The 468209-nt window shown below is 46.3% G+C and overlaps 2 protein-coding genes and 1 pseudogene across 5 annotated transcripts; 1 reads left to right on the forward strand and 2 right to left on the reverse strand.

The window, feature by feature from the left end:
• Positions 1–79302: 79302 nt before the first annotated feature.
• On the forward strand, positions 79303–321167 carry NAV1 (neuron navigator 1). 4 transcript variants are annotated; one of them, XM_073561054.1, is made up of 30 exons: positions 79307–79617; positions 79925–80449; positions 96801–96903; positions 100486–100830; positions 144319–144457; positions 167947–168223; positions 170402–171056; positions 171148–171507; positions 172541–172582; positions 182118–182260; positions 185055–185222; positions 192326–192378; positions 192559–192582; positions 192716–192793; positions 203471–203554; positions 207280–207391; positions 217464–217585; positions 221198–221376; positions 222202–222364; positions 222462–222600; positions 223640–223734; positions 223904–223999; positions 224091–224256; positions 224348–224583; positions 227711–227865; positions 270471–270542; positions 282373–282569; positions 285865–285983; positions 317735–317932; positions 320077–321167. In XM_073561054.1, exons 2-30 carry the CDS (start codon positions 79939–79941, stop codon positions 320170–320172), a joined length of 5127 nt encoding a protein of 1708 aa, XP_073417155.1. In that variant the 5' UTR covers positions 79307–79617; positions 79925–79938; the 3' UTR covers positions 320173–321167. The 4 variants fall into 4 exon arrangements, with proteins under 4 accessions (XP_073417157.1, XP_073417155.1, XP_073417156.1 ...); XM_073561055.1 differs by lacking the exon at positions 192559–192582; XM_073561056.1 differs by lacking the exons at positions 282373–282569; positions 285865–285983; positions 317735–317932; positions 320077–321167 and adding an exon at positions 278376–278947 and having other exon boundaries at positions 79303–79617.
• Positions 321168–429245: 108078 nt separating this feature from the next.
• On the reverse strand, positions 429246–433894 carry LOC141073683 (uncharacterized). The gene is made up of 2 exons (XM_073561033.1): positions 433544–433894; positions 429246–430819 (listed from the first exon to the last, which is right to left on the reverse strand). The coding sequence occupies exon 2, from the start codon at positions 430800–430802 to the stop codon at positions 429906–429908; it is 897 nt and encodes a 298-aa protein (XP_073417134.1). The 5' UTR covers positions 430803–430819; positions 433544–433894; the 3' UTR covers positions 429246–429905.
• Positions 433895–451500: 17606 nt separating this feature from the next.
• LOC141073687 (large ribosomal subunit protein eL8 pseudogene) lies at positions 451501–452298 on the reverse strand (annotated as a pseudogene).
• Between the last annotated feature and the right edge of the window lie 15911 nt (positions 452299–468209).

The following is a 468209-nucleotide window of genomic DNA, read 5'->3' on the forward strand; positions in this document are numbered from 1 at the left end:
TGGACCTCTCATCCCCATCCTGGAATACATGGCCCCTCTTCCCCATCCTGGTATTTATCGCCCCTCACCCCATCCTGGTATTTATCGCCCCTCATGCCCATCCTGGTATACATGGCCCCTCATTCCAATCCTGGTATACATGGTCCTCTCATCCCCATCCTGGTATACATGGTCCTCTCATCCCCATCCTGGTATACATGGTCCTCTCATCCCCATCCTGGTATTTATCGCCCCTCATTCCCATCCTGGTATGCATGGCCCCTCATCCCCATCCTGGTATACACGGCCCCCTCTTCCCTATCCTGGTATGCATGGCCCCTCATCCCCATCCTGGTATAGATGGTCCTCTCATCCCCATCTTGGTATTTATCGCCCCTCATCCCCATCCTGGTATTCATCGCCCCTCATCTCCGTCCTGGTATTTATCGCCCCTCATCCCCATCCTGGTATACATGGCCCCTCATCCCCATCCTGGAATACATGGTCCTCTCATCCCCATCCTGGTATACATGGGCCCCTCATCCGTATCCTGGTATACATGGCCCTCTCACCCCCATCCTGGTATACATGGTCCTCTCATCCCCATCGTGGTATTTATCGCCCCTCTTCTTTATCCTGGTATACATGGCCCTCTCATCCCCATCCTGGTATACATAGTCCTCTCATCCCCATCCTGGTATACATGGGCCCCTCATCCGTATCCTGGTATACATGGCCCTCTCACCCCCATCCTGGTATACATGGTCCTCTCATCCCCATCGTGGTATTTATCGCCCCTCTTCCCTATCCTGGTATACATGGCCCCCTCATCCCCATCCTGGTATGCATGGCCCTATCATCCCCATCCTTGTATACATGGCCCTCTCATCCCCATCCTGGTATACATGTCCCCTCATCCCCATCCTAGTATACACGGCCCCCTCATCCCCATCCTGGTATGCATGGCCCTCTCATCCCCATCCTGGTATACATGGCCCCTCATCCCCATCCTGGTATTTCTCGCCCCTCATCCTCATCCTGGTATTTATCGCCCCTCATCCTGGTATTTATCGCCCCTCATCCCCATCCTGGTATACATGGCCCCTCATCCCCATCCTGGTATACATGGCCCCTCAACCCCATCCTGGTATACATGGTCCTCTCATGCCCATCCTGGTATGCACGGCCCTCTCATCCCCATCCTGGTATGCATGGCCCCTCATTCCTATCTTGGAATACATGTCCCCTCATCCCCATCCTGGTATACACGGCCCCTCATTCCCATCCTGGTATAGATGGTCCTCTCATCCCCATCCTGGTATACATGGTCCTCTCATCCCCATCCTGGTATACAAGGTCCTCTCATCCCCATCCTGGTATTTATCGCCCCTCATCCCCATCCTGGTATGCATGGCCCCTCATCCCCATCCTAGTATGCATGGCCCCTCATCCCCATCCTGGAATACATGGCCCCTCATCCCCATCCTGGTATTTATAGCTCCTCATCCCCATCCTGGTATTTATCGCCCCTCATCCCCATCCTGGTATACACGGCCCCCTCATCCCCATCCTGGTATACACGGCCCCCTCATCCCTATCCTGGTATGCATGGACCTCTCATCCCCATCCTGGAATACATGGCCCCTCTTCCCCATCCTGGTATTTATCGCCCCTCACCCCATCCTGGTATTTATCGCCCCTCATGCCCATCCTGGTATACATGGCCCCTCATTCCAATCCTGGTATACATGGTCCTCTCATCCCCATCCTGGTATACATGGTCCTCTCATCCCCATCCTGGTATACATGGTCCTCTCATCCCCATCCTGGTATTTATCGCCCCTCATTCCCATCCTGGTATGCATGGCCCCTCATCCCCATCCTGGTATACACGGCCCCCTCTTCCCTATCCTGGTATGCATGGCCCCTCATCCCCATCCTGGTATAGATGGTCCTCTCATCCCCATCTTGGTATTTATCGCCCCTCATCCCCATCCTGGTATTCATCGCCCCTCATCCCCGTCCTGGTATTTATCGCCCCTCATCCCCATCCTGGTATACATGGCCCCTCATCCCCATCCTGGAATACATGGCCCCTCATCCCCATCCTGGTATACACGGCCCCATCCTGTTACACATTGCCCTCTCATCCCCATCCTGGTATACATGGCCCTCTCTTCTCCATCCTGGAATACATGGCCCCTCATCCCCATCCTGGTATTTATCGCCCCTCATGCCCATCCTGGTATTTATCGCCCCTCATCCCCATCCTGGTATACACGGCCCCCTCATCCCCATCCTGGTATACACGGCCCCCTCATCCCCATCCTGGTATACACGGCCCCCTCATCCCCATCCTTGTATACATGGCCCTCTCACCCCATCCTGGTGTACATGGCCCCTCATCCCCATCGTGGTATTTATCGCCCCTCTTCTTTATCCTGGTATACACGGCCCTCTCACCCCCATCCTGGTATACATGGTCCTCTCATCCCCATCGTGGTATTTATCGCCCCTCTTCCCTATCCTGGTAAACATGGCCCCCTCATCCCCATCCTGGTATGCATGGCCCTATCATCCCCATCCTTGTATACATGGCCCTCTCATCCCCATCCTGGTATACATGTCCCCTCATCCCCATCCTGGTATACATGGCCTGTCATCCCCATCCTGGTATTTATCGCCCCTCATCCCCATCCTGGTATACACGGCCCCCTCATCCCCATCCTGGTATGCATGGCCCTCTCATCCCCATCCTGGTATACATGGCCCCTCATCCCCATCCTGGTATTTATCGCCCCTCATCCTCATCCTGGTATTTATCGCCCCTCATCCCCATCCTGGTATTTATCGCCCCTCATTCTGGTATACATGGCCCCTCATCCCCATCCTGGTATACATGGCTCCTCCACCCCATCCTGGTATACATGGTCCTCTCATCCCCATCCTGGTATGCACGGCCCTCTCATCCCCATCCTGGTATGCATGGCCCTCTCATCCCCATCCTGGTATGCATGGCCCCTCATTCCTATCTTGGAATACATGGCCCCTCATCCCCATCCTGGTATACACGGCCCCTCATTCCCATCCTGGTATACATGGTCCTCTCATCCCCATCCTGGTATACATGGTCCTCTCATCCCCATCCTGGTATACAAGGCCCTTTCATCCCCATCCTGGTATTTATCGCCCCTCATCCCCATCCTGGTATACACGGCCCCCTCATCCCTATCCTGGTATGCATGGCCCTCTCGTCCCCATCCTGGTATAGATGGCCCTCTCATTCCCATTCTGGTATTTATCGCCCCTCATCCCCATCCTGGTATTCATCGCCCCTCAAACCCGTCCTGGTATTTATCGCCCCTCATCCCCATCCTGGTATACATGGCCCCCCATCCCCATCCTGGTATACATGGCCCCTCATCCCCATCCTGGTATATATGGTCCTCTCATCCTCATCCTGGTATACATGGTCCTCTCATCCCCATCCTGGTATTTATCGCCCCTCATCCCCATCCTGGTATACATGGCCCCTCATCCCCATCCTGGAATACATGGCCCCTCATCCCCATCCTGGTACACATGGCCTCTCATCCCCATCCTGGTATACATGGCCTCTCATCCCCATCCTGGTATACATGGCCTCTCATCCCCATCCTGGTATGCATGGCCTCTCATCCCCATCCTGGTATGCATGGCCCTCTCATCCCCATCCTGGTATACACGGCCCCTCATTCCCATCCTGGTATACATGGCCCCTCATCCCCATCCTGGTATACATGGCCCCTCATCCCCATCCTGGTATACATGGTCCTCTCATCCCCATTCTGGTATACATGGTCCTCTCCCCATCCTGGTATTTATCGCCCTCTCATCCCCATCCTGGTATACATGGCCCCTCATCCCCATCCTGGAATTTATCGCCCCTCATCCCCATCCTGGTATACACGGCCCCCTCATCCCCATCCTGGTATACACGGCCCCCTCATCCCCATACTTGTATACATGGCCCTCTCATCCACATCCTGGAAAACATGGCCCCTCATCCCCTTCCTGGTATTTATCGCCCCTCATCCCCATCCTGGTATACACGGCCCCCTCATCCCCATCCTGGTATACATGGCCCCCTCATCCCCATCCTGGTATACACGGCCCCCTCATCCCCATCCTTGTATACATGGCCCTCTCATCCCCATCCTGGTATACATGGCCCCTCATCCCCATCGTGGTATTTATCGCCCCTCTTCCCTATCCTGGTATACATGGCCCTCTCATTCCCATCCTGGTATACATGGTCCTCTCATCCCCATCCTGGTATACATGGGCCCCTCATCCGCATCCTGGTATACATGGCCCCTCATCCCCATCATGGTATACATGGCCCCTCTTCCCCATCCTGGTATTTATCGCCCCTCATCCCCATCCTGGTATACACGGCACCCTCATCGCCATCCTGGTAAGCATGGCCCTCTCATCCCCATCCTGGTATACATGGCCCCTCATCCCCATCCTGGTATTTATCGCCCCTCATCCTCATCCTGGTATTTATCGCCCCTCATCCCCATCCTGGTATTTATCGCCCCTCATCCCCATCCTGGTATACATGGCCCCTCATCCCCATCCTGGTATACATGGCCCCTCATCCCCATCCTGTTATACATGGTCCTCTCATCCCCATCCTGGTATACATGGTCCTCTCATCCCCATCCTGGTATGCATGGCCCTCTCATCCCCATCCTGGTGTGCATGGCCCTCTCATCCCCATCCTGGTATGCATGGCCCCTCATTCCCATCTTGGAATACATGGCCCCTTATCCCCATCCTGGTATACACGGCCCCTCATTCCCATCCTGGTATACATGGTCCTCTCATCCCCATCCTGGTATGCATGGTCCTCTCATCCCCATCCTGGTATACATGGTCCTCTCATCCCCATCCTGGTATTTATCGCCCCTCATCCCCATCCAGGTATGCATGGTCCTCTCATCCCCATCCTGGTATACATGGTCCTCTCATCCCCATCCTGGTATTTATCGCCCCTCACCCCATCCTGGTATTTATCGCCCCTCATGCCCATCCTGGTATACATGGCCCCTCATTCCAATCCTGGTATACATGGTCCTCTCATCCCCATCTTGGTATTTATCGCCCCTCATCCCCATCCTGGTATTCATCGCCCCTCATCCCCGTCCTGGTATTTATCGCCCCTCATCCCCATCCTGGTATACATGGCCCCTCATCCCCATCCTGGAATACATGGCCCCTCATCCCCATCCTGGTATACACGGCCCCATCCTGTTACACATTGCCCTCTCATCCCCATCCTGGTATACATGGCCCTCTCTTCTCCATCCTGGAATACATGGCCCCTCATCCCCATCCTGGTATTTATCGCCCCTCATGCCCATCCTGGTATTTATCGCCCCTCATCCCCATCCTGGTATACACGGCCCCCTCATCCCCATCCTGGTATACACGGCCCCCTCATCCCCATCCTGGTATACACGGCCCCCTCATCCCCATCCTTGTATACATGGCCCTCTCACCCCATCCTGGTGTACATGGCCCCTCATCCCCATCGTGGTATTTATCGCCCCTCTTCTTTATCCAGGTATACACGGCCCTCTCACCCCCATCCTGGTATACATGGTCCTCTCATCCCCATCGTGGTATTTATCGCCCCTCTTCCCTATCCTGGTATACATGGCCCCCTCATCCCCATCCTGGTATGCATGGCCCTATCATCCCCATCCTTGTATACATGGCCCTCTCATCCCCATCCTGGTATACATGTCCCCTCATCCCCATCCTGGTATACATGGCCTCTCATCCCCATCCTGGTATTTATCGCCCCTCATCCCCATCCTGGTATACACGGCCCCCTCATCCCCATCCTGGTATGCATGGCCCTCTCATCCCCATCCTGGTATACATGGCCCCTCATCCCCATCCTGGTATTTATCGCCCCTCATCCTCATCCTGGTATTTATCGCCCCTCATCCCCATCCTGGTATTTATCGCCCCTCATTCTGGTATACATGGCCCCTCATCCCCATCCTGGTATACATGGCTCCTCCACCCCATCCTGGTATACATGGTCCTCTCATCCCCATCCTGGTATGCACGGCCCTCTCATCCCCATCCTGGTATGCATGGCCCTCTCATCCCCATCCTGGTATGCATGGCCCCTCATTCCTATCTTGGAATACATGGCCCCTCATCCCCATCCTGGTATACACGGCCCCTCATTCCCATCCTGGTATACATGGTCCTCTCATCCCCATCCTGGTATACATGGTCCTCTCATCCCCATCCTGGTATACAAGGCCCTTTCATCCCCATCCTGGTATTTATCGCCCCTCATCCCCATCCTGGTATACACGGCCCCCTCATCCCTATCCTGGTATGCATGGCCCTCTCGTCCCCATCCTGGTATAGATGGCCCTCTCATTCCCATTCTGGTATTTATCGCCCCTCATCCCCATCCTGGTATTCATCGCCCCTCAAACCCGTCCTGGTATTTATCGCCCCTCATCCCCATCCTGGTATACATGGCCCCCCATCCCCATCCTGGTATACATGGCCCCTCATCCCCATCCTGGTATATATGGTCCTCTCATCCCCATCCTGGTATACATGGTCCTCTCATCCCCATCCTGGTATTTATCGCCCCTCATCCCCATCCTGGTATACATGGCCCCTCATCCCCATCCTGGAATACATGGCCCCTCATCCCCATCCTGGTACACATGGCCTCTCATCCCCATCCTGGTATACATGGCCTCTCATCCCCATCCTGGTATACATGGCCTCTCATCCCCATCCTGGTATGCATGGCCTCTCATCCCCATCCTGGTATGCATGGCCCTCTCATCCCCATCCTGGTATACACGGCCCCTCATTCCCATCCTGGTATACATGGCCCCTCATCCCCATCCTGGTATACATGGCCCCTCATCCCCATCCTGGTATACATGGTCCTCTCATCCCCATTCTGGTATACATGGTCCTCTCCCCATCCTGGTATTTATCGCCCTCTCATCCCCATCCTGGTATACATGGCCCCTCATCCCCATCCTGGAATTTATCGCCCCTCATCCCCATCCTGGTATACACGGCCCCCTCATCCCCATCCTGGTATACACGGCCCCCTCATCCCCATACTTGTATACATGGCCCTCTCATCCACATCCTGGAAAACATGGCCCCTCATCCCCTTCCTGGTATTTATCGCCCCTCATCCCCATCCTGGTATACACGGCCCCCTCATCCCCATCCTGGTATACATGGCCCCCTCATCCCCATCCTGGTATACACGGCCCCCTCATCCCCATCCTTGTATACATGGCCCTCTCATCCCCATCCTGGTATACATGGCCCCTCATCCCCATCGTGGTATTTATCGCCCCTCTTCCCTATCCTGGTATACATGGCCCTCTCATTCCCATCCTGGTATACATGGTCCTCTCATCCCCATCCTGGTATACATGGGCCCCTCATCCGCATCCTGGTATACATGGCCCCTCATCCCCATCATGGTATACATGGCCCCTCTTCCCCATCCTGGTATTTATCGCCCCTCATCCCCATCCTGGTATACACGGCACCCTCATCTCCATCCTGGTAAGCATGGCCCTCTCATCCCCATCCTGGTATACATGGCCCCTCATCCCCATCCTGGTATTTATCGCCCCTCATCCTCATCCTGGTATTTATCGCCCCTCATCCCCATCCTGGTATTTATCGCCCCTCATCCCCATCCTGGTATACATGGCCCCTCATCCCCATCCTGGTATACATGGCCCCTCATCCCCATCCTGTTATACATGGTCCTCTCATCCCCATCCTGGTATACATGGTCCTCTCATCCCCATCCTGGTATGCATGGCCCTCTCATCCCCATCCTGGTGTGCATGGCCCTCTCATCCCCATCCTGGTATGCATGGCCCCTCATTCCCATCTTGGAATACATGGCCCCTTATCCCCATCCTGGTATACACGGCCCCTCATTCCCATCCTGGTATACATGGTCCTCTCATCCCCATCCTGGTATGCATGGTCCTCTCATCCCCATCCTGGTATACATGGTCCTCTCATCCCCATCCTGGTATTTATCGCCCCTCATCCCCATCCAGGTATGCATGGCCCCTCATCCCCATCCTGGTATGCATGGCCCCTCATCCCCATCCTGGTATACACGGCCCCCTCATCCCTATCCTGGTATGCATGGCCCTCTCGTCCCCATCCTGGTATAGATGGTCCTCTGATCCCCATCCTGGTATTTATCGCCCCTCATCCCCATCCTGGTATTCATCGCCCCTCATCCCCATCCTGGTATTTATCGCCCCTCATCCCCATCCTGGTATACATGGCCCCCCATCCCCATCCTGGTATACATGGCCCCTCATCCCCATCCTGGTATACATGGTCCCCTCATCCCCATCCTGGTATACATGGTCCTCTCATCCCCATCCTGGTATTTATCGCCCCTCATCCTCATCCTGGTATACATGGCCCCTCATCCCCATCCTGGTATCCATGGCCTCTCATCCCCATCCTGGTATGCATGGTCCTCTCATCCCCGTCCTGGTATTTATCGCCCCTCATCCCCATCCTGGTATACATGGCCCCTCATCCCCATCCTGGTATACATGGTGCTCTCATCCCCATCCTGGCATTTTTCACTCCTCATCCCCATCCTGGTACACATGGCCCCTCATCCCCATCCTGGTATACATGGCCCCTCATCCCCATCCTGGTATACATGGTCCTCTCATCCCCATCCTGGTATGCATGGTTCTCTCATCCCCATCCTGGTATGCATGGCCCTCTCATCCCCATCCTGGTATGCATGGCCCTCTCATCCCCATCCAGGTATGCATGGCCCCTCATTCCCATCTTGGAATACATGGCCCCTCATCCCCATCCTGGTATACACGGCCCCCTCATCCCTATCCTGGTATGCATGGACCTCTCATCCCCATCCTGGTATACATGGCCCCTCTTCCCCATCCTGGTATTTATCGCCCCTCATCCCCATCCTGATATTTATCGCCCCTCAATCCCATCCTGGTATACATGGTCCTCTCATTCCCATCCTGGTATACACGGTCCTCTCATCCCCATCCTGGTATACATGGTCCTCTCATCCCCATCCTGGTATTTATCGTCCCTCATCCCCATCCTGTTATGCATGGCCCCTCATCCCCATCCTGGTATGCATGGCCCCTCATCTCCATCCTGGTATACACGGCCCCCTCATCCCTATCCTGGTATGCATGGCCCCTCATCCCCATCCTGGTATAGATGGTCCTCTCATCCCCATCTTGGTATTTATCGCCCCTCATCCCCATCCTGGTATTCATCGCCCCTCATTCCCGTCCTGGTATTTATCGCCCCTCATCCCCATCCTGGTATACATGGTCCCTCATCCCCATCCTGGTATACATGGCCCCTCATCCCCATCCTGGTATACATGGTCCTCTCATCCCCATCCTGGTATACATGGTCCTCTCATCCCCATCCTGGTATACATGGCCCCTCATCCCCATCCTGGTATACACGGCCCCATCCTGGTACACATTGCCCTCTCATCCCCATCCTGGTATACATGGCCCCTCATCCCCATCCTGGTATACATGGCCCCTCATCCCCATCCTGGTATACATGGTCCCCTCATCCCCATCCTTGTATACATGGCCCCTCATCCCCATCCTGGTATGCATGGCCCCTCATCCCCATCCTGGTATACATGGCCCCTCATCCCTCTCCTGGTATACACGGCCCCCTCATCCCCATCCTGGTATGCATGGCCCCTCATCCCTATCCTGGTATACATGGTCCTTTCATCCCCCATCGTGATACACATGGCCCTCTCATCCCCATCCTGGTACACATGGCCCTCTCATCCCCATCTTGGTACACATGACCCCCTCATCCCCATCCTGGTATACATGGCCTCTCATCCCTATCCTGGTATTTATCGCCCCTCATTCCCATCCTGGTACACATGGCCCTCTCATCCCCATCTTGGTACACATGGCCCCCTCATCCCCATCCTGGTTTACATGACCCCTCATCCCCATCCTGGTATACATGGCCCCTCATCCCCATCCTGGTACACATGGCCTCTCATCCCCATCCTGGTATGCATGGCCCCTCATCCCTATCCTGGTATGCATGGCCCCTCATCCCTATCCTGGTATTTATCGCCCCTCATCCCCATCCTGGTATATATGGTCCCCTCATCCCCATCCTGGTATATATGGTCCCCTCTTCCCCATCCTGGTATACATGGTCCTCTCACCCCCCATCGTGATACACATGGCCCTCTCATCCCCATCTTGGTACACATGACCCCCTCATCCCCATCCTGGTATACATGGCCTCTCATCCCTATCCTGGTATTTATCGCCCCTCATTCCCATCCTGGTACACATGGCCCTCTCATCCCCATCTTGGTACACATGGCCCCCTCATCCCCATCCTGGTTTACATGACCCCTCATCCCCATCCTGGTATACATGGCCCCTCATCCCCATCCTGGTACACATGGCCTCTCATCCCCATCCTGGTATGCATGGCCCCTCATCCCTATCCTGGTATGCATGGCCCCTCATCCCTATCCTGGTATTTATCGCCCCTCATCCCCATCCTGGTATATATGGTCCCCTCATCCCCATCCTGGTATATATGGTCCCCTCTTCCCCATCCTGGTATACATGGTCCTCTCATCCCCCATCGTGATACACATGGCCCTCTCATCCCCATCTTGGTACTCATGGCCCCCTCATCCACATCCTGGTATACATAGCCTCTCATCCCCATCCTGGTATACATGGCCCCTCATCCCCATCCTGGTATTTATCGCCCCTCATCCTCATCCTGGTATTTATCGCCCCTCATCCCCATCCTGGTATTTATCGCCCCTCATTCTGGTATACATGGCCCCTCATCCCCATCCTGGTATACATGGCCCCTCATCCCCATCCTGGTATACACGGCCCCTCATTCCCATCCTGGTATACATGGTCCTCTCATCCCCATCCTGGTATACATGGTCCTCTCATCCCCATCCTGGTATACAAGGCCCTTTCATCCCCATCCTGGTATTTATCGCCCCTCATCCCCATCCTGGTATACACGGCCCCCTCATCCCTATCCTGGTATGCATGGCCCTCTCGTCCCCATCCTGGTATAGATGGCCCTCTCATTCCCATTCTGGTATTTATCGCCCCTCATCCCCATCCTGGTATTCATCGCCCCTCATCCCCGTCCTGGTATTTATCGCCCCTCATCCCCATCCTGGTATACATGGCCCCCCATCCCCATCCTGGTATACATGGCCCCTCATCCCCATCCTGATATATATGGTCCTCTCATCCCCATCCTGGTATACATGGTCCTCTCATCCCCATCCTGGTATTTATCGCCCCTCATCCCCATCCTGGTATACATGACCCCTCATCCCCATCCTGGAATACATGGCCCCTCATCCCCATCCTGGTACACATGGCCTCTCATCCCCATCCTGGTATACATGGCCTCTCATCCCCATCCTGGTATACATGGCCTCTCATCCCCATCCTGGTATGCATGGCCTCTCATCCCCATCCTGGTATACATGGCCCTTTCATCCCCATCCTGGTATACATGGCCTCTCATCCCCATCCTGGTATATATGGCCCCTCATCCCCATCCTGGTACACATGGCCTCCCATCCCCATCCTGGTATACATGGCCTCTCATCCCCATCCTGGTATGCATGGCCCCTCATCCCCATCCTGGTATACATGGCCCCTCATCCCCATCCTGGTATACACGGCCCCCTCATCCCCATCCTGGTATGCATGGCCCTCTCATCCCCATCCTGGTATGCATGGCCCTCTCATCCCCATCCTGGTATACACGGCCCCTCATTCCCATCCTGGTATACATGGCCCCTCATCCCCATCCTGGTATACATGGCCCCTAATCCCCATCCTGGTATACATGGTCCCCTCATCCCCATTCTGGTATACATGGTCCTCTCATCCCCATCCTGGTATTTATCGCCCTCTCATCCCCATCCTGGTATACATGGCCCCTCATCCCCATCTTGGTATTTATCGCCCCTCATCCCCATCCTGGTATACACGGCCCCCTCATCCCCATCCTGGTATACACGGCCCCCTCATCACCATCCTTGTATACATGGCCCTCTCATCCCCATCCTGGAATACATGGCCCCTCATCCCCATGCTGGTATTTATCGCCCCTCATCCCCATCCTGGTATACACGGCCCCCTCATCCCCATCCTGGTATACACGGCCCCCTCATCCCCATCCTGGTATACACAGCCCCCTCATCCCCATCCTTGTATACATGGCCCTCTCATCCCCATCCTGGTATACATGGCCCCTCATCCCCATCGTGGTATTTATCGACCCTCTTCCCTATCCTGGTATACATGGCCCTCTCATCCCCATCCTGGTATACATGGTCCTCTCATCCCCATCCTGGTATACATGGGCCCCTCATCCGCATCCTGGTATACATGGCCCCTCATCCCCATCCTGGTATACATGGACCCTCATCCCCATCCTGGTATTTATCGCCCCTCATCCTCATCCTGGTATTTATCGCCCCTCATCCCCATCCTGGTATTTATCGCACCTCATCCCCATCCTGGTATACATGGCCCCTCATCCCCATCCTGGTATACATGGCCCCTCATCCCCATCCTGGTATACATGGTCCTCTCATCCCCATCCTGGTATGCATGGCCCTCTCATCCCCATCCTGGTGTGCATGGTCCTCTCATCCCCATCCTGGTATGCATGGCCCCTCATTCCCATCTTGGAATACATGGCCCCTCATCCCCATCCTGGTATACACGGCCCCTGATTCCCATCCTGGTATACATGGTCCTCTCATCCCCATCCTGGTATGCATGGTCCTCTCATCCCCATCCTGGTATACATGGTCCTCTCATCCCCATCCTGGTATTTATCGTCCCTCATCCCCATCCTGGTATGCATGGCCCCTCATCCCCATCCTGGTATGCATGGCCCCTCATCCCCATCCTGGTATACACGGTCCCCTCATCCCTATCCTGGTATGCATGGCCCTCTCGTCCCACATCCTGGTATAGATGGTCCTCTCATCCCCATCCTGGTATTTATCGCCCCTCATCCCCATCCTAGTATTCATCGCCCCTCATCCCCATCCTGGTAGTTATCGCCCCTCATCCCCATCCTGGTATACACGGCCCCCTCATCCCCATCCTGGTATACACGGCCCCCTCATCCCCATCCTGGTATACATGGCCCCCTCATCCCCATCCTTGTATACATGGCCCTCTCATCCCCATCCTGGTGTACATGGCCCCTCATCCCCATCGTGGTATTTATCGCCCCTCTTCTTTATCCTGGTATACATGGCCCTCTCATCCCCATTGTGGTATACATGGTCCTCTCATCCCCATCCTGGTATACATGGGCCCCTCATCCGTATCCTGGTATACATGGCCCTCTCACCCCCATCCTGGTATACATGGTCCTCTCATCCCCATCGTGGTATTTATCGCCCCTCTTCCCTATCCTGGTATACATGGCCCCCTCATCCCCATCCTGGTATGCATGGCCCTCTCATCCCCATCCTGGTATACATGGCCCCTCATCCCCATCCTGGTATTTATCGCCCCTCAACTTCATCCTGGTATTTATCGCCCCCCATCGTGGTATTTATCACCCCTCATCCCCATCCTGGTATACATGGCCCATCATCCCCATCCTGGTATACATGGCCCCTCATTCCTATCTTGGAATACATGGCCCCTCATCCCCATCCTGGTATGCACGGCCCTCTCATCCCCATCCTGGTATGCATGGCCCTCTCATCCCCATCCTGGTATGCATGGCCCCTCTTTCCTATCTTGGAATACATGGCCCCTCATCCCCATCCTGGTATACACGGCCCCTCATTCCCATCCTGGTATAGATGGTCCTCTCATCCCCATCCTGGTATACATGGTCCTCTCATCCCCATCCTGGTATACAAGGTCCTCTCATCCCCATCCTGGTATTTATCGCCCCTCATCCCCATCCTGGTATGCATGGCCCCTCATCCCCATCCTAGTATGCATGGCCCCTCATCCCCATCCTGGTATACACGGCCCCCTCATCCCTATCCTGGTATGCATGGCCCTCTCATTCCCATCCTGGTATTTATCGCCCCTCATCCCCATCCTGGTATTCATCGCCCCTCATCCCCGTCCTGGTATTTATCACCCCTCATCCCCATTCTGGTATACATGGCCCCCCATCCCCATCCTGGTATACTTGGCCCCTCATCCCCATCCTGGTATACATGGCCCCTCATCCCCATCCTGGTATACATGGCCTCTCATCCCAATCCTGGTATACATGGCCTCTCATCCCCATCCTGGTATACATGGCCTCTCATCCCCATCCTGGTATGCATGGCCTCTCATCCCCATCCTGGTATACATGGCCCTTTCATCCCCATCCTGGTATACATGGCCTCTCATCCCCATCCTGGTATATATGGCCCCTCATCCCCATCCGGGTACACATGGCCTCCCATCCCCATCCTGGTATACATGGCCTCTCATCCCCATCCTGGTATGCATGGCCCCTCATCCCCATCCTGGTATACATGGCCCTCATCCCTATCCTGGTATACACGGCCCCCTCATCCCCATCCTGGTATGCATGGCCCTCTCATCCCCATCCTGGTATGCATGGCCCTCTCATCCCCATCATGGTATACACGGCCCCTCATTCCCATCCTGGTATACATGGCCCCTCATCCCCATCCTGGTATACATGGCCCCTCATCCCCATCCTGGTATACATGGTCCTCTCATCCCCATTCTGGTATACATGGTCCTCTCATCCCCATCCTGGTATTTATCGCCCTCTCATCCCCATCCTGGTATACATGGCCCCTCATCCCCATCCTGGTATTTATCGCCCCTCATCCCCATCCTGGTATACACGGCCCCCTCATCCCCATCCTGGTATACACGGCCCCCTCATCCCCATCCTTGTATACATGGCCCTCTCATCCACATCCTGGAAAACATGGCCCCTCATCCCCATCCTGGTATTTATCGCCCCTCATCCCCATCCTGGTATACACGGCCCCCTCATCCCCATCCTGGTATACATGGCCCCCTCATCCCCATCCCCCATCCTGGTATACACAGCCCCCTCATCCCCATCCTTGTATACATGGCCCTGTCATCCCCATCCTGGTATACATGGCCCCTCTTCCCCATCGTGGTATTTATCGCCCCTCTTCCCTATCCTGGTATACATGGCCCTCTCATTCCCATCCTGGTATACATGGTCCTCTCATCCCCATCCTGGTATACATGGGCCCCTCATCCGCATCCTGGTATACATGGCCCCTCATCCCCATCCTGGTATACATGGCCCCTCTTCCCCATCCTGGTATTTATCGCCCCTCATCCCCATCCTGGTATACACGGCACCCTCATCTCCATCCTGGTAAGCATGGCCCTCTCATCCCCATCCTGGTATACATGGCCCCTCATCCCCATCCTGGTAATTATCGCACCTCATCCTCATCCTGGTATTTATCGCCCCTCATCCCCATCCTGGTATTTATCGCCCCTCATCCCCATCCTGGTATACATGGCCCCTCATCCCCAACCTGGTATACATGGCCCCTCATCCCCATCCTGGTATACATGGTCCTCTCATCCCCATCCTGGTATACATGGTCCTCTCATCCCCATCCTGGAATGCATGGCCCTCTCATCCCCATCCTGGTGTGCATGGCCCTCTCATCCCCATCCTGGTATGCATGGCCCCTCATTCCCATCTTGGAAAACATGGCCCCTTATCCCCATCCTGGTATACACGGCCCCTCATTCCCATCCTGGTATACATGGTCCTCTCATCCCCATCCTGGTATGCATGGTCCTCTCATCCCCATCCTGGTATACATGGTCCTCTCATCCCCATCCTGGTATTTATCGCCCCTCATCCCCATCCCGGTATGCATGGCCCCTCATCCCCATCCTGGTATGCATGGTCCCTCATCCCCATCCTGGTATACACGGCCCCCTCATCCCTATCCTGGTATGCATGGCCCTATCGTCCCCATCCTGGTATAGATGGTCCTCTCATCCCCATCCTGGTATTTATCGCCCCTCATCCCCATCCTGGTATTCATCGCCCCTCATCCCCATCCTGGTATTTATCGCCCCTCATCCCCATCCTGGTATACATGGCCCCCCATCCCCATCCTGGTATACATGGCCCCTCATCCCCATCCTGGTATACATGGTCCTCTCATCCCCATCCTGGTATTTATCGCCCCTCATCCTCATCCTGGTATACATGGCCCCTCATCCCCATCCTGGTATCCATGGCCCCTCATCCCCATCCTGGTATGCATGGTCCTCTCATCCCCGTCCTGGTATTTATCGCCCCTCATCCCCATCCTGGTATACATGGCCCCTCATCCCCATCCTGGTATACATGGTCCTCTCATCCCCATCCTGGTATACATGGTGCTCTCATCCCCATCCTGGCATTTTTCACTCCTCATCCCCATCCTGGTACACATGGCCCCTCATCCCCATCCTGGTATACATGGCCCCTCATCCCCATCCTGGTATACATGGTCCTCTCATCCCCATCCTGGTATGCATGGTTCTCTCATCCCCATCCTGGTATGCATGGCCCTCTCATCCCCATCCTGGTATGCATGGCCCTCTCATCCCCATCCTGGTATGCATGGCCCCTCATTCCCATCTTGGAATACATGGCCCCTCATCCCCATCCTGGTATACACGGCCCCCTCATCCCTATCCTGGTATGCATGGACCTCTCATCCCCATCCTGGTATACATGGCCCCTCTTCCCCATCCTGGTATTTATCGCCCCTCATCCCCAACCTGATATTTATCGCCCCTCAATCCCATCCTGGTATACATGGTCCTCTCATTCCCATCCTGGTATACACGGTACTCTCATCCCCATCCTGGAATACATGGTCCTCTCATCCCCATCCTGGTATTTATCGTCCCTTATCCCCATCCTGTTATGCATGGCCCCTCATCCCCATCCTGGTATGCATGGCCCCTCATCTCCATCCTGGTATACACGGCCCCCTCATCAATATCCTGGTATGCATGGCCCCTCATCCCCATCCTGGTATAGATGGTCCTCTCATCCCCATCTTGGTATTTATCGCCCCTCATCCCCATCCTGGTATTCATCGCCCCTCATTCCCGTCCTGGTATTTATCGCCCCTCATCCCCATCCTGGTATACATGGTCCCTCATCCCCATCCTGGTATACATGGCCCCTCATCCCCATCCTGGTATACATGGTCCTCTCATCCCCATCCTGGTATACATGGTCCTCTCATCCCCATCCTGGTATACATGGCCCCTCATCCCCATCCTGGTATACACGGCCCCATCCTGGTACACATTGCCCTCTCATCCCCATCCTGGTATACATGGCATCTCATCCCCATCCTGGTATACATGGCCCCTCATCCCCATCCTGGTATACATGGTCCCCTCATCCCCATCCTTGTATACATGGCCCCTCATCCCCATCCTGGTATGCATGGCCCCTCATCCCCATCCTGGTATGCATGGCCCCTCATCCCTCTCCTGGTATACACGGCCCCCTCATCCCCATCCTGGTATGCATGGCCCCTCATCCCTATCCTGGTATACATGGTCCTCTCATCCCCCATCGTGATACACATGGCCCTCTCATCCCCATCCTGGTACACATGGCCCTCTCATCCCCATCTTGGTACACATGGCGCCCTCATCCCCATCCTGGTATACATGGCCTCTCATCCCTATCCTGGTATTTATCGCCCCTCATTCCCATCCTGGTACACATGGCCCTCTCATCCCCATCTTGGTACACATGGCCCCCTCATCCCCATCCTGGTATACATGGCCCCTCATCCCCATCCTGGTATACATGGCCCCTCATCCCCATTCTGGTACACATGGCCTCTCATCCCCATCCTGGTATGCATGGCCCCTCATCCCTATCCTGGTATGCATGGCCCCTCATCCCTATCCTGGTATTTATCGCCCCTCATCCCCATCCTGGTATATATGGTCCCCTCATCCCCATCCTGGTATATATGGTCCCCTCTTCCCCATCCTGGTATACATGGTCCTCTCATCCCCCATCGTGATACACATGGCCCTCTCATCCCCATCTTGGTACTCATGGCCCCCTCATCCCCATCCTGGTATACATGGCCTCTCATCCCCATCCTGGTATACATGGCCCCCTCATCCCCATCCTGGTATACATGGCCCCTCATCCCCATCCTGGTATACATGGCCCCTCATCCCCATCCTGGTACACATGGCCTCTCATCCCCATCCTGGTATACATGGCCACTCATCCCCATCTTGGTATACATGGCCTCTCATCCCCATCCTGGTATGCATGGCCTCTCATCCCCATCCTGGTATACATGGCCCTTTCATCCCCATCCTGGTATACATGGCCTCTCATTCCCATCCTGGTATACATGGCCCCTCATCCCCATCCTGGTACACATGGCCTCTCATCCCCATCCTGGTATACATTGCCTCTCATCCCCATCCTGGTATACATGGCCTCTCATCCCCATCCTGGTATACATGGCCCCCTCATCCCCATCCTGGTAAGCATGGCTTACTCAATCCCATCCTGGTATACATGGCCCTCTCATCCCCCATCGTGATACACATGGCCCCTCATCCCCATCCTGGTATATATGGCCCTCTCATCCCCATCCTGGTATACACGGCCTCTCATCCCCATCCTGGTATACATGGCCTCTCATCCCCATCCTGGTATACATGGCCCTTTCATCCGCATCCTGGTATACATGGTCTCTCATCCCCATCCTGGTATACATGGTCCTCTCATCCCCATCCTGGTATTTATCGCCCCTCATCCCCATCCTGGTATGCATGGCCTCTCATCCCCATCCTGGTATGCATGGCCCCTCATCCCCATCCTGGTATACACGGCCCCCTCATCCCTATCCTGGTATGCATGGCCCCTCATCCCCATCCTGGTATAGATGGTCCTCTCATCCCCATCTTGGTATTTATCGCCCCTCATCCCCATCCTGGTATTCATCGCCCCTCATCCCCGTCCTGGTATTTATCTCCCCTCATCCCCATCCTGGTATACATGGCCCCTCATCCCCATCCTGGTATACATGGCCCCTCATCCCCATCCTGGTATACATGGTCCTCTCATCCCCATCCTGGTATACATGGTCCTCTCATCCCCATCCTGGTATACATGGCCCCTCATCCCCATCCTGGTATACATGGCCCCTCATCCCCATCCTGGTATACACGGCCCCCTCATCCCTATCCAAGTATACATGGCCCCTCATCCTGGTATAGATGGTCCTCTCATCCCCATCTTGGTATTTATCGCCCCTCATCCCCATCCTGGAATTCATCGCCCCTCATCCCCGTCCTGGTATTTATCGCCCCTCATCCCCATCCTGGTATACATGGCCCCTCATCCCCATCCTGGTATACATGGCCCCTCATCCCCATCCTGGTATACATGGTCCTCTCATCCCCATCCTGGTATACATGGTCCTCTCATCCCCATACTGGTATACATGGCCCCTCATCCCCATCCTGGTATACATGGCCCCTCATCCCCATCCTGGTATACATGGTCCCCTCATCCCCATCCTTGTATACATGGCCCCTCATCCCCATCCTGGTACGCATGGCCCCTCATCCCCATCCTGGTATGCATGGCCCCTCATCCCTCTCCTGGTATACACGGCCCCCTCATCCCCATCCTGGTATGCATGGCCCCTCATCCCTATTCTGGTATGCATGGCCCCTCATCCCTATCCTGGTATTTATCGCCCGTCATCCCCATCCTGGTATACATGGCCTCTCATCCCCATCCTGGTACACATGGCCTCTCATCCCCATCCTGGTATACATGGCCTCTCATCCCCATCCTGGTATGCATGGCCTCTCATCCCCATCCTGGTATACATGGCCCTTTCGTCACCATCCTGGTATACATGGCCTCTCATCCCCATCCTGGTACACATGGCCTCTCATCCCCATCCTGGTATATATGGCCTCTCATCCCCATCCTGGTATGCATGGCCTCTCATCCCCATCCTGGTAAACATGGCCCCTCATCCCCATCCTGGTATACATGGCCCCCTCATCCCCATCCTGGTAAGCATGGCTTACTCAATCCCATCCTGGTATACATGGCCCTCTCATCCCCCATCGTGATACACATGGCCCCTCATCCCCATCCTGGTATACATGGCCCTCTCATTCCCATCCTGGTATACATGGCCTCTCATCCCTATCCTGGTATACATGGCCCCTCATCCCCATCCTGGTATACATGGCCCCTCATCCCCATCCTGGTACACATGGCCCTCTCATTCCCATCCTGGTATACATGGCCCTTTCATCCGCATCCTGGTATTTATCGCCCCTCATCCCCATCCTGGTATACATGGCCCCTCATCCCCATCCAGGTATACATGGCACCCTCATCCCCATCCTGGTATACATGGCCTCTCATCCCCATCCTGGTATACATGGCCTCTCATCCCCATCCTGGTATACATGGCCCTTTCATCCGCATCCTGGTATACATGGCCTCTCATCCCCATCCTGGTATACATGGTCCTCTCATCCCCATCCTGGTATTTATCGCCCCTCATCCCCATCCTGGTATGCATGGCCCCTCATCCCCATCCTGGTATGCATGGCCCCTCATCCCCATCCTGGTATACACGGCCCCCTCATCCCTATCCTGGTATGCATGGCCCCTCATCCCCATCCTGGTATAGATGGTCCTCTCATCCCCATCTTGGTATTTATCGCCCCTCATCCCCATCCTGGTATTCATCGCCCCTCATCCCCGTCCTGGTATTTATCGCCCCTCATCCCCATCCTGGTATACATGGCCCCTCATCCCCATCCTGGTATACATGGCCCCTCATACCCATCCTGCTATACATGGTCCTCTCATCCCCATCCTGGTATACATGGCCCCTCATCCCCATCCTGGTATACATGGCCCCTCATCCCCATCCTGGTACACATGGCCCTCTCATCCCCATCCTCGTATACATGGCCCTTTCATCCGCATCCTGGTATTTATCGCCCCTCATCCCCATCCTGGAATACATTGCCCCTCATCCCCATCCTGGTATACATGGCAACCCTCATCCCCATCCTGGTATACATTGCCTCTCATCCCCATCCTGGTATACATGGCCTCTCATCCCCATCCTGGTATACATTGCCCTTTCATCCGCATCCTGGTATACATGGCCTCTCATCCCCATCCTGCTATACATGGTCCTCTCATCCCCATCCTGGTATTTATCGCCCCTCATCCCCATCCTGGTATGCATGGCCCCTCATCCCCATCCTGGTATGCATGGCCCCTCATCCCCATCCTGGTATACACGGTCCCCTCATCCCTATCCTGGTATGCATGGCCCCTCATCCCCATCCTGGTATAGATGGTCCTCTCATCCCCATCTTGGTATTTATCGCCCCTCATCCCCATCCTGGTATTCATCGCCCCTCATCCCCATCCTGGTATTTATCGCCCCTAATCCCCATCCTGGTATACATGGCCCCTCATCCCCATCCTGGTATACATGGCCCCTCATCCCCATCCTGGTATACATGGTCCTCTCATCCCCATCCTGGTATACATGGTCCTCTCATCCCCATCCTGGTATACATGGCCCCTCATCCCCATCCTGGTATACATGGCCCCTCATCCCCATCCTGGTATACACGGCCCCCTCATCCCTATCCTGGTATGCATGGCCCCTCATCCCCATCCTGGTATAGATGGTCCTCTCATCCCCATCTTGGTATTTATCGCCCCTCATCCCCATCCTGGTATTCATCGCCCCTCATCCCTATCCTGGTATTTATCGCCCCACATCCCCATCCTGGTATACATGGCCCCTCATCCCCATCCTGGTATACATGGCCCCTCATCCCCATCCTGGTATACATGGTCCTCTCATCCCCATCCTGGTATACATGGTTCTCTCATCCCCATCCTGGTATACATGGCCCCTCATCCCCATCCTGGTATACATGGCCCCTCATCCCCATCCTGGTATACACGGCCCCATCCTGGTACACATTGCCCTCTCATCCCCATCCTGGTATATATGGCCCCTCATCCCCATCCTGGTATACATGGTCCCCTCATCCCCATCCTTGTATACATGGCCCCTCATCCCCATCCTGGTATGCATGGCCCCTCATCCCCATCCTGGTATGCATGGCCCCTCATCCTTCTCCTGGTATACACGGCCCCCTCATCCCCATCCTGGTATGAATGGCCCCTCATCCCTATCCTGGTATGCATGGCCCCTCATCCCTATCCTGGTATTTATCGCCCGTCATCCCCATCCTGGTATACATGGCCTCTCATCCCCATCCTGGTATACATGGCCTCTCATCCCCATCCTGGTACACATGGTCTCTCATCCCCATCCTGGTATGCATGGCCTCTCATCCCCATCCTGGTATACATGGCTCTTTCATTCCCATCCTGGTATACATGGCCTCTCATCCCCATCCTGGTACACATGGCCTCTCATCCCCATCCTGGTATACATGGCCTGTCATCCCCATCCTGGTATACATGGCCTCTCATCCCCATCCTGGTATGCATGGCCTCTCATCCCCATCCTGGTATACATGGCCTCTCATCCCCATCCTGGTATACATGGCCCCCTCTTCCCCATCCTGGTAAGCATGGCTTACTCAATCCCATCCTGGTATACATGGCCCTCTCATCCCCCATCGTGATACACATGGCCCCTCATCCCCATCCTGGTATACATGGCCCTCTCATTCCCATCCTGGTATACATGGCCTCTCATCCCCATCCTGGTATACATGGCCCCTCATCCCCATCCTGGTATACATGGCCCCTCATCCCCATCCTGGTACACATGGCCCTCTCATCCCCATCCTGGTATACATGGCCCTTTCATCCGCATCCTGGTTGTTATCGCCCCTCATCCCCATCCTGGTATACATGGCCCCTCATCCCCATCCTGGTATACATTGCACCCTCATCCCCATCCTGGTATACATGGCCTCTCATCCCCATCCTGGTATACATGGCCTCTCATCCCCATCCTTGTATACATGGCCCTTTCATCCGCATCCTGGTATACATGGCCTCTCATCCCCATCCTGGTATACATGGTCCTCTCATCCCCATCCTGGTATTTATCGCCCCTCATCCCCTTCCTGGTATGCATGGCCCCTCATCCCCATCCTGGTATGCATGGCCCCTCATCCCCATCCTGGTATACACGGCCCCCTCATCCCTATCCTGGTATGCATGGCCCCTCATCCCCATCCTGGTATAGATGGTCCTCTCATCCCCATCTTGGTATTTATCGCCCCTCATCCCCATCCTGGTATTCATCGCCCCTCATCCCCGTCCTGGTATTTATCGCCCCTCATCCCCATCCTGGTATACATGGCCCCTCATCCCCATCCTGGTATACATGGCCCCTCATCCCCATCCTGGTATACATGGTACTCTCATCCCCATCCTGGTATACATGGTCCTCTCATCCCCATCCTGGTATACATGGCCCCTCATCCCCATCCTGGTATACATGGCCCCTCATCCCCATCCTGGTATACACGGCCCCATCCTGGTACAAATTGCCCTCTCATCCCCATCCTGGTATACATGGTCCCTCATCCCCATCCTGGTGTACATGGTCCCCTCATCCCCATCCTGGTATGCATGGCCCCTCATCCCCATCCTGGTATGCATGGCCCCTCATCCCTCTCCTGGTATACACGGCCCCCTCATCCCCATCCTGGTATGCATGGCCCCTCATCCCTATCCTGGTATGCATGACCCCTCATCCCTATCCTGGTATTTATCGCCCGTCATCCCCATCCTGGTATACATGGCCTCTCATCCCCATCCTGGTATACATGGCCTCACATCCCCATCCTGGTATACATGGCCCTTTCATCCCCATCCTGGTACACATGGCCTCTCATCCCCATCCTGGTATACATGGCCCCTCATCCACATCCTGGTACACATGGCCTCTCATCCCCATCCTGGTATACATGGCCTCTCATCCCCATCCTGGTATACATGGCCTCTCATCCCCATCCTGGTATGCATGGCCTCTCATCCCCATCCTGGTATACATGGCCTCTCTTCCCCATCCTGGTATACATGGCCCCCTCATCCCCATCCTGGTAAGCATGGCTTACTCAATCCCATCCTGGTATACATGGCCCTCTCATCCCCCATCGTGATACACATGGCCCCTCATCCCCATCCTGGTATACATGGCCCTCTAATCCCCATCCTGGTATACATGGCCTCTCATCCCCATCCTGGTATACATGGCCTCTCATCCCCATCCTGGTATACATGTCCCTTTCATCCGCATACTGGTATACATGGCCTCTCATCCCCATCCTGGTATACATGGTCCTCTCATCCCCATCCTGGTATTTATCGCCCCTCATCCCCATCCTGGTATGCATGGCCCCTCATCCCCATCCTGGTATGCATGGCCCCTCATCCCCATCCTGGTATACACGGCCCCCTCATCCCTATCCTGGTATGCATGACCCCTCATCCCCATCCTGGTATAGATGGTCCTCTCATCCCATCTTGGTATTTATCGTCCCTCATCCCTATCCTGGTATACATGGCCCCTCATCCCCATCCTGGTATACATAGTCCTCTCATCCCCATCCTGGTATGCATGGCCTCTCATCCCCATCCTGGTATACATGGCCTCTCATCCCCATCCTGGTATACATGGCCCCCTCATCCCCATCCTGGTAAGCATGGCTTACTCAATCCCATCCTGGTATACATGGCCCTCTCATCCCCCATCGTGATACACATGGCCCCTCATCCCCATCCTGGTATACATGGCCCTCTCATTCCCATCCTGGTATACATGGCCTCTCATCCCCATCCTGGTATACATGGCCCCTCATCCCCATCCTGGTATACATGGCCCCTCATCCCCATCCTGGTACACATGGCCCTCTCATCCCCATCCTGGTATACATGGCCCTTTCATCCGCATCCTGGTTGTTATCGCCCCTCATCCCCATCCTGGTATACATGGCCCCTCATCTCCATCCTGGTATACATTGCACCCTCATCCCCATCCTGGTATACATGGCCTCTCATCCCCATCCTGGTATACATGGCCTCTCATCCCCATCCTGGTATACATGGCCCTTTCATCCGCATCCTGGTATACATGGCCTCTCATCCCCATCCTGGTATACATGGTCCTCTCATCCCCATCCTGGTATTTATCGCCCCTCATCCCCTTCCTGGTATACATGGCCCCTCATCCCCATCCTGGTATGCATGGCCCCTCATCCCCATCCTGGTATACACGGCCCCCTCATCCCTATCCTGGTATGCATGGCCCCTCATCCCCATCCTGGTATAGATGGTCCTCTCATCCCCATCTTGGTATTTATCGCCCCTCATCCCCATCCTGGTATTCATCGCCCCTCATCCCCGTCCTGGTATTTATCGCCCCTCATCCCCATCCTGGTATACATGGCCCCTCATCCCCATCCTGGTATACATGGCCCCTCATCCCCATGCTGGTATACATGGTACTCTCATCCCCATCCTGGTATACATGGTCCTCTCATCCCCATCCTGGTATACATGGCCCCTCATCCCCATCCTGGTATACATGGCCCCTCATCCCCATCCTGGTATACACGGCCCCATCCTGGTACACATTGCCCTCTCATCCCCATCCTGGTATACATGGTCCCTCATCCCCATCCTGGTGTACATGGTCCCCTCATCCCCATCCTGGTATGCATGGCCCCTCATCCCCATCCTGGTATGCATGGCCCCTCATCCCTCTCCTGGTATACACGGCCCCCTCATCCCCATCCTGGTATGCATGGCCCCTCATCCCTATCCTGGTATGCATGGCCCCTCATCCCTATCCTGGTATTTATCGCCCGTCATCCCCATCCTGGTATACATGGCCTCTCATCCCCATCCTGGTATACATGGCCTCTCATCCCCATCCTGGTATACATGGCCCTTTCATCCCCATCCTGGTACACATGGCCTCTCATCCCCAACCTGGTATACATGGCCCCTCATCCCCATCCTGGTACACATGGCCTCTCTTCCCCATCCTGGTATACATGGCCCCCTCATCCCCATCCTGGTAAGCATGGCTTACTCAATCCCATCCTGGTATACATGGCCCTCTCATCCCCCATCGTGATACACATGGCCCCTCATCCCCATCCTGGTATACATGGCCCTCTCATCCCCATCCTGGTATACATGGCCTCTCATCCCCATCCTGGTATACATGGTCTCTCATCCCCATCCTGGTATACATGTCCCTTTCATCCGCATACTGGTATACATGGCCTCTCATCCCCATCCTGGTATACATGGTCCTCTCATCCCCATCCTGGTATTTATCGCCCCTCATCCCCATCCTGGTATGCATGGCCCCTAATCCCCATCCTGGTATGCATGGCCCCTCATCCCCATCCTGGTATACACGGCTCCCTCATCCCTATCCTGGTATGCATGACCCCTCATCCCCATCCTGGTATAGATGGTCCTCTCATCCCATCTTGGTATTTATTGTCCCTCATCCCCATCCTGGTATACATGGCCCCTCATCCCCATCCTGTTATACATAGTCCTCTCATCCCCATCCTGGTATACATGGTCCTCTCATCCCCATCCTGGTATACATGGCCCCTCATCCCCATCCTGGTATACACGGCCCCATCCTGGTACACATTGCCCTCTCATCCCCATCCTGGTATGCATGGCCCTCTCATCCCCATCCTGGTATGCATGGCCCCTCATTTCTATCTTGGAATACATGGCCCCTCATCCCCATCCTGGTATACACGGCCCCTCATTCCCATCCTGGTATACATGGTTCTCTCATCCCCATCCTGGTATACATGGTCCTCTCATCCCCATCCTGGCATACAAGGTCCTCTCATCCCCATCCTGGTTTTTATCGCCCCTCATCCCCATCCTGGTATGCATGGCCCCTCATCCCCATCCTGGTATGCATGGCCCCTCATCCCCATCCTATTATACACGGCCCCCTCATCCCTATCCTGGTATGCATGGCCCTCTCGTCCCCATCCTGGTGAAGATGGTCCTCTCATTCCCATCCTGGTATTTATCGCCCCTCATCCCCATCCTGGTATTCATCGCCCCTCATCCCCGTCCTGGTATTTATCGCCCCTCATCCCCATCCTGGTATACATGGCCCCCCATCCCCATCCTGGTATACATGGCCCCTCATCCCCATCCTGGTATACATGGTCCTCTCATCCCCATCCTGGTATACATGGTCCTCTCATCCCCATCCTGGTATTTATCGCCCCTCATCCCCATCCTGGTATACATGGCCCCTCATCCCCATCCTGGTATACATGGCCCCTCATCCCCATCCTGGTACACATGGCCTCTCATCCCCATCCTGGTATACATGGCCTCTCATCCCCATCCTGGTATACATGGCCTCTCATCCCCATCCTGGTATGCATGGCCTCTCATCCCCATCCTGGTATACATGGCCCTTTCATCCCCATCCTGGTATACATGGCCTCTCATCCCCATCCTGGTATATATGGCCCCTCATCCCCATCCTGGTACACATGGCCTCCCATCCCCATCCTGGTATACATGGCCTCTCATCCCCATCCTGGTATGCATGGCCCCTCATCCCCATCCTGGTATACACGGGCCCCTCATCCCTATCCTGGTATACAAGGCCCCCTCATCCCCATCCAGGTATGCATGGCCCTCTCATCCCCATCCTGGTATGCATGGCCCTCTCATCCCCATCCTGGTATACACGGCCCCTCATTCCCATCCTGGTATATATGGCTCCTCATCCCCATCCTGGTATACATGGCCCCTCATCCCCATCCTGGTATACATGGTCCTCTCATCCCCATTCTGGTATACATGGTCCTCTCATCCCCATCCTGGTATTTATCGCCCTCTCATCCCCATCCTGGTATACATGGCCCCTCATCCCCATCCTGGTATTTATCGCCCCTCATCCCCATCCTGGTATACACGGCCCCCTCATCCTTATCCTGGTATACACGGCCCCCTCATCCCCATCCTTGTATACATGGCCCTCTCATCCCCATCCTGGAATACATGGCCCCTCATCCCCATCCTGGTATTTATCGCCCCTCATCCCCATCCTGGTATTTATCGCCCCTCATCCCCATTCTGGTATACACGGCCCCCTCATCCCCATCCTGGTATACATGGCCCTTTCATCCCCATCCTGGTATACATGGCCTATCATCCCCATCCTGGTATATATGGCCCCTCATCCCCATCCTGGTACACATGGCCTCCCATCCCCATCCTGGTATACATGGCCTCTCATCCCCATCCTGGAATGCATGGCCCCTCATCCCCATCCTGGTATACATGGCCCCTCATCCCTATCCTGGTATACACGGCCCCCTCATCCCCATCCTGGTATGCATGGCCCTCTCATCCCCATCCTGGTATGCATGGCCCTCTCATCCCCATCCTGGTATACACGGCCCCTCATTCCCATCCTGGTATATATGGCTCCTCATCCCCATCCTGGTATTTATCGCCCCTCATCCCCATCCTGGTATACATTGCCCCTCATCCCCAACCTGGTATACATGGCACCCTCATCCCCATCCTGGTATACATGGCCTCTCATCCCCATCCTGGTATACATGGCCTCTCATCCCCATCCTGGTATACATTGCCCTTTCATCCGCATCCTGGTATACATGGCCTCTCATCCCCATCCTGCTATACATGGTCCTCTCATCCCCATCCTGGTATTTATCGCCCCTCATCCCCATCCTGGTATGCATGGCCCCTCATCCCCATCCTGGTATGCATGGCCCCTCATCCCCATCCTGGTATACACGGTCCCCTTATCCCTATCCTGGTATGCATGGCCCCTCATCCCCATCCTGGTATAGATGGTCCTCTCATCCCCATCTTGGTATTTATCGCCCCTCATCCCCATCCTGGTATTCATCGCCCCTCATCCCCGTCCTGGTATTTATCGCCCCTAATCCCCATCCTGGTATACATGGCCCCTCATCCCCATCCTGGTATACATGGCCCCTCATCCCCATCCTGGTATACATGGTCCTCTCATCCCCATCCTGGTATACATGGTCCTCTCATCCCCATCCTGGTATACATGGCCCCTCATCCCCATCCTGGTATACATGGCCCCTCATCCCCATCCTGGTATACACGGCCCCCTCATCCCTATCCTGGTATGCATGGCCCCTCATCCCCATCCTGGTATAGATGGTCCTCTCATCCCCATCTTGGTATTTATCGCCCCTCATCCCCATCCTGGTATTCATCGCCCCTCATCCCCGTCCTGGTATTTATCCCCCCACATCCCCATCCTGGTATACATGGCCCCTCATCCCCATCCTGGTATACATGGCCCCTCATCCCCATCCTGGTATACATGGTCCTCTCATCCCCATCCTGGTATACATGGTTCTCTCATCCCCATCCTGGTATACATGGCCCCTCATCCCCATCCTGGTATACATGGCCCCTCATCCCCATCCTGGTATACACGGCCCCATCCTGGTACACATTGCCCTCTCATCCCCATCCTGGTATACATGGCCCCTCATCCCCATCCTGGTATACATGGTCCCCTCATCCCCATCCTTGTATACATGGTCCCTCATCCCCATCCTGGTATGCATGGCCCCTCATCCCCATCCTGGTATGCATGGCCCCTCATCCTTCTCCTGGTATACACGGCCCTCTCATCCCCATCCTGGTATGCATGGCCCCTCATCCCTATCCTGGTATGCATGGCCCCTCATCCCTATCCTGGAATTTATCGCCCGTCATCCCCATCCTGGTATACATGGCCTCTCATCCCCATCCTGGTATACATGGCCTCTCATCCCCATCCTGGTATACATGGCCTCTCATCCCCATCCTGGTATGCATGGCCTCTCATCCCCATCCTGGTATACATGGCTCTTTCATCCCCATCCTGGTATACATGGCCTCTCATCCACATCCTGGTACACATGGCCTCTCATCCCCATCCTGGTATACATGGCCTGTCATCCCCATCCTGGTATACATGGCCTCTCATCCCCATCCTGGTATGCATGGCCTCTCATCCCCATCCTGGTATACATGGCCTCTCATCCCCATCCTGGTATACATGGCCCCCTCATCCCCATCCTGGTAAGCATGGCTTACTCAATCCCATCCTGGTATACATGGCCCTCTCATCCCCCATCGTGATACACATGGCCCCTCATCCCCATCCTGGTATACATGGCCCTCTCATTCCCATCCTGGTATACATGGCCTCTCATCCCCATCCTGGTATACATGGCCCCTCATCCCCATCCTGGTATACATGGCCCCTCATCCCCATCCTGGTACACATGGCCCTCTCATCCCCATCCTGGTATACATGGCCCTTTCATCCGCATCCTGGTTGTTATCGCCTTTCATCCCCATCCTGGTATACATGGCCCCTCATCCCCATCCTGGTATACATTGCACCCTCATCCCCATCCTGGTATACATGGCCTCTCATCCCCATCCTGGTATACATGGCCTCTCATCCCCATCCTGGTATACTTGGCCCTTTCATCCGCATCCTGGTATATATGGCCTCTCATCCCCATCCTGGTATACATGGTCCTCTCATCACCATCCTGGTATTTATCGCCCCTCATCCCCTTCCTGGTATGCATGGCCCCTCATCCCCTTCCTGGTATGCATGGCCCCTCATCCCCATCCTGGTATACACGGCCCCCTCATCCCTATCCTGGTATGCATGGCCCCTCATCCCCATCCTGGTATAGATGGTCCTCTCATCCCCATCTTGGTATTTATCGCCCCTCATCCCCATCCTGGTATTCATCGCCCCTCATCCCCGTCCTGGTATTTATCGCCCCTCATCCCCATCCTGGTATACATGGCCCCTCATCCCCATCCTGGCATACATGGCCCCTCATCCCCATCCTGGTATACATGGTACTCTCATCCCCATCCTGATATACATGGTCCTCTCATCCCCATCCTGGTATACATGGCCCCTCATCCCCAACCTGGTATACATGGCCCCACATCCCCATCCTGGTATACACAGCCCCATCCTGGTACACATTGCCCTCTCATCCCCATCCTGGTATACATGGTCCCTCATCCCCATCCTGGTGTACATGGTCCCCTCATCCCCATCCTGGTATGCATGGCCCCTCATCCCCATCCTGGTATGCATGGCCCCTCATCCCTCTCCTGGTATACACGGCCCCCTCATCCCCATCCTGGTATGCATGGCCCCTCATCCCTATCCTGGTATGCATGGCCCCTCATCCCTATCCTGGTATTTATCGCCCGTCATCCCCATCCTGGTATACATGGCCTCTCATCCCCATCCTGGTATACATGGCCTTTCATCCCCATCCTGGTATACATGGCCCTTTCATCCCCATCCTGGTACACATGGCCTCTCATCCCCATCCTGGTATACATGGCCCCTCATCCCCATCCTGGTACACATGGCCTCTCATCCCCATCCTGGTATACATGGCCTCTCATCCCCATCCTGGTATACATGGCCTCTCATCCCCATCCTGGTATGCATGGCCTCTCATCCCCATCCTGGTATACATGGCCTCTCTTACCCATCCTGGTATACATGGCCCCCTCATCCCCATCCTGGTAAGCATGGCTTACTCAATCCCATCCTGGTATACATGGCCCTCTCATCCCCCATCGTGATACACATGGCCCCTCATCCCCATCCTGGTATACATGGCCCTCTCATCCCCAACCTGGTATACATGGCCTCTCATCCCCATCCTGGTATACATGGCCTCTCATCCCCATCCTGGTATACATGTCCCTTTCATCCGCATCCTGGTATACATGGCCTCTCATCCCCATCCTGGTATACATGGTCCTCTCATCCCCATCCTAGTATTTATCGCCCCTCATCCCCATCCTGGTATGCTTGGCCCCTCATCCCCATCCTGGTATGCATGGCCCCTCATCCCCATCCTGGTATACACGGCCCCCTCATCCCTATCCTGGTATGCATGACCCCTCATCCCCATCCTGGTATAGATGGTCCTCTCACCCCATCTTGGTATTTATCGTCCCTCATCCCCATCCTGGTATTCATCGCCACTCATCCCCGTCCTGGTATTTATCGCCCCTCATCCCCATCCTGGTATACATGGCCCCTCATCCCCATCATGGTATACATGGCCCCTCATCCCCATCCTGGTATACATAGTTTTCTCATCCCCATCCTGGTATACATGGTCCTCTCATCCCCATCCTGGTATACATGGCCCCTCATCCCCATCCTGGTATACATGGTCCCTCATCCCCATCCTGGTATACACGGCCCCATCCTGGTACACATTGCCCTCTCATCCCCATCCTGGTATGCATGGCCATCTCATCCCCATCCTGGTATGCATGGCCCCTCATTCCTATCTTGGAATACATGGCCCCTCATCCCCATCCTGGTATACACGGCCCCTCATTCCCATCCTGGTATACATGGTCCTCTCATCCCCATCCTGGTATACATGGTCCTCTCATCCCCATCCTGGCATACAAGGTCCTCTCATCCCCATCCTGGTATTTATCGCCCCTCATCCCCATCCTGGTATGCATGGCCCCTCATCCCCATCCTAGTATGCATGGCCCCTCATCCCCATCCTGGTATACACGGCCCCCTCATCCCTATCCTGGTATGCATGGCCCTCTCGTCCCCATCCTGGTATAGATGGTCCTCTCATTCCCATCCTGGTATTTATCGCCCCTCATCCCCATCCTGGTATTCATCGCCCCTCATCCCCGTCCTGGTATTTATCGCCCCTCATCCCCATCCTGGTATACATGCCCCCCATCCCCATCCTGGTATACATGGCCCCTCATCCCCATCCTGGTATACATGGTCCTCTCATCCCCATCCTGGTATACATGGTCCTCTCATCCCCATCCTGGTATTTATCGCCCCTCATCCCCATCCTGGTATACATGGCCCCTCATCCCCATCCTGGTATACATGGCCCCTCATCCCCATCCTGGTACACATGGCCTCTCATCCCCATCCTGGTATACATGGCCTCTCATCCCCATCCTGGTATACATGGCCTCTCATCCCCATCCTGGTATGCATGGCCTCTCATCCCCATCCTGGTATACATGGCCCTTTCATCCCCATCCTGGTATACATGGCCTCTCATCCCCATCCTGGTATATATGGCCCCTCATCCCCATCCTGGTACACATGGCCTCCCATCCCCATCCTGGTATACATGGCCTCTCATCCCCCTCCTGGTATGCATGGCCCCTCATCCCCATCCTGGTGTACATGGCCCCTCATCCCTATCCTGGTATACACGGCCCCCTTAATCCCCATCCTGGTATGCATGGCCCTCTCATCCCCATCCTGGTATGCATGGCCCTCTCATCCCCATCCTGGTATACACGGCCCCTCATTCCCATCCTGGTATATATGGCTCCTCATCCCCATCCTGGTATACATGGCCCCTCATCCCCATCCTGTTATACATGGTCCTCTCATCCCCATTCTGGTATACATGGTCCTCTCATCCCCATCCTGGTATTTATCGCCCTCTCATCCCCATCCTGGTATACATGGCCCCTCATCCCCATCCTGGTATTTATCGCCCCTCATCCCCATCCTGTTATACACGGCCCCCTCATCCTCATCCTGGTATACACGGCCCCCTCATCCCCATCCTTGTATACATGGCCCTCTCATCCCCATCCTGGAATACATGGCCCCTCATCCCCATCCTGGTATTTATCGCCCCTCATCCCCATCCTGGTATACACGGCCCCCTCATCCCCATCCTGGTATACATGGCCTCTCATCCCCATCCTGGTATATATGGCCCCTCATCCCCATCCTGGTACACATGGCCTCCCATCCCCATCCTGGTATACATGGCCTCTCATCCCCATAATGGTATGCATGGCCCCTCATCCCCATCCTGGTATACATGGCCCCTCATCCCTATCCTGGTATACACGGCCCCCTCATCCCCAACCTGGTATGCATGGCCCTCTCATCCCCATCCTGGTATGCATGGCCCTCTCATCCCCATCCTGGTATACACGGCCCCTCATTCCCATCCTGAAATATATATGGCTCCTCATCCCCATCCTGGTATACATGGCCCCTCATCCCCATCCTGTAATACATGGTCCTCTCATCCCCATTCTGGTATACATGGTCCTCTCATCCCCATCCTGGTATTTATCGCCCCTCATCCCCATCCTGTTATACACGGCCCCCTCATCCTCATCCTGGTATACACGGCCCCCTCATCCCCATCCTTGTATACATGGCCCTCTCATCCCCATCCTGGAATACATGGCCCCTCATCCCCATCCTGGTATTTATCGCCCCTCATCCCCATCCTGGTATACACGGCCCCCTCATCCCCATCCTGGTATACACGGCCCCCTCATCCCCATCCTGGTATACATGGCCCTTTCATCCCCATCCTGGTATACATGGCCTCTCATCCCCATCCTGGTATATATGGCCCCTCATCCCCATCCTGGTACACATGGCCTACCATCCCCAACCTGGTACACATGGCCTACCATCCCCATCCTGGTATACATGGCCTCTCATCCCCATCCTGGTATGCATGGCCCCTCATCCCCATCCTGGTATACATGGCCCCTCATCCCTATCCTGGTATGCACGGCCCCCTCATCCCCATCCTGGTATGCATGGCTCTCTCATCCCCATCCTGGTATGCATGGCCCTCTCATCCCCATCCTGGTATACACGGCCCCTCATTCCCATCCTGGTATATATGGCTCCTCATCCCCATCCTGGTATACATGGCCCCTCATCCCCATCCTGGAATACATGGTCCTCTCATCCCCATTCTGGTATACATGGTCCTCTCATCCCCATCCTGGTATTTATCGCCCTCTTATCCCCATCCTAGTATACATGGCCCCTCATCCCCATCCTGGTATTTATTGCCCCTCATCCCCATCCTGGTATACACGGCCCCCTCATCCCCATCCTGGTATACACGGCCCCCTCATCCCCATCCTTGTATACATGGCCCTCTCATCCCCATCCTGAAATACATGGCCTCTCATCCCCATCCTGGTATTTATCGCCCCTCATCCCCATCCTGGTATACACGGCCCCCTCATCCCCATCCTGGTATACACGGCCCCCTCATCCCCATCCTGGTATACACGGCACCCTCATCCCCATCCTTGTATACATGGCCCTCTCATCCCCATCCTGGTATACATGGCCCCTCATCCCCATCGTGGTATTTATCGCCCCTCTTCCCTATCCTGGTATACATGGCCCTCTCATCCCCATCCTGGTATACATGGTCCTCTCATCCCCATCCTGGTATACATGGGCCCCTCATCCGCATCCTGGTATACATGGCCCCTCATCCTCATCCTGGTATACATGGCCCCTCATCCCCATCCTGGTATTTATCGCCCCTCATCCTGGTATACACGGCACCCTCATCTCCATCCTGGTATGCATGGCCCTCTCATCCCCATCCTGGTATACATGGCCCCTCATGCCCATCCTGGTATTTATCGCCCCTCATCCTGGTATTTATCGCCCCTCATCCCCATCCTGGTATTTATCGCCCTCTCATCCCCGTCCTGGTATACATGGCTCCTCATCCCCATCCTGGTATTTATCGCCCCTCATCCCCATCCTGGTATACATGGCCCCCTCATCCCCATCCTGGTATACACGGCCCCCTCATCCCCATCCTTGTATACATGGCCCTCTCATCCCCATCCTGGAATACATGGCCCCTCATCCCCATCCTGGTATTTATCGCCCCTCATCCCCATCCTGGTATACACGGCCCCCTCATCCCCATCCTGGTATACACGGCCCCCTCATCCCCATTCTGGTATACACGGCCCCCTCATCCCCATCCTTGTATAAATGGCCCTCTCATCCCCATCCTGGTATACATGGCCCCTCATCCCCATCGTGGTATTTATTGCCCCTCTTCCCTATCCTGTTATACATGGCCCTCTCATCCCCATCCTGGTATACATGGTCCTCTCATCCCAATCCTGGTATACATGGGCCCCTCATCCGCATCCTGGTATACATGGCCCCTCATCCCCATCCTGGTATACATGGCCCCTCATCCCCATCCTGGTATTTATCGCCCCTCATCCCCATCCTGGTATACACGGCACCCTCATCTCCATCCTGGTAAGCATGGCCCTCTCATCCCCATCCTGGTATACATGGCCCCTCATCCCCATCCTGGTATTTATCGCCCCTCATCCTCATCCTGGTATTTATCGCCCCTCATCCCCATCCTGGTATACATGGCCCCTCATCCCCATCCTGGTATACATGGCACCCTCATCCCCATCCTGGTATACATGGCCTCTCGTCCCCATCCTGGTATACATGGCCTCTCATCCCCATCCTGGTATACATGGTCCTCTCATCCCCATCCTGGTATACATGGCACCCTCATCCCCATCCTGGTATACATGGCCTCTCATCCCCATCCTGGTATACATGGCCTCTCATCCCCATCCTGGTTTACATGGTTCTCTCATCCCTATCCTGGTATACATGGCACCCTCATTCCCATCCTGGTATACATGGCCTCTCATCCCCATCCTGGTATACATGGTCCTCTCATCCCTATCCTGGTATGCATGGTCCTCTCATCCCCATCCTGGTATACATGGTCCTCTCATCCCCATCCTGGTATACATGGCCCCTCATCCCCATCCTGGTATACATGGCCCCTCATCCCCATCCTGGTATACACGGCCCCATCCTGGTACACATTGCCCTCTCATCCCCATCCTGGTATACATGGCCCCTCATCCACATCCTGGTATACATGGCCCCTCATCCCCATCCTGGTATACATGGTCCCCTCATCCCCATCCTTGTATACATGGCCCCTCATCCCCATCCTGGTATGCATGGCCCCTCATCCCCATCCTGGTATGCATGGCCCCTCATCCCTCTCCTGGTATACACGGCCCCCTCATCCCCATCCTGGTATGCATGGCCCCTCATCCCTATCCTGGTATACATGGTCCTCTCATCCCCCATCGTGATACACATGGCCCTCTCATCACCATCCTGGTACACATGGCCCTCTCATCCCCATCTTGGTACACATGTCCCCCTCATCCCCATCCTGGTATACATGGCCTCTCATCCCCATCCTGGTATTTATCGCCCCTCATTCCCATCCTGTTACACATGGCCCTCTCATCCCCATCTTGGTACACATGGCCCCCTCATCCCCATCCTGGTATACATGGCCCCTCATCCCCATCCTGGTGTACATGGCCCCTCATCCCCATCCTGGTACACATGGCCTCTCATCCCCATCCTGGTATGCATGGCTCCTCATCCCTATCCTGGTATGCATGGCCCCTCATCCCTATCCTGGTATTTATCGCCCCTCATCCCCATCCTGGTATATATGGTCCCCTCATCCCCATCCTGGTATATATGGTCCCCTCTTCCCCATCCTGGTATACATGGTCCTCTCATCCCCCATCGTGATACACATGGCCCTCTCATCCCCATCTTGGTACACATGGCCCCCTCATCCCCATCCTGGTATACATGGCCAATCATCCCCATCCTGGTATACATGGCCCCCTCATCCCCATCCTGGTATACATGGCCCCTCATCCCCATCCTGGTATACATGGCCCCTCATCCCCATCCTGGTACACATGGCCTCTCATCCCCATCCTGGTATACATGGCCTCTCATCCCCATCCTGGTATACATGGCCTCTCATCCCCATCCTGGTATGCATGGCCTCTCATCCCCATCCTGGTATACATGGCCCTTTCATCCCCATCCTGGTATACATGGCCTCTCATCCCCATCCTAGTATACATGGCCCCTCATCCCCATCCTGGTACACATGGCCTCTCATCCCCATCCTGGTATACATGGCCCCTCATCCCCATCCCGGTATTTATCGCCCCTCATCCCCATCCTGGTATACACGGCCCCCTCATCCCCATCCTGGTATACACGGCCCCCTCATCCTCATCCTTGTATACATGGCCCTCTTATCCCCATCCTGGAATACATGGCCCCTCATCCCCATCCTGGTATTTATCGCCCCTCATCCCCATCCTGGTATTTATCGCCCCTCATCCCCATCCTGGTATACACGGCCCCCTCATCCCCATCCTGGTATACATGGCCCTTTCATCCCCATCCTGGTATACATGGCCTCTCATCCCCATCCTGGTATATATGGCCCCTCATCCCCATCCTGGTACACATGGCCTCCCATCCCCATCCTGGTATACATAGCCTCTCATCCCCTTCCTGGTATGCATGGCCCCTCATCCCCATCCTGGTATGCATGGCCCCTCATCCCCATCCTGGTATACATGGCCCCTCATCCCTATCCTGGTATACACAGCCCCCTCATCCCAATCCTGGTATGCATGGCCCTCTCATCCCCATCCTGGTATGCATGGCCCTGACATCCCCATCCTGGTATACACGGCCCCTCATTCCCATCCTGGTATATATGGCTCCTCATCCCCATCCTGGTATACATGGCCCCTCATCCCCATCCTGGTATACATGGTCCTCTCATCCCCATTCTGGTATACATGGTCCTCTCATCCCCATCCTGGTATTTATCGCCCTCTCATCCCCATCCTGGTATACATGGCCCCTCATCCCCATCCTGGTATTTATCGCCCCTCATCCCCATCCTGGTATACACGGCCCCCTCATCCCCATCCTGGTATACACGGCCCCCTCATCCCCATCCTTGTATACATGGCCCTCTCATCCCCATCCTGGAATACATGGCCCCTCATGCCCATCCTGGTATTTATCGCCCCTCATCCCCATCCTGGTATACACGGCCCCCTCATCCCCATCCTGGTATACACGGCCCCCTCATCCCCATCCTGGTATACACGGCACCCTCATCCCCATCCTGGTATACATGGCCCCTCATCCCCATCGTGGTATTTATCGCCCCTCTTCCCTATCCTGGTATACATGGCCCTCTCATCCCCATCCTGGTATACATGGTCCTCTCATCCCCATCCTGGTATACATGGGCCTCTCATCCGCATCCTGGTATACATGGCCCCTCATTCCCATCCTGGTATACATGGCCCCTCATCCCCATCCTGGTATTTATCGCCCCTCATCCCCAACCTGGTATACACGGCACCCTCATCTCCATCCTGGTATGCATGGCCCTCTCATACCCATCCTGGAATACATGGCCCCTCATCCCCATCCTGTTATACATGGCCCCTCATCCCCATCCTGGTATACACGGCCCCATCCTGGTACACAATGCCCTCTCATCCCCATCCTGGTATACATGGCCCCTCATCCCCATCCTGGTGTACATGGTCCCCTCATCCCCATCCTTGTATACATGGCCCCTCATCCCCATCCTGGTATGCATGGCCCCTCATCCCCATCCTGGTATGCATGGCCCCTCATCCCTCTCCTGGTATACACGGCCCCCTCATCCCCATCCTGGTATGCATGGCCCCTCATCCCTATCCTGGTATGCATGGCCCCTCATCCCTATCCTTGTATTTATCGCCCGTCATCCCCATCCTGGTATACATGGCCTCTCATCCCCATCCTGGTATACATGGCCTCTCATCCCAATCCTGGTATACATGGCCTCTCATCCCCATCCTGGAATGCATGGCCTCTCATCCCCATCCTGGTATACATGGCCCTTTCATCCCCATCCTGGTATACATGGCCTCTCATCCCCATCCTGGTACACATGGCTTCTCATCCCCATCCTGGTATACATGGCCTCTCATCCCCATCCTGGTATACATGGCCACTCATCCCCATCCTGGTATACATGGCCCCTCATCCCCATCCTGGTACACATGGCCTCTCATCCCCATCCTGGTATACATGGCCTCTCATCCCCATACTGGTATGCATGGCCTCTCATCCCCATCCTGGTATACATGGCCCTTTCATCCCCATCCTGGTATACATGGCCTCTCATCCCCATCCTGGTATACATGGCCCCTCATCCCCATTCTGGTACACATGGCCTTTCATCCCCATCCTGGTATACATGGCCTCTCATCCCCATCCTGGTATATATGGCCTCTCATCCCCATCCTTTTATGCATGGCCTGTCATCCCCATCCTGGTATACATGGCCTCTCATCCCCATCCTGGTATACATGGCCCCCTCATGCCCATCCTGGTAAGCATGGCTTACTCAATCCCATCCTGGTATACATGGCCCTCTCATCCCCCATCGTGATACTCATGGCCCCTCATCCCCATCCTGGTATACATGGCCCTCTCATCCCCATCCTGGTATACATGGTTCTCTCATCCCCATGCTGGTATACATGGCCCCTCATCCCCATCCTGGTGTACATGGTCCCCTCATCCCCATCCTTGTATACATGGCCCCTCATCCCCATCCTGGTATGCATGGCCCCTCATCCCCATCCTGGTATGCATGGCCCCTCATCCCTCTCCTGGTATACACGGCCCCCTCATCCCCATCCTGGTATGCATGGCCCCTCATCCCTATCCTGGTATGCATGGCCCCTCATCCCTATCCTTGTATTTATCGCCCGTCATCCCCATCCTGGTATACATGGCCTCTCATCCCCATCCTGGTATACATGGCCTCTCATCCCAATCCTGGTATACATGGCCTCTCATCCCCATCCTGGAATGCATGGCCTCTCATCCCCATCCTGGTATACATGGCCCTTTCATCCCCATCCTGGTATACATGGCCTCTCATCCCCATCCTGGTACACATGGCTTCTCATCCCCATCCTGGTATACATGGCCTCTCATCCCCATCCTGGTATACATGGCCACTCATCCCCATCCTGGTATACATGGCCCCTCATCCCCATCCTGGTACACATGGCCTCTCATCCCCATCCTGGTATACATGGCCTCTCATCCCCATACTGGTATGCATGGCCTCTCATCCCCATCCTGGTATACATGGCCCTTTCATCCCCATCCTGGTATACATGGCCTCTCATCCCCATCCTGGTATACATGGCCCCTCATCCCCATTCTGGTACACATGGCCTTTCATCCCCATCCTGGTATACATGGCCTCTCATCCCCATCCTGGTATATATGGCCTCTCTTCCCCATCCTGGTATGCATGGCCTGTCATCCCCATCCTGGTATACATGGCCTCTCATTCCCATCCTGGTATACATGGCCCCCTCATGCCCATCCTGGTAAGCATGGCTTACTCAATCCCATCCTGGTATACATGGCCCTCTCATCCCCCATCGTGATACTCATGGCCCCTCATCCCCATCCTGGTATACATGGCCCTCTCATCCCCATCCTGGTATACATGGTTCTCTCATCCCCATGCTGGTATACATGGCCCCTCATCCCCATCCTGGTATACATGGCCCCTCATCCCCATCCTGGTATACACGGCCCCATCCTGGTACACATTGCCCTCTCATCCCCATCCTGGTATACATGGCCCCTCATCCCCATCCTGGTATACATGGCCCCTCATCCCCCATCGTGATACACATGGCCCCTCATCCCCATCCTTGTATACATGGCCCCTCATCCCCATCCTGGTATGCATGGCCCCTCATCCCCATCCTGGTATGCATGGCCCCTCATCCCTCTCCTGGTATACACGGCCCCCTCATCCCCATCCTGGTATGCATGGTCCCTCATCCCTATCCTGGTATGCATGGCCCCTCATCCCTATCCTGGTATTTATCGCCCGTCATCCCCATCCTGGTATACATGGCCTCTCATCCCCATCCTGGTATACATGGCCACTCATCCCCATCCTGGTATACATGGCCTCTCATCCCCATCCTGGCATGCATGGCCTCTCATCCCCATCCTGGTATACATGGCCCTTTCATCCCCATCCTGGTATACATGGCCTCTCATCCCCATCCTGGTACACATGGCCTCTCATCCCCATCCTGGTATACATGGCCTCTCATCCCCATCCTGGTATGCAAGGCCTATCATCCCCATCCTGGTATACATGGCCTCTCATCCCCATCCTGGTATACATGGCCCCCTCATCCCCATCCTGGTAAGCATGGCTTACTCAATCCCCTCCTGGTATACATGGCCCTCTCATCCCCCATCGTGATACACATGGCCCCTCTTCCCCATCCTGGTATACATGGCCCTCTCATTCCCATCCTGGTATACATGGCCTCTCATCCCCATCCTGGTATACATGGCCTCTCATCCCCATCCTGGTATGCATGGCCTCTCATCCCCATCCTGGTATACATGGCCCTTTCATCCCCATCCTGGTATACATGGCCTCTCATCCCCATCCTGGTACACATGGCCTCTCATCCCCATCCTGGTATACATGGCCTCTCATCCCCATCCTGGTATACATGGCCTCTCATCCCCATCCTGGTATGCATGGCTTATCATCCCCATCCTGGTATACATGGCCTCTCATCCCCATCCTGGTATACATGGCCCCCTCATCCCCATCCTGGTAAGCATATCTTACTCAATCCCATCCTGGTATACATGGCCCTCTCATCCCCCATCGTGATACACATGGCCCCTCATCCCCATCCTGGTATACATGGCCCTCTCATTCCCATCCTGGTATACATGGCCTCTCATCCCCATCCTGGTATACATGGCCCCTCATCCCCATCCTGGTATACATGGCCCCTCATCCCCATCCTGGTACACATGGCCCTCTCATCCCCATCCTGGTATACATGGCCCTTTCATCCGCATCCTGGTATTTATCGCCCCTCATCCCCATCCTGGTATACATGGCCCCTCATCCCCATCCTGGTATGCATGGCACCCTCATCCCCATCCTGGTTTACATGGCCTCTCATCCCCATCCTGGTATACATGGCCTCTCATCCCCATCCTGGTATACATGGTCCTCTCATCCCCATCCTGGTATACATGGCACCCTGATCCCCATCCTGGTATACATGGCCTCTCATCCCCATCCTGGTATACATGGCCTCTCATCCCCATCCTGGTATACATGGTCCTCTCATCCCCATCCTGGTATACATGGCACCCTCATCCCCATCCTGGTATACATGGCCTCTCATCCCCATTCTGGTATACATGGTCCTATCATCCCTATCCTGGTATGCATGGTCCTCTCATCCCCATCCTGGTATGCATGGTCCTCTCATCCCCATCCTGGTATACATGGTCCTCTCATCCCCATCCTGGTATACATGGCCCCTCATCCCCATCCTGGTATACATGGCCCCTCATCCCCATCCTGGTATACATGGCCCCTCATCCCCATCCTGGTATACATGGTCCTCTCATCCCCATCCTGGTATAAATGGCCCCTCATCCCCATCCTGGTAAGCATGGCTTACTCAATCCCATCCTGGTATACATGGCCCTCTCATTCCCATCCTGGTATACATGGCCCCTCATCCACATCCTGGTATACATGGTCCTCTCATCCCCATCCTTGTATAAATGGCCCCTCATCCCCATCCTGGTAAGCATGGCTTGCTCAATCCCATCCTGGTATACATGGCCCTCTCATTCCCATCCTGGTATACATGGCCCCTCATCCCCATCCTGGTATACATGGCCCTCTCACCCCCATCCTAGTATACATGGTCCTCTCATCCCCATCGTGGTATTTATCGCCCCTCTTCCCTATCCTGGTATACACGGCCCCCTCATCCCCATCTTGGTATACATGGTCCTCTCATCCCCATCCTGGTATACACAGCCTCTCATCCCCATCCTGGTATACAAGGCCCCCTCATCCCCATCTTGGTATACATGGCCCTCTCATCCCCATCCTGGTATACATGGCCCCCTCATCCCCATCCTGGTATACATGGTCCTCTCATCCCCATCCTGGTATACATGGCCCTCTCATCCCCATCTTGGTATACATGGTCCTCTCATCCCCATCCTGGTATACATGGCCCTCTCATCCCCATCCTGGTATACATGGCCCCTCATCCCCATCCTGGTACATATGGCCCTCTCATCCCTATCCTGGTACACATGGCCCTCTCATCCCCATCCTGGTATACATGGTCCTCTCATCCCCATCCTGGTATACATGGCCCCCTCATCCCCATCCTGGTATACATGGTCCTCTCATCCCCATCCTGGTATACATGGCCCCCTCATCCCCATCTTGGCATACATGGCCCTCTCATCCCCATCCTGGTATACATGGCCCCCTCATCCCCATCTTGGTATACATGGCCCTCTCATCCCCATCCTGGTATACATGGCCCCCTCATCCCCATCTTGGTATACATGGCCCTCTCATCCCCATCCTGATATACATGGCCCCCTCATCCCCATCTTGGTATACATGGTCCTCTCATCCCCATCCTGGTATACATGGCCCTCTCATCCCCATCCTGGTATGCATGGCCTCTCATCCCCATCCTGGTATACATGGCCCTTTCATCCCCATCCTGGTATACATGGCCTCTCATCCCCATCCTGGTACACATGGCTTCTCATCCCCATCCTGGTATACATGGCCTCTCATCCCCATCCTGGTATACATGGCCCCTCATCCCCATCCTGGTATACATGGCCCCTCATCCCCATCCTGGTACACATGGCCTCTCATCCCCATCCTGGTATACATGGCCTCTCATCCCCATACTGGTATGCATGGCCTCTCATCCCCATCCTGGTATACATGGCCCTTTCATCCCCATCCTGGTATACATGGCCTTTCATCCCCATCCTGGTACACATGGCCTCTCATCCCCATCCTGGTATACATGGCCTCTCATCCCCATCCTGGTATGCATGGCCTCTCATCCCCATCCTGGTATGCATGGCCTCTCATCCTCATCCTGGTATGCATGGCCTATCATCCCCATCCTGGTATACATGGCCTCTCATCCCCATCCAGGTATACATGGCCCCCTCATCCCCATCCTGGTAAGCATGGCTTACTCAATCCCCTCCTGGTATACATGGCCCTCTCATCCCCCATCGTGATACACATGGCCCCTCATCCCCATCCTGGTATACATAGCCCTCTCATTCCCATCCTGGTATACAAGGCCTCTCATCCCCATCCTGGTATACATGGCCTCTCATCCCCATCCTGGTATGCATGGCCTCTCATCCCCATCCTGGTATACATGGCCCTTTCATCCCCATCCTGGTATACATGGCCTCTCATCCCCATCCTGGTACACATGGCCTCTCATCCCCATCCTGGTATACATGGCCTCTCATCCCCATCCTGGTATACATGGCCTCTCATTCCCATCCTGGTATGCATGGCTTATCATCCCCATCCTGGTATACATGGCCTCTCATCCCCATCCTGGTATACATGGCCCCCTCATCCCCATCCTGGAAAGCATGGCTTACTCAATCCCATCCTGGTATACATGGCCCTCTCATCCCCCATCGTGATACACATGGCCCCTCATCCCCATCCTGGTATACATGGCCCTCTCATTCCCATCCTGGTATACATGGCCTCTCATCCCCATCCTGGTATACATGGCCCCTCATCCCCATCCTGGTATACATGGCCCCTCATCCCCATCCTGGTACACATGGCCCTCTCATCCCCATCCTGGTATACATGGCCCTTTCATCCGCATCCTGGTATTTATCGCCCCTCATCCCCATCCTGGTATACATGGCCCCTCATCCCCATCCTGGTATACATGGCACCCTCATCCCCATCCTGGTATACATGGCCTCTCATCCCCATCCTGGTATACATGGCCTCTCATCCCCATCCTGGTATACATGGTCCTCTCATCCCCATCCTGGTATACATGGCACCCTCATACCCATCCTGGTATACATGGCCTCTCATACCCATCCTGGTATACATGGCCTCTCATCCCCATCCTGGTATACATGGTCCTCTCATCCCCATCCTGGTATACATGGCACCCTCATCCCCATCCTGGTATACATGGCCTCTCATCCCCATCCTGGTATACATGGTCCTCTCATCCCTATCCTGGTATGCATGGTCCTCTCATCCCCATCCTGGTATACATGGTCCTCTCATCCCCATCCTGGTATACATGGCCCCTCATCCCCATCCTGGTATACATGGCCCCTCATCCCCATCCTGGTATACATGGCCCCTCATCCCCATCCTGGTATACATGGTCCTCTCATCCCCATCCTGGTATAAATGGCCCCTCATCCCCATCCTGGTAAGCATGGCTTACTCAATCCCATCCTGGTATACATGGCCCTCTCATTTCCATCCTGGTATACATGGCCCCTCATCCCCATCCTGGCATACATGGTCCTCTCATCCCCATCCTGGTATAAATGGCCCCTCATCCCCATCCTGGTAAGCATGGCTTGCTCAATCCCATCCTGGTATACATGGCCCTCTCATTCCCATCCTGGTATACATGGCCCCTCATCCCCATCCTGGTATACATGGCCCTCTCACCCCCATCCTGGTATACATGGTCCTCTCATCCCCATCGTGGTATTTATCGCCCCTCTTCCCTATCCTGGTATACACGGCCCCCTCATCCCCATCTTGGTATACATGGTCCTCTCATCCCCATCCTGGTATACACAGCCTCTCATCCCCATCCTGGTATACACGGCCCCCTCATCCCCATCTTGGTATACATGGCCCTCTCATCCCCATCCTGGTATACATGGCCCCCTCATCCCCATCCTGGTATACATGGTCCTCTCATCCCCATCCTGGTATACATGGCCCTCTCATCCCCATCTTGGTATACATGGTCCTCTCATCCCCATCCTGGTATACATGGCCCTCTCATCCCCATCCTGGTATACATGGCCCCTCATCCCCATCCTGGTACATATGGCCCTCTCATCCCTATCCTGGTACACATGGCCCTCTCATCCCCATCCTGGTATACATGGTCCTCTCATCCCCATCCTGGTATACATGGCCCCCTCATCCCCATCCTGGTATACATGGTCCTCTCATCCCCATCCTGGTATACATGGCCCCCTCATCCCCATCTTGGTATACATGGCCCTCTCATCCCCATCCTGGTATACATGGCCCCTGTGACGGGAGTATTCTCCAGAGCAAGGAGGGACAACAGGCCTGGGAATAATCCAACAGATTTATTGACCAAAAAACAGGAACAACACGAAGGTAATTTGCAGAGTCCCAAAATAAGTCCACAGGAAACTGATTCGGGGGCACCTCCCGACAATCCTTGTGCCAGATCACAAAACCATAGTCCTTTAAGAGTCCCAGAAATCCACCACGATCACACAGAGGCCGAAGCTTCCTCAGACAGCCTCGCCCTTCTCTTTTAGCATCCCACTCACATCTGATCTTAAAGCAAGAATGTATTGTCAGGGCTCCTGGGATCAGTCCATCTGAAGGGGGGTAGGGGTCACACCTACTATTCAATGGTTTGGTCCATCAGAAGATTCTAGAAATGTAAGGGCTCCACTTAGTCTACAGGATGTGTATTGTAGGTTATCTTCTGCTTAGGAAAACAATAGCCAAAGTTCCACTAGCTGTTGACACAAGCCTAAATTAGATTATGGTCCCGGTACATCACAAGACATTGCAAAGTATTGGGGGAAGGAGACATGGTTAATTTACAGCAAATGAATCAGAGGAAAGTTAAATGACCTATTATACAAAATACAGGACAGGGCAAGACTACAAATCATGACAATCCCTTCCCCTCCTAATTTGTGTACGTACTAGGGACCTCTACAGGTCACTGGTTAAGTACACACAGGCATGGCGTAACTTACATGTGGCTTCATGCAGCCACGAATTGGCATCGTAGCTTTCCCACATCATTGCCCAGGAGAACAGCTGCAGGCAGACCACCCATCACCCCAACCAAACATCGCCTGACCCCAAAACCAAAGTTCAGATCCACAGTGGCTGTGGGAATAGTCCTCCATTGTCCACCAGCCAGTTCAATGACAATTCCAGGTCCTCTATGGATTGCCTCAGGCCGAACCACTCGGGGATCAGCCAGCGTGAGGAAAGCCCCTGAGTCACAAAATCCAACAAGTCTTTGTCCATCCAGCACGACCTCCTGCAAGTGCTTACCTCGATGAGCTGAAGTCGTCATAGCTGCGGGTCGCACACCATAAACTCCTCGTGGTGCAACATGGGTGGGTGAGGCACTAGGCCAGTCCTCACTTAGTGGTGACACGTCTTCCTCCATGGCACTTGGCTGTACATAATTAATAATATGATTGGGTACAGGATCAATCCTCATTTGAACAGCTGGGCAGGAGGCTTGCAGATGCCCAGGCTGCCCACATCGATAGCATCTGTGCTGTGTCTCACTCCATCCAATGCGTCCTCTTGGGCGAGGAGTAAGGGAACCTGCCGGTCGGCTCCCACCTGAAGGTGCTGTAGGGGTTTGAGGACGATTCCTCCATGAGCTGGCTGGACATGAGGCCTGCAGATGCCCCGGATGCCCACAACCATAACACCTGCGCTCTGCTACTTCCTCTCCTCGTCGTATTCCAGAAAACGCAGTGGAAGCAACAGGAGGCACATTAACACAGGTATCAACACGAGGTGGTGGCTCAGAGGAACGGGGAACAATGGGGACAGAAGAACTGGGGGCCACCGGTGTTGTGGAGCTGGTAGGCCTCTCTCCATCCTCCAACAGAACTCTCCACCGAGGCTTGATGGTGAGAGCCTCATCAGCGAGAGATGCAGCTTCTTCCACTGTAGCAGGTTTCCTCTCACGCACCCATTCCCTGATCTCAGCAGGGCACTGGGCAAAAAATTGTTCTTTTAGGATAACCTGGAGACAGGTGTTCCAGGTTAAGGCCTCCTCTGCCTCCAGCCAGCGATTACATATTTGTTTGAGTCTGTGGGCATACATCTTGAAAGACACTTCCTCATTACAGGCTAAAGTACGAAACTGGGTCCTGTAAGTGTCTGGGGTCACAGCATAATGTTCTAGAACAGTCCGTTTAATCTCTGCATACTCACAGTTCCACCGAGGGTCCATAGCTCTATAGGCTGCGGCAGCTCCACCCTCTAAGAGCCCCACAAGATGTCGGACGCGCTCCCTTTCCGGGACTTCCATTAATCGACACTGATGCTCAAAGTCCAGGAAGAAGCCCTCAATGTCACCGGAAGCCTCATTAAACGGCTTGAAGTCTTTGCGGGACACTCTGGGGAGTTCCCTCATGGGGGATGCTGTGGGTACAGTCTGTCTGGAGCTTCTCGCTGCCTCCAAAGTGATCTCCCTCTCCAGCATTGCCCTCTCCTCCATCCTGCGCTGCCTCTCCTTGGCTGTGCGCATGACCTCCCTCTTATCTTCTATGGTAGCCTCTTCTCCCAGCAAGGCCATCTCCTCCTCGTACCACACAACCCACTGACTTTTTTGGGTATTTACCTCCGACTGCCGCCTTTCCTCTCTTTGCTGTGAGGATTCTTCCTCAGCATCATCTTGCAGGTGAACTGCTTCCAAAGCCTCAATCAGCTGCTCCTTGGAGAGTCCCTTGTAGCTGACTCCCAGTTCACGGGCCTTTGTTTGTAGGTTCACCGCAGTCCAGTTCTGGTACTCTGCGGTGCTGGTTCCAGATGTTGATGGGCCGTTGTCCTCCATTCCTTCTGCTCTGATCCCACCGCTGCCACCAGTTTGTGACGGGAGTATTCTCCAGAGCAAGGAGGGACAACAGGCCTGGGAATAATCCAACAGATTTATTGACCAAAAAACAGGAACAACACGAAGGTAATTTGCAGAGTCCCAAAATAAGTCCACAGGAAACTGATTCGGGGGCACCTCCCGACAATCCTTGTGCCAGATCACAAAACCATAGTCCTTTAAGAGTCCCAGAAATCCACCACGATCACACAGAGGCCGAAGCTTCCTCAGACAGCCTCGCCCTTCTCTTTTAGCATCCCACTCACATCTGATCTTAAAGCAAGAATGTATTGTCAGGGCTCCTGGGATCAGTCCATCTGAAGGGGGGTAGGGGTCACACCTACTATTCAATGGTTTGGTCCATCAGAAGATTCTAGAAATGTAAGGGCTCCACTTAGTCTACAGGATGTGTATTGTAGGTTATCTTCTGCTTAGGAAAACAATAGCCAAAGTTCCACTAGCTGTTGACACAAGCCTAAATTAGATTATGGTCCCGGTACATCACAAGACATTGCAAAGTATTGGGGGAAGGAGACATGGTTAATTTACAGCAAATGAATCAGAGGAAAGTTAAATGACCTATTATACAAAATACAGGACAGGGCAAGACTACAAATCATGACAGCCCCCTCATCCCCATCTTGGTATACATGGCCCTCTCATCCCCATCCTGGTATACATGGCCCCCTCATCCCCATCTTGGTATACATGGCCCTCTCATCCCCATCCTGATATACATGGCCCCCTCATCCCCATCTTGGTATACATGGTCCTCTCATCCCCATCCTGGTATACATGGCCCTCTCATCCGCATCCTGGTATACATGGCCCCTCATCCCCATCCTGGTACACATGGCCCCTCATCCCCATCCTGGTATACATGGCCCCTCATCCCCATCCTGGTACACATGGCCCCTCATCCCCATCCTGGTATACATGGCCCCTCATCCCCATCCTGGTACACATAGCCCCTCATCCCCATCCTGGTATACATGGCCTTCTCATCCCCATCCTGGTATACATGACCCTTTCATCCGCATCCTGGTATACATGGCCCTCTCATCCCCATCCTGGTATACATGGCCCTCTCATCCCCATCCTGGTACACATGGCCCCTCATCCCCATCCTGGTATACATGGCCTCTCATCCCCATCCTGGTATACATGGCCCCTCATCCCCATCCTGGTATACATCGCCCTCTCATCCCCATCCTGGTATACATGGCCCTCTCCTCCCCATCCTGGTATACATGGCCCTCTCCTCCCCATCCTGGTATACATGGCCCTCTCATCCCCATCCTGGTGTACATGGTCCCCTCATCCCCATCCTGGTATACATGGCCCTCTCCTCCCCATCCTGGTATACATGGTCCTCTCATCCCCATCCTGGTATACATGGCCCCTCATACCCATCCTGGTATACATGGCCCTCTCATCCCCATCCTGGTGTACATCGCCCTCTCATCCCCATCCTGGTATACATGGCCCTCTCCTCCCCATCCTGGTATACATGGCCCTCTCATCCCCATCCTGGTATACATGGCCCCTCATCCCCATCCTGGTATACATCGCCCTCTCATCCCCATCCTGGTATACATGGCCCTCTCCTCCCCATCCTGGTATACATGGCCCCTCATCCCCATCCTGGTATACATGGCCCCTCATCCCCATCCTGGTATACATGGCCCTCTCATCCCCATCCTGGTATACATGGCCCTTTCATCCGCATCCTGGTATACATGGCCCTCTCATCCCCATCCTGGTATACATGGCCCCTCATCACCATCCTGGTATTCATGGCCCTCTCATCCCCATCCTGGTATACATGGCCCTTTCATCCGCATCCTGGTATACATGACCCTCTCATCCCCATCCTGGTATACATGGCCCCTCATCCCCATCCTGGTATACATGGGCCCCTCATCCCCATCCTGGTACACATGGCCTCTCATCCCCATCCTGGTATACATGGCCCTCTCCTCCCCATCCCGGTATACATGGTCCTCTCATCCCCATCTTGGTATACATGGCCCCTCATCCCCATCCTGGTATACATGGCCCTCTCATCCCCATCCTGGTATACATGGCCCTCTCATCCCTATCCTGGTATACATGGCCCCTCATCCCCATCCTGGTATACATGGGCCCCTCATCCCCATCCTGGTACACATGGCTCCTCTCATCCCCATCCTGGTATACATGGCCCTCTCATCCCCATCCTGGTATACATGTCCCTCTCATCCCTATCCTGGTATACATGGCCCCTCATCCCCATCCTGGTATACATGGGCCCCTCATCCCCATCCTGGTACACATGGCCCTCTCATCCCCATCCTGGTATACATGGCCCCTCATCCCCATCCTGGTATACATGGCCCTCTCATTCCCATCCTGGTATACATGGCCTCTCATCCCCATCCTGGTATACATGGCCTCTCATCCCCATCTTGGTATGCATGGCCTCTCATCCCCATCCTGGTATACATGGCCCTTTCATCCCCATCCTGGTATACATGGCCTCTCATCCCCATCCTGGTACACATGGCCTCTCATCCCCATCCTGGTATACATGGCCTCTCATCCCCATCCTGGTATACATGGCCTCTCATCCCCATCCTGGTATGCATGGCTTATCATCCCCATCCTGGTATACATGGCCTCTCATCCCCATCCTGGTATACATGGCCCCCTCATCCCCATCCTGGTAAGCATGGCTTACTCAATCCCATCCTGGTATACATGGCCCTCTCATCCCCCATCGTGATACACATGGCCCCTCATCCCCATCCTGGTATACATGGCCCTCTCATTCCCATCCTGGTATACATGGCCTCTCATCCCCATCCTGGTATACATGGCCCCTCATCCCCATCCTGGTATACATGGCCCCTCATCCCTATCCTGGTACACATGGCCCTCTCATCCCCATCCTGGTATACATGGCCCTTTCATCCGCATCCTGGTATTTATCGCCCCTCATCCCCATCCTGGTATACATGGCCCCTCATCCCCATTCTGGTATACATGGCACCCTCATCCCCATCCTGGTATACATGGCCTCTCATCCCCATCCTGGTATACATGGCCTCTCATCCCCATCCTGGTATACATGGTCCTCTCATCCCCATCCTGGTATACATGGCACCCTGATCCCCATCCTGGTATACATGGCCTCTCATCCCCATCCTGGTATACATGGCCTCTCATCCCCATCCTGGTACACATGGTCCTCTCATCCCCATCCTGGTATACATGGCACCCTCATCCCCATCCTGGTATACATGGCCTCTCATCCCCATTCTGGTATACATGGTCCTCTCATCCCTATCCTGGTATGCATGGTCCTCTCATCCCCATCCTGGTATGCATGGTCCTCTCATCCCCATCCTGGTATGCATGGTCCTCTCATCCCCATCCTGGTATACATGGTCCTCTCATCTCCATCCTGGTATACATGGCCCCTCATCCCCATCCTGGTATACATGGCCCCTCATCCCCATCCTGGTATACATGGCCCCTCATCCCCATCCTGGTATACATGGTCCTCTCATCCCCATCCTGGTATAAATGGCACCTCATCCCCATCCTGGTAAGCATGGCTTACTCAATCCCATCCTGGTATACATGGCCCTCTCATTCCCATCCTGGTATACATGGCCCCTCATCCCCATCCTGGTATACATGGTCCTCTCATCCCCATCCTGGTATAAATGGCCCCTCATCCCCATCCTGGTAAGCATGGCTTGCTCAATCCCATCCTGGTATACATGGCCCTCTCATTCCCATCCTGGTATACATGGCCCCTCATCCCCATCCTGGTATACATGGCCCTCTCACCCCCATCCTGGTATTCATGGTCCTCTCATCCCCATCGTGGTATTTATCGCCCCTCTTCCCTATCCTGGTATACACGGCCCCCTCATCCCCATCTTGGTATACATGGTCCTCTCATCCCCATCCTGGTATACACAGCCTCTCATCCCCATCCTGGTATACACGGCCCCCTCATCCCCATCTTGGTATACATGGCCCTCTCATCCCCATCCTGGTATACATGGCCCCCTCATCCCCATCCTGGTATACATGGTCCTCTCATCCCCATCCTGGTATACATGGCCCTCTCATCCCCATCTTGGTATACATGGTCCTCTCATCCCCATCCTGGTATACATGGCCCTCTCATCCCCATCCTGGTATACATGGCCCCTCATCCCCATCCTGGTACATATGGCCCTCTCATCCCTATCCTGGTACACATGGCCCTCTCCTCCCCATCCTGGTATACATGGTCCTCTCATCCCCATCCTGGTATACATGGCCCCCTCATCCCCATCCTGGTATACATGGTCCTCTCATCCCCATCCTGGTATACATGGCCCCCTCATCCCCATCTTGGCATACATGGCCCTCTCATCCCCATCCTGGTATACATGGCCCCCTCATCCCCATCTTGGTATACATGGCCCTCTCATCCCCATCCTGGTATACATGGCCCCCTCATCCCCATCTTGGTATACATGGCCCTCTCATCCCCATCCTGATATACATGGCCCCCTCATCCCCATCTTGGTATACATGGTCCTCTCATCCCCATCCTGGTATACATGGCCCTCTCATCCCCATCCTGGTATGCATGGCCTCTCATCCCCATCCTGGTATACATGGCCCTTTCATCCCCATCCTGGTATACATGGCCTCTCATCCCCATCCTGGTACACATGGCTTCTCATCCCCATCCTGGTATACATGGCCTCTCATCCCCATCCTGGTATACATGGCCCCTCATCCCCATCCTGGTATACATGGCCCCTCATCCCCATCCTGGTACACATGGCCTCTCATCCCCATCCTGGTATACATGGCCTCTCATCCCCATACTGGTATGCATGGCCTCTCATCCCCATCCTGGTATACATGGCCCTTTCATCCCCATCCTGGTATACATGGCCTCTCATCCCCATTCTGGTATACATGGCCCCTCATCCCCATTCTGGTACACATGGCCTTTCATCCCCATCCTGGTATAAATGGCCCCTCATCCCCATCCTGGTATATATGGCCTCTCATCCCCATCCTGGTATGCATGGCCTGTCATCCCCATCCTGGTATACATGGCCTCTCATCCCCATCCTGGTATACATGGCCCCCTCATGCCCATCCTGGTAAGCATGGCTTACTCAATCCCATCCTGGTATACATGGCCCTCTCATCCCCCATCGTGATACTCATGGCCCCTCATCCCCATCCTGGTATACATGGCCCTCTCATCCCCATCCTGGTATACATGGTCCTCTCATCCCCATCCTGGTATACATGGCCCCTCATCCCCATCCTGGTATACATGGCCCCTCATCCCCATCCTGGTATACACGGCCCCATCCTGGTACATATTGCCCTCTCATCCCCATCCTGGTATACATGGCCCCTCATCCCCATCCTGGTATACATGGCCCCTCATCCCCCATCGTGATACACATGGCCCCTCATCCCCATCCTTGTATACATGGCCCCTCATCCCCATCCTGGTATGCATGGCCCCTCATCCCCATCCTGGTATGCATGGCCCCTCATCCCTCTCCTGGTATACACGGCCCTCTCATCCCCATCCTGGTATGCATGGCCTTCTCATCCCCATCCTGGTATACATGACCCTTTCATCCGCATCCTGGTATACATGGCCCTCTCATCCCCATCCTGGTATACATGGCCCTCTCATCCCCATCCTGGTACACATGGCCCCTCATCCCCATCCTGGTATACATGGCCTCTCATCCCCATCCTGGTATACATGGCCCCTCATCCCCATCCTGGTATACATCGCCCTCTCATCCCCATCCTGGTATACATGGCCCTCTCCTCCCCATCCTGGTATACATGGCCCTCTCCTCCCCATCCTGGTATACATGGCCCTCTCATCCCCATCCTGGTGTACATGGTCCCCTCATCCCCATCCTGGTATACATGGCCCTCTCCTCCCCATCCTGGTATACATGGTCCTCTCATCCCCATCCTGGTATACATGGCCCCTCATACCCATCCTGGTATACATGGCCCTCTCATCCCCATCCTGGTGTACATCGCCCTCTCATCCCCATCCTGGTATACATGGCCCTCTCCTCCCCATCCTGGTATACATGGCCCTCTCATCCCCATCCTGGTATACATGGCCCCTCATCCCCATCCTGGTAAACATCGCCCTCTCATCCCCATCCTGGTATACATGGCCCTCTCCTCCCCATCCTGGTATACATGGCCCCTCATCCCCATCCTGGTATACATGGCCCCTCATCCCCATCCTGGTATACATGGCCCTCTCATCCCCATCCTGGTATACATGGCCCTTTCATCCGCATCCTGGTATACATGGCCCTCTCATCCCCATCCTGGTATACATGGCCCCTCATCCCCATCCTGGTATTCATGGCCCTCTCATCCCCATCCTGGTATACATGGCCCTTTCATCCGCATCCTGGTATACATGACCCTCTCATCCCCATCCTGGTATACATGGCCCCTCATCCCCATCCTGGTATACATGGGCCCCTCATCCCCATCCTGGTACACATGGCCTCTCATCCCCATCCTGGTATACATGGCCCTCTCCTCCCCATCCTGGTATACATGGTCCTCTCATCCCCATCTTGGTATACATGGCCCCTCATCCCCATCCTGGTATACATGGCCCTCTCATCCCCATCCTGGTATACATGGCCCTCTCATCCCTATCCTGGTATACATGGCCCCTCATCCCCATCCTGGTATACATGGGCCCCTCATCCCCATCCTGGTACACATGGCTCCTCTCATCCCCATCCTGGTATACATGGCCCTCTCATCCCCATCCTGGTATACATGTCCCTCTCATCCCTATCCTGGTATACATGGCCCCTCATCCCCATCCTGGTATACATGGGCCCCTCATCCCCATCCTGGTACACATGGCCCTCTCATCCCCATCCTGGTATACATGGCCCCTCATCCCCATCCTGGTATACATGGCCCTCTCATTCCCATCCTGGTATACATGGCCTCTCATCCCCATCCTGGTATACATGGCCTCTCATCCCCATCTTGGTATGCATGGTCTCTCATCCCCATCCTGGTATACATGGCCCTTTCATCCCCATCCTGGTATACATGGCCTCTCATCCCCATCCTGGTACACATGGCCTCTCATCCCCATCCTGGTATACATGGCCTCTCATCCCCATCCTGGTATACATGGCCTCTCATCCCCATCCTGGTATGCATGACTTATCATCCCCATCCTGGTATACATGGCCTCTCATCCCCATCCTGGTATACATGGCCCCCTCATCCCCATCCTGGTAAGCATGGCTTACTCAATCCCATCCTGGTATACATGGCCCTCTCATCCCCCATCGTGATACACATGGCCCCTCATCCCCATCCTGGTATACATGGCCCTCTCATTCCCATCCTGGTATACATGGCCTCTCATCCCCATCCTGGTATACATGGCCCCTCATCCCCATCCTGGTATACATGGCCCCTCATCCCTATCCTGGTACACATGGCCCTCTCATCCCCATCCTGGTATACATGGCCCTTTCATCCGCATCCTGGTATTTATCGCCCCTCATCCCCATCCTGGTATACATGGCCCCTCATCCCCATTCTGGTATACATGGCACCCTCATCCCCATCCTGGTACACATGGCCTCTCATCCCCATCCTGGTATACATGGCCTCTCATCCCCATCCTGGTATACATGGTCCTCTCATCCCCATCCTGGTATACATGGCACCCTGATCCCCATCCTGGTATACATGGCCTCTCATCCCCATCCTGGTATACATGGCCTCTCATCCCCATCCTGGTACACATGGTCCTCTCATCCCCATCCTGGTATACATGGCACCCTCATCCCCATCCTGGTATACATAGCCTCTCATCCCCATTCTGGTATACATGGTCCTCTCATCCCTATCCTGGTATGCATGGTCCTCTCATCCCCATCCTGGTATGCATGGTCCTCTCATCCCCATCCTGGTATACATGGTCCTCTCATCCCCATCCTGGTATACATGGCCCCTCATCCCCATCCTGGTATACATGGCCCCTCATCCCCATCCTGGTATACATGGCCCCTCATCCCCATCCTGGTATACATGGTCCTCTCATCCCCATCCTGGTATAAATGGCCCCTCATCCCCATCCTGGTAAGCATGGCTTACTCAATCCCATCCTGGTATACATGGCCCTCTCATTCCCATCCTGGTATACATGGCCCCTCATCCCCATCCTGGTATACATGGTCCTCTCATCCCCATCCTGGTATAAATGGCCCCTCATCCCCATCCTGGTAAGCATGGCTTGCTCAATCCCATCCTGGTATACATGGCCCTCTCATTCCCATCCTGGTATACATGGCCCCTCATCCCCATCCTGGTATACATGGCCCTCTCACCCCCATCCTGGTATTCATGGTCCTCTCATCCCCATCGTGGTATTTATCGCCCCTCTTCCCTATCCTGGTATACACGGCCCCCTCATCCCCATCTTGGTATACATGGTCCTCTCATCCCCATCCTGGTATACACAGCCTCTCATCCCCATCCTGGTATACACGGCCCCCTCATCCCCATCTTGGTATACATGGCCCTCTCATCCCCATCCTGGTATACATGGCCCCCTCATCCCCATCCTGGTATACATGGTCCTCTCATCCCCATCCTGGTATACATGGCCCTCTCATCCCCATCTTGGTATACATGGTCCTCTCATCCCCATCCTGGTATACATGGCCCTCTCATCCCCATCCTGGTATACATGGCCCCTCATCCCCATCCTGGTACATATGGCCCTCTCATCCCTATCCTGGTACACATGGCCCTCTCCTCCCCATCCTGGTATACATGGTCCTCTCATCCCCATCCTGGTATACATGGCCCCCTCATCCCCATCCTGGTATACATGGTCCTCTCATCCCCATCCTGGTATACATGGCCCCCTCATCCCCATCTTGGCATACATGGCCCTCTCATCCCCATCCTGGTATACATGGCCCCCTCATCCCCATCTTGGTATACATGGCCCTCTCATCCCCATCCTGGTATACATGGCCCCCTCATCCCCATCTTGGTATACATGGCCCTCTCATCCCCATCCTGATATACATGGCCCCCTCATCCCCATCTTGGTATACATGGTCCTCTCATCCCCATCCTGGTATACATGGCCCTCTCATCCCCATCCTGGTATGCATGGCCTCTCATCCCCATCCTGGTATACATGGCCCTTTCATCCCCATCCTGGTATACATGGCCTCTCATCCCCATCCTGGTACACATGGCTTCTCATCCCCATCCTGGTATACATGGCCTCTCATCCCCATCCTGGTATACATGGCCCCTCATCCCCATCCTGGTATACATGGCCCCTCATCCCCATCCTGGTACACATGGCCTCTCATCCCCATCCTGGTATACATGGCCTCTCATCCCCATACTGGTATGCATGGCCTCTCATCCCCATCCTGGTATACATGGCCCTTTCATCCCCATCCTGGTATACATGGCCTCTCATCCCCATTCTGGTATACATGGCCCCTCATCCCCATTCTGGTACACATGGCCTTTCATCCCCATCCTGGTATACATGGCCCCTCATCCCCATCCTGGTATATATGGCCTCTCATCCCCATCCTGGTATGCATGGCCTGTCATCCCCATCCTGGTATACATGGCCTCTCATCCCCATCCTGGTATACATGGCCCCCTCATGCCCATCCTGGTAAGCATGGCTTACTCAATCCCATCCTGGTATACATGGCCCTCTCATCCCCCATCGTGATACTCATGGCCCCTCATCCCCATCCTGGTATACATGGCCCTCTCATCCCCATCCTGGTATACATGGTCCTCTCATCCCCATCCTGGTATACATGGCCCCTCATCCCCATCCTGGTATACATGGCCCCTCATCCTCATCCTGGTATACACGGCCCCATCCTGGTACATATTGCCCTCTCATCCCCATCCTGGTATACATGGCCCCTCATCCCCATCCTGGTATACATGGCCCCTCATCCCCCATCGTGATACACATGGCCCCTCATCCCCATCCTTGTATACATGGCCCCTCATCCCCATCCTGGTATGCATGGCCCCTCATCCCCATCCTGGTATGCATGGCCCCTCATCCCTCTCCTGGTATACACGGCCCTCTCATCCCCATCCTGGTATGCATGGTCCCTCATCCCTATCCTGGTATGCATGGCCCCTCATCCCTATCCTGGTATTTATCGCCCGTCATCCCCATCCTGGTATACATGGCCTCTCATCCCCATCCTGGTATACATGGCCTCTCATCCCCATCCTGGTATACATGGCCTCTCATCCCCATCCTGGTATGCATGGCCTCTCATCCCCATCCTGGTATACATGGCCCTTTCATCCCCATCCTGGTATACATGGCCTTTCATCCCCATCCTGGTACACATGGCCTCTCATCCCCATCCTGGTATACATGGCCTCTCATCCCCATCCTGGTATACATGGCCTCTCATCCCCATCCTGGTATGCATGGCCTCTCATCCCCATCCTGGTGTTCATGGCCTATCATCCCCATCCTGGTATACATGGCCTCTCATCCCCATCCAGGTATACATGGCCCCCTCATCCCCATCCTGGTAAGCATGGCTTACTCAATCCCCTCCTGGTATACATGGCCCTCTCATCCCCCATCGTGATACACATGGCCCCTCATCCCCATCCTGGTATACATGGCCCTCTCATTCCCATCCTGGTATACATGGCCTCTCATCCCCATCCTGGTATACATGGCCTCTCATCCCCATCCTGGTATGCATTGCCTCTCATCCCCATCCTGGTATACATGGCCCTTTCATCCCCATCCTGGCATACATGGCCTCTCATCCCCATCCTGGTACACATGGCCTCTCATCCCCATCCTGGTATACATGGCCTCTCATCCCCATCCTGGTATACATGGCCTCTGATTCCCATCCTGGTATGCATGGCTTATCATCCCCATCCTGGTATACATGGCCTCTCATCCCCATCCTGGTATACATGGCCCCCTCATCCCCATCCTGGTAAGCATGGCTTACTCAATCCCATCCTGGTATACATGGCCCTCTCATCCCCCATCGTGATACACATGGCCCCTCATCCCCATCCTGGTATACATGGCCCTCTCATTCCCATCCTGGTATACATGGCCTCTCATCCCCATCCTGGTATACATGGCCCCTCATCCCCATCCTGGTATACATGGCCCCTCATCCCCATCCTGGTACACATGGCCCTCTCATCCCCATCCTGGTATACATGGCCCTTTCATCCGCATCCTGGTATTTATCGCCCCTCATCCCCATCCTGGTATACATGGCCCCTCATCCCCATCCTGGTATACATGGCACCCTCATCCCCATCCTGGTATACATGGCCTCTCATCCCCATCCTGGTATACATGGCCTCTCATCCCCACCCTGGTATACATGGTCCTCTCATCCCCATCCTGGTATACATGGCACCCTCATCCCCATCCTGGTATACATGGCCTCTCATCCCCATCCTGGTATACATGGCCTCTCATCCCCATCCTGGTATACATGGTCCTCTCATCCCCATCCTGGTATACATGGCACCCTCATCCCCATCCTGGTATACATGGCCTCTCATCCCCATCCTGGTATACATGGTCCTCTCATCCCTATCCTGGTATGCATGGTCCTCTCATCCCCATCCTGGTATACATGGTCCTCTCATCCCCATCCTGGTATACATGGCCCCTCATCCCCATCCTGGTATACATGGCCCCTCATCCCCATCCTGGTATACATGGCCCCTCATCCCCATCCTGGTATACATGGTCCTCTCATCCCCATCCTGGTATAAATGGCCCCACATCCCCATCCTGGTAAGCATGGCTTACTCAATCCCATCCTGGTATACATGGCCCTCTCATTCCCATCCTGGTATACATGGCCCCTCATCCCCATCCTGGTATACATGGTCCTCTCATCCCCATCCTGGTATAAATGGCCCCTCATCCCCATCCTGGTAAGCATGGCTTGCTCAATCCCATCCTGGTATACATGGCCCTCTCATTCCCATCCTGGTATACATGGCCCCTCATCCCCATCCTGGTATACATGGCCCTCTCACCCCCATCCTGGTATACATGGACCTCTCATCCCCATCGTGGTATTTATCGCCCCTCTTCCCTATCCTGGTATACACGGCCCCCTCATCCCCATCTTGGTATACATGGTCCTCTCATCCCCATCCTGGTATACACAGCCTCTCATCCCCATCCTGGTATACACGGCCCCCTCATCCCCATCTTGGTATACATGGCCCTCTCATCCCCATCCTGGTATACATGGCCCCCTCATCCCCATCCTGGTATACATGGTCCTCTCATCCCCATCCTGGTATACATGGCCCTCTCATCCCCATCTTGGTATACATGGTCCTCTCATCCCCATCCTGGTATACATGGCCCTCTCATCCCCATCCTGGTATACATGGCCCCTCATCCCCATCTTGGTACATATGGCCCTCTCATCCCTATCCTGGTACACATGGCCCTCTCATCCCCATCCTGGTATACATGGTCCTCTCATCCCCATCCTGGTATACATGGCCCCCTCATCCCCATCCTGGTATACATGGTCCTCTCATCCCCATCCTGGTATACATGGCCCCCTCGTCCCCATCTTGGTATACATGGCCCTCTCATCCCCATCCTGGTATACATGGCCCCCTCATCCCCATCTTGGTATACATGGCCCTCTCATCCCCATCCTGGTATACATGGCCCCCTCATCCCCATCTTGGTATACATAGCCCTCTCATCCCCATCCTGATATACATGGCCCCCTCATCCCCATCTTGGTATACATGGTCCTCTCATCCCCATCCTGGTATACATGGCCCTCTCATCCGCATCCTGGTATACATGGCCCCTCATCCCCATCCTGGTACACATGGCCCCTCATCCCCATCCTGGTATACATGGCCCCTCATCCACATCCTGGTACACATGGCCCCTCATCCCCATCCTGGTATACATGGCCCCTCATCCCCATCCTGGTACACATGGCCCCTCATCCCCATCCTGGTATACATGGCCTTCTCATCCCCATCCTGGTATACAAGACCCTTTCATCCGCATCCTGGTATACATGGCCCTCTCATCCCCATCCTGGTACACATGGCCCCTCATCCCCATCCTGGTACACATGGCCCCTCATCCCCATTCTGGTACACATGGCCCTCTCATCCCCATCCTGGTACACATGGCCCCTCATCCCCATCCTGGTATACATGGCCTCTCATCCCCATCCTGGTATACATGGCCCCTCATCCCCATCCTGGTATACATCGCCCTCTCATCCCCATCCTGGTATACATGGCCCTCTCCTCCCCATCCTGGTATACATGGCCCTCTCCTCCCCATCCTGGTATACATGGCCCTCTCATCCCCATCCTGGTGTACATGGTCCCCTCATCCCCATCCTGGTATACATGGCCCTCTCCTCCCCATCCTGGTATACATGGTCCTCTCATCCCCATCCTGGTATACATGGCCCCTCATACCCATCCTGGTATACATGGCCCTCTCATCCCCATCCTGGTGTACATCGCCCTCTCATCCCCATCCTGGTATACATGGCCCTCTCCTCCCCATCCTGGTATACATGGCCCTCTCATCCCCATCCTGGTATACATGGACCCTCATCCCCATCCTGGTATTCATCGCCCTCTCATCCCCATCCTGGTATACATGGCCCTCTCCTCCCCATCCTGGTATACATGGCCCCTCATCCCCATCCTGGTATACATGGCCCCTCATCCCCATCCTGGTATACATGGCCCTCTCATCCTTATCCTGGTATACATGGCCCTTTCATCCGCATCCTGGTATACATGGCCCTCTCATCCCCATCCTGGTATACATGGCCCCTCATCCCCATCCTGGTATTCATGGCCCTCTCATCCCCATCCTGGTATACATGGCCCTTTCATCCACATCCTGGTACACATGACCCTCTCATCCCCATCCTGGTATACATGGCCCCTCATCCCCATCCTGGTATACATGGGCCCCTCATCCCCATCCTGGTACACATGGCCTCTCATCCCCATCCTGGTATACATGGCCCTCTCCTCCCCATCCTGGTATACATGGTCCTCTCATCCCCATCTTGGTATACATGGCCCCTCATCCCCATCCTGGTATACATGGCCCTCTCATCCCCATCCTGGTATACATGGCCCTCTCATCCCTATCCTGGTATACATGGCCCCTCATCCCCATCCTGGTATACATGGGCCCCTCATCCCCATCCTGGTACACATGGCCCTCTCATCCCCATCCTGGTATACATGGCCCTCTCATCCCCATCCTGGTATACATGTCCCTCTCATCCCTATCCTGGTATACATGGCCCCTCATCCCCATCCTGGTATACATGGGCCCCTCATCCCCATCCTGGTACACATGGCCCTCTCATCCCCATCCTGGTATACATGGCCCCTCATCCCCATCCTGCTATACATGGCCCTCTCATCCCCATCCTGGTATACATGGCCCTCTCATCCGCATCCTGGTATACATGGCCCTCTCATCCCCATCCTGGTATACATGGCCCCTCATCCCCATCCTGGTATACATGGCCCTCTCATCCCCATCCTGGTATACATGGCCCTTTCATCCGCATCCTGGTATACATGGCCCTCTCATCCCCATCCTGGTATACATGGCCCTCTCATCCCCATCCTGGTATACATGGGCCCCTCATCCCCATCCTGGTACACATGGCCTCTCATCCCCATCCTGGTATACATGGCCCTCTCCTCCCCATCCTGGTATACATGGCCCCTCATCCCCATCCTGGTATACATGGCCCCTCATCCCCATCCTGGTATACATGGCCCTCTCATCCCCATCCTGGTATACATGGCCCTCTCATCCCTATCCTGGTATACATGGCCCCTCATCCCCATCCTGGTATACATGGGCCCCTCATCCCCATCCTGGTACACATGGCCCTCTCATCCCCATCCTGGTATACATGGCCCTCTCCTCCCCATCCTGGTATACATGGTCCTCTCATCCCCATCCTGGTATACATGGCCCCTCATCCCCATCCTGGTATACATGGCCCTCTCATCCCCATCCTGGTATACATGGCCCTCTCATCCCCATCCTGGTATACATGGCCCTCTCATCCCCATCCTGGTATACATGGCCCTCTCATCCCCATCCTGGTATACATGGCCCCTCATCCCCATCCTGGTGTACATGGTCCCCTCATCCCCATCCTGGTGTACATGGCCCTCTCCTCCCCATCCTGGTATACATGGTCCTCTCATCCCCATCCTGGTATACATGGCCCCTCATCCCCATCCTGGTATACATGGTCCTCTCATCCCCATCCTGGTATACATGGCCCTCTCATCCCCATCCTGGTATACATCCACCCTCATCCCCATCCTGGTACACATGGCCCTCTCCTCCCCATCCTGGTATACATGGGCCCCTCTTCCCCATCCTGGTACACATGGCCCTCTCATCCCCATCCTGGTACACATGGCCCTCTCATCCCCATCCTGGTATACATCGCCCCTCATCCCCATCCTGGTATACATGGCCCTCTCATCCCCATCCTGGTATACATGGCCCCTCATCCCCATCCTGGTACACATGGCCGTCTCATCCCCATCCTGGTACACATGGCCCTCTCATCCCCATCCTGGTATACATGGCCCCTCATCCCCATCCTGGTATACATGGCCCTCTCCTCCCCATCCTGGTATACATGGCCCTCTCATCCCCATCCTGGTATACATGGCCTCTCATCCCCATCCTGGTATACATCGCCCCTCATCCCCATCCTGGTATACATGGCCCCTCATCCCCATCCTGGTATACATGGCCCTCTCATCCCCATCCTGGTATACATGGCCTCTCCTCCCCATCCTGGTATACATCGCCCCTCATCCCCATCCTGGTATACATGGTCATCTCATCCCCATCCTGGTATACATAGCCTCTCATCCCCATCCTGGTATACATCGCCCCTCATCCCCATCCTGGTATACATGGCCCCTCATCCCCATCCTGGTATACATGGCCGTCTCATCCCCATCCTGGTATACATGGCCCTCTCATCCCCATCCTGGTATACATGGTCCTCTCATCCCCATCCTGGTACACATGGCCCTCTCATCCCCATCCTGGTATACATCGCCCCTCATCCCCATCCTGGTATACATGGCCCTCTCATCCCCATCCTGGTATACATGGCCCCTCATCCCCATCCTGGTATACATGGCCGTCTCATCCCCATCCTGGTACACATGGCCCTCTCATCCCCATCCTGGTATACATGACCCCTCATCCCCATCCTGGTATACATGGCCCTCTCATCCCCATCCTGGTATACATGGCCCTCTCATCCCCATCCTGGTATACATGGCCCCTCATCCCCATCCTGGTATACATGGCCCTCTCCTCCCCATCCTGGTATACATGGCCCTCTCATCCCCATCCTGGTATACATGGCCTCTCATCCCCATCCTGGTATACATCGCCCCTCATCCCCATCCTGGTATACATGGCCCTCTCATCCCCATCCTGGTATACATGGCCTCTCCTCCCCATCCTGGTATATATCGCCCCTCATCCCCATCCTGGTATACATGGTCATCTCATCCCCATCCTGGTATACATGGCCTCTCATCCCCATCCTGGTATACATCGCCCCTCATCCCCATCCTGGTATACATGGCCCCTCATCCCCATCCTGGTATACATGGCCGTCTCATCCCCATCCTGGTATACATGGCCTCTCATCCCCATCCTAGTATACATGGCCCTCTCATCCCCATTCTGGTATGCATGGCCCTCTCATCCCCATCCTGGTACACATGGCCCTCTCATCCCCATCCTGGTACACATGGCCCCTCATCCCCATCCTGGTATACATCGCCCCTCATCCCCATCCTGGTATACATGGCCCCTCATCCCCATCCTAGTATACATGGCCCTCTCATCCCCATCCTGGTATACATGGCCTCTCATCCCCATCCTGGTATACATGGCCCCTCATCCCCATCCTGGTATACATGGCCCCTCATCCCCATCCTGGTACATATGGCCCTCTCATCCCCATCCTGGTATACATGGCCCTTTCATCCGCATCCTGGTATTTATCTCCCCTCATCCCCATCCTGGTATACATGGCCCCTCATCCCCATCCTGGTATACATGGCACCCTCATCCCCATCCTGGTATACATGGCCTCTCATCCCCATCCTGGTATACATGGCCTCTCATCCCCATCCTGGTATACATGGTCCTCTCATCCCCATCCTGGTATACATGGCACCCTCATCCCCATCCTGGTATACATGGCCTCTCATCCCCATCATGGTATACATGGCCTCTCATCCCCATCCTGGTATACATGGTCCTCTCATCCCCATCCTGGTATACATGGCACCCTCATCCCCATCCTGGTATATATGGCCTCTCATCCCCATCCTGGTATACATGGTCCTCTCATCCCTATCCTGGTATGCATGGTCCTCTCATCCCCATCCTGGTATACATGGTCCTCTCATCCCCATCCTGGTATACATGGCCCCTCATCCCCATCCTGGTATACATGGCCCCTCATCCCCATCCTGGTATACATGGCCCCTCATCCCCATCCTGGTATACATGGTCCTCTCATCCCCATCCTGGTATAAATGGCCCCTCATCCCCATCCTGGTAAGCATGGCTTACTCAATCCCATCCTGGTATACATGGCCCTCTCATTCCCATCCTGGTATACATGGCCCCTCATCCCCATCCTGGTATACATGGTCCTCTCATCCCCATCCTGGTATAAATGGCCCCTCATCCCCATCCTGGTAAGCATGGCTTGCTCAATCCCATCCTGGTATACATGGCCCTCTCATTCCCATCCTGGTGTACATGGCCCCTCATCCCCATCCTGGTATACATGTCCCTCTCACCCCCATCCTGGTATACATGGTCCTCTCATCCCCATCGTGGTATTTATCGCCCCTCTTCCCTATCCTGGTATACACGCCCCCCTCATCCCCATCTTGGTATACATGGTCCTCTCATCCCCATCCTGGTATACACAGCGTCTCATCCCCATCCTGGTATACACGGCCCCCTCATCCCCATCTTGGTATACATGGCCCTCTCATCCCCATCCTGGTATACATGGCCCCCTCATCCCCATCCTGGTATACATGGTCCTCTCATCCCCATCCTGGTATACATGGCCCTCTCATCCCCATCTTGGTATACATGGTCCTCTCATCCCCATCCTGGTATACATGGCCCTCTCATCCCCATCCTGGTATACATGGCCCCTCATCCCCATCCTGGTACATATGGCCCTCTCATCCCTATCCTGGTACACATGGCCCTCTCATCCCCATCCTGGTATACATGGTCCTCTCATCCCCATCCTGGTATACATGGCCCCCTCATCCCCATCCTGGTATACATGGTCCTCTCATCCCCATCCTGGTATACATGGCCCCCTCATCCCCATCTTGGTATACATGGCCCTCTCATCCCCATCCTGGTATACATGGCCCCCTCATCCCCATCTTGGTATACATGGCCCTCTCATCCCCATTCTGGTATACATGGCCCCCTCATCCCCATCTTGGTATACATGGCCCTCTCATCCCCATCCTGATATACATGGCCCCCTCATCCCCATCTTGGTATACATGGTCCTCTCATCCCCATCCTGGTATACATGGCCCTCTCATCCCCATCCTGGTATACATGGCCCCTCATCCCCATCCTGGTACAAATGGCCCCTCATCCCCATCCTGGTATACATGGCCCCTCATCCCCATCCTGGTACACATGGCCCCTCATCCCCATCCTGGTATACATGGCCCCTCATCCCCATTCTGGTACACATGGCCCCTCATCCCCATCCTGGTATACATGGCCTTCTCATCCCCATCCTGGTATACATGACCCTTTCATCCGCATCCTGGTATACATGGCCCTCTCATCCCCATCCTGGTACACATGGCCCCTCATCCCCATCCTGGTACACATGGCCCCTCATCCCCATCCTGGTATACATGGCCCTCTCATCCCCATCCTGGTACACATGGCCCCTCATCCCCATCCTGGTATACATGGCCTCTCATCCCCATCCTGGTATACATGGCCCCTCATCCCCATCCTGGTATACATCGCCCTCTCATCCCCATCCTGGTATACATGGCCCTCTCCTCCCCATCCTGGTATACATGGCCCTCTCCTCCCCATCCTGGTATACATGGCCCTCTCATCCCCATCCTGGTGTACATGGTCCCCTCATCCCCATCCTGGTATATATGGCCCTCTCCTCCCCATCCTGGTATACATGGTCCTCTCATCCCCATCCTGGTATACATGGCCCCTCATCCCCATCCTGGTATACATGGCCCTCTCATCCCCATCCTGGTGTACATCGCCCTCTCATCCCCATCCTGGTATACATGGCCCTCTCCTCCCCATCCTGGTATACATGGCCCTCTCATCCCCATCCTGGTATACATGGCCCCTCATCCCCATCCTGGTATACATCGCCCTCTCATCCCCTTCCTGGTATACATGGCCCTCTCCTCCCCATCCTGGTATACATGGCCCCTCATCCCCATCCTGGTATACATGGCCCCTCATCCCCATCCTGGTATACATGGCCCTCTCATCCCCATCCTGGTATACATGGCCCTTTCATCCGCATCCTGGTATACATGGCCCTCTCATCCCCATCCTGGTATACATGGCCCCTCATCCCCATCCTGGTATTCATGGCCCTCTCATCCCCATCCTGGTATACATGGCCCTTTCATCCGCATCCTGGTATACATGACCCTCTCATCCCCATCCTGGTATACATGGCCCCTCATCCCCATCCTGGTACACATGGGCCCCTCATCCCCATCCTGGTACACATGGCCTCTCATCCCCATCCTGGTATACATGGCCCTCTCCTCCCCATCCTGGTATACATGGTCCTCTCATCCCCATCTTGGTATACATGGCCCCTCATCCCCATCCTGGTATACATGGCCCTCTCATCCCCATCCTGGTATACATGGCCCTCTCATCCCTATCCTGGTATACATGGCCCCTCATCCCCATCCTGGTATACATGGGCCCCTCATCCCCATCCTGGTACACATGGCCCTCTCATCCCCATCCTGGTATACATGGCCCTCTCATCCCCATCCTGGTATACATGTCCCTCTCATCCCTATCCTGGTATACATGGCCCCTCATCCCCATCCTGGTATACATGGGCTCCTCATCCCCATCCTGGTACACATGGCCCTCTCATCCCCATCCTGGTATACATGGCCCCTCATCCCCATCCTGGTATACATGGCCCTCTCATCCCCATCCTGGTATACATGGCCCTCTCATCCGCATCCTGGTACACATGGCCCTCTCATCCCCATCCTGGTACACATGGCCCCTCATCCCCATCCTGGTATACATGGCCCTCTCATCCCCATCCTGGTATACATGGCCCTTTCATCCGCATCCTGGTATACATGGCCCTCTCATCCCCATCCTGGTATACATGGCCCTCTCATCCCCATCCTGGTATACATGGGCCCCTCATCCCCATCCTGGTACACATGGCCTCTCATCCCCATCCTGGTATACATGGCCCTCTCCTCCCCATCCTGGTATACATGGCCCCTCATCCCCATCCTGGTATACATGGCCCCTCATCCCCATCCTGGTATACATGGCCCTCTCATCCCCATCCTGGTATACATGGCCCTCTCATCCCTATCCTGGTATACATGGCCCCTCATCCCCATCTTGGTATACATGGGCCCCTCATCCCCATCCTGGTACACATGGCCCTCTCATCCCCATCCTGGTATACATGGCCCTCTCCTCCCCATCCTGGTATACATGGTCCTCTCATCCCCATCCTGGTATACATGGCCCCTCATCCCCATCCTGGTATACATGGCCCTCTCATCCCCATCCTGGTATACATGGCCCTCTCATCCCCATCCTGGTATACATGGCCCTCTCATCCCCATCCTGGTATACATGGCCCCTCATCCCCATCCTGGTGTACATGGTCCCCTCATCCCCATCCTGGTGTACATGGCCCTCTCCTCCCCATCCTGGTATACATGGTCCTCTCATCCCCATCCTGGTATACATGGCCCCTCATCCCCATCCTGGTATACATGGTCCTCTCATCCCCATCCTGGTATACATGGCCCTCTCATTCCCATCCTGGTATACATCGCCCCTCATCCCCATCCTGGTATACATGGCCCTCTCCTCCCCATCCTGGTATACATGGGCCCCTTATCCCCATCCTGGTACACATGGCCCTCTCATCCCCATCCTGGTACACATGGCCCTCTCATCCCCATCCTGGTATACATCGCCCCTCATCCCCATCCTGGTATACATGGCCCTCTCATCCCCATCCTGGTATACATGGCCCCTCATCCCCATCCTGGTACACATGGCCGTCTCATCCCCATCCTGGTACACATGGCCCTCTCATCCCCATCCTGGTATACATGGCCCCTCATCCCCATCCTGGTATACATGGCCCTCTCCTCCCCATCCTGGTATACATGGCCCTCTCATCCCCATCCTGGTATACATGGCCTCTCATCCCCATCCTGGTATACATCGCCCCTCATCCCCATCCTGGTATACATGGCCCCTCATCCCCATCCTGGTATACATGGCCCTCTCATCCCCATCCTGGTATACATGGCCTCTCCTCCCCATCCTGTAATACATCGCCCCTCATCCCCATCCTGGTATACATGGTCATCTCATCCCCATCCTGGTATACATGGCCTCTCATCCCCATCCTGGTATACATCGCCCCTCATCCCCATCCTGGTATACATGGCCCTCTCATCTCCATCCTGGTATACATGGCCTCTCCTCCCCATCCTGGTATACATCGCCCCTCATCCCCATCCTGGTATACATGGTCATCTCATCCCCATCCTGGTATACATGGCCTCTCATCCCCATCCTGGTATACATCGCCCCTCATCCCCATCCTGGTATACATGGCCTCTCATCCCCATCCTGGTATACATGGCCGTCTCATCCCCATCCTGGTATACATGGCCTCTCATCCCCATCCTGGTATACATGGCCCTCTCATCCCCATCCTGGTATACATCGCCCCTCATCCCCATCCTGGTATACATGGCCCTCTCCTCCCCATCCTGGTATACATGGGCCCCTCATCCCCATCCTGGTACACATGGCCCTCTCATCCCCATCCTGGTACACATGGCCCTCTCATCCCCATCCTGGTATACATCGCCCCTCATCCCCATCCTGGTATACATGGCCCTCTCATCCCCATCCTGGTACACATGGCCCCTCATCCCCATCCTGGTACACATGGCCGTCTCATCCCCATCCTGGTACACATGGCCCTCTCATCCCCATCCTGGTATACATGGCCCCTCATCCCCATCCTGGTATACATGGCCCTCTCCTCCCCATCCTGGTATACATGGCCCTCTCATCCCCATCCTGGTATACATGGCCCCTCATCCCCATCCTGGTATACATCGCCCCTCATCCCCATCCTGGTATACATGGCCCCTCATCCCCATCCTGGTATACATGGCCCTCTCATCCCCATCCTGGTATACATGGCCTCTCCTCCCCATCCTGGAATACATCGCCCCTCATCCCCATCCTGGTATACATGGTCATCTCATCCCCATCCTGGTATACATGGCCTCTCATCCCCATCCTGGTATACATCGCCCCTCATCCCCATCCTGGTATACATGGCCCCTCATCCCCATCCTGGTATACATGGCCGTCTCATCCCCATCCTGGCATACATGGCCCCTCATCCCCATCCTGGTATACATGGCCCTCTCATCCCCATCCTGGTATACATGGCCTCTCCTCCCCATCCTGGTATACATCGCCCCTCATCCCCATCCTGGTATACATGGTCATCTCATCCCCATCCTGGTATACATGGCCTCTCATCCCCATCCTGGTATACATCGCCCCTCATCCCCATCCTGGTATACATGGCCCCTCATCCCCATCCTGGTATACATGGCCGTCTCATCCCCATCCTGGTATACATGGCCTCTCATCCCCATCCTGGTATACATGGCCCTCTCATCCCCATCCTGGTATGCATGGCCCTCTCATCCCCATCGTGGTACGCATGGCCCTCTCATCCCCATCCTGGTACACATGGCCCCTCATCCCCATCCTGGTATACATCGCCCCTCATCCCCATCCTGGTATACATGGCCCCTCATCCCCATCCTGGTATACATGGCCCTCTCATCCCCATCCTGGTATACATGGCCTCTCATCCCCATCCTGGTATACATGGCCCCTCATCCCCATCCTGGTATACATGGCCTCTCATCCCTATCCTGGTATACATGGCCTCTCATCCCCATCCTGGTACACATGGCCCTCTCATCCCCATCCTGGTATACATGGCCCCTCATCCCCATCCTGGTATACATGGCCCTCTCCTCCCCATCCTGGTATACATGGCCCTCTCATCCCCATCCTGGTATACATGGCCTCTCATCCCCATCCTGGTATACATCGCCCCTCATCCCCATCCTGGTATGCATGGCCCCTCATCCCCATCCTGGTATACATGGCCCTCTCATCCCTATCCTGGTATACATGGCCCTCTCATCCCTATCCTGGTATACATGGCCCCTCATCCCCATCCTGGTATACATGGCCCTCTCATCCCCATCCTGGTATACATGGCCCTCTCATCCCCATCCTGGTATACATGGGCCCCTCATCCCCATCCTGGTATACATGGCCCTCTCATCCCCATCCTGGTATACATGGCCCCTCATCCCCATCCTGGTATACATGGCCCTCTCATCCCTATCCTGGTATACATGGGCCCCTCATCCCCATCCTGGTATACATGGGCCCCTCATCCCGATCCTGGTATACATGGCCCTCTCATCCCCATCCTGGTATACATGGCCCTCTCATCCCTATCCTGGTATACATGGGCCCCTCATCCCCATCCTGGTATACATGGCCCTCTCATCCCCATCCTGGTATACATGGCCCTCTCATCCCCATCCTGGTATACATGGCCCTCTCATCCCCATCCTGGTACACATGGCCCTCTCATCCCCATCCTGGTATACATGGCCCTCTCATCCCCATCCTGGTATACATGGCCCTCTCATCCCCATTCTGGTATACATGGCCCTCTCATCCCCATCCTGGTATACATGGCCCTCTCATCCCCATCCTGGTATACATGGCCCTCTCATCGCCATCCTGGTATTTATCGCCCCTCATCCCCATCCTGGTATACATGGCCCTCTCATCCCCATCCTGGTATACATGGCCCTCTCATCCCCATCCTGGTATACATGGCCCTCTCATCCCCATCCTGGTATACATGGCCCTCTCATCCCCATCCTGGTATACATGGCCCTCTCATCCCCATCCTGGTATACATGGCCCTCTCATCCCCATCCTGGTATACATGGCCCTCTCATCCCCATCCTGGTACACATGGCCCCTCATCCCTATCCTGGCATGCATGGTCCTCTCATCCCCATCCTGGTATGCATGGTCCTCTCATCCCCATCCTGGTATACATGGCCCCTCATCCCCATCCTGGTATACATGGCCCCTCATCCCCATCCTGGTATACATGGCCCCTCATCCCCATCCTGGTATACATGGTCCTCTCATCCCCATCCTGGTATAAATGGCCCCTCATCCCCATCCTGGTAAGCATGGCTTACTCAATCCCATCCTGGTATACATGGCCCTCTCATTCCCATCCTGGTATACATGGCCCCTCATCCCCATCCTGGTATACATGGTCCTCTCATCCCCATCCTGGTATAAATGGCCCCTCATCTCCATCCTGGTAAGCATGGCTTGCTCAATCCCATCCTGGTATACATGGCCCTCTCATTCCCATCCTGGTATACATGGCCCCTCATCCCCATCCTGGTATACATGGCCCTCTCACCCCCATCCTGGTATACATGGTCCTCTCATCCCCATCGTGGTATTTATCGCCCCTCTTCCCTATCCTGGTATACACGGCCCCCTCATCCCCATCTTGGTATACATGGTCCTCTCATCCCCATCCTGGTATACACAGCCTCTCATCCCCATCCTGGTATACACGGCCCCCTCATCCCCATCTTGGTATACATGGCCCTCTCATCCCCATCCTGGTATACATGGCCCCCTCATCCCCATCCTGGTATACATGGTCCTCTCATCCCCATCCTGGTATACATGGCCCTCTCATCCCCATCTTGGTATACATGGTCCTCTCATCCCCATCCTGGTATACATGGCCCTCTCATCCCCATCCTGGTATACATGGCCCCTCATCCCCATCCTGGTACATATGGCCCTCTCATCCCTATCCTGGTACACATGGCCCTCTCATCCCCATCCTGGTATACATGGTCCTCTCATCCCCATCCTGGTATACATGGCCCCCTCATCCCCATCCTGGTATACATGGTCCTCTCATCCCCATCCTGGTATACATGGCCCCCTCATCCCTATCTTGGTATACATGGCCCTCTCATCCCCATCCTGGTATACATGGCCCCCTCATCCCCATCTTGGTATACATGGCCCTCTCATCCCCATCCTGGTATACATGGCCCCCTCATCCCCATCTTGGTATACATGGCCCTCTCATCCCCATCCTGATATACATGGCCCCCTCATCCCCATCTTGGTATACATGGTCCTCTCATCCCCATCCTGGTATACATGGCCCTCTCATCCCCATCCTGGTATACATGGCCCCTCATCCCCATCCTGGTACACATGGCCCCTCATACCCATCCTGGTATACATGGCCCCTCATCCCCATCCTGGTACACATGGCCCCTCATCCCCATCCTGGTACACATGGCCCCTCATCCCCATCCTGGTATACATCGCCCCTCATCCCCATCCTGGTATACATGGCCCCTCATCCCCATCCTGGTATACATGGCCGTCTCATCCCCATCCTGGTATACATGGCCTCTCATCCCCATCCTGGTATACATGGCCCTCTCATCCCTATCCTGGTATACATGGCCCTCTCATCCCTATCCTGGTATACATGGCCCCTCATCCCCATCCTGGTATACATGGCCCTCTCATCCCCATCCTGGTATACATGGCCCTCTCCTCCCCATCCTGGTATACATGGGCCCCTCATCCCCATCCTGGTATACATGGCCCTTTCATCCCCATCCTGGTATACATGGCCCCTCATCCCCATCCTGGTATACATGGCCCTCTCATCCCTATCCTGGTATACATGGGCCCCTCATCCCCATCCTGGTATACATGGCCCTCTCATCCCCATCCTGGTATACATGGCCCTCTCATCCCTATCCTGGTATACATGGGCCCCTCATCCCCATCCTGGTATACATGGCCCTCTCATCCCCATCCTGGTATACATGGCCCTCTCATCCCCATCCTGGTATACATGGCCCTCTCATCCCCATCCTGGTACACATGGCCCTCTCATCCCCATCCTGGTACACATGGCCCTCTCATCCCCATCCTGGTACACATGGCCCTCTCATCCCCATCCTGGTATACATGGCCCTCTCATCCCCATCCTGGTATACATGGCCCCTCATCCCCATCCTGGTATACATGGGCCCCTCATCCCCATCCTGGTATACATGGCCCTCTCATCCCCATCCTGGTATACATGGCCCTCTCATCCCTATCCTGGTATACATGGGCCCCTCATCCCCATCCTGGTATACATGGCCCTCTCATCCCCATCCTGGTATACATGGCCCCTCATCCCCATCCTGGTATACATGGGCCCCTCATCCCCATCCTGGTATACATGGCCCTCTCATCCCCATCCTGGTATACATGGCCCTCTCATCCCCATCCTGGTATACATGGCCCTCTCATCCCCATCCTGGTATACATGGGCCCCTCATCCCCATCCTGGTATACATGGGCCCCTCATCCCCATCCTGGTATACATGGGCCCCTCATCCCCATCCTGGTATACATGGCCCTCTCATCCCCATCCTGGTATACATGGCCCTCTCATCCCCATCCTGGTATACATGGGCCCCTCATCCCCATCCTGGTATACATGGGCCCCTCATCCCCATCCTGGTATACATGGCCCTCTCATCCCCATCCTGGTATACATGGCCCCTCATCCCCATCCTGGTATACATGGGCCCCTCATCCCCATCCTGGTATACATGGGCCCCTCATCCCCATCCTGGTATACATGGCCCCTCATCCCCATCCTGGTATGCATGGCCCCCTCATCCCCATCCTGGTATACATGGCCTCTCATCCCCATCCTGGTACACATGGCCCTCTCATCCCCATCCTGGTACACATGGCCCTCTCATCCCCATCCTGGTATACATGGCCCTCTCATCCCTATCCTGGTATACATGGCCCTCTCATCCCTATCCTGGTATACATGGCCCCTCATCCCCATCCTGGTATACATGGCCCTCTCATCCCCATCCTGGTATACATGGCCCTCTCCTCCCCATCCTGGTATACATGGGCCCCTCATCCCCATCCTGGTATACATGGCCCTTTCATCCCCATCCTGGTATACATGGCCCCTCATCCCCATCCTGGTATACATGGCCCTCTCATCCCTATCCTGGTATACATGGGCCCCTCATCCCCATCCTGGTATACATGGCCCTCTCATCCCCATCCTGGTATACATGGCCCTCTCATCCCTATCCTGGTATACATGGGCCCCTCATCCCCATCCTGGTATACATGGCCCTCTCATCCCCATCCTGGTATACATGGCCCTCTCATCCCCATCCTGGTATACATGGCCCTCTCATCCCCATCCTGGTACACATGGCCCTCTCATCCCCATCCTGGTACACATGGCCCTCTCATCCCCATCCTGGTACACATGGCCCTCTCATCCCCATCCTGGTATACATGGCCCTCTCATCCCCATCCTGGTATACATGGCCCCTCATCCCCATCCTGGTATACATGGGCCCCTCATCCCCATCCTGGTATACATGGCCCTCTCATCCCCATCCTGGTATACATGGCCCTCTCATCCCTATCCTGGTATACATGGGCCCCTCATCCCCATCCTGGTATACATGGCCCTCTCATCCCCATCCTGGTATACATGGCCCCTCATCCCCATCCTGGTATACATGGGCCCCTCATCCCCATCCTGGTATACATGGCCCTCTCATCCCCATCCTGGTATACATGGCCCTCTCATCCCCATCCTGGTATACATGGCCCTCTCATCCCCATCCTGGTATACATGGCCCCTCATCCCCATCCTGGTATACATGGGTCCCTCATCCCCATCCTGGTATACATGGCCCTCTCATCCCCATCCTGGTATACATGGCCCTCTCATCCCTATCCTGGTATACATGGGCCCCTCATCCCCATCCTGGTATACATGGCCCTCTCATCCCCATCCTGGTATACATGGCCCCTCATCCCCATCCTGGTATACATGGGCCCCTCATCCCCATCCTGGTATACATGGCCCTCTCATCCCCATCCTGGTATACATGGCCCTCTCATCCCCATCCTGGTATACATGGCCCTCTCATCCCCATCCTGGTATACATGGGCCCCTCATCCCCATCCTGGTATACATGGGCCCCTCATCCCCATCCTGGTATACATGGCCCTCTCATCCCCATCCTGGTATACATGGCCCTCTCATCCCCATCCTGGTATACATGGGCCCCTCATCCCCATCCTGGTATACATGGGCCCCTCATCCCCATCCTGGTATACATGGCCCTCTCATCCCCATCCTGGTATACATGGCCCTCTCATCCCCATCCTGGTATACATGGCCCCTCATCCCCATCCTGGTATACATGGGCCCCTCATCCCCATCCTGGTATACATGGGCCCCTCATCCCCATCCTGGTATACATGGCCCCTCATCCCCATCCTGGTATGCATGGCCCCCTCATCCCCATCCTGGTATACATGGCCTCTCATCCCCATCCTGGTACACATGGCCCTCTCATCCCCATCCTGGTACACATGGCCCTCTCATCCCCATCCTGGTATACATGGCCCTCTCATCCCCATCCTGGTACACATGGCCCCTCATCCCCATCCTGTTATACATGGCCCTCTCATCCCTATCCTGGTACACATGGCCCCTGATCCCCATCTCGGTCTGAATAGGCCATGCCCCTGAGTGCAGACTGTTCCGCCCTCTCCATCATTCCCTGGGGTCAGCCTGAGCCTGCAGATGTTGTGGCCACACGTCGGAAATACGTAAAACTGCAGCCCACCCTCCCTGCGCGAGAATTTGGGCAGGACTGCAGTACCGGCTGCGGCCGCCGGGTGGCCACGTCCGATCAGTGCAAACAATAAGGTGCGGAAGGCTCCACGAGCTGTGAGTTCGGGCTCTGCCCACTGTCAGCGCTCCACTGTAGCTGGCATAGAGGACGGAATGCGCGGAGTGGGCACCAGCTGACAAGCTGCAGAATGCCCAGCTGCTGCTCGGGTAGCTCCTCCCGCGTGTAGCCCTTCCGTCCAGCTGCACGGTGTGCGCTGCTCTTGCCTCTCCGTTGCAGTCCCTCCTCCGCCTCCTCTTTCTTCTGTCTCTTCCTCCCTCCTCCTTCCTCTCGCTTCCTCTCTCCCCCTTTCCTTCCCTCCTCCTTTATCTCAGCATCCTCGGGGACGTAGAGCGGCGGAGGGAGTGCCGTTAGGACCGACACCAGGGCATTGCGGTGGGTAGTGCCAGCATGGATGCCCTCCGTCCCGGCCATCACCAGTGTGCCTCCTCCAGCCCTACATTTGCTTGCCATCTCTTTGCCCTTCCTTTGCATCCTTCTCCACCATTTTCTTCCCTTGCATCATCCCTCCTTTTTTCACACCTTCTTTCTCCATTTTGCCTGTGCCCTCTCCCCCCATGCTGGGCAGCTTGTTTTCTGCTTTAGGCCACTGCTGTGCCAGCCTGCCCCTCGCCCCCGTCTTTCAGTGTTTCCCCCCTCCGCCAGATTTGCCTCCTTTGCAATATCTCTCCTCTTTTTCCAGGACGGGGAGGTGGAATGATGCAGCGGAAGGTGAAGCCACCCTCAGGGGTGGGTCCAGGCCGTTCTGCGGAGCTGCGTGTTTTCCGTGGCCCCTCAAGTACTGCCCACGAATCCCGCTTGCCTGGAGCACCCCTTAGACGCCAGCGCTCCCTCACCAATCTTTCCGTGCTGACTGATGCTGAGAAGAAACTACGTCTATGTGGCCCTGACTGGTGTGATGACCTGTCCACCATAACGCCACCACGCAACCATGCTGCCAGTCCAGCTTCGCCTGCCATGTCCAGGGCACTGTCTCGCTCAGAACACTCCCTTCTACAGCCCAGGACGCCTAGCCGTATTCCTCGCGGTCCATATGCGGAGGTGAAGCCGCTCAGTAAGACATCAGACGCGAGCACCGGTGGCCCTGCAGCCGAGGAGTCCACCAATGACCCCTCTGATGACAAGAAGACGTTCCTCAAGGTGGACCCTGAACTAGTGGTGACTGTTCTTGGCGATCTGGAGCAGCTGCTCTTCAGTCAGATGTTAGGTAAGAAAGTAGCACTTTGTGCAATGTTTGTGCAACACGTAGGTGGCAACAAAGGTGTTACAAAGTTTGCCACTTTCATGGCATCGCCAATGGGCAGAGCTCAGCGTTAGGGGACGAGGCCTCACAAACCTCAGATGTCCTATCATTTATGTCACACGTACTCGGGCAGCAGAAAGATGCACCAAAGGTACTAATAGGAGCAGATATGTTAAGGGGTCGTCCGCTTTCAGTTAATATCCGTCCCTGGGGACAGTTTAGTATACAAGAAATAAACTGCTAAAATTGACCCTCCCCACCGGCGCTGCTCTCAATCACTGACTGCGATCAGTGGCTGTAAGTGGGGCTGAGCTCACTAATTCCCTGGCACGCTATCATCATGGACGCCGCAGCCAGTGTCAGACATCGGGAACGAGGGGGGTCACACTAGTAGACTTGGAGATGGCGATGACAGCGTGGTTTGATTTTACTGTTCCCACAGACAAACATTAATTGAAAGAGGACAACCCCTTTAATTAATTTTTTACACTTTCTTCCAACCACCTTGGACCAAGACCGACGTACTAAGGCTGTATTCACATGTCTATGTGTTCCGGTCCGTGAGTCACCAGGGCTGTAAAATTCAGGTCAGGATACCGTGGCCAGTCTTGAGATCCGCAGCCTGTACTCCAATGGGTGTGTGACTTTGGCTTAAACATTTTTCTTGATGAATGTTCCCCCCCCCAATGAGCAGTTTGTGAATATTCTGTGATCCGAGTTCTAGTTACAGCCGCCATATAGGTTCAGGAACATCTTCACATTTTTATTACTCATCCATAAAAGAAGGCACCAGATTTCTCATGGAGGTTTCCAGGCCTTGAAGATCTATTGCACTTCCGGTATGTGGTGGCTGACATGGCGGTTACTTGGATAGCTATGGTCTGAGTGGATTCCCAGACGCCGTGACCCTGGGTGGTGAGAGTGAGTGTTCTGCGTGTGCTCACTGTCCTGTGTGAGGTGAGTCAGTGGATGAGGCCCAGAGTCAGACATTAGTCAGATACTGGGCTGTTAAGGGAATGGAGTGGGACGATGACTGACTTGTAGGGTTTGGGTTGTAGGACAATAGTTTCCCTTCTGTATTCTGGCTCACAGGCTTGCTGTTGGTTTGTATATGTTCTCCTATTTTGTCCCGTTTATGTATGGTAGATTGCTGGACTTTTTGGGAGACTGACACTGGCGTTGGGGATCAGGGCAGATTCTGTAAAGAAATTCCAGACAATGGCTGCTCAGTCCAGTAGAATGGCATGTGGGTAGTGTTGGTGCCCACCATGTGCGGATTCAGCACTTCTGTTATTTCCACTTCCTATAATGAAGTAGAACAATAGAGATAAAGCAGAATCTTATTTCTGGAGGTCTTACACAAGGAGTTCCCTTTTTTGTGGCTTTTTGGAATAACCGGATTTATCAGCTACAGATTTGCCTGCTGGGTTTGCAGCACACTGGGGAAGTCCGCAGCATAATCTGACTTCTCCAGCGTGTGTCATGGTGCACTGCAATGATCTGGCCTGTCACTGTTTAGTGCTGCCCATGGTTAGGGCAGCGTGACACTGCTGAAAGGTTGGCGTGGTGCATAAACCAGCAATCTGACTCCAGATTCATTGCGGCTGCTTTCCTGGCTGTGTCAGCAAAATGCACTTGCTGCTTGCATGTGGTTACTCAGGTCCATTTAAAAATAGATGTGCATCTTATCTTGTAGTGTTGAGCCAGTGTAAAGCAAAACTAGCCAATTGTGATAATAATATGAGCACAATTTCCCCAAGGGCCCATCAAAATCACAGTTTACCACTTTGTGAGACTGTATAATATCACTTAATGAACACAGCTTCATTTTAAAGATGACATGTCACTAGATTAAAAGGGGCTAGGCTTTGCTCTTATTTTATTCCCGCTGATCCACTGATTATTCTGTTTTTTTTTTTCTTTTTTAAAATCCACCCTACAGGTAGGGAAATATGGGCCATTTTAGTTGGTGCAAATGTTCATAACCTGTACCGAGGGGGCGTGGCTTACAGGGCAATTATGCAGATCAACCTAAAGACACGCCCCCGAGGAACCTTCACATACACGCCTCCTTTCTGCAGATCATAAAAATTAGCGCTAAGTTAAAAGGCCCAGATATCTGACACCATAAAAAATGTGATAATCCCAGGAATAAATTAAGAGCAACAACTGGACAATTTTGAGTTGCCACAAGTTCTTTTTAATCAATCGTAACTTAATAAAAAATGTGTAGTTAAAAATACAGTTAGGTTTGCAATCTATTAGTATATCAATGTGGTATTATATTCATGTATATGAGACTCAGCGTCTCCATTTCCAGCCGTCTGTAATACAGCCGCAAGTCTCCTAACTGCACCAAATGATGTCGGCGGTGGGAGACTTCAATCTCTTTTTAGGCAGTTACAATTAATTAATGTGACATTTTATTTATATAGTGATGTGGCGCAATAATTCTAATAATTTCCTATAGTGTGCTAAGCTGTTTTTATTTGCTCTTTGGAAAACTGTGTTCCTAATTTAAGCAAAAAACCAGTAACCACCCACAAGGATCGTAATTTCAAGATTAAATATGACAATAAGCATATATCCCCGTATCAGGATGGCTTGTGATAATATGTCTCTGCCTTCTCGATCGCTGTATACACAGTGCTAAATAAGTGCTGTGGATACAAAGTTAGGAAGTGTTAATGGCGCTTCATCCGCTTGACCAAGTGAGCATGTCATCGCTTGGTGTAAGGAGGGAGCAGGAGACCCAGTCAGCTCTGATGTGCACCAGCATTTACCCTGTAACCGGGGCTAATATACCAGGCCCAGTTACAGGGGAAATCAGATTAAAAAAAAAAAAGTATTAAAATGTTGAACTGCCCCATAAAGGTCTTTTATGATATCGGCAGAAATGTAAAAAAAGAGAGTATGAAAATAACATGAAAATTAAGCCCAACTTTTGACGAAAAAGATGCAAAAATTGTTTGAATATCTGAATGAGAACACTCTTTTATAGCTCTTTAAACCACATGCCTGAAAAAAACATTTAAACGGAAAAGTCGAGTTTCATCCAGAAAGCTTGGATGATGTTCAGCTATATTGTCACCCGTGTGTCCATTTATTATGTCCGTGTGACATCAGTGGGCATATGATCAGATACAGCTTCCTAGATTAATAATGGCAATGTATTTGGACAAATCAGATGCTACACGGCTAATCCGTAAGGATCAGCGCACTTCGAGACTTGTGTCGGAGATTCTCATCTACGACACTGAAGGAATGGTGAGTGCCGCGATCTGTCATCTGATCAGCCCTATTTCATTGCATCGGGCAGTGTGATGTCTGATACTTACGCAGCGCTCCTCCATAAATCACGCTCGTCTGAATCAGCCCTTAAACTTGCAGTCAAATATTGAACTGTCTTGTGACTTCTTGACTTGTATCCTTTGGATCTAACTTTTTTAGATGTGTAAATATCAAGGCCTGGAACGAAATGTTCTTATGAGGGTGGAGAACATGAAGGCAGTCGAAAATAGAACACCGCTGACTAAAGATGCTGTTATGACCTTGTCATATGATGTGGTCACTTGATTTCGGTTAGGCGTCTTCTAATTGATTATCTCCGCGCTGTCTGTACTTCTTCCTGGTCTTGTGCAGTTCAAGATTTTCACACAGTTTTAGGTTAAAACATCCCTAAAAATACCTACTAGATGATATGTGGATGACGGTGCGGGCGCAGAGAGGTCTTCTTTGTTAGTGTGTTAGGGATCTCTCCTGGACGCATAAAAATCTGATTACACTGACGGTGATTCTTCTGTCCCGAGAGCGGATTCCTCAGCCTCCTGCACAGTTCTCTCCCTTCATCTACAGTACATGTGGAACAGAAGCGTGCTTGTGTTTTTGGGCATTAATTGGTTATTTTATGACTGTACCGAGCACAGTATGGGAGTGCTAATTGTATAATGGCGGTATTTCATCTTTGCATGGTGGTCATGGCCACATTGTAGCGAGGTGCGGTGTCAGAGGGGGCAATGTGATTGACATTGCGGTCGGAGATCGGACCAAGTTGCAGATATCTGACTGAGCCCCTATACTTAAACTTTGCCCACCAACCTATTTATCATTCTGTCCAGCTTCTGCAATTCTTGACATTGGAAACTGCATTTGATCGTGCACATTGTATACAAAAAAGCGACACATGGATGCCAATACTCATGAAAGTCGCCTGATCATTTGTCATGTTCTCATCTGAACGGGTTCAGCCAAGGGCACGCATACAGTCATCCGAATGGCATCTGCTTCTTACATGAACAATTTAAGAAATAATTAAGGTCATACGTTATTTCCTATTTTAGTAATTGTAGTGGATCTGTGACAAACAGGTGACATACGGATGGTAAACCCTATGGGATCCGTTTATTGTTCACCCACTGACTTATAATGGGCGAGTCTGAAAATAGAGCATCCTGCGATGGTCCATGTGTACAAACGGTAAGGTAACACTGACTTGTATTGATGCTGTTCTCATGCTACCTGTTTTTCATAAGGACACCACATGGACCGAATATATGCTCGTCTGAACAAGCCCTAATGAGAAAACATCATATATTCATTCCTCTCATTATATAATAATGACTGAATGTCTCTCTGCCTGGTTTGCTGATTGCTTCCTGTGCATCAAATTAGATTTGGTAATTGCCTTAGTCAAACCATTAAGGGGTTTTCTCATAAAGACAACCCTTGTCCTTATGTAATGTTAAGGCACACAGATACCATAGAGAGGAAACCCCTGCTTAGAGCTCCCCGCAAGGGAAATGGCTAGCTAGCTGTGTCTTCTGACCAAATCAGCTTTCTAGTTATACAACCCTTTAAAAGGATTTTTAGGATTTTAACCTCTTCATGACCTATGACGTATAGGTACATCATAGGCCATGTCCCGACATTTGGTGCAGGCTTTGGCACTGAGCCCACATCTTTTCCAGCACATGACAGCTGATTTGACAGCCTCGGGTAGAATCGCTATCCGCCCGTAATGGTCAACATGTTAAATGCTGCGGTTTATCTCTGACAGCAGCATTTCACTCCTGCTTACTTGAAGCGCGTCAAAAACCCCACCCATCGGTGCCCCTGTCATATGATTGCAGGACGCCGATGGGTTGGCATGATAGCCGACATCATATGTGTAGCACAAGGAGACTATTGAAGCAAGTAACAAGTAGAAAAAAAGGTTTTTGAAAAATATAAAAAAAATTATAAAAGTTCAGATCACTTCCCATTCAAAATAAAACGATAATACAAAAAATACACATATTTGGTATCTCTGCATTCATAAACTGCCAATCTATCAAGCTATAAACTAAATTAATCCAATCGGTAAACGGCGCAACGAGAAAAAGAATCAAAACGCCAGAATTACTTTTTTTGGCAGTTTTAGCATTCAGTGAACAAAAAAAAAAAACAATTATGAAATTGCTTTTTTTGCAATTTCATCACACTTGGAATTTTTTTCACGTTTTGCCGTCCACTGTATGGTAAAATCCATGGTGTAGTTCAAAAATTAAACTCGTTCCATAAAAAATAAGGCCTAAAACCGCTATATTGATAGAAAAAAAAAGTTATGGTCATGGGAAGAAGGGAAGCAAAAAATGGAAAATCCAAAGGTTGTGAAGGGGTTAATATTTATATCCTAGCCTCATGTCTGCCTCCAACCTTTTATGTTTTTCTGACTTGAATGCTTACCTTACTAATTGCCATAAGGAAATATTTCTAGAACGTTGCTTATGTAGTGCTCACATATTCTGCAGCACTGTACACAGATCGTCATCCTTTCCATATTTTACTCTGGGGCTCGCAATCTGCTTTATTACATTGGGCATAGAAATATTCAGTCCCGTTAATCTCTCTATATATTTTGGGGAGTATTGACAAATCTACCACTATTCAAATTCAAATGATTCTCTTAATGCGTTTGATGCAAACCAAATGAGCCATTAAAAAAGCCATTTTATTTATTTTCCGACCCTCAAAACATATGAAATGTTCTTAGTTTTTGCTTCTATGCATATAGTATTTCCCAAGTTCTAGTAAAGAATAGTTTTGGGGAATTTGATTTCTCCGGCGGCCATTATATTGCCGGATATATACAGGCCAGGAAAGGAAAGGAAATTCATATGGGTCAGGGAGAAGTTCAAAAAGCAGCTTCCTGCTGGTCCTCACTGGCTCCCTAAGGAACCATTGGTGGTCTCCTCTTCACTCTTTGCTGTGACCACATGTTGTCACTTTATGACGTCAGAACAGAGAAGAGGGGAATGGTGCTGGAACGGAGTGGGACCATAACGAGCCAGTGGAGGAGTGGCGGGAAACTGTGGTGACAGGGACAAATGAGGGGTGAGGTATCATGTTTTAGATTTTTCTAACCCCTTTCTGGCCCATATGACATACCCTTCTTAGCCCAAATAAATCCAGCAAAATGGCAGCTAGTTGGGCATCATTTTGCAGGATTCACGCGAATCGAATTCCCAACAATTCTGCTTTGCTAGAATCTGTGGATTTGGAATATTCTAAAGACATAGAAATCACAAATTATTTTGATTCCGGGGAGATTTAAAACAATACACGCACTAGAGAGCCAAGTGGTCCCTCGGCGTTTCACTGCCCTGCCTCTTTCAGCTGTGCAAACCAGTTACATCTTCATGCAAACCTAAAATGTAATTGTTTACAGGCCACCATTGCCTCCTAGCCATTAGTTCCCATCTGGGACCTGTAATTAGACACATTCCATTCAGTCCTTATTTACATGCCATTATTTTGGACAGTATTTGTAAGTCAGTTAGCCATTAAAAGGTATCAACTACTGAGGACTCTCAATCCTGAATATTTTTTTAAGTCAAAACCAGAAGAGTTGTGAACTTTTCCCAGGAACAGCACATGGTGAAGGCAAGAGTAGGCAAAGTAGGTGTGAAGGGATGCAATAAAAAATATCACTGGAAAAATGTCATCCACATGCTGTGCGATCAGTTCTTATTGTACATGTGAGTCGTGCCCAACATTCCCAGTTCCCAAGAGGGCAATGCTCATCAAAGAACAGAGCCCATCATGCCCTCTAACCTGTGACAGGCATCTGCTTTACCCGATCATGTGATTTCCCTTGGTTGACGAGGAGGTGCCCATCATACTGCTAGGGAGCACATCATTGAGCAGAATGCAGCACAGCTATCACTGCTGCCTGATTACTACTACTCAACTACCACTACACAGAGAACAATAGTACCTCCACCAAACCGTGCACCACCATTTGTTAGGGCAGGTGGGAAACCACTGAGAAATAAAAGCAGCAGCTTCACAATACAACAATACACTGGATGCCATAAAACAAAGCAGTGAGTCGTAGGCTGTACAAGAAAGTACAAATAAAGCATCTTAAAAAGCGAGTTGGTGAGCTTGTGAGTATTGTGTTCAAAAGGCTATGTTCACACTGATTTTCTGCAGTGCATTTGGGGGTTCACCCTCAGGCTGTATGCCCACGTTGCGTTTTTTAAGCGTTTCCGCAGTGCTTTTAGACAAGCGTTTCTGCTGCGGAAACGCTTAAGAAAAGCATCCAATGTAATATAATGGAAAACGCACATGTTGTGCTGTGGAAACGCTAAGCGGAAAAAAACGCAGCATGTTCCTTAATTTTGCGGAAACGTGTGCAATTGTATTGCAAAAACGCATAGGAAAATGTATGCAAAAATGCTTAACAAAAGCGTCAAAAACGCTTACAAAAGTGCTTCATAAAACGCATGCAAAAATGCTTAACAAAAGCGCTTCATAAAACGCATGCAAAAATGCTTAACAAAAGCGTCAAAAACGCTTACAAAAGTGCTTCATAAAATGCATGCGTTTTCCTGGGAAGAGGGTGTGCGTTTCCACTCAGGAATATTCTGCATCAAAAACGTGGGCACATAGTCTGAATCCCATTTTTCAGGGTGATTGAGGCTATCACTTAAAGAGTAGATAGACTGCAGTGTAGCAACCTGACTGCAGATTTTTGTGTTTCTTTATTTTTCTGAAAGTGTCCATCTGTTCAGACAGGCACAAAAATGGCGCACTCCAAATATTTATACGTTTCTGTATGATGGACACTTTCAGAGAAAAAAAAATATTGCCCTGACGCAGGTTTGTGATTCAGGTGGAACAGCTGAGCGCAGAAACCTAGTGTGAACAGGCCCTAAGTGTCTTTTGTGTTAAAGTACGAGAACCACTCCAGCATTTTATTTTTCATCACTGGAGTGGTGCTTCTAATCTAAGATCCCTGGTCACAGGCTCTTAATCTAAGTCTTTGAGAGCAGAACGAGGCCAGAACAAGGATCTCATAGACTTGCATTGAAAAGTGACCTTGGCTCGCTCAAACAGACACTGAAGTGATCCGGCAGGTCATAGATTGCTGGAGACCGACCGGGTAAGTATAAAGCCCCCATCTCACGTAGCAAGATCGCTAGCAAGATTGCTGTTGCGTCACAGATTTTGTGACGCAACACCGATCTCGCCTACGATCTTCCTACGTGTGACACATAGCGGCGATCGGGCCCCTGCTGCAATGTCGCTGATCGTGCTCGAATGTCCTGGGCCATTTTTTCATTGCTGGTGTCCTGCTGGACAACATGCATCACTGTGTTTGACAGGGACAACGACTAACAACCTCAATACTACAGGTCTGAGAGACAGGGTCCCAACGACCATCGTATCGTTCCGTATGGTTGCTGCGTCGCTGTTGAGATGACTGTTTGACATCTCACCAGCGACCTCGTAGCGACACACCAGCGATCCCTACCAGGTCGCATCGTTGTCGGGATCGCTGTTGCGTCGCCAAGTGTGACGGTACCCTTAGTCTAGATGCAGGGACCTCACATTAGAAGCACCACTCCAGCTCTACAATTAAAAAAAAATCTAGAGTGTTTTTTTATGTGTGTGACATGTGATCTAGTGACTTTGGATGGAATTAGTTTAGATGGGTGTAATTTGTACTAATTCAGTGTACAGTCACTTGTTTATATGCTGTATTGTGTAATCCCCCTTAGTAACGTGCTCCATTATTGACAATGCCATCCATTGTGCACCTAGTTACATGTAAGCAATCCTTGACCGGTCATTTGAGGATGGATACTGCTGTGCTAGATTGGTGCACGTTATACATTTAGAAGCCCAAATATTGGATATGAATGTGCAGCTGGCAACACCGAAATCCATAGACAAGATGGACAGGAGTTTGCTGCTCACTGAGTAGGCGCTCCCTGGGGTACATGTGGGGAAGGATGGAGTACGGAGCTTCAGGGCAGTGAGGCAGCTAGCTGGGTGATAGCAGGCAGGGTAGAGGGAAGATGGTCTGAACAAGATAACTAGGTTGGCAGGTGATGGGATGTGGTCCAGGGGTAGTATTAGGCTATGTGCACACACTGCGGATTCACCTGCGGGTTTTTCCGTGCGGAACCGCAGGTAAAACCGCATGTAAAATGACCTGCGGTTTGGCCTGTAGTTTTCCCCTGCGGTTTCACACCTCTACTATGTTAAAGGTGTGAAACCGCAGCGGAATCCGCAGAAACAATTGACATGCTGCGGTTTATAAACCGCAGCAAAACCGCAGCGTGAGCACAGCGGTTTTTAAAATCCATAGGGTAACATGGTACTGTAGCATGTCTGCGGAACTGCTGCAGTTCCGCAGGGCCAAAAACGCTGCGGAACCGCAGCAGAATCCGCAGCGTGTGCACATAGCCTTAGTGCAGCCATAGCCGGGGATTCTCTGCTCTAGTGAGGTGGAGAATAGGAGCGTAGACATTATTAGAGGAACAGACAGGGCAATCGGTCAAAAAACCCAGGGTCGAATGTTGAGTTGTCTCCCAGGTGCTCAAGTTTGAAAACTTGTGGATTACTGGGAGAGGACCTATCAGTCATGGTGCATAGTGGCACTGATGACAAACTAAAAGCTAGCTGAAAGGTTCTTGGATTTTGGCTGTAAGTAGTGATAAGCGAACATTCTCGTGTTATCCAAGCACGCTCAGGTGCTAACCGAATGTTTTCGGCGTTCTTCAAAACTATGTTTTAGACAGCCGCAACACAAGGCGGGATTGCCTGTTTGTTAGAAAATCCCTGCATGTGTTGCAGCTGTCGCCACGAGACGTACATCCGCCGTGACTAGAACATATTATTCGAGCACGCTGAAGCCACTCGGTTAGCACCCGAGCGTGCTTGTATAACACCTTATCCGAGCACATTCACACATCACTAGCTGTAAGCTCAAAGCGTCAAAAAATGTCATTTTCATTTTTATTTCAGAAATCTATAGTACACATGAAAATAATCAACTTTGTGATATCTCTTATCAGAGAAATCTGCTTCTTTCTCTGCCAGAATTGATCAGTCATTATCAAAAGTCTCAATTCTGAGGTAAAATCTGTATTCAGTGAAGGCAGGCTTTCCCATTACTGAGATAGGAGATGGCAGTTGCTATGGTTACAAGCCTATGTGGATAGAAGGGAGGAGCTCTGCCTCTAGCTCCTCCCTCCTGCCGACTACTTTTACCTCAGAATTGAGAAGTTTGATAATAACTGATGAATTTCGGCACCATTTTTCAAATGTCCTTTTATTTTGTTAGGATGTTAGAAGGGTTCAAATGTAGCAGGAATTTTGCATTTTGAGTAAGTTTACAAATCACTTTTTTACCTGTTCAAATTTAAAGTGACTTTGAGGGGCCTATATATTGGAAATTCCCTAAAAGTGATACCATTAAAAAATGTACCCCTCAAATTATTGTAAACTGCTGTTAGGAAATGTGTTACCCCTTCAGGTGCTACTCAGGAATTAAGGCAAAGTCAAACAAAAAATTACTTTTTTTTTCTACTAAAAGACTTAGTTTTTCATTTACTCATGGGGTCATAAGAAAAAATTAACCCAACATTTTATTACTCAATTTCTCCTGAACGTGGCAGTGTCCCATAGGTGGAGAACCTGCTGTTTGGGCTCATTCCATTTCCAAAAGTGAAGAAGCGCTATACGGTTTTAAGAGTGAAAATTTGGCTGGATTAGATTGTGGGCGCCATGTTGCATTCACAAAGTCCCTGAAGTACCATCCGAAACCCCACAAGTGAACCCACAAGGGGTAACAGGACCTCAACATTTGTAAAACAATTTTACCCCAAATCTGGTCAAAAATGGCTGTTTGGGCACCCAGTAAATTGTCTCCTGACATCACGTTGCATTTACAGCAGCCAGAAACCCCTCCATTTTGGAAACTAGACCACTCGTGGAATTAGTATAGGGGTGTGTTGACCATTCTGCACTCATAGGTACTTCACTGAATTTTGAAACATTTGGTTATGAAAGCGAAAAATTACTTTTTTTACAAGTGAAATCTTAGAGCTCTGAATTCGTAATTTTCACCGGGTGTAACAGAAGAAAATGGATGTCTTAATTTGTTACGCTGTTCTTCCCGAATGCAGTACCCCATATGTGTCCAACTTCTAGGCACACAACCGGGCTCTAATAGGAAAGAGCACTATTTAGTTTTGAGAGCTCACATTTGGACCTCCTGTTGCATTTGCAGAGCCCCTGAGGTGTACAAAAAAGCAGAAACACCCACAAGTGACACCAAAATGGGAAATGAAACCTCTCCAGGAATTAATTTTATTAAATATCTAAAAGTTTTATAAAAAATGCTTGCTGGCATCTCCATATCAAACATTGACCAATGACTGTACAAAAGTAATTAAATATTATCCTAGAGTGTCGGTAAGGGAGGAAGAGAAGGACTAAGGTAATGATCAGAGTAGCTAGAAAATACACCACGAAAAAACGACTTCCCAAATAGATAGGAACCATCCCAAATCCCGAAAGCTGACATATTAATCATTCAGACAGATTAATAAGTGAAGTATGCTTTTTAATGGGTTGTTGAGGGGCGTATGCATGTTGGCGACTTATGGTATTTAAAAACGGTAATTTTTCGGCGAGGTCAACCCTTTTAGCCAGGCCAAGTCTCAAGGGGACCCAAGTATTGATAGGTTTAGACCACATCTATAATGAACAGTTCTGAATATCTCTGTGGTTTCTAGTCTTTTCCCGGTTGAGCAGTTTTTCGTTCTTTTCCTTCTGTCACCGTCCCAGTCTGTTAGTTATTTCCATTTGTCCGTCTCATTTTCCCCTCCTTCCTATGGGTTGGTTTTTTTTACATGTTTATTGTATGGAGTGCTATTCTGTGCATCCTGCTTTCTTCCTTCTCTGTGATTTTTTTATTAGTATCTATTAGTTAGTATTATTTCTCGTAGTCTTATGTTCTCCCCATTTTACATTGGGTAATTTGTCTGTGTTGCTGCAGTTATTGTGGTACAGTCGTGACCAAACATTTTGAGACTGACACAAATGTTACTTTCCACAAAGTATGCTCCTTCATTCCTTGTAGGTATTATTCACATGTCCGACATCCTTGTTAAAACATGTACATGACAAAATGGTACTGGTGGCGTCAGTGTTTTGGATCAATGTGTGGCCGTGTGTTTTTCACAGATGGATAAATAAATAAATGACAAAGCTTGTCCACATCCTGAGGGATGACCCATTCTTGCCTAATCAGGAAGTGGAGTTTATAACACTTTCTGTGTTTTGTTTGTCCACCTGCTTTTCAGAATTGACCACAGGTTGTCAATGGGATTGAGAACTGGGGAGTTTAGGGCCATGGACAGAACATTTCAATGTCTTACTCACTGAGCCTCTTAGGTATTATTTTGCCTTGTGGCATGGTGCTCCATCATGATGAAAAATCATTGTTCATTACCAAATTGCTTCTGGATTGTCGGGAGAAGTTGCTCTTGGAGGATGTTTAAATTCCATTCTTTATTCATGGCATTGTTCTTAGGTAAAATTGTGAGTGAGCCCACTGTTTTGTATGAAAGCAGCCCCTCATATGAGTGGTCTGAGGATGCCTTACTGTTGGTGTGACCCATCACTTATTGTTGTGCTCTCCTTTTATGGCTATCCCAAATAGTCTGGAGGGGGCTTCTACGGAGAAAATAACTTTGCAGGAAGTACAGGGCTTGTACTGCAGGGATCTGGGTTAAAAGTATCTAGTGATCCCCCAATAGGGACTTTAGAACCCCAAAAATGGGACTCTGCAGTTTTATAGATAAATACCATACTGATGCAATATCCTCACCAAGTTACTAACATGTGAGTAATGCCCTAGCTTTTTGTTCCAGTTGTGATTTATAGCGCATTGTAAGTAAAAGACCAGAAAATATCTAGTTTAGAAGGTGGTGGCATATTATGGTGCTGCTCCTTTCTTATTCAAGACCAATAAAAAAGCTGTAGTAGGACCTGAAAATTATATACCATGATCTCCAAAGGGATTAGACTTCTAAGATTCACACTAGGTGCAATTTTTCAGCCAGAGCCTTTACAATGTTTTGCCACAATCTCTGTTAGACCAGGGTCGCACTTGCGATAAACTCGCACGAGTCTCGCATCTCAATACCCGGCACTGCCGCCGGCACTCGGGACCGGGAGTGTGCGGCTGCATGTATTTCTATGCAGCTGAGCGCTCCGGTCCGATTGCCGGTGGCAGTGCCAGGTATTGAGACCCGTGTGAGTTTCTCGCAATTGTGACCCCGGCCTTAGAGACTTTCTGGTCCTGGGACTAGAACTCATAATCCAGTTGAGCGCTGGGGAATTACCTTGGTTTGAACCGCAAGTCCAAGCTCATATTTTGGTGAATGTATGATTCCATTTGAACCCGAGGTAAATCCATGCCTGCTCGTAGCTGGCACGTCTTACACATGTTCTGCAGGTGTGTTAACCAAAATAGGAGCGAGCAATCTGCCCTGATTAATTATTGCATCTTTCTGTGATGTATTGATGCATTTTAGCCATTTTTTATGCTTTTTTGGGCAGATTTTCCACATCCCTTTTTCATTTTTTTTAGTGCAGAAATGCTGTTATTCTGCACTTAAGAAAGCAAGAGTCTCTTTTCCTCGCATTTTTTTAGCCTCATCATACAATGTGCAGAAGCCTTTAGTGAAACGTTGCACCAAAACCATTCCCAAAAAATGTAACAGTGTAACAGCGTACTCAATCACAAACTGGGCATGAGTTTTATGAAATCAAATCCACTTTGCGTGAACTTTTAAACTCAGCATTTGGGATCATGGCCTAAGGCCTCGTTTAGATGTCTGTTTTTTATAGATAGAACATGTACCCATTGTAGCCTATGGAGCTCTTCAAATGACGGTGTTTCACAAAAACATCATGGGGACATGTCTAATTTGGATCCAAATGAATATGACCCATACAAGTTTATGGATCTGTCAAAATCATAAACAGCACATGGATGACGTCCATTTCTAACTTTGGATTGGGCAGGACAAGCTTTGTAATTTGTTTTATATGCAAGAAAATCACTTATTATTGTGCTCCCTTATCAGTTAGAGAACACTTTACAAGATTCATCATCACTGTCCCCATTGGGCCTTACAAGCTCATTTATTTTGGAAGGTGGGAGGAAACCCACACAAACTGATTGCAGCCTTTGGTGGGATTTGAACGCAAGACTCCAGTGGTGCAAAGCAGCAGAGCTAGCCACTGTGTTGCCCACTGATAAACCACAGAGTCATTCCATGGTAACTTATGATACATTCACAAGCCAAAAACTGAGTTAATAATGGCTACAGACTGTTCTTTGAAGACAGGCACAAAAATGAGTGAATGTATATTGTAAATTACACTATTCTCTATAGATTTTAACACAGTTTGTTTTTTTAAGAATACAAATGAAATACAAAATACATTTTTATTACTTGGTAACTTGCGTTACAACACAATGTAGTAACTTACGTTACAAAGCTGATGGTAGCTTACGTTACAATAACATTACTTCCTATGAGAAGTAAACTTATTGTAACGTAAGTTACTAACTGTGTTGTAACGTAAGTTACCATGGAATGACCCCACTGACCAAATATTGATGTATTCAGGTCCAAAACACTGATAAAAATCGGACTGTTTTTTGCATTCGGAAAAACAAAATCTCTGACGTCTGAATGGGGCCTAATACCTTTACTGATGGCACTGGTGAATTGGCTACTGGTGTGGCAATATCTCAGTTCTAATGGCCAAGAAACACTCAAGTTCTCCTAGTGATCTGGCATTGTGTTCTGTCTGTTATGTTATTGAGTTTTGTGATTTACTAGGAATCTAATGAAAAACAGAAATACCTAATACAGTTGGGTGACTTTTATGAATGCTGTATTGTTGAGATTGAGAGAGGCTCCATATTGCCGGGTGCATGAGCACTAACATGAGCATTTGGCAATTTACTGTGGCAATATCTAGTGCTTTCTGCTCCTTATCTCCATAGTAACCTCATTAAATCCCACACTCCAAAGCCTGTGGATAATTGTACTAATTGTAGAATTCCTTTTCAAAAAATGACTGCGCTTATTCCCTACCTTTGAATTAGGATGTGTGTGATTGACTATGGCATGGTGTGAATTTTTTCCAGCCCGATCGTGATCCGATCCGAGCTGGAAAAAACAAAACGCAGATGAAGACACAATGATAATTAACATTGGTACGAATTCAATCCGATTTTTTTATCAGATGGAATGCGTCCAATTTAATCGCAAGTGGGCATGAGCCCTAACACAGATCGGCTCTATAATTGATTATTATGGGGTTCATCTGGATTCTGTTATGTATCAGTTTTTAGAAGATAGGAAAAAAAACAGCTCACTGTCATCTATGTCCCATGGAAAAAACATCTTTGCCTGGTTGCAGTAGACACAGCATAAAGAAGAATCCAGCTCCACAGAGCAAAATCTACTTTTAATAGTGAATGTATTTCAGTTTGGTAGTGAAATTAAAAGCATGTCCTAAGTAAGACATATGCACAGGCCTGCTCATCTCACAGATGATTGACAGGACTGAGATCTAGGCAATTTCGAGGTTGTTCTCTACCATCCTGTTCCAGAAACCGTTACTGAACTATGTGGTGCTGACAAAGGCAAGCGCCATTAGGGAAATGCTTTGTATAAAGAGGTATAACTGTGTATAATCAAAGGAACCTGAATGGCAGGAGAACATTAGTTGTCCTTCTCAATATGCTAGGGGACTGGGAGCTTGGCTTATCCAGAGCTAGTTTACTCCACAGAGTTGATGAATGACTTACAGAAAACATGATGGCATCAACTCTCCTAATGGGGACAGTGATTAATATGGTGGAGCTATGTAAGTGAGTAAAATGAATGATTTTGAAGGGGAACTTTCCAAATCCAATCTCATATTCTGATTTTAATGTCATCTATTTCAGATCCTGAGACTCAAAGAAAAAGAACTGTTCAAAATGTTCTGGATCTGAGACAAAACTTGGAGGACACCATGTCCAGCCTTCGTGGCTCTCAGGTAACACACAGGTAGGTAGCAGCTGTTTGAATTATATCCAGATCTCTTCAAATATAGAATGTTTTAGTGGGGTTTTCCAGCCTGCTCAAGACAGAAGCCCAAATATCACTTTACATATGTTTTGTGAAAAAGATTATTACCCTGATTTATCAAGACCGGCGTTTTTCATGCTGGTCTTGATAAGGGGGCATTCTGGAGTCAGATGCTGCTGGTTCATTAAAAGCCTGTTAATAAATTCAATGTGTCTGAAAAGTTGCATGTGTCTTGCCACAAATCTTACCACAGTCCGGGACTGGAGTAAGATTTGTGATATACAAAATGTATGAATTGAGGAGCAGGGAATGCCACACCGTCCCCCCCCCCCCAGTTTCACCCACCTTGTTGGAGTTAGGCGAAAAAAAGTTGTGAGACCGTAAAAAGTCTCTACATTTTAGTGCAACCTGACATTGCTCAAAAGTTTTGCAACGTTTCAAAACTTTTTATTGCAGAATTCTGGCATAAAAGCATTGATGCAGGTGGTAGTTTATCATATTTATCCAGGGCACATTAGAACTGAATGGTACCTGAAAAATGGGACTTAATACTTTTCTTGAGAACTTGCTTCTAAAATATGTAAACCTCCTCATCTGCCTAAAAAATAAGTTATAAAAATACTGAATGTTTAGAAAAAATGATGACAATAGAATTTGGACATGGTAAATGTTTTTATGAACTATATTGCTACCTAAAACTATATATTTTAAGGGCAGAGAAATTTAGGACATTTTTGTTAATAAGGGTTATTTAATAAAATCACCTGTCTATAGCTGCCCACTGTTTTCTTAAATAAGAATGCAACCACAGACAGGTGAAAGGGCAACCACAGACAGGTGAAGAGGCAACCACAGACAAGTGAAAAGGCAACCACAGACAGGTGAAAAGGCCAACCACAGACAGGTGAAAAGGCCAACCACAGACAGGTGAAAGGCCAACCACAGACAGGTGAAAGGCCAACCACAGACAGGTGAAAGGGCAACCACAGACAGGTGAAAGGGCAACCACAGACAGGTGAAAGAGCAACCACAGACAGATGAAAAGGCAACCACAGACAGATGAAAAGGCAACCACAGACAAGTGAAAGGACAACCAAAGACAGGTGAAATGGAAACCACAGACAGGTGAAAGGGCAACCACAGACAGGTGAAAAGGCAACCACAGACAGGTGAAAGGGCAACCGCAGACAGGTGAAAGGACAACCGCAGACAGGTGAAAGGGCAACCACAGACAGATGAAAGGGCAACCACAGACAGGTGAAAGGGCAACCACAGACAGGTGAAAGGGCAACCACAGACAGGTGAATGGGCAACCACAGACAGGTGAAAGGGAAACCACAGACAAGTGAAAAGGCAACCACAGACAGGTGAAAAGGCAACCACAGGCAGGTGAAAGAGCAACCACAGACAGGTGAAAGGGCAACCACCACAGACAGGTGAAAGGGCAACCACCACAGACAGGTGAAAGGGAAACCACAGACAAGTGAAAAGGCAACCACAGACATATGAAAAGGCAACCACAGACAGGTGAAAGGACAACCAAAGACAGGTGAAATGGAAACCACAGACAGACGAAAGGGTAACCACAGACAGGTGAAAGGGTAACCACAGACAGGTGAAAGGGCAACCACAGACAGGTGACAGGGCAACCACAGACAGGTGAAAGGGCAACCACAGACAGCTGAAAAGGCAACCACAGACAGACGAAAGAGCAACCACAGACAGGTGAAAGGGCAACCACAGATAGGTGAAAGGGCAACCACAGACAGCTGAAAAGGCAATCACAGACAGACGAAAGAGCAACCACAGACAGGTGAAAGGGCACAGACAGGTGAAAGGGCAACCACAGACAGGTGAAAGGGAAAGCAAAGGTAGGTGAAAGGGCAACCACAGACAGGTGAAAAGGCAACCACAGACAGGTGAAAGGGCAACCACAGACAGATGAAAAGGCAACCACAGACAGACAGAAAGGCAATCACAGACAGACGAAAGAGCAACCACAGACAGGTGAAAGGGCAACCACAGACAGGTGAAAGTGCTACGACAGACAGGTGAAAGGGCAACCACAGACAGGTGAAAGGGCAACCACAGACAGAAGAAAAGGCAACCACAGACAGGTGAAAGGGCAACCACAGACAGAAGAAAAGGCAACCACAGACAGGTGAAAGGGCAACCACAGACAGAAGAAAAGGCAACCACAGACAGACGAAAAGGCAATCACAGACAGACGAAAGAGCAACCGCAGACAGGTGAAAGGGCAACTACAGACAGTTGAAAGGGCAACCACAGACAGGTGAAAGGGCAACCACAGACAGCTGAAAAGGCAATCACAGACAGACGAAAGAGCAACCACAGACAGGTGAAAGGGCACAGACAGGTGAAAGGGCAACCACAGACAGGTGAAAGGGAAAGCAAAGGTAGGTGAAAGGGCAACCAGAGACAGGTGAAAAGGCAACCACAGACAGGTGAAAGGGCAACCACAGACAGATGAAAAGGCAATCACAGACAGACGAAAGAGCAACCACAGACAGGTGAAAGGGCAACCACAGACAGGTGAAAGTGCTACGACAGACAGGTGAAAGTGCTACGACAGACAGGTGAAAGGGCAACCACAGACAGGTGAAAGGGCAACCACACACAGACGAAAAGGCAACCACAGACAGACGAAAAGGCAATCACAGACAGACGAAAGAGCAACCACAGACAGGTGAAAGTGCTACCACAGACAGGTGTTTGCACTTCAGAAGTGCACCATTGTTATGATTCCCGGCTTCTTGCTAGCCATGGCGCATTGTGCTCCTGAAGACTGACAGTTCAAGCAAGCTCATAGTTGAGCCTCTAGCCCAATTCTGGCTGGCTGAGGAAGATTTTCTTCTATGACATGAAAGAAGTGATCTGGCCAGTGTATAGCAAACAACTTGCAAGTGTACGATCTTTGCCTGGAAACCCGACCACTGCAGACTGAAAGGAAAAATATTTTTCTCCGATAAACTCATGGAAGAGAAGTATATTGTAAACGTCCCTGTAATGTATATTTTGTTCTGACTACTGGAATGTGTTCATTGAGGAACATATCCCAGTAGTGTGATGGGTGCTGTGTACTGGATTAAAAATAAAACAAAGTTCCAGAACTCGTCTTCTGACTGAAAACCGTACTTTACTACATTCTTTTAAAATCCAGTGAGATACAAAAACTTCAAACATTACAATTTAAAAAAAAAATCCAGCATTTATTCCTAGAGCGTTTCAAATCCATAATAATGAGGGTTCTAAATCAGCGCAGGAACTTTATTTTGTTTTGTTGTAGATCCAGAGATGGCTGGTAGGCCACTAGTATAACATGATGAATCCCTCCGTTTCTGAGAATGGAGAGTATTTTTCACAAGAAGTAAATTGCAAAGTTGCTTGTTTTTATAAACAGTTAAATGTAATCACTTCCAAACATGAGACAACCCCTTTAAATTAATTGTAATCATTTCCAAACATGAGACAAACTTTTTAAATGAACTATTTTTGGACAACAGCTTGGAGATGTAAATTTACGTTTTCTTTTTTTTTTAGCTCCTTAGATATGACATGTTATGACAGTGATGATGCCAATCCTCGCAGTATTTCCAGTCTATCCAACCGTTCCTCACCGGTGTCCTGGCGTTATGGACAGGCAAGTCCACGACTGCAAGCTGGGGAGGCTCCCTCACTTGGTGGTTGTCGTTCTGAGCACGGTGGAGGAGGCTGGCAGTTCTCTCACACAATGCCCCTCCGCGGTGGATCGCGAATCTGCAGCATTACCCAACGTTTAGAACTTCTAGAATCTGGCAGCCAGGAATTGAAATCAGGTTATGGAAGTGACTCTGACTGTAAATTGACAAAAGAAGTAACACATGAGGATGATGATATCATTACTAGGTAAGCACTACCAGCATTACTATTTCATCTCAGCTGTGTAATCCTCAGTGGAGTTAGTTTCTAAGGCCGGGGTCACACTAACCGACGCAAAATACGGTCCGTAGTTTACAGGCGTAATACGGATGAATGACCCCTAAATAGTGCTCCGTATGTCATCCGTAAGCAAGGTGTGGTCGCGTATTTTGCGCATGTAAGCATCCGTATGCCATCCGTATGCTGAGATTTTCTCGCCGGCTTGCAAAATGGACATATAATGGAGCCCTATGACAGGTTTTATAACACAAAAGAAAGAATAGATATAGACACATAGAATACATACATATATATATATATATATATATATATATATATATATATATATACACATGTCATTGAGACACACATATATATATATATTTATATTTCACTGAGTTCTTCATAGCAGAATAGCCGCTAATTCAATTGCCGGCTTTTGTCAAATCATTCCCCAACCCGACATGAAATGACACATGGTTACATACAGTAAACCATTTCATTTCATGTTTTCTTTTGTATATCTTTCATTAGTAATTAGATGAGGGTTGATGTGTAAAATTTGTGAGGTGTAGGTGTTAATTTAAGGGGTTAATTCGTTGTAAAAAAATGTGTGGGCTCCCGCGGTAATTTGTCAATGCGGGAGCCCACACATTTTTTTACAATGAATTAACCCCTTAAATTAACACCTACACCTCACAAATTTTACACATCAACCCTCATCTAATTAGTAATGAAAGACATACAAAACAAAACATGAAATGAAATGGTTTACTGTATGTAAACCATGTGTCATTTCATGTCGGGTTGGGGAATGATTTGACAAAAGCTGTCAATTAAATTAGCGGCTATTCTGCCATGAAGAACTCTGTGAAATATATATATATATATATATATATATATATATATATATATATATATATATATATATGTGTCTCAATGACATGTGTGTGTGTATATATATATATATATATGTGTATATGTATATATATATATATATATATATATATATATATATGTATTCTATGTGTCTATATCTATTCTTTCGTTTGTGTTATAAAACCTGTCAGTGTGAGTTTACTGTATCGCGCACTGAATTGCCGGCTTTTCTAAAGGACACTGGGTGCGTATTTCTCGCAAGTCACACATCTGGTCCGTGTGTAATGCGTATTTTTAGCGCACCCATAGACTTGCATTGGCGTACTACGGGCGTAGTACGCTGACAATCGCAGCATGCTGCGATTGGCACGGACTGTAGAATACAGACGAGAAATATACGGCTGATGGGAGCTACCCCATAGAGAATCCTTTGTCCGTGTGTAATGCGTGCTTTTAACGCCTCTCACTCGTCCGTATTCCTCTCTAGTGTGACCCCGGCCATATACAGAAATGCTATTGTACACAGTGCTATATAACATAATAATTGCAATATATTAAGAGGATGAAAACGTTGATGGGAGGAGTGCTTCTTAAAGCCTAATAGAGCTGTTGTACTTAATTACTTCAGATCCAAATTTTTTTTATTTTTACAAGGGTAACAGGAAAAAATGGACCCCAAAATTTGTGGTGTAATTTCTCCTGGGCACGCCGATAGCCCATATGAGGGAGAAAAACACTCGGAAGGGAAGAGCGCCATTTCATTTTTTGAATGCAAAATGTCCTGGAACATTGAAAATCCCCCATATGTGACACCATTTTGGAAACTATACCCCTCAGGGAACTGATCTAGATGCGTGGTGAGCACCTTGAACCCCCAGGTGCTTCACAGAAGTTTATAATGTGGGGCTGTGAAAATAAAAAAAATCACATTTTTCCCACAAAAATGTTATTTCGTCCCCAAATTTTTCATTTTCATAGGGGTAACAGGAGAAATTGCACAATACAATTTATTGTGCATTTTCTCCTGAGTACAGTGATACCCAATATAAGGGAGAAAACTACTTTTTGAGCGCACGTCAGGGCTTGGAAGGGAAGGAGCATCATTTGACGTTTGAATGTAGAATTTCCTGGAATTATTAGCGGACATCATTTCCAATTTGGAGAGCCCTTGATGTGCCTAAACAATGGAAACCCCCCACAAGTAACCTCATTTTGGAAGCTAGACCACTCAAGGAATGTATTTAGATGCGTGGTGAGCACCTTGAACCCCCAGGTGCTTCACAGGAGTTTATAACGTGGGGCTGTGAAAAAAAAAAATCACATTTTCTCCACAAAAAATGTTATTTTGGACCCAAATTTTGCATTTTCATAAGGGTAACAGGAGATATTGCACCATACAATTTGTTGTGCAATTTCTCCTGAGTATGGTTGCCATGTCACATTGTCAGAGCCCATGGGGTGACAGAACAGAAGCCTCCTATATGTGAACTCCTTTTACAAACTACACTCCCCAGTAAATTCACCTAGGGGTTCAGTGATCCTATCGACTTCACATGTGCCTCACAGAATTTTTTACCATTGAGTGGTGAATAAAGAATAAATTACATTTTTACCACTAAAATGTTGTTTTAGCCCCAAGTTTTTAATTTTCTAAGGACTAATAGGAAATTTTTTTTTACTACAAACTGAGGTCCATTTTTTCCTGAGGACGCCAATACCCTACATGTAATAGGGAAGTATTTTTCAAGCACAGTGCAAAGCTCAGAAGGGAAGGAGCGCCAGATTTTACTGCTATGGTTTGCAGGTGCCATGACCCACTGGAAGAGCCCATGAGGTGCCAGTACTGCAGAACTCCCCATAAGTGACCCCATATTGCAAACTACATCTCTCGATGAATTCATGTAGGGGTGCCGTGATCATATTGACACCACGGGTGTGTCACAGAATTTTATACCATTGGGCAGTAAAGAAAAAATAACTATATTTTTACCAACAAAATTTAGTTTTAGCCCCAGATTTTACATTTTTACACAATAAGTGAGTAAAAATGGCATCAAAATTTGTCCCACAATTTCTACTGAATGTGGCAATACCCCATATGTGGCTGTATAGTGCTACTTAGCCATACGGAGAGACTTGGGAGGAACAGAGCGGTATTTGCCTCCTGGATCACAGATGTTCTTAGAACAGTTTCCGGACTCATATACAAAGCCCCTGATTGCTAGAAAAGCAGAATACAAGTGACCCCATTTTGGAAACTATACCCCCTGGGGAATTTATGTACATATGTAGTGACAATTTTGACTCTATGGGTATTTTCCAGAAACAAGCAGCAATGAATATTGCCAAGTGAAAATTGCAAACTGCCGTTGTAGTGACCAGAATGCAATAGTGACCAGTACGCTGTAGTCACCAGTATGTTATGCCCAGCCCATGCTTCTGGACGCATGCACCCACCCGTAAGTTAGGTGGGGTCTCAACGCTTTTGAAATGCCAAACGTGTATTCAATATGAGGTTTAGGTATACTGTGGGGCTCAAAAGCGAGGAGAGGGGCATTTGGATTTGGGAGTGGAGAATTTGCTGTATTTCTTTTGGAGGGTGAGGAGCCATATCACTTTTCCAGTGCCTTTGTGTTACCAGTAACGTGGAAGCCCAGTTGACGTTTTTATTGGGAACATTTTACATAACGTTTGGATTCACATTTATCTGGCGCTTTACGCCCAGCATTTACTTTTGGGGTTTCCATCTTAATCTCTGAGTGGCGTGATTCAGTTGAAACCCCCGAGGGGTCAATTCACTATAATGAGGCAGCAGAGTTACTCTGGACTCCGTCTGGCCTCTATTCAGCGGTGTCCTTCTTTTCAGAAGTGCACAAAACTATGGCCGACGGCACTTTTATGCAATCCTAAAAAGACAGACACCATCAGATCACAGGTCAGACAGCATCCACAGTGCCTCATTATAGAGACTCTTCCGCCGGGGGTTCCATCTGAATCACATATTTTAGATATTTACATGGAAACGCCGGTGCAAGCGTTCAGCGCAGAGCACAGGATAAATGTGCGCCAAGCCTTACTGCGATCTTTGGAACACAGAATGAAAAAATCAACAGCAGGCGAAGAATTGGTTTTATTTATTTTTTGCATTGTTTCTTGTGCGGTGTAAATGATAAGACGACTTTATTCTTCGGATCGGTGCGATTACAGCGATACCAGGTTTATGTTGAGTTTTTGTGTTTCATCAGTATTAGGAATAAATTCTTGGACTTTTGTGCGCTGCCAGATGAATTCACCAATCCAATATTTAGGAAAAAAGATTAATTCATTTATTTCCCAACGCGTTTCGAAATGTATACCATTTCTTCATCAGGGGATGACAATATACACACTAAAAGACGCTTTTTATTGCAAAAAATAGTTTTTGCATCACCACATTTTGAAACATATAATTTTTCCATATTTTGGCCCACAGATTCATGTGAGGGCTTGTTTATGCGGGACGAGTTGACATTTTCAGCAGTACCATTTTCATTTACTGTATGTCCGTCTGTTTGATTACACTTTATTCCACTTTTTGTTTGGCGGTATAATGATAAAGCAGTGTTTTTTTGCCTTGTTTTTTTATATTTTTTATGGTGTTCACTAAAGCGGTTAACTAGTGGGACAGTTTTATAGGTTGGGTTGTTGTGGATGGGGTGATACCAAGTATGTGTACTTTCATTGTTTATATATTTTTTTATTGAAATATTTATTTATAGATACGGTATTTTTTTATATTATTTTAGATTTTTTAAAAAAAATATTTTTACAATTATTTTAAAAAAAATTTTTTTTTTTTACATTTTTACTTTGTCCCACAATGGGACTATCATTTTTTGCAGGCTAATCGTTTCTACAGCATGGGGATGCAGCAGCATCCCCATGCAAACTGTCAGCTCTGCTCTGACAGGGAAAGTTGCGGATTATGCACTGTGCATGATCAGCAAGATTCCTAGCTCTGGTGGCCCGGATGTCGTCATGACGACATCGGGTCACCATGGCAACGATCCAAAGGCAGAGGGGCCGTTCATCCCTTTGCCGGCTCCCGGAATGCTGCAATCTCATTCGATTGCAGCATTTCGAGGGTTAAAGTGCCGGGAGTGGTGTGTGGGTGATCAAAATGACGTAATAATCCGTCCCTGGTCAAATTGGCCCAGGGCACATGGATGGATTATTAAGTCTGATGTCAGAAAAGGGTTAAAGGGAATTTGTCAGCAGGTTTTTGCTATTTAATCTAAGAGTAGCATAATACAGGGCACAAGACCTGAACACTGGCAATGTGTCATTTATTAGGCTGTGTATTGTAGTTTCAATGCTATCAGCATTTTATCAGCGGGTGATTAACACTGTGAGGACTACAGCTCATGGGCAGAAGTGTCAGGCTAATCTGTGTAACGCAGCCCCCACCACAGATTAGCAGTTTAAGCAATGCACAGTGTACACAGGAAGCTGCCAGTCAGGGGTGTGGAGGGGGGGTAATGCGCAACTTAACTGTTACCTCTGCTAAAACTCCATTAGACAAAGCAGGTATTCTATGAAAACTACACCAAGCATCACAGTAAAGGATACAACCCTGGAATCAGGCTTTCTTGCGCTATGTTGTACTGTTATTAGATTATATAGGAGAAACCTGCTGGTAGATTCCCTTTAAATATCGGCACCATTTAAGCCATCCTAAAATCCTGTGGCACTGACCCTGTTACAAGAGAGTCTAAATTGGGCGGTCTGTCAGATACTGAGCTCAACTCCCTCAATATCCATGGATGAATGCCATCTGGATGAATGGCTCAGGGGCTTTGTCAGTATTTAATTTGCTCAGACGCAGCTGTACTTCTAATTGTGAAAATAAACGCATGATTTTTCATCTGAATTGTGGTCTGTTTGGCATCTGTATGTCTGTTTTATAAATCAGCAGTTATTAAAGTTTATAAGATAAAATGCAGTTTATGTTAAAGAATTACAATGTATCCATAAAATTCAGATGCGATACAGTTTATCCATATGGGATCTGATGTTTTTTTGTGCATCCATAGTTTTACATAGGCGAGTCTCATCTAAAATACAGAAGACATTAATGCATGGTGTCATTTTTTTCACCCAAACATTCAGCCCCTGTTAAAAAAAAATGGTCGTCCGAACATCCATATTGTTTTACATTGGTCTGAGTGCTGTCAGGGGTTTTTGGTCCTAAAATACAGTTGTGTGAACAAAGCTATAGGGTGTGTACAGACAGTAATTTTTAGATGTTCAAAAATGTCAAATTTTCTAGTGGAAACCTCTTCAGGAAAGGCTCCCTTATTACTTCTTTGAGGAGTTTCTTGAGGAGTCTTCTGATTCCTGAAGCAGTTTTGAAGAGTTTTTCATGTGTTTTACGCCTAGTTTGGAACGTTATCCATCAGGAAATACTTCTGAAAAATGACAAGCACTTTCTTTTCACCAACTAGGCGTTTTTCAATTGCTCAAAAGACTGAACATATGAACAGCAAATTGGTTTTAGAATCTAAATGAACAGGAGGTATTTTTTTAGCTATTTTCAGTCATCTTTTGGAGCAGACCTGTAAACTTTTCATATTTGTTTTTAAAGGGAATCTGTCAGTATGATGAACTCCCCTTTCTAATATTGACATGCAGGTTTTTAAAAGCCAAATCCAACGACACCTTTAACTGAACGATTACCCAAGTATTGATAATATTTTATTTTCAACTCATTCAAGAGCCTTTTGATGAGCAACATTTTTGGTTTTTCCTTTCGGTGCAAAGATGAACAGATTTTTGGCAGTTCCAACTCTTGAACTCCTATCCTGTGTGATACAGTCTGCTGAACCGTGTATCTAATCCTATCCTGTGTGATACTGTCTGCTGAACCGTGTATCTAATCCTATCCTGTGTGATACTGTCTGCTGAACCGTGTATCTAATCCTATCCTGTGTGATACGGTCTGCTGAGCTGTGTAGCTAACCCTATCCTGTGTGATACTGTCTCCTGAGTTGTGTACCTAATCCTATCCTGTGTGATACAGTCTGCTGAGCCATGTATCTAATCCTATCCTGTGTGATACTGTCTGCTGAGCTGTGTATCTAATCCTGTGTGATACTATCTGCTGAGCCGTGTATCTAATCCGTTCCTGTGTGATAGTCTGCTGAGCCGTGTATCTAACCCTATCCCGTGTGATACTGTCTGCTGAGCCTTGTATCTAATCCTATCCTGTGTGATACAGTCTGCTGAGCTGTGCAGCTAACCCTATCCTGTGTGATACTGTCTCCTGAGTTGTGTACCTAATCCTATCCTGTGTGATACTGTCTGCTGAGCTGTGTATCTAATCTTATCCTGTGTGATACTGTCTGCTGAGCTGTGTATCTAGTCCTATTCTAAGTGATACTGTCTGCTGAACCGTGTATCTAATCCTATCCTGTGTGATACTGTCTGCTGAGCCGTGTATCTAATCCTATCCTGTGTTACTGACTGCTGAGCCGTGTATCTAATCCTATCCTGTGTGATACAGTCTGCTGAGCCGTGTATCTAATCCTATCTTGTGTGATACTGTCTTCTGAGCTGTGTATCTAACCCTATCCTGATTGATACTGTCTGCTGAGCCTTGCATCTAATCCTATCCTGTGTGATACTGTCTGCTGAGCAGTGTATCTAATCTTATCCTGTGTGATACTGTCTGCTGAGCCTTGTATCTAATCCTATCCTGTGTGATACAGTCTGCTGAGCCGTGTATCTAATCCTATCCTGTGTGATACTGACTGCTGAGCCGTGTATCTAATCCTATCCTGTGTGATACTGGGCTCCCCCTGCAGTCTGTGTCAGAGGGTGGTCTGTGTTGGCACGGTAATAAATTGTGTTATTTTCAGCTTTACAGAAGGATGATAACACCATAGAAATAATAAGAATAATAGGCCTCAGTTACTACAACTGTCTACAAGGAAAACTGTTGCTCATAGCAACCAATCACAGCTCAAATTTCATCTTTTAAACAGCTCTGGTGAAATGAAAGATGCTTAGTGATTGGTTGCTATTTGGAGAGGGCGTGGCTGATACACACACATACACTCAGTTTTATATATATAGATTCCGTTGATTTTATAAATACTTTCAGTAGATTTCACCAAACCTAGCTAGGTCTTTCCACGGATCTGCTGCTAATTACCCATGTTTTTGATCAGTTAAAGGGTATATGTACATCTTTTTCAGGTGGATTTTCTGAAGTGGTTCATGGTTTAGAGAGTTTAGGGTAAAAGTGACCGTCAGCAAGAACGGTGCAAACCGCTTCAGGAAAACGACCTCTGGCGCTGGAGGTTTTCTGAGATAAAACATTTGGACAACTTCTGAAAATGATGTAAATAATCCCCCTTATCATACTCACCTGTTTTGTTCACTCTGCTCCAACGTTTACTTACTTGGCTACAGCTGTACCGCTGCAGACAATCCCTGCTCTCGGCAGTCACATGTGGACATGTAGACAGGACATCATCTCTGGGCTGTGGGTAGTTGGTGTGCATTGGCTGAGAACATCACTGATGAGTAGGCAGTACAGCTTCTTTACATTAGACACATTATTGTCAGAGTTATCGGTTAGGTGAAGGCAGCGATCCCTCAGCCGCGTGTGTCGCTGCTCATCAGTGTGATGCACTTATAGTAGCAGAGTGACATTAGATTGCGGTGCAGGGGAAGTGTCCGGCAGTGAATGTGTTAATATGCGAGGAGGAGCGCCTCAGCCTTGTGTTGGTGTGAAAAGGGTTAGTAATCTCTTGGCTCTCTTCCTGGCTGACAGCTGGAAATACAGAGCATTTCACATCTGTGTTCACTGCCCTGAGCAGGGACCCCTCAGGACTGACCAAAATTTGTCACAGAGCGACTCATGGAAAGGTATTGTATAGCACGGCACATATGTGAGCTGGGCGCCGAGTGTGGTATGCATGCCTGTGTGCTAGGAATCGGCATTATTCTGCCATCTTGTTATAAATGTATATCTGCATTAATGTTGTCAGAGTCAGTGACTGCGCCTGAGTCACATTGTGTCTGTGAGGAAGTGTTGCTTTGTGTCTGGCTGAATCTGTGGTCAGAGCAATGCTCTGCATTTCTATATTGGGGCGTGGGGGCTGCAGGAAGGAGATATGGGATGCTAACATTTGGTGCCTACATAGACACATGGCAATATGTCGCTGAAACCATTGCTTGCCAACAGCTAGACCACATTGCTTTATCATAGTGAGGAGCTTCTGCATGTACTTTGTCCCAAAGAGACTGTTCTGCATGAGCTGAGATCACAATCAAAACCCATGAATATGTATTAACTCATCAAGGACCAAATTTGTGACTTAGATGCTAAAAGGGTGATTCAAGAAAGTGCATGTATCACCAAACCATCGGTATACTTAGCTTTGTCCATCAGCCCCTTAGTCTTTAAATGAAATGACAGCTCACATGCTTTATCGCTATTCTATCCAAACTGTAACTCTGCTGTCAGGAGATGTGGAGAAATGCGCGACTCTGTTCCCCTGTTCTAGTGATCAGTACATTTACAGTTGGGTGAAAAAATGTTAGTGGCCTTCCTGATTTCCTATTCTTTTGCATGTTTTTCACACTTAAATGTTTCAGATCAAACAAATATTAATAAAAACAATGTTTCAGATCAAACAAATATAAATATTAGATAAAGATAACACAAGTAATCACAGAATGCAGTTTTTAAATGCAGGTCTTAATTATTAAGGGAAAAAGAAAGACAAACCTACAGGGCCCTGTGTGAAAAACGATTGCTCCCTAAACCTTGCACAGTATTCTTGAAAAGCAATACTGCTTGATTTGTCTGTGCAGGCGCGAGATATCTTACAGTGATGAGGATGATGGAGGCATCATCCACGTCAAGGACAACAAGCAGCAGGCGGGGGGAGGGGTGGAGAGGACCAAAGCCACACCCATCGGACAGGACATACCCGATTAGCATACAGTGCCGGAGAAATAAAAGTTTTTTGAGGCTATACAGGGAATTATATAAGGATTTAGGGAATGCAGTGCAGACACTGAGTAAGATGACATTTTTAGCTGTGACAAAACTGGTGACAGGTTTCCTTTAACTGAGGCAAGTGAGGCCTGCAGGATTTTGGATGTTGTTGTGGGATCTTTTGTGACCTCTTGGATAAGTTGTCACTATTGCCCTCTTGGGGTAATTTTGGTTGGCCGGCCACTCCTGGGAAGATTCACTACTGTTCCATGTTTTCGCCATTTGTGGATAATGGCTCTCACTGTGGCTCTGTACAAGCCCTCCCCACTAGTGAATGGCAGCTTTCTGCCTATGCACTGCATAAACAGAGCTGCCAGTCAGTGGTGTGGGCAGGGTTATACAGAGGTCAGCATTCAGAAAACTGGTAGATCTGCAGCAGATAAAACAGTGATTTTATCAAAATGGCAGCAAGCAGCACAGTAAGAGACACATTGCTGAAATCAAAGTCTTCTCTTACATCATGTTACTCAAATGGGGTAGCAAAAACCTGGTGACAGATTATCTTTAAAAAAAAATTGCCTTTCTGACCCCACATAATCTGTTGGAAAAACTGTTAAAATTTTTTTATATACTATTAGTCCGATGATCCCTTAAAAACGATTTTATATTTCTGTTACTAACGTGTTTCTCTGAAAGATGGGTTAAGGCTTATTTTTAGGGAATGTCTTATGTTTTTTCCATGAATAATAATCAACGTTTATTCTTCAACAAGAAAAAGTCAACATGTATTGAAATATAATCGTGTCATCAGACACTAACACTGTACATCTATAATAATAAATGCCCTAAGCAGCTTCCGGTTGTAACAACTTCCGTCCAGTTGTAACCGGTGACGTCACCGCACACCTCTTTCCATGTTAACCCTCAACACACACTCCTCTCACCTTTCACCATCTCCCCTCACGTCCACTCACTCTTTCACTCCACATACGACCCCTTCTCTCACTCCGTCTCTCATACTCACGCCGTCATCGCCGCTGATCCACGATCCCCGACATCTTCTTCCGCCGGCGCCATCCTGGATCCAGACGTCCTCCACGCCGGCGACATGTTCTAGCAGCGACGCCATCTTGAGTATCGTGAAACTCAAGATGGCGTCGCCGCAAGAGCATGTCGCCAGTGTGGATGCCGTCGGGATCCAAAATGGCGTCGGCGAAATCTCGCGAGATTTCGCCAACGCCATTTTGGATCCCGACGGCATCCACGCCGGCAACATGTTCTTGCGGCGACACCATTTTGGATCGGTGAAATCCCGTGATACTCAAGATGGCGTCGCCGCAAGAACATGTCGCCGGTGAGGACGGCGTCGGGATCCAAAATGGCGTCGGCGAAAACTCACGAGATTTCGCCGACGCCATTTTGGATCCCGACGTCGTCCACGCCGGCGACATGTTCTTGCGGCGACGCCATCTTGAGTATCGCGGGATTTCACGATACTCAAGATGGCGTCGCCGCAAGAACATGTGGAAGGACATCTGGATCCAGGATGGCGCCGGCGGAAGAAGATGTCGGGGATCGTGGAGCAGCGGCGATGACGGCGTGAGTATGAGAGACGGAGTGAGAGAAGGGGTCGTATGTGGAGTGAAGGAGTGAGTGGAGATGGTGAAAGGTGAGAGGAGTGTGTGTTGAGAAGTGTGTGTGTTGAGGGTTAACATGCGATAGCATCGGGCCATAATCTAGTACATATATATTATATATATATATATATATATATATATATATATATACACACACACACACACACTGCACATTCACATGTACACACACTACACATATATATATACACACTGCACATACACATGTACACACACACTGCACATACACATATACACACAATGCATAACATACACATGTATACACACTGCACATACACATGTATACACACACTGCACATACAGTACAGACCAAAAGTTTGGACACACCTTCTCATTCAAAGAGTTTCCATTATTTTCATGACTATGAAAATTGTAGATTCACTCTGAAGGCATCAAAACTATGAATTAACACATGTGGAATTATATAATTAACAAAAAAGTGTGAAACAACTGAAAATATGTCTTATATTCTAGGTTCTTCAAAGTAGTCACCTTTTGCTTTGATTACTGCTTTGCACACTCTTGGCATTCTCTTGATGAGCTTCAATAGTAAAGGCCGCGTCACAAATAGAGATCTCGCTAGCGAGATCGCTGCTGAGTCACAAGTTTTGTGACACAACAGCGATCTCACCAGTGAGATCGCTGTGTGTAACAGCGATCAGCGACCGACCCCCCTGCCGGTATCGCTGAACGCTCTTGGAAACCTCTGGTCATTTTTTCCATCGCTGGTCTCCCGCTGGCCAGCACGCATCGCTGCGTATGACAGGCGGGAGACCAGCAATCAGCTGGTAACTAAAGTACACATTGGGTATCCAAGGGACGTGCGTTAGTTACCAGCTCCCTGCATCAGCGCGCTGGTAACTAACGTACACAGTGACGCCGCACGCTCGGCGTCGCTGTGCTGATCGCTGGTGAAGCTGTCTGTTTGACAGCTCACCAGCGATCATGTAGCGACTCAACAACGATCCTGACACGTTGATATCGTTGTCGGGATCGCTGGTGAGTCGCTATGTGTGACTCCAGCTTTAGTCACTGGAAATGGTCTTTCAGCAGTCTTGAAGGAGTTCCCAGAGATGCTTAGCACTTGTTGGCCCTTTTGCCTTCACTCTGCGGACCAGCTCTCCCCAAACCATCTCGATTGGGTTCAGGTCTGGTGACTGTGGAGGCCAGGTCATCTGGCGTAGCACCCCATCATTCAAATAGCCCTTACACAGCCTGGAGGTGTGTTTGGGGTAATTGTCCTGTTGAAAAATAAATTATGGTCCAACTAAACGCAAACAGGATGGAATAGCATGCCACTGCAAGATGCTGTGGTAGCCATGCTGGTTCAGTATGCCTTCAGTTTTGAATAAATCCCCAACAGTGTCACCAGCAAAGCACCCCCACACCATCACACCTCCTCCTCCATGCTTCTCGGTGGGAACCAGGCATGTAGAGTCCATCCGTTCACCTTTTCTGCATCGTCCAAAGACATGGTGGTTGGAACCAAAGATCTCAAATTTGGACTCATCAGACCAAAGCACAGATTTCCACTGGTCTAATGTCCATTCCTTGTGCTCTTTAGCCCAAACAAGTCTCTTCTGCTTGTTGCCTGTCCTTAGCAGTGGTTTCCTAGCAGCTGTTTTACCATGAAGGCCTGCTGCACAACGTCTCCTCTTAACATCTGTTGTAGAGATGTGTCTGCTGCTAGAACTCTGTGTGGCATTGACCTGGTTTCTTATCTGACCTGCTGTTAACCTGCGATTTCTGAGGCTGGTGACTCGGATGAACTTATCCTCCGCAGCAGAGGTGACTCTTGGTTTTCCTTTCCTGGGGCGGTCCTCATGTGAGCTAGTTTCTTTGTAGTGCTTGATGGTTTTTGCCACTGAACTTGGGGACACTTTCAAAGTTTTCCCAATTTTTCGGACTGACTGACCTTCATTTCTTAAAGTAATGATGGCCACTCGTTTTTCTTTACTTAGCTGCTTTTTTCTTGCCATAATACAAATTCTAACAGTCCATTCAGTAGGACTATCAGCTGTGTATCCACCAGACTTCTGCACAACACAACTGATGGTCCCAACCCCATTTATAAGGCAAGAAATCCCACTTATTAAACCTGACAGGGCACACCTGTGAAGTGAAAACCATTTCCGGTGACTACCTCTTGAAGCTCATCAAGAGAATGCCAAGAGTGTGCAAAGCAGTAATCAAAGCAAAAGGTGGCTACTTTGAAGAACCTAGAATATAAGACATACAGTATTTTCAGTTGTTTCACACTTTTTTGTTATTTATCTAATTCCACATGTGTTAATTCATAGTTTTGATGCCTTCAGACTGAATCTACAATTTTGATAGTCATGAAAATAAAGAAAACTCTTTGAATGAGATGGTGTGTCCAAACTTTTGGTCTGTACTGTACACATGTAAATATGCACATACACATGTAAATATACACACACTGCACATATGGTACATACCAGCCTGTCTCTCTTAGTTACTCAAGACTCCTGCAGTTAAATAACCTTTGGTGATATCATGGTCACAAGACTGTGCTGTCTCTAAAGGTCCTTAACCCTTTCGCCTTTGAGCCTGTTTTCAACCTCATGACCACTGTCACTTTCTGAGGTTATAAGTCTGAGACACTTCAACGGATCCTGGTGATTTTTAGATTGTTTTTTTGTGACACATTGTACTTCATGATAGTGGTAAAAATTTCTTTGATATGACTTGCGTTTATTTGTGGAAAAAATCCAAAATTTGGCAAAAATTTTGTCAGTTAGTAATGTCACACAAAAGACAAGCGATTTCTCATTTTTACATCAAATTCATTTTTTTTAGGGACCACATGACATTTGATGTGACTTTGAGGGGTCTATATGACAGAAAATACCCAAAAGTGACACGAATCTAAAAACTGCACCCCTCAAGGTGCTCAAAACCACAGTCAAGAAGTTTATTAACCTTTGAGGCGCTACACAGGAAGTGAAGCAATATGGAAGGAGAAAAGGAACATTTGACTTTTTTTCACAAAAATTTAACTTTAGAGCCAACTTTTTATTTTTATTTTCTATTTTCATAAGGATAACAGGAGAAAATGGACCATCGTTTTTTGTTGAATTACTCCTGAGTACGCCAATACCCCATATGAGGGAGAAAACCTCTGTTTGGGTGCACGGCAGGGTCGGAAGGGAAGGAGCGCCATTTGACTTTTTGAATGCAAAATTTGATGGAATAATTAGTGGACGCCATGTCGCGTTTGGAGAGCCCCTGATGTGCCTAAACAGTGGAAAACCCCCACAAGTGTCCCCATTTCGGAAACCAGACCTCTCACGGAACTTAACGAGATGTGTGGTGAGCACTTTGAAACCTCAAGTGCTTTACAGAAGTTTATAACTTTGAGCCGTGAAAATAAAAAATCACATTTTTTCCACAAAAATGATCTGTCCCAATAAACTTTGTTGTTCAATATTCTCCTGAGTACTCCGATATCCCATCGACAGCCCTGCATATCAGCCTATCTCCTCTTTAGTGCCTTTAGACTCCTGCAGTTAAAATACTTTTGGTGACATCATGGTCACATGAACGTGATGTCACCAAAGGTCCTTAAGCAGTTTTAACCTCGGAATATAAATGCTGGAGGCCCCTAAGGCTACTTTCACATGTCCGTCGGTGGCATTCCGGCGCCGTGCGGCAAAAAGATGGAGTGCCGGATCCAGCCGTGAGCGGAGGGACTGGAAGTATATGCGGCGCATCTTACGGCTCCTGACATGGCTATGTTGCAAAGGAGTCGCCGGGGAAGAAAAGGATCCACGAGCCGGTGATCGGGGTATGAAAAAGAGAGCGAGAACAGGCTATGAAAAAGAGAGAGAGAGACCGGGGTATGAAAGAGAGAGAGAGAGACCGGGGTATGAAAGAGAGAGAGAGAGACCGGGGTATGAAAGAGAGAGAGAGATATCCGGGCATGCGCACAGGGTAAAACCGTGCATGCGGTGGCCGGATCAGGTAGAAGCCTGATCCGGCGGCCGGAATGTGCCATTGAGAAACATTGTTCCGCAGAGCCGGAAGGGCTGCATACGTCCATGTCCGGCTTTTTTCGCCGGACAAAAAAACGCTGCAGTACCCGTCCTGTCCAGCCGCCGGACAGAGGAATTCAGCCGGATCCGGTAAAAACCGGAACAAACTGAAGCACATGCGGCGCGATCCGGCGCATGTGCTTCTCAATGACAAATGCGGCGGTAAAAAAAAAACGCATCCTTTTTTTTACACACATGCCGGATTGTGCCTGACGGCACAAACCGGATGTGTGAAAGAGGCCTAAGAGAGTGGGGTCCTGGGCAATTGACCCATGTACCTCCTCCAAACACTGTTTGACTATAGCTAGAGCTTATTTTTGAGGTAAGGCTTATATTTCAAGTCCAGAACCTCTGACCCAGCCAAATCAGTTCTCATACTTTGCACTGACGAGGGCCAATAGCTCTAAACACCGTGTCTGCAAATTGAGATTCTGATTTGGCTTTTATCCTAAGTCATATTACAAGACTCGTTAAAGGGTTGATTGGGACTTGTAGTATCGCTATTACCAACAGGTGGCGCTATAGAGTTCAAGTCTTCTTTTTCTCTGAAGAGGCAATTTGCATATTATTTTCCTAGAGGAGCATTGCACGGCGAATAAGCCTCCTTACCTTGACAAGCCAGAGCTGGCATGTCACTCGCCACAAGGAGATACCTTACCCCTTAGACCTCAAGCATATTCTAAGAATCCTGTAAAATAACGGTAGGGCTTATTTTCAGAGTAGGTCTGTTTGGTATGTTTTCAATTGAGCATTGTAATGTTTGACTATGCTGCTGGAGTGTAAAAAGAAATGATACGGCCTCAGCAAAGTTTCGTGCAGAAATTATTTAGTTTAATGTCTGTTATATTTAATTTTGATCCCATTGACATAGTAACATATTAACATAGTTAGTAATGCCGAAAAAAGACATTAGTCCATCCAGTTGAGCCTATAAAATTCTGTTAGAATAAATCCCCAGATCTACGTCCTTCGAATCTAAAGAACCTAACAATAACTGTAAGATACAATATTGTTACGCTCCAGGAAGACATCCAGGCCTCTCTTGAACCCTTCGACTGAGTTCGCCATCACCACCTCTTCAGACAGGGAATTCCTGATTCTCACTGCCCTAACTGTAAAGAATCCTCTTCTATGTTGGTGGAAAAACCTTTTCTCCTCCAGACGCAGAGAATGCCCCCTTGTGACCGTCACCTTCCTTGGTATAAACAGATCCTCGGAGAGATATTTGTATTGTCCCCTTATATACTGTAACATCAGCGGCCGTGCCCTGGGCCGCGTCTTCTGCAGCGGCACCCGCCGCTGCCTCTCCTTACCGGCTTCTCCGTCGCAGCACGCACTCCCGTCCTGCCTCCAGCGCTGCGGCGTCCCTGCGCCCCTTCCTTAGGCCGCGGGCGCGCGCCAGCGCTTCCTCTTCTGCTGGCGGTGGGCGGCATTGAGGGCGGCGCGTGTTCTCCTCCCGGTCCCTAAGGTATTTCAGGCGTCCTCTCTGTTGAGAGGACGCCTGAGGATTTTTGTGCTAAACCCACGTCTTTCCTGGCCGTCCATGCCTCTATAGTTACTCCTGTTATTCCTCCTGCTTCCTCCTGTCAGCTCCCTTGTTGTCCTGCCTTCCTCCCTCGCTCTCCTGCTCCCGTGGCTATTCCTGCTCTCCCTACTAGCATCCGCCGCCTGAGTGTTCCCCGTTTCCTATAACCCTGCACGGGCACTCCTGTCTCTGTCCTGTGACCTAGCCGCCTTCTGGTTCCTTGTCCTTGAGCCGTCCCTCCTGGTACCGGCTGTCGCGGTTCTGTCCTCACCTGTCATCACCTGGCGCGCTCGACCCAGGGGCTCCAGACCCGCGACCCAGAGGGTCCACTCTCGGACGTAGTCCATCCCCTGAACGTTACAGTATCCTCAGGCCATGGACCCCGCCGCGGCCGCCACGCAGAAGGAACTACTGTTCCTGCGTGAAAATCAGACCCGGTTAATGTCCTTCATGAAGTCCATGGACACCCGGTTATCCGCGCTGCAGACCTCCGACCCAGGGCACGCTCCCCTCCTAGTTAGTCTTCAGCAGGAGCTCGCGCAGCAGCGCGATGCCCAGTCTCACATTTTGGGTTACATGGCGTCCGTTGACGATCGACTGCTTGCCTTGCAGTCTGCTGCGGCCGCCCCTACCCCACCCCGGGATGCAGTCTCGTCTCCGCCACCCCGCCTGGGAAAGCCTCCCCGGTTTGGCGGAGATCCTAAGCTATGCCGGGGTTTCCTAAACCAGTGCAGACTGCACTTTGAGCTTTTGCCCCAACAATATCCCACAGATCGCACCAAAGTGGCGTTCATTGTATCCCATCTTGAGGGAGACGCTCTGGCCTGGGTGAATCCTTTATGGGAAAGGGATCTTTCTGGAGACGTTCCGTAGAGTGTTTGATGAACCCGGACGCTTAGCGTCTACTACAGAGGCCCTCTTTAACCTCCGCCAGGGTTCCCTTACTGTGGGACAGTACGCCATCCGCTTTCGGACATTGTCGTCGGAACTTGGATGGAATAATGAGGCACTTGTAGGGGCCTTCTGGAGAGGCCTCTCGGGTAAAATTAAGGACGAGCTTGCCGGACGAGATACCCCGACCATTCTGGAGGATCTCATATCCCTGGCCACTCGCATAGACTTGCGGTTTTTGGAGCGCGCTCGGGAGTCGATTAGGGAGCGCAGACCCTTCAGGCTGTATCAAGCGCCCATTCCGCGCTCCTCGGCTTCCGCTACTAGCGTCGCTCCTGAGCCCATGCAGGTAGATCGGATCAGGTTGACCGAGCAGCGACGCAGGGAAAGGATGACGAACGGGCTCTGCCTGTACTGCGGGGGAGCCAATCACTTTGTGCGCACCTGTCCTGAGAGCCCGGGAAACGCCTCCACCTAGGTCAGGTAAGAGAGTCCTCCCTAGGTGATCATGATTCCTCTCGGCCCCTTACCCTGTCAGCTTTAATTATTGCAGGTCGGGAGCGCAGATCTGTGGAGGCGTATGTGGACTCGGGTGCGGCTGGGAATTTCATCCGGCAAGAAGAGGTGGATAAACTCCAGATTCCGGTGGTCATCTTAAAATACCCGCGTGCTATCGCCTCCGTTGATGGAAAGCCTCTTCCTGAGCTCGTCACCATGGTTACGGCCGAAGTCGACCTACAAATTGGAGCGCTTCATCATGAAAAAATAGCCTTCTACGTCCTGCCTAAATTGTCCCACGCTGTCCTCCTAGGATTACCCTGGCTTAGGCTGCACGAGCCAGTTGTCGACTGGCGCTCGGGGGAGATTCTACGCTGGGGCCATTCCTGCCACGCACGTTGCCTGCAGTCCGTCCTCCATCCTCGTTCCCTGCCTATGCCGGCCGATCTTCCGGGCTTTCCCGCACCGCACTACGCGTACCCAGACGTCTTTAGCAAGAAAGAAGCGGATTCTCTGCCTCCACATCGTGCCTACGACTGTCCTGTCGACTTAATTCCCAGAGCCACCCCTCCCAGAGGGAGAACATACCCTTTGTCCCCAGCAGAGACCACGGCTATGACTGAATACATACTGGAGAACTTGGCCAAGGGGTTCATTCGGAAATCCTCGTCCCCTGCTGGCGCAGGCTTTTTGTTCGTTCGGAAGAAAGACGGATCCCTTCGACCATGTATCGACTACCGGGGCCTGAACAATATCACGGTTAAGAATCGATACCCGCTTCCGCTTATTCCGGAACTCTTCGATCGGCTGAGAGGGGCTCGGATCTTCACGAAGCTGGACCTACGGGGAGCCTACAATTTGATCCGGATCCGCGCAGGGGACGAGTGGAAGATGGCCTTCAATACCCGTGACGGTCATTATGAGTATTTAGTCATGCCGTTTGGTCTCTGCAATGCTCCGGCTGTATTCCAGGAATTTGTGAACGAGGTGTTTAGGGACCTTCTGTACTCATGCGTAGTAGTGTACTTAGATGATATTGTCATCTTTTCGCCAGACCTATCCTCTAATCGGAGAAGCGTACGCATGGTCCTTCATCGCCTTCGGGAGAATCACCTCTATGCCAAGATTGAGAAGTGTCTTTTTGAGCAGAGCTCGCTACCCTTCTTGGGTTATATAATCACAGATTCCGGTCTGAAGATGGATCCCGAGAAACTCTCTGCGGTACTCAAGTGGCCCCGTCCCGTCCTGGCCACTGACAGTTTGTTCCGCATTTTTCCACGGTGACCAAGCCCACCGCGGCCCTGACCCGTAAAGGAACTAAGCCTAACAGCTGGCCCTCCGAGGCTGAAAACGCCTTTTTGGCGCTGAAACGCGCCTTTGCTTCTGCACCGGTCCTACATCGGCCGGTTGGCAGTAGGCCTTTTGTTCTAGAAGTGGACGCCTCTTGCACCGGAGCTGGGGCAGTCCTTTCCCAGCAGGCTCCCTCGGGACGACTGGTCCCCTGCAGGTTCTTTTCCAAGTCCTTTTCGCCTGCAGAGTGCAATTATTCCATCGGAGACCGGGAGTTGCTGGCCATCAAGATGGCTCTAGAGGAATGGCGGTACTTGCTCGAAGGGGCTGTGCATCCCTTTACTATCTTCACGGATCACAAAAATCTGGCCTATCTGCAGTCCGCTCAGAGACTCAACTCCAGACAGGCCAGGTGGGCCTTGTATTTTTCTCGGTTTGATTTCAAGCTTCACTTCCGGCCCGGTGATAGAAACATCAAAGCGGACGCGCTCTCCCGGTCTTTACAGTCGCCTGAGGAGAACGAGGGTCCATCATATATTATCGAGCCCACCAAGGTGATCCCCGTGGCTCCTGTAAACTTTTCTGCTCCCCCACCAGGCAAGACCTTCGTTCCTCTAGACAAACGTCCAGAGGTGTTGCGCTGGGGGCACTCCTCCAAGGTTGCTGGGCACGTGGGGACCAAGAAGACTCTCTCGCTTCTCTCCCGTTATTACTGGTGGGCCACCCTTCACCAAGACGTGGTGGATTTCGTCGCTTCTTGCACAACCTGTGCTCAAAACAAAGTCCCAAGGACCCTGCCCTCTGGCCTTCTCCATCCGTTACCTGTTCCGGAGGCTCCGTGGCAGCACATTGCAATGGATTTCGTAACAGATTTGCCCTGCTCAGCTGGTTGCACCACCATCCTAGTCGTAGCGGATCGCTTCTCTAAGATGGCTCATTTTATCCCCTTGCCTGGACTGCCGTCAGCCCTTGAAGTTGGCCGAGATCTTCATTCACCAGATCTTCAGGATACATGGTCTCCCGCTGCGTATTGTGTCTGATTGTGGGGTCCAATTTACTTCTCGCTTTTGGAGGGCCCTCTGCCGGCTTATGGGTACATCTCTCGACTTCTCCTCCGCGTATCATCCACAGACCAATGGACAAGTGGAGCGGATTAATCAGGGCCTGACGACCTACCTACGTCACTTTTCCAACGCCCATCAGGATAATTGGGTCTCACTTCTACCGTGGGCAGAGTTCGCTCATAATAACCATCCCAACGAATCAACCACCTACTCGCCATTCTTTGTGGTCTTTGGTCAGAATCCTGGTGTTCCGCTGCCCATTACTGCATCATCAGGAGTTCCCGCAGCAGATGCTCTCGCCGTAGAATTTTCGGAGATTTGGAAGGAGACCAGACAGGCGCTCGAGAAGGCCAGTGCCCGAGTCAAGAAGCATGCGGACAAGAGACGGAGGGATCTTCCTCCAAATCATCCCGGCGACAAGGTCTGGCTCTCGACCAAACACATCCGCTTGAAAGTTCCATCCTATAAGTTGAGTCCTCGTTTCATCGGTCCCTTCGAACTACTGAGACTCATCAACGAGGTGGCTTATAAACTGAGCTTGCCGGCTTCACTTCAGGTCCCTAACGCCTTCCATGTATCGCTTCTGAAACCTGTAGTTCTGAATCGGTTCCAACCTGTCTCCGCGGTCCCTCCTTTACCTATTGGGTCGGGTGACATCTTTGAAATAAAAGATATTTTGGCCATGAAAAGAGTCAGGGGGAGGACTCTCTTTCTTATTGATTGGAAGGGATTTGGTCCTGAAGAGAGGTCCTGGGAGCCTCGAGAGAATGTTAACGCCCCCCTAATTTTGAAAAGATTTCTGGCCAAACTCAGAAAGGGGGGATGTAAGGAGGGGGATACTGTAACATCAGCGGCCGTGCCCTGGGCCGCGTCTTCTGCAGCGGCACCTGCCGCTGCCTCCCCTTACCGGCTCCTCCGTCGCAGCACGCTCTCCCATCCTGCCTCCAGCGCTGCGGCGTCCCTGCGCCCCTTCCTTAGGCCGCGGGAGCGCGCCAGCGCTTCCTCTTCTGCTGGCGGTGGGCGGCATTGAGGGCGGCGCGTGTTCTCCTCCTTCCGGTCCCTAAGGTATTTCAGGCGTCCTCTCTGTTGAGAGGACGCCTGAGGATTTTTGTGCTAAACCCACGTCTTTCCTGGCCGCCCTTGCCTCTATAGTTACTCCTGTTATTCCTCCTGCTTCCTCCTGTCAGCTCCCTTGTCCTGCCTTCCTCCCTCGCTCTCCTGCTCCTGTGGCTATTCCTGCTCTCCCTACTAGCATCCGCCGCCTGGGTGTTCCCCGTTTCCTATAACCCTGCTCGGGCACTCCTGTCTCTGTCCTGTGACCTAGCCGCCTTCTGGTTCCTTGTTCTTGAGCCGTCCCTCCTGGTACCGGCTGTCGCGGTTCTGTCCTCTGCGGTTTTGCCCCTAACGATCCCTGTATAGGAGTCGGTCATCACCTGGCGCGCTCGACCCAGGGGCTCCAGACCCGCGACCCAGAGGGTCCACTCTCGGACGTAGTCCATCCCCTGAACGATACATATACTTATACATGGTTATTAGATCGCCCCTCAGTCGTCTTTTTTTCTAGACTAAATAATCCTAATTTTGCTAATCTCTCAGGGTATTGTAGTTCCCGCATCCCCTTTATTAATTTTGTTGCCCTACTTTGTACCCGCTCTAGTTCCATTATATCCTTCCTTAGTACCGGTGCCCTAAACTGTACACAGTACTCCATGTGCGGTCTAACCAGAGATTTGTACACAGGCAGTATAATGCTCTCATCATGTGTATCCAGACCTCTTTTAATGCACCCCATGATCCCGTTTGCCTTGCCAGCCGCTGCCTGGCACTGGCTGCTCCAGGTAAGTTTATCATTAGCTAGGATCCCCAAGTCCTTCTCCATGTCGGATTTACCCAGTGGTTTACCGTTCAGTGTGTAAAGGTGATATTGATTCCTTCTTCCCATGCGTATAACCTTACATTTTTCATTGTTAAACTGCATCTGCCACCTTTCGACCCAAGTTCCCAACTTATCCTGATCCATCTGTAGCAGAACACTATCTTCTATACATAGCAGGATAATATATAATCTAACATTTTGTGGTGCTTGCATCGGTGAAAAAGATACTCTCAGTACAAGTGCTCATTCTCAACCTACTCTCCATTCATTGAAATGGGACTGCCAGAGAAAGCTGAGTGCTGTGCTTGGCTATTTCCAGCAGTCCCATTAACAATGACATGAGCAGAGGTCAAGCATGCACACTTCCGTTTTACTGCAAGGGGCTGAGGAGTCCTGAGCCTGTGATCCCTGATCTAGGGGATAGGGAATAGCTTACTTTTTTGTGACTAACCCTTTAAATAAAACAAATATGAATAATCTAAATTAATTTGTTTGGAAGATCCATATATTGTCCAAATAAAGAGGAAAAATTAGGCGGGCACTCACCAGTTAAAAAATCCAGTGTTTATTTCCACAAGTTAAAACATTTTTAATGGGAGTGGGAGTCCGAATGGAGACGACGGCCGTTTCGCGCTGCTGCTCTTCTACGGGTCCATAGATTGCCAAGCAGTATCTATCGGTCCTGGATCTATAGAAATCAGAGGATCAATAAACATGTAAATTATACATTAGTGGTGAAAAATGGAAGCAACTTTTTCAAAGCATTTCGACTTATTCATTATAGAGAATGAACACCATGCGCATAAATACGGACCCTTACACATCTTGGCATTCTAACAGTAAAGTAATTAATGGTTGTCTTAGCAATATTCTGCCACCCTGAATGTATTCAACATAAGAAGTTGTGTGGCCTAAATGTGCTACCATGGCCTTTAGTGTCTCCTTACTTGTCTTCCATTGAGCACATTTGGGATGTCACTGGTTGGCAATTGCATAGAGTATCTGCTGGCAGTGGATCTTGATGATTTGTGTGCCCAACTGCATTCAGTGGACCCAAATGTTTGAACACGTAGGTGGGCTGAGCTATAGGAGTAGATCAATCATCAGAAGTGATGATGAGAATATATAGATTTTTTCACAACAAGTTTCAATGCCGTACCGGCATCTTTATCAAGTGAAAAAAACAAATCTGCAAAACATGATAACTTGGGTTTTTAAACACCCAAAATGGATGCCAATTAAAAAGAGAACACCAAGAGAAACACTTAAACCAATAGGGAAAGCGTAGCATCTCCTTTTTTCTGTGCAGCAGAATTTCTGTCTGGAAAATCCTAACTGCATTACAGTACAATTATTATGAATTAAGTTTTCATTGCTCCTGAGAGAATTAGCAGCAGAAATTGACAAACACTGCATATTTGTCATTACCGACTGGTAAGAGGCCACACTCGCTCTCCCATCCAGCGGCCACACACCACTGTCATGGCTGGTGGATTGCGACTTGCGAATCAAATCGCGACAACTCTAGACAGCAAGTCAGCATTTGTTTTATAACTTTTGTTACTACAATTGTATTCCCTTTTTTTACGTGATTATACTTATTTTAGCATACTGAACTGACTGTGACTGTGCTGTTGGAGGAGTATTTCAGAATAGGAGGCTCCATTATGCATTTCTCCCAAGGCCAGCATTTGTATAAAATTGGCAGTCGTTACGAGTAGGTAGAGCCTTACACACTCACACTCCTCAACATTGAAATTGCAACACCTAAAAGGAAAAGTTGTGAAATTACAGAAATCACAAGATAGAGATGTAAATGATATGTAAATGATGAAAAACTGAAAAAAAAAATTCAAAACACCTCACTTTATTCAGTATTGAGTATGAGCGCCATGTGCAGAAATACATGCACTTACACACCTTGGCACACTGTCAGTGAGGCTATTAAGTGTTGGTTAATGTTCTGCCACACTAAATGCATGCTTTTTTGCTAAATGTAACCCCTTTCCGACGTCAGTCATAATAGTACGCCGACTTCGAACTCCCTCCCTTTGATGTGGGCTCCGGTGGTGAGCCCACGTCTTTCCTGGGACATGTCAGCCGTTTTGAACTATTAAACCATTAAATGCCTCCGTCAAACGCTGACAGCGGCATTTAACTTGTGCTTCCAGCTATCAGGCCGGAAATCGGTTCGCAGGCATGACAACCAGATGTCTCCCGATTGGGTTGTTCAGATAGTAGTATGACGGTCAAAAGGGAGCGCCAGCCGTGTGTAGTTAGGGGAACAATGCAGCTCCAGCCAGGTGCCTCTAGAGGGGAGGGTAATGGCAATTCTGGATAATTACCTGGTCAAAAGGAGCGCAGAGCTGGGAGATGGTGGATTTAAAATCTTCTTTTTAGTAATGCATAGTCCACAATGCGTTTCAACAGAGTCATCTGTCTTCCTCTGGTGGCAGTACTGATTTTTTTTTTTTTCACCACTTACCGTATTATAAGACGCTCCGGATTATGAGACACCCCAAATTTTGAGGAGAAAAGTAGGGAAAAAACTTTTTTTTAATAAGATAATCCATGCGTCTTATGGCTTACCAGGGGTGGTGGCTGCAGTGAACCAGGGTCGCTGGAGGAGGCAAGAGTGGAGAATTGTTGCAGATCGCAGGCTAGGATGAGGGGGTGTTCGGATGTGCGGCGCACTGCTGCAGGTGTCCGGTGCTGCGGGTGTCCAGGGCTGTGTGTGTCCGGTACTGTGGGGGCTCTGCCGACATTTTGTGAAAGGCCAGAGCCCCCACAGTTACATGGTTTCCTATGCGGTGGACTATGGGAAAATGGCTGCTGGGGGGGTGCATGCGCAGATGGAGATCTCTGCACGGTAAGGTATATCTGAAAAAAACAAGCCCTTACATTCCCATATTGACAGAAAAATAAAAAGTTATGGCTCTGGGAAGAAGGAGAGCAAAAAAAATCGAAAACGCATAACTGAAATACCTCTGGTCGTTAAGGGGTCAATCCCTTAGGTACCACAGCCTCCAAAGAAGGTTATCAGCGTAAAACGAGTTGCATTGGCAGTTAGGGGCCTAATAAAGTTCTGGTCTCTGCTTTTTGTCTGTTAGACCATGCCTACGAAATATCCTAATGGGTTAACATATTGGGCACGAATAAATAATAATGACATAAACTGTATTAGAATGAAAAGTTAAAAAACAACTTCACCCATAATTTGTATTGCCACATTTGTGACAACATGTGTACCAAAGTTAAGATTTGTTCATCCCCCTCTATAAACTTGCCAATGAATTTCTGTAAAAAAAATGGGTCATACAGCTCTGGTGACAACATAAGAATGTTATGACTTTGTTTCTGGACCAATAGTCCACAAAAAAGATGTGAAAAAGAGTCATAGAAAAAAAAAGTGAATGAGGCCTTATAGTTACCGCAGAACAGAAGAAATTTGCCAATGTATTATAATACTTATGCAGGCTTATATTAGCCCACAATATTCTGCCGTGCTTTATAGTCATTGGGAAATCAGGTTGCCAGGTCAATTTTATTGAACTGTGAAAACTGTAAAAAGAAAAAAAAATAGTGGAATTTTGCAGTTTTTTTTTCACTGTTTCACTTTTCTAGAATTTTTTTCCCATTTTCCAGTAAATTATATGGTAAAGTGAGTTTTGCCATTGAAAAATACAACTTGTCCTGCAAAAAAAAAGACTATGTTGACGGGAGAATAAAAAATGTAAGGCTTTGGAGAATAAAAAATGTAAGGCTTTAGGAAGACAATAAATAATAGCTCTATAATGACTGTTCCATGACTGACATCCTGCTGTTTGTGTGTTCAGAGCAAAATGACTGATTACAGTGCGGTCAATGTGTAGCCAGCTGGCTTGGCACTGGACGAATGGAAGCGAGCAGCTGCAGGGAGAATAAAATGCCATTTTCTCCCTGCAGCTGCACTTTCAATTAGACTATAGAATGTTTCAAATGATATTTATCTGCATGTTACCACTACACCTGCAGGTAAATACTGTTTTCTTCCCACATTAAATACAGTATGAGCAATGTGGTACACTTTTCTGAAAAGAGTTTGACTGAAACGCTAGTATTGTAATATCCTGTTGTGTTTAGTAAGCTATTTTTGAGGAAATCCCTATTTTTGCACATAGCCTGTGTCCTGTGTTCAAGTAAATTGCAATGAGCTGCAGTACCTGACACAGCCCTTAGATGTACAGTGGGGAAAAAGGTATTTCATCAGCCACCTATTGTGCAAGTTCTCCCACTTAAAAAGATGAGAGAGGCTTGTAATTGACATCGTAGGTAGAACACAACTATGAGAGTCAAAATGAGAAAACAAATCCAGAAAATCAACTTCTGATTTGGCAAGATTTATTTTTAAAATTATGGTGGAAAATAAGTATTTGGTCACCAAAAAATATGCAAGATTTCTGGCTCTCACAGACCTGTAACTTCTTCTTTAAGAGGCTCCTCTGTCCTCCACTCATTACCTGTAGTAATGGCACCTATTTGAACTTGTTATCAGTATACAAGACACCTGTCCGCAACCTCAGTCACACTCCAAACTCCGCTGTGGTGAAGGCCAGAAGGCCAAAGAGCTGTCGAAGGACACCAGAAACAAAATTGTAGCCCTGCGCCAGGCTGGGAAGACTGAATCTGCAGCTTGGTGTGATGAAATCAACTGTGGGAGCAATAATAAGAAAATGGAAGTCATACAAGACCACTGATAATCTCCCTCAATCTGAGGCTCCACGCAAGATCTCACCCTGTGGGGTCAAAATGATCACAAGAATGGTGAGCAAAAATCCCAGAACCACACTGGGGAACCTAGTGAATGATCTGCATAGAGCTGGGACCACCGTAACAAAGGCTACCATCAGTAACACACTACGCCGCCAGGGACTCCTGCAGTGCCAACGTGTTCCACTGCTTAAGCCAGTACATGTCCAGGCCCGTCTGAAGTTTGCTAGAGAGCATTTTTTATTATCCAGAAGAGTATTGGGAGAATGCATATGGTCTGATGAAACCAAATTAGAACTGTTTGGTAGAAACAAAACTAGTCGTGTTTGGAGGAGACAGAATGCTGAGTTGCATCCAAAGAACACCATACCTATTGTGAAGCATGGGGGTGGCAACATCATGCTTTGGGGCTGTTTCTCTGCAAAGGGTCCAGGATGACTGATCCGTGTACATGAAAGAATGAATGTGGCCATGTATCGTGAGATTTTGAGTGCAACCCTCCTTCCATCAGCAAGGGCATTGAAGATGAAACGTGGATGGGTCTTTCAGCATGATAATGATCCCAAGCACACCGCCAGGGCAACAAAGGATTGGCTTTGTAAGAAGCATATGAAGGTCCTGTAGCGTCTTGACACCGTCCTGGTTGTAAATTCTATATACCCCAGATATGGATTACGGTGTGGGACACACCGACGGACAGGTATGGTATATTGTTGGTTTGTTATTTATTTTTTTTTTACTCTTCATTACTAAGCCGTGGGCTTGATGTCACTTTACAATACAAAGGTGACTTCAACCCCACAACTATTACCCCACTTGCCACCGCTACAGGGGAAAGTGGGAAGAGAAAGGATAAGTGCCGGAATTGGTGCATTTTAGAGATGTGCCATTTCTGGGGTGGCGGGGGGCAGATGTTTTTAGCCGGGGGGGGGGCAATAACCATGGTCCCTTCCTAGCTTACTAATATCTGCCCCCAATCGCTTGTTTTCCCTTTTCCGGTTTTAAAATTTGGGCATGAGCCTACACCATTTTTCCCCAAAAAGAATCTTTTATTAATTACATACATGTCCCCTAATTTGCACACACACACTATTGTATTGGTCACTGACATCTATATATCTGACTATTCTGCATCTATTTAGTGTATAATCCATGTTTTCTATCCTGTCGGCTCCTGCATTGATTTTACAGAAGCATGCCCGTGGAGTGATCTCCCATTGGGGATCGAAGGTCACGTGCTCAGGTCCTGCTCCTGTTCGGATTGGTCCATCCGAGAAGCCAGGAAGGTCCCGGACGCTCGCGGCTATAAAAGGTTCGCATGGCCGCTCGGCCATGCGCTAGGATAAGACTGTATTTACAGACTATGTGGAATGAGTGATGTATGCATGCTTGAATGTCTCTGGTGAATGACTCATTAAGAAACCCCTACCCTTGGTACGCATGTGTTGTGCAGTCTAGCCTGCTAGCGCCCAGGCTTAGGCGTAGGTAGGACAGAGGTTGAGTCAGGCATCAGTCCTTACCAGGGACTCGGCACGCCTCCGTGCACGTGCTCCATAGCCAGCGTCTATAGCGGCGTTCGCGGCAGCGACGCCGCGCCTTCAGTGGGCCTAGAAGGACTCTAACCCCGTGTCCTTGGGGTAGAGTTCTGTGGCCGTACACTGTGCGCTCTTTTGGCCGGGCTCTGTGAGCTTAACAGGCATCGGCATTTATGTTCAGCGGTTGTGCGGCTCTGTGCATTAACAGAGTTCGCCCCTGTTCACATTGGGTGACGTAACCCACGTGTGACTGGTTTCACACCGCTTAATTCTTCCGCCATTACTTAGCAGCAGTGTACCACCTTTGCACGGTGGACCCCGGGCTGCTAACGCACCTACTATTATTTTATAATTTGGTGCGTTCCGTCAGCCCTAACAGCCGGAGTCACTTTGCGTTATGGCAGTCAGTTAGACGGACGCTGCAGACCGCGTCCGAGGGTCCGTCACAGAATGACGGCACATCGCTAGCGCTTGTGCTCGTCTATTGCAGTCTATGGGTGCGTTGACGCATCCGTTACATAGCGTTAATGCCGCTATGTAACGGATGCGTTAAACGCAGCCCACAAACGCAATATGAACACAGCCTTCCCAAGTTAAAACATTAGTATTGTTTATAAATGATTATGAACATGTTTTCTTAGCATTATTTGAGGTCTGCAAGCTGCATTTTTTTGTCATTTTCACATTTTGACTATTTCTCTTTTTCTGAAGATAAATACAAAATTTAGTGCTTGGAAATTCGAAGACATGTTGTCAGTAGTTTATACAATAAAAGAGCAATTTACATTTTACTCAAAAATATACCTATAAAGAGAAATCAGACAAACTGAAAATTTTGCAGTGGTATATATATGTCATATACAGTAAGATATGTATATATTCTATGTTTATATATCTATTCTATCTATTCTATTCTGACCTGTGACTACACTGTACACGACAGATCATGTGCCATCTTTCAATATCAATATATGTCTGTCTAATATATATACTGTGTATATATATATATATATATATATATATATATATACACACACACACACACACTGTATATACTCGAATATAAACCGACCCGAGTATAAGCCGAGGCCCCTAATTTTGCCACGGAAAACTGGGTAAGCTTATTGACTCAAGTATAAGCTGGGTGTGCATTGTCTTCTCATCCCTGTCCTGCTCTGTGTGGCTCTCCCCCCTCCCAGTATGCATGGCTCGGCTCCCCCGTCCCATCCTTCTATGTATGGCTCAGCTCCCTGTCTTCCCCCGTCCTCCTCCATGCTCCTCAGTGCACCCCCGTCCTCCTCCGTGCTCCCCGTCTGCCTCCTTGCTCCTCCGTGCTTCCCCCGTAGCCCTCTGTGCTCCTCAGTGCTCCCCCATCCTCTGTGCTCCCCCATCCTGCTCCGTGCTTCCCCCGTCCTCCTCCGTGCTTCCCCGTCCTCCTCCGTGCGCCCCCCAATCCATACTCACCCTGCTGTGCCATCGCTGAATGTCCCTGCATCCTTCGTTGTCCTGGTGCGGCAGCTTCTTCCTGTGTTGAGCGGTCACGTGTTACCGCTCATTAAGGTCATGAATATGGACGCAACTCCACTCCCATAGGCGTGGAAGTGGAGTTGCGTCCATATTCATGATCTTAATGAGCGGTACCATGTGACCACTCAATGCAGGAAGAAGCTGCCAGCCCTAGGACAACAGAGGATGCAGGGGATGTTCAGCGGTGGCACAGGAGGGTGAGTATGATGTCTCAGCCTTCGACTCCTGCCGCTGCTCCCCCTCCCCCGCTGGTTTCTGCACAATGACTCGTGTATAAGCCGACGGGGCCTTTTCAGCACAAAATAATGTGCTGAAAATCTCGGCTTATACACGAGTGTATACGGTATATGTGTGTGTTTTGAAGAATATTTTGTTTGAAAACGATGTGTAAATGACAGAATTGCTGTATATAAAAGCTCATATTAAAATCGCATTGCAATCAGATAGCAATCGCACTGCATTCTGATGTAAATCGGATACTAGGTGTGAAAAATCGGATTGTACTCGCATAAAAACGTATGACACTAACATGAAACTTGCATTACACTCGTCCGACTATCGCATCAAAATCGGACCGATTTTTAAATCGCTAGTGTATCTCCAGCCTTAGAGCTTTCAGCCGAATGTCTGTCTGCCCCTAGCTCCTATCTCTCACCACTCCATAGAATTTTAAAAACACCAACTGTCATCGCTTAGCTCAGTAATGGTGTAATCTGTCTTCACTGAAAACAAATTTTACAGATGAATTGAGAATGACAGAACAGTGCAGGAGGAAAAATAAGCAGATTTCTCTGAAAAGATACAGCTCTGGCAAAAATTAAGAGACCACCACATCAAAACCCTGTCATGGGCAGCCCATTCTCGAGACCTAAATCCCATTGAAAATCTCTGGAATGTAGTCAATAGGATGATAAGTAGTCACAAGTCATCAAACAAAGAACTGCTTAAATTTTTGCGCCAGAAGCAGTGTGAAAGACTGGTGGCAAGTATGCCAAGACGCATGAAAGCTGTGGTTTAAAAATCATGGTTATTCCACAAAATATTGATTTCTGAACTCTTTCTGAGTTAAAACATTAGTATTCTTTCTAAATGATTATGAACTTGTTTGTTTTTTTTTCATTATTTGAGGTCTGAAAGCACTGTTTTGTTTTTGTTTTTTTTTAATTTTGACCATTTCTCCTTTTCAGAAAAAAACCCCAAAATTTATTGCTTGGAAATTCGAAGACATGTTGTCAGAAGTTTATAGACTAAAAGAACAATTTACATTTTACTCAAAAATATACCTACACTACCGGTCCAAAGTTTTGGGCCACTTAGAAATTTCCTTATTTTGGAAAGAAAAGCACAGTTTTTCCAATGAAGCTAACATTAAATGATTCGGAAATACACTATACATTGTTAATGTGACTATTCTAGCTGCAAACATCTGGTTTGTAATGCAATGTCTTCATAGGTGTATAGAGGCCCATTTCCAACAACCATCACTCCAGTGTTCTTATGGTACTTTGTGTTTGCTAACTGTGTAAGAAGGCTAATGGATGGTTAGAATACCCTTGAAAACCCTTGTGCAAGTATGTTAGCACAGCTGAAAACAGTTTGGCTGATTAGAGAAGCTATAAACCTTACCTTCCTTTGAGCTAGTTGAGAATCTGGAGCATTACATTTGTTGGTTCCATTAAACTCTCAAAATGGCCAGAAAAAAAACTTTTCATGCTTTCATGTGAAACAGTCTATTCTTGTCCTAAGAAATGAAGGCTATTCCATGTGAGAAATTGCCAAGAAACTGAAGATTTCCTACAACGGTGTGTATTACTCCCTTCAGAGGAGAGCACAAACAGGCTCTAACCAGAGTAGAAAGAGAAGTGGGAGGCCCCGCTGCACAACCGAGCAACAAGACAAGTACATTAGAGTCTGTAGTTTGAGAAATCGATGCCTCACAGGTCCTCACTTGGCAGCTTCATTAAATAGTACACACAAAACGCCAGTGTCAACGTCTAAAGTGAATAGGCGACTCCGGGATGTGGCCTTCAGGGCAGAGTGGCAAAGAAAAAGCCATATCTGAGACTGGCTAATAAAAGGAAAAGATTAATATGGGCAAAAGAACATAGACATTGGACAGAGGAAGATTGGTAAAAAGTGTTATGGAAAACCTCAAAAGAAATGACTAAGGGGTTCCAACATCAAGTATTAGACCAGAAAGCACAAAAAGGAAAAACCCCTAAAATATAACTTTTAATTAAATAACTAAAAAGGAATACACACATGTGAAATCACAAAAATACCAGGGGGTCAGAAGAAATATATATATTCTAGATGTAATGTAAATATATATCACAAAAGGGGCAAAAGCTATAGTGTCCTAGAAAACCCTAATAAGGCCTTTCCTAACTGCGGAGGTTGGCACCCTAGTTGTTGACGACATGGCGCCCCCGCTCAGCGTCGGCGTCCCTAGTAACGCCCTAGACCACCCTACGTATACAAAAAGGGACACAAAAAAACAAAAAAAAACACACACCCAAATACCGAAAAAAGCTAATATAAAGTGCTATAGCGCTGTAAACTTATCTCATAGTCAAAAAATTCACGTCTTATCTCGGAGTAATACCAAAATTTTTTTTTTTAAAAAAGCAGCTTATTTACAGTTCTAGTTATAGTTTTTTCGGTATTTGGGTGTTTTGTTTTTTTGTGTCCCTTTTTGTATACGTAGGGTGGTCTAGGGCGTTACTAGGGACGCCGACGTTGAGCGGGGGCGCCATATCGTCAACAACTAGGGTGCCAACCTCCGCAGTTAAGAAGGGCCTTATTAGGGTTTTCTAGGGCACTATAGTTTTTTGCCCCTTTTGTGATATATATTTACATTACATCTAGAATATATAAATATATTTCTTCTGACCCCCTGGTATTTTTGTGATTTCACATGTGTGTTCCTTTTTAATTATTTAATTAAAAGTTATATTTTAGGGGTTATTCCTTTTTGTGCTTTCTGGTCTAATAAAAAGTGTTATGGACAGATGAATCCAAGTTTGAGGTGTTTGGATCACACAGAAGAACAGTTGTGAGATGCAGAACAACTGAAAAGATGCTGGAAGAGTGCCTGACGCCATCTGTCAAGCATGGTGGAGGTAATGTGATGGTCTGTGGTTGCTTTGGTGCTGGTAAAGTGGGAGATTTGTACAAGGTAAAAGGGATTTTGAATAAGGAAGGCTATCACTCCATTTTGCAATGCCATGCCATACCCTGTGGACAGCGCTTGATTGGAGCCAATTTCATCCTACAACAGGACAATGACCCAAAGCACACCTCCAAATTATGCAAGAACTATTTAGGGAAGAAGGCAGCTGGTATTCTGTCTGTAATAGAGTGGCCAGCGCAGTCACCAGATCTCAACCCCATTGAGCTGTTGTGGGAGCAGCTTGACCGTATGGTACGCAAAAAGTGCCCATCAAGCCAAACCAACTTGTGGGAGGGGCTTCTGGAAGCATGGGGTGAAATTTCTCCAGATCACCTCAGCAAATTAACTGCTAGAATGCCAAACGTCTGCAATGCTGTAATTGCTGCAAAGGGAGCATTCTTTGACGAAAGCAAAGTTTGAAGGAGAAAATTATTATTTCAAATAAAAATCTTTTTTTCGAACCTTGTCAATGTCTGGACTAGATTTTAAATTCATTTGGCAACTCATTTGTTAAACAAAAGTATGAGTTTTCATGGAAAAGACAAAATTGTCTGGGTGACCCCAAACTTTTCAACGGTAGTGTATAAAGAGAAAAATTTGACAAACTGAACATTTGGAAGTGGTCTCTTAATTTTTGCCAGAGCTGTATATTACAAAGTTTCTTATTTTCATGTGTACTAATGATTTATGAAGTAAAAATGAAAACTGCCGTTATGCTTGAAGTCTAACCACAGCAGGATGACATCACAATCATCAGCACAATATAGAAATAAGAGAAACTGAAATACAGAGATTATTCATCTGACTAAGGTAATGTTCACACGTTCAGTATTTGGTCAGTATTTTACATTAGCGTCTGTAAGCCAAAACCAGGAGTGGCTGATAAATACAGACGTGGTGACATGTTTCTATTATAATTTTCCTCTGATTGTTCCTCTCCTGATTTTTTGCTTACAAATACTGATGTAAAAAACTTACCAAATACTGAATGTGTGAACGTGGGAATCTGTCACCAGATTTTTGATACATCATCTGCGAGCAATATAATGTAGAAAAAGACACCTTGATTCTATTGATGTATTACTTAGTTTACTGGGTGCAGCAGTTGTGACACAGAGTCTCTAGATGTAGCATTCAGCAGAGCTAAGAATGTTAACTCCGCCCACACCACAGCTTTCTATGTACATTGTGTATTGACAGTAAGCTGCTAATCAGTGGTGGGGCAGAGTTGGACCAGGATGCAGGTGGGAACTGTTTGGAAGTGATAATCATCTTCTGATAAAACACAGATTGTATTGAATGAACAACACATAGCCTAATGAGTGACACATCACTGAAATCAGTGACTCAGCCTTACCTCATCTTTCCCCCAGATTACATAGCAAAAACTGACAGATTCCCTGTAATAGGCGATCTACCAAACAGCTTATACAAGAGGTTTCATTAATAATGCAGAAAAATAAGCAAATTTATACTTGAGTCCAGCATTCTTCCTCATCAGCCTTTCAGCTAAATGTCCCCTTGTAGTTCCCGCTGGTCTGCAGCGTCTAGAAAGCAAAGTGGGAAATTGTGCTAGACTATACAATGACTATAATAAATGATTAATCTCATGCTCTCAGTCTAATCCCTTTGGAACCATCATTTGTAACATGTGGATCCAAAATGCTTCTCTGCGAAGTAATAGAAAACTTTTTGTCTAAAACCTTCCAATCTTGGGGTGTGCACCTGCTCAATTATTTGGTATTTCAGCTGAGAGATGGACAGATTCTAATTCTTAGGGCTTGTTCACACGAGTTTCATCAGGAAAATTGGGATGATTTTTTTTTCTCACTTGTCATCTGTGTGCTGTCCGTGTGCAGTCTGTTTTTTTTCAGCAGCTATCAATCATTTACAGCAGTGGTCCCCAACCTTTTTTGCACCAGGGACCGGTTTCAAGCAAGCCCATTCTTCCATGTCCCGGCAGGGCGGGGATGGAGGTGTGGCAGGGGCGGGGCTTTGGGCATAAGGGGGCGGGGCTGTGGACGCGGTTGTAGTGTAGCAGTGCATACGTATAATTAAATAACATTTATAATGTGACTCAACTCACCATAGGTTTTGAATGAGTGCTCCATCACCCCATCACTCCCTTCTCCCCATCACTGCCATCTCTCCATCATTGCCTTCACCCCATCACTCCCTTCTCCTCATCATTGCCTTCACCCCATCACTCCCTTCTCCCCATCACTCCCTTCTCCCCATCATTGCCTTCACCCCATCACTGACGTCTCTCCATCACCCCCATCATGGCCTTCTCCCATTACCCCCTCATGGCCTTCTCCCATTACCCCCCTCATGGCCTTCTCCCATCACCCCAGGCATCATGGCCTTCTCCCATTACCCCTTCATGGCCTTCTCTCCCCATCATGGTCTCCTCCAGGGCCAGGCTCCACCTACACAAACACAGACAAACACACACACACACATACATGTACACACACAGACAGACATACATATACACACACACACACACACACACACACACACATTATTTATACACACACACACAGACATACATACACACACACATTATATATACACACACCACCTCTCACCTGTCCGCAGCATCGCCCGCGCTTCCTCGCTCTGACACAGCAGCGGCCGCGCTCTCCTCTCTGTGTCAGTCAGAGACAGGAAGCGCGGGCGGCGGGCAGGAAGCTGGACGGGTCCTTGCAGCTCCGCTCCTGCTATTCCCTCTTGCATGCAGCGGTAGCTGCTTGGATCGCTCCCTGGCCGCCGCTACACATGAGGGCAGTCTAAGAATTGCTGCGCGCCGCCCCAGCCCCCGCTACGCCACTGACCGCCCCTGGCTCCCCTTGTGCCCGCGGACCGGCAAGGGCACTGCAGCGGCCCGGTGCTGGGCCGCGGACCGGCGGTTGGGGACCCCTGATTTACAGGACCATTTACAGTTTCCTATGTTATGAATTGCAGTGTATCTGTAAGGGTATGTGCACACGCTGCGGATTCTGCTGCGGATCCGCAGCGGATTTGGCGCTGCGGTGTACAGTACCTTTATTTTCAATGGAAAACAAAAACCGCAGTGCACACGGTGCAGAATTTTCCGCACGGATTTGCTGCGGTTTCAAAATCGCAGCATGTCACTTCTTTGTGCGGAATCCGCAGCGGTTTGACACCTGCTCCATTGTAGAGGTGTCAAACCTCATGGGCTAATTCGCAGATAAACCTCAGGTCTTTTGACCTACGGATTTACCTGCAGGTTTTGCAAAATCCGCGCGGAAAATTCCGCAGCAGAATCCGCAGCGTGTGCACACACCCTAAAAGTCAGATAGTGAACCTTCAGTATTATTCATTATCAACAAGTCCAAACAGCTCACTCTGATCATACTTAATAGTGAATCTACGTTCTTGCCATATCAAATTCCTACTACACCAATATTCTCAATCCTAGATAGTCAAGCTAAAAAAGCAAATCCAAAATCAACAGTTAAGGCTTTTTATATAAAACTAAAAGCTTCTTTATTATAATAGACTAGATGGTGGCCCGATTCTAACGCATCGGGTATTCTAGAATATGTATGTAGTATATTTATGAAGATTTAATAATAATGCACCCCCCAATCCTGATATGCATGGTCTTCTCACCCCCCCTATCCTGATATTCATGGTACCCCTCACCCCCCAATCCTGATATGCATGGTACCCCTCACCCTCCAATCCTGGTATGCATGGTCCCCTCACTTACCTATCCTGGCATGCATGGTCCCCCTCACCCTCCAATCCTGGAATGCATGATCTTCTCAGCCCCCAGTCCTGGTATGCATGGTCCTCTCACCCCTCTTTCCTGGTAAGCATGGTCCCCTCTCCCCCCCTTTCCTGGCATGCATGGTCCCCCTCACCCCCTTTCCTGGTATGCATGGTCCCGTCACCCCCTTTCCTGGTATGCATGGTCCCGTCACCCCCCTTTGCTGGTATGTCTGGTCATCCTCACCTCCCTTTCCTGGTATGCATGGTCACCCTCACCCCCCTTTCCTGGTATGAATGGTCCCCCTCGCCCCCCCCTTTGACGGGTATGTATGGTCACCCTCACCCCCCTTTCCTGATATGCATGGTCCCCTCACCCCCCTATCCTGGTATGCATGGTCCCCTCGCCCCCTTTCTTGGTATGCATGGTCTCCTCACCCCCTATCCTGGTATGCATGGTCCCCCTCACCCCCCCTATCCCGGTATGCATGGTCCCCTCACCCCCCTTTCCTGGTATGCATGGTCCCGTCACCCCCTTTCCTGGTATGCATGGTCCCGTCACCCCCCTTTGCTGGTATGTCTGATCACCCTCACCTCCCTTTCCTGGTATGCATGGTCACCCTCACCCCCCTTTCCTGGTATGAATGGTCCCCCTCGCCCCCCCTTTGACGGGTATGTATGGTCACCCTCACCCCCCTTTCCTGGTATGCATGGTCCCCTCTCCCCCTGTCCTGGTATGCATGGTCCCCTCGCCCCCTTTCTTGGTATGCATGGTCCCCCTCACCCCCCCTATCCCGGTATGCATGGTCCCCTCGCCCCCTTTACTGGTATGCATGGTCCCCTCACCCCCCTTTCCTGATATGCATGGTTAACCTCACCCCCCTTTCCTGTTATGCATGGTCCCCCTCACCCCCTTTCCTGGTATGCTTGGTCCCGTTACCCCCCTTTGCTGGTATGCATGGTCCCCTCACCCCCCTTTCCTGGTATGCATGGTCCCGTCACCCCCCTTTCCCGGTATGCATGGTCCCCTCACCCCCCTTTCCTGGTATGCATGGTCCCCCTCACCCCCCTTTCCTGTTATGCATGGTCCCCCTCACCCCCCTTTCCTGGTATGCATGGTCCCCTCACCCCCCTATCCTGGTATGCATGGTCCCCTCGCCCCCTTTCCTGGTATGCATGGTCCCCTCACCCCCCTTTCCTGGTATGCATGGTCCCCTCACCCCCCTATCCTGGTATGCATGGTCCCATCGCCCCCTTTCCTGGTATGCATGGTCCCCTCACCCCCCTTTCCTGGTATGCATGGTCCCGTCACCCCCTTTCCTGGTATGCATGGTCCCGTCACCCCCCTTTGCTGGTATGTCTGATCACCCTCACCTCCCTTTCCTGGTATGCATGGTCACCTTCACCCCCCTTTCCTGGTATGAATGGTCCCCCTCGCCCCCCCTTTGACGTGTATGTATGGTCACCCTCACCCCCCTTTCCTGGTATGCATGGTCCCCCTCACCCCTCTTTCCTGGTATGCATGGTCCCCTCACCCCCTGTCCTGGTATGCATGGTCCCCTCGCCCCCTTTCCTGGTATGCATGGTCTCCTCACCCCCTATCCTGGTATGCATGGTCCCCCTCACCCCCCCCTATCCCGGTATGCATGGTCCCCTCGCCCCCTTTACTGGTATGCATGGTCCCCTCACCCCCTTTCCTGATATGCATGGTTACCCTCACCCCCCTTTCCTGTTATGCATGGTCCCCCTCACCCCCTTTCCTGGTATGCATGGTCCCGTTACCCCCCTTTCCTGGTATGCATGGTCCCCTCACCCCCCTTTCCTGTTATGCATGGTCCCCCTCACCCCCCTTTGACGGGTATGTATGGTCACCCTCACCCCCCTTTCCTGGTATGCATGGTCCCATCACCCCCCTTTCCTGGTATGCATGGTCCCCTCACCCCCCTTTCCTGGTATGCATGGTCCCCTCACCCCCCTTTCCTGTTATGCATGGTCCCCCTCACCCCCCTTTCCTGGTATGTATGGTCCCCTGACCCCTCTTTCCTGGTATGCGTGGTCCCCCTCACCCCTAGGAAACTGCACACATGCAAAAAATAAACCCCATTTATACTCACCCATCTTTCCTGTGGTCCAGCGCTGTCGCTTTCTGCCGGAGGCTGGGGGAGGAGTGTGGCACTGGCACCGGAGTACATGCATCTTCCGGTCCCAGTAAGGCTTAGCGCGAAGGACTGAAGATGACGTCACTCTCGCGAGAGCGCGACGTCATCAACGGTCTTTGGCGCAAAGCCTTACTGGGACCTGAAGATGGCGGGCGCGTGGTGAGAGGATGGAAATAGTCCGGGGGCCGTCGGAAGGTGAGTATATCACTATTTTTAATTTTAATTCTATTTTTTACAGATTTATGGTACCCAGGGTTCGGAGGAGTCTCCTCTCCTCCGGACCCTGGCTACCATCCTCACATTAGCGACGCGGGATTTCCGTGACAGACAGACAGAATTAGACGATTATATATATATAGATTCAAAAAATTTGACAAAAAACTTTTAAATATGGAAAAACAACCGGGCAATACCAATACTAGAAAAAAGGGGTGGGTATGCTTGGGTAAAGTCTTGTGCAATATATTGCTGGGTCTATCTGAAGTCTGTTAGATATTATATTATGTATAGAAATTCATATCATATGATAAAGACATAGTGTGAATATAATGGTCATTTACTATACACAAAAAAGGATTATACACACAATAGATCAATATGAAAAGGTAATTTTACCAGCGGTATAGGACACCAGGAACCCAACACACCTGACGCGCGTTTCACAATGAAACACTTCTTCCAGGGGTGACTACTTAGTGTCATTATAATATTGCGTACAATATAATGTACTATCATGTTCGTGTGTGCTATATTTTAATTAACCATCACTTATATGGATGTAAGATGTAATTGTAAAAATTTATACTGATCCCAGGCTCTCTTAAAAAAGGGATCCCCGGTATGGAAGTTAGGGCAAATCCACTCAGCGCTCTGGTTCTGACCCAAGTCCCCTCTTAAAGGGATCCTCGGTACGGTAGTGAGGGAAAATCCACTCTGCGCTTTGGTACTAACCCCATGCCTCTTTTAAAGGGATCTCCGGTATGGAAGTTAGGGTAAATCCCTCAGCGCTCTGATTCTCACCCCAGGCTTCTATTAAAGGGATCATTGGTATGGAAGTCAGGGCAAATCCACTCAGCACTCTGGTTCTGATGCCAGGCCTCTCTTAAAGGGATCCCCAGTATGGAAGTTAGGACCGTTCCACTCAGTGCTCTGGTTCTGACTCCAGGCTGACGGGATGATGTGGGATATTAGTGGTAGTAGTCCGGTGGTTCTGGCTGATGGGACGATGTGGGATATTATGGGTAGTAGTCCGGTAGCTCTGGCTGGCGCGATGATGTGGGATATTAGTGGTAGTTGTCCGGTGGCCCTGGCTGATGGGATGATGTGGGATATTATGGGTAGTAGTCCGGTAGCTCTGGCTGACGGGATGATGTGGGATATTAGGGGTAGTAGTCCGGTAGCTCTGACTGACGGGATGATGTGGGATATTAGGGGTAGTAGTCTGGTGGCTCTGGCTGACGGGACGATGTGGGATATTAGCAGTAGTAGTCCCATGGCTCTGGCTGATGGGACGATGTGGGATATTAGGGGTTGTTGTCCGGTAGCTCTGGCTGACGGGATGTTGTGGGATATTATAGTGAATGTGGCTATGCGGAGTGGGCGGGGCTCTTCACACATCTTTATATACTGTATATATAGATATATATAATCATTATAATTTGTTATAACTAACCGTAGTTAGTTACTATGCCCGGGCAGCGCTGGGCTCTTCAGCTAGTATAATATAATGTCTAACAGACTTCAAATAGATCTAGCAGTTTATTACACTAGACTTTACCCAGGTATACCCAACACTTTTTTCTTGTATTTGTATTGCCCGGTTGTTTCTACATATTTATATGATTTTTGTCATATTTTTTAATGTACTATAATAAGGATTTTTTTAGCCTTCTATAAAAAGCCTCATATCTTTGGTATTGCATATCAAATTCTTGCAAGAGTAAAGCCCCACCATCCACAATAGATGGCGGTTAGCCGATCAATAGTTCCGCTGATGGTGCGGCCTCCTACTAGCTCTTCCATCCTCCATGCACAGGAGCGCCCAGCTTGGTGAGTGATATAGCTGGGGGGACAACTTTTCTGCTGAGTTCTCATTGATGTCCTGTTAGTGGGATTTTAGATTCATATATTGTGTACTTGTGATATGCAATTAAAATGTAGTGTGCTGAAATCTATGTGTATTAAGGATAGCATGTATCTGACCTTAAAAATAATCAAATTTTCATTTAGTTTTGGCAAAAACGAAAAATTTTGTTTATACCCAAAGTTATGGGTTTGATATCCTGAAAATTTCACTTAGATCTGGTTGGTCTCATTACAAATACCTCTTGCTTCTCCGACACACCACTCTGAAGTTTGCATAGAAAGAAAGTACTCTTTTTGCCTATTACTACACTTATAGTAACTTCTATACTTAGATTAAAGAACCGCTTCATTACAGCACTAGAGTAGTGTTATTAAACTATGTTCCCTGCCCCTAGTCTTATACTTACCAGCCGCCATCTTCAGCTCTTCCCTGCGCCACTCATGTTGGTCGCCATCAGTTTGTAACTTGTCGGATCGCTCCAGTGTTTGCTGGGCCAGTGACAACTCAGTGTAAGTCTATGAGAGCTAGAACGAGGCTACCATAGACTTACACTGAGAACTTTTGATCATTACTTCTGACTTTTTGGGCAATCAAAAGTCATGGTCGCAAGGGAGCGGAAAGGTACCGGGAAGAGTTGAAGACAGCCGCTGGTAAGTATAATACTAGGGTCAGTGAACTTAGATTAGTAGCACCACTTCAGCACTGAAATAAAAAAAAATGCTGGACAGGTGCTGTGATGTAATATACTAGTGATGATCACATTGTCATGGCCAGTACAGGCTTCGTCAGCATCAGGACAGTTCCCACAATGAGCTTTTGGTGAGTTTTTGATGTGGATTTTCTGTACCATTTCTGCACCCATTAAAGGGAATCTGTCACCCCATTTTCAGCCTATAAGCTGCGGCAACCGTCATCAGGGGCTTATCTACATCATTCTGTAATGGTGTAGATAAGCCCCCAATGTAACCTGAAAGAGAAGAAAAATGAGTTAGATTATACTCATCTGGGGGTCCGGTCCGATGGGTGTCGTGGTCCGGTCCGGCGCCTCCCATCCTCTAGAGATGACCTCCTCCTTCTTACTTCTGCCGCGGCTCCTGCGCAGGTGTACTTTATCTGCCCTGTGCCCTGTTGAGGGCAGAGTGACGTACTGCAGTGCGCAGGCGCTGGACGTCTCTGACCTTTCTCAGCGCTTGCGCACTGCAGTACTTTGCCCTCAACAGGGCAGAGCAGTGCGCCTGCACAGGAGATGCGGCAGAAGTAAGAAGGAGGACGCCATCACTAGAAGATGGGAGGCGTCGGACCGCGACACCCGTCGGACCCTGCCCCCGGTGAGTATAATCTAACTTGTTTTTCTTCTCTTTCAGGTTACATCGGGGGATTATCTACAGCATTACAGAATGCTGTAGACAAGCCCCTGATGGCGGTGGCCGCAGCTTATAGGCCAAAAATGGGGTGACAGATTCACTTAAGTAAAATAAGTTACTTGCATTTTTTCGAAAATATGCAGCATGAAAAACTCACCAAAACTTATAGTGAGAACGTAGACTAAGAAATTTCTGTAACTTTGCCATTTAGTGAAATTTTGGGGGAAGCCATAAGTCCATAACCCTGGCAATATTTACTGTATACTTTTTATAGCATATCATGTATAAGAGCGCCTGTACAATAGTATTTTTAATTCAAATTTTCCATATTTAAATAAATTGTTTAGAAGAATTTGTTTCAATTATATTTTAAAGTAAAAGCCATTGTGAGGAATCACTAACTATAGAACTTCTGTTTTTACAGTTGGGATGAGAGCAGCTCCATAAGCAGTGGCCTGAGTGATGCCTCGGGAAATCTCAGCTCCGAGGAATGCAACGTCAGTTCTTCTCTTACCTCTTTACCATCCACACCTACTGCATCACGACGAAGCTCAACAATTGCTGTAAGAATGAAAATATGACTTTTCTGTCTTTCTTTATAGCAGTTCATATTCAAGACGCGTAAATATATTGCACTTGTGAATAATAATAATAATCTTTATTTTTATATAGCGCTAAAAAATTCCACAGCGCTTTATAGTTTGCACACATTATCATCGCTGTCCCCAATGAGGCTCACAATCTAAATTCCCTATCAGTATGTCTTTGGAATGTGGGAGGAAACCCACGCAAACACGGGGAGAACATACAAACTCCTTGCAGATGTTGTCTTTGGTCGGATTTGAACCCAGGACCCCAGCGCTGCAAGGCTGCAGTGCTAACCACTGAGCCACCATGTATACAAACTGGATACAAGCATATATACACACATACATATAGAAACTCCACACAACCATGTTCACACACATGTATACAGACACTCTACACAAGCATCTATACACACATGCATATTTACACACATGCATACAGACACAGCATACATTCATGCTTACACACATGCATACATACACTGCACATATGTATTTAAATACATATATTTATATATATTGTGAGACAGTGACCGGCGTTGTTGTGAATGGCCGGTATGTGTCGCAAAGGAGGAGGTCCTCTGCGCTGTAAGCCTGAAATGTTGCTCTGGGACCTGTAGTTCCACAAGCCTTGTTTAGCTTATAAGGGGCTGGGCTTACAGGGTTAGCCGGAGAGCTGGGCGGGACGGGCTAACCATACACCTCCCATCAAGGGGTGTGTCTCCTGCAATATAATGAGAATGTGGTGTGGTCACATGGTCTGTGTTGGAAGGTCCTGCAAGAGGACAGACTTCCTGAATAGCACATGATGAGACCATGTACCTGCAGAGCCTGTGACGGCTAACGTGTTGGGGAAGCAACCGACCTTCTAAGTGTCTGGAACTTTCAGGTGGGACGTTGCTGAGCAAGTCATCATACGGGACAGTGATCCTAGTAATGCAGCTTCCCTGGAACCTCAGACAAGGGGGTTATAAGAAAGATAGGTTTATTTGCTACATGAACAGACTGGTGGTCATGATATGCTTGTGGATCTAATGAAATGGACTTTAGGTTATGTAGTTTATGCTGAGTAAATAAACCAAACAAACTGTTTAAGTGAGAAACCGTTCCTGAGTGCCTTAAAGGGAATCTGTCACCCCTTTTTTGAGATATCATATAATGATATCATACAATTGTGTGTCACATAAGGATTCTCTTAGTACTTTTGCTTCCCCCTGACGCATTTCTTCTTGTGTAGAGCAAGACAGGGAGGGGGGAGCAGTTGAATAAGCCCCGCCCATTGGACCGGACCGTGGCAGTTTACACACATCTGAACCGATATAAAAAAGGTATTTATGCATGTAAGGTGTTGGGTCAGGGGGAAGCAAAAGTACTAAGAGAACCCTTATGTGACACACAATTGAATGATATCTCAAAAAAGGGTTGACAGATTCCCTTTAATCGCGTTGCCAAGCGAGTGTCCCCCGACACACTCAAGGAGCGCTATCTCACTATATATATATATATATATATATATATATATATATATATATATATATATCTGTGTATATATATATATATATATATTGTGAGGTGCCAAGGGGAGAGGTACTAGAAAACAGGTATATTTCTCCCCGTTTCATTTCATATGTCTCCCTGTACTGATGATGAAGCCAGTTTATTTCACTGTAATCCAGTCCTGGTTTCCTTAGTGATCAGCATGGAAAGGACTGGTTGTTCCCCCTCCACTTATTCAATCCAGGTTTTGGTTTCCTGACTTGTCCAGCTGATATAATCAGGAGGAGCTGGGATCTCTGTCTATCTCGTCTGCTGAGCTGGGAGCTGACACAGTAAGATTACATGGACTTGTTTGCTGTTATATAGGTTTATTTTGTAGTTAGCCTGCTATTGTTAGTTAGTGGCCAGACGGCCTTAGATGTTTTATTTCATGTTTGGCATGTGTAACATTGAATAACAAGTGTGCACAATAAATATGCCGTGTCCATATTCATGTGGAACTTGCTAGTCTGCTGAAGTGACTTCATAGCCACACGCTTGTGCCAAAGCAAAGATCCCCAGCTGAGCTATCTATTCCCCACAAATGGTGTTTCGAATGCGGGCAACTGTGGCTGCTGGACTGTGACGGCAGAGAAAACGCTGTGTATGTCCTGGCTGAAAGCTTCTGCGCTTTTGAAGAGCCAAGAGTCCAGTAATATGGAGGAACTAGTGAAGCAGTTATTGCAAGCAAATGTGCAACAACAGCAGACTAATACTTGCTTCCAGAAGGCTCTGGAGCAGCAACACCAGATGCAGCAAGAGCAGTTGGAGGCAATAAAACAGGCCTTGGTTCGGCAACCCCGAGATGAGGGAGACTGTTATGATTGAGTCACCGTAGGAGGCAAAAATAGAAATGCTAGCTAAGTCCAGAAAACCAGAGAAGTTGGCAGCTATCGGATTGCAGACCCCTGAACCTATCAACACAACTAGCAGTAGCCGTGGGGGGCTCCTACGATGCCCTAGGCCCCTCGATCACAGCCGGAGGACTACATAGCCTAAAGACAGAAAGGGAAATCTAAACTGCCCCAGAGCAGACCCCAAAGCAAAAGGCAGCCCCCCACATATAATGACGGTGAAGCAAGAAGAAAGAACAAAACACAGACAGAAAGATAGACTGAGCAAAGATGGGGCCCAAGCTAGCTTAGATAGGAAAGGACAGGAAGGCTGCTGTCTGCAATCCGTGAAAAACCCTATGAAAATAAGAGCCAACAAACTGACAATAAAAAGGCCCTGAAGATGCTAGGCTTCAAAAAAGGCTATGTCAGAACTCAGGAATATTCTGAAGACAGAGCAACAGGCAAAAGGAGATTCAGCTCACCCCAGCAGGGAATGGCAGAATCCAGAAAAGCAAGGAAAACAAAACACTAATGCAAAAAGGCAAAGCAGAAATCTTAGCTTTAGATGAGCAGGAATCAGACTGGTTTCCTAGAAGTCCACAGAGAAATCACCCGCAGGCCAGAAGGGCGTCGGCAGCCTTATATCCAGTCATTAACTCCACTCAGCCAGTCATCATCATCAGCCCCAGGTGTTTGACAATCAGGTTCACTACCTTTCTTCACCAGAAGAGGGAGTTCCTCGGGCCTCAGTAGTGAAGGGGAAAATGAACTCACAACAGTACCTCCCCCTTGAGGAGGGGTCACCGAACCCTCAACCACGCCACCAGGGCGATCAGGGTGAGCCCGATGAAAGGCACGCACCAATCTTTTGGCATGAATATCAGAGGCAGAGACCCAGGAATTATCCTCTTGACCATAACCCTTCCACTTAACCAAATACTGGAGTCTCCGTCTAGCCAGATGGGAATCCAGTACTTTCTCTACCTCATATTCCATGTTACCTTCAACCAATACAGGGTCTGGAGGTGCAACCCCCGGAACAACAGGTTCAACAAACCTCTTCAACAAAGATTTATGGAACACATTATGGATTTTAAATGTGACAGGAAGAGCCAAACGAAAAGAGACCGGATTAATAATCTCCAAAATCTTGTAAGGTCCAATAAATCTAGGCTTAAACTTAGGAGAAGCCACCTTCATAGCAATATTTTTTGATGATAACCACACCATATCACCAACCTTAAACTGGGGACCAATGGTCCTATGTCGGTTGGAAAACCGCTGGGCCTTTTCCTGGGAGAGAGATAACTTATCCACCACTTGGTCCCAGATCTGGTGCATTCTCTCCACCACAGTGTCAACACCTGGGCAGGCAGAGGGCTCCACCTGCCCTGAAGAAAATCGAGGATGAAACCCAAAGTTACAAAAAAAAGGTGACATCAAAGTGGCAGAACTAGCTCTATTATTTAAAGCAAATTCGGCCAAGGGCAAAAATGAAACCCAATCATCCTGATCAGCAGAAATAAAACATCTCAAATATGACTCCAAGGTCTGGTTTGTTCTCTCTGTCTGCCCATTGGTCTGAGGGTGAAAAGCAGAGGAGAAGGACAACTGAATTCCCAGCTTGGAACAGAAAGTTCTCCAAAATCTAGACACAAACTGGAATCCTCTGTCAGATACAATGTTCTCAGGAATCCCGTGCAAGCGAACCACCTGTTGTAAAAACAAGGGCACCAATTCAGAGGAAGACGGCAACTTAGGGAGTGGTACAAGATGAACCATCTTAGAGAACCTATCACAAATCACCCAAATAACAGTCATCCTTTGAGAGACAGGCATATCAGAGATGAAATCCATTGAAATATGGGTCCATGGCCTCTTGGGGACAGGCAAAGGCATCAACAACCCACTAGAGCGAGAACACGATTTAGACTGGGAGCACGTCCCACAGGACTGCACAAAATTCCTGACATCACGAGACAAGGAGGGCCACCAAAAAGACCGACTCACCAGATCTCTAGTACCAAAAATACCTGGATGACCAGCCAAAGCAGAGCAATGAACTTCAGACATCACTCTCTTCTTCCACTGGTCAGGAACATACAACTTTCCACTGGGACAACGCTCAGGTTTGTCCTCCTGGAACTCTTCCAGAGCACGTCTCAAATCGGGCGAGATGGCAGAAAGAACTACCCCTTCGCCTAAGATGGTAGCAGGCTTGGTCACCACAGGAGAATCAGCAAAGAAGCTCCTAGAGAGGGCGTCAGCCTTGACATTCTTAGTTCCAGGAAGAAAAGAAACCACAAAATCAAAACGTGTAAAAAACAAGGCCCACCTAGCCTGTCTAGGGTTCAAGCGCTTAGCCGACTCTAGGTAAATCAAATTCTTGTGGTCAGTGAGGACCACGACTTGATGCTTAGCTCCCTCCAACCAATGTCTCCACTCCTCAAATGCCCATTTCATGGCTAACAGTTCCCGATTCCCCACATCATAGTTACGTTCAGATGGAGAGAACTTTCGGGAAAAGAAAGCACAGGGATTCATTTTAGATGTTACAGGATCCTTTTGGGACAAAACAGCTCCTGCACCAATCTCAGAAGCATCCACCTCTACCTGGAACGGAAGTGAGACATCAGGTTGCCGCAAAACCGGGGCGGATGTGAATCTTCGCTTCAGCTCCTGAAAGGAAGAAACAGCCTCCGGAGACCAATTTAACACATCAGCACCCTTCTTAGTCAAATCAGTCAATGGCTTAGCAATACTAGAAAATTTTGCTATAAATTTCCGATAAAAATTAGCAAAACCCAAAAACTTCTGGAGGGCCTTCAAAGAAGTGGGCTGAACCCAATCGTAAATGGCCTGTACCTTGGCCGGGTCCATTTCAATAGTTGACGGGGACAAAATAAATCCCAAAAAAGAAATCCTCTGTACTCCAAAAAGGCATTTAGATCCTTTGACATACAGGGAATTCTCCCTCAAGATCTGGAACACAGTCCGAATATGTTCCACATGAGAATCCCAATCCTTGGAGAAGATCAAAATATCATCCAGATAGATAATCAAAAATTTATCGACAAAATCTCGGAAAATAGAAAGTATTGTTCATGAAGCACTGGAAGACAGAAGGGGCATTAGTGAGCCCAAAAGGCATCACCAGGTACTCAAAATGTCCCTCCGGAGTATTAAACGCCGTCTTCCATTCATCCCCATGCTTAATGCGAATAAGATTATACGCCCCCCTGAGGTCAAGCTTGGTAAACCAGCAAGCACCTTTAACTCTGGAGAATAGATCAGAAATCAGGAGTAACGGATACTGATATTTAACAGTAATTTTGTTGAGAGCAAGATAATCAATACAAGGTCTTAATGATCCATCCTTTTTGGCTACAAAAAAAAACCCGGCACCTAAGGGTGACGAGGATGGTCTAATATGACCCTTCTCCAACGCCTCCTTAATATAGGATCGCATAGCCTCGTGCTCGGGTACAGATAAATTGAAGAGCCGACCCTTGGGAAATTTACACCCCGGGCTCAGTTCAATTGCACAGTCATAACTCCTATGAGGAGGCAGAGACGCAGACTCATTCTCACTAAATACATCATAAAAGTCCGCCAAATAATCAGGAACATCATGCGACTGAGGAGAGGTGGAAAACACCGGAGCCTCACTAAAGGCACACCGACAACCCCAACTCACCACAGACACAGATTTCCAATCCAAAACTGGATTATGAATTTGTAACCAGGGAAACCCCAGAACAATAGTATCATGCAGATTATGTAACACCAAAAACCTGCAATTTTCTTGATGGTCTGGGGCGACCCGCATTACCACCTGGGTCCAAAACTGAGGTTTATTTTTAGCCAAAGGAGTAGCATCAATCCCCCTCAAAGGGATAGGCGTCTGCAGAGGTGTCATCGAAAATCCACAACGTTTAGCAAAATCCAAGTCCATTAGGTTCAGAGCTGCTCCCGAATCCACAAAAGCCTTGGCGGAAAATGTGGACAGGGAGCAGATCATAGTAATAGCCAGAAGAAACTTAGGTTGAACACCACCAACAGAAAACGTGTGAGCAAGGCGTTTCTCGCGTTTAGGACAGACAGAAATAATATGCGAGGCATCTCCACAGAAAAAACACAACTTATTACGCCTTCTGAACTCCTGACGCTGCTCTCTGGAAAAAACTATCACATTGCATAGGTTCAGACATCTGTTCAACAGGTGGCAACACCTCTCGTGCAGCTCTGCGTTCGCGCAAACGCCGATCAACCTGAATGGCTAAAGACATAGAATCGTCAAGACCAGAGGGAACAGGTAATCCCACCATAGTATCTTTTACGGCTTCTGACAACCCCTTCTGAAAGAGAGCAACCAAGGCATTATCATTCCAGGTAGTAAGTACTGCCCACTTTCGGAATTTTTGACAGTACAATTCTGCAGAATTACGGCCCTGGTTCAATGCCAGCAGGGTCTTTTCAGCCTGATCAATGGCATTAGGTTCGTCATACAACAACCCCAAGGCCTGAAAAAATGCGTTTACATTAGTCAGAATAGGATCATCTGGTTTCAAAGAAAACGCCCAATCCTGGGGATCGCCACGCAGCAAAGAGATGACAATTTTAACCTGCTGCGCGGAGCTCCCTGACGAGTTAGGCTTCAAGGCAAAAAATAATTTACAATTATTTTTGAAATTCAAAAATTTAGACCGATCCACAAAAAATACATCAGGTGTAGGAATCTTTGGTTCAGCAGCATGTGAATGAGCAAGGTAGGCGGAAATTCCCCGCACTTCCGCAGCGAGCTGCTCCACACGATCAGACAATTGCTTTATCTCCATTGAGAGAAAAAAAAAATTCCCCCTACGGCCTCAGAGATATAGAGGAAAAAATGTACACACTTTTTTTTTTTTTTTTTTTTTTTTTTTTTATACAATTCTTTCCTGCAATTGAGTACCCTAGGATCTGCGGTATGGCGGGTGATTCTGTTATGATTGAGTCACCGTAGGAGGCAAAAATAGAAATGCTAGCTAAGTCCAGAAAACCAGAGAAGTTGGCAGCTATCGGATTGCAGACCCCTGAACCTATCAACACAACTAGCAGTAGCCGTGGGGGGCTCCTACGATGCCCTAGGCCCCTCGATCACAGCCAGAGGACTACATAGCCTAAAGACAGAAAGGGAAATCTAAACTGCCCCAGAGCAGACCCCAAAGCAAAAGGCAGCCCCCCACATATAATGACGGTGAAGCAAGAAGAAAGAACAAAACACAGACAGAAAGATAGACTGAGCAAAGATGGGGCCCAAGCTAGCTTAGATAGGAAAGGACAGGAAGGCTGCTGTCTGCAATCCGTGAAAAACCCTATGAAAATAAGAGCCAACAAACTGACAATAAAAAGGCCCTGAAGACGCTAGGCTTCAAAAAAGGCTATGTCAGAACTCAGGAATATTCTGAAGACAGAGCAGCAGGCAAAAGGAGATTCAGCTCACCCCAGCAGGGAATGGCAGAATCCAGAAAAGCAAGGAAAACAAAACACTAATGCAAAAAGGCAAAGCAGAAATCTTAGCTTTAGATGAGCAGGAATCAGACTGGTTTCCTAGAAGTCCACAGAGAAATCACCCGCAGGCCAGAAGGGCGTCGGCAGCCTTATATCCAGTCATTAACTCCACTCAGCCAGTCATCATCATCAGCCCCAGGTGTTTGACAATCAGGTTCACTACCTTTCTTCACCAGAAGAGGGAGTTCCTCGGGCCTCAGTAGTGAAGGGGAAAATGAACTCACAACAGGAGACCGTGCACAAAGCGCTGCTAGTGCGCAGAAAGCCGTACAGAAGACTTTGCTTAACATCACCGCAGACGATGATGTGGAAGCATACCTCACCGTGTTTGAACGTATTGCAGAACGTGAGCACTTACTGCTAGACAGATGGGCTGAGGTAGTTGCTCCGTTTCTGAGCGGAGATCCACAGAAGACATATTACGATCTGAGTGGAGCGGATGCTATGGACTATATCAAACTCAAAGGCGAAATCCTGGCAAGGCTGGGAGTAAACACGTATGTACGTGCACAGAGGGTGCATTTATGGAATTTTGTGGAGCATCAGCCAGCCCGCTCACAAATGCATGATCTCATCCATCTAGTAAAAAAATGGCTGCAACCAGAGGCTTTGACGTTTGCACAGATGGTGGAGCGTGTTGTTCTAGACAAGTACCTGCGGTCCTTACCCGCTAAGATCCAGAGGTGGGTTGGACAGGGTGACCCAACTACCGCTGACCAGTTGGTGAATATGGTCGAACGCTACAATGCTTCTGAAAGCCTACTCCAAGGGACGTTAGCACCCCACTGGCTCCCCAAGAAATCGCTGGAGAGTCCTGCGAAACCTACTTCATCTTCAAAAGAAGAGAACGTCACAATGAAGGGTAGCAGACCTACAAAGGACTATGGAGGTGGTACGGGCTCACATCAAGCCAGCAGACCTCGTCTGGGATCTCCATCGAGGAGACAAGGGCCTATACAATGTTGGCGATGTCGCGGGCTTGGCCATGTAGCAGCTAACTGCCCAATGACTACAGAGCCAATGGACTGTAACGCTATGAGGCTTCTTTCGTTATATGTGCAGTCAGTCTGTGTGGCGGAGACCCTCACGGGAAATGAACAACACGTGTGCCACGTCGAGGTTGACGGTTATAGTGTGAATGCCGTCTTGGATTCCGGCAGTCAAGTAACTTTGGTACATGCCAGTTTGGTGGACTCTAGCGCCCTAACGAACTTAACCGTGGGCATTAGTTGCATCCATGGGGATACTAAGAACTACCCCACTGCCTGGGTTACTCTTTCCACGCCAGTAGGGACCAAAAGACATCAGGCGGCAGTCATAAAGTCTATGGGACACAGTGTAATCCTGGGGAGAGACTTTCCCTTATTTTGGGACTTGTGGAACTGCAAAAGTGGCATGAACCCTCTAGTTGAAGACGGTACTCCAGAGCTAGCCCCTGAACCATTGCAGCAAGACGACGGAGAACCCATCTCAGAGGAAGTACTAGAATCTGCGGACTCTCCTCTGGCTGTGTATGCAGGCGAGGCAGACCAGCTAGAGGATGTTTTAGAAATGCCTGATCTTGAGGTGGCCCGTGGTAAGTTCGGGACCGCTCAGCACCAGGATCCTACTCTAGCAAGGGCGTGGGAAGACATAGAGGTCTCCGAGGGAAGACCATTGTACCCAGGGGCTCAAAACGAGTTCCCACACGTGGCGGTGCAGCAGGATATGTTGTATCACATAGACAAGGTGCAAGGGGTGGTGGTAGAACAACTAGTGGTACCTAAGTCCTTTCGCCAGGTAGTTTTGGAGTTGGCACATAAACATCCCTTGGGAGGACACCTGGCGGTAGAAAAGACAAAACACCGTATTCTGCAACGTTTCTTTTGGCCGGGTCTAGTGGGAGACGTGACCCAGTACTGTCGGTCGTGTCCTACGTGTCAATTGACCGCACCTATGTCACATTTTAGAAGCCCCTTAGTGCCCTTACCAATAATAGAGGTGCCCTTCGAGAGGATAGCAATGGATATAGTCGGTCCATTAGTTAAGTCTGCCAGGGGTCATCAGTACATTTTGGTAGTATTGGATTATGCCACGCGTTATCCCGAAGCAGTGCCCTTGCGGAATGCCAATGAGAAATCAATTTCAAAGGAGCTGGTTAATATGTTTTCCTGCACCGGCATTCCGAAAGAGATACTTACTGATCAAGGGACCCCCTTTATGTCTCGTATACTTAAGGATTTATGTAAACTACTAAAAATCTCCCATTTGCGTACCTCAGTATATCACCCTCAGACTGACGGTTTGGTGGAGCGCTTTAACAAGACCTTAAAGGGAATGTTGAAAAGGGTGGTGGATAAGGACGGGAGAGACTGGGATGCCCTACTACCATACCTCCTGTTCGCTATACGTGAGGTACCCCAATCCTCCACAGGCTTTTCACCTTTTGAGTTGGTTTATGGGCGGTGTCCTAGAGGCCTGTTAGATATTGCCAAGGAGACTTGGGAACAAGAGGTGACTCCTTATCGCAGTGTAATTGAACACATAACACTTATGCAGGACCGAATTGCAGCAGTTATGCCTATACTTAAAGAGTGTTTAGAGCGCGCACAACATGCCCAAAGCACGGTATACAACCGAGCGGCAAAAACACGAGTCTTTCAACCCGGAGACAGGGTGTTGGTATTGGTGCCTACCGTGGAGAATAAATTTCTTGCGAAATGGCAGGGACCATACGAAGTGCTGGAACGAATAGGTGAAGTAAATTATAAGATACACCAACCAGACAAGAGAAAGCCCGAACAAATATACCACATAAACTTGCTTAAGGCCTGGCGGGACAGGGAGAGTCTGGTGGCAGGAGCTGCCCTTGAGGATGGGCCTCGAGGGGCACCACCTTCTGAGGTAAAGGACCCCCAGGTAGATCCGCCAGAAGTGGGTATTGTAGACACGCTATCCGAAAGCCAAAAACGAGAGACCAGGGAGTTCATACAGAGGAACGCAGATATTTTCTCGGAACTTCCTGGCCGGACTCACCTAATTAAGCATGACATTGTTACTGATCCACAGGCGCGGGTACGGCTAAAACCATATAGAATTCCGGAGGCTCGGAGACAAGCCATTGTCCGGGAAGTGAAGAAGATGTTAGAGCTCGGGGTCATTGAGGAGTCCCGGAGTGATTGGGCTAGCCCTATCATACTGGTGCCCAAACCCGATGGGACTATCCGATTTTGTAACGATTTTCGGAAAGTAAATGAAGTATCGAAATTCGATGCCTACCCGATGCCAAGAGTTGATGAACTGATAGAGAGACTGGGTTCGGCCAGGTACATATCCACTATTGACTTAACAAAAGGTTATTGGCAGATTCCCCTCACGGAATCAGCCAAAGAGAAAACTGCCTTTGTTACGCCCCAGGGATTATTCCAGTACCGCGATATGCCATTTGGGTTGCATGGTGCCGCAGCCACCTTCCAACGTCTAATGGATATTGTCCTAAAACCCCATGGCCAGTATGCATCCGCGTACTTGGACGACATCATTATCTTTAGCGATGACTGGGACACGCATTTGTCAAAAGTACAAGCCGTCTTAGACTCCCTAAAAACAGCTGGGTTGACTGCCAATCCCAAGAAATGTACGTTGGGATTGGAAGAGGCTCGCTATCTGGGATATAGCATAGGGAGAGGCGTCGTGAAGCCTCAAGCCAATAAAGTGGACGCTATTCAAAATTGGCCACGACCGGTAACCAAAAAACAGGTTGGAGCTTTTTTAGGGATATTTGGTTATTATAGGCGGTTCATCAAACATTTTGCGACCATCGCAGCTCCTCTCACAGATCTTACTAAGGGGTCGAAATCTGTCACAATAAAGTGGAACGCAGAAGCAGAGGAGGCCTTTCAGCGATTGAAAACAGTCCTCTGTGACCAACCAGCGTTGGTTGCACCAGACTTTAAACGGGAGTTTATTGTCCAAACGGACGCCTCTGGGGTGGGCCTCGGCGCGGTTTTGTCTCAAGAAGTAAATGGCGAGGAACACCCAGTGGCCTATCTAAGCAGAAAGCTTACGAGAGCAGAAAAAAACTACAGTGTAGTTGAGCGGGAAGCCCTGGCTGTGAAATGGGCCCTGTGCACCTTGCGCTATTATTTACTAGGTCGCCAGTTTAGACTAGAGACGGACCATTCGCCCCTAACGTGGATGTCCCGGGCAAAAGAAGGCAATGCGCGGGTGACACACTGGTTCTTAGCATTACAAGGGTTTAAATTTTCCGTTGAGCACAGGGCGGGCACAGCGCACAGAAATGCAGATGCGTTGTCTAGAACGCACTGCTTGGTAACTCGTCGTGTCCGACCCCACGGGCTCGAACAGAGGAGGGGGGTGTGTGAAGTGCCAAGGGGAGAGGTACTAGAAAACAGGTATATTTCTCCCCGTTTCATTTCATATGTCTCCCTGTACTGATGATGAAGCCAGTTTATTTCAGTGTAATCCAGTCCTGGTTTCCTTAGTGATCAGCATGGAAAGGACTGGTAGTTCCCCCTCCACTTATTCAATCCAGGTTTTGGTTTCCTGACTGGTCCAGCTGATATAATCAGGAGGAGCTGGGATCTCTCAGTCTATCTCGTCTGCTGAGCTGGGAGCTGACACAGTAAGATTACATGGACTTGTTTGCTGTTATATAGGTTTATTTTGTAGTTAGCCTGCTATTGTTAGTTAGTGGCCAGACGGCCTTAGATGTTTTATTTCATGTTTGGCATGTGTAACATTGAATAACAAGTGTGCACAATAAATATGCTGTGTCCATATTCATGTGGAACTTGCTAGTCTGCTGAAGTGACTTCATAGCCACACGCTTGTGCCAAAGCAAAGATCCCCAGCTGAGCTATCTATTCCCCACAATATATATATATATATATATATATATATATATATATATAAATTTGCATATATCACTATATATGTATCTATATATATATTATGCATATATCACACACATGTACATACAGACACTGTACACAAGCATATACAGTGGCATGGTCAAAATTCAAACTTACTGTTATTTTGAACAGTTAAACAAGTTGAAGATGAAAAGGGCTAAAGTTAAAGATGACACATTTCCTCTGTATTTTAGGCAAAAAAAAACATGTATATTCTCCTTTTTGCATTTAAAAAATTACAAAAAGGAAATTGTCTCATGCAAAAAGTTTGGGCACCCTGCCTGATTATTACCTAGTAGCACCCCTTTTTGCAAGTAGCCCAGCTTGTAATCGCTTTTTGTAGTCCACCAATAATCTTTCAATTCTTGTTTGATGGATTTTCATCCATTCTTCTTTGGAAAATTCTTCCACTTCTGTGAGATTCCTGGGCCGTCTTACATGCAATGCTATTTTGAGGTTCAGGCACAGATTTTCAATGATGTTCAAATCAGAGAACTGTGAGGGCCATTGTAAAATCTTCAGCTTGCGCCTTTTGAGGTAGTCTATTGTCAATTTTGACTTGGGTTTAGGATCAGTATCCATTTGTAGAGGCAGTCTTCTTTTCATCTTCAGCTTTTTTACAGATAGTGTTATGTTTCCATCAAGAATTTGTTGAAATTTCATTGAATCCATTCACTCTACCAGTGAAATGATTAATCCACCCCCATGTTTATTGGGTGGTGAGATGTTCTTTTCCTGAAATTCTGTGCCCTTTTTGTCCACACATACTTTGATCATTGTGGCCAAAGAGTTCTATTTTAACTCATCGGGCCACAGGACTTGTTTCCAAAATGCATCAGCCTTGTTTAGAATTTTATGGTGAGAACGCAGGAGTGTTTTTTTCTGATGACTCTTTCATGAAGGCCATATTTGTGCAGGTGTCTCTGAATAGTAGAACAATGTACCTAAACTCCAAAGTCTGCTAAATATTTTTGAAGGTTTTTGCAGTCAAGCGGGGGTTCTGATTTGCTTTCTAGCAATCTTATGAGCAGCTCTCACTGAACTTTTACTTGATCTACCAGACCTTATCTTGACCTTCACTGTTCCTGTTAACTACCATTATTTAATTACATTTCACGCTGAGGAAAGGGCAACTTGAAAACTTTAATTTTCAGAGTGCTTGGCAGCTGCTTAGAAGAACTCATGGCTGTTTTTTGGCACAAGGTTAGAGGAGGCTGGGTTTTTATGCTAAATCTATTTTATTGAAAACAATTAGACATAACAACATACAAGACAACAAACAGTGTACACCAAGGCATCTTAGGTTACAATATAATTATTCTCTTATAAGGACGAGATATCTTCTGGTTCTAAGGCTCGTACCTCCTCTGTTGAATGAAATCGGTGTATATTCATTAGTACTGTCAGGTATCAGAGGACAAACGTGTTTCATCCCATGGTTTGATAATCTCAACTGTATATGCATCTGTTATACATTGTTGACTCGTAGTCAGATATCAACCTGAAGAGATGTCACGCCGCCCCGTGTTTCACTAATAAACGAATATAAAGAATAGTAACTACAAACTTGTTTAGCAATGTCTCACATGTAACCAGTATAGGTGTACTTCAAAAAACGTTGAGAGAAAAAACTAAGAAAGGGAAATAAGAACCTCGTGAGAGGTATAGCGGGGAAAGGAAAGAGAGAGGGTGGGAGGGGGGAAGGGGAGAGCGGACCTTGGGCCTCCGAGTCGACCCTTAATTTGCTTCCTGGATCAGGCGGGATAATTCGGAAGTTTCCTTGAATAATATCCAAGGCTGCCACATACGGATTAAACGGGTATTATCTCCCTCCAATTCGGCCATTAATTCCTCCATACGGAAGATGTCAGCAAATTCTGTCACCCATTCTGCCATAGTCGGTGGTGTTGTTGTGCGCCAATGGCGTGGAATTACCATGCGTGCTGCGGTAATGCAAAATCTGAGAAGGTTTTTTTTCTGAGTGGATATGGGACCTGGAAGGATTGATAGGATGGCAATTTGCGGGGAGGGGGGAACATATGGTCCAGAAATCTTTTGATAAGCTCCGAACACCTTTACCCAAAAGGGTTGTATAGCGTGACACTGCCACCAAATATGGAATAGCATGCCTCTTTCGGACTCACAGCGCCAGCAGGTATCGTCAACTGACGGATAAATTGACTTTAGTTTGACAGGGGACAAGTACCACCTGGTCAGTATCTTAAAATTTTTCTCCTGTGCGCCCCCAGCCGGAGACATTTTATGTGTAAAAAGATAAGCTTTGTCAAGGTCTTCAGCTGAAAATTTATGTCCCATCTCCTCCTCCCATGCCTGGACGTAACCCGGAGCCACATCCGAGTCTCCTGAATGAAGTTCCTTATATAAAAGAGAAATCAGATGAGAAGGAGGGTCTTGTTGTGATAGTAAGTTTTCAAACCACGTCGTGGGGGAGTGAGAAGAACGATCGCCCGAGTGTCCCTGGATAAATGATCTCAGCTGATTATATTCCAACCAGGAAAGTGTTCCCCCAAGATGGAGCCCTCCCCTCTATCAACACCTGTCCCAGACGCAAGTCAGAATTTCTATGCCAACCCAGAAATTGGTCTCCGTGACGCCCTGGAGGAAAATCTGGATTACCAAATATTGGTGTCAGCGAATTCAGAGCGCTGATCAATTTCTTTCTGGTTTTAACACGACTCCATAACTGCAAAACTTCTCGAGTCAAGAAGCCTGTATTTCCCTCAGACTCATCTGTGACCAAGTCATGACGTCGGATCCACGGGAGGTGGCGCAACGGAACATTAAAAGATGTCTGCACCAGCTGGACCCACTGTTTGGAGTGGTGACCGAATTGCCAATCAAACGTGCCAGTATGGACGCTCTATGGTATAACTCAAGGTCAGGGAGGCCTGCGCCACCCCTGGACTTTGGGGCAGTCAAGATAGAATACTTTAGACGGGGTTTAAAGGTCTGCCAGATAAACCGGATCAGTGCCGATCTAATGGTCTGGAAGAATGTTTTCGGCAGTACAATCGGGATTGCCTGAAACAAGTATAAAAATCTGGGTAGAATATCCATCTTAAGTGAGTTCATCCTTCCAAACCATGAGATATTCTTTCGTCCGTACTCTCTCTCAAGCGTTTCAAGGTCGACTCTAAGAGGGGCAGGTAATTTAATTTGTACAGGTCAGTCATGTCGGAGGGAATTTGAACGCCTAGGTATTGAATAACCCCGACTCTCCATCGAAAGGGGAAGTTTCCCATGGTTCTTGCAAGCTCTGTCTGTCCCAAAGATATATTAAGGGCTTCGGTTTTCTGAAAATTAATCTTAAAGTTGCTTACTGCTCCATATTTGTGAAGCTCTTCCAACAATGATGGAAGGGTAATGTGAGGCTGGGATATATACAGAAGGAGGTCATCCGCATAAAGAGAGACCTTATAATGAACATGGTCTACCCATAAACCATTTACAATGGGGTTCTTCCTGATCGCCACCGCAAGATGTTCCATAACTATCGCATATAGCAGAGGTGACAAGGGGATCCCTGTCGGGTTCCATTCCCGATGGCCATAGAGTCCGACATTGCCCCGTTGACTTTAACCCTCGCCGAAGGGCCGGAGTAAAGAGCCGCGATCCTATGTAGGAAGCGACTCCCCAATCCTATTTGTCGTAAGGCCGAAAACATGAAGCCCCAGTGTACACGGTCAAAGGCCTTCTCTGCATCAATCGACAGCAAAGCCAATGGTTTAAGTTTTGATTTAGCATGTGCAGTCAGGATAAGGGTTTTACCTATACCATCTCTCGCCTCTCTTCCCCGTACAAACCCCACCTGGTCCGAGTGTACCACTGAAGGAAAAAGAGGGGCCAATCGATTTGCTAAGATTTTTGCGTATAGTTTTACGTCGACGTTAATGAGAGATATTGGACGGTAATTGGTTACCACTTTAGGATCTTTCCCCGTTTCGGTATCACCGTAATAAAGGCTTCTAAAGATTGCGGGACAAATGGGGAGTCGATCGCGATGGAATTAAACACTAGCGTCATAATGGGATTAAGTTGTTCACGAAACATCCTCTGTCGTAAAATCAGTATCTAATGGTGTCGTCAAGTCTGTGGCCAATGTCGGAAGGGTTGTTCTATGTGTGGTTGGGGGTCTAGAAACGGATGAGGGGGCGATCCCCATCAATATTGTACAGTGTGTTAATAACGCCGCATTATGTCTAAAATTTCCGTTGGGTTTGACGTTGTCTGGCCACGATGTCGCTGGAGAGATGGAATATATGAGGTCTGGTTACGGGGGTGTAGAAATCTAGCTAACAAGCGTCCAAATTTATTTGCCTGCCCGTATAATATGCTCTTAAAGCGATTTCTTTGATGTCGGGACTTCTCATTTAGCAAGGACTTCAGATCGTCTCTGCATTTGATCAGTTCAGTCAGCCTCTCCATCTCCTTATCTTTCTTGTGTTTCGTCTCTAATGTTAATATCCTCTCCGTGAGGTCCGAAATTTCCCTACTTTTCATTTGTTTCAAGCGAGAACCATGTTTAATTAGAACCCCTCTAAGGACGCATTTGAGAGTCTCCCACTTGATAGGCATGGCAGTGGTGTCATGTGTGTGATCTTGTATGAATTCTGCTATGGTAGTCTTAACGTCGGCCACACAGGTAGGGTCCTTTAAAAGGTTCATTCAGTCTCCATGTCCACTGTCGTGTCACTGAATCAGGAGGACTAATATCCAGGAATATTGGAGCATGGTCCGACCACAGGAAACTTCTAATAGATGGCCTCGGATCCCACGCTAATGCACAATGACTAAGGAGGAAAAAAATCTATTCTGCCATATGAGTTATGTGGTGTGGAGAAGAACGTATAATCTTTCCCGTTGGGGTTAAAAAGTCTCCAGACATCCGTAAGACGCAAGTCATGAAGGTCTCTTTTCAAAGAGGACAGCTGACGATGAGATAGGTAAGATTTTGCTGCAGAGGAGTCTAATGTCGGGTTAAGAGTCAGGTTAAAGTCCCCCCCCAATATGACAACCCCCTCAGCGAAATCAGCCATTGTCTTTAAGAAGGATCTAGTGGCTCGGATTTGGTCCCGGCTGGGGGCGTACCATCCTGCTATAGTATAAGTTGTCGAGAAAATCTGAATTTTCAAGATCACATACCTGCCCTCCGTATCGACCAATGTGTCCAGCATTGTATGCTGTAAAGACCTGTGGAGCGCTATAGACACCCCTCGGGATCGTGAGTCCGGGTTGGCACTATGGAACCAGGTTTTATAATGGCGATCATGTATATTAGGGATATGTCCACTCTTAAAGTGTGTCTCCTGCAGATTCAGCACGTTTACTCTTTTCTTGTGCATACCATATTTAATTTGTGACTGCTTCTGCGGGATGTTAAAACCCCTAGTGTTCAAAGAGCCCAATATAATCTTTTGCATGGCCTTCTTACCCGGCATTGTGTTTGTAGTCCGTTGTCAAGAACACAGACTTCACCGAGAAGGGTGGGTCAGCCTCGGAGTCCGGTGCCCGCTATGAGGAGGGGAGGAGGGAACTAATAGAGGGAAGTAGGTACAATCAGAGAAAATAGGTAGGAGTTAGAGAAACAATAGTACAAGAAGATTATAACAATACGAGTGTGGATAGACACACTCTAAAAAACAATGTAGAACCAAGTGGAGGTTATTGTTAATTGCTGCGTGCCTCAATGGCCAAGCAGCCCTCTGGGGGGTAAGTGTACGACAGAAGAAGAGTCGGAGACGCCGTCTCCTCCGGTTTCCAACCCCATTATGATGTATCAGTTGCAACCTCTAAAACAGTGAGTCTGATGGGTACCAGCCATATACAACCCAGTCTAACTGTGGACCCATGAGTCGTGACCCATCCCATTTTGTAATTACTTTCAGTATCATCAAAAAATAGAACCCAACTAAGTCCGCCATTGTTTAAAGGCACCCCCATCTATAATCCTGAAACAGCATAACATTTAGACAGCAAGTCTATCCTTTAGACTAGGGTGCCCCATCTTAAACCACTGATAAAGGCTTGTGGGAGTAGTTATTTTGAAGGATTAACTGCCTAAGGGTGTGAGTGGGCATCAGATAGTGTAAGTGTATTTACATTTTAGTTCTGTATTACTCGTAGTAAAGATCCCCGAGTCCCACCCCCGTCCGAAAGTATGTAGACCTATGTCAAATCGAATAGAAAAAATTGAATTGTACAATACTGGATAATCAGTCAGCTTCTTCCTCTCTTAAATATGCACGCCCACGTCCATTGGGCCGTCTTCCACGTCTACACTGACGTTGAGGATCTGGGCCTCCGTGAGGGTCTTCCATTCTATAAAACGATGGTAGGGTTGGCCACTCAGGAATATCCACCTCAGGTATATCCAGGGCGGCCGAAAAGGCTGGAATGCCGCCAGGGTGGCTCAGTCGGTGTACTCTGCCTCTCTTCTGAACCCGAAGACAAAACGGAGATCCCCACGTGTAGGAAAGTTCACGTTGCCGCAACTCCTCTAGAAGGGGACGGAGAGCTCTGCGTCTTTGTAAGGTCCATCTGGACAAATCTGGTAAAAGCTGTATGCGGGTGTCCAGGTGGTTTATGGACTTTGCCCTCCTGGCTGCCCCCATGACCACATCTTTAAGTTGGTATTTATGTACCCGGCAGATCACATCTCTCGGTGGGTCCTGCTCGCTAGGGCGCTGGCCCAGAGCTCTATGGGCATGATCCAATTCCAATGGGGTGTCTTGGGACCTATCTAATATCGAGTTGAAGATGCCTCTCAGAGTGGAGTTTAACTCCTGGGGAGGTATAGATTCGGGTAGTCCCCGTATTCTTATGTTGTTCCTACGTCCCCTGTTCTCCGAATCATCCAGCATTTCTGCTAGGGTCTGTATCTGTCTGGCTTGAGCTGCTGTGATATTCTCCTGAGCTTCCATTCTTTCATATAGGGAGGCCAGAAGCTGGTCATGAGATTCAACTTTCTCCCCACGTTGTTGGATATCATCTTTAAGTATGGAAAGTTCAGCTTTATAGGAAGATTCCAAGCGGACAATATACTGTTCCATATCTTGTTTCGTCGGGATGTCTTCTATTTTGCTATATAGTATGTTAAAATCGACTCCCATGGGTGTCGTGGATTGCCCCACGAACAGAGGGGCCGATGTCCCGTATTGTGGTGGTAAGGATGTGTCCATTTGGCAGACAGAAAGTGAAGCTGCGTTAGATGGCAGTCCAACCTGATGGGTAGGTAACATAGCGTGATCTGCTTGCCTTCTTATCATGGGCTCCGCTTCCCTTTGTACTGATGGAGTACTGGAGGCGTTAATGAAGGCAGTAGTATTGTTATCTGGGGGGTTAATAATGTCTCCCTGTAGGCATAGCGTGGGGAGTTCTGCAGAGGTCTCCCCAGGCTTCTCGCCTGTCTCACTGACACATGGCTGTGTCGGTATGTCCGCGGGGTCTCCCTGTGGGAGACGGATCCCCAGGGGCTCAGCAATCGTATCCCGGGGAGAGCGCACCGGCATCTGCGAGGCCTCCGCGGTCGCACCGCTAGATCCCCGAGGGGTTCCCCCGTGTACCTTCTTCTCTCCTGTCTCCTGTGTCTTGCCTCCCTTCACCGGCTGGGGCGGCTGCGCTCCATGCGCCGCGTCCATCATGGCGCCTGCTACTTTCCTTCTCCCCGCTCCCGAGAAGTAGCGGGAGATGCTCTGGGGAGCCTTGTCGGGCGCTGTGGTACCGGTGGACACACTCCCCTTGCCTTTCCTGGTAAGCATCGGGGTAGAGGGCATTTGTAACGGTCTCTTTTCTGATTAGTTACCGGTATAGGAGCGGGAGCCTCTCCAAAGCACGTCCTCACTGCTCGCCTGCCATGCCACGCCCCAAGGCTGGGTTTTTATAAAGCTGGGAAATTTGCATCACCTGGCCTTGCCTAAAAATGATAAAGAACAAGCCATAATCCTAACAGGCTAATTTCTTTCCTCTAGAATTACAGGATGACCCCTTAACACCGTTGCATGTCTAGGTGTAAAAAGATTAATAGAAATACAGGCCATATATTGAACAGTGTGGTATCTCCGTCTGACTTCTCATCTATCTGTGGGTTACAAATTGTGGCATTTGAGACCTCCATTCAACTGTTTTGGCTGTCTGCTACCCTAGTTCTTGAAACTATTTTGCAGTAAAAACAAAAATACAGGCCATATAGTGAACAGTGTGGTATCTCCGTAAGACGCCTCCTCTATCTGTCACACCAAAATGTGTGACAACACGACTAACATTCTGGAAACAGGGAAACAACATATCTGAGAGAAGTATGAATTCTTCTCCCTGAGTATGGAGAGAAAAGCTGAAGATTAGCCATATTGAATGACTAAGCAGCAGCTAATCCTCAGGCAGATCTTCTGGCATTTATACACATCTGCACCAGAATTACAAGTGTCATCCTCGGAGATCTGCCATTGATCCTCTTGTAAACAGAAATCAAATTTGCCAAAAAATGGTGAACACACCCTTTTACTCATACAGAGCCGATAGGAGCTGTGGCTAGAAAGCAAATATCTATAACTTTATCTTTTGTATCATTGGTTAAAGCTGTAGCCCTTAAATGTAAGAATTTATAGTTTAGTGCTTAAAATGCAAGAGTTTACAAGGCAACCTTCCCCCACAGGGAGCCAAAAACCAGATCCCTGCCAGCCATTTATGTCATTATTTCTGACAAATCATAATGAAATCCAGGCAGATACTCAATCACTGACTGTTTTCAGCAGTTCTGGTATTCTTTTACTGATTCTGATTATTAACTGTAATTATTTAGTTTAGGCCTGACTCCGTGACCACTCTTTTGGAGATTTTTTTTTTTTAACAACCTACATTAAATATGTCAATCATTATGTTACATCAGGCAGAATCTGGTCACGATTTATGTGCAGATTTTCACGGAAAAGCTTCAGTAAATACACTGAGAATATCTGAATTATGGTAGGCTTATGTAGTATTATCTTAGGTAGAATGAGAATAACAGTATGTAATGTACATATTATTATAGTAGGATTCTTAAAAGAATTTGTATATTGTATTAATTAACTATGTCATTAATTTAGATAATTAGAATAACTAATATTAAAATTGATTAAACGGATAAAATGCGTAAAATAGGTTTATTGGTATCCTACTTTTACTGGATTAAATACCAGTGCATGCTATGCTATCCTAAAGATAAATAACAAATGCAAATGTGTCTGAAGCCTCAATAATAGGATTTCATTTTTAGATTTTTCAGCACCGCACAGTCCAGCTCTTTTTTCCCCATTAGTGCAGTGTAGGTTTATAGTAAAGAATAATGTGGAGGCTTGTGTATACCTTGTGTATACCTGTTTTATTTGATTTATAAACTCTGGGTTATCTGCCATCTTGATTCCTTTATCCTCTCTTATGTGGTTTCCCTAAAGCAAACTACATTTCAAATGATGCTAGAGTCTCATAATGATATTGCTTCTACGCAGTTCTTGTACAGCAGAGTCTCAGTGTCTCCTATGTGATGTATATAGCAGAGTCTCAGTGTCTTCTATGCGATGTATACAGCAGAGTCTCAGTGTATCCTATATGATGTTTACAGCAGTCTGTCTCCTATGTAATGTATACAGCAGAGTCTCAGTGTCTCCTATGTGATGTATCTTCAACCTGTCTCATCTTCTATATCACTTGTATATACAGCAGAAATAATAGGTCACATTCATAAAATTCTCTAACATAAAAAGCATCCAATCACAGCACAGCTTTCACTTTACCACAGCAGTTTGCAAAATGAAAGATACTTTATGGTCGTCTTTGCTGCCCATAGCCAACAATCACATTGCAGCTTTGACTGTCCAAAAGCAAAATAGAAAATGAAAGCTGCTTTGTGATTGGCCGTTATGGGCATGAAAAGCAGTTTTTCATTTAGCCAGATACATAAGGCTTCACCAATTCTTTTTTTAGCTACATGGGAGAAGCTGAGTGGGAAGGGAAGGAGCCAGAGTGCTGCAAAAGGGAATTTGATGTCATTCTGTAGGTAGGGTGAAATAAATTACACAGCTGGAAAATTGATAGTGAGTAAGCATTATATTTGCAAAAAAGCTGGAGTGCTGCTTTAATTATGATTAAACAGTAAAGGGATATTGTCATCCCAAATTGACAGTTTTATCAAACTTTATAGCCTTGTAGGGGATATAGACATTCTAAAAATCACACCTATAGGGCACTTATTGCTGAAGTTTAATCTAATGTAATGATCAGCTTGCCCAGTGCACCGAAGAGTGCACTGGCTTTACTGTACATGCCCAGCCTTCCTCACTTGTGGCTTTGCTGAGCTTATTTTGAGACAATGCACACTCCAGGCAAGCCAGTGCTGTCAATCACTAGTGAGAGAGCGGGAACATCAGCCTCCTGGTCCTTAACGGGTTAATGTCAGTTTCTGCAGAATTGTGGCAGTGATTACAACACTAAAGAGATATTTCCAGGGGCTTTACGCCCTCCAATACTTTGTGCTTAGTTTATACTGACCGTTTTGGCTGACAGACTCCCTGTAACATAACACATTGAATATCCATTCTTATATATGTGTATGTGTTCATTTGCTCCACAGCTACGCACTGATTCTGAAAAACGCTCACTGGTTGAGAGTGGATTAAGCTGGCACAGTGAATCTGAAGAACGAGGCCCACGCAGGATGGAGTATGACAGTGGAAGCCTAAAGTCAGAGCATGGCTCATCCCGCTGGCGCAGAGATAAGAATGATGATACTCCAAAATCTGATGTTAAAAAACCTGTCAGTCTAGGACAACCATTGCGGAAAGGAAAAAACCCTCCAGTTGGTGTTACATCTCCCATTACCCAAACAGGACAAACAGTTTCTAAAGGAGGTACTAAATGCTCGTTTTATAGATCTGCTTAGGATACGTGCACATGTTGAGTATTCGGATGCAGACATTTCTGCGCCATTTCTGCATTTCTCGGAAGGAAGAATGCAGTGGACAATATGTGTTTTTTGATGCATTTTTAATTTGTGTTTTTTACCTGCATTTTTCTTCAGCAAGGATTGCTAGTTGTAGCTTATAAAGCTAGTTGAAAAAAAGCTTATATAAATAGAAGATAGATGGATGGATGTCCGGCAGAAATATAATTACATGACCCCACAACGCATTTTCTTGTCTTGTCACAGTGTCTTGCGTGTGGAGCTTATTGTACATCTATTTACCTAATAAACAAATAAAAAAAAAGCAACTTTTTTTAACCAGCAAAGGTAAAGCAGACAGCTGTGTGCTGATATCAGGCTGGGAAGGTATCTGGTTATTGGGCCCATCCCAGCCTAAAAATAACAGCCACAGGTGCCCCAGACCTGGCGCATCACATGAGATGCGCCAATTCTGACGTTTTTACCAGCTCTTCCTGATTGACCTGGTGCAGTGGCATTCGGGGTAATGGTAGCTGGGGTTGATGTCAGCTGTGAATTGTCTAAAAACACATCTGCATTCAGGCCCAGGGGTTAATAATAGAGAGGTGTCCCTCAGACACCCCCATTACCAACCCAGTAATAAAAAAACACACATAAAAAAATACTTTAATGTAATAAACACTGCCCACACGTTCTCATTTTCAGACTGTTTTTATAGCATCTTTGACTGCATTGAAGTCAGTTGGTAAAAAAATGCTGAAAGAATTGACATGCAGCAGAATTAAATCTGTACCAAATCTGCAAGTCACAAATAAGTAACGTGTGACACTTCAGGGTTCTCATTCACTCTGCTGGCATCAGGAAATCTTCAGATTTTGTGATAAATCCGCAAGGCAAGAACACTGCAAAATCGCAACGTGTGCACACAGCCAACGTTAGCAATTTAAATATTAAATACAGTGGGGAGTTTTTGTAAATATTCCTGTCCTATTACTAACCTTTTAGGACATATTTGACTTTCTTAAATTGACATAATATATTTATATTTATATGGGTTCCCCAGATTAAAAGTGCCCAAACCACGGGCAGCATGAATCAGCCTGACAATGAGATTGCTGCCGGGTGAGTTTTACGTTGAAATGCTGCTGCATTTCAGAGAAAACATAGTTTGAGGAGTCAGCTGATGACGTCCCTGGCTGGCGCTTCCATGCTTTGCTCCGGTTGATTGATAGGTCTCTCCCTATGTACACACAAAGAGGAGACCTGTCAATCAACTAAAGTGGGGCAGGGAGAAGCTGCCGGGGATTTCTTTGGACTAGTACGGTCTCTACCTATGAGTGAATGTAATCAGATAAGGTGTTATCTGAGCATGCTCGGCGTGCTCAAAAAATGTTCCAGCTCCCGTGGCTACATGTCTCGTGGCTGTTCGACAGCAGCAACACATGCAGGGTTTACCTGTTTGTTAGATAATCTCTGCATGTGCTGTGGCTGTCCCAGCCGCAAGACATACAAGGGCGGGAACTCGAACATATTATTCAAACACACCGAAGTCACTCAGTTAGCATCAGAGTATGCACAGATAACACCTTATCCGAGGACGTTCGCTCATCACTAGTCAGCATTCATTTACTCAGATGTTCTCTTTAAATTAAAAGTTGCCTACTGGCAGCAATGCAGCTAAAATAAGTAAATGCGATGCGCTCACCCTTTATACTTCATTCCTTCTGAAAGCCATATCCCAGATCCTCCCTTTTTACATAGGCTGCAGCCGCCACATCCCATGTGCCTGACATAACCACTGCTGGGATAGGTGGAGCAGTTAGTTCCTAATTGCTGGCAGCTGTAGTCCCATTGTCCTTCCAGACATATTAGCATTAAAAAACACACGGTTCAGTCCAGCAGTGAGATGATGCTGCTATATCGAACTGCCAGTTAAGTAGGAACGACCCCCACCCGGCCCCCCAGCAACCACTCAGGAACTATGGAGCTGTACACTTTGAAAGTATGATGATGGGACCAACTCTAAATCTGTAATGCATGTTAAGAATGATAACTAGTTAATTTGAGTTTAATTTCTTGTTATACAACATATTTGATCCTTTTGATCCTTATTTGATCTTATTTGACTTGTGTTATTTTTCAACAGCTAAGCCTGAACAGAAAGCAACTGATAAGTGTAAGCTGACCATAAAAACTGCTGGGCTGCAGAGGTCATCTTCTGATGCAGGACGAGATCCACGCTCACCTGATGCCAAGAAACCACCCTCAGGTATTGCTCGTCCAGGGTCAACTTTTGGCTACAAGAAACCCATTGCACCTTCTTCTCCACTCACTGGTAATTCAGCAACATTAGGAAAAACTCCAAAATCTTCAGGGATTCCTGTGAAACCTTCTTCAGGGTCTGTAAGTGGAAACCGGAAGACTAGCTTAGATGTTTCAGGGGGACCAGAGCCTGGATTCCTTTCTCCATCTGCCCGCACAAATATACAGTACCGTAGCCTTCCGCGGCCTGCCAAATCTAGCTCTATTAGTGTTACTGGAGGTAGAAATGCCAGCCGGCCACTGAGCAGCAGTGTGGATGCAAGTCTTGTGCCAGTGCAAGGAAAGCATGTGGGGACACCATCTTCCCGTCTTAAAGAGCCATCAAAAGTTGGTGGAGGGCGACTGGGGGTGAACCAAACTGATCGTGAAAAAGAGAAGGCTAAAGCAAAGGCTGTAGCTCAAGACACAGAGTGCCGAACAAACACAAAAAATGAAGTAGAAGTAAATGTGAAGGAAGCTGCATCAACTACCCCTCAGAGGTGGGCCTGGCTTACTGAAAATGTCTTCATATTTTATCTATATGTAAACCTTTTTTCCTTGATTATGCTCATTTTTAATCTTTTATCCTAGGGCAATCACAAAACCTTTCATGAAGACACCAACCTTATCAAATCTAGATAAAGTCAACTCAAACAGCCTAGATTTTACTCCTTCTGTTCCAGAATTGCCAAATAAACAGCTAGAATTCCCTACAAGTGTTGCTTGTCTGACGCCAAGCCCCGCTCCTATATTAAACATCAATTCAGCCAGCTTTTCCCAGGGACTGAGTAACCTTAGAATGTATCCAAAATTATCAGGGTTACACCGTAGTATGGAGTCACTCCCACTCACTATCAGTGTCCCTCCTGCCCAGTATGCTGGAGATGGAAATGATCAAACACCAGATACTGGATGGAATGATGGCAATCTCAAGTCTCCTGCACCAGAGAGGTAATCTTATTTTTTTTATTCCTAAAATTAGTTACATTAACATTTAATTGATTCATTTATATGAAGATATATGTGCAAGAAAAAAGTATCTTTGCATAGTATAAGTTGCTGTAGTATTTAGAGTTCCACAATTGGATGTGTTAAAAAAATGTTCCTGTGCTGAGATAATTTTATAAATGTGCCCCTGCTGTGTACTGTGTAATGGCAGTTTCTGAGCACACATGGTCTGATCATACCACAGCTCCTGTACAGTGGGGGGAAGCAAGAGAGAGGATACAGACAGGACAGCATGGGGTTGCAGTTGCTGGTTTCTGGAAGGAAAAACAATTCCCTGGCTGTTTAAAAGCATGTTATACCTCACAGAAAGTTGGGCAGGCAGCAGCTTTCATTTTTTATTTTATGTTTGTCCTTTTATTTAGTTATTCCACATATTTTGCAGAGAGTATTTAGGCATGGTATTAAGATATTTTAATGATACACAGATGGTCTATAACTACTTGTTTCTGAAGGTGTTAGGCCATATTTTTCACCACTGTCTAATTTTCAGAGAGCGCATGCGTAGACTCCAACGGTCTTACACAACCCATTATTTAGCTTTCTTTGTGCCTGTAATTTGAGCCAAAACTGTGACACATTTGTTTGGCGTGTTGTGTTGTGTTGTGCTATGCCATGCCCCTGTGCCAGAAAGCCACCCTCTTTTTCCTGGCCCCAGGCCCCAAGGTGCCAGAAGTGTTTACGACACAAAATATGGCGGAAATCTTTTTTTTTGCTCAGAAATTTACACACTCAACTTAATAATTATGCCTTATTTATAATAAACAGTCCAGGCTGCCAATAATGTTTACCATGACTTTATACAGGTATCGGGTATACCTTATTTTGATAATGTATCTTACTACTATAGTCAAGCTTTTTTATTTATTACTTTAGATGCCCACCTATGGACCATATTGAGCTTGAGTATGCACACCTGTACTCAAAACCGCACACCATATTGTTTCCTGTGTGTAACTGTTCAACTTTACTTCCACAGTGCTATCCAAGACCGAAACACATTGCCAAAAAAAGGATTAAGGTATGTTTTTATCTCTATTACAGTACTGGGGTTCTACTGCTACCACAACCTTTAGGTATTTTCAATAATGGACATACTTCTACATCCAGTTTTTGGTTGCCATCTTTGATGCAGGCTCTGGAGCTGAGCCTGCAAAATTACCAGCAGATGATGGCTGGACTGAGTCTGCATAATTCCTGGCAGATGATGGCTGACTTTGCCTACCTCTGAACTCCACCCTCTGCTGTTAACACATTAAATGCTGCTGTCAATCTCTGTCATCCGTATTTACAGTGCATAAATTGGAGGGAGAAGCGCGCCACTACAAGTGCCGAACGCTCCCTGTGACGTGATCACTGAGTGCTGATGGGCTTCCATGGTAGTACTCCAGTAAGGATTAGCCTGTCGCTGGCATTCATAGGAGACCGTTATTTTTACTATATACTGACATACTGTAGTACTGCTGTATATAGTGTAACTGATCAGATCATCACAGGTTCAAGTACCCTACAGGGACTAAAAAATAAAGTAAAAAATATTGAAAGAAATATAAAAATTTAAATTATCCTCTTTTCCCCATTAGAGATAAATAAAAAACATACTATATGTGGCATTGTTTCATCTGTAATAGTCTGATCTATGAAAATCCAAAATTATCCTTATTGGCAAAGCCCATAAAGAAAAAACAAAATACCAGTATTATAATTTTTCTTGTCACGGCAAGACCACGAAAAATGCAATTGAAAGCAAATGTATCTTAAAATGGTATTAATAAAAATGTCAGCTTGCCATACGAAATTACATTGCTAATTGAAGGTATTTACTATTATTATTATTACACATACTATACATATATTTCAGTATATATAACTATAGATGTACCATGATCAATAGCTCATACAATACAATATGATGCCCCCACAGCTCCTCCACATACAATATGATGCCCCCAGCCATCCCTCCATAGTATAATGCCTTCACAGCTTCTACACATAAAATATGATGTCCTCAGCAACCCCTCAATAGTACAATGCCCCCACAGCTCCTCCACATACAATATAATGCCCCCAGCCACCCCTCCATAGTATAATGCCCATATACATTTCCCCTGGATAAAGCAACACATGAAACTCGTGTTGGGGTACCACCACCACTTAAGGTAATGTGCATATATGTCCCCTTTGTGCCCTTTTCAAACTTGGTATCACCGACTTCCATACAGTTGACACATTGGCACCCTTAGCATCCAACTCTTTTACTTTCTATGTCAGTGTTACTCCTCTGCCAGTATACTAGAGCATATTTAGGGTTAATATCATCATGCATACTTTCTGAAAGGACTATATAAACTTGATTCCTTACTTGAATTCATTATATTTTTATGCTATACTCAATTTTGGGTCGACTATATATATTATTTGGAGGTTTTTCTGTAACCCCTTATATATATTTATTTCTTTTTTCAGGCCTTTTTATTGAGTCAGATACTTTCATCTTTTTTACTGTTTGCACATTACCATAACTGAGTGGCTTTATTTGCATATTTTGTCCCTACAGCATTATCTTTTAATTGTTTTAATATTTTGATTGAATAAAAATTTTGTATTTTAATGGCATATAGCTCCCACTGTTCTTTTTGATTTATATTTGGTTCTTTTGGGAGTCGCCATTTATCTAGGCAGTACTATTTAGATGTGTTCTCCACATACGATATGATGTCCTCAGCCATCCTTCAATAGTACGATGCCCCCACAGCTCCTCCACATACAGTGTGATCCCCCCAGCCACCCCTCCATAGTATAATGGCCCCACAGCTCCTCCACATACAATATGATGCCCCCATTCACCCTTCCATAGTATGATTCCCCCACAGCTCCTCCACATAAAATATGCCCCCAGCTACCCCTCCATAGCATAACGCCCTCACAGCTCCTCCACATACAATATGATGCCCCCAGCTACCCCTCCATAGCATAATGCCTTCACAGCTCCTCTACATGCAGTATGATGCCCCAGCCATCCCTCCATTGTATAATGCCCACACAGCTCCTTCTTACACAATATAATTCCCCCAACTACCCCTCCATAGTATGATGTCTCCACAGCTTCTCCACATACAATATGATGCCGCCAGCTACCCCTCCATAGCATAACGCCCTCACAGCTCCTCCACATACAATATGATGCCCCCAGCTACCCCTCCATAGCATAATGCCTTCACAGCTCCTCTACATGCAGTATGATGCCCCAGCCATCCCTCCATTGTATAATGCCCACACAGCTCCTTCTTACACAATATAATTCCCCCAACTACCCCTCCATAGTATGATGTCTCCACAGCTTCTCCACATACAATATGATGCCCCCATCCACCCTTACCTAGTATGATTCCCCACAGCTCCTCCACATACAATATGATGCCCCCAGAATTTTTATTGAAAAATTTCTGCTACTGCAAATTCAAATTCTTGCTTTTTTTTGTTTACTAGGAAAGCGAAGTGACAAGCTATTTTTATAGTTCTGGTCGTTGAAAATGCAGCAATGCCAAATATATGTTTTTTCAGTGATAAAGGACTAAAAAGTAAAAAAAAAAATGGAAATATACTTCATTTACCGGTACCTGTTTTTATTTTTTTCCTTTTTCTGCTAAACATTTTTTTAATTTTTCATGTGTAATACCTAAAACCTGGCCTCACACAGGAGCAGGAGGAGGGACTGTTTGTTCCCCTGCAGCACCCACCATCGTCCCCTTCTTAACACTGGCTGAAATGGGTGGGGGTGGGGTAATCTTTAAAGGGAACCTGTCACCACTTTTTTGGCCTACCAGCCAAAAATATCATTTAATTGAGTGTCAGCTATGCTTTCCACAACTAGTTGTGAAACCTCCTGATCCTCCATGTATTACCCATAAAAATCTTTTTTATTGCTCCTGCGCTGTATGGTAATCTGTCCGGTCCGATGGGCGTTGACTCTGTTTCGTCACTCATCCCTCCACGGCTTTCTGTACACATTCTTCGCTGTGAAGCTCGCAGATTGCGTACAGATATTACCCGTGCGCATTGAAATGTGACCTCACTCGTGCGCAGTATGCTTTGCCCAACTGAGGGTAAAGCCGAAAATTAGTAGTGTGCATGGCTGCAAAATACTTCCGGAACATAAGAAACAACTGCGTATGCCGGCGCATGCGCACTACTGATTTTTGGCTTTTCCCTCAGTTGGGCAAAGCATACTGCGCACGGACGAGGTCACATTTCTATGCGCAAATGCGAAATCTGTACACCATCTGCGAGCTTCACAGCGAAGGATGCGTGAAGCAAGCTGAGGAAGGATGGAGTGAAGGAACAGAGGCAACGCCCATCGGACTGGACCGAACAGATTAACATACAGCGCGGGACAAATAAAAAAGGTTTTTATGGTTGATTCATGGGGAATCAGGTGGTTTCAGAACTACCTGTGGAATGCATACCTGACACTAAATTAAATGATATTTTTAGCTAGTAGAACAAAAAAGTGGAGACAGGTTCCCTTTAACAGACTGTATCTCAGCCTGGATTTCAGCTACAGCAGCTGATATTCCCAACTTTACAATGAGAGCAGGATCACTGCTGTAGTCGCATCCCAGCTACAATTTCAACTCTCATGGGAATGCCAGAGCCGCCTCACACCTGCAGTTCTCATTGTTAGGGTGTATACTCACTTGCGAGAGACTCTCACGATTCTCGTTCGAGTCTCTCGCATGAAAACCCGGCACTGCCACCGGCACTCAGAACCGGAGCGTGCGACTGCATAGAAATACTTGTCTTTGGCTACTGAGTTGCCATCCTGAAAGGACGCATAAGATACATTCTTGGCAGGGAAAGGGTAAAATCCTCCACTATTTGTTACCCTCAGATCAGGCACAAAGGAGAATTACAACATTCCCTACCAGTCCTAAGGGAATGTTTGGTTTCTCCCTTGGGATGAGTCTGGTGAAGAGTCTGCACCAGCTTGGTGTAAAAACATTCTTAATCACGCATTATTATTTTGTATCCTATGTCTGCAATTCTCCTAGCTAAGGCTACTTTCACACATCAGGTTTTCGGCGTCAGGCGCGATCCGGCGTCGTGCCGGATCCGGCAAATGTTTCGTAAAACCGGATGTGACGGATCCGGTTTTCTGCCGGATCCGTCTTTTTCTTGACAGACAAAACCGGATCCGTCTCATCCGGTTCATCCGTTTTTCTATCCGTTTTTCGACGGGTTACGCCGGATCCGGTTTTTAAAATTGACCCTTGTGGCCTTCCGAACGGGATTGGCTACTGGAAAACTATATATAGCATGTTCCTACAGCCCTTCTTTGACAGGTTGTAGAGGAGAAAGTGCAGGTTGGAGAGAAGAGCAAGTTACTGGCGAAGATGGATGTTGTCATTGGAAATATTTTGAAGAATTTGGCGGATTTTACAGCGGAGGCGAATCGTTTGTGGGTGATTGTTCTGGAGAAGGAGAGAGCGAGACAGCAGCGCATCAGGCATCGTAGACGACGTTTGTGGATCCACCCCATCACAGCCAAGAGAATGACGCGTGGGGTCTATTCTACACTATGCATGGACCTTCGACGAAACCCGGATACATTTTTTGGATATGTTAGGATGAAAATGGAGAATTTTGATTACTTGGTGGAGCGCATTGCACACCTCATAAGAAAAGCGGACACCTATTGCCGCTTCTCTGTTTCACCCGCAGAGCGTCTGATGGTAACTTTAAGGTAAGCCACATTTATTGGATATGCTCGCATCAGAGCACACTTTCACTGCAATCTTGTTGGTGGTAGTTTGCATCTCCAAGTGTTATAGGTCAGTTTTGGTATGTAATGCTGTGATTTAAAACTAATTTATTGTTTTTTAATTCCCCACAGATTTCTTGCAACTGGAGAATCCCTTTCGTCACTGCATTTCCAGTACAGACTCGGGATTTCCACCATATCTGGAATTGTGAAGTACACATGCCGTGCACTGTGGGACTCCTTAGCTGAAGAGTTTTTACCAGAGCCCACAACAGAGAGGTGGATTGAAATTGCTGACAAGTTTCAACAGATATGTCAGTTTCCAAACTGCTTGGGCGCTGTGGACGGGAAACATATCCGCATTGTAAAGCCAGCTGGATCGGGATCGGAATATTTCAATTACAAGAAATATTTTTCAATTGTCCTCATGGCCATCGCTGACGCGGAATACAAATTTATTTCGGTTGATATTGGGGCCTATGGCCGCTCCAATGACTCTCAAGTTTTCAAACTGTCTGCCATGGGGCGTAAACTGTATGGAAACACCTTCCAGTTCCCACCACCTAGACCGCTGCCGCAAACATCTGGTCCACCTATGCCATTTGTCTGTGTAGGGGATGAAGCCTTCCAGCTGTCAGAACACCTTTTGAAACCGTACTCTAGCAGAGGATTGACAAGACCAAAACGCATTTTTAATTACCGCCTCACAAGAGCAAGAAGAATGGTTGAATGTACCTTTGGTATTCTGACAGCCAAATGGCGGGTCCTATTGACTGCGATCAACCTCAAGACAGAAACTGTGGACGAGGTGATCAAAGCGTGCGTGGTACTCCACAATTTTGTTATCTGCAAGGAACCCATTTCCATTGAGGACACCTCTGAAGAAACCACCTTGCAAGATTACCATGACATTACCACTAGAAGTTCTGTGACGGTTTCAGTAATGAGGGACAATTTTGCACTATACTTTATGTCACCTCAAGGCAGAGTACACTGGCAGGATGACAGAGTGTGAAAGATTTGTGCCCAACCAAACTTGTGTACCTTCTGTACCAACAGTATATACCTTTGCCAACCAAAGTTGGCTATCTTGTCATGGTCTCTATTTTTAGCTTTAGGCCACAGGTGTGTACCAGGTTGTGTTTTATGCAAAGTATTTCACCTTTTAACAAAAGTTGTGTACATTGTTAGGAAATCACCAACAATAAACACAACTTTTTCGGTGAAATACTTTGCTTCAAACACAACCAGGAACACAACTGTGGCAAAAAGCTAAAATTTACCCACAGTTATATACCTAGTTTTGAATACCATTTCACCTTTTAAATACCCTGTATTTAACCTTTTTCGCCGCAGAAAGAAATGACAGACAACCAGTGTAAAATAATTTAACTTTTATTGAAAAATGTTTTTTTTAGTAAACTTTTTTAAAATTTTAATAAACTTGTTTAATAAAACTTTGAAACTATAAAACTGAAACCATAAAACTGGTCATTTTTATTTAAATACACACGTTATAAATCTGTGTAGTGTGTGGTGGAAATACTGCTGTAGGGGCTGCGGGACACTTCGACACTGGGAGTGTGGAGAGAGGACTGGGATCGTGGTGGGGAAGGAACAGTTAGAGGTGAAGGTGTGGAAAAAACTACAGAATGGGTGGACATGTGGGAAGCAGAAGAGGTGGTGGAGTGGAGGGTTGGGCAGGGACTGTAGGAGCAGATGATGTTGATGGCAAGTTGTATGGGGAAGGAGTTTGGTACGGGGCAGGTTGCTGGAAGTGGGGAGATGTCTGGTACGGGGCAGGTTGCTGGAAGTGGGGAGATGTCTGGTACGGGGCAGGTTGCTGGAAGTGGGGAGATGTCTGGTACGGGGCAGGTTGCTGGAAGTGGGGAGATGTCTGGTACTGGTGAGGTTGCTGGTACTGGGGAGTTTGCAGGTACTGGGGAGGTTGCTGGTACTGGGGAGGTTGCTGGTACTGGGGAGGTTGCTGGTGCTGGGGAGGTTGCTGGTGCTGGGGAGGTTGCTGGTGCTGGGGAGGTTGCTGGTGCTGGGGAGGTGGATGGTGCTGGGGAGGTGGATGGTGCTGGGGAGGTGGATGGTGCTGGGGAGGTGGATGGTATGTAATAGGAGGGGGAGGATGGAAAGTGGCTGGAGGGGGTGTAGATGTAATAGGAGGGGGAGGATGGAAAGTGGCTGGAGGGGGTGCAGGTGGAGGAACTACTGTGGTGGGAGGAGGAGGTTGGGAGGTAACTTGCTGGAGAGCAGCGTGGCATGAATGCATTACATGCATCTGCTGGGCAGGAGAGAGCGTTTCCATGCGCTCCACAACAGACCTGAAAAAGGTGTGGTTTGGCGAAGTTCTTGCTTCTGAATGCATGGTTTGCAGAAGTGTCTTCACCTCCAGAATGCTGGAGTTGATCTGCTGATAGCCTGCGGAGATTTGCTCTGACAAGACTTTTAGACAGTTCTGGAAAGATGCATTCAGATGCAAGAACTCTGGCGCATAAGTCTTTTCCTGACCCCTCTGCCGCTGCCGCCCAGTACCCGCAGGTGTACTAGAGGTGGCAGGGGCAGAAGGGTGGGGTAAAGGGAAAGCGATCTCCTCACCAGCAGCTTCATGTAATGTAGGCGGCCACGATGCTCCTGTGCTGGTGGATGGGACAGATGGGTCGAATGTGTGGTAAGGCTGGGAAGGTGCAGATGTACCGGGGCGGTCGAAGTGTCCCTCGGTGCCGGTCTCCTCATGGATCGCCTCAGAAGAGTCCAGTCGTGCAGGCTCCCGAGTGCTGCTCACCGTGCTGTGGAATAAAGAGAAAAAAAAACAATTAAAATACTGACATGGTATGGCCCTGGCTGAAAAAAAAATTTACATCTAACATTTTTTTTCACATGTGGTGTGTAATATTTACCTTCTGGTGACCATTGTTTCCCGGAGGAACGACAGGGCTTCTGCGTACTTGTACTTGCTCCTGCGTCCTCCAGATCCACTCGGGGCCCGCATCTCTTTATTGAACTCCTTCTTGAAACGATCCCTCACAGACCGCCACCGATTCACAATTCTGTTCCCTGAAACGAGAAAGGAGTGGTTAGTATACAACATCAGTGTTTCCCAAACTCCAGTCCTCATGGTCCCCAGGGGTCATGTTTTCAGGATTTCCATAGTAAATAGAAATCCTGAACACATGATCCGTGGGGACCACGAGGACTGGAGTTCGGGAAACACTGGTTTACATCAAGCAACCGGTACTGTATATACTTACGCTCTGTAATCTGGGCCCGAACATCGAGGTCCTCCCAGCGGCCCACAAGGAGCGAACAGATTTCCTCCCAGAGTCGTCGGGTAACGATAAGGTCAGCGTGGCGGCGGTCAGCCATATTCCAGAGCAGCTCCCTTTCTCGGACGAGATCGATGAGGTGGTCCACATCGAGTCCTCCATCCTCACCGTCAGAGTCGGGAGCACGCTGTGAAGGCTGTTAAAGAAAAAGACAAAAATAACATAATTAGCCTCCACATAAGAAATGAAATAAAAAGTGCAAAAAAACAAAGCAAAAATATTTATACTTACACGCTGGTGACCGCCGCGTTGCTGTCGCCGACGACCCTGGGAGGCACTGCGAGGACCTCTTGGCCGAGCACCAGATTGGGAAGACTAGAGAAGAAAACAAAAAATGTTATGTCTTTGGATGTAGGCATTTGTTTGCTGTGTGTGGTCTGCAGAACATTGTTTTCTATGTGTTGTGTGTAGTGTGATGTTGTGTTTCTGCGTTTGATGCAAAAAACTTACCAATTGTGAGCCCACTCCAGGTGTCTGTCCACCCCTTCCTTCTTCTTCTGGGAGCTCCTCTTCATCTTGTGAATCCTGTTTTGAAATAAAAGGCAATGAATAGACATATATTACAGAGAAGATGGATTTTGGAAATAAAAACTTACCGTCAAACGCTGACGATGCGAGGGAGGGCTCCCAGACGATGATGTGCTGTCTTCCTGGTGGCCAGACTCCATGCCTGTGGGTGGTGTTCCAGCTGCTGCCATTGCTGCTGCTGCTGCATCTATTGGGCGGCTGTTGAATAAAGAGAAACAAAGGGCCAATGAATATCTTGATATTCAATAGCCCTAGTTTGGAGGAATGGGGGATTTGATAATTACCGTCTCTCATCTGCTGCTGGCCTCCCCTCCTCAGCATGTTCCATTTGCTGCTCCATTTGGGGTGGTGGTGGTGCTGATGGTGCTGCAGTGGTCTCCTGCCTTCTCCTACTTCGCTTGGTTGCTTTCTTGGGTGGCATGTTGGGTGTGGCTGTGGGTCCCACTGTCTTGCTTTTATATATGTCTTGTGGGCAGAGCTACTGAGCATGCTCAGACCAAAAAACCGGATCCGGCCGCCGGATCCGGCGCATTGCGGCGCTCATAGGCTTTCATTGTGTGAAAAAGCCGGACGCACCGGATCCGGTGTGTCCGGCTTTTTCGCCGGAGACAAAAAACGTTACAGTAGCCGTTTTTTCCAGACGCCGGATCGCGACACATTGCCGGATCCGGCGAAAACCGGATGAAACGCATGGCCATCCGGCGCGATCCGGCGCAAATGCAAGTCAATGGGGGGGGAAACCGGATCCGGCATTGCATTTCGCCGGATCCGGTTTCTGTCAAAAGCGCCGGATCGCGCCTGACGGCGAAAACCTGATGTGTGAAAGAGGCCTAAATTCTGTCCTCTGGCACTACTGTACTAAGGAATTATTGTTTAAGAAACTACTTTACACTCTGAGCTTACATTATTTTATTGTGATTTTAACTTATCAGGTACCAATCACATTCTCAGGATGAACCCAAGGAGAGGCGTCATTCACACACCATCGGGGGCATTCAAGATAATGATGACTTATCTCCTCTACCTCCACCTTTACCGCTTACTAATGTAGGGAAACCTCCTTTAGCATGTTTGGGTGAGTTTGTAACATTAAAGTAAACCTAGATATGATCATTTTCCACTTTTGCAATGTTGACATTTCCCATAGTAGTCATTTTGGGCAAAGGACCGCTGTAGCCATTGATTAACCTAACCTAAGCCAGCGTTCTGGCCCCCATGTAGTATTAGAAGAGAAGCTGCAGGAGATTGGAAGATGCTTATGATTTTCATGTTTTGCTTTGTTACAGGGTTGAAAATCCACTTTAATTTACTATCATATATTTGGAAAAATTTAAAAAAAATAATATATTTGATGCAGAACATGTGCTTTTTCTTTCCACAAATTTGGAAAGAAATTTGGGGTTGTCCAGCTAGAAAAACACATGTTCAAAATTAAAATAATAGTCTAGCTACTAATATACTTTAATTATGTAAGAGCCAGTGATTATACCACTGTCAACACCAGTTTTGGGACTTATATACTGTATGAAGAACATGGCACTCAAGTATATTGCAAAGAAGTAATTTTAATTGCCTTCTGCAGTGCAATATGTGACATTTCGGTCTATTATAGACCTTCTTCAGACAAACAGATTGCCCATAGAGTACAGCACTTGCAAAAGTATTCATCCCTTGCCATTTTTTATTTTTTTTTATCTCACAACCTGGAATTTCACTTTTTTAAGGGTTTGCATTAGTTCATGTAAATAACTTTCCTACAACTGTGAACATTTGGTTTTCTTTTTATTGTGAACCAAACAACAAATAGGACAAAATAACTGTATTTCAAACCATCCATCTTTCCCTCAACTCAGTCCATTTTCCCTGTCCCTTCTGGCGAAAACATCCCCACAGCATGATACTGCCACCACCATGTTTCACTGTGGGGATGGTGTTCTTGTGGCGATGATGACAGATATTCCAGTCTCTGCTTGGGAACTCTGAAGCTCATTCAGGGTTACCTTTGTTCTCTGTGCTGCCTCTCTGATTAACACCCTCCTTGCCTGAGCTGAGAGTTTTGCAGGGCCGCCCTCTCTTGGTAGGTTTGTTGTGGTACCATGTTTTTCCATTTGATGATAATGGATTTTATGGTGGTCAGGTGGATCATCAGAGATTGGGATTTTTTTATAACCCAACCCTGGCTCGTACTTGTTTTTCTCGTACAACTCCCTACCTTGTTGGAGATCTTCTTGGTCTTCTTGGTGTTGCTTGGTTAGTGACACCTCTTGCTTAATAGCGCTGCAGCCTCTGTGGCCTTCAGAAGAGGTGTGTATATACTGAAAGAACCTGTGACACTTAGGTTGCACACAGGCGGACTTCCTTTTACTAAGCATGTGACTTATGAAGGTAATTGCTTGCACCAGAATTTTTTAGGGGCTTCATTGTAAAATGGGTGACTACATATGCACATACCAATTTTTAGTTATCTGATCTCATAAATTTAATTTATGCCTATATTTTTCTCACTTCACCAACTTAGACTATTTAGTGCTGATGCATCACACACAAATTACATATTTTTGCAAGCCATTGTAGGTGACACAAAAAAATGCCGAGAACTTGTATGAAGTTCAGTACGAAATGATAGTGTATTCCCACTGTAGGTATGGTGACTGTGAAAGTCCCTTCTGGGTCTTGACCACTCCATTGGGTTTGACACAGCAGAGAAGAACTTCAAAGGAATTATCCAGAACTGAACTGTTGATGTCCTATTTGTAGAATAAGTCTTTAAATATGAGATTGGTTTGGTTCTCACATTCGGAACCCCCAATGATCGGCTGAAAACTGCTTTGGCAGCAGCTGGAGGGTCGGGACACAGCAGTCCCATTATATTAGTAGTTGCTGCCGAGTACTGCGCATTATCTCCCATTCACTGATAAGTACTCAATCACAAGTTCTCAATCACTTGATGTAATGATGTTGTGTGATGCCGAGTATTGCACTTTATCCACCATTCACTTGATCTTGTGAGAATGGAAATGAAATGTGGTACTTGGTAGTGGCCATTAAGCTATGTGCGGGGCTGCTGTGTTCTGCCACCCCGTACATTGCTGATTGGTGGAGATACCAGGTGGTGATCACTCACAACACTTATATTGCCCCATGCTAACAGTTAAGTCCTGGACAATCCATTACATTTAATGGCTAAACTGTCCACCATATCTTTTCTTGCATGAGCCATCATAGAGGAAGTGTGGCTTAGCTCTTGCAATGAGCCAAAAGGAAACTGTTTGCTGGGTCAACCCCGACGAAGAAGTGGAGCTGCTTAACCCGGAACTGGCGCTCACAATGGGACATCGGTGAACCTTGACAGTACATATAGTAGTAGTAGTTGTCAGTCATATCAAGCATCTGTAAAGATCATGTCATCTAGCTAAATGATGACTCCATGACAGCTTTGCTCGAACTTAAATTCCTAGTTAGGCTCTGGTCACATTGGCTTTTGTCTTTTTTCTCAGATGCCTGATAGATATAATGAATTATTTGGATGAATCCCTTATGAATATTTGAGATGTTTTTTTTTTTACATCAGTGGTTTTTAATAATCTGTCATATTTCTATCAGACATGTATTATTTTAGACTAGTTGGTTGACAGGATGCCAAGCTATTTAGGTCAGCATGTAATGAATGACTGCATGCAAGTGTGAACAGAGGCTTTAAAAGTAACCGTCGTTAATGCATCTGTCCCTTTGTTTCTGTGATCAATAGGTGTCTCATCAGTCTGAACCTCTCACTTGTCAATATGACATGTCAGATGTTATTGCAGTGATAGGCCCAGTTTGGGCCCTGCAGGCAGAATACGTATAATTTTCATTTCCTTACCCAACAGTGAGTCCCTCTTCTGCTCCTCGTATTGCTCGGTCAAGCAGTATTCCAGCTCAAGACTCTTCTTTTGAACTTTTCAGTTCTTCAAATTTAGGGAGTTCACTATCTCTTGCTGATCGACCTAAAGGGACAATGACTAGATCTGGCTCATTTAGAGACCCCGCTGATGATGGTAAGTGTGGTAAGGTTTATTTATTAGAATTTTGCTTATTGGGGCAAGTTTGCATTATTATCACTTTGGGTAATTTGGTATGGTCGTCATTTAGGGAATAAAAATATCTGTCAGATTTCCTTTAAGCTACATGCAGAAAAATGATTCACTGTATCTGGAAACCCTTAGTTCTTGGAGGGTTTGGGTATACCAAGAAGCTATCTGTGAATACAAATTTGCTGTATGAGGTAGTGATAAAGCTGGAATTAGGCCAATTTTCCCAGTGAGTTTACTATGTACACCAGACACTTACATCCAACTTTTCTGGCATCTGCCAGAATCCACCATTCGGCAGCAAATGGCAACCACTATTATTTATGTATATTTTTTTTTTATCATAGGTACCCATTAAATCTTATGTTTTTAACTTTTTCCATTATTAAAACACTAAATCCATCCAATTCCTTGTTAAAAATAATATATTTCCCTTGTTTACAGGGAACCTGTCACCAGGTTTGGCCGATATGAATTGCGGCCACCGCCTTTCAGGGCTTATCTACAGCATTCTGTAATGCTGTGTATAAGTCCCCGATCCGACCTGCAAGAGAAGTAAAATAATTTTTATTGTACTCACCTGCTGGGCAATCCGGTCCGGTGGGTGTCGCAGGTCCGGGTCTGGCGCCTCCCATCTTCTTGCGATGCCTCCCTGCTGTTGCTTCATCACTTTCCGGCATCGCGCTCCTGCGCAGGCGTACTTATCTGCCCTGTTGAGGGCAGAGCAAATTCCTGCAGTGTGCAGGCGCTGGGCTTCTCTGAACTTTCCCGGCACCTGCGCACTGCAGTACTTTGCTCTGTCCTCAACAGGGCAGATAAGTACGCCTGCGCAGGAGCGCAATGCTGGGAAGCCTATGAAGTAAGCAGGAGGGTGGCATTGCAAGAAGATGGGAGGCGTTGGAGAAAGACCTGCGACACCCATCGGACTGGACCGCTCAGCAGGAGAGTATAATAAAAGTTATTTTTCTTCTCTTGCAGGTTGAATCGGGGGATTATATACAGCGTTATAGAATGCTGTAGATAAGCCCTGAAAGGCAGTGGCCGTAACTCATATCGGCCAAGCCGGGTGACAGGTTCCCTTTAAGAAATGACCAAATCATGCAAATCCAGATTGCATGTACAAACACATGGGCATATTGTTTGGTTTTTTTTTACCTTTTAAATGCAAAAATGAACTTGTTTGTATTTTGTTCTGCTCCTATATCATTTTAATTTTCCTTTTAATAATATAGCAGAATATAAGAATATTTGGTTTCTTGAGGTTCACAACATTAGTATATAGGTGTCAAAAAAATTCTAGTTTTAATATTTTAGTTACGTACGAAGATACCAGATAGGTTAACCAAAACAGATATGTTGGCCAAATCCTAGTTAAAAGCACTTGGTTAGCATAGAGAGTAGCTAAAAAGAGTATAATGTCTTCCATTTTACAGCTAACCTATTGATTTGAACGGGCATCCCACGGATTAGTTGATTGCTAAGAGACCCATCAGTAGAACACTTTCCCGACTTTTTTAACAAGTTAGGTTTGTCCAAAGAGAACCTTTTTATCCCCCTAAGGATCTTTTTGGTTTTATAGAAGACTCATTGATTACTTAAAAAATTTAATTAAATGCATTCTACAAATCCCCAAACTCCGATGATTCTGCTGCTCTTTCCTGTTTTGCGCTACTTCACTTCATTGCAGAGATATTCACATTTGTTGCTTTTGGAGTGGTGTATGTGAAATTTATCCATGCTCACCAGGTTGGGGTTTCTTTAGTGTTCTCTGGGGGGAGGGGATGCTTTTACCCTCCCTCTCAGATTTTGCCAATCACAACTCGGCAGCGTTTGAGGTTGCCAGACTGTTAGATGTTAGATTACTTTCCGAGCTATGATTGACAGAGTTTTTGAAGCAGGAGTAATAGTTCATGTTCCCAGGGAATAAACTCCCAGCTGGACTGGAAGCAGAGATTTCACATACTGTGTTACATGAGCAACAAATGTGATTATCTCTCACGATGTGACTGGCCCTGCATGACCCGACCCGACGATCGGTCGGTCACAAAACCAACAAAGACAAACAAGGGGACACTGGGGAAACAATTACAGCGGTGGGCCCTGCAATAGGGAACGGGGAAATGGACACCTCCTGCACTCTCCTAAGGAAGTGCCCTGAACTCTGCTGACGCTCCCTATACAGGTTCTTTCAACCTGTCGCCGAACAGGATACCTGGGTCCCTCACTTGCCCTGCACCTATCCATTATTAGGGAACTGGCAAGTGCAGACACTGGTCCCACCGCTGTACTAAAAAAAACACCAAGGAGAATAACAGACAGGTAAAAACAAACAACACTTAGCCTGCTCTGCTGTAATGCACCAGACCGCAGAGTAAGGCACCCGAACACAGCTTCCAGCAAAATAACCACTGCTCCAGATAAGCTGCAAACACCACTGCTCAAGATAGCTCCTGTCTTCACAATGGTTGGTATCCAAAAGGAAGTGTATCACCAACAGTGAGCTGCAGCACCTGGTGACCTTTTAAAGGCAGGTTGGAGTGGTCAACCACCTGTTAACTAACTAAACATGTAGTAACACCAGCAGCCACGGGGGGAAAACCCACCAGCAGACTAACTAAACTTGTAGTAACACCAGCGGCCACCGGGGGAAAAACCCACCAGCAGACTAACTAAAGTTGTAGTAACACCAGCGACCACCGGGGGGAAAAACTGACATTAACCCCCGATGGCCAGAAAGGAAAAAAGTTTAAATGTGAGCAACCCAAACTGACACAGATCCAAAAATGGATTGTGACAGAATCTCTGCAATGGAGTGAAGCATTGCCAAATAGAAAAGTCTGGCTGAATCAAGAAAGCTCTGCGATTTTTAAAAGGTACATTCAAATGCTTTATATTCAGATTTTTTTGGGAGCAAAAACTGAAATTCTGCCATCATTTTTGATTGATTTATTTTTTATAGCATTCGTGATGTGGGTTAAATAATGTAAAAGTGTAATAATAATCTTTTATAATAATCTTTATTTTTTATATAGCGCTAACATATTCCGCAGCGCTTTACAGTTTTGCACACACATTATCATCACTGTCCCCAATGGGGCTCACAATCTAAATTCCCTATTAGTATGTCTTTAGAATGTGGGAGGAAACCGGAGTACCCGGAGGAAACCCACGCAAACACATACATAGAACATACAAACTCCTTGCAGATGTTGTCCTTGGTGGGATTCGAACCCAGGACCCCAGCGCTGCAAGGCTGCAGTGCTAACCACTGAGCCACCGTGCCGCCCTGGTATGCATGGCCTACTCATTCCCATCCTGGTATGCATGGCCCCTCATCCCCATCCAGGTATACATGCAGCGCTAACCACTGAGCCACCGTGCCGCCCATAGTTTTGGATGTTAAAGGCATGCTGATTTTACTTATTTTTAAGTCCCACTTAGAGGACTAGAACTTCCATAAGTCTGTGTTCAGTGTACTATGCCTGTCAGCTTGGCACTGACTGGCATCCTATCAGATTACCATATGTGTTTGCCATACATTGTGTTACTGTGATCGCAAGTGTGCAGGAGCTGCGTAAGCTGGGATCGAAGATAAGTTTGATCCCAGGCTTTTAACCTCTTGATATCAGCGGTTAATAGTAACTGCAGCTTCTATGGGTTTGAATGACGGGTCAAAGTAATTTGTGATCCCTAGAGGCTAACTGATACCTACTGAAATGTAGTCATTTATGGAAGCACTGCTTTTTATTGGTAAAAACATCACAAGAAAATGACAATGCATATTGCGTGAACTAGATTCCTGCAGTCACTCGATGTGACTGCAGTTTGGTGCATCTTGCGTAAAGCACCTTGGTTTCCAGGCATCAGCTACATTTCTGCAGTCACATTGGGACAGTGTGTATTGCATTTGCCAGATCCAGCGGGTGCTGTCTAGAGTCACATCCGCTTCTCGCATTCTTGCATCTTGCTTCCATTGAGAGAATCTAGTCAGTACGTGACTGCCAGGCTACTTTCAGCTAAGTGCATAAAGGCAATGAGCACTTAGGTTAAGTGGAGTAATAGGACCCACGAAATTGACAGGGAAACTCAGCCTTATGGGGATAAGAGATCAGTCTAAGATGTGACACATTTATCATACATTATAAATGAATGAATATTTGTAAGGCTAGTTTCACATTTGCGTGTCAGGGCGCGGCGCCTGCGTCCTTTTGACGGTGCGCCGAGCTCAACCAAATTGCAACAGGTTGCGTTTGGCGCTGGTCGGCGCACCGTGGCCCCATCATATTGCTGCTGCTGCCGATGCCTCCGTTACAAAAAAAAAACTGTATACTCGCCTTCGTCGTTGCCCCCTGCTCACGTGGTACCGCTCATTAAATATGCGCATATTTGATGAGCGGGTACCATTCAACAGCTGAAGCAGGAAGAGAGCAGCGCTGACAACATGGAACAAGCAGGGGAGCTCCAGAGAATGGTGAGTATGATCTGACACCCCCGCTCCCCCTCCCCCGCCGATCCCCCCCAGTATATGACTCGTGTATTAGCCAAGGGGGGGGGGACTGTCCAAAAAAATGGGCTGAAAATCTCGGCTTATACACGCGTATATACTGGTAGCTTCCCCTGTCATATACTTTAGCATTACGGTAGGACCCCATTTTCCAGATGAAGGGCAAGAATGAGCTCTTTTGGCCTCCATCTGGCGGGTTTTCGTCAGCATAGCACTCACTACCCTCGGCCTACAAATATTTAAAGCTGCTTTTAGTGTACATATTATACTACCATGCCCAGGCACCGTACCAATTCTCATGCTTGGTAACTTACCATTCACATTTTTGAGCATGCTGTTCTTCACAATCATTGCTTCTGCCATTGCCCAATGTCTCCCTAGCCTCTAAGTGAATGCAGTATCCCTGAATGCTGTATAGCTGTAGAACAGCAACAAAGAGACAAAGTTTTGCCCCATTTTCTGTGACCCGTCTTCTAGAGACGGTTTTCTGTTGATAACAGGCAGTGAACAGTAAGTTAGATAGAATGGAGGCACCTGGTGAGACTCTTCTTTCTGGGTTTGGATGCTTGTATTTCATGGTCCTTGTATGGACTGAAATTCTCGGATTGACTACAGTTGTACTGACCCAAAACTTACAGCCTCATAGAAATAAAGAGAGGCTGTTAGTTTGGGTTGAGAGACCTGCGGCCCGCAGGGCATTTCGGTCCATATAAGACCCGTGAAATCTAATATATAAAGCTCAATGTGGATGTGTGTGTATGTATGTGTGTGTGTGTGTCTGTGTGTGTGTGTGTGTCCGGGATTGGCATCCGCAGCGTCATAGCTACAGCCACAAAATTTGGCACAGTCACACGTCTGGACCCAGAGCGCGTCATAGGCTATGTTGTGAGGTGAAATTTTAACCCCGCGCTTTCCAATTCACCAAACAATTCTACCCCTATCTACATAATGGGGAAAAAGTGTATGTATTGGCATCTGCACCGTCGCAGCTACAGCCACAAAATTTGGCACAGTCACACGTCTGCACTCCGAGAGAGTCATAGGCTATGTTGTGAGGTGAAATTTTAACCCCGCGCTTTCCAATTCACAAAACAATTTTGCCCCTATCTACATAATGGGGAAAAAGTGAAAGGAAAAGTGTTGGAGGCAAATTGACAGCTGCCAGATGTGAACAAGGGGGACTTAAAGAATGAGAGCGATGGCGCCAAAGAGTATATACCGTACAGTTGCTAAGGTGGGGCCCTGACATGGGATACTCACCACACACGGGGATATGAACACACAAAGTGCGCCACACACTACCACGTGCTCCAACACATATACCACCCTCAGCACACATGTCACCACACATACACCAACCTCGCCACATAAAAGTCAAAACACAAAGTCGCCACTCAAAACTCGCCACGCTGTCCCAGAGCTGTTTAAAAGATGAAAAATGAGCTGTGATTGGTTGCCATCAGCAACAGTTTTCTTTGTAGACAGTTGTGGTAACTGAGGCCTATTATTCTTATCATTTCTATGGTGTTATCGTCTATTAGATACACGGCTCAGCAGACAGTATCACACAGGATAGGATTAGATACACGGCTCAGCAGTCAGTATCACACAGGATAGGGTTAGATACACGGCTCAGCAGACGGTATCACACAGGATAGGATTAGATACACGGATCAGCAGTCAGTATCACACAGGAGAGGATTAGATACACGGCTGAGCAGTCAGTAACACACAGGAGAGGATTAGATACACAGCTCAGCAGTCAGTATCACACAGGATAGGGTTAGATACACGGCTCAGCAGACGGTATCACACAGGATAGGATTAGATACACTGCTCAACTGCTCAGCAGTCAGTATCACACAGGATAGGATTAGATACACGGCTCAGCAGACGGTATCACACAGGATAGGATTAGATACACTGCTCAACTGCTCAGCAGTCAGTATCACACAGGATAGGATTAGATACACGGCTCAGCAGGTGGTATCACACAGGATAGGATTAGATACACGGCTCAGCAGTCAGTAACACACGATAGGATTAGATACACAGCTCAGCAGAAAGTATCACACAGGAGAGTATACTTCGGTACTCGTTTAGTTAATTTGGGTTGCAAATCTGTAGTGTTGAATATATGATGTGAAATGTTTTTATGTGCAATATAACAATTATAATTTGTTATAACTAACCACAGTTGGTTACTATGCCGGGGTCTTCAACTAGTGTTCTTCTATAAACCCAACCTTCATGTGACAGACAACATATTATTTAGCACGTTGTCTGATAGCACAATGATCATCGAAAAGTCAGTGACAACCATTAAAAGTTACCATAAGGGCCATATCAGATAGATAATAATTGTACACAATATTTGTCTTGCAATGTTAACATTGTTTGAATTTATAATTAAGGCAAAAGCTGCTTTTTAACAAACATTGTGTCATTTATTAAAAACACAATACAACTGTGACTCATTGTATCTCTCTCTGAAGCTGGAACTGTTTTATTCTTTGGTTTGTAGATATGTCTTCTATACTAACATATTCACCTATTTATTTTTCAGTTCACGGCTCTGTTCTGTCTCTGGCATCAAGTGCGTCTTCAACATATTCCTCTGTAAGAACTGACTTGTGATGGTTTGGTTGAATACTCAGTTGCCCACTGTAGAAAATGTTACATAAATTACCAGTGCATGAAAGAGTCTCTGCTTGTGCTTAATGCAAACAAGGGCATAGATCTGCTAATACTGTAACCTCCTCTCTGTTTTTTCCTTGGCATGCCACACTTTTCTATCAGGCTGAGGAAAGGATGCAGTCAGAGGTACTTAATTCTTATCTGTCATGCATTTTCTTTCTTTGCCCATGCCAGCTTTCTGCAATGAATGACATATACAGTATTTAACAGCTTAACTTATTTTTATTTTTTTTCATTTTTATTTTTTTGTGGAATGAAGCAAATTCGGAAACTACGAAGAGAACTAGAATCCTCACAAGAAAAAGTGGCAGTATTGACCACTCAGCTATCTGCCAACGTAAGTGCCATAAGTCATAACAGGATTTCAATTATGATATACTCTATTATTATAAGTAAGACACACACACAGCAATAAACCACGCACCATTATAGTAATTCAATAATCAATGTATAATGATAACACATATTGGTGCAAAAAATAGGACTATATATATATGGAGCTATTCGTATACAAAACTGACACATAGAGAAGAAACTACTATCAAAAAAGCCCACTTTTTTATATAAAAGTCAAAAATGTATTATTATTTCATCAAAAAAGAACACAAACATGGGAGAGACATAAAGTGCAAATGTGCATAGACAAACAAAATACCAAAAGGGTACAGATTTATACAGGGCATCAAAGAATACTAAACACATCAAATTCCATATAGATAGTAAGCATCCATTAAATATATATATCACCATATAGACTGAGCTTATGCCATGCGCTGGCCCATATAAAAATAAATGTGTATATATAATAATCATTGGACCGCCACAGCACAGCTGATCTGACCTATATAATAATAATGGTGATGCCCTGAGACCTGCACCCACTCCAACGCGCGTTTCGGCTTAGCCTTTGTCAGGGGACGTGAACAAGTGGAGAAAGACAAGGTTTTTAAACGAACAGGCAACCAATGAACGCGCTGAACCATATCGCTAATATAATTCCAGAAGTGACGCACCACCTACATAGTAAAAGCCAAGGCGCATAGACGGTGAGACCGGAAACAAACGTCATACAGGGCGAATGTACACAAAGAACGCCCACATCGCTGCACATAGGTATAAGCATATAGACGCCGAAACCGGAAGTGACATCAACCCGGGCCATATGCATATGCGTGTCTCTTTCTGGGGCTGTGGGAGAGGGACCTCCTCCTGTCAGATCGGGGGATGTCGATGGACCGTGTCCCCCTTTGGACGCGGTACATCGACAATATTCTCCTTATCTGGCAGGGTTCTATTGAGTCACTTCACTTATTTATGATGGCCTTGAATAACAATGATCGTAATATACATGTCACCTATCATTTTGATAATTCAAAAATTTAATTTTTGGACGTCCTGATCAGCCGGGGGGAGGGCGGTGCATTGCAGACGGATATTTACAGAAAACCTACATCTACCAATACATTGCTGCATGCCTCGTCTGCACACCCTAGGCATATGATTCAGTCGGTACCTACTGGGCAGTTTCTACGCTTGCGTAGGATCTGCTCCACTAGGGAGATTTTTGATCGTAGTTTCTTCTCTATGTGTCTGTATTATTATAAGATAGTGGAGTTCTTCAAATCGCAAAAATCCAAATTTACCCTTAAAGAAGCACTCCTCCCATCAAAATTTTTATCATCTTAATATATTGTAGTCATCACATAGTGTACTTACAATTGCTCATCTTGTCTTTCTACCCAGCTACTTCTTTTTCATTAGTTCTATGACATAATGTGATCAAAAACTGACTCACTGGGTCCTTCTAAGCTCTCTGTAAAAACAGGAAGTCAATATTCCCTGTATGTGTCATCCCCTTCCTGACCCAGCTGCTCTGCTCTTCCCATCTGCCAGGGACTTTGCACTGACATAGAATTAGGCTATGTGCACACGTATGCAGAAAACTTCTGCATAAAAACAGGACTCCTTCCCAGAAAACGCGCGTGTTTTTCCGCGCGTTTTTGCCACATTTTTTCCACGCGTCCCCAGACACAGAACATAGCCAGAAATGCGGAATTTTCAGCCAAATTAATGAGCATGCTGCATTTTTTACCGCAAAGTGTTTAGCGGAAAAAAGCGCATCAATACACACAAAAAGTGCAAAATGCATTAAAATGAATGGGAAGCTTCTTTTAAGCGTTTTTTTAAGCAGATTTTTTGGTAAATTCACATAAAACCGCTCTATGTGAACACAGCCTTATTGTTCTAATGATGACTAGTACAAGGAAGAGCGACTTCCTGTTTCTACATAGTTCTTAGATAGACCCTGCTTGAGTTATGAATCATGTGCTTTGAGAAAATGGAAAACGGTCTTAGGAGACTCAGACAAGAGATGGGTTTAAACCACAACACGTTTTGCCGGAGGACCCGTCTTCATCAGGTGGAAGCAACCCCCCTGGGTTGCTTCCTAAGCGCTCCTTTATGACCGCTTATCACTGACTCTCATATTAATCATGTGCTGTCATAGACCTAATGGAAAAGAGAAGAATTAAGTGGGTAGGAGGGCTATATGAGCAATTGTAAGTACACAGTGCTATATAATATGATGACTAAATATATTAAGAGAAATGCAATTTTGATGGAAGGAGTGCTTCTTTAAGGAAAAAAAAAGCCCTAGGCTTCAAGTTTAATTGCATGACCAATAGGGCTTTTTTCCATCAGTGGAATGCTCATTTGATCACATTCCATTATATATATATTCTTTCTTTTTTACATTAGGTTGGTGTCTGTTATGTAGCAGTTTGAGGATAGATAGCTATATATATATATATATATATATATATATATACCGTATATGCTCGAGTATAAGCTGAGGCCCCTAATTTTGCCACAAAAAAATGGGAAAACTTATTGACTCGAGTATAAGCCTAGGGTGGGAAATGCAGCAGCTACTGGTGAATTTCAATTAAAAAATAAAAATAGATAACAATAAAAGTAAAATTAATTGAGACATCAGTAGCTTAAATGTTTTTGAATATCCATATTGAATCAGGAGCCCCATATAATGCTCCATACAGTTCATGATGGCCCCATAAGATGCTCCATATAAAATATGCCACAAATAATGCTCCATAAGGTTCATGATGGGCCCCATAAGATACTCAATACAAAATACACCCCATATAATGCTGCACAAAGGTTAATAGCCCAATAAGATGCTCCATAGAATAATATGCCCCATATGCTGCTTCATAAAGGTTGATGGCCCCATAAGATGCCCCTTATAATGCATAAAGGTTATGGCTCCATAAGATGCTCCATAGAATATGCCCCATAAGCTGCTTCATATATATTGATGGCCCCTTAAGATGCTCCATAGAATATGCCCCATATGCTGCTCCATAAAGGTTATGGCCCCATTAGATGCTCCATAGAATAATATGCCCCATTTGCCGCTGCTGCTATGTAGAAATTCGAAGTGCACCTGAAGAAACAGAGGAATGGAAACATGTGACCCAGAGAAGCAGGAGGATCAGGAGGCAGTCAACACCCATACTTCTCAGGAACCAGTACCAGGCTCTCATGCAGAAAAACGATGAAGAAATACATCAGGATAAGACTTTGCCCGCAAACAGCAACCTTGTACGCCTTCAGAGTCCTCCTGGATGGAGAAAGAAAAATGTTGTGAAGAAGAAACGTAGAGTGGTGGTCATGGGGGATTCCCTGTTGAGAGGAACAGAGGCTGCTATCTGCAGACCGGATATAACTTCAAGAGAAATGTGCTGTTTTCCAGGTGCAAAAATTATAGATGTGTCTGACAGGATATCAGGACTCTTCAGACCTACAGATGACTACCCATTCCTGCTACTACATGGGGGGACAAATGACACCGCAAGAAACGACCTGGAAACCATCTGCAGTGACTTTGAAAACTTAGGCAAGAAAGTGAAAGAACTGGGAGCGCAGGTGGTCTTCTCTTCCATCCTCCCAGTGGATGGCCATGGAACAAGGAGGTGGAATAAGATTCTGCAGGTGAACAACTGGCCACGTCGATGGTGCTGTCAGCAAGGATTTGGATTTCTGGATCACAGAGTGAATTACCAATACGATGGACTACTTGCTAGAGATGGAGTGCACCTTACGAAGACTGGAAAACATGTATTTGGAAGTCGCCTTGCTACACTCATCAGGAGAGCTTTAAACTAGAACAATGTGGGAAGGGAAGCAAAAGGCCAGAAAAAGCTTTACACCTGGCAAATACTATTGAGAACTCTGCTATTAGAAGTGGAAAGGAAGAACAAAGACAAAAGAATCTAAATAATAAAAATATTGGGGAAAGAGAAACCAATCACAAACTAAAATGTTTCTATACTAATGCACAAAGCATGGGCAACAAACAAGGAGAACTGGAACTACTAACACAGGAAAAGAAATATGATGTCATTGGAATCACTGAAACTTGGTGGGACGATACACATGATTGGAATACAAGGCTAGAAGGATACAACTTATTTACAAGAAACAGACTTGATAAACGAGGAGGAGGTGTCACATTGTATGTTAGAAACGCATATATCTGCACAGAGATTGAAGCTTCAGAGACTGGGAGTTCTGTGGAAACTGTTTGGGTAAGAATACAAGGACAGAACAATGGAAAGGACACCATTGTAGGCATTTACTACAGGCCGCCTGTGCAAGCTGCAGATATGGATGAACTCTTTATGCATCAAATGGCCAAGTTCTCCAAAAAATATGACATAGTTGTCATGGGAGATTTCAACTATCCAGACATTTGTTGGGAATCTCTCTCAGGCAAAACTAACAGGTCAAGGAAATTCTTATCCTCTCTTACTGACTTTATCTTCCAAAAGGTAGGGGAGAAAACAAGGGGATCTTCTACCATGGACCTAATCCTTATAAACAGGGAGGAAATGGTTGAGGAGGTAAAAGTGGCTGGGACCCTAGGAGGTAGCGACTATGCTATTTTAGAATTTTGGATAACTAGAGGAGGACGACCTGTGAAGACTCAAACGTCAAGGTTAGATTTCAGAAAGGCAGATTTTAAGGGATTCAGAAAGAGAATTGGAGGGATCCAATGGCTGAATATCCTTAAAGACAAAAATGTCCAGGAAGGATGGGAAATCTTGAAAAATGAAATTCTCAAAGCACAATTGTTAACAATTCCGAAAAGAGGGAAGAATAGGAAGCATTTAAGGAAACCAGCATGGATGAACACAGAACTTAAGCACATGCTAAAAAGGAAGAAAGAAATGTTTATAAAATGGAAAGTGGGAGGCATATCTAAAGAAGAATATAATGCTGTTTGCAGAATCTGCAGGACACAAATCAGATTATCTAAAGCTGACAATGAATTGAGGCTTGCAAGAGACGTCAAACACAATAATAAAGGATTTTGGGGATATGTCAAAAGTAAAAGAAAAGTCAAAGATGCTATAGGATTTTTACAGGATGAAAATGAAATGGTAAGACAGGATGTTGAGAAGGCCGAACTTTTAAATTCCTATTTTGCATCTGTTTTCTCTCAGAAAGGAAATGTAACATCAACTGTTCTTCACTGTCCTATTAAGGGAATAGAAGACTCCAGGATATCTATAAATAGAAAGATAGTGCGGAAACACTTAGCTAACCTAAATGAATTCAAGTCTCCATGTCCAATTGAATTACACCCCAGAGTACTGAAGGAGATAGCAGAAGAAATTTTTGAACCCCTCTCCATAATCTTTGAAAATTCTTGGAGAACAGGAGAAGTCCCCGAAGACTGGAGAAGAGCAAATGTTGTTCCTATCTTCATAAAGGGGAAGAAGGTGGACCCAGGCAACTATAAGTCGGTGAGTGACTTCTATACCAGGAAAGATCTTTGAACAAATTATTAAACAACATGTATGTAAGTACCTGAATAAGAATGAAGTGATTAAACAGAGTCAGCATGGGTTTGTAACTAATAAGTCATGTCAGACTAACTTAATTTCCTTCTATGACGGAATCACTGATTGAGTGGATCAAGGAAATGCTGTAGATATAATATATCTTGACTTCAGCAATGCATTTGACAAAGTATCTCACACAATCCTTATTGAAAAAATGACTAGGTATGGAATGGACAAGGCAACTGTTAGGTGGATTCATAACTGGCTTAGTGATCGGACCCAAAGAGTGGTCGTAAATGGCTGCACATCCAGTTTTAAGAATGTCTCAAGTGGGGTACCACAGGGCTCTGTCCTGGGCCCTGTATTGTTCAACATTTTTATCAACGATTTAGATGAAGGAATTGAGGGTAAACTGATTAAATTTGCTGATGACACAAAGCTAGGAGGGATAGCTAATACTAGAGAAGAGAGAGGATTCAAAAAGATATATAAGTAAATTGGAGCAGTGGACAGCAACTAACAGAATGGTTTTTAACAGGGAAAAATGCAAAGTACTACATCTGGGCATTAAAAATGAAAAAAGCATATACAGAATGGGAGGAATAGGGCTAAGCAACAGCACATGTGAAAAAGACTTGGGTATACTAATAGATCACAGACTCAATATGAGTCAACAGTGTGATGCAGCAGCAAAAAAGGCAAATGCAATTCTAGGATGTATTAACAGAAGCATACAGTCTAGATCATGTGACCTCATCTGGAATACTGTGTCCAGTTTTGGGCACCACATTTTAAAAAAGACATCAACAAACTGGAGCAAGTTCAGAAAAGAGCGACCAGAATGGTGACCGGTCTGCAAACCCTGTCTTATGAGGAAAGTTTGCAGAATTTGGCAATGTTTAGTTTGCAAAAGAGAAGACTGAGAGGAGACTTAATAACTGTCTACAAATATCTAAAGGGCTGTCACATTGTAGAAGGATCATCTTTTTTCTCATTTGCACAAGGAAAGACTAGAAGCAATGGGATGAAACTGAATGGGAGGAGACACAGATTAGATATTAGAAAAACTTTTTGACAGTTAGAGTGATCAATGAGTGGAACAGGCTGCCACGAGAAGTGGTGAGTTCTCCTTCAATGGAAGTCTTCAAACAGAGGCTGGACAGACATCTGACTGGGATGATTTAGCGAATCCTGCTTTGAGCAGGGGGTTGGACCAGATGGCCCAGGAGGTCCCTTCCAACTCTACGATTCTATGATTCTATAAATAAAAAAAAAAATGACATACTCACCTCTTGTCACCGCTCGATCAGGACCCTGGCACCTGTGATATTCACCTGTCCCCATTCCACCGCCGCGTGCCGCTCTGTCTTTCGGGTCTCTGCAGTGACTGTTCAGGCAGAGGGCGTTCACTAACCATGTCATTGCGCCCTCTGACCTGACCGTCACTGCCAGAGGACGCGGAGGACAGAGCGGCGCACGGCGGTGGAACGGGGACAGGTGAATATCGCTTATGCTCCCCTCCGTCCTCCCCATCATACTCACCACCTCCTGGCCCGTCTCTGCAGTCCCTGCTTGTCCGATGGTCTCCGGCAGCTCCTTCCAGTGTTCAGCAGTCACGTGGTACTACTCATTAAAGTAATGAATATGCGCATATTCATTACTTTAATGAGCGGTACCACGTGACCGCCCAACACAGGAAGAGCTGCAGCGACGGAGACCATCTGAGAAGCAGAGGCTGCAGAGACCGCACCACGAGGGGGTGAGCATGACCTGGCAGCCGCGCTCCCCCCTCCCCCGCCATCCCCCTAGACCATGACTCGAGTATAAGCCAAGAGAGGCACTTTCAGCCTTAAAAAATGGGCTGAAAATCTCGGCTTATACTCGTGTATATATGGTATGTATACAGTGCCTTGCAAAAGTATTCTTCCCCCTGGAAATTTTCAACTTTTTCCCACATATCATGCTTCAAACAGATACCAAATGTAAATTTTTAGTGAAGAATCAACAACAAGTGGGACACAATTGTGAAGTTGAACGAAATTTATTGGTTATTTTAAATTTTTGAGGAAAATAAAAAACTGAAAAGTGTGGCGTGCAATATTATTCGGCCCCTTTAACTTAGTACTTTGTTGCGCCACCTTTTGCTGCGATTACAGCTGCAAGTGGCTTGTGGTATGTCTCTATCAGTTTTGTACATCGAGAGACTGAAATTCTTGCCGATTCTTCCTTGGCAAACAGCTCGAGCTCAGTAAGGTTTGATAGAGATCGTTTGTGAACAGCAGTTTTCAGCTCTTTCCACAGATTCTCGATTGGATTCAGGTCTGGACTTTGACTTGGCCATTCTAACACCTGGATACGTTTATTTGTGAACCATTCCATTGTAGATTTTACTTTATGTTTGGGATCATTGTCTTGTTGGAAGACAAATCTCCGTCCCAGTCTCAGGTCTTTTGCAGATTCCAACAGGTTTTCTTCAAGAATAGTCCTGTATTTGGCTCCATCCATCTTCCCATCAATTTTAACCATCTTCCCTGTCCCTGCTGAAGAAAAGCAGACCCAAACCATGATGCTGCCACCACCATGTTTGACAGTGGGGATGGTGTCTTCAGGGTGATGAGCTGCGTTGCCTTTACGCCAAACATATCGTTTGGTATTGTTGCCAAAAAGTTCGATTTTGGTTTCATCTGACCAGAGCACCTTCTTCCACATGTTTGGTGTGTCTCCCAGGTGGCTTGTTGCAAACTTTAAGTGACACTTTTTATAGATATCTTTGAGAAATGGCTTTCTTCTTACCACTCTTCCATAAAGGCCAGATTTGTGCAGTGTATGACTGATTGTTGTCCTATGGACAGACTGTCCCACCTCAGCTGTAGATCTCTGCAGTTCATCCAGAGTGATCATGGGCCTCTTGGCTGCATCTCTGATCAGTCTTCTCCTTGTTTGAGATGAAGGTTTAGAGGGACGGCTGGGTCTTGGTAGATTTGCAGTGGTATGATATTCCTTCCATTTCAGTGTGATCACTTGCACAGTGCTCCTTGGGATGTTTACAGTCTTGGAAATCATTTTGTATCCAAATCCGGCTTTAAACTTCTCCACAACAGTATCACGGACCTGCCTGTTGTGTTCCTTGGTCTTCATGATGCTCTCTGTGCTTCAAACAGAACCCTGAGACTATCCCAGAGCAGGTGCATTTATACAGAGACTTGATTACACACAGGTGGATTATATTTATCATCATTAGTCATTTAGGACAACATTGGATCATTCAAAGATCCATAATGAACTTCTGGAGTGAGTTTGCTGCACTGAAAATAAAGGGGCCGAATAATATTGCACGCTCCACTTTTCAGTTTTTTAATTCCCACAAAAATTTAAAATAACCAATAAATTTTGTTCAGCTTCACAATTGTGTTCCACTTGTTGTAGATTCTTCACCAAAAATTTACATGTGGTATCTTTATGTTTGAAGCATGATATGTGGGAAAAGGTTGAAAAGTTCCAGGGGGCCGAATACTTTCGCAAAGGCATTGTATATAACAAGAGAAAATATATATATATATTTATATTTTTCTCTTGATATATATATCTCAAGAGAAAAAATAAAAGATATATATATTTACACACTGTATATATATTCGCACGTGTGTGTACATGTACTGTATGTACAAATTTACAATATATACAGTTGCCTCTCACAAAATTAGAATATCATCAAATCAAAAAGTTCAGTTCTTCAATACAAAAAGTGAACCGCATATATTATATAGAGTCATTACAATTATTCTAATTTACTGAGATAATGACTTTAGGGTTGTCATTGGCTGTAAGCCATAATCATCAACATTAACAGAAATAAACACGTGTAATAGATCTCTCTGTCTGTAATGACTATATAATATAGGAGTTTCACTATTTGTATTGAAGAACTAAAATAAATTAACTTTTTGATGATATTCTAATTTTGTGAGAAGCAACTGTACATATTCACACATCAGTTTTGCTTACGTCTTCCTCAAAAATTGCCCACTTTTTCCCATGTGGCTTGTGTTTTGCTACTTTTTTCCCATATGTTTTTAAAAACCGAAGTTGGTAAATAAACTCTGAACTTTTTTCATTTCTCTTAGCAATTGATCAGTTAAATTGGAGAGAAATTGGATGTCTTCCGTTTCTCATCCTTTATAAAGTACCACTATTTATATTGCAGTGTAGGAGTGCTGCTGGTACCGCTGATTTAAGGACGTCTTCTGCTGTTATGGGTGCTGCTCCGATTGGTCTCCAGCACTTTGTGACCTGCCAGATCGCGCTCCAGTGTGTGCTGGAGCCAGCCAAAGTCACTTTACAATGCAAGTCTATGAGAGCCTCTTCTGGCTCTCATGGACTTACGTTGAGATCTTGAGTTGCGGTCATAAGATGGCAGCACGATACTGGAAGAGCTGAAGACGGCGGATTGTGATATGATATTAGATTCAGAGATCTAACGGTAGTAGCATCACTCCAGTGCTGAAATAAAAAACAAAAAACCTATAGTGGTGCTTTAATGGGTCGTCTTGGATATAAATAGACTATTCTAATCCGTAAAAACAGATGAGGATTGTGGACATGCTCTGAGTTTAATGAGGAATTATAATAACAAAACGTAAAATGTGATAGTACATCAAATTACTAGACTTTTCTCAAAGTATGTCATAAACAAATCAAATAATTTACATACACTGCGGGAGGAATATAAAAAGTATTTATTGATCAAAGGTGGGGAGTCAAGGGGTATGAAAAGTACTGGTATAATGCATAGTTGACACTGAATCCAATCATATTTGTAATTGATATGTGAAAAAAGTGGTGACAGATACCCTTTAAGTCCCTAAAAATAAATACAAAACGTATGGAGAATCAGTACTCACACCCTGATGCTCTTCCCATCATTCAATGTCTATGAAACCTAAGGTAATCTGATGGCTTCAGCATGATCAAAATTGGTGGTACCCCTCATTTAATGGCAGAAAACCCTACAATAGTGACAGAAATAACTTGAATCTGACAAAAGTAATAACAAATCAAAAATCTATGAAAAATGAACAAATAAAAGTCAGACATTGCTTTTCAACCATGCTTCCACAAAATTAAAAAAAAATTCTACTTTTTTCCAGGCCAATTTAGTGGCAGCGTTTGAACAATCTTTAGTCAACATGACTTCAAGACTGCGTAATCTGGCGGATACTGCACAAGAGAAGGTAACGACTTGAACGCAATCACGAAAATGATCACAAATACAAGTGAATGCAGTCTCGTTGCGACCCCTACGACTGCGAAAAGCAAGTTGCAAGAAGGCCAACTGTTTTTGCGTCTTCCTTTTTGCAATTGCAGTACCCTCAGGGTAGCAAAGTGACTACATTCACTTGTATTGCGCTGTGATATAGCCCAAGTAGCTGTGTAGCCCCAGCCTTCAGGCAGCCGAGAGAATCGGACCAATTATGCTAACCACACTCTGATCAGATGGAAAAAATAATGTCTCCATCTTCTGCATTCTGTCAGTCTGTGACGGACCCATTGACTAGCATGGGCGAGTGCAATACAGTGTACCGATGCAGATAGTGCATGCTGTGATTTTTTTACGCACAAGAAATACGGCCATCTGTCTGCGCCCTATGAGTGCTGTTGTAACCATCGTATTGATCTGAGTACCGTTCTGCACCTGTACTTTCCCTGGTTACAAGTGCAGCAAGCACACATGTAGCAGGATCGTAAGGCTAGTGATGACCTACAGCCATTATGATGTCTTTTTTGCCCGTGCAGTAAGAAAAAAAAAATGCATCAGCAGCTGCATTCTCTTATACACCTATTTGCTGCAATTTTTTTTATCATGTGCTTTTTACGCAAAACTTATTTTTTACATGTTTCACTTACAATGCATCACAAAAACCAGGCAAATTGTGGTGAAACCTTGTGGGCAAAACTGACTCATATGAATGTACTTATAGTGTAATTCTAGAGTAATAAGAAACTTTAAATAGTATCTGTCACCATGTTTTTGTTATGTGATCAGAGAGAAGCATGGCGTAGGGGCAGAGACCCTGATACCAGTGATGTATCACTTACTGGGCTGCTTGCTAAAGTTTTTATAAAATTAGAGTTTTATTTGTGGCTGATCTAACAGTCCTCTGAATGCTTTCTATAACTGTATCCATACCAAATTGGCAGCTTTCTATGTACACTGTGCCTAGGCAGAAAGTTGCCAACCAGTGTAGGGGCAGGGTTATACGGAGCTCATGAATATGGATGACTTCATGGCAGCAGATCTACTAGTCCTCTAGGGATAATCTCCTTCTGAGACAACTGATTTTCTCGAACCACAGCAAGCAGCCCAGTAAGTGACACATTGCAGAAATCAGGATTTTTGCCCCTATACCATGTTGCTCTCAGATTACGTGGAAAAACTGGATTATCTTTAACCTGCTTTTTCTAGTGATTTAATTTTCCTCCCACTTTTTAAAATCTTTCAACATCATTAGCATGTAGCATTTACAGACCAACACTAACAAACTGATTGCAGAGATTTTGAACAGCTTTTCAAGGTACGCTATGCAATTTTACAGCCACCTATTTTTTTTTTGCATTCAAGGGTAAAGCATCTAGGTATAGTCCTAGAAGCAGAACGTAAGGCACATTGACATTCAGGAGCACTCAGGTGTGTGTCTATTCATGTTTGGAAGAAAACATATAAGCTCAACAGTCTGGAAGGGTTGTAAGGCCATCTCAACACAATCTGAAATTCATTGTATGGTGTGAAGGATTATTTACAGAGTCTTCAAGCAATTGCCCATCCTTACTGGGTTTTACATCCCGACAAATTTATTTCAGTGCTCAGCAAGATAAAAAAAAAAAATCACATGACCTACAGGCCTCTGTGAGCAAACTAAAGAGTTTCCAAAAAGTGGCTTGGAAAAAAACCCTTTTCTTTAAAAGAAGTACAGCTGCATAACTTAGGTTTGCAAATGCTCCTAAACAAACCACTTAGGTTCTGGGATAATATCCTCTCGAACAATGAGACCAAAGATAATGTGGGTTTGTGCATGACACCGATGACAAGCTTTCACCACAAACATTTCATAAGAACAGAATGGTGAAGTGACGATGGCGATTTGGGCTTATTTTATAGCCAAGGAACCCGGAGACTTGCAGTCAATAAGATAATGCCACTTTATTCCAGAATTTTATTGAGCCAAATGTAAGTCCACTTGTCTAGCAGCTTAAAGGCGTTTTTCCAAGATTGTAAGCTTCAAGGGATCACCTAGTGAGGTGGATTCACTAAGCCACGTAGTCTGAAGGCGATGGTACGGCAGGCAGGACTTACCATGATGCATGCATCAGTGAGGGCCAAGACAATGAGGTCTGCTGGGCGTTAGGCAGACAAGTGAAGCAGGACACACCAGAAGACACGAAGTATGCAGTGAAGACAAACACAGGAAATTAAGATTTAGGGGGAATCCCAGAATTACTACAGCGTTTGTAATATGAACAAGTCCAAAAGGGAGTTTTTTATGCTTGCAGCAGATGGAGGGTTAACCAGCAGATCTGAGCTAAGCAGAAGATGCAGATAGTAGAAGTGATAGGAGTTTGCTGTTAAAAACTTAGGGTGAGTGCACACAGTGAGGATTTTTCCGCGCGGATTTGCAGGTAAATCCGCAGGTAAAGTGACCTGCGGTTTATCTGCGGTTTTGCCTGCGGTTTTCCCTTGCGTTTTGACACCTGGACAATGGAACAGGTGTCAAACCGCAGCAGAATCCGCAGAAAGAATTGACATGCTGCAGATTTAAAACCACATCAAATCCATGTGGAAAAATCCGCAGCATGTGCACTGTGGTTTTTAAAAGCCATTGGATAACATTGTATTGTACTCTGCTTGCGGATCTGCAGCGGATTCGTAGAGGCAAGTCCGCACCGTGTGCACACACCCTTAAGATGGGAGAACTAATGAGGCAACCTCTGAAGTGCACCGCACATGAATACTAGCACGGGGGGGGGGCACGGCTGTGTATATTGTGCCGCACTTCTTTACAGGTATGTGACTCTACCACCTATGTTTGGGCAATATTTTCATTTTTGTATGGCTAGCCAGGGATTTTTCCCTTTACTTTTGATGGCCTCTTACATATTATCCTTGCCTTTTCATTTTTGGTGCTTATAATATATATGTATTGCTGTACCTATATACATACCATCTATACATTTGTGGCCCACTATACATTGCCATTTTTTGTGTCACTTTTTAGCTGTATTGTGCCTCATCTGTTGACAATAAAGATTGTGATTTTTATGTTTATATTGGACTTGTTACACTGTTTTTTTCGGTGTTGGTATGAATACTAGCTCACACAGTGCCCAGGCACACGAGTGTCATAGTCGGCCCGTTTTATGGGCCGGAACACAAAGCTTTTGAAATTGTCCTAACCTATAGTATTATCTATTTATTGTAGCATTTCTCCCTGTTGGCTTCTTTACTTTGAGTTATGTTGAACAACTTTATGACTCTGCCTTTTTTTTTTTACATAAACTGGGCATGACTTGGATTACTCTCTTGTCCATTGTAGTTGTTGAAACTTGATTTTAATTAATTTTAATCAGTTTGTGTTACTTCCTGTGATTGTTTTGGGGGGAATAATAAACAGCCTTTTTTATGATAGCTCAGTTGGGCTTTCATATATTTTTAGCTTTGTTTTTTTCTTTTTCTATTTTATTTCTGCTGCTCTCATTTTTTTATTTTTTTTTCAATTTCTGCCATATGGTTACAGATATATGGGGCTTTTTAATTGCAAATTTTTATGATCTTTACCAAGAAGGTATGGCTCCCAAGATAATAATGCAGATCAGGGTAACATAGTCCAACTAGATTCACTTAATTCACAACAAATATATTTGACCATTTTTTGTGTTGCTGATAATTATTTTTTAATACCAGGACTCTGAACTTTTGGAACTGCGAGAAACTATTGATTTACTTAAATCAAAGAACTCGGAAGCACAAGCCGTTATTCAGGGTGCTCTCAATCCCCATGATCCTGCACCGAGGGGTAAGACAACTTTTCATTTAGATTTTGCAAATATCTTTGAAGATTTTAATAAGGTTTTGGAAAACTTTATTTAAAATGTTCCAGAAAATAAGGATAATGATGGTGAGATATGTCACATCCATATTTTTTGACATTTCTACGTTGTGTCATATGTAATAATCACAAGTGAGTGCTGTACCGATGGCTACAAAGTCCCTGATAGAGTTGAGCGACTTTGGTCGGATCGGGTTTCGTGAAACCCGAATGAAACAAAATAAGTTTCAGATGAAACTCGTCCGACTAGAGCAAAAAAAGTCGGAGTTTCGTCCGACTTTTATTTCCCATTGACTTGCATTGGGGTCGGGTTTCGGACGAAACTCCGACTTTGTTTTGCTCTAGTCGGACGAGTTTCATCTGAAACTTATTTTGTTTCATTCGGGTTTCACGAAACCCGATCCGACCAAAGTCGCTCAACTCTAGTCCCTGATAAATAATCATATCTCCATGTGTGAATACATGTGTAAGTAATCGCATTGTATGTGTTTCCAAGGTTAGGGGTACACAGCCATTTTCTCTCCGATTATTCTTACTAGACTCTGATAAGTCTGAACAGCGTGGCATTAGTGCAGGGAAAAAGACAGGAAAAAAAGGTTTTCCATTTTGTCAGTCCGTGAAAAGTGCGATCTGATGTTCTGATGATCATGGACCCATAGACGTCTGGATTAAAATACTCTGAATGTGAATGAGCCTGAAGAGTGCATCTTTGTGCATGTGTTCGTGTGTATGAGTGTAATCAGAAGTCTATATGTGTGTAACAAAACATATTTGGGTGCTTGGAGTCTTAGTACATATGTACCGTATTTTTCGGACTATAAGACACACTTTTTTCCTCCAACAATGTGGAGGAAAATGGGGGGTGCCTCTTATAGCCCGAATGTACCTCCTCTGGCTGTGGTGGGGAGGTTGTGGAGCGGCAGTGGCGGAGCAGCGCGTCACAGGATGCAGGAGCCGGCGGTTGTAGCTGTAACTGTGCCCGCTACTGAAGAGAAATGAATATTCTCTGCATTCCACTCCCATGGGATAAGAGAGCCATGCATACCAGGATGGGAATGAGTAGGCCATGCATACCAGGATGGGGATGAGGGGTCATGCATACCAGGATGGGGATCAGAGGACCATGTATACCAGGATGGGGATGAGGGTCCATGTGTACCAGGATGGGGATGAGAGGGCCATGTATACCAGGATGGAGATGAGGGGCCATGCATACCAGGATGGGGATGAGAGGACCATGTATACCAGGATGGGGATGAGGGGCCATGCATACCAGGATGAGGGGCCATGCATACCAGGATGGGGATGAGAGGAGCAAGTATACCAGGATGGGGATGAGGGGCCATGCGTACCAGGATGGGGATGAGAGGACCATGTATACGAGGATGGGGATGAGAGGGCCATGCGTACCAGGATGGGGATGAGAGGGCCATTTATACTAGGATGGGGATGAAAGGGCCATGTATACCAGGATGGGGATGAGAGGGCCATGCATACCAGGATGGGGATAAGAGGGCCATGTATACCAAGATGGGAATGAGTAAGCCATGCATACCAGGATGGGGATGAGGGGCCCATGTATACCAGGATGGGGATGAGGGGCCCATGTATACCAGGATGGGGATGAGAGGGCCATGTATACCAGGATGGGGATGAGAGGGCCATGTATACCAGGATAGGGATAAGGGGCCATGTATACCAAGATGGGATTGAGTAAGCCATGCATACCAGGATGGGGATGAGGGGTCATGCCTACCAGGATGGGAATGAGTAGGCCATGCATACCAGGATGGGGATGAGGGGCCATGCATACCAGGATGCGGATGAAAGGACCATGTATACCAGGATGGAGATGAGTGGCCATGCGTACCAGGATGGGGATGAGAGGGCCATGTATACCAGGATGGGGATGAGAGGGCCATGTATACCAGGATGGGGATGAGAGGGCCATGTATACCAGGATGGGGATGAGAGGGCCATGTATACCAGGATGGGGATGAGAGGGCCATGTTTACCAGAATGGGGATGAGAGGGCCATGTATACCAGGATGGGGATGAGAGGGCCATGTATACCAAGATGGGAATGAGTAAGCCATGCATACCAGGATGGAGATGAGGGGACCATGTATACCAGGATGGGGATGAGGGGCCCATGTATACCAGGATGGGGATGAGAGGGCCATGTATACTAGGATGGGGATGAAAGGGCCATGTATACCAGGATGGGGATGAGAGGGCCATGCATACCAGGATGGGGATAAGAGGGCCATGTATACCACCAAGATGGGAATGAGTAAGCCATGCATACCAGGATTGGGATGAGAAGACCATGTATACCAGGATGGGGATGAGGGGCCCATGTATACCAGGATGGGGATGAGAGGGCCATGTATACCAAGATGGGGATGAAAGGGCCATTTATACCAGGATGGGGATGAAAGGGCCATGTATACCAGGATGGGGATGAGAGGGCCATGTATACCAGGATGGGGATGAGAGGGCCATGTATACCAGGATGGGGATGAGAGGGCCATGTATACCAGGATTTGGATGAGAGGGCCATGTATACCAAGATGGGGATGAGAGGGCCATGTATACCAGGATGGGGATGAGAGGGCCATGTATACCAAGATGGGAATGAGTAAGCCATGCATACCAGGATGGGGATGATAGGACCGTGTATACCAGGATGGGAATGAGGGGCCCATGTATACCAGGATGGGGATGAGGGGGCCATGTATACCAGGATGGGGATGAGAGGGCCATGTATACCAGGATAGGGATGAGGGGCCATGTTTACCAAGATGGGATTGAGTAAGCCATGCATACCAGGATGGGGATGAGGGGCCATGCATACCAGGATGGGGATGAGAGGGCCATGTATACCAGGATGGGGATGAAAGGGCCATTTATACCAGGATGGGGATGAAAGGGCCATGTATACCAGGATGGGGATGAGAGGGCCATGTATACCAGGATGGGGATGAGAGGGCCATGTATACCAGGATGGGGATGAGAGGGCCATGTATACCAGGATGGGGATGAGAGGGCCATGTATACCAAGATGGGGATGAGAGGGCCATGTATACCAGGATGGGGATGAGAGGGCCATGTATACCAAGATGGGAATGAGTAAGCCATGCATACCAGGATGGGGATGATAGGACCGTGTATACCAGGATGGGAATGAGGGGCCCATGTATACCAGGATGGGGATGAGGGGGCCATGTATACCAGGATGGGGATGAGAGGGCCATGTATACCAGGATAGGGATGAGGGGCCATGTATACCAAGATGGGATTGAGTAAGCCATGCATACCAGGATGGGGATGAGGGGCCATGCATACCAGGATGGGGATGAAAGGTCCATTTATACCAGGATGGGGATGAAAGGGCCATGTATACCAGGATGGGGATGAGGGGCCATGCATACCAGGATGGGGATGAGGGGCCATGCATACCAGGATGAGGATGAGGGGCCATGCATACCAGGATGAGGATGAGGGGCCATGCATACCAGGATGTGGATGAGAGGAGCAAGTATACCAGGATGGGGATGAGGGGCCATGCGTACCAGGATGGGGATGAGAGGACCATGTTTACCAGGATGGGGATGAGAGGGCCATGCGTACCAGGATGGGGATGAGAGGGCCATTTATACTAGGATGGGGATGAAAGGGCCATGTATACCAGGATGGGGATGAGTAAGCCATGCATACCAGGATGGGGATGAGGGGCCCATGTATACCAGGATGGGGATGAGGGGCCCATGTATACCAGGATGGGGATGAGAGGGCCATGTATACCAGGATGGGGATGAGAGGGCCATGTATACCAGGATGGGGATGAGAGGGCCATGTATACCAGGATGGGGATGAGAGGGCCATGTATACCAGGATGGGGATGAGAGGGCCATGTATACCAAGATGGGAATGAGTAAGCCATGCATACCAGAATGGGGATGATAGGACCGTGTATACCAGGATGGGAATGAGGGGCCCATGTATACCAGGATGGGGATGAGGGGGCCATGTATACCAGGATGGGGATGAGAGGGCCATGTATACCAGGATAGGGATGAGGGGCCATGTATACCAAGATGGGATTGAGTAAGCCATGCATACCAGGATGGGGATGAAAGGGCCATTTATACCAGGATGGGGATGAAAGGGCCATGTATACCAGGATGGGGATGAGGGGCCATGTATACCAGGATGGGGATGAGGGGCCATGCATACCAGGATGGGGATGAGGGGCCATGCATACCAGGATGGGGATGAGGGGCCCATGTATACCAGGATGGGGATGAGGGGCCCATGTATACCAGGATGGGGATGAGGGGCCCATGTATACCAGGATGGGGATGAGGGGCCCATGTATACCAGGATGGGGATGAGAGGGCCATGTATACCAGGATAGGGATGAGGGGCCATGTATACCAAGATGGGATTGAGTAAGCCATGCATACCAGGATGGGGATGAGGGGTCATGCCTATCAGGATGGGAATGAGTAGGCCATGCATACCAGGATGGGGATGAAAGGGCCATTTATACTAGGATGGGGATGAAAGGGCCATGCATACCAGGATGGGGATGAGAGGGCCATGCATACCAGGATGGGGATAAGAGGGCCATGTATACCAAGATGGGAATGAGTAAGCCATGCATACCAGGATGGGGATGAGAAGACCATGTATACCAGGATGGGGATGAGGGGCCCATGTATACCAGGATGGGGATGAGAGGGCCATGTATACCAGGATATGGATGAGGGGCCATGTATACCAAGATGGGATTGAGTAAGCCATGCATACAAGGATGGGGATGAGGGGCCATGTATACCAGGATGGGGATGAGAGGGCCATGTATACCAGGATGGGGATGAAAGGGCCATTTATACCAGAATGGGGATGAAAGGGCCATGTATACCAGGATGGAGATGACGGGCCATGTGTACCAGGATGGGGATGAGAGGGCCATGTATTCCAGGATGGGGATGAGAGGGCCATGTATACCAGGATGGGGATGAGAGGGCCATGTATACCAGGATGGGGATGAGAGGGCCATGTATACCAGGATGGGAATGAGAGGGCCATGTATTCCAGGATGGGGATGAGAGGGCCATGTATACCAGGATGGGGATGAGAGGGCCATGTATACCAGGATAGGGATGAGGGGCCATGTATACAAAGATGGGATTGAGTAAGCCATGCATACCAGGATGGGGATGAGGGGCCATGCATACCAGGATGGGGATGAAAGGGCCATTTATACCAGGATGGGGATGAAAGGGCCATGTATACCAGGATGGGGATGAGAGGGCCCTGCATACCAGGATGGGATGAGGGGTCATGTATACCAGGATGGGGATGAGGAGGCCATATGCACCAGGATGGGGGATATTAAATACAGATTTGACCACATTTTTAGCTTCAATTTTTTTTCCTAATTTCCTCCTCTAAAACCTAGGTGCGTCTCATGGTCCGGTGCATCTTAAAGTCTGAAAAATACAGTAATTCCAATTGTCTTTTTTTGTGTTAATAAAAGACTACTGGAAATAATGTGCAAAACTGATTAGCTGTATAACAGAAACAAATGGAAACAGCGGCGCCCCACTGATTTTTATAGGTTCCAGTATGTGTCTGTTTTTTTAAATGGACAAAAAGTTTTGCTTGCTGGACTCTTCTTTTTTTCTCCGTTTTAAAAACTTACATAACCCAAATACATCCCATAATAATCAGCAGAGCCCTTCTCTTTCCATTTGTTTCTGATATGCAGCAGATCCATTTTAGACAGTAGGGCAATTTGTCTGGGCAGAAAATATTGTTGCCCTATTGTGAGCTAGGTCATCAATATGAGATTGGCTGGGGTACAACAACAAACCACATCCACCGATCAGCTGAAAACACATTCAATGGGCCTCATTTATGAAAACTGGTAAAAGAAGAACAGTGTTTGTTGACTTGCAACCAAATCAAGGCTCTGTTTACATGTCAAAACTGCTTTGGCAAAATGATAGCTTTCTTGTGATTGGTTACTTTAGGCAACAAAGACAGTTTCTGTTTTAGCCAGATTTGATAAATTAGGCCCAGTGAGCGGAGAGGCTAAGTGCAGCTCCTTTCAATGTGTAGCTGCTGCTGCTGAGTGCTGCAGATCACCTTCTACCCTTTTGAGCAGGATCTGTGCTGCACTACCTTGCAGAGGCCGCTACATACTGGATGTGTTCTCAGCAGGTCTGTTCAGTCTGTTTACACCTCTCACATCACCCCATGCTAAATATAATAATGCGGATGGCGTCCTAACAAGATTTTCCTAAGTGACCCCAGACCCCATTTTAATTTGAGACACCTGGTCTATAATCTAAAGCTCAATGCCATACGTTTTACAGATTCCTTGGTTTTAAACATGCAAAGTTCAAAGAAAGTAAAGGCTGAATGATAAGATCAAGTATGTTAAATACAAACCAGCCTTATATTTTCATAGTGGTCCACCTCCCCAATTTATTGCAAATAAAAAGACCTTGTTAAAAAGTGCAATAAACTTCAAGCAGATGTTGCCCTGGTTGGATTTTAACACAGGTCTCTGGTGCTTCAATGGTGCTAATACTTATGACACTATGCTGCCCTATATACTGTATATATAATAGACACACTATTAACTTTCAAGGTCTTTGCGACTGCGTTCGCAGCCACTTTATTTCTTTGTTGTCCATAGAAACCAATCAAAGCTCGGCTTACATTTCATAAACTACTCTGGCACGATAGAAGCTGAGCTGTGATTGGTTGCGATTGGTGATAAATGAGGCCCCTTGAACTCAAGTCTGTGTAAGGAACACTTGAGTTTGGTTGAGGTCCTGCATGTCCAATTATGAGGTTATCAGTAACATCATGGCGCGGTTTGTTGGGTCTCCGCTGATTGAAAATGTTCCCAATTATTGAGATTGCTCCAATATCACCATATATTTCATCACATCTGCGGTACACCAGTACAGTTGTGGCCAAAAGTATTGACACCCCTGCAATTCTGTCAGATAATATTCAGTTTCTTCCTGAAAATGATAGCAAGCACAAATTCTTTGGTATGATTATCTTCATTTAATTTGTCTTAAATGAAAAAACACAAAAGAGAATGAAGCAAAAAGCAAAACATTGATCATTTCACACAAAACTCCAAAAATGTGCCAGACAAAAGTATTGGCATCCTCAGCCTAATACTTGGATGCACAATCTTTAGCCAAAATAACTGCGACCAACCGCTTCCGGTAACCATCAATGAGTTTCTTACAGTGCTGTGCTGGAATTTTAGACCATTCTTCTTTGGCAAACTGCTCCAGGTCCCTGATATTTGAAGGGTGCCTTCTCCAAACTGCCATTTTTAGATCTCTCCACAGGTGTTCTATGGGATTCAGGTCTGGACTCATTGCTGGCCACCTTAGAAGTCTCCAGTGCTTTCTCTCAAACCATTTTCTAGTGCTTTTTGAAGTGTGTTTTGGGTCATTGTCCTGCTGGAAGACCCATGACCTCTGAGGGAGACCCAGCTTTCTCACACTGGGCCCTACATTATGCTGCAAAATTTATTGGTAGTCTTCTGATTTCATAATGCCATGCACACGGTCAAGCAGTCCAGTGCCAGAGGCAGCAAACCAACCCCAAAACATCAGGGAACCTCCGCCATATTTGACTGTAGGGACCGTGTTCTTTTCTTTGAATGCTTCTTTATTTCTCCTGTAAACTCTATGTTGATGCCTTTGCCCAAAACGCTCTACTTTTGTCTCATCTGACTAGAGAACATTCTTCCAAAATGTTTTAGGCTTTTTCAGGTAAGTTTTGGCAAAATCCAGCCTGGCTTTTTTATGTCTCGGGGTAAGAAGTGGGGTCTTCCTGGGTCTCCTACCATACAATCACTTTTCATTCAGACGCTGGCGGATAGTACGGGTTGACACTGTTGTACCCTCGGACTGCAGGGCAGCTTGAACTTGTTTGGATGTTAGTCGAGGTTCTTTATCCAACATCCGCACAATCTTGCGTTGAAATCTCTTGTCAATTTTTTTTTCCGTCCACATCTAGGGAGGTTAGCCACAGTGCCATGGGCTTTAAACTTCTTGATGACACTTCGCACGGTAGACACAGGAACATTCAGGTCTTTGGAGATGGACTTGTAGCCTTAAGATTGCTCATGCTTCCTCACAATTTGGTTTCTCAAGTCCTCAGACAGTTCTTTGGTCTTCTTTCTTTTCTCTGTGCTCAATGTGGTACACACAAGGACACAGGACAGAGGTTGAGTCAACTTTAATCCATGTCAACTGGCTGCGTGATTTAGTTATTGCCAACACCTGTTAGGTGCCACAGGTAAGCTGCAGGTGCTGTTAATTACACAAATTAGAGAAGCATCACATGATTTTTCGAACAGTGCCAATACTTTTGTCCACCCTCTTTTTTATGTTTGGTGTGGAATTATATCCAATTTGGCTTTAGGACAATTCTTTTTGTGTTTTTTCATTTAAGAGAAATTAAATGAAGATAATAATGCCAAAGAATTTGTGATTGCAATCATTTTCAGGAAGAAACTGAGTATTATCTGACAGAATTGCAGGGGTGTCAATACTTTTGGCCACAACTGTATACTGTTTATGCGTTTCTGTTGTCAATCATTATTGTTTTCTCTGCTGGCTTTTGTTAATGAAACAAATTAGAAAATGAATAACTTATTATTAACTTTTTACTATGATGGTGTAAGTAGTGTATGTGTTTATGGATAGGTCTTCAATAACAGATCCGGAGGGTCCAATACCTAGCACCCCCCAGTCAACTGTTTGTTCTGACTACTGAGTATTTCGGCAGTTCCTGCCAGCGTCTGCTACACACTTAATGGAGACATTATTTGCAGCGCCGGTCAAAGTGCTTACACCTGGTGGCGGCCAGAGCAAATACCAGCTGATCGGTGGAGATCTGAATGGTCAGATATTGATGACCTTTCTTTTGGACTGGACACCCTCGTATCTATACTAAGTATTGTCCACAAGTGACGTACAGGGTAGGCCATTTATATGGATACACCTAAATAAAATCAGCGTGCTGAATTTGCAGAATGGGCAAAAGAAAAATTGGAACAGGACCCTCAGTTTACACAGAACATTATGTTCAGTGATGAGGCAAACTTTTTTGGGTGGGCCATTTATATGGATACACCAAAATAAAATGGGAATGGTGACAGTTTTCTTGCGTAGGGTGTCTTGTATTGAAATCTGCTGCAATGACCCAGGTACTGCGTTCACCAGACATCAACACAATTTCTATCCGCTCCTCACGTGTTAATCTCTGCGACATATCAATGGCTGTAAACAAACAGAAACTTGTAAATAACTCATGAAAGAATAAAGTTACGTTAAAACCAAGCACACCATTGTTTTTCTAGTGAAATTCTCAAGAAGTTTGATGTGTCACATGACCCTCTTCCCTTTGGAAAAAATAAAAATGGATCCAAAATGGCCAACTTCAAAATGGCCGCCATGGTCACCACCCATCTTGAAAAGTTTTCCCCCTCCCATATACTAATGTGCCACACACAGGAAGTTGATATCACCAACCATTCCCATTTTGTTTAGGGGTATCCATATAAATGGCCCACCCTGTATTATGAACATGATATAGATGCTGTCTCCTAAGAACCACATCCCCTTAATAGAAGTGTAGTGTACACGACTGTGGATAAATGAAAGAAAGCTTTCATAGACCCAAGAGTCACCTAGCCGCCAGGTTAGACGCTCCTTTGTGCGCACTCGTATTTGCTGTGGCATATCTCCATTTACTCCGATAGCTTATACAATGAAGAAAGCCACATAGTCTGTGATGGAAGCAGACTAAGTGGAAATGGAAGATTTTCTCCAGCTGCCCAGCTTTCATCATTTCCGTTGCACAATTTTTTTTATGTTATATTACTAATACATTTTTCTCAGTTGCACTGTAACCTTCAAAAGGTAAAAAATCCAAGCAGCTTGTTATTAACAACATTTCTTTTATTTTCGTTGTGTTATTCTAGAGTTGCGAATTAGGCGACAGAATTCATCGGATAGCATTTCCAGCTTAAATAGCATTTCAAGTCACTGTAGTGCAGGGAGTGTCAAGGATAGTGACAGCAAAAAGAAGAAGAAAAAGAGCTGGGTAAGATATACATTATCTTGTATTTGTACATGAAAATTCCGGCAAAGGAAAAAACATAACAAGGTATAGCTGACATGGAAGGGTGCAGGCTTCCAAAGGGTTAACGCAAGCACCCAAAACGAACCATAAAAGTGAAAGGCAGACCCCGAGTCCTATGCCAATAATCCATCTTTCTCACTGATTTTTTGGATTTATGCTTTTATTTTCACCTTGCTCAAGTTTTCCCTAAAAGGCGAAATATTGAGACCATCCCTGCAGTTCGTGCCTCCCAAGTTGGCATGTGACACAACGGGAATAGAAGGAGGGAACTTCCCTTTGATGGTTTACAATGCACATGGGATTGCAGAAATGTATTTAGGAAGTCTAATTAGAGTGTGTTTTGTTTGGAACACTTCAGATTGTAGTAAATCCGTTTATATATCATGTTTCATCATTGTGTTGGCGTACTGCGCTTGCAGTGTGAGGTCACTGCAGCAACAAAGGAAGGCAGTAGTGAAGGCAGGAACGTCCTTAGGTCTTCCAAAATTGTGTGACTACTTGACTATAGAGGGTATATGGTTGGTTATGTTTTCTCATAGTAACATACAGGATATTTTAACATTATGTGCTAGGAAAAAAATGAATATAGTATACAACATTATTAGTATGTAATAAATATTACTTTAAGACAGTCTATCAGCAGATTTTTGCTATGTAATCTGACAGCAGCATGAGGTAGGGGCAGAGATCCTGATTCCAGTGATGTATCACTTAGTTTACTGGGTAAAGCAGTTATGATAGAGTCAGAGTTTTCTCTGCAGAGCTCAGTCATTGATCTATGTACAGTGGGGAAAAAAAGTATTTAGTCAGTCAGCAATAGTGCAAGTTCCACCACTTAAAAAGATTAGAGGCGTCTGTAATTTACATCATAGGTAAACCTCAACTATGGGAGACAAACTGAGAAAAAAAAATCCAGAAAATCACATTGTCTGTTTTTTTTTCATTTTATTTGCATATTATGGTGGAAAATAAGTATTTGGTCAGAAACAAAATTTCATCTCAATACTTTGTGATATATCCTTTGTTGGCAATGACAGAGGTCAAACGTTTTCTGTAAGTCTTCACAAGGTTGCCACACACTGTTGTTGGTATGTTGGCCCATTCCTCCATGCAGATCTCCTCTAGAGCAGTGATGTTTTTGGCTTTTCGCTTGGCAACACGGACTTTCAACTCCCTCCAAAGGTTTTCTATAGGGTTGAGATCTGGAGACTGGCTAGGCCACTCCAGGACCTTGAAATGCTTCTTACGAAGCCACTCCTTCGTTGCCCTGGCGGTGTGCTTTGGATCATTGTCATGTTGAAAGACCCAGCCACGTTTCATCTTCAATGCCCTTGCTGATGGAAGGAGGTTTGCACTCAAAATCTCACAATACATGGCCCCATTCATTCTTTCATGTACCCGGATCAGTCGTCCTGGCCCCTTTGCAGAGAAACAGCCCCAAAGCATGATGTTTACACCACCATGCTTTACAGTAGGTATGGTGTTTGATGGATGCAACTCAGTATTCTTTTTCCTCCAAACACGACAAGTTGTGTTTCTACCAAACAGTTCCAGTTTGGTTTCATCAGACCATAGGACATTCTCCCAAAACTCCTCTGGATCATCCAAATGCTCTCTAGCAAACTTCAGACGGGCCCGGACATGTACAGGCTTAAGCAGTGGGACACGTCTGGCACTGCAGGATCTGAGTCCATGGTGGCGTAGTGTGTTACTTATGGTAGGCCTTGTTACATTGGTCCCAGCTCTCTGCAGTTCATTCACTAGGTCCCCCCGCGTGGTTCTGGGATTTTTGCTCACCGTTCTTGTGATCATTCTGACCCCACGGAGTGGGATTTTGCATGGAGCACCAGATCGAGGGAGATTATCAGTGGTCTTGTATGTCTTCCATTTTCTAATTATTGCTCCCACAGTTGATTTCTTCACTCCAAGCTGGTTGGCTATTGCAGATTCAGTCTTCCCAGCCTGGTGCAGGGCTACAATTTTGTTTCTGGTGTCCTTTGACAGCTCTTTGGTCTTCACCATAGTGGAGTTTGGAGTCAGACTGTTTGAGGGTGTGCACAGGTGTCTTTTTATACTGATAACAAGTTTAAACAGGTGCCATTACTACAGGTAATGAGTGGAGGAAAGAGGAGACTCTTAAAGTAGAAGTTACAGGTCTGTGAGAGCCAGAAATCTTGATTGCTTGTTTCTGACCAAATACTTATTTTCCACCATAATATGCAAATAAAATGAAAAAAAAACAGACAATGTGATTTTCTGGATTTTTTTTTGTCAGTTTGTCTCCCATAGTTGAGGTCTACCTATGATGTAACTTACAGACGCCTCTCATCTTTTTAAGTGGTGGAACTTGCACTATTGCTGACTGACTAAATGCTTTTTTTCCCCACTGTATAAACCTGTTCACACCACAGCTTTCTGTATACAGTGACAGATAGATGCCAATCAGTGCTTAGGGCCTGGTTGGACTAGGATATAGGAGGGCCAGTTGTCCTGCAGTGATATTCTCTTGCTGATAAAACACTGATTGTATTGAAACAGCAAAACACAGAATAGTGAGTGACACATTGCTGGAATCAGGGTCTCTGCTTTCACATTGTGGTGTTCACAGATCACATAGCAAAAATCTGCTGACTAGATTCCTTTTAATAAAAAAATGGACGCAATATTTTTGTTTCGTAAAATATGTGTGCTTTTTTAAAATAACTGGCATATTTACAATATGGGCTTGATTCATTATTGCATTTGTTTTGCACAAAATTTATCATTCTATTTGCGCCTTTTTTTGAAGTCTTATTCTATGTGCTCACCTGTTTTGTATTGTTGTGGGTTTTTTAGCTCTTCACTGCTTGCGTGATTTTGGGTTTCCAAATGTTTTTGCCTCAGTTATCATTTGTGACGTTTTTAAAAGTCCCAAGAATGGTTAAAGACAGGAAAACAGATCCTTTTTGACAAAATTCAGTGCTCCATTTTGATGGATTTTTCACTATAAACGTCAGAATATCACAAAATAAAAAAGAAAATGGAGTTTAACACGCCCCCCCATGATGAATTGGGCCAAATTTGTTTGCATTAAAGGGGATGTCCATAGGATAGGTCACTCAACATGAGATTTCGAGAGGGTCATGCACTCGGCACCCCCACCGATCAATAGCTATTTGCTTTGGCATTGTTTGGATGTAAGCAATATATAGAACTGAAGTCAGCAGCTTCATACCTTGCTTAGTGGCTGCTGCCGAGAACAGACTTCCTATTCACTTGAACGTTTAATAACGTGGTCAATAGTTTGTGTACTGTTTGATCCAAATATCTACTACTATCTTTTGCAGTATTTCAATATAGTTTCCATGTTTTTCATGTATAAACCTTGAGTGACGTTACCCTGACCATTGTTGTTTAGCTGTTGGTTAATGTTTTATACTCTTACTAATCAATTTAACTTAATCTGATTTTAGTTGCAAAAATATAATAAAACTTTTTCTGTTTTTATTTTTTCCTGCATAATAAAATGTGGAAATATGCTTAACTTTTCTCTAAGTTTAGGTTATAAGGATATAATCTTATGGTTTTTTATAGTTGCGCAGTTCATTTAATAAAGCATTTAGTATGAAAAAAGGACCCAAGTCGGCCAACTCCTACTCTGATATTGAAGAGATGGCCACCCCCGACTCATCTGCACCAACTTCGCCTAAACAGCACCATGGACCACCAGGTCCAGAGTCACCGTCTTTGCATTCCTCACCATCATCCTCTGCGTATGTATCGCGTCTTATATTTGGTTTTATTTGTTGAGTTTCTTATGCAGTTATTGCAATATGAGCCGAAAACATGCCTTTCTAGTAGACAATTCACCAGTCACCAGTTAAAGAGGACCTGACATGTTCCAAAAAATGTCTAAACAAAACCTTCATACTCTCCTGAATCTGCTGCTGTTTTTGTTTTTTTTTCATTGTGTCCTACTGTGGAGATATGCCTTTTAATCTTTTGCCGCCCAGTATGCTAATTTCTGGGTGTGGTCCAAGCGGGCGTGTCAGAAGCGTTAACCCTAGGGGCGTGTAGTCCTCCCCTTCTTTGACGGTCCAATTACCGCTCGGCAGCATATGAAACCTGTAGAAAGGCGTGATCGTGTGCGATCTCCCTGATTTTGCACGACCACGCTGGTAGATGACTTTCCTGCACGCTGTTCAACCAGTTGCTGCCTAGCGGTGATTGGACAGTGTCGTGGGCAGAAGGACTACATGCCTCAGACCAGAAAAAACTCTTCTGACATGCCTTCTTGGACCACAAGCCAGAAAGCAGCGTACTTGGTACCAAAAGAAAGTGCTTATCTACGCAACAGAGGGTCCGAATGAAAAGCGAAACAGTGGCAGATTCAGTGAATCATGGGGGTAAGCTACTTTTATGGGGACATATGACAGGTCCTCTTGAATGTTTGTTGATTTTTATTCAGAGTGCTTTATAACCTTTTTAAATTAAAATAATAAGTAAGAAAAACCTTAGTTTTTATTCGGTTGCACCAACATACATCTCTTTACAATGCAGAGGGTTCATGCATAATGCATTGTTTCATAATTATTTAGTATATTTGAAGCTCAAGAAGGGGAAGAACCAGAAAAGAAAGAGGTGTCAGAGTTGCGTTCAGAATTGTGGGAGAAAGAGATGAAGCTAACTGACATTCGCCTGGAAGCACTTAATTCTGCCCACCAACTGGAACAGCTCAGAGAGACCATGCATAATATGCAGGTAAGCTGACAGACACAATACTTCAGTAATTAGCTTAGTGTACGGTAGCTGCATTCCCTTTCTGGCTTACTTTTCTTGTTCTGCCATTTCTCATCAGCTGGAAGTTGACTTGCTGAAGGCAGAAAATGACCGTTTGAAGGTGGTCCCTCTTTCAGTGCACCCTTCTTCTTCTCCACGACGTTCCTTGGCATTGACCCTAACACAATCCTTAGGAGTCTCTGCATCATCAGATACAGGTAGTGTGACACAAATGTTGTTGTGTGATCCACATTTATATCTCTAGTAATGGTTGTTGCCACTTAATACGCCACCAAATCCTTCATCAGTAATGTTGATAACCTTCCTGATAATATCCTCATTGTCCCTGAACAGTATTTTTTATTCCCTGAGTTATTTGCCACTGGAACAAACAGACATTCCTATTCCCAAAATGTTAAAGTATATTAATTCTTTACATTTGCAAAAAAATAGATGTATTTGAATTATTATCTTTATACCTGTCAATATGAGGCACAGAAATTGTTCCTGGGACCTTAATGATCCGGAAGGAAGATTCTTTAAAGGAGTTTTCTGAGTAGTGGACAACTTCTCAATCCCTAAGTATCCTCAGTAAAATAAGACCATTTATACTCCCCTCCTGTGCCGTTCCAGCGTTGTCATCCATGACTCTTTCAAGGCTCGCTTGACATTATGTCACTCAATCCCTGTGGCCAATCAGAGCTGCTCCTGACAAGCCCCTTTGAACTCCTTATGTTGTCTCCTAAAATACGTCTGATTTTAAATAAATCCAAAGTATCGTGTATTCTTAGTATTATTTAGTAAATGCTGTAGGTTGGACACTGTGTACTTTTGCAGCATCTAGCCCACAGAGGCCAGATGTTACAGCATAGTGGATGGGATTTCAAGACATCCCATGCCCACTATGTGTCCACAGACGCCTGCGGATCACCCGCAAAGATGGCAGCATGTCTATTTCTCTTGCGGAGATGTGAGTCTCCGCAAGAGAAATTTCACCCATAGAATGTATTGGTTACCCATACAATGTATTGGACGCGGTGCATCCGCACGGTTCGGTGAACATACTGTATGCAGATTCACCTGCGTTCAGTAGCCGGAAGCGGACATGCGCTGCATCCAAAGCGCTTGTCCATTCCTGATTTTTCGCACTTACCCTTATAGACTTTTGTTGTATATTTTACTGATGTGAATTATATGATATATCTGGTTTTCTAACATTTGTCAAATCTAGACTTATTCATTGTGAGTCTCTTACAGATCTTTCACCAATGGATGGTATAAATGGTTCTCTTCAACGAGAAGTTTCACTGCGAACAGTTGTGCGAGTGCCCCCGCAGCACATTATTAAAGGTGTAAGTCATCTCATATTAACCTACACATTACATTCAATTTGTGTAAATGAGAATGATAAGATGTTGCTTCAAAACTCAACTACTATTATTTACTACATTTAGGAGAACAAATCATATTTTGGATATATTAATAAAATAATAATTAATTTGTTGTCTTCGTGTATTTTAGGATCTGAAGCAGCAGGAGTTCTTTTTGGGCCATGTAAAAATTAGTAACAAAGCTGACTGGAAAAGCCTTGACGATGCTGTTTGTCAAATTTTCCAGGTAACTCTATTTTTACAGCGCTGTAGTGCAATCCAGTGCTAAGAATAAGTCCCTTCATTATACGCCCTTAATATTGTGTCTTTTCTTGTAGGATTACGTTAATCAGGTCGATCCAGGAGCTACGTTAGGTCTGGGGAGAGATTCTGTGAGTGGATACAACCTTGGGCACGTGAGGAGGGATCTAGATACTCAGGCTCCTGATCCTCTTCCCTCCAGGAACCTGCGCAACACTGCAAATATTATAGTACACCTAAAAGGTTGGACGGGGATGCTTGGTATAATTGGTGGTCTCTATTCATCAAACTCTAAACTGATGCTTGGTCTTTTTTCTGTAATGTCTGAATTCAGGTCTGAAGGAAAGATGCGTCGACCTCCTTGTGTTTGAGTCACTAATCCCTAAACCCATGCTTCAGCACTATGTTAGCTTGCTACTAAAGCATCGACGACTGCTCTTGTCTGGTCCGAGTGGGACAGGGAAAAGTTTCCTAGCACATAGGCTGGCTGAGTATTTGGTGGAAAGATCGGGACGAGAGGTGACTGAAGGCATTGTTACTGCCTACAACATGCATCAGCAGTCCTGCAAGGTTAGTCAATTTATTTCCTAGCCATTGTTTTTTCTTTGCTTAGGCATTTTGTCATATTATATGTTTTCTTTGCAGAAATAGTTTCAAAGGGACATTATGTTTTCATACTTCCCTTATCCCCAGAAGCAGTTTATTTGTTAAACCAAACTGTGCTTTACTAACCATCCCTAAGTCCAGAGCTGAGTCTGCACCCGGTGTCTGGTGTTTACTGCAATGCTGATGTCATTTCAAAGGCGCTGCAGCCAATCATTGAGCTCAGTGGCCCTTTCAGTGTAGATGACACAAGGCGCTGAGCTCAGTCATTGGCTGCCGCACTTTCGACTTGACTTTAGCGTTGCAAACAATAAAAGACTCAGTGCTGAATCGGGAACGGGGTGAGTAAAGCGCAGTTTGTCTTTCCTTAAAACAAACTGCACCTGGGGACAGGGGTTTTCTGAAACCTAAAAAATGCTTTAAATGGAATCTGTCAGCAGGTTTTGCTATGTAATCTGATAGCAGCATGATATAGGGGCTGAGAACCTGATTTCAGGGATGTGTCACTTATTAGGCTCTGTGCTGTAGTTTCAATACAATCGGTGTCACGTGCAGCCCAGAGCACCCAACATTGTAACCCTGCCCCACCACTGACTGGCTGACAATGCACAGTGTGCACATGGCGCTGCCAGTCAGGGGTTATACACAGCCCAGAAGTCTTAGCTCTGCTACATCTACAACAGATAAATCAGGGATTCTATCAAAACTACAACAAGCAGGCTAGGAAGTGCTACATCGCTGGGGAATTTACAATTGAAAGGTTGAACTTGATGTTCTTAGGTCTTTTTTCAACAATAAATCGGGCTCTCTGTCTACATTATTCTGCTATCAGATTCCACAGCAAAAACCTTCTGACAGATTCCCTTTGACACTAAGTTTTATTTCACAAGTTTATTTTCTCTATGCGGCCAGTGGAAAAAAAGATAATTAGGATGCAAAATTTAAAGAGCAACTGTCACTTGGGGTAGCCTCGCCAAGAGAAAACAGCCGCACTCAGAATTTTTTTTGCTATAATTGCAGATAGAAAACACTAGAGTTTATTTGTGTACAATATAATTTGACCAAAGGAAAATTATCGAGGTAGCAAGGGAAACAAGGTAACGTTTCGACCCAGTTCCGGGTCTTTATCAAACCTCACTTAAGAAGTAGGGAAAGTCACCAATAACTTGTACTAGACTAATAGAAAACAGAAGTCCCAGCTGGGGCTTGGTACTGTGTGGGGTCTGGCGTCATCTGTGGTGGTGTACCCACCACGACATCTTGGCACTCACTTAAAACACCCAAACAGTTCAGTTGATTGAGAAATGTAAAACATGGCTTTTAGAAAATGGTGACACAAAAGCCATTTTATTTTCAATCTTTGTAGTTATTGTACAAAAGTCATAAAACACATTAAAATACCTAAATTTGGTATTGCAATAATAGTACTGACCCATAGAATTAAGTTAACACTGCAGCATGTGAATAATGTAAAACTTAAAACATCAAAAAACAACAGCAAAACTGCTGTTTTTTTCTATTGCTCCCTATAAAGTGTTAATAAAAGTTTGGTAATAAGTTATATAATGAGTTAAAATTGTGTTATGAGCTTATTGCTGTGTTGGGTCTTAATGGAGTCTAAAGCTGTCTCTGATTTTAACCCTTAAATTCTCTTGTCTAGTCCATTTTACTTGAAGTCTGTCCTTTGTGATCATAACACATATGTTGGCCACCTTTCTGTTTCCACTTGCTGACTTATCAATAAAACTTAAAGAGAAGCTACAAACAGAAAATGAGCTATTGTTTAAATCAAGATTTTGGGTTACCTGTATTTTTTTAAAAAGTTGGCAATTATTTTTTTCATTTTGCAACAAAAACAATATTATTGCAATCTTTACTTTGGCCACGAGATTTTTTAGACTTCTACTTTTTGTGTTTTTGGGAAGACTTTGCAGCAGGCACCATATTATTAGTACAATGACAGGTAACACGTGTGCACACAGTTCATAATAAGGATCCGCCAATCAAAATAGGAGATTTCACACCTGACTTTTCTACACCCCTCTTCACAAAGACCTTTGCACAGGCTTATTAGAGACTTCAATGGAAAAGATTTGGTAGGGATCCAACTATTGTGGCTATGTACATGTGATTTTTACTGAAACCGTATGAAGATAGGACCAGATTCATCAAGATGGTGGTGTCCCTGTCAATGGTGCTTTTGGATACATTTTTATCACTTTATACTGTCACTTTATATGCCTCCCTTGTTTAATCCCTTTGAGAGGCATTACGGAATAGGCCTGTACCCAGGGGTCTGATTAAAATGATTAATAACACCTCTTTGCATATAAGAAATCCCTTTTCAGCACATGTCCCTTCCTGCAGACCACATCCAGTTACACACACATCCCTCATTCATAAAAATAAACGTAATCGTAACCAAAATTTAATGCACATTTTACTGAATATACTGAAGAATATTGAGATTCACCACCTATCAGATGAGAGGCCACTTGTCCGATGTTCCTGATTCATGAAGAGACCTACAACCATCCTGACATGGTTCCCTTAAAAATGAAAGTGTCATTATTGTACCACCTAAATAAAAATATTCACCCATGTTGGGACCCTCAAACAAACAGTTGTTCCTCATTGTGTTTCCTGTACAAAATCTTGCACCCACACTGTTTCTCTAAGGGTATGTGCACACGGTGCGGATTCTGCTGCGGATCCGCAGCGTTTCAGGCTCTGCGGGTCCGCAGCAGTTTTAGGTGCGTGGTACAGTACCATTGTTTTCAATGGTAAACTGGAAAACGCTGGGCACATGCTGCGGATTTTTCCGTGTGGTTTTGCTGCGGTTTACAATCCGCAGCATGTCAATTCTTTTGTGCAGAAACGCTGCGGTTTCACACCTCATCCATTATGAGGTGTGAAACCGCAGGCAAATCCGCAGATAAATCAAAGGACTTTAGTCCTGCAGATTTATCTGCGGATTTTACTACAAAATCTGCACCACCAAAAAACTCCATGTGCACATACCCTTAAGATACATTGCTTCCAAATTGTCCTTTCCTATAAAATAATCCTTCCACACTGTACCTTACTTTTATAGGATCTGCAGCTATACTTGTCCAACTTGGCAAACCAGATTGACAGAGAGACAGGACCATGTGATGTCCCTTTAGTCATTTTACTGGATGATGTTACTGAAGGTGGAGCCATTAGTGAATTGGTGAATGGGGCCTTGACCTGCAAATATCACAAGTGGTAAGTGGCAACCGAAAGACTGTTATACTGTATTTTGTGTTTGTTTTCTCATGCTCTATAAATGCAATTTGGCATTTCTACGATTTAAAGTGTGGCCTCTGCCTATTATTTTTATATGATTTACCATGAAAGTGAGTTTCTTCATAAAGTGTCAAAGTGGCCCCACGCATTAACAGCAAAGACACCCAGGTACTCTGAATACCAGTAGTACACCAGAGTGGGTACACCTATGTGAATGCTTGAAAAACGTTCTATATATTTCTTTTGTAAAGCAACGTTGCTGTTTGTATGTTCAGTTTTTTCGTTTTTCACATTCCAGGAGCCATAGTATTTTTATTTTTTCGTCGCTATAACTGCATGAGGGCTTATGTTAGTCAAGATGAGTTGTATTTGTCAGTCGCAGCATTTTGGGGTACATATAACTTAATAGCAAACTTTTATTAAAAGGTTGTTCGCTACTCAGACATCCCTCTCCCAGTCAAGTAAAATAATAACAGCTATACTCGCCTCTCGTGCCGGTGCTGTTCTAGCGGTGACGGCACTAGCTCCCTGGGGATTGCATGACATTGTTGTGTCATGTGAGCTCCGCAGCCAAACAGCAGTGGCTTCACTGTCCCCCTCTTCAAACAAATGTGAAATCCAGACAAAGTCAGAAGACAGCAGTTCTGAACTTGCTATGGGTGTCAGATTTGTTCTAAGAAGGGGGGAGTGAAACAGCCACCGATTAGCTGCAGGGCTCATATTACATAACAAAGTCACGCGAGCCCCAGAGAGCTAGTGCCGACACCTCTGGAACAAAACCGGAGGTAAGTACAGGTTGTCATTATTTTACTTGGGGGAACATAGTGGTGTTAAAGGGGTTGTCTGAGTCAACAAATGACCATTGGATATCAGACAAAAAAAAGGAGTTAGTGGACAAATTCTACGATACCGACAGAATTGAGACGTATATCCCAGTATAGTACAGTAAGATGATAAGGCAGCTTTAATCTAAAAAAAATAATTATTTTTGCATCGCTTTATTCTGAGAGCTATAGACTTTTTATTTCTCTGCAGATGGAGCTATATGGGGGGCTTGTTTTTTTCCAGAACACGTTGACTTTTTCAGCTATACAGCTTTTGTTTACAATCGACTTTTTGTTTGCGTTTTATTTAACTTTTTATCAGTACAATGAAAAAACTGTTTTTTTTGCCACATATTTAATTTATAAAACTGTCACACTATTTAACCCCTTCAGTGAACAATGTAAAAAAAAATAAATAGATCGAGTGTTAGGTTTCGGGATTCTCCCACTGGGTAGATCCCAAACCTTGTCTGCCTCTGAGGTCTCCCGTTCTGCTCCGGCCGCAATGGGGGCTGCTCAGCAAAGATGTCGGTCTCGGTGTCTTGCTCAGACTTGTGCTGTTTGCTTGGTTGCTGCTGGCCTTCCAGCTAGTTCTTTGGTAACCAGCGATAGGCAGCGGCAAACAGATGCCCTGGAGGCTATAAGTCCAGAAATCACGCTATTGAGCATGCTCGTGATGTGGCGATGTCTCATTGGTGGTCGGTCGCCAGCTGATCTGGTGATGTGGCAGCTCCGGATTGGTCCACAAGCAAGGTCCTGTCCGACTGGACAAGACCCGAACCTATAAAGGGTCCTCCGAGGCGCCCGCTGGCACGCTAATGTCATCAGCGGTTAACTGAGCTTGGTACCCATATTTTTGCGCCACTCGGTGGACAGCTGTATTAGTTAGTTTTATGTGCTTTGCCACTCAGTGGTTAGCTGAGTTGGTATTCGTCAGCCAGTGTATACCTCTGAGACGTTATCAGTTTGGTATTTTGCGTTCAGTTCACACTTGTGTTAAGTTGGCACAGCGTGCTTCTTAGTGAACGCTCGCTGCACGGCTCCGCCATTGTTTACTAGCAGCAGGATAACATCTCTGCACGGTGGACCCCGGGTTGCGATTGCACTAAATAAAATAACTAATAAAGTGCGATCCACCAACCCTAACACTACATTAGCGCCAGGCTAGTAATGGCAGACAAGCAGCAGCTCCCATGGAATATCCAGCAACTTCAGCTGTGGAACTATCCACAGTAGCGGCACAGGCAGCCAGTGAAGCTGCTACTAGGATTTCAGCTGCGGCTCGTGCTCTATTTTTTCCACACTTCCCTCTCTCCAATAAGTTTTCTGGGAATAGTAAGGTTTGCAGGGGATTCATGAACCAGTGCTCGATCCAGCTGGAGCTACTGCATTCATGGTTCTCGTCTGAACAAGCCAAAGTGGGATTTGTGATGTCCCTTTTGACGGACAGGGCTTTGGAGTGGGCTACGCTGTTATGGCAATGTAAGGACCTGGTGGTCCGGAGTGCCTCTCGTTTTTTGGGCACCCTGAAACAGGTCTTTCTTGGATCCCAGGTTACCCATGACGCCACACTCCAACTGCTGGTGTTGACTCAGGGCTCATTTCCGACCAGTCAGTTTGCTATCCGGTTCCAGACGTTGACGTTAGCTTCCAAGCTGGAATAACCAGATAAGGACTTGGTCCCGGTGTTCTGGAGGGGCCTTGCAGACCATAATGCAACATGCTGCGTTCGGCGCGCACGGGCGCACCTTCAAAAGTGTGCAGCGCACGCCAAAATCCTACTAGCGCACGGCCAGCGCACGATCTGCGCACCCTATGCTATAGATGGGGTGCGCAGATCGCAAGCGTCCATGTGCGATAGTAGGCGGCGATGACCGGATGGGGCAGGCAGGGAGCCGGCAGGGGGCGGGGCTTAGCGGCGCCGTGCGCTGCGTCGAATAAACGCTAGTGTGAAACTAGCCTTAAAGGGGTTGTCCGGGCTTTTCACATAATCTCAGTACATATCTGGGCTGCAGAATCATGACAATAAGTAATCTACTTTCTGTCACTAGTTTGCACGGTTTTCTAGATATTCCGAACAGAACGTCCAAGGGGGGGGGGTGTTATGGCATTGAAATGAGAACTAGTCGTAACCTCCTACTCTACTCCAAACATGCCCTCTATAGCAACAACCCCACCCTCCATAGCTACAGGCCCTCATCACACAGTAAGGAATTCTTCCCCTCCAGCAGCCTTAGTGCAGAGAGCTGCTCCTCCCCCAGACACACTCTGAACAGTTATCTATGGAAAGTGAAACCAAGTGAGGAGGGAAAATCGTCCTGTATTCTGGGCCACTCCATGATTACAATACATAACTCATTATCAGTAATTCTTTCCCTCATTGTCCCAGGCTGCTGGCAGCAGTGAGAACAGACTGTGTGATGGCCAGTGATGGGGGTCTGCAGCTTCTAATCTGCACAGGGGATGGCAGTCACTGATGTAATCTGTTGTGTGACAAAGCCTCTGCTGTGTGAATGAGACAGCTCTGTGTCACTGATGTCTTCACACAGTATGTGTGAGCACTGTGTCTCTAATGACACAAATACTGATGGGAGCAGCCTGTCCCAGAATACAGGACGATTTTCCTTCCTCACTGGTTTCACTTTCCTTAGATCACTGTTCAGCGTGTGTCTGGGGGAGGAGCAGCTGCTCTCTGCACTGAGACTGCTAGAGGGTAAGGATTTGTTTCTGTGTGATGAGGGCTTCTTCATGTGGACGGGGAGGGCTATAGAAGGCATGTTTGGAGTAGAGTAGGAGGTTACGACTAGTTCTCATTTCAATTCCATAACACCCCCCCCCCCCCCCTTGGACGTTCTGTTCAGAATATCTAGAAAACCGTGCAAACTAGTGACAGAAAGTAAATTACTTATTGTCATAGTTCTGCAGCCCAGATATGTACTGAGATTATGTGAAGAGCCCGGACAACCCCTTTAAGGATGCTTTGGTCACTAGGGAGGTCTGCACTACACTGGGGGATTTAATATCTATATCCACTCGTATCGATCTTCGGTATGCTGAACAAAGATTGGAGCGAGCCCAGTGTAGACACAGGATTCAGTTAGCACCAAATTTTACCAATCCTTTGGGGTCTCTGACTCGGACGAGCAAATTGGTGGAGCCCAAGGTGGTTTCTCAGGTGGAGGCTAAATTCCGTTCTGTATATTTTGTCTGTAGGCAGGCTGGTCATTACCCCAATAGATATCCCAGGCACCAATAGATATCCCAGGCGTCAGGGAGATCTTTCGCCTCAGGTGGCTATTGGAGGAGGCTCTCTAGATTCGCCAGATGTGTCCTCAAAATTAACCTTTAAGGTGACACTGTCCTACGAGTCGACCTCTCACACTACAGAGGTTTGCGTGGATTCCAGGGTTGAAGGTAATTTCATGTCCTCCGCCTTCGCTTAACGGCACGCAATACCTCTAGTGATACTCTCTAAGGCCGGGGTCACATTGGCGTTTGAGTCCGCAACGTGGTGCTGTGGACTTCTTTCCTTAAGCTCCGCCTACTTCCGCATGCGTCCTGCGTACCGATCTTTAACATTGTGTACGCAGGGACATGCATTGTATGCAGATGCGTCCGCGTGCTTCGTTTTGATGTGTCCGCCAAACGTAACATGTTGCATATTCTTGCGTCCGGCGGGCATGTCAAAACGACGCATCCGCATACAACGCATGTCCCTGCGTACACAATGTTAAAGATAGGTACGCAGGATGCATGCAGAAGTAGACTAGATGGAGCTTAAGGGAAAAAGTCCTCACCACCACGCTGCTGACTCAAACGCTAATGTGAACTTAGCCTAAGCCAATCACCATCCAGGTGGTAAATGAGTCCGTGCTACCCTCTCAGATCACACATCAGACCATTCCTCTTTCTCTTGTTATTTCTCACTCATCACCCCTATGACTGTCCTATAGACCTCATTCCGGGTTCACAGCCTCCCCGTGGGCGAGTCTACCCTCTGTCTCTCCCGGAGACTGAGGCTGTGTCCCAATATATCAAGGAGAAATTGACTAGAGAGTTTATTAGGAAGTCAGTGTCTCCTGCCGGGGCTGGGTTGTTCTTTGTTGAGATGAACGGGGGACTTCATCCATGCATTGACTACAGGGGATTAAATGCCATCACCATCAAAAATATAAACCCTTTGTCACTCATCTCGGAGCTCTTCGACAGACTGCGAGGGGCTAGGGTATTTTCCAAGTTAGGTCTGCGTGGTGCTTATAATTTAATACGTATCCGAGAAGGGGATGAATGGAAGACTGCGTTTAACACTCAGGACGGTCATTATGAGTATCTGGTAATGCCATTCGGTCTCTGTAATGCTCCCACCGTCTTCCAAGACTTTGTTAATGACATCTTTCGGGAGTTATTATCCACCTCGGTAGTAGTGTATCTGGATGATATATTTATTTACTCCCCAGATATTGAGACTCACCGAAAAAATGTCTGTAAAGTATTCAAATTTTTACGCGCCAATTCCCTTTTCGTTACACTAGAAAAGAGTGAGCAGGAATCTTTTCCTTACCTTGGGTACATTATTTCAGCCAAGGGGTTGGCAATGGATCCTGCCAAACTGGAGTCTGTGATGAACTGGCAGGAGCCGCATTCCCTTAAAAGCGGTGCAGCGCTTTATGGGACTTATCAACTACTATACTCTAGTAGCTCCTCTGATAGCCCTCACCAAGAAGGGAGCTAACCCCAAGCAGTGGTCAGAGGAGGTCTCCAAGTCTTTTACTTCTGTGAAGTCCCACTTCGCTAGGGCTCCTGTGCTACATCGGCCCGATGTGGATAAACCCTTCATCCTGGAGGTGGATACCGCTTCCGTCGGTGCGGGAGCAGTCTTATATCAGAAGAATGCTCATGGTCGGAAACACCCATGTTTCTTCTTCTCTAAGACCTTCACACTGGCGGAGAGGAACTATTCCATCAGGGACAAGGTGTTACTGGCCATGAAGTTAGCCTTCTCTGAGTGGTGACACCTCCTAGAGGGAGCTCGGTATCCCTTTCAAGTATTTACTGTTTTGTTTTCAATGTTTTATTTATTGAAACAATATTGGTAACTTGACAGCAACACAACAGATACAACAATGCAGTTATGTTACATCACAAATAATACAATACAGTGTTCAAAGGACTCTTTCTATCTCAAGAACGGTAATGAGTACTAGAGGATGTCCATTCTATAGGGATGAAAACACCCACATCTTTGTCGAAATATTGTTACCTTGAAAAAAAAGACGATTAAGTCTTACTTGTTATCAACAAATTAGACATACATTTGGGACAGGACCTGGGCCCAATGTTGAATAACAAACCTTCACGTGAAAAAATTAGCTTAGTAGGAACCCAGTCTGGGTCCAAGAAAATGGAGAGAGTAAACCATAGGGTTCTATCAATAAACCGGGTGGGGGAGAAGAAGGGGGGGCAGAGGTCTGCAAACATGATGCTCAAGTCCAGAGTTTAAGATGTAGGGTTAGGTGTATACAGTTGTGGCCACAAGTATTGACACCCTTGCAATTCTGTCAGATAATACTCAGTTTCTTCCTGAAAATGATTGCAAACACAAATTCTTTGGTAATATTATCTTCATTTAATTTGTCATAAATGAAAAAACACAAAAAGAATTGCCCTAAAGCCAAATTGGATATAATTCCACACCAAACATAAAAAAGAGGGTGGACAAAAGTATTGGCACTGTTCGAAAAATCATGTGATGCTTCTCTAATTTGTGTAATTAACAGCACCTGTAACTTACCTGTGGCACCTAACAGGTGTTGGCAATAACTAAATCACACTTGCAGCCAGTTGACATGGATTAAAGTTGCCTCAACCTCTGTCCTGTGTCCTTGTGTGTACCACATTGAGCATGGAGAAAAGAAAGAAGACCAAAGAACTGTCTGAGGACTTGAGAAACCAAATTGTGAGGAAACATGAGCAATCTCAAGGCTACAAGTCCACCTCCAAAGACCTGAATGTTCCTGTGTCTACCGTGCGCAGTATCATCAAGAAGTTTAAAGCCCATGGCACTGTGACTAACCTCCCTAGATGTGGATGGAAAAGAAAAATTGACAAGAGATTTCAATGCAAGATTGTGCGGATGTTGGATAAAGAACCTCGACTAACATCCAAACAAGTTCAAGCTGCCCTGCAGTCCGAGGGTACAACAGTGTCAACCCGTACTATCTGTCGGCGTCTGAATGAAAAGGGACTGTATGGTAGGAGACCCAGGAAGACCCCACTTCTTACCCCGAGACATAAAAAAGCCAGGCTGGAGTTTGCCAAAACTTACCTGAAAAAGCCTAAAACGTTTTGGAAGAATGTTCTCTGGTCAGATGAGACAAAAGTAGAGCTTTTTGGGCAAAGGCATCAACATAGAGTTTACAGGAGAAAAAAAGAGGCATTCAAAGAAAAAAACACGGTCCCTACAGTCAAACATGGCGGAGGTTCCCTGATGTTTTGGGGTTGCTTTGCTGCCTCTGGCACTGGACTGCTAGACCGTGTGCATGGCATTATGAAGTCTGAAGACTACCAACAAATTTTGCAGCATAATGTAGGTCCCAGTATGAGAAAGCTGGGTCTCCCTCAGAGGTCATGGGTCTTCCAGCAGGACAATGACCCAAAACACACTTCAAATAGCACTAGAAAATGGTTTGAGAGAAAGCACTGGAGACTTCTAAGGTGGCCAGCAGTGAGTCCAGACCTGAATGCCATAGAACACCTGTGGAGAGATCTAAAAATGGAAGCTTGGAGAAGGCACCCTTCAAATATCAGGGACCTGGAGCAGTTTGCCAAAGAAGAATGGTCTAAAATTCCAGCAGGGCATTGTAAGAAACTCATTGATGGTTACCGGAAGCGGTTGGTTGCAGTTATTTTGGCTAACGGTTGTGCAACCAAGTATTAGGCTGAGGTTGCAAATACTTTTGTCTGGACCATTTTTGGAGTTTTGTGTGAAATGATCAATGTTTTGCTTTTTGCTTCATTCTCTTTTTGTGTTTTTTCATTTAAGACAAATTAAATGAAGATAATAATACCAAAGAATTTGTGTTTGCAATCATTTTCAGGAAGAAACTGAGTATTATCTGACAGAATTGCAGGGGTGTCAATACTTTTGGCCACAACTGTACATAGAAATGAATTTTTCTGATTTCCTGTACAATACCCAAAGACTGCAGACATGCAAGAAAGCGGAAGCGCTATGTGTAGAAAGTGCTACCAATTCTTCAGCATGGTATAACTGGTCAATTTTAGTTAATAACTGGCTCCTGTTTGGGATGTTGGACGTAAGCCAATATGAAGGCAGAAGGAGCTTGCCGGCTGTCAGGATGAAGGACGCCAGTTTCAATATGGCTTTGTTATTTGGGATACTTGGAAGATTGAGGAAAACATGTTCCGGTGTGAACTTTATGTGGGTACGTGCTACTTCATTTAAAACTTGGGATACTATGTTCCAAAATTTTTGTATGACGAGACAGGCCCACCAAATATGAAGATATGACCCTCTGTCCATCTCACATCTCCAACACAAGTCCGACAAAGTGAGGAACCATTTATGAAACATAAGTGGCGTCGTATACCAATGAGTTAGTATTTTATAGCTATTTTCTTGGGCTCTCACACAGTGTGAGGGTCCATATGAAGACATATATTAAATTTAATTTGGAAGTCAGAAAAGTAGTGGCCCAGCTCTCTCTCCCATCTCCGCACAAAGGCTCTTTTTTGAGAAACTTGCTGTATAAGCAGCATACTATAGAGGGCGGAGAGCACTTTTTTCGGAGTTTTTGTTTGGGAGCATAGTGTTTCAAACGTGGTGTAAGGTCGCCTTTGATCATGACTTGGCGCAGCGACTTCCTTAGGGATTCATAGTGTAGGAAGGTGCAATTAGACATTGTAGGTAGTTTTTTCATATCTTGAAAGGATATAAAGAACCCCTCTTTATATAACTGATCTAATAGAGGTGATTTGTCAGGTGATTCATCAATTCCGAAGCCATAGTATCCGAGACCTTAGCTAGCGGTGAGGGGGTTGGCGCTAAGTAAATTGCCACTGATTTCCAGCATTTAATCGCCGCCCGAGTAAGGAGGTTCGGATAGGTAATTTTAGGTGTCGTTATAGGGGAGAGGATAACAGAACGTAATTGAATCGGAGCCATCTGTTATTCAATAATGAGCCAGGGTTTCTCTCCTGTCCTCCTGACCCAATCAACAGTCCTTGACAGGACAGCAGCCAAATAGTAAGTGTGAATGTTGGGGGCTCCCATGCCACCTTTCCCTCTAGGCAATGAAACTGTATGGGAGTTAAGTCTCGGCCTGTGTTTATTCCATATGTACCTAAAGATAGAACTATTGATCTGGGCAAATCTATAGGCAGCATCTGAAACAAATAGATTAATTTAGGTAAAAGGATGCTCTTAACCAGATTTTTTCTGCCTATCCAAGAAAGGTATGGGGCCCTCCATTTTTCAGTGTGGTCTGTAACCAAGTTAAGCATTGGCTTATAATTCAAGTTGAATAAATCTTTAAAGGACAAACTAATTTTTATACCCAGATACTTTATATAATTGCCCGGCCAATGGAAGGGGAAATGAGATTTGAAATCATCTATAGTGCTAGCAGGTATATTTATGCCCAGTGCTTCGGACTTAGATGGGTTAATTTTGAAATTGGACAAAGAGCCATATCTCTCTAGGATCCGCATGAGGGCTGGTATACCTCTGAGGGCAAGTCATGGTGACTAATAAGACGTCAGCGAAGGCCATAGTTTTATGCGAAGTACCCTGATTGTTCACTCCCTCTATATCTTGACACATTTGCATAGCTTTGAGGGGTTCCATCACTGCTATGAATAGTAATGGTGAGAGAGGGAACCCCTGTCTTGTTCCGTTATGAATCTCAAAGGAATTGGTAAGGGAGTTGTTAAGTTTAATTCTGGCTGAAGGGTGTGAATACATTTTCAATATGGCCTCTACCAACAGAGGAGGAAAATTGAAGTTAAGGAGGGTTTCCTGCAAAAAGATCCAATCCACTCTGTCGAAAGCTTTTTCTGCGTCTGTGCCTAATAGCACCAAGGGTATCTTATGTAAGCTAGAATATTGCATCAAATGTAGAACTCTCCATGCATTTTCTTTGCATTCTCTACCTCTAATGAAGCCGGTCTGATCAGGGGAGATCAGTTTGGGTAAATACTCCGCAATGCGCCTCACAAGCATACTGGCATAGATTTTCAGATCCAGGTTCAGTAATGATATGGATCTGTAATTGCTGCAAAGCTCTGGGTCTTTGCCCTCCTTATGGATTAGAGAGATATGAGCTTCCAAGGATTGGGGAGGGAAGGGTTTGCCTCAAAGTATTTCATTACTGAGAATAAGAAAATAGGGTTCTAGGATCTCCGAAAAGGTTTTATAATATATAACAGGAAGACCGTCGGGACCAGGAGCTTTCCCAGAGGGGCTATTTGACAGAGTGGATCGGACCTCCCCCCTGCGTGAAGGGCCTAGTCAGAGATTTTTGTTCTGATGTGAGTTTGGGGAGATTGAGGTCAGCTAAAAAGGACTGGACTTCTGTTTGTTTTGCGTAACCTGTCGGCGTCAGATTGACCAGGTTTCAGATTATAAAGGCTTGAATAATATTTTAAAAATTCCTGAGAAATCTGGTCAATGTCAGAAGTTTTACTGCCATTAGAAGTTTTCAGGGAGTGAACATAGGTCTTAGCTTGACTAACTTTGATTAATGATATACCGTATTTTTCGCTTTATAAGACGCTCCGGATTATAAGACGCACCACAAATTTTGAGGAGAAAAATAGGAAAAAAACATTTTTTTAATAAAATGGTGGTGCCTCTTATAATCCAGGTGTCTTATTGCTTACCGAGGGTGGTGGCTGCGGTGAAATGGAGTCCCAGGGTCGCTGCTGGAGGAGGCAGGAGTGGGGTGATACTGCAGGCCGCAGGAAGGGATGAGAGGGTGCTCCGATGTGCAGTGTGTTGCCAGGGGGGGTCTGTGCTGCTGCCAGGGGGGGCTCATGCTGCTACAAGGGGGGCTCATGCTGCTACAGGGGGGCTGTACTGCTGCCAGGGGGGCTCGTGCTGCTACCGGGGGGGGCTCATGATGCTACCAGGGGGGACTTGCGCTGCTGCCAGGGGGGCTGTACTGCTGCCAGGGGGGCTTGTGCTGCTACCAGGGGGGCTCAGACTGCTACCGGGGGGGCTTGCGCTGCTGCCAGGGGGGCTGTACTGCTGCCAGGGGGGCTCATGCTGCTACTAGGCGGGGCTTGCGCTGCTGCCAGGGGGGTCTGTGCAGCAGCCCGGGGCTCTGCCCACATTTACCGGGTGTCCGTCGGCGCTGTGGATGTCTCCGGGTGCCCAGCCGTGTCTCCACGTGCCCAGCGGTGTCTCCGGTTCCAATCCCGGGGCTCTGGCGACATTTTGCGACAGGCCAGAGCCCCGGGGCTCCCTCTCGGTTCCCTCTGTTTGGCTCCGGCAATATGGCAGCCGCCGCCGGGGGTGGCGCATGCGCTGATGGTGACCTCGGGACTGAGATCTCGAGAGATGAGATTTCAGCTCTGAGATCTCATCTCTCGAGATCTGTCCCGAAATCACCATCAGTGCATGCGCCGCCCCCGGTGGCGGCCGCCATATTGCCGGAGCCAAAACAGAGGGAACCGAGAGGGAGCCCCGGGGCTGTGGCCTTTCGCAAAATGTCTCCCGAGCCCCGGGATTGGAACCAGAGACACCGCTTGGCACGTGGAGACACGGCTGGGCACCCAGAGACACCCACAGCGCCGACGGACAGCCGGACACCCCTTCGGCCTACACCCGGTAATGTATATCCTCTTTGTAAGACGCACCCCCATTTTCCCCCCAAGCTTGGGGGAAAAAAGTGCGTCTTACAAAGCGGAAAATACGGTAAGTCTGGAGGCCTTATCGCCATGCACAAACATACGATTTCTCCAACTAATATACTGCTTTGCAGACTGCTTATTCAGTACATCTTTTAGTTGTAAGCGCTTGGCTGTAAGTGCCTCCAGATTCCGACGTAGTAAGGTTCTTTTGTGTTGCTTTTCTAAATTAACTATCTCTTCATATTGATCTTGTATCATCTTTTGCGCTGTTTATTGAGGTGTGAAGCTATAGATATTAGTTCACCTCTGACCACTGCTTTTTGGGCCTCCCATATTGTTGGAAAACTCACCTCTGGGGAGACATTTTTCTTGAAATAGTCTATTAAAGCATTCCTGATTCGTTGTTTATTAGTGTCTGAGATTAGAATTGAGCCGTTTAGTCTCCATGAGCGATACCCGTACTGGGGTTTTGAAGTTGAAAAACGCACTGCGACTATCGAGTGGTCTGAGTGTACTGAGGGGAGAATTTCTGCTTTAAAAAGATTTGGTAACAAAGATCTTGGTAGGAAGACATAATCAATTCTGTGGTAGGAATTATGGGTATGAGATTAAAAAGTGTAATCAAGATCATTAGGGTGCATGTGCCGCCATCCATCGATTAATGAAAGACTATGTAGGGATTTTTTTATCCTAATAATATTTTGATATGATATCTGACATTTTTTCGTGGACGAATCCAAGATTGGGTCTAGAGGAATATTCAGGTCCCCTTCAATAAGCGGTACACCTTCTAAGAAGGAGCGGAATTGGTTTAGCTTGGATGTAATCCATTTAATTTGCTTCTTGTTGGGGGCGTATAGGTTGCCAATAGTGACCAAGGTTCCTCCCAGTAGGCCTTTTATAAAAATATATCTCCCCTCTGTGTCAATCAACGAATCAGATAGTAAAAAAGAAGTATTCTTATCAAATTCAATTGACACCCTCTAGAACTCTTCTGGGGAGAAGTGGCATGGTACCACTAGTTGTAATATGAATTCTTAAAACAGGGTAGTTTCTCAATTTGAAAATGTGTTTCTTGCAAAAGAAGAATATTAAAATTTTCCTTTTTCAACCAATTTAGTGTCTGTGTTCTTGGTATGGGTGAATTTAGGCCGTGCGTGTTAAAACTTGCTAATTTTAGTGTACCTTGTTTAGCTTCCATACGAGTTGGAGTGGCTGGGTAGGCCATTATTCTGAAGTGCGACCTCGCAGGACCAACCAGGGAAGGACAGGGATAAGAACAAGGGGTAATTAGTGTATAAAGGTGATAAGATGTGCAGTCCTACAAAAAGACGTTTCGGCCTACACTTGGCCTTCGTCAGTCCGACTGCTGTCTATATAGTATGAACAAATGTATGTCCACGAGCAAAATAATTTTTTTATAAGTTCCTGCTTCCAAATATGGTGTAGGTATATAGCAGGCTTCCAGCTACCCTTAAGGTGTGCTGTGCTGGTAATTCAATTAGATGCAATATATTCCATAAGGAAATGAGGAGAGGTTCCCGCTGGATTGCTGAAGCAATTTGCCTGTGGAAGATGTCTGTACTGAGACCGGTGTAAAAATTTACCTGTAGAAAATGTCTGTACTGAGACCGGTAGCAAAAGGCCCGTATGGGGTATATAATAGCCCCAAACGGCGGTGGATACCGCGTTCAGCCCTGCACACTTGCAACTTCTATAAGCCCCATATTAGCCTAAAGGCCCCGTCACACTAAGCGATCTCGGTAGCGAGTTCGCTGCTGAGTCACAACTTTTGTGACGTAACAGCGATCTCACCAGCGAGATCGCTGTGTGTGACAGCGATCAGCGAGCAGCCCCCCTGCCGGTATCGCTGATCGCTGGAAGAAACCTCTGGACATTTCTTTGGTCGCTGGTCTCCCGCTGGCCAGCACGCATCGCTGTGTGTGACAGCGGGAGACCAGCGATCAGGTGTAAAAAAATAATAAAAAAAATATAGTTATTCTCACCTTCCGATGTCCCGTTCAGCCATCCTGCCTCTCTCCACGCTCCGGTCCCAGTGATCCTTTGCGAGAATGACCGCGAGACTTTGTTATCCCTCGAGACCGTGACATCTCGCGGTCATTCATGCAAAGGATCACTGGGACCGGAGCGTGGAGAGAGGCAGGATGGCTGAATGGGACGTCGGAAGGTGAGAATAACTATATTTTTTATTTTGATTATATATTCTACAGCGATAGCCAGCGATGCCGGGCGCTCGGCATCGCTGTGCTGATCGCTGGTGAAGCTGTCAGTGTGACAGCTCACCAGCGATCACATAGCGATTTACTAGCGATCCTGACACCTTGATATCGGTGTCGGGATCGCTGGTAAGTCGCTTAGTGTGACGGGGCCTTTAGGCTGCTGGTCACACCTGCAAGCTACTATTATATGCCCCATACGGGCCTTTTGCTACCGGTCTCAGTACAGACATTTTCTACAGGTAAATTTTTACACCGGTCTCAGTACAGACATCTTCCACAGGCAAATTGCTTCAGCAATCCAGCGGGAACCTCTCCTCATTTCCTTATGGAATATATTGCATCTAATTGAATTACCAGCACAGCACAACTTAAGGGTAGCTGGAAGCCTGCTATATGCCTACACCATATTTGGAAGCAGGAACTTACAAAAAATTATTTTGCTCGTGGACATACATTTGTTCATACTATATAGACAGCAGTCTGACTGACGAAGGCCAAGTGTAGGCCGAAACGTCTTTTTGTAGGACTGCACATAAATAAAAACTTCACTTAAAAAGGACAATTCAGTTGAGTGCCAAGTTACTTTATTATTATTCACTTGGGTCTGGGTAACCTACTTGTGCACCTTGTGGTAGTGCCACGCTATACTTGACACAGTGCTAAAAACAGTAACACAAACCATATTATCTTGAAACAATTAACATTTCAAAAGAGGGGAGTGAGTAGGATGGCGCCAATGTCACGAGCATCATGAATAAACAACTCTTTCCCATCTCCTGAGACAATGCCCGCCCCCCCCACCTGCAGACAGTATACATTGAAAGTGGAGCGAGCAGGCCCCCCGAGAGAGAAAACAGCAATACATTGTTCCGAGTAGTATTCTGCTCACACATGGAGTCCATGGCATCTGCCATACATAAACGATTGATGCCGCAGCTCGATCTTTCTTCCTGAAACCAAAAATTAAAACACACAAAAGAACACAGGTATACATTAAAGTCAAACTAAGCGGCCTCTAGATGGCTCTATCATTAGTGATCGGCCATGACTGACAAGCAGTCTCTATCTCATGGACAAGTCTTTGTCCTGGGCTGCCAGTTCTTCAGTTATCTTCATTTGGATGGTTAGAATTTAGCTTTGCTGCTTTACGTCGATTTCGAGTGGATTTTGTAGACTGGGCCATACTCCAAGGCTCGGGCCGGGCGAGAGGGTACAGTGAAGGGACTGAATGGTATACCTCTATATCTGGATACTTTTCCAAGGTGATCCCCAGCTCCTTGCACGCTTCTTGAATTTCCACCGAGGTCCTGGCCTGAATGCGATTGTCCTTGGAGGATATTGCAATGCCAAATGGGTATAACCAGAGGTATTGGTTCTGTCGTAAAGCCTCAGTAAAGGGTTTCAGAAGACGTCTCTTATCTAATGTCGATGTTGCTAGGTCTTGAAAGATCAAGATTGGGGAATCCTCAAATGTAATAACTTCTGCTTCTCTTGACCGTCTTACTATTAAGTCCTTAGTACGATAATCCAAAAAATGGCAAATGACGTCCCGGGGAGGGTCTCCCATTTTGGGTCGTGGCTTTAGCGACCTATGGGCCCTAACCATTTCAATTTGCGAGGGGTTGTCTTGAGACAGCAGTTTAGAAAATATTTCAATCAAGGTTGCGATCAATGCTTCAGCAGCTACTGATTTAAGGATACCCTTTATTCACAGATTATTCCCTCTTTCTCTATTCTCATGGTCCTCAAGGATAGAATATATTTGGTTGATATGTACCCCTTGGCTCTGGGAGCAAGTTATGACCTCATTGGTTTGCTGAATTATGGTGGCATTGGAGGCCTCGAGCGTATCCACCCTATGGCCTATTTGAGATATTTCTTGCTTAATGTCAGATAAGTCTTTTACCACCGGTTCAAGAGATTTAGTAAGAATCCTCTTTATGAAGGATCTAGAGACAGGCTTGTCCCCCATAGTACTATCATCATCCATGTCGCTCATATCAGAATCAAGGTCACCCTGCGAGTGTTGATCCATATGTACAGGGGTTTTTGATTTAGTTGCGGTGGCTTTAATTTGTTTTTTTTTTTTTGTAAATTCTTTATTTTCGAATTTTAAACATCACCATTAAACACAACACCAGTTCTCAGATGCATTTGGCGAAATATTACATAAGGGTTGGTTTAGGGCGAAGAGGAAGGAAAAAATAAGGGAAAAGTAGGTAGGGGGAAAAGGGAAAAAGAAAGGGAAGGGGAAAAAGGGTACATAATCATAAACAGTATCAACAACATTAACATTAACATAATGTGGTTGACGGCATGAGTACAAACGTTGAATGGGTGCACTTCAGAAAATAACATAGCACATTACATTAGGGCTATCCAATTGTAGCAGTGAGGCTAGGAACCCCCGTGCAGAAGCCGTCAGATCCAGGTAAACTTATGAGACTCTAGGATGCCCTTAAGGAGGATTGTCTTCTAAATACCTATTCCACGGGGCCCAAGTCAACACATAAGATCTATGATTATAAATTTCCCAGCTAGACAGCTCCTCTAAGCGAGAGATCTGATTTATTTTAGCATACCATTCTCCCAACGTGGGAGGAGTTACATCTTTCCAATGGGCAACTATTAACTGTCTCGCCGCACTCAACATCAGTGGGAGAAGACCATGTTTTTTTGGTAAAAAGTCCTTCGACGGACATGAAAGAAGAGCCTCCGTGGCTCTAAGATTAACCTTTATTAGTCTTAATTTTTTGAGAACTAGTTCAACTCCATCCCAAAAAACCCTCAGTCTAGGGCAGTCCCAGAATATATGTGAATGGTGTCCTCTAGAATTGAGGCATCGCCAACAATCGTCATTATCCGTGAGGCCCAACTGGAATAATTTAGCTGGAGTTAAATGCCATCTAGTTAATATTTTATAAGAATTCTCTTGCAGGAGTACACATCTGGAAAAACCCCGAGCATTTGACAGCATTTTAGATATTTGGTCCTCTGTAAACGTGGTATTGAGTTCCATTTCCCAAGAGTATATAAACGAGGGTTTAAAATGTATATTCGGAGAGATGAGATGTGCATAAATGCGGGATAAAATTTTTAGCCGTGGGGGTGGAAGTTTAATCATAATATCTAACCAGGACCAATTAGTTTTAGACGGGAATATCCGTCCAAACTGTAAAAGTGTACGTCTAATGTGTTGTTTTTGGAGAAAATTTGTTGGTTGAGTCAACGCACCCGGTGGCCAAAACCCCTCCCTCAAGATTCTATTACCATAAAAACCATTCAACGTTTCTCTAGGGAGGTTGGACCATAAATTGTATGGGTCTTGAAAGTCTAATTCCAGCAGATAGGGTATTGAACCGATCGGTGTCAATGTCGAGGGGAAGGTGTCTTCTGGGAGCTCTCCCATCACCAATCTTTTAATACGCAATGTAGTTGTAGTTACTTCATCCAACCTAAGAGAGGCTGGCGGTTTAGCTTTAGTCCAAAGATACGGTAAGCCCCTCAGGCCCAATAGAGCCCAGTCAACACTATCCCCCTCCTCACTCCCAACACAGGACACCACCTTTAACCATCTGCTGAGATGAATAGCCTTATAGTATAAAAGAAGGTCCGGGACCCCCAATCCTCCAGAAGAAATAGGGCGAGAAAGAAACTTATATGGCAACCTGGCCCTTTTTGATTTCCAAATAAATTTTCCAATAAGGGACTTTAACTTTCCAAAGAAGGTCAGGGGAATCCGAATCGGAACCATGTTCATGGTGTACATTATAATAGGCATTATATATGCCTTAAACACATTAATACGACCCATCCAGGATAAAGTGGGTAGGCTATATTTTTGCATCAGGCTCTTGACCTTTTGAACCAAAGGAGTGTAATTATTTTGAAATAGGTTGGCGGGATCTCTAGTTATCGTTATTCCCAAATATCTAATAGAATTAGTAGCCCAGGAGAATGGAATCTGCGTGCGGATAGTGGAGATCTGAGAGTGGGGAAGAACAACGCTTAACACTTCAGATTTTGTTAAATTAATTTTAAAATTAGAAAGGAGACCAAATTGATGGAAGGCCTGAAGGATAATTGGGAATGCTTGGGATGGGTTGGAGATAAGAAAAAGCAGATCATCTGCGAAAGCTAGAGTTTTAAATGACCTCTGACCCACCGACAACCCCTCTATGCGTTGGTCTTGTCTGATGCTTTGTATCAAAGTTTCTATAACTAAAATGAACAAAGATGGCGACAAGGGACAACCTTGTCTAGTCCCGTTATTAATCCCAAAACTATTTGACAGGGTACCATTGATTCTGACCCTAGCCGTCGGTTGAGAATAAAGCGAGAGGACTGCTGTTATATATTGAGGGGGAAAGCCAAACCTGATCATTACTTGTTCCATGAACCTCCAGCTCACTCTGTCGAAAGCCTTCTCGGCATCCGTCGACAAAAGCATCAAGGGAACATCCCGAGTCCTAGCAAACATTATAGACTGAATGACTTTAGTAGAGTTATCCTTCCCCTCTCTGCCTCTCACAAAGCCTGCTTGATCCGCATGAATTAGTTTAGGTAAGAAATTGCTTAATCTGCCCGCTAATATCTTAGCCCACATTTTAATGTCTTCATTAAGCAGTGATATTGGTCTATAACTAGCGCACAAATTGGGTTCCTTACCCTCCTTCGGGAGAACTGTGATGTATGCCTCTAATGATTGTCTAGGGGGGAGCTGGCCTTCTAAATAGGAATTAAACAAAGACACTAAGTGAGGTAACAATGGTTTTATAAACTTTTTATAATAGATAATGGGGAGACCATCTGGACCCGGTGCCTTTCCGTTCGGAATAGTAGAAAGAGTGTCTAAAATTTCTTTGGGGGTAACTGGGGCAGTCAGCAAGGACTGGCCCTCAAGAGTTATTTTAGGGAGATTTAGTGTGGTCAGGAATTCTGTTATTTTTTCTAAGGCTGTGGCTGGCTCCTGCATGCTATCCGGTATATTTAAGTTATATAAATTTTCATAAAAGATTCTAAACTCCCTGGCAATATCTGCAGTCTCGAAAATTGAAGAGCCATCTAAAGCTCTAAGTTGTCTAATAAACGTCTTTTCTTTTTGTTTCTTAAGTAGGGATGTCATGAGCTTACTACTTTTATTGCCATGAAGATAGAACTTCTGTTTACTTCTCATGTAGATTTTCGCTGATTGAATGTTTAAAAGGTTTTTTAGTGAAGTTCTCAAATCTGTAAGTTCAGATAATATTTTATTTACTTGAGATCTCTTATGTAGTCTTTCGAAGGAACTAATTTGATGTAAAATAGACACAACCTTTTTTGTTCTTTCTTTTTTCAAATAGGAGCCTAGGGCTATAAATTCCCCTCTCATTACTGCTTTATGTGACTCCCATACCATAGGCAAGGGCGGGCCTGAGTGTAAATTAGTTTGAAAAAAGAAGTCAAGAGTGTTTGTTAGTTTTGCAATGTGGGAAGCAGAGTCCAGCAATGTCTCATTCAGTGACCATGACCCAGCCGGCCCGTGGTAGAGTTTTTATCTCTATGTCAAGAAAAATGGGAGCGTGGTCTGAGAGAGAGATGATGTCTATATTTGCCTTTTTAACTAATAGGAGATTAGCTGTTTGTATCAATAGGTAATCAATTCTGTGATAGCTATTATTCGGATGGGAATAAAAAGTATAATCTCTGCCCGAAGGAAAAAATGTTCTCCAAGGGTCTATCAGATGCAATTTTTGTAATGATAGGTGTAACTTTCTCAGTGCCCTTTGAGAAAGAGCCGACCTGCCCGACGAAGTATCTAAGGCTGGGTTCAAAGATACATTAAAATCCCCTCCCACCAGCAACAGACCCTCAGTAAAAAGTTCTAGAATGTTCAATGTTTTGCACAGCCAACCTATCTGATTCCTATTTGGGGCATATAAATTACACAGGGTAATCTTAGTGTTGGCCAAAAAACCCTTAATTATAATGTACCTGCCTTCTGAATCTGATAAACAATCACTCAAAATAAAGGGAACATTTTTTTTTATAGCAATGCTCACTCCACTGGACGCCGAACCGCCCACACTGTGATACCAGGTCGGGTAGCGAGATCTAGACATATCTGGAACTCTCCCTTTTTTAAAATGTGTCTCCTGCAGAAAAACTATACTAGACTTCTTTGAATGCAAAAGATTCATTAATTGGCTTCTCTTATTTGGGGAACGTAAGCCCTTTACATTATACGAGGCCACTGTCATAGTGGCGAAGTCCACCTTATCACCCATAGCTTGGTAAGGGAAGTAAAAATAAAGATTCCTCTGTCATCAAACCACCGAAATTAAAAAAATACAAAGAAATGAAAAAAAGAACAAAAAACCTAAAAATTACTAATATAAAACAAGAGAAATAGAACAAGATCCAACTACCTGTCTGTAGCAGAGGTAGGGGGTCAAACATACCTCCCATAACAGAGCAGGAAATAACATTTCCGACACACGAGTGGCACATGTTAACTTATACGGCAATTGAATGATATCAACAACACATAAGCAAGCGTCAAACTTGGCAAGCTAAAGTGAGTTAGAACATGTCCGAGTGGACCGCGGGGTCCGGCTCCAGTAGTGGTAAAATGCAACCAAAAGGAACACAAGAAAGCTCAGGGGGGTATCTCCTCCATTCCAGATTTTCCTCTTTTAGGAGTCGAGCGTTTCCTTCCTGAGACCCAGTCACCCTGCCCTCCAGCATAAGCATGGACAGGGGGAGGCGTGCGATGATCCATGTCCAGAGGTAGCCAGGAAGGAATATCTATAGGGGCAATGTCAAAAGTGTCCCATATTTTGGCTAAATCTTCAGGGGTCCGAACCATTATTTGCTTGCCGTCTCCATGTATAGATATACCAAACGGAAACAGCCATTTATATAAAATTTTTCGTGAGCGTAACACCTCCAGGAGGGGCCTTAGGACTCTTCTTTTTGCAAGGGTCGACGGCGCAACGTCCTGATAAAGCTGAATAGCAGATCCCTCATAAGAAAGATTCTTAATGTCTCTTGAGGCAGACAAAATAGCATTAGTATCCAAATAGCTCAATAAGCCGCAAATCACATCCCTCGGGGGTTCCGTTGGCTTCGGCTTTGGTCTAAGTGATCTATGCACCCTTTCTATTACAATTCGATCACATTTTTCTTGTGGGATTAAAAGGGCGAAGATCTCCTTCGTAGATTTTTCTAATATTTCTGTGGAAACACTTTCAGGCAAGCCTTTTATCCGTATATTCTTCCTGCGGCTCCGATTTTCCTGGTCCTCCAGGGCCAGAAAAGAGTTGTTAAGCTGTGCTCTGTGGTAGTCCAGATGTTCTCTCATGGCATTGGAGTGGCTAATGATAGAGGACTGGGATGACTCCAAGGACTCCACTCTATTACCAATATGTAGCAAATCCGCTCTCATACCAGATATCTCATTAACTAATGGTTTTATAGCTTGTGCTAATAATTTTTTAAAAACCGATCTAGAAAGTTTCCCAGAGTCCGATTGAGTAACATCGCTGCCTGAAGCATCATCACTGGAGTCTGAGTCCTCGACATGCTCCTCTTCCACAACCTCTGTAGGGAGCCTTTTAGCATTAGGCCTAGTCGATGCAGATTTATTTTTCAAAAATTTATCCATTTCACCCTGTTTGCTTCGATACGCCTCTGCAGCCAACGTTTTTGCACGCTCTTTGTTAGTTTTGACCATTTTGCTTAATTGAAGCCTGCCCTTAATTCACCACTCGTGCGCCAAGAAAAGTCTAGTAGTGCATTTTTCTATATGTAAATAACCCCATGCAGCTTGGAGGGTGAGGGGCTAATATATGGAAACATCCGTGGAGATCTGCTGGAGCCGGTAGGGGTAGGGACAAGGCAACGCCAACTCCCCCCCGCGGCGCTTCAGAAATGACACAATGTCCTCCTCACCGGTGGCTCATAGAACTGCAGACAGCAGCACTCCCATGAGGGGAGAGCGATATCCCCCGGTCCAAGAGCGACCCAGTCCCAGGTAAACGTTTCAGCGAGACAGGGGGCCGTCAACAACCCGGCCCCTCGGACACAGAGCCAACGCTCCCCTCCACCGCCAGTAGCAGTCCCCACAAACAGTTCACCGGGGGCTCCCCGCGCCACGGCCGCCTCTCACCGCCTTTTACTTTTTGCTCCAACGGGCGAGACCGCTCCTTATTTCGCGGTCTCACGCCTCTGTAGAGAGCCTCCTGTGGTCCGGTTTCCAGGCCTTATCCGCAGGGGGATGTAAAGATGGCGCCCGTCTCTCCGGCGCCGCAGCACTCCCCACGAGGCCGCTCTGCGCTCCGGTGTCCCGGTGGAGAGCAGCAGCCCCTCTCTTCTCTCCACCGCCCCTCACCTTCTTCTCCAAGCCCGGGACGCTCTAAGATTGATTTTGCCTCTTTCTTCCGGGTTAAAATAGGCTAACCTTGTGGCTGGAAGCGGGAGCCGCTGTACAGCACGTCCTCCCTGTGTGAGATCCAAGCCACGCCCCGGCTTTAATTTGTTTTTTTATTAAGGAAGTTATTCACGTCTACTTGAGTTAGAGAAGCCTTATGTCCTGAAGAAACTGAAGTGGATCTACCAATCTTGACCATCATTAGATGTTGAAATTCAGCGTTGTCTGGCAGCTATTTTAACGCCATTCACACACACCCCCCCCCCATATACATTTTCATGAGGAAAAATTAAATTTTCAATGGATGTGCAGAAGGATTGGCTCGTCTCTCATTTTGAGACAATTGGGTGCTGATTTTAAAATGGCCACTAGGTGTCGCTTTTAACCCAGCAGTGAGTCAGATTCCAAAGAGAGTGTCCTGGATCTTTATTTCTGGTGTTTATAAGATCCCAAGTCTAAATAAGAGGAGAAAAAAAAAAAAAAAAAAACACAGGTGGGACAAGAAGCCCCTCAAAGAAGGCGGGGAGGTCAGGTCAGCGAGGGTTAACACTCCAGACTGTATTGTCCCCTTCTCTCCTTAGTCTCCTGCATCTTTTATGGCAGCGGATTTTTAGTCTTATTTTTTGTATTCTCTCTGTCATGGTCCAGTCCGGAGTTTATCTTCTGCTGTCTTCACTCCGGACTAGTCATGCAGGGGTTAATCTCCTCAGCCTCGTTCTGGAGCTAGCTGGGCTATTTAAGGCTGTGTGCACACGATGCAGATATGCAGCGTTTCCGCAGCGGATTTTACCGCGCAGAAACGTTGCATATCCGCATTGTGATGTACAGTACCTTTAAAATGAATGGAAAAAAAAAAACGCTGTGCAGACGCTGCGGATTTTTCCGCGCGGTTTTCCTGCGGTACAAAATCCGCAGCATGTTACTTCTTTTGTGCGGTTTTCTATCTCCCCTGTCTCCAAATCCGCAGGGGGAAAACCGCAATGGAAAACCGCACAAAAACCGCATGAAAACCGCGTGAAAAATGGAAGAAATCCGCAGGAAAAATGCAGGTCATTTGACCTGCGGTTTTCTTCCATTCTGCACGGAAAAATCCGCAGGGCTCAAAACTCCGTCTGCACTCAGCCTTAATCCCTCACAGCCTGCTGACCAGTGTTAGTGATAGCTCAAGCTTGCAGTTTAGAGCCGCTGACCCTTGTACCCTGGTGATCCTCCTCCCTCTGACTGATATTCACGTGTATGACCCGGACTGATTTCTGACCCCGTCTCTTGGTATTCGTGTATGCTGTTACGTTCCCTCTCTGGCATCTGACTCCCTGGCTTGTACCCCGACCACGTATTTCGTCTCACGTTTTGGACCCCGTGCTCATGTTCTGGCTTTCTGACTCTCGGCTTTGGTATTTTGACTACGTGTATTGCTGCTCCTTCTGGTACGTCTGCTCCTGTTAGTTTCTGACTCGGTTCGTCTGACTATTCTCTCTCGTTACCTGTGGCACCTGTGCTGTTGCTCAGGGTTGCTGCTCTTAGTGTATAACCTCTCTTCCCTCACCAGCTCCCCCTGGTGGAGGTTTCACTACATTATCACTTAACCACACATTTAAACGGGATTTTGCTTTTTTTTTTTCTTTGGCCATGGATCTGCTGCATAACTTGGCAGATCAAGTGTCCAGTTTGACGCAGATGGCGCAGGACTTTTCTGTGAATCATCAGTTCCTTGTCCTGTCTCAGACCCTCTTACAGAAAGAACTGACTGAGACTATTAAGACCATGCAGGGAAACACCTCTCATATTGTTTGTCCACCAGGTGACTCTGTAGATGTTATTTTGCACTCTCCTGAACCCTCAGTTAAACTTCCTGACACATTTTCTGGCGAAAAAGATAAATTTTATATATTCAAGGAGAGTTGTAAATTATGGTTTTCTCTTAGACCCCGATCGTCTGGGGATGAGACTCAGCGGGTGGGGATTGTTATCTCCTTACTTAGGGAGGGTCCCCAATCCTGGGCTTTTTCGTTGCCCCCTACTGCCCCTGAACGGATGTCGGTAGATAGGTTCTTTGAGGCCCTAGGACTTATCTATGACGAACCGGACCGTGTTAGGGTTTCCCTGGTTGCAACGGCATAACCCAGTTATTGACTGGGGGTCCCGGGATATGGTTAAATGGGGACCTGTGTGTTCTGAAAATTGTCTTGCTACTGTGTCTATGTCATCCGTCAACCTGGAGGGTATTCCGGAGTACCTAAAGGGTTTTAAGGATGTGTTCTCCGAAAAGGAGGCTGAGGTTCTACCACCACACCGCCCATTCGATTGTGCCGTGGATCTTGTTCCCGGTGCCAAATTGCCCAAAGCCCGGCTGTACAATGTCTCCGGCCCTGAGCGGGCTGCTATGAAGGAGTATATCTCTGAAAGCCTCCGTAAAGGGCATATACGGCCATCTGTCTCTCCCGTGGCAGCGGGGTTCTTTTTTGTAAAAAAGAAGGATGGTGGTTTACCCCCATGCCTCGATTTTCGAGAACTGAATAAAATAACCATTAGAAACGCCTACCCTCTCCCACTGATGCCTGATTTGTACAATCAATTGTCGGGGGCCAGGTGGTTCTCTAAGTTGGACCTCAGGGGAGCATACAATCTCATCCGTATGCGGGAGGGGGATGAATGGAAAACTGCGTTTCTCACCTCTGAGGGTCTGTTTGAAAATTTGGTTATGCCCTTCGGTTTGACTACCGCACCAGCGGTATTCCAGAATTTCATTAACCATGTTTTTTATGATTTTATTGGACGTTTTGTAGTTGTTTATCTTGACGATATACTTATATATTCTTCTGATAGACAAAGTCATATGGGTCATCTTCATGCGGTTCTCCAGAGGCTCAGGGAGAACTCGCTCTTTGCCAAATTGGAGAAGTGTTCATTTTTTACTCAAGAAGTGTCCTTTCTAGGGGTCATCCTGTCCGCTGAAGGGTTTCGTATGGACCCTAGGAAGGTACAGGCCATTGTGGATTGGGTGCAACCCAGAGATCTCAAGGGTCTTCAGCGATTTCTGGGTTTCGCCAATTATTATAGAAAATTCATCAAGGGGTTCTCTCAAGTGGTCAAACCCCTCACTGATCTCACCCAAAAGGGAGCGGATCTTAAAAACTGGTCAGCTCCAGCTGTGGCGGCGTTTTCTTTGTTAAAAGAACGTTTCATGACTGCCCTGGTACTGGTGCAACCTGACTTGTCTAAACCATTCATCGTAGAAGTGGATGCCTCTGAGGTGGGAGTGGGGGCTGTGTTGTCCCAGGGGCCCACCACATTAACTAACTTAAGACCCTGTGCCTTCTTTTCTAAAAAATTTTCCTCTGCTGAAAGGAATTATGATGTGGGTAACCGAGAGTTGTTGGCCATTAAATTGGCTTTTGAAGAATGGAGGCATTTTTTGGAGGGGGCTGTCCATCGTATCACTGTCATTACAGATCACAAGAATCTCTCTTACATCGAATCTGCCAAACGTCTGACTCCGAGACAGGCAAGGTGGTCACTTTTTTTTTCCCCGATTTCAGTTTTCCATCACTTTCAGACCAGGTTCCAAGAATGTGAAGGCGGATGCCTTGTCTCGCAGCCTAGATCCGGTATCGCCTCCGGAGCCTCCTTCCTCCATTCTTCAGCGCGGGGTGGTGGTGGCTTTGGTGTCCTAGAGATTGGAGCAGGAGATTCGTGAGGCCCAATCTCTTGCTCCCCCGTCCATACCTGAAAATAAGCTCTTTGTGCCTGTCCAGTATCGGTTAAGAGTGCTTCGGGAGTTCCACGACTCAGCTCTGAGTGGGCATCCAGGAATCTCGGCCACTCGTAAAGCCATCACTAGGCTGTTCTGGTGGCCCTCGTTGACTTCTGACGTCACTGGTTTTGTGTCCTCCTGTGAAACTTGTGCCCGCGCTAAAGCCTCCCACAACCTGCCGGCCGGGGAATTGGTGCCACTGCCAATTCCGGATAGACCGTGGACTCACCTGTCCATGGATTTTATCACCGATCTCCCACCCTCTAATGGCAAAACCGTGATCTGGGTAGTTGTGGATAGGTTCAGCAAACAAGCACATTTTGTACCCTTAACGGGCCTTCCTAATGCTGAGACTCTATCTGGGCTGTTCATTGAGCATGTGATTCGGTTGCATGGTGTGCCTGTCAGTGTGGTGTCTGATAGAGGGGTGCAATTCGTGTCAAAATTCTGGAGAGCTTTTTGTAAAAGGCTGGGCATCAGTCTGACCTTTTCATCGGCCTACCATCCCGAGACCAATGGTCAGACTGAAAGGACCAATCAGTCTTTAGAGCAGATCCTGCGGTGTCTTGTCACATCCAGACAGGATGATTGGTGCTCTATGATACCTATGGCGGAATTCGCCTTCAATAATCGTGTCAATCAGTCTACTGGTACTTCTCCTTTCTTCTGCAACTACGGGTTTCACCCTCATTTTGGTGAATTCTCCAGACTAGATTCGGAGTGTCCATGGGCTGATTCAGCCTTTTTGCGGTTGGAGTAGGTTTGGAGGGAAGTTCAGAGAAACATTGGGGAGGCTCAGGGCAAATATAAGTTTTTTTGCAGATAAACGACGCTCGGTGGGGCCGGCTTATCAGGTGGGGGATAAGGTATGGTTATCCACCAAAAACATAAGGCTGAGAATTCCCTCTGCTAAGTTGGGTCCCAAGTTTATTGGTCCGTATGAGATTTTAGAGGTGATTAATCCTGTGGTCTTTCGCTTGCGGTTGCCTCCGTCATTACGGATTCCTAATGTGTTCCACAAAGCGCTTCTGAAGCCCTCGGTGCCTTCCTCTGACGAGTCTCCCTCGCACCCGCCGCCTGTTATGGTAGATGGGCAGACCGAGTACGAGGTGGAACAGGTGGTGGATTCTCGTATGCTCCGTCGTTCACTTTAGTACTTGGTCCATTGGAAAGGATACGATCCTGAGGATCGGTCATGGGTGCCGGCGCGTTCGGTCCATGCGGATCGGTTGGTTGGGAAGCCTGGGGGTCCAGTGGCCCCCCATTGAGAGGGGGGTACTGTCATGGTCCAGTCCGGAGTTTATCTTCTGCTGTCTTCACTCCGGACTGGTCATGCGGGGGTTAATCTCCTCAGCCTCGTTCTGGAGCTAGCTGGGCTATTTAAATCCCTCACAGCCTGCTGACCAGTGTTAGTGATAGCTCAAGCTTGCAGTTTAGAGCCGCTGACCCTTGTACCCCGGTGATCCTCCTGCCTCTGACTGATATTCACGTGTATGACCCGGACTGATTTCTGACCCCGTCTCTTGGTATTCGTCTCTGCTGTTACGTTCCCTCTCTGGCATCTGACTCCCTGGCTTGTACCCCGACCACGTATTTCGTCTCACGTTTTGGACCCCGTGCTCATGTTCTGGCTTTCTGACTCTCGGCTTTGGTATTTTGACTACGTGTATTGCTGCTCCTTCTGGTACGTCTGCTCCTGTTAGTTTCTGACTCGGTTCGTCTGACTATTCTCTCTTGTTACCTGTGCTGTTGCTCAGGGTTGCTGCTCTTAGTGTATAACCTCTCTTCCCTCACCAGCTCCCCCTGGTGGAGGTTTCACTACACTCTCCTTCCCCTCCTCTCCTGACACCTCCCCCCCTCAGTCACAGCTCTTGGTGCAGTTTTATCTTATAAGGCCTGTCAGTGCTGTACTCTCGGCCCCGGACCCCGGCGCCGCCACCCTCTGCAATATCGCACCGGCCACAGGCGGGAAAAGTGTCTAGGACGCCACCGATCCTCCAGTCCCTGCTCAGGTATATCTCAGAAGTGGTCGAGCCGCCTAGAAAGTCAGGAGCACAGGAGGGATTCACCACACTCCCCAGCGGAGGTGTATAGTGAGCGCCGTCGGTCGGCTGTAAACAGCACCTGTGAGGAGGCAGGCAGGTGGCGCGAGATGAAAGTGTCTGGCTGCAGAAGCTCCCCCTCCCCGCTCTGGTGCTCGGTTCTCTCAGATAGCTAGCGGGGGAGGGAAATGTGACCGCTTTGCAGGGGTGCGGAGGAGAGAGGAAGCGCTAAACAGTCTCTAGACGTGGTACCTCTGTGGCGCTGGGTGTCCTTCCTCCACAGCCGCACACTCTATGAAGATGGCGTCTGTTCTCTTCACTGCAGCGCCTGAGGCCAGGCCAGTTCTCAAACCCGGGCAGTTGCTGTTCTCTCTAGTAGCCAAATTCCCTCTCCCAAGAGAGCAGGGTGAGCTCCGGACTCCTCTGGTGCACGATTTTTAGCCAAGGGGTCCCTTAATCTTTATAATCTTTTAGTTTCAGTATGAGCTCTTGCTAGACGTGTCTTGTCTCCAGCTCAGCTAGGCCACGCCCCCTACTGTGTTTTTCCTTTCAAGTATTTACTGATCACAAAAATCTGCTTTATTTGCAGATGGCCCAGCGGCTGAATTCTCGCCAGGCCAGGTGGTCCTTATTCTTCTCCCGGTTTAACCTTCCATTTTCTCGCCGGGGAGAAGAATTTACAGGCCGATGCCCTATCTCATTCCGTGGTCTCATTCGAGGACGGAGACTAGCTTATTATCCCATCGGAGAGTCTTCGAACGGTGGCTTCGGTGGCTCTGGAGCAGGTGCCTCCGAGCAAATCCTATGTTCACCTAACCTACGCCCGTAGGTCCTTTCTTGGGCTCACTCCTCCAATGTAGGAGGGCATTTCGGCATCAAAAGGACTACTGAGCTGTTAGCGAGAACTTATTGGTGGCCTTGAATGGCACAGGACGTAAGGGTTTACCGGATACCGTCGGCACATGCCTTAGCAGTGCTTTTTGTGAAGCATATTTTCTGTCTCTATGGGATGCCGGACAAGATTGTCAGCGATCGGGGCCCCAATTCGCGTCTCTGTTGTGGAGGGAGCTCTGTCGACTGCTTAGCATTGAGCTCAAGATCTCTTTGGCGTACCATTCCGAGACGAATGGACTGGTGGAGAGGGCCAATCAGACTCTCATCATGTACCTACGGGATTTTGTTTCTGCTAGGCATGATGACTGGGCATCCTTGCTGCCCTGGGCGGGTGGAGTTGGCTTTAAATAAATCCGTCTATGATTCTACTGGGCAGACGCAGTTTCTCCTTAATTACGGTCATAATCCGCGGGTACCTGTGCCCATGCCCATCTCGTACTCCGATCCTAGGGTGGTGGATTGGACAGTGGAGGCGCGTGACATCTGGGATCAGAAGCAGGATGCTATTTAGGCTTCTAAGGAGAGAATGAGGGTCTCCACCGACGTGCATCGCCGTCTTGCTCCGGTTTTTGCCCCTGGCGATTTAGCATGGCTCTCTGCTCGTAACATCAGGCTGCGTGTAGAGTCCACTAAATATGCTTCCCGCTATCTAGGTCCTTTCAAGGGTCTGAAACAGGTGAATCCTGTGGTATATTGCCTCAGCCTTCCACCACGCCTGAACATCACCGACATCTTCCATGACTCTCTCTTGAAACCCGTATATATGATTCATTCGTCTGGAACTCCTGCTGGGAGTTCGGATACCTCCTTGGACTATTTCGAGGTCAATGACATTTTTGGGTCCAAGGTGGTACATAGCAAAAAAATTTTTTGGGTGCACTGGAAGGGTCATGGGCCTGAGGATCAACAATGCAGAACAGCTGCACTAAAAATAGGCTGAACTAGATGGACATAAGGTCCTTCAGTCTTCAAAACTATGTTACTAGGATAGGACCTGGGAGTTGATTTATCACATTCGTGCCCCCCAGATTATTGCGGCTTTTGAGCGTGACGAACGTCGCAGGGGAGAAATGTTAGGCGCAAGGATTTCCCCGCTGCACAGGGTAGATCCCAAGCTTTGTCTGCCTCTGCGGTCTCCCATTGTGCTGCGGCCGCAGTGGAGGCTGCTCAGCAAAGACGTCTGTCTCGGCGTTTTGATCAGACTCGTGCTGTTGGCTGGAAGGCCAGCAGCAACCAAGTGAAGTCTATGGTAACCAGCAATAGGCAGCGGCAAACAGATGCAGGCGAAGTCCAGAAATCACCCTATTGAGCATGCTCATGTGGCAACCTCTCATTGATGGTCGGTCGTCAGCTGCTCTGGTGATGCGGCAGCTCCGGATTGGTCCACAAGCAAGGTCCTGTCCGACTGGACATGACCTGAACCTATAAAAGGTCCTCCTAGGTGCCCGCCGGCGTGCTAATATAATTTGTGGTTGTGTGGGTGGAGACTTTGCTGCTCCGTCAGCAAGTGCGAGTGCCTAGCTTTCCTTAGAGAGGCAGGTTTTTCTTTTGGCTTAGCCTAGCACCTGTCTCGGCCATGTGTGCGGTTAGCACGGGTCAGTTATGGGGCACAGTCTAACCCATGTGCTTAAACCCTTTTGGTTCCAACTGGTTATTGCACACACCTCATTTAGTACTGCTCGGCGATTAGCTGAGCTAGATACTCATATATTTTTGTGCCACTCGGTGGACAACTGTATTAGTTAGTTTTATGTGCTTTGCCACTTGGCGGTTAGCTGAGTTGGTATTCCTCGGCCAGTGCATACCTCTCTGAGACGTTATCAGTTTGGTATCTTGCGTTCAGTTCACACTGTGTTGAGTTGACACAGCTTGCTTCCTAGTGAACCCTCGCTGCACGGCGCCGCCATTGTTTTCTAGCAGCCAGGATAACATCTTTGCACAGTGGACCCTGGGTTGCGATCGCACTAAATAAAATAACTAATAAAGTGCGATCCGCCAACCCTAGCATCAGATTAATCCAGATGCGGCCAAATTTGTGTACTTTGTTTTGGATAAATATACCTATTTATTGGTATTTTTTTTTCTTTTTTTGTTCTTTATTTTGTGATTTAAAAAAAACAACAACAATTTTTAACATTATTGCACTGATTAAAGTGATACCTGGGATGAAGAATTCCATCTTGTAGTTCTTGTGTAATTAGTGTTAGAAGTTTTCAGTTAATGATTTGCTCGTGGTCTGGGGCAGGACTGTAGGCAGAGTCTTATCTTCCTGGGAAACCAAGGAGAGACCTGCCCACAGGCCGCCCCGAAGCACAAACACTCTGTCTCTCTCTCTTTGATGAAGAATATGTTTGTGCTTTGGGACTGCCTGTGGGCAGGTCTTTTCTTGGTTTCTCTGGCTTACAGCAGCAAGATAGTATCGTGCCTACAATCCTGCCTCGGAGCACAAGCATATCATTAATGGAAAGCTACTAACACCGATTACACATGAACCACAAGACGGATTTCTTCACCCCAGGTTTCATTTTAATCTGTGGAATAACGGCAACATGACAATGCCTGTAGTTTACTTAGCAAAATCCTTCTGACAGGTTCACTTTAAGCCTGCTAGCATGTGAAGTAAGTGTCCCTCTGAGGACATTTATCCATAGAACCTACAGTACCTATCTCAGTAGTGAAAAATTCTGCATTCACTGAAGACAGATTTTACACATGAGTTGATACAGGAAAGATGTATATCTTTGTACCGTGTTAGCCAGTAGATAGAAAAATATTCAGAATTGAGAGTTCTCAGTGGTTGATACCTTTTAATGGCTAACTGAAAAGATGGTAACACATTGCAAGCTTTCGAGACTACTCAGGTCTCTTCATCAGGCATAGACTATTTGTATTGTAAGGGTTCCAATGGATTGTGATGAATAAGAAAATGCTCACACAAGAATTGAATTTACTAAATTGATTTACTTAATAAGTGATAAGATCAAATAATAAACAGTATAAAACTATAAATACATATGCATTAATCAGAAACAGGCACTATTCATACATTACATTATTCAGATAGTCTCATCTCAGTCCTCTCTGGTCTGTCACATCTCTTTCTCTGTGTCTCTCTCTGTTAATCAGTACCCTCCTTTTATCCCCCCAAAAGCATCCAAATGTGTCTTAGTTAAAGAGCTGTGATCTATCCCTGAATGCTAATGAGAAAGTCTCCTGAAACCAAGTAGATGAGAATTCACCAGATAACATCCATGGGGAAAGTTAACACACCCAATCTAATGATGGCAATGAAGGTCCTTTGTTGGTAGATAAGTGTAAGCCAGTTATTTGCTGTGCTTGGACAATTTGACTATCTGGTTGAAACAAGTTTCAGTGACCTTCTAGGAAGGTTCAAAGAGCTGAATATATAGTATAACTGATTGAAACTATATCAATAGTTGGTATTAATTAATTGGGAGTGTTGAAACCATTAAAAATAAATCATAGTATACACTCCACCCCTTGGTTTCAATCACTTTAATTAATTAACCTGCCACTAAACTATACCATTTATCATTATTTGCATTGCTTATATATATATATGTATATATATATTTATTTATTTGCTACCAATAGAAAACCGCTTGGTAAAAAATAACATCCTGGGCTTAAAACGGAACAAAAACAACATTGCACCAACAGTACTGAAATAAAAAATGTCTGTAGAAATCTTCTTTCTTCGGATCTTCTTGACCGCAATTTTTAAATGGGTCTCTGTTGCAGGGAAGCACGGGGATTATTATGCCCTCATCACTTTGGGGTGACTTCACTACTTCCCCTGGTTAGCAAAAGAACAGACTCTAAAGAGCAATCTGTCCCTGCCCTTCATGACATTAACCCCTCGGTGCAGGTATCCAATGACTGAGCATAAGAGTCCTTTCATCTTCTATTGCTGCAGCTGTTCAGGGCCTCACTTTATATGCCATTTGCATCAGCTGGCAGTCATGAGGATTCACCCTGGTTGACGGTTCAGCATCATCTGGGCTCAGTCTCAGCGCTCAATTGGACATCTTCAGTCTACACACAAGACACAGCCTGCACTGAGGGAAAGTGAAGTTCACAATCATACTTGAAAGTTCCAAAGTCTTGGCAGAGCTAACTCAGTCCAAAGCAACAGTCCAAAATAACTCAGTCCATGATATATTCACAGTCTAAGATAGAATAACTTGTTCAATATAACTCAGTCCTGGTGGCTTGTTTTCCACCCCTTGATCAAATGAATCAAACAAAATTACTGTAAGTTTGTTGGTCCAAATTGTGCCCAGAATGACCTTTGAAATTTTCTACTGTAGCAAATATTTTTACTCTAGATAATAATACTACATAAAATATATATCATATTTGTATGAACTTATACACTGATCAAACACATCAAATTCATGTCAATCACATTTGCATAATAACGATGATCATAATTACCAGTACAATCATGTTCATGGAGATCACAAAATAATGTTACTACTAATCAGAATCAGTACAATTACATGTTAAGGAAAACCGAACCCAAACCAATTTGCTATTAACCCAATTCTAGCAAATTATTATTTTTTCATAACATACACATTACATCAACACACACTCTGGCTAAACTTATTGCACTCATTCAGTAAGCAGGAGAGATTCTCATTATATATATATATATATATATATATATATATATATATATATATATATATATATATATATATAGACAAACACACACTTTGGGTGCCCACACATTTGCATTGCATGACTCAGGTGTAGGTGAACAAAGCTATATCAAGACATTAACAAACTAGCATTTATTGAAATCATTTAACATATATATTCTTCAAAACCCAATTTGCACAGGAGCTCCCAAAGAATTAAAAATGTTAAAACTCAAAAATAAGTCATAAAACATAATCTTATATTAGGTAGATGGACTCCTTTTTCACTACTGCAGGAATGAACAATTTACTGTGCACTGTATTTACATGTTAATTAAATGGCCAAGGTTTCTTCTTTCACTCCTGCAAACAAACAAAAGGTTAATTACACACTCCACCCCCCAATCCAACATGTAGTGGACTGAAAAGAGAAAAAACAATTCCTTTAAAAACCAAGAATGCTAAACACAGTACAATTAAAATTCAGAAAATGAGCTCATAAAAAATAAAAATATACCAAACAAAAAAGTAAAAATAAAAATACCACATGGATTTTTTCTTTGGCTGTGAACCAATTTTAATCAAGGGATATCCATGACAAATACACAAAGCACATACAGTGACAAAGACAAACATTTAGTACAAGTAAGTCATCTATTTATCTTGTCAACCCCCCAGTATATTATCAGTCATCAAACTTTAGGTCAGTCTTAAATTCATTGTCTGTACTGTCACTCCCTCTTTGCCTTGTATGTTTCTCTCACAATGGCTCCCACATACAGAATCATCTTATATCTGCTGTGGTCTTTTGCCTTTTAAAACATCAAGGTGTATTACAAACCCTCAGGTGAGGAATGCACATTTATGCATCACCAAGACCAAACCCAATTCATCATATATCAGCCAGCGCATACTTCATAGTATGCTCACAGGAGTATTTCTCTAAGAAACTCTAGAATGAAAACTAACATCATTAGACATCAAAAAATGGCAAAACTGTTCAAACAACAATTTTCAGGGATATTCAAGAACTTTTATAATTAGTCCATGAGGGAATCTTGGCAGGGGGTGTAGTATGCCATGGTATTGGAAGAGTGCAAGGGGTGGTTACAGTGGGGGCTTTGCATGCCTCCATCAGGTGTCCCACCTCTATCTTTCCAACCCCCTATCTCATTTGTCGCCACCCTCTTGCGTCTGGCGAGTTGCAATTTACCTTTCCTCCTCAGATCTTGCCATCTCCTCAACAGGTCACTTGTAGAGATCCCATCTATCTCCTGGAAAGGAACTCCACTAGCTATCAGGTCACAAAACAACTCTGTCCTGCTCTTTCTAATTTGAGTATCATCCTCTTTTCTCCTTTCTTGATCTACTCTCTTTACTGTACTATTTTTTGATACTTTTGCTCTCTCTAGAGCAGATAGCTGGAAGATTAGATTGCATGCTGTGTAGACAGTAGTGGAATTTCCCATAAGTGCACTGAACATAGTGAACCATTAATGGGGCTTTGTAAGCAGCTGGGGCACCTTCTATGAACTTATTCTTCATCAATACTGTCAATATTGCAGCATCTGGTCCCTTCCAATCCTCTACAACAGCAAAATGATCATTCAGATCAGGCAAAGGATTGCGAGTTATGCCACCTATACCTGCGATTTCTCTCAATCTCTGAACTCCATCTGCAAGAGTCTCCCATCGTGTCTGTGGTATTAATTCCATGGGAGAGTCATACACTTGTGCCACAGAATCCCTCACCAAATGCAGCAAAGAGAAAGTCTCTGTAGTGTCCCTTGCACGTCTCATTTTTAGACGCACCATAGGATCAATACAAATACTACAAAGTCCTACTGCCTCAAGACGGTTCAAGATTATAGTATCGGCTCCCTGATCCCATAATCTGAGAATCCATGCTAACAAAGGTTCTCCTGCTTGCTGCCTGTACCTGGTAGCTAATTCTGTTATTTCTCCGGCTGTGTAATTCCTAGTTTCTTCGGTCATTGAAGCTTCTGCTCCTGTAGCTGCGTTTCCTGCATCCATCCTATCTCCACTACACTGTGTGACTTCTCTTCTAGTTTTAGTAGTCACAATCGGTCTGGCTTGCTTTTCTTCCTCATCTGTCTCACAGCCATCCCATTCTAGCAAATCTGACCATTTCTCACGTGCAGTCATGGTTCTAATCAGTGCAGTACAAATATCTGACACTGGCCGCTGTCTCCTCCTGCACCTATTCTTATTCACATTTTTCATTACATAAGCTTCAAAATTCCTTTGCATATTGTCATGCTGTTTCATTTGGTCTCTCAAGGCTGATTGCAAGCTAATCCTTTGCTCTATAGCTGTATTCAGCTCTAAACGCAAATTGTCTATCTCCTCCTGTAATCTTTGGGACACTTGCACACAGATCCATCCAACGGCTGCTGCAGCTTTCTGCTCTTTTGCATCATACCTTGAGAGATCAAATTTGCCAGTCACATCCTGAGGATTTGATAAGCGCTGTCCCTCCATATATTTGTTACATTCCTGTGCCATTGGGTTCCACTTTCCTGGTAACACCCATTCTGGCAAAGATCTGACAGTACTCTCAACTGCTTTCCTACTCTTAACAAACTTATTCAATTTTGCAAACATTTTTATTCAAAACAATCCCACTGCTGCCACCAATTTGTATTGTGAGAGTTCCAATGGATTGTGATGAATAAGAAAATGCTCACACAAGAATTGAATTTACTAAATTGATTTACTTAATAAGTGATAAGATCAAATAATAAACAGTATAAAACTATAAATACATATGCATTAATCAGAAACAGGCATTATTCATACATTACATTATTCAGATAGTCTCATCTCAGTCCTCTCTGGTCTGTCACATCTCTTTCTCTGTGTCTCTCTCTGTTAATCAGTACCCTCCTTTTATTCCCCCAAAAGCATCCCTGAATGCTAATGAGAAAGTCTCCTGAAACCAAATAGATGAGAATTCACCAGATAACATCCATGGGGAAAGTTAACACACCCAATCTAATGATGGCAATGAAGGTCCTTTGTTGGTAGATAAGTGTAAGCCAGTTATTTGCTCTGCTTGGACAATTTGACCATCTGGTTGAAACAAGTTTCAATGACCTTCTAGGAAGGTTCAAAGAACTGAATATATAGTATAAATGATTGAAACTATATCAATAGTTGGTATTAATTGGGAGTGTTGAAACCATTAAAAATAAATCATAGTATACACTAATACAAAATCTGAAGAGTCACATATTTATGCACAATACAGCATAGAAAAAATGCAATAGATAAGACAAGTGACCTGAAGCAGAATTGTCATTATGGGAGAGGGAGAAACATAAATATTGCTCCAGTTCATAGATAAGGAGTCCGGATGTTTTATTGTCCTCTGATTGGGGTCTCCTAATGTGTTGTGGTGCCCCCACATGGTCTTAGGAGCAAATTCCTTAATTGATGTAAAAAGACATAAATCCATGCGACACATTCATTCCAGCATTGAGAGTGTCAAGGGTCGTCATAAATTTATACTCACAGACTCTTCTCTCTCTCTGAGATGTGAAGTTACCTTTCAATATCAGTAATTTCATATCCATGCTGCTGTGATCGGGCGTACAAAAATGTTTTGCCACAGGTAGATCCATTCTTTTTTCTCTTATTGTGTGACGATGAGCATTCATCCTTGTTCTAAGCTTTTGCCCTGTCTCCCCCACATACAGACCCCCTGTTGGAGATTTAGTACAAATAATTAAGTACACCACATTAGATGTAATGCAGCTGAAAGTACCTGGGATCTTGTAGTCCTGATGTGAATTGGGGATCTTTATCTTGTCCGTGGTCATTATAGATGGACAGGTTTTACATTTTTTCTGGTTGCAAGGAAAGGTTCCTGCAGCTGTTGGAGAGGACAGGGAGCTTCTGACAATGATGCTTCTTAGATTTGGGGGTTGCCTAAAGCACAGTAGTGGGGGGTCTGGAAAAATGGATTGTAATCGGGCATCTTTTTGTAGTAAAGGTTGTAATTTCCGTGCAGCTCCCCTTAGCACTTCCAGATTTGGGTTGTAGGTGACTACTAGAGGCACCCGGTTATTTTCTTCTTTAGCTTTGTAATGTAGCAAGTGATTCCTTGACATTCTGGTGGCTCTTGTAATTTGGTTTTCAATTGTTCTTGGATGGTAGCCCTGATTCAAAAGGTCTTTTTGAGGCGACCAAGGTGTTAGTCTCTATCAATGGGGTTGGAACATACAGTGGGGAAAAAAAGTATTTAGTCAGTCAGCAATAGTGCAAGTTCCACCACTTAAAAAGATGAGAGGCGTCTGTAATTTACATCATAGGTAGACCTCAACTATGGGAGACAAACTGAGAAAAAAAAATCCAGAAAATCACATTGTCTGTTTTTTTTTTCATTTTATTTGCATATTATGGTGGAAAATAAGTATTTGGTCAGAAACAAAATTTCATCTCAATACTTTGTGATATATCCTTTGTTGGCAATGACAGAGGTCAAACGTTTTCTGTAAGTCTTCACAAGGTTGCCACACACTGTTGTTGGTATGTTGGCCCATTCCTCCATGCAGATCTCCTCTCGAGCAGTGATGTTTTTGGCTTTTCGCTTGGCAACACGGACTTTCAACTCCCTCCAAAGGTTTTCTATAGGGTTGAGATCTGGAGACTGGCCAGGCCACTCCAGGACCTTGAAATGCTTCTTACGAAGCCACTCCTTCGTTGCCCTGGCGGTGTGCTTTGGATCATTGTCATGTTGAAAGACCCAGCCACGTTTCATCTTCAATGCCCTTGCTGATGGAAGGAGGTTTGCACTCAAAATCTCACGATACATGGCCCCATTCATTCTTTCATGTACCCGGATCAGTCGTCCTGGCCCCTTTGCAGAGAACAGCCCCAAAGCATGATGTTTCCACCACCATGCTTTACAGTAGGTATGGTGTTTGATGGATGCAACTCAGTATTCTTTTTCCTCCAAACACGACAAGTTGTGTTTCTACCAAACAGTTCCAGTTTGGTTTCATCAGACCATAGGACATTCTCCCAAAACTCCTCTGGATCATCCAAATGCTCTCTAGCAAACTTCAGACGGGCCCGGACATGTACAGGCTTAAGCAGTGGGACACGTCTGGCACTGCAGGATCTGAGTCCATGGTGGCGTAGTGTGTTACTTATGGTAGGCCTTGTTACATTGGTCCCAGCTCTCTGCAGTTCATTCACTAGGTCCCCCCGCGTGGTTCTGGGATTTTTGCTCAGCGTTCTTGTGATCATTCTGACCCCACGGGGTGGGATTTTGCGTGGAACACCAGATCGAGGGAGATTATCAGTGGTCTTGTATGTCTTCCATTTTCTAATTATTGCTCCCACAGTTGATTTCTTCACTCCAAGCTGGTTGGCTATTGCAGATTCAGTCTTCCCAGCCTGGTGCAGGGCTACAATTTTGTTTCTGGTGTCCTTTGACAGCTCTTTGGTCTTCACCATAGTGGAGTTTGGAGGCAGACTGTTTGAGGGTGTGCACAGGTGTCTTTTTATACTGATAACAAGTTTAAACAGGCGCCATTACTACAGGTAATGAGTGGAGGAAAGAGGAGACTCTTAAAGAAGAAGTTACAGGTCTGTGAGAGCCAGAAATCTTGATTGCTTGTTTCTGACCAAATACTTATTTTCCACCATAATATGCAAATAAAATGAAAAAAAAAACAGACAATGTGATTTTCTGGATTTTTTTTTCTCAGTTTGTCTCCCATAGTTGAGGTCTACCTATGATGTAAATTACAGACGCCTCTCATCTTTTTAAGTGGTTGAACTTGCACTATGGCTGACTGACTAAATACTTTTTTTCCCCACTGTATACGATTGTATCTGATGGCTTGGCTATAGATAATAGAGTTCTTTATGTGTTTTGGATGGAAACTGTCCCATTTAAGGTATGTTGGACGGTCGATTGGTTTCTGATACAGGGATGTCTCTATTTCATTGTTTTTTAGCTTATGGATGGTGTCCAAAAAGTTAATCTCAGTGCTGGAGTAGTTGAGTGTTAAATTGATGGTGGGATGAAATTGATTAAACTGTTCGTAGAACGTCTTTAGCTGTTGCTCATACTCCGTCCAGATGATTAAAATATCATCAATGAAGCGGTAGTGGGCCAGGGGCCTGATGGGGCATGAGGACAAAAAGTCGCTTTTAAGCTTGGCCATGAAAAGATTTGCATACTGTGTAGCCATTTTACTTCCCATAGCTGTGCCAGTCTCCTGTAGATAGATTTTGTTGTCAAATTCAAAGTAATTGTGGGTGAGGATGAATTTTATAAGTTTCACCACAGCATCAGTTCCTGTGTTTTCCACGAAGAATTTGCAGGCATTTAATCCATCTTGGTGTGGGATATTAGAGTACAAAGATTCCACATCCATGGTGGCCAGGATGGTTCCTTCTGGTAGAGGACCTATTGCTGCTAGTTTATTCAATAGGTCAGTTGTGTCCTGAATGTAGCTAGGTGTATCCTTCACCAGTGGTTTAAGAATACCCTCTACCCATCCAGATACCTGCTCAGTGAGGGTGCCCACACATGAAATAATTGGTCTTCCTGGATTTCCAGATTTGTGGATTTTGTGAAGCATGTAGAATGTCCCTATTCTTGGACTCTCTGGTATCAGGTCATCACCGGCTCTTATGGACTGGTCAGGCAGACAAGATACCAACTTGTTTAGTTCCTTGTAATAGTAGGATCCGACTCCAATTTTCTATAGTAGCGTGTGTCCATAAGTTGCCTGTTTGCTTCCTTCATGCAGTCTGACGTATTCATCATGACTATTGCACCTCCCTTGTCAGCAGGTTTAATAATGATTTCTTTGTTGGTTTTTAAAGACCGTATGGCCTTTCTCTCCTGGGCACTGATGTTGGATGCTTGTCTCCTGTTAGTGTCTATGATTTTGGATTTTATCAAATGTCTGAAGGATTCTATATATTTATCCAAATGAGGGTTGCATCCAGGTGGAGGTGTCCAGTCTGACCTTTTCCTAGTTGTTAGGATCCCTTTTCCTTCGGTCTGAGTGTTTTCTGAAGCTAAAGAAGAAAATAACCGGGTGCCTCTAGTAGTCACCTACAACCCAAATCTGGAAGTGCTAAGGGGAGCTGCACGGAAATTACAACCTTTACTACAAAAAGATGCCCGATTTACAATCAATTTTCCAGACCCCCACTACTGTGCTTTAGGCAGCCCCCAAATCTAAGAAGCATCATTGTCAGAAGCTCCCTGTCCTCTCCAACAGCTGCAGGAACCTTTCCTTGCAACCAGAAAAAATGTAAAACCTGTCCATCTATAATGACCACGGACAAGATAAAGATCCCAAATTCACATCAGGACTACAAGATCCCAGGTACTTTCAGCTGCATTACATCTAATGTGGTGTACTTAATTATTTGTACTAAATGTCCAACAGGGGGTCTGTATGTGGGGGAGACAGGTCAAAAGCTTAGAACAAGGATGAATGCTCATCGTCACACAATAAGAGAAAAAAGAATGGATCTACCTGTGGCAAAACATTTTTGTACGCCCGATCACAGCAGCATGGATATGAAATTACTGGTAGTGAAAGGTAACTTCACATCTCAGAGAGAGAGAAGAGTCTGTGAGTATAAATTTATGACGACCTTTGACACTTTCAATGCTGGAATGAATGTGTCGCATGGATTTATGTCTTTTTTTCATCAATTAAGGAATTTGCGCCTAAGACCGTGTGGGGGCATCACAGCACATTAGGAGACCCCAATCAGAGGACAATAAAACATCCGGACTCCTTATCTATGAACTGGAGCAATATTTATGTTTCTCCCTCTCCCATAATGACAATTCTGCTTCAGGTCACTTGTCTTATCTATTGCATTTTTTCTATGCTGTATTGTGCATAAATATGTGACTCTTCAGATTTTGTATTAGTCTATGCCTGATGAAGAGACCTGAGTAGTCTCGAAAGCTTGCAATGTGTTGCCATCTTTTCAGTTAGCCATTAAAAGGTTTCAACCACTGAGGACTCTCAATTCTGAATATTTTTCCACACCAGTTGAGAATTTTGAAAATGGAAGATCAGTCCGGGAGAAGAAGGTAGTGTATTTACCTGATTAGATTTCATTTTAAAGTTTCGTATTATCACTTGTACTATTGACTTATGATAAAAAAATAAAAGGAAGGTCACCCTTTAACTAATGTCTCTGAGTCTCGATTTGTCAATCGTTTCTCCTTATAACATCTTAGTAATGTACATAAAAAAATGTATGTACAGTCATATGTTAAAGTTTGGGCACCCCTATTAATGTTAACCTTTTTTCTTTATAACAATTTTGGTTTTTGGAACAGCTATTTAATAGCTACAGGAAGCGACTAGAGGCTGTTATTTTTGCAAAAGGAGTATCTAAGAAATATTAATGTCACTTTTATGTTGAGGTGCCCATACTTTTGCACCGGTCAAATTTTGTTTAAATGCAGATTGCACATTTTCTGTTAGTACAATAAACCTCATTTGAATCCAGAAATATAACTGAGTCCATCAGTTATTAGATATATGAAACTGAAATAGCTGTTGCAAAAAACAAAATTGTTATAAAGAAAAAAGGTTAACATTAATAGGGGTGCCCAAACTTTGACGTATGACTGTATGTAAAGCTGATGATTATAACAGCATGATTTTTGGAAGTTCCAAAAACTTCTGTGTGATGTTGTCTGAAATCTTGCTTTTCTATTTTCACAGGCTTTCTAGCTTCTAAGAACTCTAGCACATTATAAGAGAATTTCAAATGAATAAAAATAGAATACTAGAGTAAAATGTTTATATTTTTGTTTCATTTGCATTTAGTAATCTTGTTCTTTATTGTTCACTTATAGCCCTTACATTATTGGAACTACCAATCAGCCGGTGAAAATGAGCCCAAACCATGGACTTCACATAAGTTTCAGGTAAATATTACACATGCATGATTGCCTTTGCGCCTATTTTTTGTATAGTTTTGTGTGTTTTACAGTTTTTTTTAGTTTGACAAGGAATAAAATCCAGCATCAAGATCTAATAAAATAACTTTATTTTAAAAGATAAAAAAGTCACATTCCATAGTCGATTGTTTTTGTTTGCACCCAATTAATTATTCTATTCAGTCTTTTTTTAAGTCATTTTATTTGTGCTCTGTTTTTGTTCTGCTTTCTGAGAAGGTAAATGTAGCAAAAAAGGGAATTTAAAGCATAACATTTATTATAAAATTTAAAATAGACACGACAAACATGAAAATAGGAACCCTCTGAGCAGAGTCTGAGGCTATGTGCACACGATGCAGATTTCCTGTGGATCCGCAGCGGACTTTTCTGTGCAGAAACGCTGCAGATCCGCACTGTGATGTACAGTACAATGTAAATCAATGAAAAAAAACCCGCTGTGCACACGCTGCGTTTTTTTCCGCGCGGTTTTTTTGTGCGGTCCAAAAAAAGCAGCATGTCACTTCTTTTGTGCGGTTTTCCCCCTGCTCCATTCTCCAAGTCCACAGGGGGAAAACCGCACAAAAACCGTTGGAAAATCGCAATAAAAAAGGAAGAAATCCGCAGGAAAAATGCAGGTCATTTGACCTGCGGATTTCTTAAAATCTGCGCGGAAAAATCCACAGGACGAAAATCTATGTGTGCACATAGCCTGACAATTCCCGATGGGTGAGGCCTCTTTCACACATTCAGTATTTGGTCAGTATTTTACCTCAGTATTTGTAAGCACAAACCAGGAGTGGGTGATAAATACAGAAGTGGTGACTGGTTTCTCATTTACCTTTCCTCTAAGGCTGTGTGCCCACGTTGCGTTTTTTAAGCGTTTCCGCAGAGCTTTTTGACAAGCGTTTCTGCTGCGGAAACACTTAAGAAAAGCATCCAATGTAATAGAATGGAAAACGTTCCTGTTGTGCTAATGGTGCGTTTTTTTCCGCTGCGGAAACGCTTAGCAGAAAAAAACGCAGCATGTTCATTAATTGTGCAGAGTCACATGCGATTCCGCATACATACACTGTAATTGCAAAAACGTACAGGAAAACGCATGTCAAAACACTTGACAATCGCGTCAAAAACGCTTGTCAAAAAGCGCATGCATTTTCCCTGGCAAGGGCATGCGTTTCTGCTCAGGAAAAAAACGCTTGAAAAATGCTACGTGGGCACATAGCCTAATTGTTCCACTCCTGATTTTGTTTCATAAATACTAAGGCTATGTGCACACGCTGCGGATTCTGCTGCGTTTCCGCAGCGTTTTTGGCCCTGCGGAAACGCAGCAGTTCCGCAGACATGCTACAGTACCATGTTAGTCTATGGCAATTCCAATTTGCTGTGCTCACGCTGCGTTTTTTTCCGCACGGTTTTTCTGCGATTTACAAACCGCAGCATGTCAATTGTTTGTGCGGATTCCGCAGCGGTTTCACACCTTTAACATAGTAGAGGTGTGAAACCGCAGGGGAAAACCGCAGGCTAAACCGCAAGAAAACCGCAGGTCACTTGCGGATCCGTGAGGAAAAACCCGCAGGTGAATCCGCAGCGTGTGCACATAGCCTTAGGCTGGGATCACACACAGCGAGATACGGCCGAGTCTCGCAGGTTAAAACCAAGCTCTGGCGTCGGCACTCCAGAGCGGAGCGTGCAGCCGCACAGCAATACATGGAGCTGCACGCTCCGTTCCGGTGTGCCGGTGCCAGAGCTTGGTTTTAACCTGCGAGACTCGGCCGTATCTCGCTGTAGTGTATTTCCGGCCTTAGGCTGATTCATAAATCTGCAACTTCACTACAGTAGAACCCTGATATATTTTGAGCGATTTTTTTTCTTTTTTGTGTGACTATTGGTGCCAACATACTTCTTTTGATTCAGATTCATGTAAAACTCATTTGTCTAAATGGAGCCCAAGATTAATCCATGTGGTTATACTTTTGTTGTATATTAGAAGAATAGCGAAATGTGTAATTTGTCAACAAAACAGTGATCTTTCCTGAGTATACACTATAGATACAAATACATTTGTTTTCTTTTATTGTTGTTTTATAGGCATTGTGTGTATATATTTGTCAGAGGGGCAGTGTGTGTGTATATATTTGTCAGAGGGGCAGTGTGTGTATATATTTGTCAGATGGGCAGTGTGTGTGTATATATTTGTCAGAGGGGCAGTGTGTGTATATATATTTGTCAGTGGGCTGTGTGTGTGTATTTTGCAGAGGGGCAGTGTGTGTGTATATATTTGTCAGAGGGGCAGTGTGTGTATATATATTTGTCAGAGGGGCAGTGTGTGTGTATATATATTTGTCAGAGGAGCAGTGTGTGTATATATTTGTCAGAGGGGCAGTGTGTGTATATATATTTGTCAGAGGGGCAGTGTGTGTGTATATTTTTCAGAGGAATATAGAAAAATAGCGTGCACTCAAGTCTTAGTAATGAGGTGCAGGTGTAATGGACCAATAGGTCCTATTACCAATAATAATATAAATTCACCGCACACTCAGAGAAATATAATGCCAACAAGTGTTCATTTTATTATATACAAACATGTGGGAGCCAAAAAAGAATATAGAGCACTAGATGGAAGCGATATACATATAACGACGTTTCGGCTCAGCCCGAGCCTTTATCAGTTTATCGCTTGATCCGGTTTCAGATCTTTGAATGAATAGGAAGAGAACTCCCAAGAAAATAGCCCAAGAAAAACGGCTGTAGCTGTAGTGCTGTAAAGCGGCGCTCCCGCGCCATTGCAGCCAGGCGCGGGAGCGCCGCTTTACAGCACTACAGCTACAGCCGTTTTTCTTGGGCTATTTTCTTGGGAGTTCTCTTCCTATTCATTCAAAGATCTGAAACCGGATCAAGCGATAAACTGATAAAGGCTCGGGCTGAGCCGAAACGGCATTATATGTATATCGCTTCCATCTAGTGCTCTATATTCTTTTTTGGCTCCCACATGTTTTGTATATAATAAAATGAACACTTGTTGGCATTATATTCCTCTGAGTGTGCGGTGAATTTATATTATTATATTTTTCAGAGGGGCAGTGTGTGTGTATATATTTTTCAGAGGGGCAGTGTGTGTATATATATATTTGTCAGAGGGGCAGTGTGTGTGTGTAGCTATTTGACCCTATGCCTCCTGTAATGAGCACACCAGCCCCAAGTTAAATTACTGTGAGTTTTGTTAAATCAGTGAGTTTTGGGTTTCCTTTTGGGCAGTCTGTTTCCAAAGGTTCGCCATCACTTTTCTATAGGATAAACTGTAGAATAAGCTCTCCCTCTCACAATTTGTACCTCCCAGAGAAGAGCACCTCACTATATTTTGAGTGTACCATAACAAAGTGAAATTAAAACCGACATTGCGCAATAGTTGTATGTGGTACTTTTACTGAAGAAGCAAATGGTTCCAGCTGCGTGTAAAAATCTTTCTTCTTTATTCAACAAAACGTGTTAAAATACACATGTGTACTCTCCAAAAAAGCAATACAGTAGTGAAACAAAGAAGGGCACCACCAAATGAAATGTTGGGATCCTCCTGCAGTCAGCAAAAGACAGATACTATATAGAAGTAGAAAAGCTACTGACCAAAAACAAGCAGGGATCACCAAAACAGTATAGTAAATTTTATTAGACATTAGGTTTTTTGTTTTACAAGCTATTCTACGCTCATTTGATATTTTATCATTATAGGCGTTGTTCACACTGTCTGACCTTTTGTTGATTTATTTTTTTGGGAGACTATATTCTCACTACTGTGCACACCACCGCGTCATTATATCCTGTGTGCGTTTGACTGTGTGGAGTGTCGGCGTGTGCGTTTGTTGTTACATTTTATCGCATCTTAGTAACGGGGATTTGTTTCAATTCTCATGATTAAATGACCCAGTATGCCTATCTACTACTATGACCAGTGTCTTTCCTGATCATCATGACGATTAAGTCTCTCTTGCCGTAAGCGCAGCATGGTCTGTTTATGATGGGCACTTGTAATGACCACAGGTGCATTTACCCGGAAATAACCATGCCTGGTTGTTCATATATCTGATCCTATTGCAAGGGTGCGCTATTTAGCCTTCATTTTCTAAAATTTGATCAGGTTCTAGGACCACTGTGGCAATTACCTTCTCCACATTTGCACAATGTTTAGTGGTAACACATGTTTATTGTTTCATTATATTTGACCATCGCTAAACACCAGCGTCCTCTGGTTACTATGACCACCATGTTCTCAGCACATGCGCAACATGAGTCACTTTGTCTCTCCTGCTTCCACCTGGAAGGAGTGGGGAGTCGCGGGTCATGCATCCGGCCCCTGTCTGATGATGCGTCCTCGTGCCTCCTTACAATGCGTCTGATTAGGTAAAGCCTCTCAGCTGCTATTTATTAAGTCTATTCGGATATGTGTATATATAAGACTTCCAGTGCATACACCCTTCAGCCCCTGACGAAGCCACCTTGCGGTGGCGACACGCGTCGGGCAGGGCACTCCACAAGCTCCCCCATATGTAAGAATGTTATCAGGACATTGCGGGCAGTATTTTTTATTTATCTCTTGCAGAGCATTTTGTGCCTCTATCGTTAGATGATGTAATACATGAGTCTTATTTACCTTGGCTTTATTTCAGCTTGTCCTCTTATCTTCATTAGTGGTATTTATATTACATTGAATTGTGATTGTTTTGTACTACTGTCATAATTGTTAGTGATAGGGGATGTTGACATTGTTGTTTTTTTGACTCAATTACTACAATTTTTACATCAAATTACACACTGCTCTCTTAGGTTATTTGTACCACTTTCATATTACATTTAACTGCCTAGCCATTTTCTTAGGTATATGGGGGATGTCTTTTTGGCTTTATTAGGAGCCTAGTGTACAATTTGTCATGTGTTATGACTTTTAATTGTTTTTATGTTGGTGTTGTTTATGGTTGTCTAATAAAATTTACTATACTGTTTTGGTGATCCCTGCTTGTTTTTGGTCAGTAGCTTTTCTACTTCTATATACTCTCCAAAAAAGTGCTTGGCTAAAGACCGATCTAGGTCGAAACGCGTAGCCTCTGTCTGTATTAGCACTTTTTTGGAGAGTACACATGTGTATTTTAACACGTTTTGTTGAATAAAGAAGAAAGATTTTTACACGCAGCTGGAACCATTTGCTTCTTCAGTATCGTTCTTCACATTTGTCCATACGGGGTTCCGAGGATCTGCGCAGTTGGCTGGTGAGCTGGCTTACTTTCACTTTTTTTTTTGTTATGTGGTACTTTTAACTTAAATTTTAATCTAGATTAGATAAAACCATATGAAGTGAATGGACACATATTGCACTAAAAAGCTCAATGTCATGTAAAAGGAGTGGGCATGTGTGTCTTTTTGACATATTTTTATACCTGTGACAGAGTGTTTTGTTAGAGGTGTCTTTATATTTGCCAGGGAACACATACCCCGTAGACCCATTTAGGAAAGGCATTAAACACCCTTAAACGGCATCACACTTGTATCATGTTTTTTGCACTGTCTTTGCACTTTAGGACCTTATTTCATGTTTGTCTTCTTTTTTTTCTCTTCATATGGTTTTATTTAATGTACATTTAAAGTTAAGTTCTAGGTACCACATACTGCTATTGCACATCTAGACTTGAGGTCTGTTCTCTACACTGCTTGCTATTAAAACCTACATTGCTGTAATACTGAGAGAAATCAACTGATGCAGTGCTCAGCATAAAGGAATACACCATGAAGATACCTGCAACCAGGATGTCACTGCTATCTGATGCCATTTATCTACTGACACTGAACATTTGCTTCCTGTTGAGCTTACATGATGGAGGGGAAACATGTTGAGGCACTTTCTTCTTTCAATCCCAAGTAACCATTTATTATTACATGGTGTGACATTGGGCATAATTTCAATAGGTGCTTTTTCTTTGGAGAACTCCCTTAAGGGAAGCAATATCTAAAGGTCTCATCAAGACTTTTTGTCTTTTATAATCTGAATGACTTTACTTGTGACAAGTATAAATACTGTGGCTAGTATGCATTTTTTGACTGTGTCAGGCATGTCAATATTGTACTGAGTATTAAAAGGTAACCGCTCTTGACTTCCCTTTCTATCTTCATTTGTGGGGAAGAGACTCTCAGTTCATAAATGACACTAAAGTACCTTACAGGACACTGTTTTACCCTTATACAAGTTTTTAGAATTTGTGTATGTGGACGTGACTTTCTATACGGCTCCTTTGACCTAAAACTTAAACGCTCTCTCCCTTCCCCCTCCCACTATCCTCACCCCTTATTATTATTATTATTATTATTATTATTATTATTATTGTAATAGAGCGTTTGTAGGGTGATCTGACATTGAGCAAAGGCGCCATATTGCGCATATGTTTACGGTGCCATCCTCCGCGGCTAGGTAGGGACAAATGACCAGGATCATCGGAGGGCGAGTTATGTGTTTACAAGCCCTGTTGTCATACCACTTTATTCATTTGAGATATTTTTTGGCTTTTTCTGGGTTTCTATTGATCATATAGAAAATGTATATTCCGTTTATTAAACGGTATTGAGTGTACAGGTTCCCAAGGTTTCATGTTGCATAGGTAATCCCATATGATGAAACCCTCCTTCGGTTCCTTGTCTTGTCTTTACTACCCACACCCTTCCTTTCCTCTTTCCTGACACCGCAGATTTAAGTTGAGCATTGGTTGCTATTGCAGGAACTGTTAACTCTCCTAAGTTAATGGTAACGGGTTGTTAACCAGGGTCTTTTAGGGAAGATTTAGGGCGAGTCGACGGTGAGCGGGGGCGCCACTTTGCGGCTAAGTTAGGGTGCCGAGCTCCACAGCAAGAAAGGGATCCATTAGGATACATTAAGGACACTTAGGATAGTCTTGTTAATCTCCATTATTTTCCTCTTTGTATGACAACCTTGCTGGTTGTAGGTGAAAAATATTTACATGTTTGCTGTGTTGGTTTTAAAGAATTGAAATAAAGAACATTTTTAGGTATTAGATTTACACCGGCTTTGAAAAGTAAGATTTTAATCTCACTGAACATATTAAGAATTTCCAATGATTTGAAAAGATTGAGTTTCATAGCATAACATGAAAGTAAGATTAATGCTATAATTTTCATTACAAAATCTTTAGTTTTTCTCAATTTTTAATGCAAAACTGAATACACCCCACATCAAAACTACTACATCCATACATCCTGTATTTTGCATGACCTCCTATAATTTTTAAGAACAGCACCAAGTCTTCTAGGCATGGAATGAACAAGTTGGCGACATATGGTAAATATCTACATTGAAAGAAATAATTGAAGCTCCGAGTTGCCAAGCGACAGCCTCAAAACCATAATCCTTTAAAGATGATCTGCAAAGAGGAGTGGACCAAAATTCCTCCTGAAATGGGCGCAAACCTCATCATCAACTACAAAAAACGTCTGACTGCTGTGCTTGACAGCAAGAGTATTAAGTCTTGCTTGCCAGAGGGATCAAATACTTATTTCTCACTGCAAAATGCAAATAAATTTATACAATTTATAAATTGTGATTTTCTGGATTTTATTTTTGATATTCCATTTCTCAATGTTAAAATTAACCGACCCTTAAAATTATAGACTGTTCAATGTCTTTGTCCTTGGGCAAACTTACAAAATCAGCAAGGGATCAAATACTTATTTCCTTCACTGTATGTTTTTGCATTCTTCAAGAAAGATCATATTTTTGAGCCTGGATACTGGATGTACAATAGATTGATGCTCAGTTTGTCTCTTCAGATTTCCCCATAGGTGTTCGATTGGTTCAGATCAGGAAATATGGTCACCGAGTCTCTTTAACCCTGTTCTTCAGAAATGCAACAGATGTGTGTTTTAGATCATGTGGACATTTTGGAAATGTACACATCTACCAATGTTACAGAGGGATGGTAACGTCTTCTCTTTCAATAGAGAGCAGTACATGTGAATTCATGATACCATCAGTGAAACCTAGCTCCCCAACATCAGCAGCACTCATGCAGCCCCTCTTGTGGACACAGCCGTCACCATGTTTCACTGTAGGCACCATGCATTTTGCTAAAGTCATTTTTCTAAATGCATGTTGCCTACAATGAAACATGCTTGTGGCAGTGTCCTTATGTGGGGCTGCATATTTTATATACACTTTCTGCTTTGACACCTCCATTTTTTATTCCTGGAGATTTATATTTTATTTGTGATATGGCATGGGTATCCCTTTTCTCAGTTGCTTTGGATAAGGGCATGTGGTAATACACACTGTTTTATGTTCTAATTTTTTAGTATTTCTATGTTTAGTATGATTTTGCACTAAATAAAGTATCTTTGCTATATTTGGAAGTGAAGTGCAGTCTCTACTCACATGCATGTATCTCTTTCTTTACTATCACATAATTGCTTTCATACATGCTTAGAAAGCAATCCGTTTGCTTATAGAGGTGATGCCCATCTAGTTCAGTAGTTTTCTTCACTTACACTACCGTTCAAAAGTTTGGGGTCACCCAGACAATTTTGTGTTTTCCATGAAAACTCATACTTTTATTAATCAAATAAGTTGTCAAATGAATTTAAAATCTAATCCAGACATTGACAAGGTTCTAAAAAAAGATTTTTATTTGAAATAATAATTTCAAATAAATTGCCGACCTTTGGCATTCTAGCAGTTAATTTGCTGAGGTAATCTGGAGAAATTTCACCCCATGCTTCCAGAAGCCCCTCCCACAAGTTGGTTTGGCTTGATGGGCACTTTTTGCGTACCATACGGTCAAGCTGCGCCCACAACAGCTCAATGGGGTTGAGATCTGGTGACTGCACTGGCCACTCCATTACAGATAGAATACCAGCTTCCTGCTTCTTCCCTAAATAGTTCTTGCATAATTTGGAGGTGTGCTTTGGGTCATTGTCCTGTTGTAGGATGAAATTGGCTCCAATCAAGCGCTGTCCACAGGGTATGGCATGGCGTTGTAAAATGGAGTGATAGCCTTCCCTATTCAAAATCTCTATTACATTGTACAAATCTCCCACTTTACCAGCACCAAAACAACCCCAGACCATCACATTACCTCCACCATGCTTGACAGATGGCGTCAGGCACTCTTCCAGCATCTTGTCAAGAACCCCGCACTGCACTTGCTCACTGAGCCAGTGCGTGTGTCCTGAGTACAAACACAGTGCTCAAAGATACTCTGAAGCACGCATCGTCACCGCGGCTGCCCTGCTCCACAGGTATCAGGACCTGAAGCACATGACTACTGGGGGCATGGCCTAAGCTCCACAGAGCTAAGAGCTGCAGAGAAACTCCTAGAAAGGTAACTACAGGACAATGTTACCAAGGGGCATAGACAGAGACAGAAACCAGATGAAGCCAGGGTCAAAGCACAAGATAGCAATACAGTACCAAAGGGTTAGACAGAATGGATAGTCAGGACGTAGCAATAGATCAGAAAACCGGAACGGGCAATAGACGGTACAATAGGGACAAACTGTAACGGAGTAACGATAGCCAAGCCAGGAGGTCAGAACCAGAAAAGACAATAGTACCAAAACGAGAGACGGAGTACAGAGTGAGGGAACAGACCGGATCATACACGGGAAGCAAACAAGCAACGCAGAATACACGCACACCAGGGGTCAGACACACCAGAACAACAGTATAGCTGACAGAGAACCCTGGTAAAGAGTGAGTATAAATACCCCTCCCAGATCCAGAAAGAGGCCACGAACACTTAACCCTGTGAGTGCAGGGCAAGAACCCTGTTCAAACCATGACACATCTTTTCAGTTGTTCTGTGTCTCACAAATGTTCTGTGTGATCCAAACACCTCAAACTTGGATTCATCTGTCCATAACACTTTTTTCCAATCCTCCTCTGTCCAATGTCTCTGTTCTTTTGCCCATATTAATCTTTTCCTTTTATTAGCCAGTCTCAGATATGGCTTTTCTTTGCCACTCTGTCCTGAAGGCCAGCAACCTGGAGTCGCCTCTTCACTGTCGACGTTGACACTGGCGTTTTGCGTGTACTTTTTAATGAAGCTGCCACTTGAGGACCTGTGAGGCGTCGATTTCTCAAACTACAGACTCTAATGTACTTGTCTTGTTGCTTAGTTGTGCAGCGGGGCCTCCCACTTCTCTTTCTACTCTGGTTAGATTCTGTTTGTGCTCTCCTTTGAAGGGAGTAGTACACACCGTTGTAGGAAATCTTCAGTTTCTTGGCAATTTCTCGCGTGGAATAGTAGCCTTCATTTCTAAGAACAAGAATAGACTGTCGAGTTTCACATGAAAGTTCTTTTTTTCTGGCCATTTTGAGAGTTTAATGGAACTAACAAATATAATGCTCAATATTCTCAACTAGCTCAATGGAAGGTCAGGTTTATAGCTTCATTAAACAGCCAAACTGTTTTCAGCTGTGATAACATACTTGAACAAGGGTATTCTAATCATCCTTTAGCCTTCTTACACAGTTCGCAAACACAAAGTACCATAAGAACACTGGAGTGCTGGTTGTTGGAAATGGGCCTCTATACACCTGTGATGATATTGCATTTCATACCAGACGTTTGCAGATAGAATAGTCATTTACCACATTAACAATGTATAGAGTGTATTTCTGAATCATTTAATGTTAGCTTCATTGGAAAAAACTGTCCTTTTCTTTCAAAAATAATGAAATTTCTAAGGGACCCTAAACTTTTGAACGGTAGTGTATATTCCTTAGGGAAGAGTTCATGAGCTCCAGATGGTGCCCCTTTTTGGGTCTGACTGACCTGTGGGACATCAGGGGTGGACATATCATTGGTTCGACCTGTGCAGCTTCACAAGGGCTCAAGAGGTAAGGGGGGCCCATTTTCCACCTCAAAAACAGGTGGAGTAGGTCATTATGATGAACTATTGGAAAAACGCCCAATAGTTCGCCCAATACTGCTTTTACTAAGTGGCCGTCTTCTGTCTGTGTTCGTCAGTGGGTGACATACTACCCTTTCTATTTACTTATGTAAGTTGGATTGGTGTCTCATCCTGAGGTAAGGTTTTGGAGGATGTATCATTCCTGCTGGTGATCATTAGTGGTATCCTGCAGCTCAAAAGTCCTTTAAGGTACTGTCACACTTAGCGATCCACCAGCGATCCCGACCAGCGATATGACGCGGTCAGGATCGCTGGTGCATCGCTATGTGGTCACTAGTGAGCTGCCACACAGGCAGATCTCAACAGCGACATAGCACAGGTCGGGGGTCGTTACCTCTGAGACAAGGCGATCCTGACATCCTACCACCTGCGTCCAAGCGTCGCTCGTCGGAGCCACAGGAAGCCCAGCAGGAAGCTGACGACGAGAAACGGTCCAGGACGTTCTCGCGCAATCAGCGATAATCAGCGGGGGAGCCGGTCGGAGGTAAGTATCAGACATAGCGATATCGCTAGCAATATCGCCGCTACGTCACCAAAACCAGTTAAGCTCATCATTTTCAATTTTTTCACGTCATAAAATTTGTAACAAAATATCTGGTGTAGATAAAATTAATCTACAGGTGGTCTGGAATACATTTGCACAAATTAGTTTTTCCCGAAAAGAAAGTTGCATATCCTGTGAATTTTTTAAAAATAATTTTCGCTGTGTTGTTTTTTAATGACATGTACTGTAATTTATTTTTATATATTGTATATATGAAAATCAATTCATTTCAGAGTGCAATTTGGATATTATGGATACTAATTACTGCCGCTCACTGATAGAATCCAATGGAAATTATTTTGTCTTTCACAGGATGCTAACTTTCTCTAACAACGTGGAACCAGCAAATGGGTTCTTAGGTCGATATTTACGTCGAAAGCTACTAGAGTCTGAAGGAGGGATTGGGACTGGACATGAGGAGCTACTCAAGATTCTTGACTGGGTTCCCCGACTGTGGTACCATTTGCACACTTTCCTGGAGAAGCACAGTACTTCAGACTTCCTCATAGGTATACAAAAACAGAACAAAATAGCCTTACATTATGTTCTACCAATATTTGCTGAACTTTTGTTAATTTTTTATTATAATATCTTCTTGGACATACAATAAATTCATACATGCCTCTCAACAATGTCAACTACTAGAATAAAAATTCACCGCACACTACAGTGGAATATCTTTCAGCAAACTTGAAATTTATTTGTGAACATGTCAACAAGGGAGCATAAATTTAAGTACACTCGCAGAAGGCGACTACAAAAAATTTTTGACGTTTCGATCCCGCCAGGGTCTTAATCATATGTCGCTTAATCCAGGTGTAGTTAGTGAGAAGGACAGGCACCGCTGCAGCACAAGGTCTCCAGCCATACCGGGTTTCTCATATATACCCAGGAAACCGCTACTGCACGAGGTCCCTAGCCACCCTGGGCTCCACATCACACACATGTGTGTGTGTATATATATATATGTATAATATATATATATATATATATATATATATATATATATATATATATATACACAGTTGTGGCCAAAAGTATTGACACCCCTGAAATTCTGTCAGATAATACTAAATTTCTTCCTGAAAATGATTGCAAACACAAATTCTTTGGTATTATTATCTTCATTTGTCTTAAATGAAAAAAACACAAAAGAGAATGAAGCATAAAGCAAAACATTGATCTTTTCACACAAAACTCCAAAAATGGGCCAGACAAAAGTATTGGCATCCTCAGCCTAATACTTGGTTGCACAACCTTTAGCCAAAATAACTGCGACCAACTGCTTCCGGTAAACATCAATGAGTTTCTTACAATTCTCTGCTGGAATTTTAGACCATTCTTCTTTGGCAAACTGCTCCAGGTCCCTGATATTTGAAGGATGCCTTCTCCAAACTGCCATTTTTAGATCTCTCCCCAGGTGTTCTATGGGATTCAGGTCTGGACTCATTGCTGGCCACCTTAGAAGTCTCCAGTGCTTTCTCTCAAACCATTTTCTAGTGCATTTTGAAGTGTGTTTTGGGTCATTGTCCTGCTGGAAGACCCATGACCTCTGAGGGAGGGAGACCCAGCTTTCTCACACTGGGCCCTACATTATGCTGCAAAATTTGTTGGTAGTCTTCAGACTTCATAATGCCATGCACACGGTTAAGCAGTCCAGTGCCAGAGGCAGCAAAGCAACCCCAAAACATCAGGGAACCTCTGCCATATTTGACTGTAGGGACCGTGTTCTTTTCTTTGCCTCTTTTTTTTCTCCTGTAAACTCTTATGTTGATGCCTTTGCCCAAAAAGCTCTGCTTTTGTCTCATCTGACCAGAGAACATTCTTCCAAAACATTTTAGGCTTTTTCAGGTAAATTTTGGCAAACTCCAGCCTGGCTTTTTTATGTCTTGGGGTAAGAAGTGGGGTCTTCCTGGGTCTCCTACCATACAGTCCCTTTTCATTCAGATGCCGACGGATAGTACGGGTTGACACTGTTGTACCCTCGGACTGCAGGGCAGCTTGAACTTGTTTGGATGTTAGTCGAGGTTCTATATCCAACATCCGCACAATCTTGCGTTGAAATCTCTTGTCAATTTTTCTTTTCCGTCCACATCTAGGGAGGTTAGCCACAGTGCCATGGGCTTTAAACTTCTTGATGACACTGCGCACGGTAGACACAGGAACATTCAGGTCTTTAGAGATGGACTTGGAGCCTTGAGATTGCTCATGCTTCCTCACAATTTGGTTTCTCAAGTCCTCAGACAGTTCTTTGGTCTTCTTTCTTTTCTCCATGCTCAATGTGGTACACACAAGGGCACAAGACAGAGGTTGAGTCAACTTTAATCCATGTCAACTTGGCTGCAAGTGTGATTTAGTTATTGCCAGCACCTGTTAGGTGCCACAGGTAAGTTACAGGTGCTGTTAATTACACAAATTAGAGAAGCATCACATGATTTTTCGAACAGTGCCAATACTTTTGTCCACCCTTTTTTTTATGTTTGGTGTGGAATTATATCCAATTTGGCTTTAGGACAATTATTTTTGTGTTTTTTTATTTAACACAAATTAAATGAAGATAATACCAAACAATTTGTGTTTGCAATCATTTTCAGGAAGAAACTGAGTATTATCTGACAGAATTGCAGGGGTGTCAATACTTTTGGCCACAACTGTATATATATATCCAGGGCAGCCCCACGGTACAAGCTTCTGTGTATTCCTCTGGGATCTCTCATTCAATACCTGTGCCCTTTTCACTCACTACACCTGGATTAAGCGACATACAGTATAATTAAGACCTCGGCAGAGTCGAAACGTTAAAAAATTTTTGTAGTCGCCTTCTCCCAGTGTACTTAAATTTCTGCTCCCTTGTTGACATGTTCACAAACAATTTTCAAGTTTGCTGAAAGATATTTCACTTTAGTGTGCGGTGAATTTTGATTCTAGTTGTTGATTGGGCCTATATGGTCCGTTACACCAGCACCTCAAATTTTCTATCAGAGTGCAGGCTAATCTTATATTGAATTCTCAACAATGTCAGACATAGAATATATCAGTTATATAGACTAGTAAATACAGAATTTTACATTTGAGTTTTATTCTCTGGTATTTTTAGTTCTGCACTCACATTTGTAATGTTACCTGTTCTTTTACACTATACTGTACATAATCAGTATCATTGTGCAACCTAACTGAAACCTAAAATTGGTCATTAGTGACACTTGTTGCCTAATAAGTATTTCTTATTAGTGTCGGACTGAGCTACCAAGGGACCACCAGTAACATTGTCTGTGGGGGGCCACTGTTCAGCCCCATGCAAATATTACATTACCCTCATTCACAAATGTATCTATGCATTATTATTATTTATTTATATAGCGCCATTAATTCCATGGTGCTGTACATGAGAAGGGGGTTACATACAAAGTTATAGACATCGTTAACAGTAATCAAATTTACAATGACAGACTGTTACAGAGGGGAGGGGACCCTGTCCTTGCGGACTTACATTCTGCGGGATAATGGGGAAGAGACTGAAGGTCGGGGGATGATAATAAAATGGGCTGCTTGTTGAATGAATTGTGGGATGCTGGCTTGGTTTGTACATGAGGAATCACATGATTTGTGCCAGGTACTGCTCATAAGAAGTCGTGGGAACCCACTCCTGTACAGTGGCCCACCGTTGGGGGTTCACCTGTACCCCTGTGTGCCAGTTCATGCCCTATTAGTTATGGACTTTTTATAGATCTTTTATTTGTAAATGGATTGGATGTCTCTCATACAATAAAAGTCTGATAAATATTATTTTCTTTTGTTTTATAGGTCCCTGCTTTTTCTTATCCTGTCCAATTGGAATTGAGGATTTCCGTGTATGGTTTATAGATCTGTGGAATAACTCTATTATTCCATACCTTTCAGAAGGAGCCAAAGATGGACTTAAGGCAAGTGTGCTACAATATTATGATCTTGATCCAATGTTAACAGGGTATTTCATTATTTGCTTCATGTGGGAAGAGGTCCAAGAAAGAGAAGGAGATCCCTATATTTGTTTAGTCTATTTAATTTGTTAAAGAAATTGAAAATGTTGGGAGTACATATGCATCCGCCCTTGCTTTTTCGCTTGGCTCACCATATCCTTAGATAGGTGGCAGAAAATTGCCAGCTTGAGAAGATAAAATTATGATTTTGTATCCCCTGATTGGAGATGACATGCCAAAATTTGTCTCAACTTATTCACTTTGGTGTGAATTTCAAGCTTTATTTCAAGGTTTTTTCTAGCATGTTGTGATATTGTATTAATCCCTTAACAACCGCCGATACACCTTTTAACAACGGCAGTTAAGGATACTTACTTATTTCTCAGTGCCACTTTTTAACCCCTTCGCACCCGAGCCTGTTTTTGCCTTCGTGACCGGGCCAATTTTTTCAATTCTGACCAGTGTCACTTTATGAGGTCATAACTCTAGAACGCTTCAACGGATCCTACTGATTCTGACATTGTTTTCTCATGACATATTGTACTTCATGATGGTGGTAAAAATTTTTAGATATGATCTGCGCTTATTTGTTAAAAAAATCAAAATTTGGCGAAAATTTAGAAAATTTTGCAATTTTCAAACTTTTAATTTTTATGCCCTTAAATCAGAGAGTGATATCGCACAAAATAGTTAATAAATAACATTTCCCACATGTCTACTTTACATCTGCACAATTTTGGAAACATAATTTTTTTTTTTAGGAAGTTATAAGGGTTAAAAGTTGACCATCGATTTCTCATTTTTACAACAAAATTTGCAACACCATTTTTTTTAGGGACCACCTCACATGTGAAGTGAGTTTGGGGGGTCAATATGACAGAAAATACCCAAAAGTGACACCATTCTAAAAACTGCACCTCTCAATGTACTCAAAACCACATTCAAGAAGTTTATTAACCCTTCAGGTGCTTCACGTGAATGAATGGAATATGGAAGGAAAAAATAAACATTTAACTTTTTTTCACAAACATTTTACTTCAAAACCATTTTTTTTGATTTTCACAAAAGAGAAAATGAACCACAAAATTTTTTGTGCAATTTCTCCCGAATACGCCAATACCCCGTCGCATTTGGAGAGCCCCTGATGTACCTAAACAGTGGAAACCCCCCACAAGTGACCCCATTTTGGAAACTAGACCCCTTAAAGAACTTATCTAGATGTGTCGTGAACACTTTGAACCCCCAAGTGCTTCACAGAAGTTTATAACGTAGAGCCATGAAAATAAAAAATCATTTTTTTTCCATAAAATGATCTTTTAGCCCCCAATTTCTTATTTTCACAAGGGTAACGGGAGAAATTGGACCCCAAAAGTTGTTGTCCAATTTGTTCTGAGTACACTGGTACCCCATATGTGGAAGAAAACTACTGTTTGGGCACACGGTGGGGCTCGGAAGGGAAGTAGTGATGTTCTGGAATGCAGACTTTGATGGAATGGTCTGCGGGTGTCATGTCGCGTTTGCAGAGCCCCTGATGTACATAAACAGTGGAAACCCCCCACAAGTGACCCCATTTTGGAAATTAGACCCCCCCAAGGGACTTATCTAGATGTGTGGTGAGCACTTTGAACCCCCAAGTGTTTCACTAAAGTTTATAATGTAGAGGCGTGAAAATAAAAAAATCATTTTTTTTCCACAAAAATGATCTTTTAGCCCCCAATTTTTATTTTCACAAGGGTAACAGGAGAAATTGGACCCTAAGAGTTGTTGTCCAATTTGTCCTGAGTACGCTGGTACCCTATATGTGGGAGAAAACTACTGTGTGGGCACACGGTGGGGCTCGGAAGGGAAGTAGTGACGTTCTGAAATGCAGACTTTGATGGAATGGTCTGCGGGCGTCATATTGCATTTACAGAGCCCCTAATGTACGTAAACAGTGGAAACCCCCAATTCTAATTCCAACCCTAACCCCAACACACCCCTAACACTAATCTCAGCCCTAACCATAACCCTAACCACAAACCTAACACCAACACACCCATAACCTTAATCCCAGCCCTAACCCTAACCCTAGCCCTAACCTGTGTACCTGCTTTTTTTTCTTTACTTCTTTTTCCTTTTGTGACAAGATCGCTGCCCTGTGATCTGACTCATAGTAACGCCACTTCTCCTCTGATCTCACACTGACAGATGATCAGAGGTGAAGCAGCATTACTATGTGACAAGATCGCTGCCTGGCACATAATAACGCGACTTCTCCTCTGATCTCACAATGACAGATGATCAGAGGTGAAGCAGCGTTACTGTGTGACAAGATCGCTGCATGGCACAGCTGTGCCAGGCAGCGATGAGCTGTGCCAGGCAGCGATCTAGTCAGACAGTAACGCTGCTTCACCTCTGATCATCTGTCAGTGTGAGATCAGAGGAGAAGTCGCGTTACAATGAGTGAGATCGCCGGGAAACAAGCAGCTTTCCCAGCGAGCGCTCTCATTGGCTGCTGTGACGCTGACGTCATCAGGACCTAAACCAATCAGGTCTCGATGACGTCGGGGGTCCCAGCATGCATTGTGCACCGGGATCCCCGCGTTATAAGGTATGTGGGGGTCCCGGGGGGCACAAAACCGCCGACAGTAGATAAACGTCGGCGCTGCACAAAGCCCAGAAAGCGCCAACGTTTATCTACAATGGGCGGTCGGGAAGCGGTTAACGGCGCTGAGAAAGCTATAGCGCACGCCAGCATCGGAAAATCTCCAATTCTGATCGTTTTTTACCGTCCTCAGTGTTGCGATCGTCGTTATTCACGAAATAACGGCGACCGACAAAATAGAAAAAAGGTTTGGTTTCCCATTTATTTCTCTCTCCTCTGATACGATCTAGCACATCAGAGGAGAGAGAAATGGGGTCCCCCAGGCCCACCCAGTACCTCTGATGTCCCCCGGTCCCTCCGATTTTGTCCCCCGGCCCTCGGTGTCTTCTGGGAAGAAAATGGCGTGGCCTTGCACAGTGCGCCCGCCGAGATCTGCCAGCCGGCATTTTTTAACAATAAGAAATTTCTCCTATTGGTTCATTTTGATCACTGTGATAGACCATATCACAGTGATCAAAATAAAAAAAAAATAGTACATCATACCCCCCTTTTCAACCCCTTAGGTAAAAATAATAAAATTAAAAAAGTTTGTTTTTTTCAATTTTTCAGTTAGGGTTAGGGTTGGGGCTCGGGTTAGGGTTTTGATTGGCGTTATGGTTGGGTCTAGTGTTAGAGTTATGGTTGGGGTTATAGCTAGGGTTGGGCTAGGGTTAGAGTTGGGGTTAGGGTTGGGCTGTGGTTAGGGTTGGGGCTAGGGTTAGAGCTAGGGATAGTGTTGGGGTTAGGGTTGTGATGTTGGGGTTAGGGTTATGGTTAGGGGTGTGTTGGTGTTATGGTTGGGGTTAGGGATGTGATAGGGTTGGAGTTGGAATTGTTTCCACTGTTTGGGTACATCAGGGGGTCTCCAAACATGACATTGCGCCCACCATTGATTCCAGCCAATTTTGCATTCAAAAAGTCAAATGGTGCTCCCACCCTTCTGAGCCCTGCCATTCACTCAAACGGTGGCTTTCCCCAACATACAGCATATCGGCGTAGTCAGAAGAAATTGCACAACAAAATTTGTGGTCCATTATCCTTTATCACCCACTTAGTTATTTAAAAATAATAAAATAAAAAATGGATTTATTTCCATTTTTCTGTTAGGGTTAGGGTTGAGGTTAAAGCTAGGGTTAGGGTTAGAGTTAGGGTTGGGGTTAGGGTGGTGTTGGGGATATGGTTGGGATTAAAATTAGGGTTGGGATTAGGGTTAGGGGAGGTGTTAGGGTTATGGTTAAGGTTGGGGTTAGGGTTGGGTTAAGGTTGGAATTAGAATTGGGGAGTTCCATTATTTAGGTACTTCAGGGGGTCTCCAAATGCGGCATGGTGCCCACCATTGATTTCAGCCAATTATGCGTTCAAAAAAGTTACCCAGTGCTCCCTCCCTTCTGAGCCCTGCCATGCATCCAAAAAGTGGCTTTCCCCCACATACAGGGTATTGGCGTACTCAGGAGAAATTGCTCAACAAATTTTGTCATCCATTTTCTCCTGATACCCTTGTGAAAATAAAAAAAGCTTGGTTCCAAGGTAAATTTTTTTTGAAAAAAGTAAAATGTTCATTTTTCCCTTCACCAATGACACCACCACCTGAGAGAGGGATCCGCCCCGCCAGGACAGGAACCTACTGAGACATAAGGGGCGGCACCTCTCCCCCGCTTCAGTTGGGTTCCTGTCCTGGAAGCAATCCCACTGTGGCGGTGCCTGTCATGTGCGAAGAAAAAGATAAAAGACCCAGGCCCGTCCCGGCGCGGGAAGAACAGGTAGCTTACCTGTAGCGCCAGCCGTCGGGTCCTGGAAGCGCAGTCCCTGGGGCTCCGGGTTCGTGCGGGCGTGGATGGGATCCCGGTGGCTCCGGGAAGCCCCCACCGCGCCGCCCTCCCCTCGCGCACGCCGCATCTCGATCCCCGTGGTAGGGGAGAGACGCTGGCGTCTTCCGGCCGCTGACGTCAGCGGCGCTTGGAATGCTGGGTACGCCGGCTGACGTCAGCAGAAGGCGACGGTGTAATGGCGCCGGGTGCGACGCCGGCCGGCTTCTGAAGCGCTGAGCCGGCGGTCGCAGGGGAGAGGGGAGGAAGACGCTCACCAGGCGGAGGCATGCAATTTAAAAGGAGGAAGACAGCTGTAGATCGGCGGTGCAAAATGGAGTCCGAGCAGGAACGTTCAGCGTCCCTGCCTCCCTCACAGCCCTCTGGCAGGAAGCATGGAAGCCATTCAAGCAGCAGCCGCCCCAGCCGCAGGTCGGGGCACTCCTCAAGGTCCAAAGAGCGCGGGTCAGGTGCTCCGATGCAGCCTCCAAATCCGGTACCCTTGATTACGGGTGGTGAGTGATCTTCGTGAATGTTAACAGTATATTAATAGGGGTTTTCTATTGTATGCTTCACCCTGTAGGAAAGGCCCAGAAAAGCGGGAAGCAAGAAGAATAATAGGGGTTGTGCTATATGTAAATCTCCCCTAGCAAGAGACTGGCAAAAAGATCTCTGTGCTTCGTGCATTCAGCGGACTATGGCGGAGGAAGCGCCTAGTTTCGCAGCCAATCTAATATCTGCCCTCAGGTCAGAAATGGAAGGCTCAATTAAGTCCTTATTGAAAAAAGGGAAAAAAAGCAGGAAGGATTTCCCTAGTTCCCCCTCAGATTCCGCGTCAGTATCATCTCAGGCGGAAAAATCATCCTCCTCAGACTCCTCAGATAGTGACACAGGGGGTAAGCCATGTTTCCCTGTAGAAGATACAGATGCCCTCCTAAAGGCCATTAGAACCACAATGGGCCTACAGGAAGAAAGGGCGGCTAAAACCCTAGAGGACGTCATGTTTGGGGGGCTTCAGGAGAGGAAAAAACGAACCTTTCCAGTAAACGCGAAAATCCAGGCGCTTATTGTGAAGGAGTGGAAAAAGCCTGAAAAATCGGGGGTCCTTCCATCCGCCTCTAAGAGACGATACCCCTTTGAATACAAGGATACGGAGGTATGGGACAAAGTCCCAAAAATAGATGCAGCGGTGTCCAGATCTTCCAAAAGGTCGGCCCTGCCCTTGGAAGATGCAGGGGTTCTTAGAGACCCGCTGGACAAAAAAGCGGACTCATATTTGAGGCACGCATGGGAAGCGACAGCAGGAGGTCTAAAGCCGGCGATAGTGGGCACCTGCACGGCACGCTCCCTCATGATCTGGCTGCAGCAGTTAGAAGAGAAGCTGGCGTCAAGGGTCCCAAGAGAGAAGATCTTATCAGACATGTATCTCTTCCACGGGGCAGCGGCTTTTTTGGCAGATACCTCGGCGGACTCTATGCGATTGACAGCCAGAGCAGCGTCACTATCAAATGCTGCTAGACGCGCGTTATGGCTTAAGGGCTGTCCGGGTGACCTTCAGTCCAAGGCCAAATTGTGCTCTCTGCCCTGCGATGGTCGATTCCTGTTCGGCAAGAACTTGGACGATATTCTGGAGAAAGCAGGCGATAAGAAAAAAGGCTTCCCCAGATTCCCTATGGATCAGAGGAGACAGCCCTTTCGGAGGGGGAGATTCAATAGAGGGCGTCCTCCCGCTGACAGGAGAAGATGGGAGGATAAAAGAAAGAAAGAATCAGGGTTTATGTTTGGTGGAGGCACCTCCACCTCAAAAAAGTCACCACAATGACGCCGGTATTCCAGTAGGAGGGAGATTGGCACTCTTTTTCCAGGCCTGGGAAAAGATCTCCTCCAATACCTGGATTCTGAGCATCCTAAAAGAAGGCCTGAAAATCCCCTTTATTCGTCAGCGAAAACCCGTGGTCGTCATCACACCTATCAGGAAGATGACCGAAGAACAACTGGCCTTAGAAACAGAAATCCTGAGCCTGATAGACAAGCGGGTACTGTCCGAGGTGCCACGCTTACAGGAAGGAAAGGGGTTTTATTCACCCCTTTTTCTAATAAAAAAACCGGATCAGTCGTTCAGGACAATCATAAATCTCAGACGCCTCAATCTTTGGATAAGGAACCCGACCTTCAAGATGGAATCAGTGACTACGGCAGTGAAGCTGCTACATCAAGATTGCTTCATGGCCGTAGTCGATTTAAAGGATGCGTATTATCACATCCCTATCCATCCAGATTACCAGAAATACCTGAGGGTAGCGCTTTATATTCAGGGCACACTAAGGCACTTTCAGTTCAGGGCTCTTCCGTTTGGCATATCCATAGCCCCGAGGGTCTTCACCAAGGTCATAGCGGAAGTGACAGCCTTTCTCCGGATTCACGATACGGTCATAATACCATACCTGGACGATTTTCTTATAGTGGGCAGTTCAGAGGACCACTGTACAGCACAGTTGACTCAGGTGATCAACACCTTGCAAGAGTTAGGGTGGATAGTCAATTTCAAAAAATCAAAATTACAACCCCTAAAGAAACAGACCTTCCTAGGATTTATACTGGACTCAGAAAGGCAAGAGTGTCTGCTCCCAGAGTCCAAGATAGAGAAGGTACAAAATCTGGCCTTGGCGGGCCGAAACCAACCATGTATGACATTAAGAAAAGCAATGTCCCTACTAGGTACCCTAACATCCTGTATTCCGGCGGTCAGGTGGGCTCAGTTTCACACACGGCAACTCCAGGGGGAGATACTAAGAGCACAAAGATCGCTAAGAGGGCGTTTGGAAGGGAAGCTGGAGCTTTCCTCAAAAACCAGAGACTCTCTCAACTGGTGGTTGAACGGGACAAATCTGACCTTAGGAATACCATGGGACAGACAGGCGACAGATATAATTTTAACAGATGCAAGCTCCTCGGGGTGGGGGGCACACCAAAGGGGCCTCATAGGTCAGGGTTCCTGGACACCTCAAGAAAGGAAGGCATCCTCCAACCTGAGAGAACTGTGGGCAGTGTGCAAGGCCCTAAGCCACTTCATTCCGCTACTCCAGGGTTGAGACGTACGCATCATGTCAGACAACAAGGTAGCAGTGGCATACATCAACCACCAAGGTGGGACAAAATCACACTCCTTAATGGAAGCAGCAACAGACATTCTGAGCAGTGCAGAGGAACACCTACACTCCGTGACAGCCCTACACATAAAAGGGGCAGAAAACATAGAGGCAGATTTCCTGAGTCGCAATACCCTGAGGCAAGGAGAATGGGCGCTAAACCGGTCCATTTTTCAAAAGATAATTCAGCTTTGGGGGGAACCGGTGATAGACCTCTTTGCAAACAAGCACAACAGGCAAACAGAAAGGTTCTGCTCTCTAAACCCGAGGGAAAATCCATGGGCAGTGGACTCGTTGCACATCCAGTGGAACTTCAGACTGGCTTACGCGTTCCCCCCAGTAGCTCTGATCCCAACTGTGGTAAGAAAAATCAGAAACGATCAAGCCAGGGTGATTCTAATAGCTCCATTCTGGCCAAAAAGGCCCTGGTTCGCTCTGCTACGGAAGATGTCCCTCTCCGATCCATGGGTTCTGCCAGAAATCCCGGACCTACTAGCTCAGGGTCCAATATTGCACGCTCAGGTCAAAGGATTCCATCTGATGGCGTGGAATTTGAAAGGTCGCTTTTAATGGATAGGGGGTTCTCCCCTGGGCTGGTGGCCACTCTGCTAAAAAGCAGGAAACCGGTGACTACTAACATCTACGGCAGAACATGGGATAAGTTCCTACAGTTCTTGGGTAAGCCGTTAGGAAAAGAACCCCCGATTAGGGCCATCTTAGAGTTCTTACAATCTGGGTTGCAGATGGGGTTAGCAGTAAACACACTTAAGGTTCAGGTGTCGGCACTAGGGGCGCTCTACAATTGCAAACTGGCATCAGATAGGTGGATAGCCAGATTTATTAAATCCTGCCATAGAGCTAAGCCTATTCCAATACCCAGAATAGCCCCCTGGGATTTAAACCTGGTGTTAGAAGCCCTTACGAAAGATCCGTATGAGCCATTACATCAGCTACCCCTAAAGTTCTTGACCCTAAAAACAATCCTGTTAGTAGCCCTCACATCAGCCCGCAGGATAAGCGACTTACAGGCTCTCTCAGTAAATCCTCCTTATACGCAAGTCTTTCAGGATAGGGTAGTATTAAGAACAGACCCCAGTTATCTGCCCAAGGTAGTATCAGATTTCCATCGGGGTCAGGAAATTGTCCTTCCATCCTTTTGCGAAAATCCAAAAAATCTGGAGGAGGAAAAATTCCATAGTCTGGATGTTAAAAGGGCTCTCGTAGAATATATATCTGCCACTAGCCAGTGGAGGAGGTCACAGTCCCTATTCGTAGCTTTTCAGGGTGCCAGGAAAGGCTATGGGGTTTCAAAAGGGACTATTGCTAGATGGATTAGGGAAGCCATTAGTGTAGCCTATTCAGCTAGTGGTATCCCGATTCCTGACGGCATCAAGGCTCATTCCACCAGAGCCGTGGCGACTTCCTGGGCTGAAAAGGCAGAGGTATCAATCGAACACATTTGTAAGGCCGCTACCTGGGCCTCACCTTCAACCTTCTTTAAGCACTATAGATTAAATCTATCCTCCTCTGCTGACTTAACCTTTGGTAGAAGGGTGCTGCAAGCGGTGGTCCCTCCCTAAGGTGTTTCGAAGTCTCCAAAAATCTCTCAGGTGGTGCTGTCATGGGTGAAGGGAAAACCACCATGGTTACTTACCGGTAGTCGGTTTTTCCGGAACCCATGACAGCACCCGTACATTCCCCCCCTTTTTCACTGTATGGGTGTGTACAATTAGTAGGGTGTTTTGAGTGTTGTGGTGTTGGATTAAACATGTAACTAACCGGGAAGTCCTCTCAATGCTCTGTAACCCAACTGAAGCGGGGGAGAGGTGCCGCCCCTTATGTCTCAGTAGGTTCCTGTCCTGGCGGGGCGGATCCCTCTCTCAGGTGGTGCTGTCATGGGTTCCGGAAAAACCGGCTACCGGTAAGTAACCATGGTGGTTTTTCCTTCCACGTTGCTTTAGTTCTCGTGAAGCACCTGAAGGGTTAATAAATTTCTTGAATGTGGTTTTTCGCACCTTGAGGGGTGCAGCTTTTAGAACGGTGTCACTTTTAGGTATTTTCTGTAATATTCACCCCCCAAACTCACTTCAGATTTGATGTGGTCCCTAAAAATTGGTTTTGTAAATTTTGTTGGAAAAATGAGAAGTCCCTGGTTAACTTTTAACGTCCTAGCAAAAACAAAATATGTTTCCAAAATTGTGCTGATGTAAAGTTGACATGTGTGAATTGTTATTTATTAGCTATTTTGTGTGACACCATTCTCTTATTTAAGGGTACAAAAATTTAAAGTTTGAAAATTGCAAATTTTTCAAAATTTTTGCAAAATTTCCATTTTTTTCATAAATAAACGCAAGCTATATGGAAGAAATTTTACCACGAACATGAAATACAATATGTCACGATAAAGCAGTCTCAGAATCAGTGGGATACGTTGAAGCGTTCCAGAGCTATATATATTTACAATTACAATATATATATACTGTATATAAATGAGTGTATGTATGTGTATCAAGCCACGCCCACTACATAGCCATACTCACTCCACACACAAATATAGTATAATAAATATCTAATATACATATATAATAAATATATATATATATATATATATATATATATATATATATATATATATATACTGTGTGTATGTGTGTATATATATATTAGCTGAAGAGCTCAGCGTTGCCTGGGCATAGTAACCAACTGTGTTAGTTAGTTAGTTAGTTATACAAATTATAATGATTATATTGCACATAAAAACCCGTGCATCTAATCCTCTCCTGTGTGATACTGACTGCTGAGCCGTGTATCTAATCCTATTCTGTGTGATACTGTCTGCTGACCCGTGTATCTAGTACTATTCTGTGTGATACTGTGTGCTGAGCCATGTGTCTAATCCTCTCCTGTGTGATACTGACTGCTGAGCTGTGTATCTAATCCTATCCTGTGCGATACTGACTGCTGAGCCGTGTATCTAATCCTATACTATGTGATACTGGGCTTCCCCTGCAGTCTGTGTCAGAGGGTGGTCTGTGTTGGCACGGTAATAAATTGTGTTATTTCCTGCTTTACAGAAGGACGATAACACCATAGAAAGGATAAGAATAATAGTCCTCAGTTACCACAACTGTCTACAAAGAAAACTGTTGCTGATAGCAACCAATCACAGCTCATTTTTCATCTTTTAAACAGCTCTGGGACAGCGTGGCGAGTTTTGAGTGGCGACTTGTGTTTCGACTTTTATGTGGCCAGGTTGGTGTATGTGTGGTGAAATGTGTGCTGAGGGTGGTATATGTGTTGAAGCACGTGTGTGGTGAGTATCCCATGTCAGGGCCCCACCTTAGCAACTGTACTGTATATACTCTTTGACGCCATCGCTCTCATTCTTTAGGTCCCCCTTGTTCACATCTGGCAGCTGTCAATTTGCCTCCAACACTTTTCTTTTCACTTTTTCTCCATTATGTAGATAGGGGCAAAATTGTTTGGTGAATTGGAATGCGCGGGGTTAAAATTTTGCCTCACAACATAGCCTATGATGCTCTCGGGGTCCAGACTTGTAACTGTGCAAAATTTTGTGGCTGTAGCTACGACGGTGCAGATGCGAATACATACACTTTTTCCCCATTATGTAGATACGGGCAAAATTGTTTGGTGAATTAGAACGTGCGGGGTTAAAATTTTGCCTCACAACATAGTCTATGATGGTCTCGGGGTCCAGACGTGTGACTGTGCAAAATTTTGTGGCTGTAGCTACAACGGTGCAGATGCCAATACATACACTTTTTCACATTATGTAGATAGGGGCAAAATTGTTTGGTGAATTGGAACACGCAGGGTTAAAATTTTGCCTCACAACATAGCCTATGACATACATACATACACACCCACATTGAGCTTTATATATATATATATATAAATATATATATATATATATATATATATATATATATATATATATATATAAAATATGTAATATATTTATTTCATAGGCATATCTTCTTGACCGCAACAGGTTACACTGCCTTTGTTGCCTATAGCAACCAATCACTGAGCATCTTTCATTTCACCAGAGCTGATTAAAAGATGAAAGCTGAGCTATGATTGGTTGCTATGAGCAACAGTTTTCCTTGTAGACAGTTGTGGTAACTGAGGCCTATTATTCTTATCATTTCTATGGTGTTATCGTCCTGTTGTAAAGCTGGAGATAACATAATTTATTACCGTACCAGCACAGACCACCCCCTGACGCATACTGCAGAGGGAGCCCAGAATCAGAAACTTCTTTGTCTGGCATGAAACATCCTCATTAACTTAAAAATTCAAACACAGATTAAGGGTATGTTCACACTGGGCGATTTTGCTGCGTTTTTTAATGCTAATTTTCAGCTGCTTTTTACAGTACCAGCAAAGCCTATGAGATTTCAGAAATCTCATGCACACACATTGGTATTTTGTGTCATCAGGATTTCGTGCTTTGCTGTTTTTTTAGACATAGAGCATGTCACTTCTTTCAGCGGTTTTTACCCATTGGCTTGAATGGGTGTAGAAAAAACGCAGCAAAACCGCAGGTATCATTATTTGCAGCGTTTTTTCTGCAGAAAAGTCATGGACATTAGCATGGACAAAGAGACACAACAAACGCACCAAAAACAGCACGCCTAAACCTGCGTTTTTGCCACAGCTTCTTTCCTGCCAAGAAACCAGGTTTTGCTGCAGAAAAAAAGCTGCAAAAACATCCAGTGTGAACTTACCCTAAAAAATGATACAGAAGACTGATTTCTCCAACCCAGGTATCATTTTAATCGGTATAACCGCGCCAACCTGACAATGTTGGCCCTGACGGGATGATGTGAGATATTAGGGGTAGTACTCCGGTGGCTCTGACGGGATGATGTGGGATATTAGGGGTAGTCGGTGGCTCTGACGGGATGATGAGGGATTTTAGTAGTAGTAGTCCAGTGGCTCTGGCTGACGGGGTGATGTGGGATATTAGGGGTAGTAGTCCGGTGGCTCTGACGGGATCATGTGGGATATTAGGGGTAGTAGTCCGGTGGCTCTGACGGGATCATGTGGGATATTAGGGTTAGTAGTCCGGTGGCTCTGGCTGTTGGCACGATGTGGGATATTAGTGGTAGTAGTCTGGTGGCTCTGGCTGATGGGATGATGTGGGATATTAGTGTTAGTAGTTCGGTGACTCTGACGGGAAGATCTGGGATATTAGTAATAGTAGTCCGGTGGCTCTGACGAGATGATGTGGGATATTAGTGGTAGTAGTCCGGTGGCTCTGGTTGATGGGATGATGTGGGATATTAGAGTGAGTGTGGCTATGCGTAGTGGGCGGGGCTGTACACTTAGCTTTATATATATATATATATATATATATATATATATATATAATATATATATATACAGTGGGGAAAAAAAGTATTTAGTCAGTCAGCAATAGTGCAAGTTCCACCACTTAAAAAGATGAGAGGCGTCTGTAATTTACATCATAGGTAGACCTCAACTATGGGAGACAAACTGAGAAAAAAAAATCCAGAAAGTCACATTGTTTTTTTTTTTCATTTTATTTGCATATTATGGTGGAAAATAAGTATTTGGTCAGAAACAAAATTTCATCTCAATACTTTGTGATATATCCTTTGTTGGCAATGACAGAGGTCAAACGTTTTCTGTAAGTCTTCACAAGGTTGCCACACACTTTTGTTGGTATGTTGGCCCATTCCTCCATGCAGATCTCCTCTAGAGCAGTGATGTTTTTGGCTTTTCGCTTGGCAACACGGACTTTCAACTCCCTCCAAAGGTTTTCTATAGGGTTGAGATCTGGAGACTGGCTAGGCCACTCCAGGACCTTGAAATGCTTCTTACGAAGCCACTCCTTCGTTGCCCTGGCGGTGTGCTTTGGATCATTGTCATGTTGAAAGACCCAGCCACGTTTCATCTTCAATGCCCTTGCTGATGGAAGGAGGTTTGCACTCAAAATCTCACGATACATGGCCCCATTCATTCTTTCATGTACCCGGATCAGTCGTCCTGGCCCCTTTGCAGAGAAACAGCCCCAAAGCATGATGTTTCCACCACCATGCTTTACAGTAGGTATGGTGTTTGATGGATGCAACTCAGTATTCTTTTTCCTCCAAACACGACAAGTTGTGTTTCTACCAAACAGTTCCAGTTTGGTTTCATCAGACCATAGGACATTCTCCCAAAACTCCTCTGGATCATCCAAATGCTCTCTAGCAAACTTCAGACGGGCCCGGACATGTACAGGCTTAAGCAGTGGGACACGTCTGGCACTGCAGGATCTGAGTCCATGGTGGCGTTGTGTGTTACTTATGGTAGGCCTTGTTACATTGGTCCCAGCTCTCTGCAGTTCATTCACTAGGTCCCCCCACGTGGTTCTGGGATTTTTGCTCACCGTTCTTGTGATCATTCTGACCCCACTGGGGGGGATTTTGCGTGGAGCACCAGATCGAGGGAGATTATCAGTGGTCTTGTATGTCTTCCATTTTCTAATTATTGCTCCCACAGTTGATTTCTTCACTCCAAGCTGGTTGGCTATTGCAGATTCAGTCTTCCCAGCCTGGTGCAGGGCTACAATTTTGTTTCTGGTGTCCTTTGACAGCTCTTTGGTCTTCACCATAGTGGAGTTTGGAGTCAGACTGTTTGAGGGTGTGCACAGGTGTCTTTTTATACTGATAACAAGTTTAAACAGGTGCCATTACTACAGGTAATGAGTGGAGGAAAGAGGAGACTCTTAAAGTAGAAGTTACAGGTCTGTGAGAGCCAGAAATCTTGATTGCTTGTTTCTGACCAAATACTTATTTTCCACCATAATATGCAAATAAAATGAAAAAAAAACAGACAATGTGATTTTCTGGATTTTTTTTTCTCAGTTTGTCTCCCATAGTTGAGGTCTACCTATGATGTAAATTACAGACGCCTCTCATCTTTTTAAGTGGTGGAACTTGCACTATTGCTGACTGACTAAATACTTTTTTTCCCCACTGTGTGTATATATATATATATATATATATATATAGATATAATCATTATAATGTGTTATAACTAACCACAGTTAGTTACTGTGCCCAGGCAACTCTGGGCTCTTCAGCTAGTAACCTCATAAAGTGACACTGGTCAGAATTTGAAAAATTGGTTTGGTCATTAAGTGCCAAATTGGCTCTGTCAGTAAGGGGTTAAAAAAAATTGTGAGCCCTTAACCAAGCTCAAGAATTCTGGGATTATTGCCTTTCATGTAAAATTATTTGTGACAAATCAGTTAGGCCAAGCGTATATACGGTGGCAATAAGGAAATATGTAATCAGAAATTCTGATTAAAATGTCACCTGGATCTCAAATAAATGGTTTCACGTCTCCCTGCTGCTAGGATTCGGTATATGATGATCTGTGATATAGAGTATTTGTTGGGACCAGCATTGACCCAACTGTCTTAGTCCATATTAGCCTTTTAATAATCTGTATATTGATATTAGAATTAATCATAAAGTTAGTTGCAGGTGGATAATCTTAAAACATCATTTTAAAAAGTTAGGTGAAAATTTTTAAAAAGTTATACACCAGTAGTGTTCTACAGAATACCTTGTGTCTTATGGTCACATGCAGGGCAAAGGGAGTTTAGGGAGTTTACTAAGAAGCTGAAGTTTCGGCAGAGGAAGAGAGTTGTGGGTTGATAGAGAACTGGGCTGACTTTGAACTACAATTTTTATGTTACTGACATCTAAAAAGAATCATTTTTTTATGTTCCATCAACAGTTATATTCAATGGTCTGTCTGTCTAAAGCCAGTATTTAGATATCATTTTTCTGGATTTTTGCTAAATGAGCGATTCTTAGCTAATTTTATGCTGAAATTCACATCAAGACGACGCCAAAATCACTACAGTATTTGTTACCCACTCAATGATAAAATTGGTTTAAAATGGGAGTTTGGAGTGGGAGCTGCACCTTGTCTGCAGCTCTCACTTTAACTCGTGATATCAAAGTGCTAGGTGGCATATACAGCTGTGATTTTGATGCCGAGAAGCTTTAAATGAGCCCAAAATTACTTCCAAGATGATACATTGTGTCTACAAATACCTATATATCTCATACAGGTCTTCTTTTTTATAGGGTTATCTTCAAGTTGTGTCTTGAGCATCAACAGCTCTCCAGATACTTTCACTTTCTTGTTGCTGGGGGTCAGGTAGTCCTCCTTTAGTGACAGTTCTTTGACAGTTAAGACATTAATGGTCTGTCATTCTTGTTTTGAAGTCTATACACTGCTATCAATATATTTGCATGCAGAGATAATAGTGCCTTTGAACAAGCCAGAAGTGGTTAGGAGAGCTTCTCTGGGGTCTCTTGAATTTCAGGACTGATGACAGCAGGTCAGTCAGCATCTGAAAGGGAGAGAGAATTGAGTAGTTCACTAATGTATAGAAATCATTGGGCTGGAGAGAGCAGACTGGTGTCTCAGGAGTTAACTCTTTAGCCTGGAATGTAGATACATAATGTTAGTTGTAGCTACTGACTGGTAGTTTGTGGAAGAGTTTGCCAACAGTCTGTACACTATGTATGCTAAAAGCTCTCATAGCAGGAGAACAACAGCAGATAGAAAGAGGCAATTGTAAACTTGTTTAATTTCATGCTGACTATCCCAATTTTATAACATTAGAATACTCCTTCAATAGTTCTGTGCAACTATACAGTGGTATGTAAAAATTTTGGCACCCCTGGTCAAAATTACTGTAACAGTTAAGCAAGGTGAAGATGAAATGATCTCTAAAAGGCCTAAAGTTAAAGATGACATTTTTCCTTTGAATTTTAGGCAAAATAAATAAATATATATATATATATATATATATATATATATAATGACCACTGTGTCCGCTAGGGGGCGCTGTGTGGATGTCCCAAGAGAGAGGATGAGTGGCAGAATATGGAAGGACCGTTATGTATCTCAAGATGGGTGGCCTTGAGATGGAGACTGATGCGTGTGTTGAGCAGCAGTGATACCGCTGAGGTGCTGTGTCAATGTATCAGGGAGAAGTCTCCAGGTAACTAGGGAGATGGGCGGTCCTAGTTACCTACAAACCCACCCAGGGGGTGTGTTTAGAACACTATGGTAGAGTGTGTATGAGAGTGTGAAGGACCTGTGATGAGGTCATAGCCATGTGATCCGGTAGGTGTTGCTGCGGACCACATATGGTGGCCAGGGTAGGTCAGGGTAGAGCACCCGCTGAGCCCCTGGATCTGGTGAGGCCGGTGTGTTGGGAAACCCTGGGAGGAGGGTCGGCTCCCTGAATAGCACCCAGTGCGCCCTGTGTGTTGGACGGTCTCAGGTGGAGACAGGAGCGTCCTGAATAGCACACAGGACACGTGAGTTTGTGTGGTGTTTTTTTTTTTTAAACTCAGCCTGCGGTGGCTCAGTGGGAGTCAAGAAGGTGACAAGCGGCTTGCTGTAACTCGGCGGGGTTACGAAGGGGACAAGCGGCTTCCGGTAACTCGGCGGGGTTACGAAGGGGACAAGCAGCTTCCTGTAACTCGGCTGGGTTACGAAGAGGACACAAGCAGCTGTGTGTGAACAGCAGCTGGTGGTGTCGGTGATCGGTGACAGCAGGAGCTGTGGTGGTGCCAGCAAGGACTTGTGTGGTATTGTAAGAGACACAAACTGTGGTTTGAACTGTGGTCTGAGAAGACCGGTATAACGGACAAGGGGAGATCCCGAAGGGGGGTGGAGTCCCAGAAGGGGGCGGTGACCCAAATCGGGGTGGTAGCCCAAAAGGGGGTGGAGTCCCAAATTGGGGTGGTAACCAAAAAAGAGGTGGAGTCCCAGAGGGGGCGGTGACCCAAATTGGGGTGGTAACCCAAAAAGGGGTGGAATCCCAGGAGGGGGCGGCGACCCAAAGTGGTGTGTGGTCCAGAAAGGGGCCGAGTTTGAAGAAATGACAGCACTGGTTGGCTCAGTGGGTATGTCTGGGGAACCGCAGTGTGTGTGTATGACTTGGTCAGAATGTGGGATATCCTTTCCGGATAGTAACGATGGGCCACAGGTGTGTACTGTGATGTTGCGCCGGAAAAGAGTCTCTGGTCGGCTGGACTCAGACAGGAACTTCGCTCACTTTCTGGCTGACCGAGAAAATGGTCCAGGTTCGCTGTAAACATGGGGTCATGGTGAACTGTGCAGTAGACAGAGTAATGTTTGACCCGTCCCATAGCGTTGAGTGCCAAGGGGGCGGGATACCACAGGACTTTGTTTTGTTTGATGACGTAGGGTCGGACGATGGAGATGTTTCGACTGTGGGGCCAGCAGACACTGAGACGGTGACGCCTCTTAAAGTGGACAGGTCAGAGGTAGAAGTGACCGGAAGAAGGGGTACATCTGCCCAACTGACGAACCTGACGTGTCATGACATGACTGATGGTGACTTGATTGATAAGACAGCTGAAGTGTTAACAAGGTTAGACGATAATGGGAGGGTTCACTCGGCTGACGGGACTGACCCAGTGGTACCCTTTGACAATATAATTAAAGAGGTAGTGGTGCAACACGTGCTGGCCAAAAGAGAACAAGATCATGAGATACAGTTAATAAAAGAGACAGTGGAAGAACATGTCAAACGAGAAAGAATCTTGAGACAACTGGCCGAGCACAAGGTGGAGGGGCTCGAGAAAGAAGTCTTGGAGCTCAGAGGTCACCTGTCCACCTGGCAAAGTGTGAACAATGGTCTTAAAGAAGAGATGGAAGAACTTAGAGGAGTAGTAAAAGGTCTTCTGCGGGAGAAGAAGTTGGACGAGGACTCACCGTGGGTGAGCGCGAGTGATAAGACGGAACTGCCAGTATCCATTGTGGCCAAGGGTCATAAAGAGATCAAATCGTGTGAAGTTTGTGAGTTAAGAACTAAAGAAGACAGTCACCCGATCGGGTCAACTGTACTGAGGAAAGTGTCCGTGGTAAAGCCAGAGTCTTCTGTCCAGGAAAAGAGCAAGACCACGACCTTCAAATCTGTGATCGAGGTACCCGAAGACATGCAAGAAGCCTGTGCGGAGGAAGGTGTACATGAGGCTTTCAAAGAGGCGGTCAAAGCGTGTAAGGTGCACTGGGCACCTGAGACTCGGCAGTTGGTGATTATATAAGCCAGGGAAGATACAGCAAACCGGGTAGCTGTCCTGAAAGAAATGCATTTACAATGTCTCCACGCCAAACAGCTGGTCAGGCGGAGTAATATGAAGGCTGCTCGACGCCTAGAGTTAGCGAAGGAGGCTATGGATCGACTAGGTTTGCGGAAAGATGTGGTTCCGGTACCCAAAGCTCTGATTAGGAGAATCCTTGGAAGATCCGGGAAGGTAATGCAAGACCTTGTCAATATCTCCGGTGTAGTGAGGGTGAGGATCCCTCCTGATGATGTAGACCAGGAGAGGGTAGGATTCCCGTCTTGGTGGTTGGCTCCGTGGAAAGCCTGAGAAACTTTCGGATGCTCTTGGAGTATCGAGTGGGATACCTGCAAGAGATTGAGCAGTTGAGGCTGGACTGTCGGCGATCAATAAAGAAGTATGGAATACCAGGTGGCGGCCGCCTTCAACCCAAGATGTAAGGACCCGAAGGGTTCCACCAAGTAGTGACATGGCAGGTGGCCGAAGAATGTCAGCAAGTGGCAGTTCGACGGGCCGTACGAGGCTTAGAGACCTTAGTTCCTGTGAGACGCTGAATGGGTCAGACTCAGGCCAGACAATAGGCTCGATTTAAGACTTATGACCGCACCAACCGTGAGAGCCGGTCAGTGAGAGAAAGGAGTGTGGTGACTAAATAGTGTTTGATGACGCAGACAGATTGTGACTGGAGGGTCAAAGATTAGGGCCGAAATTCTGACCGCTGGGGCGGGGGAGGCCTAACGCAGAGATGAGGCCGTATGACAGATGGAGATGATTCTCTCGACCTGGGGGGCAAGGTGTAGTGAGTGCCCAGTCTCGAGACCTTGGGGTGATGCTGCGTGTTCAACCCCACAGGTTTGAAGGAAGGGGGGAGGTATGTGGTGTAATGACCACTGTGTCCGCTAGGGGGCGCTGTGTGGATGTCCCAAGAGAGAGGATGAGTGGCAGAATATGGAAGGACCGTTATGTATCTCAAGGTGGGTGGCCTTGAGATGGAGACTGATGCCTGTGTTGAGCAGCAGTGATACTGCTGAGGTGCTGTGTCAATGTGTCAGGGAGAAGTCTCCAGGTAACTAGGGAGACGGGCGGCTTAGTTATCTACAAACCCACCCAGGGGGTGTGTTTAGAACACTATGGTAGAGTGTATGAGAGTGTGAAGGACCTGTGATGAGGTCATAGCCATGTGATCCGGTGGGCGTGGCTACGGACCATATATGGTGGCCAGGGTAGGTCACATGTGGTGAATGCTGGGACCCGGTTGGTCCAGTGTGGAAGGTCCCGCTGAGATGGGGCTTCCTGGCTAACAGCCTGTGAAGTGGCTGTGAGTAATGGTGACGTATGCCTGTTAGTTCCCTGGAGGGAATGAACGTGGGCAGCATGGTGAAGCAGCATGAGGAAACCCCGACAGGGTGAGATAACTTGGTGGCTGGAAAGCCTGCGCATTGATCAGTGCATAACTTGTATGACTACCAGATAACAGAGCTGAACTCTGTAATGGACGCTATGCTGACTATATGCTGTTTCCTGTTGCTTTAATGGTTTATGATGCTGAATAAACCAAGGGGACTATGATTGTGTTATAAAAAACACCCGTGCCGGACCTGGTATTGTGGCTGCAAGCGATTGATCCCCTATCTGAATGACAGCGCTACCTCACAAAATATATATATATATCAAAAAAAGGGCAGCACTACCAAAATTATACTATTGGTGCAAAACCTATTCAGCAGTGTCCAAACAGCCTAGTTAATAAAAGTAAAAAAATAGGTAGCACTCCAAATTAAATGTGAAAAATACTTTACTGATCCTCAGGTGGCTTGATAAAGACGGGTCACCGTTGAAACGTTGCCACCTGAGGATCAGTAAATTATCCACTTTTTTTCACATTTAATTTGGAGTGCTGCCTATATATATATATCTATCATCTTTTATATCGTAAAGATTATAAAAAGGAAAATGGGTTGATGCAAAAGTTTGCGCACCCTGCAAAGTTTGGGCATCTCATCTTGAAAGATTACCTCTTGAGAAGACCAATTTCAATACAATTTTAAGTGCACATCTAAAAAAAAAAATATATATTTATATATTATAGAGTTGTGCTCAAAAGTTTACATACCTCGGCAGACTTTTTGCTTTCTTGGCCTTTTTTTCATAGATTATAAATGATAATACCAAACCTTTTTCTCCACTCATGGTTAGTGGTTGGGTGAAGCCATTTATTGTTAAACTACTGTGTTTTCTCTTTTTAAATCCTAATGACAACGCAAACCGTCCAAATGACCCTGATCAAAAGTTTACATACCCTGGTGATTTTGACCTGATAACATGCACAGAAGTTGACACAAATGGGTTTGAATGGCTGCTAAAGGTAACATCCTCACCTGTGACCTGTTAACTTTTATGCACATACACTGATTATAAGCAGAGTAAGTTTCTGGGATCCAGACAGACTGACGTTTCTGGATGAAAGATGGGGAAAGCAAAAGAATTGTCAACGGATCTGCGGATAAGGTAGTTGAACTGTATAAAACAGGAAAGGGATACAAAAATTGGTAATGCCAGTCAGCAGCGTTAAAACTGTAATTAACTGTTACGGTTGCTGTTACAGGGGGGCAATGTGGGAACAACCCGGAAGTGGACCCTCTGGGTCACGGCTCCAGAGCCCCCAAGGGCAAGCGGACCAGGTGTGGCCACCCCCTATACAGGGAGTGTTAGGGGCAGGCCCACGGAGGGTAGAACCGTGACAGCCGGAACCAAAGGGACGACTGGGGTTAAGCATGGAAAGGACACACAGGGAATCTGAGCTGTTGCAGAGAAGGACCTGGAGACCACGGAGAATGGGCAGCATACTGGGCTCAGAGGGTGGCACAGGCGGGAGGCTGCAATATAGAGAAGACACAGGTAAACACAGAATGGGGAGACAAGGCAGGAGGCAGATGGACTGAGGCAGACACAGGAGACAGGCGGGCAAGGAAAGGCAGAAGGGACAGGACAAGAGCTACCAGAAGTAGTGCAGCTAAAGACGAAGAAATGAGGCAAAGCCTGGACACAGTGAGCGCTGAAGGAGACAGCGTCACCGCAGTCAATAGTCAGGTGACTTACCTGGCCTGACGCTGATCCTAAGTAGTCGGTGGGCGCCGCCATGTTGGGGGCGGCGCCACCGCGTCATCACTCCCAGGGAGCAGAGCGCTAAGACCTTGACAGTGCGCAGGGGCCCGGCGCCGAGGCACACGGAAGCCGGGCGCGGGGATGCGCCGGGCGACAGGAGCGCGCATCAGAACGGGCAGCAGGGACCGTGACAGTACCCCCCTCTTACTCCCCTCCCTCCTATTGTTGGTGAGAAATCGTCTCATAATAAGGGGGGCATTAATATTCTCACGGGGTTCCCATGATCTCTCCTCCGGACCGAAACCCTTCCAATCAACCAAAAACAACGTTCTTCCTCTAACTGTCTTCATAGCTAATATATCACACACCTCGAAAATGTTATCTGAACTACAAGGTTGGGAAGTCTGAGCAGACGCAGAGTGAAAATGATTAAATACTGCAGGTTTGATGAGGGATACATGAAAGGTATTGGGGATTTTTAGTGAGGTGGGCAACCTTAACTTGTAGGCCACATCGTTGATACGACTCAGTATCTCAAAGGGGCCAATGTAACGTGGACCTAACTTATAGGAAGGAATTTTTAACCTGATATACCGTGAGGACAACCAAACCCTATCTCCTGGGTTATACGGGGGAGCGTCTAACCGTTTTTTGTCGGCATACCTCTTCATCCTGAGGCTAGCTTTTTCGAGGGCTTCTTTGGTCTCCCTCCAAATCAGAGGGAAGTCTGTGGACGAGGAGTCCACTGCCGGTACACCCGAGGTAAGGGAAACAGGAAGGGGAATGCTGGGGTGTTGGCCAAAAACCACAAAAAAGGGAGATTTAGAGGACGCCTCGCTTGGATGGTTGTTATAGGCGAATTCTGCCCAAGGAAGAAGAGAGACCCAGTCGTCTTGGTGAGCATTGGTGAAATGCTGAAGGTATGATGTGAGAGCTTGGTTGACTCGCTCTACTTGACCATTAGACTGGGGGTGGTAGGCTGAGGAAAAATCCAACGTTATCTTCAACAATCCGCAGAGAGCTCGCCAAAAACGGGAGGTTAATTGGACTTCTCGATCCGAGACGATATGCTGAGGAAAACCATGAAGGTGGAAGACGTGGAGTAGGAAGATCCTCGCCAACTCGGGAGCAGTAGGCAGGCTAGGCAGTGGATTGAAGTGGGCCATTTTGGAAAATCGATCCACGACCACCAATATCACCGTACATTTAGAAAAAGGAGGCAAATCAGTGATGAAATCCATAGCAACATGGGTCCAAGGATTGGCAGGCACTGGTAGCGGATGTAGGAGTCCCGAAGGAGAATGTCGAGGGACCTTATTTCAGGCGCAAGAAGGACAGGAGGCGATGAAATCCAGGACGTCTTTGTGAAGTGAAGGCCACCAATAATGACGGGAGACGAGAGAGAGAGTGTTTTTAACTCCTGCATGTCCAGAGGACTTTGACGAATGGCTCCAACGGAGGACCTTCAGTCTGTCTTTACTTCGAACAAGGGTTTTACCAGAAGGTGGGGACACCAGGTTCAGTGGGGCCACAGTAAGGATTTTGGCCGGGTTGATGAGATGTGCCGGACCCTCCTCCTTATCCACTGATAAGAATGACCGAGATAGGGCATCAGCCTTGATGTTCTTGTCCCCGTGTCGGAAGTGGAGCTCGAAGTCAAAAAGTTCGAAAAGCAGCGACCATCTGGCCTGCCGTGGGTTAAGTCTTTGAGCGGACTGAAGGTAGGCCAAATTATTGTGATCCGTGAAGATGATGAACGGATGGATGGCTCCCTCGAGAAGATGACGCCATTCCTCGAGAGGCATTTTTATGGCCAACAACTCTCTATCTCCAATGGCATAGTTCCGTTCAGGAGCGAAGAAGGCTTTAGAAAAGAATCTGCAGGTGAGAGAACGGCCGGAAGAGGATTTTTGCATAAGAACAGCTCCAGCTCCCACTTAGGATGCGTCAACTTTGAGAATAAATGGCCTATTGGTATCCGGGCGATGGAGTACAGGAGATTTCGCAAATTCTTGTTTCAAAGCTTCAAAAGCGACTTTCACATCAGGAGGCGAAAGGTTGGGATTGGCTCCTTTGCGGACAAGAGAGGAAATTGGCTTAGTCAAAGACGAGAAGTGGGGGATAAATTGCGTATAATAATTGGCAAAACCCAAAAAATGATGAATTGCCTTTACTCCGAGAGGACGTGGCCAATTGAGAACTGCTGAGACTTTCTCAGGATCCATCTCCAACCCCGAGCTCGAGACAATGTAACCAAGAAAAGGCAATGAAGTCTGCTCAAAGATGCACTTCTCCAACTTGGCAAAGAGGTGGTTCTCCCTGAGACGTAGGAGAACTTGGCGGACATCTCGACGATGTGTGGCTAGATCGGGGGAGTAAACTAAGATGTCGTCCAGGTAGACCACGACACAGGAGTAGAGGAGATCTCGAAAGATGTCGTTTACGAGTTCTTGGAGCACTGCAGGTGCGTTGCAGAGACCGAACGGCATAACCAAATATTCATAGTGCCCGTCTCGCGTGTTGAACACAGTCTTTATAGGCTCGTAGGTCGAGCTTGGTAAATACTCATGCTCCCTTCATGCGATCAAAGAGCTCAGAGATGAGAGGCAGGGGGTATTTGTTCTTTACTGTGATGCGATTCAGGCCACGATAGTCGATGTACGGGCGCAGAGACCCATCCTTCTTGACAAAAAAGAAGCCTGCTCCTGCAGGGGACGAAGACTTCCGAATGAAGCCTCTGGCCGGGTTGTCTTGAATGTATTCAGACATGGCTTGGGTCTCTGCCGAGGAGGGAGGATAAATTCTACCATGAGGAGGGGTGGCACCCGGAACGAGCACGATGGGGCAGTCGTAGGGACGGTGCGGAGGAAGAGTCTCAGCTTCTCTCTTGTTGAAGACATCCGAAAAAACACTGTAAGCCAACGGCAATCCGGAGGGAACAGGAGGACGGGGATACCTACGGGACGCACCAACAGCAGAAACCGAGCCCGACAGGACTCCCCCCAACGCAAGACGTTGCCACTATGCCAATCCAAAGTGGGCTCGTGGAGCCGCAGCCAAGGAAGCCTGAGAAAGATAGGATGGGAGATACCTGCTAAGACATAGAATGTAACTTTCTCCTTGTGCAGGGCCCCTATTTGCAACTCCACCTCTTGGGTGACAATTGTAACTTTCTCTTGCAAGGGTCGACCATCTACAGATGCGAGAACCTGGGGATTTTCCAAGGTCCTCACAGGGACAGAAAGTTTGTTAGCTTCCTCAAGCCTAATAAAATTTCCGGTGGCGCCCGACTCCACATAGGCCACTAGAGAAGCCCTCTTCCCACCTACATGCAAGAGGACAGACAAAGTGAAGGGTTGAGAGGTATCACATACGCCTAGGGAGGCCTCTCTTACCTGGCCTAGGCGGAGAAGTTTTCCGGACGATCAGGACAAGATCGGAGCAAATGGCAATTACTGCCGCAGTAGAAACAAAGGCCCTGGAGACTTCTCTCCCTACGACGCTGGTCAGAGAGCTTAAGGCGGTACACCTGCATAGGTTCTGGCGCAGAAGTAGAAGCGGAGATCCTTGGTCGGGGACTGGGCGGTCTGCGAACCGAAGATAATGGATGGGGAACCCTTCTCTCCCGAGCCCGTTCCTGGAACCGGAGATCAATCAGGGTGGCCAGAGAAATCAGATCTACCAGGGCAGTGGGGGTATCCCGACCAGCAAGCTCATCCTTTATACGGCTCGAGAGACCTCGCCAAAAGGCGCCCACCAACGCCTCGTTGTTCCAGCCTAAATCAGAGGACAAGGTCCTAAACTGTATGGCGTACTGGCCCACGGTTTGAGAACCTTGGCAGAGGTTAAACAGAGCCTCAGTGGTGGAGGCAAGACGACCCGGTTCGTCAAATACCCGAAAAGTGTCCAAAAAAAAACGGATAACTGGGTGACCGCAGGGTCATCACGCTCCCAGAGGGGATTGACCCAAGCCAAAGCATCCCCCTCGAAATGGGAGATGATGAAGGCCACCTTAGCACGGTCTGTAGGATATTGCTGGGGCAGGAGCTCAAAATGAAGGCGGCACTGGTTTAAAAAACCCCGACTCAATTTTGCATCACCGTTATACCGGGGAGGTTTGGCTAACCGCGGAGGAGGGTGAGAAACCGGAGCAGGAGGAGGGGCTGAGGCGGCCGACTGCAAGGAAAGTAAGCGACCGTCCACTGAAGCCATGTAATTGAGGATATGTGTCTGAGTGTCACGCTGCTGAGCCAGCTCTTGTTGTAAGCCCGCCAACTGAGCGGCATTACCAGGGTCAGAGGATTGGAGAGCAGAAAGGCACGAGTCCATGGTTTTCATAAAGGACATAATGCGCGTCTGATTCTCCCGAAGGAAAACTAACTCTTTTACCACAGCCGAGGCTCCGGCGGGATCCATGGCTTGACTATGCTGTTACGTTTGCTGTTACAGGGGGGCAATGTGGGAACAACCCGGAAGTGGACCCTCTGGGTCACGGGTCCAGAGCCCCGAGGGCGAGCGGACCAGGTGTGGCCACCCCCTATACAGGGAGTGTTAGGGGCAGGCCCATGGAGGGTAGAACCGTGACAGCTGGAACCAAAGGGACGACTGGGGTTAAGCCTGGAAAGGACACACAGGGAATCTGAGATGTTGCAGAGAAGGACCTGGAGACCACGGAGAATGGGCAGCGTACTGGGCTCAGAGGGTTGCACAGGCAGGAGTCTGCAATAGAGAGAAGACACAGGTAAACACAGAATAGGAGACAAGGCAGGCGGACTGAGGCAGACACAGGAGACAAAGGCGGGCAAGGAAAGGCAGAAGGGACAGGATGAGAGCTACCAGAAGTAGTGCAGCTAAAGGCGAAGAAATGAGGCAAGGCCTGGACACAGTGAGCGCTAAAGGAGACAGCATCACCGCAGTCGATAGTCAGGCGACTTACCTGGCCTGACGCTGATGCTAAGTAGTCGGTGGGCGCCGCCATGTTGGGGGCGGCGCCACCACGTCATCACTCCCAGGGAGCAGAGCGCCGGGACCTTGACAGTGCGCAGGCGCCCGGCGCCGGGGCACACAGAAGCAGGGCGCGGGGATGCGCCGGGCAACAGGAGCGCTCCGGGAGGTGCGCGCATCAGAACGGGCAGCAGGGACCGTGACATTAACAAATAGAAAATCACAATTGTCCACAACTGCCGGGAAAATTGTTTGGGGTGCAAAGAAAAACCCACAAATAACATCAGCTGAAAAAATACTGGACTCTCTAAAAACTAGTGGTGTGGCTGTTTCAAGATGCCCAATAAGGAGGCACTTGAAGAAAAATGGGCTGCATGGTTGAGTCGCCAGAAGAAAGCCATTACAGCGCAAATGCCACAAAGTATCTCACCTACAACACACAAAACAGCACAGAGACAAGCCTCAAAACTTCTAGAACAAGGTAATTTTGAGTGATGAAACCAAAATTGAACCTTTTGGCCACAACCATAAACGTTACATTTGGAGAGAGGTCAAGAAGGCCTATGATGAAAGGAACACCGTTCCTACTGTAAGGCTGTGTGCCCACATTGCGTTTTTTTAAGCGTTTCCACAGCGTTTGTGCTGGATCAGACGCTGCAGAAACGCTTAAAAGAAGCTTCACATTAAATTGCATACATTTTTGGCTTCTTGTGCCAATGCATGCGTTTTTAAACGCTCAGGAAGCGCTTAGCAGCTAAAAACGCAGCATGCTCATTAATTTCTGCATTGCTGAGCGTTTTTAGCCTTTGCCAACGTTCCCAGAAAACGTGCTGAGAAAAACGCGTCAAAAACGCACTTTTTTTGTGTAAGAAACGGCGGAAATAAAACGCGCATTTTCTGGGAAGGAGCATTTAAAAACGCTGTCGTGGGCACATATCCTTAAGTGCGGAATTGGATCGCTGATGTTTTAGAGATGTGTGAGCTACAAAGGCACAGGAAACTTGGTCAAAGTTGAAGGAAAGATGAAAGCAGCATGTTATCAGCAAATACGGGAGGCAAATTTGCAATCATCAGTCCAGAAGCGGTGCATGGAACGTACTTGTACGTTCTAGCATGACAACAATCCATATTGACCTGTCATTGGCTACAGCAGAACAAATTGAAGGTTCTGGAATGACATCTCTGTTTCCTGACCTCAATATCATTGAGCCACTCTAGGGAGATCTCAAGAGCGCAGTTCATGCTAGACAGCCCAGGAATTTACAGGAACACGAGGTTTTTTGCTTTTTGCCAAGAAGAGTGGGTAGCTTTACCATCTGAGAAAATAAAGAACCTCATCCACAACTATCACAAAAGACTTGAAGCTGATGATAGAGGGGGCAATACACGGTATTAAGAAAGGGGTATGTGATCTTTTGATCAGGGTCATTTGGATGTTTTGGGTTGTCATTACGATTTATATAGATATATATCTGTCCAACTATATTCAACAGAAGGTCTGACCTGTCAACATACCTACATACCTTTCGGTCATTTAAAAACAATTTATATATTTTTCACTACATAACCTTCAGCAACAGTGGACAGCCTCCTAACATTTTTTTTAGTCATTTGTGAGCTATTTGTATGTTTTGGCTGGATGTTTCTTCCACTGCAGATCTCTCAAGCTATAGAATGTCTGAATTTTTTTTTCCTTATAGCAGCTTAGTTTACAACAGTTCATATTTTCCTTCTTAACCATTCTTGTATACTGTTGGATGTGTGATTTGTGTTATTATCTTGCTGATCGATTCAAACCTAGTTTTCTTATATTTGGGAAACATTAGGCTCCAAAATTATTTGATAATCTTCTCATTTCATTGTTCATATAACACATTCAAGGTCTCATGTCCTAGAGGCGATGAAAGTAGGGTGGTATTTTCATTATAGGCATCATTTTGTTGTCAATAAACATGACGCTGGTGCCCACTGCAATAAGCTCTAGTTTAGTTTCTTGTCCATACAACATTTTAGCAGAAGTATTGTGATACAGTTTAGTGACTATTTTTTATGCCTTTCTTCATGTGGGTTCTGGTTGGCCTTCACTATTAAACACCAGTTTTTGTTCTGTGTGCAGCTTTGAAACCATCACCATCAGATGCCTCCAGTTGAGGCTAAAGTGCTTCGAATGTTGTATGTGGTTTCTTTGCACATTTCAAACCAGCTTTAGGTTTCTTTTTACCCTTTTTTCCTCTCTTCATCCAAAATGTTCTCAACTGTTCCTCGACTAGCAAACTTCTTGATAACATTTAAAACCGTTGAAGCCGGGATGCCATGATATTTGGAGATCCTTGTCTTTACGAACAAGAAAGAGGAATAAGGCTATGTGCACACGTATGCAGATAATTTCTGCATAAAAACAGGACTCCTTCCCAGAAAACGCGTGTTTTTTCCTCGCATTTTCTGCACGTTTTTTGTGGGGGGGTTTTCAGCACGTCCCCAAACACATAGAAAATAGCCAGAAATGCGAAATTTACCGCAAAATTAATGAGCATGCTGCATCTTTTATCACGAAGCGTTTTTTTTTCGCGGAAAAAACGCATCAATATGCACAAAAAGTGCAAAATGCATTAAAATGAATGGGATGCTTCTTTTAAGCGTTTTTTGAGCGGATTTTTTGGTAAATCCGCGAAAAAAAGCGCAACGTGTGAACACAGCCTAAAACTGGCATTTTCATACATCCTATGTTGCAGCCCTATGTATGGTACGGCTCTAAAGCTGAGGTAGCACCTTACCTGCCATATGCTGGCTGTGTTACACAGCATCTGTCAGTATATAACGATGAGAGCGTACTACTGTCGATGGAGTTTAACCATTTAGATGCCACTGTAAATCTCTGACAGTGGAATTTAAGTGAGATGCATATTCCATTGCCCTATGTTCTACTGAGTGGAGCCAGGCATCATAGCGCTGTCTTGGCTGAGCTGCCCTGATGGCAGCCCTGTTATTATACTTTGTGTTAGCTAACAGCTTATTTCCAGAAAATATACAATCATTACTACTTGTGCCAGTGACCCTATTCCTTCACATCTCCTCCAGTCCGTTTTCCCAGCTGTCACCACTCAACTAAACCTAAATAAAATATGTAACATTTCTCATTTAGTATCTTTCCCTCCTTTTTCAAATATGCCAGCATACACCCATTACTTAAAAAAACATCCCACAACCATAACTACGCTGCTATTTACAGACCTGTCTCTTATCTCCCCTTCATTTCTAAACTTCTAGAATGTTTGGTCCACTCCTGTCTAATATGCTATATCTTAGCTAATGCTCTTCTTGACCCTTTACAATCTAGGTTTCGCTCCTTACACTCTATTGAAACTGCCCTTACTAAAGTCTCTAAGGATTTAATAACCATTAAATGTCATGGTCACTACTCCCCGTGGATTCTCTTGGATCTCTGTGCAGCATTTGATACTGTGGATCATCAGCTCCTCCTCACTATGCTCCATTCACTTTATCTTTTGCTGGCTCCTTTTCCTCTCCTCTTCCCCTTACTGTCGGGGTTCCTCCTCTTCTTCCAATATACTGCCTCTATTGGACAAACCATCAACAGATTTGTTTTTCAGTACCATCTACCATATTTTTCGAATTATAAAGCGCACTTCTTTTCCCCCAAAATTTTTGGGGAAAATGGGGTTGCGTCTTATAATGCGGATATACCTTACCGGCCATGGTGGAACATGGTCCCGGGGTCACTGCTGGAACAGGAAAGAGTGGAGCGTTGCTGCAGGACGCAGGCTGGGATGAGGGGATGTTCAGATGTACGCCATTGTGGGTGAAAATTGTTGCGGTGCTCTGTGGTGCAGGGGGCTCCTCCGGAATTTTATGAAAGCCTGGAGCCCCCCGCATATCCATTACTGCGATGTGGTGGCCTCTGGGAAAATGGCCACCAGGGACGGCGCATGCTCTGATTAAGATCTCGGCAACAAGCTCTCATCCCGAGATCTCAGCACTCAATCTTAGCATGCAAACTTGGCAACATTTTATTTAGGTGTATCCATATAAATGGCCCACCCTGTACATTTTTTTTATTTTGATCCCTGTGATAGTCTACCACAGTGATCAGAATGAACCAAAAGGAGAAATCTCCTATTGTTACCTGGTGCCGGGCGGCAGATCTTGACAGATACACTGTTTATTCCGTGAACAATGGTGATCGCAACACTGACCCGAATCATGTTCTTTGGGGTCTCAGGTAGCCGAGACCCTGGAGATTTTTCAACGCTTGGGGGCGCTAACTCCTTATTTCTCAGCATCATTAAAAAGCAGCACTAAGGAATAAGTACCCTTAAATGCAGGTGTTAAAAGGTGTATCGGTGGTTGTTAAGGGGTTAATAGCCCTCTATCTGTACTGTAGACATACTGGCTGGTGCCCGGTTCATGCAACTTAATGTGAATACCCCATTTATTTTCATGTTGGCTGGACCATACAGTATAAGTACTTTTTACCATGTTACCATGTCTCCCTTATTTCATCATATATTGTAAGCTCCTCTTGGAATCTGCTGAATTATGTGTTAACTCTGTTATGTCTTTACTGTCTATATAAGTACGCTCTGAAGAGTATTGTGCTGCGGAATATGTTGGCGCTATAGAAATACAATTTATTATCGCTTATAGATGATAGTACATATTCAAATAAAATCTGAAAACCTGACCTGTAAGCATGTGGTGGGCAGCTGCATGTATATACAGATCACTTAGTAAAGATATACTTTAGAATGTCAGGCAAAACAAAATAAATAATTTTATGTGTCTAGTATTAGATTTTACAAGATTAATTCCAGTTCAATTATTTTTTTTTATTGTACTGCCAAAAGCTAAAACTTGCAACTGAGAAAGTAACTCTGTGAATTATTTTATTTTTCTCTCCTCATTACCATAGGTTCATGGTCATAAAGCTGCCTGGGAAGACCCAGTGGAGTGGGTTAGAGACACCCTACCCTGGCCTTTGGCCCAACAGGATCAGTCAAAGTTGTTGCACCTGCCACAACCCAGTATGGGTACCAGTCTCTCAGTATCACCTCCTAGAGAACACCTTGTGAAAGAATCACCTCCATCGTCTTTGGAGACAGACCCACTGGTATACTTTATTAAAAGTCTATAAATTAACACGACTTTGTTCACATTCCGTTACATTCAATGAATGCACAGAGAAAGTATCCCACCATGTGCACAGACTGTAAACTTTCAGTATATGACTGCACTCCATAGAGTTGAATATTTCATCCTTTGGCTCCTATACTAAAGAAAAGTTTAGTATGTTTTTTAGTACAGCAAATAGAAGGAATGGCAAATATAATTTTTGAACATATGCCAAAATAACGCTTTTTTGGCATATGGTGGGTTACTTGGTCTATATGGGGGCACTTGGTATATGCATCAGGAGTAAATATGCATATGACACATATGAAACACACAACAGTATTGAAAAAAGTAATTCATTTCACCAAAGTTTGATATTATGAAAAGGAATTTTTATCATTATTTCTTTTCAGTGTTTGCAAAGTAACAATAATCGGTATATGTACCCACCTTATAAGTCAAAAGAAAACACTAGATATCATATAAGTGCTCTTGTTTTAGAAATTGGCTTCAGCAACTTCTGATCATTTAGGGACAAGTTTGGGCATAGTTACAGCACCCATAAGATTTGGCACTGGGCTTTCTCAAAGCTCCAACCAGCAAATCTCCATATTTTGCAGTAATGCGAGTGTAGGGGCATTATTGCTATAACTATGCATATTTGTCTTATCTTTACATGGAAATGGTGAGTAGTAGCACGGAATATTCAATAGCAACCAGTTAAATACATAAAAATGATGAGCCTCCATAGGAAATTAGGCTGATTCCCCCCCCCCCACCCAAAAAAAATAAACAACTATTTGTTGAGGTAGATGGGGTCAATGCACATAGATACTTCCCAAGTTTTAAAGACGAAGAGGAACATGTATTGCAGCACTTACAAAGAAATAATGCCGTTATTGGAGCCCCTTAATGTTCTTCACTCAGTTTAAAACCACCCAGGAGTATGATGCCCCCTCACAAAATTTTATACTTTACAATAAATTCCCGAACACTATTTACTTCCATAAAACACCTCACACAAAGTATGATACTCCCTCAGTTAATTCCCCCACCCAAATTTCCCCAAAGTACACAGCATACATACAGTATGATGCCCTTACAGTGCTCCAAACACAGTATGATACCGCTGCTACAGTGCTCCCAATACAGTATAATGTCTCCACAGCACCCTCCAACGCAGTATAATGCACCCAAAGCCCCCTAACACCGTAGGATTCCCTACAGTGCTGATCACACTATACTATTCCCACAGTACCTCCCGCAGTCATCCCCAACACAGTTTAATGCCCACACAGTGGCCCCAACACAGTATGGTGCACCCACAGTCTATATCCTAGCTTGCTGCCCACACAGCTCCTCCCACAATATAATATCTAAACTGTTTCCCCCTCACACAGTATGATAACACTCATAGACCCCCCAGACACACAGTACTGATTGCCCCCAAATTGTATGATGGCCTCAGCAACTGCCCACAGAGTATGATGGCCCCCACACCATATGATTCCCCCACAGCTCCTCCACACAGTATGATTCACCTACACATATTATAAAGCACCCAAGGTGATTCCACCCTACAGTATGATGCTCCAGGTGTACTCCCCACCACAGCATGATGTCCTTAGTTTGTCCCCACACATGATGAGAACCCGCAGCTCCCCCACAAGTACTCGCCTAAAAAAAATACTTAGCCCTGTTTCCCAGTAGTGCTAATCCGTACTAAGTGCAGACAGTGGCTCCACACAGATGCCCAGGCTGAATAGTGGAGTAGGGAGCCGAAAGCAGCTTTTTATGTCCTTAGTCCTGAAGATGCAGATACTGTTAAAGTCAAGATGGCAGGAGGGGGCCGCTGGGGACCTCCCAACTCACAGGCCACATAGTGGCTCTGTGGTCTTCTGCTATCAGCAGTATGCCACTAGTAGCAGACATATTGGGTAATTCGAATTTTGTAGCATCTGAAAATTTGGAAGAGGAGTACAGTACATGACTTTATAGTTGCTTATTTTCATTATTTGTTAGAAGCACTTTTTAACTAGAAATTTTAGCAAGGAATTCTTTCATGGGCCTTTGTTATTAAAAAAAGGATTTGACTCCCATGCCAGTTACCAAACTGATCCTTTCTGTGTCTTTGTCTTGCAGATGGCGATGCTTTTAAAACTACAAGAAGCAGCCAATTATATTGAATCACCTGACAGAGAGACAATGTGTGACAGTGATCTATCTTCCACCATCTGAAGATTCTAACATCTTCTGAAAGTTGTCTAAAATCACAATAGGGAAACTTATCCTCTATACAATACTATAGTTGCAAAATGGAGAGGGATTGAATTAGTAGGATTTAGTCTGTGTATTCAACATTTTATACCTTATTTCAACTGTATTGCCTAATAATTATGCTATCCTGTCTCAGAAATCAACTATTGCTACAGATTGAAGCATTTTTTAAATTATTTTTTTTATTATTACTACGGAAAATTAACAAGTCAAGTTTTAGGAGGAAGCTGTGTTTTCTTCTTTTCTTTCTTATATCTTACCCATAATTCCCAAGCCTGACTACTAAGTATTAATTAATAACACCATGGATGGCATCTTCTTTTGCCAAGAACAAAAGAGGTAGTTGTTGTTTTTTTTTATATACTCGAGTAGAAAATAGGAAACCGTTTTGTTCAGTTTCAAGACTGTTATTAGTATAACTGTACTTCCTAGATGAAACTTTGACAGATATTATCGGAATGTATGATCGTCAGCTTTTGGATAAGCAATTCTTCTTTAATAATGTAAGTTGTTATTCATGCAGTCCAGTTTTGATCCAATGTTTGATGTTTTTCATTCCGAAACCAAGAAATGAAGAAAAAATATTAAAAAAAAAGGGCAAAACACATCAAAAGCTGCACCAAACTGTGCCGTGTGGACTGAACATAAATATAATTTCTTCCGTGAAGCATATTCCTCATGCCATTCTTATGTCTTTCTTCTCTTGCTTCCATTTGCAATCCCCCCTCCTCTGCTTTCTCTCAAGAGCAGGCCAGACGTAATGTCTGGGTCATATATACTGCTAGATATCGTTCTACAGGTGAATAGTTCTAATTTTCAGTATGAAATATAGGGGTTCATTGTGGCCCCCTAAATACCAAGAATCACACAGTGAAGAGCCTTGTGGAACAAACTACAGCTTGGCAGGATTCTGTGAAATACTAAACATTACATTAAACAAAGGATATACAACATAACTGTGATTTCAGGGCACTAAATAGGGATATTTAATTACATAAATTTGAATTATTTGTTTATTTCAGTTTTAATATATATTCCATGATTCTTGTATTATGCAAATTTGTTAAATAAGTAAAAAAAAAATATATATATATATACATCCAACCTGGTAGTTACTGAAATCCTGCATGTTTTGCAGAACTCTGCTTGACAAGCCTCACCCAAGTGACTTAAAGCAAGTGATCAATACATTAAATCATTACAGCTTGGAAAAGATGATCTGAATTCAGTATTACAGTCTGCCGTATAACTCGTGCGAGGATCGCAATCCTCGGTGCTGGCTGTCTGCTGTCCTGACCTGAGCGTGACAGCTGCATAGAAACACATCACACTGTCACGCTCAGGTCGGCAGAGGTGCTGGGCCAATCTGTCGACTGCGATGCGATCATCGCACGAGTTATACAGAAGTCTGTTGGTTCCCTTACGGTGGAAAATCAAATGTTCATTGTGACGGACCTTTCATCAACAAGTAGCCACTTTAGTGTCAGTATGGAGTAAAGCCATTGCGATCACACTGAAATGTACCCCACACCCAGTGCCAAGTTGTTTCATTCATGTTTTAGTAATACAGTTGAAAATAGCAATGTGGGATATCTGCTAAATTCTGGACCAACATTGACCCAGTCCTTTACTCACATTATATATGTATCTTACTCAGATCTGCATAGATCGGAAACTATGAAACACTTGCTTTCTCAGTCATTTATCATAAATCTGGATTTTGAACCCATAATCATTGCAGGTAGCAGATCTCATCCTAAACCACGATTGTTTGAGTAGTAGAGATATATGTAAAATTGTGTAACAGCGAGAAGATAAGTCTAAAGGCCCCGTCACACACAGCGAGATCGCTGATTTTGTGACGCCACAGCGATCTCGCTGTGTGTGACACACATCAGCGACCAGCCCCCCTGCTGGGTATCGCTGATCGCGCTTGAACGTCCTGGGCCGTTTTTTGATCGTTGGTCTCCCGCTGGCCAGCATGCATCGCTGCGTGTGGCAGCGAGAGACCAGCGATCAGCGACGCTGGTTTCCAATGTAAACAGCGGGTATCTTAAGAGCCACGCGGCTCTTAGATACCCGCTGTTTACATTGGAAACCAGCGTGCACGCTGGTCCTGATTGCAGGAGGGGCTGTCTATGTGACAGCTCACCAGCAATAAGCAAACTATGTCCCAGCGATCCCATCCACGTCGGATCGTTGGTGGGATCGCTGGGACATTGATGCGTGTAACGGGGCCTTTACAATATGTAGGTGCTTAGAAATAGGATCCCCCTCTCCCTTTCCTCTAATAATGTCACTAAGTAAATAGAACTGAACATTCAAGTTTTAGAACAGTTTTATTCTGGATGAGTTTATTTTCTGTGCCACTGCTGCAGGTGTGAAACTTTTGGCAATCTTAGTTTTAGAGGCATTTTGTGCTGTTTAATTTGATGTATTGTCAGTGCTGATTTTCCATCAGTGACTTAAAATTAATCCAAGTTGCACTGTAATTTCAGTGCCACTTTAATGTTTTCTGTCGTTAAATACAGGCAAGCAGATTTAGGGTTTTAGTGTCTTTACGATCTACAGTAGCTTTGTCAGGTCTCCTATGCTTCCATACCTATGGGTATCATGTGATAAAGGAGGAGATGCCGAGCTTGGAAATATATAGATTTCTATGGCTTGCTTTGGTATTTGGATGTAAAAGGTTAAATTTCCAAGATGAATTTTTGATGCTGCGTATTTTCGCTGTGCAAAAAAAAGCAGCATCTTAGGCTATGTTCACATATGGTGTTTTTGTGGCTGTTTTTCTACCTTTTTCTGCTGAAAAAAAGCTGCGTTTTGCAGTACTAGCCAAAGTTGTGAGATTTCAGCATTTTTGAAAATCGTCAGAATGTCATTTTTTTCAGCATGTTTGCTGTTTTTTGACCCATAGAAAGCAATTCAAAAAGTGCAGCATAACATTTTTGTTTTTTGCAGTGTTTTTGGTGAATAAACCTAATTTTATTAACATATACCATAGATATGTAATCTGCCCCAAAACACAGCTCTTTAAATGCAGCCTTTATGCTGCCAAGAATTAATATTTTGGCCGTAGAAAAAAAAACACTGCAAATCTCATGCCCCCACTGTACTTTTAACTGACCTGTGGTGCGTGTTTGAAATCTGCAGCATAATTTCTCTTGCGAGTACGCTGAGTTTCATGTGCAGATTTTCCACATAGACGTACATTAGATTCAGAAAATCCACAGATAAAAAACTTACTCATATTTTGTGCGAATACGCTGTGTAAATGCACTAAACACACATGTAATATGTACATGACTGTATCAGTAAAGTTTTTCCAAAGTCAAATACCAGAAAGTATCAAGAACGAAGCAAATTTATTTAAAACATGAAATAACAAAAAGAGACAAAAACTGCAACGTCCAAAACATAAAAACGACGCATGTAAAAAACAGTATGATAAAAACCGCTAGTAGTCTAATATACATAATAGGGGCAGAAAATCTTCCATATCAAAAACTCACCAAATACTCATTGTGGGAATTTAGCCTAAGGCCATGATCACACATTCAGTATTTGGTCAGTATTTTACATCAGTATTTGTAAGCAGCAACCAGGAGAGGAAGAATAAGAGAAGTATAAGGCCAGGATCACACACGCGAGGATTACGGCCGAGTCTCGCATGTTAATACCCCGCACTGCCGCCGGCACTCAGGAGAGGAGCGTGCGGCTCCATGTATTGCTATGAGGCCGCACGCTCCGCTTCTGAGTGCCAGCGGCAGTGCGGGGTATTAACATGCGAGACTCGGCCGTATTCCTCGCGTGTGTGATCCCGGCCTAATAGAAACACGTCACCACTTCTGTATTTTTCACCTGGTTTTGACTTACAGATACTGATGTAAAATAGTGAGCAAATGCTGAACGTGTGAACGTGGCCTAAACTGCAAGCAGGACTCATAGAGAAAGCCTGAGGCTGGGGTCACACTAACCGACGCAAAATACGGTCCGTAGTTTACAGGCGTAATACGGATGAATGACCCATAAATAGTGATCCGTATGTCATCATGTGGTTGCGTATTTTGCGCATGTAAGCATCCGTATGTAATCCGTATGCCATCTGTATGCTGAGATTTTCTCGCAGGCTTGCAAAATGGACATATAATGGAGCCCTATGACAGGTTTTATAACACAAACGAAAGAATAGATATAGACACATAGAATATATATATATATATATATATATATATATATATATATACATGTCATTGAGACATATATATATTTATATTTCACAGAGTTCTTCATAGCAGAATAGCCGCTAATTCAATTGCCGGCTTTTGTCAAATCATTCCCCAACCCGACATGAAATGACACATGGTTACATACAGTAAACCATTTCATTTCATGTTTTTTTTTGTATGTCTTTCATTAGCAATTAGATGAGGGTTGATGTTTAAAATTAGGGAGGTGTAGGTGTTAATTTAAGGGGTTAATTCGTTTTTAAAAAATGTGTGGGCTCCCGCGGTAATTTGTCAATGTGGGAGCCCACACATTTTTTTACAACGAATTAACCCCGAAAAATTAACCGACACCTCCCTAATTTTAAACATCAACCCTCATCTAATTACTAATGAAAAACATACAAAAAAAAACATGAAATGAAATGGTTTACTGTATGTAGCCATGTGTCATTTCATGTCGGGTTGGGGAATGATTTGACAAAAGCCGGCAATTGAATTAGCGGCTATTCTGCTATGAAGAACTCTATGAAATATAAATAAATATATATATATATATATATATATATATATATATATATGTCTCAATGACATGTATATACACAGTGGGGCAAAAAAGTATTTAGTCAGTCAGCAATAGTGCAAGTTCCACCACTTAAAAAGATGAGAGGCGTCTGTAATTTACATCATAGGTAGACCTCAACTATGGGACACAAACTGAGAAAAAAAAATCCATAAAATCACATTGTCTGTTTTTTTTTCATTTTATTTGCATATTATGGTGGAAAATAAGTATTTGGTCAGAAACAAGCAATCAAGATTTCTGGCTCTCACAGACCTGTAACTTCTTCTTTAAGAGTCTCCTCTTTCCTCCACTCATTACCTCTAGTAATGGCACCTGTTTAAACTTGTTATCAGTATAAAAAGACACCTGTGCACACCCTCAAACAGTCTGACTCCAAACTCCACTATGGTGAAGACCAAAGAGCTGTCAAAGGACACCAGAAACAAAATTGTAGCCCTGCACCAGGCTGGGAAGACTGAATCTGCAATAGTCAACCAGCTTGGAGTAAAGCAATCAACTGTGGGAGCAATAATTAGAAAATGGAAGACATACAAGACCACTGATAATCTCCCTCGATCTGGTGCTCCATGCAAAATCCCACCCTGTGGGGTCAGAATGATCACAAGAACTGTGAGCAAAAATCCCAGAACCATGCGGGGGGACCTAGAGAATGAACTGCAGAGAGCTGGGACCAATGTAACAAGGCCTACCATAAGTAACACACTACGCCACCATGGACTCAGATCCTGCAGTGCCAGACGTGTCCCACTGCTTAAGCCTGTACATGTCCGGGCCCGTCTGAAGTTTGCTAGAGAGCATTTGGATGATCCAGAGGAGTTTTGGGAGAATGTCCTATGGTCTGATGAAACCAAACTGGAACTGTTTGGTAGAAACACAACTTGTCGTGTTTGGAGGAAAAAGAATACTGAGTTGCATCCATCAAACACCATACCTACTGTAAAGCATGGTGGTGGAAACATCATGCTTTGGGGCTGTTTCTCTGCAAAGGGGCCAGGACGACTGATCCGGGTACATGAAAGAATGAATGGGGCCATGTATCGTGAGATTTTGAGTGCAAACCTCCTTCCATCAGCAAGGGCATTGAAGATGAAACGTGGCTGGGTCTTTCAACATGACAATGATTCAAAGCACACCGCCAGGGCAACGAAGGAGTGGCTTCGTAAGAAGCATTTCAAGGTCCTGGAGTGGCCTAGCCAGTCTCCAGATCTCAACCCTATAGAAAACCTTTGGAGGGAGTTGAAAGTCCGTGTTGCCAAACGAAAAGCCAAAAACATCACTGCTCTAGAGGAGATCTGCATGGAGGAATGGGCCAACATACCAACAACAGTGTGTGGCAACCTTGTGAAGACTTACAGAAAACGTTTGACCTCTGTCATTGCCAACAATATATCACAAAGTATTGAGATGAAATTTTGTTTCTGACCAAATACTTATTTTCCACCATAATATGCAAATAGAATGAAAAAAAACCAGACAATGTGATTTTCTGGATTTTTTTTTCTCAGTTTGTCTCCCATAGTTGAGGTCTACCTATGATGTAAATTACAGACGCCTCTCATCTTTTTAAGTGGTGGAACTTGCACTATTGCTGACTGACTAAATACTTTTTTGCCCCACTGTATATATATGTATTCTATGTGTCTATATCTATTCTTCGTTTGTGTTATAAAACCTGTCAGTGTGATTTTACTGTATCGCGCACTGAATTGCCGGCTTTCGTAAAGGACACTGGGTGCGTATTTCTCGCAAGTCACACATCTGGTCCGTGTGTAATTCGTATTTTTAGCGCACCCATAGACTTGCATTGGCGTACTACGGGCGTAGCATGCTGCGATTGGCACGGACCGTAGAATACGGATGAGAAATATACGGCTGATGGGAGCTTCCCCATAGAGAATCATTTGTCCGTGTGTAATGCGTGCTTTTAGCGCCTCTCACTCGTCCGTATTCCTCTCTAGTGTGACCCCGGCCTGAGAGTCCTGTTTTCCATGCCTGCACGCATGTATGGAGCTCTCCCTCCATACAAATCCATACAAAAATGGCGTCAGTCACTGACATACAAGATGTCCATCTACCTGTACGGAATGAAATCATAGAAAACAACATATTCTCCAAACTCAGTTTCTACCCTCTCTTATTATATACTGTCATCAGAGTATAAAAGCCGACCTGACAGATCCACTCAGAGAACCAGCCATCATTCGCTCTTCCAATCAGTGGGAAAATGATGAATGGTGCCTGCGGCTAGACAAAGCCATATGGAATCGGTGCTAAGAGCCTCTTTGGTGCTTTACAGCCTTATTGTAGTAGGAATATACTACTGGCAAAAAAATCTGTGTCCTTAAAGAACAGGAATCGGTGCCTCCTACCCGCAGTGTGGATATTATTAGGGTGCATCTGAATCTTGGACATACTCTGAATGTTTCTATGATTTTCATACTGAAGTAATATATAAATAATCCAAATTCCTACCAATTACCACTAGAAGGCGAATATGAAACATTCCTTATAATATGCTGTTCGGTACCATATATCTGTTCCTATAAATATCATTTCACATGATAAAGATACAGTATGCTATGAGTATAGAAGCAAGATTCATGGCGGGAAAGGGCAATACGAGAATTGGATACGACGTTTCCAGCTTTCATTTGGCCACTACCAGAAGCTAATGGCGGAAATCTGTGAATCACAATGCATCGATATTGTGCATAAATAAAAAGTAAGAGAAATGGCAGAGTTGGAGTGAAAACAGTGAAATATTCAGCAATATTTATAATGAAGCGGAAATAAAGCAATCAGTTGTGTCATGAGCCTTTGTAAGAACAAAATCACATTAATATTTCCCGGACAAATACTTTTACTTAAATAGATGTTGTCTTGTGCGGAACTAAAATGCAAGTTTTTGTAGCATTCCCATAGGAAAAAAGGTGACTTCTGTTAATATTGTATTTACTGAAAAATCAGTATATAGCCTTTATTAAAAAATCAGAAAGCAGATAAAAACTCGTTATAAGTAAAGGTAAACCCATAAAGAAGCAAGAATAGTTTTTGCAATTTTACTGTTTTCCATCCATTCAGTACCATTGACTTTTATACAGAATCACAGGTGCTAGCAAAGGGATTATTTTACAGTTCCCCTCTCAGAAGGCCTAAAATTTTGCTGCTGTTTTTTTGTTCTGATCAGGCAAGATTTATAATGGTGCTTATAAAACCACAAGGAGTATATTCACACAAGGCAGTTATACAATGCTCAGCATAAATGAGTACACCCCCTTTGATAAGTAATATTTTAATGTCTCACTGAAGAACAATTTCCAAAATTTTGACAAATTAAACACATGACATGAAAGTAAGGTTAGCAATAAAAATTTTATTACATAATCTTCAGTTTTATTCAGATTAGTTGATGCAAAAATGAATACACCCAGCATCAAAAACTGCTATATTCAGTATTTTGTATGACCTCTATGATTCTTAAGGACAGCACCAAGTCTTCTAGGTATGGAGTGATCAAGGTGGTGAAATAATGCAACATTTATTTTTTTTAATTCTTCAAGAATGACCTCATTTAGAGAATGGTGGTCTCTTCAGAATTCCTTGTCCATTTATATACGTATCATGAAAAAATTGTTATTGCAATGGGAACAATCAAATATATGACATAAAAAGCCCCTTTAAATCTTTGCTTAATTGATATGCATTTAAAGCTCTTAAAAAAAACAAAAAACAAATTACCAAAAGTGGAGACGACCCCAAACAAAGATAAAGTGGCACAGTACAAATATCAGACGTGCTCTACTACATATATGAATCAATCACCAGAGGGCTATATGACCCTATTTAATAAACCTTTAATGTATACCTAACTGTGGAAGCTAGCACCCTAAAATAAGTTACCGGGGGGCCTATGCTACTCGACTACTCACCCTAGAATGCCCTATAGATAAATGGGTTAATGTGAATAAGGACTATATAAAACTAGTAGTGTTGGCAGGTAACTAAGGTTAAAGAGAAAAGCAATACTTATCCATATGACGCTATTGTCATTGCCTCAATGCGTTTCCCCATGATCAGGTTCCTCAGAAGGCCAAAACTGATGACATCTTGATAGGATAGCAAACCCAGAATGGTCCTGGCATGCTGCCATTGAATCACTTTCACCCTGTTATTCGTCAGAAATGCATCAGTGGTCTTAGATGCATATTTTGGATCATTGACATTTTGGAAAAGTGTACTTAAGGACACTGCTACCACCATATTTCACTAGGCATCATGCATTTGGAAAAATGAATTTAGAAAAATGCATGGTGCCTACCGTGAAACATAGGGGTAGTCATGTCCTTATGTGGGGCTTCATGAGTGCTGCTGGTGTCGGGGAGCTGTATACATTTCATTGATGGTACCATGAATTCACAGATGTACTGCTCTATATTAAAAGAGAAGACGGTACCATGACTGTGCACCTAGTAGATGTGCATGCATTTTTCTAACATGGCAGTGATTCAAAACACACATTTAAGGCCACTATTGCATTTCGGAAGAATTCAGGGTGAATGTGATTCAATGGCCCAATATATCTCCTGATATGAACCCAATTGAACATCTGTGGAGAATTCTGATGAGAGAAGTTGAGCATCACTCTCCATCCAGCATCCAGGCTTTGAAAGAAGTCATTCTTGAAGAATGGAAAAAGATAGATATGCCACCAACTTGTTGATTCCATACCTAGAAGGTCATACAAAATAAGAGATGTAGTAGTTTTGATCTTGGATGTACTCATTTTTGCATCAACTAATTTGAGTAACACTGAAGATTTTGTAATGAAAGTTACATTATTAAACTTAGTTTCATGCTATGGGTTAAAAAATGTTCCATGAAACTCAGTTTTGTCAAATTTTGGAAATTATTCTTGTATTAAGTGAGATATTGATTAAAATCCTACTTTTCAAAAGGGGTGTACTCATTTAGCCTGAGCACTGTGTATATACAAATGTAATTTTAAAAATTGCATATTAAATGCAAGCATTTTGTTGCCTCAGATTTACCATTTTCTGTTGCAGCATTATTGCCCTGTATAAATATACCCTAAGACATCAGAGGCCTTAATTCAGAGTGGGACCTACAAAACACCCCCCTCTCCATTTGTACACAAGCTCTTTTATTGCCTTTTATTTTAGTTCTTGTCCCAGATGTCTTTATCACAAAATATTTGGGGCAGTATCATTCTGGTAACCTGTAGCATGTTGGTTTTTTCAATGTATTTATAAAGTTGTACCATTGATAAACATATATTCAATAATAATTTTTATTTGTTTTTTTTTTTTTGTGAATGTTCCCAGTTAAAATGTGTCCATCTCAAAGTTAATAATGTATTCTTTGTTATTGTTATAAACTAAACTATAAGTGGATATAATGATACTTAAAAGGGAACAAGAAGTAAAAAATGTGGAAGACAATAAACTAGTTCAAACCACACTATGGCAATGAGGAATTAATTTCACAGAATGAACCGCTTGTGTTGAATGTTCCTGCCCTACAATGCATGCTTGAGCCTTATTTATATTCCTTTTAAACGTGTATTATATATATATATATATATATATATATATAATTTTTTTTTTTTTTTTTTTTTACATATATATGTATTTATACACATATTTAGGGTCTCTTTCATTATGAGACGAATAGTGCAATTCCACCATGCCTTCCTGGGTGCATGATATGATAATGTCGCCTGTGACGAGCTGTTCCTTGCCCAGCCGGTTGTGTATCCCTTTACACATACTGTGCTATGACTCACCAGTTTTAAATATTATGTATCTAGTGTGCATATTCTATGGGTGACTATACAATGAGTAAACGTACTGTATGTGTGCCTGTATGTTTATAAATAGCATGTGCTCCATTGTATCTGGTAAGCGTGTATTTATGCATGTATGAAGAGTGCGTTTACTTGTGTGCATTCATGCATGTAGTGACTGCGAGAGCTGATTAAGATTTAAAACATTTAAGAGCCTGTGCACACGTTGCAGATTTGTCGCAGAATTGTTCCTTTTTTCTGCTGAGACTTGTCACAAAACTTGAAGGGATTCCCAAGGCCAGTAAAGTGAATGAGAACCCTGAAATATCAAACGTTGCTTATTTGTAACTTGCAGATTTAAATCTGCAGGACATCAATTCTTTCAGCGTTTTTGCTGCAGATTTCACTCATACTAATGAGTGGGGGAAAATTTGCACCAAAACTGCAAGTAAAAAAATGCATAAAAGCGCTCATATTATATGCTGTGTTTTTCCTCCCAAGAGATGTGGTATGATCAGACCATGTTCTTGTGCAGTAAGACACAGCCATTACACAGTACACAGCAGGGACATATCTATAAGATTATCTCAGCACAGGAACATTTTATTTAAACACATCCAATTGTGGAAATTATTATTATTCCAATATCTATTGATTTAAAATGAACATTCGTTCGTGGAAAAACCCCTTTAAGCCTCAATTCATCTAGACCGGCATCATTTATACCAGCCTTGGTGACGGGTGCTGGAGTCAAAGGCTCCTGATTGATTAAGAGGCGCACACCTTAATGAATCAGGACCGTCTGACAATTGGCGTGCACATCTGTGTGCATTTCACCACAAATATTACTCCAGTCTGTGTAAGGAACCACCACAACTTGTCACACGAAAGATGTATATCTTTGTACCATTTTAGCCAGTAGAAAGTCCTCAGTGGTTGATACCTTTTTAAAGGCTTACTGAAAAGATGGTAACAAATTGCAACTTTTCAAGACTTCGCAGGTCTCTTCATCAGTCATATAGACTAATACAAACTTTGAAGAATCACATATTTATGCACATCACAGCACAGAAATACAGTAATTCAGTAGATAAGACAAGTGACGTGAAGCAGAACTATCTTTATGGGAGAGTGATAGACCGTTATGGCCATAAATATTGTAACAGTTCATATATAAGGAGTATGAAAGTTTTATAGTCCTCTGGTTTGGTCTGTGTTGTGATGCCCCCAAAAAGGTCTTGGGAGCAAATTCCCTAATTGATGTAAAAAAACATAAATCCATGCGATAAATTCATTCCTGCGCTGAGTGTGTCAAAGGTTGTCATGAGTTTATACTCCCATATCGTTCTGTCTCTCTGAGATTTGAAATTACCTTTCAGTTCAAGTAATTTCATGTCTATGCTGCTGTGATCAGGCATACAAAAGTGTTTTGCCACAGGTAGATCCATATACAGACCCCCTGCCTCCCCCACATACAGACCCCCAGTTGAACATTTAGTCCAAAAAATTAAGTACACCACATTAGATGTGATGCAGCTGAAAGTACCTGGGATCTTGTAGTCCTGATGTGAACTGGGGATCTTTATCTTGTCCATGGTTATAAATGGGAAGGTATTGCATTTTTTTCTGGTTGCAATGAAAGGTTCCTGCAGCTGTTGGAGAGGACAGGGAGATTCTGACAATGATGCTTCTTAGATTTGGGGGATGCCTAAAACACAGTAGTGGGGGTCTGGAAAAATGGATTGTAATCGGGCATCTTTTTGTAGTAAAGGTTGTAATTTTCGTGCAGCTCCCCTTAGCACTTCCAGATTTGGATTGTAGGTGACTACTAAAGTCACCCAATTATTTTCTTCTTTAGCTGTGTAATGTATCAGGTGATTCCTTGACATTCTGGTGGCTCTAGTAATTTGGCTTTGAATTGTTCTTGGATGGTAGCCCTGATTCAAAAAGGTCTTGTTGAGGCAACCAAGGTGTTCATCGCTATCCATGAAGTTGGAACATATACGATTATATCTGATGGCTTGGCTGTAGACAATAAGAGTTTTTTTATGTGTTTTGGGCGGAAACTGTCCCATTTAAGGTATGTTCGACGATCGATTCGCTCCTGATACAGGGATGTCTCTTTCATTGTTCTTCAGCTTAATGATGGTGTCCAAAAAGTTAATTTCAGTGCTGGAGTAGTTGAGTGTTAAGTTGATGGTGGGATGAAATTAATAAGACTGGTCATGGAATGTCTTTAGCTGTGGCTCAGACTCCATCCAGATGATTACAATATCATCAATGTAGCGGTAGTAGGCAAGAGGCCTGATGGGACATGAGGACAAAAAGTCACATTCAAGCTTGGCCATGAAAAGATTTGCATATTGAGGAGCCATTTTACTTCCCATTGCTGTTCCAGTTTCCTGTAGCTATATCTTGTCAAATTCAAAGTAATTTCGTAATAAGACTAGAGTCTAGATTACGATCGGCAGCAAATATTGTTATTGGAGTCATTGGGAGTAGAAATTACTGAATATGTTCGGAATCGGTCATCAAACATAAATTCGGCATGAATAGAGTACCAAATTCTGCACATATTCGATCAACTCTACTCAAGACACACTTAAGTGAGTAGCAATCCCACAATTTGTGTTAGAAGTGCGGGCAGCATTCCCAGGGAACACGTGTGATGGCTACAGAGGTACTGCAAGACATGGAGAACCTGTGAAACACCTGGTGCAAGCCCAGCAGCAGCACCAACAAAAGGAGACGAATAAACTGCTTATTCAACCAATACAGCAGCACCGTCACCAACATCAGCAGTTAGATCTACTCGCAGAGGCAGTTCGTGGCAGCTCTGATTCGATTGATGGTTTTTGATCCGAAAGGCGGTATGAGGAACCCTGCAGAAATTGACTGAGGGTGACGACATAGAGGCCTTTCTGACCATTTATGAAAGAGTAGCTGAGAGGGAGAAACTTCCACCAGAGCAATGGGCAGAAGTGCTGTCGCCATACTTAACGCAGAAGCCCCAGAAGACCTACTATGACTTAGCTTTGAATATACCAAAATTAGTCCATATGACTATACACCCTGGCACTTCACAGCATAAATCAAAAAACAAATTTCAGACTTATATCATACTATAGCCGAAAATGAAGAGACCCAGTAAGACTATATTAAAATATATTTTATTGATATACATTAAAATATTAGTTTAAAAATAACAAAAATGCCCAGTAGGAGTCTATTTTAAACACCATACAAATATAGAGACACCAAAAAGTAAAAATGTCCATACAGTTAGGCTGTGTGCACACACTGTGGAATCCGCTGCGGATTAATCCGCACGGATTTTGCAAAAACCGCAGATAATCCGCAGGTCAATAGACCTGCGGATTATCTGCGGTTTTGCCTGCGGTTTGGTCCTGCGGATTCACTATCTCCACAATGGTGGAGATAGGAACCCGCAGCGGTTTCCGCCGAAAGAATTGACATGCAATTCTTTCTGCGGATTCAAAACCGCAGCAAATCCGCGCGGATTTTTCCGCAGCATCGGCACAGCGGGTTTTTTTTCCCATTCATTTGAATGGTACTGTACACCGCAGCTAAAGCTGCTGCGGGTCCGCAGCGGCCAAAACCGCTGCGGAAACGCAGCGGAATCCGCAGCGTGTGCACGTACCCTTAATTGATCTTGAGTACAAAAGTTTAATCCTTTCTTTAGTAAATTTAAATGATCGTGGTTTAACTGATGTTTGGTTAAATTGATGACCTCTTTTCCGTCTGATTCATGATTTATTGCTGTGTCCACGAAACTTGCTTTCTTTTGGTGCCATTGTCTGCGTTTCTAACACACCCCTCTTCTCCTGGATCGTTTCTTAAAGGGGTACAATTAGTGTTGACTTACTATTGTTAGAGGGCCAGCAGGTGGCCCTCACTATTATTGTTTTGCTGCCTCTGGCCCTCGGCGCCTTGACTTTATGCAAGGCATCATGAAATGTGAACATTCACAAAGGTTTCATTCGGTTGCAATGTACAGCCCGGGGTCTGAAAGCTGGGTTTGCATCCTAGGTCATGGGTCTTCCAGCAGATCAATGACTGAAAACATAATTAAAGAATCCCCTAGAAATAGATGGAAACAAACTACTGCCTCTGTTGCTCACAAAGCCTTGCCAACATACGTAATGTTGAGTTCCAACGTGGGGTGACATCACACACCCATGGATAAGCTGGAAGTTGCAAATGCTGCTGCAGCCCTGCCACAGTGGTGGCAGCTGTAGCTGACTTGCGGAAATGGACACACAGGTGGTGTATTTTCACAAGTAGATCTGGGTAGGTTTTGAGAAATCGCTGAACCACTAAGTTGAGCACATGGGCCAGGCATGGTACGTGTGTAAGGTTGCCAAGCTTCAGAGCTGCCACCAAGTTACGGCCATTGTCACACAGGACCATGCCTGGTTGTAAGTTCAGGGGCAAGAGCCACAGATCAGTCAGGTCTGTTAGACCTTAGTTTCAACAACTCTGCGGTGGTGTGCTGTTTGTCACCTAAGCAGATTAGCGTCAACAGAGCTTGGTGCCGCTTGGCCGAGGCAGTGCTACAGTGCTTCCAGCTTGCAAATTATGTTTATGAGATGAGGAGAAGGAGGAGGTGCAGGAACTGCGGTAGAAGGTGGGGGCAACCCTGACTGAACCGGGGCCTGCAATCCTCAATATTCACTCAGTGTGCCATCAGGGAATTGCAGCGTCCCTGGCCACAAGCACAAATCCAGGTGTCCATGGTTAAGTAGATCTTCCCAGTCACAGCGTTGGTCATGGCATGGCTGATGTTATGGGACACAAGCTTGGATAAGGCGGGGATGGCACACAGAGAGAAATAGTTGTGGTTGGCGACCGAGTACCAAGGGACGGCCGTCGACATGAGGTTGCGGAAAGGTTCCGTCTCCACCAGCCTAAGTGACAAAATTTCCAGGGCAAGCAGTCTGGAAATGTGGCCATTTAGTTTTGAAGCCTATGGATGAGTGACTTCGTATTTACACTTGTGTTCCAAGGATTGGGGTAGGGACAACTGAACACTGCGCTGGGAAAAGGATGTGGTTTCTGACAGTGGTTGCAAGTGTGCAATGACAGGTGCAGGGTTATAGGCATCTTTGCCTATGTCATGGACAGGGGATTGGCGTGCATGTAGAACAGGGGAAGAGGCAGAGGTATCACCCCCAGACACTGTTTCTGAACCCTGGCGTTCGGCTCAAGTAGTCAGGTGCTTTGCTTGCATGTGCCTGAGCATGCTGGTGGTGGTTGGGCAGGTAGTTGTGCTGCTCCTGCTGATGCTGGCCAGCAGTAGTTGCAAATGGCCTTTTTTGGGTTAACTGGATTGTCTTTAAAAAAAGCACCAGACTTGGGAACACCTAAAGTTTGTCATGGCAACTTTATCCTTGTTAGTGCTCTGGGGAACAGTCGCCCACCTTGTGTCTCTGGCCACCCCAATGCCTATTCCTGCCTGTTGTGGTGCTGCAGATTCCTCCCCTATGCACTGCTGTCCTCGCTCTGCATTTCACTTTCCCAGGTTGGGTCAGTGACTTCATCATCTTCTACCTCATCTTCCACTGCCGCACACTGATCCTCCGCCTGACTTGCTGATGTAGCAACACCACTGGCTAGCAAATGTGTCTCATTATCATCCACCTCTTACAACAGTAATTGCTTTTTCCCGCCTTCTTGTCAGCGTGGCTGCTCAAATATTGGGGATCACTAGCTCCACACATACTGCTTGAAATAGGCAGGGTAAGAGGCTAGAATCTATAAATGGAAATGTAAACAGGTCTTCGGATTGTTCAAATGTGGATCACTTGTCTCTGGGCACTCGGCATGGTGGAAGGAAGAAGGATCAGGGTGAGGATTATGTGGTCCAGAATCACGGCTACCGAGACTGGACTGTGTGGTAGACACGGTGGCGTTGGCAAAGTGACTGGAAACATTATCTGCTATCCATCCAGCAACCTTTACACACTGGTCTGGCTTCAAGAGTGGTGTTCTGTGCCCCCCTACAAAGTAGGACAGGAAGCTAGATCGACATGATGTTGTCACGATCCATGCTGGATTGTGACAGATAAAAGCACATGTAACCTTTTGTTTTTCCTTTAAGCTGTTTGCTTAAAGTTAGTTTTGCCCCCCCCGGTGGCCATTAGGGTCATTACACAATGGTGCCTTTAGTTCTAATTTTGCCCCTGGTGGTGGCTAGTATTATTACACGGGAATCACTAGCAGGTGTCATTACTCTGGCTCTTGCCTATAAAGGAGAGTCAGGTGGTCTCACTCACTGTTGGTGATATTAGGCATTTCCAACCATCCTTGGTGGAGGAAGGAGCTAGAGAAGAGTTCCTTGCAGCTCAGTCAGAGTCCTGGTGTGGAAGGAGCAACAGTGAGGAGTTCCTTACAGCTCTGACAAAGCTTTGGTGAAGTAGCAGCTATTCAGGAGGAAAGCTGCACTCAGGTGCTGGACTCTGTTGCTGGGAGCAATAGCATCAGAGCAAAGCTAAGTGGTTTTTCCCTGTTTGTAACTTTCCTTATGTGTGTTTTAGTGCAGTGGTGGGATTAGTTTCTGCACCGTCCAATTCATTAGAAAGGGATAGGTGCAGGGCGAGCTAGGGTTTTTAGGTATCCTGCTCGTCGCCAGGCGCGGAACCTGCCTAAGGACCGTCAGGAGTGTAGAGACACTGACTCAGGGGAGTGCAGGAGGTTTCCACATCACCGTTCCGTATTGCAGGGCCCTCCATTGGTTTCCCTGGTGTTTCCCTTAACTCTGTAAATTCGCCCTGCTGGAGGCGGTGTATCCAGCTGCACGGTACATTGTTTAAATTCGCCCAGCTGGAGGCGGTGTATCCAGGGTCACGGGTGTCATAGAAATTCGCCCTGCTGGAGGCGGTGTATCCAGTCAACCGTGACATCACAATATCACCAACCCTACATTTTTTCTACTGAGTCATGGACCCAATGTAGACCTTTGCCCAAATGCTGCAGATGTTTACTGATGAGATTAGGGGACTGCGCGGTGAGTTGGTGCAGCAACTGCAGTTGTTGGTGGGCTTTGGGGGCTTGGTTCAGGAACAGGCTCAGCCAGAACCCAAGATATTCTTCCCTGACAGGTTTTCTGGAGGGAGAGATCAATTCTTGGTTTTTCAGCAAGCCTGTAAATTATACTTCAGGCTGTGCCCTCGTTCATCAGGGAGTGAAGAGTAACGGGTGGGAATCATTATGTCCCTTCTTAAGGGGGATGCCCAATCCTGGGCCTTCTCCCTGCCGGACGATTCACCATCATTAGAGTCCGTGGACGAGTTTTTTGCGGCTTTGGCGCTAGTGTATTGGGATCCTGATGGCGTTTCCCTGGCGGAATCCCAACTCCGTAGGTGTGAACAGGGAGCCCGGGTTGCTGAGGAGTACTGCTCAGAGTTTAGGAGGTGGGCTGTTATGAATGGGTCACCGAGGAGAAAAAAGCAAAACAAGCTTAGTCACAGAAAACCAGAGAGGTTGGTAACTATGCAGATTGCAGATCCCTGATCCTAACCACACAACTAGCAGCAGCCGTGGAGCGTACCTACGATGTTCCTAGATGCTTCGTCACAGCCGGAGGGCTAAATAAACCTGAAGCATGAAAAGGGGAAAACTGACTCAGAGCAGACCCCAAAGGAAAGACAGCCCCCACACATGTACTGACGGTGAAACAAGATGAAAGCACAAACACAGGCAGGAAAATAGGCTGAGCAAATGATGGGGCCCAAACTAACTAGAAAGGAAAGGAAAGGAAAGACACTGTCTGCAATCTGCAAAAAACCCTACAAAAATAATGTCCAACTCTTCTGATAGCAAAATTAACCCTGAAGTCACTAGACTTCTCCCACTATATCAGCACTCTGAAATATTCTGAGACAGAGCAAAAAGAGGCCAATCTAGCAAGGGACAAAAAGCAAATTGGCAAATACAGATAAATAAGAGTGGAAATTCAGCGCAGCCCCAGCCGGGGCTGGCTGACCACACAAAAAAACTGAATAGACCAACGAAATCAAGTGTGAACATTAGCAGAAAAACTTAGCTGTAGATGACTGGAACAGAGCTGAAAACCAAGACCTGACAAGCCAGAAGGAATCACCAGCACCAGAAAAGGGCGTCTGCTGTCTTAAATCCAGTCTGAGATCCCTGAGGCCCAATCATCATCCTCATTATCAGGGGGCAGATCTCTACTGATTAAATCAGCCTCACTACCTCCTGTTACCACCAGAGGGAGTCTGGAAGGAGAATTCAAAACTGGTGGACCAGAGAATGAACTCACAACAGTGGGCCACTGACACTCAGTGGAATGACCCTGCTTTTAGGAGTCAATTTGTGCAGGGTCTGTCTACAAAGTTGCAGGATACTCTGGTGCAGTACGCCACCCCCAGGTCGCTGGAGGCCGCCATGTCCCTTGCCATCCGGGTAGATAGATGCCTTATGGAGAGACATACACAAAATGTGCCCCCTGTTGTCCTCGCTAGGGAGGAGGAACCCAGGCAGCCCGGTGTTGTTAGTACAAAAAAAGGGTTGTCTGCGGCTCGCCATGGTGCGGGGTATGCTTTTCCTGTGGGAAGCCAGGCCATTTCATGGGAGCCTGCCCAGTGCATGCCAAGTCTCCAGACGAACCCATGAAAGTAGGAGGAGCTAGTTTGTGTACAGGGCTGCCTACGGTTCAGGGAGTGGTATCGGCATGTTTCTACTGCGGGCAGACTGGTCATGTCCTTAAGGCTTTCCCTACACACGCCAAATTATCTATGCCATCTCAGAAGCCGCATTCCCCTTGTCGCTTGGAGGGAGGCAACCAGGGAGTGTATATTTCCTCCATTTTGCCCTCCCAAGGTACTATGTCAGCGGAGGTGTTGGCTGGTGGGGTACCGGAGGTGATACCGGTGCTTGTGGGCAGCGGAGCAGGAGTCAGTCTCGTGGATGCTCACTTTGTCCAGACTTATGGCCTGAGGTGTAGGACGCTAGCTCAACCTATAAGTGTCCAGGCCATTAACTCTGTTCCACTGAGCCAGGGGAGCTTGACTCAAGTCGTAGAGAATATCCATCTGTGGATAGGACATCATGAGGAGTCCTTGGCATGCTACGTCTTGGAGGGAATGCCGGTGCCTATCGTCTTAGGCCTCCATTGGCTGAAAAAACACAACCCGGTAATAGATTGGCGGGCTAGGGAAGTAATCAGCTGGGGGCAGTCGTGGGAGGACTGCTGCCTAGGGGCTACTGTCTCTGCCATCTCTCTGCAATTGACCCCTTCCTCTCCTGTGGGAGCAGCAGAGGTGCTGCAGGAGAGTAGGGGCAAGTCTCAACCCTCGCTATTAGCCAACCCTGGGAGGCGCAGACCTCGTGGTGGAAGGGATTAGAGGGTGGTGAGCCCCTTGGTGAATTGCGGGGGTGTGAGTGTGGTGACACAGGGGGACGCCTCTGTTGTCAGTTCCAGTAAGAGATCACCGTATTGTGACAAACTAATGTGTGGCAATAAACGTTCAGGTCCGAACCTGTGTGTAAACGAGCATGTATGGGTGGCCACCAAAAAACATCCAGTGGAAGTGTGTTGCGGAGTCTTGCTAGCTCGATTTACCCCCAAACATGCACATACACAATCCTTTCCCCAGGTCGGCGCTTTGGAGATGTGTGGTGCCTCCAGAACATGCATTGCCAATACCAGCGGTGCTCGTTTGTCATGAACCTGAAGTTCAGGTAGTGGCTGGGGAGAACTCTGGATCTGGGTGTCCCCTCTGTAGGTGGTTCCTTAATGAGGAGCGGTCTTGAGGGTCCAGAGGCCCCTCATTGAGGGAGGGTACCGTCACGATCCATGCTGGATTGTGACAGATAAAAGCACATGTAACCTTTTTTTTTCCTTTAAGCTGTTGGCTTAAAGTTAGTTTTGCCCCCAGTGGCCATTAGGGTCATTACACAGTGGTGCATTTAGTTCTAGTTTTGCCCCTGGTGGTGGCTAGTATTATTACACGGGAATCACTAGCAGGTGTGATTTACTCTGGCTCTTGCCTATAAAGGAGAGTCAGGTGGTCTCACTCACTGTTGGTGATATTGGGCATTTCCAACCATCCTTGGTGGAGGAAGGAGCTAGAGAAGAGTTCCTTGCAGCTCAGTCAGAGTCCTGGTGTGGAAAGAGCAACAGTGAGGAGTTCCTTGCAGCTCTGACAAAGCTTTGCTGAAGTAGCAGCTATTCAGGAGGAAAACTGCACTCAGGTGCTGGACTCTGTTGCTGGGAGCAATAGCAACAGAGCAAAGCTAAGTGGTTTTTCCCTGTTTGTAACTTTCCTTATGTGTGTTTTAGTGCAGTGGTGGGATTAGTTTCTGCACCGACCAATTCGTTAGAAAGGGATAGGTGCAGGGCGAGCTAGGGTTTTTAGGTATCCTGCTCGTCGTCAGGTGCAGAACCTGTCTAGGGACCATCAGGAGTGTAGAAACACTGACTCAGGGGAGTGCAGAAGGTCTCCACGTCCCCGTTCCCTATTGCAGGGCCCTCCATTGTATCGGTTTCCCTGGTGTTTTCCTTAACTGGTGTTATGAGCTCATTTTCTCCTTCACCTTTGATGTCCAATGAACTCCCTCTGCTGGTGAAAGGAGGTAGTGAAATTGATTTGGATTGGAAAAACCTGTCATCTGAACAGGTGGAGTGTGATTGGACATCCGGAATCTGAGTGGATATAAGGCCGCCGACGCCCTGCTGGGTTGCAGGTTATCCTCTCTGCTCTGAGCTCTGGCCTCCAGTTTAGTCCTGTCTACTAAAGCTGTTTTTGCTCTGCTATTGTTCCAAGAGATTTTGTCTGGTTTACTTAGTGTTTGTGTTCAGCCAGCCCTGGTTGGGACTGGCTGAATTCCATTTTTGTCTCAGATCAGTTGATCTCTTTGCTCTGTTTTCAGAATGTACCTGAGTGCTGATATAGTGATTTTGAAGTCTAGTGACTTCAGGGCCTTTTCTATCAGACGTGTTGGACATTATTTTTGGCAGGGTTTTTGCGTGATTGCAGACAGTTGCTTTTCTTTCCTGTCCTACCTAGTTAGTGAGGGCCCCATCGTTTGCTCAGCCTGTCTGTGTTTGTGTTTTTATCTGTTTTCACCGTCAATACATGTTGGGGGCTGTCTATTGCTTTGGGGTCTGCTCTGGGGCAGTTTAGATTTCCCCTTTCTTTAGGTTTATTTAGTTCTCCGGCTGTGAGCGAGGTGTCTAGGACCACCGTAGGAACACCCCACGGCTACTGTTAGTTGTTGTGAATAGGATCAGGGGTCTGCAATCCGCTAGCTACCAACCTCTCCGGTTTTCTGGACTTAGCTTGTATTTTTGTTATTTTTCCTCCTCCGGTGACTCATTCATAACACACGTGTAATTATTGAAATTCGCCTGCTGGAGGCGGTGTATCTGGCTGCATGTTACATTGTTTAAATTCACCCCGCTGGAGGCGGTGTATCCAGGGTCACGGGTGTCATAGAAATTTGCCCTGCTGGAGGTGGTGTATCCAGTCATCCGTGACATCACAGATGTGTGTGTTTGTTGTGCTTACACTACAGACAGTTTCACCTTGCCCACCACCTCTGCCTCTGTGCTCCCCATTAGCATGAAGTCCACTTCCCCGTCCCTTACCATGTGCCTTGGCGATTTTAAATTATGTATGATATATCCCTGTTGACAAAATGTTGCAGACAGTATAACAATGCCAGCAAAATTTGACTGTAGCATCAAAATATCAATGCTGTTTGTAACCAAAGTTGTTTTTTTGTGTTTTGAGGCTTAACTCTAGCACGATAAATGCTGTATAAAAAGTCACTGCTGAAAAAAATTGCAGTATTACAATGTCAGAAAAATATGCCCACTTCAAATAGACGTATGAGACAGCAGTATCAATATAGCAAGGGTTTTTTTTTTAACAAACAATTTTTCTTTTGAAGAGGGGGGTTTGGAAGCCCAACTCTAGCATGATAGATGCCATATAAAATGACACTGCAGAAAAAAATGAATATATTGCTTATAGTGCATTAAAAAATATGCATAACATCCCGATGCGAATGTTCGACAAGGGAGGTCTTTTTCTAGTAATGGACACTGATTTATACAACTTGCAAATTAATAACATGCTTCTGGATAGTTCAACATATGAAAACATTTCTTATAATCCATTACAATACCTTATGAAAAAACCGCATGATATCATTGCTGAAGTTTTTTTCTGGGAGTGATCACTGAAAAACAGAGAGACTACCTAATTGTGGATTATCCTATGCTTCCTTGTCTATATGGCCTCCCTAAAATGCATAAAGCAACTAACCCTCCTCCCATGAGACCGATAATTTCCAACATCAACTCAGCTGCGGAACATCTAGGGAATTGGTTGGATACATTATTACAACCACTTCTTCAGAGGATTCCTGTTTTTTGATGGACTCACGTGATGTTTTAAAACAACTTTCTGAACTCTCTTGGTCTCCACAATATACGAGACTTGGGTCAGCTGTGATGTTACATCACTGTATACTTACATTCCATTGGACATTGCGCTACAAGAGGTGGAATATCATCTGAATAATCATAGCAATTACATAGTGGACTTATGTAATTATATCATGCTTGTAATTTCATTTCTCATGTCTCACAATTTGTTCATGTATTCTAAGAATTACTATTTACAACGCAAAGGAGTTTCAATGGGTGCAAAATATTCACCATCACTTGCTAATCTCGTTATATCTTTTTGGGAAACAAATTATCTCTATAATGACAACAATCCTTTTTTACAGGACATGTTTTGTATGGCAGATATATTGATGATTTCCTCCTTATTTGGAGGGACGATGTATCTGCCATACCAAACTTTGTCCAATACATGAACAACAATCCATACAACCTTTCTTTTACGTACACATTAAATCGGCACATCATTTTCTTTCTTGATCTAAATTTAGAGGGCATTCTACATTATATCTCCACTTCCACTCATTTCAAGTCCATGTCAGGTAATTCATGCCAGAAGTGGTTATCCGTGACACACAGTGAAGTCAATCTCCAGTGAGAGAATTCACATGTATAAAACGTAATTGCAGTAATGCAAAGGAGTGTAATAGAGAAATTCATGAATATAAAAATAAACTATTAGATGATATCTCACCTGGACCCTACATAGGGTTTCCAGTATCGTGAACAACAAGAACAGAATAGATTTGTTGGGCACAAATAGAAAAGTTCAACCTACACACAATAGTGACCCACCACCCAATCTAGTACTTTCCTTACAATATATCACACAATTCTATGATATCAAAAACATAGCTTTAAAATATTTACCATTATTGCAAGATGATGCTGTTTTGTCCAGAATTCTAGATTCAGGTGTACAAGTAGTGGCTAAAACAGCTAGAACTCTCGGAAACATTCTATCCCCCAGTTTTACCAATACAATAGAGCAACGGCACACATGGTTAAATTGTATGGGCTTTTACAAATGTGGTTTCAACAGGAGCGCTTTATAGTAACAACAAAGAATTTTGCTAATATTGATGAGACCCAAACATTCAATATTAAGCAGTATGTCAATTGTAATAGTGATCAAGTGGCGTACATTATTAAATGCACCACATGCAATAAATTGTATGTAGGTTGCACCACACACAAGTTAAAAAAAATGCATATCAGAACACCTTACAGACATCGACAGCATTTCTAATTCTAATCGCAGTATTTCCCACGCTTCAGGACATTTTATAACATCACACAATAGGAATATCACCTCAATGCTGGTCTTGGAATTGAATGAATAGCCGAAAATCCAAGAGGTGGTGACATAAAAAACGCCTATTGGATATGGAAGCATTTTGGATATTGTGCTTAGACACCTGTCATCCTAATGATCTGCATTTAAATTGAGAATTAATGTTTCATTATTAATGTCAATGTTCTCCTTTGCTCACAGGTATTTTATTTTCTCTCTTGAGAGGAAGTTTGTGTATTGTTTTTATATGTTCATCTTTCATCATAACATCAAATGTTACTTTTATGTAATCATGACATCCTATCATGTGACTTACCATATGTGTTTCAATTGATTTAGTCATTTAAATTACTCTGTGTTTAGCACATGTATAGCTTTGAAAAAGAACGCAATATTGGATGTTTGAAACACATTGCTGGGTCTGTATCCATGATTGAATTTTTTCATCAATAAAAAATTTTTGCCTTGAGAAGCGGGATCATCTTTTCGATTTTTGCCTCACAATTGGTCCCTTGCAGTTCCGTGCTTCCTAAAATGCCTGGCTGGGGTGAGCTAGTTAATTTCCTTTTCAGTTTAATAGAGGTAGATAGTGTTACTTGCCTTGGCACAGTAGGTACTATCACCCCAATCTAACTCAGAAAGAAGACTAGAGGTTGAGCTCACAGGAGGAGTGTCATTGGGTTGGAATCTTGGTTGTGCAAGCAGAAGCTTTGTTAAAAAGACAGAATCTCGATCGAGTGAGCATTAAGGGATGTGAGTTCTTTCTTCCGAATTGAGTACTTCGGGAACAGGTCAGTGACAGAAGGAGATATCTGTGACATACAGTGTGAGACTTGCATCCTAGCAGGAATGCGTATTGTGGATCCTGTTAGGGTCTGAAGCGGTAAGTGCTATCATAAGGTAAAGAGGCCAGGATAAGGCCCCTACTAATTCAGCTCAGAATCTGACAGTTAACTGGTCAGTGTAGCCTTCAAATTATTATTTAATCTATAATACTTTCAAAGTTCTTAGATTGGTTTATGTCTCATATGCCAGATTGTGAATTCTGACAGACAATGGTTATTTGCTTTAGGGAGAGTTAGGGATATACAGTGACTAACATATCAGTGTCAAACTGCTAAGTACGGTAGCGCCAGGTTTATTATTTTATAGGGCAGTGATTAGGGTAACAGGGACAGAGTTAGGGTGTTAGACGGTAGCCACTAGGTCGAGAGAGGCAGCAAGAACTGTGTTGTATTATTTCTATATTATTATTCTATATTATTTATTTTGCACTTTGTCTTGCCAAATTTGTATATAGTTAATAAATAACTTGTTTTACTGATTCAGCGGTCTCCATGTTGTTGCACTCTCCACCTGTTTACGCTACTTTGAGAAAAGTGGCTCTCTTGATTTATGAATGACCCTGAATCCCAAAGGACCTATAACACACTTAATGTCACCTACTCTAGACTATCACTTTCAAAAGATTTACATTTTATATGGCTTAATTTTGCTTATTGAACCCCAAAAGTCAATCTCAAAATCCACAGGGTCACGCAGTAGTTCTCACTCAACCCAAAATTCAGTTCCATAGAGAGCAAAGCTACGCCGTCACTGTCCAAGAGTTGATGAGTATAATTAATTATTCTTTGTATCCGTTGTATTCAACGCATCCACAAGACTTTTTTTCTGATTGCTTGTCTTCATATTCTTCCATCCATGCTTTGTTGCTTTTATAACATTGCTTTTCACATTGATTCTACCAATTATTCCTGCCACAAATTGTGTGCAGGATGTTGTTGCTCATCAGACATGCTTAAATCAGAATCCGTCGACAAATTACCCATGTTCTTTTGTCTCGGAGATATCCTTCGTTTATTATTTTTATTACTCCATCTAAAAATACGACTGCTTTCAAAATTGTGCCTATCATATAAAAATGTATCTTTCATGTGATCTTCTATCTCAGTTTGGATGGTTATAAAGATTTTTTTTTCAATTTCTTAATATACGTTTGCACTTTGTTTTCAGTCAAGAGACTACATAGCTCAGCCTTGGCCTTGCATAGCTTTGCTATTACATCCTCATACTCTTTGTTATTGTGTATGAATAAGATACAGGAAAGCATGGCGAGAAATGACTTATAGACCATCCAAAGGTCAAAACACGACTGAACGGATAGAACCAATCATTCAAGATTTATAAAAGGTTTTGATAGTGTTGTAAATGTGCTTTCTTCCACTCATACAGAAAACTTGTGAAATCATGGCATTAAGAGACATCCTTAAACGTAGTTTAATAATATACACTAAAAATGTCACTAAAATATCTTTATAAATCAGTAAAGCAACCTCTGTGTACAAAATGCATAGTTTTGTCCATAATAATGCATTTGTGGAGACACAGCATTGTATCTTAATTAACCAGATGTCTATTTTTAGCAAGCCAGGAAGAATAGACTGTTATCTATATGTTGACTTTTGAATCTATGCGTTTTTTCTTCAGTTGGTCAAGAGTCTGAAATGGTCACTGAATGATATTTGCTGAAATGATGGAAGAATACAAATCTGCTCCATTGACCATCACTGAACCATGGATATGTTTGTGAAAACCAGGTTGGGACTATCCAGTCACTTGGAACCTATGGATATGTTTGTAGTAACCAAGCTGGGACCATCAGGTGACCTGGAACCAAGGATCCATTTGAAGAAACAAGGTTGGGACCATCTGGTCACCTGGCACCATGGATACATTTAGGGAAACCAGGTTGGGACCATCCGGTCTCCTGGCCATGTACCTCAGTAGACTGCAATCTTCTTAAGCTTGTCATTACCTTCTTCAGGGGTAAGTATACAAAGCCGCACCTAAAAGGAGATAAGGCAGACAAATGAGTAAATGAAAACACCTGTTGCCCTAAAAAGACTGAAATAAACATAGCAGAAACTAAACACCCGAAGAAAAAAGGTGTATCCGCTGTGTCTCTGCAGACAGTGAAGCCGACCACAAAGCTAAGGTTCAAGGATTCGAACCCACACGCATGACACACAGGTAAGTATAATTATTCATTAAACAGGTGTCCAGCAGAAAAACAATTATAAATGGGCATTACTTAACTTTCCCAATTGTTGATGTAAGCAATGGCACCACATGGAAGAGAAATGTCACAGAAATAATTTCATTATACAAGCTAGTTGAAAGCAATAAGAAGATCCGCAAAGCTTTACTTATTAGTAAGAATACTGTAGTCAAAGTGATAAAATAATTTACCAAAGATAGAACTTCAAAACTCTCACAATATGCAGGCCAACCATAGAACATTTCATGACAAATCCATGGCAAATCATGATCCAAAGCACACATCTGTTGCATTTCTCAAGATGAATGGGGTAAAAGTTATTCAGTGTCTCCTTATCTGAATGCAACTGAAACACCTATAAGGAATTCTGAAGAGAAAAGTTTAGCATCACTCTCAATTCTGCGTGTAGGCTCTGAAAGGCTGCCCTTGAACAATGGAAAAAGATAGATGTTGCAATATGTCACCGACAAATTTATTCCATGCCTAGAAGACCTGGTCAGTGTTACTGGTGCTGCATTCATGTGCTGATGGTGTTTTTGGCTCTGCATTCATGTACTAAAGGCAGTTCTTGTGCTGCATTCATGTGCTGACTTTGGATCTGGTGCTGCATTCATATACTGATGGTTAAGTGAACTCAGGTGACCTGTCGGTGGTGGAGTGATACAATGCAAAGGATTATCTCTGTCATTGTATCACTGGAGCCCCTGGAGAGCGGTCGCATCAGCTGATGTGACAGCTCTCCATGGGAGATCGTCATGGGACAATCGTATTAATTGGATTATGTCAGACACAGGGAGTATATTGTTGGTTTATTATTTTAATTTTTTTTCAGGTGACCAAGGGCTTCGGGGATTAGCAGAATATGGTGAGTATGAACTATACCGTATCTGTGTATGTTTTTTTTTAAAATTTTTTTTACATTCAACGCATTAGCCGGATGATGGGACTACTACTGTCCCATCATTGGCTAATGTGTCAATCACTGTCAGTGTAGCAGGCATAGCCCGATGGGACTTGTAGTCCCATCGGATGATGCCTGCCTACACACACACAAACACGCATTTCCCTGCCCCGCACAGACCCCTGCACAGACCCCCGCACAACCCCACAAACCTCCGCACAGACCCTCACAGACCGCCGCACAGCCCCGCAAACCCCCGCACATACCCTCGCACAGCCCCGCATACCTCCGCAAAACCCCCCACAGCTCTGCATACCTTGCACAGCCCCACATACCCCTGCACAGATCCCCGCACAGACCCCCACATACCGCCGTACAGACCCACACAGACCCCCGCACAGACCCCCGCACAGACCCGCATACTCCCGCACAGACCCGCATACCCCCGCACAGACCCCCGCCCCGACGGATGAAAGGTGCGGCGATCCGTCGGAATACGTCGCTAATACAAGTCTATGAGAAAAAAACAGATCCAGTGGCATCAGTCGCTGGATCCGTCTTTTTCATTCGACCGATTGTGACTGATGGCAAAAAACTGATATGTGAAAGGGGCCTAAGATGGTGCATAAATCTCACAGTGCCTGTGATAAAGCCGCTGCAGAAATAAGACATGACACTGGTATCCGATGAAGCCCTGTCACATACCTCCTGCCGCAGCGCCCTGGCACTCCTGAACTCAGCTCTCCTCTCTGGCAGATTGATGCAGACACGCCCACACACACAGCCGGCAGTGTCTGCAATACTGAGAGGGCCGCACCAGCACTTTTACACATCTAAAGTACAGTACAGTGCCGGCAGCTCTCTACTGAGCAGCAGAAAGCCAGGCACCTGGCACTACTCCCCTGACTGCAAGGGCCCCCTTCACCTCCGGGCCCCGATGCATTCACACAGGCTGCACATGCGGTGGGTCCGCTCCTGCCTAAACAAATTGCAGATACGATCGGTATTATTAGAAAACAGAGAATCTATTTAAATTGTCCCTGAAAGGAGTTTTGCTTGTATGTGGCGACACCAAGGATTGTAACGCAATCAACCCTGCCAAAATGTCTCTAATACGCTAATCCTGACTCCTTCAGCTAACCCTAGATGAATTGTAGGTAAGAGCAATATTAATACAGAATAGAATCTATTTGAATTAGCTGTGACGTCAGTCACTTCTCACGGCCAAGCCATGAGTCAGAATGGTCAAGGAGTCCAAGGTCAGAAGCCAGGAGGGTACGTCATAAACAGATGGAAGAGACAAAAGCATGGTCAGGTAATGTTCTGAGGTCAGAATACGAGGAGGATAACGGATCAGAGTAGAAGGGCTTAAACAGTCGGATGGTCATAACAAAGTTCAAGGTCAGGCAGCAACAGAGCAAGCATACAGAACTCAAGGCACAGGAGCACAAACCTCACTTGTTGAATGTACGTCTGGCAGAGGCCTGGGAGAAACATCTCAGTTAAGTAGCATGGCAATCACCTAGAATAATGAACACTTGGAGACAGCAGACGCCTCCCAGTCTCAGATTGGATAGTCGAGCTGTCAATCAACACACTGACAGCTCAGCATACCCCTGTACCAGATAGGATGGTTGAGCTGTCAATCAAAGTACTGACAGCTTCAGCACGCTCATATACCAGATTGGACAGCCACGCTGTTAGTAACTGCATCCCAGACACACTTAGGGGTGGAAACGTGACATTAGCCCTGTAAAGGACTCTTGGTTTAACATAGCAGCTCCAAAGACTTTAATGGAATCAACCCTGCTCTAATTGCCTCTAATACACTATTCCTGCTCCAGCAGTTAATCCTAATTGCAGCTAAGAGCAGTATCATAGAATAGAATCTATTTGTATTAGCCCTAAAAAATGCTGTTGGTTTAAAGGGGTTGTTATTAATCCCTCTAGCACATGCACTCTGCGCTGCGGGGATTCGTCCGTTTCAGAACGGAGGATATGTATGAGTTATAAATACTCCCGGCGAGTAGCCGCGGCCTGGCTCTCCATAAACTTGTGAACTTATGTTCTCCCCGTGTTTCCGTGGGTTTCCCCCAGGTTCTCCAGTTTCCTCCCACATTCCAAAGACATACTGATAGGAAATGTAGATTGTGAGCCCCATTGGGGACAGTGCCAATAATGTATGTAAAGCGCTGTGGAATTAATGACGGTATGTGAGTAAAATAAATAAAATAAATAAAAACTTGTATACACTTGTATATAACTCATGCATACCCTCCGTTCCCCGGTCTGAGACCGTCGAATCCCTGCAGCGCACTGTGCAAGGTGCAAAAGTGTCTCTCTATTCTGACAATCAAGGGTCCACGTGAACTAGTATGCCGTACTGAGAATCCTATTAAAAAGTGACAGACAATAGGTATGGAAGGTAACACATCAGAGGTGCAAATATCTGGATCGATGTGAACAGCAGTGTCCCCAGTATGCACCTAATGTAGTACTTGCAGGTACGCCGGATGTAGTGACGAGACGCAAGGCGGTTTGAACTTTAAAGTGTAACTTTTATATATATATAGATGCCTATAGGGGCTATCTTGAGCAACCAAACAAGCTAACAATAATTGTCCTCGCAGGGATCAACATAAGAATACACTGGTAATGCAAACACGACTAACCCGGCAAAGACCGGTCCCTATAGGGCCGTGGTATGGCTGACTACGGGTCCTTAATTACAACGTGTCACTTATCCTCTCTGACGTCCGGCAGAGTACTGGTCGGCGATGCTTCGGCGTTTCAGCCGCTGTGTCCAGCCGATGAGGATCTGGCGAAGACTTCGGGCGCTCCTAGGCCCAGGCGAGATGGGGGCACAGCAGGCCGCTGGAGAGTTCCGCGGCGCAGCGCCCCCCGGTGGAAGCAGTGCGGTGTTGCCCAGGGGGCTGGAGAATAGAGACCGCAGCCCCAAGATGGGAATGGGTGGAGGCGGCCCCGGGTGGCTGCAGGTAAGCAGCAGTCGCAGCCCAGAGCTGCGTTATGGGGACAGCGGGCGTCAACTTACAGGCCGCAACAGCGGGCTGGAGTGGAGCGGTGGCGGCCGCGGATGGCAGCGGACAGGCCGCAACCGCGGACTGGAGTGGAGCAGTGGCAGCCATTGGGAATGCCGGCGGATGGTCGGTGTTCCTGTCCTGGACGGCTCGGTGCCATCCTCCTGCTGCCCATGGTGGCCGAACCAGCTTCGCCATTTTGGCCTGTGGCTTCAGGACGATGTCTTGGTCTTCTAGGTTGACACAGCGCACCAGGACGGTCCTCTTCTGCACAGTGGTCGGGTGCGGGCCACCAGAACTCCAGGGGGTAGGCGCTCCGAGTAGCACGGCTCCACCTGCATCTCTACTCCCTTCAGGGGCACCGAGGCCCGGACAGGTAAGGCTACCAATGTCTGTCCGGGCGGCAGCATGAGTGGAGGAGCTGCTGGTGCAATTACCTTACCCAGTACCTTGCCCTCCTGACAGTCCTGGAGGACTCGCGCCCCCCCGCACCAACTGCTGGAAGACCCGTCCTTGGAGCGTGCGGGAGCCCCACTGGTTCAGAGTCTCTTGCGTAGAGCTGTTGAGGAGGAGATTGCCGAACTCCCGCAGTATGTTCATACCCAGGGTGACTGGATGTTTGTCTTTTGTGTCTCCCCGGGTTAGGATCACCTCCCAGCGACCGAGGGATTTGCCACATAGTGAAATTTGCATCCAGACTACACTGACGACAGGAACCGGTAGCTGGTTGGCGGCTACCAACTTTATCACGGACACTCACTGGGGCCTCACTTCCTTCGGGAGATGCTGCCAAAAGTAAGTCTCTGGCATGGTCGTTACTTGCGACCCTGTGTCCACTAGGCATCGTACGGCACGACTTTCGACCTCTGCCCATATCACAGGACAATTCGCGATCAGATCTTCGGGACTTCCACCACCCCATCTCGTGGTTTCTGGCTCCGAGCGGTGTCCCCCCAGCTCAGAGGCCTGAAGTTTAGTGGTATTTCCCACGCCGCGGACACTCTTGGGCGAAGTGGCCAGGTTCTCCGCATTCATAGCACCCCCGGTCTCTGGCTTGCAGGCTGCTCACCGGTGGCCTCGGCCTTCCTCTTCACCTCGGCCAACTCGCCTCGGATGCTTTTCAATTCCTGTTTCATTTCTTCCAACCATTGGGGCTCTCCAATGGCATTCACGGAGACCTCAGTGCTCTGGACCTTTCCCACGGGGACCATCAGCCCTTGCTCCTGCTCTCGCACATGCGCCTGACTCCCCACCTCGGAGAAAGCCATACGCGGATTTACCTGGACTTGCGCTCGTAATGCCTGCTTTGTCAGAGGGTCTGGGAGTCCGGTCACTAACAGGTCGTGTAGGGTGATGTCGATGGGTCCTACTCCTACGCCGTCCTTCCGCACGATGGCCGTGTATAGTTCCTGAAGGACCTTCATGTACTGGCTGACTGTCTCCCACTCCCTTGCATACGACTGAACAACCGGGTTCTCAGCTCCCCCACATTTGTCGGATCCCCATGGGTCTCCTCCAAAATCTGTAAGACTCTTACGAATGTGTTGCGATGCCCGGGGGGCCTCAACATTACTGAATCCCGTGCCTCCCCGTCCAACGCCATAAGGGCCACTTCTGCTTCTAAGTTGGGGGTCATCGGATGCATTCGAAAGAGCCCTCGCATCCGCTCCATCCAGCTCCACAGCATGGTGTTGGTGCCGGAGAACCTGGGCAGGTTGCTCAGCATAGCCCCCAAGGATATACTAGACCGGGGACCTTCATTGCCTGTCGAGTCCACGGACCCGCTTTGGTCTGTGGCACCTCCATCCTCGCTCGGAGACTGCATCCTGCCAACTACGCCAAATGTAGTACTCGCAGGTACGCCGGATGCAGTGACGAGACGCGAGGCGGTGCTGTCCTCCTTCTGCCCACAGTGAGCCTCCCTTCCATCTCTTCTGTTGCTGCTCTGCTCTCTTCTCTCTGGCGAAGGTCCTTACTCTGGCTCCCTGGCGCCCTCTAGCTCCTGTGCCTCTTCTCTCCTGCTCCGTCGTCGACTGACTGCTGCTGGCGTCCCCAGCCCCTTTTATATTAGCTCCTCTTCCAACCTTTCTAGAAGTCTCTGCGGTCCGTCTCCTAATTCTGTCCCCCGGAAACAGTCCCCCTAGGAACCTTAGTGATGGCCCCCTTGGTTCCGGCCCGGACACACAGCAGGGATGCCTCCTCCTACACTATCCCAACATGCTTTTCTGAGTAACTTCGTCAGGAGGGTCATGTAAGAAAGGCTGGATTAAATGTGTTACCTCAGCCAATGAAAGCTAACTGTTGTGTAGAGTCTCAGTCAATGAGAGGTGGTTGGGGTGTGGGACAGCACATGCGCACACAGGAGGCCCAGGAAGACCACCGCACCCATGTCATGTCACCTGTGACATCACATTCAGATTACCTTGATGTCCAGACAGCGACAGACACAGGCGACGGAGGCCATCCAGGCGCAGTGCATTCATGTTTACCAACCCAACCGGTCGCATCGAGAGCAACCTCTGCGTGTGACAACAATGTAAAGTGTGCAGAGGGCAGGCATCGGTGTATTCTCGGAATCAACCACAAGATGGCGTGCATTCATCATATATGGAAAAATTATATATAAATCTATAGATCTATAATAGTATAGTCACGGATGCAATTAGTACAGTTATGCATTTTATTAGTGCATAAATACATACTGTACATATATCATAATAACAGACAATTGATACATATATCAAAAATACATAATAAATTATATCAAAACAATACCTAGAAAATACATCTGAATATATATATGAGGAATTCATCAAAATTATTATCTAAATGTGAAAAATAAATAAAAATAAAAATGCTTTTATACAAATTTATGCCCAAGTATATACATGTATAATATTAATATGTTAAGCTAATTATAATTAGGTATACCTGATTATATGTAAAGAATAGCTATACATATACCTATGTACAAAATCATTGTAATATGTAAATTATGTACAAAGATAATATTAAAAAAATACAAAGAAAATGTACATATACATAATTCATCTGTGAATATATTTATTGAATAAAGAAAAAAGAAGAAAAATAAGTTTCAAAATATGCTGCGAAAAATAATACTGAAGTGTGTATAACATATCAGCAAACTTATATGTGAATGAGTAAATTATATAAATGACTTTTAGTCCATGTGATGAATATACTTTAATTGTCCATATGAGAAGTGAAGTATGTTTGAAAATATATATCTAGAACATGCAAAAAATAATTCTTCACTACCACATGGAATAAACATTAGTGAAAAACATTCCTGAGAAATATTCCTGAAGGAATTTTTGTTCAAAGATGGCATAAACTGAGAATGTCATGAATGTGCAACTAATAATAGTGTATTACAAAGATATACAAATTGTGATTTATAATGAAGAATAAAGGAGAAAAGTAACTGTGAAAGGAGTGCAAAAACATGTAGAAAGTGAGCTTGATCAAATTGTGAGAAACATACAGTTGTGGCCAAAAGTATTGACACCCCTGCAATTCTGTCCGATACTCAGTTTCTTCCTGAAAATGATTGCAAACACAAATTCTTTGGTATTATTATCTTCATTTAATTTGTCTTAAATGAAAAAACACAAAAGAGAATGAAGCAAAAAGCAAAACATTGATCATTTCACACAAAACTCCAAAAATGGGCCAGACAAAAGTATTGGCACCCTCAGCCTAATACTTGGTTGCACAACCTTTAGCCAAAATAACTGTGACCAAACGCTTCCGGTAACCATCAATGCGTTTCTTACAATGCTCTGCTGGAATTTTAGACCATTCTTCTTTGCCATACTGCTCCAGGTCCCTGATATTAGAAGGGTGCCTTCTCCAAACTGCCATTTTTAGATCTCTCCACAGGTGTTCTATGGGATTCAGGTCTGGACTCATTGCTGGCACCTTAGAAGTCTCCAGTGCTTTCTCTCAAACCATTTTCTAGTGCTTTTTGAAGTGTGTTTTGGGTCATTGTCCTGCTGGAAGACCCATGACCTCTGAGGGAGATCCAGCTTTCTCACACTGGGCCCTACATTATGCTGCAAAATTTGCTGGTAGTCTTCAGACTTCATAATGCCATGCACACGGTCAAGCAGTTCAGTGCCAGAGGCAGCAAAGCAACCCCAAAACTTCAGGGAACCTCCGCCATGTTTGACTGTAGGGACCGTGTTCTTTTCTTTGAATGACTCTTTTTTTTCTCCTGTAAACTCTATGTTGATGCCTTTGCCCAAAAAGCTCTACTTTTGTCTCATCTGACCAGAGAAAATTCTTCCAAAACGTTTTAGGCTTTTTCAGGTAAGTTTTGGCAAACTCCAGCCTGGCTTTTTTATGTCTCGGGGTAAGAAGTGGGGTCTTCCTGGGTCTCCTACCATACAGTCCCTTTTCATTCAGACGCCGACGGATAGTACGGGTTGACACTGTTGTACCCTCGGACTGCAGGGCAACTTGAACTTGTTTGGATGTTAGTCGAGGTTCTTTATCCAACATCCGCACAATCTTGCGCTGAAATCTCTTGTCAATTTTTCTTTTCCGTCCACATCTAGGGAGGTTAGCCACAGTGCCATGGGCTTTAAACTTCTTGATGTCACTGCACACGGTAGACACAGGAACATTCTGGTCTTTGGAGATGGACTTGTAGCCTTGAGATTGCTCATGCTTCCTCACAATTTGGTTTCTCAAGTCCTCAGACAGTTCTTTGGTCTTCTTTCTTTTCTCCATGCTCAATGTGGTACACACAAGGACACAGGACAGAGGTTGAGTCAACTTTAATCCATGTCAACTGGCTGCAGGTGTGATTTAGTTATTGCCAACACCTGTTATGTGCCACAGGTAAGTTAATTACACAAATTAGAGAAGCATCACATGATTTTTCGAACAGTGCCAATACTTTTGTCCACCCTCTTTTTTATGTTTGGTGTGGAATTATATCCAATTTGGCTTTAGGACAATTCTTTTTGTGTTTTTTAAGTTAAGACAAATTAAATGAAGATAATAATACCAAAGAATTTGTGTTTGCAATCATTTTCAGGAAGAAACTGAGTATTATCTGACAGAATTGCAGGGGTGTCAATAATTTGCCACAACTGTAAAAACTGAAAATAATAATAATTATCTCTAGAGTTGAGCGACTTTTGGTTTTTTAGGGTCGCGTTTCGTTTCGTGAAACCCGACTTTTCCAAAAGTCGGGTTGAGCAAGATTGTCCGATTATAGGGAAAAGTCGGGGTCGTACCGAAACACGAAACCCAATGTAAGTCAATGGGGAATAAAAGTCGGCAGTGAGAGGAGGACAGGAAACACACCAACAGTGCCCATTTGAATGCCAAAAGCATCAATTCTTCTTACTTAAGCTTGTCAACCTTAATTAACTTCATAATACAAGTTACGCACTGAAAAATGGGGGTTATTAGGCTACAGTTGTGGGGGGGGGGAGGGCTGGCTCCAGGTTTTCATGTGCCCTGGGCGAAAGAGCGCCCCTTTAACACATACCACAACTCATCATGCTCCGATACGGCAGAGAAATAGCGGTATAGTACAATGAAAAGTGCTTCACTTTTTACATCTCATGACGAGGCCCATCTATTTCTCCATACAGAATCATTGGTCCCATATAATGTTTGAAACAGTATATGATGAGCTCCACATAATGCTACAGTATATGTTGGTCCCCATGGATGAAGCTCCACTGTCTTATGGGCCCAAATAATGCTCCAAACATAATGGGCCCCATTTCTAATGCTCTAGTGTATAATGGGCCCTGTAAATGCTGCTCCAGTGTCTGATGTCCACCTTTGGAATGTTCCAGTGTATGGTGGGCCCCATCTATCATTCTCCAGAGTATAGTGCTCCCCAAAAATTGCTGTCCCAACATTGAAAACAATCAAATAAGTCTCCTCGCTAGGGAATCCCTGTACTTGTCTGGACTCCTCGTCGCCCCCATCTTCCATCTCACTGCACAGTATTTCAACTTTGCAAGTGCTGTGATCCTGAGCAAGCAGGGGGGCCCACTCGTTGGCGACGGCACTGGCACAGGGCCCCTGATAGTACGGTGGTGTGTCTGAGGGCGGGTGGGCCGAACCTGCACTTTCATCTGCAGCTTCCTCTTTGTCACCGTGTAAGATGGAACTGTATATGGGAAGGGTAACCTGAGTTTCATCAGGGTCAGATTCAGGCCGTGTAGCGTGCGAGGGGAATGTAGTGGTCTGGGTCAATGTACCAGCAGATTCATCGAGCAGTGGCTGGGCATCAGTGCACTTGTGTCGCCCCCAGGAGTACGGTCGCCACAGTGGCATTACCTTCTTCCTAGGGAGTGTGATGTCATGCTTGGGAGCAGCGAACGATCTCTCTAGCAGGTTAACTGATTGGGCGGCGTTATTCCCACGAGTCATGACCCTCCAAACAGCGTTCATGAAGGCAAAGTGTTTGTTTTACGTGGGCAGTATGGTTGCAAAGCTGAACCTTAAAGGAATGTCCAGAAGGGCACCACCAGGAGTGGAGCCTACGGTTAAATTCGACTCCACCTGGGAAACCTCAACCATGTCAGCTACAGAACAGATGCACACATTGCAAGCTTAATTCCGTTAACGAACGAGACTCTGTCATGCCCCGCGGTCCGAGTCCGGCTTACTAGAGGGACACGTGAGGCTCTGGCACATGAGATTGGCCAATAACTGGTGTGTCATGCCCTTACATGTCCGTGGCTGCATGTGCGCTACACTGAAAAGGCCAGCGTTTGTCGCTTACAGGTGCAGATAACCCGCTGAACAACGTTAGTGATGGGGATCACTGATTACAATTATTACCCGCGAACAATGATTTCCCAGTAAGTGCAGGTCAACTGCAGTTCCGGAATTAGGCCTAACCGTCATTCCTGAAAAAATGAAAAACTTACGTATGCAAACCACAGGTGCTGTAGCTTGCTTAACAGCTCGCCAGCCGTTCTCACGCCCAGTATGGATTACACGTGATTGCACAAAGGTGAGAAAGGGTACCGTATCCCCAGATAACATGTATGGATAGCGTACACATTCAAAATATATGTCTATACATCAGGAGGCAGGCTCAGACGGTGTTAGGCCCAGTATGGATTGCACGTGATTGCACAAAGGTTAGAAAGGGTACCGTATCCCTAGATAACATGTATGGATAGCGTACACATTCAAAATATATGTCTATACATCAGGAGGCAGGCTCAGACGGTGTTAGGCCCAGTATGGATTGCACGTGATTGCACAAAGGTTAGAAAGGGTACCGTATCCCCAGATAACATGTATGGATAGCGTACACATTCAAAATATATGTCTATACATCAGGAGGCAGGCTCACACGGTGTTAGGCCCAGTATGGATTGCACGTGATTGCACAAAGGTGAGAAAGGGTACCGTATCCCCAGATAACATGTATGGATAGTGTACACATTCAAAATATATGTCTATACATCAGGAGGCAGGCTCAGACGGTGTTAGGCCCAGTATGGATTGCACGTGATTGCACAAAGGTGAGAAAGGGTACCGTATCCCCAGATAACATGTATGGATAGCGTACACATTCAAAATATATGTCTATACATCAGGAGGCAGGCTCAAACGGTGTCAGGCACAGTATGGATTTGACGGCCCAGACTACACAGCGGAGGAGCAGGGAGAGGTAAAGATTGCAAATGCTGGGGCCCTGCCCAAGCAAGGGGGGCCCACTCGTGGGCGTCGGTACTGGCACTGGGCCCCTCATAGTACGGCGGTGTGTCTGATGGCGGGTGTGCACCACCACCGTCAGAGACACTTGATTGCACTATGAGGGACCCTGTGCCAGTGCCCGCGCCCAAGAGTCGGCCTACCCACCTGTCCAGGGCAACGGCACTCGCACGGTGTCATGCGCTAGGTGGTGACCCCGGCCATGGGGGGGGGAGGCAGCACAGTTAGGGAGTTTTAGAAAGTGGCATATGTTGATGTTGGACATTCAGCTGATGCAAAAGGTGAAATAGGTCAAGTCCCAGGAAGAGGTGGACCAAAGCAAGCCATTTTTCTGTCACCCTATGTGTCATCAGGGGAAGGTGGGACAAAATCCTTGGAAACCCATGCGTGGTTCATTTTAATGAAGGTTAGATCATCCACATTTTGGGTTGACAGACGGGCCCTTTTTTCTGTCAGGATTGATCCAGCTGCACTGAAGACTCTTTCCGATAGCACACTTGCAGCTGGGCAAGCGAGCTCCTGTAAGGCATATTGTGCCAATTCAGGCCAGGAGTCCAGTTTAGCGGCCCAATAGTCAAAGGGGAATGACCTGTGTGGGAGAACATCGATATGGGAGGAAAAGTAGTTTGTAACCATAGTTGACAACTGCTGTCTCCTGTCACTTTCCATCGATGCAGTATTACCAGTTGTGTGAGCGGTACTTGAAAAATCAGTCCACAACATTGTCATGAAACCCCTGTCTCCAACGCCACTTCTGCTGTGTGCACCACGAACACCTCTGCCAAGCTGACCCCAGCCCGTACGGCTCGTGTGAGAACCATCACCGCTGCTGTGTGCTGGGAATGCCTCAAGCAACCGATTTACCAGAGTTGCTTGTTTATTAGCCAATATTAGGTCAAGGTTCTCCTGTGGCATGATGTTTTGTAATTTGCCTTTATAGCGTGGATCCAGGATGCTGGCCAACCAGTAGTCGTCATCGTTCATCATTTTGGCAATGCGGGGGTCCCTTTTTAGGATCTGCAAGGCATAATCTGACATGTGGGCCAATGTTCCCGGTGTCAATGATGCACTGCGAGTGCTGGTTGGAGGAGCACTTTCTGGCAAATCCACATCCCTCCAGTCACGCACAAACCCTGTACCAGACCTTGCCACGCCAACATTTTCACTTGCCCCACGAGATGCATCCTCCTCCCCTAAGTAATCATCCCCATCATCCTCCTCCTCCTCCTCTTCTTTCTCCACCTCGTCCAGGAGAGGTCCCTGAGCAGACAATGGCTGAATGTCATCAAGGATTCCCTCCTCCTCTTCCTCCTCATCAACATTGGCTGCAGAAGCCTGCTCCTTAAGTTGCGTCAAAGTTTGCATGAGCAGACGCATAAGTGGGATGCTCATGCTTAGGATGGCGTCGTCTGTGCTTACCAGCCGTGTGCATTTCTCAAAACACTGAAGGACTTTACAGTGGTCTTTCAGCTTCGACCACTGCACACCTGTCAACTCCATGTCTGCTCTCAAAGTGCCTGGCCGTGTATCCTCCCACAAATGCATTATGGCCTGCCTCTGCTCGCACAGCCGCTCCACCATGTGCAGGCTGGAGTTCCACCTTGTTGCAATGTCGATAATGAGGCGGTGGTTGGGAAGGTGGAGCAATCGCTGCAGCTTCTGCATACGAACGGAGTGTACAGGCGACCGGCGGATGTGCGCGCACAGTCTTCGCACCTTCTGGAGCAGGGCTGTTAACTCCGGATAATTTTTGAGGAAGCACTGCACCACCAGGTTCAAGGTGTGAGCCAAGCAAGGTATGTGGCTGAGTTTTGAAAGGGCTATGGCTGCCACAAAATTACGGCCGTTATCACTAACTACCTTGCCTGCCTCAAGATGTACACTGCCCAGCCATGACTCAGTTTGTCGCTTCAAGTACTCGGCCAGCACCTCGGCGGTGTGTCTGTCGCCCAAACACATCATCTGCAACACAGCCTGCTGACGCTTTCCACTAGCTGCTCGATAGGGGGACACCTCGTGTGCAACAGTGGCAGCTGCAGATGGAGTGCTCGTACGACTGCGCTCTGTGGACGAGCTTTCGCTTCTGGAGGAGGAGGAGGAGGAGGAGGAGGGTCGAACGCCTACAGCCAACTGTTTCCTATACCGTGGGCTAGGCAGCACTGTCCCACCACCGCTGTCCCCTGTGGGCCCTGCATCCACCACATTAACCCAGTGCGCAGTGATGGACACGTAACGGCCCTGGCCATGCCGACTGGACCATGCATCAGTTGTGAGGTGCACCTTTCCGCTCACTGACTGCTTGAGTGCATGGACAATGTGGTCTTTCACATGATGGTGGAGGGCTGGGATGGCTTTGCGAGAGAAGAAGTGGCGACTGGGTAGGTCATAGCGTGGTACTGCATAGGCCATGAGTTCGCGGAAAGCTGCGCTTTCCACCAACCGAAAGGGCATCATCTCAAACGAGATTAGTTTGGCAATGTGGGCGTTCAAACCCAGTGTACGTGGATGAGAGACTGAGTACTTTCTTGACCTACTCATAGTGTCTGGGAGGGTGAGCTGGACTTGAGAGCTGCATATGGTGGAAGTAGCGGTGGACAGGGCGGACTGAGAGAGGGTTGATGATGGTGATGGAGTAGGTGTTCTTTCTGATGGCCTAGAATCAGTCTTTCGTTGATATAACAGTGGGATTCCCTGACTGCTGTGGCCTTGCAACGACACCTCAACATTTGCTGCTGTGCTAACCGGTGGGCTTACAGTGGGGGAAACAATGTAGCGTTGCTGACTACCTTCGTTGTGATCAGTTGCACATGTGGCACTTGAGGTTTGGTGTTGTGTCCACGCTTGCAAGTGCATGGTGTTTAAATGTCTAAGCATGCAACTGGTATTCAAATTTTTCAGATTTTTCCCTCGGCTAAAGGTCTTTGCGCACTTCTTACAGATAACCTTGGCCTGATCATGAGGATTTTGTTCAAAAAAGTGCCACACTGCACTCTTCCTACTTTGGCAGACATTTTGCGGCCTAGCACGCTGTGATCTTTTGACCCTCTGGACAAGCTGTCCAGCAACTCTTTTGATTTTTGGAACCTGTCTTTGGAGTGCTCCGGGCCTGCCAGATAACAGCTGTTGCGATGTCGATGTCTGCTGTGGATGCTCCTCATCTGAGCTATTGGAAGCAGCACCCTCTTCCCCCAATGGATGCCAATCTGGGTCAACAACTGGGTCATCCATCACCTCCTCTTCAATGTCATGTGCACCTTCCTCTGTGTCACCGTGTATGGTGGTATAGTGTGCGGGAAGGGGCACCTGAGTCTCATCAGGGTCAGAATCTGGCTCTGTACACTGCGAGGACAATGTAGTGCTCTGAGTGAATGTACCAGCAGAATCATCCATCAGCGGCTGTGCATCAGTGCACTCCATGTCAGATTCATCTTGGCCTGGGTAATTCACCATTTGACTTGATAATCCAGGCATGGTATGTGAAAACAGCTCCATGGAGTAATCAGTAGTATGGCCTGCGTCATCCTTCAATCTTGGTTGGGGTGAAGGACACAAGGAAAGGTGTGGTTCATGAACATGAGCCTCCAATGACGACTCAGTGCTTTTACTTTTTACAACAGAAGAAGAGGAGGCGATAGAGCTGGAGGCTGAGTCAGCAATGTAAGACAAAAATTTTTCCTGATGCTCTGGCTTTAAAAGCGGTTTGCCAACTCCTAGAAAACTAAGCCTTCGAAGCCTTATGGAGCCAGACGATGACGCAGGCTCAACACCTCCTGCATTCGGTCCTATTTTGCTCTTGCCACTACCATCAGATCCACCACCAACACCATCATTACCAGCTGCCAACCCCCGCCCAATTCCACAGCCTCTTCCACCAGCCTTCCTCATTTTTGGTAGAAATGTAGACAAAATCCAACAAACTATATAGTAATGTAAAACAAGGTACAAGGTGTCTATAGGACAGGGGAGATTTTGAATTTCTGCTCACACTAGTGGACACTGGACACTTTTGGATTGTGTGAGGCCCACTGAATATCTGAGCGCTATGTCACAGGCTCGATGGCACAGCTGTGACCAAAGTGACTAGAGGATAAGTGATATTTTGAATTTCTGCAGACACTTGTGGACACTGGACACTTTTGGATTGTGTGAGGCCCACTGAATATCGGAGCGCTATGTCACAGGCTCGATGGCACAGCTGTGACCAAAGTGACTAGAGGATAAGTGAGATTTTGAATTTCTGCAGACACTTGTGGACACTGGACACTTTTGGATTGTGTGAAGCCCACTGAATATCTGAGCGCTATGTCACAGGCTCGATGGCGCAGCTGTGACCAAAGTGACTAGAGGATAAGTGAGATTTTGAATTTCTGCAGACACTTGTGGACACTGGACACTTTTGGATTGTGTGAGGCCCACTGAATATCTGAGCGCTATGTCACAGGCTCGATGGCACAGCTGTGACCAAAGTGACTAGAGGATAAGTGAGATTTTGAATTTCTGCAGACACTTGTGGACACTGGACACTTTTGGATTGTGTGAGGCCCACTGAATATCTGAGCGCTATGTCACCGGCTCGATGGCACAGCTGTGACCAAAGTGACTAGAGGATAAGTGAGATTTTGAATTTCTGCAGACACTTGTGGACACTGGACACTTTTGGATTGTGTGAGGCCCTCTGAATATCTGAGCGCTATGTCACAGGCTCGATGGCACAGCTGTGACCAAAGTGACTAGAGGATAAGTGAGATTTTGAATTTCTGCAGACACTTGTGGACACTGGACACTTTTGGATTGTGTGAGGCCCACTGAATATCTGAGCGCTATGTCACAGGCTCGATGGCACAGCTGTGACCAAAGTGACTAGAGGATTAGTGAGATTTTGAATTTCTGCAGACACTTGTGGACACTGGACACTTTTGGATTGTGTGAGGCCCACTGAATATCTGAGCGCTATGTCACAGGCTCGATGGCACAGCTGTGACCAAAGTGACTAGAGGATAAGTGAGATTTTGATTTTCTGCAGACACTTGTGGACACTGGACACTTTTGGATTGTGTGAGGCCCACTGAATATCTGAGCGCTATGTCACAGGCTCGATGGCACAGCTGTGACCAAAGTGACTAGAGGATAAGTGAGATTTTGAATTTCTGCAGACACTGGACACTTTTGGATTGTGTGAGGACCACTGAATATCTGAGCGCTATGTCACAGGCTCGATGGCACAGCTGTGACCAAAGTGACTAGAGGATAAGGGAGATTTTGAATTTCTGCAGACACTTGTGGACACTGGACACTTTTGGATTGTGTGAGGCCCACTGAATATCACAGCGCTATGTCACAGGCAGAAATTGGCTAGTGTATCACAAACTACAAGGTGTATGTAGAATTGGGCAGAGTAGGAATCTCCCTAGAGTGCAGGTCTGAAAGAACGGAACATGTCCTCGACTTATTCTCACAGAGTGACACAGATAGCTTCACTGTGGCTGTGATAACAGCCGTTACACGGTACTGTGTGAGGAGCGTACACCGCTGTATGGTGTGAAAAAATGCACGCTCAGTACCTCAGCAGGACAAAAAAAAAAAATTGGGATTGCTTTTAAAAAAGCAGTTTGCAGAGCAGTGGGTAAACAGGAATGCAGCTGTCAGGAAGCCTTAGAAGGCAGCCCAACAACCAACACCACTGATACACCACAATATAGCCTCCCCTTGCACTGCACACACAGTGACTGGTGTGTTGTACAGGCACAATCGCTAGCAGCAGAAGCAGTTTTTTTTTCTTCTTCCCTGCCTAACACTCTCCCTACAGAATCAGCAGCAACCTCTCCCTATGCTAAGATCGGCAGAAGTAAGATGGCGGTCGGCGTGCACGCCCTTTTATACCCCCTGTGACGCCCACCAAAGCAAGCCAATCACTTGCATGCCCTTCTGAAAGATGGTGGTGACCCGTGCCTATGTCATCACGTTGCCCACAGTGTCCGTGGATCCTGATTGGCTGAAAAAGAGAGCAAAACAAACTTTTGAAACGCGACTTTGGCGCGTAAGTCGCCGACCTCGTGGCCGACCTCATCCTAGGGTCGGGTTTCGTTTCATGAAACCCGACTTTGCCAAAAGTCGGCGACTTTTGAAATTTTTCGACCCGTTTGGCTCAACTCTAATTATCTCTATATAGTGCCAACATATTCTGCAGCGCTTTACAGTTCAACAGTTTCAAACACAACAGTCATAAGTAACAACGTTAACAATAATACAATAATTAAAGCAAAATAAAACGACCCTGCTCATGAGAGCTTACAATCTACAATGAGGTGGGGGAGATACAAAGTACAGGTGTGTATTTACAATGATGGTCCAGCTATCTTGAGGGAGTGGGGGATAGATAGTTAGTGAATGGGCTACACACACTTATACATAAAATAACTGATTAGGGAATGTGATAGGCTGCTTTGAACAACTGTGTTTTGAGGGTGCGCCTAAAACTCTGCAGGTTGTGGCTGGTCCTAATTTCTTGGGGTAGAGCAATCCAGAGGACTGGTGAAACACGGGAGAAGTCTTGAAGTCGGGAGTGGGAGGTACTGATTAGTGCAGAGGTTCGTTGAAAGTCTTTGCAGAGCGCAGATATCGGCTAGGCCGATAGACAGAAATGAGAGAGGAGTTGTAAGGGGGTGTCGCACTGTGGAGAGCTTTGTAGGTGAGAACAAGTACTTTGAATTGGATCCTGTTGTGAATGGGCAGCCAGTGTAACGACTGGCGAAGAGCTGACGCGTCTCAGTACCAATTAGCTAGATTGTACGACCCTGGCTGCTGCATTAAGGAAGGACTGGAAAGGGGAGAGTCGAGTGAGGGTGAGGCAAATTAATAAAGCATTACAGTAGTCCAGGCGGGAGTGGATCAGGGCGACAGTGTGGGTTTTTGTTGTCTCCTTGGTGAGAAAATGGCGGATTCTAGAGATGTTCTTTAGGAGTAAGCGGCAAGAGTGAAGTGTCCTTAATGCCTAGCTACTGGAGCCTAGAGACTAGGAGATGGTGGTAAACAGTGTCAAAAGCTGCAGAAAGGTCGAGAAGAATGAGTAGAGAGTGGTTACCATTACATTTTGCTGTCGGAAGGTCATTGGTCACATTGATGAGTGCAGTTTCTGTCGAATGTAGGGGGCAGAAGCCAGACTGTGCAGAGTCTAGGAGGAAGTGAGTGGAGAGGTAACGGGTAAGGCGGGAGTAGACCAGGCGCGCCAAAAGTTTAGAGATGAAGGGGAGATTGGAGACTGGTCTGTAGTTGTTTGTGCAGGATGGGTCGAGAGCAGATTTCTTTAATAATGGAGTAAAGATAGAGTGTTTGAAGAAGGAGAGGAAAATGCCCAAGGAGAGGGAGAGATTAAAGATTGTAGTTAGGTGACTTGTGACGACTGGAGAGAGAGACTGGAGGAGATGTGAATGAATGGGGTCAGTAGTGCATGTAGTCAGACGAGAAGAATAGAGGAGCCTGGAGACTTCTTCTTCTGTGATGTGATCAAATGTGGAGAGTGAGCCAGGGGAAATGCAGGGGTGATGGGAGTCACGGCACCTGGTGGCTGGGAGCAGATTTCCTGATAGATATTATCTATTTTCTCTATAAAGTTGAAGGCCAGGTCATCAGCACAAATGTCTGTGATAGGGGCTTGTACTTTCGGCCTGGGGAGGGAGCGAAAGGTGTCAAAAATTTTTTTGGGGTTGTTGGATAGTGAGAGCAGGGTGGTGAAGTAGGTCTGTTTGGCGAGGTGAAGGGCAGAGTTCTAGGTTCTTAACATAAATTTGAAGTGGATGAAGTCTTCTGGTGTGCAAGTTTTCCTCCATAAGCGTTCAGCACTCCAAGAGCATCGGTAAAGAAATTGAGCTTGCGATGTGAGCCAGGGCTGTTTTACTCTGTGCTTGGAGGTTCTAAGGGTGAGGGGAGCTACTTGGTCAAGGGTGCTTCTAAGAGTTTCGTTGTAGTGATGTACAGCCAGATCAGGACAGGAAAAAAAGGAGATTGGGGACAGTGATGAGTGTAGGGAGTCTGAAAGTGTATGAGGGTTAATGGTTTGCAGATTTCTGAATATATGGTAGGTTGGAGTGTGCTGGGGTAGGCGAGGATTTGTGAGCGTGAAGGAGAGAATGCTGTGGTCAGAGAGGGGATCAGTGAGTTGTCTAGGTAGGAGATTGAACAGAGCAGGACAAAGACCAGGTCAAGGGTGTTACCGTCTTTGTGTGTCTCAGAAATTGAGAGCTGTGAGAGGCCGATAGTGATAGAAGCTGGGATGCAGATGTGGAAGTGGGGCTGTTAATGGGGATGTTGAAGTCTCCCAGGATAAGGGTTGGGAGTTCTGAGGACATGAAATGTGGCAGCCAGGCACAGAAATGGTCAAGGAATTGGGTAGGTGAGCCTGGGGTCCGGTACATGACCACTACTCTGAGGGAGAGGAGACGGAAGAGCCTGAAGGTGTGGACCTCAAATGAAGGGAATGAGAGTGATGGAACTGGGGGGATGACCTGGAAAGTGCATTGTGGGGATAGGAGTTTGCCGACTCCGCCAACAAGTCTGTTTGTGGGTCTCGGGGAATGGGAGAATTGTAAGCCACCATGGGAAATGACAGTGTAAGGGGGTGGGATAGAATTACCTCCTTGCTCCCCTTCCTCTAATTGTTCTAAGTGTGTTGATATTTACATGTGCTAATGTGGGTAATGTCTATGTTAATATTTGTAGTATTGCTACATTTATGCTACTGCCACATTCATACATGTGTTACCATTCTCTGTAGAACTATGTATATTATGTTGTGCTCCTTTAATGAAATATAATAATGTATTGTCGTGTTTTTCACTGTATATAATGTAAAAATATTTACTATGGCTCATGTACAGTTTAGGGAAAGTGAAGTGTACCCTTCAGACATTAGGAGGGCACCTTAGTATTATAGTTCTCATAGATAAGGGTAAGTGTAGTTTCTTTATGGGCCACTAGATGGGGGCATACTAGTGTGCACAGTTAAAATAGGTTATAGTTAGTGTATAGAGGGTTAAGTGTAGGAGGGGCTACCAGGAGTTAATGGAAAGGGAATAAGGGAAGTTAAGTGAGATGGGGCCAGGGTGCCCGAAGTGTCCACCTGGGCTATAGGCCCGGACGGCTCGGCAGCCATGCAATGTTAAATAGCTGCAGCCCACGTTATCCATGGCCACTGGGCATCATTGCAGTGGGCCAGTACAGGAGAAGAAAGATGTAGGGACTCATAGCCTGGGCGGACACCTTTAGGACAGGAGTCGGTTGGAGTGAGGAGTTGAAGGAAGTTGGCGCTTTGACAGGAACGGTACAGATGGACCAGATGCTTTTCCAGAGGCAGCCAAACCGGGTGGCTCATGATTTCGAGTCTGGGGCGAAACAGGCAGAAGGAATTGTCATCATGGCGAGGTTAGGCCAGGAAGGATCTGGGGAGCAGACGGTCCGGTCCGGACATGTGCCGCACAGAAGCATCAGCGATGTAGGGAAAGATGAGGAAACAAGTGAATTCCATGATGTGCCAACTGTGGATGTAACATGTGAAGTATTAAGTAAAGAGAATGTTCAAGTTATCTTGGACTGTGTCTCCGTTACTGGGGGTCGCCTGGAAGAGGGGCCGCCGCCTGGGAAGTGCCTGGGGGGACCTGAAACTGTAGACGCAGGTACGCTGAGAAGTGGAATACAGTTTTCTGTGAGGGAAGGTGGGGACACAGATGCTTCAGTGACTCTGGCCATGACTGCAGTCCTGGCCTCCCCTTACATTTGGCGCAGTCGGCAGGATCCGACTACCTCGCAATGCAGAGAACCCACAAAGAGAAGTATTAATGATGATGCGTGTGAGACTGCTGTGCCCCTGGAAGATGACTGGGAGAAAGAGCAAGTAGTTGCTGTATCTGTAGAAGATTTTGTGGATGAAACACTGGATTTACTGACTACTGATTTTGTGACAACACCGGACTTGATTACTGAGTTGGACTTGGCTTACTGGAAAAGAAAGTCTAACACTACTACTGGGACCAAGATGGCGGCTGTGAGATTGGTGAGAGATGGAGGAGAAGATGCAAACAACAACAAAAACTGCATCCTTCGTGGACGTTGCCGTCATCTCCTGGCGCCTGTCAGGAACACCGCACTGCACTTGCTCACTGAGCCAGTGCTCATGTCCTGAGTAAAACAAACTGTGCCCAAAGATACCTGTGGAGCGGGGCAGCAGCGGTGAAGATGCATGCTATCAGACAAACAGGACCTGAAGCACGTGACTGCTGGGGGCGTGGCCTAAGCTTCTGAGAGTTAGGAGCTGAAGGAAAACTCCTAGGAGGGTAACTACGGGACAAAGAAACCAAGGGACATAGACAGGGACATAAACCAGATCAGGCCGGGGTCAAATCACGAGATAGCACAACAGTACCAAAGGATTAGACAGAATGGATAGTCAGGACGTAGCAAAGGGATTATACACAGAGAGGGCAGCGCAGTACAAGAGAAGCAGGCAGAGGATAGTCAGGACGTAGCCATGGGGTCATACTCAGAGAGGGCAGCACAGTACAAAAGGGGCAGGCAAATCTCGTAACAGGGACATAGCCAAATCAGAACCAGACAGACGTAACGTAGCACAAAGCACTGGCACAGGCACAACAGGGTCAAACACACTCGGCCAGCCAAAGGTCAGAGTATAAGCGACAGGTAATGGCCCCACAGTGAGGCTATAAGAAGCTTCCCAGAATCCCAGAGAGAGGCCATCCAGGTTAACCCTAAAATCACCTAATCCCAGACACTCAGCAGACCATAACAGTGCCAAAACCTGCCTGTCAGTATGCCCTGGTCCGCCCCTGGTGGGTGCGGATGAAGAAGAGAAAACCTTGTCCACTTCCACTGACCAGCAATGGATGGGTGGAGCAGCTGGAGGCGGTCTCACCTAGAAATGGGTGGTACTCGGAAGAAGATCTCAGAAAAAGCTGTGCATCGCCATTTTGTGATCTTGAACCGCCACGATGCAGCTCTCTTGCACCAGTGGAGGTGGCAGCAGGAGAGAGCGGAAGCACAGCCTCATAAGACCAGTGGGGAATCGATGGAGGTCTCCATCTGTCCGTCTGTGGAGTTGCCTTGGCCACGGAGTCTTCAGCTGATGGAGCTATCACCCTTCCAGAAGCGGGGCTCTTCGCGTGCGGAACCAGCGGTGCAGCGTCAAACCCGAAGATCGAGAGAACCGGAGCCTCTACTGTTTGTTCAGTGGGAACCAGAACTGACAACTGCTCGGGAGGAACTGCGGCCGGAAATTGAGTGAACCGGCACTCCATTTGTCTGCCAAGTGTGCAGGCGTCCCCTCGGAGGGAGCCAATGTTCCGGTCGTACGTCGCCTACATCAGCTGGACGTCACTCCACATCAGCTGGAAGCTCTGCAGCACTGCCTCAGTGAAGCAGCAAGCACAGCAATAAGCTGAAGCTAATATGTCTAGGAGACAGACCGCACACCATGGCAGAGTTATTTAAAGGAGTAACATATCAGACAGAAGTGTGGTTTTTGCCGCTGAACCTCCAACCAGGCATGGTTCGTGTGTGATAATGGGTGCAACCTGGTGCCGGCTGTGAAGCTTGGGCAGCTCAGACATGTACCCCTACCCAGATTTGATAGAGATTCTGGTCAAGGTACGCTGCGTCAGCTCCCATTTCTGCAACTTGGCTACTTCGACAGTGCATCCAGGTGCCAGCTCAATGACTGGTGAGCAACATGCCCACACACTGGAACTACACACTGCACATGCTGGCAGGGCTTTGTGAGTAGCAGAGGCCAGTTGTGGTGTACCAGAGGCGTATCTAGGCTTTCTGGCACCCGGGGCAAGAATTTGGTTCGGCGCCCCCCCCCCCCCAAGTACATATGCGACTTGCACAGTTAGTCATGTACCCACGAGCTGCTCTCCCTAATGCTCTCAATGTTCAGTAAAAAACTGAAAGCAGGAAGAGAAGCTCGATGTCACAGGACCATAACTATGAAAATCGCATATGAGTGAAGTGTCCATGTGATGAGTACTGGAACCTGCAGAGCTGAATCCTGACATTGCAGCTTCTGAATTCTCACAACTAATGCACTGCACACATTTAGGATTCTCCCTTGCCGATATACAGTCATGTGAGCACAAGTATGTGATTTATATACTGGCCACATTCCGACTAGACGTGCCCGGCCTTGCTCCGTTCATTTTCACTGAGTGAGGCCACACGTGTCTAGTCAGCATGTGACCGTATGTATGTAAATTACCGGCACGAGAGAATCCTAACAGCGTTCAGTGGGCACTGTGAGAATTCAGAAGTCTGCAGTCACATAGAATGACTGCAGACTCCGTACAAACCTGGAGAACCCCTTTAATGTTCCTAATGAATAAAAACATGAGAATTAGTCAGTATCACAAATAACATTTACATCCAGGTACCTTATAGATGACGTCGTCTCTGGAGTCGTTCTCCTTTTCTTCTTCTTGTCCAGACCCCATGATGAGTTTTCTCATCCACAGCCGTCTCTGTAGACTTCCATCTTCTCCGGTCTTCTGCAGCAAATCCCCACACGATGCCCTTAAAGATAGAAGTGTCATTATAATGCTCCTAAATACAAATATCTGCAATATACTGTCTCCTCACACTATTCCCCTCCTTCCTCATACTGTCTCCTCATATATTTACCCCCTCACTCTCTATACTGTCTGCTCACACATATCCCCGACTCTCCATACTGTGTCCACATGAATTCACCCGTTCGCACCCCTTACTGTCTGCACCCATACCCCATACTGTTTCCTCATACATACTCTTCATTTTGTGTCCTCAAATCTCCTCACATACATTAAATACCATCCCCACTCCAAATCCCCCCATCCCCAATCCCCCACACACATTAAGTACCCCCATCCCCACTCAATAACCCCTCGTCCCTACTCCCAAATCCCCCCACACATTATGTACCCCCACTCCAAATCCCCCCACACATTATGTACCCCCCACTCCAAATCCCCCCATCCCCAATCCCCCACACACATTAAGTACACCCATCCCCACTCAATAACCCCTCGTCCCTACTCCCAAATCCCCCCACACATTAACCCCAATCCCCACTCATTAACCCCTCCACACATTAACCCCCATTTCCACTCATTAATCCCCCATTTCCACTCATTAATCCCCCATCTCCACTCATTAACCCCAATCCCCACATTAATCCCCCACTCATTAACCCCCCACATTAATCCCATCTCCACTCATTAACCCCCATCTCCACTCATTAACCCCCATCTCCACTCATTAACCCCCATCTCCACTCATTAACCCCCCCACTCATTAACCCCCATCCCCACATTAATCCCACCTCCACTCATTAACCCCCACACATTAACCCCCATCTCCACACATTAACCCCCCACTCATTAACCCCCATCTCCACACATTAACCCCCCACTCATTAACCCCCATCTCCACACATTAACCCCCATCTCCACTCATTAACCCCCATCTCCACTCATTAACCCCCCCACTCATTAACCCCCATCCCCACTCATTAACCCCCACACATTAACCCCCATCTCCACTCATTAACCCCCATCTCCACTCATTAACCCCCACACATTAACCCCCATCTCCACTCATTAACCCCCATTCCCACATTAACCCCCATCTCCACTCATTAACCCCCATTCCCACGTTAAGCCCCATCTCCGCTCATTAACCCCCATCTCCACTCATTAACCCCCACTCATTAACCCCCATTCCCACGTTAAGCCCCATCTCCGCTCATTAACCCCCATCTCCACTCATTAACCCCACACATTAACCCCCATTCTCACATTAAGCCCCATCTCCGCTCATTAACCCCCATCCCCACAATAACCCCCATCTCCACTCATGAACACCCCCCCATCTCCCATCTTCGGTGGTTCTTCAGCTCCACAGAGGAGCACACTTACCACCAGCATTCGCTCTGGGCGCCGGGAGTGACGTCAGCAGCGTGATCACATGACCTGATCACGCTGCTGACGTCGCTCTGACCCGGCGGTCAGAGCTGCCTTCAATTGTACTGGCGTCTGTATAGACGCCAAGTACAATTGCTGCCTGGGAGTCGGCGCGGCCTCCCTCTCTGTGTCGGTTGTCAGCTTGACAGCCGACACAGAGAACCGCCGACTCCCAGGACTGGTAGCGGCAGAACGCAGCCGCCGGGGGGAGGGGGAGATACTGGCATACTGCGGACCGCTGCATTAGGCGACCGGGCGGCCTGACTGCGCCCCCCTGCTGCCTGCGCCCGGGGCAACTGCCCCGTTTGCCCCCCCCGGATACGCCACTGTGGTGTACCACCTCCAACACACCCGTCAGTATTCTGGTCAGCTTCCGCAAATAACAACTGAAGAGTGGGCATGGATGTCTGACATTTGTGCAGTTCTCAAAGACTTTGAGTACTCCACAAAGATGGTAAGAGGCGAAGACACCATAATCAACGCAACGATTCCACTTCTGTGCCTACTTAAAAACTCGCTGCTGACAATTAAACATGAAGCTTTGCATGCGGACCAAGTGGAGATGGAGGAAGACATAAGACAGAGAGATTCTACCAAGCCTCATCTCATCTGCTCAGTGCAGATTGGGTAACAATGAGAAGGTGAACGCTCAGGAGGAGAAAGAGGAGGAGCACGAGCTGGTGGCTAGCGCAACAAAGGCTAATTGCCACACAATCTTTGTCCCGTCTCTCCTACAAGAATGGGCTAAGGATGGGAATGAGGAGGAAGAGAGGGAGGAGATGGAGAGTCATTATCATGGTGGAGACAGGCTTACTTTATTTACTACTGCCTTTCCTGAGACCCTCTCGTTACATTCATCTTGGACAAAAGAGTGTACTGCTTGTTCACCCTGCTAGACCCATGCTACAAGGACAACTTTGCATCTATTTTTCATGAGGTGGAAAGGTGTTCTAAAATGGTACCAGAAGACATTGGGGGCGTGGCCTGGGCTCTGAGCATGTAGGAGGCAGGAGCTCTAAGCTCCCACAGTCACACACTAAAGCAACAAAAAAGCATGCAAAGGGTTAACAAAAAAACCCATACTGGACCCTATTCTATTCCTGAAACTCTGGTGCACATTCTGAGCCTAAAACTAGGACCCTGGTCCAAAGGAGACCGAAGATATGAACTTTTAAAAGTTTGGGACAGTAGTGGTGTAGGAGAAACAGAGGGACATCACCCTCCCACCTTTTGCCTTCCTGGAAGTGACTGGAGTGCTACTGTGGGCTGTATATAAGCCAGGACTGATCAGGAGGCTCATCGCCAGTAATAAGGACAATAAGGACTTTATTTGGAATCCTCCCGGTAAGGCACAACTTGATTCTAACTGACTGCAATGTTTTTTGCCTGCGGGGTGTAGAGGATAATGGCACTGCTGCGGCGGAGGGATACGGAACTATGCACAATCTCCCCTCTGGATTTCTGACTGAGTGCCGCCGAAATCAGGAAGTTCCACGGCCATTGTGAGGAGAGCAGGGGCAGAGGAGCTGATCTGGACCCTTTCTGGACTGACACACCAAGGATATAAGCAGAGGACACCGGCGGGGACTACTTTCTTGTCACAGAGCAGAGAGGCGGAGGGATACCACTGGACCCATTGAACAGACATCAGAATGGCTAAGAACAGCGTTCCACAGCCACATAGAGGACCGGACAGGGGGCGACAAGCACAGGGGAGCCTCTGAAGACAGCAGAGGTGAGGCACTTCCGAGTTTGGGCCACTAGATTCGGCTGCTGATTAGTGCTCACAGCCACAATAGACTTCAATGGGAAGTAGATCCGACCGCTCCCAGCTTCCAGCCTGTCAGCACTGAGCAGACCTGACGTCACAGGTAGAGTTGAGCGATACCATCCGATACTTCAAAGTATCGTATCGGATGGTATCGGCCGATCTTTAAAAAAAGTATCGGTATCGCCGATACCGGAAGTCCCATTCAAGTCTATGGGACTTCCGGTATCGGAATAAGAAAAACCCTTTCCTGCCCTTGTACAGCCTCTCTGGGGTCTGTACGGGCCTTTCGGGGGGCTGTGCCGGCCTGCCAGGGGGTCTGTGCAGGCTCCGGTGGTCTGTGCCGGCCTGCCGGTGGTCTGTGCAGGCTCCGGGGGGCTGTGCCGGCCTGCCGGGGGGCTGTGCCGGCCTCCCGGGGGGCTGTGCCGGCCTGCCGGGGGGCTGTGCCGGCCTGCCGGGGGGCTGTGCAGGCTCCGGGGGGCTGTGCCGGCCTGCCGGGGGGCTGTGCAGGCTCCGGGGGTCTGTGCAGGCATCGTCCGGTGGGACTACAAGTCCCATCGGGCGATGCCTGCTACCATGACAGTGATTGACACATTAGCCAATGATGGGACAGTAGTAGTCCCATCATCCGGCTAATGTGTTAAATGTAAAAAAAAAAAAAAAAAAAAAAAAAAAAAATTACATGCTACATACATACTACATACATGCTACATGCTACATACATACTACATACATGCTACATTCATACTACATGCAACATACATACTACATATATACTACATGCATGCTACATACATACTGCATACTACATGCATGCTACATACATACTGCATACTACATGCTACATGCATGCTACATACATACTACATATATACTACATGCATGCTACATACATACTACATGCTACATACATACATACATACTACATACATACCACATACATGCTACATATATACTACATGCTACATATATACTACATACATACTACATATATACTACATGCATGCTACATACATACTACATGCTACATACATACCACATACATGCTACATATATACTACATGCATGCTACATACATACTACATATATACTACATGCATGCTACATACATACTGCATGCTACATGCATGCTACATACATACTACATACATACTACATGCTACATACATACCACATATATACTACATACATACAATACATTCATACAATACATACATAGACATACAGTACATATAACATAGAGTAACATACTTACCAATACTTGTCACATTGTTCCCCGAAGCCATTGTCGTCTACGGAATAAATATTAACATAACAAACCACAAAAATACTCACCCACGATCCGAAGCAGTCCACGAGTGTGTCCCACGACGATCTTGGGTAGAGAACGGCAGCATCAGCTGTTGCTGCCGTTCTCTACGGGCTGCAGGAATACAATGACGGAAGGTAGGTATCCTTCCGCACTGTATTCCTCCGCCACTTAAAAAAAAAAAAAGTCCCTAGTCTCACTTTATGCCATTGCTGTGTGGGAATTTCCCACACAGCAATGGCATAAAGTGAGACTAGGGACTTTTTTTTTTTTAAGTGGCGGAGGAATACAGTGCGGAAGGATACCTACCTTCCGTCATTGGATTCCTGCAGCCCGTAGAGAACGGCAGCAACAGCTGATGCTGCCGTTCTCTACCCAAGATCGTCGTGGGACACACTCGTGGACTGCTTCGGATCGTGGGTGAGTATTTTTGTGGTTTGTTATGTTAATATTTATTCCGGAAAGACAATGGCTTCGGGGAACAATGTGACAAGTATTGGTAAGTATGTTACTCTATGTTATATGTACTGTATGTCTATGTATGTATTGTATGAATGTATTGTATGTATGTAGTATATATGTGGTATGTATGTAGCATGCATGTAGTATATATGTAGCATGTATGTAGTATGTATGTGGTATGTATGTAGCATGTAGTATGTATGTAGCATGCATGTAGTATGTATGTAGTATATATGTGGTATGTATGTAGTATGTATGTAGCATGCATGTAGTATGTATGTAGTATATATGTGGTATGTATGTAGTATGTATGTAGTATATATGTAGTATGTATGTAGTATGTATGTAGTATGTATGTAGTATGTATGTAGCATGTAGTATGTATGTAGTATGTATGTAGTATGTATGTAGCATGCATGTAGTATGTATGTAGCATGCATGTAGTATGTATGTGGTATGTATGTAGCATGTAGTATATATGTAGCATGTAGTATGTATGTAGTATGTATGTAGTATGTATGTAGCATGCAGTATGTATGTAGCATGTATGTAGTATGTATGTAGCATGCATGTAGTATGTATGTAGCATGTATGTAGTATATATGTAGTATGTATGTAGCATGTAGTATGTATGTAGTATTTTTTTTTTTTTTTTTTTTTTTTTTAACATTTAACACATTAGCCGGATGATGGGACTACTACTGTCCCATCATTGGCTAATGTGTCAATCACTGTCATGGTAGCAGGCATCGCCCGATGGGACTTGTAGTCCCATCGGACGATGCTTGCACAGACCCCCGGACATCAGCACAGCCCCCCGGCAGGCCGGCACAGCCCCCCGGCAGGCCGGTACAGACCCCCACAGGGTGCACAGACCACCGGCAGGCCGGCACAGCCCCCCGGCAGGCCGGTACAGACCCCGGGCAGTCCACACAGCCCCCCGGGCAGTCCACACAGCCCCCCGGCAGGCCGGCAGAGACCCCCGGAAGGCCCGAAATGACGGCGCATCATGATGCGCACACACCGCGCATCATGATGACGTCAGGCCGTCAATCAACTGAACTTCCGATTCCGATGCCGAATTCCGATATTGAAAAAATATCGGAAGTCGGTATCGGAATTCCGATACAGCAAGTATCGGCCGATACCCGATACTTGCGGTATCGGAATGCTCAACACTAGTCACAGGCCCTGCAGCGTTCAGTCAGCGGTCTCCCCTGTGACAGGCACAGATACTCCCACGAACTGTACAACACAGCAGAGACTTAACCACAGGGGTACTGGGGAAAGGACACAGGCATCTGGGAGGCACTCTTTATCCCCATATAGCGTCCCAAGGGATTGTTCACTGGCTGCTTTCAGCATATCAGTGGCGCAGGCATACAATATAACAGAGTCTGCAGTTCATGGCTGGTGGTCCTGGTGCCTGATATCCATCTGACCAGTGAATTATAACATAAGATTACCTTTATTTCAACTGAGGATCAGAGATACAGTGGGCTGCTGATATTGATACTGCAGAATTGTGTGACTTTACTCGCTCTCACTGAGGGCCTCTCTGTTAACTCCTTTGGAAAACTTGCTTTTTGACCATTTTTCTTAACTTGTTTGATTGAATAATTTAAAGGGGTCATAGATCTGATGTCTGGGAAGGGTTTATGGCAAACCAAGATGCAGTCAGGTAGGGGCAGAGCTTCCAATAGCCCACACAGGGTCACAAGGCACAATTTTGGGGCACACTCTAAATCATACAACGATATCTCTGATTTGTTAAGCCCAATAAAATCTAGGTCACCCCTGAAAGGAGACGAGCCAAAAACACCTTATCTAAAAAAATCTAAGAACCCTGCATCTGTCAAAGTTGCAAAAGGGGGATCAGGTACTATTAGCTCATTGACCAAAACACTATCTAAAACACAACCTGAAACGCCTCAAAAAAATAAAAATTTAGGGGTTAACATTAAACCCCCCCCCTCCAATTGAGACTCTTACGGAGGAAATGGACACTTCCAAATCAAACAAAAGGAAGGGACCAGGCGATCAGGAAAACACTGGGAGTCTCTCATCTGAGGACTCCGACAGTGTCTCAGCTGACTATACTCCAAACACAAGCCCTGAAAGGCAGAAGCCTAGGAGGGATAATGGAGGTCCATTCCCTTCGTATGAGGTTCCTCCTTCATCCATTAACCTGGGGGAATACAAGGGGTCCAACAAACAAGCCACTGAAGGATTCATGGCGGATCTCTTCCAGTCCTTCAGTGATGCCCTAAAAATAGGGTTTGAGACTCAGGCCAAGGCCCAACAGGAAACTTGCAGAAATCTTAGCCAAAAGGTTGAGAAATATGAGGTAAAGATGGTACAGGCGGAGAAGGATATAGTTTACCTCTCAAAGGAGAATTCACTCCTCAAAAAGGAGGTTATTTCCCTTAAAAACAAATTGACGGATCTGGAAGACCGAAGCAGGAGAAATAACTTAAAGATATGAGGTATCCCTGAGTTGGTCTCCCAGGCAGATCTCTCTGATTACACCAAAAATTTGTTTAAAAAATTATCGCCAAAATTGACAGAATTAGAAGTCAATATCGATCGTATACACCGCCTCCCATGTCCCAAAGGGATCCCACAGGAAAAGCCCAGGGACACTATCCTCAGGGTCCATTTCTTTGAAACCAAGGAGAAGGTTTTAAAATCTTTGCGAGAGAGAGGTTCACCTCCAGAGCCTTATAAAGATCTTAGGATTTTCCAAGATTTTTCCAAAGAGACTATGGACGCAAGAAGCTCCTTCAGAGATCTGACCTCTAAACTTAGGGAACTTAGAGTGTCATATAGATGGGGTTTCCCAACCAAGCTTTTAGTCTGGTATAAAGATAAACACTACCCCATCTATACTCCACACGAGGGTCAGAAGTTTCTTAAATTCCTGATAGATGAGCCATCCTTTAGAGATAGGGATTAGGATTGATCTTTGTCTTATGTTTGAATTTATTTGGGGGTCACTATTATTTCCTTTTCCTGAACATGAATATTAGTACCCGTAATTACAGTTTATCGTTGTCACTGTGGGAATTTGCCACTTAATTTTTTTCTCGTTTTTCCCCCGATCTAAGGTGAGACACCAACCAGTTTGGAGTCCTCCAGGAGAACTCTCAATTTCTTAATTTTTTTTTTTTTCTGTATTTCATTGATCTATTTGTTTCCCTTTCCTGTTTTGATATTGCATTCTAACGATGAAAATGTTATCGTACAATGTTAGGTGGCTCAACAGTCCGAATAAGAGGTATGCGGTATGGAAGGAGATCAACCAAACCCGGGCCGAATTGGTATGCCTTCAGGAGGTTAAACTGGCTTCCGATCGACACCTGGTCTTCCAGCACAAGAACTTCCCACACATGTAGTTTGCAAAAGATTTAGGAATGTTTAGTTTGCAAAAGAGAAGACTGAGAGGAGACTTAATAGCTGTCTACAAATATCTAAAGGGCTGTCACATTGTAGAAGGATCAACTTTATTCTCATTTGCACAAGGAAAGACTAGAAGCAATGGGATGAAACTGAATGGGAGGAGACACAGATTAGATATTAGAAAAAACTTTTTGACAGTTAGAGTGATCAATGAGTGGAACAGGCTGCCACGAGAAGTGGTGAGTTCTCCTTCAATGGAAGTCTTCAAACAGAGGCTGGACAGACATCTGACTGGGATGATTTAGCGAATCCTGCTTTGAGCAGGGGGTTGGACCAGATGGCCCAGGAGGTCCCTTCCAACTCTACGATTCTATAATTCTATAATTCTATAATTCTATGTACAAGTCACTCTCCACAAAGAAAAAGGCTGGGGTCATCACATTGGTAGGTGGCACCGTTCCTTTTCAGCTCATCAAAGAAATTCCAGACTCCTTGGGCAGGTTTCATATACTCATATGCTTACTTCATGAAAGGCCATGCATAATAGTGAATGTATACGCACCCAACAAGGGACACATTCGTTTCTTGAACAAGCTTATCAAAAAAATCGACAAAGTTAAAACAGGCGAACTCATCTTATGGGGCGACTTTAATATTGTCCCAGATAGCAGCATTGATTCATCCTCTTTAAGTCGCCACAAGGTCCCAGCTTTAAAAAACTGGTTAATTCAAAATGAGCTTTATGATGCTTTCCGCTGCTTGAATACATCGTCATGTGAGTATTCCCACTTTTCAGATGTACATAAGACAGCTTCCAGGATAGATCTTCTACTTACTAACATATTCACTCTGTCCAAAATTAAGGACATTCGCTTCATGCAGAAGTCTGTTATGAGTTCATTTTCCCCTTCACCATTGAGGTCTGATGAACTCCCTCTTCTGGTGAAGGAAGGTAGTGAGGCTGATTACCAAGCACCTGAGCTGGGAGAGGATGACTGGGTGACGGGGATCTCTGACTGGATATAAGGCAGCCGACGCCCTTCTGCCTCGCTGGTGATTTCTCTGTGGAATTCTAGGAGACCAGTCTGATTCCTGCTCCTCAAAAGCTAAGTTTTCTGCTTTGCCTTTTTGCATTTGTGTTTTGGTTTTAGTTTGCCTTGCTTTTCTGGATTCTGCCATTCCCTGCTGGAGTGAGCTGAATTCCTTTTTTGTCGGTTTGCTCTGTCTTCAGAAAATACCTGAGTACTGACATAGTCTTTTTGAAGCCTAGTATAAGGACTTGGCCTGCATATCCGTTTCTCTGAAATCCTTGCCTTATGTCTGTCGCTCAGTTTCTGCTTTGCCCTTAGTTTAGTTCATTTTTGCCCTCATCCAAGATGGAGTCACGAGCCTCAACGGGGGCCATCTTATTTCCTGTGTTGATCTCTCTTGTTCCTGTCTGCTCTGTATATAAGGATGCTCTGTATGATTACTTATTGCTTGAGTATACTTGTTCTTGGACTTGTTATCAAGCTGGAAGGACTGCTACCTAGCTCGTCTCTTCGTTACCTTGGGATACCCCGCCTGCCTGTGAATCTTGGTCTCATTGTAAAGACTTGTTTCTTCAGGATCAGCTCTGCACCCACCTCCACTTCAAGGACTGTTTCCTGCTAGCAGGCCTGGCCTGCTCTCCAGGTCTCTGGATCTGGCAACTTGGACTTCATACGTCTCCACGGTCTGTACGTCTGCTCACTGCGTTATTATCTTCATCTGCTTTTACCCTGCTGTGTCTTATCTGTAAACCTGCTTGATTCTGATAAATACTACAGAACTGAAAACCTATGAGCTCAGGCCTCTTTTCTGATCCACGTCACTGACCTCCATTACACAGAGTATATAAAGTTATAACACCTAGCGTCTTCAGGGCCTTTTTCCCTGTCAGTCTGTTGGCTCTTATTTTTATAGGGTTTTTCGCGGATTGCAGACAGCAGCTTTCCTATCCTGTCCTATCTAGTTAGCTTGGGCCCCATCATCTTCTTGCTTCACCGTCATTATATGTTGGGGGCTGCCTATTGCTTTGGGGTCTGCTCTGGGGCAGTTTAGATTTCCCTTTCTGTCTTTAGGCTAGGCAATTCTCCGGCTGTGATCGAGGGGTCTAGGGCATCGTAGGAACCCCCCACGGCTACTGCTAGTTGTTGTTGATAGATTCAGGGGTCTGCAATCCGATAGCTGCCAACTTCTCTGGTTTTCTGGACTTAGCTAGCATTTCTGTTTTTGCCTCCTACGGTGACTCATTCATAACAGAAGTCCATCTCGGATCATACCCCGGTTCTCATTGACTTATTTGTGGGTCCTCCCCCTGACAAACCATTCCGCTGGAAGCTTAACTCAGCTTTGCTATATATACCAGAGTACAAACAAGAGATAGAAAACGCTCTCTTAAACTACTTCAAGGAAAACGTACCTGGTGAAGTAGATCAGTTCACAGTCTGGAACGCCCATAAAGCGGTCCTGAGGGGGTGTCTTATGCAAATTCTTTCTAAACATAAGAAGAGAAATAGGGAAAATATTACAAACCTACAGGCCCAAATTAATGATCTAGAGAAAAAACAAACAAACTTAAAAGTTCCTTCCCAGACCGTCCAGGCTGAGATTTTGAGACTTAGACAGAGTTTGAGATCTGAAATCTACCAGGAATATGATGCAGTCATCAAAGCATCTAGGTACAAATCGTATGCGTCTCTTAACAAGCCTACCAGGTTTATGATGAGGAAATTAAAAAGAGAAAGAATTAAAAGGAGAATAAATAAGATAGTATCTCCCTCGGGTGACCCCAAAACTCACCCTAGGGACATTGTCAACTCGTTTGCAGAATTCTTTAAAAATCTCTATAACCTGAAAGATGACCCCCAAACACCGGTGGTTAACTCGAATTTTGTAGATTCTTTTCTACAGAGTATCGATCTACCAAGAGTCGATGAGCTGGACTTGAGTTATGTCAATAGCCCCTTTACAAAGAGAGAAATTGTTGACGTTATCAAGAAACTGCAGTCCCAAAAATCACCAGGGCCGGATGGCTTCTCTGTAGACTACTATAAATCCTTTTCAAAAGTTCTGGCTCCACAGCTGGCTTCCGTCTTTGATCTGGCATCCTCTCGGGGTTCCTGTTAGAGGCAACAATTATCATGATTCCAAAGGAGGGGGGGACCCCGGGAGGATACAGAGCTATAGGCCAATATCGCTCATAAATAGCGATATTAAAATCTACTCAAAGATCATTGCAAACCGATTAAAAAACATCCTTCCACGTCTGTTGGTGGATGATCAAATAGGCTTTACAGAGGGCCGCCAGGCCTCAGATGGAACTAGAAGGGTGTTGAATCTGATAAATTTAGCGAACAACCTGAGAACCCAAACTGCTTTTCTGGCACTGGAAGCCGAGAAGGCGTTTGATAGGCTAAACTGGCTTTACTTAAAAGCAACTCTCGCTAGATTTGACTTTGACGAAAAGTTTCTATCAACAGTCTTCGCCTTGTACTCGGGTCTTAGTGCCAGGATTTATGCAAACAATTTCCTCTCCGACCCGTTCGACATTACCAATGGCACGAGACAGGGGTGCCCCCTGTCCCCCCTTCTATTTGTGCTTGCCATAGAGCCCCTAGCCGAAAAAATAAGATTAAACAATGATATTAAAGGCTTTGAACTGCCATCATGAAATTTTAAAATTGGATTATTCGCAGATGATCTATTCCTCACGCTACTGGATCCTGCAAACTCCATTAAAGCCCTTTCAGTTGAACTAGAAAAATTCTCTAGAGCATCTTATTTTAAGATACACCCAAACAAATCAAAATTTATAACTCTAAGCATGAAACAATCTGAAATTAACAAAATAAAGGCCCAAACCCAGTTCATTTGGGAGGAGAAAGAGATTGTCTATCTAGGGACTAGAATAGCTGGATCAATCCAAGCCACAGTTAGGGCCAATTTAGACAGCATTATAAAGACTATTACAGGCGATCTATCCTTTTTGGCTCAGCTAGAGACTTCCATCTTTGGCAAGATTCTGTCAGTCAAAACTTTTATCCTTCCCAAAATTTTATACATATTTAGGACTTTACCAGTTAGCTTTCCGCGCCAAACCATTGATAAAGCTCAAGAGCTCAACCGACTATTTATTTGGAAAGGTAAGAAAGCAAGAATATCTGCAACCTTGATGTACAAAAATAAAAAACATGGGGGCGCAGGACTGCCGAACATATACGCTTATTATCAGGCCTCGCTCATTAAACAGAGCTGGCACAGGTTTACTGAAAACATGACACATCCAGCTTGGTATGGCTTGGAGAGAGATGCTAGTGATAGAGGTTCCATTCAAAAACTTTTCTTTCACTTCCTTCTGCAAAACCCCAGTGCGAACTCATCTCATCCTATATTCCGGCCGATAATCTCAGCCTGGAGGGATCTCATTAAGCCGACTAAAAATATCAAAAAAGCAGAGCAAATCTTAAAGTTGTCTCTATCTTCATTGGCACTGATGGATGATTTCCTGATACCGGAGGTTTGGGGGAAATCTGGAATTAAAAGGGTGGGGGATGTTTTTAGTGGAGTGGAGTTCCTGAAATTCGGTGAGATCAGGGTTAAATATAATTTACCGTCATCTGAGCTAGTCTTTTACACCATGTTGAAAGACAGAATTTGGAAATTCATAATAGGGAAGACTTTGAATTATGAAATGCTATCTTCACTATTGTGCAACCTTAAAAATAAAAACCTTTGGAGTCTGCGTAATTTGTATAGATCTGTTGTCAAAGACCTAACGAGCCACAAAAACATATGCATGAAGAGATGGGAGTCCGATTTTGGTGCTGATATCCGTCTCGAGAACTGGAACGATGCCATCAAAAACACTTACAATTCCAACATATCAATGGGTCTTCATAAGAGTTATTTCAAATTGTTAAATAGGTGGTACTATACCCCGACGAGGTTATCGCATTTTAACACAGAGCTATCTTCCTTGTGCTGGAGAGATTGTGGACACCAAGGGAACCTCTACCATATTTTCTGGGGTTGTTCAAAAATCAAAAACCTCTGGCTTCAAGTCACACAGCACATTAACCTCATTACTAAGGACTTCACAATTACAACCGAAAGAGCACTTCTTTCATTAGACATGGAACAATTTGATGATTCGGTAAGACACATTATCATACACATCCTCTTAGTGACCAAGACCATGTTAGCACAATGGTGGAAGAAAGCAGAGGCTCCAAAGTTTTCAGACATACTTGACAAGATAGGCCAACACAGCGATTTAGAATGCAGATTTGCGATTAACAACAATCACATTCACAAATACTCAATAAAATGGAAGACCTGGAACAACAAATTTCATATCAAATAGACTTAACAAGAGGCACTATATTTTGAAGTTTAAACCTGGGCGCTTTAGTACTGGATGCTTTATCTCCTTCCAAGAATGTTACCCCATAATAAGGATTGTCGATTTTTCTTTTATGTTGTTATTCGATATATGTTATTCTATGCCTATTTGTGGGTTCTCTAGTTTTTTAAATTTTTTTCTGTACCTGTACAAGGTTGTTTATTCCCCACTCCCTTCCCTCCCTTCCTACCTTCCTTTCCCTACCCTGTTTATTTCTAAAAAAACAATAAAATTATTTGAAAACTAAAATGGTACCAGAAGGCCATTATCGAAAATATGTTGAAGAGATTCCTGTCAGATAACGCTAGTGGCAGGGCAGCCAGCTTCTTTGCCCAACCAAGAATCAGAGGCAAGGAAGACACACATCAGGTACAGCAGAGGCATGGGTACACTACTAAAGGCCTGGGCCAATTTCCTGACACCTTCCCAGTGTCCATGCCCTTATGACCGGGAATTTTTGATAAGAATGGAAACGTTTTAAATGGAACCTGTCACCTCATTTTCCGAATATAATCTGCGGCCACCGCCATTAGGGGCTTATCTACATCATTCTATAATGCTGTAGATAAGCCCCCAATGTAACCTGAAAGATAAGAAAAACAAGTTAGATTATACTCACCCAGGGGCGGTCCAATGGGTGTCGCAGGTCCGGGTCCGGAGCCTTCCATTTTCATGCAATGACGTCCTCGTCCTCTTCCTTGATTCTGTTGCGGCTCCTGTTAAGGGCAGAGAAAAGTACAGCAGTGCGCAGGCATCGGGAAAGGTCAAAGAGGCCCAGCGCCTGCGCACTGCAGTACTTTAGTCTGCCCTCAACAGGGCAAATCAGTACGCCTGCGCAGGAGCCACACCAGGAAGCAAGGAAGAGGATGTCATCACATGAAGATGGGAGGCGCCGGGCCCGGACCTGTGACACCCATCGGACCAGACCGCCCCCGGGTGAGTATAATCTAACTTGTTTTTCTTATCTTTCAGGTTCCATCGGGGGCTTATCTACAGCATTATAGAATGCTGTACAGTTGTGGCCAAAAGTATTGACACCCCTGCAATTCTGTCAGATAATAATCAGTTTCTTCCTGAAAATGATTGCAAACACAAATGCTTTGGTATTATTATCTTCATTTAATTTGTCTTAAATGAAAAAAACACAAATGAGAATGAAGCAAAAAGCAAAACATTGATTATTTCACACAAAGCTCCAAAAAAGAGCCAGACAAAAGTATTGGCACCCTCAGCCTAATACTTGGTTGCACAACCTTTAGCCAAAATAACTGTGACCAACCGCTTCCTGTAACCATCAATGAGTTTCTTACAATGCTCTGCTGGAATTTTAGACCATTCTTCTTTGCCACACTGCTCCAGGTCCCTGATATTTGAAGGGTGCCTTCTCCAAACTGCCATTTTTAGATCTCTCCACAGGTGTTCCATGGGATTTAGGTCTGGACTCATTGCTGGCCACCTTAGAAGTCTCCAGTGCTTTCTCTCAAACCATTTTCTAGTGCTCTTTGAAGTGTGTTATGGGTCACTGTCCTGCTGGAAGACCCATGACCTCTGAGGGAGACCCAGCTTTCTCACACTGGGCCCTACATTATGCTGCAAAATTTGTTGGTAGTCTTCTGACTTCATATTGCCATGCACACGGTCAAGCAGTCCAGTGCCAGAGGCAGCAAAGCAACCCCAAAACATCAGGGAACCTCCACCATGTTTGACTGTAGGGACCGTGTTTTTTTCTTTGAATGCCTCTTTTTTTCTCCTGTAAACTCTATGTTGATGCCTTTGCCCAAAAAGCTCTACTTTTGTCTCATCTGACCAAAGAACATTCTTCCAAAACGTTTTAGGCTTTTTCAGGTAAGTTTTGGCAAACTCCAGCCTGGCTTTTTTTTTTTTTTAAACTCTTTATTTTCAAGTTTCAATTACACCATAAGACAGATCAACACTTTGCAAATGCATATGGTTAAAGATTGTTTAGACGTCCATCCAAGGTGTAAAAAAAAAATAATAAATGGGGAAAAAGCAAGAGGGGGAGGGGAAAGTGGACGGGAAAAAGGAAAAAGAAGAGGGGAAGGGAAAGGAGGGATATATAATAACAAACAATAACAATAACGTCAAAACAAAGACTTTGAATTATGAAATGCTATCTTCACTATTGTGCAACCTTAAAAATAAAAACCTTTGGAGTCTGCGTAATTTGTATAGATCTGTTGTCAAAGACCTAACGAGCCACAAAAACATATACATGAAGAGATGGGAGTCCGATTTTGGTGCTGATATCCGTCTCGAGAACTGGAACGATGCCATCAAAAACACTTACAATTCCAACATATCAATGGGTCTTCATAAGAGTTATTTCAAATTGTTAAATAGGTGGTACTATACCCCGACGAGGTTATCGCATTTTAACACAGAGCTATCTTCCTTGTGCTGGAGAGATTGTGGACACCAAGGGAACCTCTACCATATTTTCTGGGGTTGTTCAAAAATCAAAAACCTCTGGCTTCAAGTCACACAGCACATTAACCTCATTACTAAGGACTTCACAATTACAACCGAAAGAGCACTTCTTTCATTAGACATGGAACAATTTGATGATTCGGTAAGACACATTATCATACACATCCTCTTAGTGACCAAAACCATGTTAGCACAATGGTGGAAGAAAGCAGAGGCTCCAAAGTTTTCAGACATACTTGACAAGATAGGCCAACACAGCGATTGTTTAGACGTCCATCCAAGGTGTAAAAAAAAAATAATAAATGGGGAAAAAGCAAGAGGGGGAGGGGAAAGTGGACGGGAAAAAGGAAAAAGAAGAGGGGAAGGGAAAGGAGGGATATATAATAACAAACAATAACAATAACGTCAAAACAAAGTAGTCGAAGGCATCGACACTAGCAATAAGTGCATGTAATATAAAATTAGATCAGGTGAACAGTTTTATACGTAACCCTGGAACCAGCCACCCCAAAAATCAAGGCCACCAAATCTAAGCGAGGTTCAAATAGTATCTGAACCCTCTCCTCGAGGGTTGTCACTCAAATATCTAGTCCACGGGGCCCAAGTCAACACATAAGATTTGTGACTAAAGACCTCCCAGCTAGACAGCTCCTCCAGACGAGAAATCTGATTTATTTTGTCACGCCACTCCTCCAATGTGGGGGGAGCGACATCTTTCCAATGAACAGCTATCAGTTGTTTTGCAGCACTTAAGGGGAGTAGGCCATTTTTTTTGGTAAAAAATCCTTTGATGGGCACGAAAGAAGAACCTCCGTCGCCCCGAGACTGGTCTTAATTAGCTGTAAATTCTTGAGAACCAGCTCGACACCGTCCCAAAAATGTCTCAATTTGGGACAATCCCAAAATATGTGTGTATGATGCCCTCCAGGATTAAGGCATCTCCAACAAGCATCATTATCAGCAAGACCCCTCTGAAAGAGCTTCGCGGGAGTCCAATGCCACCTGGTCAAAATTTTATAAGAGTTTTCTTGCAAAAGAACACACCTGGAGAATCCCAGTGCACTAGATAGCATCCTAGATACTTGTTCCCCTGTAAACGCAACATTAAGTTCCATCTCCCAGGAGTAAATAAATGAGGGCTTAAAATGTACCCCTGGAGAGATCAGATGTGAGTAAATACGAGACAAGATTTTTAGCCGTGGAAGCGGGAGTTTAATCATAATATCTAACCAGGACCAGTTCGATTTGATCGGGAATTTCTTCCTAAACTGCATGAGCGTGCGTCGAATATGCTGGCACTGGAGAAAGTTAGTTGGTTGACTCGTTGCATTTGATGGCCAAGATCCTCCCTGTAATATTTTATTACCGTAAAAGCTATTCAATGTATCTCTAGGGAGGGTAAACCACAGATTATAGGGATCCTGAAAATCAGAATCCAATAAAAACGGTATCGAGCTAATCGGCGTAAATGTCGAAGGGAAAGTGCTCTCCGGTAACTCCCCCAACATCAATCTCCTGGTCCGTAATGTAGTAGATGTTATCTCATCCAGTCTAAGGGTAGCCGGTGGTTTAGCCCTAGTCCATAAATAAGGCAAGCCCCTCGGACCCAACAAAGTCAGATCGACACACGCTCCCTCCCCTCCTTCAGAGCAAGACACTACCTTTAACCATCTGCCAAGGTGAATTGCTTTATAATATACCAAGGGGTCTGGAACTCCCAAGCCACCAGAAGAGACTGGGTAAGTAAGAAGCCTATAAGGCAACCTAGCCGGTTTAGATTTCCAGATGAATTTTCCTATCAGTGACTTTAATGACCCAAAAAAGGTCAGGGGTATTTGAATCGGCACCATATTCATGGTATACAAAATGATGGGCATAATATATGCCTTAAATACATTTATGCGACCCAACCAAGATAAAGTAGGTAGGTTATATTTATGCATCAGGTTAGTAACTTTCTTCAATAAGGGAACGAAATTACTTTGAAATAAGTTAGTAGGATCCCTAGTTATAAATATTCCTAAGTATTTGATAGAATCCTTAGCCCAAGAGAAGGGAGTCTGAGTACGAAGAGTGGAAAGTTGGGGATACGGGAGAGTGATATTTAACGCTTCAGATTTAGCTAGATTAATTTTAAAATTGGAGAGGGAGCCAAATTGTTGAAAAATTTGAAGGATGATCGGGAATGCCTGAGGTGGATTGGATATTAGGAAAAGCAAATCATCTGCGAAAGTTAGCGTTTTAAACGTCCCCGCGCCCACCGTCAACCCCTCTATATGTTGTTCTTGTCGGATACGTTGTATCAAAGTTTCTATAACCAAAATGAACAGAGAAGGGGACAAAGGGCATCCCTGCCTAGTCCCGTTGTGAATCTCCAAACTTTTAGATAAGGTGCCGTTTATCCTGACCCTGGCTGTCGGTTGGGAGTAGAGAGAAAGGACTGCTGCTATATACTGAGGAGGAAAGCCAAACTTAATCAACACCTGCTCCATAAATCTCCAGCACACTCTGTCAAAGGCCTTCTCGGCATCAGTTGACAAGAGTACCAAGGGGACCTGTCGGGTTTTAGCAAACATTATGGACTGTATGACCCTGGTGGAGTTATCTTTACCTTCCCTCCCCCTCACAAAGCCCGCCTGATCCGCATGAATTAATTTGGGTAAAAAATTACCTATTCTGCCCGCTAGTATTTTAGCCCACAGTTTTATGTCCGCATTAAGTAATGAAATTGGTCTATAGCTGGCGCACAGGTTTGGGTCCTTACCCTCCTTCGGGAGAACCGTAATATATGCCTCTAATGATTGCTTAGGGGGAAGCTGGCCTTTCAAATAGGAGTTACTGTAAACAAGGTAACCAATTGAGGTAAGAGTGATTTTATAAACTTTTTGTAATATATAATGGGGAGACCATCCGGGCCCGGAGCCTTTCCATTTGGAATGGTGGAAAGAGTATCCAAAATTTCTTTAGGGGTAACTGGAGCGGTCAACAAAGCCTGGCCCTCCGGGGTTATTTTAGGTAAAACTAGTGGAGTCAGGAATTCTCTAATTTTTTCTATAGCTATTATTGGGTCTCGCATGCTATCTGGTACATTTAAATTATATAAGTTATCATAAAAGGATCTAAACTCCTCGGCAATATCAGCAGTCTCGAAAATTGAGGAGCCATCCAGAGACCTGAGTTGTCTAACAAACGTCCTTTCTTGCTGCTTTTTAAGCAATGAAGACATAAGCTTGCTACTTTTATTGCCATGAAGATAGAACCTCTGTTTACATCTCATGTAGGTTTTGGCCGATTGGATATTCAAAAGATTTTTTAGCGAATTTCTTAGGTCCGTTAGTTCAGCTAGTGTCTTAGTTACTTGAGATCTCTTATGTAATCTTTCCAAAGAACTAATTTGATGTAAAATAGACACAACCTGTTTTGTCCTTTCTTTTTTGAGATAGGAACTCAAAGCTATAAACTCTCCTCTCATAACCGCTTTATGTGATTCCCACACCACAGGAGTAGGTGGGCCAGAGTGCAAATTTGTCTGAAAAAAGAAGTCCAGAGTGTCAGTCAGTCTCGTAATATGGGAATCTGAATCTAATAATGTCTCATTAAGCGACCAAGACCCGGCTGGTCGCGGAAGTGTTTTTATGCCCATATCGAGGAAAATAGGAGCATGGTCCGATAGTGTGATGACGTCTATGGTCGCGTTTTTGACTAATGAGAGGTTGGTTGTCTGTGTCAATATATAATCAATTCTATGGTAGCTACCACACGGATGGGAATAAAAAGTGTAGTCTCTGTCCGAAGGAGAGAGTGTCCTCCAGGGGTCTATCAAATGCAACTTCTGGAAAGAAAGGTGTAATTTTCTCAGTGCCTTTTGGGAAAGGGCAGACTTACCCATGGAAGTATCTAAAGATGGATTGAGTGGGACATTAAAGTCTCCCCCCATCAGCAGTAAACCTTCAGTAAATAGTTTTAAAGTATCCATCGTCCTGCACAACCAACCAACCTGACCCTTGTTTGGGGCATAGAGGTTACATAAGGTAACTTTGGTATTAGCAATAAGGCCCTTCAGTATAATATACCTTCCTTCAGAATCTGAAAGGCAGTCATGTAAGACAAAAGGAACACCTTTTTTAATAGCAATACTCACTCCTCTAGATGCCGACCCCCCCTATACTATGATACCAGGTCGGGTAACGAGATCTGGACATGTCTGGTACTCTCCCCGCTTTAAAATGTGTCTCCTGTAGAAAGATCACACTAGCCTTTTTTGTATGCAAAAGGTTCAGTATCTGATTTCTCTTACACGGGGAGCGTAACCCCTTTACATTATACGAAGCCACTATTATAGAGGCAAATTTTTCCGTGTCACCCATAGTAAGTTAGATGTAACAAAAGAAAAAATAAATAATAAAGTGTCACATGCCGACAGACCACAAAAGATACAAAATACAAGGTGAAATAACAATAACCGATAAATAACAATAACCATCTACCTGCCAGTGGCAGGAGCAGGGGGACAACGTACCCCCCATGACAGGTCAGGGAATCACATCCCCAACACACGAGTAGCACACATTAGCTTGTATAGCAATCAAATGAAAGTGTCAACACCTAGGCAGGCGTCAATCAAGGCAAACACAAGTGAACCAAGCCATTGTAAAATGAAACCAAGAAACTACTGAGTCCAAATGTAAGAAAATGCGACTAGACCCAGTTATACAATATTCAGGGGGGCATCTCTCTTCTTGCCTCAGATTTCCCTCGCTTAGGGGGGATGCGTCTCTTCACTGAGGCCCACTCCCCCTGACCTCCTGTATAAGCGTTGATAGGAGGAGGCGTGCGAAGATCCATATCCAAAGGTAACCAAGAGGGGATATCAATAGAAGCAATGCCAAAAGTGTCCCATATTTTGCTTAAGTCGACAGGACTTCTCACTGTTACTTGCTTGCCGTCTCCATTTACCGATATTCCAAACGGAAACAGCCATTTATAGAGAATTTTACGCGAGCGTAGTATTTCCAATAAGGGTCTCAGGATTCTTCTCTTTGCAAGGGTCGACGGCGCAGTGTCCTGGTAGAGTTGTATGGCAGATCCTTCGTAAGCGAGATTTTTAGCATCCCTTGCAGCAGACAGAATAACATTGGTGTCCACATAACTCAACAAGCCGCAGATCACATCCCTCGGGGGTTCAGAGGACTTAGGCCTGGGTCTGAGCGATCTATGGACCCTCTCAATCACAATTTGGTCGCATTTTTCTTGTGGAATTAGAAGGGCAAAGATATCTTTCGTGGATTTTTCCAATATTTCTGCAGAAACACTTTCAGACAATCCCTTAATCCTTATATTTTTTCTGCGGCTTCTATTCTCTTGATCTTCCAAGGCCAGAAGAGAGTTATTAAGCTGTTCTCTGTGGTATTCCAAATGGTCCCTCATGGCATTAGAGTGGCTAATAAGAGAGGACTGAGATGCTTCAAGGGACTCCACTCTGTTACCAATATGTGACAAATCAGCTCTCATACCGGATATCTCTGTAACCAAAGGTTTTAATGCTTGGGTAAGAAGTTTTTTAAATACTGATCTAGAGAACTTCCCAGAGTCTGAGTGGGTAATGTCACTGCCTGAGACATCTTCACTTGAGTCAGAGTCCTCGACCCGTTCCTCTACCTCAGCATTAGTGTGTAGCTTTTTTGGTGTGGGCCTAGCCGACCCCGATTTATTTTTCAAAAATTTCTCCATTTCGCCTTGCCTGCCTCGATGTGCCCCAGTATCCAGCGATTTTGCACGCTCTTTATTAGATTTGACCATAATGTTAAATTGAAGCGTGCATTTAAAGTCACCACTCGTGCATTTAGGGAAAGTCTATTAATACATGTTCATGGATGAAAAAGACCTCATGCTTCTTAAAGGGTGGAGCGCTGGCATCAGTAAATAAGGCCTTGATATGGTGCCCTATATATATTGTTTCTTACTGCTGTAGTGTGGGGTCAGGCAGGTCCCAGCGTCTCCGGAAAGGGGGAGCAGCACCTCCAAATCACCAGTCACTATACACAGCAAGGAGCGCCTGACCCAGCCACCAGGAGCACTCAGCACTGCGGTCACCCTCTGATCACCAGCCAGGCTTCTGTGTCCAGCTCACCTTCCTCTCCTCCGGTAAGCAGACCTTCTCCTTTCTTTCTGTAGTGGTCAGCGGTCTCCCCTCTAACATAGGCTGTGGCCCTCCACCTCCTCCAACGGCTCTCTGCAGTTTTCTGGCCCACGCTGCTCAGGAAGAAGCAGGAAGACGCGGCAAAGATGGCGCCCGTCCACCTCCGGCGCCAGGATCTGTTCCCCGCGGCCGCTCTCCTCCCCGAGAGCCACGGTTTCCTCCACTGAAACCTCCACCGCTCTCTCCCGGTCCAATTCTCTCTGGGGGCACACCAAAGCCCCCGTTAGGGTCAAAATAGGGCTCCCTCCGTGGCTGGCAGCAGGAGCAACAGCGACACACGTCCTCCCCACAAGCGATCCAGGCCACGCCCCCAGCCTGGCTTTTTTATGTCTCATGGTAAGAAGTGGGGTCCTCCTGGCTCTCCTACCATACAGTCCCTTTTCATTCAGACGCCGACAGATAGTACGGGTTGACACTGTTGTACCCTCGGACTGCAGGGCAGCTTGAACTTGTTTGGATATTAGTCGAGGTTCTTTATCCAACATCCGCACAATCTTGCGTTGAAATCTCTTGTCAATTTTTCTTTTCCGTCCACATCTAGGGAGGTTAGCCACAGTGCCATGGGCTTTAAACTTCTTGATGACACTGCGCACGGTAGACACAGGAACATTCAGGTCTTTGGAGATGGACTTGTAGCCTTGAGATTGCTCATGCTTCCTCACAATTTGGTTTCTCAAGTCCTCAGACAGTTCTTTGGTCTTTCTTTTCTCCATTCTCATTGTGGTACACACAAGGACACAGGACATAGGTTGAGTCAACTTTAATCCATGTCAACTGGCTGCAAGTGTGATTTAGTTATTGCCAACACCTGTTAGGTGCCACAGGTAAGTTACAGGTGCTGTTAATTACACAAGTTAGAGAAGCATCACATGATTTTTCGAACAGTGCCAATACTTTTGTCCACCCTCTTTTTTATGTTTGGTGTGGAATTATATCTAATTTGGCTTTAGGACAATTCTTTTTGTGTTTTTTCATTTAAGACAAATTAAATGAAGATAATAATACCAAAGAATTTGTGTTTGCAATCATTTTCAGGAAGAAACTGAGTATTATCTGACAGAATTGCAGGGGTGTCAATACTTTTGGCCATAACTGTAGATAATCCTCTAATGGTGGTAGCTCGGCTTATATGCGAAATATTAGGTGACAGCTTCCCTTTAAAAGATGGTCAAGCAATACCTTGTTGATCAAACCAGCTTACTCCTTAATTCTTCTGTGACCTTCAGCAATTGGGTCTTAAAGCAGAACACCTAGCATTAGCTGCCCCTCTATGCTTTGGAGGTGTTGTACTGCCCTGCCGCTAGCGTCTTGTCTAAGCAGATTTTTTTAGTGCCACAAGGGGGTCATAACAGACAGACGCTTCCGCCTGTAACAGAAAGTACTAACAGACTCACTCTGATACCAATGAAAAAAGTCTGGCTTAGACCTGACTTTTACACACCACCAGATGATAGCAGCACATAAAGTGTTTTTAATGTTCTATATTTGAATGAGGCCCACTATTTCTTTACTTCTAGGGTCTATGGATGACCCTACTGATAATTTTTCCTGGCTTTTCACTTTGTGCTAAGTCTTTATGAGTGTGGGAGTACCACTACTACACTCTGTTCACAATATTTGGAAGAGGCAATACTGTTGGTGCCTTCAAGGGTGTATGGATGACCCTGCTTGAAATTTTTGACAGGATTTGCACTTAGTGCATTGCCGTTATTATTATTATTATTTATTTATTTATATAGCACCATTAATTCCATGGTGCTTTACATTAGACAGGGTTACATCAAAATACAAATATCACTGACAGTAAGCAAAACTATCAATGACAGACTGATACAGAGGGAAGAGGACCCTGACCTTGTGGGCTTACATTCTACAGGATTATGGGGAAGGAGACAGTAGGTTGGGCGTTGCAGTAGCTCCAAAGGTGTTGAGGTGGCCATGCGGTCATTACAGAGTGTAAGCTTTTTTGAAGAGATGGGTTTTCAGGTTCCGTTTGAAGGATCCAAATGTGGTGGATAACCGGACGTGTTGGGGCACAGAATTCCAGATGATGGGGGATATTCGGGAGAAGACTTGGAGGCAATTGGGTAAGGAAGGAGCGAATAAGTGTGGAGAAGAGAAGGAAGTCTTTTGAGGACCGGAGATTATGTGAGCGAAGATATTCAGAGATTAGTTTGTGAATAAACGGAGGAGAAAGGTAATGGATGGCTTTGTAGGTCAGTGTTAATAGTTAAACTGGATACGCTGGGAAATTGGAAGCCAGTGAAGGGATTTGCAAAGAGGAGAAGCAGGAGTGTAGCGAAGAGAGAGATTAATTAGTCGGGCAGCAGAGTTAAGGACGGACTGCAGGGGTGCGAGAGTGTTAGAAGGTAGGCCACAGAGAAGGATGCTGCAGTAGTCGAGTCGGGAGATGATTAGGGCATGCACAAGCATTTTGGTAGAGTGAAGGTTGACTAAAGGATGTATTCTGGAAAATATTTTTGAGCTGGAGGCGACAGGATGTGGCGAGAGCTTGGATGTGTGGTTTGAAGGACAGGGCAAAGTCATGGGTTACTCAGAGGCAGCGGATTACCGGGACAGGGGAAAGTGTGGATTCATTTATTGTGATAGATAGATCAGGTAGGGAAGGTATGCGAGATGGAGGAAATATAATTAGTTCAGATTTGTTAACATTGAGTTTGAGGAAGCGAGAGGAGAAGAAGGAGGATATGGCTGATAGACACTCTGGGATTCTGGAGAGCACAGAGGTGACATCTGGGCCAGAGAAGTAGATCTGAGTGTCATCAGCATATAGATGGTACTGGAAGCCTTAGGACTTTATAAGTTTTCCCAGGCCAAGGGTATAGATTGAGAAGAGTAAGGGTCCTAGGACAGAGCCTTAAGGGACACCAACAGAGAGAGATGAAGAGGTAGTATGGAAGTTGGAAACGCTAACTATGCGGTTGGTAAGGTATGAGGAGATCCAGGATAGGGCAAGGTCTTTGACACTAAATGAAGAGAGGATCTGTAGTATGAGACGTGATCAACTGTTTTGAAGGCAGAGGACAGGTCTAGAAGGAGGAGTATAGAGAATTGTCTGTTAGCTTTGGCTGTAAGTAAGTCATTCGTAATTTTGGTCAGGGCAAAGTCTAGGAGTCTAGGAGTACCAATATGTAAGAGGGGGCCAGGATGGTAGTCATAGCCGAGGACACAGGGGCTCTGGTGTAACAACCTCCTCCCACAGAAAAACCATCAGCGTACCTGTTCGAGATGCTGGTCCACCATCAGGGATTCCACAGCAGTTTTTCACAGCTCCTGCACTCTTAGTTCCAGTGCTCTGGGTTGACATAACAGACACAGATTCCGGTTCTGATGCCAAACCAGCTAGTTTACTTTCTTCTGCAATGGTCCCGGACACATCAGTTACATTACAGTTCATATAGCCTTCCTCCTGCACTTTCCCTTGCTTAGTTTCTACGTCCTCACGCACGGTCCGGGGTAGTACCTCCCTAGGCGGTACCGCAGCATCACTCCAGTGAGACCTCAATACATAGGGGAACCTGTTCATCCGCTTCACCGGCTTCAGCCCTTGTCAGGCGTGCTCGCCCTTCTGAACTATTCCTATAACCTACTCTAACTTAACCCACAGCAGCTCCTCCTACATTTAACCCTTATATGAACTATCTATCAACTGTACCTAACAAGGCCCACTAGCGTACCCCCATCTAGTGGCCCTTTGCAAAACTACACTTACCCAGTCTATGAATACTATATACTACAAGTGTCCTCCTCTAATGTTCCCAAAGGGTGCACTAACTTTCCCTAATCTATACAGAAGTACAGAGGCATAACAAGGCATACAACACAATATGATACATCATGGTAACACATAATGTGGCAGTACCAATGAACAAGAGGTAATACACCATAGTGTAGCAGTACCGAAACATCATAAGAACTGTATATTATTTACATTACACATTACTAATAGAACTTCTTAAAGGGGAGGTAGGATTAAACGGATATTCTACTCAATCCCTTACAAACACATCACGATTTGTGCAGAATGTGTAAGAGGCCCTCCCTCAAGAATACCGACAAGCATGTTGTAGCTGGTATTCAACTATTGCCTCCTGCTGTTCACAAATCCCAGCCAACATATGTAATGTGGATTTCCAGCGTGTGGTCACGTCGGTGAGCTCGTACTTGCAAGCACTGCTGCAGCACTGTCAAACCGGCGGCAGCTGTAGCTGATTTGCGGAAATGTGCACACAAGCGCAATAGAAATAGCTCAGGCAAATCTGGGTAGGTTTTCAGAAACTGCTGAACCACTAAGTTGAGCATGGGAGCCAGGCATGGTCCATTATCACACACAACCATGTCTGGTTGTAGGTTCAGCGGTGAGAGCCACAAACTCTGACTGGTCTGTTATACCTTTCACCAACTCTGTGGTGATGTGCTGTTTGTCAACTAAACAAATTAGTTTCAGTAGATGCTGTTGTCACTTCAACGAGGTATTGCTGCAGCGCTTCCAGCATGCAACTGATATAGATGACAATTCAGAGATGGAGGATGAGGAAGAGGCAGGGGTGCAAGAACTGGTGTAGAAGGTGCAGGAAACCCTGATAGAAATACGGCCAGCAGTCCTCGGCATCGGTAGCAAATGTGCCGTCCCATGGTCCGACCCGATCTCGGCCTCCTCTAGATTCACCCAGTGTGCCATTAGGGATATGTAGCATCCTAGGCCACAATTACTTGTCCACATGTTGTTCATTAAGTGATCCTTCACAGTAACAGCGTGTAAGGTTTCCAGATGGTGCAGGGAAGAAGGCTTCTATGTCATGGTCAGGGGATTAGTAAGCACTTAGCATACAGGAAGATGCAGTGGTGTCCCCCTCAGACACTGAGTGGGGACCCAGGCGTGATTTGATGACATGTGCCTGAGCCTGCTGGTTGTGGTCAAGCTGGTAGTGGTCAGGCCACTGATGATCTTGGTACGGCATAGCTTGCAAATGACTATTCATTTATTGTCCACACTTTAAAAAAGCACCAGACTGGGCAAGACCTAATTCTTGGCCTGGGAACTTGGCAAGTGTGAGTGCTCTGGGGAATAGTTGCTTACCTTCTCTCTCTGGCTACCCCACTGCCTCTTCTTGCCTGTTGTGGTGCTGCGGATACCTCCCCCATTGAGTTGCTGGCATTGATCTACATGGCACCTTCCCAAGTTGGGTCAGTGACTTGGGTGCTTGGGACAGTCTACCACTTCGTCTTCCACTTCCGCACTCTGGTGTTCCTGACTTGTTTACTTAACAATATCACTTGTTGGCATCTGTGTCTCATCATCAACTACCTCTTGAGACACTAATTGATGTTTTCCACCATAGTCTTCTTCTAAACGTGGCTGTCCAAATATTTGGGCATCACTACACCCAAGCTCCTCATATTCTTCTTGAGACATGCAGGGAGAGAGGCCAGAATCAATAAATCATAATGTTAAGAGCAACTCAAAGTGTCCGAGTGTGGGATAACTTTACTCTTAGGACTTGCCATTGTGGCAGAAAGGAGGATCATGGTAAGGATTATGTGGTCCAGACTCTTGGCTAGTGAAACTGTACCGAGTGGAAAACAGGGCGGTACTGACAAACATGCTGGAAGCATTATCTCAGCATTATGTCAAAGAATTAGAACTGGAATTTTCCATGGAAGAATGAATGAAAATCCCTCAAACAAGAATTGAAAGACTCTTGGCTGGCTATAGAAACGATTTACAAGCTGTGATACTTGCAAAAAGTGGTGTTGCTAGGTACTAACCATGCAGGGTGCCAAAAATATGCATCAGCCCATTTTCCTTTTTGCAATTTTTTAAAATGTAAAAAGATGAGAAAATATATATTTTTTGCCTAAAATACAAAGGAAATGTGTCATATTTAACCTTAGGCCTTTTAGAGATCATTTAATCTTCAACCTGCTTAACTGTTCACAATAACAGCAATTTTTGACCAGGGGTGTCCAAATTTTTACATGCCACTTTGTATGCCTACAAGCTTTCCGGTATTAATAAGAAAATAAAAATATTTTGCCCTGACAAGGACTATTTATTTAACTGTGCAGTAACAGTGGTGGTATACAATTACTGCAATTGTAACATTCAACCTAGATGGCTCTAATCCTAAACTTTCCCTCCAATTAATGTAACAGCAGTTTTACTACAGAACAGAAAATATTTATGCCTGAAAAGGACTGTTATTTTAACCCCTTAACAACCGCCAATACACATGAAAATGGCGGTTGTTAAGGGTACTTATTCCCTCATTGCCATTTAAAACGGTGATGGGGAATAAGGGAATAGCGGCGGCGATTCCTGCAGTATTGGCCCTTGCTGGTTTTTTGACCAATCAGGGCCGACTAACCCCTTAACCCCTTACCTACAATTGACGTAATATTCCGTCCATGTGACCCTGGACCTAATTACCATGGATGGAATATTACGTCACCGCGATCAGAGGCGCCCACGTGGTGAGCGCCGCTGATCGCGGCCGAGTGTCAGCTAATTATCATAGCTGACACCCGGCACAATGTGTCAGGGGCGGTCACGGACTGCCCCCGACACATTAACCCCTTGCACACCGCGATCAAACACGATCGCGGTGTACCGGGGGTTAAAGGGAAGCATCGGCAGGGAGGGGGCTCCCTCCGTGCTTCCCTGAGCCCCCCACGGCAGCGCAATGTGCAGCGCTGCTGCGGGGGACTCCTTTCCTGCAGTGATCTGTGATGTGACAGATCAGCGATCTGTCACAGGACAGTTATGTCCCCCCTGGGACATTGTAATAAAGTAAAAAAAAAAAAAAGTGTAAAAATAATTTTAAAAAATCGCTAAATAAATTAAAAAAAAAAAAAAAAAATATTCCCCAATAAATTCATTTTTTGGAAATAAAAAATAAATAAATAAATAAAAGTACACATATTTGGTATCGCCGCGTCCATAACGACCCGCTCTATAAAACTATCCCAATAGTTAATCCCTTAAGCGAACCCCTTAAAAAAATAAAAATAAAAAACGAAGCAAAAAATAATGATTTATTATCATACCGCCGAACAAAAAGTGCAATAACGCGCGATCAAAAAGACGCATATAAATATCCATGGTACCGCTGAAAACGACATCTTGTCCCGCAAAAAACGAGCTGCCGTACAGCATCATCAGCGAAAAAATAAAAAAGTTATAGCTCGCAGAATAAAGTGATGCAAAAATAATTATTTTTTGTATAAAATTGTTTTCATTGCATAAAAGCGCCAAAACATAAAAAAACGACCTAAATGAGGTATCGCTGTAACCGTACTGACCCGAAGAATAAAACCGCCTTATAAATTTTACCGCACCCGGAACGGCGTAAACGCACCACCCAAAAGAAATTCATGAAACGCTGGTTTTTGCAAATTCTGCGTCCCAAAAAACGAAATAAAAAGCGATCAAAAAATGTCACATGCCCAAACATGATACCAATAAAAGCGTCAACTCGTCCCGCAAAAAATAAGACCTCACATGACTCGGTGGGTCAAAATATGGAAAAATTATAGCTCTCAATATGTGGTGATGCAAAAACTATTTTTACAATAAAAAGTGTCCTTTAGCGTGCGACAGCCGCCAAACATAAAAACCGCCATAAATAGTAAATCAAACCCCCCGTTATCACCCCCTTAGTTAGGGAAAAATAATAAAATTTAAAAAATGTATTTATTTCCATTTTCCCATTAGGGTTAGGGCTAAGGTTAGGGTTAGGGCTAGGGTTAGGGTTAGGGTTAGAATTGGGGGTTTCCACTATTTGCGCACATCAGGTGCTCTCCAAACGCAAAATGGCGTCTGATCTCAATTCCAGCCAATTCTGCGTTGAAAAAGTCAAATGGTGCTCCTTTCCTTCCAAGCTCTGCCATGCACCCAAACAGTGTTTTACCCCCTCATGTGAGGTATCAGCCTACTCAGGACAATTTGCAATACAACTTTTGGGGTCCTATTTCTCCTGTTGCCCTTAGGAAAATAAAAATTTGGGGGCAAAAATATCATTTTTGTGGAAAAAAAATATTTTTTTATTTTCACGCCTGGGCGTTATAAACTTCTGTGAAGCACTTGGGGGTTCAAAGTTCTCACCACACATCTAGATAAGTTCCTTAGGGGGTCTAGTTTCCAAAATGGTGTCATTTGTGGGGGGTTTCCACTGTTTTGGTACATCAGGGGTTTTCCAATCGCGACATGATGTCCGATCTCAATTCCAGCCAAAAACGTCAAATGGCGCTGCTTCCCTTCCGAGCTCTGCCATGCGCCCAAATAGTGGTTTACCCCCACATGTGGGGTATCAGCGTACTCAGGACAAATTGCACAATAACTTTTAGGGTCCTGTTATCCTTGGGAAAATAAAAATTGGGGTGAAAAGATCATTTTTGTGGAAAAAATATGATTTTTTAATTGTACCGCTGTAAGTTATAAACTTCTGTAAAGCCCTTGTGGGTTCAAAGTTCTCACCACATATCTAGATAAGTTCCTTGGGGGGTCTAGTTTCCAAAATGGGGTCACTTGTAGGGGGTTTCCCCTGTTTAGGTACATCAGGGACTCTCCAAACGTGACATGGCGTCCGATCTGAATTCCAGCCAATTTTGCTTTGAAAAAGGCGCTCCTTCCATTCTGAGCTCTGCCATGCGCCGAAACAGTCGTTCCCCCCCCACATATCAGGTATCAGCGTACTCAGGATAAATTGCACAATAACTTTTGCAGTCCAATTTCTCCTGTTACCCTTGGTAAAATAAAAAAAATTGAACCTGAAGTATTTTTTTGTGAAAAAAAGTTAGATGTTCATTTTTTTTTAAATATTCAAAAAAATTCCTGTGACACACCTAAAGGGTTAATAAACTTCTTGAATGTGGTTTTGAGCACCTTAAGGGGTGCAGTTTTTAGAATGGTGTCACTTTTGGGTATTTTCTATCATATAGACCCCTCAAAGTGGCTTCAAATGTGATGTGGTCCTAAAAATAAAATGGTGTTGTAAAAATGAGAAATCGCTGGTCAACTTTTAACCTTTATAACTTCCTAACAAAAAAAAATTTTGGTTCCAAAATTGTGCTGATGTAAAGTAAACACGTGGGAAATGTTAGTTATCAAGTTTTTATGTGCTGTATCTCTGTGATTTAAGGGCATAAAAATTCAAAGTTTTAAAATGGCGAAAGTTTCAAAATTTTCGCCAAATTTCCGTTTTTCTCACAAATAAACACAAGTTATTTGAATGAAATTTTACCACTAACATGAAGTACAATATGTCACGAGAAAACAATGTCAGAATCACCGGGATCCATGGAAGCGTTTCAGAGTTATTACCTCATAAAGGGACAGTGGTCAGAATTGTAAAAATTGGCCCGGGAGTTAACGTGCAAACCACCCTTGGTAGTGAAGGGGTTAAATACCACTGTCAATCGCTACAGCAGTATTTAAGTTGTTGCTAAGGGGTCACAAGACCCCCTCAGTAACCATCAAACCCCCGCGATGAGAATCGCAAGTACCCATGGTTACCATGGTTCCCTGAGGTCATGTGATGACCGCAGAGTATGGTGGCCTGTGCTATCCAGCAATAAGCTGAGTCTCACAGGCTGCATTAGTGAGACACTGATAGTCTCCTACACTGCTGTACACGAATACTGCAAGGTATGAGACAAGTGATCACAATAAAAATTATACATGTCCCACAGAGGGATTAAGTATAAAAGTGAAAACAAGTAAAATAAAATAATAAGAAGAACTATTTTTGTGCGGCTGTCTATTTGTTCACTCTTCCTCCCAAAAATTAGAATACAGCTCAGCTTACATTTATCCTGCGCTCTCCACTGAGCGCTTATGTCAGGGTTTCTGTGTAATTTCCCCAAAAATGCGATTCAGACAAAACCCTGACAGAACCACTCCCTTATGAGACAGATGGAATCACTTTAGACTGGTCTCTGATCCTGAGGTATCCTATCATTTTGTTCCTCTTTTTAGCGCACAAATGTGGGAGACTACAGATCTGTGCACACCTAAAAGATGGATACTACCGGAGCAGATGAAAAAATGGAGTATGAAGTGTCTCCATCTGCCTACTGGTGGGTAGTTCCGTTGGGGGTTTCGTCTGAATCGAATTTTTGTGGGATTTACATGGAAACCCCAACATAAGTGCTCAGCGTTGAATACAAGAATGTGATCCAGCCTTATACTGAAAGCAAACGAAAAATGTTATGTTCCCCAAAATGGAACCAATAAAAAGCTAAATTTATCCCGCACAAAAACAGCCCCCACTCAGGGCCGTCATCTGTCACTGAAACTATAGGGGGTTCACACATTACTGGTAGAACAAAGTGTCTGGAAAAGCGACATGGCTACTCACCATCTACATATATAATTGACAGTTGACCGCTGTCACCGAATCCCATAAGGCACCGTGGCAGTGTCACTTGTGCAGGCGCAGTTCGTGGTCGCATGGACATGAACTGCGCCTGTGCAAGTGACATACAGTATATACTTGAATATAAGCCAGCAAGCCAGTGGGGGAGAGGAAGCGACAGGAGAGAGCAGCTGTGACAGCATACTCACCCACTCCTTGCGCGGTGGCTGCAACGTTCCTGCATCTCTCTCTGTTTTCCCGACTTCCAGCAGCACTTCCTGTATTCAGAGGTCATGTGGTACCGCTCATTAAAGTAATGGATATGGACACATCTCCACGCCCATAGGCATGTAACGCATGTTCATTACTTTAATGAGCAGTATCACCTGACCGCTGAATACAGGAAGTGCTGCTGGAAGCCGGGAAAACAGAGAGAGATGCAGGAATGTTGCAGCCACCATGCGAGGAGGACCGGGGAGGATGGAGGAGGACTGGGGAGGACGGAGGAGGACCGGGGAGGACGAGTGAGGACCGAGGGAGCCGAGCCAAGGCAAGCCTTGCATACAGGATGGGACCAGGGAGTCATACATACAGGATGGGACCAGGGAGCCATACATATAGAATGGGACCAGGGAGCCATACATAGAGGATGGGACCAGGGAGCCATGCATACAGGATGGGACCAGTGAGCCATACAGGGGGAGCCACACATAGCAGGACAGGGACCGGGGGAGCCACACATAGCAGGACAGGGACGGGGGGAGCCACAAATAGCAGGACAGGGATAGGGGGAGCCACACATAGCAGGACAGGGACGGGGGGAGCCACACGTAGCATGACAGGGATGGGGGGAGCCACACATAGTAGGACAGGGATGGGGGAGCCACACATACCAGGAGAGGATGGGGGGACAATGCATACCTGGCTTATACTCGAGTCAAAAAGCTTACCCAGTTTTCTGTGGCAAAATTAGGTGTCTCGGCTTATACTCGGGTCGGTTTATACTCAAGTATATACGGTACACATCTCCACTATTCCCACGCAGGTGCAGTAACAGCTGCGTTGTTACTACGCATGCGCAGGAATAGCGATGATGTGTATATTACTTGCGCAGGCGCAGTTCGTGGCCGCAATTCCCGCGCATGTGCATTAACAGCCACAACTGCGTGCTCTACCCGCACTGCTCCTGTCAGCACCACTAAGCATACACAGATGTTAATTTCACCGCACTCCCGATGCGATATCATCAGGCCTATTTCTAGTCTCAAATAAAATCCAATGAATTCTGTGCTCCCATATCCAAACACCCTTCCTCCTGAGCCCCGCTGTGCCTAAATCACAGTAAGTGGCCACATGTTTAGTATTATTTTAATGGAGAGAAGGCACTTAATTTACGGGTGCGTATCGCCAGAAGCACAAGCTGGGCATAATGTATGGGGACACTAGAATATATAGGGGCTCTACTTTGCATGGGTGCACAATGTATGGGCACAAGACTGGCAGATTTGCAATTCTATGGAAAAAAGCATACAGTGGGGAAAAAAAGTATTTAGTCAGCCACCAATTGTGCAAGTTCTCCCACTTAAAAAGATGAGCGAGGCCTGTAATTGACATTATAGGTAGACCACAACTATGAGAGTCAGAATGAGAAAACAAATCCAGAAAATCACCTTGTCTGATTTGGCAATATTTATTTTCCAAATTCTGGTGGAAAATAAGTATTTGGTCACCTAAACACATGCAAGATTTCTGGCTCTTACAGACCTGTAACATCTTCTTTAAGAGGCTCCTCTGTCCTCTACTCATTATCTACAGTAATTGCACCTGTTTGAACTTGTTATCAGTATAAAAGACACCTGTCCACAACCTCAAACAGTCACATTCCAAACTCCACTATGTTTAAGACCAAAGAGCTGTCGAAGGACACCAGAAAGAAAATTGTAGCGCTGCACCAGGCTGGGAAGACTGAATCTGCAAAAGTCAAGCAGCTTGGTGTGATGAAATCAACTGTGGGAGCAATAATAAGAAAATGGAAGACATATAAAACCACTGATCAACTCCCTCGATCTGGGGCTCCACGCAAGATCTCACCCTGTGGGGTCAAAATGATAGCAAGAATGGTGAGCAAAAATCCCAGAACCACACGGGGGACCTAGTGAATGATCTGCATAGAGCTGGGACTACCGTAACAAAGGCTACCATCAATAACATACTACGCCACCAGGGACTCAGATCCTGCAGTGCCAGACGTGTCCCACTGCTTAAGCCAGTACATGTCCAGGCCTGTCTGAAGTTTACGAGAGCATTTGGATAATCCAGAAGAGTATTGGGAGAATGTCATATGGTCTGATGAAATCAAAGTAGAATTGTTTGGTAGAAACAAAACTTGTTGTGTTTGGAGGAGACAGAATGCTGAGTTGCATCCAAAGAGCACCATAACTACTGTGAAGCATGGGGATGGCAACATCATGCTTTGGGGCTGTTTCTCTGCAAAGGGACCAGGACGACTGATCCGTATACATGAAAGAATGAAAGGGGCCATGTGTCATGAGATTTTGAGTGCAAACATCCTTCCATCAGCAAGGGCATTGAAGATGAAACGTGTATTGGTCTTTCAGCATGATAATGATCCCAAGCACCCTGCCAGGACAACAAAGGACTGGGTTCGCAAGAAGAATATGAAGGTCCTGGAGTGGCCTAGCCAGTCTCCAGATCTCAACCCCATAGAAAATCTTTGGAAGGATTTGAAAGTCCATGTTGCCCAGCGACAGACCCAAAACATCACTGCTCTAGAGGAGATCTGCATGGAGGAATGGGCCAACATACCACCAACAGTGGTAACAGAAAACGATTGACCTCTGCTTCTGCCAACAAAGGATATATAACAAAATATTGAGATGAACGTTTGTTAATGACCAAATACTTATTTTCCACCATAATTTGCAAAATAAATCTTGCCAAATCAGACAAGGTGATTTTCTGGATTTATTTTCTCATTTTGACTCTCATAGTTGTGGACTACCTATGATGTCAATTGCAGGCCTCTCTCATTTTTTTTAAGTGGGAGAACTTGCACAATTGGTGGCGGACTAAATATTTTTTTCCCCACTGTAGCTTGGATGTTACAAAATAGTCACAGCAGCTGTAGATGAATTCATTGAGAGGTGCAGTTTCTACAGTGAGGTCACTTTTGTTTTGTTTGTTTTTTTTGCTGTTTTGGCACCTTCAAGGCTACACAAATGTTTCCAGCAAACTATTCTAGCAAAATCTGTGCTTCAAAAGCCAAATAGTGCTCCTTCCTTCTGAGCCCTGACGTGTGGTCTAATAGTAATTTCTGACGGTATATGGGGAAACACCGCGTTCATGAGAAATTGCGCAATAAATTGTGTGGCCTAGTTTCACCTATGTTTCACCTATTAACTCTTATGTACCTGACAAATTTGCAGCAAATACAATTGAATATTTCCACGTCTCAATGTTATATAATTCTGTGAGGCACCTATGGGGTCAAAATGCTCACTATTCCTGTAGATGAGTTCTTTGAAGGGTCTAGTTTCCAAAATGGGGTCACTTGTGGGGGGTTTCTGCTGTTTTCACATGACAGGGGCTCTTCAAATGTGACATGGCATTCACAATCTATCCCTGGCAAATTGTGCTCTTTCCTTTCCTAGCCCAGCCATGTGCCCAAGCAAAAGTTTTTGACCACATATGGGGTATAGTCAAGTTCGTGACAAGTTGTGCAGCAAATTATGAGGTCCGTTTTCTCCTATTATCTGTTGTGAAAATTACAAATTTGGGGCAAAAACAACATTTTCATGAAAAAAATGAAAATTTTCAAAATGACAAACTAATGTTATCAATTATGTGTAGTGCATGTGGGTTCAAAGTGCTCACTCTACCCCTAGATTAAATCTTTAAGGGGTGTTGTTTCCAAACTGGGGTAACTTGTAGGGGGTTTCACTGTTTTGGCATATCAGGAGCTCTCCAAACTTGACATGATGCCCGCAAAACATTCCATCAAAGTCTGAGTTTCAAAACGTTACTCCTTCCATTCCGAGCGCTGCCATGCGCCTAAACAGTTGTTTTTGTCCACATATAGGTATCAGCATACTCAGAAGAAAATTAACAACAAATCTTGGGGTCCATTTTATCCTGTTAATATAGTGAAAATAAAAAATGGGGCTAAAGTACAATTTTGTGTGTTAAATGTGATTTTTTATTTTCACATTTCTGTGTTATAAACTTCTGTGAAGCACCTGGGTTTTCAAGGTGCTCACCACATATCTAGATATATTCCTTGAGGGGTCTGGTTTCCAAAATGGGGTCACTCATGGGAGGTTTCCACTGTTTAGGCACATCAGTGCCTTATATAAATACATTTATATAATTTATACAATGTGATTTTCTGAATTTTATTTTTGATATTCTATCTCTCAGTCTTAAAACTAACATACCCTTAAAATTATAGACTGTTCATGTTTATGTCTTTGTTAGTAGGCAACCTTACAAAATCAGCAAGGGATCAAATAATTATTTACTTCACTGTATATACCCCGGTACAGTCACTGCCAAACTCCACGATAACAAAAGGAACTAGCTGCCATCATTAATATTTTATACAGCATGTGGCTTCAGGGATGCGCTTTATAGAGCAAGAGAAACAAAGATATTACATTTTATACATTTAATCCAAAAAAGTAGGCAGTGTTTATAAAAATATGCAGAGATGTTATAAAATGGATAAATAATACTGTATATACAATTGCATAAAATAACATGGGATAATAAAAGAAAAGTATTAAACCTGTGTCACAGAAATGGCGCAGATTGTAGTGGGGGAAGCACCCCTTTTTTATGGAAACGGAACAGAACCACAGCAATCTGTGTGTTCTAGGAGTAACAATGACAAAAACTTAAAATATGCTTTCATTTAATAAAAACCACACTTCCATACCTTTCTTTGGTGAGCTCATATGGGGATTGATCATGGGATGCGGCTATGGTCTCAAAAATTAAGAGATCCCCAAGTTTAAGGATATCTTCAAGATTCCAGTGAGACCTAATCCTGAAGTGGAAAGAACATCATTTCACCATAAACCGGCCACAACCAGGTGCTCCCTTCAAGATTTCAGACAGAAGAGTATATGAGGATGTATATGCCCCAGGGTCATGTTTCCTGGGATGTAAATTCTTCAGCCTCATGTCTCTTGGTATGTATATGCATGTCTCTTATACATACTACAGCCCCTGTGTCTCCAATGTGATATATACATAGCAGTCTCTGTGTCTCCTGTGTGTTGTATATACACCAGTCTCTGTGTCTCCTATATGTTTTATCTATAGCAGTCTTTGTGTCTCCTCTGTCTAGTTTACACAGCCTTCTTGGTGTCGCCCATGTTATTTATATACTGCAGTCTTGGTGTCTCCTATATAATGTATATACCGCACTCTCGGTGTCTTCTATGTTATGTATATTCAAAACTCTTGGTGTCTCTTTTTTTTAAATTCTTTTTTACATTTTTATATTTTTTTTTTTAGTTTTTACTTTTTGTTCATCAATTGGCCCCATACAGTAACTTTGTCTTACAATTAGCACCATATTGTAATTCTGGCCAATGTCTTGTAACAATATCCCCACGCTGTTCCTCTTGTTGTAGGAATGTCCCCCATACTGGTTCCCATTTTGTAGCAATGTACCCCATCATGGTATCCATCATGAAGCAATAGTCCCATCTTGTAACAATGTCCCCTATCCTAGCCCCCGTCTTGTAGCAATGACCACCATCCTGGTTCCAATTTTTTTATTAGTGTTCTCACTCTGATGCTCATCTTGTAGCAATCTTCCCATTCTGGTATCCTTGTCCCCTTCTTGTAGAAATGTTGTCCTCCATCCCGGTTCCCATCTGGTAGAAATGTTGTATCCCATCGAGTTTCTCATCTTTTATTAATGTCTCCCATCCTGGAGCCTGTGAAGGATGGCACTGGAAAAATCCCTCAGAATCCCACTGCTGACACCACATGTGAAAAACCCGCACCTCACCACCGCGCCTGACATCACTATTATGTCCGAGGGATCACGTGGTGCGCTCTCCACACTTGCACCAACATGATGGTCGGCACCCCATGGGGACACTTAAGGTTAGCTTGGCACAGTTTTACACAGATACCCACCTGTCCACAATGGGCTGAACCCAAATAAACTTTCCCTTGCATCTAGCAGCTAGAAACGCCAAAACCTAAAATCTTAACTCCTTAATGGATGGTCCTAGGCAGTAGAGATGAGCGAACTTTTTCGGAAAACGATCGCCAATCTCAAATTTGGCACGAACGTAGCACATTCGGATTTGTGTTCGGTGTTGATTCCGGCAACCAATCAGGGTGCAGAAACCATCCACAACATCATGACATAAGGTCTTCTGTGATTGGCTGCTGAAGTCACATGTCCGTGGGCATATAAAAAGCAGATATCTTGTTTTGCTGGCGCCATTTTCTCTGTGTCATAGTGCAGAGAAGCCACTTCTGATAGTGCTGCAAGTGAACTTGTCAGTTACTTATCCTATGTAAAATCGAACTTCCAGCATCTAACTAGATTTTGCAAAAACTGTGTGGCAATCTCAGGAGGCCCCATTTGCTAATCCAAATCATTTGTGATAAAAATTTGTGTTTCAGTAAGAAATCAGAAGGCCAGATTTCAACTTAAAAATCGTTAGGCCTAATATTGGGGTGCAGCCAGGAGTCACAATTTGCTACTCCAAATTGTTTGTGATATAACTGTGTTTAGAGACTAATCAGAAGGTCAAATTTCAACTTAAAAATCGCTAGGCTTAATAATGGGGTGCAGCCAGGAGGTCCAATTAGCTAATCTAAACTGTTTGTGATAAAACTGTGTTTCAGAAACAAATCAGAAGGCCAGATTTCCACTTAATAATCGTTAGGCCTAATAATGGGGTACAGCTAATCCAAATTGTTTGTTATAAAACTGTACTTCTGATACAAAGCAGAAGGCCAGATTTCCACTTAAAAATCATTAGGCCTAATATTGGGGTGCAGCCAGGAGGCCCAATTAGCTAATCCAAATAGTTTGTGATAAAACTGCTGGGGCCGAACCTCCTGTTCCTGGGAGGAACGAGATTTCAGCTGGAGAGAGTCAGTAACAAGAGTGAAGGGCGTGGCCAGTCAGTGTGAGGTAAAATGGATTGCGCAGCAACTAAAGAGGTCTTCCCGCCAGAATGCCGATGAAGGGCAGACCACAGCTGCTGTGAGGGAAGCGACAGGCTGCGGCGCGCATAGGAAGGGCTGCATCGTGAGGGACTCACCTACACCGGCGGGTGCACAGGGGAGCGTGCGACCAATGGAGCTTTGCAGCTCAGACGTCCAGGTGTCGGCTGGCATCCAGAGAGGCGCATGCCGGGCAGAGCATTGCAGCACAGCCCTTCAGATATATGGACTAGGGGTTCAGCAGGCAAAACCGGGGACCGCCCGCTGCCACCAGAAGTAGGACCGTGTGTTTGTTGAGGATGCCAGCAGACACCACACCGACTGCCACCAGCATTCTGCTACCCATGGAACCATCATTGAGTGACAGGCTGCAGAGCCACGATAAGTGAAACTGTGAACCAGAGACTGTTTAGTTAAACAACCGCTTATTCAGTTTAATTCTGTACGCTTTTACCCTGCTATATATATATATATATATATATATATATAAATATAGTTAACTCCTGCTCTGCAACATTTTGTGTTACTGCATCCCAGCCACCTGCATATTACACAGTGACAAATCAGAAGGCTAGATTTCCACTTAAAAATCATTAGGCCTAATAATGGGGTGCAGCCTCGAGGACAAATTAGCTAATCCAAATAGTTTGTGATAAAACTGTTTTCCAGTGATAAATCAGAAGGCCAGATTTCCACTTAAAAATCATTAGGTACAACAGTGTGATTCAGGCACACTATCTAAGAAAATAATTAGTAATTGTTCATTTAGTGACAGATAACTGACAGCTGTGAGCCTAAAGGCCCCGTCACACTTAGCGATCTCGGTAGCGAGATTGCTGCTGAGTCACAACTTTTGTGACGTAACAGCGATCTCACCAGCGAGATCGCTGTGTGTGACAGCGATCAGCGACCGGCCCCCCTGCCGGAATCGCTGGAAGAAACCTCTGGACATTTCTTTGGTCGCTGGTCTCCCGCTGGCCAGCACGCATCGCTGTGTGTGACAGGCGGGAGACCAGCGATCAGGTGTAAAAAATAATAAAAAAAATAAAAAATATAGTTATTCTCACCTTCTGACATCCTGTTCAGCCATCCTGCCTCTCTCCACGCTCCGGTCCCAGTGATCCTTTGCACGAATGACCGCGAAACTTTGTTATCCCTCGAGACCGTGACATCTCGCGGTCATTCTCGCAAAGGTTCACTGGGACCGGAGCGTGGAGAGAGGCAGGATGGCTGAACGGGACGTCGGAAGGTGAGAATAACTATATTTTTTATTTTGATTCTATTTTTTACAGGGATGGCCAGTGATGCCGGGCGCTCGGCATCGCTGTGCTGATCGCTGGTGAAGCTGTCTGTGTGACAGCTCACCAGCGATCACATAGCGACTTACTAGCGATCCTGACACCTTGATATCGGTGATGGGATCGCTGGTAAGTCGCTTAGTGTGACGGGGCCTTAAGATTATGAAACATTAGGTTACAAGAGGGGAAGGCTACATATAACATGAGTGGGAAAAGTGAGGTCGTGATGGAAGGGGGAATAAACTTGATGTTCGACGTGTATGTGTATTAGGAGTTAATGTTAATGAAAGCTCAATTGAACAAACACTGTCTCGTCCTATCCAAAGACCACTGACAACTAGAGTTGAGCGACTTTGGTCAGATCGGGTTTCATAAAACAAAATTTGAGTCGGATGAAACTGGTCCGACTAGGGCAAAAAAAGTCGGAGTTTCGTCCGAAACCCGACCCCAATGCAAGTCAATGGGGAATAAAAGTCGGCATTGAGTGGATGAATGTCATCCGCTCAATGCCGACTTTTATTCCCCATTGACTTGCATTGGGGTCGGGTTTCGGACAAAACTCCGACTTTTTTTTGCCCTAGTCGGACCAGTTTCATCCGACTCAAATTTTGTTTCATGAAACCCGATCTGACCAAAGTCGCTCAACTCTACTGACAACATCTGTTACTAGATGGGATACTGGACTCCCTTTCTTTGGCACAGCGGTACACCTTCTAGATAAGGCTCAGAAAGAGCAGTTGCTTCAGAGGTTGGCAAACACTGCATCAAATGGCTTCTCCTCCTCTTCCTCCATCTTAACATCACACACAGTACTATCCTAAGAGGTGGCACTACAATCACCCTTGTTTCCCCCCATGTCACAAATTTCCAAATGCCCAACTGCCTGTCGGGAACCACAGATAGGCCATTCTGCAGAGCTGCTCACACATTCTATTCCGTGGGCATCAGAGGTATGCTCCAAAGAATCACAGAATCCAGAGGAGAAAAACATCTGCACCGATGCCCAAAATTTTTTCATGTTGGATCCCGGGCCGGACGAAGTAAAGTCCTAGCAAAGTCCAGAACCTCATCATCAGACATTAACCACCGGGATGGAGGTGATCCTGAGGAGACTCAGATACCAGAGGCACACACGGACTGTACTGTGGTGTCAGAGGAGGAAGAGGAGGAGGGTGACTCTCACAGTGAGGAGAGTGAGAACAAAGAGGATGACTATAAGGTTGTAGATGCCATGAGCTGTGAACCCAGTTGCACGCAGCTGAGTAGCTCAAAAGTGGAGGTGGATAAGAAGGAAGATGAGGATGTTACGTTGTGGGTTCCCACACAGACACGAAGTGATGCAACCACGACAAGCACTGCTTCCTCAGCCCCTACTCTGGCTGTGGCCAGCATTGGTCATGAGTGTGCAGTTCGCAGGGGCAGCAAGAGTTGCCTAGCCTGGGCCTTTTTTGAGACTGTAGAGGATGACCCAACTCATGTTATCTACCAAATTTGCAAAAATTGCAGTCATTTGACAACTACATGCATGAACCGGCATGCGTGATCAACATGTCTTAGTGTGGGAATCTCACTGCTCTAAAATGTGGACCTCGTCAACCACCGGCCATCCCATCAGCCACATCTGTTCCTACCTCCTCCGTCACTCTGCTAAGTCTTCTCACACAGGTCTCCGGCCTCAGAAACTCCTACAGTCGGGGTGAGTGAGAGTCCATCAGCAATCTGTTGGCCACAGAAATGCTACCTTTCCATCTGGTGGATACATTCAGTTTCAGAACGTTGATGGCCGTCACAGTCCCCCAGTACCAGTTGCCCAGTCGCCATTACTTCTCTAAGAAAGCAGTGCCAGGCCTACAGCAGCATGTTACAGACAACATCACCTGTTCCCTGAAAAATTCTTTGTCTGCCAGGGTGCATTTCACCACTGACAGCTGGATGAGGAAACAATGGCAGGGGCATAACATCTCACAGACTTGGGCACTGGGTTACTCTGGTCGCTGTGTGGGAAGGCAGAAGACAGTCGAGGGGCTACTCCACAAGGCTTTGAATCCCTAAGTCTTGTGGGACAAACCTCGTATCTAACAGTTCCTCCACTGCTTTTGGCTCCTCCACTTCCCCTAGAGCAGTGATGGCGAACCTTTCTGAGACCGAGTACCCAAACTGCAACCTAAAACCCAATTATGTATGACGAAGTGCCAACACATGCCAAATGCCCCATCATGATCCCCTTCTTGTAGTAATATGCCCCATCATTGTCCCCCTCTCGTAGTAATATGCCCCATCATGATCCCCTTCATGTAGTAATATGCCCCATCATGATCCCCTTCATGTATAAATATGCCCCATCATGATCCCCTTCATGTACAAATGCCCCATCATGATCCCCTTCATGCAGAAATATGCCCCATCATGATCCCCTTCATTCAGAAATATGCCCCATAATGAGCCCCTTCATGTATAAATATGATTCATCATGATCCCCTTCATGCAGAAATATGCCCCATCATGATCCCCTTCATGTATAAATATGCCCCATCATGATCCCCTTCATGCAGAAATATGCCCCATCATGATCCCCTTCATGTAGAAATGCCCCATCATGATCCACTTCATGCAGAAATATGCCCCATCGTGATCCCCTTCATGTATAAATATGCCCAATCTGGATCCCCTTCATCTAGAAATGTAGAATTTGCCCATTCCACCACCTCCATCATTGCCCTCTCCCCATTACCGGCCCTTTACCAATCACCACCATAATTGGCCTTCTCCCCATCACTCCCATCATTGGCCCTCTCCCCATCACTCTCGTCATTGTCCTCTCCCCATCACCGCCATCATTGGCCCTCTCCCCATCACTCCCATCATTAGCCCTCTCCCCATCACCGCCATCATTGGCCCTCTCCCCATCACTCCCTTCATTGGCCCTCTCCCCATCATTGACACACACACTCACCATACACACACACACCACACTGGCCACACTCACCACACACACACACACCACAGCGGCCACACTGCCACACTCACCACACACACACACACACCACAGCGGCCAAACTCACCACACACACACACAGCGGCCACACTCACCTCTCCATGCTCCAGCAGCTTCCTTCCTCTCACACATTGAGTGGTGCGGCCGCGGCTGGATGACATCATCATTCAGCTCTGCTCAATGTGTGATAGGCAGGAAGCTACAGTTCCGGAACAGTGAGGCGAGGCAGTGTGCCAGCTGAGAGGGCTCTGCGTGCCCTCTGGCACGCGTGCCATAGGTTCGCCTTCACTGCCCTAGAGCCTCCACCTGTGCCCTCAACCTCTCCCTTAATCAGACACGCAATTCCAGCAGTGCAGATAGAATCCCCCCACCTCCGTACTGCGTAGCCATGGTTCACCGCAGGCAGTGTTCAAGTTAATATGCCTTAGAGATTGCAGTCACACAGCTCAAGAGTTGTAGACAGCTAAACAGGCCAAGTTAGAGCAATGGCTGTCTCCACTGAATCTGGGGCCAGGGAAGGCTGTGTGCAATAATGGTGCAAAACTGGTGGTGGCCCTATGCCAGGGCATCGTTACGCACCTGCCTTGTAGGGCTCATGTCTTCAACCTGGTGGTAAAGCAATTTCTCTGCCACTATCCAGGCCTAGATGTGCTGCTGCAGAAAGCATGGTAGCTGTGTACTCACTTCTGCAGATTGCATCCCACAACTCATCAACTACAGAGGTCTTCCCGGTTAACCATTAGATTTGCAATGTTCCGACATGGTGGAATTCCACTCTGCACATGTTGCAGCAACTGTGGAAGCAGCGATGCGCCCTGGTGCAGTCCTTTTGCATAGGCTGGGCCAATGCAGTACGTCTGTCGAGTGGGCACAGATGAAGGATTTCTACACCCTTCTGTACAGTTTTGAAATGGCTACTAAGATGGTTAGCGCTGACGAAGCTGTCATCTGCATCACTACTCTGGTCATCTAAATGCTGGAGCACACTTTGAATAGTCTGCGTGAGGAAGTGGTGGTCCCAGAGAAAGAGGTGTAAGCAGAAGAGGATGCAGAAGGGATAATAAAATCTCAAATTTCTGGACTGTCGTCACACAGGCAAGTGTCATGGGAAGGTGACTTAGAGTGATCAAGGGTGGCTCATGGTAATAGACAAACTGTTAGTGACAGTACAGAAGCCGAGGAACAAATGGAGGAGGACAAGGTGATGGATGCATAACATTCAGGAGATAAAGAGGATAATGATCCCCTCTCTGTTGTCTGTGGGTGGCGGGAGGGGATGAAGGAAGCAACCTTCAGTGTCACCCTGCCACCAACTCACCATCGACTTGGAACTCATGGAAGCACCCTACACATGAGCGCCTTCTTGCTGCACGATATTCAACATGATGCCCATATTCTTAGGGTTAGAAATAGTGCTGACTACTGAGTTGCCACTCTGTTAGATCCACGGTACAAGAGTAAATTAGCCAGATACTTCACCACCTAGAAAGAGATGTGCACGCACTGGACTACTGAAACACACTTGTAGATAATCTTAAGACAGCATTAAGGCACACAGTGTGCATCCCAGTTCTAGACGTCCAACCCCAGGAAAGTCAAAACATTAGTAGCAACAGCAGGGTAAGTGGCATAAGCAATTGCTGTGAGTCGTTTCACACATTTTTTAGACCAGGCCGTGCACTTCCAGAAGAGAGTACAAGTCTGACATATTGTGAATGACTGGAGAGGATGGTGCAGGAGTATCTGGAGCTCAATATCAATGCCATGAGGGGTGGAGGTTTGGACCCTTGAACATTTTGGTCTTCAAAAATGGAAGAGTGGCCTGAATTTGCCTGTCATGCATTGGAGGTTTTGTCATGCCCTGCAGCCAGTGTTCTCTCAGAATGTGTCTTCAGTGCTGCTTGTAGTTTCCTGATGGATAAGCCCATCCGGCTGTCACCTGAAAGTGAAGACCTCCTAGCTTTCATCAAAATGAACAAGTCGTGTCTCTCCAATGACTTTCGCACCCCAGTCACAGACTGGGCAGACTAGGCAATGTCGTTTTTAGTGTCACGCATTGATCTTGTGTTATTGCTGTCTGCGTCATCTTTGTCATGGCTTCTGTGCCCGCTGTTGCTACTGCTGCTGATGTAACAAATGATTTTTTGAAATGTGAGTGACTCCAAGTTGGCTCTCCATCTGGTAGGTTGCCTGTAGTGGAAGGGGTGTCAGAGGACATTATACTATTTCTACTCTGTGGAAATTGATGCCACTTTAGTGGTGTGTGACAATAATGTTTTGAAATGTGTAGAATGCAAGTTCGGTCTCCATCTGGTGGGTTGCCTGTAGTGGAAGGTGTGCCAGAGGCCTATTATACTGTTTCTACTCTGTGGAAGTTGATGTCACTTTAGTGATGTGTGACAATAATTTTTTGAAATGTGTAGAATGCAAGTTGGGTCTCCTTCATGTGTGTTGCCTGTAGAAGTAGTGCTCCCAGACAGGCAGGCCTGCACTTACTTTCTCTCAACTACCTGTGTTACTATCCTTACATTTTTCAACCATTAGTACTCTATGAAACTTATGTTTGTACCATCTGAGTGTGGCTGGGAAGCAGGGCCGGCGTTAGGGGCAGGCAGATCAGGCAGCCGCCTAGTTCCCTGGTTCCATCAGGGGCCCAAAGCCAGCCACTATGGGGCCCCTGAGGAAGAGGGGCCTGGCGCCGGGCCGCCCCTCCCCAAATTGCGCATTTAACTTATCGGCATCATAAGATGCCGATACAGTTTAAAGCAGTGATGGAGGAGAGAGCGTCATGTGACACTCCCATCACTCCCCCTCTGACTCAGCAGCGTGTGCCAGTAGTGGGGCTGATTAGATGCTCTGCAGAAGCCAGAGCAGCGGGGAGTGAGGAGGAAATGTAAGTAGTGTGTGTGTGAGAGTGTGTGTGTATGCATTATAGTGTGTGTGTCTGCTGCACTATACTGTGTTTGAGCTGCATTAGACTGTGTGTGTGGGGGATGTACTATACTGTGTATGTGGGGGACTGCATTATACTGTGTGTGGGGGCTGCACTATCCTGTGTGTGTGGACTGCACTATACTGTATGCATGTGGGGGCTGCATTATACTATGTGTGGGGAATGCATTGTACTGTGTGTGGGCTGCATTATACTGTGTGTGGGCGGTGCTGCACTATACTGTGCATGTGTTTTTGTGGAGGTGCTGCACTATACTGTGTGTGTGGGGGCTGCATTATACTGTGTGGGGGGCTGCATTAAACTGTGTGGGGGTGCTGCACTATACTGTGTGTGAGGGAGGCTGCATTATACTGTGCGTGGGGAGCTGCATTTTTAAACTCCGGGGGGCTGCATTATACTGTGTGTGTGGGGCTGAATTATACTCAGAGGGCGCTGCATTATACTCTGAGGGTGTTGCATTATACTCTGAGGGTGCTGCATTATACTCTGAGGGTGCAGCATTATACTCTGAGGGTGCAGCATTATGCTATGTGTCTGGGGTGCTATATTATACTGTGTGTGAGGGGGAATCCGATATACTGTGTGTGTGTTTGTTTGTGGGGGGCTGAAGGGCTGAGTTATACTGTGTGGGGGGCTGCATTATACTGTGTGTGGGGCTGGCTTTATACTCTGGGGGCTGCATTATACTACATGTGGGGGGCTGCATTATACTGTGTGTGGGGCTACATTATACTCTGAGGGGGCTGTATTATACTCTGATGGGGCTGCTTTATACTCTGGGGGGTTGCATTAAACTGAGTCTGGGGTGCTGCATCATATTGTGTGTGGGGGCTACATAAAACTCTGAGGGCGCTGCATTATACTCTTAGGGGCTGCATTATACTGTGTGGGGGGCTACATTATACTCTGAGTGTGCTGCATTATACTCTTAGGGAGCTGCATTATACTGTGGGTGGGGGGCTACATTATACTCTAAAGGTGCTGCTTTATACTCTTAGGGGGCTGCATTATGCTGTGTGAGGGAGCTGCACTATACTGTGTTTGTGGGGCAGTTGAATTATACTGTGTGGCAGGCTGCATTATACTGTTTGTGGGGCTGCATTATACTGTGAGTGGGCTGCATTATACTCTGATGGGGTTGTTTTATACTCTGGGGCAGCTGCATTATATTCTGAGGGAGCTGCATTATACTCTGAGAGAGGCTGCATTATGCTCTATGAGGGAACTACATTATACTCTATGAGGGGGTCTGCATTATATTCTTAGAGGAGCTGCATTATGCTGTGAGAGGGGTAGCATCATACTCTATCAAGGACCATGGGGATTGCATTTTACTATATGTACTATATGGGACCTGCATTATACTGTATCGTGGACTACCTGTACCAATCACTCTTCCTCAGCCGGAGTATGGGTAGGTGCACACGGTAAGTAAACGCTGCAGGTGGGACACTGCGTACTGGTGTAGAATCCAGATGTTACAGCATAGTGGATGGGATTTCAAGAAATCCTATGCCCAATACGCGTGCACAGACACCAGCAGCTTACCTGTGGAGACGAACATGCGGCATGTCTCTCAGACCGCATCATGTCTATTTATCTTGCGGAGACGCAAGATAAATTTCACCCATACAATGTATTGGATGCAGTGATTCTGCACGCTTCAATGAACACATGCAGATTCACTGCGTTCAATAGAAGGCAGCGCTTTGAACGCAGAGGACATGTGCTGCGTCCAAAGCGCTACCAATAACTGAACGTGTGCAGCTACCCTAAAGAGGCCAGGAAAAAAGTGTTGAACGACTTCAATGTTTATCATTTTGTTTACTGGCCTGAACTTAGCGCTTGTAAATACAACAGAAATGTTTCTGTGTGATGGTGCAATTTGTGAGACGCGAGTCTCCGCAAGATAAATTTCACCCATGCAATGTATTGGACGTGGTGAATCCGCAAAGTTCAATGAACACATAAGGATTTACCTGCATTCAATAGCTGGCAGCACCAGTAAATGCTTGGCCAGACCCTGATACCTCATGCATGGTCCATGCCTGACTGCTCTTGTGCAATTTTCAAATTTTTACTGTGGGTCAATTGATGCCATTTTTCATGGTGTCTGCCCCTAATTAGCTCTTTGGGAAGCTTTTTGTCACCCTTTAAGGTGTTATGTATACTTTTGGTTTAGCCTCCCATCGAGTTTGGGTACGTTCGTTGAACCATTTGCCGAACGTCTAAACGTTCAGCTATTCGAACCAAGTCGAACCTTGAAAGGTTCGCTCATCTCTACTAGGGAACACGTTGAAACTAAACAGAGCTTTGCTACATGGCTCCTACTAGCCATTCTATGTAGCATTCTACCATGGGGTGCTAGAACGGATCGAGACCCTGGAAGGCATTCGGCTTGGTCCAGAGATCTCAAAAACATAACCACGTGTGGCTAGGACTTATGATAAGAGAAAAGGTCCTCCAATGAAGGTTAAAAAGTTATTTTTTTATTCAAATAAATACATGATAATAAAATGAGAAACGACAAACCATACAGAAAGGGAATAGCAAAAAACGAACAAACACACTGGGTGACACAGTAAATATCAAGTAAAAAAACTACATTAATTATAATACATGAGAAGGCACATGAAAAGAGATTTATATGAAAAAATACATAAAGTACTTGATGCAAAGGCATTATTGAGTAATATGTCTATTATTTCCAAAAATGTTTAAATAAATCCATAATGGTGCATTTTATTTTCATATATTGGTTCATAATACACAAATCATACTCATAGAAAAAGTTGATCATATGCTGGCATTGCTAGTTTTTTTCCCCCATATCTGGTCTCCTCAGGAAGGGAAAAAAAACCCTTAAACCTGTAATACATGATGTGAATACAAAGAGAGGACCAGGTATGAGGAAGTGCACCTCATGGCTGCAAATAATAAAAAACTGATGTATACAAATTATATTTACCAGAGTAAAGTATCACCCAGGGTCCCCCTGACGCACGTTTCGATATTTATCTTCCTCAGAGGGGGTGCTCAAATTCCCGTTTCACAAGGCCACCTTTTTATACCTCGATGTAAAACCACTAAGGCCTCTTTCACACTTCAGTTTTTTGCATCAGTTATAATCCGCCAAAAAGGCGGACAAGCGGATCCGTTGTCAACTGATGTGAACGGATGGCACAGGATCCGTTTTTGAGACGTTTTGAGATGGATCCTGAAAATGACGAGAGAGAGAGAGAGAGAGAGAATTTTTTTTTTTTTGTCCGGCACCCAGAAAGAATTTCGGGTTAAATCAGTGTCTGGAGGATCCGCCGCAGAAAAAAACGTTACAAGCTCCGTTTTGAAATCTTTGAGGATGGTGACGGACAGCAACTTTTGGCGGATCCTCAAAAAAAACGGATGCAACGGACAGCAATCCTTCACAATCCGCCATTAATGCAAGTCAATGGGGAAAAAAACGGATCCTCAAAAAAAATTGAGGATCCGTTTTTTTTCAAAACCTGGCGGATTGTGACTGATTGTAAAAAACGGAAGTGTGAAAGAGGCCTAATCCTCCTTACAATGCGTGTCATCTGGGTGGTGCGCGGCACCTGTCGGCCGCATTACGTCACCCTCAATCCATGTTTCCCGGAAATGTGTCCCCATCAAAAACCGCCATGCTCCACGTGTGAAACACCGCTTTCACCGGTGCACGATACCCGGAAGTGCACCCTTACGGTCGCCTTGGTAACGATTCCCTGCGCACAGATTAAAACCGGAAGTGAAAGCGCCATCTTGAATCCCTCATAACAGGAAGTGTACTCCATTGTCTTGGAGATATCTCCTCACACAGCACGTCAATATCATGGCTTATAAAGCCCACCCACGTTTCCAATGGAGCAAATCTGAGCATAGTTTAAATAGGTGGCTCAACTCCAATATTGGTGAAAAGCGGACAAAGAAGGGTACAAAATCAATTAGACAGAACATATTTGCAAGAACTCTGAGCAATAAAACATTTAACTCCACATAAAACATATACAGTGGGGCAAAAAAGTATTTAGTCAGTCAGCAATAGTGCAAGTTCCACCACTTAAAAAGATGAGAGGTGTCTGTAATTTACATCATAGGTAGTCCTCAACTATGGGAGACAAACTGAGAAAAAAAAATCCAGAAAATCACATTGTCTGTTTTTTTTTCATTTTATTTGCATATTATGGTGGAAAATAAGTATTTGGTCAGAAACAAGCAATCAAGATTTCTGGCTCTCACAGACCTGTAACTTCTTCTTTAAGAGTCTCCTCTTTCCTCCACTCATTACCTGTAGTAATGGCACCTGTTTAAACTTGTTATCAGTATAAAAAGACACCTGTGCACACCCTCAACAGTCTGACTCCAAACTCCACTATGGTGAAGACCAAAGAGCTGTCAAAGGACACCAGAAACAAAATTGTAGCCCTGCACCAGGCTGGGAAGACTGAATCTGCAATAGCCAACCAGCTTGGAGTGAAGAAATCAACTGTGGGAGCAATAATTAGAAAATGGAAGACATACAAGACCACTGATAATCTCCCTCGATCTGGTGCTCCACGCAAAATCCCACCCCGTGGGGTCAGAATGATCACAAGAACGGTGAGCAAAAATCCCAGAACCACGCGGGGGGACCTAGTGAATGAACTGCAGAGAGCTGGGACCAATGTAACAAGGCCTACCATAAGTAACACACTACGCCACCATGGACTCAGATCCTGCAGTGCCAGACGTGTCCCACTGCTTAAGCCTGTACATGTCCGGGCCCGTCTGAAGTTTGCTAGCGAGCATTTGGATGATCCAGAGGAGTTTTGGGAGAATGTCCTATGGTCTGATGAAACCAAACTGGAACTGTTTGGTAGAAACACAACTTGTCGTGTTTGGAGGAAAAAGAATACTGAGTTGCATCCATCAAACACCATACCTACTGTAAAGCATGGTGGTGGAAACATCATGCTTTGGGGCTGTTTCTCTGCAAAGGGGCCAGGACGACTGATCCGGGTACATGAAAGAATGAATGGGGCCATGTATCGTGAGATTTTGAGTGCAAACCTCCTTCCGTCAGCAAGGGCATTGAAGATGAAACGTGGCTGGGTCTTTCAACATGACAATGATCCAAAGCACACTGCCAGGGCAACGAAGGAGTGGCTTCGTAAGAAGCATTTCAAGGTCCTGGAGTGGCCTAGCCAGTCTCCAGATCTCAACCCTATAGAAAACCTTTGGAGGGAGTTGAAAGTCCGTGTTGCCAAGCGAAAAGCCAAAAACATCACTGCTCTAGAGGAGATCTGCATGGAGGAATGGGCCAACATACCAACAACAGTGTGTGGCAACCTTGTGAAGACTTACAGAAAACGTTTGACCTCTGTCATTGCCAACAAAGGATATATCACAAAGTATTGAGATGAAATTTTGTTTCTGACCAAATACTTATTTTCCACCATAATATGCAAATAAAATGAAAAAAAAACAGACAATGTGATTTTCTGGATTTTTTTTTCTCAGTTTGTCTCCCATAGTTGAGGTCTACCTATGATGTAAATTACAGACGCCTCTCATCTTTTTAAGTGGTGGAACTTGCACTATTGCTGACTGACTAAATACTTTTTTGCCCCACTGTATACCAGATAATGGTGTTCCTATTGAAAGTATACTTGCTCAAACAAAAGATTTTTTATATTATGACCAAACGGGTGATGCATGCGGGCCCTCATGCATCCTCCTTGTCATTAAGGATATTTAAATGATATTTTGCATATATACAGTAAACACATAAATACACATATGAAAAAGAATTTAGTAAAGATCTTTTTTTAAAAAAATATATATACAATAAGAAAATATATATATAAAAAATATACAACTTTTTTTTATAAGAAATAAGATGTTAAAAAATAAAAAATAATAAAGAAAAATATAAAGTAATAATGAAACAAAAATAAAAAATAAATAAATAAAATAAAAATATAAATATAAAATAAAAAATATATAAATAAAAGATATAATAAAAAAATATAAAATAAAAAATATAAATAATAATAACAAATAGATAGAAAAAAAGTAGGAAACATAGAGGGTACACCACAATCAAAAATAAATTATTTATTAAAGTGAATATAACACCATACATAAAAGATAAATGTGATAGTGCACAGTGAAATATAAAATAATATGATGCAAAAACACATACAAAATGATCATTACACAATAAATGTGTATGAACAGGGCAAATTATGAGGCACGACCAAAAATGGTTGTCCTGCCAAAAAGTGCATAAGTAAGACAAATCAGTAGAGCACCATGAAACCATGATGTACACAAAAAGTTATGCTAAAGTGATAACGTGCAGATAACAATCACCATATAACAGTATAAATAAAGAATGAGAATTATACAAGAATGGTCCTCAATTAGGCATCATCTGAGCATAATGTGCACAAAATATCGTGCATAAAGTGCTATTAATAATACACAAATATATTGTCCATCCAAGTGATTTTTTATTGAGCAAAAAGGATTCATCTTCAGTTAGGCATCAACTGAGCATAATGTGCACAAAACATCGTGTATAAAGTGAAATGGTGCAAAGATAAAGTGCTATTGATAATAGTGCACAAATAAGGTGTCCATCCAACAGATTTTAGTTGGTTGAGCAAAAAAGAACTCATACTCACCGTAATAAAGATTACAATCTGTGGAAAAGACACAACAAAGCAAACAACAAACAAACATACACATATATATATGTATATATACACACATACACATGTACGCACATACATACACAAACATATATATATATATATATATATATATATATATATATACATGAGAGTACACTCCAGCAACACCAGATAATTACAACACCAGAAAATAAAATATGTATATGGGATTAAATTCAAAAAATTCAAAAGATTATATGCCAGGGGAAGAATGAATATAAATAAGAAAAATATTCCTGATGAAGTCTCATAGTTCCATCTTAACGTGACTTTTGAACTCCCTTCAATGGCTGTATGTAAGGGGCCAGATAGCCAGAAGTCTCATAGTTCCATCTTGACAAAATTTTTGAACTCTATTCAACGGCTGTATGGAGGGAGCCAGATATCCTCGGGCAACAAATAAAGGGGGTGACATGAGAATAACCCTTCAGTAACAGATAAAGGTGATCGAGAACAATCAACACTAAAAAAATACAAAAACAATGATTAAAAACAAAAGTTAAAAAACAAGTGAATCAATTTATTCACAAAAAGGGAGCATAGCTCAGGATTTCATTTAAACCTTTGGGGCGTACCGTCTGCAATCTCCAAATCCATTTAGATTCCAGTTGTGAGAGTACCTTCTTAACATCTCCTCGATTGTCCATCAGTACACAATCAATGCTGATAACTTTTAAAAGTTTGGAATCACAATTGTGTGCAACTTTAAAGTGTTTTGGGATTGGTTTCAATGTTTTCCAATCTACAGTTTTATCAGCACTAATGATGTCTAATACGTGCTCACGGATTCTAACACGTAGTTTCCTTGACGTTAAACCTACATAGATGTATTTGCAGGGAATACCCTGGGGGTTTCAGAGTGTGGTGCACAGTGTCTCCTTCATCCTGGCATGTATGTGATTTAGTCTGTTGGTCTCATGGGCACTTTATAATTTTATTATCCATCTTGATGTTCAGCTTGGGACTTTTCCCTTTACTTTTTACATGCTGGTCATCCATTTACTGTTAGCCCTTGGTGGCTTTTCTCCTGTGACCATATGCCTTTTACATTAACCAGGTTCCCATCATACTTATGATGATACCTTTTTAGGTACCATCATAAGTGCTTTCATGTGTCACTTTTTAGCCTCATTTGCTATTCTTTCTGGAACTTAAATAAAGTCACCATCTTGTAGTAGTGTCCCCATCTTAAACTCTATCTTGAAGCAATGTCCATCATCCTGGTCCTCATCTTGTAGTAATGTCCCCCATCCTGATCCCCATCTTGTAGCAATGTTCCCATCCTGATCCCCATCATATAGCGATGTCATCCCTCCTGTTTCCTACATTGTAGTAATGACCTTCCATCCTGGTCCTCATCTTGTAGCAATGTCCACATCCTAGTCCCCTTGTAATAATGTCTCCATCATTGTTCCCTTCATGTAATAATGTCCCCCCTCCTGGTCCACATCTTGTAGTTATGTCCCCCATTCTGCTGTTATTCACATATACATAAAAAAGTGATTCTTCTCACCTGTCCCCACTCCCTTGGCGAACAGTGTCCTTGTCTCCTGTCAACCTGAGTGACACATAGCAGTGACGTCATATGTTGTCCACACAGAAGTTACCTACTGACATCTGATTGTACAGTGGGTGGTATTGGTATTACAGTGCAGAGAGGCGGTCTCTGTGCTGTGATCCATTTCAATTGAATGTGCACCTAAGAATGCACATTCAATAGAAAGAAAGCACTGGTGTTGGCAGCCGCTTGGACTGGGCCACAATGATCACTGCAGCTCCGGTTGCCTATATGTCGCATGATACAGCCTCAGGGTCTGCATATGGCCTGTGGATCACTTGTTTGAGACCTCTGTACTCAGTGGTGTACATAGAAATCATGGGACCCCAAAGCCGAAGTTCTAATTGGGCCCCCCCAACAAACAAAAAAATGTAATTAATTTCTGATGGCATCACAGAAGAGCATATCTCACAACTTTGCAGCCTTTAGAAAATCATTTTCCTCCTACTGAAGCTATAGATTCTCCTTTCATTGCATCTATAAAGTCTGATGCCAACAAAGGTGCCAATCAAACATAGTATGACACCCCCACAGTGAATTCCTCCAAAGTACCCTTGAAACACACAGCATGGTTACTCTACTGTACCCCACCTCAGCTCTCCCTGCAAAGTATGGTGACCCAAACACGGTATGATACCCCAACTCTGACCCCCACTCAGTCCTCCATGCAGTATAATGCGCCTACATACGGTATAAAGGCCCCGGGAGTTGGAAGTTTCGCCCCCAGCAGTTCGCCCCCAGCATTTCGCCCCCAGCAGTTCGCCCCCAGCAGTTCGCCCCCAGGTACACTTCGCCCCCGAACATTTCGCCCCCAGCATTTCGCCCCCAGGTTGTTTCGCCCCCGCACATTTCGCCCCCGCACATTTCGCCCCCAGCAGTTCGCCCCCGCACATTTCGCCCCCAGCAGTTCGCCCCGGATGTTTCGCCCCCGGATGTTTCGCCCCCGGATGTTTCGCCCCCGGATGTTTCGCCCCCAGCAGTTCGCCCCCGGATGTTTCGCCCACAGCAGTTCGCCCCCGGATGTTTCGCCCCCAGCAGTTCGCCCCCGGATGTTTCGCCCCCGGATGTTTCGCCCCCGGATGTTTCGCCCCCAGCAGTTCGCCCCCGGATGTTTCGCCCCCAGCAGTTCGCCCCCGGATGTTTCGCCCCCAGCAGTTCGCTCCCGGATGTTTCGCCCCCAGCAGTTCGCCCCCGGATGTTTCGCCCCCAGCAGTTCGCCCCCAGCAGTTCACCCCCGGATGTTTCGCCCCCAGCAGTTCGCCCCCGGATGTTTCGCCCCCAGCAGTTCACCTCCAGCAGTTCACCCCCGGATGTTTCGCCCCCAGCAGTTCGCCCCCAGCAGTTCGTACCCGGATGTTTCGCCCCCAGCAGTTCGCCCCCGGATGTTTCGCCCCCAGCAGTTCGCCCCCGGATGTTTCGCTCCCGGATGTTTCGCCCCCAGCAGTTCGCCCCCGGATGTTTCGCCCCCAGCAGTTCGCCTCCAGCAGTTCACCCCCGGATGTTTCGCCCCCAGCAATTCGCCCCCAGCAGTTCGTACCCGGATGTTTTGCCCCAAGCAGTTCGCCCCCGGATGTTTCGCCCCCAGCAGTTCGCCCCCTGTCAGTTCGCCCCCAGCAGTTCATCCCTGAATGTTTTGCCTCTAGCAATTTGCTCCTGGATCTTTCACATCTGGGAAAAACCTGCCTGAACTGAACATTGGCAGGTTTGCTTATCACTAATAATACACCATATGAGTCTAAGATATACAATTCTGATCAAATTAGTTTTTTTATTCTCAAACTTTGTTTTCTAGATGAGTAATTTTACAAATAGACAGGAAAATAGTAGGATTTCATTGGTTACTAAGGAGGTCGTGCCCCCTTGGGAGCAGAATGGTTCCTGGCTCCCTATGATACATTCAGGGCTGCTTGTTCACAGCCCTCTGCAAAGCTCCCCTTCACCCTCCGCTCATGTGCTCTGTCCTGGACAAGAGGAGGGCTCCCCCCTGCCTGTGTAAAGCCGTTACAGGACGGAACACATAGGGGGGGCTTTGCAGAGGGCTGTAAACCAGCAGCCCTTTATACATCATAGGGAATATATTGTTAGCTGCATGCTCCTGTGCAGCCACGCCCTCTAGAATCCATCCACAAGTACTGCTACTAAGGAGAAACAACCTCCTTAGCAACCACTGAAATCCTGCAGCACATGGAGCTTTAACTTGGATGAGACTTTTCACACAGAAGTGAAGCTGCTGGAAGGTCTCCTTTGGAAATGAATATCATGGGCACAGGTACTATAACATAACATGTTTTTTGCAGAGTTATGCTTTAACTGTATATATCAAAACTGTTTTAACAAGAAACATAAAAAGGTATAGAGAGGAAGGATTAGAGAAAAAGAGAAAATACAAATTACAGGTTATAATGCTTGAATTATTTTACAGCTAAAAACACTGCTCTCAAAACATACAATATGTGACCATGAACTAAAAATCAAAGCTGTAGGCAATGCCTCTCAGATAATCCATCAAGCTTCTATTATCGAAATCTTGCACGATACGTTTAACCCTTGCTGAAATTGCAGCATACTTTTTGTTTCTTGCAGCGATGGGATTTCCTGCTATTTTCTGAATAATTTCAAAACTATGGAGCTCTTGCTGATGTTTCAGACAGTTAATGAACCGGTATATATTTTGGAAATGAGTACCACATGTTTCTCGAAAGCTACGGTGCCATCCTTCGACATCATTATTTGTTCGCTGTTGATCATTCAATGTTCGTTCATACACATTCCAGAATTGAACTGGAAACAAAGGTGCTTGACGTCCTCTGCGATTCATTCGACCGATATAGCTGTCTTCAAAATAGCTGGCAATGAGTATTGCTTCTTGTGGAAAGTCAGGATCTTCCACCAATTCTTCAAATGATTGCACAACATTCTGTGGTGGTAGAAAGGCCAGGGCAGGTATCATGCGTATCCAACGGGCAAATTCATGGTCACCTTGGTATTGCATCTTGAGTCCTTCATTTTGAACTTTACGCCAAACCGACTGTGATAGGTGGAAAAAGCAACCAGTCTTCACAAGGTTGGGGAATTCACTTTCAAATGCCTGTATTGCAGCTAGTTCACAATCCAACATCAGGTTGTCTGGCTGCAGTCCAGGCTGCAAGTTCTTCAGCTCTTGCAGCAACCTCTGGTATGTAGAACGGCTCTTGTCTGTCAGCAAGGTGTACACTACAGGAACAACAAGGCCGCTGTGGACTACATGGATTGTGTAAAGTTGCTTAAACAAGGCTGGTGTAGTGAAAAACATGCCATCAGCAAACCACTCTTTACTTTGTGCCAGTAGATGGAGATTGTCTCTTGTTCCAAATATCAACATACGGCTGTGTCCATTTCCTAATTTAAAATGAAAGTATTAGTAGAGGAAATAACAGGAAAAGTGTAACAAGCAGCAGACAGAGTTTTGGGATAAATTCACAAAAAAAATATCCTAATCAGAAGACTCTGTTCATATCTCACATTAAATACTCACATTTTGCTCCAGATTTTCTGATTTCATAATAAAAAAACTGAAGCAAAATCTAGTGTGAAGGGGCCAACCAATAGTTTTTTACAACATATATTGTCCCAGTGGAAAATTATATATTTTTGTTTAAAATTAAAATTACTTCCAAACTTGAAATAGGTCACATTTTTAGGGTACCTTTAGACCCTTCAACTAGACGGCCGTTCAGCACGGCCGATCGCCACTATGCTGAACGGCCGACTAGTTGACAGGCGCATCCAGACGCGGCGTGCGGCTGGACTTCTGAATGAACGACTGGGCGGTCCGCCCGCCTGAATGGGGCGTTCCATTCAGGCGGTTGGGCGCGCTAGTCGTCGGGTGGGCAGCGCGGACGTTCGTGACGTCCACGCTGCCTATGCTGTCTCATTGAGAGGATTGTGCAGGACGCAAAAAACGCCAGTAAAATCACCAGTGTGCTTTTGGCCTAAGGCATAACTGAATGGTCCATTAGGCTGGGGTCATATGCAGCATTAATGTGTAAATCCCATCCACATGCTGATGAAAAAATTTTGTTTACAAAAAAAAAACATGCAGTGCAGCATGTCAATGTATGCTGCCATTATACAAACAAAATTCCAGCCATTCAGACAAGGGGCTGAAATCCTGCACTAAAACCTGCACCTAAATCCATAGAGTTAAGTGAAGATTTTGATACAGAATTAGGGTACCACAATAGTGGCCACAATTGCAGGCACAAATAGATTCCTGTGGGATCTCCAATTGCTACCGCAATTACAGCCGCTGCGGAGATGCCGCTCCACAATCCCCTTCCGTCAGTGGGCACGAGGCCTCAGGCTTTATCCAGACAAGCTGGATTTACAGGCGTATTCCGTGCTGTGTTTCCTGCCTGAAACCCGCCCTTTCATGTCTATGGTGTGGGTTACGGGCGGATTCCGGCCGGGGCCGGAAAACGCCCCATCGGAAAATAGCTTCAAATCTATTTTCCGGCGGATCCCGGAAGGAATGGGAATGGGCAAGAGGGAAACCTCCCGAAAAATGCCTGCAAACCACGCCAAATACGCTCGGTTTAGGCCATAGCAGGGCATGGCCACGCCCATAGCAGAGCTTGGCCACGTCCCCTATTTGCAGAAACGTTTTGCCAAAGTGCTTGCAAAGTGCTTAAAAAGTGCTTGGAAGCAGCAGGCAAAACGCATCTGCAAATCATGGCGTATCTCACCTGAGCTCCGGAGTTCAGCCCGACCTGTCCACGGATCTGCAGGACTGAACTACGAGAGCCGAGGAATCAGCCGGCGATGGCAGTTCAGTCCGTGCATGCCGCAGACAGGCGAGGCTGAACTCCGGGGCAGCATCCAGGACAGGTATGGCCAGTACAATGCTGCATATTTGGAATTAGTGTTGGCCGGTCGATCACTGAAGATCGTAATTTATTACGATTTTCAGGCTGATCGTTATTTTAAATTACGATCCGATTTGTAGCCAGATCATGATGATGATCTGAATTAGAAATCGGAATCCTCCGTAATCTGAAAACACTGTCCGGGCATACACGCCCGAACAGTGTGCGCATATATATATATATATATATATACACACACACACACACACACACTATACAGGTGTACAGCGTGTGTGCATATTTAGCTTTAGTAAATGGCTCCAGGCTGCGCTGTTAAAAAATAAACAAACCCAGTTACTCACCTCTTTCTCCAGTGTCCAGTACTGGCTCCGGCTCCTAGCCCAGCAGTGCAGGGAATCCCGAAATCCAGGCGGCGCATCGCCGCCTCTGTGCCTGCCGTACTATAACTACAGTGGAGAGTGATCCCAGGACCGCTCACTAGACGGTCCTGGGAAAGCACCACATCACGTCACAGAACAGCCCGGCACATGTGCAGAGGTGGTGATGCAAAACCCAGAATGCATAGCATTGGGATTTCGGAATTCCCTGCACCGCCGGAGACAGCGCTGGACACCGGAGAGAGAGTTGAATAACTGGGTTTGTTTATTTTTTAACAGCGCAGCTTGGGGCCATTATATATATGCAAGAAAGCTGGAAGAAGAGTGGCTCAACAGAGATTGTTGCTGAGGACTCAGTGTGCTGCTAGAGCAGGGGTTGGCTTCCGCCCGTACTTAACATGCATCCATGAAGAAAGACCTCCGCGCTCCTGAAGTCCTATACAAATCCTTTATTGCATTTCAAAGTTCCAAAAGTGCCAGACCACCATCACCCACCCACATATATGCATATATATACACACACACACTGTTCGGGCGTACAGTGTGCATATATATATATATATATATATATATATATCTACATCTAGCTCTGGAGATTGGATCTGAATTAATTCCAATCTTTCGGTATGATCAGTCCGATCTGATCCTGTCTTTCCAGTGATCGGCCAACACTAGTTGGAATCAGTAGGCCTCACTACATTATATTACCCTCAAAGTTTCCCTTGAAGGCAAAAATCACATAGTATTTTATATCAGCACCTTATAGTGTAGCATTTTTCACATTTGTGCAAAATAAACTTTGCAATAATTATGCATAATGGAATTGTTTTAATACAATGTTAAATGGTTAAGTAGCTTACCAGAGTCATGCAGAAGGAACTGCTGCTGGACACCATCAATACTGATCTCCTGGAACTCCAGGGGGATAACAAGTTGATCAAGGGTTTGAGGTAACCTTGGGATATTGCCAAGTTGCCTTGCTAATCGTATTGTCCTCTTCAGTGATGCTTTCCTTGGGAGAAGTGCTGCAACATTAGAATGGGCTCCTGAAACGGCGTCTGTGAGAATCTGTTGTGGTGTCTCCTGTGTTGTCCTTGCCCTGGTCACAGCCTCATTAACAAGTCGGATTGCTTCAGGTCTTGCAGCTTGTGCTGCGTGATTGTGAAGATTGACTACTTTCACAACTTCGCCAGATTCTTCATTGGTCCAAACACGTCCCTTGCAAGTCGACCGTTTTTCACATACCCAGATGGAATGAACATCGTCAGCGGTTCGTTTGGAAAATAAGTAAATGTGATTCTCATGGACCAACTTGCTCCTTCCACGTTTGGACAGAACTGAATTCATAGTTGTAGAAAGTGAATTGCTGTGGAAGCTGACTGATTTTTTGTGGCAGTACACTTCTCTCTTTGTGGAGATTTCAGACACTGCTATATTCTGATGTACAGATGGAATAAAAGCTAGTCTAATGTAACTTGCAGGACATGTGACCTGCTACTTGTTACATCTGCAACAAAACTTGCAACAAAGCAGGTCAGTGCTGGGTCAGGTAAAAGTTCAAAATTGTTTAGATTTTAGGCCTCTTGCACACTGTAATTTTAGAGTGGTTTCACACTTGTGTTTGTGGCCGCCAGAGGTCGATCCGCTCTGGATCTGACATCCAGCTGACCCCGGGGCAATGCTGGCTGAATGCTGGCATTCCGCTTGCATTGCCCATAGAAGTGAACGGCTGGGTTCCGCGATCTGCAGACGCCCGTTCGCTTTCGTAATGCCGCATTCCGCTATCAGTGTCAGAACAAAAAGAAGAGCATTTCCTTCTTTTCGTTCTGCTGCAGGTTAGCGGAATGCGGCATTACAGAAGCGAACGGGCGGCCTGTAGTGCATATGTAGCGGAAGTGTGAAAGCACCCTTATGCTGCCACTGTTTTAGAACTCCAAAGCACGTGCTTTACTGGCATTTTTCAGAGCGCTTTTGTGAGCACTCTCGGTAATGACCCATAAGATACAGGCTATTGATGAACGCTAAGTGCTCAAAAATAGCTCCTGTAATAAAATAAAAAGAGCTGGCCGAAACAACACCTCGCTTTTCTAGCCATTGACTTATCTACTATATAATTGTCTAAGGGTCACTTTCGTCTTTCTGTCTGTAACGTTTTATTCGTATATTCATTGGTCGCGGCGTCTGTCTGTCATGTAAATCCAAGTCGCTGATTGGTCGTGGCAAAACGCCCACGACCAATCAGCGACGGTCACAGTCTGCCACAAAAATGGCCGCTGCTTCACTGCCCTGTACTCACCGCTGACCGCTCACACAGGGTTAATGCCAGCGTCAACGGATCGCGGTGTACCGCACTCCGTTAACGCTGCTATTAACCCTGTGTGACCAACTTTTCGCTATTGATGGTGCCTATGCAGCATCAATAGTGAAAAGATGTAATGTTAAAAATAATAATGATAAAAAAAAAAAGTTAATCTCACCCCCTCCAACGTCGCGCTGTCCTCTGCGCCTCTCTCCAATGCACACCGTCCAGGACCTGCAATGATGTCACGGACATGTGACCGCGACATCATCGCAGGTCCTACGCTCAGACCGGAAGCCACCGCCAGCACTGCAGAGAGGCGCGAGGACTTCAGGGCCCGTGGCTGAGGTGAGTATATCTTTATTATTTTTTTTTATACACGAATATAGTGCCCACATTCCTAGACTACGTGGACAGTGCAATATACTACGTGACCAGTGCAATATACTACGTTGGCTGGCCAATATACTATGTGCGCTGTGTAATTTACTATGTGCGCTGTGCAATTTACTACGTGGACTGTGCAATTTACTACGTGCGCTGTCCAAAATACTACGTCGGCTGTCCTATATACTACGTGGCCTGTACAATGTACTACGTTGACTGTCCAATATACTACATAACCTGTGCAACATACTACGTGGCTGTGCCTTCTAGAATACCCGATACATTAGAATCGGGCCACCATGTAGTATATTCAAAATTGGCAATCTTCTTATCGATTTTCCAGTGCTTAGCACTTGGGAAAGTGGCTACTGTGAAAGCGGTCTTAGGGCTAAAACACAAGGCCAAAATTCCCTGCCTAATTTGGGGCCGAAACATCTGGGGGCAAAAAGCAGGGGGCGAAACATCCGGGGACGAACTGCTGTGGGCGAACTGCTGGGGACAAAACATCCGGGGGCGAACTGCTCGGGGCAAAACATCTGGGGGCAAACTGCTGGGGATGAAACATCCGGGGGCGAACTGCTGGGGGCGAAACATCCGGGGGCGAACTGCTGGGGGTGAATCATCCGGGGGCGAAACATCCGGGGGCGAACTGCTGGGGGCGAAACATCCGGGGGCGAACTGCTGGGGGCGAAACATCCGGGTAAGAACTGCTGGGGGCGAACTGCTGGGGGCGAAACATCCGGGGGTGAACTGCTGGAGGCGAACTGCTGGGGGCGAAACATCCGGGGGCGAACTGCTGGGGGCGAAACATCCGGGGGTGAACTGCTGGGGGCGAACTGCTGGGGGCGAAACATCCGGGGGCGAACTGCTGGGGCGAAACATCCGGGGGCAAACTGCTGGGGGCGAAACATCCGGGGGCGAACTGCTGGGGGCGAAACATCCGGGGGCGAAACATCCGGGGGCGAAACATCCGGGGGCGAACTGCTGGGGGCGAAATGTGCGGGGGCGAAATGTGCGGGGGCGAAACAACCTGGGGGCGAAATGCTGGGGGCGAAATATTCGGGGGCCAAGTGTACCTGTGGGCGAACTGCTGGGGGCGAACTGCTGGGGGCAAAATGCTGGGGGCGAACTGCTGGGGGCGAAACTTCCTAAAACCAAAGGCCCCATACCTTACAGTATTGTATAATGGCCTCCCACTAACCCTCTAAACAGTATAATGACCTTGCATACGGTATAATAGTCCCCATATAGCCCCACATAAAGTATAAAGATTCTCATATAGCCTTCTAAATATTTTAATGACCCACACATAGCCCTTCAAATATTATAATGGCCCCCACATAGCTCACCAAATATTGTAATGACCCACATAGCCCTCCAAATATTATAATTGCCCCCACATAGCTCTCAATATGGTATAATTCGCCCCATAGTCCACCATATAGTATACTGTACTCAATAATCCTCCACATAGTATAATGCACTCCCTATAGTCCTCTATATATTGTAATGCACTTCCTATAGTCTTCCATATTGCATAATGCACTCTCCATAGTCATCTATATAGTATAATACACTCCCCATAGCCCTCCATATAGTATAATGCACTCTCCATAGTCATCAATATAGCATAATGCACCCCCATATTCCTCCATATAACATAATGCACTCTCCATAGTCCTCAATTTAGTATAATGCACCCCATTGTCCTCCACATAGTATAATGTACTCTACATAGTCTTCTATGTATTATAATACAAGTTCCCATAGTCCTCCATATCGGATAATGCACCCAATGGTCATCCATACAGTATAATGCACACCCCATAGTCCTCTATATAGTATAATGCACCCAATGGTCATCCATACAGTATAATGCACTCCCCATAGTCCACATCCATCTGAACCAAACCTTGCTCACCCACAGATTTCTTTGGTTAGTTGGAAGTAGGCTGGGTTTCGGCTGCAGGTGGGCAGGGTTTCGCCTGCCATAACTTAATCTTAATTGTGTGTTCACCTATGTTGAACACATCTTTAATAAAGGACCATTAAGGATACAAATGATCAGTCTCATTTTAAGTGAACAGAGCGAAGCGATCCAGATCATCAAAAAGATTAGGACTGCCCATCACTAGTTGCATTATTGCTGCAATACTGCAGAGCTATGAGAGCTGCAGTTGCTAACGTGCTTGCTTAGAGACAAAGTTCAGTTCTCCTGTTCTGTGTTAGTTACATGTCTCACACTGGTAATGTTTCCTTTGATTTAAAATTATCTCTGGAGGCAGATTTTCATGCAGATCAGTGTCCGTGCTATGGAAATTTGGTTAGGATAAATCTATCCCTGTGTGTGCTGCGGCCATTCCCAATTATACTGAGTATTTTGAGTGCTCCAAAAAATGATGACACTGTACACTCATGGTGACAGGATAACATTCCATCAATACTCTGCAAGTTTATTGCACACACATGGTTTTATAATTGCGTATAGAAAGGCATGGTTAGTTAATTACCATATTGTCAAGCTTCAATGTTATTGGCTGTTTGAGTATATGGAATTTATCGTGATCAATGCATGGCAAGAGGCTGATTAAGTAACTAAAGTGTAACTCTTGAAACCAGGACAAAGTTGAGACATTTACTCATCACTTTAGCACATCTGGTGTTCTTCCTCTTTTCTTATCTTTGGGGAAAGCCCCAAAGAGCTGTTTGGTTCATGGCACCAATTTTAAAGCAGTGGATTATAGTGTATATATAAGCTGTGATTATATATGAGTACATATGCAAGTGAGATCTACATGAAATACATATATATTTCCATCACAATCCCCCCTAGATATCACTTGCCCTAATCCTAACCTCCTGTCCCAAAGCCTCCATACAGACTTTCGCAAATGGGTGGTCAGGAGATCTGTGCCTAATGGGGGTTCGTTGCAATCAAAGTCTCTTAGTCAAAAGTCAGTAGTGTGTATTATTCATCAGGTAGGTCATTTATTCAGTCAGGTAGGGCATCCACAGCATCATTCTGGCTTGGGTGTATCTTCTGGTCTTCTGGTATGGGAGCTTTCTTGCAATGCGATGCGTGGATCCAAATGGGTCTTCCCTCTAGTTTCACAAAGGTTGGTGTTGTCAGCAGTAGAGTTGAGCGAAACGGGTCGAAAAATTTCAAAAGTCGCCGACTTTTGGCAAAGTCGGGTTTCATGAAACGAAACCCGACCCTAGGATGAGGTCGGCCACGAGGTCGGCGACTTACGCGCCAAAGTCGCGTTTCAAAAGTTTGTTTTGCGCTCTTTTTCAGCCAATCAGGATCCACGGACACTGTGGGCAACGTGATGACATAGGCACGGGTCACCACCATCTTTCAGAAGGGCATGCAAGTGATTGGCTTGCTTTGGGGGCGTCACAGGGGGTATAAAAGGGCGTGCACGCCGACCGCCATCTTACTTCTGCCGATCTTAGCATAGGGAGAGGTTGCTGCTGATTCTGTAGGGAGAGCGTTAGGCAGGGAAGAAGAAAAAAAAACTGCTTCTGCTGCTAGCGATTGTGCCTGTACAACACACCAGTCACTGTGTGTGCAGTGCAAGGGGAGGCTATATTGTGGTGTATCAGTGGTGTTGGTTGTTGGGCTGCCTTCTAAGGCTTCCTGACAGCTGCATTGCTGTTTACCCACTGCTCTGCAAACTGCTTTTTTAAAAGCAATCCCAATTTTTTTTTTTTGTCCTGCTGAGGTACTGAGCTGCAAACTGCTTTTTTAAAAGCAATCCCAATTTTTTTTTTTTTTCCTGCTGAGGTACTGAGCGTGCATTTTTTCACACCATACAGCGGTGTATGCTCCTCACACAGTACCGTGTAACGGCTGTTATTACAGCCACAGTTAAGCTATCTGTGTCACTCTGTGAGAATAAGTCGAGGACATGTTCCGTTCTTACAGACCTGCACTCTAGGGAGATTCCTACTCTGCCCAATTCTACATACACCTTGTAGTTTGTGATACACTAGCCAATTTCTGCCTGTGACATAGCGCTGTGATATTCAGTGGGCCTCACACAATCCAAAAGTGTCCAGTGTCCACAAGTGTCTGCAGAAATTCAAAATCTCCCTTATCCTCTAGTCACTTTGGTCACAGCTGTGCCATCGAGCCTGTGACATAGCGCTCAGATATTCAGTGGGCCTCACACAATCCAAAAGTGTCCAGTGTCTGCAGAAATTCAAAATCTCACTTATCCTCTAGTCACTCTAGTCACTTTGGTCACAGCTGTGCCATCGAGCCTGTGACATAGCGCTCAGATATTCAGTGGGCCTCACACAATCCAAAAGTGTCCAGTGTCTGCAGAAATTCAAAATCTCACTTATCCTTTAGTCACTTTGGTCACAGCTGTGCCATCGAGCCTGTGACATAGCGCTCAGATATTCAGTGGGCCTCACACAATCCAAAAGTGTCCAGTGTCTGCAGAAATTCAAAATCTCACTTATCCTCTAGTCACTTTGGTCACAGCTGTGCCATCGAGCCTGTGACATAGCGCTCAGATATTCAGTGGGCCTCACACAATCCAAAAGTGTCCAGTGTCCACAAGTGTCTGCAGAAATTCAAAATCTCACTTATCCTCTAGTCACTTTGGTCACAACTGTGCCATCGAGCCTGTGACATAGCGCTCAGATATTCAGTGGGCCTCACACAATCCAAAAGTGTCCAGTGTCTGCAGAAATTCAAAATCTCACTTATCCTCTAGTCACTTTGGTCACAGCTGTGCCATTGAGCCTGTGACATAGCGCTCAGATATTCAGTGGGCCTCACACAATCCAAAAGTGTCCAGTGTCCACAAGTGTCTGCAGAAATTCAAAATCTCACTTATCCTCTAGTCACTTTGGTCACAGCTGTGCCATCGAGCCTGTGACATAGCGCTCAGATATTCAGTGGGCCTCACACAATCCAAAAGTGTCCAGTGTCCACTAGTGTGAGCAGAAATTCAAAATCTCACTTATCCTCTAGTCACTTTGGTCACAGCTGTGCCATCGAGCCTGTGACATAGCCTTCAGATATTCAGTGGGCCTCACACAATCCAAAAGTGTCCAGTGTCCACTAGTGTGAGCAGAAATTCAAAATCTCACTTATCCTCTAGTCACTTTGGTCACAGCTGTGCCATCGAGCCTGTGACATAGCACTCAGATATTCAGTGGGCCTCACACAATCCAAAAGTGTCCAGTGTCCACTAGTGTGAGCAGAAATTCAAAATCTCACTTATCCTCTAGTCACTTTGGTCACAGCTGTGCTATCGAGCCTGTGACATAGCGCTCAGATATTCAGTGGGCCTCACACAATCCAAAAGTGTCCAGTGTCCACTAGTGTGAGCAGAAATTCAAAATCTCACTTATCCACTAGTCACTTTGGTCACAGCTGTGCCATCGAGCCTGTGACATAGCGCTCAGATATTCAGTGGACCTCACACAATCCAAAAGTGTCCAGTGTCCACAAGTGTCTGCAGAAATTCAAAATCTCACTTATCCTCTAGTCACTTTGGTCACAGCTGTGCCATCGAGCCTGTGACATAGCGCTCAGATATTCAGTGGGCCTCACACAATCCAAAAGTGTCCAGTGTCCACTAGTGTGAGCAGAAATTCAAAATCTCCTCTGTCCTATAGACACCTTGTACCTTGTTTTACATTACTATATAGTTTGTTGGATTTTGTCTACATTTCTACCAAAAATGAGGAAGGCTGGTGGAAGAGGCCGTGGAATTGGGCGTGGGTTGGCAGCTGGTAATGATGGTGTTGGTGGTGGATCTGATGGTAGTGGCAAGAGCAAATAGGACTGAATGCAGGAGGTGTTGAGCCTGCATCATCGTCTGGCTCCACAAGGCCTCGAAGGCTTAGTTTTCTAGGAGTTGGCAAACCGATTTTAAAGCCGGAGCTTCAGGAAAAAGTTTTGTCTTACATTGCTGACTCAGCCTCCAGCTCTATCGCCTCCTCTTCTGAAGTTGTAAAAAATAAAAGCACTGAGTCGTCATTGGAGGCTCATGTTCATGAACCACACCTTTCCTTGTGTCCTTCACCCCAACCAAGATTGAAGGATGACTCAGGCCATACTACTGATTACTCCATGGAGCTGTTTTCACATACCATGCCTGGATTATCAAGTGAAATGGTGAATTACCCAGGCCAAGATGAATCTGACATGGAGTGCACTGATGCACAGCAACTGATAGATGATTCTGCTGGTACATTCACTCAGAGCACTACATTGTCCTTGCAGCGTACAGAGCCAGATTCTGACCCTGATGAGACTCAGGTGCCCCTTCCCGCACACTATACCACCATACACGGTGACACAGAGGAAGGTGCACATGACATTGAAGAGGAGGTGATGGATGACCCAGTTGTTGACCCAGATTGGCATCCATTGGGGGAAGAGGGTGCTGCTTCCAATAGCTCAGATGAGGAGCATCCACAGCAGACATCGACATCGCAACAGCTGTGATCTGGCAGGCCCGGAGCACTCCAAAGACAGGTTCCAAAAATCAAAAGAGTTGCTGGACAGCTTGTCCAGAGGGTCAAAACATCACAGCGTGCTAGGCCGCAAAATGTCTGCCAAAGTAGGAAGAGTGCAGTGTGGCACTTTTTTGAACAAAATCCTCATGATCAGGCCAAGGTTATCTGTAAGAAGTGCGCAAAGACCTTTAGCCGAGGGAAAAATCAGAAAAATTTGAATACCAGTTGCATGCTTAGACATTTAACCAGCATGCACTTGCAAGCGTGGACACAACACCAAACCTCAAGTGCCACATGTGCAACTGATCACAACGAAGGTAGTCAGCAACGCTACATTGTTTCCCCCACTGTAAGCCCACCGGTTAGCACAGCAGCAAATGTTGAGGTGTCGTTGCAAGGCCACAGCAGTCAGGGAATCCCACTGTTATATCAACGAAAGACTGATTCTAGGCCATCAGAAAGAACACCAACTCCATCACCATCATCAACCCTCTCTCAGTCCGCCCTGTCCACCGCTATTTCCACCATATGCAGCTCTCAAGTCCAGCTCACCCTCCCAGACACTATGAGTAGGTCAAAAAAGTACTCAGTCTCTCATCCGCGTACACTGGGTTTGAACGCCCACATTGCCAAACTAATCTCGTTTGAGATGATGCCCTTTCGGTTGGTGGAAAGCGCAGCTTTCCGCGAACTCATGGCCTATGCAGTACCACGCAATGACCTGCCCAGTCGCCACTTCTTCTCTCGCAAAGCCATCCCTGCCCTCCACCATCATGTGAAAGACCGCATTGTCCATGCACTCAAGCAGTCAGTGAGCGGAAAGGTGCACCTCACAACTGATGCATGGTCCAGTCGGCATGGCCAGGGCCGTTACGTGTCCATCACTGCGCACTGGGTTAATGTGGTGGATGCAGAGTCCACAGGGGACAGCGGTGGTGGGACAGTGCTGCCTAGCCCACGGTATAGGAAACAGTTGGCTGTAGGCGTTCGACCCTCCTCCTCCTCCTCCTCCTCCTCCAGAAGCGAAAGCTCATCCACAGAGCGCAGTCGTACGAGCACTCCATCTGCAGCTGCCACTGTTGCACACGAGGTGTCCCCCTATCGAGCAGCTATTGGAAAGCGTCAGCAGGCTGTGTTGCAGATGATGTGTTTGGGCGACACACACACCGCCGAGGTGCTGGCCGAGTACTTGAAGCGACAAACTGAGTCATGGCTGGGCAGTGTACATCTTGAGGCAGGCAAGGTAGTTAGTGATAACGGCCGTAATTTTGTGGCAGCCATAGCCCTTTCAAAACTCAGCCACATACCTTGCTTGGCTCACACCTTGAACCTGGTGGTGCAGTGCTTCCTCAAAAATTATCCGGAGTTAACAGCCCTGCTCCAGAAGGTGCGAAGACTGTGCGCGCACATCCGCCGGTAGCCTGTACACTCCGTTCGTATGCAGAAGCTGCAGCGATTGCTCCACCTTCCCAACCACCGCCTCATTATCAACATTGCAACAAGGTGGAACTCCACCCTGCACATGGTGGAGCGGCTGTGCGAGCAGAGGCAGGCCATAATGCATTTGTGGGAGGATACACGGCCAGGCACTTTGAGAGCAGACATGGAGTTGACAGGTGTGCAGTGGTCGAAGCTGAAAGACCTCTGTAAAGTCCTTCAGTGTTTTGAGGAATGCACACGGCTGGTAAGCGCAGACGACGCCATCCTAAGCATGAGCATCCCACTTATGCGTCTGCTCATGCAAACTTTGATGCACCTTAAGGAGCAGGCTTCTGCAGCCAATGTTGACGAGGAGGAAGAGGAGGAGGGAATCCTTGATGACATTCAGCCATTGTCTGCTCAGGGACCTCTCCTGGACGAGGTGGAGGAAGAAGAGGAGGAGGAGGATGATGGGGATGATTACTTAGGGGAGGAGGATCCATCTCGTGGGGCAAGTGAAAATGTTGGCGTGGCAAGGTCTGGTACAGGGTTTGTGCGTGACTGGAGGGATGTGGATTTGCCAGAAAGTGCTCCTCCAACCAGCACTCGCAGTGCATCATTGACACCGGGAACATTGGCCCACATGTCAGATTATGCCTTGCAGATCCTAAAAAGGGACCCCCGCATTGCCAAAATGATGAACGATGACGACTACTGGTTGGCCAGCATCCTGGATCCACGCTATAAAGGCAAATTACAAAACATCATGCCACAGGAGAACCTTGACCTAATATTGGCTAATAAACAAGCAACTCTGGTAAATCGGTTGCTTGAGGCATTCCCAGCACACAGCAGTGGTGATGGTTCTCACACGAGCCGTACGGGCCGGGGTCAGCTTGGCAGAGGTGTTCGTGGTGCACACAGCAGAAGTGGCGTTGGAGACAGGGGTTTCATGACAATGTTGTGGACTGATTTTTCAAGTACCGCTCACACAACTGGTAATACTGCATCGATGGAAAGTGACAGGAGACAGCAGTTGTCAACTATGGTTACAAACTACTTTTCCTCCCATATCGATGTTCTCCCGCACAGGTCATTCCCCTTTGACTATTGGGCCGCTAAACTGGACACCTGGCCTGAATTGGCACAATATGCCTTACAGGAGCTCGCTTGCCCAGCTGCAAGTGTGCTATCGGAAAGAGTCTTCAGTGCAGCTGGATCAATCCTGACAGAAAAAAGGACCCGTCTGTCAACCCAAAATGTGGATGATCTAACCTTCATTAAAATGAACCACTCATGGGTTTCCAAGGATTTTGTCCCACCTTCCCCTGATGACACATAGGGTGACAGAAAAATGGCTTGCTTTGGTCCACCTCTTCCTGGGACTTGACCTATTTCACCTTTTGCATCAGCTGAATGTCCAACATCAACATATGCCACTTTCTAAAACTCCCTAACTGTGCTGCCTCCCCCCCCCATGGCCGGGGTCACCACCTAGCGCACGACACCGTGCGAGTGCCGTTGCCCTGGACATGTGGGTAGGCCGACTCTTGGGCGCGGGCACTGGCACAGGGTCCCTCATAGTGCAATCAAGTGTCTCTGACGGTGGTGGTGCACAACCGCCGTCAGACACACCGCCGTACTATGAGGGGCCCAGTGCCAGTACCGACGCCCACGAGTGGGCCCCCCTTGCTTGGGCAGGGCCCCAGCATTTGCAATCTTTACCTCTCCCTGCTCCTCCGCTGTGTAGTCTGGGCCGTCAAATCCATACTGTGCCTGACACCGTTTGAGCCTGCCTCCTGATGTATAGACATATATTTTGAATGTGTACGCTATCCATACATGTTATCTGGGGATACGGTACCCTTTCTAACCTTTGTGCAATCACGTGCAATCCATACTGGGCCTAACACCGTCTGAGCCTGCCTCCTGATGTATAGACATATATTTTGAATGTGTACGCTATCCATACATGTTATCTGGGGATACGGTACCCTTTCTAACCTTTGTGCAATCACGTGCAATCCATACTGGGCCTAACACCGTCTGAGCCTGCCTCCTGATGTATAGACATATATTTTGAATGTGTACGCTATCCATACATGTTATCTGGGGATACGGTACCCTTTCTCACCTTTGTGCAATCACGTGCAATCCATACTGGGCCTAACACCGTCTGAGCCTGCCTCCTGATGTATAGACATATATTTTGAATGTGTACGCTATCCATACATGTTATCTGGGGATTCGGTACCCTTTCTAACCTTTGTGCAATCACGTGCAATCCATACTGGGCCTAACACCGTCTGAGCCTGCCTCCTGATGTATAGACATATATTTTGAATGTGTACGCTATCTATACATGTTATCCGGGGATACGGTACCCTTTCTAACCTTTGTGCAATCACGTGCAATCCATACTGGGCCTAACACCGTCTGAGCCTGCCTCCTGATGTATAGACATATATTTTGAATGTGTACGCTATCCATACATGTTATCCGGGGATACGGTACCCTTTCTAACCTTTGTGCAATCACGTGCAATCCATACTGGGCCTAACACCGTCTGAGCCTGCCTCCTGATGTATAGACATATATTTTGTATGTGTACGCTATCCATACATGTTATCTGGGGATACGGTACCCTTTCTAACCTTTGTGCAATCACGTGCAATCCATACTGGGCCTAACACGTCTGAGCCTGCCTCCTGATGTATAGACATATATTTTGAATGTGTACGCTATCCATACATGTTATCTGGGAATACGGTACCCTTTCTAACCTTTGTGCAATCACGTGCAATCCATACTGGGCCTAACATCGTCTGAGCCTGCCTCCTGATGTATAGACATATATTTTGAATGTGTACGCTATCCATACATGTTATCCGGTGATACGGTACCCTTTCTAACCTTTGTGCAATCACGTGCAATCCATACTGGGCCTAACACCGTCTGAGCCTGCCTCCTGATGTACAGACATATATTTTGAATGTGTACGCTATCCATACATGTTATCTGGGGATACGGTACCCTTTCTAACCTTTGTGCAATCACGTGCAATCAATACTGGGCCTAACACCATCTGAGCCTGCCTCCTGATGTATAGACATATATTTTGAATGTGTACGCTATCCATACATGTTATCTGGGGATACGGTACCCTTTCTCACCTTTGTGCAATCACGTGTAATCCATACTGGGCGTGAGAACGGCTGGCGAGCTGTTAAGCAAGCTACAGCACCTGTGGTTTGCACACGTAAGTTTTTCATTTTTTCAGGAATGACGGTTAGACCTAATTCCGGAACTGCGGTTGACCTGCACTTACTGGGAAATCATTGTTCGCGGGTAATAATTGTAATCAGTGATCCCCATCACTAACGTTGTTCAGCGGGTTATCTGCACCTGTAAGCGACAAACGCTGGCCTTTTCAGTGTAGCGCACATGCAGCCACGGACATGTAAGGGCATGACACACCAGTTATTGAGCAATCTCATGTGCCAGAGCCTCACGTGTCCCTCTAGTAAGCCGGACTCGGACCGCGGGGCATGACGGAGTCTCGTTCGTTAACGGAATTAAGCTTGCAATGTGTGCATCTGTTCTGTAGCTGGCATGGTTGAGGTTTCCCAGGTGGAGTCGAATTTAACCGTAGGCTCCACTCCTGGTTGTGCCCTTCTGGACATTCCTTTAAGGTTCAGCTTTGCAACCATACTGCCCACGTAAAACAAACTCTTTGCCTTCATGAACGCTGTTTGGAGGGTCATGACTCGTGGGAATAACACCGCCCAATCAGTTAACCTGCTAGAGAGATCGTTCGTTGCTCCCAAGCATGACATCACACTCCCTAGGAAGAAGGTAATGCCACTGTGGCGACCGTACTCCTGGGGGCGACACAAGTGCACTGATGCCCAGCCACTGCTCGATGAATCTGCTGGTACATTGACCCAGACCACTACATTCCCCTCGCACGCTACACGGCCTGAATCTGACCCTGATGAAACTCAGGTTACCCTTCCCATATACAGTTCCATCTTACACGGTGACAAAGAGGAAGCTGCAGATGAAAGTGCAGGTTCGGCCCACCCGCCATCAGACACACCACCGTACTATCAGGGGCCCTGTGCCAGTGCCGTCGCCAATGAGTGGGCCCCCCCTACTTGCTCAGGATCACAGCACTTGCAAAGTTGAAATACTGTGCAGTGAGATGGAAGATGGGGACGACGAGGAGTTCAGACAAGTACAGGGATTCCCTAGCGAGGACTTATTTGATTGTTTTCAATGTTGGGACAGCAATTTTTGGGGAGCACTATACTCTGGAGAATGATAGATGGGGCCCACCATACACTGGAACATTCCAAAGGTGGACATCAGACACTGGAGCAGCATTTACAGGGCCCATTATACACTAGAGCATTAGAAATGGGGCCCATTATGTTTGGAGCATTATTTGGGCCCATAAGACAGTGGAGCTTCATCCATGGGGACCAACATATACTGTAGCATTAAGTGGAGCTCATCATATACTGTTTCAAACATTATATGGGACCAATGATTCTGTATGGAGAAATAGATGGGCCTCGTCATGAGATGTAAAAAGTGAAGTATTTTTCATTGTACTATACCGCTATTTCTCTGCCGTATCGGAGCATGATGAGTTGTGGTATGTGTTAAAGGGGCGCTCTTTCGCCCAGGGCACATGAAAACCTGGAGCCAGCCCTCCCCACCCACAGTCTGTAGCCAAATAACCCCCATTTTTCAGTGCGTAACTTGTATTATGAAGTTAATTAAGGTTGACAAGCTTAAGTAAGAAGAATTGATGCTTTTGGCATTCAAATGGGCACTGTAGGTGTGTTTCCTGTCCTCCTCTCACTGCCGACTTTTATTCCCCATTGACTTACATTGGGTTTCGTGTTTCGGGACGACCCCGACTTTTCCCTATAATCGGACGATCTTGATCGACCCGACTTTTGGAAAAGTCGGGTTTCACGAAACAAAACGCGACCCTAAAAAACCAAAAGTCGCTCAACTCTAGTCAGCAGCTCTTGGAAAGGACCATAAAATCTGGGATAGAGTGTTCTCCTTACAAACTTTTTTCACCAACACCCAGCCTCCTGGCTACAGGGAGTCCGTACCAGGTACCGAATCTCGATCTGGCAATGAAGAAAAAAAAACTTGAGAATGGACATTAGCAAGTTTCTTGGTAGGTTCAATTACATAAGCAGACAAGGTATCATATTACATGGTCAGCTGCTGAGGGAAGAATACCCCTAACCTGGGGCTAGACTCAAACAAAATTTCATATGGTGACAGCTTTTCTGCGTCTCTGGGAGTGAGTGTGTCTTAGGCTACTTTCACACATCAGTTTTTTGCCATCAGGCAGGATCCGGCTATTTTTAGAAAAAACGGATCCGGCATAAATTTTGGAGAACTGTAGAAACGGATCCGTTTTTCTGCCGGATCCGTCTAGCAGGTTATATTTGTTTCCTGGGGGCTGGCCAATTGGATCTGAGCATGCGCAGACTTAAAAAAACGGATCCGGTGGCTGGATCTGTCTTTTTCTGGATCCGGTGCATTCCGGCGCCCATAGACTTTCATTGTGGCAATAAGCCGGAAGCGTCGGATCCGGCTTTTTTGCCGGAGACAAAAAACGTTACAGTAGCCGTTTTTTCCAGATGCCGGAATGAGACAAGTAGCCGGATCCGGCAAAAAACGGATGAAACGCAATGCCATCCGGCGCGATCCGGCACTAATGCAAGTCAATGAGGAAAAACTGGATCCGGCATTGCATTTCGCCGGATCCGGTTTTACAAAAAAAAGCCGGATTGCGCCTGACGGCAAAAAACTGATGTGTGAAAGAGGCCTTACACTAAACAGTGCGATTGGGAGTGTCTCATGGGAATGTCTCATGCCATGGTTTGTTTCTTAGGCAACTTTCAACATCCTGTTCTTAAGTGTTCCATTTAGTCTTTCCATTTTCCCGCTACTTTGGGGATGGTGGGAAGTGTGTAGGCCTAAATCTGACCCTACTGCTGACCAGATCTCTCGTGTCAAGTTTGCTGTGAATGCGGGTCCCTGATCATTCTCTATCACTTCTGGAACCTCGTATTTGCACACTATTTCTGAGAGCAGCTTCTTTGTAGTAGTCTTCGCCGACTGGTTCCTCACTGGGAAAGCTTCTGGCCATCCTGAGAACACATCCACGACCACTAGGGCATACTCAAATCCTCCACTTGGCTGCATCTGGATGTGGTCTATCTGGATTCTCTGGAAGGGGTACAGTGGTCTGGCCAGATGTGGGGGAACTTTTTCCACTTGTCCAGGGTTGCATTTGACGCAGGTTGCTAGTAAATTTGGCTGTTAGGGTGGAAATCCCTGGAGTGAACCAGTAAGCACCAATCAAATCATTCATCTGTGTCTTCGATCTGTGCGTGGGCCCATGTGCCCATTGAACTACCATAGGGTACATGCTTCGAGGTAGACAGGGTTTGGAGTCCATTGCGTATACCCTTCCTCCTTTGTGTGTTGCCCCCTTTCGCATCCAGCTTTCCTTCTCCTCCTTCGGGGCCTGGTCCTGCAATTTCTTGAACAGATTCCAGGACGTCATTTTGTCAGGTTTCTTGTCCTCATTCGTGATGCAGTAGCTGTCCGGCTCTACGACTTCTCCCACCTCTTCATATTGCTTACCTTTGGCTGCGTCTTTGGCTGCCATGTCTGCCATGTTATTGCCCAGTGCCTCTACTGTGTTCAGTTTTCCGTGTGAATTGACTTTTAACACTGCTACCACTTTTGGAAGTTGGAGTGCATCCAGCAGGTCCCTGATGGCTCCATGATGCTTCACGGTTGTCCCGCTTGCTGTGATGAAGTCCCTCGCAGTCCAGATGGGTCCAAAGTCGTGTGCTATGCAATGTGAGTACCTGGAATCGGTATAGATCTTCGCAGTTTTGTCCTTCGCAATCTGGCAGGCCTTCGTCAGCGCTATCAGTTCCGCTTCTTGTGCTGACAAGCTAGGCGACAGACTTCTGGACCATAGGGTTTCTTGATTACTGGTTACTGCACATCCCGTGTGGAATCTTCCTTCATCATCTGCAAATATGGAGCCATCTACGTAGAGAATCTGCTCTGGGTTGGTCAGTGGCTCATCTACCACATTGGGCAATCCTGCTGTTTCCTGTTGCATGATGCTGAAACAATCATGGTTGTCAGTGCGGATTTTGTTCTGAAGAGTCCATATCCATATCCCCCCTTGGTAGTGGGAGTAGAGTGGCTGGATTGAGGACGGTGCATCTGGAAATGGTGACATTGTCAGGCAAAAGCAGAGAGCACTGGAGGCATAGATGCCTGGCGGTGGAGAGATGTTATGGCTGGGTCTGATTGAGAATTGCTGGAATGTCGTGCGGAGCCAGGATCTCCAGTGGATGTCCAAGGATGATGTCAGCAGTCTTGTACAGGAGGGCGTGCAGGAGGGGGCCCCCTTGCAACTGGATCCAGGCAAGCTGAGAAGTAGCCTAGAGGCCTCTGTTTTCCTCTGTGGATCTGTTAGGACACCAGTAGCATGACCTTCTTTTTCCATTAGGTAAAGACGGAATGGCTTCTTGTAGTCAGGGAGGCCTAGTGCTGGCGCTGAGAATATGGAGTCTTTCAATTTCCTGAACGAGATGAAGGCTGCATCCGACAGGAGGAAAAGGGTTGCATTGATGCAATCATACAAAGGCTGCATTAAGACCGAGGCATCAAGGATCCAAGTTCTGCAATACGAATCTAGACCAAGGAAGGCCTGTAGCATCATTGGAGTTGTTGGGGGAGCCATCTTCTCCACAGCGGTCTTCCGGTCATCTGTCAGGTGCTTCGACTGATGGGCAATACAGTATCTCAGGAAGGTAACTCGCTTCTGACACCACTGGACATTGTTTTTTGAGGCCTTGCATTGGTGCTCCACCAGGTAGAGTAGGAGAGACAAGGAATGGGCTGTGCAGGTATCGATGTCAGCTGCACAAAGGAGAAGGTCATCCACGTACTGTAGAAGAGTGACTTCTGCATGTTCTGCAATCAAGTTAACGAGGATTCAGGATATTGCTTTTGTGAACTGTTAAGAGCTGTTCTGGGCCCCCTGGGGCATCACTGTCCATGTGTACTGCACCCCCCTGGTGCGTGAAGGCAAACAGAAACTGGTCGTCCGGGTGAAGGGGAACACTGATTTCAAACACCGTAGCCTCGTTCACGGCCTTCAGGTCATGCACCATTCTGAATTCGGCTGGTTCTCCTTTCACAGTCTTTTTCTTGACCGAGAAAAGCAGGGATTGCATAATGATTCCTGTGGACAAGGCGGCCCAGTCTGGCCTTGCCCTTCACTATGCAGTGGGGGACTCCCATCTTCTGGCAGGAAAACAAGCCGTTTACTGGGATCCACATCATCAGAGATTTCGACCAACTGTGCTTTCTTGTTCACCACCAAGGCGGTCACTGTGTTAACACCTGCTCTGATCACAGGGGGTCTCTTCATTGGGACGTCTCCTTTACCAGCTGCTTTCTGCTCAGCATGGGCCAGCAGCCATTTCTTTTCTTCCAGCTTGGTCTCAGGTCAGCATTTGTGCACCAGTTTGAAGAGCTGAGTGGCTGTCTGCCGGTCCAAGGCCTGGATGAACTGGTTGATTGCAGGGAGCACATTCAGAATCTTGTACAAGATGGTCCTCTGGTGCTGGAGCCGGATATAGCGCGGCCATTTAATGAAGCGAGTAAGGTCCCTTTCGGGTTGAATTTCCTGGCCAATGTCCAAAGTTCTTATGCCGTTTCTCGAACAGCGGCTTCACTGAGACTTTAAGTTGGTCAGAGACACGTTGGGATGGACAGGGGATACTGAGCCTTACGAGGGTATGGGGTTCCAGGCTTGAGTGACACCCGCACTGGCGCTACTTGAAGTCTCACCACATCCTGGGGTCCCGTGGACCATAGACTTTCTGGTACTACGTCCAGCACCTCCTTGGGTAGGCTTGCACTGGTTGTTTGAGGCTCCTGTGGGGCTGCTAGCATGATTGATTCTTCTTGGGTCAGGGGTGGAGAAAGTGTCATGGACCCATCTTCCTGGAACACTAAGGTCACCTTCAGCTTCTGCAGTAGGTCTGCTCCCAGCAGGTCGAGTGGACAGGTCCTTGACACCACAAACTGGGACTGGATGGAGTGTCCTGGCTGTGTCCACATGCTCAGGGGCTTTGAAGGCTGGGAATGTCTGACTTGACCATCAATCCCAATGCAAGACACAAAGGATACTGATAGGCAGGTGGGATCGTAGAGTTCCACAGTGTCTCATCACACTTCTGGCTGCTCCAGTGTCCACGAGAAAAGATCTGACAACACCATCCACTTTCATGGTAATTTGAGGTATTGGGCCCACTGATGGGGTTTCGCATATTAGGAGCATGGTGTCTTGTGGACCTGGCTTGCCCCTGTCCTATGGACGGGGTTCTTCACTGCTTCCTGTGTTTCTTCCTTGGCCTGTTCCTCTGAGCAATAATGTCCTGGGTTGTGGGGGTGTTCTGCGGTGGTTCTGGAAATGGCCAAGTTTGCCACAGTTGTAACACTTGACGTTTCTTCTGTCCTTATACTGTGGTTGTTCATCTGGGTCTGTGGCCACCATCAGGGGGGTTGTCTTCCGCACTCCTGGTTGGGAATCAATCCCTCTGGCTACTGTGAGCAGGGTATCCATAGCTATTGACCTGTACTCAGGCCTGGCTACTATCAGTAGTTTCCTGATTGGTTCTCTTAGTCCATGCACAAAGGCCTGTGCCAACATTTGTCTGTGTATCTGATCATGAATAGTGAAGCCCAAATCGTGGAAAACTTGCATCACTCTGCCATGAAACTTCTCAACAGATTCTGTCTTGTCTTGGCTCATGTCATGTAAACTGAGAGCTTGCCCTGTGAATCTGTCTTTGGCCCACTTTCTGAGCTGCTCAATTAGCATTGGTCCTGACTCACAGGCGTGCACATCTAATTCTGCTGGAAGCTGGAAGTGTTCTTTCTTGATTAGCCAGAATGGATCACCTGCTTTTATTTGCATTACACCCCAGAGATCAATCCAGGTTGCAGCATATGTTTGCTGGTTCTGCTGCATTCTTCAATAAAATGGCATGGGGTGTATCTCTGGGTCTGGCAGATTATTCAGAATACTGGTCACCTGACTTGGGGTGAAGGGCACATAGTGTAAGGATGATGCCTCTACCTGCCCCTGCCTTCTTGATGCCTGTGGGTTTCTTTTCCTAGTACTGGGCAGCACGTATGATGTTCCCTCTTCATCCTCATCAGAGGAGTAGTTGTGATATTTGGACTTAGAGGTTGCCTTTTTGTTTGTCTCCCCTCCCTGAGGCTGCGTTGGATTAGGATTAAAAATCCATGATGTTGTAAATGTTGGCAGCTCTGTCTGGTACTGAGGTTCCTCATTTTCAGCTGCTGCAGCTGCTGCATCCCCCCTTGCACCCCAGGCTGTGCTCGCTGCTGTGCCTGGGGGATACCTGCAGCACTATGTGTAGAGAGATTTTCACCTTCTTTTCCTGATATCACAACTGGCACTGGTTGTACTGTGCTTGGGACAGAGAAGGTGCCTTGTTCCACTGACATTGGATAAAGGGACTTTGTTTGGATTGGGCATTGGCCCAACTGGTATGAAGAAGGAAAAGGAGGAGGAGAAGGGAGGTGTGAAAAAGAATGAGAAGGGAGTGATAGAGGAGGAGGAGAGAGGTGTGAAGAAGGAAGAGAGAGAGGTGTGGCAAAAGGAGGAGAAAGAAGGAGAGGAGAGAGATGTGAAGAAGAAGGAAAAAGGTGTGGCAGACGGAGGAGAAAAGGAGAAAGAAGTGAGGAAGGAGGAGAGAGGTGTGGCAAAAGGAGGAGAAAGAAGGAGAGGAGAGAGATGTGAAGAAGGAGGAGAAAGGTGAAACAACAGAATATAACTCCAAGTAAATCAAACTTCTGTGAAATCAAACTGTCCACTTAGGAAGCAACACTGTTTGACAATCAATTTCACATGCTGTTGTGCAAATGGAATAGACAACAGATGCAAATTATTGGCAATTATCAAGACACACTCAATAAAGGAGTGGTTCTGCAGGTGGGGACCACAGACCACATCTCAGTACCAATGCTTTATGGCTGATGTTTTGGTCACTTTTGAATGTTGGTTGTGCTTTCACACTCATGGTAGCATGAGACGGACTCTACAATCCACACAAGAGGCTCAGGTAGTGCAGTTCATCCAGGATGGCACATCAATGCGAGCTGTGGCAAGATGGTTTGCTGTGTCTGTCAGTGTAGTATCCAGAGGCTGGAGGCGCTACCAGGAAACAGGCCAGTACACCAGGAGATGTGGAGGGGGACGTAGGAGGGCAACAACCCAGCAGCAGGACTTCTACATCAGCCTTTGTGCAAGGAGGAACAGGAGGAGCACTGCCAGAGCCCTGCAAAATGACCTCCAGCAGGCCACAAATGTGCATGTGTCTGCACAAATGGTTAGAAACCGACTCCATGAGGATGGTCTGAGTGCCCGACATCCACAGATGGGGGTTGTTCTTACAGCCCAACACCGTGCAGGATGCTTGGCATTTCCCACAGAACACCAGGAATGACAAATTCGCCACTGGCGCCCTGTGCTCTTCACAGATGAAAGCAGGTTCACACTGAGCACATGTGACAGATGTGACAGAGTCTGGAGACGCCGTAGAGAGCAATCTGCTGCCGGCAACATCCTTCAGAATGACCGGTTTGGCAGTGGGTCAGTAATGTTGTGGAGTGGCATTTTTTTGGAGGGCCGCACGGTGTTGGGCTGTGAGCACATCCCCCATCTGTGGACGTCGGGCCCTCAGACCATCCTCATGGAGTTGGTTTCTAACTGTTTGTGCAGACACAATCACATTTTGCAGGGCTCTGGCAGTGCTCCTCCTGTTCCTCCTTGCACAAAGGCTGAGGTAGCAGTCCTGCTGCTGGGTTGTTGCCCTCCTACAGCCCCCTCCACATCTCCTGGTGTACTGGCCTGCCTCCTGGTAGCGCCTCCAGCCTCTGGATACTACGCTGACAGACACAGCAAACCTTCTTGTCACAGCTTGTATTGCTGTGCCATCCTGGATGTGCTGCACTACCTGAGCCACTTGTGTGGGTTGTAGAGGCCGTCTCATGCTACCACAAGTGTGAAAGCACAACCAACATTCAAAAGTGACCAAAACATCAGGCAGAAAGCATTGGTACTGAGATGTGGTCTGTTGTCCCCACCTGCAGAACCACTAGTTTATTGAGGTGTCTTGATAATTGCCAATAATTTCCATCTGTTGTCTATTCCATTTGCACAACAGCATGTGAAATTGGTTGTCAATCAGTATTGTTTCCTAAGTGGACAGTTTGATTTCACAGAAGTTTGAATTACTTGGAGTTATATTCTGTTGTTTAAGCGTTCCCTTTATTTTTTTGAGCAGTGTATAGACACTGCGCATAGGTGTGGCGCCCCTGAGGCTCAGTCGCCACAGAGGTACTACACCTTCTCCTAAGGTGTGGTGCCCCACCATCCTGGTAAGTTGGGAACTTCTTTCCACACTCCAACACCTGCATCCCACACACAGGATAGTTCAGCAAAGGACCAGATTGCAGCTCCATGCTTAGAGGGTAGCAGAGCACCTTTCGTGGGTCCTTGCTTCGTAACACGAGATGTGCTGGGAGGTGGGTGGAGTTTAGATTCATATAAAAGATTGGGAAGGTTTAGAGTTTCAGTTTCAGTCTGACAGAAGGTCGGCGGAGTAGGAAGCTACTCAGTGAGGAGTGGGGATCCCTGGAAGAATGGATGGAGGAAGGAGTGCTGCAGCTGCCTCAGTGACCTGAGCCAGCTGGCACGGGAAAATAAGAAAGGTGGAGAGACGTAGACCTGTAACCTAAGCATCCATACGAAGGAGAGACAAGTACGGAACGAAGGAGTAGAGAACAGAGAGGAGGAGTGGGTTGTATAGGAACCCTGCCTATAGGTTCTCAGCGCAAGGCCGGGGCCCGGTCCCTGAGGTTGTATGGACACTTATGGTTCTGCAGCAGACACCGGTGGAGTAGTAGGCGGTAAATGCACTACTCCCATCCATGACTTGGGACACAACAGCAACATGGATAGAGAGCTGGGATCCAGGAGCATCCCCGAGCAGGCTACAGCTGTCTGTCATACAAGTAGAGTTCTAGGAACATCTAGAAAGGAGGTATTCCAGGGTAACTAAGTACTGGAGTGCTTCACACCACAAGGCGCATTGGAGGAGTCGTTCAGGAAAGGTACATGTTGGCGGAGTGTTGGAGAGGAGAGCCCTGACTTGCTCGGGAGGTTGATTGAGTCTCTACCCCGGAGGACACGGCACGGAGGCAGGCACCAGTGTGTACCACGAACTGTGAGTAAAGCTTTGAAACTGCAGTTCTGGTGTCCTCCATTGATTTGTGCGCTAACACCTTCAGCACCGCTACATCTGGGTACCAGTATCCACACCATCCTGCACTTCTCCAGACCCATTGCACCTCCACTGCCTTGGGACTACAGCTCCACCTGTGGGGAGCTACACCATCTTGGCTGCATCACACCATCAGTCCCAGTGGATCTGCAAGCAGTGTTGGCTTAACATCTTACTTGCCAAACTCCACGGGTGGCGTCATGAACTACTATTACATTAACCACAAACCACCATTGATTTGGGCGCCCAGGGCCACGGACCGGGTCTCCGCTGCCACGACACATCCCCCTGACACCGGCCCGCTACCGAGTACCCCACAGCCCTGGGAGGGCGACCCATAGGCAGAAAGCTACCAATTAGAGTTGAGCGAAACGGGTCGAAAAATTTCAAAAGTCGCCGACTTTTGGCAAAGTCGGGTTTCATGAAACGAAACCCGACCCTAGGGTGAGGTCGGCCACGAGGTCGGCGACTTAAGTGCCAAAGTCGCGTTTCAAAAGTTTTTTTTGCGCTCTTTTTCAGCCAATCAGGATCCACGGACACTGTGGGCAACGTGATGACATAGGCAGGGGTCACCACCATCTTTCAGAAGGGCATGCAAGTGATTGGCTTGCTTTGGTGGGCGTCACAGGGGGTATAAAAGGGCGTGCACGCCGACCGCCATGTTACTCATGCTGATCTCAGAATAGGGAGCGCTGCTGCTGCTGCTGATTCTCTAGGGAGAGCGTTAGGCAGGGAAGAAGACACCAAAAACTGCTTCTGCTGCTAGCGATTTTGCCTGTACAACACACCAGTCACTGTGTGTGCAGTGCAAGTGGAGGCTATATTTTGCTGGATCAGCGGTGTTGGTTGTTAGGCTGCCTTCTAAGGCTTCCTGACGGCTGCATTGCTGTTTACCCACTGCTCTGCAAACTGCTTTTTTAAAAGCAAACCCATTTTTTTTTTTTGTCCTGGTGAGGTACTGAGCGTGCATTTTTTCACACCATACAGCGGTGCACACTCCTCACACAGTGCCGTGTAACGGCTGTTATCACAGCCACAGTGAAGCTATCTGTGTGTCACTCTGTAAGAATAAGTCGAGGACATGTTCCGTTCTTACAGACCTGCACCTTCTAGTTTTGTCTAGTTTTCAAACAGTTAAATATATTTGCTGCTTGATCACATTCAAAACTATAGAGAGACAGCGTGTGTCAGTCCATATACTTAAAAAACACGGAGCTTGACAATTATACGTACACCGGACAGCCGTGTACGTGCACGCTCCTCTCTCAGTACCGTGTAACGGCTGTTATCACGGCCACAGTGAAGCTATCTGTGTGTCGCTCTGTAAGGATAAGTCGAGGACTTGTTCCGTTCTTACAGACCTACACTCTAGGGAGATTCCTATTCTGCCCAATTCTATATACACCTTGTAGTTTGTCATACACTAGCCAATTTCTGCCTGTGACATAGCGCTGTGATATTCACTGGGACTCACACAATCCAAAAGTGTCCAGTGTCCACAAGTGTGTGCTGAAATTCAAAATCTCCGTTATCCTCTAGTCACATTTTTCACACCTGCGACATCAAGCCTGTGACATAGCGCTGTGATATTCAGTGGGCCTCACACAATTCAAAAGTGTCCAGTGTCCACAAGTGTGTGCAGAAATTCAAAATCTCCGTTATCCTCTAGTGACATTTTTCACACCTGCGACATCGAGCCTGTGACATAGCGCTGTGATATTCAGTGGGCCTCACACAATCCAAAAGTGTCCAGTGTCCACAAGTGTGTGCAGAAATTCAAAATCTCCGTTATCCTCTAGTGACATTTTTCACACCTGCGACATCGAGCCTGTGACATAGCGCTGTGATATTCAGTGGGCCTCACACAATCCAAAAGTGTCCAGTGTCCACAAGTGTGTGCAGAAATTCAAAATCTCTGTTATCCTCTAGTGACATTTTTCACACCTGCGACATCAAGCCTGTGACATAGCGCTGTGATATTCAGTGGGCCTCACACAATCCAAAAGTGTCCAGTGTCCACAAGTGTGTGCAGAAATTCAAAATCTCCGTTATCCTCTAGTGACATTTTTCACACCTGCGACATCGAGCCTGTGACATAGCGCTGTGATATTCAGTGGGCCTCACACAATCCAAAAGTGTCCAGTGTCCACAAGTGTGTGCAGAAATTCAAAATCTCCGTTATCCTCTAGTGACATTTTTCACACCTGCGACATCGAGCCTGTGACATAGCGCTGTGATATTCAGTGGGACTCACACAATCCAAAAGTGTCCAGTGTCCACAAGTGTGTGCAGAAATTCAAAATCTCCGTTATCCTCTAGTGACATTTTTCACACCTGCGACATCGAGCCTGTGACATAGCGCTGTGATATTCAGTGGGACTCACACAATCCAAAAGTGTCCAGTGTCCACAAGTGTGTGCTGAAATTCAAAATCTCCGTTATCCTCTAGTCACATTTTTCACACCTGCGACATCGAGCCTGTGACATAGCGCTGTGATATTCAGTGGGCCTCACACAATCCAAAAGTGTCCAGTGTCCACAAGTGTGTGCAGAAATTCAAAATCTCCGTTATCCTCTAGTGACATTTTTCACACCTGCGACATCGAGCCTGTGACATAGCGCTGTGATATTCAGTGGGCCTCACACAATCCAAAAGTGTCCAGTGTCCACAAGTGTGTGCAGAAATTGAAAATCTCCGTTATCCTCTAGTGACATTTTTCACACCTGCGACATCAAGCCTGTGACATAGCGCTGTGATATTCAGTGGGCCTCACACAATCCAAAAGTGTCCTGTGTCCACAAGTGTGTGCAGAAATTCAAAATCTCTGTTATCCTCTAGTGACATTTTTCACACCTGCGACATCGAGCCTGTGACATAGCGCTGTGATATTCAGTGGGCCTCACACAATCCAAAAGTGTCCAGTGTCCACAAGTGTGTGCAGAAATTCAAAATCTCCACCCTCCTCTAGTGACATTTTTCACACCTGCGACATCCAGCCTGCGACATAGCGCTGTGATATTCAGTGGGCCTCACACAATCCAAAAGTGTCCAGTGTCCACAAGTGTGTGCAGAAATTCAAAATCTCCGTTATCCTCTAGTGACATTTTTCACACCTGCGACATCGAGCCTGTGACATAGCGCTGTGATATTCAGTGGGCCTCACACAATCCAAAAGTGTCCAGTGTCCACAAGTGTGTGCAGAAATTCAAAATCTCCGTTATCCTCTAGTGACATTTTTCACACTTGCGACATCGAGCCTGTGACTTAGCACTGTGATATTCAGTGGGCCTCACACAATCCAAAAGTGTCCAGTGTCCACAAGTGTGTGCAGAAATTCAAAATCTCCGTTATCCTCTAGTGACATTTTTCACACCTGCGACATCGAGCCTGTGACATAGCGCTGTGATATTCAGTGGGCCTCACACAATCCAAAAGTGTCCAGTGTCCACAAGTGTGTGCAGAAATTCAAAATCTCCGTTATCCTCTAGTGACATTTTTCACACTTGCGACATCGAGCCTGTGACATAGCGCTGTGATATTCAGTGGGCCTCACACAATCCAAAAGTGTCCAGTGTCCACAAGTGTGTGCAGAAATTCAAAATCTCCGTTATCCTCTAGTGACATTTTTCACACCTGCGACATCGAGCCTGTGACATAGCGCTGTGATATTCAGTGGGCCTCACACAATCCAAAAGTGTCCAGTGTCCACAAGTGTGTGCAGAAATTGAAAATCTCCGTTATCCTCTAGTGACATTTTTCACACCTGCGACATCGAGCCTGTGACATAGCGCTGTGATATTCAGTGGGCCTCACACAATCCAAAAGTGTCCAGTGTCCACAAGTGTGTGCAGAAATTCAAAATCTCTGTTATCCTCTAGTGACATTTTTCACACCTGCGACATCGAGCCTGTGACATACCGCTGTGATATTCAGTGGGCCTCACACAATCCAAAAGTGTCCAGTGTCCACAAGTGTGTGCAGAAATTCAAAATCTCCACCCTCCTCTAGTGACATTTTTCACACCTGCGACATCCAGCCTGCGACATAGCGCTGTGATATTCAGTGGGCCTCACACAATCCAAAAGTGTCCAGTGTCCACAAGTGTGTGCAGAAATTCAAAATCTCCCCTGTCCTATAGACACCTTGTACCTTGTTTTACATTACTATATAGTTTGTTGGATTTTGTCTACATTTCTACCAAAAATGAGGAAGGCTGGTGGAAGAGGCCGTGGAATTGGGTGGGGGTTGGCAGCTGGTAATGATGGTGTTGGTGGTGGATCTGATGGTAGTGGCAAAAGCAAAATAGGACCGAATGCAGGAGGTGTTGAGCCTGCGTCATCGTCTGGCTCCACAAGGCCTCGAAGGCTTAGTTTTCTAGGAGTTGGCAAACCGATTTTAAAGCCGGAGCTTCAGGAAAAAGTTTTGTCTTACATTGCTGACTCAGCCTCCAGCTCTATCGCCTCCTCTTCTGAAGTTGTAAAAAATAAAAGCACTGAGTCGTCATTGGAGGCTCATGTTCATGAACCACACCTTTCCTTGTGTCCTTCACCCCAACCAAGATTGAAGGATGACGCAGGCCATACTACTGATTACTCCATGGAGCTGTTTTCACATACCATGCCTGGATTATCACGTGAAATGGTGAATTACCCAGGCCAAGATGAATCTGACATGGAGTGCACTGATGCACAGCCACTGATAGATGATTCTGCTGGTACATTCACTCAGAGCACTACTTTGTCCTCGCAGTGTACAGAGCCAGATTCTGACCCTGATGAGACTCAGGTGCCCCTTCCAGCACACTATACCACCATACACGGTGACACAGAGGAAGGTGCACATGACATTGAAGAGGAGGTGATGGATGACCCAGTTGTTGACCCAGATTGGCATCCATTGGGGGAAGAGGGTGCTGCTTCCAATAGCTCAGATGATGAGGAGGAGGAGCATCCACAGCAGACATCGACATCGCAACAGCTGTTATCTGGCAGGCCCGGAGCACTCCAAAGACAGGTTCCAAAAATCAAAAGAGTTGCTGGACAGCTTGTCCAGAGGGTCAAAATATCACAGCGTGCTAGGCCGCAAAATGTCTGCCAAAGTAGGAAGAGTGCAGTGTGGCACTTTTTTGAACAAAATCCTCATGATCAGGCCAAGGTTATATGTAAGAAGTGCGCAAAGACCTTTAGCCGAGGGAAAAATCTGAAAAATTTGAATACTAGTTGCATGCTTAGACATTTAACCAGCATGCACTTGCAAGCGTGGACACAACACCAAACCTCAAGTACCACATGTGCAACTGATCACAAAGAAGGTAGTCAGCAACGCTACATTGTTTCCCCCACTGTAAGCCCACCGGTTAGCACAGCAGCAAATGTTGAGGTGTCGTTGCAAGGCCACAGCAGTCAGGGAATCCCACTGTTATATCAACGAAAGACTGAATCTAGGCCATCAGAAAGAACACCAACTCCATCACCATCATCAACCCTCTCTCAGTCCACCCTGTCCACCGCTACTTCCACCAAATGCAGCTCTCAAGTCCAGCTCACCCTCCCAGACACTATGAGTAGGTCAAGAAAGTACTCAGTCTCTCATCCGCGTACACTGGGTTTGAACGCCCACATTGCCAAACTAATCTCGTTAGAGATGATGCCCTATCGGTTGGTGGAAAGCGCAGCTTTCCGCGAACTCATGGCCTATGCAGTACCACGCTATGACCTACCCAGTCACCACTTCTTCTCTCGCAAAGCCATCCCAGCCCTCCACCATCATGTGAAAGACCGCATTGTCCATGCACTCAAGCAGTCAGTGAGTGGAAAGGTGCACCTCACAACTGATGCATGGTCCAGTCGGCATGGCCAGGGCCGTTACGTGTCCATCACTGCGCACTGGGTTAATGTGGTGGATGCAGGTCCACAGGGGACAGCGGTGGTGGGACAGTGCTGCCTAGCCCACGGTATAGGAAACAGTTGGCTGTAGGCGTTTGACCCTCCTCCTCCTCCTCCAGAAGCGAAAGCTCGTCTACAGAGCGCAGTCGTACGAGCACTCCATCTGCAGCTGCCACTGTTGCACACGAGGTGTCCCCCTATCGAGCAGCTAGTGGAAAGCGTCAGCAGGCTGTGTTGCAGATGATGTGTTTGGGCGACAGACACACCGCCGAGGTGCTGGCCGAGTACTTTCAGCGACAAACTGAGTCATGGCTGGGCAGTGTACATCTTGAGGCAGGCAAGGTAGTTAGTGATAACGGCCGTAATTTTGTGGCAGCCATAGCCCTTTCAAAACTCAGCCACATACCTTGCTTGGCTCACACCTTGAATCTGGTGGTGCAGTGCTTCCTCAATAATTATCCGGAGTTAACATCCCTGCTCCAGAAGGTGCGAAGTCTGTGCGCGCACATCCGCAGGTCGCCTGTACACTCCATTTGTATGCAGAAGCTGCAGCGATTGCTCCACCTTCCCAACCACCGCCTCATTATCGACATTGCAACAAGGTGGAACTCCACCCTGCACATGGTTGAGCGGCTGTGCGAGCAGAGGCAGACCATAATGCATTTGTGGGAGGATACACGGCCAGGCACTTTGAGAGCAGACATGGAGTTGACAGGTGTGCAGTGGTCGAAGCTGAAAGACCTCTGTAAAGTCCTTCAGTGTTTTGAGGAATGCACACGGCTGGTAAGCGCAGACGACGCCATCCTAAGCATGAGCATCCCTCTTATGCGTCTGCTCATGCAAACTTTGACGCACCTTAAGGAGCAGGTGTCTGCAGCCAATGTTGACGAGGAGGAAGAGGTGGAGGGAATCCTTGATGACATTCAGCCATTGTCTGCTCAGGGACCTCTCCTGGACGAGGTGGAGGAAGAAGAGGAGGAGGAGGATGATGGGGATGATTTCTTAGGGGAGGAGGATGCATCTCGTGGGGCAAGAGAAAATGTTGGCGTGGCAAGGTCTGGTACAGGGTTTGTGCGTGACTAGAGGGATGTGGATTTGCCAGAAAGTGCTCCTCCACCCAGCACTCGCAGTGCATCATTGACACCGGGAACATTGGCCCACATGTCAGATTATGTCTTACAGATCCTAAAAAGGGACCCACGCATTGCCAAAATGATGAACGATGACGACTACTGGTTGGCCAGCATCCTGGATCCACGCTGTAAAGGCAAATTACAAAACATCATGCCACAGGAGAACCTTGACCTAATATTGGCTACTAAACAAGCAACTCTGGTTAACCGGTTGGTTGAGGCATTCCCAGCACACAGCAGCGGTGATGGTTTTCACACGAGCCGTACGGGCCGGGGGCAGCTTGGCAGAGGTGTTCGTGATGCACACAGCAGAAGTGGCGTTGGAGACAGGGGTTTCATGACAATGTTGTGGACTGATTTTTCACGGACCGCTCACACAACTGTTAATACAGCATCGATGGAAAGTGACAGGAGACAGCAGTTGTCAACTATGGTTAACAACTACTTTTCCTCCCATATCGATGTTCTCCCACACAGGTCATTCCCCTTTGACTATTGGGCCGCTAAACTGGACACCTGGCCTGAATTGGCACAATATGCCTTACAGGAGCTCGCTTGCCCAGCTGCAAGTGTGCTATCGGAAAGAGTCTTCAGTGCAGCTGGATCAATCCTGACAGAAAAAAGGACCCGTCTGTCAACCCAAAATGTGGATGATCTAACCTTCATTAAAATGAACCATGCATGGGTTTCCAAGGATTTTGTCCCACCTTCCCTTGATTACACATAGGTTGCCAGAAAAATGTCTTGCTTTGGTCCTCTTCCTATTCCGCGAACTTGACCTATTTCGCCTTTTGCAGCAGCTGAATGACCCACATCTACATATGCCACTTTGTAAACCTCCCTAAGTGGGCGGCCCCCCCAATGGCAGGGGTCACCACCTAGCACACAAAACCGTGCGAGTGCCGTTGCCCTGGACAGGTGGGTAGGCCGACTCTTGGGCGCGGGCACTGGCATAGGGTCCCTCATAGTGCAATCAAGTGTCTCTGACAGTGGTGGTGCACACACGCCGTCAGACACACCGCTGTACTATGAGGGGCCCAGTGCCAGTACCGACGCCCACGAGTGTGCCCCCCTTGCTTGGGCAGGGCCCCAGCATTTTCAATGTTGGGCTCTAGCTCCAGATGATCAGTGGCTTCCATTTCTTATGGACGTCGACTCACAATTACATGCAGTGGTGGTTTATCATCAGCTTTGACAGTTTTCCTACTCACAAACGTGTGACATTCCGGCGCACATTTCAAAATGTGCCCTCTCATGCCAATCAAATAGAATCGCCTACGGCCTGTGGCTTCTGTCTTTTGCACTCCAAAGTTACGTGACAGATCATGATAGCCAGTGAGCACCATGTTTACATCGCTCTCTGTGATAAAAATTGGATTGAGATGAGTAACAGTGATGGAATCAACGGAAGTGAGATACAGCAAGACTTTATTCACAAAAAAATGTTTTCACTGTCTCAACACACAAATTAATTGAGGGTCAGCATCGCCTATGAGAATTGTGATGGAAGTTTTTCCAGTGAATAATAATTCCTAGATTTCTGCAATCAATAGCATTTATGTCACTAATTGTATGCATCTCATTTCCTATTGCGGAGAGGCTGGACTGTATTACTGAGACAGAAATATATATGAAGATTTAAAAATAACACCAAAAGTATATAGTTGTGTACGCCTCAAATGCATTTCCTTTTTTCCACTTTTTAGATTGCTGTGTAATCCATACTGAGAACACGGAGATTTTACATGTTTAAACTATGCTATATATACCTGCTATCCAGTGATAAAGTACCCTTTCTCAACTTTGTACAATCTGGTCAAATCCATAGTGGGCCTGAGAACATCTGAGTCTGCCTCCTGATCTATAGACATATATTTTTAATGTGTAAACTAGGCTACATATATACGTGTTATCCGGTGAAACTGTACCCTTTATCAACTTTCTACAATGTTGTTGAATCCATACTGGGCCTGAGAACGGCTGCCGAGCTGTTAAGCAAGCTACAGCCCATGTGGTTTGGACACGTAATTTTTTCAGGAATGACGGTTAGGCCTAACTCCGGAATTGCGGTCGACCTGAACTTACTGGGAAATCATCGTTCGCGGGGAATAATCTGAATCCCAGATCCCCATCACTAACGGAGTTCAGCAGGTTATCTGCACCTGTAAGCGACAAAAGCTGGTCCTTTCAGTGTAGCGTGCATGCAGCCCCGGACATGTACTGGAATGCTAGACCTGTTATTGCTCGATCTCACGTGCCACAGCCTCGCGTATCCCTCTAGTAAGCTTGACGCGTACCGTGGGGCCATGCCGGAGTCTCGGTCGTTAACGGAATAAAGCTGAGAAATCGCTAGCACAACTACAAACGGACATACCACACCACACACAGAATCGACAAAGCTTGCAATCTGTCCATCTTTTCTGTAGCTTGTATGGTAGTGGTTTCCCGGGTGCAGTCCAATTAAGCCACAGGCTCCACTCCTGGTGGTGCCCTTTTGGACATTCCTTTAAGGTTCAGCTTTGCAATCATACTGCCCCCGGAAACCAAAAACTTTGCCTTCAGGGACGCTGTTTGGAGGTTGGTGGGAATAACGCCGCCCGATCAGCAGTCGGCATATGGGTCGCCCTCCCAGGGCTGTGGGGTACTCGGTACCGGGCCGGTGTCAGTGGGATGTGTCACAGCAGCGGTGACCCGGACGGTGGCCCTGGGCACCCATGTAAATGGCGTGGTATAATGGTAAAGAGTTTATATAGATAGTTTGACGCCACCTGTGGTGTTCGGCAACATAGATGTTAGGCCGACGCTGCATGCAGATCCTCTGGGACTGATGGTGTTGTGCAGCAAAGATGGTGAAGCTCCCCACAGGTGGAGCTGGAGTCCCAGGGAAGTGTAGATGTAGTGATGGGGGAAAGGCACAGGCGGTGTAGGTGCTGGTACCCAGATGTAGCGGTGCTGGAATAACTGTAGGACACCAGAGCGTGCAGTTCCAAAGCTTTACTCACAGTCTGCAGGTTACACAGATACCTGCCTCCGTGCTGTGTCCTCCGGGTCAGGACCTCTGCCAACCTCCGGGACCAGAATGGAAAGCTCCCTTCCAACACTCCGCCAACATGTACCTTCCTGAACATCTCCTTTCTAGCGTGGTTCACTGAAACGCCTCCTGTCTAACAGATGTTCCTCAGACTTTACTTGTATGGCAGACAGCTGTAGCCTTTTCCTTCTGCCTCGCACACGTCGATGCTGGGGCCTCCGAGCCTTAGTTGGGTACAGAGCATTTATAGCTGCTACTTCCCCCGGTTTCTGCTGCAGGAACGTCAGTGTCCCTACAAACTCGGAGACCGGAATCTGGACCATGCGCTCCAGCTAGGAGTGTGCCCTAACTTACCTCCTCCCGACCACAGAGAGCAGCTCCTGAGCAGTCAGGTTCAGAGGTCTCCCTGCTGGCCTGGAGTGGGAAATGTGTTGTGTGTTGGTTTCACTGCTAGAGAGATCCTTCGTTCCTCCCAAGCTTGACAACACACTCCCTAGGAGGAAGGCAATGCCACAGTGGTGACCGTATTCTTGGGAACGCCACAAGTGCACTGAGGCCCAGCCACTGCTGGATGATTCTGCTGGTACATTGACCCAGACCACTACATTCCCCTCGCACTCTACACAGCCAGAATCTGACCCAGAGGAAACTCAGGTTCCCCTTCCCACATACTATACCACCTTACACGGTGACAAAGAGAAAGGTGCAGATGAAAGTGCAGGTTCCTTGAGCAGGTGGGGGGGGCATACTCATGGGCGATGGCACTGGCACAGGGCACCGCATAGTACGCCAAAGTGTCTCTGCCGGTGGGAGGGCCTAAACAGCCAAGTGCAGTGAGATGGAAGATGGGGACGACAAGGAGTTCAGAGTAGTGCAGGGATTCCCTAGCATGGAGACTTATGTAATTGTTTTCAATGTTGGGACAGCAATTTTTGGGGAGCACTATACTCTGGAGAATGATAGATGGGGCCCACCATACACTGGAGCATTCCAAAGGTGGACATCAGACACTGGAGCAGCATTTACAGGGCCCATTATACACTAGAGCAGTAGAAATGGGGCCCATTATATATGGAGCATTATTTGGGCCCATAAGACAGTGGAGCTTCATCCATGGGGACCAACATATACTGTAGAATTATGTGGAGCTCATCATATACGGCTTGAAACATTATATGGGAATAATAATTCCGTATGGTGAAATATATGGGCCTCATTACTCTGTATAGCGCACTATGCGGTGGCCATAATACTGTATGGAGTTATATACTGTCCGTTTTTGGAGGTATTGGAGAATTTAAAATGGATATCAGTCATGAGATGTAAGAAGTGAAGTATTTTTCATTGTACTATACCGCTATTTCTCTGCCGTATCGGAGCATCATGAGTTGTGGAATGTGTTAAAGGGGCGCTCTTTCGCCCAGGGCACATGAAAAC

Source organism: Dendrobates tinctorius, unplaced genomic scaffold (genome assembly GCF_039654945.1).
Source record: "Dendrobates tinctorius isolate UK_male_01 unplaced genomic scaffold, ASM3965494v1 ptg000312l, whole genome shotgun sequence".
NCBI lineage: Eukaryota > Metazoa > Chordata > Amphibia > Anura > Dendrobatidae > Dendrobates > Dendrobates tinctorius.

What these genes read in the sequence shown, in the direction of transcription:
- NAV1 (XM_073561054.1), top strand. Translation starts at nt 79,939, where the DNA reads ATGATGCAGCGGAAGGTGAAGCCACCCTCAGGGGTGGGTCCAGGCCGT. An exon ending in AGGAAAGGATGCAGTCAGAG is followed by an intron (nt 192,583 to 192,715) that starts GTACTTAATTCT and finishes TGTGGAATGAAG; the next exon opens with CAAATTCGGAAACTACGAAG. An exon ending in TGCATCAGCAGTCCTGCAAG is followed by an intron (nt 224,584 to 227,710) that starts GTTAGTCAATTT and finishes TTACTTTTATAG; the next exon opens with GATCTGCAGCTATACTTGTC.
- LOC141073683 (XM_073561033.1), bottom strand. Translation starts at nt 430,802, where the DNA reads ATGTTGATATTTGGAACAAGAGACAATCTCCATCTACTGGCACAAAGT.